We start from the raw sequence: 487,587 nt of genomic DNA, 5'->3' as shown, positions 1-487,587 counted from the left end.
CATTAATCAAAACTCATACTGTGTTTGCAAAGAATAATTGACATTAGCAGAGCTGTGTTACTTGGGAATGCAATATTAACCTCTCTGTTTAATTACTTCGAGGTTTAAACTCAGAAAATAAGACTTTGCTTATTCAGTAGCAACAGTGCCTCTTTTGTTAACAGAGCAAACTTTTTGCTATATTATATAGGACAAATTTTGTATTTTTAGCAGTGAAAGAAATACCAAGTTATTGTGACTGTGATCTGAAAGGAGGTAATGTCAGATACTGAAATGGAGCTACAGTCTGAGGAGCTCCCTGTGCATAGCAGTGGGGGGGAACAAGAAAGAAAATTTCAAACATTATTGCAATATTTTCCTGATAAAAGGTATATATGGGATGAAGAGGGAGAGAAGGAGTGGGAAAAGAGAGTGTTCAGAACAGGCAATATGTGGTAGGGGAAAGGGATGTATTAAACACTGGTTGAAACTGGAAAATAATCAAAGGCAACAAAAACAGCTGTATAGATATGCATTTAAAGGAAATTAGGCTTGATTAATTTTTTCTCTGTTAAGATAAATGCAAAAATCTTTGGTCATGGTCTGTCACTTGCATGTTATGACTGCTGCTTATCCTACAGATTTGTTGCTACCAGTGCACTCCCCAGGCATCTGTATTCACCACTGTTTCTACAAATGTGCAAGTAGCAGCTCGTCGGGTGAGCTTCGTGGTTTGTTTGCTCAATGCTTAGTATAACGCAGCTTTGATCTATGAAGCATCCATAAATATTACTGCAGCCCATGTGGCTATGATGTCCTAGTCCACTCTTTCCATGTTCCTGATGCTAAGTATTACCTGTCCTCTGGGGAAATCCTAGTGAAATCAATAAAACCACAACAGTGTTGCTCAGTTCGAGTAAGATGGCAAAAGCACTGTCTCCTAAATTTCATTCTTAATTGAAGATGTCTTCTGGAGCAGTGGCATCCAGTTTATGTCCTATGTGATTACTCTGGCCTACTAGGGTAATTAATGCCTCCCCTTCTGATGGCCTACTTTCCATAATCTGATTAAATGAATTGTTTCAGTGAACATGAACACCTCGCTAACCAATATCATCCTCCTAGGGATGCCTTCCCTCCCTTGAGGGACTCAGCTGGGGTGAAGTGAGCTTGGCAGAGGTTCTGGCCGACAGGAGCCAATTCACGTTCCCCATGTAGGTCTCAAGACCAACTGCAAAGACGGTAACTAAAAGAAAGAGCATGAATTGCTCTTTTGCTTATAGCAGCTGAATCCTTCCCCTTCTTCTTGGGCAACTTCTGGATAAGGAGCTGGCTGCCCCACAGTTTCTACATACATGCTTGGCTGGGTTTTATGACCAAGGCTGATGACCTGATGGACACAGTGGACACTCAGAAAAGCCACAGCATGCAAAGGTTTCATTATGGCATAGGGGAGAGGGCTGTGCCACTGCCCTCTCCGTGTTCTCAATGGAAGTAAGAAACATGCCTAGTATTAAGCAGTTTGGTATTACTGTCCTGCAGAAATAGTTCTTTTGGCATGATAATTGACCTCAAGAATTAGGTTGCTGAGAGAACTTTCCAGCAGGAGTGTTGGTCCCAAATAAATTGGATAGTGGTGTCCCTTCTGCAAAGCACTGTAAAAACAGAGTGGCACAGAACACAATCTGGCACACCTTTCTGTCTACTTAGTCAAAGAGTCCCACAACAAAGGAACAACACCACCACCCCTCCTTTTTCCTGTTAATTTCTTTGGTCTCCTTGACCTCTTTTCAGCTCCCCATCTCGCTGGGGTCCTCCAGTTTTTAATTTTCATGAATAAATGCACTCTTTCCAATGGGGTTTGCTTGACAGCCCTCTGACCCAGATGTTTTTCTTGTATTGCTTTGTAGCTACTAGTACCCAGTACTTGCTTTTTCTGCTCTTCAGAGATTGTATCAGCCAGGAAAAGCAGTACTCTTTCTTTCTATCTGTAGCAGTTGTGTTGTCCTGACAGAGCCCATCTTGACAGAAAGTGCTAATAATACCTTGGTTTTCCAGCTACTGCTATGCATTTTTTCCAGTATTGCAGATGTTTTTACTGAAAGCTTAACCAGCATCTCCTCCTCTGTTTGCTGTGTCAGGTCAGGGTGCCACCAATAATGTCAATGTAGCTTTGGCATTTTTCCACTATTAGCTGCCTGTTCACTTCAAGATTCAGTCTCAGCACCTCTGTATTGTTGACCTCTGAAGCTATTGATTTCTGTAGCTGGAATACATTCAAGTCACTGAAGGAAAAATCTTATTTCCCTTCACAACAAAAAATGTTTGGGCCTTCTGTAAGCTGCATTTTTTTTTCGTTTCATTGCAGGAGAATGTCATAAACAGTGTTATGTTCATTCATAGCATCTTGTTCATTATTTGATTTTCAGATACTTAATAAAAAGTAAGCATCAAATCTTTTATTAAGGATGGTAAACTTGGGCACAAACTACCCGTGGCAGAACTCAGTAAGGTTTTACAAAACCTACTGATTTTTGTCCTTCTTCACATCAGATAGATGCATTCCTCACGTCTTGGGGGATAATCAGGGGCATCTGGAAAAGCTTGTGCAAAAGAGCCGTGCATTCACCCCCCCTCTCACCTTACCCTAAATGGAAGAGGACATATTTATAGTCAGTATTGACTAAGTGTGCCTTTTTCTTTTGAAACACAGAAGTTCTTTGTTGCCAGACTTCAGTTGTTCTTGTATTCTAGCCTTTTATTTTCTTACTTATTTTTAATGGTACCTAGCCAGTGACTGCTGTTTCTCATGCTTGGAAAATATAATTAAAGACACCTGTACATCATACACAGTATAGAATCACTTCCATCATTCTTTGCATATTATGGATTGTTGATGAAGTCTCAGCAGTGATTTGGCTCAGGAGTAGCAAAGTGTCTGATTTCACTGGCCTCCTCATTTGCACAGTGTCTACTTCACACTGTTCTGCTAAAAGGGGCCTTAAATTATGCAAAATTTGTTTGCTGCCATTATTGCCTCCTGTCACAGCCTAAGGAGATCTAGTGTTGATATATTATTTGTGTTTAGACAGAGTGGGTTTGTGAGATTCTGTATGCTTGAGCCACGATATAAGGCGGGAAAGGTTGTACTCTGGGCCTGTGTATTTCTTTGGGGTTATTCGTGTTTTTCTGGTGTACTTTTTAAAACGTTTCTTAATTGTGTGGTTTTGTGGGGCAGCTTCAATGGTTGTGGTTTCAAAAGTCTGAGAAAATTGGGAAGCTGCTGATTTTGCAATTGTGTGTTTGTCTGTGTACCTGTAGGACTAAGGGCAATATTATTTCTTGAAGTATTCCCATCAGCTGAAACACAAAGTTTGCTTTCACGAAAACTGCAAATATTAAACCTAAATGTGTATCTTAGTCTTTAAAAAAATACTTATTGCTGCCAAACAAAACTGTAAATTTTATTTTGTCTAAAATGAATGATTCAGTCTTCCCAACATGAGACATTATGCTTTTTAATTCTCTTCTGAGGCTCAAAGGCTCTTGCAACTAGTTTAATTCCTCCCTCTGGAGCTTGTTATCCATCAGTTAAATAGATTGATACAAACTGCTATTTCCTGACTCTGGTCTTTACTAGTTTTCTTTTTTAATTAACTACATGTTTGTCTTTTTTTCCTTATTTTTTTCATAATCTACCCATCTTCCCAATACAAATGATCCTTGTTTGGTGAAGAAATAGTCTTCATTTTGTGAAAGATTAACTGATATTTTCTCAATTATTAGCAAAAGTTGGCACAGGGGGCAGAGGGAGGAGAGTCTTTTATTTGCCACATATGTCTTATTTGTGGACTCACACACTGCTTTTTTTCATATACTTTATCATCAGGTGCTTCTTGCAGGTTTGGATGGAGAGACTGTTCCTATTGTAGTTGTGCCAGCTTCCCTGCTAAATATTTGGCAGAGAAAGGTGTAAAACCCTATTCATGAACAGTGAAAATCAAGACCTGAAAGCAAATTCCCTAATGACTATATTTTACATTTCCTTCCCATCCCATTGCTTTTCTCTCATCCATGAAGTCTGAATTCCTAAGGGAAATTCATTTTACTGAAGAAGAGTTTCATTGCAGTTAAAATGATCGTTTTTAAAGATCCCCTGCCTTATAAGGGACTTGGTTTATAAGGATGTTTATTCTTATTCAATATAGTCAAGCACAGAATGGGTAACTTGGAAATCAGAAAAACAATGCAGGTGTTACTTTCTACACAGCCACCTCAGGTTTATGTATCTTCCCTGGTTGGTTCTGTCCTTCCAGGTCTTTGGTTCATTGCTGTTTAGACACAGCAGAAGCCCCGTCTACTAAAAGTTGATTCTTTTTTCATCTGAGATCACAGTATGTTTACAGACTCCATACAGACACACATAATTTACATTTTCCTTCCCATGAATCTCTTCTCAGTGTCTCTTGCAAATACATAAGTTCTTTGCTGTTCTTTTCCTCACCCTTAAATCACATCCAAATGTCTGACTTCCAGGTGTCGTCCCCCTTCTTGGTGCTGGCAATACACGCCTTCCATACAAAATTGTCTCTTGCAAAACATCAACATGAAGGTGTTTTTTTTTTCTTTTTTCTTTCTTTTTTTTTTTTTTTTCCTGCAGCATAAAACTTACTTCTACCCACATTGAAAATTTCATTGCTTTTTCATGAGCTCTGCATGGATCTGAGTAAAAAGGTGAGGACTGAATACAAGGTGTACCTTTCAGCATTCAACTAAATGGGGCTTTAAAACTAGTCCCAACAGCCTGAGTTTTAAAAATGATTTGTTGTTGAATGGATTGGGGGTTTGCAGAGAATAACATTCCTCTTGTGTTCCAAACAGATTTTCAGACAGACTAAAGAAGATTCCCTTGAGCAACATCCTACATATCACAGCTCATTCAACAGAGCAGTGGATGCCCTTGATACCACAGACAGAAACATTCTCTGTGCTGTACACTCTCAGGTAATTGCAGAATAAGATTCAGCCTAATATACCTTTTAGTTTATCTGTTTCCACCACGACCTGCACTTCTCTCTATATTGTCCACAAGGTGGGCCATGGTTCAGCTGCGAGACTAGCAAGAATGAGCCATTGGCCTCAGTGCCAAGTTTGGCACTGGTGGAGGCTGAGACTGAGACTTGTGATTTAAAGTGATTTTTAAAATTAATTTGTAGCCAGATGCCAAACCCAATCATTAGCACTGCTTCAAACTTCAGATTCTGGTTCTTTGATACATATTTTTGTAGTGGGGTTGCTGATTTCTTTTGCTTAGTTTAGTTTTAAAATAAGCTATTTTCTGCTTTATGAAATAGAATACAATGCATATTTAGTCTCTTTGGCCAAAGTCTTTTTTTTTTTTTCTTACTTTTTTACAGAATTGTAGAGGTTGGAAGAGAGATCTTCAGGTCCAGCCACCCTGCCAAAGCAGGTTCTCTAGAGCAGGTTGCCCAGGTAGGCGCCCAGATGGGCCTTGAATGTCTCCAGAGAAGGAGACTCCACAACCTCCCTGGGCAGCCTGTCCCAGTGCTCCGTCAACCTCACCATGAAGAAGTGCTTTCGCATGTTGGTGCGGAACTTCCTGTGCTCCATTTTGTGGCCATTGCCTCTTGTCCTGTTCCCACAAACCACCGAAAAGAGGTTGGCCAAATCCCCCTGTCTCCCACACTTAAGATATTTGTAAACATTAATAAGATCCCCTCTCAGTCATCTTTTCTCAAGGCTAAACAAACCCAGGTCTCACCCTTTTCTTTAAGGTCCCTTCCAACGCCAACCATTTGGTGATTCCATGACTGAAACACCCAGCCTTGTGCACTCAAGGTCAGCTACCCCCCAGGACAGAGACTCCACAGCCTTTCTGAACACCGGTCCTGCCTGAGCACCCTTGTGGGGACAATCTTTTCCTTTTTGCTAGCTGGGCTGTCTCCACCTGCAAGCGTGGGCCTGGTGCCGCTCACCTTTCTGCCACAGAGCCCCTCGGAGAAGGCACAGGCATCATCTTCTCTATTCCCCCGGCCCAGCAGGCAGCTGGAGACAGCTGTCAGCTCCACCCCTGAGCCTTCTCTCCTTCGTGCTGACCACAGGAGTTTCTTCAGCCTGCCCTTGTATGCCGTGTGCCCTGGCCCCTCAATCCCACCAGTGCCGTCAGCTGGTCCCACTCCACACCCATCAGGATCTTTCCTGTACCAGGGAGACCAGAACGGGATGCTGGAGCCCAGGGGCATTTGCAAAAATGACACCAAAGAAGAGAGGAAAGTGCTTTCACTGGTTGTTTATTCTTATTGTGGCTGTTGTTGCAATGTCTTTCTTATTTTTATTAGGATTATTCTACCAGTTTGTTGCCCAGTCTTGGGAAGAACTGGTAACCAAGCATCCTGAATGGACTTTACGCTGCACTCCTGCGCTTCCTCCTGGCAGACCTGAAGACTTGTGCTTCTTCAGAGGAACAGCTCTCTGCATCACCGTTTTGAGGGATCTGCTGCTGTTCTCTGTGCACCGCCATGCAGGGCGCGGCTTCGTCTTCAAGCATCTCTTGGGCAGCCTTCTTGTCCTCAGACCGAGACACCCATGCCCAGCGTGGCCTTCGGAGGGCTCCTCCTGTCGCCCTGGTACAGCAGCCCAAAGGAAGCCGAGTGCGCTCTTGTCCACTGCTTGCTTGGGACTCCATGTAGAAGAGATGACACCACGGGCCGGGGGGGGGGAAGGGGAAAGGGGGATGGGGGGGGAGGAGAGGCCATCGTGCGGTCAATCCTGCGAGATGGTAAACACAGGATAGCCTCTCCCCGCTAGTTGTGGAGGCGGAGGCAGGGCCGGGAGTACGGAGCAGACCAGGCGGTTCTGCAATGATGGTGTTGTTATCTCGCAGGTGGGAGCCCTGGCACGATGATATTGTGCCACATCAGATGGCTTGGAGGTGGATACACCTCCATCAGCTCTTCCTCCGCAGGTGGATCCACCTCCATGGGCTCCACACCGTCCGCCGCGGCTGCTCCGCCTCCGCTCTCACACCTCCTCCTCCACTTCTTCTTGGGTTCAATAACCCAACTTGCATTGCTCCCACGAAGGCGTGGGCAGCTGTCACCCCAGGACCTCTTAAGGACAGCCATGCTTGTCATTCGCTAGAGGGCCTGGGAGATCAGTGAGTGGTGGGCCAGGCGCAGGGGCTTTTATAGGCCCCAGGACACAGCGGGGCTTGGATGCCACTGTGACATCAGGAAGCCTCTGTGATGCCCCTGTGATGGCGCACCGTGCACCAGGCCCAACATGGCCGTGTTGGGAGGGGGCTTGTGTGGCCTGAAAGAGGCCCTTGTGTGGAAGGAGGAGGAGGGTCATGGAGGCTGAGGGCCCCTTTCCTGGCGGTGGTTCTCCCAGGCCGTTTTGCTTGCCAGAGTGACAGGCTGCCCCTTGGGCACAGGGATTGTAGCACCCTTGCCAAACATCAGCACTGGCCTTCTTGGCCACCAGGGTACCCTGCTGGCTCATGGCCAACCTGTTGTCCATCAGGACCCCCAGGTCCTTCTCTGCAGAGCTCCTCTCCAGCAGGTCATCCCCCAGCCTGTACTGAGACACATGATTGTTCCTTCCCAGATGCAGGACTCTACACTTGCTTTTGTTAAACCTCATTTGGTTTCTTCCTGCCCATTTTTCCAGCCTGTCCAGGTGTTGGTTCTGACCAGTACAAAAAGAGATAAACAAGGGTATAACTTAAAACAAAAAATAAAGCAAAACTTTTGGCAGCTAAGTTGGAACCTGCGTATCGACAGGAATGAACATAAAAAAGTAATGCTTTTATAAAATCCAGCCAGTGTTTTTTTGTTTTGTTTTGTTTTATTATTTAAATAAAATCTAACCAGCTAATGAAATCCTAACTCTGTGACTATATAAAACTACTCTGAATGAGAATGTTTCCCTCCCTTCTAAAATCATGTATATATGGGAGTTGCTATTTTTAGGTTTATTTAAAAAATAAAATGTTTATGTTTTAAAAATGTCTTGCATCGGTGTCATTCTCTAATTTTTGGGAATTGTCTATTCTATGCTAACATACAGGCCAATTATGTGAAGAAATATGCTATAATCACTCCAGGTTTCGATCAACCCTGGAAAGAAACAGTATTGGCAAAATCTAACAAAAATATGTTTAGGCTAGTTGCCTTACACTGGCTATTGCTAGGATACAAGACTTTTGGATTCCTGTTACCCAAAAGGATTATTCACTCTTGGCTTCTCCACATACTGTACTAGAAAAAGGCAACTATAAATCATACCTTGGAAAACTCAGTCGGGCTTTGATGCCTCAAACTTGCCAAGTTTGTCTTACTAAGAAATAGCTGTTTCATACACTAAAGCAAATAGTAAAAAAAAATAAATAAATTTGAACATAAAGGTGGGAATAAAGGGGAAAATGGGGGGACTGACAGGGGAGGTTTTTCCCACACAAATGTATCTGAAGGGGCAGCCAATTCCCTGGTGTATGGCAAGAAGCGTTACCTGTTTTCTTCAACAGACTGCATACAATCCACCTTAGACACTCTTGCAAGGAGAAGCAAATGGGCAAGACTTTTCCGGATTTTGGGGTACCGTGATGCATGTGTCACCCACCATATACATTGTCATCAGCTTATATGGTTTCAGGGCAGGAGAGTGCACTAAATTGTATAGGACAGTGATAAGACAAGGAGTAATAGCTTTAAACTAAAAAGAGTAGATTTAGATTAGATATAAGGAAGGAATTCTTTACTCAGAGGGTGGTGAGACACTGGAACAGGTTGCACAGAGAAGTTGTGGATACCCCATCCCTGGAAGTGTTCAAGGCCAGCTTGGATGACTCTTTGGGCAACCTGGCCTAGTGGAAGGTGACCCTGCCCATGGCAGGGAGGGTTGGAGTTGGGTGGTCTTTAAGGTCTCTTCCAACCCAAACCATTCTGTGATTCTGCGTGTGTTTATTCACTTTGGAGCTAATTATGCTTGTAGAAACTCAAAAAGAAATAAGCAGTGGGTCCAGATATAATAAAGGTTTTATGCCTGACAATTTTTCTCTCCCCAGACTGTGGCTGCTGTGCTGGTGCTAGATCTCACATGGCTACCTTCTTCTCCCAGGACCTTCCTCAACACAGCCAGCAGCAGTGACAGTGGTGATGTGCACATGTTGTCAACCTCCCCCTTGCAGACACCTGCAAGACAGATGTGGTGATGGGCCGGGGGTTGTAACCTGTCCAGGGTCATGGAGATGGGCAGTGCCACTCCCATTTGAATCCTGGCTGAACCTCACAGGTTAGCACATAGGTCCGTGTGCAAGAGTGCTTCAGAAGCATCCTTCTGCCTCAGAGGGACCTCCATGGGAGATTGGTGATTCAACCAAGATCAAACCTGGGAGGCCACTTGAGATTGGAGGTTTCTCTACTGAAAGCACAGATGGACCACAGTTGCTCCTGGAAGGGTACAGGGGTCTTCCCTCTTCTGAGGAAGATGGATGGCAGAAGCAGTGTTTTATGGTGTTGTGATAGCCTGTTATTTTAGCTGTGTAGGTGCCCAGACTGCTAGATCTGTAAGTGGCTGGAAACTGTATAGATATTTCAGAGACAGAGTCCTGCAAATAAACTGTTTTTACTGCTTTAAAGTCAAGCTGTTTTTGAATCTGGTGTTTTCTTCCTGCAGTTGTTTGCTTCTAAAGTCACTGCTTACAAGACATGTAAACTGGAGGGAATTACATTAGCAAATGGAAATCCATCTAGTTAGCAGTGCTGTGGTTGACTGGTTTGTCTTCTTGGCTTACAGTGTAGTGATATTCAAACTGTCAGCCACATCTAAGTTGGATTAGTACAAATGTGAGTCCAAACTGGCATGTAAAATCCAATTAATTCACCATGTCAGCTTCTGTATTTGCATTCTGAGGACTGTGACTAAAATAGGTGTTAATGCTATATATTATTACAGAATAATGAAATTTTGGGGGTCAGTTTCCTGGTGAAAGATAATCAACAGAGATACAAATGTAATGAAGTCTCATTTTGAAATGCAAAGCAGGTACAGTATCCAGCTGAAAATTAAGTTAATCGATAACCTGATTTGATATTTTAAATTCTGTGTACAGGCTATGCATTGGGAAGATTTAATGTAGTTTGAAAGTTAGTGTAAATTATTAATAACATAACCAGGCTGAATGTCTCTACCCATCCATTCATGCTGAAAGTGGGGGACTTACTCCTAAATATTTAACAATAGTTATAACAACTGGCTTATTTTCTTATTTTGCAGCCTCTAGGAGGAATCACTTCATTCATTTGTGACAGTTTTATTTGTACATGGAAATATGTTTAAGGGAATCTCAGCTGGAAAAATACATGTCAGTCAATGCTGTGGATGAAGAGGTTGCTGCTTAGTGTTGTTCACAGCTCTAAGAGATAATGCAAGGCAAGCCAGATTCTGCGTAGGTGCTGTCTGCTGCATGGCCTATGTGTGGTGATGGAAACACAGATGTTGTGGGAGACTATGGCCATAGTGTCTTTCATACAGACCTGTCTCAAAATATCAGTGTAGAACCCAAGATTCCGTTATAGTGGTGGAGAGCAGAAGGAAGGCTGCTCACAAGGTAAGTTGGGGTGTTTCCTCAAGTTATGTGGCATCATATAATGAGCCAGATCCTAAGTAGAGAAGAGTGTGGGTAAAACTGCTTTCCTACCACTTTGGCATGCCCAGTCTCACATGTGACTCTGCTTAGGTCAGGGCCAGCTCTCTAGCTTCACTAGGGCATCCACAGATATAAAACATTTAGTTAGCCCAAGAGTTATTAAGGTATTCTTATGCCAAGGTAGGAGTCAGGAGCAGCTAACTCTTGTGCCCTCTGAACTTTATGACAAAGCAAGGTGGCATTGCAACAATAAAACCTGGAGTTTACAGATGAGTGAAATTTGTCGGTGTCTGACTGACAGGCCAAGGATCCACACCTTACAGTGGTTAAGAAGTTCCTAACAGAAGAGAGAATGTGGTCCTGTTTTCTTTTTTTCTTGTATTTTTTTTGTTGTTGTTGTTCTTTGGAAAAACCAGTATTACCTGCTTGAGTAGTCTGTTACTTGGAAAGCAACTGTGTATCTTTACTGTTCTGCAGAAATTTATTTTTTCTGGTTGACATTTTTTTTTTTCCTCCAGCATTGGAATTGTCACCTACCTTATATCCTCCAAACTTGAGTTTGAAGCTCTTGATCTCTCCTTTCCTCAACTTTCAAGTGAGTATTTCATATAAACTATTAGCAGAAGAAACTGTTCTGACTGCTGTGACATTTTGGAGTATAGTATCTCAGAAATAAACACAGATGGAATAAACTCAGATGGAGTATAGAAAAAAAAAGTGAACAGGTCAAAGAATCTGATAAGGTGAATGAGAGAGAATGAGAGATCAACTAAAAAGTGATCCTGATGGTTCAATCTACATGGGCTAGAGCACTAAATCTTTACTGCTGTGTCTAAGTACAATTGACTCTTCTTCCACTGTCACTAATTTTTGTATAATCCTCTTTTTTACCAACCTCATGATCAAGACCTTCCAAATTTACAGACTTAAGAAAATATAAGTCCAGAAGCTTCTTAGCTTCTTACATCATCATACGGGAAGCTGCATTTGTCATAATGTACTGGGACCCTGTAAAACTAAAGTCATTGTATTTCAACACAACATCATTAAGACAGCGTAATCATGTTGGTTTTGTCAGGTAAAAACTGTACAAAGCTCTGCTTTGACTCTCACGATGTTTTTAGCCAGTCATTTATGATATGCCTGTCTTTCCATGAATAAAATCATTTGTGCCTCTTTAGGTGCAGAGGTCATTTTGCACACTGGGTGTAGCTCCTAAAATGAGCCAGGGAGGAGGGGATATGGGCATGGGGGAACAGCTTCAGGAACTGTTAGGGAACCACTCCCAGCTAGTTAAAAAATTATTTCCATGTGAGCTAATACTATTCCTAAAGCTCTTAGTGGAAACAGAGTTCAGTATTATCTAGCTACATCTGGAAAGACTCTTTTAGTCAGAGTATAATTTTTATAACATGGCTATTCTAGAAGCAAAGTGGAAGCTCTGGTTAGCTTTCTGTCTAGTTCCCAGAATGCTCTTATAGCTCTCCCTGAGACTTTTTTTTTCCAACTCTGCTAGCATATGGACTGAAAGAACAAACCAAAGATTTAGATACGATTGTGCATGCCTTGCAATTTTTAATGAGTTTTCTGAATAACTGTCATGAGTATGTTTCCTGCATGGATGGTTTGTGTTTATGCCTGTGTGTTGTGTTAAATGCGTTTTATGGAAAGCATTAGAGTCCTGAATAGATATATACTTCATATAAAATCCTTTCTCAGGTTGCCTATGACTTCACAATAATACAACTTGAACTAGGGCTGAAGAGTTTAGGAGTACCCAATGGACAGGACAGAGGTCTTTGCTAAAGTATATGTATGTGTTTGTGTGTGTATATAAATATATATGTATACAACCCAGCACAGGCACTGATTTTTGTAAGGAGTTAAACACAATTAACTTTCACTCAAAATCATTGACCACCACAAAAGATTGTTTCAAAATATGTCTGAAAAATGCTTGAGAAGAGCTAAGTGACAGGTGGAGAAGCAGGTGGGCTTGCTGACAATATCCATAATTTCAGAAATATCAGAAAAATTAGAATCTGACCTTTTTTTTTACCTTTTTTTTTTTTTGTCATGAGGGATCTTCTGAAGGTCTGAGTGATGTTTATTGTGAGCATAATTACCCTTTTCAATCTGGTTAAAACATGGACCTGTTTCTCCAAGTCCCTTCTTTCAGTCTCTTTTGATGTGCCCAGTTGTCCTCTGTAGGTCTCCACTCACTGTGGAATTTTCCAGTGCAGACAGGGCTGTTGTTTTGAATGTAAAATAGTCTGGGGAAAAACACACCCCGTTTTCAGTGGCTTTTCTCCGTGATGAATAAAGTCATAGAGGGGAACAGGCTTGTGCTTTTCCATTCCTATTCTAAAGCATTAAATACAACCTTCAGTGCCAACAGGCAGCCCAAAGCCCTGTATTCTGGATAGGTGAGACACTTAGAAAACATTTTTTAGAAGTAATCCTATAGCAGAGATCTCTTGCCATTTTTGTTGTGTGAATATTAGATATGTTTTATTGCTTTTATCTTATATCTCTAGTCGGTGAATCTTCCTGAGAACAGTTTATGTGCTAAACAGCTCATTTACATATATTCATACTGTTAGATTAGACAGCCAGCAAGCTTTGTGCTTCCAGAAACTTTGTAGGTGGCTCTGAGTAGAACAAATAGAGCAGATATAACCTGAAGCAGAAATGAGACGCACCATTTTGTTTAGGTATTAGACTGAAGTACTGGATGATTGACCTATAAAATGAGGCAATGCTACTACTTCATCTCAGGTAGTGTCCTTGTGTGCTTTTACCTGAAGTCAATTCCAACCTTCAGATAGAATAATTGACCCACAAGCAGTAAAACACAGAGGGGAATTCATTTTGTGACAGGTGTATACTTTCCAAAAACCTCATTAAATTCTCCATTGTTAGTAAGCTGCTTTTAGTTCAACGTTTGGTTAGAAAAATTAGAAGAAAAGTATTTGCAAAGCACAGAGAGGAGAAAAACACTTTGCAAGAGTTTATATTATTTTCCTTGTTATGCATAATTTCTAGGAAAATTATAGCAGCATATTGTCTATTCCTTCCTGCCTTCTACCCAAAATCAGAGCAGGAGATGGGATTCTGCTAACTGCTAATCAACTGAGATTCTGTGGTTTCCTCTAACACTGTGCACTGGCCTGCACAGGGCTGGTTTACAGCAGAAAGCACTGATCATCCTGACACCCACAGGAGATAGAAGAGAAGGAGACATACCGGGAAGGTTGTGAACATGTGGGAAAGATCATTCTGCTAGCATTTTTTTGATATTTTTACTGGGCTTCTGAATATGTCAGACTGGTCAACAACAATAACAAAATCCAGCCAACAACAACCAAGAAAAAATGTGTACTATGAGAGAAAGGAGTCCATGATAAAGGCTAGAGTTAAGATATTGTAATGGGGAAATCCATGATCAGATTTTGTAAGCGGGGGCTTCAAAGGTGAAGGAGGCTAGAGTAGGGTAGTACCAAAAAGGAGTACCTAACATTAAAACTAAATTTAATCCTATTTAAATATTTGGAAATAGCAGATTTAATATCTCTTGCTGTCTCTGTGTGTGTGCATATGTTTTGATCTCAGGCCAGTGCCTAAAGAACCCTTTGCTCACAGGTGTCTTTCTGCACATGAAGAGGTACAATTTTAGTATGTGCAAATGTGATTTTTGAAGACACAGCTACCACAGTCAAATCCTTGATAAATGTTTTTTGAAGGTGGGTCCTTTTTTTTTTTTTTTTTTTTTTTCTTCTGTGATAATCTTAAGAAAATTAGAGAGGGATAACTTAGTTTAGCTTTCAGTTATGACCTTCAAAAATAGTGTCTACAGTGGATGTTTAAGGCCCCTTAGTGCCACCCCATCACTTAGGTTCATTACTGGAATTACTGGAAACATGGCAAACAGAAAATCAAATTGCACATTCTGTCCTATTTTTCTGTTTTATCTTATGCACCTTTATGTTATGGTGATCCCAATACAGAAAGGGTAACTTGTCTTTGATTGTTGTCATGTTTGGGATTTTGTTTTACTGTGTTCTCAACAGTATCAGAAGTATCGCCTGCTTTCTTTCAGTATGTTCAAATGCTAAGTCTGATAAAATATGGATTCTTTTTAAAGCTTTAATTTTGAAGATAGAGTTGATTTTCTAGACCAGAAAATAAGTGGTTATGCTGTCCTTTCCATGACTGCTTTCTGTAACATTTCCAGGTTTGTGCCACTTAAATGTTTTTAAAATTTGAAGAGAAAGCAAAGTGATTTTCTTTCAGCACCCTGCTTTTTGCAGAAATATCGTTCAGCTGTTTAAACTACCGTGAAAAAGCCATGATTTCAAAGGTGAAAGATACCCCAGGAGGTTGGGAGTAGAGAGAACCATGTCAGTTAATCATTTCTGTTTCCTCACAGGAAAACCTTCTGGAGCTGAGGCATAGACAGAGGACTTCAGTGCACACAGAGGCTTAGGCAGCAATGCCATAGAATCTGTGTAAACTTTTGGTCCAGTATCTCCTGGCAGTACAAGTCATAGCTGTACCCAGATTAAACACACAAATACAGACCACAGGCCACCATTAGCGCTCCAGGGTTTTGCTGCCTAACATTTGGTCTGGAGACAAGTAACTCCTTTAGAAAACCTACTATTCAGTTGTGATTTAGTGCCCAGGATTGTTTCTTACTCAGGTATATGTGATTAAAAGAGAAAAACCTTCACTGTCTAACTAATTGGTATAAAGGGTATTTCTTTACAGATATTAGTGGAATTTTGGAAAAGGAGAGGGAACAATAAGGACACCTTTAGTTTTCCATTAAGAAACCATGTAGTGATATTCAGTGGGGAATGCACGGCAGACCCTACCAGCAATGAAAATAAGAAAAAGCCCCTTTAAGAACAAGAAAAAAAAATAGTGCCATGTATGTACCAAGACACATTTTATCACAACTCTGTCAATACCACCTTTGATATGATTAGAGAAGGCTAATTTGCATATGCTGATAATGTCATGTAAACGAGCCTTTACATTATTACAACTCATTATGAATCTCTTCCCTAACGTGCAAGTGAAGTGGAGGTTATGCAGGCTTCAAGGCTGTTTTTCCTGTAACAGTTTGGCATGGATATTAAAGGGAAGAGGTGACATCAAAAAAGCAGCACGTGAAAAATGCAAATATTTGGGGGAAATAGCAACGTATGAATCCCTGTGACAGCAGACTTCATAGTGGAGCTGAGTTAGCCTGGTCTGTGCAAGCAGGCAGTTCATCAGGATGTATGAGAAATAGTGAGGGCAGTGGTTTTTTCAGGCTGGTGATGGCAGGTTCAACACATCTGGTGTTCCTGTTGATGTCAGTATTTTTCAGCCTGAGGGAAAATGCAGCTTGATGCAAACTGCATTACGGTTGAGGCACTCAAATGGGAAACATTTTTATAATCAGTCTATTTCATGGAATGAAAGGAGAAGACCCACTTTGACCTGCTGGGGTATATGTTGTTAATTGCTCGTCATAACAATTCTCTTTCTTCAGTTAGATCTCTCTTTTCCCTTACCTCCTCTCCCTGTGAAATGATCTTGTCAATATGGAGAAAGCAACCCTGAGGAATCTGTAATTCAATGAAAAATTGCTGTTGCCATAGCATAGAGTCCTGATTTTATATTGAAAGAATTTCTTAGTCTTCATTTGCATTCCCCGGCTCTCTAAACAGCTGTATCAACTGTTAGGATTCAAACAATTAAGAATGCTTTATTATTAAGAAGAAATTAAAAGAAGTAATCAGCTTAACACAATTCTAGCTCAAAACAACAACAACAACCACAACAAAAAACCCTTTCCCAACATCTCATGGGAAAAGCATATTTGTATGCTGTTAACATCCCAAATTGGCTTAAGTTAGAATATAACAAGGCAAGATTAAACCAAAGGGAAGACAGTGGAAAAAGAGCTAATGTTTTCTTTTCACTGTGAACAATGTGAATTTTCATCAGTTTTTGTTGTTAACATGTCATACAAAAATATTCCACTGAAGCCTACTATGCAGGCTGTTAAAATCTCCTAAGTGAGACTCCCTAATATGAATTTCTTGGCATCTATTGAATTCCCCTGTTTATTTGACTGAAATGTTTGTACAAGACTTGTTCTTGTTCCATCTTTGGTGTTTGAACTAGAGATAATTTTTCCCCTTTTTTTTTCCTTTTTTTTTTTTTTTTAATTTTAATTCCTTGGTTTTGTGGGTGGATGTAATAAAGTTTCATAATCCTGATGGACTGATAGTAACTAGGATGAACTTAACACAAGAAGAGGCAGATGGTACCTACGCCTCCTTTGCTAGTTCTGTCAGGACACCTCTTGCCATTGTTCAGCAGCCTCCATTGTTCCCCTCTTCAATGTCTGCAGGATAGATGCCACAAACTTCATTGCAGCTCACCAGTTGATTTCATGGCACGTGGGGTGGCAATCTGTCATACAGCCACAGAGAGCATTGGCCAGCTTTCATGCCCCAGGTTAAAATGCCTAAGACCGTGAAAGTTTGGATCCTAACTCCATCTGCTCCTTTAAAAATCCTGAGCCAAACTTCAGGGAAGTACAGCTCAGAAACGAGAATTTGGGCTTCCATTTTATTGGGCTTCTATTGTTAGAGATTTTAGCTCAGAGTACCAGAGAAAGACAAGAGATCCAGACCTTTCTGGGGTGCTCAACTTCAAAGCTTAAACTCATGGAGACTCCCTGAGCTACCTTGGGTGCTTTCTTTGATGTCCTCTCTCCCTGCTCTTCAGTATGGTAGTAATACTTTTGTCTTCTCTTCCTTCTTCCCTTCCCTTTCCAGAATATTCATTTCACCGTATATTTGACCCTAGATCATTTTAACATCTGTGGTTAAAGTTTACCTATAAAAGAAAGTCCACATACCAGGTTGGGCACCAAGCACTTCCAGGCACTCCTAAAGTTCAAGAGAAGACAGTCGTGCCTGTGATCTGTGGCCTGGGCTAGTCTCAAATGAAAACACTGACCTTGGTTTGATGATTTCACTCCTGTGTGGGTAAACATCCAAACCCTCATTTTGAAAATGAAGGTCATTTTTCTCAGGAGGCTTTTCATCCTTAGCATGTGACGTACCACATAGTGTCCATGTACAGAGGTTAACATAGAAGTCCTAACAGTTTTTCAGCTTGCTGAGTTATATGCCTCTGACTCAGTCCCACTGGAAAAAGCAGAGCCAAAGCAGCTTTCAAGGAAAGATGCCATTGTTATTGTTCTCTACTTCTCTTATTAATATACAGGATGTTGTTCCCATCTGTCACCTTCTGCCGTGGAACTAAGAATGAACTATGCTTATTACAGTGTGATTACCGTTTGTAAGGTGGGTGCCCATGGCTGTAGCTCCAAAGTACTATTAAACCCTTGAATTGGAGTGCAGCTGGGCTAAAATGCTTAGCTTGTTCAAAGGCCAAGTGAGCTTACTTGCAAGGCAACGATGGTCCAAGAATAGTTTTTTTCTGACTTGCCATTCAGATTCCTCAAGTTGCCACCGAAGGTGATAGGCCAGCTGATACACAGACATATTTTAATCAGTTACTTAAGGGATGGCTTCATGGTACAAGGTCTCTTTCCCAATGCTGGATGTCTACTCAGGAAGGTATGTCTGCATGCTTGAAATAATATTATTTTTTCTAGCCCACAGCAGTCTTGAAAGCTGAGGTTGTTTGTCTGATGGTATGGATATTACATGCTTTTTTTCTAGCTTGCTGCACCTCATTTGGGGCAGAGGAAGGAAAAGATGTGGTGAAAGTCTTTTCATCTCTAATGTTTGATGTGTAGTTTTGTTATTCTAACCTCCTGCATCCATCTTCAGGGTAGTGAAAGGATGGAAAATAACTATAGAGAAGTAGTTTAATAAGCTTTGCTGTATCCAGTCCATCTCTGAATTTCAAAGTTCATGTGTGCATTCCTTTAGTTTCCAAAAATATATTAATACTTCTGCTTCGTGTTCCTAATGATTGAGTCACTAGAGATTGATGAATGAATTCCTAATGACTGATGTGGACGAAAATAAAAAATCCCACCACTTGCCCTGAGATTCTGAGTTTTGTTTCCGTATAGAACATATCCCAAGTTTTTAACTCACCTTGCAAATCCATTTGTAACTTCTTGGGAACCCCAGTACACAATGATAGCTGACACTTACTATTTTGGCACACTTGGCATCATGCTGTGGTCAAAATGGATTCAGCATCATACATTTAAGAAAAATACTTTTACTCTTTACAATTTTAAATCAGATGTAGTTAAATAAAAATTTTACTTGGGCCTAGTGAGTTACTGTCAGAATATTTGATGAACTTTCAAGACATGGATGATGCTTAATAAAGAATTTTCTCAATTTTTTGCTCTTAAAAGAAATTTCTTCACTGAGCATGCTCATGTTTAAATGGTGAAGTATACATAATACTCAAGGCAGGGTCCAAAGGGTGCCCAGTAATGGATGTACACTCTGGCTTTCACTTAGGGTCATTGATTGGTCTAATGGAAACATAAATTATTTCTGGATTAGCATATATAAACAGCTCCAACTAGTAAGTAAACGTATTCATGTAGACATATATCAGAGAAAGCATGAGCTTGGATTTTTGGTGATTGTTGGAGAAATGAGACTTCCCTAGAGAATCAGTTCCTTGGTGAAAGAAGTCTTTTTGTAGAAGGCATTTAAGTGGGATTATTGCTGTCTTTTGTTACGCTGATGAAATCCTCCCAGGAATTAGGTGACAATTTTCATCAGTAAGAACACCCACGTTGCATCTAAGAGCTAATCTGACTTTTGATCTCTCAGAATTATCTTCTGAGAGCCCTTATTGTTTGTCTCTGCAAAACCAGATTTACCTTTGTGTTCTGCCTCCAAAGTCCTTCCTACCTTTTGCCATATGAGTAAATAAAATTATTTTAGGTAGGTAAACATCACCCTTTCATAAGAGCAGAAAAGCAGAGTGGTATGAGTGTCTGACCCTCCTTTTAATCTTTCTTTTTTTTTTTTCCATTTCTCAGTGAAGCAAACAAAACCATGTGAATCTCAAATGCTCCTGGGACTGGAGAAGAGGGAGAGTCTGTTGCTTCTTTTTTGGATCAGGGAGTAGTGCCCAGAGACACTGAACAGAAAGAGGCTCCCATGGTGTACAAAAACTGCACAGACATGTGAAAGAAGCTGTCTGATATTTTAACATTACTCTAAGAAATATGTTTATATACTTGGTAAGTCTATAGTATGCTGCTGCAAAATTGCTGCTCGTGTCCCAGTAGCCTTCCAGGACACATTAGTACATTCGCGCATCTCCTGTGCATGTTGCTCAACCTCTGAGCTGCTGGCTTATTAAGTAGAGAAATACGAGGGTGAGTTTATATTTGTTTGGGAAGTTGACTTCAATGTGTCTTTTACCTGTTTGTCTGGTACCAGCTCTTGCTGATGGTGTTCTGCAAGGGAATTTCCTTAGGAATAAAGTTTTTTATTGGACTAGTGCTTCTCTGAAATACATGTAGAGGAAAATAATAATTGTAATGTCAGACAGGAAAAAATAACCTTAAGAGCTCCAGCATGCCTCCATAAATATTATCGGATGTTGTATATTACAGGGAATAATATAAAAATATAGTAATATTTATATTGAAACACAATTTCATTTATCAGTTATTTACAAAGCCAGAATTATATTTGAGCAAAAGGCATACAATATCAATTTTATATCTGTATATACCTTTTATATGGCAGCACCAAATTTCATAGCTGTTTAATGCAGAAATGTGATAATCAGGGGATTAAATATTTAAATAATGAAAAGCTGTTGATAGCATGGCAAGCAATGTTCAGACATTACGCGAAGAACTTCAGAAAATCTGCAGGAAATGTATAATTACATAATTTGTTAAGCTTTTGTATTTTGCATTGTTGATTCATCATCTTGTGTATATATATGTTTGCAAACGAAATCAGATGTTCATCATTTGATGCTTCATTTGCTAATTATAATGTGGGATCCAATAGAGTGATAAGCCTCTACACTGAACAGAGGCTCACTGTAGCTCAAGCGTGAGTTTTTTCTGAGTTTGAGTCTCACTTCTAGGTGGACATGATCCCATTTCTCTTTATTTGCTCTCCAGAATTTTTATTTCAGTTCTAGCTTTCAGCCCAGCAGTCATTCTTAATTCGTGTAGCCTTGATCTGAAACTTAATCCATTAGGAATGTCAGGCTCTACCATAGCTGTTAAGCCACAGTCTATATTAGTGAAATATTGAGAGTCACTGTTGGAAAGGATCTCCTGTTTCAGATTTTGGCTGATAGATATAGGCAATTAGGAGAGAAATCTCCCTTTCACTTTCTGTCTCTGCTCATAGATTAGCTTCTTTCAAAACAATCTACTCCTTCGGACTGCCTGTGCCTTTTTCTCTGTACTTCCTCTGAGGGACTGTTCTGTCTGCCATCCATAATGATCTGCTCCAGTCCCCAAATTTAGAAAGGTCAGCAAACAAGATTGTGAATTACTCTTTTAACAGGGATGCAAAGAAAAGGAAATACTCTTTTTTTCTTTTCTTTCTTTTTTTTTTTTTTCATTTTCTTACCCCCTTGAAAAGTCCATTTAAAATTATGTTTGCAATGTGGAAGTGCTACACTTCTTTTCTTCTTTCTCCAAGTTATTTCCTGACTAACCTTTTCATGTAACAAACATGAAGATTTTTCTTCTTGCTGTTTTCAGTACAAAGGCATACATACACCTAGTTTAGGTCCTCAGGAGACCTCTGACCAGTATTTGTTTGAAGATGTCTCTGCCTAGGATAATATTACAATTAGAATCAAAGAAAGCAGGAAAAAAAATAAGGGTTTCTTTCTGAAACAAAATGAAGGGCACTTTTTATTTCCCTGGCCTAAAGAACTTTTGGAAGAGCTACGCAAGATAGGACCTGGCAAATAATATTATGCCCTTTGCCAAATAATGGGTAGAGATCTAGCAAATCTAGTTATTAAATGAGCTGAGCAGGAAGAGCCTGTTTGAGGCTGCTGCTTGGAAATACTAGCAGTACACTCAGCAGAGGACAAAAGATGTGGAGATTATGAACTGCATTTGCTGAGGCCATGTGTCAACTAAGTAATATCAGAGTCAACAGTGGCTGGAGCATTGCAGGAGAAGCAGGAGAGGGAAGATGAGTGTTGTTGAGGCTCATGCACTTCTGTTGGTGTTCGACCTACTCTTTCTGTTGTTGCCTTGCTTGCTTTTTGTCTGATGAATAAAATATGTAGTACTGTCTAGAAACACAGACAAAAGAGAGTTCAACTACCTGCATAACTGCTATGGGATGCAGTTGCCATATGAGAACTATCGTCTCAAAATTAAAACGGTAACTGTTGGGACTAGCAGTAATGCTTTACAGTAATAGGCCATGTATGTGGCGGTTGACAGAAGTATAAAGACTTTATTCCTAGGCAGATTCAGGGAATGGCATTTAAACTGTCCAGAGAGTCTGGTCTGTAGCTGAGCTGAACTGGCACCAGTTGCTAGAGCAGATTGCATAAGTGACCCAAAAGGGATGGCAGAGAATAGCTTTCCAACTCCCAAGAGCAGAGGGATCCTGTTCAGGGAAGCTGTCTCAGCTGTCGGGGTAGTTCTTTCATCTCAGTGGACTGCAAAATATCTGTTTTTCCCTTTGCAACCAAAGGCAAAATCTGGCATTTGAAAGACTATTTTAAAAAGTGGAAGAACTTTAGGCCTCTGAGGGTTTAATCTTCCAAAATTAAAAAAAAAAAAAAAAAAAAAAAAAAAGGCTGAAAAAGGTTATTCTGCAATTGCATTCTGCAATGAAACATTGTACAATTTCTGTCTCACATCCTTCTAAAAGGTGAGCGTTGACAATATGGAGGATAATTCACTTGCTATTTTAAAGACAGGGAAGATGCAACTTGATTTATTTCTGTAACTCTATGCTCTCTCTCTCTCTCTCTCTCTCTCTCTCTGCTTCAGTAATGAGGAGGAAGTGCTGCTTCTTCATACTGAAATCCTGTATAGGTGCAGTGGATAAGAGTCTTTCTGGGAGTGGTGTGACTGGGCTTCTCTAGGTGAGTGTTCACCATCTTCTCTACCAGGTCTTTCCAGAAGTAGGTCCATTTTGAGGCAGTGTGCTTAGCGAAGGGGGTGAGCCCTGACTGACTGAACTGTACTGTGGCTTGAAGAAAGCAGAGGGAGGGAAGCAGTTTGTATTCTGTAGGGTTTCTGGGTCAGTAGACCAAAGACAGGTCTTCTGTATCTTTTTACAGCCTGTCTTGGCTTCCTTTTCTTGCCTGGTGAAGGAAGGCCTCCATGTGCTTGAGGCTTGACTCCGAGCTCAAAGGCTGGATTTGCAAATGGCTTTCAGATATTAGCCAAAAATGTTAGTCTGTGCATGTGTACAGGGAGGTGTGGGGGAGGCAGCGTTGCTCCCTTGTGCAGTCACACAGAACAAGTCACAATCTGGCGTGCTTTTGGTTATTAATAGCTAGAATATGGAAGTAGGGCAAATATCCATCCTGATTTATCCTAACCTGAATAATCCATATATTCTTCAGGCCATAAAATAGTGATTCTGTCTCCTGCTGTCACATTCCTGAATTTTAGGAAGAGATATCTGTGACCATTTCATGTCACGATGATCAATGTCACATTAAAGAGAGAAGCCTGCAGGCAGGCGTGTGGGCTGTGTGAGTGCTGCCTGATTAGGGAGATGCTGGGGTGGTGATCCTGCTCCCTGTCACTCCACGCTGACAGAGACAGCTAGACAAAAGACCCTGAGGGAGAGGTCACCCTGGCCTGAAGCTGCTCTGCTGAGGAGGGGGGGGTAGAGAAAGACACCGAGAGGCAGGCCACAGGGGGAGGAGAGGAGTCAAAGAGCCATGAAGCAACACGGAAGGAGTCAGGAGGCATTTGATTCAGGAGCAGGGAGGGGGAGAAAAAGAGGCAGAGATGTGCAGAAACGCGTATCCATACAGTTAACCATTCCTAGGCAGGAAGCATCAGTGTTCTGCAGGAGCACACACTGATACAGGAATATCGGGCTGCTAAGAGTCCAGGAATTAAAATGGAGTGATGAGACTAAGGAAAGGCTCCATAGCAATTCTGGAAGCCAAGATTTTTTCTTGTTTTTGTTTCTAAAAATCATGAATACATTGAATCTCGTATTTTTATTCCCTTCCCAGTTTGCAACATGGTGTTTTTCACACCTATTTTTGAAATCACAGTAACTTTCTTGACCAAATGTGCAGATTTGCCATTGTGGCCTATTTACATTCCTAGTGTATGAAGAGAAAGAAACAAAAGGCATTAGCTGTGATAAATCCGGCAGAGAGATGACTGGAAAATAAATCAGAAGTCCTCATTTGGTCAGGTTTCCCGCTGACTTCCACACAAACTGGCATGATTCTGGAGTGAAGCATGTGAGCTTGAAGAATAGGGCGCACAATTGCATCCTGTTATTGTTCTGAGTGTTATTCTGGTAACAATTTTCTTTTTCTGGGTAGGCACACAAAAAAGTAATAAATATTATTGCTGATTGTATTTAGAAACTGCAGGCCTGTTTACTGGGAGTAAAATGAATATATAGGGAAACAAATCCTTGCCCAGAAGTATTTAAAACCTAATATTAAATCAAGACACAATGTAAGAAACAAGAGTAGGATGAAATGAAGATGACTCTGCTAACAGACTACTTTTATTTAAGACAGCTAATTAATAATTTGATAGTTTCAAATCATCTAGCATTTTACATGCATTGTGATATGTTTCTGTTCTGCTTTGATGTAGGTAAGTGAATAAAAGGATGGTTTCTACTGAGCTAATTTCTGGAGTTGTGGTGTATAATTATTCCCAGGACAGATTACTCTGTAAATATTGTGTTTTTAGTGTGTCAATACTTTTTTGTGTCAGTATGAAACCTCAGAGATAGCCCTCCAGGCTAGAGTGAAGTACCCACGGATACTACATTCCTCCTCCTTGTGCCTCCCTTCCAGAACCACAGCAGGTGAGGAAGCACCCTGGGGTCCCAGGCTCTTCCCTTCAGATTTTGTACCCTTACACACCCGAACATGAACCTCCACCCTCTTGCAGAAAGCTCTCAGCCAAAATGAGTGCAACACCGCAAGACCAACAAGCATCTCCTAACACTAACCGCCACCTCGGTGCCTCTGCAGAAGGGCTGAGGTGGCTTCCCCACGTTGCAAGAGAGCCAAAGCTGAGCAGGCAGGCTGCTGATGGGCACTGCGACGGCACATGGGCAGCTCCAGCCCTCTTTCTGCCTCCAAACCCCTGTCCAGGAGCAGAGGGCAGCAATTGCAGTGCTCCCTTTCCTCTCACAGCTGGAGAAACCACAGGGCCCCGGGTCCTGACCCAGCCAGGGAAGCTGAGATTCCCACAAGTGGAGGAGAAGGAGCATGTTGGGATTTTCCTGTTTGCTTTTGAAATGCTGATGCTGGCTCTCTGGGCGTCTGTGTGTGTGTCTGATGGGAAGCGTGCACCAGAACTGAGGGCTCTGTGGCTTGGGTTTGTGGTGTTTGTGAGCCGAGTTTGTCAGTGGTAAGTTATTCTTGTCAGAGCTCCAAGTAAACAGTAGACAGATACTTACCCCTTTGAGCTGTTACAGTTTGCCAAAAAAACTATGTCTGAACTTTGAAATTTGTCCTTTTATCTTCTGCCTTCCTGACCCTGCCTCTGCCGACAGCAGGGCCCTCTTGTCAGGGGAGTGTCCTCCAGGCACAGTGTATGGAAATGGAGGAGGGGAGATTTCACCTCCAGAAATCCAGTTTTGCGAGACGAGGATGCCTGGGTTTGTCAGATGGATGGCAGCAGGCAGCTCCGTGCAGTGAGGACTTGTCTGTGAGACTCTCGGTGGGACTGAGGATCATTTCTCTGGAGAGAGGGGGCAGGGCAGGAACATACACATAGTAACAGCAGCGTGGCTGATGGGTGATGGCTCATTAAGCTGTCAGGGCTCTATGGTAACAGAGTATATGGCATCCACATCTAAAGCAAACACGCAGGCTTTGATCAAGTTTGCTCTTATTACTATACTAGTGGAGTTCAGCCCAGCCTGGGCTCCTCTGGAGCAGGAGACTTTGCAGCTTGCAGGATAAGCCCTGTTTCTGCCTCTACAGGGACATTTTCAGCAGGTTTCTTGTCGCTGCACCCAGCCCCTACCCAGGACTAAAACAGAGGGTCAGCCTCGACAACCTCTGCAGCTATGCGCAGGCAACAGCCTGGCCTTTATGTCACCTTTTACACCAAGACCGCCTTCATGAGATTCTTAGGGGCCCTACTCAAAAGTTTTGTGCATCTCACTACTCAGTGAGGCCTATGTGGTCTGTAGAAGGAACAGTCTGAACAACTTCTGATGAGCTATTTTTGGATGATCCATACATGTCTTATGTATGTCTGTTTATGACTGGAATAAAAGATAACAAACCCTACAGTATCACACTTGTTTTCCTCTTTAAGGTATTTAGAGGGACAAGAAATAAATCGCATGAATCTATGAGTCTGAATCCTGGGATAAGGAACATTAGCCACACTCAGTGCATATCACCTCTGTGCTTTGCAAAATGAACAGCTCAGGAAATAGTGCTTTAAGCCATTTTTTTACCATCTGCTTGAGGTGCTGCAATAAAGGTATTTATTAATGGCAAAATACAGTTTTTCAGTATTGGTCTTTGGAAGGGGAGGGGACTTCTGGCCTTTAGACATTTCATTTTCTTTGGGGAAGGGATGATCCAGCTCTTCCATTGACTTTATACATTTTGGATAATGTCCAATCAGACCTCCTGCAGCTTCTGTCTGCGTGTTTGAACAGTTAGATCATCTTTGGCAGCTAGTAATACGTTTTTGATTTTTTTTTATACCAAAGTGAATATTGATGTTCAGCAGGTTATCAAAACATGAGCATCCATTACCGCAAAGAAACCATTGCTGTTTACATTTCAGAGCACAGTCTTGAACTTCTTCTCATCTTGAGGAACAGCACAGGAACTGATGCAGGGTGATGGAGGTTCAAATACATCCTTACAGTGAGCAGGTCTGTAAATACAGCTGTTTTAGGAAAGAATCTTTGTGAAGAATCAGTTTCACACTGGCTGCCCAAATGTTGCAAGGAGTTTCACCTTTTATATGCCGTGCAGGTCACATCCTTAATAAAAGCACAGTTTTTCCTGCAATCTCTAAAGCTTAAAACTTCTTAACTAAACACACACTTTCCCTTCCTCCTGCAACCTCCTCTGCCCAGGTGTGTGAGGTTTCTTTGTCACTGAGGTCTTCTACTCATGGAGAGATTCTTACTGTCTCCAGGTTAGCCTTCAGTCCTGGTGCTGTCCATCTCCTGCCATTGTCTTTTTTCTTTAAAAGGTGACCATGTGAGGAAGCTGGCTGACAGTGAGCTGTGAAAACCGTTAAGGGAGCTGCAGTTGTAGGCCTTAGTGTAGCTCATCAAAGTGGGACTCAACCAGCCTAAAGGGTATGATGAACTGAACACATCCCAGTTCCCTGTCATAACATATACTGTGTACCATAGTGGCAAGCATTTGTTTTTAGTATAGGTAATCACTGATATGTTCTTTTAAGTGAGATTCATAGATGCTGATTACATTTACTGCATAAATTACTTCATTATTAAAATCAGGTCATTTGAGCCCCAAAACCATTAGCATGCAAACTATTAGCATAATTTCATAAGCTAATAAATCAAGCACAGGAAAAGAATTAAGCGGTTCCTAGTGATAAGTGTTTCTTCAGAGATTAAGAAACACAATTTTCTTATGCATATATTAACATTTTAAAAGTGAATTCATGCAAAAGCAATTTTTCTGCATATATAAAACTTATGTTTAATAATCTTTATACTCAGCCTCCAGAGCTGTTTCAAAATTAATGTTTTTTTTCAAATCACTGTACAGTAATTTGACGTTGAACCAGCTAGCCTGTTTTGATATACTCTACCTGTAAAATTCTTTATGCCTTTATTAAACAGTCAAAGCTAAGAAATAAAACAAGCCAAGATATGATTTAGAAGAAAAATAGCTTGGGTTCATCTTAGATAATGAAATGTTCATCCGAGGTAAATTTTGTACTCTTAATCTTAAGCAGTACCAATGAAATTGTAATTATCTCCATAATTGCAATCTAGAACTGCAGTTGTCATCTTATTAAAATGGTGCATTAAAATTGATTTAATTCCCATTTCTTATGTAATAGAATGTAATATTGGCCAGAATAACACAGGGATGGGCTCTTCTATTCACTTCACTGACTAGATTTAAAATAATACAGTAACACAACTGTAATTATTTGGATGCTCAAAAGTTGCATGGAAACAATGCAAATTCCAATGTAAATGAAACTGTAATAATCATCAGATGACACTACACAGGAATTTTCTTATGCTATGAGGTGTCGATGATTTATTGATGTTTAGTTTGTTTTGTTTTCCAGCTCCTAACCTACTGTTTTGGTTTGTTCAGCATATACATATATATATATCAGTAGGAGGCCTCCAATGATTTTCTCCAAGGAATAAGAGAATGTAATGTTTTCAGAATGGCGCTCACCATACTGGGGAATTTTGGGTCTCTTGGTTCATACAGCAATACCACAGCCTCTGTCTTTTCTAACCCACATGTGAAAAATAGCTTTTAGTAGTTGTTTGTGCTTGCTGCTGTTTAATGACCAACTTGACTAAGACAAAACCAAGCTGAGAACTGCCTTTTTCAGGAGGGCTGGCATGGTGCTGCCCATCTCCCTGAGCTGGTTCACCATGTGGCTGGACAAGGACCACAGCTGGCACAAGGGAGGTGGAGTTGGCATGCAAGAGGGGAAGTGCAGGGACAACCCTTTTCATGGCAGCTGGTTATTTTATCAGTTTTGCTGCAATTTAAAGCCACAGCCACCGCCACATCAGAAATGGTGTTGTCCCAAGTGCATCAGTAGAATCACAGAATCACAGAATCATAGAATCATAGAATGGCCTGGGTTGAAAAGGACCTTAAAGATCATCTAGTTTCAACCCCTCTGCTCTGGGCAGGGTTGCCAACCACTAGAACAGGCTGCCCAGAGCTGCATCCAGCCTGGCCATGAATGCCTTCAGGGATGGGGCATCCACAACCTCTCTGGGCAACCTGTTCCAGTGCCTCACCACCCTCTGAGTGGAAAACTTCCTCCTAATATCTAACCTAAATCTCCCATCTTAGTTTAAAACCTTTCCCCCTTGTTCTATCACTATCAACACATGTAAACAGTGGTTTCCCCTCCTGTTTATACACTCTCTTGAAGTACAGTAGTGGTGTCCCGTGAGCAATCAAGGTAGTGAGACAGCCAGCAGACAGCCAGTGTGGAACAGGAGGCCAAAATGAGCGTATTCTGGTTGCTCTTGTTATGGCAGTGTAGATCATGTGGTGGGTGAGGCGAACCTGTGGCTCAGAAGACCAAGTATTATCACCTAAACAAGGAAGCAGAAGTGTACTGTCAATGTGCAACTTTCCATGGCAGTTGTCCAAACCTTTCTTTTTCTGTGCTCCTTCCTCTGCTGTATTTCCATCAGAAAGTACACTGATGTTGTAAATCCCCCAAATTATTAGTGTGCTCTGTACTTTTCCCTAGTTTGAGGATTAAACCTCTTATTCCTCAGTTATGGTCTCTTTTACATTCTTCCTTTTAAAGCAGATACTGAGTCACTGCTGCTCCTGGCAGATCTTTAGTTTGTTAGGAGGCTGTATGTGCTATTGTATATGTATAAATCATTTGTATCTGTTGAGAATTCTCCTGGGCTATGTTTTGGGTATGTCTTCAGGAGGGTTTATCAACACTCAATTCCAGGTCATAAACTCATTTTTCAATGTTTGTATAACTAATTGCACAGAGATGATGCATCTAGCATAGGGCAGGTGACAACACCCATGTGAAATGGCTTTTATGAAAATTTTCTGATCAAAATGTGAGCACAGTAGAACGGTTATGAAGTGTTTGGCAGTGTTGCTTTCTGTATTGCTGAAGCTAAATATTAAAAAGATTTGAAATCTCGTCTGGACAAATTGGCATGATTTAGGAGTTTTTATAATACAACAGTCCCATTTGAAGTCAAATGGAGGATACTGTTCAAATGCAAAACCTGACAGTGGCTTTGTTCATATGTAGTAGAATATTGTTGAAGTCAAAGGAAGATTACTCAACTGAATAAAATTTCTGGGTCAGGATCTGTATTTGCATGAATGAATATATATAAAAACAATAATTTGCATTTCAAGGATTCTGTGGTTATTATTCTCAGGTAACACAGATATCTTGCCTTTTACAATGCTAGATAATCTTTTTAATGTGAAACATCCTAAATGAAGGACCTCACTTAGCTAGGCAGCGTCCTGTTTTTCAGCAGTCTGTGAAAGAGGAAGGTTCCTGCAGGCAATGGCCTGCACATCTACCCTGGCTTCTGCTCTGACTGAGTCTTGGAGGAGTGTCTGCACTACCTACAGAGACCTAAGAAGACTTTTAGTGGGCAAAATGAAGGCACCTCTGCTCAGGTGAACGCTACCCAAAGAGCGTAACAGAACAACATATTTGAACCACAGAATTTGCTTCACTGCTTTTTTCACTGTCATTCATACTGCCCACATTTTCTTTTTTAATGTATTTTTTTATTTATTTTATTTTTATTTTATTTTTATTTTTTTTTTCTGTAAATTGTGGCCCCTAGTGAAGGGGTAAATTCATCTTGGAAGTAATTTCTACTATGAACTACTTTCTGGCATACCTTTTTCTCAAGGCTCACCGAGCAGTGGGAAAGGATATTTTAAAAAGTAGTCTTTGAATGATGCCTTATTCATTACACTAAATAGCTCATTCATTTACCAATCTGGCCACTTCTAACTACTGTTAGCACATTATACACACTTTCTGACTCATGAAGGAAGAAAATAGAGACAAGTGGACTGTGTTGTTTGTGGCTGGTGCACATCAGTGGCAGCAGGATGAACAAGAGTTCAAATACCTCTCTAATGGATTCCATTAAAGCAAGAAACTGCTTTATATAAAAATGCATGTAGGACTGCACTTTGTACGCATAGTTCAGATCCAGAAAGGCTGAGGTATTCTGTTGTAGATTTATCTGGTTGCTTCCTGCTCATCTCACTGCTGCTATACTACCATGTGCTTCTGTAACCCATCCCAAGAAACACACCTGTCCTGCGGCTGCTTCTCAGACACCACTAGCAGAAGGGGGACAGACTGTCATGCTGCTCCTTACTCCCTATCTTATCTTAAAGTGTATGGGAAGGACTATTCTCCTGAATCTGGGGAAGAGAGTTTAGGAATCAGCATTCCCTGTCTGGGGTATTTTTAACCATTAACAAAACTACCACCTTTCCACCCCAGAAGTCCAAAATACTTATGGAAATCCTGAGGTCTTGCAGATTTTCTTCTGGAAAAAATGACACTGTCACCAAGATCTTTCAGGTGGCAAGAGTAGCTGCTGTTCCGTTCTTGTTTTGTTGTTGCTGTTTTTTTTTTTTCAAGGATCTCTTTTTACAACACAAAATGAATGCTTCATTTTCCTCCAGAACAGAAAATTCTGTGGAGGAGGAAAAGCTGTGTAAGAAGTAGTGCTATGCTGTTCCCCTAAAAAAGTCAAAAGTAAATTTGTTTTTCAGAACTAAAATTACAATTTACCTTTTTAAAGGTTATTATTCTCCTAGCTAACTAGCACATTCAGTGTTTTAATTAGAAGTAAGAAACTTTAGATGGTTGAGATAGAAATTGGACCATGCACCAGAGGTTCTTTTGGGAGAGATGGCACTCCCAAAGTCCATTGGCAACCACAAAAATCTCTGTGGCCATTTCAGTAACTTGCTTTGTAACCAAACCCACTCACTTATTAAACTAGCTAGACAGCTCAATCATTGCTCCATTTCTGAACTGGGAAATATTTCTTTAAGAACAAAACAGGGGAATAGTACCTGTTGCTATAACAAAAATCTGCAAACACTAGGACGTGTGAAAATGTTTGGCTGCTGATGAGCAAAACTTTTCTGTCAAAGAAGAGTTTAAGAAAAACAGGATTTAACATAGCATTCCTGCTTTGTCATAGGTCTTGTGCTGCAAATTTTAAATTATGATATTGAAGGTGACAGCAGAGTTTGTGTAAGTGCCTGTTTTTCTGTTGAAAATCTCTGATGTGATGTAAATCGCCCTGGTTTATCAAAATCTGTTCTTCATGCATTTTGTTAACACCATTTTCACTACTGGGAATTTATGAATGATATGCACTGTTGAAGAATAAGGCCCAGTACACAAATGGCTCACCATTTGTTGCACATCAAGCCTTGAATATCTTCTCCGTTTTCTTTTGTAACCTTAAACAGGCCAGAAACCATTCAATTTTTATGAAGGTAGTTGAAGTTTTCAGTGGTGGTGGTAGTCTTAAATCTCAAGATAACTGAAAAATCATGAGACTAAGAACATGACTTTTTTAAGGCTAATTTATTTAAATGGAATTCAGATGCTAACTCAAAACTTTAAAATTTTATGTTAAAATTTATGCAAAGCAATGTAATTCAGTATTTTTAATATATCAGAATAATCTGCTTGTGCTTTATTTGCTGTTTTAGGAATCACTCACTGTGTCCGGTAGAAAAACTTCTTCTTTTTCATTGCAGATGGTCTGTAGTTCCAGGTTCTTCCTCAAGAAAAAAAATGTCTAAGAAGATATTAATAAAATTGGAAGAGTTTATTGAGCTGAACTGCTGAAGACAAAGAGAAGTCCTCCATTAAGACCAGAAATTGAGCCCACAGGATTTAAGTGAATTAGGTGAAGAGCAGATAGTGACAATCTTATTGTAACTGATGTGAATGCAGTTTTACACTTTTGATTACATAGTTTTTATTAGTGAACCAACATCAGCTAAATTTGTAAGACATTTACTAACACAATGTGGCCTTTCTTTTTCTTTAAGACTTGCACATAGAGAACTGCAACACTGAAGATTAAACCTCTGTTTCCAGGCAATTCTAAATAAGGACAGCCAAGTTAAGGCAGATCAAGTTAGTGATGTGAACCCAACTTCCATAAATTAAAGGGCATTAAGCCACTTCTGTGTCATTTAGTTCCTTCAGGTGTAGTGCAGCTGTAGACTTGCTGAAGGACTGAAGGACTGAGCTCATTTCTTGTTATTGATTGCTCTTAAATTTTGTGTATTTTAGACAAATCCCAAGAGTGAGAAAACAAAGGTTGAAATGTGTGAAATTAACATACTTATGGGAAGAGGAGAAAGTCTTATCAAATGAGTTACCTAGATACAGTTTGAAAGTAAACAATATTGCTGAAGTAAGATCTGCTGCAGTTGATGAAACTCGTAACAATAATGGTACTTGGCTAGAAAATATTCCCATCTCTTGGGAGCTGTATTCAGTGTGGAAACCATGGACAAATCAGGGAAGATGCTTCTGAAGTATTTCCAAAACAAACGTTTTAAATATTTTATTAATGTTTTATTAATATTTATTACCATTTTATCCTCATTAAGAGAAGGCTTGGGGAGATCTTATCTGTATTTACATATACCCTATAGGAGGGAGGAAAGAAGACAGAGCTAGTCTCTTCTCACTGGTACCCAGGGAATGGATAACAGGCAATGGGCACAAACTGAAACAAAAGAAATCTCATTTAAACATAGTATTTTTTTTTCCCTGTGAGGCTGTCTAAACACTAGAGCGGGTTGCTCAGAGCAGTTGTGATGTCCGTGTCTTCAGAGATATTCAAAATCCAACTGGATGCTGCCCTGGGGAACCTGCTCCCTCATGGACCTTACTTTGAGCAGGGGATTTCAACCTCAGCCGTTCTGTGATTCTGTGTATACAGGTTGTTGTTATTGAGCTGTTAGTAAATACATATGAGCAAAATTTTAATCTTTAAAATTTCCTCTGCTATCATCTTATTTACAGATCTGAATACATTAAGATGGGCTTTTAATGACTGAGTTTCCCTTTCTGTAATACAGTGAAAAGGATAGCTCAAATCTAAGCAGTCCTTTTAAATACCTATTGGAAATTTAAATGTTATGCCAGCAATTCCTCTTTAGGATTTAGACTCAGCTGTCAGTTATGTGGTTACTGACTTTATCTTTGGTCTGCAAGAAACTTTCTCTCCAGATCTGCACTGATTTTTCATTCTGGATTTCTTAAGACATACTCCTTTTGATAACACTTAGTCATTTTTATTTTCCCTTGCTGATTCCAGTATACTGTAATATACTAAAAAGTGCACTTAGCCATAAATGGCTTAAGCACGTTCAGTAGTCTTAGCATTTTGCCCAAACTGGCTTATTTGACATCTCTCTTCAAATGTTCTGAATTTGCTTTTTTGCTAAATAATCCAGATATTTGACATCAGTGTTACAAGAGGTTTATGTACTTAATGGAAGCATGCAAAGATGCAGAGCTCTGGAAAGCAGCAGAACTTCTCCTAATTGTGTCCACTGTCTGTATTTATCACTGCTGATTAGTGTATGTGCCTTCCCTCCCACCCCAGCTGCCACCACGCAGATGGCATTCCCAGCAAAGTAAACAGTTCAGATGCAGTACAGTATTTGTGGTCTGGAAATGTTAGCAGATGACTGAAAAGGGGGAGGAAGAGGAGGGCTAGATTTACATGCTTCAGGTCAAGTTCTACCCTGAATTCTACCAAGTCACTTCAGAGAGGTCCTGGGGGCTACCAAGGGGAGGGGGCAAGAAAGTGCACCTTTGATGCATTCTGAGGCTTGGATTTAAGTTTCCATCCTATACAGTTATTTAGTTCTAATGCTGTAGCAACTTTAATTTATTAAAAGGACTGGGAAAAAATGGTCTTGTTTGCCCTAGAAACCAAGTAAAAACAATGAGGAAGAAGAAGACATCCCTGCAAAGTTGTTACGATTAAACCCAGACAAACAGTGGAACATTTGCAGTGTAAATGTACAGATGTCTAATGACAAGCAAACAAAACAATTCTTCTTAAGTAATGATTTATCTTTGGTTTATTTTTAAAGGCCTTTTGCTCAGCCCTTTCATATTAGTCATTTCTATATGCTTTTAGTGTTGAATGCTGGCCCCAGTGTTTACTTAGAAAAATATGATGGTGTGGGGTTGGATACAAGAGAAGAGGAAAGGACTTACATGGTAACTTTTTAGACTAAAGGATAATGTAGTCACAGGTGCCCCTAATTTGTCTTTAGAAATTCAGCTTTCAGGTCTACGTATCTTTTCAAAATTTTCCTTTGAGGGGTGGGTAAGAATATGTGAAAGCTCCCAAACTAGTGTGTGCCTCAGAGTGAAAAGTTTCAAATAAAATGATTTTGCTGAACAAGGCTGAAGGAAAAGGTTGCTGGTTTAAGCATCTCTGTTAAATTTCTGACACTGTTTTGTTGAGAAGCTGTAGTAACTTCATGTGTTGCAACAAGGACTTGACATTTGGCACATCTGACAGCAGAATTTTTTTGTCTAACTTGTGAAAATTCATTCAAAAATACCACTCAGAGTAGAAGCTTCTGAAAAATATCAGTTCATAAACACAGCAGAGTTCTTGCTGCTCAGCTGCACCAGGGTCACTGAAGCACCAGATCTGAGAGAAGAGACAGATGTCCTTTCCAGTGACTCGAGCTAGCTTTAAGCAGGTATTTGCCCATCTGCTTGATGCTGCTCCCATATCTCAGATGTCATAGATGATTATCTGAATGCTCAAACTCTGTTTCAGTGCAAATGTAGGAAAGCAGTGCCATTCACTGACAATGCCATCTTAACAGCTGCCAGCTGCTCATTCCCAGCCTATGCCCTCCTTCAATTGTCCTTGTAAAGTTTACGGGGCCATGTGACAACTTGGATCAGACATTCCTCACTCCCTCAAAAAAGGAGCGAGAAAAAACAAACAAGCAAACAAACAAATAAAACAACTCTGTTTATTTTTAACCTGAACATGTTCAATGCAGAAATGACCACAGCTAGATTTGCTAGAGGGCAACTGTCTCTGAGATATCAGAGAGACTGCCTCTTCCATGCACTGAATTTTCTTCTTGCTTTTTATGTGCAAGTATCATAAGGAAACCAAACTGCATTTGTATCTGCACTGCAATCAGGATAGCAAAGGGAGCAGCTGAGGGCTGGCATTCCCCCTGCAGAAGGCAGACAGCTGTGGCTGGTAATCCCCTGAACTGCCACTGTAGGTTTTGATAAAGCTTCTCTGGAAGAGCTCTTTGTGCTCTACCGCCTTAAAAGGTAAGTAAAAAGTGCTAATAATACCTACGTATAAAGTCAAAGCCTCTGCTGCTGCCATGAATACTTCATTATGCACAAGAAATGTAGTAATGTTTCTGTCTAGAAACACAAGCAAATTTCTTTACTGAGCAGGAGGGAAATTTTCTTAACTATTTGGGTAATTAGAACCAGAAAACACAGGACTACTGGACATACAATCAATCAGCTTTCTGTAAAAATCCATAGATTTCCTATTTTCACCCAGACAAACCACTTACAAATACAGGTCTGTATTTTTAACTAGAAATTGAACTTGAAAAATATGTTTTTTGAAAGTGGCATAAAAGTACTTTACAGTCTTTGTGCATTACAAAGAGTTTCTATGGTGGGAACAAATTTGGCACACTGGCACTGGTGTTGGTTTCCATAGGTAGCCCACAGATCTCTGGAGGTCTGTGAGTTTTTTATAAGAGGTCTGTGAAAATTTACCTGTGAAAAATCAGGGAGCTTTGATTTGCTATATAAAGTTCTGCACTTCCACTGGGAAGAAAAAGAAAACTAGGAGCCAGCAAACTGGTATAAAAGTTTAGATTTGTAGAGTAGCTAACTGCATACTAATTTCCCATGTAGGTGAGCATGTGTGTTCACTCATGATGACTTTACTCATCTTCTGGGTTGTCAAGTTTGTTTCTCTGTGACCTGAATTCTTGGGATGCCAATAAAAGAAAACTCTAAGTGAAGTTAAATGGTACATGACAAAGTTTGCAAGCAGTTGTGCGTGTGAGAAAGGAGCAAACTGTGGATTAGATGAATGTACAGGGTTCAAGTAGATATATAACGTGGAAAAAAAAATGAATGATAATGATTTTAAATATATTTTTAAAAAGCAAGCTTTGTTTCATTCTCCTGTGTAATTAAATTTTTAAGACCCGTCTTTCTAAACAGCATATGGGACACAGATTTCCTTGTCATCTGGGAACCAGTTAGATAACTTTCTGTGTATTATCCAAGTTGCAGCTGATTAGGCCATTGCATATACTAGAAGTTTCCTGTGGTATTTGTATGGACTACCATGGACAGCAAAACTATCTTGGAGCTTCTTGGAAAAATGATTTTCATCCAAAAAATGTCTCTATTTGACTAAGCCAAAACTGTAGAAAATGGGTCAAATCAGATTTCAGAACACTGAAAAAAATAAATTTGTTAAAACATGTTTTTGACACTTCAAATTAAAGAGTTTGTTTTCATCTAAAATGGCTCCCTTCCACAATGTGGGAAATAGTTCAAATCCAGTCCTAATTCAGTCTCTTATGTTATACAGAGCTGAAAGCAAAGCATGAAAGACGAGAATGAAGGAGAACCACATATGCATCCCCAGGAAAAAAAAAAAAAAAGAAAGAGTTATTGTTGTTCTACTTTCTCTTCACATCTGTTCCCTAGCCTTTAATCATTCATTAGAAGCTATAGTTCTAGTGTGATTCTTATCAGGGATCTATTCCAGCTAGTAAAGCATAATGGTAATGAATAATCTGTACCTATTTTTTTAGCAAATGTTCATGATTTTGTTTAATGACTAAATGAATACAAAATGCTTTCACTTCCTTCTAGCAGGGCTATTGATTTTAACTCTATTATAGATAAGTGTTTACAAATTCATTCCTTAAATCTGATAACAACAGAAAACTTTTGCATGTTTGTGTCTTTCTTTCATACAATAACGAAAATATACCTTTTGTATCTTTTTTCAAGGTTACACAGAAAGAAACCTAGTATATTAACTATAGTTCATTAGGGAACAATGGGAAAATTCTGTTCCATTCTATGTCCTGAAAAAAATACTGGTTAACTTCAAGTTATAATGTATGCTAAATGACTCCAATTCTGCTTCAGCTGTTGAAAATGCAAAAATTATTTGCATTTTATTGCATTTTATTTCAAAGCAAAACTTTTCATATACATTATAGAATTAAATTTTTTAGTTCAGTTATTTGGCCTGGAAATTATAGTGAATAAATACTTAGGTGGACAGTTGGAAGTAAGATATGTAAGCTTCAGGGTTTCACTGAGAAGAAATGTAGAAGTATGTATGGTCAGGGATGTTTAGCTGAGTATATGGGAAAAAGGGAACTGAAGATTTCTGTACTTCTCAGGAAGGAGTATTGTGCCAGCAGAAGTTGAATAAAACAAAAATGTGAGGGTTGAGATTCAGGGGATTACTGAATTTGGCCAAGGAATTCATACAGTAAATTACAAATCCTTGGATAAACTAAGAATGACAATTAGAGGATGAATCTCTTAGGAGGCTCTAAAATTGTGATGGATCTGAGGTCTGGTTACATTGAAGAAAATGATGAATCTCATGAGAGTATCCTGTCACTGGAGTGGTTCGTCAGGTGGAAGAACCTCTGAAGGCACTTTAGGGGAAAGTCACCGGAGAGCAGCTCAGTCACATCTTTGCTATTGACTGACAGAACTTTATGATGACAGTCGATTTAGAAAACATCCGGGTTTAACTGTAAATAACTCTTCCAGCATTTCATTAAGGAGGGGGTTGACAGCTGGAATTTTGTAGGTGTCAGTAGTGGGAAAACTCCTTCCTAGCTCAGGTTCAGAGAGGCTTTGGGTTGCCTCATACCCAAGACAATGATAGGGACTATACTACTACCCATGAAGAAGAAAGCTACAGATCCTGAAGCTGCATTGACTTATTTTATTGCTTTATTCTATAGGTGCTTGGAGGCCTCTTTTGAGCACAAGGCTTCAAAAAAGAGAAAGTGCAGACTGTACCACTTTTTTTCTCTTCTCTTTCCCATCTTGCATGTATAGGTACATGTATAGGTACGTGTACGAGAGACTCAGTAAATGGTCAGCCAACAGTCTCATGTGCAATGAGCTACTTGAAAATGGTGATCTCCTTAAGGCAGAACTTACAACTTTGCTATGCTAGTCAACATGATACACATGTTGGGCAGATCATCAACTGCTGTAGTAACAGTCGTAGTTTGGTGTAATTGGGTGAAGCCTGAGCAGTCTGTACTATGTGAGGATTCCACTTATGTAACCAATGTGAAAGAACATCTACATTCAATCATTTTTCCTGACAGAGGACTAACACAACCAAGACCCTTTTTATAGGGGTTATGTAGTTATAGAATTAATTCAGTTACTTTTTTATTTTTATATATATAAAAAAAAAACACGTAAGTTTCTATGATTTTTGCACTTTCACATATTCATATACTCTCCATTTTCTATGAATTCATCAAGTTGCAGAGATATTAAAAAAAAAAAAGTCGATTTGGATGTGAACTGAGAACAAATTGAAATGTTCTTGTCATTTCACCTGCTGGGAGGAAAAGAGTGTTTTTTTTGTGTGTTTTTTTTTTTTTTTTTACAGAGATGAATTATTTTCTGTCATCTCTTGTGTGTTGCCTCTTTTTACTTGAAGATTTAAAGAATATATGCAAGTTTAATTCTATTTTTTTTTTGTCTTCTCGTTATGTTACTCGCAGATTCTGCTCTTTTAATTATCTCTTCCAAATATTTTTTTAAGTCTTAGTTCAGTCTGGAGTCCTTTATCTGACACATGTTGTTCAGGTTGACCCAAATGAATTCACAGAATGTTCTACACAAACTGCAGGGACTATTTAAAAGCAGTGTGCAAGGAGGACCATCACAGCTCAGACTAAAAAAGATCCATCTACCCCAGCATCTTGGCTCCAAAACTGATGAGAAGTGGTGAAAAGTGGATGATTACTACTGAAGATTGTTATAAAATGACAAGCATGTAGTGATAGCTATCTGCCTTATCTTCCCAGCTTCCAGAGAGATGCAACATCCTAAGTCTGAGGCAGTATCTTTGTGTTGAATAGATCTTGATGGATCAGTTTGTCCAAGAGATTTTTAATTCATGTCAAATTCAGTAAACCACAACATCTTGTGGCAAGGAAATTCAAAGTTATCTACATGCTATAATGAGGCAATGCTTCTGTTTTTATTAGCTTTGAATTAACTAATTATTTGACACATCCTTGTTTACCGTCTTTCGTGATACAAAAACTTCCATTCCCTATTTGATCTGTCTTTGCTACTCATGATTTGGAGTGCTCTTGTCTCTGTTTATCTTCCCTTCCATGCTGACAAATTGTAGTTCCAGCTGTTCTTAGTCCTGGAAAATTGTTACTGCTCTATTTATACTATATAGAGAAAGATTACAGCAAGGGAGCTTCCTTGAGTTTATTACAAACAGGGATGCAAATAATTCATGCGGTTTGCTGCCATGGCCTTCTCTCTTCTCTGTTCTCCTTTTGCACCTTAGCTATCTGCTGGTCCTGCTAATTGATAGGTGTCCTGTTTGCTATGGAAAAGGATTAACTGCAAAGTTTTTGATGGCCCTGTGTGTCTTTTGAGGCATATGACACAGACACAGACACAGACACAGATTTCTAGGTTGGAAGAGACCTCAAGATCATCGAGTCCAACCTCCGACCTAACACTAAGCACTCCACTAAACCATATCGCTAAGCTCTACATCTAAACGTCTTTTAAAGACCTCCAGGGATGGTGACTCCACCACCTCCCTGGGCAGCCCGTTCCAATGCTTAATAACCCTTTCGGTAAAGAAGTACTTCCTAACATCCAACCTAAAACTCCCCTGTTGCAACTTTCGCCCATTCCCCCTTGTCCTGTCACCAGGCACGTGGGAGAACAGACCAATCCCCACCTCACTACAGCCTCCTTTAAGGTAACTGTAGAGAGCGATAAGGTCGCCCCTGAGCCTCCTCTTCTCCAGGCTGAACAAGCCCAGCTCCCTCAGCCGCTCCTCGTAAGACTTGTTCTCCAGACCCCTCACCAGCTTGGTCGCCCTTCTCTGGACTCGCTCGAGCACGTCCATGTCCTTCCTGTAGCGAGGGGCCCAAAACTGAACACAGTACTCGAGGTGCGGCCTCACCAGAGCCGAGTACAGGGGCACAATCAAATGATTATATTCAAAATATGATGTGTTTATGTTTTATTTTCTATTTTCACCTTGAACTTCTGAGGGATGTAATCTTTTCAAATGAACTTTTACCCTCTGTTTAACCATGGAAGCTTTTTCTTAAGTATTTACTCTGAGAATTCAACCTGCTGGGAAATATCTTCCTCTTGAGACTGTCAGTTCTCACACATCTTTTGCAACCTACCACTTTCCCCACTTTTCTTTTCTTAAACTTGATTATTTCCATAGTGGATTTCTTCTTGTCGTATGCTCATGTATGCATAGTAAGTTTAACTTCTTTACATTTACTTTTAATGTAGCTGTTTGATATGGGACTTAAGGACTTAAATGAACAGCAGATATTTTTCCTGGCCTGCTTGAAATACTATTGCTGTGAATTACTTCCCCCCCCAATTATTATTCCTTTCATTTAAAAGACATGATTGTCTGTAATTTTCAAGTTATTGTGAAGAAAGTTAAAAGATGGAAGATGTTACTTTTTCTATTCATGCATTACCTTTATTTATACAGTCATTGCAATTAATAATATTTCTTTTTTTCTAAGATAAGATGATGCTATTCAAGTGCTTCCACACAGCTAGAAGCTGCTGAGCATCAGTAATGTAGCCCACAGAGTGTGACCCATGGACCATCTGGGGATACCTACTACAGCTGGCCTGTTATATGTCGTGTGGGGCTCTCAGCCACCTGCAGCAGTATTTTGGAGCAGGAGAGTACCAGCAGTGGGTTACCAGTGAGGCTAGAATTTACAGTTTCCCTCAGACCAAGATCTCTAGGACAAGATCTCTGGAGCACCTTTGTGAAATTGAAGTACACGTGATGTAACTGGGCAGGCCACTGTATGGGGCACACAAATTCCAAATTCAGGGAAGTAACTTCTAGGAACACTACTAAATGCACTTTTCCTTAATACTTTTGCATTTGATTAACGGACTTACCTCACCTGATTTACCCTGATAGGCTCTGTCAGTTCAGCAGGCAAGAAAAATGTCAGCTAAAATATACTGACTTGTAGCTGCATCTGAGGCAATGAATGTGAATCCTGAAAGACAGAAAAAGGCAGTAAATCATTATATGCTGCTGGGGAAAATTAAAATTTGAAACAAACACTTTTTTTTTTTTTTCTCCTCTGAATTCACATATTAGAGAAGCTGAAGGGACATCTTTAAAAGTCAACTTACACCCCTGATATAACTAATATATCATTAATGTGGTTACAGGGCTGAGCCCTGCTAACAAAATGCACAATCTATTTTATTATCAGCTTTTACATCAAGCTGTTTCAACAATAAGTAGTCAAACTGTAGGAACTTCCCCCATTTCATTGGAGTGTGCCCTACACTATTAGGTATGTTTAGGGGGATATAAAGGATCCATTACAGAGTTTGCTGACTTGTCCAAGACAGCTTTAATAGATAGGGGGCCCACTTCTGTTTCGGGACAGTGGAAGGTTATGCTGTTCCCCTATGAAACATACCAGAGAGGTCACAAACACCAACCACCTCCAAGCATTTAAGACAGCGGTATAATTACCATAATGCACAAATGAATGAAATTCTTCTTTTAAAAGAATTCCTTGTCTTCCCCCATTCTTCTTTTTAGTGAAAGAGGCTTTATGTCTAGACAAGCAAAGACTTGAAACCTAGCTTCATCCCAATCAATTTGCTTGTCCTGCCCCTTGAGGACTATAAGCAATGCTTGAAACCTTCAAGAGATCCAAGCAAATTATTGCAGAATATTTTTTTTTTTTTTCTCCTTGTAAGTCTTAAGTGCTGAGCTGTCCTGGAACATATGCTGAAATAATCCTCTGCCAAGGTGTGGAATCCAATATGCCTGTAACCACTCAAGCTTCAAGTTACCTGGAAATCAAGAAAGACACTCCTAAATGTTCTTAAACGTGGCGAAAACACACTTTCCGTTTCAGCAGAAACTAAAGGTTGTGGTCAGAGATCAAACTGGAGGGAGAACATGCCCTGTCCATGTTTTGGATAGGATATTCCCAATGTAGGAAGTGCATCTGGTTAAATCTGAAGCTTTAGGTGACTGCTTTTTGTCTCTTAGAAGTGTCAGCTTTCTTGTCCCCTGCCTGAGGCCATCCCTCATCATGCACTGAGGGCTGGAGCTGAAATACTCTTGCTGATCCTTTTCCTGTCTGCCTCACGAGATCAGGATAACAGGCACATAAGTGAGAGCTCAGTCTTTTGAGACATTTTGTGTCTTCAGCTGCCAGTTACATCAGACTAAAATGCCCCTATATGTCTGCTTCAGTGTCTTGCTTAGGACTTCCAAAGCAGTTCCTCAGTAGCACAGACCAGAGCACCCGCAATAATTGCCAGTCCATAAGTTACTTAAGTTGTGTTTAATGTTCTGAAACAGCTCTGTTACAACATTGCAGTAATACTGTCCAAACCCATCTCTTTATAAAGTGCTGTATTGTATGCCAGACTGATGTTACCATGCACGATTTAAATGATGACACAAGCAAAACTTCTGCTCTAAAATGGAGAAATTAAAGATACCAAAATATTATCTTTCCTCTTGCCAAGAAGAACAGCTGGCAGGATGGGTTTACTGACCAAAAACTTTGGCCAGCAGACATAGGTTATCATTTTCACAGACTTTCCTTCTGAAATAAAAGATTAACAAAGCGTGCTATTTTTTTTTATTTCAAAATTGGAGGGTTTGTGTCTTTCATCTGGTGAAATTTAGCGTAAAAGTGAAAACAATATCAAAGTTACAGGCACCATAGGGAGGCTGTTAATGTGGGAACAAAGGGCATTTGGCCAGTTAAAATAATAAAAGACTATACAACTTTCCCAGTGATGGCTGAAGCCCAATTAGTACTTTCCAAGTAGAGCCACAATATTCCTTTCCAGATTATGTGGTTTGGCATGAGTCAGAATGAGTAAACTTACTTTTCTACAAGGGAAAAATATAATTAACAGAAAAAACAAGGTCACACAGTATTATGCTTTAGGTAAGGAGTAATTCACCATAGGGTGTACGTTAAACAGTCAATATTCATACACCTTGGACAGGCTGAGACAGAGGCAAAGCAATGTCTCAGCATACTAAAAGATACATATATTATCTTTATAATATGTGCACCTATGTGCAAGAGTAAAATGCAAATAGATATTTTATTTCCTTACTAGAAGATTTGAAGGGAGTGCATATTCAATGTTCATGTGCATAGTGCTCAAACATATTTCTCAAAAAGTACCCTGTCAATTACTATTACATAATTCTAAGTAATAAATAGTAATTTAGCTATTTTCCCTTTGCTTGATTACTTTTTTTTTTTTTTTTCCCTGCTAAAGGCAGAATTGTTTGGAAGATTCCTTTTGTCTTAATTAATTTTGTTAAGAAGACTTGCAACCTGGATACTCACATGGAAAGGCACTAAGAGTCTGTTCTTATTTGTAGCAATCCACTTTACAGGACTCTGGAAGTTGCACAAAGCCCACTAAGACTCAACAAAGCTAGAAATAAACTAGCGGGATAGGAAAAATGAAAGAACAACTTCCAATTTGGAGGTGAATGCGCAAATGATTTGTAAGGGTAGTTTTTTTTCTTCTGTCTGGTTTTTGATAGTGTTTTTAAAATGAACAGCTGCTCAGTTGAAGCTCAGGTAGAGGGGAAATACATGTAAAACAAACGAAAACATGGTGGCTCAGGGTAAATATATACTATGGCAGCAGAATGAAAGCTGCCCTGCTGAGACATCTGGTTGTTGCTCTACTAATGACACCGTTCATGAGAAAGTGAAGTGATATGCCAGGAGGAAGATGAAAAAGGAAGAAAAAGTCAAACTTCAAAAACCAGGGAACCACTCCCATCACCTGAAGCTTAGACCACACACCTGAAAGGGAGTAACCCACATCCAGTCCCAGCAGAGAATGAACATCCTTATCTCCCTTTCAACTCCACCAGTTTGCAGTTGTTTTATATACTTTTAGAAAGTGTTTGTAAGGGAGGAATTGCTTATTTATTTCCTGCTCTTTTAATTATTACCGTAAACTGTGATATCAGAAACCTTCATTAGTCGCAGCGTAGCTCCTGCATTACTTGTGTTTGTATCTCTGTTGGAACAGTATTCCCTTCACTTCCCAGCCCCACCGGGGACTACTTGCTCTGTTCAGATCCCACACAGCCATCTAAACAGCCCTCTCTGCTGTAGCTGTGTGTGTGAAGGAGGAGGAAATGCATTGGTAGAGGATGTGGGAGTAAATTTGTGATCTGCTATATTGTTTCAATAGTTATGTATAGGTAATGTGCACAATATTCATACTGACTTCTCTTTAAATTAATCCACAAGTCAATAACTAATTGCATACACTACTCCAGTGTCATCTACACAAGTTAAGATATGCCCTGAAATACCTGATTTTTAAGTAGTTACTTGAAAGACAAGAAAATCCTCACTGGCTATAGACTTGCTCTAAGTATCAAACTACTTCGAAGCAGGAACAAAAAAAAAAAAAAGCCTTACATTGTAGACTATTATTTTAAACCACTCCCATTTTGACAGACTGAAGAAGAGAAGGCAGTACTGGGGCAAGGCGCAGAGGGGCTGTGCCGTCAGCCACTGCATACTTGCATCAGCCTGCATGGTACAGGAGCATCTGTGCTGATGCACAGCCCCTACTTCCTCGAGTGGAATTTTCCACACTTTTGTTCTTGAATCAGAATGTACCTTCTTACAATGTGAAATTACAACTTATAGAATCTTTCTGCTATACATACAATGGAGCATGTATTTTTGCTCTTCAATGTTTCACGTTTCACCACAACCTCTTAATCATATCTTAAGCATATACCTTAACCCTCTTATTTTAAGACAGATTAATTTCACTGGTGTTAGGGAACTGAGGTGTCTAATTAGGTGGTCTAATAGATTTATGTGACTCAAGTTTGTGAAGAAATGGAGATAGTGTAGAAACAAGGAGAAGAGAACCAAAATTCTGTATACCTAAAGACAACTTTTCTGTATCTCCATACTAATAAATCTGCTTTTATGAAACAACAGTCTTATTTCATCTTGAGTCAGAGCTCTAAGAAATCTAATGGAAAGGAATTCAACACAAGAAATTCAAGGCAAATGACTGAGAAAAAAAGATATTTCCATTTTACATAGAAAATATTTTCTGGATACTTCCTCATATAGATACTATAGAAAAGGTTTTACTTTATATTAAGTAATTAGTGAGGCAAGCATCTCATGTAAGTACAATCTTCTTAGCTTGGAAAAAAATATTGATTTTAATTTTAAAATTGCACCAGAATGTTCTGCACAAGAGGAAAAATAATTGCTTTTTACTAAGAGAATAATGCGATAATAAGATAAATGTTCAGGGGTGAATCTCTGCTCTTCGCTGAAGCCATCATAGCTGCTTTAAATAGCTTAACAATCTCTTTCTGTATAGAAACTGTAGTCATGGCAAAATTATGCTGTGGAAAATAACATCTTCTCAAACAAGAATACCATGTTTACCTGCAAAATCCACTATGCTTGCATGCAGTAATTGTATTTTATTTTTCCTTGTGTTTATGTTCTTGCAATGCTTTCATCACCCTTGTGGTTCTGTGTGTCCTCCAGCACTGTATTAAGCAATGTGACTGATATCTGTCATGTGTAGTTTAATTCTTTCTTAATTAGCCTAACACCTCTATCAGACTAAAATCAGTCATATGGTATTACCATTCACTGCATGTTTTACTTTGTCTTGTGTTTCTCTTTGTAAGGTAGTTTGTAAGTCCCTTTTCTTTATCAACAAAGTAAGTCTATCACTGTCTAAAGAGGAGAGAAATGAAAAAACTTTGTCCCAGTTTGACAAATACTCTTGTGAACTACAACTAGCAAAACAGAAAGAGTTAGAGGAAAGAATCACTTTCGAATTAATCTTGTCAAGCCAGAATGATCATTTGGTTGCACCCTGCTGCAAGTTTCTGATGTCTGAACTTGTCTCAAATATTTCTTTAAAATTGTGAGTTAGAGGTCAAGAGAAATAATCTCTTCTGACAGAAATATCAACTCATTTAATTTTTGAAACCACTATCTGCATATGTTAAGTTTATAAGTCACAGATCTCAGGATTTGTAAAATCAAAGCCTTCCAAACTCAGCTTAACAAAATAAAAATACCAAAACTTATTCTTCTTTTGATGAGAGTCATTATGTTAACTCTGAAAAATGTTCAGAGCTTACCTGCTTGGTATACCAGTCATTAGTCCACAGCTATCAGCTCCACAGGGATTCCCTAAAAAGAATACAACATATTAAAACATGACTAGCAATGCACCAAAAAGTCAGTACATTAAATTAACCACTTCAACATCAAAGAAGGTATTATATAGCAACAGTCAAGGAGGGCACGCTAAGTAAAACTATCTTTTAATAACTTAATAAAATAATCCTATATAGATACAAATTCCCATCTCAATAAGCAGATTCCCATCAAAGTTAGAACTGACAAAAAGATTTTTTCAAGAATTCTATTAAGCTGCGTGCCCTATTAATTAACTCATTTTTGAAAGGATTTTTATTTTTTCCAGCACTCATAAAAGAAAAAGAAAAAACAAACTATATCACATTTTTAAAGGATTTATCCTTCTTCCTCCAAAAAATCCCTCAAAAAACAAGTTCGTCTTTCTAGTAAATGGAGAAGCTCCAGCTAGTAACAATGTGCTAGTCTTCTACTCTCTTTAATTATACAGCAACAGGTATTTTAAAATTGCTGCCTTCTATGTCAAAATAAGGAAATTTAAATCATTTTCTTAAAGATTTAAAGTTTCCACATTCCTAGCTAGTGGAACTACCAGTGCAAAATCATTAAGATGCTTCTGAAAATCTCAATGTCTTTTTAAACCTAACAGATGTAGATTCTTCATTCTAAATGCCTGATTCTTAAGATGCAACGTTTCCAATCAGATAGCATCAAAAGGCTTTTGCCTGTGAACAACTGCAGATTTATTGATGTAAATAAATAAGCAAATCCTAATTAATTTGAAACAGTCATGTAAAGAAAATATTTCAGTGCTACTCCAAAAGCATAGATTCCATGAGTCTTAAGAGTTTAATTGTTATGCCAACTTCAAAAAATAATCAAAAAGAAGTAAAAACACAAATATACTATGGTGTGATTTCTACAATAGACTTGTAAATAATACTGCTACTACAGAACAGTGTAACACAGAGATTTCTGAAATTATTTTGCTTTAAATAACACTATTGTTTTCTACCATTAACAATGTGGAAGCAGTAGCTAGAAGCTGTGTGCCAAGCTTCAGATCCACTCCAGAAAAAAAAAAAAAAATCTGCTTCTTGGACAATCCAGAAACCTTTTCCCCAGCTTTTCTGGGGAGAGGGTGATGGACTGCACACCCCCACATTCCTTGCATGCTACTTTGAGAGGTTCTGTGAGTTTGGGAGCTCCTGCTCTAGTGGATCCAAGATTTATTTATTTATTTCCCATGCAAAGTAAAATACAGTATCTGAGCATCTATGAGTACATAAGAGAAAAAGATAGATAGATTTGCAGACAGACAGACAGATAAAAATTCTAGGTTACTGTGTGCATCATGCCACACTTAAACCATTATGTTCTATCACAGACTTCTGAAAAATTCTTACTCTTCAATGCATCATTCCCAGTGCTTTCAGTGTGTTATCTCCCTTTGTCTCCCAACACTGTTCCTTTTTATTTTTCTTTTATGTTTGGCATCAACTTATTAAAAACATATGTTACCTTTGGAAAAAGCACATTAAGAACAAACGCTGTTAAACTATTTCTTAAACAGTAGTGTTCGCAGAGAGATTAATTTTAAAAATTGTTATAAAATAGGAGATGAGTTGCAAACAACATAAGAGATGGATCTAGGTATGCACATTAGGTGACTGTGGAGTTAAGTTGTCAGTGGGATACAACCATGAAAAAACAGATGTCATCTAAGGATGGACCAGTTACAGTATTTCTCATAGAGAAATGAAAACATCTGTGTTATTGTTTAAGGCACCTGAGAGCTCTTGCACAGATTTTTTTTTGTCATGATCATGGAAGATGAAACAGGTAAAGAACTGCAGTGATTACCAGAGAGAAATCATCTTAAGAGTAAGGCTGCAAAATTTTTACTCATTTAGTTTAACAAAAACAAATGCTAATACAGAAGATACTTATTCTCTAAAAACACAATACAACGGTAAACAGTAGGCAGGGATAAGAACTGTTTACTCTGCTGGACAATGTTGGCAGAGGAACAAATGAGTGTAATTTGGCAATAAATAAATTTAGGCTGGAAATTAGAAGTTTTCTGACCAGGAAAGTGGTGAGTTTCTTGTACAAATAGTGGGGACAAAAAATAAAATTAAAAAAAAATCAAGTTATTTAATGTTGAGTATTGTTAAATTCATGAAAAATGCTACAGGCCTGGTTCCTTGTGTAACTAAAGAACTGCATTTTGATCATCCAGGAGACAGTTTCCAGCATTATGTTTGCTTGTTTTGTGAAAGCAAGGGCAAAAAATATATATGTAATTACATAAGAATTAAATCTCATTTATGCATGGTGTTAGAAATAGGGCTTAAGAAAATGCCATCCATACATAAATGTGTCTGTAATTAAGTTTGTGCTTTGCAACAAGAAAACAATTTAACTTGATAAATAAGTATCACATTGTACTCCAGTGTTTGGAAGTTGATTTTTCTAAATGGAAAGATGCAATCTATCACATGCAGATTTCCTTCCTTCCTTCCTTCCTTCCTTCCTTCCTTCCTTCCTTCCTTCCTTCCTTCCTTCCTTCCTTCCTTTCTTCCTTCCTCCTTCCCTTCCTCCCTCCCTCCCTCCCTTCCTTCCCTCCTTCCCTCCTTCCCTCCTTCCCTCCTTCCCTCCTTCCTTCCCTCCTTCCTTCCTTCCCTCCTTCCCTCCTTCCCTTCCTCCCTCCCTCCCTCCTTCCTTCCTTCCTTCCTTCCTTCCTTCCTTCCTTCCCTCCTTCCCTCCTTCCTTCCTTCCCTCCCTCCCTCCCTCGTTCCCTCGTTCCCTCCCTCCCTCGTTCCCTTCCCTTCCCTTCCCTTCCTTTCCCTTCCCTTCCCTTCCCTTCCCTTCCCTTCCCTTCCCTTCCCTTCCCTTCCCTTCCCTTCCCTTCCCTTCCCTTCCCTTCCCTTCCCTTCCCTTCCCTTCCCTTCCCTTCCCTTCCCTTCCCTTCCCTTCCCTTCCCTTCCCTTCCCTTCCCTTCCCTTCCCTTCCCTTCCCTTCCCTTCCCTTCCCTTCCCTTCCCTTCCCTTCCCTTCCCTTCCCTTCCCTTCTCTTCCCTTCCCTTTTTTTACATAGTTTACCATTCTAATTCTTTTATTTTGCCTTGTTGTATTATTTTAGTCTCTGACATTCTAGAAAATGGTTTTATCAACATATGAGGTCAACAATGAGAGACAGCTGGAAGAAAAAGTCTACCTATTACACCAATCTGGCCACATATGGCTACAAAGTTCCTCAGATGAGCATTTGTTGTTAGTGTAAAACAGCATTAGGAAAAAGAAAAAAAAAAAAAAACAACATCAATTACTATGGAAAGACAAAGTCTGAATAGCAGAAAGAAAAAAGCAAACATAAAACAATATTTGAGTTTTGAGTTAAAATAATAACTTGAAAAATGTTGTGAAACTAATTCCACAAACACAGAAGGAATTTGCTGAGATTGCAGTTACGAGGTTTGCCTGGAGACACAACATGAAAGCAGTGCTTAAGTTTTTCTTATGCTGCCTGTCATACACATAATGGTCTCACTGTTAATGGCCAATAAATGTGGTTCACCTAACACTGTAGTGGCCCTTGAAATTCAAAACTGTGCTATGCCACTATGCCATCTGAGGAATTGCAGTTGTTTGGAAACTGGACTGAATAATACTCTCATCAGCAAAGCCAAGGAGCGGAAAGAAAAAGAAGATATTGCAAAATCAAAATAAAGGTATTCCCCTATCTATGTCAAAATATAAACAAGTGACAGAATCCTGCTGAAAACAGCGAAAGGATTGCATATGTGTATTTGAAAGTCATGCCAAAATTCTTTTTGCAAGTGTATGTGTGCACATGAATATAATTATACGTGTATTTTCACCATAAACTGGTTATTTATATTCACTCTGTAAGCCCACTTACAAAAGATTTACTGTGGAAGAAACTGTAATCAATTGCAGTACGCGTAGCTATTAGTTTATAGGTGATACTTGCTCATCAAATATTCTGAAAATACATCAAAATATAATCTAATAATATATTAGATTATATATTATATATATATATTACAATACATAATATATGAATGTCCCACTGGTTAGCGTACTTGACCAGATAGTGGAGGAATCTAGCTGTACCATGTAGAGGAAAAGGGCACATACAAATTTCCCACCTTGCTAATCGAGGAGAAGCACAATTATGCAGGATGGCTATAACACATTTCACTTCATTTGCTGAAAAAAATATAACAGCCCTAATAGTTACAGAACTAAATTAAATAACTTTAGAATAAGAAAAAACATGTACATGTGATGAAGGCTTTTTTAGTGAAAAGTTGGTTAATTATTTATTGAAATTAATTTGATTGATTTGAATTTTATTGAAAGATTTTGATTGAAAATTTCCAATAGTGGTTTATTTTTGCATGTCTACTGTCATTGAAATGTGCTGTTTCTTTGCTGAAGAAGATGTGAATGTCTACCTTTTTTCCAGCAATCAAGCGCAAAAGTACATATTTGGAAACAGGTTTGCGGACAGCTATAGAATAGATTTCAGGATTAACTGTCTGAAATAAAGCAAAAAATAGACACTTCTATATTTGCATAACTTTGTTACTGGCTGAAATCAAGTTGTGCAAAGATGTAGTAAAAATAATGCAAAATAATTAAAAACATGAAACTGAATTTCCAGTTTACTTTAACTCAGCTTTATCTGAAACCTTTTTTTCTCTTCTTCGTTTTTAACCAGTCCTTACTCATAGTTACTAGCCACTGTATTCTACAGCTTTTACAACTAACAGCTAACTGAAACTACAAGCCTGAAGGCCTCAGTAAGTTTTTAAGAATAAAGAGGTCCACATCATTAATAAAGAGATTTTTTTTTTTTTTTTTTTTTTGTCTGAAGTTGTTACTCAGGTACTAGCCATGATGTTGCAAGGTTGCTGACAATTTTCACTTTTTTTTCTTTACTTTTTTACTTTTGCTTGGGAAGTACAAATGAAATACTTCAATAGTGTTATGTCCTCTTTTAAAAGGACATGTTTCTCATTAGGAGTTGTTATTTCTCCTTGTATTTAGTGCTTAATGGCCAAAATGACTTGTATATTGAAAAGTGAAAAGGGACTTCTGAGGAATGCATTTCCCCTCTTTGAAGTCTGGTCTGCCCATCCCAATAGCACCCAATCAGCAGATGGAACTTTTTAAGGTTCCACTGTCACCTGTAAGTGAATAGCTCTTCATTTAGCTTTTGAAATTGAAAGTACAATTCCCAGGGAGGAGAAACAAAGAGAAGCTACTCTTAATTGACAGGTTATTTGTGTCTCTGAAGGTTACATATGTTCAGCCACAACGGAGGAAGAAATGTAACACTGAGTATAATCAGTGCTCAGTAGAGTTTAGGTGTCTCTCAGTAAGTTCTTCTCTTCACTGATGGTGAAGATGTCATGAGCTGAAATTGAAGAGTGGCAGGGATCCTAAGAGATGATTTGGCATATACTATTATATACTAGGTAGAGTATTCTGCTGAAGGTAATACTTCAGAAGTAATAGAGATCAGATTTTGGTCCCATCCCTTCTAATTTCTGTCTTATGTCTCATTTCTTCCCCTCATTACCCCCCTCATAGCATTCTCCTTAATATAGTTAGATGTTATCTTAATTTATAATCTCCAGGTTCTAAGACCTTTTCATGTATCTGCTGTGATGCAAAGGGACAGGTGAGATGCAAAGTTTTGGTTCATGTAGTCCAACCTCTGAAAGAATTCATGTTTTAACTGGCAAACTGAGCTTAAAGAATTAAATTAGTTAGTAGCATGGTTCTGGTTTCCATCAACATTGAGGATAGTATGAAATAGGGGCAATGAACGTATGGTTTTAGGTTAATCTTTGGGTCAAACTACTTTGAATTTTTGGCAGGTCCTTCTTTTGCCTCTGACATTTGGTTATGTTGATTTTTGAAGCAAATTTTCCTAGTGGACTACATTCTAATCCAACAGGAAAAATTAATACCTGGGAAGCTATTAAATAAGGTTTCAGTAGCTTCTGTAGTTTCTATGTGCATTAATTGTCAGAAAACTGAATAAACCAATTTGGGAGTAGAAAAGAGTATTACATGAAATTACTTGCAAATGGCAGTAAATCCTTGAAGATGGAGAAAAAGAGTAAACGTAACACACTATTTAGAAACTGGCCGAAAAACAATTCTAAAATAACTAGGTATTTATCTGCCATCAATGAAAACTGCATTCCTTATTGTGCAAAATACACCACGTTCCTTCATCTAACTTTGGTCTCAGCTCTCTCATTTAAGTAGTTTTCTCATGCAGACATAGCAAGATTGACTGAGGGCTGGATTATGAATGAATTTAAATTATCTTATGGCTCTGATGCAGTTCATAATCATAATTTAAAACAAATGAACAAACAAACAAAAAGACCCCTAACCTTTATGATTATAGTTACAATAATTAAAACTCACATACACATAATAGGAATATACACAGATTGTCATGATCTAAATTGTATGTTTGTCTAAACCAACCAGTTTCTCTACTTCTGATATTCCAGGATATATTATTTTATTTACTAGATTTCATATTTGTCCTTTGAAAATATGTCTCTTAAAAAGGTAATGTTCTTTCCGTGGGTGATGAAAATGAACAACTTACTCTGAGTTCTTTAAGTGAAAAATCTAGAAACATTTCTATTTAAATGGTAGATTATATATATAGTGACCAAATTTTGTGTGTGTCTATATGTCTATATATATATATAAAACACGAATACGGAATTAGGATATTCTTACTGTTCTTAAGGAGAAGAAATGCATAATAAAGTCATTATTTTCCCAGTTATATGAAGGTGTACACATACAAATCTGTATGTGGTTTAGGCACAGGAAGTGTACGCAGGTAACTCTAACTTCTGTTAAAGCCTCTTAGTGCTTCTCATTTACACGACATTGTTCTTTGCTGCTTACAATCCTGCCAGACTTCTGTCTTTCAGCTGGTATTTTCTATGCAGAGCATTTGCATCATGTTGCCTTTTTCCTATGTGTTCCTATTGTTGTTGTTATGAATTATTAGTATGCCATTGCTTGGAAGCTTGTGGCCTTGCCTCTATTTAAAAATACAGTAAATGTTCTCATGCCTGCATGTCTGGAGAGTCTAGCAGAGGTGGAGAGTAATGAAGAAGGCATTCTCCCTGGGAGATATTAGATGTGCAGGGGTATAGGTAGCTCCCCTTTTCCTTCCTTCCAAAACAAAACAAAACAGTATTTAAGCTGTTCTGGAAGAGTACTGCTGTGTATGAATGTCTACGTGAATGAACATAATTGAAATGTATTGGGTTATGGAAACAGTTTTTCTACAGTGTCAGTATTGATTGATAAGTTGAATTTTCTAGGTGAATATAACAAGAAGAGCTGCCTGTAAAAACATAGAAACTAAAAATGTATTTACTTCTCTTTAAGTACTTAATAACTATGTTTTATTTAACTTAATAACTATATGGATAGTCTCCCATCTCAAAGCCTCTCTGCATACCTCCCTCTCCTACAACAAGTCAATTCCTACTACGAGCAGAAGATGTGTGATCACACCTGTTCCCCAGTCTCAGCAAAGTTTCTCAGCACTTACTACCTACAGGTAGTACTGCTACAGGTCAGAAGATTGGATGGTTTCTTTTACCATTGTGCCATTGGATATACTTTTTGAATGAACATAAGAAGCAGAAGAAACAGAAATTATTGAGTATGAGAAAAGCCTTTTCTATTGAACATTTCACTGAGTATAACTGAATGTAATTCAACTGTACATTCACTAGTGCACAATATCTGGAAAACACTGAGTATAAGTGGTATAATGGCAACCTAGAGTCAAACAAAATCAAACTGGATTTTTTTTTTCTTTTTATTTTCACTTCAAGAACATTTCCCAACTTAACATCTTCCACAAGTGCTAGTTCATTGTGTGTTCAGGTTATGCATGTCAAGTCACAGATTAAGTATATTGTTGCAAATATGGTTTTGGATACAATTTGCCAAGGAACGGAACGGAACGGAACGGAAAGGAACGGAAAGGAAAGGAAAGGAAAGGAAAGGAAAGGAAAGGAAAGGAAAGGAAAGGAAAGGAAAGGAAAGGAAAGGAACCTTTTCAGGCACAATTGGGGCCTTATTTTGAATTTCTGCTCATTTTTAACGTGTTCAATATGACAAATTTTAACATAATTAGGAGTTAACCTGATCTTGAACACACAACAATAAACTCTATTGGTACAAAAACGGGGAAAATCATTACCTTCTTTGCAATTCACATTTTGGAATCCATTTTCCCTTTCTGTCTGTCAGAAATCATTCAATTTTCAGAACTTTTGCTTATGTTGCAGTTGTGCAGATAAAATCACAGAGCAGATGTACATTTATATTTCATAAAAAATAAAAAAGTGAACTGATACTGTGAGATGCTATGCAAATATTTTAAAGCCAAAGGGTTTTTTTTAGATAGTGTGTATAATATAAACTGACATGTCAAAATTGTTTACCTCTATCACATCCTATGGTTATCACATGGCATCAAAAAGGGTACCCCCATTTAGGTATTTTAACTGTGTTTATGAGTTCATTTGGATTTTCCTCTGCTTAACTCTGAGTTTTCTGCATTGGAATGGTTGTTTTGGAAATGCTTCTGTTATCCTTTCAAGTCACTTTGGTCTTACTTTATTCTTAAGACTTTTGTCTGCGAATAATGGTATGAATTTCATAGCAGCCAGACTGCACAGGAATCTAGAGATGCTTTATACATACTTATCAATAATGCATTTATCTGCATTCTCAGGGGATCATATTTCCATAGGCAGCTACATTTAATTCAAGAAACTCTAAGGTGAAAAACAAACAAAAAAACAAACAATCAAACACAACAGGCCCTCCTACTCAGGGCTTTTGTCCAAGCAGATACAACCATTACAGATCAGAACGTATGTGTTGTATAGAAGCTAATAAGAATTGCCAACCTATTGAATACAAATATTCTGAACAGAACTACGGTCAAGAAGGTCCCTTCCATTTGCGAATAATCCTTTCCTGTATTGCTGGTTCAAGTGTATGTTTAGCTGAGGTCATGTGTCCTGGTGAACAGAAAGCATCTTCTGTTCAATATTACGTCAGCTATACTAGACTGTACCCTTATAATAATAATAAAAAAAAAAAAATAAAAAAATAAAGCAAGCAAGCAAGCAAACAAAAAAGCCAGGAATAATTTTCACAAAATATTTGTAATGGAAGAAAATGAATCAATGCATTTTTTATATCAATGGCACAGGGAGTCTTGCCATTAACCCTAGTGGTAGTAGAGTGGACTCCCATATGTTTTTTATGTGTCTGACTGAATCACAATCATTGCCTAGATGTAGGTGAGGGCGTGGGTACAGCAGAATATGTCAATGGAATTTTACTCAAGTGAATAATTCTTTTTAATGGGAAACTTAAAGAAATGGTTTGGCCCTAATCTTGCAGAATAATTTACAGACAAGTAAAACACAATGGAAACAAAAATGAACTAATATTGTATTGCAATATAATGTATGTTAACTGTTGAATCCCTATTGCTAAAATTTGTGGCTTTATTTTAGAAGTTTAATATTGTAGGTTTTCCCATTTATTTCAGCACATGCAATGACACAGCTTAAACTCTTCAGCTGTAGCTGTGCCTGATTAGCAATAGCCGTACTAGGAAATACATTAATGGTACAGTTGGCTATATTTTAATGCTTTTTATGGGGTAGTATTGCTAATACTCACTTCATGTTCCTGTAGCTGAAAATGCTTTAATGTTTTTTACCTGATTAGCATGTGCAATATACCCTGCAGGCAGCCTGCCTTCTTTGAAACACCCACCAACCCAAAATGCAGGGCTTACTTGCTGAGGTTCTCAGACTTTTTCAGAGTACTTTATAACAGAGTAAGTCTCACAGACAACCTCACCTCCTGAGGGCACTCTCCTAAGATCCTATGGCAACTACTGAAGGCACTTACATTGAGAGACAGCATTAGGCCTGAGCAGCATGGAACATTTTGAAAGATGAGGCCAGTACAGAGCAGTAGGAGAAAGCCAGTGACACATTAAGAACTCAGAATACAGAGTTAGGAGACTCCAGAGTGAATCATAGCACAATTTGGCTCAGGCCCTGAGATGATGGTTTCAAGAGCATTTAAACTCTTTATTGTTTCTGCTTTGCTGCTGTTAATGAGGATATCTCCTGCAACCCATGACAAGCCACTCTCTACAGACTGTCACAGCAGATAAGACTGGTAAAAAAATCTGAACGCAAATGCTCTACAGAAATAAAATGGTTAACAGACTACAATTTCAAAACAGTATATGATTCTAAATGATTATGGTAATAATAATCATATAAATGCTAGCAGGTACGTGTATGGTATTCTTCATTTAAAATCCTGTTTGCATGATCCTATCATAATTATAAAAGTATGTTATATTTTTGTACACAAAATCATGAAATACTCATCATAAAACAGTTAAACTAAAACCCTCAGTTCTCTTCTGAAAAGTTTAGTCTGAATCTCTTGGTTTTATTACCACAGTATCATAATATAGATTTTATACTTTCACTAGGGTTTAGGTCTTTGTTCTGTGCAGATTTTCCTTTGTTAAGTTGTGAATACCATGTGAAAAATAAAGAATATATATTTAGTACTGAATAGACTAATTAATTCCAGCTGGTGTGGTAACTTGAGAGTATGTTGCCTAAGAAAAAGTCTGCTAAATCACATTAATGAATAATCTAAAATTCAAGATTTTTCAATAATCATATTTTGTCCCCTTTCAAATTCCTTTGTTATCACAGCTCAAGCTCTAAAACCTTCTGTCTCTTCTACCTCAGAGAACAGTATCCACTTGTGTACAGAAAATTTAGAAATACAATGAACAACGCTTTAAGAAGACAAAATATCTACAATCCAAAGGTTTCAAGAACATAATTATTTAGGTATAATAGGTTCTTATTTTAAAAAGATTCAAAGCTGAATACAAAACCAATTCTTTGTGCAGAGCAATTCTATAAGTGTATTTTGAATAAAGAAGTGTATTTTAAATATGCTTTCTTGTCCAGTTTTAACATGTACAAATACTGAAACACTTAATTAGATGTCACAAGATCATGCTTTATTATATAACTATGTGCTACAAACATGCATTTTTCCCCAAAAGAAATGCAACACAGTCATATAAATAAGAAGAAATATTGCTTACCTTCCTTAGCAAGTACTCCCTGGAGGCAGAGTAAATCTGGTTATAAAATGAAAAACAAGATTGAAGTGTACAACTCACACACATACAGATAGCAGACACAGTTGTCTCCATGAAGAATGCCTGTTATAGCCTTCTGTACATTTTTCTAACTTCTCTGTACTGTAGTTATGCTATAAGGACTCTATGCTTAAAATTACATTCTGTAGCATAGGTATAGGCACCAACATACTGCATAAATTGCACTTACTGTTCCAGAAGTCACACACCATCCTATAGAAAATTTACACCTCCAAAACAGAGATATGTTACAACCAGGCAGATTGTGGCAAAACACTGTGCCTGGCTTGTCCCTAAAAGTTGTTACTTTCAATGATCGGTACATATTCACAAAGCATGCTATGTTTACATTTACATATGTACATGCATATGTACAGACACACATTTATAGACAGAGTCACAGCCTATCTCTCACAATCTCTTACTAAATGCTGAATAGGGGAAAAAAAAATCATGTTAGGATTATACACGATCATTTCCCTTGACCATGGCTTTTGCATTCAATTGTCATGGCATGCAACCAAGACCAGTGGTGCTAGAGATCATTTATAACCCAGACACAAGTAATTATTCACATAAGGCACCGAACTCATTTTGGCTTCCCCTGCGAGAGCGCTGCTACTGCTGTAGCAGTGCAGAGCCGCTGTGCTGTCACTCATTTGCTGCAGTCTTTGTGCAGGAGTATACGTTATAAACAAATTAGTAACACAATGACATCCAATGCCCAGCAACTAAAGAAAATCATGGAGAATCAATCAGATCCTACAGCAGGCATGTAGATTGGCTGTAAAACCACTTAACAGTAGATAGATTTTCCTGTAGTGTCGAAGTTAAAGGCACCAAAAGGAAGCATATACTAAGGCATTTTTGTTCCTCTGTGATATTGATCCAATGCCAGACGTAGTGAAGCACAATGGGCACACAGTCAGCCCTGGTAAATTAGGTAAATTGGAGATCATTTGATGGTATTCTATTGTTGCTATTGTAATCACAGTAATTTTCACTGGTAATGGTGCTTCGTGATGAAGTGCAGTTCTCACAGGATAATTGTGAAAGGTATCGAAAAATTCAGGGTGTAGCATCTGGTTTTAAAAGCTCTTCAGATTCAAATTGGCATTTTACTTTATCTTGAAAATTTATTAGAGATTCAGAGCATGCCGGTTTAAATGGAAAGGTGAAAGCAGGGTAATTTCAATCTATGAATTATTCAGATTCAGACTGGTGAAATTGCCATCCATGAACTGATTCTCTGACAGTCTCTTTTGCAGAGCCTCCATTACGCTTGTCATTTTTATTTCTTTATCTACAATCTCTTTCTCAGTTACTGCGCTTGTCCCTTAGGGCTGTGCTTCACAAACCAAGTATTTCAAATTGGCAATAACCTAAATGTGTTGCAGTCTCAAATCACAGTCTCCACAGGCTGTCTTTTCCAAATCATTAAAAACCACATCCACGATAGTGTCTGTTATGCTCTTCGATTAGATGAATTAAAAAAAAAAAAAAAAAGAAAGAAAAAAAAAGAAGAAAGAGGAGAGAACAGGACATCATATCGTAGAAGAGTTATGTTCCTGTAACAGTCCAGCAAATAAAGTGATGATTTGTGTTGGTTCCTTTGTTGTCAGTGTAACCCATTCTAGCTGCATAGCATCACGCAGGAAGAAACAACTGTTAAAGCAGGCTGACTTTGTGCCCTGATTTCCAGCAGGAGCAGATAAGGGCTGCTTTACAAGCAAACTAATCCACGCAAGCATACGCTCAGAGACCAAGCACAAGTAATAGCTTCTTACAGGCAAGAAAAAAAGAAGTAATAGTAGTAGTAGTAGTAGCAGCAGTTGTAGTAATTGTAGTATTAGAAGAAGGAGAAGCGACTGGATAACCGAAAGTGTTTCGTTCTCACAGACTCCAACTGATACAGACTGCAGTCCCAGAGACTCTCCACTTGATGGCTGGTTGTGTCATTGCTAGTCGCCTGCTGCCCTGTATCCAGAAGGACTGGGATTGATTTAGTTCAGAGTCTGGTTTCTCATCTGAGCTTTGCTATACTGATGTAAGAAATTGCAGCAATCTGTATTACCAATCTATACGACCCTGGGACGCTGGCACGGCTTCAGCAGTGGAGTGCCTGCAAAGGCCCCAGTCAGGCAAACAGTGACAAATACCATAATCTCCTTTGTCCTATGGCTGCAGGTATATCATCGTGGCATAAAGAACCTCTTAGTATACAAAATGAGAAACCAGGCGTTCTTCCTCAGAGGCAGTTTGGATACCGAGCTCCGAACAGTCCCTGTTCAGCTGAAAGCGCTGCCAGGCTGAAGCCAACACATCCAGGCTGTGTGTCTACGCTAACACCAGGAAAATCTCCCTCATACAAAAAAAGGCAAGAATAAAAAATCTATGCTGCTTTGTGCCTGGGTCTATGCGTCTGCTTTGCCGCACTGCGACTAGAAAACTGCAGCAGTAAGAGCTCTGGCAGTTGCGATAATGTAGAAAGCAGCAGCTCTGTGACACAGCAGTCAGCTGACTTGCAGTGTTATCATTCAATGTCCTCTATAGAATAAGGCCAGTTTCTAAGGTAGCACCAGAAGGATGACCTTGCATACAAAAATTGGGCTAGAAAGAGCGGCCGTACACTTGTACACCTGCAAGCGATTTGGGGGTGATATGTACCATTTGCATCAGGAACATGTGGGTCTTTAGCTGTCTCTTTTCCCTTCCTCCTTGCATTCTTTACAAAACAGAACTTGGCATTTACTGAGCAGTTTTCCTCCTGCAATGAAATAGTCAATATAATAATATGCAGTTGATTAAAACACCATTGGCAGGAGTTAGGTAAATTAGCTTAAAATTATTGGTTGTAAACCAGATTTCTCCAAAAACACACTTGGTAGGTTTTGGTTAGAAAAAAAAAAAGAAATGTGACTACAGACTCACTTCAGGAGAAGTAAAGTGATCAGGTAGACACGTCCGAATGGCAAGTCTTAATTGGCAAGAACCCATTTCTGAATTCCCATCTAGGCATTTCACTACCGAGATTGATTTTCATGGTTCTCTGTAGCTCCCAACTAAAATCACTTGGAACATTTGGTTGCTCATGCCTCTGGGAAGTTGGAGTGGAAAGCTTTAAAGTTGGCAAAGCTGGCAAATATGAGAACTGATTTAAGTTCAGAGTCAGCAGGAAGCAAGTGCCTTACCACCACCCGGGACTTCAAAAATTCCCTTGGGGAACGTGGGGCATGCTCTCGAAAAAAATTCACCATGTGTCTACCTCCTTAAGTGATACATAAAACTAGAGCAGCTCCATCCAAAATTGCTATAAATCATCTTGCCAATCAGTTACAGAAAGAATTTATGTTATGTTACATTACGTTACGTTACGTTACGTTACGTTACGTTACGTTTGTTATTGCATTGGCCTAGGACAGTTCAACTTCAACTCATCTCAAAGGATGTGCCATACTTGCACAGGCCAGAACTAAATTGGTTCTCACAGTTACTACTGGACACTGTTCATTTCAGTGAGACACTTTATAACTTCATTATAAAGTATGCATAAAGTCAAGTAAGTGAGCAAACATTATACACCAAGTTGATATCCCTTGTAATAACTTTGATCTTGCTAAATTACATTAAAGTGGACATAATACAGATTTCTGCTATAACAAAGGAATTTGCACCAAAAACAAACAAACAAACAAAAACCAAACAGTAATAAAACCGTAAAAATGGTAAAAGCTGTGTGGTATCTTTAAGGTGCAATTCTCTTAGACAATGCAGACAGTAGAGCACCCATGCAAGGACTGCACGTCCATTGCTATATTGCTTCAGGGAGAGAAATGTCTGTTCTCATGTGTATCCAGTTAATGGACGAGTAATATAGCCACAGTCCTGTCACTTCCTTAATGATTTTTTATTAAATGCCCCAAAGGTATTTAATTCCTGCAGTCAGCAAAATCAGCACAGATGTCTAGTGGGGAGATTCCTGCCTTCTCTCCTCCCCTTCACAAGCTAACAACCACACTCCTCAGTTGCCTGCTGTGCCTCCATAGCACCATGCACGTGGTATTCAAGAATATTTTTTCATACTGATATAACTCTTATAAAAACTAGGAAGAAGCATGAAGTCTAGGCAAACTCCAGAAAGCCAAAGGTGCCAGTTTTTCTGCTATGTATGGATTTGCTGGATGATTAGTGTTGTCTTAATGGGTGGTAATGAACCTGTTGCAGTGTCTCTTGGTTCTTCTCAGAGCTAGCACCAGAAAACTCAGGTGAGCTTAAGAGGCCCCAGATAAAAGACAGGGAGAGAGGGGGAGGCTCTTTTCATAACTGGCCATAATTCTCCTTTTCTGCTGAGCTCCTCTCCTTTCCTCTTTGGCCTCAGGAAAAACTGGGTGGATGTTCCCCTAACAGGGGTCTTTCAAGCAGCAGCCCTTCCAAAGCTAAAGATGGTCTGTAGATGGCAGAAGATGTGTTTCTACCAACCATTACAGCTGTGGGTGAGGACAGGGCAGGAAGAAGCACTTCTCTTCTCTTTCCAACTCTGTGGGGCCAGCTGACGATATAACAAACACAAAATTTCTCCCAAGATTTTTCCCTGTAATCCCATTGTCTCTTTGGGGATAGGCAGAAGTATTTTATTCCCTAAAAGCTCTGCAAGGCTGGAGTATATATCTTGCAATCTTTGCTGATGAAAGGGTGAAGGAAGCCAGCTGGCTCTGGCAGCAGTGCAAGGAGGAGGCAGGCCCTGGCGGGGTCAGAGATGTGTGAAATGCAGGATGGGGCATATCCACTGACAAAAGTTCAGGAACTTTCCTAAAACCCACATTAGTTTTGTGTTCTGAGATTGGCTTTTCACTTTAGTTTTCTTGTGTTGATGAAGGCTAATGTAATTTCCTGAAACATGTACAGAGCCCCTTTCCTAGTGGTTTCACCCTCCTCCCTCCTACCCCCCCTACTCCCCAAGATTTTGATTTGGTTTTCTTTAAGTCTGTTGCAGAAGGTTCAAAGTTCAGTGTTTTGATTAGTTCTTGGCTTTGTATGCACATGTATTTACTATATTACAGTGCATTATATTACATTAAATGTAGGGTAAGAAATTGCACTTGGACAAATTTTGGAAAAGTGGCTACAACATTGAAATTTTTACCTTGTTTACCACTTAATAATTCTGGGGACAGAACAGATTAAAATGTTGCCTTTTTTCTCTCCCCCTTTTCCTTTTTTATGAAAATGAAAATTGCATCCAAGCCCATAAATTCTATGCTAAGCTTTAGCTGAACTCAATTAGAAACAGTTTAAATATTAAACTGAAAACTTAAGAGCCAGTGCCATTAAAGGGAGACTCTCTCAAAGGCTCTTAACCATAGCACTGCTAACAGGATGTTGAATTAGAGCTGAATTTTTAAGGCATCACTAATTATATCGCACATATTATGTGAAATTATGAACTCAAAACATTTTACAAGTCCTTTGGATGTTGTCTTCTCCCTCCCTAAACACATGCAATGCCACATTCATTCAGCTGCTACTATTTTAAAATCTCAGAGCATCACTGCAAATTAGTAAGGCTGTTTTATGTTCTCTGCTTTTTCTCTCTCTCTTTTTTTTTTTATGTTGGTTATAGGTTTAGTCAATGTAGGTACTTAAGTGCAAATTTTTTAATCAGCTAATATTTATTTTCAATAGTCTTTTTGAATTTTACTGTTTACTTCTCAGATTTTAGTAAATATATTTTATTTTATTTTAACTATACTATTGTGTAATCAAGTAACACGAAATGCACTAATCTAACATTTTTTCCTGCCCTTTATTAGGTGACCTAATTTTTACTTCCTTCCCTTACAAACCTTGGACTTTCAGGTATTAAAAATAATATACATAAATTGTATAATACCTTCCCAACAGCTGGTTCTCTTAAGATTCACGTGAAGTAGCATATTCACCACCATCCCCTTCTCCCTGCATCTTCAGTAAGCTTCATAAAAGTCAAATCTATTGCGAGAAAAAAAGAAATCTAAAGCTCTTTATTTAACATAATTCATCAAGGAACTGACTTTTCTAAAAACCTGTGATGCTTTCAAAACTGGTTCCTAAATACACACACCAAAAAATGACCCTGTCGAGTGGGACTCAGACTTGAGATACAGAATTGAACTTTTACGGGATGCCCTTAGAAGACTAACAGGGGCTAATTAAAAATATAACTCCTGTCACAGAAGTGAAAGAGAATCCTGTGTATTTCCCAATCCTGCTTCTGCAAATCCTTCCTGCTGAAACAGCTGAATCAGAACAAATTGCTTGTGTGCAAGTTACTTCAACCATATGGTGGAAGAAAAAAGAGCCGTGTGCCTCCTCAGCGATGTAGTAAATAGGAACTACCTCCATGTGGTTTTACACATTTATAGCTAATGTGGAGACCTAAATGTGAAATCAAGGAAATGAAGTGAATTTGTGAGTCTCCCTCTGGGACTTGGGACTTATAACCTATTAAAAAGATGATACTCATTCAGTTAACAGCTAAATATTTATTTCATTGGTGATTATTGTGCTATGAAGAGTCTTTTTCATCCAAGTGATTAAAATACAAAGAAAGCTAACTGTGAAAAAAAAAAAAGTGATATACATAAACCACTAACAATAACATGGGCGTTTTTGATCCAATGCACAAGAGGATCAGTGTTCCAGGCTGGTGAATAGGATGCGACAGGAGTGTCAGTAAAGGACAAGCACAAAAGAGACATCGTTTTGTCCATGGCACATAATTGGTGTCAGTCACTAATGATCTGCTTGACATGTTGAGTACATAGCTCAGAATGTATCAACATTACTTTTTTTTTTTTTTTTTTTTTATCATTAATGGAAGCCGGTTCAAGCTTTCTGTGACAGAAATCGAGGCTTGTGCAGAACAGTGTCTGTGTGTCTTGTGGAAGATTAAAATTACATGTTTGACCTTATTTGGATATGGCATTTGATAAATCTAGGATAATTAATCATGGAATAATCTATGAGATTATCCATGTGGGGCCTCAGTTTCTTCAGCTTTTGTTTGTGCTTCAAGTGGTATTTCTGTTAGCTAAGAAAGACTGCAGTGGTGCCAGGGATGGATGAGGAAACAATCCTGGAAAGAAATAAAAAGCAAAAAATATGGCATAAAGTAGGGGAACCTCTATAAAAGGACAAAACTGAGTAAGTACACAGAACATATTGGCCAAATGCAGCAGGCTGCAGATAAAAAGCCATCAATCTGCTACAGCCCACCCAGAAACCTGAAATTCTCCTCAAACTTGCAGGACACTAATCCTCTAATAAAAACAACTCACACCTATATCCAAAACCCTAAGACCTCAACACTGTTTACATGTCTGTGTATTTTTATGTACTTGGTATGTCACATTAAAATTGCCTTTCTCTTACTAGATGCAGTTTTAACAATCAGTGTTGCTTACAGTTAGAAAACAAATCCAATTTGTTCTTTTAAAGCATTAAAATACACCCAGCTAAAAATAAAAATTGGATTTAAAAATTGCAAATAGAAACAAGCATGCAGGGAAGTGCTAAAGTGAATGCAATCAGTTCCAGATTTAAAACAGCCTCCCCACACACACACACATCCTTGTTTCCACTACTGGGTGGTCACGGACTCATGGCTCTTACCAGTGGTTTTCTTTAGAGTCATTCCAGACTTGTGTTTTTCACTCACTCACTTTAAAATGGGCAGAAATGTAGGTATTAACTTAATTTTCTACAAGCTCTCCATTAAATTTCAAAACACCCCCCCAAGGAAGCAGGATCCTGAAATGGTGGTGGAGCACTTCTGACCAGTGAGGCAGTGAGAGTCTGGAAGACTCTTGCAGGCCCAAGAAGTTGGGCTAGGAAAAAAAAAAAAAAAAAAAGAAACTATTATCCTTCAAGATCTGATTTGCTAAGATTATAGGGGAGAGGATATAACGTAAAGGGAGAGCACTGAGCTCTGAGGCATTAGCAGTTGTGGGGCTTCCTGCTGTCCTAGCTCCAGTCTGGCTCCATGAAGGCGGATGGGCATTAAGTGTACTTCTGGGGCACATCTTCCACTTCTGTACAATCCAAAAGGAATCTAGCATGTGTGCTTCAAAGGGGATCTGCAACATCAACATAAACAGTGTAAATGCAAATGATTGGAAGATTTGCTTCAAAAGGACCCTCTTGATCCAAGCTAAAGTGATAATGGATCAACAAAGACTCTCTTCCAGACTTACAGTCCGTAGTAAAACAGAGCCACTTCAGTGAGTCACTGAGGATCTGCCACCATACTCCTGGAACAGTCCTCATCCGTAATATGTTCAGAATCAGGCCCTGTGTGACACAGAACTGCCTAATATTGCATCCAATACCCTCAAAAATATCAGAACCTGGGGATTTTGTGTAAAATTCTGAATACAAATAATTTGATAATATTTCATTGACTGGTATAACATAATAAAATGATCCATTAGCACAGTTACTTCATGTTTTCCTGTTCCCATTAAGTTACTAAATAAACATTTTAAAATCTATTCTATTTCTTCTCATTTTAATTTACATATTTCTCACCTTTCCCTTCTTCGTGCCACAGCCCTGGTGGCCACATGGCCCTTTTTTTTTTTTTTTTTTTTTTTTTCTCCCTGTTCTCAGGCACAATTTCAACTTGGTCTCACCTTTCCTAGCTAGAGGGGCAAGAGCTCAGCTCCATGTCCCACCCATCCAGGTGTGTTGATTTGGCAGGTCCCAGCTTGAAGTTCTCCTACATGTATGCAGTGCAAGGTTCAGGGGCTGAACACTTTGCCTTGCATAGGATCAAAAGAAGCATCTAGCTGCAAGGCAGCAAGGAGATAATCCTCATCTCTTCCAAGAAAAAGACCAATGGGGTTAAAGGGAAGCATCCTGTGAGCTTGGCTTGACCACAGGCAAACCTATTAGGTCCTCCTGTACCATCCTCCTCTCTGGACACAGGGCTCCCTGTACCCCAGATGTCAACTTAGCTTTCCTAACACTAAAATATGTATTTTTAATGAGATTTAGCAAGCTTTCTCTGCAAATAATCTTTCTGACATTCTAGAATAAGCAGAGCAATAAATCACCATGTAATGCAGGTTTCATGTTTAGTCTGCTGGGACGTATGAAGCTGTGGTAACGCAGTGACTTAGTTAGAATTAACCAAATCATCAGCTCATTCACTAGCTTAATGGAAAACATTTTACATGCAGATTTATAACTTGTTTTACAGTTGAACCATAAGAGTACTTGCACTTTCATATGACTTTTATACTGCATACAGCTTAGTTCACTGCTCTAAAGCAGTGAACTTCCTTGTAGAATAAAGTATTCAGAATAAATGAGATTGTTGAAACTGGTCCCAATATACTGCTGAAGGCCACCTCTTATCATTTAGTTTTTAAATTGCATATCCTTAAAAGTAAGAAACAAGCAAGTTGTGGCATATACTACTATATAAAGGAATAAACATTTTCACAACACTCAATCAAACCTGCATTAAACAGAGGTCAAACAGTTACCAGTATAAATGTTTACTGCCATGTAGCACCATGCAGAGCTGCAAGATAGCTTTAATGGTACTGAATACTGAAGGGAAGTCACAGAATCACAGAATGTTAGGGATTGGAAGGGACCTGGAAAGATCATCTAGTCCAATCCCCCTGCAGGAGCAGGAACACCTAAATCATGTCACACAAGAATGCGTCCAGGCGGGTTTTGAATGTCTCCAGAGAAGAAGACTCCACAATCCCCTGGGCAGCCTGTTCCAGTGCTCCGTCACCCTCACCGTAAAAAGTTTTGTCTCATGTCATGCAGATCTTGCACTCCTGTGAAGAGACAACATGCAAAAATTGAATGTTTTGCCAGCTCAGGGATGCATTTTGCTTTACAGGTCACGATTACTCCCTTAAAAAGTCCATGGTAATTAACCTCCATGTAGAACAAGTGCAAATTACATTCTAATTGCGCTTGAGGCAACCATGTAAATTCACATATAACAGTAATCTTTTGTGTCATGTTTATACGTATCGTTGCGGTAACTCAGAGGAAAAACACAACTAATCTGTTGAAATTCTCAGTGGCATATTTCTTTGGTGCATGTGCGCTGGAGGACCATGGCTAGAGGATCATCCTCCGTACATGTACACGGTTTTTCAGCAGGCCCACCCCACACACATTCAGTGTGTAACAGTGCACACAGGACCTGGAGCACTGGCATCTGCCATGCAGACAAGGACCACACACCCAATGACCCTCACTCTCTATCTCATCCTTAACCCAGGAGCCTTCCACCTTTTCGGGGGGATAAGCCACATGTATGTGTCATACTAAGACACAAAGTCAAGCAGGCAAACACAACATGCTCTGTCGGACAAAGCACCAATTGCTAGGACAAGGAGGATATCCCTGTGGAAATACCAGCCTGGGCTTACCCAGTTTCTTATGCTTTGTTTTTCATCAGCATCTGCTGTTGGGAAACAGGAAACTGTGCTTGATGGACTCTCAGCCATTCAGAGGAACTCCAGCACAATAAGACGTAGCACACAGCAAGCACACACCGATTAGCAGACGTGCATTTAAATCCACAGCGCTTTTACGAGCCATGTGAAAGTGCTTTACAGTCACACACAGCTTACTGATTGCTTTAAACTTTCGATATCATTGCATTTAATGATTTTTGTAGTTTTATATGCCCCTTGCAAAGTCCTTGTTTCTCCTTCTACCTGTAAATCAAGTATAGCTCAATCAAAAAAAAAATCTCTTTTTGTGGAAAATAAAAATGTTACTTTCTTTTTTGAAACCTGAAATGAATGATAGTGATTATTCCTTCCCATTGGTCTAACCAAGCCAAGATTTTATGTACAGTATTGCTTTTGGTCTACAGTCTGAGGATGGAAATCACATTTCAGTGTCTTTGACACTACACAAAATGCAGTGTATCTCTGATCTTATCTGAAACTATAAAGTGCAGTTCTGCTAAACAACAATATAACAAATGATTAAAAAAAATCAGCAAATGAAGCTCAACCAGTTCTTCTAGCTAAGCTATTAGATACAATTAGCATTCATTTTGAATGGGTCCCCTTTTCCTTTCCAGAATAGTTTAAAAACTGAACTAGATGGCATCAAAGTAATAGAAGCCTCAGTTCACGGATTTTTTAAAAAAGTCAAGAGTGTGTTTCTTCTTTAGGTTCATGTTTCATTTTTATCATGTTTAAACATATGCTTAAAGTGTGTTAAAGCACTTTTATTAAAAGAGATTTCTCTGATCTACGTTAACCATTTTCCTGAAGGTTCTTTCATAGTTCTCCATCTTGCTGAATAATAATAAAACACGTGATCCCCTTTCTGATAGCAATGGATTAATTCCCTATTGGCTGAAATACAACTGAGTCCCCAGCCCTGTGCAGGCCAGCACATGCCCATATATCAGGCACCCCAAAAGGCAGGGTTTGCTGTACACAGAACTCTCATAAATGCAAATTTCTCACTTTTTTTGAATAGATATTTTTTTTCCAGTTTGATCTTCCCTAATCAAGTTTTTGGTCAGTGAGATTGTTATATGATTATTATTTATTTGATAATAAGCTTATTCTATTGGATGTGTCAAATTCAAGACCAAAATTCTAGGTTTGAAATACAATGAAATACAACTGTAGGTTTGAAATATAATGTTCATCAATGAAAATATATAAAAAAAAGTGTATATTTACTGTACTATGAAATGAATAACAGATTATATACAAATAAGGTCTGTCCTTTGACGTTTTGGAAGGTTAGGATCTGCCCACCAGGCTTTGCTTGTTCCACCTCCAGAATGACTGGCAGTGTTCATCCCCCTGCAGCTTTGGGTGTGCAGCTGGTCAATGCACAGGACATGCCAAGGAAGCACACACCAGCTTAAGGCTACCACACACTCCTCTACTTGTGCTTCTTGACTGTCAAAGGCTGCTGCAATAGCAAGACCACTGCTACTCTGTCTGGCAAGAGGAAGTCTTTTTCTTATATGTTAAAAATGCATATTTTAAGTGCATATGTGCAAAAAGATTTATTTTTTTTCTTTTAACAGAATGCCTAGATTAATGTTAAAATAAAAGAAATGTTTTACTAATATAGTCTTAAGACTGCTGGGGAGACATTTTTAATTATGTTTTAAATATTCTTGCTCTCTCCACATAATTTCACTGGATAGAACTCTGGGTTTAATAATTACTTCTCATTTTGCTCAGAGCTCATTTATAGCCATTTAATCTTTTGATAACCCATCTTTAGCTTAAACCTTTAAGTTTTCCCTATTTGCTCTTTATTTTAATTAGGCAGGTGTCCAATCCCCTCTCTGCCTTTACTCTAATGAAGCTTGTCTTTTTTAGCCTACCTACATATATTAGGTTTCTCCATTCTCTTGGAATGTAATTCTTTTCTAAGCCTGTAATTCATCTTTCCTGAAAACATATGACTATTATCCCAGAATTTTCAGTAGTGTCTTACTAGAACCTTGTATTGATGATACTAATGGTTTCCATAACCCCTGCTAATAAATAAATAAATAAATAAATAAATAAATAAAAAGCTAAATTGGTCTTAGTAACATTATGATTTATGAAATTGTGAAATTTATAGCTTTCTGTGGCTACAGCACCTTGATAACTGATATTCTTCCTGTGACAGATTTGTATACCCAGGCTGCTCTCTCAGCCTTCGTTGTTTATAGCCACTGAACGCTTACCGCATAGTAAAAACAATTGCTGGTAATCTGTAGCAGCCTGGACTTGCACTTTGTACTTCCTTATCCCATCTCTCCTGCCCCATTCATACAGAAACACAGTTCATGTATGTTATCCAAATCATCCTCTGCATTAGCTATGCCTCTTTTGTGTTACGAATGGATTTCCTTAATGTGCTTCCAAATCATTAATGAAAGTAATAAATAAAAACAATGCTGAGACAAATCCTTTCACAGCTTCACTGCTAGCTTCCCTCCAGACCAAACCTAACCTTTTCAGCAGAGTCCAGAGCTGAGGCCCCTGACTCAGTTTCTCCCCAGCCTCAGAACACTATAAAGATCCCCATCTTCCCAAGTTTAATTAATAATTTCCTGGGCAGCACTATATCAAATACTTAACTGACCTCTGAGTACTATTTTTTGTTGTTGTTGTTTGTTTGTTTTGTTTTTTTCCTTCTAGATAATCATTTATTCTATCTAATGGATCTTTTGAGTTACTCAGCCACAACACACCGTTTGTAAGGCAAAGAGTGCTTGACCCACTTACCATTTAGTTCTATCTGTGTGTTATACTGCCTGAACTCACGAGGATCACAGATATTTCTTTTTACCATTCAGATTTAATTTTGTTTGGAAAACTTTGTTGTAATTAATAGTACCAAATCAGTACCAGTATTAAGAGCATGGTCCCTTCAGGGTGTCACAGGTTTAGATCTGTAAGTGCCAAAACAGGAGGCCATTCCCCAGCTCCACTGCCTCGTGTTCTCTTTCCCTGCCTGGGCCTATTGCCAGCAGTGGACTTCTGCTGCAAACACAAAGTCCAGAGCACAAGCAGAAGAGTTCTCACAGGTGGTACCAGTGAGGTTTGTTTTATAGACTGGTGAGAGCCATGTTTTCTCTTACATGCTACTTTGAACAATAAATGGTGCAGCATCCAGGAGGAACAGTCTCTCACAAACATTTTGCCCTGGATGGAAAATGAAGTTCCTGCATCCCTCAAATGATAGCACTCATTTCCACTGGCTGATACCAATGCTTAATTTCATGCCCATTTCCTTCAGAGGCAGCATCTGAATCTGGTAACATTCTTTTAAGGCTCAAAATCCAGGTGTCTCTTCACAGATTATGGAAGGAAGGATGTTTTCTTACCTCTCCCCATAATCGCCCCCAAAACAGGAGACCAAACAAAAGCCTCAGAAGATTACTTCTCAGATTTAGTGCTGTACTTCAACAAAATGGCCCCTCATAGACAATAATATCCTGCGAAGGGAAGAAAAAGTCAGTTGTGTTTGCTTGCTCTGAAGTCTGCCAGAAGACTGTATTCTGTAGTAATGTATTCTGAGCTGAATACGCTCACCTGTAGACTGTCAGAAATAATTACTACTTGGGTGTCTGAACTGTCATTATTAAAAAGACGGTGTGCTTAGTCATTAAAAGGCAAAATTAATACAATTCAATTTCAAGTTTTAAACTGGAAAATTTGCAGAAAGCCTGCAGATTGACTTGCGAAGATTACTGAATTGAGTACTCATAAATTCTGAACAGATGAAATCCCAGGACGAAAACACCCCTGTGTATCTATGGTAAAAGGGAAAATCCCAGAAGTCTTAGGGTGCAGAAAAGCCAGGTGAGTTCAAGGTCACTGCTATCAATATAATGGATTATCTGTTTCAAAGACTGACTACATGATATTTGGATTTGGACCATGCACTACAACAGACAACCAAACCGCAACACTCGCTAGAAAATATGTCAGATTAGGTAGCCTTAGAAAATATTGCCTCACATAAGAAATTTGCCTGCATTCAAGTAGGAAAAGAGCAGCTAGACATGAGTGGGATGACAAGCACTTTAGTACCTGGTGGTTTATATTGCACTGAACCCACATGGGGAGGGAGAGAGCAGCACTCATCTCCAAAGCTCTACTCATTTCAGCTCTGCGCTTAGCTGTGTTTCTAAAAATGATATATATGAGCTCGGCTCCTCCTAAGACTAAATATTCCTTTGGAAGATTTCTTTTTAATAAGTCTTTAGACCACTACAGTCAAAAGTAATAGTCAAAAAGGAGGTGTGTGGATCCTTATTCCCAGAGACCTGTGATGCCTTCTGAAGCTCGGCATTTGTTTAGCAAACAACCAAAGTGTTCCTGCTCTCCATGCTCTGGGAGAAAAAAAGAAAAATGTGGAAACATGAACTGAGTGTAAAAGATGCTGATATGTGTGCCTGAGCCAGCAAGCAGAAGTCACAAGCCTCAGGAGTCTCTAACATCTCTCCCTGGCCCCCAGAGAAAAGGTGCCTCTCCCATATGGAACAGCCTTGGCTGGAGTCCCAGTGCTCCTTCGTGCTTGCAATTGGTTTCCCTTCGATGCATAGGTGATGAGCCTCTTGTTGCCTGCTCTTCTTCCTCGATGTACCACTTCACATGGGCAGAGAACAGCAGTATTTGCCCAGATGTCCTGCCACGGCACCAAAATGGCCCACTGTTTGTATGTTTCTCTCTTTCTTCCTTACTTTGATCAGTAGTGAAACCCTTATTAGTACCAATACTGAAATCACATCAAAGAGCACACTGAAAATGGAGCCAGAGATAAGGAAAGTGCTTTCTAGCTCTTGCTGCTGATAAGAGCAGGCTTCACTAAAGAGAAGTTTCTGATTTTTTGTTCCTGCCTTTTAGAGTTTCAGAGCATCCTTTAAAACTACCAAGGCTACAGATTGCTTTTTTTAAAAAAAAAAAAAAACAACAAAACACTAATAAAACACAGGGTAAAAGCTGCAAAAGATGCTTCATTCATAGCTCCAAGAGCAGTGCAATCCAGAATGGTCAGGGGGTCCTCTGTGGGTTACTGTGGCCACATAACACACAGGGATAGTAAAAAAAAAAAAAAAAAAGAAAAGTCCAATTAAAAACTATTATTCAATGATTATTTCAAATGTTTCTGCTATTCTATGGGGCCTCACAAAAAAAAAAAAAAAAAAAAAAAACTCTGAAAAGAGGTGCCACCAGCCACTTGTAACGCTTTCCTCCACAGCCAGAAAGGCAGCTCACTGGGAGCAAGGTGCAGGCACCCTTCCAGCCCATCTGCCTGCTTCCTGACAGCATGGCAATGCCAGTCAGCACCCTTTGGTGCTCACACTGCAGCTATCTCCAGTTTGGGTGAGCCAGGGCAATGCACTTCTACTCCTTACTCTAGTACATCAGTACTTTGGGGGGATATAAGGCTAGTGGCTCTCCACACTGAGCATTCTGCGGCATTGACCCAGTGCAGCAAACCCTGGTGAGGTCAGTGACTGTGTTGGCTGCAGGGGCCTCGGGGCGAAGTAGACGTAGTGGGAACGTGAGCCCAGCACACCTCCAGCCCCCCGTTGCAGGGTAGACAGTGAGTGAACTCGCTGAGTATGAGCTACAAAACACTGCACAGGTAGACAAGTATGCATGCATCAGTATCTTCTGCATTAGACTGGAATTAGCATGTCTAACCAAGCATAAGGAGTCAACTATTCAAATATTCAACCTCTGAAATTAAAGTTCAGATTTCACAAGTAAATCACGTAAGGCAGCAGCTCCACCTCCCAACAACAAAAGCTCCTCAAGGTGGAGGCTTAAAAATCACAATTATGGCCTTATTTGACTAACTGAAAATCCATACATTTTACAATGTATTAGTCAGGCTGGATAATCCTGTCTCCAGACCCAGTGACAGAATAACTGGTGTACATACAGCCTGGATGGAAAGATTTTAGCATTGCCTGGAGAAGAGTCTTCCCATCTAGAATAAGGTGATGTACAGTAAGAGGGAGCATGACCACTAGAGATTTCAAAGCCAAAAAAAAAAAGCTGGGAAAACAAAATTATGCTTCTGTGCAAAATCTTGGCATGCATCCAGTCATTATTTATATCAAATTACAAAATATTTTGAGGCCTTCAGCTTAGATTTTCGGTCTATGAACAACTACTAATAAACTTTTTAAACAAAGGTCTTGTTTTCAATACTTTATACAGCAATGCAAATATCGTGCTGGGATAAGTATCAGAGATAAAAATGCACTGAAAAGTGAAAATATAATTCAGGGAAAAAAAAGTCAGAGGGAATTTCAACCTACCTGAAAACAATATATGCAGAGAAAGGGGCTAATCTAAATAGGTAAATTATTTCCTGCAATTATTAGCTCAGCTTCATTAAATTCATAGATGTAATGGTTGCCGATTACTATGCATATATTCTGCTTTATGTCAGTGATAAGACACTGCTGTCCATACATTTTAAGACCATAATCAGGGACAGAATCTGAGATTCTTTTCTCTTTATTTATCTTTTTTTCATTGTTGTTGTTCAACTCATTTACATGTGCACCTTCATTACTTTTGAGAATACCTAATTATTTATAAAGACATTGACCTGTACTAATAGCTGTTCTCTTTATTATTAAAGCTCCTTTTGTTGGGAAGCAGATTTGAAGATACATATAAGCAAAATGTGTATGAGCATGTGAGTTATAGAAGAGCTATTACAGCATCACTCTTTATCTGACACAAAATTTTCTTGATGTAAGTGAAAGCAAAAAAAAAAAAAGAAAAAACAGAACTGACACCAACACTGTTACAAAAAAAAAAAAAAAAAAAGGAAAAAGAATCATTGTTAGGGACTAAACATTAACTTTAGACAGGCTCTTCAATTTTATTCCAGCATGCTTAGACCTTTGGAGGTTATCTGATTGTTAGTTTACTACCGTATATATATCTATACATCCTGGTGGCCACAGTGTGAGCCATAAAGCTAAGAACAGAATACAATCCTTATTTTTATGACTACTATTAAAATTAGCTTATACTGATTATGATTCTACATACTGAATCCACCACATGACTTGATGGGTACTAAAGTGGAAAAATGGAGCCCTTCATTAATGACACATCATTCTTTAAAAATAAACAAACAATAACAACAAAAACTTTAAACTTCATCAGTATTTTCTGGTCTAATTTAGATTAGAAACCACGAGGGGAAACAGCTTATTTTGTAGTCTCTAAATTAATGGAAAAAGAAATAGAACAAATGGGAAAAGAAAAATAAAAAGTTTCTCTGAAAGCCATGTTCCTTTTCTTCCTAAATGACACAAACTAAATAACAAAAAAAGCCACACACGAAAATTAAACATAAATTCAACAGCTAGAACAGTTTACAAAACACTTCTGTAGCCCCAAAGCAGGATGAAAGGAAATAAATATACTCCGTGTTTAGTAACCTATTAACTGACACCAACTGTTGCAGCTGCGAATAAAACAAATGCATGATAAGATTAGATATGTTGATTGCACCTGGCCATCTGTAAATTGCTACTTAACATAAGAATCACATGCTTTATACGAGTCACTGTGATGAATGCAGAGTAACTGTTGTCTTTTTTATTTTTTTTCTTCAGTAAATAATAGGGGAAATAATAAGGAAAAACTTCTGTGCAGCTGATTTGTTTTTCAAGTTAGTGCAAAATTCAACCTGGTATTTCCCTGCTTTAAAAGAAGGAAGGAGTAAGTTGAACAAACAATGCTGTATCTCACCCAAACGGACTGAACAACTCATCCGAATGTGTTTGTTTCAGACAAAGAGAGAGGAAGAAAAAGCAGTTGAAAGTGGAAAAAGAGGGGACTCGTTGCATGCGTAGCATTGGATGCTGCTTGGTCTACTCATGAGTGGGAGGCAGAGAACAGCACAGTGCTATCCTGTGGGAACATGGTCCCTGGCATCCCCCTGACAAAGCAGCCCTGCTCTGGACTGAGAGGGCAGCTGGATGCCTGTGCCAGGGGATCACCCACCTGAAAGGTGAGGAATAAGCCCTCTGGATATGAAGGGATAGTTTTTTTTTTTTTTTTTTTTTTTTTTTTTAATCCAGGCAGGTACTATGCTGTCCTGTATGAACTAAACCTGAAAAACTGCTGGCTGAGAATCTACCTATGCTGTAATTTGTCTTCTTTACACAATAACCGCAACAGTCAGTTCTGCAAGTCTCACATTTAAGGAACGGCATATCACAGGCAGACACGGTTTAGGTTTGCACGCAATATTACAGTCCACATGAAACAGCAAATTCCGCTACTCCTGTCGATGTATGGACAGTACAATGCTACTGCCCTGTATTCCAAAGGAAGACCAATTGAAGGCAGAAAATTGCAAATGCAATCAAATGTCTGAGTTGAATGCCAGCTGCATCTGTGAGATAGGTGTCAGATACCCTTTCATGGCTAGATTTGCTTAGAAATCTGTGAGCAGTCCAGAGTGGTCAGACACCAGTTCTGTGCCCCTAGCTTGCAAGGGTTTTTGCGTTAGATATTAAGCTTTCCCAAGAAGCAGCATCAAGCCCTTTTTGTTTCACCATCACTATCAGGATGTACAGCAGCACGCAATCTGAAAACTCAGTGAGTGAATATAAGTATGAAGGATTTAAGATTACAAAATGCATCACTCTGTATCTATATATGAACAGCAGAGCTTTTTCCATTTATAGCAGTAAGGAAGGATAGGAAAATGGAAAACCAGGAATAGTTTACTTGAGAAAATTAAATGATGGATGATTTTTATCTTCATCAGTAGGTGGGCAATTTATCTTGCCACATGTGATTCTGAAGATGAAATCAATAAGCTTCCCATAGGTAAATTTTTGCAAGATTAGACTGAACGTGAATTATGTGCTGGGTGAGTTCTGTTTTCATTTCCTTTACCTGATTAAAAACAAATTAGTTCAGGAGTTATGTTGGAGCAACACCGTGGCTGAGAGCAAGGAAGCAGAAAGTTCAAGACACAAGGATCTCTGGGCAGGCGAAGCTATGCAAAGGAGCCATGCATCTGCCAGCAGCTGCCTTGCTGAGCCTCCATGCCCAGGGGAGCAGAGCCATGCACAGAGGGGCAGTGGGATGAGAGCTGGAGCGCAGGGCACCTCCACACCACAGCCTGCGCCCGGCTGCTATGGGCACACCTCAGAGAACTACAACCACCCCCGAATCACAGCTGAGGGGATGCACAAACCAGGGATGAAGACCTTGATGTTTACTACGGTTCCTGAAATGGCTCATTTTCCAGCTGGCTAGGGTGGTTTTATCCTACACCACAGCTGGCAGTGTGCTGCTACCCCAAGAAGCAAGCATCTCCAGTGTCTGTTCCCATAGGAACTTGATATTCTCCCTTTTTTTTTTTTTTTTAATTATATATAATATAAAATATAATATAAATATTTGTGGTGTTTGTGTTGTATTTCCCCCCACTGGTCTCACTACTCATGTCTGCTGATGAATATTTTTTCCTTTTATATACAGAGGAGACAAAAATCACACACAGGATTCTTGATGACAATATTTGTGTGTATGCGCATGCTCTTGTATCAGTGATGCGCTTGTTGCCTCAGGGATGTTTCCTGACAAAGTCATACACCTCAGGAATAAGCATTACTTACACTCCAGGTGTAAGACACACCAGATTTAAAGGACATATTACAATGCTGTATCCTGGTTACTTCTACCCTGTGCAAAACATTTACCGTAGGAACCGTGTAACTTCCGTGCCACGCCAGCAGAGGTGTGTATAAGATTTGAGGTGACACTTTGCATCCCCTGGGCACAGTTTGGGCTAGGCAGCCACCAACCACTGCCACCCAAGTGTTGGCATTGCTACCAAAACCTCAAACAGGCTGACCATGTGTGCCCCCCTTCCTCCCTTTTGTCGCTCCACACGAGTATTTGCATAACCATGCAGTAAACCAAATCCGGATGCTGATACAAGTTAAAATGTAAAAGAAAGGAGAGAAGAAGAAAAAAAAAAAGCATTTGTCTGCTTGGTGTCCATTTGGTGATGGTTTCCCCAACGCTGACCGTGAGGCAGCTGCACAAACACTGGTGGGTGCACGGAGGCGAGCAGGGAGCAGCTACCACGGTGGGGCAGGGACAGTGGGAGTACCGCGGCAAGACCCCGGCCAGCTGCTAGGTGGAGAAGCATGGGGAACGAGAGGAAAACCACAAAACCTGCACTCGAGGAGGTTGTGCCTGGAGGAGTAAGTCGCAGTCTGCTGGTGGGAGCAGGCGTGGCAAAGCTGGCCTGAAGGCAAACCTTCTGCATTACCTGGGTGGCGCTCAGTTGTACAGCCGTATTGGAGCATCTCGTTTGGTACCTTACTGGCGTTTATTTGGGACCTAAGTGTGTAATGTTAACAGCTCTGGGCAGGCTAATAGCTGGAGAAGTTGTCCCACAGTCAGGCATTAAAAAAAAAAAAAAAGTTTTTTTTTTTTCTTTGAATGAGATGGGTGTAAGAATAAACTAACCGGCTGTGCACCGTCTTTCCTGGCTACAGGCACATTTTCTGTTACACCAGCAAGATTTGTACCTCAAATTTCAAAGGCAGTCCTGATAAACAAAACAAAGTGTGGTTCAGCAGATAATCTTTTTATGCAAGTGCTTTGATTATCAGGAGCACAATATTTTTCACATTTTTCAACTGCTACATTTATAACACACAGAATATAGTGTAAGTTGGCATCCACTTATGCAATATTCATAAATCAGTAATTTTAGGAAGCAAAATTCAGCTGTTCAGGGTTTTTTAACTCATTTCTGATACTTAGATAAGACACCAGACTATGTCTATTTGGGAAACACATGAGCTGAAATTTAAAATGTTGTGATAATATATGCAGAATGACTGATTCTCATAATAAAAACCAAAGTATACTATTCTGGCTTCCTGAGGCTCCATACAGACAGTTTGTTATTTCTGATAGCGATTAATCAAACTTACATACAGGTTTCATAAAGCAATGTAAATTCAGACATCCTGTCTCACCTGCAAACCTGCACATTAAGATTACTCGTGTATACACTTCTGGAGTGTGACAGCTGGATTAGTGCTATATTGAAAGAGTCGTGTAGAACCCTACCAGCGGACACTCTTTTCAAAAAGATACAGTTATTAGAGAGGGAAAAAAAAAAAAAAAAGCTTTTGAAGATACCTTTTATTTTTAAAATAAATATTCACATTTGATATTAAACCCTGTTCTGTACAAGTGGCACAAGTGAGGTAGGTGACAGAAGTTATAGAGTAGACCCTGGAAAGTGCAGAATGGTGTCATTTGAACAAAATATTCAAAAAAACAAACAAACAAACAAAAAAACCACCATAGTAATTGTCACACCACTACCATCATGAATAACAATTATATGTTATATGGAAGGAAACCAGGAAGAAAGCCAGACTTGTACTTGTCCTGAGCACAAAAGGAAATAAAAAGATGGTAAGAAGATTACTTTTTTCTCTCGTTCACATTGGATTAAAATGTATTTTGCCTTTTCCCTCCAGAATCTGCTGTTGCTCCATTGAACTGTGCATCAGAAACATCAAATTGAAAACAAACAAACAAACAAACAAACAAAAAACTAAGACAAGTAAAATTTGTCTGACAGAAATTAACCTGTTACTTCTGAAGGACGCAGGACTGAATGAGGGGAGGAGAAGGATGAATTTCTTAGCACACAAGTAATTTTATGATAAAAACTGCTAAACATTGTCTAAACCTGAAATGTCAGAAAATGATGGACCACTTTTAAGACCAGTCTTAATGGCAGGACAGTGCTATTTTTAGTCACAGTTATTTCCGTGCCTTAGGAGATCCTAAAATTAAAGACATTTGAAATAATCACAGTTATTACCTCCACCGTTCTGTCCTGAGCAGTAAACAGCGTTACTTTGGAGACAGTCTCTGCTGGAGGCTCTGCAGAAAGCCTCCATGCTAACCCTGAAGCTGGCTCAGTGACAGTTTTCTGGTCAGTCTGAAGCCAGGTGGATCCTCCAGAAACTTGTGTACTGCTGGTCCTTAGCAGTCTTAGACTGCAAGGTTAACCCAAACCAGCTGCAGCTTGGTAAAGGAATTTTCTTGACACAGAGTTGGATCCTGTGGATAGTTGTCCATGAATAAGCCAAAGAATTTACAAAAAAAGACAATGATCTCAACTAAATCCTATGCAAGATTTTTTTTTTCAGTTTAGTTACCTTGAGTATATTGTTCAATAAATGGTCTCTCAAGAAATAAGTTAACAAAGCTAAGACTTAAATTTAAAAACAAAACAAAGCAAAACAACAACAAAAAACCTTTTTTTCCTATGTGCCCAGAGACTAACTAATGCCTCTTTTTCAGGAATGCTAAGTATAAGCAACGTTTTCTTTCACATAAGTTGTCCATACACTGAATTAAATAGCATGCAAAATCCCTCTAAATGATTTTAGAAAGCTAGACTTTAATTCAGCGCATGGTGGTTTTGTAGCTCCGTCTTATCAACGATGCTCAAGCCTGGGTGACATCATGAAGTTGTGGAAGTGGGCAGAACTATTACTTCATTCTTGATACTTACGTGGGCTTCTTCTGAGCTGCAGCTGTTTGCTTGCTCGTAGGGATGACAGGAAAAGATGAGCTAAATGTTACAAGAGTGATAGTGATGAGTGTGTAGGAGCAGGTATGGGAAGGCGAGAGCATGCAGGAAGGAAGAGTGCAGATGGCTGGGAGGGAGCAAGAAGGGCAGTGCAGAAAGGTGTGTTCAAAAAGCACAGTGGTCCAAAGGAGTGGGGTGATCCCCCCGTGAACCTTCTGGAGGGGGACAGCCCTGCACCCACGCACCAGCCGCTGCTCCCTTTGTGGGGCAGCCTCCACTGCAGCTTGGGCTCATGCATATGCAATCTGCTGATACATATGCAGCAGACTAGTAATTCCTCTTCAACCTTTGCAGAAAAGGCTTGCCAAAACAGCTTTAAAAATAAAGTTAAAAGCTTTTCTCATATGAAAATTAAAAAGAAAATACATTTCCTAAATCTTATATGGTTGGATAGGGGTTTCAGTTCTCCCCTAAATAAATGCAGACAGTGTGTTTTCTTAGCTTTTTTTTTTTTTTTTTTTTTTTAACAAGGCTTTTGAATGTGTTGTTCACAGAGAACAAGTTTAGACTTAAAAAGTCACCAAAGTGGATAAAGGATAAAAGGTATTATCATATTTTCTTATTAAAAATCTCTGGAGAGGTTTTTCTACCTTCCCAAACCAAACATTTCCATATAAGTGATTAATATCTGAATTAATATAAATATGTATACGCAAATGGCTCCTTACCTACTTATTGTATTAAATGAGCTAGAAACATCTCAGCGTTCTCATAACAGGAGCACTGCACATCTATGCGTGTTCAAGTACAATGTAAGGGAATGGACGTTTTTGAAGGAAATGGTACCGTACATTTTTAGGCAACAGATTTTCACTCCTGAGTAAATAATATCATCTTACAATGCTTCCAAGCAATAAAATTCTTCTTAACAAAGAAATCAGAGAGTTCAAAGTGTTTATGAATCACTTTGAGCAAAGGCACTCCATGAGCTGGGGTGATGCAACTGTACAATGGGGTTTGCTTCTCGCAAACAGGATGCAGTAGGAGGGCCCAGCTAATGTCTCAGTGTATGTGTGATCCTTGGGCACACTCTCCTTTGATCATGAATATAGGCTATCACCATGTTATATTAAAAGCCATTTTTTTGTTTTGTTTTATTTATTTTTTTTCCTCTTTATTGCTAGTATCTCATCAACTTTGTTACCCCTACATCAAATGAGGCAACAGAATGATGGTGGGAAAGGTGTTTTTAACAGTGTCCCTTTGGTTTGGCCTTGTCATTTGCAATTCAAGCAGGCCAAATTCACTGCCACGCACCTCCTTAAAATGCAGCGTAGAATGGCAAGGCAAAATATATGTTACGGAGACGGATTTCAGCAGCAGACAGAAATACTCTCGGGTGTGTTTTTTTTTTTTTTTTTTTTTTTTTAAAGGGATATAAGACGCTGTCTTTCTTCCCCGTGCTGACGCCTGTCAGGGGCTGTCAGGAAGCAAGATGTCCCGGGAATCGCTGTAATGAGCCAGGATGTTTCCCCCCGGGTCGCCGAGCGGCCCCACGCGGGCTCGCACCCCACGGGCACCTCCGCGCCCTTTGCGCCCTCCTCTTGGTTTAATTAAGCGGCTAATGAGAGCCGGGGGGTGGGGGGAGGGGCCGTATCCCCCTCCTCCTCCTCCTCCCCAGGACCCTCCGCCCCGCTCCACGCCCTGAGGGGCTGGATGGAGGCAGGCGGCAGGCCCGGGCTGCGGGACGGCCCCCGGGGCTCTTCGGTGCGGCTGGGTCCTGTCACCAAACCCCAGCCGTCTCCCAACAACGTCCCAGCCATGTCCCAGCCGTGTCCCGGCCATGTCCCGGCCCTGTCCCGGCCGTGTCCCGGCGGTCCCCGGCCCGGCGAGGCTCAGCGCTGCCACCTCGCGTCCCCGCCGCGCCCCGGGCCGGGGAAGCCCTCAGGAAATGGAGGGACGTTTCTCCTCCTTACAAGTTGTTAAAAAGCGGCGGAATTTGGCCCGTGATCCTAAAAGTGCGTTTCAGATGGGAGCTGGACGCTCACGGTGTGTCCCCACGCTTAAACCTGGGGAGCCTGCAGGCGCTTTTCGGTTCAGTCAGAGGATTAGGAGTGGAAGCAATTAGCTAAAAGGAGACGGCCAAGAAATCATATCAAAGTGCTTTAACAGAGTTTCACATCGTATCCTTGCCATTCCTTCATCAAGGAGTTCTAAAGGGTGAGTTTGCTAATGTGGGAAGCTTTCATTTGGGAACCAATACACCTCTGTCCATCCCGCACACACACAGTGCTTGAACCACAGTGACACCACAGTGGCTGCTTCCACCAAAGCCACGCTTAATTTAAAGACACACTTAATTTACCTGGGGGTCATCTTACTGGGGGCATCGAGACCTTGCACACCATAACACATCTAATGGAAATGTTATCTGCAGTTCTTTGTTTCCACATCTCTGCCCATTGGTTCTTAGCTCTGCTTTAATCTGTCTGGAAGAATATCTTACATGCTGTGTGGTTTAAACAAATTCACCTTTCTATGCCAAATGAGGACTGAAATCCCTCCCTTTCGATGCCCTTGCTGACAGGTGGAGCAGCCAGAAGCTGAGGACTTCTTCCAAGCCCAGTTTGTCGGGCTGCTGCACGTGAATGTAAATACACACGAGTGTAAATAGCCCCAGCAGTGCCTCCTGACACCCTGAGCCCTGCTGTCCATAGAAGGTGGTGGGCTGCGGTGCAACAGTTTGCGTGTCAGCTCTGGGGCTGAGGGGAAGAGCATCGATCAATTTGCCTCTCACAAAGCCCAAACTCACCAATGTCACTGGGTGTCCTCAGGGAAGCCAGAAGGCAACATTTCACCCAGTGCTTACCAGGAAGTGCCAGGTATCGATTTTGCAAGCAAAGCACTAATTTGGAGGTACCTCAGGAAGCACTCCCAGTAACACAGGTGACCTCCTGGGTGGCGTGTCAGGCACTCAGGGCTTCCCTCGGTCCTTGGCAATGCAATGGTGTAAGTCCGATGTGGCACCTTAATATTCAAGGCTTGCTCTCAAACCAGCTGGAAATGCTGCTCAAGGGTGCTATCGTACACTTTCTTGCAGAAACGCTTAATATATAGGTAATATATGTGGTATATATGTGATATGTATGTGGTATATATGCAACATATGTGTGATATGCATGCAATATGTGAACAAATGTGTGACGTGCAATATACAGAGTACCTAAAACTTTCAGCCCTCCCGGAGCGTGCTTTCCCTTTGGTTCAAAAACCGGTGCTGCGTGCAGCAAACACCACCAACAAACAAACCGCCGGGATTGCCGTGCCGGGGCCGCTGTCCTGGCGAGCTGCGCGTGCAGCCCGTGGGGAGCAAGGCGGGCTCGCCCCCCCCGTTGCCGTGCATGGGGTGCGGGTGCAGGGTGCACGCCCCCGCAGGGCTGGTACAAGGCCGCGCAGCGCTGCTGCTGCTGCTGCTCCTGCTCCTGCTCCTGGCAGCGGCGGTCGCGGGGCGCGGGGCGGGCACGTGCAGGCGGGGCGGGGCGGGGCGGGGCGCGCGGCACCGCCCCGCCGCGATGAGGTCAGCGCCGCCGCTTCCCATTGCACGCCGCCCTCCCTGCTGCGCCGCGCCGACGGCCAATGGGCGGCCGGCGGGCGGTGCTTGGCACGCGGGCGCGTTGGATACAGCGCGCCATTGGCCGCGGCGCGGGCCGCGAAAGGATAAAGCGGCGCGGGGCGGGCGCGGGCGCCGCTCTCAGCTGCAGCCGGAGCAGCGCGCGCGGGGCGGGAGGGGCGCGCGCGAGGGAGCGCGGGGGGCGGCTCCGCGGGGCTCCGCGCGCGCGGACGGGAGCGGAGCAAACCGGAGCGGAGCAAAAAGAAAAGCGAAGCAAAGCGGAGCAAAGCAGCAGCAAGCAGCAGCAAGCAGCAGCGGAGGACGGGGCTCGGCGCCCGGCTGGCCGCTCTTCCTGCCGGGACGTACACCTTCGTGCTTTTTTTTTTTTCCGTGCCTTTTTTTTTTTTAATTATTGTTAATTTTTCTTTTTGATTTTTTCTTTTTTTTTTTTTTTTTAATTTTGTTCTGAGGTTTTCTTTTCCCTCGCCACGGCCACGTTCTGCCTGCACGAGCCGCCCGCCGCCGCCACGGGTGCCGCAGCCGGCGCTCTCGGGGGCTCGCCGCCTCCCCCCTGAAGCGGCCGGGGGCAGGCGGACGGCACCCGGCCACCGGAACAGCCGCCGCGGCAGAGGGGGGGGGGCGAGCTTCGAGGTGGTGAGGAAAAAAGAAAAAAAAAAAAGATCAGACCGACACCCCCACGCCCCCTCCAAAAAAAAAAAGCCAAAAACAGACCAAAAGCCAAAAAAAAAAAAAAAAAAACCTAAAAACACTCCAAGAGAAATAAAAAGCCTCCCCGAGTGGCTGCCGTCGCCGCCCGGAGGGGGTGAGCCGGTGTGGACGTGCGAGCGCTGCCGGCAGCGGGGCCGCGGCCGCGGGGGGTTGCTCCGGGCCGGGGCCGCCGTGAGAAGCTGCGCGCCCTGCCCCGCGCCGCGGCGGCGCCCAGCCCCGGTCGGCCCCCCGGCGCCGCCATGGTGCAGCAGAGCGGCACGGCGGAGAACACGGAGGCGCTGCTGGCCGCCGAGACGTCCGAGTCCGGGGCCGGTCTGGAGCTGGGCATCGCCTCGTCGCCGACGCCGGGCTCCACCGCCTCGACGGGCGGGAAGGCGGACGACCCGAGCTGGTGCAAGACGCCCAGCGGGCACATCAAGCGGCCGATGAACGCCTTCATGGTGTGGTCGCAGATCGAGCGGCGGAAGATCATGGAGCAGTCGCCCGACATGCACAACGCCGAGATCTCCAAGCGCCTGGGCAAGCGCTGGAAGCTGCTCAAGGACAGCGACAAGATCCCCTTCATCCGGGAGGCGGAGCGGCTGCGCCTCAAGCACATGGCGGACTACCCCGACTACAAGTACCGGCCCAGGAAGAAGGTGAAGTCGGGCAACAGCGCGGCCAAGCCCGGCGACAAGGCGGACAAGGCCGGGGGGGGCGGCGGGACGGGCGGTGGCACCGGCGGCGGGGGCCCCGTCGGGCCGGCGGCCGCGGCCAAGCCCGCCCCGAAGAAGGGCGGCGGCGGCCCCAAGCCCCCCCCGTCGGGCGGCCGGCCCCACGGCAAGGCGGCGGCGGGTGCCTCCAAGGCCGCCCCCTTCCCCGGGGAGCCGCCGGCCGCGCTGCTGCCGCCCGAGCACCAGGCGCTGTGCCGGCCCCCCCGCGGGGCGGCGGGCGCGCCGCCGTCGGGCCCCGGCAGGGCGGCGGCGGCCGACAAGAAGCTGAAGCGGGTCTACATCTTCGGCGGGGGGCAGGCGGCCAACGCCGCCGCCGCCTGCTCCTCCTCCTCCTCGGGCTCCCCCGGCGGCGCCGTGCCCGGCAGCCCCACGCTGGGCGGCTCGGCGGAGCCCGGCGACCCGCTGAGCCTCTACGAGGAGGGGGGCGGCGGCGCGGGCCGGCCCGACGGCGACTGCGGCGCCCCCTGCCCCTCGCCTCCGGGGTCGGGGTCGGGGTCGGGCTCGCCCGCCGACCACCGCAGCTACACCAGCCTGCGGGCCTCGTCGCCGGCCCCCTCGACGGCGCGGTCCTCCTCCGCGTCCTCCCACTCGTCCTCCTCCTCGTCCTCCTCCTCCTCCTCCTCCGGCTCCTCTTCGTCGGACGACGAGTTCGAGGACGACCTCTTGGACCTCAACCCGAGCCCCGGCTTCGAGAGCATGTCCCTGGGCAGCTTCGGCTCCTCTGTGCTTGACCGGGACCTGGATTTTAACTTCGAGCCCGGCTCGGGCTCGCACTTCGAGTTCCCGGACTACTGCACGCCGGAGGTAAGTGAGATGATCTCGGGGGACTGGCTGGAGTCCAGCATCTCCAACCTGGTCTTCACCTACTGAGCTCCGAGGCCGGCCCGAGCTGGAGGAGGCGCAGACGCGGTGCCGGGAGGACTTGCCCTTCCCGTCGGGGCTCTCGGGGGCCTTTTTTGGCTGGGCAGGGGCCGGGGACACTGCTGCTGCTGCTGGGCGCCCACCCCCTGCGAGGGACGAGCCCGGCCCTGCTTCTCCAGAGACTGGCGGCGGCGAAAAGCTACCTTTTTCCTTTCTTATGTTTTGTCCCGAAAAGAGAGACGAGAGGGGGGGACAGAGGGGGGACCGCAGACACCTCTGGGGCCTTTGTTATTGCCCGCTTGGTGCAAAAGAAGAGGGGAGCGATGCCTTGTGCTGGATGTCTCGAGTATTTCGCCCTTTCCTGCAAAGGGGCGACAGGAACTGCTTGAAAAAAGAAAAAACACACACAAAAGTCCACCCGAGCCCTTGCAAGGTTCACGTTTTGGGGGGTGAGAAAACCCGTCCCGGTTTCTTCTGCGGCGAGAGGAGGCGCCGATGATGGGAGGAGGAGAGGGGGATGGAGCTGGACTGAGAGCCTGGCTAAGGAGGAGGAGAAGAGCCAGACTTAAACGTGGGAGCCGGCTTGGGAAGATAATAATAAACTGAAACGGATTTGCACGTACACGATGAGGTGACGGCAGCGCTTTTCTCAGTCACCTTATGCTATATGTAAAGAGAGGAAAAAAAAAGAAAAAAGGCCGAAAACTTCAAGAACACTGAAAACTTCTTCTGAAACAGAGACCGAGTCGGAACAGTTTCTGTAACGTTGTGGTACCGGGGACGTTGAGGGCGATTGCTTTTTGCAAAAAAAAAAAGCGAAAATACAAAAAAAAAGGAAAAAAAAAAGTAGTTTTTTCTTCTTACTCAGAATCGTGATGGTGTTGGATTATTTCACTGGTGGGGTTTAATATAGCATGTTATCCTGTCTATCTTTTTAAGATTTCCGTAAGACTGTTGAACAGTTTGAAACAAATAGTGTTAGGATAATATAAAAGCAGATAGATGGCGCTATGTTTGATTCCTACAAAAATATCACCAGCTTTTTTTCATTCTTAACTCTTTAAAGGATTCAAACGCAACTCAAATCTGTGCTGGACTTTTAAAAAAAGAAATTCAGGACCAAATTTTTTTCTCAGAGTATGTATGTGTTTGTTCCTTAGAGCTGTAAATGAAAAGACTGTTTTTTCTCACCGATGCTCCATCCTCGTATCGTTGGTTTTTTTCCTTGTAAATGTAATCGGATGCCATTTTATAAGTGGACGTATTTATACTGGCCAAACATTTTTGACTTGTATTTCTTTGTCCTTTTTTGGTAGTTCTCGTTATTACCCGCACCATTTTTATGTCTCCTTCACTGAAGGGCTAGAGTTTTAACTTTTAATTTTTTATATTTAAATGTAGACTTTTGACACTTTTAAAAAACAAAAAGAGAAGAGAGATGAAAACGTTTGATTATTTTCTCAGTGTATTTTTGTAAAAAATATATAAAGGGGGTGTAAATCGGTGTAAATCGCTGTTTGGATTTCCTGATTTTAACAACAGGGCCGCTGGTTAGTATCTCACACACGTGTGCGTGCACACACACTCTCTCACACACACACACACTTGCTCACTCACTCACACACAAATCAGCCCCTATTTTGTCCATGTTTACACTCCAATCTGCAGGCATCTTAAAGTGACAGCATCCCTCGCCGCCAGTGCCCGCGGTGCAGTCCTGTTCATTTCTGGGGAGGGGGGCGCGGGGGGTTCGCACAGCCCAAGCCGTGTACACTGTACACTACCCTTCTGGGGGGGAGAAAGGAACTTCGCATCCCGAAATGAAGTAAAGCAACTGGTGCATTTACGTAGAAGGGATCCTGTACCTTTAACTTGTAAACCACATCTTTTGCACTTTTTTTCGAAGCAAAAACGTGCCGTTTAAACCACTGGATCTATCTAAATGCCGGTTTGAGTTCGCGACACTATGTACTGCGTTTTTCATTCTTGTATTTGACTATTTAATCCTTTTCTACTTGTCGCTAAATATAATTGTTTTAGTCTCTTATGGCATGATGATAGCATATGTATTCAGGTTTATAGCTGTTGTGTTTAAGATGAAGAAAGTGAAAACATCTTTGTACATTTAAGTCTGTATTATAATAAGCAAAAAAGAAGATTGTGTGTTTATGTATGTTAATATAACATGACAGGCACTAGGACGTCTGCCTAATGAGGTGGTTCCGTTAAGGGTTTAACTTTTTTTTTTTTGGTCATCCATCCTGTGCAATATGCTGTGTAGATTATTATTATTATTTTTATTTTTTTTTTTGTCTAACGATCACCCACAATGCAACGTTGGGAAAGAAGAGAAAAAAAAATCATGCCAGCTAACCATGTCAAGTTCACTGCCTGTCAGATTGTTGATATACCTTCTGTAAATAACTTTTTTTTTTTTTTTCGTCGGGAAGGAAATAAAATCAGCTGGAACTGAACCCTAACACCGGCCTGCACTTGTCATCATTGCATCGCTCCCAGGCTGCTGGCAGGAGCCGTGCCCGCGGCCCGAAGGCAGCGCCCAGGGGTCGGGGGAGGGACCCGGGGGGGACACCCTGGGGGAGCACCTTTAATGAGGTTTTTCCCATGCAAAGCGCTTGCAAACGCGCGGCCAGCAGCGCCCCGAGCGCTGTGCATTCCCCGGGGTGGGGGGAGCAGGGAGCAGGGGACCTCCGTCCGCCCTTCCCCTGCGAACAGCCATCGCACCTTGAGCGCTGGTTTGTAAACCGATTAAAGCATCCCACTGACATAATGGCCTCGCCTGGCTGTTAATTTACGGCTGGCTGTGAGCCACAAACTCTTTTCCATGAAAAAAGAGCAGCAAACGCCAAGGGAAGTTGTTCCGGCTGTTTCGCAAAGCCACTGGCGTAAGAAGTTAATGTTTGCCCCGTGTTAGTTATCCCGGTGAATTCCTGCGTTGTATTTGCGATGCAAAACCTCCCAGCTGCAGACCCACACGCTGCAGGGCCTGGAAGGCTTCCTGGCTCGCCACTTTGCGTGCAGCTCCTTGCCTTCCCAAGGCCATTTGCAAACCAAATGTATGCCGGTGGCTCCGGAGCCTACGGGTGTCAGGCAGGGGCGACATGGGGCAGCCGGGTGTCATGCAGGGCCGACATCCCCGCCCGGGGGAGGGGGCGACAATTTGGGAGCTGCAGGCGTGCGCCCAGCCCTGCCCGGGGCTGTGCACGCTGTTGTGCCCAGCTCGTGTCATCACCGATGTAGTTGCTCCTGGGACTGAGATCAAAATCAGGAGGAGAAGGGGGAAAAAAAGAAAAAAAAAATGCCGGGAGTGGCACAAGGACAGGTGATGTTATCAAACCACAGCCACTTGCAGGCAACGGGTTTGGAGCGCAGCCCTTCCGCTGCTCCAGGACTGCTACAGTTGGCTACAGTTAACTTGAGGGGTTTTATGGTTTCCTGCATGCGTTGTTTTCGTTCTCAATTATAATAAAGTCCAGTATTGCCAAACGTATTGTTTCTCTGGGGACTCTTTGGTGGCACAAGTTGTTGCCTCCAGATAGCTGGGGGGGAAGTCAGGCTAAAACACACACAGTCCCACACCGCAATGTACGAACATCCATATGGATGCACGCTGGAAATCTTCATGTGTTCCTTGCTGCCTGAAACATGGAGCTAGGCAAGTGTCTGACTAGAGGAAGTACACCAGACCAAATCACACATGAATACATAAAAAAAAAACCTCTTTTGTATGGACCATATTTCTACTTAATGAGGCCCATGGTTGTTTTGGAAGGAAAAGTAGTAGTCCATGAGTGAACGTGAAATCTAGCAAATTTATGGGAGAGCTTTTCAATGAAGATCGATGTAAAAGAAAACTAGATGTTAGGAATCGCAACTGGAGTCTGACCATAGGTTTGCGTGACACCGGACCCTGTCTTTGACATGGGCCAGAGTGGTGAGTGCCTCTGAAAAGGTGCACTGGCTCAGCGTTGTCATATCACCAACTCGAGATCGCTGCAGCTGTCATTTCCTCACACTGTTCTGCTGTTGCTGCCTCTGCCCCAGCTGGTATGGGTGGTCCCAGCCCAGCTCTGGGAAACTGCAATCATACTTGAGGAGTCAAGACAGAGCAAAACTGCTCTGTCTTTGGTGAGCCTTCACCTGGGCTCTGGCAACCAGCATTTTACAGCCATGCACGGTCATTGTCACCACTGAATCTCGCTCCGCTGATTTATTCTATCCTCCACAAGATCCCCTTCCTGCTTGTGGCCTCCACATCTTGTGGCAATGCTGAGTGAATTCATATGCGTGCCCTTTGAAAAAAACAGAAGTTTCTATTTTCTTTTAGAATTTTGGCTTAGATAATTTTGTTCTTTCTTATATTGTGACAATTTTGTTCCCTCTTTATCCTTTGCTAAGCCATTCACTTTACTAACTCTTTTCCGTTTCTCCATCAGTTCTTCTCATAGTGCATAGAGATACAGAAAATAAATGAACTAGATTTTAATGAAAAATCACCATAATAGGCTGTATATGCCTGTCTAAATTTTATCTTTTACAGACCGTACCTGTTTACAAATCACTGACTTACCTACAAATTATATGAAGGCTGTTCACCTCAAGAGTGCATATATTATTTTCTGAAATCAGGCCCACCTCTCCTGTGCGTCATTTCATTACCTTCCTCATGAAGCAGCTTGTGATGTGACTACACGCATTGACCATATTGTTTTTTCTTTCTTTTCCAAACCAAAGTAGCGTTCCCTGGGAGTCGATCGTGCTGAACACATTGCAAGCTTTGTACTGCCACACTACACATCCAGCAGATATGGCCTGAATGGGCAGAAGGAAAAGTACTGGACTGAAGGCCTCCCAGCCTCCCCACTAGCTGCTGTGACATACATATGTATGATACGGGACGTGTTATCAGCCATGGGAGTGCAGAGCCTTCGTACTGGCCAGCCTGCTCCCTCATCCTCTGCTGCATGCTTTTGCTTCCACATGGAAGTAGAAAAATTGGCAGGCCGGAGCTTAACTCACCTCTCAAGGGCTCTTTGTTCTGTGCTGGGTCTAGTTTTTGAATGTGTGTATTAGGATTAATTTTTCATGTAGAATAACTCCATAAAGGTTTCTGAAAAGCTTGGGAGACATTAACGAGGTATTACAATGTGACTTCCTGGGTCTACACATGTTGTGATCATCTTGGTATCCCAGAGTTCAAAAATTATTATCTACTGCCTGCCATTTTAAACTCTCCTGTCAGGGTCCTCACGTGAGCTCTAATGTGAGCTATGACTTCTGTCACAAACATGGGGAAAATAAGTGTGACTGTTTCCAAGATGAGAATATTGTGGGACAAAAGTCAAGTGATTAATTCAGGACTCAGTCCTGGATGTAATTGCCTGGTCAGTAACTGTTCTGGTTTGTGCCTTTTACATACACATCTCAATGCCGGTAGGAGCAACAGCCCAATGGGGGCGTTGTGAATGGAGGTAGATCAAGTTGGCCGCCAGTCACAAGTGGTGTCCTCCAGGGTTCAGTAATGGGGCCAGTTTTGTTTAATATCTTTATCAATGATATTGATGAGGGTATCGTGTGAAGCTGGTGAAGGGCCTGGAACACAAGTCCTGTGAGGAGCAGCTGAGGGAACTGGGGCTGTTCAGTCTGGAGGAGAGGAGGCTCAGGGGAGACCTCATTGCTTGCTACAAATACCTGAAAGGAGGTTGCAGTGAGGAGGGTGTCGGTCTCTTTTCTAAGGTAGTAAGTGATAGAATGTGAGGCAACAGTCTCGAGTTGCACAGGGGAGGTGTAGAGTGGATATTAGGAATAATTTCTTCACAGAAAAGATAGTTAGGCCTTAGAACAGGCCGCCCTGGGAGGTGGTGGAATCACTGTCCCTGGAGGTGTTTAAGAGACAAGTGCATGTGAACCTCGGGGACATGGTTTAGCAGTGGACTTGTACTGTTAGGTGATGGTTGGAATTGATGATCTTAAAGGTCTTTTGCAACCTAAATGATTCTATGATTTATTGAACATATAGTAGCTAACAGAGTTAAATCACCTGGAATATGATTTAGGCATAATTCATGAGCACACCTAAGCAACATTTCCTAATACATCTGTGGCTAGGTTATGCTATTCTGAGTTGCTTTTGATGTGTTTTTACCATAGCAATATGGTTATTCCTAGTATCTTTTTTCCCTCTTAGCTAACCCCTCCAACTTTTTTGCAAATAAAGCTTAATTCTTCTCCCACACGGCAGAAAAGTATCCCCAAACTCCAATGGCTCCTGTTAAATCTTCCCTTTTAAGTGAGTTGATTTTGAAGAGAAGGACAATATACCTGAGGCTACTGGTGGGTTGAAGTTCCTTGGCTTTTTGGCAGAGGAGGTTAGTTTTCCATAACTCAGCCTGATGCCATTTGACAGATAGAAAGTGCTGATGAATCTCTTAGTGCACGCCTGTATGTCCAAACCTTATTGTACATAGCATTAGCTTTCTTGAACAGGAGGAGGAAAAGGGCTTGTAGAAATAGGCGAGACTGGTAGGGCAGATTTGTTGCAAGGGGCACATATGGGTATTTCAAAATGATGGGAATTAGATGGGAGTAGAAACTCAGACCTGGCATCAGCTAGAGGAGCCATAGGCTTTGAATCCTGTTTGGCACCATTATGTCAGAAAATTACTAGATAAAATTGATGTTACAGTGGCAAAACTGTGCTTTGTTGTACTGACTGTGCGCTTCTAATGTAGACCTGGAGAAAAAGGAAAACATTGGTCTTCCATACCTTTCCTATTTTTCTCTCTCAGTGATTCGCTAGGTTTCTTCCTGGGGTTTTTCCTTTCCTTTCCTTTCCTTTCCTTTCCTTTCCTTTCCTTTCCTTTCCTTTCCTTTCCTTTCCTTTTCCTTTCCTTTCCTTTCCTTCCTTTCCTTTCCTTTCCTTTCCTTTACGCTCCTTTCCTTTCCTTTCCTTTCCTTTCCTTTCCCTTTCCTTTCCTTTCCTTTCCTTTCCTTCCTTCCCTTCCCTTCCCTTCCCTTCCCTTCCCTTCCCTTCCCTTCCCTTCCCTTCCCTTCCCTTCCCTTCCCTTCCCTTCCCTTCCCTTCCCTTCCCTTCCCTTCCCTTCCCTTCCCTTCCCCCTTCCCTTCCCTTCCCTTCCCTTCCCTTCCCTTCCCTTCCCTTCCCTTCCCTTCCCTTCCCTTCCCTTCCCTTCCCTTCCCTTCCCTTCCCTTCCCTTCCCTTCCCTTCCCTTCCCTTCCCTTCCCTTCCCTTCCCTTCCCTTCCCTTCCCTTCCCTTCCCTTCCCTTCCCTTCCCTTCCCTTCCCTTCCCTTCCCTTCCCTTCCCTTCCCTTCCCTTCCCTTCCCTTCCCTTCCCTTCCCTTCCCTTCCCTTCCCTTCCCTTCCCTTCCCTTCCCTTCCCTTCCCTTCCCTTCCCTTCCCTTACTCTCCCTTCCCTTCCCTTCCCTTCCCTTCCCTTCCCTTCCCTTCCCTTCCCTTCCCTTCCCTTCCCTTCCCTTCCCTTCCCTTCCCTTCCCTTCCCTTCCCTTCCCTCCCTTCCCTTCCCTTCCCTTCCCTTCCCTTCCCTTCCCTTCCCTTCCCTTCCCTTCCCTTCCCTTCCCTTCCCTTCCCTTCCTTCCCCTTCCCTTCCCTTCCCTTCCCTTCCCTTCCCTTCCCTTATCTCTCCCTTCCCTTCCCTTCCCTTATCTCTCCCTTCCCTTCCCTTATCTCTCCCTTCCCTTATCTCTCCCTTCCCTTATCTCTCCCTTCCCTTATCTCTCCCTTCCCTTCCCTTATCTCTCCCTTCCCTTCCCTTCCCTTCCCTTATCTCTCCCTTCCCTTCCCTTATCTCTCCCTTCCCTTCCCTTATCTCTCCCTTCCCTTCCCTTCCCTTATCTCTCCCTTCCCTTATCTCTCCCTTCCCTTCCCTTCCCTTCCCTTCCCTTCCCTTCCCTTCCCTTCCCTTCCCTTCCCTTCCCTTCCCTTCCCTTCCCTTCCCTTCCCTTCCCTTCCCTTCCCTTCCCTTCCCTTCCCTTCCCTTCCCTTCCCTTCCCCTTCCCTTCCCTTCCCTTCCCTTCCCTTCCCTTCCCTTCCCTTCCCTTCCCTTCCCTTCCCTTCCCTTCCCTTCCCTTCCCTTCCCTTCCCTTCCCTTCCCTTCCCTTCCCTCTCCCTTCCCTTCCCTGATCTCTCCCTTCCCTTATCTCTCCCTTCCCTTCCCTTATCTCTCCCTTCCCTTATCTCTCCCTTCCCTTCCCTTATCTCTCCCTTCCCTTATCTCTCCCTTCCCTTATCTCTCCCTTCCCTTCCCTTCCCTTCCCTTCCCTTCCCTTCCCTTCCCTTCCCTTCCCTTCCCTTCCCTTCCCTTCCCTTCCCTTCCCTTCCCTTCCCTTCCCTTCCCTTCCCTTCCCTTCCCTTCCCTTCCCTTCCCTTCCCTTCCCTTCCCTTCCCTTCCCTTCCCTCCCTTCCCTTCCCTTCCTTCCTTTCTCCCTTCCCTTCCCTTCCCTTCCCTTCCCTTCCCTTCTTCCCTTCCCTTCCCTTCCCTTCCCTTCCCTTCCCTTCCCTTCCCTTCCCTTCCCTTCCCTTCCCTTCCCTTCCCTTCCCTTCCCTTCCCTTCCCTCGTCCCTTCCCCTTCCCTTCCCTTCCCTTCCCTTCCCTCCCTTCCCTTCCCTTCCCTTCCCTTCCCTTCCCTTATCTCTCCCTTCCCTTCCCTTCCCTTCCCTTCCCTTCCCTTCCCTTCCCTTCCCTTATCTCTCCCTTCCCTTCCCTTATCTCTCCCTTCCCTTCCCTTATCTCTCCCTTCCCTTATCTCTCCCTTCCCTTATCTCTCCCTTCCCTTCCCTTATCTCTCCCTCTCCCTCTCCCTCTCCCTCTCCCTCTCCCTCTCCCTCTCCCTCTCCCTCTCCCTCTCCCTCTCCCTTCCTGTCTTCACTTTACATTACTTTCTCTGACCTAGCTTCTTCCTGGATGTCTTCCTAACCTCCTTCAAGAGGAGTTTTGCTACTGTTAGGTTAGAGATGTAAATTTCCATTCATTGGGCCCAGAACATTATGTCTTTCCTGCTTCACAGACTCCCTTTTTCTTCTGCTTCAGCATTCAACTTGTTCCCTTGTGAAAGGCACGTTGCCTAATGTGTGGCAGTGGAATGAAAAGAAATCTAATTTAAGATGTATCCAAGATGTACCCATGCTACATTATCATCCTGAGCCCAGTCCAAGGCTCTCAGATGAGGGTATCTCTGCACATTGTCTGCCTCAAAAATAGTACCAAGCTGGGTACAAACTGTGACTGCATTTCTGAAAGCTAAATGAAAACAGCTGGTATATAACTGAATAATTTAAAAGGCTGTTGCTCAGGTCGACTGTTTTGAACAAGTGAGATTGCTATGAAACCAGGCAAGATCCAACTGCACGATCTCAGCACAGCTCACTGAAACCTCTATACACAGTTCTAACCACATCTTTCAAATGAGTAAATCTTGCTGTATCAGAGAAAACATAACACAGTCACTTTTTGTTTTAGCCTCCAGCCTGAAGTTTGCGACTGCCTGCAGCTGACGGTCTGCCCCTCTCAAGAAGGAGAAGCAACTACCAGAATCGTTCCAGGACCACCTAACTGCTTAAGCTATGATTACCTTAGTGGGATGGTTACTAATGATGGTGCATTGAACAGACGTAAAGTGGCTCGTATGCTGATGATAGCAGGTTAAAGAGAATGGCAGTTTAAAGGGGAGTCTGGGCATTTCTCCAGACTTTAACACCTGGATCTGGATTGTTTTACTCCCATAAAAACAAATTGACATACCTTGAAAATTGGCAGAATTTAAGTTAGGGAATGGTATCATTCAGAAATGTGGCACTTGAAGTACAGCTCCTCACATGAAGTTATTTGTTCAGATTTACTCAGGGTGCCAAGAAAGGCACAGCAATTTAACATTTATGTGAGGTAGGCCCTATGCACTCTACATATGAATACTTGTGTACTCTAATTGTACATTATTGTAGGGCTTAATTTCCAGAGAGGGACATATTTTTAAATATGAAAGAAAACAACAGGATTACTTTCTAATGGAAGAACATGCACAGTGCATGTATTACTAAAACTTATAGTTGTAGCTTTAGCTATAGGGAAGCAAGTGGTACAGGGGATCAGAAACAGGCATCTTAAAATTAATTCCTGGTCTTCCTGCAAACCTTGTCTAAGACAACATGATCTGGAAAATCTTGTTATGCTGCTTTCTTTTGGATTGGTATCTCATGCTGTGAAATATGAGCTATATGTAAAAGCAGATATGTTGAAACTCTGTTTCACCAGGTATAATGGTTTTCTAAGTTACTATAAACTGTTTGCAAAATGCATGATAATTCTAGAAGACAGGGCAATGGAACTAAATTAGAATAAACTTTTACGTTCTCATTCAGAAATAGGCGTAATCCTGGATATTTTATCTTTGGTTTTGTTCTCTTGGAACAGTTTTTTTAGGGAAAAAAAGTGTGAAAATGTTCTTTTGAGTTCCCTCCTCACTTTTAAGAGCTCAAACATGAAGCCTTATAAATAGAGTCCTTTGCTTCCCTATTCTAAATTGAAAATGCATACTAGTGCTCCAGAGTTGCTTGCAAATGGAGGGTCATAAACTCCAGCTCAACTTATCTAAATGGTTTATTGTGTGAAAGATACACACTGTGAGTTAGATTTTGGCTGACATATTCAGTGATAATTACATAGTGGGAGCTTCCTAATTCCATTAGAAAATTGGTCCAGGCTTAGATAGAATGAAATCATCGTGTCTTCTCCTTTTCTCCCCTGTTACATTTTATTATTGCTGTTATGTAGTTGTTGCTGCCCTTAGCCATAGATCAGCATCTCATGTCCTTGGGGCATGATGATTACAGGACAAAAAGGGAAAACCCATTTCAGATTGCTTATAGTTTAAACGTAGGACAGAAAAGCAGCAACAGAAATGAGTAGAAAACAAAATAATATTGCTAGTCAGTATGGCAGCACTGATCACACCACAGCAGCAGCCTGAGCTGGCTGCTCTTTTGTTCTTTGCAGGTATCATAGCTAAAGACAGGTTTTAACAAGGGGTTTGGAAGAGAACACACATAAACTTGCACCTGTGAGCACAGACCTCTTCCTCAGCATTTGTCACAATGAAGGAAAATATAAAACCATAACAAGCAAACAGTTAAGATGCTGAGATGGTGAGGCGATTACAGGCAACTTGCTGCTGTTGCATGGGAACAGTACAATACTTGGTAAATGGGTGGCGGTGGTAGTGCTGGGAAGGATCTTGAAGCAGGATGACTGGTGAAAGAGGGTCAGGGGCGAAGAGCACAGATTGGGTTATTATGGTCATTCAATCAAAAAGACGGCTACAGCTGATGGGCAGTGGATGCACTTTAGAGTTGCATTACTACTACTGTGACTCTAGCACTCAACGGAGGTTGTGATATCTCACAGCCTTAGAGAGCACAAGTAGTTTACAACTGGTTTTGTAGCCTCATCCAGAGGATGCTGGATGTCAAGTGGCAGGTCTAAAGCTTTGTGCCTCTGTTTGTGACTGATGGGTCTGCTGGTGACCCAAAATTAGGTTAATTCTAAATTGCCTTGTAACAATTATGATGTTATTAAAGAATGGGAAGTTATATCACTTTAAATTCAAATTCCCATTTAATAATATTACTTGGTAAAATGGGCTGTGTCATAAGTACACTAAGGTACAGTTAATGCTCTTCTTCTGAGTAAGTTGCAAACATGTGCAGCAAAGTGTATCCATAAAGAAATAGCCACATGTGCATATTTACAAATCCCTTTTTCATCAGGGTGCTCTGAGAACAATAATGATGACAAAAAAAAAATGGGCTGATTTCATGTCAGGTGGATTGATTTAGATCAAAGTCATTAAAATCACCAGTTTAATCCTGATTTAAATTGTCAAGATGAAAATGCTGATTTAAATAATTGATTTTCGTCTTGTGTTGCTTTTGTGTATTCTAGTTATTTTTTTTTTCTAAATAGAGGATGATTCTCATTGGCTGGTGCAATTCAGTATTTCCTTTCACTAAGCATGAGGATTATGTATGTACTATGTATATATTTAAGTATTTAGCATATATTTACCTAGATTCTAAATTTGTATACTTCTGTAACGCTAGAAAATAACTAATGAATATTTTCTTACCTTCTGAAAATGATATTCATTTTTTCCTCATGCATTGATTCAAACTGTATTTGGAAGACAATTTAGACTTTCATTGTAGAAAATGTAGACTTTCAAAATGCATAAAATCCAGAGGGAAAAGGGATGCTAGCTAAAATATGCCGTGTAGCTAAAAATAATTTTGTTAGAACATATTTCTTTTAAAAAGCAAGGTACAGATCTGCTGTGAATGTCTGACTTGTAACTATGACCTGTTACGTTACTGGAATGTTACTTGCCTGTGTCACCTAACTGTGTAGGTTGACATCGCTAAAACCTTCACAGGCCTGTTTCAGAGCCAGGTCCAAGTTCAGTAAAGTTGAGGTCTGAGCTGGGAGAAAGATGAGGAAGTCACTGGGAATGGGACCTTTTGCAAGGTCAGTGGTGGCTCCTCCATCCAAGCTGGTGTCAGTGGAGAGTGTAGGAAGGAGGAAAAGCCACCAGCCATGATGAGTGTCCAGGATAAGGACACATTGTCCCAGTTCAGAGCTTGCTGGTGGAGGCTTGTAACATCACTTTTTACTAAAGTGGGTTATTGCTACCCCAGTTCTGTCATCAAGTCTGGCACGAAAGCACTTCTGCAGAGTGAGTCCTACCTAACTTTTAAATTACATAGATTGCATGTGATTGAAGAGCTGAACTGTCACCGTGTCTTTCAGTATTTTAGAGACAGACTTGTCTTATAATGCATTTTAGCCTAATTAAACAGGAAAAAAATTGGATTCTTCTACTTTTAACTCCTGTTGTTCTCTTTTTGTGCTTTGGCAGTATTGTGATACACGCAGGAATAAGCAGGACTCCCGGGAGACCTGGTTGATGGAGAAGGTTCTTGGTTTGATGCACTTGAAAGTATAATTTATTATATTTCTGACATTGAAGAAGGCATTTGTATTTATTAATCAGCAAGAATGCAACAAAGTTCTGTGATGCTTTCTTTTTCAGTTTTAAATACATTTACAGAGTCTTTAATAGTCTTTTGGATATGGCATAATGAAGGAGAGAGCTCTTACTTTGCGAAGTAGTACATAAACTGTATCTTGAACATACTGCTGTATTAAATGAACGAGGCAATCAGGATATATATGTATTTAACCTTTCATCCTATTAGAAAATATTATGAAGTTAAGCATACCAGTGGGTAAGTGTTCCTTTAGGTAGTAAAGCTACTGTGACTGTAGCTACAAGTCCCAAAGCTTGGGTTAGTTTGGGTGAATATATTTGGAAGGTCTGTCTGACCCTCAGTGTCACACATACACCTCTATATGTGATAAAGTAAATGTAAACAGATTGGTACATTCATCACAAGCTAAACATCAAAGTTGCCTTAAATACATTCCAAAGCATGTAAAATGTACGCAAGGCAGATGGCTTGAATTATAAGGGACAATGTTAAGTAATAATCATTTGAAGTTTTCCCTAAAATCGTTTAGAAATTTCTTATTCGTCTTAATTTGCTTAGCTGAGGTAGTTTTAAGCATGAAGAAAGTATCAAATAGCCAGAAACTTCTTTTTCTTAGAAAGACTGTTAACTTTACCTCTTGATTTCTGTGTAAGTCTGATTTCTTTGTTAATAATTCTGATGTGATCATCAAACCTAGCAAAAATAACAAAGTACTAATGAAGTCCTATCTAATCTCAGTCTTATCTGGCTATCCATGCTCATAATTACTTTCTCAAGTTTAAAGAAACTAATCATTTAACAAAGCCAACTGTATAAATGGAAATTAAAGAACAATTACTTCAGCACTTGCAGAACAAGCTACTAATTTCAGACGTGTTAACATTTCTGTCAGTGTGGTTCCAAGCGCCTGACAGCACCTTGTCTCTGTAAAGGCAGAGACACTTAATTTCTGACCATTCAATATCAAATATAGAGTAACATGTAAGTATAGCAAGACATATATAGGAAACAAACGAAGAAAATTAGATAAAATTACAGAATTCCATCCTGTATTTATATGGTGATGAAAATGTTGTTAATGAGATTGTCTAGATGTGTTCTAGCCATGACTAACCCTCTCAAATGGTTATTCTGTAATGGACGGCAGTTCTGTAGTTTGGATGTTTGTTGGTCCTAGTAACAATTTAAACCATTTAACTTCTAAAAGGAGATATCTCATTATAGATAGAAATCTCTAAATGGGGAGTGGGGTGTGGATGTTTAATAAAGACACTATTCTATTACATCCATCATGTCTTACAAAGCTGGAAAATGACCTCCCTTCCTTCAAAGAAGACCACCGTTTTTATACTTCATAGAGAAATACACATAGTCCTCTTTACTTCAGAACATCCCGTTCCTCTGATCCTCAAATAGCTTCCATTAAGAACTTCTTGCCTTTTTCCTTAAGATATTGATTTACTACCAGCCCTGCCTAACTTTGACTACTACTGCAGAGCTCTCATGCAAAGTGTTTCTTTTATTCTCACTCTTTTTAGTTCAAAGTTGGCTCCAAATATTTATGCAGAACAGATTCAGGTACCCAGTGTGTACAAGTCATAAAGACGGGATTTCATAAGATCTTCTGCACAAGTAGAACATACATTCATTTAATATGTACGCAAATAGAAGATAGGAAATTATTAAAATTCCGAGAGTGCCTTTCTTGAAGGATGAGCTCTGATTAACAGCTGATAAACAGTACTCTAAGGTTTCCCACTGCATACCATATAGGAGATGAAAGAGGATATAAGTTGCTCTAGGCCTTGTCCATCTTACTGAATGTCATATTGGGGATTAGACTTAATTTGATTCTTTGTGCTAAGATTTTTTTAACAAGGTAGCAGTTCAGATTAAAGGATAAATTAATGTATTATTCTATATGTATTAAATTTGATAATGTGTTCCCTTTGATGGTATCACAGAAATTACTTATGGTGATAAAATGTTTCTTGTCATAGTTCAGTGGAATAAGAATATGCACTAGAAACCGCATTCCCAAAGTAAAGGTTTTTCAACTATTCAAATTGCTTATGACGGAAAGTAAACAAAATAATGTTGCCTCAATTAAGAAGTAATAGAGACTACTTTGGGTGCTGCTATAGAAGTCTTGCTGAATAAGTGAACCAATACAAACCTTTTAGATTCAACAGCAAAGGTAGTAGCACAAGGAAAGACAGCAAAAGCATCACAAGAAAATGAACCTTTGTGTTCTAGTCCTGTTGTCTTTTGATAGCTTGAAACTAGGCTTTAGTTGGCAGTAGCTATTCTAAACGGGCTAACTTATGGATAAAATGTCCTAACCAGGGCCGTGTGCACCTGTGGCTCACGAGGTTTGTGCTTGCTCTGTCCATTGATGCATATGCAAGAGGCTTGAAGAAACAGGACTTAATTAGGCAGGTGAAGTGATTTTCCTTTTAGCAGAGCAACATGTAGCCTTGCCGTGTATAAGCAGATGCCTTCAGGACAGATGATATGACTTACTGTGGAAATGAGGGGGGAAAAAAAACTTGTTTAACCAAGATACATATATAGATGGTATGGCTACAGCATGGGAATACCCTGCTGCTCCTTGGCTTATCCCCTGTCTACCTCCACTGTAAGCACTCCTTGACCTCCCCTGCTGTTGAGAGGGAGCAAATTTGCCAGAAGATGGCTTTGTAGGCTCTGGAGGAGTGAGCCCTGTTCCAGCTCTACCTTGTCCTTCCCACAGAGCTACAGACCTTATTTGCTTGATTTCTTTCTATTCTGCATTTCTGCTAAGGCACCACAGGACAGAAAAATTGCTTAAATAGGAACACCAGAGATGGGAAAATGGAGACTGGCTCACGTGTTTATTAACCACCTTTATGTTATTATCCACAGTGCACCCTGAGACTGTAAAAACATGCCTTGGTGTTTTTGGTTGCTTTTTCTTTCATACTCCTCCAATGCGAACACCTGAAGTGATATTTTACAAAGACTTGATGCAAAGTGCACTGAAACGAAGTGGAAACGACACAACTGGTTTAACCTGGTTTTGGACTATGCCCTCAGTGGCAGCTTAAGTAACCTTTTCTGCTCTGATATCCCACCTGTGACATAGTTCTCTTCCATGTCTGAACTTGACCACTCTACTCAATAAACCTGGTTTACATGTGTACATTTGATTTTTAAATGTAACTTTTTTCATCAGTAAAAGTGTAGGTAATTCTCATCACAAATAATTCTAAAACTGAGGAATAATATGAAAAGAGCTTCCTGGAGGAGTTGCAGAGTGTAATATAAGCCACCTGGCAGCTCCAGTGGGGTTACACGAGTCAGTCGCAGGGAGAATGGCTTACTTGCCAAAGCTAGGAGGTGCAGGGGTACTCAGAAAGAGAAATATTGATTACATATTTATTTACATTTTTTTAATAGGCCCTATTACATAACTGAGGCCACAGCTATAGGTTCCTACACTTCTGCCAGACAGGAACAGATCTCCTACGCCATGACTCCAGGAATCCAAGTGATTTTAAAATGAAGTATCTAAAATCAAATAAAATGAAGTATTTGAGGGGTCTGGAGAACAAGTCTTACGAGGAGCAGCTGAGGGAGCTGGGATCGTTCAGCCTGGAAAAGAGGAGGCTCGGGGTGACCTTATCGCACTCTATAGGTACCTTAAAGGAGGCTGTAGCGAGGTGGGGGTTGGTCTATTCTCCCATGTGCCTGGTGACAGGACAAGGGGGAATGGGCTAAAGTTGCGCCAGGGGAGGTTTAGGTTGCATATTAGGAAGAACTTCTTTACTGAAAGGGTTGTTAGGCATTGGAATGGGCTGCCCAGGGAAGTGGTTGAGTCGCCATCCCTGGAGGTCTTTAAAAGATGTTTAGATGTTGAGCTTAGTGATATGGTTTAGTGGAGGACTTGTTAGTGTTAGGTCAGAGGTTGGACTAGATGATTTTGGAGGTCTCTTCCAACCTAGATGATTCTGTGATTCTGTGAAGTGTGACAACAACCTGCAGTAACTTTAATTTTCTGCCAGGTGACTGGTTCAGTGCACCCATGTGCAGAACTGATGTGGGTGGGGACCTGAAATTGTGATAACTCTTTATATAAAGTTATTTCTGTGTGCTTGTGACTGTGGTGTCTGTGTATATCATGCTTTAGGTATGGAGAACAATACAAGCCTGACTAATTATCTACGTAATCTACAATCCACTATCATCATTTAACTGGGCATTTAGTCTTCTGATGTAAAATGTATCCTCTTTGTGGTATCTAGGAAGCAATTTTGGCTGTGTTTACTTCAAAGGACATTTTCTTCATCAGTTATATTTATTCAAAAGTGAAATATATTCTTGATTTAAAATGATATTTAAAGATGTTATGGTGTTAGAATATTTGTATTCTTTTCTTGATGATAAAGCAAGAAAAGTATCTACCTTCACACTAATTTTAGCTTCAGAATTTTTATATTTCTCAGAATTCCTTATTAGGATAATAACTTGAATTACACTGTAGGATATATAATGTCAATGCAATTTTCAGAAACAAATGTAGGTAGCAAACAATATAGCTAGACAAATTTCGTGACTAAAACAGGTTGAAAAATAGTCTGGTAAGCCTACACTGTCTAGAAGATCAACATCAGTAGGTTAATAATTGTTCTGCAGCCTCTGATTCTGGTTAGTTATTGACACGACTTCCAAGAATTTCCATTTTTCACAGCTATTTTTTTCATTTTGCGTGATTAAACAAAATGACCTAGACTTTTCATGCGCAGTTTTCTGTGAACGTATTTTGAAATACCTCAGTTTCCCTGAAATTTATAATCTGAATTAGCAGATTTTTTTTTTTTTTTCTGGAACAGAGCTTTCAATGAAGGTGGGAGAAAATGGCTTACAATGATTTTTTTTATTATTATTATTTGAGTATTTGGGGCAGTCGAAGTACAAACCTCATGGACAGTGTTATTGACATAATGACATCATTTTAGAGCAAAGATAATTTCTCATAAGTCATTTCAGTGCTTTAAACTGGACTTTTCCATATAGTACATCTTCATGAAATAACCTATCGCAAGAGTGCTTTTGATATCTGTATCCAGGTGTTTCTGATATTTGTATCAAAATATAAAATCTGATTATTCAAATTTCACTAAAGCTCATAAACTTCTGAAACAGCTCTCACATGCGTATCACTTGTATAGGTGGGATTACAGGATGAATAATGCAAACCAGGCGTTTCTAAAGTTTTCACTGAAGAATATATCAACATTTAGGGCCTGTCTCTTCTTTGGCTTGGATCTTCTGTGATCACACACCTGTGCAAAGTGAGCTTAAGAAGAATTAAATAAATAAAAAAATTGCTGTGTTGGAATTTAGATGGCTCAGGAAAGCTTGTAATAGGATGAGTGTCTTTACTTCAGGTCACTGATTTAAGTCTCCACTAGCAACAGCCAGAAGCTGTTAGAACCCAATGGTGGGTTGGTGACCTATGAAACCAAGTAGTGGCAGGGAACCTCCTGCATCCCTTTGCCCACCTACCTGGACATGTCCTGACATGGGGGCAACCTTTCCCTGTGAGCTATGGAGCCCATGCTCACCCCTGCCCTCCTTCCTGTGGGGACAAGGGAGGTCAGCATCCAGTTCAGCAAACCCCATGTCTATGCCCATGGGTGTCATTGTCCAGCTCCTGCTGCCCTCAGGCACGCTGGTGCATTTGTCTCAGCAGGAACAGAGCAGAATCTGCTGGGGATGCATCCTGCCAGCAAAACTCCCCGCACACAGTTTAGTTTTATCCATTAACAGGAGATTTTCTTAGAATTACTGTTGTGGTAGCTGATCCTTTAAATCTGCAGAGACAACCAGCTGCAGCCTTTAGGTAGTCATTTCTCCTCTGCCTGGCTTTTATCTAGTAAATATTTACCTCTCATTATGCATATGGTGATTTCTCCAGGCTTTTCCTGTCATCACTGAGGAAGCAGCTTAACATTACCATCTCCCACACTCTTTTTCACTTAAGGAAAAAAAAAAAAAGATTACTGCCCTGTGAATGTATTACTCAGAATATTTATATGCATATAGTTGTAGTATGATATAAAATAGCTATTGACTGATGAACCCCATACATTACTCAGTGCCTGTGAAGGCAGAATCTGGAAATGTAGTGTGTTTATATGTAATAAATACAGAATTTGTAATTTGACCTTATAGGCAGAGCTTACTGACATTATAGGTCTCTAATCTGATTCCAAACAGTCCCATATTATGGATGACATTTTTCTTTCATGACACCTCTGGCCTTGTGTGAAGCACCAAATTTGCAGAGAATAGGCTTACTGGAGTTTTATTATTTTTAATTTGGCACTTTTTCTTAAAAATAACACTAGGGAGAGGAAAAAATGGGGAAAAATGGGTGGGGGTGAGTTTCAATGTTTCAGGCTGTTGCCTTTGGAATGTGCCATGTGCTCGACCAGGGCTTGACCAGCCAGACATTTGCATGAAGCAATTTGCATGGGACTTTGCAAGAGTGGGGCCTGAAAAAACATGCTTTTATTTATACAGTAATGACATATTATGTTTGGGTTTGCATGGTGATAGGCAGTATCAATATTGTTGTACATTAATTTTTTTGAGTCATTCTACTGACATCTGGATTGAATCCCTACTGCAAAATCACAGGTTTAAGGAAAAAAATCTAATTTTCTGTTTTATCAATATTGATCAACATAGCACCTCAACTTTCTTGAGGGAGCTCAAGCAATATTGCATTGCGACTCTGTGTCTATTCTTTTCACTCATTACATATAGAGATAAACTTATTCTTAGAAGACTGTCAATGGTGTTACAAGAAGTTCAGTCAAGCCCAGTAGCCTTATTCAGGTCTGGGACTCATCTAGAGGCTGGCATTAAAGAACAGTCTGTATTTTGATATATGCTTAGTAAAACAATGGAAAATGTTAGCAGGGTAGGCAGGCTTTTCTTTGTGTGTGTGTGTGTAAGCAGTAACAAAAGCAAAATAAATTGGTAGGACTGAATAGTTATGTTAATGAATATGGATCTATTACTGAGATAAAGCGTTCTGTATTAGTCAAATGCACAAGTTTTTGAATAAATAACTAACAGAATAGGTTTGTAACTTTCCAGTTTAGGTGTCATCTGCAAAATTTGAGAGCAGTGGCAGTGTTTAGACTGATAATCATATTGACCCAAAGGATCACAAAAACAATTATAGAGGTTATAGGCAGAGGAGCAAAGAACAGTAATAGAGGTCACAGGAAAATGGAAGACCAGACAGTCAGTTTATCTCATGTCTATATTTACTACGCTGGTTTTATTGGAGCTGCCACAGTATTTTTGAGCTTGGGGTGACCTTGACACTTTGTGTAAAAACAAATTGTTCCATTGTCTTTCACCATGGCAGGTGTTTTTGTCATACCTATTTCCATAGGAAAAGGGTCAAACTCATAAGACTTAGAGATGTGGAACACTGATACTCACATGCCAAAGTCAAAGCAGCAGGACTGGGCTGGCTTGCTATGCCTCTGACCAGGAGGATGTATCATTATTCAGTAGAAAAACCCTGTTGTGTTGGTGTGAGCTGAGTTCGCAAAGCAGCCCCGTGGTGGCTCTGGCAGACTGGTGCTTGGAGAAGGCTTTCACCACTTGCAGGATAGCAGGGAAGAATGGATTCTGGCAGGATAGCAGGGAGAAGCCTGTTACCCATCTTCTGCCCTTTCCCAGCCTGCACCCTTGTCCCTTCATTCACCCTGCACTCTCCAGCTCTCCCAGAAGAATTGCCCCCTCGAGGTGCTCCAGTCCTTGCTGGACTTGAGGGGGACATCCAGGGTCAGGAGGAGCTTTGTTCTCTCTGTTAAGCCTTTCTCCTACCCCTTCCTGCATGCAGGGGAAGCGTGCACTCTATTGCAGACCTTTTTTTTTTTTTTTTTTTTTTTTTTTGAGGGCTACAGACTGTAACCACACCCAGGCCACATGAAGCAGAAGTGCATGTTTTTGGAGGACTGCTTATATCTGCGGAGATGGGGAAGTCCCAAATTAGATTTTCGGCCAACCGCTAAAACCCTATTGACTACTATTCATCTATCTGTCTGTCTGGTCATATTAATAAAGCACTAACATATGTTATTAAGCTACAAACTGGTATTTGATATGATAATGAGGTGTACAAAGCCCTCTTAAACTAGGCCAAGATTGTAAGTAGGACTGAAATTCTTTCCTGGTGTTGTAGCGTACATTTTCTGTATGTATCAAGACAAGGCTTTTACTGTCTGAGTTTTGTGACTATTCAGCTGGTTGCTCAGATTTATAAACCTAAGAGATCACATTGAGTAAGACTCTAGTCTAGTGCATTTGCTAGTACTGTGGGGGCGATTTCTCAAAAGAAGCTATTAATTAGAAGGGCTGATGTTTTCATCAGCCAGAAAGGATAAAAAAAATCAATTAAATCAGTTGAAAAACAACTTGAATTAACTTGAATATTGTCTGAAGGTGAGAATGATAGATATTAAGAACAATATATTCAGAACATTGTTCTTAAATATTCAGAACTGCCATTTTTTCTAACAATTTTGAAGGTGTATGTATATTAGTCCAGATGCAGTATCTCATTGTTGTAGCTATGTTTAAACTTAATGTCACAGATTAAAATTTTCAGGAAGTAAGAAGCCCAAGATAATGTTTTAAAACATTAAGGAGGAAGAAAATGAGGCTGAAACCAGAACTCTCCAAATTTAGTCTTATTTTGACTATGATAGTCTTCTATTTGAGTAGTACTTGTAATTGTTTAAGTAGTAAGTGGGAACACAAATATGGAAAAGTAATCATTTTGTCCCTGTCCATTTAACATAAGGTAGGCCTACCTATTTGTTCAACTTGCAATGGATCTTGTGTTCTTCACATTAATTCTTTGGGAGGAATATCAACTGCAATAGCAAACATCATATAAGGTCATATCTTGGGTTTCTACAATATCTATTAGAAGAATCTTACGCTACTGTGGGCAAAAACTGTTAAAATGGTACCAGGTGTGTCACTGCCAAAAAAAAAAAAAAAAAAGGAGAAATGGGATGAAAAAGAAGAAATAAAGGAATGCTCTGGTTTACATATATATATATATATATATATATATATATATATAAAGGTTATATTAACAGGGTCTCTGAGCTAAGACTTCCCTCAGCTTGATCAAGATGAACCCTGGAAAAGATCAGAGTAGATTTCACTACCTTTTTTCTGGCTCAGGGAAAACATAATGAAAATATAGGTGGTTGAGAATTAATTACAAATTCTAATCTCTTTTTCTAGAGTATGGATGTTATGAACAATCATTAGGTGACTCAGAAGAACGCAGTGCTGGAAAGCTCATGTTTTTCTATCCCTCTTGGAATAATACTCTTTTTTTTTTTTTAAGAAAATGTTTCCAACATATGCATTTCCAAAACAAACATCCTATGAATTTGCTGAGTATGTGTCTCCAGATGAGAATATATATCCATGCCAAAACAATTCGTTCATTTTCAGGCATGTCTGTCTTAGTCTTTACATTTACAGGAGCAGATTGACCTAATGATTTGATTAATGCTTTTAAAAAAGTGACTAATTGTGAAATCAGCCTCTGCATATAGAAGAATAAAACAGAAGGGGAAACATAAAACTGCTAGGACAGCAAAACACAGAAGGTTCTTTGAAACATCTGCTAAGAGTATCTTTTGTCCATCTTCTGTTCCATTGTTCCTATCCATGGCAACATTCAAAATTCAAATTTCACTCATAATTGAGTGAAAATGTTCAAATGCTTTTGAAGGATGAGCAGTAGCTTACAGGGGAATGGGATCAAACAACACTAAATAACTTTTTAATGCATTTTTTTTTCTCCCAGTAACAGGAAAAAAATGTAGCTGATGTATGCTAACTTTTCTGAGTTCCCTCCTGAATTTTGTCGTCTCCTCTGTGGTGTCTACTAAAACAGAAGTAACTGAAACCTCCTCCTGGAGCACTTTGTGGTAGTGGTTGAATAGATCTTGCTCAACCTGGATTTCTTCTACACAGCCAGGAACAAAAATCAGAAGGGATTATTACGTTGGTTTCAAAGCCTGTGTCTTGAAAAATGCAGGTAACTGAACACTGGCAGTTTAGTCTGGAGAATTCTGCAGGTGATGTGCTTTTGGACTCCCCACATTTCCAGCAGAATGGAACATACAGAGGAAGTCAAAAAGCCACGTGTAGGACTGGTAATTGGAGTGGGGCAAGAAAGGCTTCATCAGTGCCTTTGTGCTGCAGAGTGTGCTGTCCTTTGCATTGATCTGGATAGTAGGTGCTTACAGCATCTGTATTAAATCTGGGGTTTGGAGGAGTCAGTCTTCACACCACTGCTGTGGCACTGATGCATGCTTCAAAATGACCATTAGCATGGCAACCAAACATTAAATGCCTGTCACAGCCCAAAAGACCACTCTGCTGGTGAATGTCAGGCAATTATGTATTTTCTTGGTAAATGTAATGGAACCTAAACAACTTAATGTAAATAATCCCTCAAAGAGATTAAAACAATCCTGTAAGTGTATTATCTCAGCAGGAAGGCTTCCTGTTCTGCACAGCCAGTCTTGCTGTCAGGCACCCATTTATAAAATTAGCTCTACACTAATTTAATGTGGTGCCGAGACATAAAAACAATAATGATAATAATAATAATAATAAATTTAACTAGAAGTTAAAGCCAATCAAATTTTGATTTAAAGTATAGCACAGCTTTTGTTGCAATTCTTTTGTTAAAGTAAGGGTTGTAGCTGACTCGCTTCTTAAGGGAAGTGACTATATAATATCACTTAACATTTTAGCAGAATGGAAAACCTTTCTGAAAGTTAGGCTTCAGAAGAATATGGCCTACTAGAATAAATACAGGTGAAACTGGTTTACATTCTCTGTCCAGTTATATAAAAGGTCAAGCTAGAATATTTAATGACCCTTTGTGATCTTAAAAATCGTGAATTTATGTCCAGTGAGTGAATTCCACTGAAGCTTTCTCCTTCAGGAGGGTTGGGAAGCGGAATGGGAAGTCATACAGACAGAAAGGTCATATATCTGAGACTGAAAGAATGTGGTTGTGCAGTGGGGGAATCAAGGATTTAAAAACTAAGCATTAGGTAGTTTAGGCCACTTGTCTCCATTAGTTGGGATCAGGAGAGACTAGATCACTGCCCTCTGGAAATGTTTGAATGTTGGCATGCTATGGGCAACTTCCTCACCATTGTGACTTTCTTCAAAGCAGACACCAGCATGTGGAGCTCTCAGTAGATCTGAACTTGGCCACAGCTGTAGCGAAACTTAAATACAAAGACAAAAAGAAGAGTTAAAGATGAACAAATGATATGTAACAATCATTATTTTTACCCTTAGTTCTCCTTGAGTTAAAACTCAAGTGTGTCAGGGTCAGTCTTTCCATTGTTTTACAAGGGACCAATGTCAGGCAAAATGTAGTGTTGAAATCTGTGTCATTCTGCTTGCCCTTTTTTTTTTTTTTTTTTTTTTCATATTGGCACAACATTGGCAATTGGTCTCCATAGTTTCCCAAACATTCCAAGACTTATTAAACTGAACATCACTGTGACATGAATCTTGTCACCCAGATATTTTCTAATGAAAGGATGCAAGGCATCTGGGGCTAAGGATTTAATGTTTATTAGAACTAGGTGCTGCCTAAAAGTTTTCCAATTCCTAGCAGACCAAAGAGTAGGTCATATTCCACACAGAACATTCATCTTTCTGCTTACAGAATGCAGATATCAATAGTAGTACATTTTGTCTAATAATTGAAAATGTTAGTGTTTCTACTGACAAGCCTATGAACATTGTTAGGAGACAGATGCTTTATTCCTCACTTACTGTAAAATTATTTGAATTCCATCCATTCCAGATGTGGATTTTTCTGTAAAGTTTTTTTTTCTTTTTTTTTTTTTTTTCACATAATTGTCTACACTCTAGAATTTCTATTTCACATTAATTGTCATCAGTTGCTCCCTTTTCCTTTCTTTTTATGTATTCCTTTTTAATATTTAATGCTTGCCTTTACCTAGCCAATGAACCAGAAGGGGGTTTTAACCATTTTATTGTCTTGACTGCAGATGGCTAGTTATCCACCAAATAAATTCTTCTATAAAAAAACATTTTGTTGACAAAACTTTCTTTCTTCTTTTTTTTTTTTTCCTCATCCCTGCTCAATTAGCTCTTTAGCTACATATCAGCTGTGACTATATTCTGTTTGTGCATATTGAATGCAATCAAGTCATGATTATGGGACCCTAGGCAACCAGTGGCTTCTGGTCCAATGATTAGTTAATCTTTATCCCCCATAATGATGCAAAAAGGTAGAGACATATCCTGTTTAAATACAGTTTGTACTAGAAAATTACAATATGTGATTTATTTCTTTGGAATGAAACTTTTGCCCTAAAACTTCCAAGGGCAGGAGAAATCAGCTTGCAACTGTTGTCACACGTTCTCAGCAAGTGGTACCTTTACACAAGGTATCTTGGATAAAAAGACAAAGTCACAATCCCGTGAAAACAGGAGTTACTTCTGCATTTCAAGCTTTTCCAGAAAACGCTGCTCAGTGTAGTCCCTTTTTAAGGTGTTTGCTGGTTATGCAATAATCCAGCTGTCCACTGGATTTGGGGTCATCTAAGAAAGAGACCCAGCAATATGCATAGGCAGAACTGGTCTTCAACGTATTGTCTGGAGATCAATGCATGTTACTGAAAATGAGCATGTGAAAAACAGAGAAAATAAGAATGGAAGTAATGGAAGGGCTACAGTGAAATCAATATTCTTCTTCCACCCATAAAACTGAAGGATTAAAACATACAAACAAACAAACGAAAAACTAATGTGTGGACCTGAAGAAAACAAAAAAACCACCACCACCACCACCAACGACAAAAAATGAATAAAAGAAGGAGGCAAATAGTATAGGTGGAGAGAATAAAAATCTAGGATTGGTGACAGTCAGAAACGGAGGGAAAGTTGAAACAGTCTGTAGAAAACAATTTAGGAGGAAGTTATAAAAGTGTTGTGATAGTTGCTCCAGAAGCACAGTGCTGACAAGAAAAGTAAGTTGAAAGGAATTGTAATGAAGAATGGATGCCATTCTTTCATTCATGTGGCAAGCATGCCATATGCCTGGTGTTACCCTGTGTTACGTGCTATCATTTCAGGCACATCAGCAAGCTAGAAGGAAAAGCAACAGCAAAGCGCATTGATGCAGAACATGGGAAGGTGGAGGAGAAGAGCACACATGGTACATTGATTGCATGCAGCCTGGGGCAGCACGATGACTACAGCCAGTCCCTTGGGTGGGCGTGAAGGAGACTGCCCACTGCCTGGATGGCCTGAGTAAAATTGGCCTGGGAAGTTGTTTGGGCAAGGAGGAAGGAGCTGGGGGCAGTTTCTCTGGGGCAGGAGGATAAAAAGTTTGACCCTGGGAGGATCCTGGGAGGGAAGTTATAAAGCATTATGAAGAACAAGGCTTTGAGGTTGACTGCATTGGGTAGGAGGGAAAGGTTTGAATGAAAGCTGCAAAACTAGGGGGAGAAGGAGCTTGAAGAAGGACTAGGTGGGTTGCTAGCATAAGATTAGAATGAAGGGAGAGGAAGGGATGAAGATGAGCAAGGGGAGCAAGAGGTGTCAACAGGACACCAAAGGATAAATAGTTTTGCCTCACTGTGCCCTCCCCATCCTGTTTTTCCCTCCTCTAAAAAAACACATCTCAAGATCATCCTCTGTTTTCTAACTTTGACAAACCTAGCCCGCCGTGGTGGGTGTGTGCTGCCGTTAATTACCAATTCCCGGGCACTTCCTCAAGCTTTCTTTTGTTTTTAAGGAAAAAAAAAAAAAGCGCGAGCTGTCCGTGGGGCATCTTTCAGGCCTGGCCAGCCTGCTCTGACGGGGTCTGAGGGCTGGGGGCTGCGGGCGGGGGCCGCACCGGGGGTGCCCCCAGCCCGTTCCACGGACAAAGGGCGGCACCCCCCCCAGCAACACGGCCCTGTGTCCCAGCCCGGGGGCGAGCAGGAGGAAGGTGGCTGGCAGCCTCCCCCCGAGGTGAGGTGCCTTGCCGCTCCGCACTGCGCTGCTTTTGTCTCGGGGCGAGCCCGCCCCGCCTCGCCAAACTTTCGGGGGGACCCCGACGGCTGCCGGCGGGGGGGTCCCGTGGGAGAGGCCCCGTGGGGGCGGCCGGGGGGCAGGTGAAGGGCCGCGGGCAGCCCCTCCATCCCCTCCGGGCTCTTTGGGACGGATGCGGTCGGCCCCGGCTCTGCGCAACAGGTAGGGATGCCAGGGGCTGGCCGCGGCGGCGGTGGCACGGAGCCGCCGACGGGAGGTTTTTTGCTTGTTTGTTTGTTTGTTTGTTTGTTTTGGTGTTACGATCTCGGGAAAAGTACAAAGGAGAGGGAGGACGAGAAGCAACAGTCTTCCCAAATTCCCCTTTAGTTGTTTATTTATGTACTTCCCGTGTCCATGCAGAAAGGGTTCATTTCGCAACTCCGGAGGTTTTCTTTCTCCTTTTTTTCTTTCTTTCCTTTTTTTTTTTTTTTTTTTTTCAACTTATTTTCCCTTACGTCCTGCTTTGCCCGTCTCATTCCTGGAGATCAAACTGACCGAAACCAGCTACCCAGCGCCTCGTCCTCACTGACAGTCGGGGGAATCCAAACAAAGAGGTGCATCTACCGGAAATAATGATTTGAGAGATGTTTCTCCCCCTTCCCACCCCCCCCCCCCCCGCCCGCCTTGAATTAGTACTATTATTTATTTTTTTTCTTTCGGGGAGGTTCGGTTGGAGGGAAGTTTTGCGCAGCAGACGGGGCCGGGGCTGCTGCGGACTGGATGGGGAGGGCGGCACGTTGCGGGGGGGCGCGGGCAGTGCGGGACCCCGCCGGGGGGGGGGGGGGGCGCGGGCGGGGACCTGCCGCCGCTGCCGGCTCTTTGTCTGCTCGGGCAACTTGAACAAAAGGCGAAACTCGGATGAACTCTCTCCATCTCTCCCTCTCCTCGCCCGGGTTATCTCAGCTTTGGCAACTTTAAGCCGGCGAGATTTCCGCAACTTTCCCGCAGCTCCCTAACAGCGGGCAGCCCCCCTCCAGGCTCCTAAGGCAGCACTTTGAGGACAGGCGAAGGTAGGTTTTGTCTCGGGGCTCATTGTTCTCTCCGCGCTCCCTCATCCCCCCCCACCCGCAAGCCGCGCTCCGGCTGGGGCGTACGAGGAGCGGGGCTGCGGCCGGGGGGCTCTTTGTGCCTCGGGGCACTCGCAGGTACGGCTTGGGGGGTGCCGACCTTGTCCCCCCACGCAGGCGCTCCTGTCTTCTTTTAATACCTTTTGAATTTCTTTCTGGGCTTTCTTTTGGAAGAGCTGGCGGTAAGGAAAGCTGAGCAGGGGAAAAACTTATCGGAGCCCAGGGGCTCCGCTGGGTCCCGGGGGCTCCGGGGGGGTCCCGCTGCCGCTGAGCGCCCGGCCCCGGGAGCGCCCGGCCAGGCTGGGGGGTTCGCGTTATGAGGGGGGCTTCGTTCTTCTCAGTGCCTTCCTGGTGGTGGGGGGACAGGGGGAAGAGTCGGGCCCGTCCCTGTCTGTCTCCTCTTGCGCAGCACGGTTTGTTTCATCCCTCCCAAAAAGTTTCGTTGCCTTGGGTTTTGTTCCGCTCTTTCTGGTGTTCGCGCTCTCCAGGCGAAGCGTCGCAACTTTCTGAAAACTTGCTCATGCTCTTTTGGCTTTCCTTGATTCTCTTGTTCTCCTCTGTGCCTTCTTTATAGTTAATTTAGTGTCTTCTTATTCCCCCATCTATTTTTTCTGTGCTATGTAACAACTGCCACTTTTCCTCATTTTTCATCCCAGCCATTACTTTCCTGGGCTGTTTTGTTTTCCTTCGTTGCCCATTTTCCCTCTCCCTCCTCAGATCTCTCAGATTTTCTGAACTCTCTACTTTTCCACCTTTCCCCATTGTCATACATTCTCCTTCTTTCCTGGTCTTTTCCACCTATTCTTCTACCTATATGCCTACTTGCATTTTCTATAAGTCTTCTTTTGCCTACATTTCACACGTCCTCCACTGCATGCTTAGATATGCCAAGGTTTCCCCTGATGTCAAACAAAGATCAAAGTTTCTTCTCATTCCCTCTTCCAAAATTAATTCTTCTGTGGTCTGCTGTACATGCATGTTACTCAGTTACATGGACAGAACTTCTAACAAAAATTCTTGTGCATCCACTGCTATTCACCTTCTACTTTCCTCTAGTCTTTATCTCTGTCCACACTCACCCTTCAGTCTCTAAAAAGCTTCTCATTCCTCTCCCTTGTCCTTGACTTGAAAGCTTGTGCTCTCCCCCACTCCAGCTTGGCAGACCCGATGCTGTTTTTCACATTGTTATTCCCTCCTGTGCAGAGTACTCAAGCTTTTCTCTCCTTTCCTCATATTCCCCTTGCCAACCTAAGCAAAAAGTTGCTGTTGGTACTCCTGAAGGGATGACAGAGGAGGAGTACTGGCATAGGCAGGCACAGCTTCGGTTGCTTTGACTTGTTCCTTGCTGGGTCAAGTGTCAGCAGTGGAGCTTGCAGCCAGAGCCCCAGCGATGCTCGCTCTGCTTCTGGGTGGGGGGACATTGAGCTGGGGCTAGAGGGGGGAGAAAGATCACTGTAAACAGCGTCATTACTTCTTCCCTCCACCATCCCGATGCAATTCCATTCAGAGGATTGGCAAGCTTTGTTTTTGCTTCTTGCGGCTTTTTTTGTAGACTCATTCTTTTCGTACGTTTTGAAATACCTGCCAGGGCAGGTGAAGAGCCTTTATGTTCCTTCCTTTCTTGGCACTTTGGTGCTCTCTGTGTTGTAAGACTGTACAATGTATAGAGAAATATGAAAGTCCTTTTCCTAAAGCATTGGAAGTACAAAACCGACAACATCCAGTTTGAATCTTCTGTTACACTCTACTCTGGAGATGTTTTTAAAGTGAAACACCATCACAGGGCTTTGAGCTCAGTATGTGTCTAAATCTGTGAAGAAATACGTGTTTGAAATTATTCCGAAGCATGTAACTTCGTGTTAGTGTCCAAGTGGTGTGGCAGAGTTACTGTGCTGAACTAAAACTTCTTCCTCTTACTCAAACAGGTCAAAACATGGTCATCGGGAAAATGGGATGCTTGCCAAAATTGTCGGTCTGTGCTAGGTGCCATACTGCGTTGTCCTTGGAATGGTGGAATACAACTTGGGTCTCCTCAGGGATGACTGACGTGGCACAAACTGTACCATGCAACTACCGAATGCGTTCACCTTTTGGATATGTAAGTTAGTGGGCTACTGGAAGAAGATGAAGAGCCTCTCACAGAAATGTGAGGATAATGTAGAAAATGCTGCTGCAAACCATTTGGATTATATTGCCATCTGACATTGCGGTCCTGCAGCTAACGGAAGGTATGCGTCTCCCTGACTGTTGCAAAAATACTCTGTCTCATACATCAAAATACTAAGTACATTGTCTTAATTTTAAACAAACATGCTTTTTAACCTTTTTTTTTTTGTCTTTGCCTTTTTGCTGAAGTCTACCAATAGTTTTGAGTTGTATAATGTGACACAAATGCCTTCCTAGTGGCTTGGCAATGTGTATATCTTAAATGTAGAAGGAAAAAACTGAACGTGGCAATATTTTGTTTTCAGAGTTAACTGATATTTTCAAGGTAATAACTTCGTTGGGTCTAGGAGAGCTAGCAGCTCTCGAGAAAATATGACTAATTAACTCTTCTTAAAAGTAAGTTAGAAACAGTTTAAACAAAGCATTTTCCACAATTGCGTTCTTCCAAATAGCCTACTTCATTTAAAGGTGTCTTACTATTTTGAGTTGAACTCAGGAAAACAACCTGCTACTTTTTGATGCCTCTTCTTCCAAATAGTGACAAAATGTTTTATGGATAGTTCAGGTGTGAGAAATAGAAGGATTTCTCTTCAAATCGCAGAAATCATTTTGTTTAATATGTTTTTTAAGTATCAATTTAAAGGACTTTTGCAGACTGTTTGCATCTCAGATGTTCTAGTGCTGTGAAAGTCTCTGGGTTGAAGACGTTGTTATATGAGATAACTGATGTACAAAATAGAAATAAAAGCTAGCAGAGAAAACAAGCTGTTAAAGAATTATTCTTGAACACCAAATTATTCATGAATCTAGATTAAGTGTTAATCCAACAATGAGGAAATCATTGAGCCCCTTAGTGAACTATTGAAATCACAGAGCAAATACTAAAATGATTTAAAATCTGATCTTTTATACTTGTTTTGTGTACTTCTTATGTATAGCCGAAAATGAATGACATGAAAATTGTTGCTTTTGCTGTGTATTTCTACTCATCTGATTGGTTCAAGTCTAGCCTATATGTAGGGCAGACAAGTATTTGTAATCTTAAGAAAAGTGCTGAGCTGGCTGCTCTACTTTGGAGCAAAACAGAAATCTGAACAAATAATCACTTGTTATCCTTTTCAGTTTTAAATAGAGATACGAGACAATAAATAGAGTACTAATTTTCTGGTTCTGACTTTTTAAATCAAGACCTACTCTTAATTTTCTTGATTATTAAGGTTAAGCTTTCTGTTACTTACTAAAGACAATTAATGTACTTTTAGATATGATTCTTAGTATTGGTCTGTGTTGGTACTTTTTTAAACTTTGCGTGACTTAAGTTAGCCTTATGGAAGTCTTTAATTTGAAGTCTCAGAAAAGGAAAGTCCTGAGCTGTTGGTGGAAAGAGGAAAAAAAGAGTAAAAAATGGACTGTGCTGGATGAAAGTATTTAGAGCTGCTATCTAGCATCATCTTAGAAAAAAAGCCCAGTCATTACATTTCTGCATTTAATTCTGTATTTAATGGAAACCAAAATGGCGATTTTGTTGTTGTTGTTCTTGCTTTCTGTGTGGATTCTCCTTATTCAGTTTCTTATGCATTTGCATCTCTTTTTAAAACCTAATCTGGACAGTGGTTATTCTTTGTAACAGAAAAAATACACTTCATTTATCTGTATGAAAACCATTCATTTTCATCAACACTAAAAACTGAAATAAATTTTTACGTAAAGTTAATGTAAATAGGGACAACCATTTATCTTAGCTTAATTTGAGAGTTTAGGTAGATTGAATGCCATAGGTTTCATGAAGTATTTTGCAAATTATTAGATATATTTGTTTTTGTTTATACCTGGAATATTTCGGACAATGATAACTTAGTGACATAACTGTTAAGATATAGAGAGGAAGAATACAATTCATCTGTCTTCCAATTATTTTGGACTACTTCTCATAAAACAAAATGAAGTATTCTCATATTCTGAGATAAGATCAGAGGGGAAAGAGAAAGTATGGTCAGCTAGGAAACATCTAGCACAATAACTGCCTACTGGGTAGGTGTGCTGTGTTGGTGTGAGGCAAGGCATACTTTCTGCTGATGCTGTGGTGTCTCCAGGCAGGGCACGCTGGAGCATTCCTGCACCTTTTTCCTGGGAGCAATCCTAGCAAAAGAGGCAGTGGGCTTGCAGGTAAGGAGAAGGATAGAGGCTCAGTGCTGTGGTGAAGGAGCATCATCCTGGGACGAGTGATGGGGAGAAACTTCACTAAAAGAGGCAGGAATCAGCCCTACTTCCTCCAGTGGAAGCTGCTTTTGAGGAACTTGGGAACTGCTGCAGGGGAGGAGGGCTTCAGGCATGTGAGCTGTGATGCTGTAGCTCCATAGAAGGGTGTGAAAAGGGTTGTTCTGTTGGTTTGTGGTTGCAGTCGGTCCATTGCTTGCTTTGCTTGTGGCTGTCCTAGAAGGAAGTCCTTGCAGGCATCGTGGGCTTGGGGCTGAGCTCTGAACTCCTGCTCAGAGATCTACCCTGGGGTGTGTGGTAGTTAAATTGGTAGCAGAACTTTCACTAACCAAACTAAACCAAATTCAGACTTTCAGTGATGCGGTTCCTCCTTTCAGCTGTGCTCTCAGTTAAGAAAGTTTTTTAGTCAGTGTAGTTTGTCATGTGAGAAAGTGTCTTACCCCATTTAGCTGAAGAGGGAATAACCATGGGGATGTCTCAGGCCAACAGAGCACCCAAGGAGAAGAGATTTAACAGGCTGCAAGAAGTGCTTGTAGTGTGTCATTGGTGGGTGAGATACAGTTTTGGAGTTGTGAGGAGTGGGCAGGGGAGAAAAGGGCAGACTCAGTAACTTCTGTATTTTTAGGCAACAGATGGAGGAGATGGTATATAGAATATCTTCCTGCAGAAGAATCTGTAGGAAACTGGAAAGAAAAGTGCAATAAGGACTTCATTTCAAGTTTTTGATTGTTCTTTCCCTTTAGCTGAAGTAATTTTTTGAGGAGAATGAGCTCCAGAGCTCCCAGGCAAGGTAGACATTTCCATAGACCTGTGTTTGTCCTGCTGGTTCCTGTGCCAAAACATGGACAAGTATACTTTTCCTAAAGGACTGCTGCCTTTCACCCTTCCACAGGGAGTCCCCAGCTCCTGACAGTGCAGAGCAAAGAAGCTTTGCCAGAGCATCCTCTGCTGCATGAGGAGGTGCAACGTGATTCTTGAGTAAAGTTTTGGGAGGCAGCTTTTGAAAATATGATTGTTAGCCCCTGAAAGGACCTCCAAACAGCCTGAGCATTGTGTAATTGTGAGGGGAATGGCAGGGGAAGCACTGACTCTGAGCTCCTCAGGGGGAAGGTGAGGTGGGAGCTGTGGGACAGGGCCCCTCTGCTTGCAGGTGTCTGGAACAGCCTTAAAGTTTCTGTGGATGCAGCGGAGTTATTTTAGTTTTGGCTCCCAAAAATGGTATGTATATATATATATATATATATATATATATATTTCCCCTTTATTTATCTTAGTGCTGGTTGAATCTCATGTGTTAATCATTTAGCTTGATATAGCAGAAATCATAGTTGAAAATATGCCATTTTCTTTTTTCTCTGCTTTCACTTGTTTTTCACCTTATGGGATAACTTGAGGTACAATACTCTTAGAAAATCGATCTAAGCATTAGAGTAAGGTTTTTTTTTTTTTTTTTTGTGAGAGCAAGTTCCAGAAGAGAGGAAGGAATGTTGGCCAAGGCTGGAAGGAGAGAGTTGCCACTTGAAATCTGTTAGTTATGGTTCTGAGATACTTCATGAGAACTTATAACGAAAAGGAAGCTTCCATACCATGTGAGATACTTTATATAAATACTATCATTTAAGTCTGGACACAGGCATATGCCTTCTGGTATACAGCTTTTTTTCTCTTGATTGTATTTATTTTATGTAGCAAGAAGCTTTCCGACTCACCAACAGATTCTATTTTGATATATATATATATATTTTGTGCTTTCATCATCATTGCATGAAACTTGTCACAAACTATTTATGAAGTCTGAGGTAGTCTGCTATTGCGCTTGATACCTTGACCTTTCCATGATTAAAATGCATAGACATGTTTGGGTTAGGCAGGGGGAGTTGGATAAGCTAGGGGGATTAAGAATATTTTAACACAAAATTAAATGTGTTCTTTGTGTGAGAACAGGGACAGTACTTCCACTGAAAGTTTATAAGGCTACTGCAAGTGCAATGCCTTTATTCATATCCATGAATATTTTACATTAGTGAGGAAAATATTTAATTCTGTACAAAGAAAGAAGAAGAAAATGCTCATAACTAATCTAAATGTGCATGCTTCTGCTAAAAATAAAAAAAAATGATTACATATGCTGCATTTTTAAATACTTAAATACTAAAAGGAAGCTAAACTTCCATACAGGAACAATATTGCCATCTTATGAAGTACATTGCATTTTGAGACATCTTAAGTGTTCATTATCAACCTTCGCTTTTTTTTTTTTTTTCCTTGTTTGTAAAGCATTTTCTCCCTGAAAAGTGCTGCTTTAAGACCTGTGCAGGAACATGAGTGTAGTGTTGTTCTGGATATCAGATTTGCTTTTTCAGAGGTAAGGGAGAGCGGTGAAGTAGAGCCACACGCGTTTGTGTAGGATTCCTTGTAGATGTGGCAGGTGGATGGGGTGGTGGTGGCAATGATGACGGCAGACATTTGTCATGAAAAGTAGAAAGTGGTCACTGAGAACATTTCCTCTGGGTGGATAAGGATGTGATTTGATTTAGTTGTGAGCCAGCAATGGCAGGTGAGGAAAGGAAGTGGCAAGGAATCTTGAAAATGAGGGCCAGAAGCTGGTGATTGATGTGGCAGAGAACAGAGAGGTGGATATTGTGGGAATGGATTAGAAGCAGTTTGTCATAATTTATGCATCTGGAGGCTTGTGCCATCAGGGCATTTCTAATGGGAAAATGTAGTGAAATCTTTAAATGTCTGTAACACAGGTTATAAATATTGTAGGGATCAGCAGTATTGGCTTCTTTATGGTGAATGATAAAATTGTTTCTGTTCAATGCCGCACAGTGAATTAAAGTCAACTTTAACATTGCATGTTTTAAATTAAGTTTACTCCAAAAGCAACTGTTGTCTTGAGTTGAGGATATGAGCTAGCCTCTTCTGTCTGTTTTTCCAATATTGTGCAAGACAGAAATTCATTTTTAGGTAAGTGGCTCAGGGATTGTATATGTTGTCTTGAGATGATCTCAGAGCTAAGATTCAGTGTGGCTGGCTGCTTGTTAAACTATCTTTCAGCATTTGCAGACTGGCTTTCAGTTGGTATTTCGGGGTTGCTCTGTGAGTATGTTCTGAAAATAACAAAAGTTGTGATGGCTCCAGAATATCTCAGGAGATACCTAGACCATGCAGCAAACATTGAGGTATGTCTAAGCAAACTGCTGCTTTTGCCTTGTGTGGCACTACACCAGCCTGTGCATTGATTTAGATCCAGAACCAAGTTAGCTGTATAATGGTGCTGCTGGATTCAGTCTATTAAAAGTTGCTTCTCAGCTGAGCTTGTGTATGATGTGACTTCAGTTGTGCTGGTGCTGGAGGGGACTGAACTGGAGTAGCTCAGGTGTCTTTTTCCTGCGCTGCCTCGTGGGATGTGAATATGGGCTTGGCTGTGCTTTGTAGAGGTGCTGTTGTTTAATAGCTTTGGGCTGCAAGAGTTGGAAACTGCAGAGATGTTAGAAGAAGCAGTCTTGGTAAAGATCAGAATTTCCAAGATGAAGGATGTGCTGTCTCTGGGGTTTGAGTTTGCCATATCCACAGAGTTTTATAATGCAATATAGGCAGCAGCTTTATTCATTCGAGCTCGGACTGGACCTGTGGAGAATGTTTAGGAAGGGGTTCTTAGTGAAAAACAGGCACTGGGGAGTGGTTCTGTTTCACAACTTCATGTATGCAATACATTGCCTTTTTTTTTAAAAAAAAAAAAGAAGAGATTGAAATTCATTGCACTTCCAAAAGAAGGACTGAAAGAAACATATTTCTAAAATCAAAAGGTTTTTCATTATCATGTAGATCTTTTTTGGCTTCAGGATTCATAAACTTTGTTTTTGTAGCCTTTAAGCAGTGAGTGCATTGTGTGGCTTTATTGGTCTAAAGCTTCACTTTTGTGTATGGTTGAAATCTATATCCTAGATCATGAACTGGTTTATCAGATTTGTATTAACTGTCACTTCTTTTCAAATAGCTTATTTTCCATGCTATCAACACCTGATATTTGGATATTATCATCCTTCTCCAGAAGACTTTGATGCATGAGTATCTCTAACCTAATTTAGTTGAGGATTGGAATGCTTTATGAAAAACTTTATTTAAATTGAGAGAAAAGTTGAGTGATTATGTTTTTAAAGCAAAATGGGAATGCAGCTTGCAAAAACAAATTAGCTATCCCTGTAAAAAAAAATCTATATTTTCAACTCAGTTGCTCTTCATACATCATCTATCGGTGTTAGCTGGAGAAGGTTTAATGTTTCTCTCCTGCAGGAATTACAGCACTCAGGCAGTGGAGGAAAGGGGCTGTATCCTGATATATGCTCATGACAGTGGCTCATTGTACACCTAGTCATAGGAATGAAAAGGAAGTTTTAAAGACAACAGAGAAAGTCACACCCCCTCCCTGAAGAAATGAAAAGACAATTTGCCTAACATCAGTTGAGACTGCATGTGGACCACATGGTGCATCTAGATGCAAGATTAATTAGATGCTAGCTCATTTGAAATGTTTTATATAAGAAAGGTGTTAAGTATGAGTTTAAATACATTTTAGAATAGTAGATTAAAATTACATGTGTATTAGCTGTATACATATGTGTGCACATACACCATACACATAGCCCAAAACCAATGGTGAGGTGCCTGAGGCAGCTTCATGATGGGGACATGATTTTTTTTTCCCCCTTCTGTTTGAAGCAATGTTTAATGCATTTCCAGACCCTGCTTCTATTATTTTGTGTCAGTGGCATTCTGTGCAGTGTTCCCTTTTTGCTTGAGTTTCTAGCTACTTGAAATACATGCCCTGTTTCAATTTACCAATCTGTTTCTTAAAGTACATCCTGTGTGCAAATCCTTATTGGACAAAGACATAATGGAAAAGGGACTATTGAATTAGTAGTGATCAGTGGTATACTGAGAGAATACCACTGTAATTAGTTGTAAAACTCTTTATCTCAATCTCAGGCATGCTGCTAACTCCTCCCCTTCTCCTGCTTTCCATTAAAAGAAATGACTGAAGAGCAGTGAGGCGTATCTGAAGCAGAGCTACGACAAACGCTAAAAAAAAAAAAAAAAGTATTTTTCAGTTGGTAGTTGATCTGGCTTATTGTGAGTGCATGTATACATGTATATGCACATGTATATGTTTAACAGAATAAATTGCTTTAAATTATGCACAGTGTAATATCTGAAACATCGAGAGAAGATTTATTTATTTATTTATTGGTTGATCTTGCTTTAACATTTTCTTTAAGAATTGTTCTGAGTACCACCAAAGCTGTGTGTGGAATGTTGCTTGCTGTGGACTTCATGCAGTGCAGATGGCTATCTAAGGCAGGTAGAAAGATGTTTGCAAAGAAAGACCAGAACCATTCATAGACTGATTTCTTCACATTTGCAAAACGACAGAAATCAATCCGCTGCTTTGACCTTGGATCATGTGTTGCAGTTGAAATAGTGTTGTGCTTTTTTTTTTTTTTTTTTTTTTTTTTTTGTCCTGAACTCAGTTGCAAAAGGCAGTGAGTTAAGATACAACAGATCTGAGGGAGAGTAGGGCAGAAAAGAAGCAGAGTAAGGATTCTTTTGCAGACCTGTATGTGTGAGTCTGCTGCCCAGTGTTAGGCATCTTCAGTTGTGTGTATTTCTTTAAAAATTGTCCGTACAATGTTGGAAAGCACAGTTGGTCTCTCTGTGTAAGAGAGCATATTCTAGACACTGAAAAATGTCTACAGCATTATTAAAAATAAGAAAATGTAAAGCTTGGATCTGCAGACACATTGTAATCTGTTCAGATGGAGAGCTCCCCATCCCTTCAGGTTCAGAAACTGACTTGTTGCTCTCCTGTGTCAGAAATGGTGTATTCAAGACCTAAGTTATAGTTGCCGAATTAAAGAAAGAGCTGTAACCTAGGCTTCTGATTGCTTGATGTGAACAGTGCTGTGCAGACAGCTCAGGCGTTCCCAGAACTATTTGCATGCAGTATTTTCCCTATTTGTTCTCTCCTATGGACAGTGGTATATGGCCATGATTTGTATAAGAGAAGGAGGATGTTTTCATTCTTGTTTTTAAATTGTGTGAATGTTTCCAGGATGAAGAGAATGTGAAGTTACACCCTGTTATTTCAGGTCAGTGCCTGGATTAATGTTTTGGCAAGAGACAGCTTGTTATGGATCATATACTGCCATCACTGTACAACACAGGAAGGGAAACAGGGTACCTCTACTGCTGCTTAGGCAAGATCAATTCCTTCTGCATAAAAGAAAAGCTCTGCAGAGAGGCAAGGGTTGACTGTGGCACAACAGCACTTGCCAGAAAGATGCTTGGTAATAGCTACTGAGGGACATGCAGCTTCTTAGCATGTCTAGCTTCTCTGTAAAGAGAGCCGGGGTGCACTTCTTGGTAAATTATTGGCATATCTGTTGGACAAGTATTGTAATATGTATTTTCAGTGAATTTTGACTTAATCCTCCTTTTATCTTGGTGTTTAAAGATGAGAAATTGAGGTCCTGAGAAATACTGCTGTGAAAAGTTGATATCTGCACTTGGGTCTAATGCCATGCTTTCTGTATAGCAGAGCTGACAAAATCTATAGGCTGTTTTTTTTTTTTTTTCCTCCCAATTGGAAAGGGGAACAAACAATTCATTAAGCGTAATAACATATTTAATTTTTCTAATAACTTTTATATGGCTCTTGACCTGTGTTGGTTCTCCAATTCTTGGATTTAGAATTGCTAAACTAGCTGCATCTACCTTTATGTTCCTTATTATTCTATGATGAAAAAGAAATCAGTGGAAATTGTGTTCCAAAAAAATCGGCATAGAAATTCTGCATCAGTTAATATTAATTATAAAATGAAATCTCATACTTCAAGGGTCAAAGTCTTTTGTTTAGGGAAAATTATCAGTAAGAAGCTCTCTGTATCTTTAACTGAAATGGTCCCTAATTTATGCCTGATTCTTCTGCTAGGTTAATGTTAATTAGTTTAACATATCACTCATAAAAGATGTCATAGTTGAGTCATTGTGTAGGTAACAAATCTTGCACTGGCTGGTGATGAAGAAATATTACCTCTATTAAAACCCACACTTAAACGGTGGAGTCAGTGAGGACTCGTGACATTTTACAGTCATCCAGCTTAATGCATTTTAATGCCTTCAGTGGTGTGAGGTTTTTCTTGTGGGGGGTGGGGAAGAAGCAAGGGAGACAGAGGTTCCAGAATATGCAGCGCAGTACATGGTGTAGGCTGTGCCAGGAGAGAAACCTGATAGAAATGCTGGCTCAGGCTGGAGCTAAGGCTGGATACTGTAACATTCATTTAACCTTTAAAAAGCCTGTCCAGTGTTCAGTTACCTAAAGAAGGCATATGTAAGCAGTCATGGAAAAGCTCAAATCTACTTGCATTCAGAGCCCAAGTAATCCAATATTAGTAGCACAGCCAAATGTTTACAAGTATGTATGCTTGTAATTAGCTAAGTAATTTCATCCATCTCTGCCCTCGAGAGAAGCATTAGAACTGGGCCTATAGTGGAAAGCAAAATTCAATCATAATTATGGAATGGTTAGTATGACTCTGTAATCCTTTTTCCAAAATAATTCCCCAGTGTCTCAGAGGAGGTGATACTGTGGCACCACTACTACAGCTGTGAGCCTGTGCTCTGCTCTTAGATGCTCCCATGTTTGGGATGAGTAACCAAGTCAGAACCATCTCTTTTTGTAGCACCAGAAAATGATACCCGCAATTATTATTTTTTTTTTTGGCACCATCACCATCTCAGTGTTAATGAGCAGTTGAATAAGTGTTTGAGGCTGCTGTTTTTTTCTGTGCCTGAGGAAGCCTAGAAGGTCTGAGACCTTGAGGGTCAGTGGAGTTTGACTTGAACAGCTCAGGGAGGCATAGTGAAGAGACAAGGGCTTCACACTGGAAATATTGACCTCAAAATGCTTAAATCTTTTCTGTTGCTTAGCACTGATGTGGCATGGGAGCAAGACAGTGCCTTTGCTATATGGCAGAGAATGTCTGAATCTTTGAAGGGCACCTATCAACACATCTCAGAAATGGTAAACTAAATAAGTATGTGTGTGCTTGCAAATTGTGCGGTTGTGTCCCAGTAAAGCAAATCACTGTAGCTGGGACACCAGAAATGTGATGAGGTTGATATGAGAAAAAGGTTACCACCTTATTATGAAATGTGAGTAAACAGCCAACATGTTCTGTCATCTTACAGTCTATGTGATCTCTTATCTTTTTAACTTTCCTTCTAAACTCAGAATTTCAAAACCAAGAAATGGCAGCTTTGCAGAAAGTGGTGTCAGTTGAATGTGGGGAGCCTTCTTCTACCTCCTTTCAAATTGTACGAGTGTTTATGCCTCGCTGGACTTTTCTATATTTCTTCACGCCAGTAGAAAGTGAAGTTGATTACTTGTTTTAGCATGAAACTCAATGAAAATCTTACTAAAAACTTATCATTCTTTGACATGCTGCTTTACTGTTTATGGCATTGGCATATTTGTTGAGTGTCTCTGAATAGTCAAGTGTTGGAGACGTAAGACATCTATCAGTTTGAAATGGCTGCAATCTTCAATGTATCACACTGACCACTGGGTGGGATGATTACTAGTCTGTCTGTAGCTATGAACAATAGATTTTCCTTCAACTGAAGGAGACCTCTTTCTACGAGCAAATTGCTTTTGAGGTGCTGTTTTCTTGAGATGTTTTTACATCTAGCTTAGTTAGCCATTTGTTCATTAGCAATTATAAATCACTAGTGAGACTCTTCTGGTTACCACGAGAGTTGAAAAATCGTAGCAAGCAAGCAACTTCTTTCTGAATTTGCTTCTCACCTTGGATTTGCATTAAGCTTTCAGACTTTTAGTTTTAACCACGAAAACTGAATACATTACAGTAATTTTATTAACATCAAAAGGTTTCAAATAGTTCACGTGTAGCTCTTAAAGTTTATAAAGCAGCAGTTTAAGACTTTGAAATTCTTAACAGATTCTCAGCTATCTTCTCAGTATTTGAGCTTAAAGCAGAAAGAATTTTAACTCAATTATAATAATGTAAACCTTTCCCCTTTGCTTTGCATAATTAAATATTTTCATTTACATAGCGTAGAAGTCTAACATTCCAAACAGGAAAGATAAGCAGGAGAAAAAGGCAGACAAAGATGCATATTTGATGTATGCAGAGTAGTAATGCACTTGCTGGTAATCTTACTGTGCTTGTTAATAATCATTTTAACTAGGAATCCACATGCAAATTCATGTGAATATAGATTGTATTTAACATTTTTTTAATTATCTTTTTATTTTTATTTTTATTATTATTTTTTTGGAAACTGGGTGCACCTACTGAAAGCTTAATAAAGTACATTAGAACTGGGGCATGAGTATAGTAGCCTTGAGATCGTTTACTTTTTGTTTTAATGTATTAATTATTAGAGCAGGTCTGGGGAACATTAAGTTTCCTGCTTGTTCAGTCAAATTATGAGGATGCAAGAGGTGGCATGAACATGCCTGTGTGGAAGTATGTGATCTAGTCTGTTCCTCCAATTTGCAGTTGGAGTAGGAAAATCTAAGCTAGATATATCAGTTTGAATAATGCTGTGTATCAGATTCACCAGCCTGCTGCCGGAGTAGTATCTCTATAGTAAAATACGAAACATCGGATGTTTTCAGGACTACAAAATAGACACAAGATCTGCAAATAGCTGCACTTCTGATATATGGCAGGTTCATATATGCGATATGTGTCACCAGCTGAAATGAATCTCTGCTGTTTGTGAAGACATCTAATACAATTTTGTTGGCTAGTTTAACATCACACTTTAATTTTCTTAGAAGTGGGTGGACCAGTGATATGCCCCAATAATAAGCACTTGTGATTCCTGCATTCCTAAATTACATAATGATTTAGATTGTTATTAAATACAAACATGTTAAGGGAAAAACGCCTTTTTTTATTATTATTTTTTTTTGGTAGTACCTTTATTTTATCTTCTTTCTGTTTGTCTAACAACTTGCAGAGCTTGAGGATATTTGTCTTGATTTTCTTAAATGTCATACTTCAAAGTAGTTTTGAGGTATTTTTTTGTATATATTACAAGCTTTAAATCTTAAACAAATTCTAAGTGCCAACACATATGGTATATACAAAACTTCTATATGCTAGAATTGTGAGAGGATGGATTTTTGGGCAAAGCTTAGTTGACATTAAACACTTCTCAGCATATGGATTTTATGGCATATATCAAAATGGAATAAAGAAACTTGAAATCCAAATAAAAGGGAGAGCATCTGTATGAATATGTATGTATGCATGCATGCATACTTTTGGGCGGGGTGTTAAAGGGAGCTAGTGTATTTATCTTTGACCTTTTATTCACATTTCCTGCAGGGATCCTTAGTTTATGAGCTTTGAGAATTTGTTTCAGTGGTACTTCGTGTGGTTTTCTGACAACTGCCTGAGTTTCTTCCATTTACAAGTAGATTTTTCTATGCAAACTTTTGTATCGTCTCTTTTGTTTTGTTTGATGGGATGAACATAAGAGAGCATGCTGTGGGTGAGAAAGAATGAGGATTTAATTTCTAACGTAGCAAAATTTCATGTCCCAAAGCTTCATCTGATAACCATCCTTTTTAGTATATTGAGAGTGCCTGTTTGCTAAATACAAATCCGAGAGTGAAGGTTATTTGCTTAAAGAACAAGTAAAGCTACAAGGATATTAATAATTTTGATTTTCATATCCCAAAAGCTTGTAACAATAAGTATGAACTTGTTTTCTTTTCTCTTTCCTCTAACATTGATCATCAGGGAGAGCTTATATGCTCTAAAAAGTCTTTGGAGACCTCTGGGCACCTAAAAGACAATTCGTTGGTAGAAATGCAGCTGGAGGATCAGTGTGTTCTTTTCTTAACTTTCATTATTGCTCTCCCTGTTTTGTGTTTAGTGTTTTGCCATCTCTCTATTCCATTCTTGTTTTGTTATACTTGTACCATGTCTCTGACAGGTCATTAGAAGTTTGTATAATAAGTGGCTACTTGGCTCAGGAAATTGTGTCAAGATTTTGAGGCATCTTGATGTTTAGGGAAAATGGGTTTGTTTTGGTCTATATTGAGTTAAGTGTAGCGAAGCATTAGAGAAGTTCAGACTAGTCAAGTTGTTTCAGTATATGAGGTATAAACATGGCTCTGTTCTTGATTCGTAACTGGATGCTAGGTATAGTGCCCTCCAGCTAGTTTTCCATGTTATGAATTTCTCTCTGGCTGTTCTATTCATTTACAATAGAATTATTTTATACCAAGGCCTCTGTTTTAGATGAGATAGGAAATTGTTTCAATATATGAAGTTAGGCATTTGTCTAACTGTATGTATGAGGTAGGATTTGGATTTTTTTTTGGTAGTAAGAATCCGGTGTGAATTCTGTGTGTAAAGATGGGGAAATACCTGTCTTGCATACTGGATTTTGTTTGTAGTCATTTTTTGCTATGTGTCTTAATTTATAAGAAAAATACTGTGTTGTTGATTTACTAAGCATTTTTCCTCCCCTTTTTCTATACTTGACTCTGTCAATGACAGTTAAAGTAATTGTATGCTGGTTTCTCATTTAAAAAACAAAAAGCAACCCCCCCTTCCCCCCCCCCCCCCCCCCCTTAATATTAGAATATTTGGTCTAGCAGTCCCCTGAGCATCTCCATCTATCAGTGTAGTATGTTCAATTTTTCTGCCCCCCCCCCCCCCCCCCCCCCCCCCAAAGACTTAGTGTCAATGCACTGTCTACTTCCCTAGTCATTAGTGATTTGTGGATGATTGGGTCTGAGTGTAACTATTTGCCTGTAGTCTCGGGGGCTTAGCATTCCTAGGTGTTTTAATACTGGGGACTACCATTAGAAACTGCAGTGAATAAGCAAGTCCTGACTCATGTGCATTTAATTAATCCTAATGCTGGGAACTTGTCCAGTAAATTCATATGTCTGGACAAGTGCCCAAGGGTTTCAATGACTCTTTATAGCATGGGCTGGGAAATCGGTGTACCATCTGCTTAAAACATAGTTCTGCAGGACCTGTTTTAATACTTGCCAGCTTCTCTCAGAGTGTGGCCCTGATGATGTAGAAGAGGGGCAGAAGAAGTGGATGCACTTGCTCTGTTCTTGGCTGGGAAGAGTCTGACTTTTGGAATGGGGTTTGAAATGCTGACACCTCTGCAGCAGTTAATCCAATTGAGAAATGGTCAGTCTATCTCATTCTCTTAAGGGCTCTGATGAGATAATCCCAGGTAACCACATTGTAAGCTCTTTTCAGCATCTGGCAACACCACTGGTGAGTGCTATGACACTGCAATTGACTTGATTAGTTGCTTGAGGTTGTCTGGTCCTGAGGTATTTTAATAATTTTGCGTGCAAACTTATTTAATTTAGAAAGGGTGAAGAAAGAATCAAAAGCTTTGGCATCGATTCTCTTTGTGGTGAGACTTTGGCTGTGCACTGAAGGAGTGAAGTATTACCACAGTAGGGGAAGACCATGTTAGGAAACAGTTAAACTGACAAACCTCAGTCCATGGAACTGTGTTCCTCCTGATTAAATAAAGTTACAATTTATTAGAAACTTGCTCAGTCAGTGGTATCCTGCCTAGGTTACAATGGACGTAGCTTGTTTTGGTATGGGTGTAGGAAATGGGCATCCTTTCCCTGAGCCCATGGTGGTGTGGTAGGAATGCTTATTTTGTTTTCAGCACTGCCTAGACTTTACTGTGTTGCTTCTGTGGTTGGATCCTTTCACCTCTGACCCAAAGATGCTTCTGAAATGCAGGGTAGTGAAGTACCAGGAAGGTATCAATTCTTCCTATCTTTCTCTGTTCTTTGAGAAGGGAAAGTTTCAGTTAAGATCTGCATTGTCTGGGAATTGCATTGCCTATTCCACAATAATTTTACATGGTTATTTGCATCTAAAGCTGGTTTGGAAGTGTGAATATGAAAATGACATTTTGCATATCTATAAAGGAAGGACTTTATTGGTACGGAGAGGGAACAACTCAGGGGCAGGAATAGCAACATTGATCAAAGTTTCCTCTTTTTCAGAGGAAAAAGTAGTGACATATGCATTGAATCATGTTTTTTATGGAACATCTGAATGCCTGTAGTAAACACAAAGACAATGACAATGTCATTGGTAGCTCAGGATCTCTATCTTAATGGGTATAAGCAGTTTGATTGAACGCTGTTATGCTCAGGATCTTCATTGAGCTGTTGTGGGTGCTTCAGAAAGAGCACAAGAAGAGGGTGAGTTTGTGTTGCTGCTTTCCCAGGATCTTCTCAGCTTTAAGTGGTTTATGGCTTGTGAGACTTGGACTTGTAAGCATGGAAATGTCTTTGTAGTTAATAATCTCTGATTTTTATTCCCATCACTTTTTGAACCAATGGGAACATGTACTATTCACTGTGCTCATTGGCAGTGAATTTAACAGCTGACTTCAGGTGAAGAAATCTACTTCTGTTTGTTTTGAACCTCCTGTGAGGAGAATGCCTCCAATGCCCCTCGGTAGCTGTCACAGGAAATGTAACTGTGTCCTGCCTACCTTCTGCCAGTGAGGATCTTGCAGAACATGGCATCATCTCCCCTCAATGGTTTCTTTAAAGAGGCTGTGAGCATAAAGGTGCCACTTGTGGGAACCACCTGATACCTTCATTTATTTCATCATTTGCTTTTCATTTTCTTGTTGTTATGTCCTACTGAGAGAAAATAAAATATTTGTGTATTGACATAGCTTTTTCGTTGTTGTATTCTGCATTCATTCCATTATAATTGATAATGCTCTGTTTCTTTTTTGTTTTACTTTTGGACTGCTACAGAGAATTGGACTAAACTATTCTAATACAATAATCTGTTTTTGCCCCAAAACTTTCTTCCGTACTAGCAGGGCTTGTGTCTGTGCAAGTAAAGAGAAGTTCCTTGCCATCCTCTCACTCCACAAAGGCATTTTAATCTTTTATTGAATTTCAGCTACAATTTGAATGCTGTAGTTACTGAAGGTACTGAAAACTTTTTCTAGAGAAACTTTTTCTATTCATTGGAATAAAGCTGAAAAACTGTCAGCCTTCTAGAGCGTGCTGACAGTGCTGGCCAAAGGAGGGCTGGAAGGGCTCATTCCTCAGGGAGTCAGGTAGTAAGTACGAGAATCAGCAGAATGGGGTAGTCTGTCCTTGTAGGCTGAAAATACAGCAGCAGATTTTTATTGTTTTATCTAGTATAACCAAATAAAAAAGAATATTGTCTACTACTTACCATGAGGTGTTGATGGAACAGAGAATTTGAATAGAATCTTCTGATTCTTGCATCATTACTATTTTGGTATGCATTTGTAGCAGAAAATTAGCATGCCTTTTTGCATACTTGCTGCTGCTTTATTTATTTAAAAAGTTATTTCCCAGACAGCCAAAGATTTATTTTTGGTTTCTTTTAATTTCAAAGGTAAATTTAAAAATAACTCTTATGGGACTAATCAAAGGACTAAATCTTTTATATGGATTATATATTTTGGGAAGGGGGAAAAAACAGAACATGTTTCAAGTAGATTTGGAAAGAGACGGTACTGCTGTCCTCAAGCTATGCCAAAGATTATGAAAATAGCTCTTTTTTTTTTTTTTTTTTTCCTCCTTCCATGTTAGCTGAGTGAGATGTATAGGTACAGCACAGTAAGATGGAGGCTGCTGCCACCGTGCCTGGACATAATAAACCTGACAGACTAGGAGGGGTACGGACATAATGGGATTTGTGATGTCACAGCTGAAAGGAGAGGCATTCAGAACAGGGAATATCCTCTTGGTTATTACAGATATTGGAAGCATTTTTACTGTCAACTTTCAGGGTTTGATTTGCAGATTGCATGCAAACCCAGACAATATCTGGTTAGTGGAAATGTTTTCCTACAAATCTTGATTAAAAAAAAAAAAAAGTTAAGTTTCATTCCACTCTGTTTTTCTTTTAAACTAAATCATGCCAAAGAGATCATTTTGGTTGTATGGGGCAAAAATGAGCCCTTTGAGCAAAGTAGGCATGAATTGGTTAAATTAGTGTTGCTAAAAAATTGTGGGTTTTTGCCTCTAGAGATGATATAGCTGGTAGTAACACACAGAAATATTCCATAAATTCTGTGAACTTGAGTTTAAGGCATTGTGGATTTAAATGTGTAAAGACTAGACCAATCGAATGGGTTGGTGCATCAGCGTCAGACATAGAAAGTACGTGTTAAAAAGATGTGGAATCAGATTCTGATCTGCATTATTCCTGTTAAATTGTTGAACAGCATCAATGGAGCAGGGGATGTCACCTGCTAATGCTCTCTTCAAAAAGAAGCAACAGAAGGAAGTCTGTCTGTGCTGTTAGAAACTGATGTCAGTCACTGGGGGCTTATATATACAAAGAGAAAAATGAGGCAAAAAAAATATAAAAATCCAGTTCTTAGGTGTTCTCATTGCATGACAAAAATGATGATTTGCTGGTCTATAGAAGGAAACTTTGGTTTCCAAGACGCAGCTTAGGATTTTTTTTAAGACTTTTGTTAGAGATGTGTACATCAATTTAGGAAAATAAACATCACCTCTGCACATCCTAAAACAGCCAGAGGGAAACAGCACTTTCTTGGGCAGAAGGGATGAATCCAATAGGCTTTGGGAAACACCTGTAACAAATTCAGAAAGAAAAAGAGAACTAGTGTACTTTGGTTGTGTAGAACCAGTGATGCTGATCTCCCATTGGAGATTCAAAGGTCAGTGTTTATTGCACAGGCTGCCTCAAAACTAGACAGCAGTGGAAGCTGTTTGTGTCAGTGCTGCACACTGTTCTCATTTGTTTAGCTTGAGAAGAATGGTGCAGGGAACTATGCTGAATCTGGCAAGAACTTCTCCCAGTTTATGTTTTGCAGCAGTGATAGATTAGCATCCCCACTATTTTTTCTTCTACAAAGCATGTTCTTGAATTGCAAACCCTTTGTCTGCTGTAGGATACCCTTTAGTTTGGGTGAGTGAGGTTGCAATGCCCCCACAGGCATCATCCTCTCTGCAGATGTCATTTGCACAATTAATTTGGAGTGAGCTTGCAAGACTGGGCTTATTCATAAACAAATGTATTGGGTATCAGGAGCCTTTCACACAAGCATTTAGTTTCTACATTTTCTATTTACCAGTCTGCAGCCAGTAGCCTCAAAGAAAAAAGAGCAGAAGTCAGCAAGGAGAGCAAAATCTCTCTGGCTCACATTATACCAGGGTTTGAGTTGCTAGAAAAACACTTCGTTTTTAACTTGGTGGGTTTTGGAAGAACAGCTTACCTATGCTTGTTCTGGTGCTTTTTCTGACTATGTCGAGATATAAGAGCAAGGCACAGGTACGTGGCCTTTTTGCCACTATGCTTAGCTATGGGTGTAAATGGCATTCTCCAGACTGTGTCTGTGTTGCAAGGCTGTCCAAGAGAAGTGGATGTGTTCCAAATTCTCATTAGGGAAAGTGATGGATGGCTCTCCTGCAAGCTGCCCTGTCCCCTTCAGAGTGAGCCTGGAGAGGAGAGAGATTCTGGGAGGCTGTCAGCACTTGGTAGCTGTGTAGAAACCTCTCTGTGCTGGATCACTGGAGCAATGCTGAAAGGAGAAAAAGAGTATAATCTAGAGCCCTGCTTGTTCAAACAGTATCCCTTAGACTTACTGAAGTGCACCAAATACCTCCAATTAATCGAGTCTTGTCCGTGGTATCAGATGGGAGTTGAATATTGCAGAAGTATCAAATTTATTAACAGCTCTTTTCTTGTTCAGTAAATATTGAAGAATGATTTCTCATGTGTTGAATAAAGGATAATCTGGTGATAACAGTCTTTCTGAATCCAGTGATATCAGGACTGCATTTTGAGAGGTGGTGTTTCCTAAGAAACAGATCCATTGCGAGAACAGTATTTTCTCATTTATCTCAAGTGAAGAAGCGTAAAGATCAGTTCAGCATTTTTAAAAAAGATTTTTAAAAAAATAATACTTTTTGAGAGAGTCCATAGTTCGGTTCTCTATCCAGTTAAAAGTACCTAGTGGAGATTTTTTTTTTCCCCCAAAGCAAAACAAAAACAAACAAACAAAAACTTTTAAAGGAGTTGAAATCAGAGGTTTATTTTTGATGGTAGTACCATACAGTCTGACTGGTGTGTCCTGGTCCAGCACTTTAACATGTGCACCACTGTGCTGTCCAAGTGATGATATTCATTATCTGTGTCTTTTTGGATTTATATAGAATCATAGAATCATAGAATATCCCGAGTTGGATGGGACCCATAAGGATCATCAAGTCCAACTCCTGGCACCGCACAGGTCTACCCAAAAGTTTAGACCATGTGACTAAGTGCACAGTCCAATCGCTTCTTAAATTCAGACAGGCTTGGTGCAGTGACTACTTCACTGGGGAGCCTGTTCCAGTGTGCAATCACCCTCTCGCTGAAGAACCTCTTCCTGATGTCCAGCCTAAACTTCCCCAGCCTCAGCTTAACACCATTCCTGCGGGTCCTATCACTGGTGTTTACGGAGAATAGGTCCACTGCCCCTCCACTCCCCCTCGTGAGGAAGTCGTAGACTGCGATGAGGTCTACCCTTAGCCTCCTCTTCTCCAGGCTGAACAGGCCAAGTGACCTCAGCCGCTCCTCATACATCTTCCCCTCTAGGCCCTTCACCATCTTCGTCGCCCTCCTCTGGACACTCTCCAACAGTTTAATGTCCTTTTTGTACTGTGGTGCCCAGAACTGCACACAGTACTCGAGGTGAGGCTGCACCAGCGCAGAGTAGAGCGGGACAATCATTTCCCTTGACCAACTAGTGATGCCGTGCTTGATGCATCCCAGGATACAGTTGGCCCTCCTGGCTGCCAGGGCACACTGCTGGCTCATATTCAACTTGCTGTCAACCACAACCCCCAGATCCCTCTCTGCGGGGCTGCTCTCCAGCGTCTCGTCGCCCAGTCTGTACGTATAGCCAGGGTTGCCCCGTCCCAGGTGCAGGACCCAGCACTTGCTCTTGTTAAATTTCATGTGGTTGGTGATCGCCCAGCTCTCCAATCTGTCCAGATCTCTCTGCAAGGGCTTTCCACCCTCATCAGAGTCCACAACTCCTCCAAGTTTGGTGTCATCAGCAAATTTGCTCAAAACACCTTCTAGTCCTACATCCAAATCATTTATAAAGACATTGAAGAGGACTGGCCGTAAATGGAGCCTTGAGGGACCCCACTAGTGACCATGTGCCCCGCCAGATGTGGCCCCATTTACCACAACCCTTTGAGCCCTGCCCGTCAGCCAATTGCTCACCCATTGTATGATGCTTTTGTTAAGTTGTATGCTGGACATTTTGTCCAGTAGGATCCTATGGGAAACTGTGTCAAAAGCTTTGCTGAAGTCCAAAAAGATCACATCAGCTGGTTTCCCTTGATCGACTAGATGGGTGATCTTATCATAAAAGGAAATCAAATTTGGACCTACCGCTCATGAACCCATGTTGGCTGGATGCAGTATTTCTCAACTTTGTAGTTAATGCTTAAATAATCCATAAGAAGGTTTTCCACTTTTCATTCCTTTCCCTTGTCTGAGAAGAACAATATTCTTTGCGAGCATTTAAATTGAAATGAAACCTGTCTTCTGTTACCAGCACTCATATATATCTAGGTGGAACCTTTATATATTGACGTGGAACCTTTATATATTGATGTGTATCTGAAATCAGAAATGATGACATGATGTTATTAAGTTTAAATTTCTGTAGATAGATCTGGTGTATAAAGCAGATATCATTCTTCTTTGTTATATACCCACGGATCCATTTTATTTTTCCTACATCATAACTCTTGGGTAAAAAAAATAAAATATTTTGGGAGAATTTAAACAATTATTAATTTACTTGAACTAAATATCAAGTAGTTTTAAATAGGGGTAATTTAAACTATTTGTAATGAGACATCACTTGGAACCAGAAGTCTGACTAAGGAAATTACCTAGCTCAAATTGAGGAACTTTTTCTAAATTGGTGGTCTATATTGTGTGTTTTTGCATGATGAGAAAAACTTCTCAGTAGAAGTTGAAGAAATGTGTTAGCTGAAGGAGGAGTTGATTCTCTTAAAAATAGCGGTTCTTTCATGTGGTTTTCACGCACCACAGTAATCCTTCTATCACCTATTGCTCTGTCATAAAGGCAAGAGGCTTGTTTTTTTTTTTTTTTTTTTTTTTTTTTCAGTCATGTTGTGATGATTTCCATCTTGGTGCATCTGGAAGATCTCCTAAATGCTTTTTAACTAACTGTGTTAGCCATTCAGATCAGCACTGGAAGAGCTCCTGGTGGCTGGGCTCATGGAGGAGCAGAGCTATTCAGCTGCAGCAGCTGTGCACAGGGGCAGCTGTCCTGGGAAGCACAGCATCCTGCAGACTTGCTGGAGGTCCCTCTGGGCCAGCCTTTACTTCTCAGCCCCATACCAAGGCTGGGGCTAGGGTGGGTCGACAGCATTTTGAGTACGGTTTAATCTGTCACTGAAGGTATTAATGCTGCTCTGCTCACCTTTTGAGTCCCGTTGCTGCACTGTGCTCTGCTCTGGGGCGCATTACAAGCATAGGGAGAAGCTGGTCTAGGTGAGCTTACAGCTCTAGTGCTGCATCGGGTGGAGAACAGAGCACAGTTCCACATCTTCCATGTCCTCATGGATATGTGAGTTGGGAGATCTAGAAAGCAAATACACTTTTCATTCTTTTGATTTGGTGATTTGTTTTTATTTTTATTTTTGTTTGTTTGTGTAGAACTTGCAATGGAAACCCTTCAGAGCATCATGGGGAATCTCTCCTTGTCCCGTCTGGTCCAATGTCCATGGGCCTTTGGCTTCTTGTGGTGGAGTAACCAAATGCCTCTTTCTAACGTGCTGCATCTGTGGGCAAATAAGGAGGTGTACAGGCTATACAAAGACTGAAGTGGAAGTGGTCCCAGCAGAGGATTTCAGTGTTAGGAATGAGTCAAGATACCAGTGTAAGGTGTCGTGTGCTGTGATGGAGATTCGTGTGGAATGACATCTGTTCTGGGATCAGGTTTTGTAGTATGCAGTGTGGCTACTTGGCACTTCTGTTACTTCTGTTAGTTTTGTGTTTGGTTGGTTGCCAGTGTAAAAATAGTGCAATGGCACTTTTTTTTTTTTTTTCAGTTGTTGTCACCTTACAAAAATATTTCTGCTTTTTTTTTTTTTTTTAAAGAAATATTGTAGCAACAGGAATAAGTGCTAAGTAGAGAAACAGGATGAGAAATTTTTGGTAGTTCAGTTCCAAAGTTTGGGTGTTTTTTGGACAAAACTGCTGGGTAGGTTTCACTTCTTTCTTTTTGATATCCAAATGCACTAATGAAATCACAACAGCTGATTGCATGAACAGGGAGATAAAAGCTGTAAAACATATTTACACTTTTATTTAAATATAAAAATAAAATATTATTTATAAAGATTCCTTTCTGAAAGACCCCCTGAACAAACAAACAAAATATATATTTTTTAAAGGTAATAGTTGAGTATTTTCTTGAAATAATGTTGAGCCTGAAATTGAGAGGAGAATGAAGCGAGCTTACTTAGGCTTGAGCAAATTACAGTAAGATAAAATATTTGTAAATTTACTGTGGCACTTTCAGAGAAAATCAATTCAAATCAGTGGTGGGAGGCTGCTGGATTTATGCCTGAAGTGCAAGAATTTGACAAAGACAGCCTGCTCCTACAGAGGGTATATCTCCTTTACATTTACGTCACTATAGTAGCTATTCCATTCAAAATTAAGAAGGAAACTGGAAATGAAGACAACAGAGCTTTTTTTTTTTTTTTTTTTTGGCATAAGAAGGAGTGGGTGTAGTCAGCAAAGATCTACTTATTCTAAACACTGTGGGACAAGGTCACCAACATAACCAAATTCGCTAACTATAAATAGTATTTCTGGCAAAGTGCTGAAGTTATTGTGGGGATAATTAATTTCAAATCAAAATGTCTTAAAGGTCATTAATTGACAATTATTTTTTTCTTAAGGAAAATAACTAAGCGCAAATACAAACCAGGCTTGAAATATGTATATAAATTTGATTGATACAAATAGTAATTAAAACTTGATTTTAAGTCCCTTGCCTTAAATCAGCTTAATGTGGTCAAGGTAAGAGTCTATGAAGGGCCATTCCTTTTTATAAGTATTGGAAAACATAACGTAACTCCATAGATAAGAATACTATTTCTTTTATTGTCTTTATATGCCTTTTATCCTCTCCTCCTTGACGATAGACTCACTTCCACGGTTCCAGAGATAAACAAAACACATATTTTAAGATATGTATTTTGTAAATGCTTGTTCACCTCTTCAAGCATGTGTAATCCCACAGAATTTACTAGCGTTAATAGCAGGCCAGAAGTTAAGGATCAGTACAAATATTTGAAAGACATAATATTCTTTCTTTCTCTCCTTCTGTAAAAAGAAATCTGTTGGGCAACAGAGTTGTGAATCTGGTGCCCAAGATTTTGTCTGAAGAATGAACAAATGTTTCCTCTGTGTGTTTTTTTTTTTTTCTTTTCTCCCTTTCACTTCCATTCTGTTGATAAAGAACTTTCCTTTTGTTTAGCAGGATATTATCTATGCTTTTCAATTAATGGGATGTTTTCTTTTGAATGGCTGTTTAACTTCCTGTACTTCAAGGACAGAATCAGTAAATAGAAATAAGGTGACAGTTTATGAGAAAACTTTACTTTAAAAATAGAATTAAAAACAAAGTTCTCCCAACAAAATCCCTTAGATATTTTCTTTCTATCTTCTGCTTTGCTCTCTTTACTGTCCCTTCTCCACAACCGAAAAGGTCAAAACAAACCCTCTCACTCCCTCCAGACGATAGCAGCTATGCACTGTGTTTTCTGAATCTGTTGCCTCGCTGTCTGCAACACGGTAGACCTGTGCAAGTAGTTGAGTTAGAACAAGTATTAAGACTATAATTTTAGTGAAGCATTTTACTACGTGGTTCCATTCATTCCTACAAAGGACAATACTGAGGTCTATATTTTATTCTAAATAAAAGCGTATACCTGTGAATGGGACGCAAAGTATTTGGCATTAGTCATAGTTGGTAATTAGCATGTATTCTGTCCAGAGATTATATTTCTGTTATTTAACTGATTGGAAAGGTGATTCTGATAATTTGGTGTGTACTTACATATTTTGCATACCCCAAAGCAAGGTAGTCATTCAAAAGAAAAAAGACTGAAAATAATTTCATGTTGAATCCAGTAGAGACAGTAATAAGCTTGAAGGCTGGTAAACCTAATGTTGCTGGTAATTGGACACATTCTTACGTGTGTCTAGGTACTATTGAAATCTCTCAATGCTATTGAAATGATAAAAATACTTCTTGCTGCCAAGTTGAATGGAAAATAACCAGTTTCTTTTAAGTATCATATTTCTCCTCAGTAGATTTTTCTTTAACATACTTTATTGCAGTGAGACCCAGAGTAGGTATAATGAGGCACATGATACTTTACCAAACAAACCCATTTCTTTTCATGCATCCCTATTATAAGGGTATGGCCTATGATGAACGTGGATTCCAAAATGCAGTGTGGTGTTTGTGTGGCTGGGTTTTTCCTCTGTGTTAGCAAGAAAGATGGCTATATTTTATAGTTACTAGTTGCTTTGGGCTCTTGGCAGTGTCATGGTAGTGTCTGGTTAGATGACTGGTTAGCAGGAGAGCGTGTATGGTGTGTAGTCTTCGAATAGAAATGCTGTAGGAGTATTTTAATGAATTTTTAAACATGCATCATGACATGGCTAAAATACCTGCCTACCTTATCAGAATGAATAAAAGCATTGTAAAGATAAATGTGGATGGGATAAATGGCTGAAAACTGAGTATCTGCTGTAGATTTCTTAGGGTTATTTTTTTGAGAAAGTATAAAAGTTGCATGTGAACAGCAGGCCTTAGAACTTCATTTTTGTTGATGTGCTTATAAACAGCTGGATTTTGAATTGAAAATTATGAACCAGCACTCTATTCTATTCATTACCTTAGATAAGGCCAGAAACAGTAAGAGCATTGCTCTGTGACCTGACTTATTCTGCTTGGCAGTGCTGGATATGATCTAACTGTAATGGCAGGTTTAAAACACATGGCTACAAATAACTTGTCGGTGTTTGGTGATGCAGAATCCACATAAATCTTTACATCTGGAATGTGTGAACCCACGAGTACCCCCTGTTAATTATGCTGCTTGACATTTCTAAAGCTAAATAAGAATGATAGTTAGTTATGAATCATGCTGAAATGCCAAACTTCATTTTATTGCAGTAAAGATTAAAACAGCAGAGTGGTAGTTATTCTCAGCACTAGAATTTTGCTACTGTCAAACTGCTGATGCAGCATTTGCTTAATATAAATGAACCTTTGCACCTTTATAAAGTGCTTTAAATCTAGAAAAAATTACACTGAATCAAAAGGTTAATCCTGACAAATTATTGAAAATTATTTCCTGTCTGAGCAGTGCAGAAGCAGTGAAATTAACTCTGTCATGCAGTCCAGTGCCTATTTCAGGGGGTTCGGGCACATCCCTTACAAGTGCTAGCAGCCCTGGGCACGTTGGCAGGAGCAGCCAAGGGTTTATCTTGCGGCACTTTGGCTGGGCTGAGTCTTTTGGTACCAGTTATGTGTGGGGTAACTCGCCTATTTTCTGCTGCCCAGCATTTTGGATGGACTGTGTACCAGCCTTGTTCCAGCAAAGAGTGGAAAATACATACTGAAATAGCATACCATCCAACAAATAAAAGCTTCTTTGAGTCAGGGCCTCTTTTTTTTTTTTTTTTTTTTTTTTTTTAATGGGGTAGCATTCACTTCCGATCTGGAGTGCTGCCTTCTTAGTCCTGCTGTTAATGTAGCGTGGAAGAAAATTCCACCTCTAAAGCAGTGAGCGGTGGGTAACCCTCCATAGCTGCAGAAAATCCTGTTTCGGGCATTTAAGCACCGCATGCTTAACCAACCTCATAGATCAGATTTAAAGAAGTTCATTAACTCCAATACCTGTCACTTCCTTCTGTTTTTATTTTGACCGACAAATCTGGAGAAGTCTAACTGAAGTTTTCAATCACAGTGTGATATTAGTTATATTAACGTGCAGGTGTGAGCCTGTATAAGTAGTCTGTGTTAACGTATGTTTTAAAATTTCTATTACAATCTATAGAGTAAAGTATACACAGTACATGATGGGGTACATCACTTTGGGGGAAGTGAATTAAACTTCTGAAAATTCTGACATCTGTTGTTCTTATGGTAGCTCCCAAGAAGCTATACAGGTATGCAAAGGCTCTGGGCAGGCTGCAGCACTTTCTACGTGTCCTGTAAGCAGCTGCCAGCCTCCTGCGTAAATAAACAGGTTTATGAGTGAAGTACCTTATGCATGGTCACTGTTCTGCGTCTTATGTCGATAAACATTAAATGGCCCTATAGCGAGGAAACCCACTCAGTAACAGTGAAACCCGGGATTCTCTGATGCTGTTTATTAATAACACATTTTGCAAGGGTGAGGCCTGCTTGCTGTATACCCTAGAAGTGCAGAGGTTTGTTGCCTGAGAACTACCTTTCTTTTCTTTTTTTTTTTTTTTCTTTTTTCTTTTTTCTTTTTTCTTTTTTCTTTTTTCTTTTTTCTTTTTTGAGGAAAGAAGGATTCATGTAAGAGGCAAATGTGATAATGTTTTGACAAAAACTTCATTTTATCATCTTACAATCAACAGGATCCATAATGTGTCCAACATAGACATGCAACATGGGACCATGTAGCTGTAGGCACTGTTTTCCTCTGGAAGAGGCCCTTTTGAGGTGAACCATGGGCTTACTGCTCTCTTTCATTAGAGAAACAGCCACATTTCCCACCTTCCCAGAGTGCCTTAACCCACCACTTGCACAGCTTGGGTTTGTACAGGGTGTCATTTTGCTGAAGCCGTGCCTGTGTGCAGAAGGCAGAGCAGGGGGCAGCCCGTGCGATGGCAAAGACTGTGGTCAGGGTGCTTGCAGGGCCAGAGGAATGGTGCATTTGTCTCCTTAGTCCAGCAACTCCTCATATATTTTTAGCCAACAACTGTTTCAGCTTTTTGATTTCTGTTGGTCTGGCTGGTGCAGTCTTCCTTCTCTTCTGCAGTGACTCCCCCACGCCCCCTTTGACTGAAGTTCTCTTTTTAATCTCCTATTGTGTCTACCCAATTCCATAAATTCTTCTTCAGAATTCCTATTTCTTCCCCACAAAAAGCCCCTTATTCTCAGAGGGGAATGCATTTTTGCCTGGCCTCTGGACAGCTGTTCTATTCAAAACCTCTCCCCCGGAATAAGAGGCATCCCACAATTCATCGCTATTTTTCTTTACCATGGTGAAAGCTAAAAGAATGTTTAACAAAGGCCTACAATTTGAGGGGGGGAGGGAGGAGATGTGAGTGTAACTTCATAGTTTCAGAAAACTGCCAAATAATATAACTGCCTATGGCGTTTTTTCCACTAGCAGTTTTGTAGTGTCTAAAACCATTGCTACTGTTTAAAGAGTATTTTTTGAAAGATTTATCCCTGTTCATAACTAACCAATAAAGCAATAAATTTGCAGAATTTGATACAAATATCTTATTTTGGACCTCAGAGGGTGAGTCATGTATTTTAATTAGTTAATATTTCAAACAATTGATTTTTTTTGGCTAATGCAAGGTAGCATGAAATTAAAGTATATGTAACGTATTGAGGGTTGATCACAGATAGGTGATTAATGGATTGTACTGTATTTTGAAGAGGTTTGGAATCAAATGTTATGCACGTTTAAATCAAGGACAATACGTTGGTGAATTTTTAAATTTTTTTTTTTATTTATTCCTTAAGAGCCAATAGCTTTTAAAAAGATTTTTGCATGTTTGATAAGTATTATTTTGATCATAGGAAACATTTTGGTGTGGTACAGACTTGGAACAGAATAATCATCTAAAGTTTGTTACAGAATGGTATGCTGAAATCAGTGATTTACAGGAACGCAATCAATTTTTTAACAGTTTTGCTTTTGTGTTTACACAGTATAACATATTAAGCTACTTTAATTTGTCATGTAACTGTTATCACAAAGCAAGATGAGAAAAATAATTTTCCTCTAAATTTTTGGCTAGTTTAATGAGCGTCTGTGAGAGCCTTTCCTGTACATTGGGTCCCTCTGTGTTCTCACAAAAGCCACTTGCTTTGGGTTTTCCCTGTTCGAGAAGGCTTTAAGTGGTGACTGGGAGCCTGTTAAAAATCACTCCTGGTCCTGAATGGATTTAACTTCAAGTGCCAGCTCTATTTTTGCTTTTGGGTCAGGCCGTGCAGGGCTGCTGTGTGGAGCATGGAGCTCCTTTTGCCCTTGCACAGGTGCCTGGCCTAGGCCCTACGGGTGCGCGTGAAGTGGAGGAGCACATCTCAAGGGGTGCCACCCCACAGCCGTGTTTCCACAGTGTGCTGACAGAGCACTCAGCCACGGAGCAAAAGAGTCCCGTGTCCCCCAGCCAGGCCTCACTCAGCAAGGCAGGCCACAATGACCGCATTGTGAGCCTGGCCACAGGCATGTGAAAGGGGCCTTAAACTAGCCAGCAGTCTATTGTGTATGACGAGTCCCTCAGCGTTCATTAACCGGCCTTGTTTCATAAACACATGACTCTTAACTGCGACTATTTCAGAGGAATAAATAATATACTAAGAATAAATATATATATATATATATTTAACAACTAGTGAGTATATAGAAAAGCCCTAAGTTGGTGTGGACAGCACAATGTAAAATCTTCATGACGAAGTTACACACACTTAACCTCCACTGCAACATCAGAGTCTCTGTTTGTCGACTGGAGACGGAGTCAGCATTTCAGTGACAGACAGACTTTTCTGGTCACAGCTCCTACATATTTTGCTGATCTCTGATGTATTTGCAGGTATATGGCTCTCACATCACATAATTTCCTTGAGTAAGCTTGTTCAGCAATTTCAGAAACAAATTTTTGTACATGTATCTTTTCTTATTGCTGGGTAATATTAGAAGCCTTATTTTAACTGTTGTGAAGGTTTGAAGTGTTTTAGAGCCCCCTCCTGCTATGGCTATGTGGAGGCTCGCATTGTGTGGGTGTTGCTTGAGGAGCCGTGCTAGCAGCCTCGATCTAAAGGCTGAGAAGGAGCTTTGTGAAAGATGACATTTGACTACCAGATGCATTCAAAACCAGAGCTGCTGAGCATTACCCTGTCTGCTTTGAGCAGAGCAGCAGGATTTTTATTTTTTTTTTAATGCCTATGTATTCATTACATAGAGGGAGTTGAGGCATCTTTAATACAGTTCCTCATTAATTTTTGTAGTCTACTAGAGTTCTCTAGTGTAAGTATGAGGAAATAAAACATTATGATCTCCTCTGTTCCCTCAAGATACAGGACACTCAACAGGGTTTTCTGTCACCTTTTTCGTTTGCGTCTCTGTCCCTGTCCCCCACATCCCTCCCCAGTCTCCTTGTGTGTTATGCTCTGTCTGGCCTCATCTAGAGCCCTGGCTTTAATAGGAAGCCTTCAGGAATCACCTGAATGTTACTGTACCTGTGCAACAACAGCCTGGATTTTAAGCAGAGGACTGGAGGCACCTGCAACTCTGCGAAATTATTTTCTTGCTGTGCTTCTTCTTGAGAGATTGTGGTCAGCTGGTGCCAGTTGGGCTGCTGCTGGAATAGCAGGGGTTGTGAAAAACAAGACGTATTCTGTGGTGCCTGGGCACTGTCTGTACTCCTGGGCTTGTAGTCTCCTCTCCAGTGAGTGCCGGATTTCCATGGCTGGAAAGAATAGCCAGCAGTAAGTTCCTAGGACCCTTAGAGGGCTTTGAAAAAATGTGTCAACAGCCCCCAAAGACTTGATAGCAGCCCCTGACATTTAAATGCAATTCTCACCACCTCATTTTCCAATCAGAGCCAGTCTTTCAGGTCCCTGTGTGTATGCAGTGGTCATGTTGTGCTGTGGCAATTGCATGCTTACGGTGTTCGTTCCTCCCAGAATCACTGGAATGAAAGTTAACAGCCATAGATACTGATGCAAGAAGAGATGTAGCTGTGAATTTTCTAGCATATTACAAGTATTAGTGAGAGAATTATAAACATAGCGAGAGACACTTTTCCATCTTAATCTATTTTTTATTTTTCGATTCAGAACTTCAGGATGTGTGTCTCAAATATTGATTCAAAGTCCTAATTATTCCTGTGATAGCTGAAGATCTTATAGCAATTTATCACAGCATTTTTTTCTCATCGCTCAGTGCCTGTGGAGATTGCTGTCACTGAGGCAGCAAAATTATTTCTGCTGTGAAAAGACTGAAGTTTGAAGCCTTTGGGTAGGACACTGGAGTCAGGCTGGGAGTTCTTGCTTGTTTACTCTTTGTTCATGACCTCAAATAGTAGCCACAGGAGGGGCATGTTGGCTCCCAGAGCTCACCAGACCAAGACCCATTTGATGCTTCACTTCGAGAAGCTGACTTGCTCTCATTTTATACACCTCCTGGCTATGATGTCTGATGGTAGAGATACCACTGTTACAAAACCCAGCCATTCAAAAATTCTTGAGTTCTTTTCACCTCCAACTTCGGACAGTACCTGCAGAGGAAAGATTGTTTTTTTCAGTAGTGTGCCTATGGGCACATGCTCATTTGAGAGTAGGTGGGCAGGACAAAAACTGCACATCACCAGCTTTTAAAGTGAGGTACCAAAAAACACTGTAATTTTATAAGATATTTTCATGTGCTATTACGTGAAAAATGCCACTATGTAAAGTGAATCAATATAAAATCCAGGCAATTATTATTATCCAATGTAAGACAGTATCTTAATGTTATGGTGGCCTCGTTGTTGGTTTAAATTAATATACTGGCAGCGAACTGTGGAGAGGGTGGCAAGGGCACGTGTACTCTTCTGCCAGCTCAGCTATGCAGATGGAGGTCCTTGGGCAGGAGATCAGTGGGGGCTGGAGAGGATGGTGTCCTACCCCCTGACAGAAAATGGCTGCAGCTTCCTTGTCAAACTCCTCATTTACTGCTATGAATCTCTTCCCCTCTTCTCGTTTATACAGAAAGACAGGCATTCAGGCATTCATCTGGTGGATGATCCAACTGATATTTTTATTAAGATAATTTTGTGCTTTTCTGCAGGTGCATAAAAATATTTGATGAAAGTAAGAGAGGAAAAATACCTAGAGAAATGGTGTAAGTCGAAGTCCATTTATATACAAGCAGTGTGCTTGTTAAGTATTAAGAAAGAAAATTGCATCACAGCAACTTTAAAGTACACAGTTTGATTCAGACTTGCTAAGCAAATGATACAGGCTGTGATTCTTATCAGTTGTTATCTAAGCAAAAAATTAGGCATGGCATAAGCTTACCCTTAGGTGAGCTTTATGATTTCTGTGCATACAGTGGAATGGGTATTTACACTTCTTCATTCCCTTGTTGTTTTCCTTTTGTTTACATTCACATTCCCTTGTTTTGTGAATATAGGTCACAACCATAGAATACTTTTGTACTGCTTTTGATCATGAAAAATTCACAAAAAAGCTTTAGAAAAAATGTTTCCCTGTGTAGTATTATTGTTAGTAAGTGAAGTAGATAGTTCTGTTTTTTTTTTTTTTTTAAATTTTATTTATTTATTTTTTTTTCTGAGTGGAAAAGTTTTCTCTTTACTTTGAGGGACAAAAAGAGGTTTAGGTGAATTTTATAAGATCTTTATCATGTCTGATGTCTTTAAATTGATGATGCTGGTTGGCTGGAGTGCAAGTCAGTCCATTAAGGAAACGTCAAGTGTAATTTTGGAGGAGATGTGTTTTAAAACAATACATGCATAAAAAATAGCATAAGGAATTTGCCTCTGGGCTGCTGTGAGGGTGACACATTAATTGTCACAGATGAAGAGGTAGACCCCCCTCAGAGCTCATGATTTCACTGTTCATGATTTATTAGTCTTGCCACTCATTAGAAGGGGACACATATGCGGTTCTCATAGCATTTTGAAAATGGTCTGTCTTATCTAAATATTTTAGGAAATAACATGTAACTTTCTAAGATCTACCAGTACCTTCATAGTACTTCCCACAAAATGTGTTTTTTTTTTTCTTTTTTTTAAATTGAGCAGCAAGTGAAGCTTGGTTTTTTGTTCCTTTTTGTTTTGTTTTTGTTTTGAGAACCGTTGCTTTATGATAAATATTTTTTTCCTCTCTTTGTCAGGATGTACTGAAATGCAGACAGTTAAACCAGCGGTTCTTATATAGTACATAATAAATCATATCTTGTCTATATTTTCCCCTTTATACTTCCTGTTCAGTTTATTCAATTTAGCTCTGTAGTGAGATCAGCCAGATGTTGCTGTTGCAGCAGAAGCTATGCAGTGACACTGTGGCAAGTACTCCCCCCTCGCCTCTCCCCCCCCAAGTGTTTATTGCAGCTTGGTTGGTTTCTCTGCCAGTATTCATTCTGGTCTGCACATATTTTTTTTTACCCCCTCCCCCCCTTTTCTTCTCTTTGCTCACAAGCATTCTTTGCTTTTTAGCTGAGAAATTCTACTCTTGTCCTGATAGTGTTGACAATGATCCTAACCCGTGGGTTTAATTACAGGAAAAACAAATGATGTTGTACAAGGAACAGAAATGAAGGTCTTTCACATGGTTTATCTCTGTAAATCTTGAAAATGACTGCCTGGAGATCTCTTTCATTGCCTCCTGTAAGCATTTCTGTCCAGATTTCATCATTAGAGCAGCATGCATTGAATTTTAGGTCTATAGAAAAGAAGTTCACTATATTCTTTCACTATATATTCTTTTCTGTAGAAAAGAAGTTCACTAAGAAAACACAGCAGAACAATATGAGTATAAGTGTCTGTTACCAAGGCATGACTTTGGTCATTGTGTTGCCTCCAAAACAATAATTCCTGTGTTTCTTTATTATTATCATAAGGTTTTCTTGCTTGGTAATGTGCTGAATAGGAATGTTAAGGATGTCTTTTTCTTGTAAGACCAACTGTATTTGAAATCATTTTATTAACTCTTTACATGAGTTTTCTTCTACACATCATCAGACTTGAAATCCACCAAGATTGCGACAGGTTTTCAGAGATTACTGGTCTCTGAGAGGGTGACATGTCATACTAACTTTGTTCCTTCTGAAGGCTCTAAAAAATACATCTGAAATATCCTTTTACATCATATATTGATTTGATTTACATTAAAAAATGCTGAAAGATGATACAATTCATGGCTTACATAAACTGAACCTAACTTGTAGGATTTTTGTTTTATATCAAAAAATAAAAATAAAAAAAAAATCGTGCCATACATCCTAAATACCAGCCCCTGGTTTATCTGGTGGTCTTGTGTACATCAGTTCTGCTATGGAAGTGTGAGCATCTCTGGGCTCAGGTGTATGACTGTGGGGAAAATATCTCATGAATGTGTTGCTGGGCTGAGTTGTGACTAAAAAAGAAGGTGGCAAGGGCTCTGCATGCGTTGCTGTTCCTCTTCCCTTGGCCTGTGAGCAACTTGTGAGCATCGGTGGAAGTGGGAGGGCCTGACTTGGGGATGTACCAGAGCCTGAGTGAGGAGGACAGAGATCGACTAACTTCTTGCTCCTGGGACAAGCAAGAGCAGGGAGGATGAGGGGCAGTTTCTTACAAGTGTTCTTGTCTTGCAGTGCTTCTTCGCCTGCCTCTCTTTGGGAAAGATATTCCCAGGGTGTATTCCTGAGAGCCTGGAAGTGCCTGTTCTCCTTTCTATGCCTGAGAGCTTTCTCATACGTTTTCTCAGAAGTTCTCTCTGCTACCTTAAAATAAGGCTGTCAGTCTGCTGAGGCTGTCAGATGATACATTATTGTTTTACCTGTTAATCTTCTGAAACAGGAGGGCCTTGGCAGTGCTTTCTGTGCAGGTATGCACTGTGATGAAGCCATGAATTGCCGTGCTAGTCAAGCTTCCTGGAAAGGTGCTGGGTCTGACATGGGCAAGCTGCTTATGACTGAATCATTGGTGATCAATTTTAGTTCCTTCACTGATTTTCAAGGATTTTTAAGCACAAGTTTGTGGTTTCCTCCTTTTTAGTTTTTCCTCCTAGTTGAATTTGGTCATTCATATCATTACTTTAGTCATCCCTGTCCTATTATTTTAGTGTAATATATTTCTAGAAATTCTGACATTCTTTTGTTTCTTCAGATACATAAACTTAGCTTTATTTGCCTAAAAAGTGTAGTTGGTTCCACTTTATTTCTGCTCTTGTGTGACATTTTTTTGTCTATTTTTTTTTTAGCAGATAAAACATAAATGAGTTCCTTTTATAAAATCTATTTAAAGGTGGCTACATTTCAGGAGCTTTTTAAAGGCTATTGTAGGGCAGGAATACTGTATGTATTTCTAAAAATGAAACTTTGTCTTTTAGGCAGTCAATCCATACAGAGTGTGACTGGACGGTGTACTTATGGCTTGTTTTGCTATTTGAACTGGACTTCCTTTCTTCCCTTTATTTCACTGACTCCCCCTGTACTTCACAAACCCTGTGTTTATCAGAAAATGCTGAAATATTTTTGAAGGTTAAGAAAAAGATGCCTCCACTGTACAGAAAATTGAGATGTGCTTGTAAAATTACTTTAGAAGTTTAAAGTGGAAAAAAATAAAATCTAGGCATTTGCAGAATAGATTTAATGGCCAGAAAAAACAATCTGTATTCAAAAATGTGCAAAATACATCAGGCAACTAACTCTGCATCCAGTTAATGCTTTTATCAAAGTTATATATTAGGATGATATTAAACACTTTGTGCTCCTTTCCTTTTGTGTTGACATTAAGGTAATATCACAAAACATGGCACTTTTCTTATACTTTTACTATGTCTTGCTCATTGCCTATGAGGAGTTAAACCGTGTAAAAGCATTTCTAAAACTCTTTAGTTGATGGCACATTTAGTATAAGGTGTTTTCTAATTTTTAAAAACAAATCCGAAATACAGATAACGTGCCTAGTTTATGCATGGAGCATATGAGTACAGAGAGTATGCACTAGTATTATTACATCCTTCATTTTGACCTTGGATGAATTGTAACGTGTAGTTTTCACTCAAAGTGGCAAAATGGGGTAATCCATAATAATGGCAGAAACTGACTTGAGTGGTAGTGTTGTTTTTTTTTTTTGTGTGTGTGTGTGTGTTTTTATGTAAGGTAAACATAGAGGTAACTGAAGTATTTGGGAAATTGCTCTTGTCAAAGTGAGTAGGGCTCCGACCTCCATGTCTGTCTAATTTTAGTACTGCACTTTGTCAGGTTTACTTCTACAGAAATGATCTGTTAGTGAACTTATGTCATTACATTATTAAACTTGTTTATATTCTTCATTGTTGTTGTTTATTGGCATCAGGAATCTGTCATGGGCAAAGAACCCACTTTGCTAGAACTCAGCAAGCCTAAAGGTAGCTCTTGCCGCACAGTTCACAACGTAAATACTGTATTTGCAGCTGCCTGGGAGCTTGCCAGGGAGGGGTTAGTGTTTACGCAGAGGGGGTTCTTGAAGGGTCTGGTTTTGGAAATACCATACTCCACTTGCAAACTCTTTTATGTAAGCCAATAGTAATGTTACTATTACTAGCAATGTGCCCCTCCTTTTTTTTTTCTTTTTTTTTTTTTTTTTAATTATTTCTTTTCTCCCTCTGGAAAGCTACCGGTATACAGTAATGCAAAAACCTAATTGAAATTAGTGTTTATTTTTATCTTTTCATTCTGTATTTTTTTTTCCTTTTGCTAATTTGTTTCAGCCTTTTTCTTTGTTACAAAACCCAGGAAATAGCTTGTTGTGAAGCTCTGCACTCAAAAATCTGCAAGGAAGCCTTGCTCCTCTAACTTGTGGGCTGCCACAGTTATCCAGTTTGCAGCATGGCCTGAACACTGCCAAGATGGCTGCACCTCCTGTGCATCACAGGGAGGGCTGGCATGCCTTATATTTTTCTCTGAGTGAGTGAGAATTGCCATGGCATTTGCGGTCTCTCATCCTTTTGAATTTCCTATAGCTTCAAGAGGAGAGGCTCTCCCTGAGCATCATATTTATGGTCCTTATGGTCTTTCAGGCCTTTGGGGGGATTTATAAAGTATTTTCTGAAGAGGTGGGAGAAGTCCTGCTGTTGTATGAACTCAACAGTAGCTCCAGTTCATCTCGAGCAACAGCGTTCTTCACATTGTTTGAGGATAACAGTGTTCTGTGGAAATAAAATTTTTCTGTTTTCATTTTTAAAAACAGGGTATAAGAGGATTTTGGGGGGGAGAAAGCCCTATGCAGACAAGGCAAATCAGTTGTGTTACCTGGCCCAGAACCAGGGTTTGTTTTAGAACACGTGCTGCTACCTGTGGTGTTTGCTGGCTATGTGCTGAGAAATGCCTGCAGACTGAGGGCCCACAGAATGGAAATGGTTTTAAGCTTTGGCTGTTTGTTCAACTGAAATTTCTCTGTAAAGATTATATTTCTTTTCATTAGACACAGCTGCATCTTTAAGTTGATCATAGGCCTTAGTAGGTAAATGGAGTGATGTATGTATGTAGCACATAGAGAAGAATAAATAGTCCACAGAGTAAGATTAGTTTGCTTATGCCGTTGCTTTTCTTGCTGCTACCCAGCTCACTCACAACCTGTTTTTAAAGGCTCAGCTGCCTGAACCATTATTACTAGAACGAAAGCTTTACCTTTTTCTTCTAGAAGTATAATAGCGTTTTTACGTGGCATAAAACATCTGCTGCATTCTTCATGTTTTTTAGAGACCTCACACTGAAATGTCAAGGTCTGGGGCAGTGGGAGCGGATGTGAAATATATGAGAAAGCAGGAGGACGTGTGTACTTGAGGTGCAAAGTTCCTGAACTAAGAGACCCTTTAGTGTGATATGGAGGTGTGGAGGGCCAATAGCTTTGTTTCATATGAGCTGTAAGTGGGGACTAAGACTTGTTTTATTTTATCTTTCTTCTCTGAGGATGAGTTCACTAGAAATCATAAAAAGTAATATATATGTAACATATTTTAAATCTCCTTATTTATCATTTTGGATCTAGTTGCTTTGTGCAAGTTGAGTATTTTGAAAGGGCTATCCTGTAGGAGTGAATGAGACAACTCAGAAATGGGCAGAGCTGAGCTTGCCTAAGCACACTGTGTTCCCCTAGAAGTTTTGTGTCACTTGCTGCAGGCTTGGATCAGAACCTTTTTATACCTGGAGAGCAGAAATTATATGGATGGCATTTGTTTTTACTTTGGGACTTGGCTACACTTCAGTTTGCTTGTTTTCTACCTCTGGTCTTGACTCCAGGACCAAGCACCAATGTAAACTAGTCTAAATTCTTCTGTACTCTGTTCCTCAGTATAATTCCTCCCTTTCAACCCCCTTTGTGTCCTTTGCAAAGCCTACTAGCATAAAGCTATTTTGATTGGGGAAAAAAATAGTTAATCAGTGCTCAAGAGGTGATAAGGACTTAATGATTCTGTGGTAGACTGGACCTGCAATACAAAGACCTTTAGAGTTAACAGATATTCTGCTTAACCAAACATGCTTTTGTTTTCCTAGTATGCTTTGCCAAACAGTTAGCACTCTAGTTTCAATATAGTGTAAGATATATCTGTAATTTCCAAATATTTGATGGTGTTTCCATGTCTTAGCCATGGTGTACTGCATCCTTTCACATTGACAGCTCACCATTTAGTATAAATTAGTGGAGGAAACCTACATACTCTGGCAAATCAGAAAAAAAAGTAAATTGTGTTTTCACAGTTATAGAGACTTTGAAAGATACTTTGGAGAATGGTGAATTTTAATGTCTGAGATGGCTACGGCCGATCACTTCAGACTCCGTACTTGCAGCCCTAGGAATGCAACTTTATTGGTTTGCACTTATCTGCTATTTCTAAGTAATTTCTTGTGTGCAACATACAAACAGATTCTCTGTCTGGGTAAGTAGAACTTGGGCGATATCAGAGATGCTCATATCACCACAAAGTTAAATGAGTAATTTCAATTTTACTTTTTTTTTTTTTTTTTGAGGCCTTTCCTGTTTATGAGTCTGAGTGCAATTGAAAACATCAGACTTAAGATCTTGCTTCTCTGCTTCAGATGCACTAGTGCTGAGGCAGTTTTGATTTTACACTCAGCATTTAATTTAGTTGATTTTACTTTTAAAAATCGTTATCTTGATGTTTTGCTGTGTTCAAGGAAAGCTTGTTGATTCAGGAGGATGATACATCTCGTGAGAATGTAGGGTATGACCATTCTGCTGTTAAGGTACTCTGCTGTCTTTATATTTTCCATATTCTACTGCTTGGAGAAGATAGTAGTTTATTAATTTTTGTTCGCACGGTGCCATAAAGGAGAATTTCCCTTTCTCATGTTCTATTTGATGAACAAAAATATTTTCCACAAAAATTGCTAAATATCTGTACCGTCATAATATCAGGTCAGGATATTTAGCTGACTATAACATTAGGGGAGAACCTGTCACTCCTATTTGAAAATCTGTGTTGAGTTTGAGCATCAGAGATTGTCTCTGTGGAGATCCAAAAGAAGGTGCTTTGGTGAGGGTTTGCTAAACTTTTCCACAAATATATTGCACAGTGACAGGTACTTATGACTACTTAGAAATAAATACATGAGCCCATATGTATGTGATTTTTAGTTAAAAAGAATAAATTTTATATATCCTTGTAAGCTTCAAAGCAAAAAGTATTGTGTAGGCTGATGCCCCTAAATCTGGAAGTGAAGGCAGAATGAAAATTAGATCAGCTCCCAGTAGTTTGCTCATACTTTTACCAACTCTTTTTTTAACATCTCTAAATTCTAAGTGTGAACATATTTTATTTAACGTGCGACAGAAGGCATAGGCTTTTCTTTCCATTTTCTAGCAACCCACACTTTTCATATTACTATGAAGTGTGGTTCCCCCTGTAGGAAAATAATTCCCAACAGTGTGTGAGGAGAGGAGGGATGAAGAGACTTGCACTTGTGTATTCCGTTTTAGTTGAGGGACTGAGCATTTAGTTTTTCTTGTATTTAGTTTTTCTTTCTGCATTTAGCCAAAATGTACTTCATTAGCAAATTTCAATTCATCAACGTCTCTCTGATTAATCCCACAATGAGCTGTGGGATAGCTAGAGTAGAGAGAGTAGATGTGGCTGCAGTGCTTTGCAGGCATTCTTTTTGCCACATTAGCATTTTAGGTTGGCTCAGAAGTTCGCTCCTGGAGTGCACAGTCAGGGCATCAGGAGTCAGGGCTGATCATGTCTGCACTGATTGACATTGTGAAGCAGTCCTGGAGTGCACAAACTGGATTCCTTTCAGATGACAACAAGCCAGAAGGCTCATGCCTAGAGTGTACATAAAGCACTTCACTGCCCAGTACCTGTTCCATAATGGGGACGGATTGGAGCCAATGTGGAATAAAACTTAAGAAACATGCAATGTTCAAATGTCAAGTCTTTAACACCAACAGTGTTGCTCTGCTATCTGCTTCTGGTGGGACACGTCTTGATAATGTAGATATAGGCTGGAGGTGTCCTGGAGTGCTCTAGGAATAGAGTAAGAGCAGCAAGTTAGGACTTGGAATCATAGAATGGTTTGGGTTGGAGGGGACCTTAAAGACCATCTAATTTCAACATGCCCACCATGGGCAGGGACACCTCCCACTACACCAGGTTGCCCAAAGCCCTGTCCATCTCAGCCTTATACACTTGCAGGGATGGGGCACCCACAACTTATCTGGGCAACCTCTTCCAGTGCCTCACCACCCTCTGCGTAAAGAATTTTTTCCTTATAGCTAACCTAAATCTCCTCTCTTTTAGTTTAAAGCCATCCCCCCTTGTCCTGTCACTACATTACCTGACAAAGAGTCACTCCCCAGCTTTCCTGTAGGCCCCCTTTAGGTACTGGAAGGCCTCTATAAGGCCTCTATAAGGCCTTCTCTTCTCCAGGCTGAACAACACCAACTCCCTCAGCCAGTCTTCATAGAATTGCTGCAGCCCATTGATCATCTTCGTGGCTCTTCTCTGAACTCTTTTTAATACTTCTGTGTCCTTCTTGTGCTGTGGACCCCAGAGTTGAACGCAGGACTCCAGCCGAAGTCTCATGAGAGCAGAGCAGAGGGGCACAATCACCTCCCTCAACCTGCTGACCACACTTCTTTTGATGCAGCTGAAAATACGGTTGGCTTTCTCAGCCGCAAGCACACATCGCTGGTTTATGTCGAGCTTCTCATCAACCAGCACCCCAAAGTCCTTCTCATCAGGGCTACTTTCAACCCATTCTCTGCCCAGTCTGTATTTGTGCTTGGACTTAAACTCTAAGTTGGATGAACTCTCTGGAAAAGTTTTTTGTTTCTACCCTTTGTTAAGAATTTTGTTTGAGTTATATCAATGCCTCATTTGGAATACTCCTTTTGGTTTTGAGCAATACTATTAAATAAAACAATACTTACTTTATTTGAAATAACTAGAATGTTAAGGTTTCCAGAGCTCCTCTCAGTAAACTTTGGCTCGCACTGGTGAGTTGAGTAGTTTAAAATTTAACAACATAGCCACTACATTATCGCAGATAAAGCACAAAGTATTCATTATTAATGACCACTTAAGCATAGTTAGCATTTCTCTTGCTTTTGGTGTCTTGCTTTTGCAAAACCTGCCTTAAATAATGTCTTAGATCAGCTATTTCAAAGCCTTCTGGTTATGAGTTTTGCTTTTGTTGGTCTTGTGACTCCAGATACCACTATAAACAAGTGTACTTCTGTTGGGCTTGTGACCTCAGTCATAACTGCTGCGACCCTACTTGGGTTCATGACCCCTCTTTTGGGACTTGCTGTATTAGAACAATATGAAAGAGTTGTCTTATGCTAATGCATTAGGGGCGAATACAACTGTCAAGAAAGCAATGGAACAGATTAATCATACAGATGGTTGTTGTCTTGCGAAGTAAAACTGAAAAACAAAACACAAAACAAAACAAAAGATACAGCATCTACTTGTTCAATGTTTCAGGAGTAACTTCTGTTCTTGTTCCCGTTGACCATGTATTTTGTATCTTATTTAAAAACAAGATCAAGAAACCTCACATTTTAAAAATTTCTGAAAATCCTTAAAGTCAAACTGCACAAATTTCATGCAAGTGCTTGTATGTTCCCTGGAAAGAAGAAAGGCTTTAAAGTGAACATAACTTTGCAAGTTATTTCCCTTCTTTTACCCAACGCTACTACCCTTTCAGAGATACAGTTGTTGTCTCACACTGAACTTGTGTCAAAGTTCAGCCTGGAAAGGCTTACTTTATAGTCCTTAGAGCAGTGATTTATATTGGAGACAGTGATGGCTTTGCCGTTTTAATGTGAAAAGTATAACTTTCATGTTCTGGATTACTTTATGCCATATGTACTCTTTTTTTTTTTTTTTTTAAGTAATAAAGCTCCATCATTTGAGAAAGGTGACTGACGTTGTTTAGGGGGAAAAAAAGCGTTGTATTTCTGAAAATGAAGAATGAATGCTGACTCGGTTTGGTGCTGCTGCCTGTGTTCTTACATCTCTCAAGTCCTGAAAATGATTTGAGGCTTCTGACTCATGAAACCCAGAAGTTAGAGAATCACAAACTGTAATACTGACAATACAAAAGGTCTTTTCCAGGTCTTCATGGCTCCAAACACCTGACTGTGATGACAACACTTCTAAGGAGGCAAAGAACACATATCTGCTTGATACTTGACCATATGATATTTGCAAGCAGCCTGGGATGGTATCCCTTCTTTCTTTACTAATAGGAGTCCCTGTAACCTACAGACAAGCATCATTTGCACCATTCAGAAATGACTTGGTTCATAGGAACTGGGGCTGAATCTACTCAACAGGAGTGTGTCCACCACAGACACAGCTTCCAGGCCCTCTGGAAGACAAACAGAAGATGGGATGGAGGTCTGTGGTTCTGTGAACACATCTGAGACTGGTGGGCTTACAAACCTCTCTGTGTGTTAGTAAGGCAGGTTTTGCTTTACCCCTTATATGTGTAGATGAGGGCCTGTGCTTCTTTTTACAGATGTGCTGGCAATTCTGTTCAGTCACCCTGCTCTCCATTGTACTGTTGGACTTAACAAGGTATCTCAGAGCTATGGGCAAGAGGTGCCCCCCCATCCTTGGTCATTACATCTAATAGCTTGGGTACAGGTTGGTTGACTGCAAATCATAGCTGCTCAATGCTGAGCAAAGTAATGTAGCCCATGAAATCCATACCATGAAAGTGGAAGAGGCTTTGTTAGAGGCAGTTCAGGACAGCACTGTAAGACTCTGATGCCAAAATTCCTTGACTGTATGTTGAAAGGGTGAAGGACTAGTATCTTTAATTTTCTCTAGGATCACCCCTGTCAGTAATGTGTTGAATTGGTATAGTTTCTGTTCAATCTCTCATTGTATTCACTGGTATCAACTTTAATCAAGGTTGTCCTCTGTGATTATTACTCCATTAAAGATCTGATTCTCAGATGAGACCTCTCCTTTATCCTTTTATAACTTGAGTCTTCTCTGAGCCAAATATTGTAGTGAATGTGCCCTTTTGTGGCTGTAGTCTCACCACATAAATTCACTGACTTCCAGGCCCTCTGGTAGGTTTTCTTTATATGTCTTCTCTAAAGACAAGATCAGGTTCAAAGTGTATCTTAAATTCCCTCTGGAGGTGACCTTGAGGACATGCTCTGCCACATGCAACTGGAGGTGAGCTTGCTTTTCTGAAAGTGAATTCAGTTTTTCAGGTTGTGCATGGATTCCTGATCTGCTACTTGGTCTTGCTTTCAAGCTCCTTAATAACTAAGCCGTGATTCACAAGAGAAGGGGGAGAGACAGACTCGTACTTTACTTTCTTGTGAAACAGCATGAGGGAAAGTGCTCAGTGGTCTGGCACACCTAAACCAGAAACCAGGCTTGTGCTGCTTAGGAACCATATGCACTGTGTGGTAACTGTGGCATTTGAGTTCAGCATTGAGAGATTTCCTTTTAACTGCTCTAAATACATCAGGTTTGTAGGACTCTGAAGTAGTTAAAATGTCTCCTAGGAAAAATATTAGCACTTAAGGGCTTGCAGTCTCAAGGATTATTAAGTAGTGTCTGCAGTACAGTGCTTGAGGTGTAGGGTGCTATTTACAGAATGTCTTCACAGCTATTGAACACTTTGGTGCTTGCATTTTCTGTCACTATCTGTTTTTTAACATGTTCTAATTTAAATTTGACTTTGTTTAACTGTTTTTGCAAACCTCTAATTGCTTTCAGTGTTACATGTTAAAATTAGAAGACAAATATTGCTGTGGAAAAAACAAAACAAAATGAAAAAAAAAACACAACAAAACATAACACCTTATTATTACTGCTTATCTCATGATGTAATCCTGGTAATGTATTCAATTTAGTGGAGCTGAAGAAAGTGCTTTAGCTGTTGAATGCCACTAACCAGTATTAGAAAAGGGGGGACAACCATGCTGAGGTGCAGCATCTGCCTTACTGGCAATGCTTGGATTTATGATGAAATGTTACTTTCAGAAGTACTCTTATTTTTATTTCTCTTCTTTCATCAAGCAGAAAACAAGTAGTCAAATACGCTTTTCTGCCTTGTCTGGTGTTTTAATGTAGCCTCAGATTGTGGTGCTTTTAGGTAAATAACTTTTTGTTTCAAAAGCCTCTATTTTGAGATAGACTTCCTGTTTATGGGGAGAAAAAAAGGTAAAAAAGCCCTTCTTCATGGAAGTTTCATCACTACTTTGATATATAACTGCATTGGCTTGCATTGAGAAGTCTTTGGCTGAAAGTAAACATAGGCTGTAGTAAATCAGTACATTGTGCTAAAATTAAATTAATGACGTTAGTGTCTTCCACTTATGAAAGATTGTAAACATTGCATCTTTGACACTGAAATACAATGCCATTGTATTGAAAGGGAACAATGCAATTTGTATTTTCAATAGCTAATGAATGAACACTTGATTTCTCCAGGCCATGAATAACAGTTAACCAAGCATGTATCTATTTTCCAACTTCTTTTCCATGGACCCTCTAAAACTGTAAAAAATAATACTATTTTCTTATTTAATTAAATATTAGTTGAAAGTGTTAGTATTCTGGATTAGAGAAGAAACTATATATATTTTTTAATTGTGCCTACATGGTGTAGGCAGCCATTTTGATTGTGCTCTACATTTCTGAGGAGACTTCTGAGAATTTAAAGATTGCACCATTCTGAGAAGATACTTAAGGAACACATGGCTTAGTCCAAGCTAGCTTGATCTTCTGATATAGATATTGATATATTTGATAGATATTTATGTTTTTCTTTTTTTAGGTCTACAAAGCAATTTAAACATGCACCCATTTTTCTTAATATATAAATAAAATTAAAAGCTGTAAGGGTCCTCTGGCATTCATATAGGTCATCCAGAAGGCAAAAATACAAAGTTTAATGGTTTTGTAGTCTCTGGCAAGTGATCTGTGTAAAACATTAACAAAAAAAGGTGCTGTTAGTAGCCTAACGAAATACTGGGTAGTATCTACTTTCATTCACAAAGATGATCAAGGTGTCTATCAAAACAAATGTTATCTGAGGCTATAATGACAATTTAGACAAAATCAGTTAATGAATCAAGGTAATACTATACATTGATTACAGTCTGCATGTGAATAGAGGATTGCTTTTCTTTATTAAGAAGCAGCAGAAACAAAATAATGGTGTGTGTAGTATTTTTAAATATGCCAGTTTAGTGTAAAATTACCTGTAGAATCTGTAGGTATTTCTTCTCACAGCCTCTGTAAGACTTTCCTGGCAGACTGTTAAGAGAACGAAAAAAATTACTTTGTGAGCTTAAAGTTTGTGTTTTATCTTCTGAGACAATTAATTACCTAACAGTGAGAAGCCAAGCATATGGCACTTAATTTTGATAAAGACACGTTCTTGTTTTAAATTATTTTTATTGGGGGTTGTTAGAGGCCTGATATAATTTGAGATAAGGATAAGCAGAAAACTTCCTCCTTCTTGCTGTCAGTTGTCTTGACAAAATAAAATCCAATAAAGATACCAAAATACATAAAAATGGAGCTAGACCTTTTTGCTTATATGTCTACAAATGCACCACATGCAAGTGATAAATATCTGAGCACCTTTTCCCCTTCACTTTGAAAATTCATTACATTGCAACACATGGACTTAGTCTTCGCCCATTCAAGGCAATTTGGGCATTATTGTTCACAAAGTTAATGTTTTCCCAGAATTTGAAAACTAAATCTAGTGAGAGGTGCTGAGGACAGTCTATTATGAAGTTTGTGTTTTCCAAGTCCCAGGCTTATGGTCCCTTCTGCGCCCCCCCCTTGTTACTGTAGGGAACATAAAGTACTTTATTGGCTGTTATTACCTGCAGGGTGATATTTGCATTTTACCTATGCATGTGGCCTATGAAGGGAGAGAGATTTTGATGTAACTAGAACCAAACATGTGGAAAACCCTGAAGACTGGATCCTTGAGATGGTCAGGGACTCAGCTGAGTGTGTGCTGCGTGCAGTTTGTGGGACTTCCTACTCATTTGAGTATTGACCCACAAGCTAGAATTTCTGCTGTTTTCACTCTGTCCCAGACACAAACAACCCCAATGGCACCTTGTTTCCTGGAAAGCTGGAGACAGAAGGAACTTGTTGTTGCCAGGACATCATTAGCGTTGCCATGATCCCTAATCAAATAGGGTTCAAAGTTTCAAGCTGATGTGATGAATGCAGTACACGCGGCTTAGACAGAGAAGGAAGGTTGGTTTTGGGGCTTGGTTCTCAGAGTGTTTCCTCTGTTCCTGTCAGCATGACTTCTCTTGTGCCAGTTTCTTTCCACGTGGATGCAGATCTCTTGCTGTTCTGTTGACACTTTCATGGTGGGTTGGGTGTGCTTGCTAACAAGGGGTGATAAAGCTGGGTGGTGTGTTGTATATTGCTACCAGATGTGACATCAAGCAGCTGCACAATAGCATCCAGAAATCTGAGGGTGGAGTAGACTATCAAAGACTCCTCCTTCCCACTGCCCTTTTCCTGCAAAGTAGCAATTGGTAGTGTTTAGTGTGTGTCTGTGTGTCCTCTTTCTGGGTTACTGAGTCTCTGGAAACATATCTTGTCCTCCTGAACAGCACCTGGCTAGTAGGCATTAGTTAAACCCCTCAGTTTCAGCTTGACTCAATTTTCATCCTCATTGTGGTGTATGGGATGGTTGGCATTTATTATGTGATCCTTATTCATTCTCAGTCTAACATGTTTGAGGCTGTAGTGTGTGGGTTTTTCATTTTTTTTCCCCATTTGAGGTAACTATTGTGTTGGGGTGGAAACATGATTGCTCAGGACCACAGGGGTGAAAACTTTGTGTGACAAAAGACACAGAACAGTTGGTACAGCTGTAGCTCCAAACTGTCATGTAAACTGAAAACAAACAAACAAACAAACAAACAAAAAGAACACAGAGATTTTATTTCTGACTGATGGAGATTTGGGAGTGTCACCAACAGTGAGCTGTGAAAGCAGCTTGTGAATACATCTAAACTGCTTCAGTGCAAAGTGTAGTGCCTTTAGCTTGGACAGCTGCTGATGGTGATGAAGGATACATGCAACTTCTTGGTGAGCTTGGCTTGCTGCTGTGGCAAATGGTAATGGGTAAGAATGGAGGAGGAGGAGAGGAGAGATTTTAAAGCCTTAAATCACTGCAACTATATGTTGAGTGAGTGCATTTTCAAAAGCTTTTGAAGTTAAAAACAGACCGATACAGGGAGCAGTGTGCCTGAGCTGGTAGCTCATCTACCTTAGGTGCCATGGATTTCCTGCATTGAAACACCTCTCACATAATTTACAGTGATTGGTAGGAGTGTAAGCTGCCTGAATGGGGTGTTCACAGCTCCAAAACTGGAGGCCTAAAATAAATGATGTGCAGAGTGCTTACCCTGCCACGTGTTTCTCAGAGAACAAAGACCACAGCCAGACATGGGTTGAATGTTAAAGTGTATAATTGTATGACCAGAGCGGGAGCTCCTGACAGCAGGAAGAGCAAAGCTCATTTAGAAAGTGGGACAGTAAATGTTCCTCAGCCCTCCCAAAACAACTATGTATGGTCATGAATTGCAAGAGAGTTATGCCAGAGAGAGAAAGAACAGTTTTGTGGTTAAGCACCAGGGTGATGTCAGGACTCCTGGTTTCAGTGCTACAAATTTACTTTTTGTCTCAGTCTCCCATGCTTCTGTCTCTCATTATGGAGCAGAGATGATCATGCTTCTTCTTTTCCTTGCCTGTTTTGCCACCTCGTTGGGGCATGGGATCTTAGTGGACCTGCCTGTAGGACAACAGGGCTCTTGCAAGTCAGTGCTGTATTCCCACCTGATTGTGGGGCAAGAGCACCATGTCCAACAAGCTGGTCAGCCTGGCAAAGAGAGTGTTCATATACAAAAGGGCAGTGTCCCTTCTGGTGCATGTACATGAATGCACATAGCCTGGGAAATGTCTCTACCCTTTGAGGTTTTTAAGACCCAACTGGATAGACCTGGGCAAACTAAGCAGGGCCAGCCTTGGGATCAGCTTTGAACGAGAGACTGAACTAAAGACCCTTGAAGGTCCCTTCTGGCCTGAATGGGTCTGTGGTCCTGTGTAACTTATGTAATTGGGAGGGTTGCTTGAAACTGTTTAGCTCACTTTTTAATTTTGAACTACATGTTGTTTTAACTCTGAATGTAGGGGAAAAAGTGATCATAGAATCATTGAATGGTTTGGGTTGTAAGGGACCTCAAAGACCATCTAATTCTAACACTCCTGCCATGGTCAGGGACATCTGCTGCTAGACCAGGTTGCCCAAAGCCCCATCCAGCCTGGCCTTAAACACTTCCAAGGATGGGGCATCCACAACTTCTTTGGGCAACCTATTCCAGTGCCTCACCACCCTCATAGTAAAGAATTTCTTTCTAATAGCTAATCTAAATCTCCCTTCTTTTAGTTTAAAGCTGTTACTTTTCGTCCTATCAAGGAGTATCCTATTGATTTGGCTGTTTGTATAGGAGGTGGCTAATTTTGCAGCATGTCATGGTACATGTTTTGCCTTCCATTACAGAAGCTATGTTAGTGTGTGAAATTAAGCATTGTCTGAGTAATCTATCTCTAGAAGGGTGCGTGCCCCGTTCACTTGAGTGGTATGGTCAGTCTGGTGGGAGGCTGTTCTCTTCAGTCACCACTGACTCCAAAATCTATCATGGTGCTGAGGTGGGCTTGGAGTGAAACCTCTTCATGAGTGCTGATTATGCCTTTGAGTTTCACTTGCATGATGCCCTCATCTTCTCACTCCCTGTCCTGAATTTCTCTGCACTGTTCCCCTGTGCTGCTGAGCAGCTGCAAATTCCTGCTACAGAGGACCGCATCTCAGAGACGAATGGAACTTGTGCTGGGAGTTTGTTCGTAGAATGCCTTGGGAATCTTCCCAGTGAACGGCCCCACATCATGATGTGAGACGCTGATGTGTGAGTCACTGCTCTGCTTTCTCTTGCCAAGATTGCTGCACGGAGGCTGTGGGGTTTAAATTCCAAATTGTTCCGGCTTTTCTCAATGGGCTTGTGCAGAACCGCTCCTATTTGTCGCATGAGTAACTGTGAAGAAGTTGCATATCTTGTGCTATAGCAAAGGCTCTCTCCTGATTTCAGGATCATTTAAAAAAGCTATTTTTAAACTGCATGGCCTTTAAACTGCATGGCCTAAACTGCATGGCCTTTCACAGGGTAGTGTGATAATGAGGAGCTCTTCCTTGCCCCAGAGGAAGGATGGGAGAGAAAGAACAGGGTGAGGTCTCCTTTGGGATTACAGCATCCCTGTGTGTGTGCTGTCTGCAGCAAAAAATCTAATTGGAAGTATGTTTTTCTGGTGACCCCTTTCTCCGCATGCTGAGTTGATCTTTTTTGAACGCTGTTCAGCTATCTGTAATGTTACTTCTAATAGTGTTTCCTGGTAAATTTGAAGGCATTGTGTCTGTTAATAAACTTTTAAGTTTCTGGCCACGTGTGTTGTTATAGTCCTGAGAATTTTCTTCCAGTGTTCTGCCAATGTCTTTAACATTTGTTTTACTCTTAAAAATTCATAACGGATGTATTTCCTGGTTTTAAACTTTGTAATAGGAAGAAAGGAACCACAGTTTTCCCATCTCAGCGATAGCCTGAAGGCAGGATGTGTGGCATACAGCAGACTTTCACCAGGAGGAGGAAATTAACTGGCTAGAAAATAGGGAAAGTTCACCAGCAATCATTACTCTTCATTTATTTTTAAGTGAAGCTTTGAATCTCCAGGCAAAAGGACAACTTGTGTAATAGTCTTCCTGAATATTAATGTGCAATGATTAGATACCCGTGTAGACTGTAGCTGCAGTGAGATTATTCAGCCTCGTATATTACCCGTATTGTCACTGAACTCTTATATTTCCTCCCCTTTCTTAAAGAAAGATTTAATGCTATTAAGTGAAGTACTGATGCATGTTTTTGAGGCCAGATTCTGCTGGTTTTCCAAGTGGCCTGTGGTGGGAGTGTCCTTACTTTACCCAGATGTGTCCTGTCAGTTTTGTGGCCCTTACTCTTTTTGGTGCCTGGAAAAGTGAGATTAAACAATTTATCTTTGAGATCTGTGCTGCTTTCAAAGCTGTGTCTTCAGCAAAACATAGGAACCTTCAGCAATTTTTCTAAAGTAAATATAGACTAAGAGCAAAAAAAGTATGGTCAGAAGCATTATTGTTAATGAGGCTTGAAATATGCTTTACTCAGAAGAATCCTCAGACTTGTGGAGGGAGGGAAAAGGTGTAACCCTTAGAATAACTGATTGTTTTGGCGGCAGTTAGGGGATGATTTTTTTCTTCTAAAGTACATTTCTGTTGTAACATTTCTGTAGTTTGCTGATTCTGTGTTGCTGAGTGCATGTTGGCAATGCATTTAAATCTGCATGGACAAACAAAATCTTCTTCAGATGTTACTTTTATCTGAGAAAGCAAAAGGAAAAGAGTGAGACTTCCTTACTGGGGAGAAGGTGAGGGTGACCATTTGAAATTTAAGATGGTGTTGAACTTGGTGTAACATTTCAGTAAACTAAGGATTACTGTAACAGTGAGGTTTTTTTGTTTTTGTTTGCCTTTTTTTTTTTTAATATTCTGTAGCACAGAATTTGTCCATGGTATGGTACAGGTGGAGATAATTAATTGACCTTGATGGCACTTTTCCCTGTCACACTAAATTTATTTTGATAGATTACGCATGCTAGGAAGAGCTCTTCAAAAATAAGAGCTATATATTTTAAAAATTATCTTCCGTTTCCTTCTGCAATTCTTCTCCTCCCTCACAAAATGGTCCTAATTTTTTTTTTCCTCCTCCTTGCATGGAGTCTTTCCTCCTTATTTTTGCTGTGCTACTTATTTTTGTATTGAAGACTCAGTGCTGACCCCCAGATTAAAATTTGCATTGCTTATTACCTGATAATGCAGCAGGTGCAGCCCTGACAGTTTTACTTAAATGACAACTGAGTACTGATTTCAATATTTTTCTAAAAGCATCACAGTTCTGACAGAGGTATTTGAATGAGGGGTTTGCAGTGCTCAGGAAAATATTATTATCAGTTCTGTTTAGCAATGTTTAGCAAGTCTGACCGTGTTTTTCTCAGTTCAGCTGTATATCAGGGACTAGGTGATAATTCATGACAGTAGAGGTTTCTGGATATGTTATTATTTTGAAATATCTGAACTGTGGGACTCCAGCTATTCTTTCCAGTAAGTCTAATGACAGTATGTTAACGGCATAGCAATCTTAATATGTATATGGTTTACTAATTTTTTATTGTGTCCTCTTACTAATACTAGGAAAAAGGTCATATTACTAGTGATACACAGGCTGTAGAAATGTGCACATGCAAAATAAAATATTTCATGGAGATCTTATTCAAGATGAGTGAAAATATTTTTAGTACCAATACTCCCATTTGAGAGCCTTGTTTTGTTTGCCGTGTGCTTTTCATGTACAAATAAAAAGAGGTTGCCTTTCTGAGTTCCTTCTGTGCCATGTGTCATCGAACGTACGTGGTGCAGTTCTGCCACCTCTTTGGGAAATTCTGAAGGGTGGTTGGGAACACCCTGAGGAAGCCAGCTCATGATCTTATTGGTTTATATCCAATTTTCCTCTTTTGAAAGTGAAGTACATCAGGAAAATGTGAGAGAAAATTCATTTGTGTTGCCACGTCAGCTGGAAGTAGCATCAGTAGAGCCAAATTTCAACAAATCCCTCACCTACAGAACTTGGCCTGTCAAAGCTTATAAATGACGTGCTGGGAAAGCTGTTGCCAAATTCACACTTGAATACTTTCAGTCTGGGAGGTGTAATTAATGTACACAATCTTACAACTCCAGTTGAGAGCTGTTTTGATCTCATTTTTTGTAACTGGGGGACGGAGGTGTGTCTCATTACAGTAAAATTATGCAATCAAAAAGACAGTACTCTTACTACTTGATGCAACAAGACTTATTAAAGGAAAACCTTACCCATTAAAATAAGATTTTGTGTGTATGTGTGTATATGTGCATGTGTGTGTGTATATATATATATATATATATACATTAAAAATTTGAGAACAGGATGCTACCTTTAATTGAGTTTTAACCTCTGCTTGCTTTTGGGCAACTGGGTGGAACAAGAAACACAGTGAGTAATATCACACTACTGTGTGGCTTCAACTTTAACTTTTAAAATTTCCTGTGGCCCAAAATAATGGGAGGATTTCATAAGAGACTTGTAACCTCTCAAACGTGGGTTGGCTGTCATGGTAGGTGATTATGAAGTAGATGTCAAGCTGCTAGGATGCCAGCTTTACATTTATTTCAGATGTGCAGTGAAAAACTACTTATCCTGCGGGCTTTGGTCCCATCTCTCAGGTTAATTTCTGTATTTTTACATTTAACCATCACTGGATTAAAAACTATAAGCAGAGTGGAAGCTGCACTGTCTTCTTCTCAGAGACTGTCCTGACCTCATAAACCAGAATGTTTTAATCTCGCCCAGTTAATCCTGGGAGCTATTCTGCAAAATGGCACAGTATCAAAAAGTGCCATTCTGGTATGTGTTTGTGGGCCTGCTATCCCTCAGGCAGGGGAGAAGTGTGAGGCTGAGCTCATGCAGTGTCTATGAACCGTAGGTGGCCCACAGGACATACCTAGCCCTTCTCCCTTGGGGGGCGGATTTTCTTTTCTTCCTCCTCTCCCCCCCCCCCCACTTTATTTATTTATTTTTTAATTTCTGTTGGTGTTGTTTCTAATAAAAAGGTTTTGGGTTGCTGTTGTGTTTTCTCTGAAACTCCAGGCATGGCTCACCAGCATGTGGTGAACAGTTTTACAGCTTGCTGCTGACAAGGAGTTTCCATTTCTCCCCGCTCCTCCTCCCAGACACGTGCTCTTCAAGTTTACCTTTGGCTGGCACTCACCAGGCCTTCTTCCAGCTGTGTTGCTGGGATAAATTTGCAGAAAAGCAACCCAGGAGAAATAGCTCAGTGTTTCTCCTGGTTAGTGGGTGGTTGTGTTGCAGAGCAGCACAGTGGTAGTGTCAGGGCAGGGAGAGCCTGCAGCAGGGAGCCAAGGAAGAGCTGGGGAATAGGGCTGAGGGTTTGGGGGAAGGAGGAAGAGGGATGAGGCCTTTCTTCCCCCAGCAGCAGGCAGCACTGTATCTGATCCCCACTTGGAGCACTGTATGAGGTGCACAAACCCATCTGGGGGTTTCTGACATGTTTCTTGAGTCCCTTGGCTTAAGAGACTTGCGCAAAGTATTCAAGGAAACCTTGTAGTGGAGGAGGAGAATTTGAGTGTAGGCTCTTCCCCGTCACAGAGATGAGTAACTAAGAATTAAACTGCCCTTCCCTTTGAAATCTTTTCTTTGATAAGAGCGTGAGTTCAGCTCCGCAGATACTGCACAGACACAGTGGCCGTTTGTAATGGGACAGCAGCAAAATGAGGAAGTGTGACAGAAGGATGCAAATACGTAAGTGGTCAGGGCTGAAAACCAACTTGTACCACACTCACTTTCTTGTACAGGCATAATCTGTAACAATAAATGACTATTCTAAGGCTACACTAATTGGATATATTTTTTTTTCCCTGCGGCAGCTCACAAATTATGGATTAGCAAGAACATACAACTTTTTTTGCTGTTGCTGCTCACTGCCACCATTCTTCATTAATTTTCATGGTGGGATGTTGTTGATGCCTGCATTAGGCTTCCCCACCAGAGAAGGGTATCTCTGAGACTTGGAGTGCAGATTAAGGGAAGAAAAGGAGCATGTATAATCTAGCTAAGGAAATACTGCTTTTCCTTCACGGTGTTGGGAAAAGCAGAAAAATCTTGCAACCTTCAGATTTTTTTTACAACTGTTATGTGAAGACCTGGGTACTTGGAAGATTTTTCTCCTCCAGTTAAGTAGATCTCTGCTTGCAGACACAAATAGTGTAAGGCTTTAGAGCTGCAGGAGACACACTAACATGAATGTCACATGGTTGTAAACATCAATAGGGCTTTATCTATGTCTGCTTTAATGACTTGTGTTGAATATGGCTTGCTCTAAAACAGCAGTTCAGGTCCTCCACGTGAGTGAGTTTTGACATGGCTGGGCTCAGCTGAGGAAATATCTTTAAACAGCATGAGTTTTGTAAAATCGAAAATACCAGCACAATAAAGTAAATAATGGAGTAAACAAAAATATGGTGAAAGATGCAACCTAGGAAAAAGCACTTTAAAAGGAAAGGCAAGAGGAGAAAGCCAAAACATGCTGATTCCTCAGTAAATGCGTGGCTGCTCTGATTTGATGTTTCTTCCTTTTCTCCTCCCACTGCAGTGTGCCTGTTGTCTTTCAATGTTAGCCTTCAGTCTGTGCTGTGTGTTACTGCTGTTACTGCTGCTGGAGCCCTGCTCCTGCCCTTGCTCCCTGGCTGTGCCCTCCCCAAACTCAGGGCTGGCAGATGAGGGAAGTGCGAGGTGATCAGAGCTCTGCAGTGCTGCATCAGCATGTGGGAGATTAAGATTTTTAGAAAATTTCTGTCTTGCTTGAAGAGAGGAATTAGCTTGCTCCCAAATTGACTGGATTTATGGGAAATCTTTGCATACTGATGTATTAATTCCCCCATGTTGCTGGCTGTACTCCTGACAGGTGCTGAGAGAAGATTTATAGAAACAGCAAATATTTGCCAGCCTGGTGGAAATATCTGAGGATTATTTAGATGAGACCGTTTTTCATCATTTCTTATTTTAGTTCTAGTTTGATAACTTGAATGCATAGGCTTGAGACTATGGAAATTTTTAATCTACTTCCCTGTTGAATTTTATGCAGGTTTCATGACTAAATTCTACTACTGGTGGATAAGTGCAAGTCTCATATACTCTTTTTCCAGTTTTTAGTTATGATGATGCAGTAAAATAGTGGGGAGAGCCAAAAGGACTACAAATAGATGCTTGCCATCACAGCAGCTAACTCTAATACTGAAAAAAAAAAAGAAAAAAAAACACTCTAAAAGTAGAATTTCTGTAGTAGTTCTGTCTGTATTTCTGCAGGACCCCTTTGTGCAAAACTTACATTTTAAAAACATCATTTTGTAGAGAAACTATACATCACTGACATTTAGAGGAGGTACAAGAAGATGACAAAACAAAAAGAAAACATTTAGATAAATCATTCTGGATGTCCAGATCAATAATTGTAGAAGGAAACAACAATAAAAGCAAACCATTAACCTTCACTCAAGTTTCCAATGAAATACATAGAAATCAATGTCAGCTTTGCAATGTGTTTGGGAGGTTAACAAAAATGTGCTCTGACGCAGCCTGGAAGATGGGTCCAGAACCGGTGCCCTGTATGGAAAAGTCTGCTCCAATGTCATATCTGTGATTGCACTGATCTGCTGGCAAACTTACAGCCTTATCACTAATCTTGACTGTTTTCTGAGGTTGCGAAATCCAAAACAGCTAAAACCAACATCTCTCAACCTGCTAATGGTAGTCAGTAGAGAGTAGGTCTCTATGAGGCAAGGTTGTCTAGGTCTCTATGCCAGCTATCCTGTGTTTCTTAGTGCAAGAGCAGCTCATTTTGCAACTTTTTTTTTTTTTTCCTGCAGCCTGGGTATGTCTGAAGTTGATCAAAATCAAGTAGCTGAAATTCATTTGGTTAAGGTAAAGATGACATTAGCTGGCTCATAGGAAATTAGGCAGAGAAATGGTAACTTTCTTCCTATTCCTTCTCACTGGCGTGAGACGGTTTTCTATCTGAAGGTGCTACTAGTACATTGTGCTGTGCTGTGCTTCAATAGCAAAATTGCTATTGCTTTTTTTTTTTTTTCTAGTTCTTCCTTGGTGAGGAGGCTGAGTTAATTTTGCTTCTCCACAAGCCTTGATGCAGTGGTCAGCTCCTGCCATTTGGTATTGCACTAATGCACTCTGTCTGAGGATACTCACCATGATTTCCACAGGAACTGATGCTGCTGCAAAATGTGCCATTTGGACTTAATTTCCACTTTTGTATTCACATAAAAGCATTGAGATGCATTAAAGAAATGAGGCATACATTTCTTTATTTTTTTATTTTTATTTTTTGGAATCAGGATATTGCCTTCCTCCTCTTTTATTAGGTCTTACAGTTCATCTACAGCTTCCACTTTAATCCTTGAAAAGCTTAAGTAGCCATACATAGGGAATATGCAAATAAAACTCTTTATTTTGGGGCCCTGTTGACCTAACCAAACCAGGACTGGCAAAAATATTTAGTTTTTGGCAAAAAGAGTATTCCATGCTAACTTCTACCAGCTTGCAGGCAGACATGCTCTGTGCTGTGTCAGGTATTATTGGATAAGGATTAGGATTGCAAGAATCATTTGGTTAGTAACAAGGACTCTTTCTAGCCAAAATTCTCAAGAACTGGATAAGAATTGTTCAAAACCGTTTCAAATTCATTTTCAGTAATTCTAATTTCCTGTTGTTGTGCGTTTTATTAACACCACTAAAAACTTTTTTTTGTTTTAAAAAAGCCCTCCCACCTGCAAGTTTATTACCTAACTGCTGGCTTTAGTCTCACATGCCTTTAAAGCTTTATATATGTGCTGCTTCATAAAGCAGAATTTTTCTATGTAACATATTTATGGCGATGGATGGATAGGTGGGGGATGAAATGAGCATGTTGCTAAATCTGGACTTGTCTAACAAAGTTGTTCAGTTTTGGTTATGTATAGTGAAGTGTGAAGATGAAACTTATGGGTACTGCAACTATAACCAGAGAGGGTAGTATAAGAAGCTGTTGCTCCGAAGAGGCTACTAGTGCAGTTCTATTCCTCCTGATTTATAGTACTCTCTGAAGAATAAAAATTATGACTTATGTTTATGGAAAAATCTTTCTTGAGTAACTTTCTCTGGGCCCCATGCTTGGCAGGAAGCGTGTGGGAGAAGACAGAGAAGGCTGTTTTGCTCGGAGGAGCACCAGAGCCTGCTGCGAGCATCAGAAATACACTGGCAGTCACCGTGCTGAGCCCGTGACCTGCTCAGGCTTTCAGGTTGACTACCTCATCCCGAGTCGCTTGTGTAATGCTAGAAACGCCTAGGCCGCGGCTGTCTCTGACCTTTCCTCTCCACTCTGAAGTAGTTGTTCTGTATCGTTTATAGTGTTTCAGCCTGGCTGGCTGCTTAGCATCATGTAAAACTTTTCAGCCTGCCATATCAGTCTCATTTCCCTTTCCTCCCCTTGCTATTTAACTAATTGGAGTAGAATACACCTAGAGTAACGGCTCTAGCTGAAGTAGCAAGCCATCCTGACAGGGTCCCTGTGCTTCAGAGCAGGTCGGCTGCCAGCATCAGATTCCAGAAGCTGCACCACTTATGCACGTGGCATATTCATTTCTGTCCCCCCCATTTATTTATTTATTTTTGTTTCAACACTTTTTTCTTACCCTCGAGACCTTGTAATCTTTGCTAATTAATCTTTTCTTTCTTTGTAGCAACTAGACTTCCTCTTAATATGCTGTTCAAAGTGTTCATTCATCCAAGCAAGTCTGCAATCTTTCCTTACCTGTTTTTTTTTTTTTTTTAAGTCCAGCTTGGAATGGAAGTGCTGAGTAACATTTATGTTTTTCACTTGATCTATTTTTTTTGTTGGACTAAAGTGGTCAAGCATGTGGCAAATTCTAACTTTTTCCTTTTTTGACATTGCAATATGTTGCTTCTTTTTCCCTTTATTTGTTAAATATTGCCCAAAACTATCTGAAAGTTTTTTTCCTACTAGTGTTGTGATTATTTCATGAACAGTAAAAAATACACATGAGCTGAATCTATTCTAGCCATGAGCTTAGTGAAAAGCAAAGATGAGAAAGAAGAACTGACTGGCAAAAATTACTGTCTATGTCCCAGTTTAATGCAAAGAACCAAAGAAACAAAAGGATTTTTAGGATCTTAGAACATCAAAATTTGAGACACCAAGGAAATCGGTGAGGTCACGCTCGACCACTTTAGATATAACTGTTATTCAATTAAGTTGATTGCATTCCCAACTTCTTTGTAACCACTCACTTTGCAGGAGGACTGAACTCCTTCTGAGGCTCAATGGCAGTTTGCAGTATTAAGAGGCAACAAGTTAGCCTAGACCTCTGTGTGCCTGATGCTTGGCCTGTGGGTTAGAGGTGCTCCCAAGAGTAATTCCATCAGATCTTTGTATTCACAGCTGGTAGCTTGAAGACAGTGGAATGCTCTTGCTGTTCCTAGGAGAGAGAGGAGAGAAATGGTACTGTAGAAGTGAGATGTGCTGTGAAAACATTTTTGTGCTTTCTTAATAAGTACCTCCCTCTTTCTCATATGGACAAAGTTTATCTGTAACTTAAAAGATAAATAAATGCATTATTACTCAGGAAAAGAAAATATCCCATATTTTTTCATCTCAGTTTTAGGGCAAAGCTTAGTAATACATTGACACCAGTGGAAATCGGAAGTGTGTGACTCACATCTTGGGCATAGTGGCTTGTTAGTAAAATTATGACCATAAAGTAAGCCAAGTTTTTTCCAATGTCTGCTTTCAGTATCATTGTTCATGCTTTCAGACGTCTGAGTGCACATTTCCCTGATGAAGAAGCTTGTTCTGTGCCAAATCTGTAGACTTACCTAACTAAGTGAAGAGCACAATAAAAGCAATACGTGAAATCAGTAAGAGCAATTCTATCAAGTGCATGAATTTGCAAATGTGAAAAGGTTGAAGAGGGTTTAGAAGTTTGGCCCACGGCATGCATCAGAAATAGCTTTGTGTATCCCCCCCCCCTCCCCTTTCTTCCATTGGAGATGTAAAGCCTGTGTGGGAAAACTTCCTCTTACTCGTTGTTTATTGTCTCTTTCAGCTACTGAAAGAAATCCAAGCCCTCATAGTTAACACAAAATGGACTCAGTCCAGTGAGTTCTTTGCCCTGTTCCCATTATTAATCCCTCTGGCTCCAGGCTTGCAGCACTTTGCTGTGCTGTGAAGAGCAGCACGTGGGCAGAGGCGCTCATGGAGTGATTGAGCCCATGCGGGTGGCCTGGTGCTGGCGGCAGCCGCGTGGCCGTGCTGCGGGGCGGCAGGAGCATCTGCTGAGCTTGCAGCCCTTCTCATGCCAGCGGGCCCTGGGTTGCCGATCCCTGACTTGGCTGCCAGTGGGGAACAGCAGTGGGAGGCTCCGAGACTGGCCCCCAACCTAGTCATGTGGTGTTTAAATTAAATATTTAGTGTGTGGTTTTCTTTAGGGCCATCTCATGTGAGATTTATGAAATGTCAGTGTTTAACTTGAGCACAAACACAGCTTTAATTGGAAAGGATGTTTTTGCTTAAAGCTGTACGCCATCGCTGACTGGGGTCTCTAACTGTGTTATTAATGGCTTTTCCTAATGATCTGGTCTGAAGATTCCCAAACCATGATCCCATAGATCACTTCAGGTCTGTGGGGAGCTGACACATTATGGGAGCTGCTGCTTGGCCTCTTTCCAGGGGTCAAAACATGCAAAGAGCAGCTAAAACCACACTGAACGCTTTATTCCCACCTCCCCCGCCCTGAAGTAAGCAAGCGCTGCCTGTGCTAGGCTCCTGCTGCTTCATCGTGAGTGGAAGGGAGGATTCTCGAGGACATCAAGGCCGCAGAGCAGTGGCCCCTGGTAGCTTTCAGGAGGAGCCATTACTATTTCTTTGCCTCTGTGTTTTTTTTTTTCTTCCTTTAATAAATGACGATTTATGTATATTAGTTTTGGATTAATACTTACTCCTATTACCCCTGAACTTGTATTGACCGTTAGCTAACTTATGGTATAGAAATCAGCATTTCTGGCAGTCAAAAAACATGGGATGTTGCTCTAAATCCTTCATGGGGATACAGAAAGCAGAAGGTTTTACTTTACAAATAAGTTCACTTTTTTGTGGATGTGTGATTATTTTTATCTTTCAATATCACAATGTTAAGTACCCAAGAAGTTCCAGCCAACCGCTATTTCAAGAAGCTTTTTTTTTTTTGGAAATACCAAAGACATACCATTCTTTTAAAAATTATTATTAATATTTCTTGAGCTGAAAATTTCATCCATATTAATTTTGTTGGTATATTATGAGTTTTCCTTTCTCCAAGACTAGAAAGTCCTTTCCTGCAAATCAAAGGTTAATTCTTTTTCTGTGACTTGGGAAGAGAAAAGACTTTTCCAAATTGTGAGAATATTTATATTTACCATATCGACAAGGATGTTGGGATGAAACAAATGCTTTTTTTAAAGACAGCAGCTGGTTCCAGCCTCCAGGTTTGGAATTTTTTCAGTATTCATCTGCCCCAAAGCAGCTGGAAGCATGAGTATACGGATTGCTTATTTAAGAGGTTGATGTACTTTCTATGGAGAATGCAGAACTGGATTTCATGGGAAGGAATGTATGAAAATTGTCAGTGATTAGTTTCAATAGACTGAGCTTGCACCATGTGCCTTTGAAAACGTGCTTTATTCTGAAAGTGATTTTGATCTTCTGCATATAAAAATATCAAATGTTTGACTATAATCAGATTGCTTCTATAAATGTTATTTTAGTTATTTTGTAGTTATTGGATGATTTATTCTAGATGAATTTGAAACAAATATCCCAATAAAAGAAAATTTTCAGTGGAGGAAGATTATTTTTCAATTCCAATTACTGGTAATTAAAGAAATGCCTTTGAGTAGCTTAAACCTCACATAAGGACTTTCTTGTTCATGGTTTCATGTTCAAGACCCTTTTCCCTACCTCATGTAGCTGGTATCTAACACCACGCAAGTCAGTAGCAGTAAAAAAGGTTCACTTTGAAAGAAGTCCATCAAATGTCTTCATTGAGATGATGTGTATTGTTAAGTTGATGTATAGCTTACAGAGACTATATATTAATAGAATGCGATTCTTTTCACTTGAAGTGTGTGTGTGAGGGAAAATATGGCAGCAGCAAAGCATTTCAGAAAGCTCAGATTTTGGGAGAAGCAGACAACTGTAGGTCTTTCTTTCCTTACTGTGTGCACATTCTGTGTTTTCTGGTTTTAATAACACTGGGCATCTGAGCATGTTTCTTAAATTCTCAGCAGTTAACATGTATTCAAGATGTTTCCTGTAGGAAAGTTTTCCCCTTTCTATATGCTAAGAAGGAAACTATAAGCAGCAGCTTAAACCTACAGCCATCTTTGATTTGATGAGAATGGTAGATGTTGTATGTGTGTGTGGAAAGACAACATGTAGTGTTCTAGTACCCCCTGTGCCATCTCTGATCACTCAGTGAGGTATGGTATCTTACAATGGCCTGTGTTTGTGAAAACATACTCATTCCTTTTCCAGAAAAATGCTGTCCAATCAGAAGGCATAAGAAAGGGAAAACGTTTTTGGAAGGCCTCAATCTAGTGTGCTTCCACTCAGGACATGCTTTAAAAAAAAAAAAAAATGAAATAAATCTGTGAAGCTTTAGATAACCTTTACAGTGTAATCTGTCTTCATCTTTCCATTTCTTGAATTCCACTGGAAATTTGTGAGCTGGGGAGGAACACCATAGGTAGACCCTATGATTCTGTACATCGACCTGTGTTTTTGCAGTCTTTTTTTTTTTTTTTGAGGTAATGACAGACACAAGCTTTGCAAATTCCATATGAGTATAAATAAAAGCCAAAGCTGTCAATATATAATTGCTATGCATCCATATGCCTTGATCAGTATTTGTCCCTCTTTCTTTTATTAGAATGCATATTAGCATGAGCATTACTTCAGAATATCTGCATCTGCAATTAATTACTGTAATTAGTGTATTAAACTGCTATTATAATGTATTGTAGTAGTCTGAGTGTTCTTTTAAAAATAATTCTGAAATACACTTGTGGGATGATAAGTAAATGTTAATAAATGACTATAAGAAAATCAAATGCAAGAATTCCTGAGATACTTAAAAGTTACAGATTGTGTTTCATAATACAAAGCATGAAAATATAATTTTGTATCCTATAATGCCTGTGTGCATGTGCAGGATTCCCTAACATTGCACAACTTGTAGTAAAAAGAATTACCCAGCTTTATGTGCATTTTTTTTTTTTAAGAAATAAGCTATAGTGTACTTTAGCATCTTTCAGAATGAAAACTGCCTTGCAAAATAGAAGTTAAAATGCTCACAGAAGTGTGAATGGAGGGAAAAAAAGGGAGCTGTGCAGTTGTATATCATGAACATGAGATAATTTGGAGTCAGTCACAGTATTAGATCATGATTAGGGGGCAGCTAATAGCTTTTTAGCTGTACTGTTAAATCCATGCCTGATTTGGAATGAAGACCCTCTGAGAGGCTGTAGGAAGGTGTTATGGAAGCATCCTTCTGGCACTGAATTGTTGCTTGTGCAATGGCACTTTTCTGTACTGTTCCATATGCATCAGAAATTGTGACCAGGATGAGAGGAGCTTGCAGTAATAGGTTTTTAGGATTCCAGAAAATTTAAGCAGCCACTCTTTGGTGTTTTGTGGGGTTTTGATGCTGTGCCCCTGCACACAACACTCTCTGGGTAATGTCACTTTGTTCTGAGAAACAGCCATGTCAGTCATGTGTTGGTGTGTCTCAAGGGAATATCCTTTTAAGAGAGGTGTAAAAATTAGGGTACTGACGAATATTTATCTGAGATGTGTCACTTTTAGAGTCTTTGTCTAACCACTGAATAAGACTTTCTGGTTTCTTGGTTTCACTCTGCTAAACTGATGAATATTGCCCATTCTTCAAAGTTGATTGATGAAGATCTTAACACATTGTTTAGATTAACACAGTGTTATATCTCATTAAAAAATATTATGTAATTATTACATTTGGACTTCATCTTCTTTTTCTTTTCCCCTGCTAGTACTGTTCAGTGGTGGCCTTCAAACAAGGGATCCAGTTAGATTCTTGCTGGGTGGCCAGAAAGCAGAAGATTGCAAGAGTTATAAAGATTCATGTTTGTTTTGGGTGGAGGCTTCAAAGGCTCACAGGCTTCCTTACACAATGATGCAGTCAGGAAATGGGAAGGCAGAAAAAAAAAAATCGGAGTCTGTTTTATATATAAATGGGATCTTAGAACCACCATCCTCGTTTAGGTTCAGTGGAAAACCAGTATAACCATGGATTTCTCTCTGTACTGCATCTTTGATGTTTGCATTAATTGCCCTCAGTAAAGCTTCCTTTTTTTTTCTCTTTTTTTTTTCTGTGTACACTTTATAATGTAAAATGTAAAATACAGTGATGCATTCAGAAGGCAAATTGTTAATAATGCACTGAAGCTCAGTAACTTGACATGTATTATTTGAGGTTCTGGATGATGGGATGTATTCCAGTCCATATGTTCTACAGATTCCAATTAGTAAGCCCCTCCTGCTGCTATGTGGGATGAAGTGTGAGTTAGGATTTAAAGCTGTATATTTTTTGATAAGTTTTTGAAGGAATTACCTCATCAGTTCATTTCCAGTACTAAAGATAACTCGCTCTTGTGGCTTGCCCTGACTGGTCTATGTATGCAGGGCTTGTAATTTTGTTGTATATCACCCATGTTATTCATTTTATTAGATGATGTTAAGATATGGCTTTAAATCAGAATTATAATGCAATGTTACAGATGACTTCAGAAGCATGGGTCTTTTTATATACTGTGTCAGATTACTGATAATTAAAGAATTATGCACTGATATGTACGAAGGATGGATGAAAAAAGTAAGAATGACTACTTGTTCCATTCAATCGACTCCTTTCATGAAGAAAGGAAGGAAAATTTTACTGTTATTAGTAATATGCAGTATCTTCTATATCTGTCTATGCTCTTAGTGGCATTTTCTTTTTCTCTTGAACTATCCTGTCATCTTGGTCAAGAAAAAAATCTCTTATCTGTGTGCTTTATAGCTGTATTTAAGATTTTTTTTTCCTGCTTTTCATTTAGGAGACTTTCAGTTAATAAAGTTGAACACAGGAAGTGATTCATATTGTAGAATGGTCATAGGCAACACATACATGTATAATGAGATGCTGTGGGATAGTGGACACTTTTTTTAAGTCACTGTGGAGCAGAAATCCCACAGAGGGGGATGATTCAGGAAGACTCAGTGTACTTGAGTCACTTCTTTGAAACTGTTACCCTTTGTCAATATTTGCCCACACAGCCATTACTGCTTGTGTTCTTTATGTTCATTAATGGATTGAACTTTACATCACCTTTGTGGTGAAGGAGATTTTCACGTAAATGGGGAACTGAAGTTGCAGGGCATCCAAGCAGCATCCCAGTTTGCCCTAGAGGGTATGCTCATCCCTAAGAAGAGCATCTTAAGCTCCACTTGGGCCTGTAGAAACAAAGATGTGTGGAAAAGCCTAGGTCTTGTCCTTTCCTATTGTTGGGATGTTGCTAGGGGCTCCTCTGGATGAGGAGACAATGTGCAAAGGTGCTGTGCAGTTGAGCACTTGGGTGGGACATAGCCTAAAGCTAACTTGCCCAAGGCTACCTAGGCAGTTGTGACTGGGAAGGCAGCTGAAATCTTACTGGGGTGCAGTTGGTTGGCCAAATGACTTTGACCAGTCTAGGAAATGTCATTTTAAATCATGACTTGTAGTCACTCAACTACTGATCTAATGAAACTGAAACTAAGGAGTAGCAGCAGACAGTGCTGTGTTAAAAGCCAGTCAGAACCCAAGCTGGTTAGCTAAATATTAAACAGCACTACATGGGAAAATTCAAGCAAACTTAGTTTTCTTGGCAGTAGTTATTGTTGTTTTCCATTTCAGGAGGATCTATGTGTCTGTGAAATATAACTAGAGATTGTCTTTACAAGTTCAACTCAAGTCAGCTTCCCAAGACCTCTTATGCTCAGCATTGACTCTAAAATCAGCTCCAAAAATTCTGTGCATTACTAAAAATAGATAGCATGGTCTTTGTTGGATTAACGTTAAGAATTTTATTGATGTAAATTACAGTTCCATTTGGGAAGGCTTGCTTGTCTTAATCCTACATAAATATCTTCAAGCATATATTAAAGTGGGGCTTTTGTTTGATTTGGGTTTTTGTTGGAATACGTGTTCCAAGTACTGACCTCATTTGGATCAGAATGGCAGAAAATGAAACCTGATTTCCACCGTGGGATGAGAAGATCAAAGCAGTTTTGGAAACCAAAACCAAACCTGAGAATTTTTACCAGGTTTGTCAGTCTACAGGTGTTCCATTTATTAAACAAATATCCTTGTCACAATGCATTCAAAGATGAGAAGCCTTACAAATGGAAGCTGTCATGGTTGTTACACTAACAAAACTCAGTTTTGTTTCTTGAGTATCAGGTGTTCAGTCAGCCTTTTTCTCCTGCTGCCCTGCCTGAGAGTTATTGCTGAAAAATAGAGAAAGCTCTGATGATTATTTACACTTAATCTTTCTTACACTGCCATGGTGGTACCAAGAGACACTTAACTGTTGATGGTTGCTATAGAATAAACTATGGTAATATGGTATACTGTTGTCGCCAGGTCTTCACTGAAGTAAATTTCTTTTTTTTTTTTTTTCAGGAATTAGAATATTTTCTTTTATTATTATCATTTTTAAAATGGTAATTCTCCCTTCCTCAGTTGCTACCTGTATAATTTAATTAAGTATATATATTCTTAGTGTTAACATGACTAAAAGCTGTTTTTCTGGTTTTGGAGATACTTTCTTTCTTAGTCGAGAAAGATATGCAAAACCTTTTACAGAAGTTAGTTAAAAATGAGTGACTATGTAAAAATGTGCAGACAAAAGAAAATTATTTCTTGACATCTTCCATTGTTTATAGTATTCTTTAGGAACTTGAAAATAATATTTTCAGCCATATGTGTTTTGCCATTTTGTTTTTATATCCTCCTTAAAAAACAAAAAACCTCACCCAACAAACAAACAAACAAAAAAACAAACCCACAAAACCCAGTCAAAAATAAAACAAAATTACACCTCTACACCCAGCTCTCCAATCTGTCCAGGTCCCTCTGAATGGCTGCACAACCTTCTGGTGTATCAGCCACTCCTCCCAGGTTTGTGTCATCAGCAGACTTGCTGAGGATGCGCTCTGTCCTTTCATCTAGGTCACTGATGAATGATTTGAACAGGCCTGGAACCAGTACCGACCGTGGGGGCACACCGCTGGCTATATCCTGTCTAAATTCCAGCCTCTGCAACTGGCCAAAATCTGCCTGTTTCTATAGATGTCCCTGCAAGCACACACAAGCACTAGTCACTAGTTGCACCATCCGTGACATTCTGGCAGTACTGCTCCATGAGGCTTGAGCACTTGTATGGTCCCTTGGGACGTCGCATGCAGATGCTCAGCACCGAGCTGTGCAGGACCGTGGCATGCAGTGCTGGTGTGTGTCCTGGTTTCTCATATGAGTAGATGCACTAGGATGTCTGCAGCTTTGGGGGAGAAATCAATGTGAGTACGGTGGTAACCTGTCAGCAAAAGGAAAAGCTGGCATGCCTTTGCGAGTTCAACAAGAAAAGAAAATGTGGAAGATGCCTGTCATTTTAAGTGACTATTTTATATTTTAGTGGAAGAGTGCAGTAAGTATGCTACATGTTCCTTAGATACTGGTATTGGTACTGGTATTATTTCTGTTCTGTGTCATCACAGACGTCTTCTAATATGCAAATTCCATTACTTACTGAAAACTAATCGAGTTAAGTATAGAACTAAAGCCATCTGGTAGTTCAGACAGAAAAGTTAGATAATTAGCTGTTCTTGTCAAGGGACTGATTAAAATAGGCCATCTTCATAACAGCAACTAGTTTGTAGGGACCTCCTGAAAGCCACCAGGGATAGTGATAATAAAAAGTACAAAATTAGAAAAGGAAAAATAGGAGTTGCCATCATAGCTTATGGTGACTTTTTTTTTTTCTCTCGAAGTGTATTACATCAGTTTTTAATTTGAAGACTGCTTTTAATTTTGGTACTTTGGAAAGAAGCACAGGCTGAATTTTCTGGCCCTGGCTATGTCAGCCAGGCTACTTCTAGGGATCTGTCATTCTTTCTGCATAAAGCTCCAGTTTCATTGCTCAGACCCTACTTGGGAGCACCATGGGTATAGCTAATCTTCACAGACCTCTCTAACCCATGTAACCTGATGGGTCTAGCTCAGGGAGTTTGTTTCTTTTGGGGAATTGGCATTATTTAAGAAAAAACTAAATGAGGAGAAACATAAAACACCATTACCGCACTATTCTTTCTCAGGTGCTGATAACTGTATGCATAGAAATGTTTAATATGAATTTGTATTGATATGTCTTTAAGGAAGAAGCTGTTCAGCAAGTAGTACTTCAAAGTAAGTGAACTGGGTAGCAGAAGGAAGGATCTGTGTAGGTTTAGCAGCTCCAGCCCCATCTTCACTGCTGCGGCAAAGGGGCTGTGTTCTCCCTTTGGTGTTTCCTGCTGGAATCTTGTCCTCCTCATCCAACTAAATAGCAGCAGGGAAACCTCCACAGGCTAAACAGTGCTTGCTCCTTGCTGCATGTGGATTCCTCAGTGGATGCCCTGTGCCAGTGTGATAGAGTAATTTCAATCAGTGAAGTTTGACCTGAATCTTCTTTTAAGTTGTTTCTCTTTGAGAACACAGTGTTAAGGGCAGCTATGCTAAATGGACTAGTAGGATAAAATAAATGGGTAGTGAAATAGGAAAGGGAGAATGCTCTGTCAGTGGTGTGATTTAATTAAATATATTTTCACTTTAGATGGATAAAAATGCTACATCTAAATGAGATTAATTGAAATTTATTTGTCATTGTTTTGACAGTAAAGATTTTTTTTTTAACTCTGTTTCTACTGCTTTAACAACTCCAGTAAAGAACTGCTTATGCTGTTTCAGATGGATGTTTGTAAGAGTTCCAGCATGGCTGTAATATTTTCTCATACAGAATGTGATGCAAATCTTTTTTTTTGAAAATGTGAGTAAACTGAACACTTAAATTAAAATGTGGGTAAGAATCAAAAGTACTCTGGCTTTTCTGTGCCTAGATTCTCCTTGAAAAAAAAAAAAAGCTCTAAATTATTTTCATTAAATGAAGCTTTTATGCCCTTTTATTCCTTGATTACGAGGGCAGTGATTTGAAAAATTCAAGATATTGAGGTCTCAAGTGTCAGGGATGCCCAGCTTTTAGAAAACATAAGCAAACATTTCAGCCTAATATGCACAAAATAATTGCTCTGAATGTGGATGTACAAATAGTTCCTGATTAGTTTGATGGGTCAAGCTTTCAGATTATTAAAAAGGTGATGAATGTACACACGTGATCAAGTTAATACATCTCTAAATGCATTCTCTGCAAAACAGCAATGTGATGCATCTCGTGAATACTTAGCTAAGGATTGTTGTAACAAGTGTTGAATCACTGCTTTAGGATTTTTATTTATCTTTTAATATTCAGAATATTATCTCTTCACAAATTGCTTTGGAAATCTTTTCATGAAATCCGTCAAAAGTGGAAGATCCAGATTTTGCCTTTCATGTGCACATTGTCATTCATGCTTTAAGTTCTGTCTGCTCACGAATAGTTTTCATGTCCTTCTATACTCACTGTCCTGCTGGCTGCAAATGGGTGGATTATGTACAGACAATCTGACTTTCCACTGCCTGTCACATTCTTATTATTTACTTGAACAGGAGAAAAGGGACTAAGAAGTTGGCAAATTAATTGAAGCAAGAACAAGCTTTTCATTTTGTAATATTAGAACTGGCTTTAGATAAACCTTCCAAATGAGCAAGTAACTATCAAAAGTATGAGACAACAGAGTCAGGCTGGATGGCTGGAGGTGAGCATTCTTAAGTCTGACTGCTCTCTTGATGGCAGTTCATTAGAGTTGTATTTAATCTGGTATTAAAATTATTATTATTTTTTTAAGAACTGAAGTTTGTTTTGTGGTATCACAGAACTTTAGATTTTTTTTTTCTAAATTATATTTCTCTAATGTAATGATTTCTATAGCAGCTTTTGATGAGATGTCTGATTATATGTCTCGTTTTCATCCTGTTCTTTGTATAAGATGGTATAATTCAGATTTTCTTTTAGATAAGCCTTTGGCCTTTCAGTTGCTTTTGCTTTGCAAAGAAATTAATTCCTTCAGGTCAGAGACTCTGGAGCTCCAGCTGTGACTGTAGATGAATGTTCTTGCAGGGTCACATTCTGTAGCACTGAACCTAAATAAAAAGATTAGCAAGAGTTCACTTGGAGGAAAACTTTTTAATTTCACTGTAATAAGTATGAGAATACATAGGGGAAAAAGAATAAAGCTTTATTTTGAAATTGTTAGCAAATTATTCACCCCCCTTCCTGCTTTTGTTGCTCTTTTAGAACAGCAATAAAGGATGGGATTGAGCTAATTCATGGTAGCACTTTAGTCTCTGGCCTACAAACGATCTTTTATTATCCTTGAAAAGGAAATCCTAGTCTACTTCTTTCAGTGGTAAAGATTATGTTTATGAATGAATTGGAGAGCTTCCTGATATGTTTCATTTTTTCAGGCAATCTTCTGCCCCAAAACTTTGCTCAGTGCAAAGGAAGAAGGGGTGTCGTAGTTACCTAACTATGGCTGCACTGAGCCTGACAGCCAGCAACACCCAGATGATGTCTCATGTCTCCAGAAGAGTGTGTATTATTTTTTGCAGCCAATATGAACAACTCCTGGCAGAAATGGCAGACTTCTATGGTGACTCTTCAGCTGTGTACTTAGACCTCACAGTCTCTTCTCAAAGCTGTACTCCAGCCATGGGGGAGAGTAGAGGGCCTGCTAGAGAGTTTCCTCGCTCATGAGTATTTTCTGTTGGTTGTTGTTGGCTGGGATATGCACCCATGCTTCTTGAGCAGTGTGAAGAGATGAGCTACTACTCAGGGCAACAGTCTGATCCTTGGAGGCTCTCCTGTCTCAAATGTCTCCAGCTTTGTGAGGAGAGGATGGAAGTGGTTTGATTATAGCATTCTTGTCTTTCCCAGCATTTTAGGTCTGCCAGTCCCAGGCAGCACTCTTACCTGAGTAGTCAAAGCAATACTTGTATCCACTTCCTTGGAAAGGAAGGCAAATAATTAAAATTGACTAATGTTACTGCATTGTTTGGCTTAAGAAATCAGACAGAAGTCATCTAATTCTAGTTGTTAAAGCTCAAGGTCAGCTTTGTCACTTGCTCCATCTGGGCTGCGGAGGTGACTCCTGGTTGGTGAGTTTCTGGTCCTGTTGGATCCCTGGCTAGAAAATGCCACGGCACCTGTCCAGGTTGCCTGCCAGGAGCTTCTGGTGCTGAAGCCAAGGAATCGAGGTTGGTACATGAACAGGATCCTCCGTGTTAAGGAATAGAGGTGCTGCTTAAGCACACAGCACCAAGAACTAGGAAGCATTTTGGATTTTGTTGTGCACTTTTCTGTTCCTTATTTTTATTTCAAATACTTTGCTCCTTTGAGACTTGCTTGTGTCTAGTGTATATTTGTAAAGAAATATAACATGTAAAAGCATTCCTCAGTCTTTGTTTCATCAAAGCCTAATACCTTTTTTCAAAGTACAGAAAAGTCTATGGACAATATTGTGCTGTGCTTCAATAATGGTTTTCATTTGTGACCAAATGAGAATCATGTTAAACTTTGAATGTTCACCCGGTCCTTTTATTTCTTTCCTGTTTTCTTGCTTGCATGCACGGGAATATGGTTTTCATTTGTCCTCCTCATGATTGTGTTGTGGACCACATTCTGAAAATGCAGAGACCACCAACGGTCCATAGAGATGGCTGAGGAGCCACAATCTGCACAGGAATCCATATGACCTTTTGTTTTTTGTTATACCCTTGCTCCAGCACTCTGAGTTAAATGTTTCTGATGGTCTTTTGTTTAATAACCAATGTGGCTTTAATTAGTCACAAGTGGCAATGATCTTCTAAAGGTAGAAACTAAGTGTATTCAGATGAAATGGGCATGTTCCATAAAAAAAGGAACATTGCATGGTATGATTTTTCTGGCTGTGCATTCAAGAAGGCAGGCTGTACTTTAATACGGTCCTGTATTTTTTCCTACATTCTTCTTCAGTGTCCTTAGTGAAGGAGGTTGATTCGTGGAAATTGCAGAGACTGTTGGAAGAGACATTAGTCTTAGAAGCACATTTTCTGGGAAGAGTCTGTGTGCTATTCCTGAGTGTGTTGGTTTCATTTTAGTCTGACCAGATTTCCAAAAACTTAGTATGTTGCAAGGTGAAAATTTTAGACCAAAACCTCTTCAGGTAAAGGTAAAACTGTCAGTTCTACTTTGTGATGTGTACAGATCTTTTATTGTTTCATTGGCTAGTTCATGCTAACAGAATTTAAATGTGGACAGGGAATTGCAATTCAGGATATATATATTTTTTTTTCTTGGAAAAGCCACTTATTAGCATGACTACACACCAAGCTTATAAGTTGCATTCTGGATAAAACTAACTTACACTAGCAATTAAAATCTGTTCTATTTTCTGTAGCTAAAAAATCCTGTTAAGTCAGTCTGTGCTTGGAAAGGTGAGCTTGGACCTTTTATTTCACTTGTCATCAGTCATGAAGGCCTCAACAGACCGTAAGCTACACCTGGTTAACCACTCAATGTCCTGTCCTTGCTCTCCATTATGTTTGGGCACCCTCACTGGAGGCATAGCAGACTGCAGAGAAGTAAAGGAAGGGAAAACATTAGCCAAGATGGGCTTTTGCTGCTTCTATAAGATGACTGGAGGGACTTCTACTTGACGATTTTTTAAAGGCTAATTTGATCTGATTATTATTATTATTATTTTTTAAGCAGAACATATATGAGGAGTCAGTTATGAAATAAGAATATCACCTGAACTTGCTGTTTTATTGACCATAGCATTTTTCTGACCATGCTGCTCTTAACACAGAAGTGCACTCTAAACCTACTGTGCAGTAGGTGGTGAGGTTCTGTAGACCCTTAAGATAGCTATGTAAAATTAGTAGTAAAATGTGAATTAGGAAAATGATTGCAAATCTACTTTTACTTGCCAAGAGTCAGAGGAACTTCTAATTTTTATGGAAGCATTCATGTATCAGATGCTAGTATCAGATAAGCCATTAAAATTCTGTAGAAAGTGAGACAGGTATCTATCTGTGTGTGGATTCTTTAAACTTTGCTTAATAATAAGTTAAATATACTAAAATACTATTGGAACCATATCTCAGGTGATGCTTTGCTAGCCTTATTTACTGGAGTAGGCAACTGAGATATACATGGGTTGTAACTGTTTTGAAGTGGCAGAACAGAGAATGTTCTTTCATGGGTTACAGGTTGCTAAAAATTGGGTAGGACCAACTGAGAGATTGCACTTTGCACCTTAGATTAAGGTAATTGTATATGGAGAAAATATGCGTGTAATGTATGTGTCATTTAGAATGAAATTTTGTGTTCTTCATAAAATGAGAACCATAACCATACCATTATGAAAAATTACTTCTCTTGTGTCCTAGAAAGCACGTTTTGCCAATGAATTTTATGGTGATATGGTAGCAACCTGGAAACTTGAAAGGTTAATTTGCTAGATATCTTATTGCATATTTACTCTCTGTTACTCAAGCAAATGCATGCAACATTAACATTGCATGTTTTTTTTTTTTTTTCCAATGTAGTATTTGATTTAGAAAAAGAAGACTTTGCAGAGATTAGTTATGTGTTTTATCATACTTTTATTGTGGCTATGAATTCACACTGCAAGTCTGAAGAATGCTGTGTCCAGAATTTTAAAGTATTCTGCATACCTAAATGTTGTGGAAAAATAAAGCTTTCCAACTCAAATTAAAAATAAAGGGAAAATTTTAAGAAAAGACATATGTTTCACATTTATCATAAGTCATTATTTCTGTAAAATATAACCATAATTTGAAAACTCTATTTCTTTTCCTGTGAGAACTGAAAAACCTCTCTGTTATACAGTGCAAATTAGTATCAACAAGTGAGTATGTGGATACAGTGCAGTTGCCAAATCATTGAACCAACTAGGGATAAATGCTTCTCTTTTGATATAGCCATCTTTAAAAATCATGTTGATTTTCCAGCTATAATTAGTCTTGTTCGTAATTGCATTTCATGTGGTTTTAGTCCTGCCTCAGACAGTGCACCACAATTTTGTTTGTTCTAAATAAAAAGTTAGATTAGAAGAAGAATCATTTGAACAAAAAAAATCCTTGTAAGTGCAGCATGAGACTGAACTCTGAAGTATTACTGTACTTGCTGTGGAATCGGTGACTTCTATATCATGTAACATGCCTATATTTCTTTTTAAACGTTTAGGAATTTGCCAGATCTTTCTTGTTATGTGGTTACTGAAGCATTTTCCTGGCATGGCAGTGATGATTGATGAACACACTTCAGGTGAGAAGTCAGATATATGCCATTTGGTATGGTTGTTCATTAACTTCCCTCACATTGTTTTGGTTAAGTTTCAATAGTAGCAGTCTTCAACATTACAGCATCAGAATTCACTGAATATAAAAGGTAAATAAGCACTTGTCTACATGAATATTTAAACATGTCTCTCAGTAAATCATTGTGAACAGGTTTTTGGTTTTTCTCCTAGGTGTGGTAACTCTGACAACAGATGACATTACATGTTAAATTGGGTTTTAATGATCAAAATATTATTTTAAGGTATGGTCTATCACTTCTAATTCTTCCATCAACCCACCTGTTCGTCCAGGAATTAGTTCCATCTACTTTAAGTTATACCAGATTGGAACATCTATTCCAGAAGGCTTTAGTTCTCTCAAACCACACTTGGCTCTGCTAAAAAATATATGTGAAGTTGACCCCTTACTAAACTTTTTACCAGTTAGACTGCTCATACTTTGCTAAAAATATCTGCATGAGGAGGAAAACAAAACACTTTTCTGCGTATTTGTAGTGAATTCCAGCCTATCCCACTGGGGGGATGCTGGCTCTCCAGCAAATTAAGTTCTTCTGCGTCTTGTGATCCAGGTTTGGTCACTCAACTTTTGCACATAGATCTGTAGCAGTCACAAATAATATGATGTGGATTTCAGCTGCTTCTGCCTGTGTTCCAGCAAAAGATACAGAGACTTCATAAAATTAGTTTTTCTAAATAAATTCGCTTCTATAAAAGATATGTTTCCATTAAAACTCCCAAGAATGTTATGTAAATACAGTAAAAAGATAACGTGCCAATGCCGTTTCTTAGCACAGAGCTGCAAACTTTTTTTCTCAGTCTTGTCATGTACAAGAGTTATCTGATGTTGATAAACTGTAAGATTATCAGTAATACGTAATTATCCTCTGTAATTGATTAGAATTGTGGGAACAAATATGCTGGCTGCTATTATAGTCTTTACCCTTGCCACTGTATAAAAGTATTTCCTTCATTTACTTTTGAATTTCATTTCACTTTAGCAGGTACAATTGTAAGCCTGAATATAAAGGCAATTTCAGAATTTCTTGAGTGGTTTTGTAACCTATTCTTTGAGATTGTGCCAATCCAGGATACAGTTAAGTTGTTGATAGCTTTGGCAGTTAACCCAAGCTCTTTCAAGACTACCCAAAGGCATGCGAAGGTTGGTTTTGATTCAATTCTTGCTCTGTCTCCAGCTTCCTGGGAAACCATGGATGAATTCCTTAGTCCCCACATGAGTGGGAGGCAAGCACCTAAACACCTATGTGCTTGCATTTCTGATAAAGGAAGTAGTAGCATGCTGCACAAAAAAGTAGTCTAGAACAACACATCTACCCACGGGTACATTGAGCTTTCTGTGCACATGTGGGCCTTGTGCTGGTAAGGCAGAGCTGCTGGGCAGCTGGTGCTCAGAGCTGAAGTTTACTGGCAATGTACTTTTCAGCTCAAGTAAAAGACTTGGGCTTATATGTTAGTGGTGTATTAGTACATGCTTGGGCTTTATCTCTGTGCTCCAATTGTCCTCTTTTTTCTTCCTTTGTAAGTGTATCGTGAAGACAAACATGGCAAAGACTGCACTGTGTTCAGGTGGGAGCCAGATGTGTACATAATATAGACACAGAGTTAAAGACATGTCTAAAGATAAGAGCACAAAATATGCAAATGGATGACCTTGGAGTGTACTTTGTTCTGCAATTTGGGGGTTATAAAACCATGAACAGAGCAAACGCTTTAAAATATTAGTATCAGTTAGATCAAGGGTCCAGGTTACGTCTAGAGCTTTAGGAAGACATAGCAGATACCTGTTCCATAGAGTGACTGGTAGCTAATGCCTGGGGAGAAGAGTGGAGCAAGCCCAGCATATGGTTGCTTCACATCTCATCCTCTAGTGATCTGCAGAGGATGGACCCTCTGAGTCATTGGTGGTCTCTGTGTTGAGTAGCCTTGGGTGTACTTTTCCCCTTTTGTGAATTTTTGGGACTATGGTTTGAACCTGGATGAATTTTTGGGCTCTGCAATTTCATGCAATTCAGAATTCCCCAACTGAATGCCATGGAGTGAGAGAGAGCACCGTGCTGTTTGCTTTGTACCTCCTGTCACTTAATCTGCGGACTATGACGATGTGCCAGGATATTCAGAAGTTGCACAATGCCCTTTTTGCTCTAGTGGGATGGTGGGAAAGGAGGATGGCTGCTAAGCTTTAAATAAAGTATCTTCTTAAATTGCTGGGCTAAATAAAATCTACCCGAAGTAAAATGAAACCGAACAGCTTCTGTGGTTCTGATTTCTGATTGCTAGTGCCTTCAAAATATGTAGGTCTGAAGCAGCTGCTCAGACCTGTCTCGCTTTTCTTTTTGAGCACACTTTCCATGCTTTTAATTAATACTTTTTTTTTTTTTTTTTTTTGGCATGGAGATGAATAATTTGGAGGTTGTGTGGCCATTATGTTCTGCTCCTCTTTGGGTTCCAGAAAGCCAAGATGGTGCTCAAAGTCTCCTGTTCTGTGAGGCAGTCGTCCTGGTCATTTTTTTCCTGACAGAATTCAGGATTGTGTGGAAGAAACTACCAAAGTTCAAATATCACTGTGGACATGCATTCTGTGGGTTGAGCCTCCCATCAACACATTAAAACACAGGACCGTTAATCAGAATTGAACATTCTTTTCTCTTGTTATTTTTATTTATTTGTTTAAAATACTGCTTTCAACTTCACAGAGATTTAGATGGGTTGAAAAGAAAAAAGGAATTATGCAATAGTGCCTTTGCTGCAAAATCATTGTGTTGAGGAGTTGGCTATGTGTATTGCAACTATTGCATCAAGGCTATGGAAGGAACTGTGGATATTGCATAAACTTACCTGACTTGGTTAGATTGCGTGTCACAAAAATATACTGTGCAATATATATAATATTGACTTATACAGTAGACTTGTCAAACTCGAAAAAGCTGTTGGTGTGCTGAAGTTGAGCCTCTTTGGAAAAAGTAAAATGCGATACTGTGAATGTGTTAAGTATAGAATACAGGGTACTAGAGTTTCAAAAGTATGGGCTTTTAAAATTCTACAAAAGCAAACAGAACCAAAATAACAACTCTTAGCTAAAACTTCAGAGTTAGTTTAAGGAGAGTAATTTAATTATACTAATTCTCCTTGTTGGCAGAGAATGTTTTGGAGATATAATTAATGCAGCTGGGTAAAAGTTGGGTTTATTTTTGCTCTCCATTTTTGGTTTTCTTCCAAACAGTGGAGAACTTGGATTTGCTATCTGATCCAGATTACAGAGCCAACTTAACATTGTACATGTATTTTCATCCCCTCTGCCCTCATTTTTCCTTTTCTGCCTATATTTGGGGCAGAAAATGATTCAGCTCTTATAAAGGGTCACCTTACTATCCAGGGTTGAATCCTTATGAGATGCAAAGCAAGTTGGGTGCAGCATGCTATTTAATGCTTTTTCAGTTGAAGATAACTCCACTGTCTTTGTTCTGATGGCTTATGGAAACATGATGGCTCAGCACATAAAAGACTGCTAAGCCACCTCTCCTACTTAGACAAAACTACTGGGCACCTTATTCCTCTTATTCCTCAAATCCCCAGAAAATGGGCATAAGTTTGTATGTGAATCCCATCTGTGGTACAAGAAGACAATCTATTTAGTGCAGAGCAAAGAGCAGGAACTTCAAATAACAAGCCTTGCAAGACTGGAAGCATGGGTGAAGTGTTTGCTCACGGGTTTAAGTCTTAGAAAAAGTCAGGAAGGTAAGAAAAAAAGTAAATTCTTTGCTGTCCTTGCCTGTGTAAAAAGGACTGGCTAAGAAAACTGCTTTGAATGTTTGGAAGTGGAGAAAGTGAGTTGGCCAATTTTATTAGACTAAAGAGAATAAGATTTATCCACAGATCATCTGGATGCATGTGAATATATGGAAGTGGATTGTATCTTGCCAGAGATACGTATAAAAATGAAAAAAAAAAAACCACAAAGCATTTCATTTATTTATTTATTTATTTATCTGTAGCAGGATATAACTAGACTGTAAACTTTGGCAGGACTCTAATATCTGAATTCCTCTTGAAACTCTAACTGCCTTTTGTAAAACTGATTCTGGAACTGGAATAAATAAGCAACTTTTCTATATTCTCCCTCATGTTAATTAGGTGAAACAGTAAATTTTATATTTGTCCAAAAAGAGCTCAAAACAAGCAAGAAATCGAGAACAGAGGAGCCAAACAAGGATAAGTAATGAGACAGTTTCTCAAACTGGCAACGGCATACCAAGAGTTTGGAAAAAGCACACTTGCAAGCTTCCTTTATTATTATAACCTCTTGAACAGAATAATCCAGTCCAAACAGCTATAAACGCTTTCCAATAGAGAAGTTTATGACCTAGTTTCAGACCGAAATGCTCACAGTATCATAGTGTGTGGAAGGAACTTAAAAGAAGATGCTAGTGGCAATGCCTCTGGAGCACCCTGGTGTATTTAGGCACTCCGGCCCTTTGCAAATACTTGTGAAGTGGAGTCAACTTCAAAAATATATTGATATATATTTTTAATTTCTGCAGGGGACCTAGAGTTGGCATGAAGAATTTCCAACGGGGATTCAGCAATTACAGGATGCCTCTCTCCATCCTGTGTTCCTCTGGAGCAACAAAGGAAAAAATAGGTGGTTTTAATCTGGTGACAATTACAAAATCTCTTCTGGGGTGAGATGCAGAAAGCTTTGATTAGGTTTCATTTGATTCATGGCCCTCCTTCAAGAAGTAGGGGCAAAGAACTGAAGGGATTGTGCTGGGTGGGTGGGAACCAAAACCTTGAACCTATGATTTGAACAGCAACTTCTTTTAAATTGGAGAAATACTTCTCTTTGGTTCTGTATGCCCTCGCAATAGGCACCAGAACAAACCAGATTTCAATTAGCTGGCTTGCGGAGAGGCTGGACAATGGGGTGGTTTTGTGAAGGGGAGGAAGCAACGCTATAATAAACTCGATGAGCTACTGCAAGTTGGGGGATTTTGTTTGTACTCCCTTTTCCTGGTGTTCTGTGACTCACTGGTGCCACTGAAAGCAAGAGAGCTGTGCTGATCCCCATCTGATATGGTGCTGATCAACACCGTGTATCCTTTTCTTCTGTTTCTTCAGGCAGGCTGAGAGTGATCTTGAGAGCACAGACCAAGAAGCGTTCTCAGCCAAGAAGCGTTTCTGCATGTTGCTGAAATACATTAAATAATACTTGGTTAGCATAGCAAGAGCTATAGTTAAAATTCCTACAGTGTTTCAATTATTCTTTTATTATTCCAGTTGCTTATAACTTCCTGAAATGCTCATGTCTCAAGCTGAAATTTTCCAGACTTGATCTTGGCCTGACAGTGACCTTTCTTCTCTTCTTTGTTTCTCTTTTCTCTGTGGTATTAAGTGAATATGGCTTGGACATTTCATTTTTAATGAGAAGAAAATAGTAGAAAAATACACTTCAGCTGTTACTTTAAAACCCTAAGACTGTGAGTAGCTCAAGTGGTGCAGCTGTTAGAGAAATGGTGGTGAAAATCCTCTGAAGTGCTTCTTGAATCTTACCAGAATCAGCGAGAGGGGCACTCAGTGTGCTATCAATGTTAGGTCTTAAAATTGAATTTTCTTTCCATCATGCACATGCATTATGCTCCTCTGTAGTTATCACATGCGGCTATTTTGGCCATGACCAGTGAATAGACTGTTTGAGTTGAATGAAGCAGCAGTCCTCACTGAAAGAGCAGATCTGTTTCTCGCTCTTTGCCACAACTCTGGCGCCACAAGGCTCATAATTCGGAAACAGAGCAGCACAGCTGGCAAGCACTGCGCTGGGACCTGCAGCCTTTGGGGCACTCTTCCTGCCCCAGCCAGGGCTCAGTTCAAGCTGAAAATGTGGAATTTCTCAGAAACTGTTCTGAACAGAAAACTATTAACAACAAAGCACAGTTTTTAGATAAGATTTTTGACTGGCTCTTCTCAAGCTGAAGGCTACAGTAGTTTGGAGCAGAACCTGGTTGTCTTAGGGAAAGGGATTTATACTTGGGATGGAAAGGGTAGAAATAAATTGCCAAGTGCTTTTCTTTAAATTAGTGGTGTTAACATGTGTATTTATTAATTTATGTAAAGACTGATAATGGTGGCAATATTGATAAACAGCAATTTGGTTTTGCTACTCTACTTGTAAGATGTATTTCAAGGAAAAAGGCCATGTATCTGCTTGTTGGCTTGCACACAGCCAATTTTACCTTAAAGGTTTGGGTTTTTGAAGAGGATATCCAGTGTGAGTGTTTCCATAAAACATTTTAAGAAACTTTTAATTTTTGGAATTGGCTTCTTTTAATTTCTTCTTTTCCATGGGAAATACAAATTAGCATGCATTCATGAATCATCTTTGTTTCTGTTGTTATATCGACATGTATTCCCATTGACTAATGCAAGTGTCTGACTCTGAAAGCTACAGGGCAGCAGAACACGGAGGATGAGAACAGAACTACAGGCAGACCTGGTAGAAGTTCTCCCTCACTCCCTTGCCCTTCAATAAGTTTTAAGTGAATTCCCCAGCTCTGAACATCCAGTGCAATGTCATAATTCTCTGTTCCTGTAGAGGACTGCTGAAACTTTCTTCATTCCCTGCCATAAACTTATGTAGATCACCTGCAAGATTGTCCTTTCCAAGAGCTCCTGAGAGCTGCTCCATCTCTCCTTCAGCTGCACTTCCAGATGCTGGGTAGAAGTGTGGTGCCCATGGCATAAGCAGAGCTTTCCATATCAGTTGAGAAGACTTTTTTCTCTTTTTTTTTTTGTGAATAGCATTATACATATTGCTTTCTTAATTCAGTTAGGTCTTATTTTTATTTTCTTTACCAGCTCTTCTTTCACTTCTCCATGTCATTCTGTTTGCTCTCTCTCTATTTTTTTTATTTTTTATTTTATTTTATTATTTTTTTTTAGTTTTCCTGCTATCTCAAAAGCTGGTCTCTGATATTTTTTTTTTCCCCCAAAGATGATGTGTGAAGAAAAAGTTAATAGCACTTCCTTGGGACCATGTTCCTAGCAGGAAAATTTACAGCAAGGCAGACATAATTTTAATTTTTATTGCATTGTTTTGTTTGAAAGATGGCTCTTAAAATATAGTATTTTCCACTTAAGTTATGCAAACTCCAAATTAGCAGAATTTCTTATGTAAATCTAATGAAACTAATTGTCCCTGCACAGACAGCACCCTTTCTGTTAATACTGAATAGCTGCTGATGGCTCAGTGACTTTAAATTCTTGACAGTGATGAAAGCAGTTTTGAACTACATGATCAGGCTGGATCACTTCCTGCCGGCTCTGTGAGGTAGAACAGTAAGTTACCCAAAGAAAAAAGAGCTTTTTGTTGAATGCTGAGGCAGTTTGTTTCAGGTTTTTTTTGATTGTTTGCAGGTGATACAACAGAAGCTGAAGAGAGGGCTTATTTGGCCTAAAGGAACAAACTCTTGTTTTATTATAAATTCCTACTCTTTGAGTCTGACTTGTGGTTTCCTGGCAGTTAATTCTTTACAAAAACTTGAACAGTCTGAGGTGGGTAAGAGGGATATCAGTATGTTATTATTTTTGCATGGCTATGTTAACTACCAATTAAAAAAAAATGACAAAAAGTTAAAAAAAAAGAAAGTCTCAAAGTGCTAGAGAAAAAAGAGTGGCAGAATATAATATAAAATATTATATAAATATATATATATAAAAACAAAAACAAAGGCTTGGGCAGATTGACCTATTTGCTGTTCACTCCAAGCAATAGTAAATTCCATATTATCCAGAATGAATGGTCAGTGCATTTAATATGAAATTATTCTCAGCTGCGTCACCACACTACCAGTATTTCATATATTGAACAAGTATGGCTGCAGAATTTAAGACTTGTTCAATAAGTACAGAAGTCCCATCACAACCACCTCTACTTCTGAAATTAATTGAAACCTATCTGCTGCACCACAGAGAGAAACATCTACCTCAAAGTGGCATTGATCTGTTGTAAAAAGCAGAGTCTGATATCAGAACTTCAAAGAGACCCACTTTGTATTGCACATCTATGTCTCCAGAACAGGAGGGGCTTTTTTCTTTAAATCTCAACCACCAGACTTTGCTCCAACTTGCTGTCCTCTTGGTAGGAATCTTGTCAGGTGTGGCATCCTTCTAACCAGTTATGGAGTTAGCCATGAACTACATAACCATGTCAAACACAAATGTCTTAAAAATTTGAGGCTTGCTTTCCAGGGAAGACCTTGGATTCCAAATTCTCTTAGACCTTTAGACATAAGGAAAACAACTAAAACAGAATTGCCTGGTACATGCACAGTGAACAGATTCAGAAATTAAAACAGAAAACTTTTAATTCTTTAAAGTTAACCTTGCTCATCCAAATGGTAGCGCACATTTTGGTACTGGCAGCAGGCATTGACTCCCACTTCTTTGAAGACAAGGAACTTGTTTGTTGTGCTTTCTGTCACTGAAACTAATGGTTTAGGTTTGTTCTCTTCCGTGCTATCTTTGAGCTTGTACTTTCAGTTAAATTTATGTAAAGTTTTTGAAAGAAATCATCTATTTGCATCACAGGTATTTAAGAGAGGACTCAATTATTGGAGTGTCCAGAAACTTGATATTTTGAAATTTTTGGCCTGACATGTCTCAATTGTACACTGAGGTATGTTTTTCCAGGGTTACAGCTAGACTTTGGTTCATTTTGTCAGCTGTAGGATATTTGGGAACGTGGAACTAATTTTATCATGTTGGTTTTATATTCAGGACTTCTGCACCGGTCTTTCCTTTGTAATCTGCTCTAGCTATAGGCTCAAGTATTCTGCTGTCCAGAATGGGCTCTAGTGTTGGAAATTTTAGTAACAAAAGTCTTTTTGTCTTGGAGTATTTGAAAACTGAGAGCTCATCCTTTAACATGTTGGATCAAGTTTAATGGGGATTGATAGTCTTATATATATATATTTTTTTTTTCTCTCACAGTTTTCTGCTCATTAATAAAATAGTCTATGGTGATGAGTACTTTGGAAAAAGTCAGTTTAACTCATGAAATGCCAGTGTCTTAAGCACCCTTGCTTTGTTACTTCCCCAGCCCCCACGTGTCTCCTCTTATAGACGTGCCCTAGGAGTTAATAAAAGACACACCAGACAGAAAACCCAGTGTAGGCAAAAAAAAATAAAAGTCTTCCTGAGAGAGCTGCAGCAACTCCCATACAGTAAATTCATGGCTGACTGAACGCCACTGCTGTTCTGCAGAGGGGAGGGATCACAGTTGCTTCTTTTTTTTTAATTTTTTGGTGCCTGGCTAGTTGTGCGAATGTGCCCTAGGTGCTTGACCTCCCTCCCCACCTTCCCAGGCCCCTTGAAAGTGACTGTAATCCTCCTGGCTTCTGTTGCCTCTGCCGGCAAAACACACCAGCCCTTAACTTGGAAGACATCCTGTTGCGCAGATGTGCCTTGTCCTGGGGAAGACGGCCCTCTCCCAAGCCCAGTGCTTCTCTGTGCACTCGGGAGTGACTAATTCTGGTTATGTCACTGCTCTGTGTACAGTCGGTGGGTTGTGTGTGTACTGGGGGGTGTTCTTCCTTGTGGCAGGGATCAGTGTAGGAGGGCTGTATTGCAGATTGCACACCATCATTTTCAGACACTGGGTGCATACAGTGACTCAGTTCGTTAACTGAAAATTAAAACTTGAGAGTCTAAACTTGTTTAAAGATGTTTACAACTGAGATTAATTTCATATTTTTTGGCCTTGGGTCACGATTAGCACGTAGGCTTTCTTGTGTATATTGTAAGGAAGCAAAGTGGACAGTGGCTTATTTCTGCAGGGAAGCTGAAGGCTGCTCTTGGGGATGCACCTTTGTGTATCACTGCCTTTAACAGATTCAGAAAAAGCTGAAAATAGGGAAAGCTGAACCTCAGTGGCATGCCCTAGTGCTGATATGGATTGTATTTGGCTAGCATGAGGAATGAATTGGAAAATATTCAGTGTCTCTGTTAAAAAGTGACAGCCTGCCTGTGTCCATCAGCTGGGAAAGGCAGAGCAGTGCTCTGCCGTCAGGGTGTCTTCAGGCAGAGGTGAACTAGTGAGACAGCAGACCTGTGGAAATCATTAGCCTAGAAATCAGGAAGTGAGGGTTTTGCCATGATCAAAGCAGGACAGAGTGGGAATATTGCCTTGTTTGCGTTGCTGTTGTCTGATGGAGATGATGCCTGCTTGGCTCCGCTGGCATCCAGCCATGTCACCTCATGCTGGCTGGGGAGAGGGGCTGTCCACTGTCCTTTCCCAGGACAGAAATATCATAGCAAGAAATTTCCCCATGCAATTCAATTACCCTGCTCGACCACCCTTGGGTAGCAGAACACAGTCAGGGGAAGCAGTGTTGGTGGCAGTACTACAGCTCTGTAGGTTCAGCTGCACCAGAGATTAGTCCCATTTCAAGCTGTCTCTTTCATAGCCATACCCTTCCTCTGATTCCAATCATTAAGAGATTAGGTATCTTGAAATATCAGCATTCGTTGCCCCCCTTCCTCCCCCCCCCCTCGCCTGGAGCAAACCACTTAGCCTACAGATGTGGGAATGCTTGAATAGGTTTTCAGTGGGAAAGAAATGCTGAGATTCTACGATGTATAATTTATAAAGAAGAATAGTCTTTCACCTGCAAAGCACTGGTAAATGCTGCTTTTGTACTCTGGTCAAGGGCATGCGCTGATAAGCTGGTGGAAAAAAAGGAATTCGGTGACAGTAGGTGTTTCTTCTGGGGGACAAATACAATAAAAATAGGAATATGCATCAGAGGACGAGAGTGCTGACTTCTCAGATCTTCCCTAGCACACACACTGTTTTAAAACTTCTTTTTACTTTGGGGGCAGTGTTGCAGGTTTTGAGCCATGTATTTTTCAAAAAGTGAGTTTAATTTTTGTTGTTTAGAGATGATACCCTGCCACTCAGGTATCTATTCTGTTGTCCATTCTTGCCTCCCATTTTGAACACAAGAGTTCCTGGCAAAGCAAAATCTAAGTTGGAGGCTTTCTATATTTTGAAGAAACTTGAATGGATTTAAAATAAAGCCTTCATCATAAGGAAAAGCTCAATACTTTCTACTCCGAGATCTACTGGAAATACCTGAATGGCAGCCAAAGTGGAGGGTTTTTGATTCACATGCTGCACTTTCTGAGGGAAGAGTAACCAAAAAATGAGATTTTTGGTGCTTTGGCAATTAGGAATTTGACCAAAGCTTTGGAAAGGAGTACCAAGAGGTAGTACACACTTTTGTTTGGAGTCAAGTGCTTCGCAGCTTGATTGATTTGTGTTGGCAAATACAGTGTTTCAACACAGATGCATGCTGTAACATTTTGCCACTGTAAGAAAAAAAAGCCAGACTCTGGGTTCTGTATCTAAAACCAGCTCCTGGACTTGTGGGCATGGGTCATTCCTACAGTGCTGTTCTCCTGGCATCGTGCTGGGAATTCCCTTGATTTTACGCTCCAAGAAGGGAACTAGACATGGATATGTCTGGATCTCCGCAGCCAAGCTGCAAGCGTGGATGCTGAACCTTTGTGTGGATAGAGCAGTTGTGTGACTTGCTTATTAGGGAAAACTGATAATTTTGAACTCATTTTGAATAGCTTTCACATTCTAGTCAGCTTTTTTGTTTTGTTTTGTTTTGTTTTCCATATTTTGTTATTTTTCTTACTGAAACATCCCACCAAAAGCTGGCATAAAATTTTTTTTTTTTTGAGTTTTTCATAAGGAAATCCGTAATACGTACTCTAAGTGCAAAAGTGCATTCTATTATCTCATAGGACAAAATCTAGGCTGTATTAGCTCCTTTTAATGTTCTTTACATTAAGGCAATAATAAAGTAATTCATATTATCACACGGAGTTCTCTCGAATCTTATTCAAATGGAGACAAAATTTCCCATGTGAGTGATGATAGAATGTACATGGAAATTATATATCCCTTTTCTTGGTTATATCATTTTTACCAGTTGACATGCAAAGGCACATTTTCCTCTTAGAAAAGAGTTTTTGGCCAAGTTCTACTTTTTCAAATCCGCTGACGTATAACAGACGGTTCTGCTGATTTTTCAGCAGTAGGTTCAAAATTTTGCTTATAGAACTGAGAGGAGACTCTGATCCATAGTTATGCAAAAAGTGCATTTTATTCTTGTTTAAAATAGCACAAACTTTCAGTACGCAGGAATTACTATTTAAAATACACTTCATTTTTATCTGCAAATCCTCCCACATAATTTACTTTAAGTTTTAAAGCAGCTGTGATTGTCTTCTCTTGCCTACAGCTGTTCCCTTTTTCTTGAAACTTGGACTGACTGAAGCAGTTGGTCTAGACATAGTTGATGCATTTTGAGGGGAACTTACTCATCTGGTGTTTTCCATACACGTGTGAATGCACACATATACCTACAGTATGTGGTACATACATTTAGATTTTACTTCATTGTGCGCTTTGGTCTACAAAGCCAAGCAGGAGAACAAGGCTGTTTTTGCAGGAAGATATCACCAAATGCAATTATCTAAAACTGCAGTTTCCACTAAAAGTTTGCATCTGGCCGCTTGGGGAGGTTAAGCTGCTGTTAAGCCAAGCAAAGTATGGACTGGATTGCAGCAGCTTACTTTTTTTTTTCTTTCTTTCTTTTTACTTTTTTATTTTTTATTTTTTTTTAACTTAAAATTCCCCCAGTTTTATTATTACAAGTGGACTGAAACTTAACACTCACACTAGACGGAGTGATCTCCCAACCTCATTGTCCGACATGGATTCTTGAACCAAAGAGGAACTGATATAGGTCTCTGAAATTCACCCCATAAATTAGGAGACTGTGATTCTCCAGGGATGCTGGTACGGGGTTATGCTGTATGTTCTTGGCAGGATTGCTTTTTGTGCATTTGCACAGAAGGGATGGGGGGGTGCAAGGAATCTAAAACCAAACAAGTCAGTCTTTTTGAGAAGAAAATGTTTATTGAAGTTGGCTTTAATTTAGGTGCCATACCAGGGGGAGAATTGCAGTGGTATTTAAGCATAACATTGGCTTGAACATGATTCTGTGTAGCTTCCCTTACATCTGTAAGGTTGCTTTGGATGTGCTGTAGGTTGCTGCAGCCAAGATCAGACGTGGGTCATGGGTGTGGGTGTGTGTACAGACTATACTATACAGTATATATCAGAAGCATCTGCAAGCTGCAGAGCTCTGCCAGTATCATTCCAATGATTTGAAACACCACTAGGCTTTAAAACAAAACATGCTTTCTCATAGCATTGGCTGTTCAAGGGTGTAATGGATATTCTTAAATGTAACAGGAAAGCATATACAGTAATTAAAACACAGACCAAGAGAATTACTCAAATTTGGCAAAAATGCCTGAGAAAGTATCTGCTTTAGCTGTACATATAAGTGATGTACTAGCCAAAATTACTTTCAGAGGCTTTAATTACATCTGTTTTAGTTTAGGTTGTAAAATGCAGGATACTGTATTTTTAATGTAATTCATGGCTAATCTGTGGACTGCAGTATTGTTCCAGTAGGAACAGTGCACTTGGAGTAGGATCATTGAAAATTTCCGTTTTGGTCTGTGTGCTGGTCTGTGGCAGGGCATGCTGTCCAGAATCGCAAGGTTCTTAGTATGCGTGCAACTGGCGGTGGATCACTTTATTTAAATCAAACACACACACAATAGCAACAAAAAGCAATACTCCTTTGATTTTAAGGAAAATGCATAGTCACATAATAAGCTGTTCATATTTTCAGACACGTAAACCAGTCATCAAAAGCAAACATTTTTTCCATAGTTTCTTCTGAAATGCGCACAGTAGGACTGGGGTGTAATACTTCTTGAAGTATTCTAAAGCTGACCGTTTGTAAATGAGAAAAGTGCTTGAGCTATTCAATGTTTTTCTCTAGTTAACATTTTCTAAATAAGAAAGAGAACTTGTGTATGTGTGCATGTGTGTTTCTTCCCATATTCTGTATTGCTTGGTAGCTCTGGTAGTCATACACCAGTAACGAGTGACTTAAATGCTACCACGAGAAGGCAAGGTCCAGGCAAGGAAGGGATTGGCAGTACTTGCAAATCTGTCTCCTCGTAGAAAGGATTTTAAGAGTGCCATTTGAAAAAAAAAAAATAGAGACACTGTACAAAGCAGCAGATTCAAATGATCTAGATCTGAACAATTTCAGAAGAATGTCTAAATGAATTTTAAACACTACTGGCCACTATATTAGATGAGTTGTGGAAGAAAGAGTGAGCTGAGCAAGAGAAGCAAGGGGAAAAAGTAGTATGTCCTTCTGCTCAAAAGGGCAGAGGAAGAGGAACCAGGAACTACTGCTCAGTGAGCATCAGTTCAACATGTAAACACATACACCAATGAATAAGTTAACAGGTATAAAAATAGAAACTCTATGCATCTGAATAACAGAGTAATGACTTAGAAATTGTATCTGGGTCTTAATCACGATCTTAAATAGTTTAGTTACACAGATGCAGAACTCAGGCCAGAAAAACTGGAAGGCCTTTTTTGTCAAAATTATAGTATCAGTAGTAGAAGGAAACTGCAGTTCATATAATGTGGCTTGATTTGGGGGGAGTAATGTTTTCATTATGTCTTCATTGTTTTCTTGTGAAATCTTACTTAAAATACCATTTTAATTGACTGGTCTGTGAAGGTTGGCACATTGACTGAAATTGAAAACTGGCAAAAATATCAAAACAAACAAACAAACAACAAAAAAAACCACAACAACCCCTAAACCCTGAAACAGATGACAGTAATAATATACAAGGTTAGAGAGTGGGCACTGTAATGCTCTTCCCATCTTTTATTAAGGGACCTTAATATTGGGATGTGGCACACTGATATGTGGTAGCAAACTACGAGCTCTCTTCCACTTCTGCATGCAGGGATAATCAGCTCTTTTCAAATGGCTTAGCCTCTTGCTGTGAGCAGGATCTGAGGCTATCTTTTTAGCACGTTGTTGATTTCTAGCAGGAGGATTAGCTGCACCAGTAGTTTCAGGACCAAGTCTCTGAGAATTTTCATCCATTTTGTGTGTGCATGTTTGGAGCATCTCTTTTTAAATGCCTCCAGCAAAATTTTGTTCAATTGGTGATGTGGTACTGGAGATCTTTATTGTAAGAAAAGCTGTTATAAAACACCACAAGTATGCTCAACTCTCTCTTCTATTTTCTTCCAGGACTTTCCTGAAAAATCATCCTGTATTGGAAGGCCTAGGATTTACATTTTGCAACTTTTCTCCACAGATATGAGGTTCAGGAAAGCAGTTTCTCACATAAGTACTTCATGCAATTGCCAAGAGTTAGGTGTCTTAAGTTAAGTACATAACAAAACTTCACCAAATACTATGAGACTTCTGATAAAATCTTAGGTATGTGGCAGTGATGTTCCTTGATGCATCATTTGTCCCATGACGTATCTGTTAGAGTAAGAACAAAGTGATGAGGATGGATTTGTTTGACTGCACCATCTCAGTGTTTTAGTAGCTGCAGGTAGCATCACTGTGATAAAAGGCAATCATTGCTCTGCTTGGTCTTCAAAAATATTGCTAAAAATACAGTTATGCTACCAGGAGATAATGCTGCCACAGCTGTCAAGAAATGGCTTTTTTTTTTTTTCTTTTTCTGTTGTCTTTGTTTCGTGCACCACAAAGAAGTTTGCTGTCACTTATGTTTGGGCAACAAGGAAACTGTTGTGCTGAAGGCAAGAGCTGAGAATATTCTGGGGCTTTGCTGGTGATTCTGTCCCTTGCTTTCTGAAGATTCTCAGCCAAAATCGGATCTACTGATTTAATCACCAGACTTTAATTATGAAACCAAAGAAATGCCAGTTGCACTCTTCAGTTCTTCTGATGCATCTTGGGGCCTTCGGATTCACTTTTATTAGCTCATAGAGATACAGAAACCTGGAATCCTGTACTGCTTGGGAAGGGGTTATTTGGGAAAGACAGGCAGTTGTAGTAGAAAAATTAGTTGAAATTAATCTGATGGCTCTCAAACATTTTTGACTTAAAACTAATTGGTGTGTCTAACAGCACTGAGAGACAGAGTGAAAGCTATCTGTCTTTCCTTCTTCTAATGCCTAGACCCCTAAAACACCTGCCCATAGTCTAGCCCATGGAAACTCTAACCCATTGTAGCATTACTCCATCCTTCTGGAGGACTCCAAACATGGCACAGCTTGGAGAAGAGTATACCTAGATTACTGAAAGCCAATTTCCTCAAAAAATTCACAAACAAAACCTATGTTGTATTTGCAAACAAGTAGAAAAAAATAACAAAGACTCAAAATAATGAAAAAAGTCCATAACCCTGCCCCCAAACCAATGAAGCAAGCAATCAACCACCCAATCCAACCACAACACTCCTGCGTTTCTCTCTCCCTGGCGCTGTTCTGCCCCCTGAATATGGACTTGACTGCCAGAGCAGATGCCTGCTGTGCATGGTCTGGATGCCCCTGCGCAGGAGGAAGCTCCACACACGTGTACTCAGCTGCTTGCTCTACTCCTACCACAGAAGCAGAGAAGGAAAAATTCAAAGGCTATATAGCACAAAGGAGGACAAGTCACCCCCAAGCTTAGCTGAGGCTGCAGAGGTGTGCAAGTTACTGAGAAAGCTCTGAATTTCGTCCTTGTTTGTACATTGAAAAAGTTGATGTGTATTTTTCAGGAGGCATTACCCAAATTGTACTTTACTTCTGTTAATTCCCTTAGGAAAAGCAAACACTACCAGAGCTGGCCACATGATTTATTTATTTTTTTCAAATATTTAAATTAAAAACAAACAAACAACAGCAGCAACAAAAAACACCCTACTTCAAAATTAAGATGTCTTGCAGCTGGTTGACACTGTGTAATGCTGAAGTTGAGCATACTCACACTGGCTGGTCAGTTGTGATGTCCAGACCTGGTGAGGCTCAAAGCCATGACAGCAGCTAAATGCTCTGAGCAGTTGGTGCCTTCAAAAAAAAGGGAAGAGAGCAGGAGACTTTAAGTAGTAAGGGATACAGAAGAATATCTGTTGAAGTGAATGGGATGTCCCAAGACATGACTACTTTTGAACAAGCAGCACATGGTTAAATGCATTTAAATAGGGAAATAGCTTGCTAAAAATATTGTACCTACCCAGACATTGTTAATCTCACTGCAGTGGTCTGTATATGTGCACATTTAACATCAGGGTCCTCTTACGTTGCATGCTGTGCATGAGGTAAAACCACAGACCATGGCCAAAGGAACCTGGACTTTCAGTTGCCAAATACAGCACAATCTAAACTTTTTTTTTTTTTTTTTTTTCTTTAGTGGGCTGCACTGGGTTTCCTGCATTCTTCTCATTTAAGGTTATTACTCAAGTCTTCAAACTTAAAGTCCATGCAAAATAAAATGCCACAAACAACCCTTCTGCTTCTTTCTCCTACCCCCTGCCCCACTTTGAAAGGCTGATCTGCCATTGCTGTGGACGTACGGTGTAGAAATAGCAAATAATCTGTTGCATTATTAAAATATTTAATATCAATGGAACTTCAGCATCTTATTTTCATTGTGGTATTTTCTCTTTATTTAGCTTTACCTACTGTTGTGTTGTCACTTGCTGTACATACACTGAATATAAGGCTTTTTTAGTAAAAGAGCAAACAACTTCACCATATTATGTTACGTCATGTTTATACTTATATTGACTATTCTGTATATTTATTTAAAAATTACAATCTATTATCATATGCAATACAGTTGTGGAAGGATCTGTTAGAGTAATTCCTGTATATCCAAGAACTGCTAAGACATTCTTGCCTGAATTTTTAATTTCTCAATTACCAGAATTTTCTGTCAGTGAAGCAGAAGCTGCTTTTCAGCTGCTGCTATCTCCCTAAGCTGAGACTAGCTTGGTGATATTAATGATCCTCCAGGGTATCAACTGTAAAGACGAAGAAACATAAAATAGAAATCTTCTGACTGCATAATACAAGAAATAACCAACATCTAGTCACAATAACACATGAGGCTGTTATTTCAGGCCTTTTGTGGCCGTGGTGGTGTGTTGTTATTTTGCCTTAATACGTTATTTTTAAGATTCCTGTCTGCACCTCTGCAGAGGTGACAGGATGCTTTACATGAGGTAACACAACCACTTCATTGTCCTTTACTCTTGCTGGAATTTGGTCTCTGAAGAACTGTCCCGTTTCTTTTGTGTTTAATACTCCTAAATGCAAAAAGTGACAGAGGCGGTCTCCAGCGTCAGGTACCTCTGTTGCTGGAGGAGATCAAACATTGTGGGTTATGAGATGTGGGGAAGCTCTGAACTGGTGGATCTGAATGCCCCTGAAGATGTATGGAGATGCTGATGGGATGATGGGGACGGGTATTTAGTGGTGGTCATCTCTGGCTGATGCTTTCCTGCATTTATCTTGTTGGATCAAATAACTGACCATGGTCAAAAGATTCCTGTCCTAATTCTTGTTGCCTCCTTGTTTGTGCCATTGCAGTAAGCTGTGCTGATGCTATGTGCCTCGTGTTGTCAGCTCACCATCAAAGCAGGGTTGAAAGTTGGATGGCCGAAATGGTTAACTGCTGGTGTTGATAGCCCTTCCCATCCCCTGGAGAGATTTCCTTCTCAGTGGGAACCCTCTTTGTCAAATTTCTCCTTCATCACAGCAGCTCACAGCTTGGCATAGCAGAACAAACCCAAAACAGCACTTTTATGTTCAGAGCAGCATTATACTCAGGCCAACCCACCCTGCTGCAGGGTGAGCAGCCACAGGGAAGAGGACAAGCAGTGTCAAGGGAATAACCACCCCCCGTCCTCTGTATTAGAACTGCCTGGGTTCAGCTGTGATTGCCTTCAGCATCTACTATAGGAATACAATGTTTTGAAACTTGCTAGTTCTCCTGAAAAGAGAATAGAGACAAACCACAGCTGCACTGCATGTTTTGGAAGTTGTGGAAATGCCAGCACTTTGCAAGGAGAACAGGGATTTTTGCATGTCATTTCTGTGTTTTTAAAGCTTTTATTTTTATTTATTTATTTATTTTCCTGAGAAAAATAGAAAATACTCCTTTAGAGATGAACAAACAGGTTTGAAGAAAGAACCAATCCATGGCTTCTCACATTTTTTGAACTGACCGTGAGATTTATGGTTTGGGGGTTTGCTGTCTTTGAATGGTTTGGAAGAGAAAGGAATTGAAATATTTCTTCCTCATTCTTTCTGAAAATACTTCAGCATTTTTCTTTTATTTTTTAATTCTTAATAGAATGTCTTGAGTTTGCTCAAGTTTTCTAGTCTAGACTGAAGAACTTTAGACTGCTCTCCTTTTTTAACTAGCTAAGAAAGTTTTTGAAGCTTTAGAATTCCTTATTTTGTTTTAAAATAGATAATTTTTGGTCAATTAACAAATTTCATAAATAGATCATAAACAAAAAGCAACCCGTTAGAACAAGTATTCAATATTTACTGTTTAATAAAGTTTTTTATTTTCATAGACAAAAAGTTAGAAAATAATTAACTGTTCAGCCTTATGTAAGAAGAATTTTCTTTTTAGTATCTTATAGAAGGTAGAACATATAGTAATTTGGTAGGTTGAATCACAAATCTAAAGTGATTTAAAGTACTGTTAAGTCAAAAAGCTCTTGTTTAAGGAAAGTAAAGAAGGGCAAAAGGATTTATCTTTCCTTTACAAAGTTAATTGAGTCTGTTCTGTTTTTTTCTTGTATTTTGCAAATAATTTATTTTCATTTATATATGTTATATTAACGTACATATGTTAAACTGGCTTCATATATTTATTCTTTTTATTTATTTATTCTTTTTATATATATGTTTTCTTTTTATATTTATTCTTTTTATATATATGTATATATACATGAAGCCCATTTAATTGGTTAGATGAAGACTAGTTTTTATAAAATGATCCTATCTGCCTTTAAAGTTATATTCTGGCTTTGTTCCATTTATAATTTCTTGTATTTTGAGTCTGCTCAGTACTGACAAATACAGGCGAGACATGCAGCCTTTACTTGCAGTAACTCTGTCAGTGCAGGTTGCTTGCTTATTACATATTTATCTCTTCATTTCTCTTAGAGAGTTCATTAATCCATCAGCATGACACAATCCTTCCAATGAGATTGTGCCAAATGTTACAGTAGCACACCAGCAGAAACCTGTGTGCCATTTATTTTTCCAGAGATTAAATAAGATCATTTTCCTGTCATCTAGTATTTATGCCCAGTGCAGTCAAAATTCACCGATTTTTTTTATTTTATTTATTTTTAAGGGGAAATCACATAGCCATTCAAAACAATTGCCTGAAAACTTAGTTCAGGCTTTGTATACGCACTGCATACTCTGTAATGCTTTCCTCAAAACAGAAGGGTGATGGTGGGAAGAGCATCAGATGGGCAGGACCAGGAGGGACTCCAGTGGCACTGAAGAGTGAGCTTCAGAGCTGCTCCGGAATTACCGCTGCTTATGACTGTTTGGCCTGGCATGCTGCCAGAGCTATTAGCTTCAGAGTAACGTGTCATTACAGAGAATGTGGTGGTTTTATTTTTTATTTTTTGGAGGGGTGTGGGATGAGGAGAGGATTCTTTTTCTTAAAATAATGTCTTATTAATTCAATTTCTGGAAAGAGAAGAGGCTTCAGCTTGGAGTATGGGGGTTCCACAGTTCCGGCAGATATATAAAAATAGCTGGGAATGTGCAGCACCCTGGAGAACCTCAGCATCCAGTTTTGGCTTCTTGAAGCTTTCAAACCTCATAATCCTGCAGATGGAGCTTGCCTTGTGCTCCCCAGAGCAGTCTGAATGTCTTCAGATCACTTACACTTCTTTCTTTTGGTCCTAATTCCAATGTATGTGTTGCTTTTTTTGTTCATATGGTGTTTATTAAAACCAAACCCCCCAAAAAACACCTACCCACCCCTTCCTACACTGCTTAAAATGTTATGCTTACCTGTAAGTATTTGGGGCTTCAGCTTCATATACTGTGAGCATATGTTCAGAAGATGATTCATGCTGAGTATTTTGATTATTTGTGGATCTCTCTATCTTCCTTTGTAAGCACCCTGGTATTATTTTAACGATCATTTTAGATGGTGGTGGTATTTATTAACAGGGAGCCTAAAATATAAGAGGTATTTTCCTGCAATTGAGATGAGCAGATTAAAAAAGTTCTTTAATTAATTTCAGGACTTGCCCCCCAAATAAGCAGCTGCTTGGCTTCAGCTGAAAGTGCAAACCGTTTTGTTCACCTCTTTCCTGGCATTGACAGAATTTGAAATTGGCCAGAGAAACAGCACAATTAAATGTATGAAGAAGGATACATTAAAAAAAAAATCCAGTGGAACATCAGCAGTAGACTTTTTTGAGTTGGCTTCTTTATGCTATGCTGCCTGTCCTCTCATTTTTGCCCAAGCAGTGCATTTGTGTTAGTATTAAAAATACTTTGTCTTCCTTCTCTGTTTCAGTTCCCTGTTTTTGTCTGTTTGCTGTTTTCTCCTGTGCTGCTCTTCTCATGTGTACTTTTCCTGTTCTTCCAGTAACATGGATTTTCTTTCCCACTTCCTGCTCTTAGCTACAATTCCTTTCTCTCAGTATTCATTTTGCTTTTCCCTGTCTCTCCTCTCCTGTAATTTCTTATACTCTTTAAGCCGTCTATTTACTCTTCTTTCCTTCCCTGCCCACATACATTAGTTAGGTCCTCCTCTTCCCTGTGCTTTTTCAAAATAGCCAACCTGCTCAAAAAAAGTCCCTACAAACCTGGGGCATCCTGCTGATCAGGAACTTCAGATTCTGAACAAGGTGGGAATGGTTGTACATGTGTAAAGACTTTGACTTCAACCAGAGTGAATACAATTACAGAAATCATTTTTATGCAAGACTTCTAAATGCAGAAAATCTTAGGCTCCTAGGAATAGGTTAACAGGGGAGAATCAATATATTAGAGGAGTGTCACCTGTGCTGCTAGTTATAGTTGTTATTGTGTCAGCATTTCCATTATAAATTTTTGCTTTCAAGGGTTTATAACTCTGCCATTAAAATTCACTGCCGACTGAAACTTGGCATATAATACTGAGCCTGGAGCAAACTTTCCCCCCCCTTAAAATAATATTTTAACCTAAAGGAATGCAATGAAAACCATTAGTCTAATGATTAGAAAAGCAGTATTATTGCAATAAAAAACCTACTTAATTTACTTTAAAATTTTCATGTTAGTCTACGATATGGACTTATAGCTTTAGGTATTTTAGAACAGGAGATTGAATGGAATATTAAAAAAAATAAAAAGTAAAATAAAACAGCTCCTTGATAGTGCCTTCACAACATCTCTTGGAATGGATTTCAGCAATACTTACTGTACAGTTCTACACTGCAAAATAAATGCCCCAAAATGTCCATATGATAAGCCAACTGAACATAGAGCACCATGCATCTTAAGAAAAATACAAGATCACTGTATAGAAATAAGGAGACTGGCTACTCCAGGCCCTTGGTGAGCAGGACACTGAAGGGTCCAAATCTACTACAGCTGAGCTAGGCAGGATGGGACTCACCTCACTGAGCTGTCACCATGTCACAGGTGAGTGGCAGGCACCAGGGCTCTCCCTGTAGGCTGTCAGGAGGCATTTTTGGCTGGCGATGGACACTGGAGGGACTGCCTTGCCCTGTGGAGGAGGTGCTCCCCTGTCATCACTGGGGAGATGCCTCACTTCTGGGCAGATGGAGTTGAGACAAGCAGCGTCCTGCTCCTCATGACATAATTTAGGTCACCCAGCAACCACCCGATGTGGGGCGAATTTCTCCCATCTGATTGCCCACAGGCAGGAATTTATCTACACAGACTGCTGCCTTTAGCACACTTGGTGTTAATTGGCACCTTTTCCTCTTAGGGTCCCTGCAGAGAAGGTGTAGTGGGAAGATCACCAATTCTTCCTTCTAAAAGCACATGGCAGGATTCAGGCTGCTGCGGTGCTTGGGAATTAACCTTGTAGCTGCTCTTGAGTAAACCTGTATCTGTGTGGCGTGTCTTGTACATCTTGCCAACTCTGATTTCACATGTGAAATAATGCAAACAGAAAAAATGTTGGGAAGGAAAAAGATAAAAATTAAAACACACACACACATAGAAAAAAAAAACACAAACAAGCACAAACAAAAAAAACAAACAACAAATATAAAGTATTTAGTGACTGAAGCACGTGTTTTGATCTGTCACAGTAGTTTGCCTTTAAAGATGCACAAAATAATGCCTAATAGTGGAAGTCTTGGGGTCATATATTTGATACACAGCATAGTAACTGATGATTAAAATAAAAATACATTGTTTTGGATGGGAACAGAGAAATAAAATGACCAGCTGAGTGGTCAGTGTCCCTGTTATAGGATTGAATTCTAGTAACTGGTGTATAGCAGCAGTTTTGCTGTGGAAGATGACTTTGGCTTATGAGAATGAGCCACATTAACAGTGTATCTGTCAATGATTTTTCCCTTGATTTTTTTTTTATTATTATTTTTTAATTTCTATTTTTAGTGAAAAGGGGCTTACAGGAAGAAAAGCCAGTGCTTATTCCGTCAAAGCCAGCTGCGTGAATACTGGCTCTATCAACCCTGCAGGGCCAGCCACCAAGTCATTTATTCCACAGTGGTAAGGCTGTGTGCCTCAAGGCAGCGTGAGGGAGCTGCCTGGTGAGTCACTGGGGCAGCAAGGACCGACGAACAATGGGAAGGTTTGATGCGTCTTTCTATCAGTCTGAGCCCAGAGGGAATGGTCAGAGGCTTCCTCCTCCGGAGCATCCACCCAGTAGCACGGCTGCCTTCCAGGTGCCTTAACAAAGGCGCCTTGTGGGGCTCCTGTGCAGCTCCTCACTGGATGAGAAGCTTTGTGAGGGGTGCAGGTCACCAGTTCCTAGCAGAGCGATGCCAGAGCATGCTCGTACGGTGGTGGAGAGGCTCTGGCTGCTGGCATGCCTCCAGGAAGATTTGCCAGCTCCTGTTCAGAAGCTGTCATTCAGTCAGGGAGCAGTTACGAAAAAGCAGCTGGTTAACTTGCATTTTATTTTATTTTATTTTATTTTATTTTATTTTATATTTTATTTTATTTTATTTTATTTTATTTATTTTATTTTATATTTTAACTTTATTTTATTGTCTGTCACTGAATTCTGATACTGTAACACGTGTCCTCAGACTGGCATAGCTAACATTCAAAAATGATTGAGTAAAAGAATTAGAAGACTTAGTAATTCTTTTAAGTGACCTCAGACATGTTTTCCTAAGAATGGGAATAGTCTTCTACCTTTCACTACATTGCTTTCTGTTTTAGAGTGGGTGCTTATGATACAATGCAGAAGTTCTCTCATACAGTCTCGCCCTTCTGTCTCCTCCAACACAGCATGCTATTAAAATTATGTTTGCTCTTCTTTTGCTGTGTTGGTGTCTTTGGGGGGTGTTTGCATGTGAGAGAGGGAGAAAGCAGGCTTGCTGACAGAATTTTATTTTACCATGTGATCTAAATCAGATTATTTCAGAGGCATTTTCAATAAAAGCTTATAGGAGATTGTTCAGATCATTATATATATATACATAAACATAAAAATGAAATTCTGGTATGGTAGTGTAACAAAATAATAATGAATGTGATTCTTCATTCTTTCCAGTGTCAGAGGAACTGCCTAGACTCATGGCCAGGCTTCCTGTCTCTTCTGAAAGGTTGTTCAGGAAATGGCAAAATGCACAAAAAGGGTCTTTGTCATTGAAAAAGTTTGTTATTGTGCAGTTGTAGTACAGCTGTTACATATTTCCTTACTCAAATCTGGACCCTTCCTGAGGTTTCAGTCCTCTAATTATTCTGCCCAGGTCACTGGTTTATAGTATCTATATTTAGCATTTTGCAAAAGTTTTTCTGGTTGTCTCAAGACTGAAGAGCCTTTCTACAAAACTCTGCTCCACCAACTGTTAACTTTTTTTTTTATTTTTTATTTTCTTTTGTTTTTTTTTTTTTTTTCTTTTCCTGTTGGAGTAAATAAAGTGAAATGTGGAAACTGGAGGATTTTACAGAGAAGTTTAAATGCATAAGTGATATCATTGTTTCCATATTTTGTAGGTTTCTGCAGGTTCTGAGAGCTGTGGAGCAGCTTGAAGAGAAACAGAATTGCCCCAAAGTCAGAGAAAACATGCCTGTTTTCGTAGTGTTTATTAGCCTTTATTAGTGTTTTTGTCTTACATAATAACTGTTAAAACTATATTAGCTAAAAGACTATTAATAAAGTTTATTTCACCCTTAGTTAATGGTAATCCAAATGTTTCAGCCTTAGTTTACTGGATATATTTTGGATTTGTAAAAGGTTCAACAATTCTGGAAGAGATATGTTAGAGGGGGTGAATGCAACGCTGGTTTTCTTGTGGAATTTGTCCTGATTAGTAAGACAAGGAAGGATAGTTATACTTTTTTCTTGTTCTAAGGCTTTGTCTTTCTGTTTTCCTGTAAGGGTTGCAACTACGGTGTTCTTGCTATCGTCTTTTTATAGTGGTATATGCAAATCACAAAACCATAAGAAAATCGTGGGCCAGGCCATAATGATAGATCCTGTATGAGGGATATTGTGAGATTTAATGTATCAACACTTATAGCATAAAATATAAGGAGCTGTGAGGTAGGCATTGGCCTAGGGTTTTAAACTGTTTTTTAACCGTAAATTTAGCTCTAAAGTTCTGATCACAGAAAATATTTTTTGTGAAAAAATGTAGAAGCTAGGTAATTACCGGCCAATGGTCAATGACAAGCACAGCAGTTTATGCATTTTCATGATTTGATTTTAGTTTTTTAGATGCTGAGAGCAGGGTTGTGCTGTGAGCATGGTAATAAATATCTCTGGATGATGTCCTCTAGTTGATCTTAGAATTTGTCTTGATCTTTCAAGTTTAGCTCCTCCTTGTACAACTGGGGCTTGCTGTTAATGCGTCCCCCCAGAGATTAGCAGGTGGCTTCTGAGAAAGTAGCTGTATCCTTTGTAAGTGGAGTCCATGATGGAACACAGGCTTATACAGTATCTCGGTGCACCTTCAGAAACAAATTCTCTTCTTCCAACTAATTTCCATGCTCTGTCAGATACCTAAAATCTCCCTAATGGGATTTAGACTGTAACTGTAGGCCTACCATCTGACATGCATATTTTTTTCTTTCCCATAGCTTCATTTGCAAATATATCCCAACTTACTGTGCAACACTCAATGTATAATGCTGAGTGGTGCACTGAGCTACAGGCAGAGTTACAGAAGAGTTTCTGTACTTTTACACATGAATAGTTCCCCAAAAGAATATATAGAGAAAGCCTAGCAAGAAGCTGGAATTTCCCTGCCTGTGGCAATGAGCTATCTTGATGAGTTATGATGTAGGCCCCTGAACTAGCAATGAATGTCTTGAGGAGAAAGTACACCTTTGGCAGTTAATAAACAAGCAAATAAATAAAATACAATGCTATTCACCTGCATTTAGTTACACTATGATGCTATTTATGTGTAATGAATATATGTACTATCACAGTTGAGGAATAGATGTAACTGAAGCAAAAATAGCAACCAGCACACCTGGCTCACCAAGCTTTAGCTCTGAGCAATATAGTACAAGCAAAATGAGCCCTGGTTTTGATTGAGTGGCACTGGCCAGAAAAAAGAAAGTGTTTTTGCATTATATGATCTGCCTTTTAAGTCCACTCATTAGCTTTATGTTTATATTGCACCCTCTACTCCTTTGAGCTATGCCAATTATAAGGTGGTGCATGAAGTAATCAGAGTGCTCACACACAGGTTATTCACAGAGAAATGATATCTTTCAAAGTGCCTGCAGGAGATCTGTTTGAAGTTTTATCTCAAAACCAGTGTGCTGCCTCATTTGTGCTTCAACTTGCTATGCCAGAGCAGTCAAAGGCCCAGCTCTGAGTGTCACCTGTATGGGGCGCGTGTGGGCTCCGACCACTACAGATGTGCAAGTCGCTCGCCTTTTGCTCTGCCCTGGGGCCAGCTGTGAGAGCCTGGCTGGTCATGCCGTGGGGACCCGTGACCTTCGGCCATCTGCCCAAACTGTTCACGCTGGTCTTGTCAGTGAGCAGAAGGCCTCACTTCTTGCCTTAAAAAAGGCTTTTCCTCTGGAAAGAAGACATCGGAGGATATGGCGGTGTTGGAGGAAGAAGCGCAGCACTTCACTTATTCAGAAGGTCTAAAACGCCTAGATGGAAATAACAATTACATTTGTTTTTTCCGGTAGCAACAAAAACCTTGACCCTGTGTTTGACCCTACATGCTTTTCTTTCCCCTGGTTCTGCATCTTACAGCCAAGGAAGAGCGAGCTGAAGCTCTGGGCTGCCTACAGGTTTTCAGGAAGTGGTGACACGTAGCTCCAGCCACTCTCCCCCGCTTTCCACATATTGTTTCTGTATTTGTCAGAGAACATGCTGAGATGAGAGGCTGCTTTTTTTTTTTTTTTTTTTTTTTTTTCAGTCAGGTTTGATGCTGAATGGAAGCAGCTGCTTTATTTAGAAGATGATGGGGAGGAAAAACACAGCTCAGGGTTAACACCCTCCTGGTGTTTATCCATAAATATGAAGCAGTGCAAGAACACCAGACACATATGGAGCGCTGTGATTGGCTGTTGTTGATGTCATACTGATGTCACTCTACCCAGAAAATGAACAGATTAGCTTTCCTTATTTGTATGTATAAATTTAATTTCACGATAACACATTTTTAGGGCATCATCGTACTTATTAGATGATGGAGGACATCTAGGCCGTTTCTTGAGTCTGGCAGCATTATGTCTCACTGTACATATACATACACCTGTGCCCTTTCTCTTTGCTTTTTCTCTTTTAACACTTGTATGAGAGCAGTTGACGTTTCCCTGAATTAAATACTAACGAAATAGGTGGGAGATTCAAGCTAGCTTTTAAGCCTCACATGTCATGAATGCCAGTTTAGGCAACAGTAATGTGTACTTGGGAGGGAGGATGGATAGATGAGGAGGAGTGGAACTGAGAGGGAAAAATGTAGCTTTGTAGAAATTATCAGGTTTCCATCCACCTGTACCTCTTTCAAGTTGTCCGAGTACTACATTGTTTTTCTACCCAGCACTGCTGTATTGCAAGGTTTGCATTGCAATGGTTTCCAGGGCTATTTTGTTAGCATACCACTACTGCATGGCATACACATCAAATTAGTATTTCTAATACTCTTAAGTGGAAATGTTCTGAGAAATGATAGTCTGCCCTTCAAAAAAGGAAGGGGGAGGGTGCAAAAAAATCTCTTGAGGTTTGGGATTAGTTGGACTTTCTCACTTTCTAAGGCTCTCACTGTAGTCTAGCAATAAGATGATTTTTTTTTGAAGGTTGGAAAATGCTATTTCTAAACAAAGCCTTTAAGTAGAATGAATTTGCTTGTATAAATAGGAACATATTGGAAAATGGTTATTGCAATATTACTTTCCATTTCCTTTTTAATAAAAACTGTTTCTGTAATCCATCTCTCTCAATTCACCAGAAGCAACTCTTAAACTCATTTGGTAGCCCCTTGCATAGCTGTAGGAGCTGTATTGCCAAGGGACTAAAAAATCATTGCTATCACAACTCACATGGCTGCTCAGGAATATTTAGAATGCTATAAATTTACAGGATTAGTACTAATCCTAAAAATCTTTTTAGGATCTTTTTTGTAGAAAATCTTTTTAGGATTAGTAGTATTTTAAGCAAGCAGCTTGGCTGACTCCTTTAAAAACACTTACAGTGTTAGATTTCCTCTGCCTGTATACTTCTAGGCTGGTGATCCATAAATGGGCTGATTCAAAAGGGGGCAAAAAAGTTACGAAATAGGATGGGCAATTAGGGGTATTTCTGAGTTCCAGGCTAGACCCACACCTCTGACAGGCTGTAATTGTGGGTGAGCTGCAACCAAACATGACCAAAACACACATAAAATTTCATGCACAGGCTTTTGCAGGTGGTGTCTTGGACGAGGTTAGCACCTAAATCAATATTACTGCTTATTCTGTCCAGGAGGGTAGGCACTGTTCTGCAGTTCCTGCTGCTGCCTTCTCTTCCTCCTCCTGCTGTTTGATCTGATGCAAGCTGTTGCAGACCGAGCAGGCAAGGCTATCGCTCACTATCAGGATACCTAATCCAACGCAGGTGCGGTTGGAGCAGCTACAGAGGGCCTCAAGGTCACGCTGGCGGCAGAGCTGTGTGCTCGCAGATGGCCTGGGCGGGAGGAGCGGTGTTCAGTAACGCTTCACATCTGGAGCTTCCACGCTCCTATGTACACTTCCTCCTCCTCCTTCCCCTGCCTCGGCATGTTCTTTCACATGGCTTTCCTCTAGTGCTGCAGCAGCTCTGGGGAGCTGCAGAGGTGAATATCACCTTGCAAGAAAGCTGCGAGGAGTTGTTTATACTTTTTATGTAAAAATGTAGGCAACTGAAAGGAAATTGTAGACAAGTAGACATCTTTTCTTTCATTGATGTTGGTGGTCTAGCCTTCAAGCCCGTTCTTTTATTTGCTTCCTCTCTCCTCTCTATGCTGTGTGATTTTAAGCCTACTTAAAAAGAAAAAAATAAAAAAAGGCAGGATGTTGCCACTGGCTGCATCTCTGCTCCAAATATGGCACTTCTCCATCTGAAGCACAGGGCTTGCCAGACCACTTCACCTCACTCCAGTCATGGTGAGCCATTCTTGCCCCATCCCTGCCTTAAAAGCTGCTCATTTTTTCTCTGAGAGTTCATTTTTATGATGATGCTGTTATGGATCTGTGAACTGTCTATACTGCCATGTCTCCTTTACTCCCCTGAAAAACACCAGAGTTGGCCTTTGCAGGGATATCTTCGTGGAATAGACCTGAGAGAGAACATAGGAAGTGTTGGCAACAGAAGCAAATAAGATGTCATTAAAGTGAACCTGGGTGCTGAGTAAAATATCTTTTAAACCCTTTCAGTTTAAACTTAATATGAGTCTCCAAGAAAGCTGGACAGGGTTTGGGGGGAGAATTTCTAACCTCAGAGTCATTGCTGCTAAGAGCTGCTTCTTCCCATGTGGTTTCAGGCTGGAGCATGGGTTTCCACAATTATACTGTGAACAGGAGCATGAGCCTATATTTAGGATACAACACTTAGTGGTAAAAAGCTACATATGGCATGTGAACACCCACACATGACCTAAAAATACACAGTGCAATTTGTCGTTGAATGAAGTCATCCTTAGGACTGCAATGCTTAAATGCAGTTTGATTTCCCCACCTCCATTTCCCTCCCTTCCCTTGTAATTTTTCTAAAAAACTTATTCAAAGCAAATTTGCTGACTCAGATAGGCAGCACAGGGCTGCCTCCACACCTAGCCATATGCAACCTGGATCTAGGAAGGATCCACATTAATTTCTTTTGTGGCAGGTTTTTTTTTTTTTGTTTGTTTGTTTTTCAGGCCAAAGCCACCCTTTCCTCTCTCCGATCTCCAAGCTTCTTGAATGGCTTAAAAAAAATAATGAAAGAATGTGAAAGACTGCACTGTAATATAGTGCTGTCCTTAAACAACTGTATGTGTTGGTAGGGGTGGAGGAGCTTGCCGTGCTTGCCAGTTTTCATGTACTTCTATACTGTTCCTTGGCTGGTGATGTAATTAAAAACAGTCCTAGTATTTTTGCTTTAAAGAAGATATGCTATCATTGCCAGCTTCAATAGGGCTGTTGACAGTGGTCTGGAGAGTTGAGTAAAATGTAATGAAAGCTCTTAAATTAGTCCCTCACAAAGGGGCTCTCTGTGCCTCCATTGCAGCTCCATGGGATGGCATTGGCTGTGCAATCTTAATGACCATCAGGAGATGGTCGGATCCTGCATTAGGACAAGTTAAACAAAAACATGCTGTTTTTAGGTGGATAGATAAGGGTAAGATAGAAATTAATTACTGTGAAGTTTTGTACCTTGATATTTTGCAGGTCCAGCATGAAACTTGTATTTCATACATTGAATCTTCATCTCCAATACACTGCTGGACACTCTTACATTATTCTTCCAGCTTCCATCTTTCAGAGATTTTTTCCTTCAAGAACATCAAAAGCAATCTCTTGTATGCAGAATATTTAGAGGTTATTAAACAAGCTATCTTATTTCTTTCTTGCTCCAAAACATCCTTGTTTAGATTCGGAGGGGGAATAATGGAATCATAATCCTTTTCAATTTGAAATGTTAGGATTAAAAAAGATGATACTCAGTTTTCTGATGTTCTTCATTCTTTCAGAGCTGCCGTGAGAAGCATCTCTCCAACTTGATCATTCTTCAAGAGAAAGCTGCAAATGAAATATCTGTGGGCTTTCCAAAATGAAGCTAAATTAAAGGAAGAAGCCCCTCTGTGTGCCCCTTCCAACCACCCAAAAAAGCAGAATGTTCTGCCTTTCTTTGACACACTTATTATAGTGATAGGTACATAATTATATAGCTTCTCAGTGGTTATGTAAATACATTCAGACACAAATTTTGCAAACTGTACTTTTGCTCTGTCAGTCTTCATTGTCCCATGCATTTTCGTTAAATGTCAGGTGCTCTTTTAACATTGTTGTTCAAAAAGAGTAGACGAGAAAATCTTCTGTTTTTCACTCACAATATCATGTATTGGTGACAGATAAATTTCCAAAGCTTTTTATTTGAGGGACAAGAAAAAAAATCTACTAAGAAAATAATGGCAAAACTGTGGTTGTGGGAGGGAAGGGGAACACGATGCTCAAAATGGAATTTATTTTTGGGGCTAGAACAGAAATTTCTCAGGCATACTTGGATTGTGGATTATGGGTGGAATGTTCTGCTTTTTTTGAAAGGATGAGGGTGCAGACCATATTTCTACACAGGTCTGGGGCTGGATCCATGCCACCCTCTGACCTGTATGTTGAGACAGCAACTCCTGTCTCTCTTCTGGAGAGCAGGAGTCAGGTGAGGTGATTGCTCTGCATATACATTTTAAGTGCTTGTATACTGCATTCTAGGAATTCTTTGATTAAAAGAAAGAAAGGAAAGAAAATAATTAGATTTTGAATTTGAATATAAGTTTTCAACAGACCTCTGGTGCTTTTCCCTGCATTTAAATAAGTTACAACTTTACAAAAACTTTCCCTGTATCTTCTCTGACTTTTGAGAGCAGCTTTAAGTAACCATTCTGATCCTCTAGGGATCTCTTGTCATGGCTGTTTCCAGCTCATCATTTACTGCAGTGCCAATTTATCCTCAGGTACCCCACCTTGTTTGCTTGCATTGCACTTTGGTCATTTCTTTTCTGGATTCATATTTAGAGCGTGATGAAAATTCCCAGCCCTAGTCAACTTTTGGCAGCTGATCATCTTAGTTAAAGTGCTTCCATATTTTTGGAAGAGATGCCACTGGCCGCATGTCTGCTTCGCAAACTATAAACTGGGGGTATGTAATTCTAGAATACCTGTTTTGGAGAAATATATATCAGTGTAGAAAAATAAGCCTGTTGCAGCTGTGAACTTCAGGTTTCAACATAAGAAGGTCTTCCTAAGAAAAACATCCAAACTTCAAGTACAGTTATAGTCACTGTGAGTCAGCTTGTGGAATTATATGCTACATGTTATATGAACACATTCAAACCTCCAGTAGTACTAAAGGGATGAAAACTTCCTTTAAAATTGAATTTAGATTTAAATTTCAGAAACTTCTTGGAAGTCAATAACCATGGAAAATCAATGTTCAGCTCATTGGTGAACTGAGTTGGCAGAGGAGTTTTAAATCCAACGCCATCTGTTTTGCTAGATCCTGCCTTAAAACATCAACAGACTGTGTCAATCCTGAAGCACTGCTTCATATATTTTTAGTTGCTGCAGAACAATCCATTCTTGAATCCTTCTTTCTGTATTTCTGGGGGAATACATTCTCATCCAAAAGAAAGGAAAATATTGCACATAGAATAAAATTATGATGATATGTAATAGATCTTTGAATCTTCAACCATAACATTTTTTGGGATGTGATAGTATAACAAAGAAAAAAATAATTATGTAGTGATTTTTCCTAACACCTGGAGCTCATGCTGTTGCTGCTTCTGCTGCTGGCTAGCTGTTGTTTTTCATAAATCATTCTGTAGGAAAAAAATTAAATCTTGTGAAATGGTGGAAAAAAAAAGTCATGGCTAGGAAGGAGGAAAGCAACATCTAGATATTTAACTACCACCCAACAAGTTCAGAGTCTTCAGGAATTTCCATTTTTCTTGGCTTGTTTCCTTGGCTTACAGCTTGGAAAAGAAAATTTGCCTAGATAACCTGGCTAATGTTCAAAAATAATAATCTCGGCCTATGTCCTGGATACCTTAAAAACCACCAACAACAGTGAAACACAACAACAACAACAAAAAGCACACAACTCCACAATACCCCAAATACTAATAAATTAGTTAAACCAGAAATGTCTCCAATCATGTCCATTATGGTTCCATCTCAGACGTTAATGTAGGCCTTTTATCCACTCCAAGGGACTTCCACTGATGTGTAGAAGTAAGGCTGTTCAGTGAGATGTGATAGGGATATTTTCTTTCCATTACGTTTTGATTATGTGAACTCTCATTTTGACATTGGGTTTGCACAGGTAAATTTAAAAATTCTGTGAAGCTATCGGTTGTAGTACTGTTTTTTAAACAACGATGGGGAATAGAAAAGAGCAGGGGAGTTCTTAATTCCCATGAAAACAGGTCTGTCTTTCAGGCAAATTCATGAGATGCAAAGTAAGTGGCAGCATCATCTGGTATATTTTTTTCCCCAGTCTGTAACCACAGAGTTTTTTTGTGAGCAAAAGTGCTGTTAACTTTTGCACCTATAATAATAATAATTTCCAGATAATCTGTGTATTTGATTGCTATATGATTTCTGAAAGCATGGAAGAATTAAGTTTTAAGAAAATAACAAAATAAAAGATTTAATACCAAATTTTCCTCTGCTTTTTTTTTTTTTTTTTTTTTTTTTCCAGCAGGCATTCGTTAATTTATTTACTAGTATAGTAGTGGTGCCTCTAACACGTTTGTATCAGTGCCGAATGAGTGATTATTTGTTCTTGTTTTCAAATACTTTCTAAGGTAAAGAAATGCACACATCAAGGGCTGTGATAGATTTTCTAAGGGGGTCCTCTGTGGTCATCTTTTCTGTGACACTTTCTGCAATTGGGTGTATTATTTGACTTTGATCATTACCAAACACTGTAAAGGATGATCTTTGGTTTACTATGTGTGCTGTTGATCCCGGGCGGAGTACCAAAATAAATTTACTGTTTTCTTTGAGCTAAGTGTAGTCTTTATTATTTTTATTTTTATTTTGCATATAGAAAGAAAATGCTCACAATTTTCTTTTGTAGTGGAGCATGGGAGCTTTTTCTTTTTAATTTGTTATGCTTGAGAGTGGGGAGGGAATGTTATGATTGTCACTCCCTGCTGCTAGAATAAACACCTGGATTTATCAAATCATTTGTTCTAATCAGCAGCAGATGTTTATCTATGAAAAAGTTCTCTTGTCATATATCGTCAATGAATTATATATTTCTACCTTGTATATAGGGAACACTGTTCTTTTCCACTGCCTGAGACGAATGCCCTGTGCTTCACCCCAGATTCTTGTGTAGGGATTATTCTGTGGGAATGTCACATGGGAGGCAAGTCAGAAAAAAATATATATTTTTTTTCTGTTCTTTGTGGACTGTCTTTATTTTGCATTAAATTTGTAGCCTTATGCTAATCTGCGAAATTATTCATGCTGATATAAAACAGCATAACCTCCTTCATCCTTCCAAGCCACTTGCTATGGGTGGATGCCATTCCGTGAAGAGCGTTTTGTAGAAACGGTGAGTTAAGGGAATTAAGTACATCAGATTCTTTAGAGCAAGGCCAATATAAGGTATGAAACATGGTTAAGCTGTGTTAATGTAATTGCTTGTGCTGGTTTCACACTGATGGATGGCTAGCTAAGCTTCATTGTGCTACTCTCTCTTACTCCCCCTCCTCAAAAGAACAGGGGAAGAAAATATGATGAAAAAAGGCTCATGGGCTGAGATAAGGACAGGGAGATCCCTCACCAATTACCATCATGGACAAAACAGACTCAGCGTAGGGAGACTAATGTAATTTATTGCCAATTGGTAACAGACTAGAGAAGTGAGAAACTAAAAGCAAGCAAACCTCCCCTCTGGCACTCCCCAATGCCCTCTCCTCCCCCTCTTCTATGTAGATGCAGGGGAATGGGGACTGGGGGTTACGGTCAGTCCCTGATGTTTCGCCTCCACCACTCCCTCACGGTCACTCTATGCCCCTGCTCCACGTGGGGTCCCTCCCGCAGGATGCCATCCTTCCCAAACTGATCCTGTGGGGGCTGCCCACAGGCAGCAGCTCTTCAAGAACTGCTCCCACATGGCTCCGTACCACGGGGTCCATCCCCCAGGAGCAAACTGCTCCAGCACGGGTCCCCCACGGGTGGCAGCTCCCCCCAGGCCCCCTGCTCCTGCGTGGGCTCCTCTCCACAGGCTGCAGCTCCGGCCCGGGGCCTGCTCCTGCGGGGGCTCTCCATGGGCTGCAGCCTCCTCCAGGCCACATCCACCTGCTCCACCGGGGGCTCCTCCATGGGCTGCAGCGTGGAGATCTGCTTCATGTGGGATTCATGGGCTGCAGGGGGACAGCCTGCTCCACCAGGGGCCTCTCCACAGGCTGCAGAGGAACTTCTGCTCCAGCACCTGGAGCACCTCCTGCCCTCCTGCTGCACTGACCTGGGGGTCTGCAGGGATGTTTATTTCACATTTTCTCACTCCCCTCTCCCACCTGCTGTTGCACAGCAATATTTTCCTTTCTTAGTTACGTTCTCCCAGAGGCCCAACCAACGTTGCTCCCTGGCTCAGCTCTGGCCAGTGACAGGTCCCTTTTGGAGCTGGCTCTGATCTGACGTGGGGCAGCTGCTGGGCTCTTTTCAGAGAGGCTACCCCTGCAGCCCCCCCCCCCCCCCCCCCCCCAATAAAATCATTGCCATGTAATCCTTATACTTTGCTGTCTTGATAAATCATGTGTTAGGCGACATTACAAAAAAAAAAAAAAAAGTAAAATTTAATATGTTAAATTTCTATTTGTAGTCATTGCAATTGTACATCATTTTCAGTAATCATAAACTGACAACTCTATGTTTTTTTTTCAAATGGGAACTTGTTTTCACGTTGGGGAGATTAAAGACTTCCCTTGCTTCTGGTGGACATTGAGAAGATTCTGGAGTACAGTGTGGTGTACTCCACATAGGTGTGGGATCGTAGAAGACAGGATGAGACATTCATCACTGTGCCTGAGCTGGAATCACTTGTTCCAGTGCCATTCCTGACAGGTGTTTGTTTAATCTGTTCTTAAAAATCTACACCAATGGTAATTTGCTAGTCACCCTTGGCATCTATTCCAAAGCCCAACTATCCTTAACAAAAGAGATTTTTTCCTGTTACTTAGTGTATGAATAGCCTGCTACAGTGCTAGAATATGCCTAAATAATCACTGTAGGTGTTTTGTTTTGTAGTTTTTGTGGTTTTGTTTAATTGATTGTTTGGTCTGGCCTATGAAACTCCCTCAACTCTGCTCATGTGAAACTTAGTCTACTGGTGAGATGTGTGATGCCATCTTCTAAAATAGCATCTGGATACAAGCTTTTCTTTGTTATGCAGTGTACGCATACTCTTATGCTGCTCTCTTGGAAATTTCTTTTTCCTTTAGTTATCTCTCAGTTTTTTCTTCATGTACGTAATAACGGACCATTGTTTGCTTAGAAATTTTTTGAGCCCATTTCATAAAGGTGAGATTTAACCTCTATACTTGTCGGACTTTTCCAAACAGACTATGTCACCTTCTAAAATAATCTGTGGAAACCAAGTTAGAACATGCCCCAGTTCTCAGGCTGAATGCTTTGGGTTTCCTTTCCGTGCAAGTCAGGCCAGATTGATTTAAGGTTTGGGGAGCTGATATGTGCTTGAGACTTGACCAGCCAGAGGTTTGGACTGCAGCTATGTGCATGCAGACCCTGAAACCATTCTTCTTTCCCTGTGATGAACTGGAATTACAGGTTCTCCACTTGCATTCTTGTGCCCTTTTTTCTGGGCATTAGGTGCAGAGGGTCTAGCAGATGATGTAAAAATGCTTTTATACCTACGGGCTGGGGATCTCATTTATTGTGTAGTGAAAACGACACCACCATTCTATAGTGATGTGCAACGTTAGGGTTTCTCCCTGGAGCCTGAATTACCTCTTTGAAATTGTACGAACTTGATAAAGAGAGGCAATGCATCAAGGGAGTTGAAAGGTGTTTTTTTTTTTTTTTTTTTTTTTTTTTACCCCTGGGGAGTCTTTCTCTGAGGGAAGAAAGGACTTGAAACACCAAACCACCATTTTCATGAGGTTTTGTGACAATGTTCTCGGCTTTTCGTAGTTTTTTACTTACCAAGAAGATCCCATGACACTTTTCACGTAACAGGTGCTTAAAAAAATTGATCTGTCAGAAGCCCAATAGTCCAATATAAAATGGTTTTGAAGGGCAGATGTTTCAAAAGCCTGCACTTGGAACCCACCTGCAAAAAGACCATGTAAAGCAATTAAGGCTTGTGCCACAGGTTTTATTGTGTGAAGGTATACTCCACTGAATTGGTTATTAAAGTGTACAGCATCAAGTGCTATCTACTTGTTACATAAGAGATTTTGTACGTGGTTATTAGGCTTCATTACCTGGGTTTTAAATAGATGTGTAGGGCATTTGGATCAGTTGTCACCACCCAAGAACAACTCTTAAAATGAAGGCAAGCAATTTGCGCTTAATGTAGTAGAAAAAGGGGGAGTCAGTAAGAGGACTGGCAGGATGAAATAGGGGGGAATGTGCTTGAGGCAGTAATCCAGGAAGATGATTTTTGCATTTGCATTTTGAATGGATTTCAGGGGACAAGATTGCTTCTGTCACGGCCAGGAGGAAGGAGATTATCTCGCATCTCAGCAACGATAATGAGGGCCTGGATGAGCATTTTGGTTTTATGAATAGGAAGGGAAGGCAAAGTGCTAAAGTTGCTAAAGCAGGCAACATTCTGAGCCAGTACTGGGTGCATGCAGGCAGGCAGAAGAGAGAGCCAAACGTGACATTCTGGTGTCATCAAAAGGGCAGTGGTGTCTGAAAGAGAAGAGGTTGGAGGGCAGCTGCATGATCCCCTCCACATCAGGGTGCATTTTTGTTGATCTACAGGAAGTTCCCTTGGGGAATTCAGCATTCAAATGTCTCTAACTTGACATTGTTTGTAGTGTCCTATCATGGTTTTGTCTACCTTCTACAATATGTTTACAAATTCAGATTTGCAGCTTGCTTCAGCCATGCCCCATGGGAGTGCAGCTCACTTTCTCTGTAGATTGGGAAACTGTTCAGACTACACTCCTCCCATGAGCATTGCATGTCATCCCCCCCAGTAAGGGAGATAGTGTGTATTAAAATCTAATGGTGGAGCCTAAGCTGTGAAAAAGAATGGGCTGATACTTCGGAGAATGACAGAGGTATGACACAAATTAAAATATTTTGGGTTATCATTAAAATACTGTTTTTTTTTCTTTTTTTTTTTTTTTTTTCTGAGGTGTTGTTTAAAAGAAAAGCTGTAAATTTTCATAGTAATGAAACATATTTCATAAAAAAGCATTGCTTACAAAGAAGCTCATTTTTCTGTAAAGAGAGTTAAAAATCTCTTTCTACCCGTCCTATTTTAATCTCTGTTTCCTGTTTGTTTTCATCATTCATAGACTGGGAAGGAAGCTACTGTGTCTTATGGATTTTCCACTACTGTTTCTATTTCTGCTCTGAGAAATTAGCCTTTAAGGGAGTGCAATGAAAGGACTTTCTTTGCAGTGTTTTTGGTGGGCTGCAAAGAAGTTAGAACCAATAGCAAAAATGCAGGTCAGAATACTCAGTTTTCTCGTGAAGCTCGTGACAAATAGGAAATGGAATAGATGTTAAAAAAAAGCACACACACACACACACACAAAAAAAAAAAAAGGCATAGAAGGCTTGTCACTATGCTACAATTATAATAAGTCCTGGATAAACATATGCCTGTGAAGGAGAATTTCTGCTGAAGCTAGTTCTTGATTTGGGCAAGACACCTAAGCTGATTTAGCTTTAAATCTTAACGTATATATTCAATATTAAGAGTCTTTTCTGGAAATTCTTTTGGCTTATTAAAAGGAAATATTTTCAAGTAATGTACTTAATCATTTTACCTGCTGGTTTACCTTTACCCTGTCAGGCAGCTTGGATTAAGAAATTCGACTGGTTCTGCTTTAATGGCTTTTTCTCCTGCCCTTGCAGAACAGTGCTCTTTTGTTTGGGCTCTTAGCACTTCAGGTGAAAGATTTTAAATTCCTGCAAACCTGTCTTTCCACTTACTGGAGTGGTTTGTGAAAATATTACTTTTCACAGCAAGATTTTATAATTACTGTGTATTTGCTTTCTCTGTTCTCCTCCCACTTTGTCAAAATACTAATTTTTTCTGTAGGGGGATACTTTCAGTGATAGATGCACTGGGTATTTTGTGTGGTAACACAGGTTTTCGATCACTTTGACTGCATGAGAAGCAGCTACAACCGCCCAGGGCTGAAATCAGTATGTAGCAGGCCTGCTGCATTTTTTCCGGTTTTGGGTCTACTCAGGTCCTGTGGACTAGCAGAAAATCTGGATGCCATCTGCATGGGATTGCACTGCTCAAGCGAGGGCTGGAGGGCTGGGAATCCGGAACCACTCCTCTGGGGAGTGTTTTTTTTTTGTTGTTGTTGTTTTTAATTGAACTGTGAGAGAATCCCAAGATGTTCTCAGAATTGTGAAAATGCACAGTCTGCCTTTCCCAAATCTTTTGAGGTTGCTTTTTTTTTTTTTTTTTTTTTTCCTCCCGAGGAAGGCAATGAAAATCTCTGCATAATGGGCTTGGTTAAAACATTAATGTGACTTGAATAAACCCTGGAACTAACCTCACATGAAGTGTTCTTATTTACTTAAACTGAGCAAAGAATTAATAAAATAAGTTGATTTAAGTGAGGTTTTCTAATCAGTTGAAGATATTTCTTAATTCCTAGTATGATAATGAATAATTGCAGAGAATCATTCTGAATGCATTTGTATTTTCTCCTGAAGTACAAAATCATGAATGCATGGAGAGTGTGTGTAGAAAAGAGGCAGTGTCCAAGTACATAATTATTGAAAAAGATATTCAAATAACATTCACTGCTTCCTGGATGCATGTATTGGATTCAGGGTTGCAGTAGATCCTGTTGTGTATGTGTATCAACCACTTCTGCGTCACAGGCAGGAATATGTTAAGTATCCTGGCTTTACACAGTGCATCTGAAGACTTCACTTCCTTGAGAAAATGATGTTAAAATATGTCCCTTTTCTATGGGCCAAAATAAAAATCAGTATTTGCCACTAACACGCAGAGATATTGTTGTCTCCACTTTCATATCCACTTCCAGCAGAAGATTGAGTGAGGAAGCCTGATGGTATGACAACGGCTCGCCTCTCCTTTCTCAGCCCCTCCTGATAGTACCACGCAGTAATGAACATGCATTAGTTAGCTGTTTGCGAAAACAAGGTGGATACCAAACACCTCACGTTTATCTGTAAGGGAAATTAAATGTGGTCAGCAGTGGGTAAGCTGTAGGACTTCATCATACTGCTTTGTTACCATAAGGGCCTTACGCTCAATGGATTTACAGTGGATTTTTAACTAATGACTCCCTCATTATTTTATGAATAACAAAAAGCAAATTACCTTTCTATTGCTGAGGACAAAGCTGAGGAATTCCTGACTTGCCCCTAATGAATACGTCTTTTTTTTTTTTTTTTTTTTTTTTTTCAAGCTGTGGCATGGAGTTGATCACAGCTAGGAGCAGCAGCCCTCTGGTAATGACAGCTTCTTTCCTCTTACTCAAATTGGGGGTGGGGGTTTCAGGACTGAATTTCCTACTCTGAAAACTGAGCAAAATAGTTTTGGAAATAACACAAGAAATATTTAATATGGCCTTTTAATACTATGTTATCATTTATGATGCTGGAAGTTTAAATATTTTTTACTTTTGTAATATTCAAAATATAGTATTTATTTCTGGTGAAATTCATTTCTCAATTTCAATGAAATTAGAGGCCTGGAAGGGAACTCTTCAAGTGTCCACTTCCAGTGTGCTTACATAGCACATTTGTTCTGGTATGATAATCTTGTCATACTGGTGTGTGAACTGTCAAATTGATGGGTGAAGGTTTTCCTGTAATCTGAAGGATTTTTTTTTAATATATTTTTTAAAGAATTTCCTCTGTCTTTTCAAATATCTGACATAGTCTTCTAGTGGGACAGCATTGTAGGCTTACTTTAGAGCAGAAAAGCTTTGTACATTGCCACCATTAATAACTCTTAATGTATTCTACTGAGCAAAACAGCATTAATGTGTGATCTGCTAATATGCTCAGGCAGAAGACTCTTCCATACATAGAATAGTAATTGTCAAAATGAAAGCCAGTGGTTTTTGCTTCCTATTTCTTAACGCTCACCAGAAGCTTTTGTGACCCAGACTGTGTAATTATACCCAAAGGAGAGATGTCCCAGTTTGTCACTGAAGTAGCTGGAGTGATGTGGGCTGAAGTCACGAAGGAAGGACAAGCATGTTGTAGCATTAAAGTTCATTTGTAAGTTTGAAGCGATGACTGTTAGTGATCCACCAGCATTTTACACTCAGAATGTTTTGCAGTGATCTAGCTTACGTCAGCTTTCTTTCCTATTAAGACCTGAGGTGGAGGAGTTGTCTATGTGCCAATATCTCATTTTCTTAGTGGATTCTTGCCTAAAATTGCATTTTGGTGTGAGTAGATTTTTTTTTCTTCTTGTCTTGCTGCAGGCCAAGGAGGGGTACTAACATTTTCTGGATATAAAGTAGGTGATTGTTCCATATTCAAAGCTATTAATTTGGGTTGATGAGGCATTAGTGAGGACAAATATTGCTGGATATTATCTGATGATAAACTAGCAGTATGGTAAAAAGGAATGGATCAGTCATGATTCCTCTGGCTTCTATTTTTAGGACTTGAATTTTAATCAGCTTAAAAAACTTCTGTTGTTGATCTGATTTTTATTGTTTGACTTGCAAGTTTACGTTGTTGCTTGTTTAGCTTCCACATCCATGAGTTAATTTCTCTTCCTTTACATTCTCCAGGTGCTTAAAGATGGTGTGAGTCAGTGTTTTGCAGGTAAAGGTTTAGACAAGTTATGGATAAAATAATAATAAAGACTGTCTAGATTTTTATCTCAGCACAGCAGAGGCAGATGATTGAAAGATGAAGATGAATCTGGGTGGTCTTGATGTCAGAGACTCCTGTGAGGACGGATGTTCACAGCTGGGGGACAGGGAGAGAAAAAAGATCTTGAAATTCTGAATTCTGAAATTAGTGTATTGGCCCTTAGTTTTGTGGTGCAAGAAACTTATCTTATTTGAAAAGATCCCCAACTAGCTATTTTAGCATTGCTTATCTTAAAAGCAAAAGCAGATAACAGTAATGTGGTCAGGAATACCTAGCTTATTGTGGGGGCAGAAAAACTGTGATGCATGAGTAAAGAGCTGCTAGAAGCTAAGCCTCATCACCCCTCCCATACATTTATTTGTTTTTTTAGCAAATCAGGTCTTTAACGAATGAGGCTTGGAGCATTTCAGTGATATGGAGAAGTTTATGGAAAAGTGACTTACTAGAGCTGTAACTGAAGTGATTTCATAGTTTATTTTTAGACACTCCAGATTTAAGCTCACTAATTGAGGGGGGGGGGGGGGGGGGGGCAGTGAGAAGGGAAGGTTTGCTTGCAGTTGGGTTAAGCCGAGGTTATCTCTATTTGCCTCAAGCCTGGAAGAGTTGGCAGGAGAATTTACTAAAACTCGTGAACTTGCATAGGCCTGGCCTGTAACGTCCCCCGCCCACCCACACCCCCTTGAAAGCTTTCTCAGCCTTCCACTCCAGCCAACTTCACTAACAAGAACACCACAATCCTGTCCAGCCCACGCTGGGAGGGTGTTAAATACTTTTTAGCCTAAAACTCCTGCTTCCTACTCCACTTTAATTTTCTCGTCCACCCCCAGTATGCTCCTGGGTGCTACAAGGGAAGGATGAGCACAATTTATCTCTTATCTCATTGGCTACAAGGGTACTTTCACAACGGCTCTGTGTTTCAGCTTTTCACCTACCACAGAGCTAATGTATTAAATTGGGCCAAATCTGGCACTCCTTTTTCCAGACAAAGGTTTTATTGAAGTCTTTAGGAGCTGCGCCTGGGACTTAGTGAGATTGCAGGCGGTGGTATTTAAAAGAAGTTTCCATAGTCCCTTGAGTTGATTGAAGGAACTTTTTTTTTCTTTTTTTCTTTTTTTCTTTTCTCCAGTGGAAGTAGCTAATCAAGACAGTGCTTTCGAGTCTGAAAGTGTCCCTAACAAACAGTTACCTGGGAAGAGGTTTAAAACATCTCACTTAACATTTTCACATCTTGGTGCATGGGTTCCCAGCCATTTCCACTCCTTATCTTCTGTTGAAAGGCAAACCCTAAGAGCAATGCAATTCATTATACCTCCCCCCTTCAAAGTCAGACTGGACAGTATCTGAAGGGGTAGCAACAAGACAAACCAGTATCCTTCTGAAAGAAGAAGTTATGACAGCTTGTTATCAGGTACAGCTGTTTGTGTGCAAGTGATGTGACAAAAGAAACAGCCCATCTGATTCTGACTTTACAGCACTAATAAAAGACTTGGGATGTTGGGGTGGCTTTGAACGTCCCCTCTCCTTGCATACACACCCACATACATTATCTCACTCTGGTTGATGACACAGTAGCAAAGTAAAAAATACTCTGTGTTTTTGTAGTTACTATGTGTGTTTGTAGTTGCTGAGCCACTCTCTGATGTGCAGTTGGCACTGGTATTCCAGCATGGATTTGCACAGGAAATACACTGTGCATGGAGCACTGCACTTGCTAGAAAAGCTGTAGCTGGGAGTCAAGCTATTATCTGTAGAGCCTCTCTATATTTATGGTAAAAATATGATAGATACATTTCTTTTAGGACTTCAAGAAGATGAAAGGTTCTCTCAAAACCCACCAAAATACCAACATGACAGCTCCTAAATAGGGTGGGCAGTGGGCAGGGAGGTGTGGTGGTTTTATGCCAATGAGCAGCTCAGCTACACTGTGCTGCTCTTTCAATCACCCTCCTCAGAAGGATAAAAAGAGAAAATGCTATAGAAAAAATGATCATGGGTTGAGATAAAGACAAGGAGATCATTCACAAATTACTGTGAATGGGCAAAACAGACTTGATGTGGGGAAGATTAACGTAATGTATTGGCTATTTCTAGCAGACTAGAGCAGTGAAAACTAAAAGCAAACAAAAAAGACCTTCCCCTACACTTGCCATGTAAACCCAGTACAGGAGGTGCTGTTGTAACCAAGGCAAATTTAGAGAATTGAAGTACTGGTTTCCCATTAAGAAGTTTAAACATAATATTAAAATAAGACCTTCTCTAAGAGAAAGAAATTTGGAAATGGTACCTCCACTGATAGACATTCGTTTCTGTCTGAGGCATCATTCATTTTAAGGTAATAGGAAGGGTCTTGCTAGTGGTATATTCTTTCATACTTTGCTTTTTCACTGGTGCTGGACAGAAGTGTCCAGGTGTCTTTACAAGCCTCATGCTTGGATTGCAGCTGCAGATCTGACACCCTCCTTATCTGTTCAAATTTATGGTCTACAGACAGGGGTTTACCCTCTGTAGATGGAGGGAAGCTCTCTTTTTTTTTTTTTTTTTTTAATTAAAGGCAATCTGAAAATCTGTTTTACTAGTAATTGGAGAGAAGCTGGAGAGCAAATTACTTCAAGATGGACTACAACGAGTTCACAAACTCATCTTGCATTTAGCAATGAGATTCAGTGTTTGGAGGAGATGGAGGCAGAAGCTGAGGATTGAGCTCAGTGCAGAGGCCACAAGATCTCAGCTGTGTCAGGCTGGTATAATGGCTTCTGTAATTTACTAGTGTCTGTGTGTGTGTCTTTTCCACTGAGCTTAAAAAAAGATTTGCCTCTAACTACTCAGTCTCCAAGAAGAAATCACTTGAGCACTCGTTATTTTTTCCTGTGGAAACCTGGGTGAGCCTCTTCATTTTGTTTGCTGACTCCACCAGTCCTCTTGGCATCACCGCCTTGTCTCTGTCTGCTCAGTGATTTGCAAGGACAGACACTACCGGGAACAACTTGTGCAATGAGTGTACGACTAGAAGAGCATTCTTGGTCACTTACATGTGTATTTAGCTTAAGTTCATCGAGGTCTACTAACGAAGCTACCAGAACTATACTATAAAAATGTACTTAATTTTACATAGGAACACCTTTTAATTACTGAGTCACGTCTGGACATAAATTTTTTTTTAGACAAACAAACAGCCAACAGAACACCACCCGGTCTCTCTGTGGTGTGTGCATGTGAAGGACCTGTGAAGTGCCTAATTGCACAATCAGGAAAAGTAAACCTCTTGTGTTAGGATGGGCTACATTTTATTTGAGACAATCATATCTACATCTTTTGGTGTTTAATCTGTGCCAAGATTTTTGTTTGTGGTTCCCTTGTCTTCTTGCATCATGCCATTTAATCTCCACAGCTTTTTTTTTTTTTAAAATACATATATATTCAACTTTTTTTTCAGATGTGTAACATTTTTCCTTTTTTTTCTATACCCAAACAAACCTCTGTTTTGATTCGCCTTTTGTATTTTGTTAATGATGGTAACTGAACTGAATGTATTGTACTAGTGGCTGAGTTTCTGTTGCTCAGCTCTTTTTCTATGACATTGATTTTTACAGTGTAATTTCTATAACAATTAACATTCCTCCAGGCTGAGAATAGCTCTAATGGAAGCATGTCTGTGAACTGAGGGAGCAGAAGAAGTGTTCTGGGAGTAGAAAGCTTAAACCATGAGGTTAAACAGGTCAAATGAGAAGAAACAGTCAGTTGAAAGGAGTGAATAGTATAGAGGATTAGAAGAAGGGAGGAAGCTTAGTGGCTGGGTTTTGCAGTGAGATTGTTACTTTTGTGTAGGTAAATTCTCTTTGTTTTGACATCAACATTCAGAAGTATAAAATCTCTCTCTCTTTTTTTTTTTTCTTTCCCATATACCTCTGACTTAGTGAGATTCTGCTGCTCTCTATAGATGCTTTTTCAGACTTCTGTTCATGGAAAAAGAAAGTATTTTCATTTGGCAAGGACAGATAATGGTTTGTAATCTGCCTGCTGCTTTCTCACAGGTGCATGTGAACCAAGTTTTAATAGTAAGATACCACAAATGTTAGCAGCTTGTTTTTCCTTTGCCAGGTACAAGCAGAGTCCAATACAAAATAGAGGAAATGTCATGTTGTCTGGTGTTTGTCTCCAAAACGTTTTTGACTCTTGGCTTCATTAGATAGTTGTCTTTATCTACTGATGCAGATTTCTTGTCTTTGATGGTGATGAAACCAACTTTTCCATCATTCATTATTACAGATGATGGAGGACCCCAGTGAGAGTGGGTCAGTCAAATCCCTGTGATTCTGACTAAGAATCATACTGCTGTCTGTGCTTTAAAAAATGACAATAAGCTAAATGTTTCTGGTACACTGTGGCTGAAATGTTTTAGCAGTGGGTTCTGGGAAGGAACAAAATTGAAATGTAAATTATTACACCAATTTCTTCTATTTTTTGTAGATGTCTTCCCCCATGTTTAGATGTAACAGGGCAAGCTCAGAGTAAAAATGTGTACTGTATGTCATATAAGAGTAAGAACTGGAGGGTGTAAAGCTGTATGGGATTCCTTGGTTCCCTTCAGAGAGGAGCTATGTGGAGTCCGGTGGAAATTTTGTACAGGATGTTCTGGGTTGTTACTTCAGATTGCATTCAGTGAGATGTACCATTCTTTCACAGAATCATAGAATAGCCGAGGTTGGAAGGGACCTCTGAAGACCATCTAGTTCAACCCCCATGCCGAGCAGGATCACCTAGAGTACCTTGCGCAGGATGGCATCCAGGCAGGTTTTGAAATATCTCCAGAGAAGGAGACTCCACAACCTCTCTGGGCAACCTGTTCAAGTGCTCTGTCACCCTCACACTAAAGAAGTGCCCCTTCATATTCAGCCGGAACCTCCTGTGCTTCAGTTTGTGCCCTTTGGCTTTTATCCTGTTGCTGGGCACAACTGAAAACAGACTGGCTCCATCCTCTCAATACCCTCCCCTCGCATATTTATACACATTGATGAGGTCTCCCCTCAGTCTTCTCTTTTCCAGGCTAAACAGGCCCAGTTCTCTCAGCCTGTCCTCATACGACAGGTGCTCCATACTCCAGTCCTCTCATCATCTTCGTAACCCTCCTCTGGGCTCACTCCAGTAGCTCCATGTCCCTCTGGTACTGGGGAGCCCAGACCTGGACACAATACTCCGGGTGTGGCCTCACCAGGGCTGAGTAGAGGAGGAGGATCACCTCCCTTGACCTGCTGGCAATACTCTTCCGAATGCAGCCCAGGATACTGTTGGCCTTCTTGGCCACAAGGCACATTGCTGACTCGTGGACAGCCTGCTGTCCATCAGGATTCCCAGGTCCCTCTCTGCAGAGCTGCACTCCAGCAGGTCAGCCCCCAAACCGTACTGGTGCTTGGGGTTATCCCTCCCTACGTGCAGGACCCTGCACTTCCCCTTGTTGAACTTCAAGAGGTTCCTCTCGGCCCAACCCTCCCGCCTGTCGAGGTTCCTCTGAATGGCAGCACAGCCTTCTGAGATATCAGCCACACCTCCCAGCTTTGTGTAGTCAGCAAACTTGCTGAGGGTGCAATCTGTTCCATCATCCAGGTCATTGATGAATAAGTTGAACAACACTGGACCCGGTATTGACCCCTGGGGGACACCACTAGCTACAGGCCTCCAACTAGACTCCGCATCACTAAGCACAGCCCTCTGAGCTCTGCCATCCAGCCAATTGCCAATCCAACTCACTGTCCGCTCATCTAGGCCACGCTTTCTGAGCTTGTCTATGAGGATGTTATGGGAGACAGTGTCAAAAGCCTTACTGAAGTCAAGGTAGACCACAGACACTGCTCTCCCCTCATCTACCCAGCTAGTCATCTCATCATAGAAGGATATCAGATTGGTTAATGTTGTGGTTTAACCCAGCTGGCAGCTAAACACCACACAGCTGTTCGCTCACCCTCCCCCTCCCTCTCTGGGATGGGGGAGAGAAACGGGAAAGTGAAGCCTGTGAGTTGAGATAAAGACAGTTTATTAAGACAGGAAAATAATAATAATAATAATAGTACTACTAATAATAATGGTACGAAACAAGTGATGCACAATTGCAATTGCTCACCACCCGCTGACCGATGCCCAGCCTATCCCCAAGCAGCCGGCCCCCCACCCTAGCTAGCCACCCCTATATATTGTTTAGCATGACATCAGATGGTATGGAATACCCCTTTGGCCAGTTTGGGTCAGCTGTCCTGGGTCTGTCCCCTCCCAGCACCTGCTACACCCCTAGCCTGCCTGCTGGCAGGACAGAGCGAGAAGCTGAAAAGTCCTTGGCTTAGCGTAAGCACTGTTCTGCAACAATTAAAACATCAGCATGTTATCAGCGCTCTTCTCATCCTAATCCAAAACATAGCACCCTACCAGCTACTAGGAGGAAAATTAACTCTGTCCTAACTGAAACCAGGACAGTTAAACATGATTTCTTCTTGTTGAATCCATGCTGACTATTGCCGATCACCTTCTTAACCTCCACATGCTTGGAGATGACCTCTAGGATGAGCTGTTCCATCATCTTTCCAGGGATCGAGGTGAGGCTGACTGGCCTCCTGACTGGGTCCTCCTTCTTGCCATTTTTGAAGACTGGTGTGACACTGGATTTCTTCCAGTCCTCAGGCACCTCCCTTGTTCTCCACGACCTTTCAAAGATGATGGAGAGTGGCCTAGCAATAACATCAACCAGCTCCCTCAGCACCTGTGGGTGCATTCCATCAGGGCCCATGGATGTGTAGATGTCAAGTTTGCTTAGATGATCTCTGACCCGATCCTCTTTGACCAAAGGAAAGTCCTCCTTTCTACAGACTTCCTCTCTTGTCTCCAGGTTCTGAGATTCCTGGGGGAATCATTAGCGAACAGAAACAAGAATCTGTTTCTTTTCTAAAATTCATCTTATTTTTGCTGATTTGTGACCCTGTATTAATGGTTTTCCATTTTGTACAGAAGCATCTTTCCTTGTTTTAGTATTTGTAATGATAATGAGTAATGAGGAAATGTCTTCATAGGTGCTAAAAGACATTACAGAAGTCCCGCTGTGAGTTGACTGTAAGCTAAAATGTGTTCTACTCATCAGCCTTGGGCACAGTTCTCCTGCTGTGTTTCATCCTTCCTTCCTCCATTCTCTTTTTTCTGATAGGCTTTTCAGTCTGGTCTTTGCTAATAAAGCATAAAGCATTGGAAGGAAAATGGGAGTTAATTGTCTTTAATGGATGATTGGGAAGGGGGGAAGGGAAGTAACGTTTTAATATTAAGAACCAGTATTGATTCTGAATGCACACATGCTTTTAAGCTTGTTTTAATAAAACTATTTCAAAAACAACTCCTTCAGATATATTGGTGATGTTAGAAAAACGCTGTGATGGTTGGCACGCTTTTCTTTGAAATAGGAACCCTGGAGGAATTAACATAGAGCGCATTAAAAACCTTTATTGCCCCATTCTTGTATTTCTCTCCTCCTTTTGCTACCTAAACATCCAATCAATAAGCAAAATAGATAGATAGATAAATAAATCAGAAATAGGTGTTTCCTCTTTTGGTGGTTTGAATGGCTTTTCCTGCTGGAGTATACATTAAGCTTCATTTTCACTTACCTCTGAGGACATCTCTTGTGGATCTTTGCCTGTCCTGTTGCTCTGAAGTGGTGATGGGTCCGAGTGCCATGGTTGGGTGCTCATCTATTTTGTTTGTGTAAGTTTCCTTTCATTGAGGCTAGTGTCTGTTCTGGACTGGCAGTATTGGGACCAGGGAGTGGGGTCTTGAAGCTCTCTCAAACAATTAGATAGATATCTAGTGGTGTAGCAGTGTTCACAAGGAAAGGTTTATGAAGAAATTTAGGGCATGTCTTGCCAGGACGTTTTCATTTCAGAGGTTCCTAAGCCATCTCAGGGTAAGGTGGTGCTTTCATGTAGGGCAAGGTAGAAAGAGTGTCTTGGGTCCCAAAAGTGGGACAGACTGTACCCTAGCACAGAGGAAGTACAGGGTTGACATGGCTCTTAGCAGTCTTGTAGCTCAAAAAATCAAGTCACCTTTGATACTCACCTCTAACCTGCGCCCTGCAGAGTTGTGAATGCACTGTTTCCCTACCTCTCCATTTGTGTGTGAACCACAAATGGTGATGCCTGCCACTTTGCTGCTGCCCATGCCACCTTTGCTGAAACAAACTGCTAGGCCCGTCTCATGTCTGCAGCACATAGCATCTTGCAGACTAGTGGTATCTGTCTCTAAATCTCTCCTTGGTTCTGTTCTCCTTGGACTATGCTCCAGCCTGTTTCGTGGAGCTCCTTGCTACAGACCCAAGAGTTCAACCAGTCTTTTCAGGGAGGAAGGCTGGGTCCCTCTGCTGCTTGCCAGGGAAGCCAGTGGAAACCAAAGCACTGTGGTCTGTGTTTCCTTGCTAGCTACTTGGATCTGTTATGTTTTTGTGAAACGTTTTTGTTCAGCTGATTAGGATTTTTTTTTTTTTGGATGAATGAGATTCTTGTCAGAAAATAACAGTCAGAGTTGGGAAAGAAGTTAAGCAGAAATATATTATTAAAATAATACCAGAGAAAATTTCCAAGCATGATCTGAATGCAAGTCTTGATTTCTTTTGCTGTGAGTCAGAGGAGTGTGGACTGCCCCTTTCATCTGTGTAGTGTTGGATTCTGAGAAAGAAATGCTTGGTATTTAATATTTGGTATGTTATTTTAACTATTTATCTGCTGAGAAGTAAGAAATATCCAACTGGTGGCCATTTTTGCAATACTGAAGTGCCTGGTCCAGTCTCAGAAGTTACAAGACTCTCTGCAGTTAAAGGCTGCAGTCTTCTCTCTTTGGCAACTTCTACTCTAGTTATGTAACTTAAAGCAGAAGAAGAGGTTCAGGAAGACATAGATTAAGTAGAATTTGATATATTAAGTAATGCAAGAGGCACTGTGGTGAATATAATTGTTTCCTTTTTGATGAAAAAAAATAAATTTAGTTTTTAAGTCTACAGTGCACAAATTTGGAGTCTGAGTAGCCTGGAATATTACTGAATATTTTATATCAAATATACACAAATAATCTATCAAATAAATATTGGAAAAAAGTTTGAGTATTGCAGGGCAACTTCCTTAAAAGTGTCAAAATGTGGAATATATTCCTACTTGCATTTTGTCAACTTCTGTTCTATATGATAATAGGTTGATTATGGTGAAAGCTTATATCCAAAAATGGTTTGCTCTTCTGAAGCTGATGATGTTTTCCTAAGATTGCAATGTTTTAATGACTCATACCTTGTATTTTAGGAGTGGTAGCTGAAGTTAAGTCAAATTTCCTCTTCTCTTCCCCAAATGATTACAATTAAGTTCATCATTTTAGCTGAATTCTGAGTGACTGCTAATTCTATCTTTTTGGAGGACTGCATATAAAAATATAACTTGAGGTTTTTTCTTACCTTAAATATATGGATTCATTTATTGCCGGAATTAATTACACTTACAAGAAAGGTATGTAGCTAAAAGGAAGTGGTGGAAACACTGAAAGCTATTTCCTTTTTGAAATCTCTCTACTTGAAAACATCAATGTCTGCAAACCTGAAAGCTAATGTGCCATTGTTTTGTTCCTATGGTCATTACTTTTCTTGTTGCACACAATTAATATTTTTAAGAATGAAAACTGCAAATGTATAATAGATTATTTTCATTTTTTTCCCCTTTCTTTTCTTTGAGTGTTAATTAAATGTAAAAGAGGTTAAATGATGGATGTTATAAACAAGGCATCTCTGGGCATTTTGGAGTAAGATGTTCTATTAGTCTGTACTCTGAGTCAAGATTCAGCTATAACTTGTATACAATAAATGAGAATTGAAGCAGTGTCAGTCTTGAAGCCACTTTTAATTTTAGTGATCTGTGGAAGTATTTAAGAGCGTGGGCATTCTTGGATATGTTGTGATATTACTTTCTCTCTGCTATTTCTTTTTTCTTGTGCTTTTTTTTATTATTAGTTATTACACAGATTGTACCTAGAATGTCTTATATAAACACAAACAAACAACACACAACAAGTTTTGCTGGCAAATTGTGGATGCTCTGCAGTCCTCCTCCTTCCCCAGACATAGAGATGCTAGTTTTAATTTGAAAGGAGCAAACTTCCAAGTTCTACTCCCAGACTTCTGTTCTGAAGGACTTAGTGACCTCTACTCGGTAAACTCTCATGTGAAGATATGTTTAAATCTTTTTTTTTTTTCCCCAGTTCTGTCTATAATTTAAATGAAATTTCATGTGCAAGGCTTGCTTTACAGTTAATGACTAGCTTTACAATTAATTTTGAGAAAAAGTTTGTGTTTGTTTTCATGTGTATTGTGGCTGTATCAAAAAACACCAAAAACATTTCCATATTAAGAAGAAAATGTGCAGAAAGAAAAATAGGTCACCTTTTCCATTTTGACTTGATTCCAGTGCAAAGCTAATTAATGCAAAGTTTTCATGTCTTAAGAGGTCGGATCTGCAATTCAGGGCTGTGACCAGCAATTAAGTGGCGGATAACCCAAGTTATGCGCTTCCTTATATCTGCATAATAGGCCAACTTAAAAATAATGAACTGTTAAGAAATCATTTCTTCAACCTACTGGGCATGCATACTTCTCTTTCAACGTTAAACAATACTGTGGGGAAGTCCAGGAAGGGCAAAACTCTTTCTGAAGCAGTGGAGTAGAATAAATCCAGAGCCCTCTGCAAGGGGGGTGGGATCTGCAGGATCACAGGGATCTGCAAGCACAGCCTCTGGGTACCTACCTCAGCTCCTCTGGCATCTGTATTCTGTGTGTTTTGGGTGAGGTCTGGGGACAACATGTATGTAGGAATGCATTTCTGAAAGCTATGATTTGTTGGAATATTTTTTCCCTTTTGAAAGAAAGAAATTTTTGGTGGGGGGTGGGAGTGTCCCAGGGAAGGGAGGAATGGGTGGGTAAGGTTTTGGGATGCTGTGCTAAAAAGCTCCTGCAGCTGTATTGTAGTTGAGGGTGGCTGCATGAAGGTATTTGCAACTTACAGTGGCAGCTCTGAGGGAAAAGTTAGAGCTTTCATCACCTTCAAGCAAGAAATGAGTGCAGTGGCAAAAAAGTGCTGTGTTCCCATCTCACTGGCTGTGGCAGGGGCAGCCCCACTATATATGGACCCCTATGTTAGATATTTCTCTCAGCCCTAACCCTATCTCAAACCTGAACTTCATGCAGAGCCTGTGAGACAAGGTCCTCCCGCAATGGCCCAGACGAGGAGGTTCTTGCATCCCTGGGCACATTGCCGGGGGCAGCCCCTGTCTGGCCCCACTCTTCAAAGGCCCTTAGGCTTTCTCTTTCCCCTGGAACCCTAACCTGATGCTGAGCTCTGAGCTAAGAACATAATTAATAGGACATCTCCTGCTGTTTGCTACTATGAGAGATGACACAACAGAGTAATCTTGGTGCTACTTTTTCTCTTTAGCACGTTATTCAAACTGTTGCTGTTCTTCCTTCTCTTCCGTTCCAGTGGGGGGATGGCAGGGATCACAGCATGAAATAGGGCATTGGGATGACTGTCACAGTGCATATGGGCTTTGGATTGATGTGACCTGGATTTGTATGGTTTGCCTCCCCCATATTTTGTTTCTTGATGGTGAGAGGAGATTTAGATCATCTTCTCTCCTGAGGAGGTGTCCATAGCTCATATTACATATGGTCTTGTCGCCAAATCTCTCTCCCGTTCTCTTCTAACCCTAATTCTAACCTTAACACTACGTCCTCCCCCCCCTCCCAAAAAAAAAAGTAACCAAACAAACATGCAAACAAAAAGCCCCACAAAACACAAATTTTAGCTGAATTGTATAGGATTTCGAATGGATATAAGCAAATATGAATTGCTTCTTTGAAGGTCTTGAAGTATTCTGTTTGTTGTCTGTCATTATCACTGTCATCCTTCATTATCTGAGCATCCTTTGGAAATGCACGGAGTAAAGTAAGAAGCAGTTGGTTCCTGGAACTGGTCCTTCTTTTTCCTTTTTTTCCCTTTTCCTTTCCCATCCCCCTTTTCCTTTTTTCCCTCCCCCTCCCCCTCCCCATTCCCCTTCCCCTTCCCCTCCCCTTCCCTTTTTTCCCCTTCCCCTTCCCCCTCCCTTTTTTCCCCCTCCCTTTTTTCCCCCTCCCTTTTTTCCCTTTCCCTTTCCCTTTCCCTTTCCCTTTCCCTTTCCCTTTCCCTTTCCCTTTCCCTTTCCCTTTCCCTTCTTTTCCAAACATTTGGAATCAATGTGGCTCAATTTGCCACTTCTTTGATGGTATCCTTGGGAACAACAGAGCTAAACTCTGGGTCACATCAGTGTGATCTTGACAAAGTGATATCATTGTACCTGCTAAAATGACAGTCAAAAATTGGTAGCAGTAAGGATTGCTGTGAAAGTTGTCTTTTATGAGACCTTTTGGTTGTGCGAGTGGACGTAACACTTTTTGGAGGAGGGAAGAACATCAAGACTGTTTTCTAGAAATATATTTTCATTTTATGAAAGCCTCATATCCACTTGATTTTTACCTTCCCTTATGTGACAGTGGTGATGGAGTTTAGATGGTGCTCTGCATACCCCCTTACCCTTTTGTATTTGTCTGTGGGTGTGTGAGCACGCACATGGGAATCTCTTTGAGATTGCTGTTTTACAAAGCAATTGGCATTAAAAGTACGGGAGAAGGGGAATTTCACCATCCTGTCTGTCCAACTGTGTGATCTGTAGCCAGGTCCATTCTGGCAGGACTGGCTCACACCCCTGTGTTTGTGTACACACACACTGTCCTTGCTGAATGTTTTGCGGGAAGATCCTATGGAAGAAGATATGTCTGTGTCTGTGTGGGTTGAGTGGTCTGATTTATTCTATTGTGTTTTAATTGATTGTTTTATCTCCTCTTCTCTTCTCTCATGTTGTCCTAAATCATAGAACGATCCTGCTTCTTTTTTTTTTTTTTTTTCCTTATAAATATTTGACAAATATGTTTCTGATGATTTTGGAAGGCTTTTGAAGAGACAGGTTGGGCTTCTCTGACTATTCTTTTTTTTTTTTTTCTTTTAGATAAAAGTATTAACAGATAGTTACAGTTGGGTGCCTGGATAGTAGAGCTTATGCAGAAGAGGGGATTTACTCTTCAGTATCTCAGCCATGTATCTTGGTTTAATTATTCAGTTAGTCAGCTGCTTCATGAAATATAAGCACATGGTCATATAAAAATGAAGTGAAATAGTCTATCTAGCCATCTTGAACCTTAAATAAAGATGGTATTGTTTTGAATGTGTTAAAAATAACAGAATTTTCTTCTCCTATTTGCAGAGATTAATTTAAACCTTAAATCAGATCATTCAGAATTAGATACCTGAAACCAGGCAGGCTTTCAGACCCAAGTTAAGTGAATGAAAGATGTATTGCAATTATCTGATATATTTTCATGAACTCCTCTGTTCTCCCTGTCTTGTGAAAGTATATAAGAAAATGTAATATGGTTGATTTGTATGTGCAGGTTTGCTTGCACAAAAAAATGAGACAAATACTGTGGCTTATAGTTTGCTATCATAATTTAGGTCCAATTCAAAAAATCCAGATTCCCTTTGGTTTCAGTGGGTTCAAGCTTGAGTATGAATGTCAAGGTTTGCCCTCTACACAACCCAACTCTATTCTGGTGCCCATCCATTTTTATTTTTAACTCTAGAGCAATAAAGCATAAGTTTCAAGTGATTTTTCCAGCACTAGCTGAGACTTCTGGCTTTTCTTGTTCACACCAGCTGCTGACAGATTTTAAGGTGTGTGTTTCTGCATGTTTGAAGAAGCTATCATAGATATTGGTGACAGCTGGGCTTTGAAATGTTCTTGGCAACCATCACAAAGTGCATGGGGAAGGAGTTGTCATGAACATTTACAGACCATACTTCATTCACGTGTTAGTCTTCTAACCCCTCCTGTTTGAGCTTGAGGAGCTAGAGGACTTCCTCTTAGTGCACAGAAACAGATCCAGGCATTAAAGCCAAGGATGCAAGTAACATTTTTATGATGGCAAGTTTGATTAATCAAATTTAGGTTTCATTTTTTTTCCGTGGCTGCCAGAGGTGTCCAAACTCTTGTGATTTCCCCCCCCCCCCCGCCCCATCCCCCAAAAGCGTGTGTGTGTATCTTTCCCTTTTTTTGCACTTTTAGTTGCTTAAGCTGGAAAAGATGCTGCTTTACATTTTGAAGGTTAGGCTTTCAGATTATAATATTCAGTAATCTTTTCTCCATTAATAGTTTAATGTGCAGCACATTCCTCAGTAGGTAATTGAATGCAGCATTTTATGTTTAGTCACATAATCAGATAAACGTATAATAGGAAGAGATTTATGTTCATAGATGCTGTATCTGCTTCAGGTGTAAACTGAACCAACAGAAGTCTCTGAAGGCAAAGCAGTCCAAGCCCTGCGCAGTTACTCTGGACACGTCTCCAGCATGTCAGGAGAACATTACAGTTTATATACATCATGATTATATAAAAACTGATTGCAAGTTCCTAAACCAGTTATTTGCATAAACCACAAACTGCTAGGTTGTCAAGCCAGTGACCTCAGCTGTAACCCTTGAAGCAGTGTGTGTGTGCACGCACGTGTAGCATGGGATTCCCTCCTCACCCATTCTTTTTTTTATTTTTTTAAAAGAAGACTTGTGATTTCCCTTCTTTTCACTCTCAAACACCTAATTTGGTGTTTTAATCCTCCTCAGGATTTTCAGCATTTTTTTTTCAGAAGTGACCTTTTATTTGGCTTTCTCAGTGTTGGAAGAGTCTGTAATGCTATTTGTGGTGTTGAATCTGTGGATGCCTCTGATCTGCCAGGGCCCAGTGTCTCTAATTCATGCTGTATAGCTCCAAGTGTTACAAATGTGTACTTTAAAACTTTGTGATTTCAGACTGGAATGCCTGCTAAAGTTGGCTTTCTCCAAAGTTAGAGAAGCGGATGCCACACACACACACGTGTACATGGAAATGTGTACAGTATGAATGAGAAAATGGGTATTTGTAGTAATGCTACATACAAATAATGTATAACCTTAGGAATAAGAAATACATATTATGAGAATATATTTTCATGAGAATGTACTTGCATGAGCAAAGTGCAAATATAGAGTTTTCTGTACTTAATCTTAGTGATGGATCTTTTATTACCACTTTCTTAGTAAGGCTGAAGTCTTAGCCATACCATTTGGCTGCTAAACCTGCCACAGCAGACTGTGTTTTTAAGATGGGCAGGTGTTACTGTGTGTGCCCTGTGTGGTGGCAAAGGGTGTATGCAAGGGGCTCTGCAAGCATTCCAGAACCATCACTGAGCTGATTCAGTAAATTAAATAAAAGCTACTGAAAGCCAGAGACTACAGAGGCTGCAAGAAACAAGAAAACTCACTTCTGGGGGTGGATTTGTGTTCTGTTGACACAATTTGGCTTCCTTTTGCAGCATGAAAGTTCAGTAAGCTTTATGTATCAAGGCTCTCTTTTAAGAGCACATTCCAGGTTGGGTTTCTGTTCAAGAAAGTTTTTTTTTTTTTTTTAATTTATTTTTTATTTTTTTTTCCTTCTTTCTTTTGTAAGGAAGCATCCTGACAGTAAGTTTGGACTTGCTCCAGTAATTGAGGAGACTGTAGGATTTGTTGTAACTGAACATGAAAAAAACTTGAAATACTGGCTATGCAGTTTTATAAAAGCTTTTTTTTTTTTTTCTTGTCATCTTATAGTCATTTGACCTTGTATTAGAGCATTGTCTTTGACTTGAGTGCCTGCAAGAAATAATATAATATGAACTAATTGTTTTAAAGTACATATTGTAACAGTTTTATTTTTTTTTTCCAAGGCATTACCTAAAGCTACTAAGTGCTCCCATCCTGTTTACCTTTTCTTTATTTCAGGCTTGAGCCACAGAGCAGGGTGAGGATTTACAGTTCTGGAGTAGAAGTATGAATGGGATTGAAGGATTTACATGGAGGACTCTGAACTCCTTCCCTTCCTGAGTCAGGAAGGATAGGTGAGTGAACTATGGGATAATTTGTAATTAACTTGGTCCTTAATTCAGAAGGTCTTTAGTCAAAACAGGAAGATACAATTCAGATAAATGTATATAAGAACAGAACAGACTTCAGATATTGCAGACACACCCCTTAATTATAAACAAGTGCTTTCAGAGTTTTCTGTTCCTGTTTAGTAATAAGAGGGTTTCCAGAAAGGACGGTGTGAGGTTGCTTCAAATCACTCCTCCCCCAGTCTTCCAAAACTCTCTCTGATACAGAACTTTTTTTTTTTTTTTTTTTTATTTGGTTGCTTTTCACCCAAAGGCAAAGACGCCTGAGCTGCTAAAATGATTGTAGCCTCTCCCTTAGCAGTTCTGAGTTAAGGCTGCAGCTGGAGAAGAGCATGAGCTGGAGCTGTGTTAGACCCCTGCATGTCACTTGTTATAATAAATAACATGAGACAGATGGGTCAATATTGGCCCAAAATCCATCCATACTGCGTCTGGACTGCTTGGGAAGCCTCTGAGAGTGGACAAGATGTGGGAGTTGCTTCCAAGGGCTGCAGCCCTGGCTTGGATTTTTCCTGCATCCCTTCCTTGCTCCTTCCCTGCCCACAGAGGGAAAGGGAGAAACTAGGAGCCAAACCCAGTAAGGTGGGGTAGATGGGAGATCACTTCAGGCTCGCTCTTTGGCTCTGACTGTAGATGCCTGGGACCATCATTAGAAAAGGGCATGTAATCTTTTTGTGGAAATTAAATCTTTACTTTGAGAGCACTTAACATATAACACCTTCAGGTCCTGACCAGCAAATAAGATCTATGCTTCTTAATACAGTCTGTTCAAAGGAAGTAGATCCAATTCCTGTTGTAAAAGCATAACAAAGTGGTGGAGCCTTAGCTTTTTGCAGGGGATTCTCACTTGTGGGTCCGTACAGGTGGGTCAGGAGTATGTATGTGATCCTGTGTAGCTACCAGTTACCAGCAGTGCATAAGAGGGTGAGCTTCTGATTGCAGTTATCACTGCACATACAGCTCTTGCACCAACCTGTGACACAACAATAAATAGTTAAGAACTAGTGAAAATGAGCTTTTATGCAGGCGGAGTAGCAGAAGTATTTTTGTATTAATTTAAACCGTCTAGCAGCTTAGGTTCATTTTGCTTATTTAAGCAGGAATGAAAATGGGAGCTGCATCACACAAGGGAGCTTGGGATGGCTTCCTAAATGAGTCTTTCCCTTACGTGCATGGGAGCAGGAAATCCCCCTCTATTTCTAGTCCACTTCAAAGGGCCAGCATTGAGATGTCGCCATGCCACCTACAGCCCTGCAGCCCAGAGCAAATGGTGTTAACAATGACACTACAGCCTAGAAGGTGCGAGAGAGGAAGTCTTAGGCTTTGCCTGAAGCAAAATCTGCAATAGGTGAAAGTGTACACTGTAGAGGAAGGGGAAGTGTATGGTGAGGCAAAACAGGTTGCAGCAAGGTGCGGGAGTGTCTTAGCACACAGAGTGGGAGAAGGGTAGGCAGCAGAGCAATGTGGGCGTCAGCGGTGTGTGTCAAAGTGTCTGGAGCTCAGTGGGTGGAGGAAGGAAACAAATGGGAGTAGAAACTCGTGAGGCTTCACAGAGAGCAGGATGAAAGGATGCAGTACAGTGAAGAGGATGGGAATATTTCTGTTGAACCATGTTCGCCAGACACGTTTTTCCCCTCCATAGATGTTTCTTGGTGGGCTGTATTTGAGAGTAAGTTTGAAGGAGTCTCCCTTGCAGCTAGTGTGAGAGAAAAGGTGAAGACAAAGTTGGGAGCCAGAAATAAAACATTTCTGAATTGGAGGAAAGAACAAAGGGGTGAGAAATGTGCAGGCAATAATGAGAAAAAATTTTTTGAAGGGGAGAATTGGAAGGTAATGGGAAAGCAGGGATCTACATCAGGAAAGACACACAGTGGTAAGATTGAATTTCTAGGTTTCTCATTTTTATTTGCCGTTATAATGTGAATGGCAATTCCTATTGGAGGGGAGAAACTTCAACTTGTCTCGGCAAGGAAATGAAAAAGCTCCCTCGATTTGTTTGCATACACAAAGAATGCTTTAATGCAAGTGTGGGAAAGCAGCAGAAACATTTTGATAGTACTTTCTGTACTTTGTATGTTTCAGTGAGAGGGAGTGCCTAGGGTCAGACAACTCCGTAACCATGAGCCTACAAACCCACACCTGGCTGTCTTGTGTTTTCTAAAAATGTGCTGTTTTTCCAATCTTTTTTATGCTGTCTTGCTAAGAAAAAAATAATGTTCTTAAAATTTGTTTTGAAGTTTGTCATAAGCAAGTCCAGTTTTATGCTGGCCTGCATATTCACCACTGTGGGTAAGATTAAAATGGTCGTAAATATTTTACAGATTTGGGCTTTGCATTAGTAGCATTTGTCCTGTCATAGATAGGTGAGCATTCACCTGGAGAGATGTGGCTTCTGTCTGAAGCCAGAGCAGGTCTGAGGCTGCCCTAATATCTCAAGTTGGCAAAGGCCTTCAAAACAGTGATAAGCCTGGCAAAATAGAAAGCACTCTGTGCTTGTGGTTGTATTCAGTTTTACTTCGTGCCTGCTTTTCCTTGGCTACAGCTGTGCTTCTGAAGCATGTGTGGTATATTAGTTTTATCAGTGGGAAACTGGAGTTGGTAACCCAAATATGTGCCAGAAGAGAACATTTTATCCCCATTTGTCCTCATGCAGTCCCTATGTGGTATTATATGGAACTAGAAAGACTTTTATTTTAGCAGCTGCTAAATATGGTGTCAATGTTTGCTTACAGGCAGGGCATTATGTTTTCCTGGGCATTCCATCTTCTTCCCCTTCCAGCTTTTTTCTGGGTTGGTCTGAGGGCTTTGTGACCTTGTCCTGTTTTCCCAGACACCCATCAGTGCTATTAGGTAGGTGCTGATACAGTGATGCAGTTATAGGCACAGTGGAGGGCAGAGCTTGTCGAGCTGTAGCTATCCTGACCTGCCAGGAATTGTTGCATATCTCCTGCCTGTGCTGCCCCATTGCCATCCCCACCATACAGTGATGCTGGCACTCATGGGGCTGACACCAAAGCCCCACATACATAGGGGACATATGTCTGCTGCCTTCCACTGCTGGAAGCAAATATTGGAAATCTCCCTGTATGCCTGGGAGTGTTTCCATTCCCAGACATGCTAGCTAAAGAGCTTGTACTCCATGTGGATTGCTTGGCCTTGTTCTGTGCCTATTTCTAACCCTGTACATTAATTATTATTTTTTTTTTTTTAAACCTCTCAAAATGTAGGTAAAGCTGGCATTCTGTTGTATCTGTAAAGATGCTGACCTACCATCAAATGGAATAGTATGATGAAGTGATAAATGTTTCAAGCTTCTGGCCTTTTATCTCTTCTCTTTCTTTCTTTTCATTTTTTTTTCTTTTTTCTTTCTTCCTTTTTTTTTTTTTTTTTGATGCTTCTCAAACTTAAGTGATTGAAAAGCTTTCCAGATCTGATAACTGAAAAGATTTCAAGTGAAACTTCTGGCTCGTGTCCCAGCATGAGATCATACAAAGTGATATTAGCTGAATTTGTACCAGAGTTTGAAAGGAATATGAAAACATGTTACTGTTAGTCTTTCTCATCTATTTTTCAGCTCTGCTGTGCAAACGTCTTCTCGTGGGTTAACTTCTGTATAAGATTTTAAAAACTTTTGAATACATGTGTATGTATGTGTCTGTTTATACATTTTCTCCACTAATAATGTATTTAGTTTATACTCTATTATTATCATTATTATTATTATTATTATTATTATTTATAGCAGGACTTTTTTTTTCTTTTTTTTTTTTTTTAATAGAAGTTTTAAAATGTAGTGTAGCTGAGAAAACTCACTTTTAGAGGAAGGATGCCCTGTTTCTATTCCAAAATTAAGAGAAATTAAAGTAAAAAAATGACAGGGATATCTCTTCTTTTGTGTCTGCTTGCTACAGTAGGCGTCATTTAAAGCAACGGTCTGGTACATGTGTACATGCCTAATAAGGGTAAAAGTGTGTCAACTTCACGTGTTTTGGGGGTTTCCTGTACAAAATTAAAATAAGATAAGTAATGCCTTCAGTTAGGCCTTCAGGTTACTGAATGAGACTGAAATTCAAGGTTGCAAAGCCAAGCAATAGGAGGCTGGAAAATTGTACAATTAAAACTACTTGTTCACTCTCTTGGTAAATATTAATTTTGATTGCCTTTAATTAGAGGATTGTGTATTATTTTTTCCCCAGAAGGTCTCTATATCGTTCAGCACACAGCATGGCTAATGCTTAATGAGTGGGTTGGTTGTTGATGTTTTGTTTCTCACCATTTATTGTATGGCCTTATTTACTGTGTGCTTGGCAGATGGTGCACTGAACACAGAACTATTCATTTCCTCATATAGTTTTTTTACGGTGTTAACACCGTATAGAGTTACTTTACCCATATTTTTCAGGAAATCTTAATCAGGTGTGCAAAATTATATATATATTTATATATATATCTATACATATATATATATATGCATATTTAACCAAACTCTGAGCCTCAGCTGTTAGTTTTAAGGGGGAAGATGTCCATCACGGTTGCCCCAGTGGAAGTCTTTAATAGAGGAACTAGCAGGTTGTACTGACTCTGTACCTCACTCTTCTTTCTGTAGCAGAAGATAAGAGTGGTTCAAAGCCCATGCTGTGGCATGTTTTGTCTCCAGAACTGGAAGAATTTGGTGGAGGTATTGTAAACAGCTATAGCTTCCCTGCGCCCCACACAGTGTTTGCCTCGTCCTGTTGTTGTTTGCACATAGAAACATAGACTTCTGTTACTGACAATCCTCTCCTGTGGTTGAAAGTAACCATGCAATACATATTTTGTCCAGCAAGCTTAGAGCATTCCCGCAGCAACCCACTCTCCAGCATTCAATGCATATTTGATACCTAAGGGAAATGAGCGAAGCTTCAAAACCTACAATAAGCTACAGGAAGAGAACACCCTTCATCTGGTTTCTGTCTTTAGGACTGTAAGCTCTTCAGGCCGGAGACCGTGCCTTCCCATATGTCGATAAAGCATTTCAAGCATTACGTTAGTATAAACACCAGTGGATGAGGTCATAATATATCAAACAACATAATTAAATCAGTGCTTTATTCACTGTCTGTGTCTCATTATGGCTGTCTCCTAGGTCACACTACAGCCTTGAAGATCATGTAAGAACTCAAATGTTATAACAGTCCCTCACAGAAACATTTGCTTTGAAGTCGATGCTATTCAAAACCAATCTGCAGAAAAATGTATTTTTGTAAAATGTGGTCCTATTTTGAAAAAGTCATGTAAACGGGAAACATTTATTATTGATTTTTATCATAAATTGCCATGCCCACAGACATTGATCATGTGTTTGTGATGGGTTTTCATGATTGAATAGAGGTCTGGAAACACTTGAGTGAATGATGTATTAGAATGGACCTTGCTTTTTCAAGGGGAGCATGAGCTTAGAGCTGGGCCTGCCAAGTTACCAGACATCGGGCATTGGAGTGAAACTCTGGGCGTTTTATAATTTACTTGATACTTTAACTTTTGTCTGCTACTTGGAAGTGAGCTCACTTTAAACCAAAGTAGGAACATATAATAAGTAGGATCCTCCCTACACTTTCAGAGTCCTGGTACCCACACTTTAAATCTCAAGTTATATAAGCACCTATATGTGTTTTACAGCGATAGATCCATGTGTGTTTTTTTATGAGGAAATAGGCTACCAATTTTGTCTGAGCAGCATGGTGCTTTGAAGTCTGAAATCATAAATGTAGATATGCACGTAAGCCTCGTGCCTCACCAAGTTTGATGCCTTAGGCATGTGTTATTGCTTACCTATGCCATAATTACTGTACACACATGTACCTACAGGAATATGCCCATATGGTTTTCCTACTGTAAACTTTCAGGTGACTTGCTAATCTAGGCTAGTGCTCAGAAGCAAGGACTGGTCTCGGTTCTTAATAATTACAAAGCTGGTATATGGACTTCAACATCAAGCCTCTCCCAGATCCACTTTAAATTAGGTTACATTCATAGGTTACATCTTGGTTTTTGAATAGCAGCCTGACAACATGCAGAGTTGCGATGTTGTTGTTTGACATGTTCTCTCCCCATCTTGCTGGCAAGGGAAAAAGAGGCAAAGATATGTAGAGTTTATATTCTCTTTGATTTGCCATAAACTAAGGAGACTTTTTTCTTCTGGGGCTTTCCTGAATTAATTCATATTAACCAATGAATTTACTGGCATAACACATGTTCTTCCTCCCTAATATTTATCTATTAGTCTCTAGCATCTTTCTTCAGTACCAGTAGTGAAAGCACTGAAGGGTGAGTTGATGACATTTGTTACAGGCTGCTATTTGCTAAATCTGGTACTGGAAGCAGGAAGGTGAAGAGAGAGCAAAGGCAACTCCTCAGTGTTCCTCAGGATGAGTGGTCTGTGTTAATTAAACATCAAAGCAGAGTTCTGTGGCTTACCCAAATGGTCTTGTTGGAGGTCTGGGGCAGCCGTCAGCCAGGGCTGCCTCTGGGAGCAGTCTGCTCTCCAAACCATGAGGAGAGGCTTGGTGGGTCCTGCTGGAGGTTGGAATTGGTGGGTCCTGCTAGGTAGCTCCCCTGCTGGGAAGAGCAGCCCTCCTGGAAGGGCAGGAAGGCTGTGGGAGGGCAGGGAAAGCTACTTGCCCCAGGGCTAGAGCAGGAAATCACCTGGCTGCTGCCCAGCTATTGAAACAGCAGCAAAGAGAGAGGTCTGTTACCCTGCCTGCAGATTGGTACCTCTGTGTGGCTCTGGGTGATTCAGAGGAGTTGCTTCGCTTATGCTGAGGTCTGTTGTCAAGAGCCCTGCCATGCCCAGCTTTTTCTACTTTTCTTTGATAACAGCACCTGGCCAGGGGTTGATAAAAAGATTTTTGAGAGAACAAAAGTATAAAATACTCAACACTAAAATCTCCGTCATCTTCAAAAAATGCCTTTAATTTTATTATGTTGTGTTAGTGGCTTGAATGTTGACTGGTTATTCACTTGGTAAGCCTCTGAATAAAAAGAATAGACACTTTTGTTGGTTTTACACCCTTTTTTATGTCCCTGTTCACTTTTCATTATTTCACTGTGATTCTTTTTTAAAAAATACCCAGTCAGAGTAAAACAAATGTGGTAAACTCTAATTTAGAGGTGTTAGCGAGGGCTGGCTCATACTGATAAAAGGGTCAGCCAGGCTTTGCCAGTTCTTTATTATAATCCACTACCCACTGTGGTTTAGCCTCTCTGAATATTACTCTCCTGTTATACTTGCTATCATCTCTGTGCAGATTATAGCTTAATACTTGCAAATGACCTAAATATAATGAACAGCAAGCCAGAAAAACTCTAAAAGCATACCCTATGAGAAGACGAGGGCAATACTGGCAAACTTGTTTTTCTTAGGACTAGTGTGAACAAGTGTTGGATGTAAAGAAAAAAAATGCTTTTTTTTTTCTTTTTTTTTTCCTCTCGTTGCAGTGGCACAATTCTCATTTCTGTTTGCAGTCATATAGGCAAGCTAATTCTCATTTCTGTTTGCAGTCATCTAGGCGAGTTTAGGTGTGTTAAGTGGAAGGGCCTATTTGCCCATGCACAGCTCGCTGTGCCACAGATATGAAGCAACACACAGCTTTCAAGTGGGAGCCATCTCAGAGCACAGGCAGAGCAAGCTGAGGTCTGCCTGTACCTGCCTGTGTGCAGAGATCTTGAGAAGAAACCAGAGGCACCCATTTTCTCTTTATTACTGCATTGCACCAGAGGCAAATACTCTAATTAAAATTTGTAGTTAGCATTGGTTTGATATCCCTGCTGTAAATTTCAGTCATGTTAAGACTTCCTCGTGGTGGTGGAGAGGTGCGGAACAGAGTCACGGAGAAGCCAAACAGCACAAACATGGGCGCTTGCATAACCCGCTGCGGCAGCCCAACCTCCGTCTTCCATAAGGGTTGTTAAGAAATTACCTGCGACTCTTGGTACAAGGAAAATTACTAAACGGCTTAAAAGATAATGTGACTAATGCTGTGTAGAGGAGGAGAAAAGGTCTGTCTTTCTGTCTGGTGTTGCAAGAGGTACGAGTCACATCCTGCTCTCTGTCACACTGGGAGGGAAAGGTGCTTGACCAGGCTCACCGCAGCCTTGCTGCTGTTGCCCGTTCCCCAGTGTGCTGTTTCCCATAGGTCTGAGCTAGTGGAAAAAGCTGGAAACGCATATAACATGGATGGTAAGGTGAAGAAATAAAAGTTTTAATGAAGGCTCTGAAGGATGGTGTTGTATAGATGGTGTTGTCTTATGGTTAGAAAAACAGAAACCTGGAAGACTAATAGTTTCCTGAATGGGTCCATTTTTCCTTCTCAGTCGCTTGGTTGTTCATTTGCTTTGGCTATTCTGGTGGCTACTAAAGTGCTTTGCCAGGGTACTGTCTTCTGTTTGCTTTTAGAAGCTGGAAGGCTGAAAAGTTCTTCCCTCCAAGTAATTGTTTGCTATCCTGTACTGGGTTGTTTCCACCACCGCAGTTAGGCCAAGGAAGAACACTACGTTCATCCCCTTTCAGGGACCAGAGGAACTGATTGCGTAGGAGATACGGTCTGGTGTGTGTCTACCTTTTCCCACATATAGAACTGTTTTTCTCATGGGAAGGCTGGTGTGTAAGATGAGGGTCTGGATGTGGTCACGCTGTTGGACATGACATTGTAGCCCGTGTGTGGGAAGGAGGAGCAGGGTGGCACTACATTCAGAGTTTGGCACCCACATCAAGCTTCCCCTCACACTATATTTGACCTGAAATGAGTAGTTGATATGATATCACCATGAGTGTTGCCAGACTTTTCTTCTCTAAGTATTAATTTTTAGGAAAAAATAATAAATATTTTCTTTTTAAACGGAAAGAGAAAGCCCAAGAGGATCTTGGCTGGCTCTGCATGCCCTATAGGTATGTCTGATTGTTTTTGATGAGTGAGGCATTGTCCTCCTGTTTACCTCTCTCAAAGGAAGTGTCTGTTGACACAGTCTGCGTTTCAATCATCTTTATTATACAACGCTCTGGGAAGCCTTCAGGGCAAGCCAAGCCGGCCCTAAAAGCAGCTCTTTAGTCACAAAGTGAGACGGCCCCAGTCAGACGCCCACGGCTCACATTGCTTTATTCACCGAGATCTCTGCACCAGTAATATTGGACCTCGTGGCAGCTCCCACCGCCTTCTTTTGGAGCGGTGCAAGAGAGTGTGGCTCTCCTGGTGGCTGCCCTGCCACTGTGTGGTACCTGGCAGGGGCTGGGATTTTGGGGCATCTGCAGTGTGGGTGCTGTGTGGTGCAGACAAGCACGGAGGGGTTGTGGAGGTGATTATTCTCCCTTGCCCTTGGCCCAGTGTTCCCCTCCCTCTCCTCCAATCCACGTGTTTTCTGCACGCCCTCAGACTGAAGGAGTTTACAAGTCAGGGCTGAACTGTTGGAGGCGAGCAAACACCGGATGATTTGCGTGACGTGACAGGATAATGAATTATTCTGTGCTCTTGTAAATCTGAATACACGGAGCTAGCTGTGGTTTGCACCAATGTGATGTTTTCCTTTAATACTTAACAATAAGTTGTAGATAAATGCCTTTCTGGGCGTATTATTTCTGAGCAAGTAAAAATCCCACTATCAGCAGAGCATCCTGCTCTTTTGTTCTCCTGGGCCCCAGGAGCGCTCTAAGCCTGACCATCTTGGTGCCTCCTCGAGGCATCTTTTCCAGATCTGTGTGGCTGCCTGACAGCTCTGAGTGGCTGTGCTCCCACAGCTTTCAATGCAGGAATGGCTTTACAATGTCTTGAGAGAGAGAGACGGTAAGAAACCTGCCTCCCTCAAGACATCTGCAGTCCCAACACAATGCTTAGCTTTAGCGTCAGCTGCTTGCACTGCAAGATAGCTGCATTCTCAGTTAAAAACCCAGGAAGACTAGAAGTGAAGAAATAAGGTATGAGTGACCCAGTTGTCAAGTGTAAGGTACTTCTTGTAGGGCACAGGGAGCTGCCTAACAGCTAATTATTGTAATTGATGTTTGAATACTTTGCAGGGTCATGCATTAATGATGAAAGAAGCTTATGCCTTCGTTACAGCCAAGGATTTTAAGGGCCAAATTCACTGTGAATATAAAGAGTGGTCCAAATTATATGTTGGAGCTCAATTGTTCCCCTGCAGGCTATAAATAACTCCTATTTTATGTCACTGGTGGTTATTTGTCTCCTGTGGGAGAGACTATAGTCTGTGGTATAACTGACCAGAAAATGGTTGTTAGTGATAAAGCAGTGTAATTTGCATTGATTTATTATTCATTGGCTGTACAGAATGAATGCAGTTTACCCAGCGAGAGGAATTGTCACCAAATTCTTTTGTCACTTAAACAAATGTCCCTGCTGAGTTTAACTGAGATATGCTATTGTAATAGAGTGGAGTTTATCACACACCTTCCAGCTTGTAACTCTATGAAATCTGAATCCGACTTCAGTAAGAGTTGACTGCAAGCTGAATTTTGCTCTGTCCAAATAAGGATTGATGATAAGAAGTGTATGTACACAATGAAAAACAAAATGCATTTCCTTGTATTTGTCCAAATTCCCTGCCATCCGATTACATGTACATCCTGCTTTAGAAGCTCTAGTGCTTATGTCTAGCATCATGTGTCTAAAATAATAGATCTTCCTTGGCTATAGGGAAGATAGGTTTGCGTTTGGTGTGGAAAAACTAGGTTAAAGATCATCCTTGTAAGGTGTTCTTCTGAAAGGGTTAATTTTAGTCCTTACAGACATTATGAGATGTGTTAGGACTGACATAGACACAATATTATCAGAGTGTATTTTGGTATTGGTGTTCCTCTGAAAACTGTAGCTCTTGGAAGAAAATGATTTGGTAAAGATTGCTTGTGGGGTTGCCCTCTCCCTCTTGCTCCTCACTTTCTTTTACGTCAACCTTCTATTTCCAGTGGGTTTGGAAGAAAACATGGAAATGTGAATCAAATGCTATTTCAAACTCAAAAATTAGAAAGCATAACAACAAGGTTATACTCTGCAATAATACTCTACTAAGTGTTATTTTTAAGTCAGTCGTGGGGGTGGGGGGGTTGTTTATACTCAATTCATTATTTTTAAGACTGTGTGTCTGGCAGTGCTAAAGCTTGACTATTGCTAAAGGTGTTGAACTGTCCCTTTTGGAGCTATTGGTGGCACTGATTTCATGCCCAGAGCGTGCAGAATTGGTGCTGTATGGTCTTCAGCACTGGTTGCTGACAGCACAAACCTGGCCGCTTGTCAGTGCAGCTGCACCGACAGCTCAGCAGGCCACCTTCCGCCCTGGTCACAGAATCACAGAATCACAGAATCGTCTAGGTTGGAAGAGACCTCCAAGATCATCTAGTCCAACCTCTGTCCTAACACTAACAAAACCTCCACTAAACCATATCACTAAGGACTACATCTAAACGTCTTTTAAAGACCTCCAGGGATGGCGACTCAACCACTTCCCTGGGCAGCCCATTCCAATGCCTAACAACCCTTTCAGTAAAGAAGTTCTTCCTAATATCCAACCTAAACCTCCCCTGGCGCAACTTTAGCCCATTCTCCCTCATCCTGCCACCAGGCACGTGGGAGAATAGACCAACCCCCACCTCTCTACAGCCTCCTTTAAGGTACCTATAGAGAGCAATGAGGTCTCCCCTGAGCCTCCTCTTCTCCAGGCTAAACAACCCCAGTTCCCTCAGCCGCTCCTCGTAAGACTTGTTCTCCAGACCCCTCACCAGCTTCGTTGCCCTTCTCTGGACTCTCTCGAGCACCTCCATGTCCTTCTTGTAGCGAGGGGCCCAAAACTGAACACAGTACTCGAGGTGCGGCCTCACCAGAGCCGAGTACAGGGGGACAATCACCTCCCTAGACCTTCTGGCCACACTGCTTCTTATACAAGCCAGGATGCTGTTGGCCTTCTTGGCCACCTGAGCACACTGCTGGCTCATATTCAGCTGCCTATCAACCAGTATTCCCAGGTCCTTCTCGGCCAGGCAGCTTTCCAACCACTCATCTCCCAGCCTGTAACGCTGCTTGGGGTTGTTGTGCCCCAGGTGCAGGACCCGGCACTTGGCCTTGTTGAACTTCATACAGTTGACCTCAGCCCATCGGTCCAGCCTATCCAGATCCCCCTGCAGAGCCTTCCTTCCCTCGGGCAGATCGACACACGCACCTAACTTGGTGTCATCTGCAAACTTACTGAGGGTGCACTCGATCCCCTCGTCCAGGTCATCGATAAAGATATTAAAGAGGACCGGCCCCAGCATTGAGCCCTGGGGGACTCCACTAGTAACCAGCCTCCAACTGGATTTGACTCCATTCACCACAACTCTTTGGGCCCGGCCATCCAGCCAGTTTTTAACCCAACGAAGCGTACGCCAGTCCAAGCCACGAGCAGCCAGTTTCTTGAGGAGAATGTTGTGGGAAACGGTGTCAAAAGCCTTACTGAAGTCAAGGTAGATCACATCCACAGCCTTCCCCTCATCCACCAGGCACGTCACTTGGTCATAGAAGGAGATCAGGTTCGTCAAGCAGGACCTACCTTTCATAAACCCATGCTGACTGGGCCTGATCGCCTGGTTGCCCTTCAAGTGCCGCGTGATGACACTCAAGATAATCTGCTCCATGAGCTTCCCTGGCACTGAGGTCAAACTAACAGGCCTATAGTTCCCCGGGTCTACCCTCCGGCCCTTCTTGTAGATGGGCGTCACATTTGCTAGCCGCCAGTCGACTGGGACCTCCCCTGATAGCCAGGACTGCCAATAAATGATGGAAAGCGGCTTGGCCAGCTCCTCCGCCAGTTCGCTCAGTACCCTCGGGTGGATCTCATCCGGCCCCATCGACTTGCGTACATCCAAGTGCTGTAGCAGGTCGCCAACCATTTCCTCGTGGATAGTGAGGGCCACATCCTGCTCCCCATCCCCTTCCACGAGCTCAGGGTACCGGGTATCCAGAGAACAACTGGTCTTGCCGCTAAAGACTGAGGCAAAGAAGGCATTGAGTACCTCAGCCTTTTCCTCATCTTTTGTAGCTAAGTTTCCCCCCGCATCCAGTAAAGGGTGGAGATTCTCCTTAGTCCTCCTTTTTGTGGTCCTTCAGATGCAGACTTGCCAGCCCAGGAGGTGCTGGTGCAGGTCTCAGACTGGGGCAGGCTGGCTTCCCCGGCATGTGAGGGGACTGCCACCAACCATTTGGCCATCTGCACAGGCCCTCCAAAAGGAGCATGCATGTCCTATCCATTTAAAGCAGAACTGTTTTGTAGCATATTCCTTCAGATTTTTTGTTAAAGGTTAGCAAAATTGTTTAGACAGCTCTGGTGGCTGCACATCAATCTGCTGTAACTAGCTGATTAATGTGACTGATTTCTGCAGCTAATTTCTCTAATCACTTCTTATTTATGAACCGGAGTGGTTTTGTTTAAAGCAGCTACGCTGAGTATTCATCCATCTTAAAATTTTATTCCTTGAGTGAAGTAAGTTTAGGAAACACAAATCTAATGAACCTCTGTGACACCCAGTGCCCCACAAAAGAAGAGGTCATATGCAAATTCTCTGGTAGTGTTAATCCCCCTTGCCATCTTTTACAGCCAAAGTAAGAGAATAATTTTTTCTTCAAGCAAATAAAAAGGAAATCATAGCAAGTGTAGGCAAATACTCCAAAATCTGCAAGGAAGTGTGCTGGAAACCAAGAGACTATGGATTTCCATTATCCAAGATACTGAATGACAGCAGGTAATTTGAAATAATCTACAGCATTTTTTTTTAAAGTTACTTAGACCTCTCAGTCTTACTCTACTTGAAAATACAGGGCAATCCTACTTTAGAAAAAGAGTAAAATTATATAATCCTTTTTCAAGCTGAGTTAGGCACTGTGCTGTTGTCTCTGCTGCAATGCTTTCTGCTTCTCTAGAGTGCAAGTGCTGAATCCTTCTCTGTTTTTATTCTGTTGGTGAACATCATACTAACTGCTAGTACACAATCTGTTGGCAGTGGTAAGTATAAGAAATATTTAGCAGTTCAGTCCTAGCCACTTTCAACATGCTGTGAAGGATTTTCCTCACTACAGGAAACTCAGTTTGACAGATGTGCCCAGGTATTGTGATGAAGGAGTAAAATCAAAGTCTATACATTTCATAGTCCAGTCAGTAAGCTCTGTTGTATTGTTGCATGGCAGAAAGTGAGTCTCCAAGAAGGTTTTAAATGGTCAGTTGGTCTGTTATATAGGATGTCAGGGGATGTTGTGTCATACAAAGCAGGTTTAACTGGAAAAAAAAATCATCTAAATCATTACTTGAAGGTTCAATGCAGTCATTAAGGGCCACCGATAATCTGTTAGTCATCTACAGCAGTCACCATGCCTACTATTTTAATTTGTAACACAGGCATATTCTCCCTGCACTTTTGTGACAGACACTTTTTTGGTTTCTTTCTGTTACCATATGTATCTTTTGCAGGATATTCTTCTATTCTGCAAGTTTCCCTTTATTCTTTGTACCTTACCACTAGGTAAGGTACACTCATTACACTTACCACTCATTTTATGAGGTCACAGTCAAACTTTCTATTTTGATGGCTCAGATATGTTTGTACTTGAATCCCTTGTTAGAACAAAATCTCTGATGTTTCCAGGTAGTGGTCTCACCATTTTTCTACACTTACTGGACAGAATTCCAGTCTGTGACATACCACCTTCAGTTTGGCTTTTCTTTTAGTTTCTCTCACAAAAGGTATCTGATGTTTTCAGATTCTTGTAGACTTCTGAAGAAACGACATTTCTTGTTTGTGTGCACCACTAAAACTCTTGCTCAGTCTTTCATCACCTTATGCCTCTGTCTGCCAAGTTACTTTTTTCAGGCTTTGATATGTGCTCTTTGTCCTGTTAATGTCGCTTTAGATTGCTCTTACAAAAGATACTCCAAACATCACCATTAAATTTACCCTTTTTCTGCTAGAATTCCCTTTACTTTTCATTGCCTTAAACAAAAATCGACTTTACTTTAAAATGACTGAATAGTCTACCTCTGTTCTACCTGTAGTTCATACAGTTTTTGGAGGCTGACTCAGCTCTTCATAAGCCCCTAGCACCCACCTCCTTCACTTGCTTGCTACATTTTTAGGATTCTTTGATTTCTAAGCAGCATATCTGTGTTTTCTGTGGTTTTGCTCTTTCTTTGGAAAAAATAAATAAATAAATAAAAATAAATAAAAAAACAACCAAACAAACAGAAAAAAACATCAGGATATGAAGATCTCTTCCCAGTTCCATGTTTGCCATGATTTCTGCAGGAAGTTTGGAGTCTGGAGATCAGAATTCATCCTGTCCCTAAAAAAGGCATGTAGGTTCCTGCCATAACAGGTGGGAGGAAAGCTTGGGCTGTGTTTCTACTGGGATCCATTCAAGAAAAGAGACTATTTCTTAAGGGATGGTCTACATCACTCTGTGGGTTAGTAGTGGGTTAGTAGTCTTTGATACTGAGTCTGTTACAGCAGCTAAATATGTTAAGAAATGACAGGAAAAGATCTGAAGATGCTCATACAATATTCATGCCCTCTCCTGAGTGTGCAGGAAATAGAAAAAGCAGAAGATACAATAATGGATTAATGCAAAAACAGCAAGGAAAAAAGAAAGCGATAGAAGTGATACGGATGTTAATCAGATCAACAGGACAGTTAATAAAAGGTTTGTGCCTAGCCCAACAAGGCAGTTGTGGTCAGTTAGAAAAAAGGAAAGGGTTTGGGCTTAAATACCAGGTTAATAGGATGGAGGAATCCAGAATACCTGTGAAAACAAATATTGTAGAGGACAATAGACACATAGCAAAACAATAGTCTTGCTGGAAAAGTAGTACTGAATGAGTTGCTGTGTTCAGGAAGAACAGAAATAGAAGGTAGTAGGCTGTATGTGTGAACAATATGAAAGATCATTAAAAGAAAAGAAAAGAAAAAAGAAAAGAAAAGAAAAGAAAAGAAAAGAAAAGAACACAAAAACACTCCAACAAGAAAGGACATCCTGAATAGAATATCTGGTTTGGTTTTAGCAACTAATGATGAGGTCATAGAAGAGCTAGTCATGAGAAATAGCTTCAGACCAAATGATCAGGAATTGATTTAATTAGAATGAAGGGAAGATTAAAAGGATGTCCTTAATTAAAAGTTGTCTTTGAAAGATAGCGAACTAGAGTCTGTCAAACTGCAAGCAAGGCGTGTGGGCTGCACTGGAGAGTCCAGGGACTTGAACATTGCAAAAATTTGGAGTTTTTGCAAGTACCCAAACAGTCTGTATTTTTTTGTCCCAAAGAAGTATAAGAAGTTATCAGGAAAGTGTGAAAATTAGACTTGCCAGCATTCAGGCTAAATGAAAAATTGCAAGTAATGTTTAGACACACAGGAAAAGGACACACATCAACCACGTAAATAAATTCCAAACAGCAAGAGGGCTACTATGTAATCGTGCTGCTTGTTCAGGGATCAAGCATAATTTAGATGTGCCCTCAGTGTAAAAAATACCACCCCCACAGACAAACCAGCCCCCCCAAAAACAAACCCTCATGATGTCTAACAGGACAAAAATCTGAATGTGGCAGAAGCAAAGCTTGTCTTAGTGTTCCTGAATTGTGTAGAAATAGGTAACCAGCCTTTATAACTGTTCTCTTGAAAACTGAAGGTATGACAGGAAGCATTTTTCACAAATCCTTCAACACCTGTTGTCCACCTACCTCTAGGCTGTATGATTTACACTTGATTGTGTCAGTTATCTACAACTGTCAGCTATCTGTAGTTCTGTGTTGTCACACTGCCCGGTGTTGTGGATTCTTGAAGATTGCTATGTCAATTTGGGAAGGTTCAAAGTACATAAAACTTGGAGAAAAGTTAAGAAGGTGGTGTAAAAAGAACTTTATTTGTGGTGCTATATTAGGAAATTATTTGCAGGGTTCAGTTAGGGGTTTTCTGATTGAGCAGAGAAGGGAAGATGAATTCAGCAGTTGTACGTTTTATGACCTGATATAAGGCAGTGGTATTTTTGGGACACTCAAGGGGAGAATGTTGTCAGACTGGTTATGATAAAGCACTGAGTGGGAGATGTAAGCTGCTGAGATTAGAAGAAAGGGGTTGAAAGGGAGCAGATGGATGTACTCAGGAGAGAAGGAAATATCACAAGTGATCTTGAATCTTCTGTTGTGTAAGCATTGAAATCCCAATGTTGGCATCAGTGGTAAGGAGAGGAGGAAGTTTTGTAGGGAAGGTGTTTGGTATGAGAACAAGATAATTTATGTTGGTGACAAAGTGTAAAACTTGAAAATCTGGGAAAAAAATGAGGCATGTGTAAGAGTGCAAAGGAAATGTCTTAGAAGAAGAAGAGTTGTCTGACGATGTGATCTCATGAATTGCTTGATCTGATACAAGGCCGCTGGCCAGAGTAGATGTACCTCACTGAGAAGAAGCATGCCAGGGGCAGAGCCTGCCAGGTTCAGAAGTGCCCATTGATACCGTGGGGCAACCAGAGCAAAGAACAGTCATTGACAAGAAAAATAAAGACCAACTTGAAAGCTCATTGAGGATGAGACTTCAGAGCAGGGATGATCAGCAATATCAGAAGAACCAGAAGGGCCATCCTGGAGGAAGATTGAGGGATCTCCTTGATATTTGCCCAGGAAGAAATCATGAATGACCCTAGGGAGAACAGGTTCACCCAAGGGGAAATGGCAGATGTGATCCTGGGCAGAGTTGGAAGAGAGGAAGTGAGTGCATTAGCTTCAGGCTATGCTTGCAATGAGCTTATAGATACGGAAAGGAGTTAAATAGAGCAATTGTTGAAAAAGGTAGGGATGTGATCTTGCAAACAGCAGAAAAGAGGACTGAGTGAGAAGACAGGGGTAAGCAGAGACTGAACTTTAGCGAAATGTGAACTTTCAGTGAAAAGTGTCCAGCTGAAGACAAATGGAAAATATTCAGAAATTGCAGATGAATAAAGGTAAGTGTTCTGCAGGCTGTGTATTAGCATACTGCTAGATACTACACATTAGCATACTTGTTTTTTTTTTTTTTTTGGTAAGAATTTGCAAAGAGCAATGAGAAAATTCATTTGCAAAAGTGAGTTGCTTCATACTTAATGAAAAAGAAATCAGCCAAATCAACTTCTTCTAGAGTTAAAGTGATTTGAAGAAGCAGCGTGCTACCACTTTCCTTTCCCTCTTCCTACCCCCAGACAGCAGGGCCCAGTGCTGACATGTGCTGGTGTTAGGGTGTCTGCTGCAGATGGAAATCGCCCAGCTCTGGAAGGAGCGCAATGCATCCAGGCTTCAGGGGCAGCACAACCTAATTGTCTGGCTGTGGTCCAGCCGCTGATTGACCCAATAAACTCTAATGAATCTGGATTCCTGCAGTCTGATTTGCTTCCTCTCTCCATGATGTGCCTTTCTCAGTCCATGAGGAGCTGAAACCTGAGTGCTGGCTTTGACAAAGGGAGTGTGAGAGGGGGGAAGGAGGGGAAGAAAAGGCAGATAACAGCCGAATGTAATCAGTGTTTTATTACCATCCCCAGGAAGTGGGAACGGCTTTAAAAAAAAAAAAAAGGAAAAAAAAAAAAGAAAAAAAAAAGAAAAAAAAAAGAAAAAAAAGGAAAAAAAAGAAATAGTAGTAGGTTGGAGCAATGAAAGTTAATTATGGTGAGGTTATTTGACAGGAAATTACAAAATACAAACAGACAGAAGAAACACATTTTAAAACAGGGTAGGAAATCTCAAGTTACTTCACTGTGTATATTCAAAACCCCCAAAGCAAAGGCTGAAAATAGCAGTTTAAACAAAAGCTATCTTATCTGATAAAGGCATTTCAAGCACAAAAGGAAATTTATATATTGGGTTGACAGTCTTAAAATAAACTGATTGTCTTGATAACACCATAGATTTAATTGTGGGAAAAATTGGGTTCATTTGTATGGCCTGCAGATGCAGTAAATTCCCATGTAAATTCATTTCTTTTCTTTCTTTGTACATTTCTTGTCTTCTAAGCAGTTTATCAGTGTTTTCCAGAAATTGTTAAGGTAGAATTATGCATATAGGATGAGACTGATAAATATGTGCATATTTTAAAGACTTCCATGCAGACCAGATACAATTCATTTCCCATGCTACTGTATGGAAGCATATTAAGGGTACTTCAGCAAGTTAACCAGATTCAGAAGGATTTTGGCAGAAATGTACCATTTTGAGATGAAGATAGGAATCTTCACCAGTACTAGTGATCAGGAATATTATTTTATTCATTTCATTGTTAGTATGCTTACAATATGCTCTTGAATATTTGGTGTTTTTTTTTCTTTTTTTTTTTTTTTACTTTCAGTGAGGAAAAGAAACTATTTTGCTACTGCATCACCCTTATCCTGAGTCAGTAGACTGTTTATGAGTGCAAGGAGAGCAGAAATTGCTTGCTAGCCTAGTTCTTTAACCTTGCTACAGGTACCAAAGCTGCAAAGAACAGTAAGGAGGAGCTTTCCACTACCTGGACTGTCACTGTGTTTTTTGTTATGAACAATATTCTCCAAAAAAAAAAAAAAAGGTGCTGAGATACTGATTTTTTGTTTTGTTCTTTTAGCAAATCCTTTATTTCTAGTATCCCCCTTACCATTTTTCTTTGAAGCTTACATCTGTATAGATATCTGTGGCTTTATAGTGAAATACAATGTATATTATCAGGACTATACAATTTGATTTGCTTGGAGGAAGGGAGCAAGGAAAATAGAGAAAATAACTTAGTTGTATAGGTGATGTATTAGATTATTTCTGTGTGATCAGAGTAGACTTAGAATACTGTGGGACAAACATCTTGCTTGCTTTCGACTCAAGTAGTAACAAAGGTAAGTAAGTGGCATTAAGAGGTTTAAAGGTACACCTGCCTGGATCCTGTGACTTCAGACTTCATTTGTGTTCCTCTCTTATAGCTCATCAGACTGCATATCTAGCTGTTGTAATGCACTAGGCACATCTGTAGCTTGTTCCCAACCCTCTCCCTCCTTCCCCACCCCTCCACACTCCCCCCAGTTAATTTGTCTGTTGTGCCTGTGACTCGCTATTGCTAACGCTGTTGAACCTTCAAAATCTGTGAACACAATGAAGAAAGGTGCTCATTTACTGTAAATTAGGGGTAGGCAATGCTTCTTTTTGTCTGAGATGCAGCTTGATATCCTTATATCACCTGTACTCAGATCTCTCATTTTTGTAGGTGATCCAGGTATACTTGGAGGTCTCTTGGAGATTACTTAGAATTATCTGGCCTCGTGAGACACTTCTCAGGACTCAGAGGGTATCACTTCAGGGTAGTATAAAGACGACTTCACATCAACTTGCATTCATAAATGTTGACTAAAAGGCCCAGTTTTAAAGTACTGTCCTGTTGTTGCAAAATCTTGCTAGGAGTCCTGCAAAACTGTCAAGATCTGATGAGTCCATAAGGATTTTTGCTATTTAACAAAGAAATATCATTTGTCTGTGTACCAAGAGGATTGGGTTGCAGAAATATTCTGAACTTGTGATCATTGGATTTTATACTTGAAATAAACTGAAGTGAAAGTTTTTCAGGAAAGAAGTTGATTTTTTTTTCTGGTCTCCTTTATGTCTCATTTAAATGACCAACTACTTGAAAGGGATTTCATAGCTCAGCTGGGGGAGTTCACAAGGGAAAATTGTGGGAGGAAAGTAGCTTCCTCCTTAATAAGGGAGAGTGTTGATGACAATAAGAACTGCTAATTAAATCAGTAATTTTTTTAAAGTGAAAAATAAAAAGAAACTAAAAGCAAGTAAAATAAGAACTAGAACAAAAATGTCTTTCTGAAAGTTGCATATCGAGGCTATGGAAAAACTGGGAGTAGTTTCTTGACTGACTCATTTTTTTATTTTATTTTTTTTCTGAAACAATCTACAGTTAGTCCCTGATACATTTCTGAAAGGAACATAAATGTTATATGGCAACAAAAGGAGATCAATAAAATGAAGTGTTCTATAGTCAGCTTTCCAGAATGCTGCTGTAAGTATTGGAAACTTGCACATTTTCCCATCTGTTTCTTTTTTTCAGCAGCAATAAATACAATGCCCGCACTGACAATCTGATAGAAGATTTTCTTAAGGTTATATAGCAAGTTTCAAAATTAGCATCTCTAAAGAGCCCTGAGATCATTTAAAAATAGCTGGCTATTATTGTGAAGTATCTTTTATAATCAGCTTTCCCTTTTCTTTTTAAAATGGATGTACATGTGAATAAGACTTAAGGAATTGCTTTCATTACAGATAACCATAATGACACATTATTTTGATTCTGTCTTACTGCTATTTTATAGGTTATTTTATGTATACTGAAAATGGAAGATAAAGCTATGAAGATGTGAAGTTATGGCCTTACAACAATCCTTAACACAGGTTGATGCTGTGTCTAGGTAGCAAGCAAGTCCTTTACTGAGTATGTATTAGTGTGGTTGTAATTTAGGTAACATAAAGAGAAATGGACAAAGTTAGGACAGAACCATTTTGAAAGTCTACTTTTTATTGTTTTCACCTTCACAGTGATGATCTAGTAGACAGATTTTTATTTTTTTTAAAGAAAAGTTTTTTTTTTTTTTTTTGCTTTAAACTTTGAAAAGTAGGGAGAATACTTCAGGAAGAATTGTGCTTGCTACTTTTAAAAGTTGTATGCAGGACAGCATGAAACTCGTTTTGACTGACCGGGAGTAAACAAAGGCTAGTTCAAGAACGTCTGAGTTAGTCTTGCCTGCTGCTTGCTGACTAGCCTCAGCTGCACCAGTTAGCTCAGCAAGTTGCCATCAACCGTGTTTTCATGGTAACAGAAGGGAGTCTCCATGTCCAGCTGACTTACTTGATATGACAGCAGACTGTTGAGAAGATTCAGCTCCCCTGATCGTGTTGTTCCTGCCTCATCTGCTGAGAAGTGCTCTAGCCCAGAAAGGCACTTCTGCAAAGCTGAAAGACCTGTTGGTTGGATTTTGTGATTTTTAGGTCTGTGGCTGCTCTCAGTATTGTAAAACGTGGCTTATTTATTTAACTTGTATCTCTGTGTCTCTGAAACTCCACTGTGGGTAAAGTTTGAACTAATTAACCAGTACCAGATGCAAACCACATTCATATCCAAACCATATGTTATCCTTGTAGTTTATCTGTATTTGTTTCCTTTGAAAACAATGAAGCCTGAACATATATTTTGTATGTATATGGTTTTAGTTTTACATTTTATTTATTTTTTTTATGGTTTCCAAATATAGACAGCAATGCTGTTTGTTTCAAGGTGCTTTGAATAGAGAACTTGGCACATTTCCAGCTTCTTTTTAACCGATCACTTTTGAAATTTAAATATGAAGCAAGTGTTCTGCAGAAGCACTCCATACAGCTTCAGTCTAGGACTGGAGTCTCTAGAGAGTGGGTGATACCTGTGATATTTGTTCCTGGTGAATATTTCTGTAGAATCTTCTTGTTTCTTTTTTACAGATAAGGTTTCTTTTGAGCACTTCCAATTTTAGAAAAACTAATGTTTGCAATAGGATAGAATTTTGTAGTGAAGTTTTGAGAGACATGAGATAAAAAAAAAAATAATACGCATAAATGTATTTTTAAAAATACATAATTTTCAGACCAGTCTTGGTCCAGTTTTGTTGGCCTCATTTAAATGTTAGTAGATTAGCAGTGTTAGTGCACATTCCCAATAACCAAGTTGTACTTACTGCAGGGGTCTGCACAGCAGGACCATAGTCTTGCATCTTATGATGGGACAGGGAGGTACAACAACTAGTTTTACTTACAATTTTACTTACTGTGTAAGGCAGACACACTTCTAGAAATCTCCTTTTTATTCTCTTTTGCCCTTCTTCCATGTGAAAATTCTGCAAGTTTGGCCTGAGGGAAATAGGCTAGAAAAGAGGGTGTCAAATTTTGCAGCCCTTTCTGTAGGGTGTTGATGTTGTCCCTGAACTCAGCCTGAGGGAGCCATTAGAGTGATCTGTTAGCAGCTGGAAGGAGAAGAGTAAAGTTTCCTCATCTCTCTAAATCTCTAATAGCCATGGGACCTTAGCTTACACTCCATTATAAAATTCAGTTTCAGATTTACTGCATTCAAATTTAATAACAAATAAATATATGTATTTGTATAATATTAAGTAAGAGTTTTTCAAATGGTTTATAAAAATCAAGATATATAATATTTTTAACTGCCTATAACATTTTTTTCATTTAATGGCCCAGTGGAGAAATTGTTTTCTTATGGATCAATCGAAATATAAAAGTAGAAAATAAATATTCTAATATTTTTTCCAAATGTGCATTTTCAAATGAAGTAGATGTAAAGAAAATATCCTTTCTTGTCCCCATATTTTCTAATTGTCCCACTAAAAACATGTTGAATTGCATAATATGGTGGTAAAAAATAAAGCATAGTCTAAAGAGCAGACATATATTGTAGGGAATATATATATATGTTTTTAATGGGAAAAGCACTATTGTCAAGATAAGAGTATACTAGGAACTGATTTTTAAAAGCTGAATGAAAATGCATAGTAGAACAACGAAGTTGTCTTCACTATTTACAAAACTGAATTATCACAGCATACCAATTATTTGACTTTTAAGCAGTCTTCTCTTATGTACAAATGTTCTGATGTAGGTTGATACAAGGTGATAGCAAATGCAGAATTTTAGCAAAAATATGAAATATTTTTTACGTGATTTATAGCTATCAAATGCCTGTGCTGCAAATTTTATGACTGAATGTACTACATCAGTTGGTGTTTCACACAGCACAGCAGAACTGGTATTTGCTAATGTGCTTTTTGTCTGCGCTTTCTTTTGCCCCAGTTAAAATTACTTCACCTTCCTCTTCTCTCTCAAGTATAAGTGTAGGCTTTGTCTTAGAGATTTTACGTCTTCTCATAACCGCCCTGACTTATTTTTGCTGCTTTACTGTTCTTCTGAAGGGAGACTGGGGCGAAATCCTCAGGTTTGGGTTTCTTCCTTAGTTTACTCACAGGTGATGCTTGACAACATTATTCCACTTCTGAAACAAATATAGAAAGCCAGCAGTGTTTGAAATATCCCCAAGGTCTGCTAACAAGCCTAAAACTTGCAAAAATGTTGGAGTGGTATGTTCTATTAAATAAAGGCTGAGCTGAATTTTTGATATAAGTTCGTTTCCCCGAGCAAATTTTTATTTTTATTTTGTTTTAAATCTAGTAAAGCCAAAGTATCTTTCGGCTTAGTGTAATATGTAAGAGAAGAAACAGGGTAGACAATTATATGTGAAGACACAGCTACTATGAGTGATGTGAATTGTGATTCAGACATGAGCTAAAATCCTGAGCAGAAAAGATTATGAAGGTGTCTCTCGTCCATGCAGGTATGGCAGCGGTATGACCTTGACAGCTGGCCTGTAAGCTCATCAGTGGTCAGCATTTCAAACCCAGCCTATTTAAATCCATTGACTGTTAGAAATTGAAGCATCCAAGTCAAGCAAAGGATAAAAATAAAGGTCAGGAAACTCTTTTTGTGGCTGTCTGAGAAAGGCTCTTGAAACTGCCTGGAGTGTTTGTCTTGTAGCTGACAGTACCAATGGATGTATGGATGGCATGACCTGAACCAAGGTCTGGCTGGAGATGTTTTTCATGTGTAGGAAGAAGAGGTTGTAAGGAATCAAGCAGGGAGCCAGTGTAAGTCAACGTAGTCCATTGTCTGGTATGGTAGCACCTTGTGGATGGGGGATAGCCATGAGCTTTGTTGTACTACTGCTGTTAGTGATGAACCCCATTTTCCAGACTAGGTGGGGAGTCTTGCAAACACCAGACGAGCATCTGGGTTTGCAAGCAATGTAAGAGTATTAACGAATTCAGAGGGGCTTTTGCAGGCTTCCTAGAAAGCAGTGAGGAAAAGCTGGTATTAATGAATGAAAGGCTGTACAAGTCTGAGTATGGGACCGACCTGTTTTTCCTCGCTCTATCAATTCGAATCAGGTTGCAGCAACAGAGTCAGATTTTTGAAGGCATTGAAGAACAGATCTCCCAATAACATGTTCACGGTCTGTAAGAGCCCTGTTGCAGAACTGGGAACATATTCTGGGTCACTGCCAAAAAATAGATCAGTGTTGGACTATAAGGAGCAGCCAGTTCGGTTACAGCTGCTGAACATAACATGTGTGCTGACCTGCATATGGTAAGGCTATATCCAGCTGTGTTTCTCATGGAAATATTGTGAATATTGGAATTGAAGCAGAAAACCTTCTATTTTCATAGTACAGTAATCCTGAAAGGATTTTTTCCATCAGAGCAGTTCTTTCTCCATGCCTGCTCCTTAGGAAAGTTTAACACAGTTTGGAACTGTTTTTGCTTGTAGTCGAGAAAGGTATATCCTGTGTTAAGACATCAATTTATTGGCAGACTGAATTAGATGCCATGCAACCTGAATGCACAATTTTGTCAGTTTTTAGATGACGGGAAAGGGTCAAATTGTGGAAGAAGTTGTCATAATAGAAACTATATAAATAAAACTGTATACGTAGTTTTGGCATGCAGGCTTTTTAATTTTTATTTATTTTTTTAATGAGGTTATATGCATTTGAGCACATTACATCTAACAAGGAAAGATTAAAGGTAGCCCCTGTTGCTTAAACCTACACAGTCCCAAGCCTTTTTAATCTCCAATGGTATGCTATCTCGGCATGCTCCTGGCTCTATGGTGAGGTTGATCCCTGGAGCACGGTTTCCTTCAGACATTTATTGTCACTTGCTTTTTGCCTCTTTGACACTTCTGAGATTTTACCCCTTTGGATCAAGGTTTGAAATGAGCAGGTGGTGGTGTTCCTTATTCTTCGTTTTGCCACAGCGGCTCATCTAGCTGGGGAAGATGACAGAAACACAAACCAACCAATCTTAGCTGTGTACTAGTGGTGAAGATTGCAAATGTAGCATTCTCTGAAAGCAGTGTGGCATGAATCCTTATCGTGCTTCAGTGCCTCTGTTTGATGTAGTTGAGTTTTTGCTGTTTACCTTTCTTTATAGCTGTGCAATATATCTGCTTGTTCACTTTCCTTACACTGTGAATGTCTTTGTCTCATCACATATTATGTGCAATGTAGTTTAAAAACAGAATGTTTTCAGGGGATCATGATTGTGTTCCTTATTTTCTAGGGGCCTGCTTTGAGACCTACTGAAGCTGTCTTGAATGATGTGACAAATGTAAGTATTTTGATGAAACCTAGCCTTACAAATCTCTGTTTGCACGCTTGGATTTAGCAGATGCTTTAATATCTCTGTGTTGTGCTCCCCCTTCTGCAAAATGCATACAATTATGGCATTGACTTCATCTCACAAAGATGATGCAAAAATGAATCCTTTAATGTTGGCAATGCATTCAGATGTCATTGTGGTGAGCACTGTAGGAAAACCCACCAGCAAATGAATAATTCATTGTTTAAATCAGGCTCTGAATAGTACACAGTAAACAAGACATGGGACTTTCACACAGTGTAGTAGGAGTAATGCCAAATACTTAATAATCACTTGTTCAATTAGCACTGTCCATTCAGAGTACTGAAAGAGATGGGGTCCTGTGGAAAAAACGTGGTCATATCTTAAGGACTCTATGTTGTACAATTGGAAAGGATGATGGAGATAGTTGTTTTTTTTTTTCTTTTTTCATTTTTTCTTTTTCCAAGTCACCTTCAGTATTAGTTATGTGTATTTTGGAATAAAGAAGAAATGTGTTACACTTTCTAAATTGTGTGATCTTAGTTTATAGGTCTCTCCTTACAATGATGTGATAGCAATTGGAATCCTAGTATTTTTTAATATTTTCAAGAATTTCCTGTCTTGCAGTGAATCCTTTTGATAACTGTGCTTAAGAATCAAAAGAAGGGCATAACACCCTCTCTGATCACCGCAGAACAGTTTCTGGATATAATTTTTAGTTTGGATTTTATCTATTGATATGAAATGATCTTAAGAGAGTCTAACGAAAGAGAAGAGTTCAACTTTTCTCCTGTATACCAACTGGAAGATAAGCGGTTCTTCTTGATAGAATCAGAGGTACTAGAATAGCTTGTTCCTGTGTTCAACCTTGTGACCTTCCTTTGGGTGATAGCTCTGAATGTTTAGATTTTGAGGGTGAAAAAGAAAACAGAGAGATATTTGAAGCTACACTACCAAAAATATGTCAATAATTCAAGCTGACTGATAGCTCCTCTAGTAAACAGTCACCTGCAATTTTTTATAGTCCTAGAGCATAAGCCGTCCATAATATATGATCAGTTCCACTCTGTGGGTGAAACTGATGTTTTTCTCTGAGACATCTCCTTACTTCCATAAGGTGAATCTTTAAAAATCAATTCATGTAATTTGATCAATTTTAAATACTGAATGCACTGAGGTAATTATACCTAAATTCTTGCATTTCATTGCATCTGGTGACAAGAAAGACATTGACTGTAGAGAATTAAAGATAAACCATAATTTCCATGAAAACAGTAATGATTTACATTTGTCATTTTTTAATCCTCTTAACTGTTTTTGAAGTAGTCTTTGCAGAATGGTGATGTATATAGTTCAAGATTGAGGGCTTCATCTCTTTCTCTTGAAATGAACAGGTGCTTGAAATCCATGGGAGAGTGAAACAAGGACTTCAGTCTGCTTATCGGTCCCAAAATATGAGTTTTGTGTTTTTAAAAAAGAGAGGGGAAAAAAAAAAACAAACCTGAGCTGTTGGTTTAATTTAGCGAAAGAGTGTGTCAGCTCAGATTTCTATTTATTTATGGTAAAATTCTTTTTTTTTTTTTTTTTTAAATGTGTGGAATACACACATTTAACAAGATGCGATCAGTCAGTACAGTGGTGATATTTATCCTGTCATCAGTTACATAATGGAGAAGGGTCCAGCACCTCCCTCTCCACTTCCCCTCCTCAGTAAGGAGTAGAGAGCAATGAGGTCACCTCACAACCTCCTTTTCTCCAAAACAGACAATCCAAGAGTCCTCAGCTTCTCCTCATAGGATGTGCCTTCCAGCCCTTTTACCAGCTTTATTGTCCTCCTCTGGATGCTTTCTAGGGCCTTAACACATATTTTATATTGTGGAGCCCAGAACTGTACACAGTATTTAAGGTGAGGTCTCACCAATGCTAAATACAGTGGGAGAATCACCTCTTTTGAGAAGCTGCCTATGCTGTGTTTAATGCACCCCAAAATGCAGTTTGCCCCTTGGCTGTCAGGGCACACTGCTGGCTTGTGTTGAGCCTACTGTCAAGCAGCACCCCCAGATCCCTTTCTGCAGAGCTGCTCTCCAGCCACCCATCTTCCAGTCTGTACCTGTGCCCAGCATTACTCCATCCTAGCTGCAGAACCTGGCATTTACCTTTGTTGAATTTCATGCCATTGCTGATGGCCCAGTGCTCCAATGTATCTAGATCCCTCTGCAAGGCCTCTTGTCCCTCCAGAGAGTTGGCAGCACCTCCCAGTTTAGTATTGTCAGCAAATTTACTGAGGATGTATAAAAATGTTGGACAGGACTGATTCTAGAACTGAGCCCTGGGGAACATGCTAGTGACCAGCTGCCAGCCAGATGCAGCTCCGTTCACTACAATCCTTTGAGCTTTGCTATCAAGCCAGTTCATAGTGAATCCAATACTTCATCAATATCACAGCCATTGGTGGATTTCAAAAGTTGGAACAAAAAATGTGAGGGTATTGGAAACAACTTAAGATGATATCTGAAACTGAGAGGCAGAAGGCAGCGAATTTATAAGCCCCGAAGCAGTGTGTGCACCTTTCTCTTGTGATGCAAGTGAGGGTCTGAGTGAGAAGCTGTGGAATTAGAGTTCTTTGCATTTTTACTCAGGGATCTCAAAACATATTATAACTAGTGAATTAATCTTGACCACAATGTGGAAGATGTGTGTAAGCTACCATGTGCTTGTTCTAAGCCTGCATGAACTGAAACATAAATCAACTTGGCTTGCACTGCATGCCATAGTAATATCAGGAAGAGAAAGCAAAGGTCTGCTTTCTGCTCTTGCTCCGCTGACCAAAGAGTGTTAGAAAGTTCATTCATGCTCACAAAATTCTGTCTGCTGTCAACAGTACTTCTGAGCTGTGTCATTAGCCTACTTTCCAAATAAAACAAGACTTTTGCATTTTTTCCCCCTGCTCTTCATTTCTTCACTCAGTAACATTTCATTTTCTTGGCCAGTTATAGGGGATTTGGGCAGGGCTTGAAATGGAAGCACTAAAACTGCTATGAAATAAGTGACTAACTTGAGGAGGAAGAAATTAGTACTTTCTGAGAGACACTTGAGCTTACCAGATCTCTCTTCTGTTTGGCCTGAGAGCTTGGATAAACCTCTGAAATCCAGCTCAGGACTCGTCATAGGAGGAGCTGCCTCTGTGCCCAGGTGGGAGTTAGCTGATTAGGAAGGGATATGGGGAACGTCTCTGAAACAGTGTCACTGGGGAGACGTAGAAGTGTGAAGGTGGCAAGGAGTTATAATTTGCCATAAATCAGATGGAAACTTAAGTTTGATTACTGATACTGTTTACAAAAGAACTTGGAGCTATTTTTTTCTGTCTGTAATATTACATTTAGCATACTTGGAAATGTGTTGTTATATTTTTATCAGCTGGTGAGTAAAAAACCCCACATTTTATTTCTAACCATAGCTGATAAAAGCAGAAAATTATTTACAATATTGAAGTTGAAGCCCCTTCAAGGGAGTGTTTCTTTAAATAAATATATAGCAACATCTCCTACTCCAAGATTTTTTTCTGTTTTAATCTTCCAAGTAAGTGTCCTTTGCAGTCATGCCTTTCATCTCATGGGAACTGCCTGCTCCTTGTTTTAATCCCCAAACATCATCAAAGTCAGTGGGAAAGAAGAAAAAAAATATGCAGCCTCCAAAATAAAAGCTCAATGTAAGAAGAAAAGAATATTTTCAGGGTCAGACATTTTAACTGAATGTGTGTATGGATTGAGACTTTTTACTGAGAATTGCATGTGAAACGTGTGAGGAACGTGCAGGATGATGTCTAATTTTGCTCTCCATGGGAGTTCAGCAAGTAGCTATTTGGTGTAGCAGGAAATCAGAAGTGCACAACGGATATGTCTCCCCAGTCCCTTTGGAAAAGAAAAATCCAGACTGCCATTCTTCCACCCCGTAGGAAAATATGCTAACTTGGATGTTCTTCAGTCTGAGCAACCTCTCAAGGTCACCAAAGTAATTTTTCAAAGCCTTGCAGCCTTGGTATTCTTACAGATAATAGCATCAAGACCATTATCTCCTACTCTTCATTTTTTCTTTGGCTTCCTGCAATTTACATCCCATTGTCCACTAATACTTTCTGCATTCTTTTAAAATAAATCAAATAGCACTTCCTATGCTGGCTCTGGACTTAATAAAATTCAGACATACAGCATTTGGGACTTTTAAAATAACACGTTTTAATACAAAGATGTGAGATATCTTTTGAAATCTGTGGTGGATGTTTATTTCCTGCTGGGCTTAATTTAGGAATCCAGTGCTAGCATTAAACCAAGGGGAAAAATGTTTGCTCTTTCATCTGTATGCCACATCCCATCCAAAATCACAAACAGCTCCTTTAAATTTCTGGTCTTTGTCCCCTGCTAGAAGTGCATAATGCACGTGCCTGTCTGACACATGAGATGTCCAGAGCCTTTAAAAATAAATAAATTGCTAAGCCATGCTTATGTTCCTTGTCTTAGACCTCATAATCATCTGCAGTTTGGGAAAAGGACAAGTGTTGAAATCTGTTTTAATTAATATTCAGCTTTTCCTTTTTCTGAAGAAGCCTCTTTCTTAACAAGCCCAAACTTCTGATTCTATCAGTAAAACAAAACACAGGTAAAAATGTTTGGGGAGTAAATAACTTCCTTATAGCAGGAGATCATTCCCCTTAGTTTAATACTGTCTTTGAATACAGAATTAAATATCTTCAGACTGTTCATTTTTAAAAGTACAAAATGTAGTAATCCCTGTCTTTAACACCTGTCCATGTAGCTCTCATAACTGGTACTGTATAACATGCAAAAGGACTTCTTATTTTGTGCAAGCTTAAGTGAAACTCTGTGTGGGTTCAGATGTGCAACTGCTTGGATCACATCAAACAACTGGGATCAGAGTTTAAAGAAAGTGTTCTACTTTTTGCTTGGAAAAAGTCCATCTTTGTTTGAAAAGAAAGTTATTAAATTGTAAAACGCAACACTGAAAAGTTGGATGTTAGAATCAATGTTGGCCCTGTAATCTCAGTTGGTACCTTGCGTATATGCATTATAATACAGATTTTAATTATATGCTTGTATCTTTTTTCTCTGTAGTTTCTCCGCCTCATTTATATAAGTGTTCTTTCTCACCTATCCCTCCTCTCAAACAGAAAACACTCTTTATGTTTGACAAGCCATTTGATGTTTTGTTTTCTCTATACTCAGTATATGAGCAAGTTGCAGTTACTGCATACTGTTCCATCCCTGATATGAGGACAGAATAATTATTTTTTTTCCTGCAATTTTCTGTGGTACTCGACCAATTGAAGAACAGAAGTTCTATGTAACATAACAGAGGCATTTTAGCTGTGATTGCAAGGGGAGCCATGCCAGCATAGTTTTAGAGAGTTTAGTATTGAAATTTAAGTTAATTTTACAAGGTATGCAAAGATTTTTGTTGCCTACTGGCTAGAGAGATCTGGGAGAATTATAAGTAAACAAAGTGGTGTGTTCACAACCAACAGACCTTTTGTTGACACATTGCAAGCTCATCCTCAAAAGCAAGCATGATCTAAAGCTTCCCAAAGAAAGGGCCAGCAGGATTTTATGGAGCGTATTCTTCAATTTGTCTGTGAAAACTTAAGTTCATGTTTATATGAAAGGAAAATTTCAGCCCAAACAGTTTAATTTTGATGGAAACTGTGTCTGTAACTAAAAATATGTGGCTCACTTGGTAATTGGGGATGATGCTTAGATCACTTCAGTATTGGTTTTGTACAAAGCTGAGAAATTCTGTTGGAACTCTGTTTTTTTCTCAGTATAGGATGTTAGAGTGTTCAAAATATTCTGCATGTAGTGAACAGTAGTCAGCTGTGTTGTCCTGGTAGGAGTATGGTGGCTATAACCATCGTTTATGACAGGATGGGATAGAAGGAAATGAGGCTGTGCTATGGAAGCTGGCTTGGATGTTCTAGCTACTGAGCAATTGGTCCTGGTGGAAGGATTTAGGGACGTGCCTCTGTTCTGACCTGCCTTTTGTAATTTGTCTGCATGTGTCTCATATAATCTTTTTTTTTTTTTTTTTTAATGGTGTCCAGTAACAGAAACAAAGTTGGAATTATTCTACATCAGTGCAAGGATTTGTTTTTAAAATGACATTGTTTACTTAGTGGTCTTCAAAGCTAGCCTTGTCAATAGGCGTTTAAGGGTTTTTCACAGCACTTTTCAAAGACCCTAGACTTTGTCTAACATTGAAGATCAAAAGAAGAAATGAAGAAATATTTCTTTAGAGAAGACATTGAGCTTTCTTTAGCTGCATCTTGCAAAAGCAAGCATTGATATCAACCTTTAGCAAATTGACCAATCTTGGAAGGAGCCTGTGTGACTCAGTCTCAACTGCAAGAGGCTGCACCCAAGCATATTCCCACTTAACATTTTTAATAAAAGTTGTTTTAGACATGGTGTACATAAAAAAAAAAAAAAAAAGGAAAAAAGGAAAGGAAAACTTCAAAAAGAAAAGAAAAGAGAAACGTCCAAAATCAAAAACTTTGCCTCCTTTTTGCCCCATACTGGGCACGTGTCTTAAAGACTATGAGAGGTGAGAGTGCATCCCATCTGCAATGGAGAGAGGGGGAGTTGTCTTTTAGCAATCTCTTTGGTAAATTAAAGAAATATAATGGAGCAGGAAAAATTTAGAGTAAGTACAAGCAAATATGTGATAGAAGAAACTCTTTGTTGATCTTAGTGACATGGTACTGTGTCTGCCAAAACATTTTGCTAGTGTTGTGTTGATATGTCCATCATTTATGTGAAATTGTGTTTTCTCATGATGATACAAAATCTCACGTAAACAATATTTCACCCATTCAGCAGTTGACATGGAAAAGTAAGCATCATGAATGACCTACTCAAGAACCAGCTCTCTGGTCAGAGCAGTAAGCTGTCACAAAGTTAAATTGTCCTTATGCTGAGTTGTCATTAGTATACCTCCACTATGGTCTGTAGTTGATGAGCTATGTTGCTGTCAATAAGGTAATGCCTGAATATGATGCTAAAGTGGTACACAAGACAAGTTAAAAACATGAAAATGACCTCCATTTATTTACAAAACCACAAAATGATCTATCTTAAAACAAAAAAACAACCAACCAACCAACAAAAACATTTTCTATTATTGCGTTTTGATGTATTTTTCAATCAAAGCAGGTGGTGGTAGTTTGTTTGTTTGTTTGTTTGTGTCCCCCCCCACCCCCCCCCCCCCCCCCCCCATTTTATTTTTTTTCCCTATGGGAAGGTGAACTAGAAGAGGAATTTGTAGGCTTGAGGTAAACCTTTCAAAAATGACAAATTGATTAAAAAATTTTAGGGGCAACTATTTTTTTTACAAGGTTTAGTCATTAAAAGCTGCTTCACTGACTTCTAGTGAGGCAAATGTTTCTGAACACAACTTGGTTCTGAAGGAGGGTCTTAAAAGATTAAATGTTTTGGGAATTTTGAAAATGCTATCTTCAGGATTTATGTGCTTTAATGGCACCAAATTTTAGGCAGTGAGAACAAGGGGATGTAGTCCTAGCTGTGTACATTTGTAAATTTAGTTTAGTTGGAGGTTACTAGCCTCCAAGTGAGTGGTTAAGTGTGAGGAAAGCAGAAGGCTTTTATTAAATACATAAAAACAACATAGACATCTTTCCATAAAATGATATTATCTTCATTTTTTTCTTTTATCTTGAGAATTATCACAGTATGCAGTGTGAATGATATATGGAATTATCATGCAATATAGCTTCAGTGTCACACGTGTAGTAGAAAATGTGGGTGTCTCAATGGTTCTAGTAGTTATATTTACTGCAGTATTTTCTACATTTAGAAAGGGTAATGCACAGGCAAACTTAGCTCATGGACATGAAAAATACTTAGTTTTTAATGAGTGCTCACTAGAACTTTGTTCATACCTGACGTTTTTTGTTTTACTGCACATTTTCTTAACCTAAAAAAACCACACACCATGAATTCTTAGCTTCAGTTTCTCAAATGGTTGTATTTTTGTCCTAGTAAGGTAATTTCTTTTATTGTGGGCTAACAGTTGTTGTTATGACATATCTTCTCTGTTCCAGGACATTACTGCTCATTCCTTTGATGTGTCTTATAAAAGTCCAAAGAGAGACAAGAACATACTTGACTCTCATACAATGATATATAAAGCCAAATATGACCAAAATGAAACTGGCAGCTTTTGTGCTTCTGTATTTTAATGTTATATTTACATAACACTTTAAGATATTGTGCTAACATTTCATATATTTCAGTTTCTCCTCATCACTGCTATCCTTAAAATTGTTTCTGTAGCTAGTGAGCCAGTAAACAGGAGAGGATTCAGACTTTTTAATGTAATCTATATAGCAGGGATCTTTCTGGATTAGGTTTCTACAGAAAGAAATTTGTCTTTCAGCCCCTTACTTCCTTAAAAAGTGCAGGTACAGCTCATGTTCATGTGTTGTCTGTAATGGAATAATTCAAGTTCTATAGTTCATGTGTGCAATCTGTCCCTAAAAATCCCTTGGATACTTAAAGGCTGACTAGATGTAGCTTTGTATTAGGTCAGTATCCAGACTGACTGAAATAATTGAAGAGGTCCACACTTAGCTGTTGGCACTTGTGCATGAGGGCAAAATAATGAAAAGTGAAAATTGATTTCCATGGACGTGTAACAAAAACTTAAATCAAGGTACACTGTGTAAGAGTTTAGTTTTTAGCACTGCTAAGGTCCAGATTTCCATTACCATAAGCAGATACTCTGCTGGATGACAGATAAATTTCTACGCATGCATACTCTATAGGAGATGAGGAAACTTAGGAATGTCTGTCGGTCAGCTTAGCTTTGGGGCTGAAGTCAGGCTCTTGGAACAGCTGTGAGCTCATGGGTGTGGAGGAATTTTGACACCAGGCAACTGTTCTTCTGTTTGCCAGGTATTTTACTGGCATGTTAGTGCAAAGTAGTTTAAACTTAGGTGCAAGTGAATTTAGAAGGCTTTTTCTTCAAAGCAGTCTATCAATGGAAAAAAAAATGTAGAGGTGTAAAACAGAATCATAATCTGCTGGAGGTTACTGACTAAGCCCTTCAGGAATGACGTGTTTTGAGATCATATATTTTATATTTCACTTATGAGTGTGTATAGCTTATAAATCACTTTTCAGCTGAACAAGGTTCCATAAAAGCAAAGAAGAATAGTGTTTTCTAGAAGAATTGGTAGCTGTTACCCCCCTCCCCCCCCCCCCCCCCCCCCCGCAACAAAAGGATAGTGCATCTTAAATGATAGTTAAGGAAGGATATGTAACTTCTGTGATTTGTTTAAAGAGAAAAGAGTGGCAATCACAAATGATTCTGCTTATCTAGGATGATTAAGTACAATCCTCTTTAACTTGATTCAGCTGATCCCATTCTTTCCTACATTAATATGCACTGCTACAGGCCTTCAAGTGGCTTCTTTAAAAAATAAAAATAAAAAAATCCAACAAAGCATTAAACTATTTATTCATTTATAGCTCATATTTTTGTACTTATAACAAAAAAGAATTATATGTATTATATATATAATGTGTGTGTGTGTGTGTGTGTTTTCCTACATATGTTTTGCCTGAAAATTTTCGAGAGATTTAAAATTAAAATGGCCAAATCATTGATATTCATTGCTAAGAATTCATTTGAGAATGGTTTGGGTAGAATATGTTGTTAGAATCTCAAGTGTCTATGCTGTTTTTGGTATATGCTTTCTAGGGTATGACATTGAAAAAATTTATCTTACGACATTGAAAGTTATCTTAAGGTATTCAGAATTCTTGATATTAGCAAAGAAATTTAATCTTTGGATTTGGGGGCAAATTTTGGTCTTGAACGTTGTCTGTCTGATGCTTCTAAAGCCTCTTATTTGGAAATATGGATATTACATATGTTGACCGAATATTTTACAGATTTCTTTTAAAATGTAATTTAATGGTTGTTTGTTTTTTATTGCCATAAGTTTATGTTTTGATTTCAAAAGCATTTTTCTTTCTTTGTGTTTTTTTTTTTTTGCCTTTTCAGTGGAAAAATAGATTAAAAATAAGCGAGAAGGTTCATTACCTCAAAAGAAAAAAAAAAAGTTGGTCAAGGCATTTTGACCTACCTGCACAAATGGTGTTTTAAAAGTTAATGTAGAAATAAAAAGTGAGTGAATAATCTGGCTGCAACATATTTTTTCAACCAAAACAAATTAGTCTTTAGGTTTAGCGTGGTTAAACAGTGTCCTTAAATGCGGATGTGGTTTAGAATGTTTAGAATGTTTATAAATATGCAGATACACCAAAACCCAATAACTGTCAAGCATTTGCATGTTAATGAAGTGTTACTGTGCTAAACAGTGGATAGCAAGCAGGGCCTGTGGAGATAGGGTTTATCCTGAGGATCTCTAGGAAACTGCTATATGATGTAGAAGGTACAGCACCTATTGACTGACAGGCATGTGTTATGTTATCAACCCTTTTTTTTTGGGGGGGGGAGGGGGGCATTCTAGCAGATGTACAGTAAAACTAAGTTCTTGCTGTCTCCAACTCTTTTATTTTTGCACCCAAATAAATCAATTTTTGAAGACAGAAATGAATACCCATCTTTCTCAGATAGACAGCAGGACTCATAAGGGAATAATTACAACTCTAATTTACCCATTTTAATGACATCAGCTGAATGGTTCTCAGATTCAAAGTCCCGGATGAGTTTCTAAGCTTTTTAACTTTAAGCTTCTGGACAGAAATAGTATGACTTTTAAATTCTGTTTTCACTGGAAGATCAAAGAAATTACTGTGGTATTAATTAACTGTGTGTATTTCTGTTTGTTTAGCTTGCTGAAAGAAATTTGTGTATTTAATAGCATGCATTTGCTGGGTGAGATAAGGAAGGGAAAGAAGGCTGGTATATTGGGCCTATAAGAAGAAATGTCTAGGGCTGACAATATCTTCTCTAGGTTGGTCATTCATGTATTTATTCTCTAGAAGTTTTTTTTTTCTTTTTTTTTTTTTTCTTTTCAGTATGATCTGATAATCCTAACATTAGCTTTCCTAATGGGCTGGATTCCAGAGGGATTACTTGGTGTCACTATTTTTTTTATCTTGTCCAGATTGCGATCATGTAATCTAAAAAATAAATTAAATAAATAAAATTACAACTATATAGTTGGGAATGGGGAGGGAACTGCATATTTCTACCTTGTTTTCTTTCTGATAATGTAATAACATCCAAAGCTTCCCTCTGTGTAACAGAACAGTGCAGTAACTGTGGTGCACAATTTGTATGATAAAAACTTGCACTCTTCAGGTCAGGGCAGGCTGTCTCCTACCTGTTCTTCATTATAAAATACAAAATATATAAAGGTAAATATAGCAGGTGACTGGAAACAGTTTAGCTCTTGTCTTATTCCTTGTCTTACTCCTTTGTCTTACTCCTTTGATTTGAGGCTGTGAGTTTTGAATGGCCTGTTCTTTAAGTTACTTGATAATGCGCATGTTCTCCATCCTCCTCTAGGTCACTGATAATGGCGTTAAAAGGACAGGTTTCAGTACAAACCCCTGTGGTACTCCATGTGTTACCTGTCTCCAGGCAGAGTACAACCCACTGTCTGCTGCCCTCTGAGCCCAAACATACCCCCAGTGGTTTACTGGTCAGGATTTCTGCCATTCAAACCATAACCCCCCAACCTGGACACAGGCATATTGCAGGGAGACAGTGTTGAAAGCCTTGCTAGAACTTAAGTAACTGACATCTGCTGCTCTGCCTTTGTCCTCAAATCCAGTCATTTCATCACAGAAGGCAAGCATGATTTGTCATTGGCGTGTTCAATCTCTGCTGATTTCCATGAGTTTTCAAAGACAATAGAAAACAGCCATGCTATGACAGCAACCACCTCTCTCAGCTTCCATGGGTGCAACCCATCTCCAATGTCTGCAGCTGAATTGTGTGCAACAGTGCCAAAATGATGTCTGCTTCTGTTTCACTGAAGTAGAACAGAACTGAACTTCTTGTTTGCATACCATCAGAAAATGCCCTTGGCTTCCTTTTCTTATTTTCCTTCTCCTTGCTGTGCTGTAGGAGAAGGGAACCTCTCTGCCAGTCATGTAGTGATGGTACTGCCTTGTCTGGTTTGCTCAGAAATTGGCTCAGCTTAGGGAAGAGAACTTGTGCAAAGCAGCTGTCTCATGCTAGGGAGAGAGAGCTCTGATATTTTGCTGAGGAGGAGAAATATTAGAGGAAAGTGTGTCCCCTTTTACTAGTTTTTGTTTTGCTTTGTTTTATTTTTATTTATTTATTTTTTTAATTGTAACAGTATTGTTTGTTAATCCAAAAAAAGTTGTAGATCTCTGCCTGCTTGTTGAAGGTAGTGTGCTATGCTGGCTGTGGGTCAAGAACCGTGCTCCAGGGGGGAACAAGCTGTGCTCAGCCACTGGCTGCTGCTGGCCTCTCTGATCCTTTTTCTGTGGGAACAAGTGTTGGATCAGCAAATATGATGTATGCGAGAATAACAACACACAAGTATTGTTTTTTCTGGATACCTGAGCTACTTCTGTGGTTGCGAGCGGTCTGCCTTCAGCTGTATGCCTTAGACTGCACCCAAGGCATAGATCTCCTGCTCTGCCTTTTTAAGCCTATTGTTTGCAGAGGACTAAGAAGTGCTTTAATGCATGGCTTGTTGAGATGGCGCTGCTGTGGAGATGCTGGTCAACCAGGGCTTAGTCCATCATCTCTTTTCCACTAGTGCTAAGTGCCATGACTGCGTGTCATATTTGTTAACTCTTTGTAACCTGTTTACAAGAAACACAGAATCACAGAATGGCTGAGGTTGGAAGGGACCTCTGAAGATCATCTAGGCCAAACCCCCTGCCAAACAGGAATTACCATTGTCTGGAATCTCCCAAAGGGATGAAGAGAAGAAAGCAGAAGTCTTCTACAGAACCTGGGGATGGTGTTGGTCTTAACTTTGTAATTTTCCTCTCCCTAGCCCTTTTTTTCTCTCTCCCTTCAAAAAATCCTACCCCTTCGTAATTAGTAGTGCTGAACAAAAGGCTGAATTCAGCCTATCTTAGTTTGGGGAAAAATAGAAAAAAAAAAAAAGCCATGAAAAAATGTGTTCAGCATATTTTTAAATGTCAGACTAAAAAGTCTGGTGGTCAAGAACTATTTTCTAGCATAAGACCAGGCCTGTAATAAGTGGCAATTCTGCTTAAAAATCCTGACTTTACTGTCCCGTGAATGTGGAGTTAATGTTTATTACTGTAATATCTAGATAATACCGGAATTGTTGGTTTTAATCTTATTATAGAAGATGCTATACAACAACAGCCAGATTTCTTTTTTGTTAGCCACTTTGTTGGACTAGTTTTGAATTAGATGTTCTTCTTTTAAACCTAGGCATCTTTTTGGTTTATGTAACACTAGATATTTTTGTGTATTGCGGTTAATTACATAATAAATAGAAAGGAATTTAACTTTCAGGAGGAAAGTTGAAAACAGAGTTTGCATCTGAGAAAAGGAATTTCATTTTATGCCTACTGAGCAACAATGGGATGAAAATCCCAGTGTGCCTGACAGTGATCTATTCTGTGGCCCTTGCTGTTCTATTAAGCAGCCCTTCCAGAGCTCAGTGAGCTTTGGAGAGCTGTATTTATTTGTATAATCACTATGTCTGTCCTTCATTCCCTTTTTCTTTTTAATTTTTATTTTATTAATTACTCTGGATCCTAATGGCGTTAAATACAGCTTGTCAAACTACTAGTGTATGCCAGAGAAACCATTGACTTCTTCAGTTTGGCTGGCTTCAAATTGCCCCTTTTGTCCAAACCTGTGTTCAGGTATTGATGTGGTGTGGGAAAGCCTCGACTGTGCTTCCTGTCCTTGTGAACAGGCTGCCAGAAAAGGAAGTTTCGTGGACACCTGGGCTGTTTCCACAAGCCGGAAGACTTGATTCTGCAGCATGGGTTCCCTTGGCGGCTTGGTACCTTCTTGCATTGCCCTCCAGCTTCTGCAACAGTATTTGTTACAGTGTGCTACTGAAGTTGGTTTTGCTTGGAGAACCTGTTGCCTGCATTCACTGACATTCTTGGGTGATACTGGATTACCCTTAAGTAACTGTGGTTTCCTGTATAAACTTTTCTAGAAAACTGAATTCTAACTTATTTCTACATTTACCTGCTTTTACCAAATCCCTTTCAGAGCAGAGGAATTGCCCAGAAAATACATTTTGTGTAGTCAGAGTACGTTGTCAATGTAAGCAGAGGAAGAATGCCTTGGTTTTAATTTGTGTAGCTTGAAAAAAATCTTTCCTTGACTTATATATCAGTATGCGATACTTCCTGGCAATTCTGAGCAGGGGATGAACTCATTAAAAGCTTCAAATTAATTCTTAACAAATATTTATACTATAGCTCAATACAAACTATGTTTACACAATAACATAAAGCAAAACTTTGTTATTCCCCCCCCCCCCCCCCCCCCTTTTTTAAACTCTCCAACAAACTTGTACATCCTATGTATACTGCAGGATTTGTGGGAGGAGGTGGATGCCTTGGAGGAGAATCCAGTGTTAGCTGACCATTGGTTATTAACACCACGCAGAAACCTCAAGGGTAGTTTGGCTTCATTCATTGCTCCAGGAGATAAGGGCTGCAGAAAGCATTAGAGAACCCATTTCTCAGTTGAACACTTGCCTAAGGGTGGCTTCCTCCACCATAAGCACCATATTCTTGCAAGCCATGCTTTGGTTGCATTGAGGCTCAGTCTGCTGGTCCTTGATGGAGTGGGCAAACACAGCAGGCTGCAGACACAGTGTGTCACACCTGATCAGCAGAGGCCAACAAGCAAATTCAAGTCAGCTCTAATCTGTAAAAAGCTTACCAAGCTAGGACTAGGCTCCTCAGGAGATGAGTTGCTGCTTTCTTAGCAACCAAAACGACGAGATACACTGACTTAATTGAGTGCATTGATGCCCTGACACCCTTTGCAGACTCCAGACATATTTAATACTTAGGGCATGTCTCCATACTGTTTTGCTGATCCTGAGCTTCCTGGAAATTGTATGTCTGGGACTCGTGGGGCATTGAGCCCAGGCTAATCATCTGTGTTGACAGGCAGGCTATATTTTATTGGGCTTAATGCCACTTTAATGTGGTCATGTAGTTTCCAGAATAATTTGTAGATATGCACATAATCAGAGGAGCTTAAAGTGGCACTCAGTTTCTCTGTCCAATTCAGACTGCATGGCCTTTAAAAAGGCCACGAAGCAATATCTCTTCCATTGTGCTCTGTGCCCCAAAGGCCAATGCAGGACAGGGAGATTTTGAAAGGACACAAGAAAAGCAGAGCCAAAGTAAGCACCAGGAAGGAGAGAAGAGAGGAGGAAACAGAAATAGCAATGGGAATATGTCAGGTGCAGAGAAAGCCCTCTTTGACATAGTTGATTTCTTATAACACTTAGCATACATTTAGGTGCAACAGTAAAGAGAGATTTTCTGACACCAAGATGAGTTATGTTTGCATTTGCAGTATGTGTCTATTGGGGAGATTGTATTTCATATTGAGCTATGGCAAACTGAAATTGTTTTGTAGGAAATATGTTTTTAAATAAATTTTAATTTTAAACTAAAACATCTTACTGCTTGTTCTCAGCTATGTTCATATTAAAAAAAAAAAAAGGCAGCATGCTGCAGGTGTACTGCAGTGTTGCTTGGATTACTACTTCTCTTTATTTGTCTGCTTACTTTCTGAGAACCTACTGAACACGTGCTCTGGTGCTGTTTGAAGACCCCGTGAGAGGCAGGGGCTGACTGAAAGCTTTTTGTTATGCCAAAGTGAGTGACCAGACTGCAGGAATTGAATAGCTGCTATAAACCCATTTAACTTCGTCATTTATAAATTATTTTGCATGCCATCTGGAATAACAGTGGTGCCACAGTTTACAAAAACTGGACCTGAGGTTCACATTGAGCAGTAAGTGTGAAGTATTATTAAGCAATTATAAGATTTTAAAGGCTTCTCTGACTGAGTGGCTTAAAGACAGATTCTTAGGTTAGAGATGTTTTAATTGAAACACATTGACAGCTTGTCTTTCTTTGCAACGTGTTTGTCTAAGTTCTTTCCATGTCTCTCCTGAAGTTCTTAACATTATGTGAGAATCATGCTGTGATTGAACCTAGGACAAGACAGCCAAGGTCACCTGCTTCACGGGCAGGAGGTGATAGCGCTGTTCCCTGACAAAATTTCTGTTGGAAAACCTTCCCTTGGGTGTAGGTGTGATATGGCAGATGGGGCTGACCAAAAGACTTTTTATGTTTCAGTTGGAATAAAGCTATGTAACACATAGATCCATTTCCCACATCTTCTCTCCAGCTTCAATGGAGCAGATCCAGCCTTTGGTAGAGGCGGAGTTCTGGCTGGAAGCAGTCTTAAAGGACACCGTGAGATGGGCACAACCAATTCAGGACTAGATATTCTTCCCCTCTGGACACTACTTTTCAAAAGAAAGAAACAAACAAACAAAAAGATTTTTGCAATCTGAAGAGAGAGCCATGGGGTGGCTGCAGTAGCAGAGATCCTCTTCACAAACTATGCTCCCCAAGAAACCCTGGGAAACTTCCCAAGTCCTGACAGGGAGTGACCATGCCGCTGCCACTTCATGACCTTGTTGGACTCTTCTTCCTCTGGCCTTGCTAGTCTTTAGTGCATGAATGCAGCCATGCTAAGGTAACTCAGTGAGGCCTGTTGGGGCAAACATGCGAGGACTGTGCCACACAGCCAGTCTCTCACCTGGCTCTGTCCTGCTTACTTGGCCTGCTCCCAGTCTTGTACAGACTTTTCCCTTGGTAGCAGAATGGTGTCTATAGTACCACTGCAGCTGAACAGGGACAGACTGGATGAGGAGACATGGTTATTTTTGGAAAACCTGGAGAAATCTTCCTAGTGTTTAAGCCATAATTTTGCTGTCCCCAATGATGGTCTTGCCGAATCATTGAGTTTGGTAATCTTTGAACTCTTTCTGCTTTGAGAATGAGGGGGATTTTTTCCTCTTTTTCTTTTTTTTTTTAAAAACAAATTCCTATGTAAAAGGCATTGGGTAAATGTGCTGTGACTGTCACTGTGACTCATGCCTTTATGAGCAAGAGGGAATGTAACTATATGGCTCAACATGTGGGTGCTCAACATACACTAGCTGGGGATTTGATGGGAAATGTCACAAGAGAGAGACTGTAACCCACAAGCTTTTGCCATTTCTGTGTTCTGGGCATGGATCTACTGGTGTGCTGACATGCATCTTTTAAGTTAGACGCATTGCAGCTTAAGCTCTTCCTAGAAAGCTGGTAGTGAAGGCAAGTAGAATTGAAAGACTTATGGGTGTTTGTCAGGTATAAAGCATGATTTGACAAATGGAGCAGATATTTATCACATAGGAACAGCACTTAAGTCATAAACTGTTGCGTAGTTTTTGTAGGAGTGCCTTTCTCTTCTGTTGAAGTACGTGGAAAGCTTATGTGCTAGTTATTGTGAAGCTGGTGGGTATCACTGGAAAACAGCAATAAAGAAGGTTTTCTGGTTACTTGTTTTATACTGAAAAGGCAGGTCTCTGATATAACTGTACACCTCGGTTGTTGATATTATTATATACAAGAAATTAAATCTAAGTTGCCTTGTGCTGTACATTTTAAAATGCATTCTCAAAGTAGAACATAGTGGCTTGGATTAATGGTATTTGCTTTCTGAGTGTGTGACAACTCTGGTATGTTTTCATTACAGCTTTGTTGTATTAACAACCAATGAAATGCTTGCCTAGGTATTATAACTACTTTTCAGACTTGAGTTAGCACTTTCTTCTGAAGACTCAAATATGTGTGCTGGGCTTTGTCTTCTTGATGAGATGCTGAGGAGAAGCTGTGAACCTGAAATTGAGAATCATTAAATCTTGCTTTTCTAAGAACAGATGCTAATTGCCATGTAACTTCTGGCTGCTCCTTTTTCCTTCAGCTGAGGACATCTAAAATGCCGTGCACACGTGTGTGCATGTCTACCTACCAGCCTCCTTCTCTGTCTCTGTTTCACCCATTTAGGTGTAATTCTTAAGGGTCTCATGCTGCATGAGCTCATTCTGCAGCCTTCTACTCCATCAGGGCACTAAATAGGTCTCTCCTGCATGCATCCAGCTGCGTATTTTCACAAAATCTCTAAGGACTTCTTATCTCTGAGACTCTTAGTCCTATGTCTACTGTGTCTGAGCTTAGTGAACAGGTTCAAAAAGTACTGAGAACATGAGCAGATAGACTGCTGTATATGTTGCACACAGGTAATGTTGCATGTTTAGGACTGATATACCAAGTAATGCATATAGTCTTTTCTCTTTACACTTGATGAATTTTTACATCTGAAAATTAAATCCCACTTCAAGAAGTAATTTATTTGCATCCCCCCAGCACCACCTCTCCCCCCCCACATTTTATTTATTTATATATTTATTTTGCTTTTCTCTACGTCCTCAGAAGTGATATAAGAGAAAAGCTGACAGACTCTTACCTCTGCCATCACCAGTAGGTACTACTCTAAAAGTGCATAATGATTTTAATGAATTTTGTGGCTCAAAGTTGGACACTGAAGGTGATTTGAAAGCATTCGCCAGTGAAAAAAGGATAAGCCTTTATTGATAGCTAGTCAAAAGTGAAGACTTAGCTGTAATTATTTACAAATCAATTAATGGACCTTTCCTCTAACATCCTATCAGTCAAAGACTGGCTAAGAGCATAGGAGAACATTGATAAGAATACACCATGAAACAAAATCAATTGTCTTTTGTCATTTTGACAGAAGTGAGCTATACACGTGGATTAACCCAGAATGCAATATGAATATGTCCACAGGCTGGAAGATAACCCAATTTCATAAAATCAAGGTTGTCATAAGAATCCTTCATAATTGATGACAAGATTAGAACTTATCTAGCATCACAGTGGCAAGAATTAAAACTGCTTCTGGTGCAGAAATGCAACTCTTTAAAGTTAGTTTCTTCATCTTGGGAATCTGTCCTTAACATCAGCTAATACAAAGAAACTATACCTGTATCACGTCCTTTAATGTCATATGTTTGTTACTGCAGTTGGCAGTTACATCGGTAAACAATATACATCTCTTGCAAATCACTGGTGCAAGTGTGTTTGTGATTGTGAAGAGTAGTCAGTATTTTTTCCCTTTCTTTTTTAAAAGAAATCTTTTCATTTAATACACTCGCATGTACAAAGTCTTTAATTCAGATTTGACTACGAAGTTCTGGTGATATTCATATTGTAACTCTGGCTGCAGCATGACTCTACAAAAGTACGATAGGAACAAATCTTAAAATCTTTCAAAATAGCCAATAAAAAACCCATCTGAACCACTTCTATAATTATCAGTAGAGCCCTAAGATTCTAATACTGGAGCAATGTATGTAAATGAGAAGATTTAAAACTATCAGTTGTAGCAAATATTAGTTCTTCATGTGACTGCACCATGTGAAATTCTCAAGAAATTTTCAGAATTTTACCTAGTTTTTTTACTTTGCATTCAGATCAGTAACAACAGCACTCTGGTTTCTGTTTCCAGCCAGGCAGTGCATATTTCATAGCCTTACGATTAGGATAACTTCATTCCACTTGAGCATTCCTCATCTGCATGCGTCTGCTTCAGCTCCCTGAACTGGGTCTTCCCCAGGCTGCTTTTGAAAAACCCTAATGAAAGAAACCACTGCACACCCGCTCCTCCCCTTCCTCCTCCTTTTGTTGATTCAAGCTGTAACAAACTTTTCTGCATTTCCACAGCTTATTTTGTAAATCATCCAAGGATCAGAGCAGTTGCTCTGCTTGTCTACTCAATTCATTTCTCAGCCTAAGATAGCTCTCAAGATTGGATCTCCTCCAAGATTTAAGGCAATAACTCTTCCTTACCAAACAGTACAAATGAGCACTGGTGAATGCAAGACCAAGAATGCCTATGAATTATTTAAATAAGCAGCAGGCCAAAACTAAAAGCAAAACCCAAACCAAAAGTATTAAAAAGAGTATTATCAGTAATGTTTTGTGTATGAGAAAAGAGGTCAGCAGAATAACCCTTCTGTAATATATGATGCAGTCATGCAGATGACCTGGTTCCTGTTTCCAGGCTTGGTCTGAACAAACTCTAGTGGTTTGCTTGATGTTCACATGGTGGACATCAAAAAAAAAAAAAAGCTTTGCATTACTGGTTGATCTCAAGGGTAATCATGCAGGTGGAAGCGTGTGCCATTCTGTCAGAGGCTTGGGTCCTGGGATGGGGCGACTTTTGGGAAGGCAAGTTACAGTGGACTTTCAAGTGGCTGTAAGTATGTGATGAATGTTGGAAAGAAAGATAATGAAGTGTTAACTTTTAACACATTTTAACATTTTAAAACCATGAGAAGATAAAAGTGTGTGTAATGAGAGTTTGAGAACTATTGTGGGTCCACATACAGGATTCCCAAAGAAGCTTTCTCCTAGGTGCTCTGCCTAAACTTACAAAGATGTTAAAGTTTTTGGAGATACTAAACATAAAAAGAATATTCAGTGCAAAAATGAATGAATGAAAAGAACAAAAGTTAGGAGAGCTGTGGTTGCCCTGGTAACCATAACTCCATCAATTAATGTCAGTTGGTTTTAGCTGCTGACTTCTTAATGTTTCCCTCTACTTACACTCATTAATAATTTTTAGATTTGATGTTTTTCTTATCTACTTTATTTCATAATTATTTATCTGTTGTTGGTAGTTTTGTCCCTACCCTCACTGAGTTGTTCAAAGACAACTTCTCTTCCTTCCCCTGCACCCTCCTTCCTCCCCAGGTGAGGCAGGGTGGAAGGGGCAGATAGGGAAATGCAGTATTGCAGCCAGCATCCAAGCATCTTTCCTGGAATAATTTCCTTCTTAGAAAATCATTGTCTTGTCTGCAAGAAACAGAACTGTTTATTTAAACTTACTACACTTCTCATGTATCAAAATGACACAATGATGTGACAATGATGTAGACAGGTAGTAACATGGCAAAAATAACTGTTGTTTTCAGTGCATTTGACGCGAACTATTTCTTTTAAACATCAGAAGAACGTTAGGTATGTTTTCTGACACGTCATAACCTTGGCTTTGGTTTAGGAGTGCTGACATGAGCTGGGACTGAGACGCTTTCTTTTATTTCTACTCCTGCTTTGGCTCTTGGTCGTGGACTGACATACAGTTCTTGGAAAAAGCTTTATACAATATGTTTTCTAGGCAAGAATCAGTTTGCTTCAGGGAAAAATTGACTTTGAATGAAAACAAGGTGAGTAGAGGAAAAAGTGTGAAAATACAAAGCTTCAAATCACTGCTTGCCACCATCTTGAACTTTTTTTTTTTTTTTTGCTTACTTTTGGTAGAGGAACATTTGGAAATAGCACAGCAGCAGTAATCAACAACGGCTTTCTTGTAGAGCAGAGTTTGGAGGTATATCTGTTCTAGGTGATTTACTTGTAGCTTAAAAGCATGCTATACTTCTAGTATTTCTATCCGCTTTTGCCTGTTGCTCAATATTAAATACTGTTGGAAAAAAACCTTGTGTCTCTGCAAAATAGTTTTGAACTGTGTTTTAAGTCTTTCTATGTGGAGGAATTTCAGTGGAAGTAGACAAGATGCATTTAAGTAAAGTTTTGATAAAGGTTTTTGTTCTTTTTTTTGAGTGAAAAAATAAACAATAATAAAACATCTGAAGATCTATTGCAAATGTAGCTTTGTTGCTACAGAAGCATTTGGACTATGATCATTTTGCATTCTCTTCACTCTGATAAATTAATCTGTAAGCTTTGATATGAAAGCACTACAAACTTAAGCATCAAAAGTATGTGTACATGGGACAGATTTGGATCTAAGATCTACCTCAGATCTACCTTCTGAAGCATCAAACTAAGCAGCCTAATAATATCTCATTATGACAACATAAATCTTAGTTGACCAGATAGTTCTACATGGCTCCAAGAAGAACATTTGGCATCTGCATGAGTACAGTCTTTTTTTTTTTTTTTTTTTTTATCATAGTTTTCCCAGGCTTTTTCCCCAAATTACTGTACTATAAAACTTCTGAACAAACTCAAAAGAGCTTATCTTCCAATAACCATCTTAATCTATGTTTGACCACCTAAATAAAATATTTTGGTATCCAAATTTGCAGATGAAGTGAACATTTTTACCTCTCTCTATATTTCGGATGCACAGGATACTGGGAATCCAGACATGGTTATTGTTTGGTTTAGTTTGCTGTTCATGCAGCAAATCACCCTTCTTTGACAGACCTCTAGGTTTACATTTTAGATCTGTGCTTGCTCAATCCCCTGGGCTTGTTTGAAAATATTAAACATTTTTATAATAGTAGTATTTCACATATAATGCCCTGAAGATCCAGCATTTTGCTTTAACATCCCAAGGAAGAAATGCTCTTGACAGCAGACTAGGAAATTGAAATATAAACTTGTAGCATAAATCGCATACAAGTGCAAACTGGTATAAGGTGATGTAACACCTTACTTTTTCTAGTAAAATGAAGTGAGGAGGAAAGATGTTAATTACCTTATGGTTAAACAATGACACGTGATTAACAGCAGCTATATTTTATGAAATCTTTTTGAAATTGTAGTATTTTTAATGTCTCAATAATCACTTAAAAGCATAAGCCAGCCTAAGGATGGCTTTTACACAAAGGAAAACAGCTTTTCCCCCTGCCTTTGATAAAATTCCCTAATTGTATGTGAGTTCTGCTCTGTGTTGCTATTAGTGTTAGAAAACTGGTTTTACTTCATCTAAAATCCATTTGGACAATGTTAGCTCTAAGTTTTAATTCCATCTTGACTGCTCAGGACTATAAAAGAGAAACTGATACAGGTGAAGGAGACAGAGCACAAGTTTATAGGAAAAAAGAAAAAGAAAGATAAAATACCGTGGAATGAAAAAAAAAAAGAGTAGGAAATGAAGGCAATATAGAAAGTAAATAGGAATTATGGGAAAGGTGCGTGAAGGAACAAAGGAAGGGCAAATACCAAATTTTAAACTTCTGGCAAAATAGCTTGTGCTGCAGGCTATACTACTGCTATCTTTTGGGTTAAGAAGAATTTTGCTGTTGCTTATACATGGACTAATATACAATATTATGAACTCAGATTGAATCAAATGAAAAAAAGAGTGTAAAATAGGTACTAATCTTTGACTTCAGGTGCTACAAGCTTAAAACAGAGTTGAAGGATTACAGATCCTCAAACTTTTGCTGAGATGTATTGGTGTATAAATGACACTTCACAGAGTCTGTATTGTAATCCCATTTATCAATATTACGGGTTTATTGTTGGCTTAAACTTTAGGGAGCAACCTCATACAGCAAGCGTGGTGTGCTTTTACAGTTGCTCATTCTAGTCTTGCGTCAGGATGGGGTTGCTAGCAGACACTAGTGTGGATTGTGCTGCAGTGGTATTTGTTACGTAGGATTATTTTATGTTGCTGTCAGTCAAAATGTCAAAAAACGTCAAAATGTCAAAAAATGTCAAAATGTAAAAACGCAAATGTGGCGAAGTTTTCCTACAGCTGTGCAATGTTTTTGTCCCACAAAAAAAAATATGAACAGGTGGAAGGACATGAATTTTAAAACAACAGAAGGTAACAAGCCAGCCCAGCTCTGGCACCCATAAATGTGGCTGTGGGAATACAAACAAATTACTGTGGGATGAGTTCATTGGGTTCGTGGTACATTCATAGCATTGGCTACTGCCTCAGTACATGCTTTTGACTTGTGGTTAATGTGAAGTAGTCTGTCAGTGAGTGAATTCCTCTACACCAGAGGTGTGCATGGGGCAGTTCCCTAGCATGCCTGCTGGCCTGTACATTCACATGCTCCTCGTCCGGGTGCTTGTGCTCTGATCTTGGCAGATAGCATTGTGAACCCTGCATCTTAGTACATTGCATGGCTTGAATGAGCGGGTATGTTTCAAATTATGTTTAACCTGATGACGACAGAGTTCTGTCATACCTACACCATTTTGTTTTATTTTTTTAAATCGGGAATTGAAGCTAAATTTCAAATTCAAAATAGACAATAAGGTTGGTTGGTGTATTTGGCTGTCAAAAAATTGTAAAGTTGGCTTCGGTCTAGCTCTTATTTTGTGCCCCAGAGTACCCTTGTAGACATAAATTAAAGCACGCAAATACCTACTTGATCTGATGTTCTAGTAGGTAATTAGGTGTCTTTTCTGGAAAAAAAACTCTATCTGTAGCTATTCCTTTGAGGAGAGGAATAGAAGGAGAGAGAGTTATAGAAAGTCAGAAGATAATGTTTTAAATTACTCTATGGTGTTGTACTAGTGCAAACCATTTTATGATCAATCCCTGCATTCAGAAATTTGATTCACATTGTTGGTTGGAACTGCACAGGGAACGTGATCAGAAGATTTTCCATTTCAGCCCAGAACAAGTAGATAATGTTGCCTCATGATTTTGAAGGGTTTTCTGTCCTTCTTGAAAATTTACCTAGGGATTCCTAGGGAAGAGTAAAGATATCACTGGTAGTGTGATCTAGTTACCTAAAGCAAATGGAAAGGTCTTAAATGCAATCATTGTAAGTATTGGACAAAAGTCATTATTTAAATATAAAGGCATGAAGGAATAAATTTTCAAAGTATTGCCTGGAGGTTTAGGTATATTTTTTCTTTGTAGTGAGAGGAATAGTACATTTTAGACCTTGTCCTGGATTTGAAAGTGCTCAATAGATGAGATCTGAGGGCATGTGAGTTTAGAAAATATTGCTTTAGGAGGTCCAGATGGAACCTTGAAAGCTATGTATAGTCCTCAAAGCCTGGCTTGCATATTCACTTTCCCTGTCATTTCAAGGTGAGGAGAACATTGTTTGCTTGCAGGCTTTTCATTAATGTTGAAAGGAAATCACAAGAACAAACAGCTCTCATGGTGGTTTGAATTTCTTTATATAACAATCCATGTAAATAGTTGTGCATATCCAAGCTAGACATAGCTTTAGGGCTGCAGTTAAATTACCAGCCTACATGCCCATTGCACTAAAGTTGGACAGCTCTGGGTTATGTGCAGCACTTGCAGTTATATGAGTAATGTTTAGAAAAGCCGCTTATTCTTTCTGGAAATAAAGGCTAGATGCCAAGTGGATGGACGAGTAGTTTGGATGAGGGGTTGGGGGGAGAGCTGGGCAAGCCATAGAAAACCTATCCATTTTATTCTTTATGAACTGCTTTCACCTTGGGGTTGCTCTTAAAATATTGCACAAACAACTAAGCAATGTCTTTTAGCCAGCTGCCATAGCCATTCCCTTTGAAGCAGATGTGCTACGCAAGTCTGCCAGCACATTCAAACATCAGTGAGTGATCTTGGTGTGCCTTTGGCTTATTAGGAGTGATGCTTGCTACTGGCTTTTCATTCTGTTTAGAAACAGAGCTACTATAATGAGGTCTTCTTTATCTGCTAGGACAGAGAGAAAGGCAATCATAACTACAACAAAATAAGCTGAGCACAGTTTACCTTAATATGGGGGTCCATGGTAAAACAAGACATTTGCCCACCCAATAAACCAAGTTCAAGAACTACTTGCAAATCCCTAAAGGGGTCAAGGGCTTCTCTCTCAGGTGTTGGGTATTGAGCAACCTCTGGTGAGTGGCCATGGCTGATGAGATAAAAATTAGCTATAAATGACTGACAGCAGACTTTTCATATCGTGTGGTTACCCAGCTCTGAGTCTGGCTTAGCTGGCTACATACCCACTCTGCTTCCTGATGCCCAGTGTAATGAACTGTATTGGTTCCACTGTGTTTTTAGCTGTCAATGGAAGAAGCAACAAGTTCAGACAGAAGTGCAGTTTGCAACAAGAATAATACTTGATTCATGGTGACAACCAGGGGTGTGAGGGCATGGCATCTAAGGAACCAGTTGCATGGGAGCAAAAATTTTTTCTCAAGCACTGAGGTAGGTGCTGCTGTTACCAGGACAGCAAGGCTGCTGTCAGTCTACAGTACCAAAGTTATGGAAGCAAGTGACTAGCTGCTGGGCTGCAGGGAAACCTTCACCATATGTCCTTGCCACCAGTAGAGCCACAGGGTGCTGGTGGCACGCTGTAAACCATCTCTGTCCCTAGGCAGAGGTCCACAGCGCATGTACGGCATGGAGAAACTGCTGTTGGAGTGACGTGGTGGAAAACAGCTCTTGCTTGCATGAAATGAACAGTTTTAAGCAGGAAGGATTATGGTCAGGATGCAAGGACCCCTCCCAAGAGACGTTCTGGGGAGCAGAGGGAAGGGGAGATCAGCGTGGAGACAGGACTGAGTGCTGTAGTGGTAGGGAGGAGAAAGGAATCCCATGCAATCTGGAAGAAGGAACAAAGTAAAAGAGGGGATGCAAAGCAGTGGTGGGAGAGGGTCCCCTGCACCGGTGCTTAATGAGATCTGGTGTATAGATTGGGAAGGGCATGAAGCTACCTGTGCAGGTAGCAGCAGCTACCTGTGCAAACATGGGAGCCCTAGTAAAGAAGTGCATCATGCTGTAAAACAACATAAAACAACAAGCAGAATCACAACAGAAAATGTAAAACATGGCAAATAAACACCCTGCAGTGAATGTGCATTATTTAGTGCTAGTATTGACCTGACAGGCTGTTGCAGCTCACTGGTTTTGGTCATCAAAGTGTTGTACCATGCTTCTGAAAGCAGTGGCTGAGCTGTTCACCCCAAGCCTCTGCCCTCTCCAAATGTGCAGGGCCATTTTTGCTTCCAGCAGCTACAAGTGCATCTTGTATTAGCTTTGAGTGTTGCAGAACTAGCCATAGCAAACACTCTGGGCTGGGTTTGATGTTGGTGAGACCCTGACACGAGTGGCATGTGGGACGGGTATCCCTGCTTACTGCACCCTTGTTTTGCATGGGGGAAGTGTGGTAGATGTTTCTGCTGTGGAGTAAGATTGGTGAAGATTGTGTGTGCAGTCTGTGTGCTTGGCTTTTTGGACGGTGAAATCTATAATGCTATAGAGTAGTCCTTTGGCAATACTTTCACGATGTGGAATAGTAGGACTTTAAGAAAATATGAATTAAAAAAGGTCCTTTAACAGTGCTTTCAAATGCATAAGGTCTTTGCTCTTATCTGTTGAAAAAAAATAAATGTGAGATAATCAGGGTGAAAGGGTGTCAAAATACTTGTGAGTAAACAATAAAAGACTGTCTAAGCATATGTAGTCCTGTGTGTAAATCAGATTGTTTATTTTGAGGTTATATCCTCAAAGCAGCTGCTCACAATAGCTTGTTGTACCAGTTCTACAAGATTTTCTGAAAGAAAATCAAGATACAAAGCTTAGTTTGCTGCCAACATTTGTTTCACGCAGGCGTCCTGCGTCTTTGTACCCTGTGCTGGCAGTCTTTATGTTTTGAGAAGGAACTTTGTTTCTCTTTCCCAATAAAGAATAAATGCAGCGCAGGACCAAAATAATGGGCGAAAAATGTTTCTTTGCATTTTCGTTTTCCTTTCAGAAACTTGAAGTTAGGAGGGAGAAATACTAGAAACTGAGCTAAGTGCTTTAGAGCACGTTTAGCTATAATCGTTCGTATACACACATGAATCTCTCTCCTTTTATTACTAGCCCTCCATGAAATGTGGAGATTAGCACTAGTCATGCGGAAGCGTTTAAAAATTCAGGCAGTGACAATAGGAAGTGTCAGACAGTAATGGAATAAGTACAGCAAAATTACAAAGACAGCAGCTATTCATTAATAAATTAGAACCTTGTAGGTTATTTTTTATTATTATTTTTTTTTTTAACTGAAGGGCTCTAACATGCAGATGATATTCCTTTGAAAGTAACTTTATGCTTTCCCTCTCACCCTGTTTGAAAAATAATAATAAAAACCGCTTTTTAATCATAGACTGAATCATTTATTAATACTCCCGACCATGTGTTTGGAAGTAAATTTAGCACACAAGAACTGGAACCACAGCCACCTCCACAGGACAGGTGGGGAACTGTGAGGTGCAACCCCAGGCATGGGGCTATGAAAATAGGGTGAGCAAGAGCAAGCCCTGGAGCAGCGCTGTCCCTTTCTCCTACTCTCTGCTTACCGGAAACACTGGTGTTGTATGCAACACAGCCAAAATGTGATGTAAGAAAGGACCAGCTAAAGGGCAAGATGCACTGGGGTAATTTTGGTGGTGCTACTGGGAGGTATGGGGTGGCGTTCCCCTGGTGCGCAGCCCAGCCCACGGGCTCGACATGGGATTCCCTGCCTTGTGACTCAGTATTTGGCAGGGGACCGCCTCGCCGCCCCCCTCCGTTTTGGGCCCGTGCGCTCGGAACACCGCCCGGGTCGCTGCGCTCATGTTTTCCATCTGAAAGCACCGAGGGCGGCTGAAGCGAGCAGGCCACCCAGTGCTTCCAGCCAACAGCTGCGGCAGCGGGTCTCGCCTCGGCCAGGGCCGAGCGTGTTCTCACTTATCCGCATTCCATATGGGTGGCCGCGGACCCCTCGGGAAAGCGCATTTTCTCACTATCTGGAGGTGGTAGCTATTGTCTGCCTTTCCAGCTCTGCTGCTCAGAATGGTTTTCTGCCGCTTCCTGCGTCTGCGGTGTTGTGTGCGTTTAATGGTCTTGAAACAACACATAGGAGAAAACCTTTCAGATCTGCAGCTCTGCTACAGAGCTCTGCTTAATGAGAAACGCTTGTTTTCAAAAAGTTTTTTTATTAAATAAAATCCCTATTTCCTTTCTTCATCCCCTGCCCCTTTTGCTCCTTCTTTTTCCCAGCTGAGGGCTAGAGGTGACTTCTGCATGCAACATAGCTTTCTGATCATCTCTCTGAAAGTTAAGTCCCCCTGATCTTCCGTACAAAAATGCCACTTCTTATTAATTTTTTATAAACTGAGCTTATTAACCCGACTTTCATTTTGTGTAAACTGTAATTAAAGTGTATGAAGAATTTGACTTGCAGCATGCCCTTCTGGGTTGATGGTTGAGTCTGCCTTAGCAGCGTGGATCAAGAGCACACTGAGACACCGATTATTTTTTTCTTTAAAGGAAGACTTGGGTCATTTCATGGGGGGCAACTGGAGCATCTGAAAGAGGAACCTGGGAATGCTTTTTCCTTTTGGCAAGATTTCTGCAGCTACATGTGTACGGTATGGACCTCTGGCTGGAAATGAAGGAACGAGCTCAGCTCACAGCCTGCTCTAGCAAAGTCAACGTGTTCCTAGTCTCCAAATAGCTGCTTTATTAGGTGATGTTTTAAATTTCCTTCTGCCCTTTTTTTGGAGGGTATTTCTGAATAAGGTAGAGAGGAGTGACATTATCTGTGACCCTACTCGAAACATTGCTAGAGCAAAGTGAACACTGTTCTGAGAAGCTTGCAAGGAAAAATTTGGTTGGAGCACAGGCAGGTTGCTGAATTTCAGAGATTTGAGACAGGCTGGGGAGGGGCCAGTGTGTGTGTGCAGTGCTGGTTTGTTTCTGCACTCTGACTTTTAACAGTTACCTCACCATTTTGAGTGCTTATTTCTACCACCCTTAGGCCAATCTAGTTATTGTAATAGTTATACATGTTTGTAAATCTATGATAAAAGCCTTTTCATACATTTGTAGATGTCTAAAGGCAAAACTGACATCAGAGACCCTGCTCAGCTTATTGCCAGTTTTCTTCCCCCAAACTCCAAAAATTCATGCTAAGATAGCCAGCTGGTAAATGATAATTTGCCAGCAGTATTTGCAGAATTGTTGTTGTTGTGTAACTTTCAAGCTACATTTCTTTATACATTATAATCAACTTTGGACTCTACTTTTTTTTTTTTTTTTTCTTCTTTCGGTATTTTATAGCCATTTCAGGGGAGGAAAATACTAAAAATAAAATATGATCCATGTTTAACATGACTGAACCCTCCTCCAAATTAAGAGTTGAGAGAATTGTTTTAAGTAACATGGTTTTTAAGTTTGGATATTGCTGATAGCTGTGACTGTGATGCTGACACTAGCAGTAGATAGCAATTTCCACCTTTTTTTTTTTTTTTTTTTTTTTTTTGGTGGCTGATCTCGTTATCTCTGCTTCTGCTTCTTTACACTGCGCTGCATGCAGCCTGCTCTTTACAACCAGGATACACATATTGAATGGAAAGGCTCAGTGCAGTTGCCCTTGTAGTTTTAATCTCCCCTTGCCAAGGTTTTAAAAGCAAGTATGGTGTGTTGTTGACTTAAAAAAACATAATATTAAAAAAAAAAAATCTCACTGGGCAAACTATATGTAATGTATGGGCTACAGTGTGGCCAGTCCCTATGTGTTAAGTGCTAATCCACTCACTTCTGGGGGGGCAGAGTTAGAGGATGACTGCTGATTATTTTCCTTGTGGAGTTTTGTCCCTTTTGGGGGGGTTTCTTTCTTATTTCCTCTCATTCTGCATATAAAATACCCTTGGCTGGTTCTGTTCATAGGGATCCCCCCTCACAAACAACTGAAGCTGATAACCACTGGCACCCTCCCTTGCATCCCCGTGCCCTGGCCACAAGACTGCTGGCTGGGTGCTTGCCTCAGCGCTGCTCCTGGCCTGTTATTTTGGAGGGCAATCAGTTTTTCCCCCTTGATGCCCTGATGAATTCACTGGCTACATGTGGTGAGGATATTTTCTTGTCCCTTGGTTTCTGATCCATCCTGTGACTTAGGGTACAGCGGGACAACAAAGCTTGACAGGGGAAGATGTCTGCTTTTCCCATAAGAGATTGAGCATGGCCTTTCATGATGCCCCTTTTTTTCCAGATGTAACCAGATGTGGTGTTTCTGGTGAGAGGCTCTGGGCTAGCCTGTCATGTCAGTGCAGTCATGTCTTTGCACTTGAATTGCTTCTGGTATGTGCCTTAATTAATTAATGGTGTAATCTGTCCAAAGAAGCCTCCTCTCTCCTTAGACAGAGGTTTCTCATTTAAAACACAGTAAGAGTGTTTCTTTTGATGCTATTCTTCTTTCCCCTGTGCAGGGGCAAGCCAGCATTGTTGTGCATACAGTGTTGGCAGGCAGTTCCCTCGCTGTGGCCAGAGAGCAGGAGCTCTGAGCCGAGCCATGGCAGACGACCTCGAAGGAATTGGGCTGTGTTCCTAACAAGGCACCCCTTTTTTTGAACAGGTGAAAACCCACCTTTCTGCCACACCCATGTATAACTTGTCTGGGGGCAGATGTCTGTCAGGGCTGCTTTTTGCTGTCCTGAGAATATAACAAAAGGTTAGAAAATATTTAAACCGTAACGTATTCACAGGCTGAGTGCACAAGGTTTATTTAAAGGAAGAGAGTGCTATTAATGGAAAGCATGTGGTTTACTTTTTTCCCCCCAAAGTGGGAATGTTACTTTGGGATTTGGCATGCTCTTCCATACAGTACATGAAATGAAGAGAGAAAGGTTTGAGGAAACTTTCAATACATTCATGTCTACTTTCTCTCACACCAGGTGAGAAAACTTACTGATTATTGTATTTTGTGTGCTCATATTTTACTTGCTAGCTTTTGAGCAGTATTTTTAATTTTTCCTTTACAAACAAATTATGCTTTTGTCTCTTTTATAGTAGCGACACATTGATAATCTGAATTAAGTGCAAATTATGGGTGCTGATTAGGAGTGATAGGAGAAAAAGACAATACAGCTGTTGCAAATGCTTCATGATACTAAACTGCCAATTTTAAAGTTCATTTCATTGCATTTAAAGTGAAATGTTTAAAGTAACCATGTGTAGCTAGAAATGTTGCTATACTTAAAAAAAAGATCATATCATACGCGATACTTGGTTGTCATTGTGTCAATTATGGCTTGTCAGGCAACATTAGTCTTTGATATCTGACATTTGTGGAAGGTGTTTATACTTTTCAGTGCTTTTTAGCACTCTCCTGTGTGTTTGGTACTTGCAGGGTTGAGTAAGATACTCAGCTCTACAGTCTAATATTGGCAAGACTGGTAAAATGTTGCATGAGTCAAGCAAATGTTGTACCAGGTCTTTGCATGATCCCGGGGGAGTGTGCAATGGCCCTACCAAAAATGAGAATGGCAACTTGCAGTGTGGCATGCAGGATTTCAAGCTTTTTCAAAAAACACTGCAAGCTCTTAATTTAGAAGGTCATGCTGAGTGTGGTCGTGCCTTCCCACCCGTTTGAGGAACACAGCTCACAGCAGGAGAGAGACACAGGAAGATGGCAGTGCACAGGGCTGTCCTGTGTAACATGGGTTTTCTGCCCTTGTGTGAGCTGTCACATTGCTGCACCCATGCTGGAAGTTTGAAACACTTGGATTTCTGTTCAAGCCATTAAGCACTTTCATCTAATGAAAATAACCTTCTTTTAAAAAGGAAAACACTAAACCAAATGATAACTGACTTTTCTTTCTCTGCTAATGATTTTTTTTTTTTTTTTAGATTTGAGAGCTTTTGGAGTGCTTAGCCTTGCAAGTTCAGATTTCTTTTTTAAATTGCTTTCCAAAATCACAGGATGTTTCTGTGGTAAATGTACATCTGTGTTGGCTTTCGTTGAGCTTTGGAAATAGGTCAGGAATTAAAGCTCTGGCTTTGTGGTTCTAAGGAAAGCCCTTAAGAAAGTCTCTCAGACATAAGAGGGTAAAGAGGGGTCACCAGAAATGCAGTTTGAACGTGTATAGATTGTATGGTCTCTCTTGTCTACATGTATGTGCAACTATACTCTACACACACGCGTATGCGTGAGCTTTTTGAAATGATGCTCTCCAGTACTTGCTTAGAAAAGGCATTACTACAGGGGAAAAAAAGAGGTGGTCGTGGGAAAACATTGAGGGAAATGCTTTGCTGTGGTGGTGGTAACTCCTTGTGTGCCTCAGGTTTAGCCATATGTCCTGAGCTTAGCTCTGTTGCTTTGTGCACCTCTGTGGAAAAACCCTGTGAGGCTTGCCTTTGCTGTGTGGCTGCATTGCCATGGAAACCAGCATGAACCAAACCCTCATGCTCCAGGCCTGCCTGCGAACACACAGAGGTCATGCCGGCATCTGCCCTGCGCTGCCCTCTTGCATTTTGCAGGCACTGCTAAGATGGAGGCAGTGAGAAGAGGGATGGCGGCTTGCAGGGGAAGGGAGGAGGAGCTGAATTGCCCAGGGAACACGAGTGGCCAATAAAGTGTAGCAATAGTACGATCCAACTATTTTGCCCAATCCCCAGATATTACTGGTTTGCTGTAGTTTGATATATGTTGCTTTTTCGATCTCAGAAAAACAGTGGAAGCGTGCAGTTGCTTCTACAGTGGTGGGAGGTGCTGGGGTCCTTTCTTATCCCCTCGCTCTGGGGCTCAGAAGGGCGCTTTGGAGGAGCTCTGGGTGAGCTCCAGAGGGTGCACTGGTGGAGCAGGGCACAAAGAGTGGGGGAGAAGAGTGTTGACACTGGAGTTAAACCTGGACATGGTTTCTGTAGCTTCTCCTTCAACATTTAAATTAAATAAAATAAATAAATAAATAAAAGCCTTAGGGGGAAAAACAAACAAACAAACAAACAAACAAAAAACAAGCAAGCTAAAGAGAAAGGAAGCAAAACAAGATCCAAGCTTTGGTGTAAATGGAATTGCCCTATTCATGTCCTTCTCTTCCTCCTAGGGATCTTACATAGCAGGATTACCATGTGTGAGAGACCTGCAGCAGAATAGGAGGGCAGAAGAAAAATAGGATGGGAGGAGAGAGAAGTGTTTTTTTTTTTTTTTTTCCAAAGTGCATTTTAACTTTCCTTTGGCATAAGCATCTTCTTCCATCTCTCCCTAAGTCCCTTATTTATTAGACCTGTGGGTTGCCCTTCAGCAATCTCATAACAGTGTGGCCTTTTGCTACCCTAAAACATTAATCTCCAGGCAAACTGTGTAAGTAGGCTGTCTTCACGGTGTGCTCAATTGTTCATTTTTATGTGCCCAGGTTGCTCTGACCCTCTCCTCCTTGCCTTTCTCCCTGCCCCCAGGGCATGATGATGATGAGGGCATGAGATGCAGCACAGCCAGGAGAGCCCCTGGCCCCTGAATACTACCTTCAGATGGAGGAGGGAAAATAAGATCTACAGGCACATTAAGGAGGACCTGTCTCTTTGTTGTGAACATTGCTGAGTTTAACTGGCAAAAGGTAAGCATGGCTAAAGGTCAAGAAATCTGAGTATGACATAAACCATGGTTAATGTACTAAATCAGTGCAGCTTCAAAGGTACTTCTCCCTCTCTGTAGCTCTGGCTGTCTTTTTCCTGAGGTGGCTGAATCAAACCAGACTATCTGGCTGGGAAGATGGACGTATTAGCAAAATCCTTGCTCCATGTTTATTTCTTCTCATCCTGCCTTCCAAGCAATCTGTGGAGCCTATGGGCAGCCTGCCATCATGTCAAAATACTTTAAGCGTGGCCTCTTCCTACCTTGTTGCACCCCTTTACCTCCTCTGCTTGCCTCCTGCTGATTCAGATGGCAGCATTAGTGTGATGACAGTCCTGCACAGTTCTTGATAGAGTGCATGTGCCAAAGCCAACCGCAGTTATCCCCCCAGCTCGTGATCTGGGCTGCAGGGTGAGATCATTGTCATGAGGTCACCATGCTGTGGTACCCTGTAGGTCCAGCTCCCAGCTGCACGTGGCTTGTTGTCACGTACGTATATCACTGCTAACCATGTCTTCACGTGATGATGCACTGAACATGGTTTGCTGTCCTTTTTTCTCTGACAAGTATCCTCCCTAATTTAGGAGTCTTCACTTCTTCATGTGTTTTGTTAATGTACATTTTTTTCTGAATTATAGGTTTACTTCCCTGTACATGTCCTATCAAAAAAGAAATGAGCTGATAAAGATTTAAATATGCATTCTAGGCATGAAGATGACAACATTCAAGTTCAAAAGGAAAAAAATATGAAAGTCAACCCTGTTTTTTTTTTTTTTTTCCTTTTTCTTGCAACTTTTAAAATGTCACTGCCAAGAGCAGTGACCACAGTGGTGAATGAAGCTATGGAAAAACAGAGCTGAATCTGCGTTTTGATGTTGTTTTTATAAGATCTGGTCCCCTCCTTTTTGAAATTGTGAGTCAGGGAAATGTGTGCACAGAAGCTCAGAGATAAATACGTAGACTCTTTTTAGGATGAAAATACTTGGAATGCATAAAGATTACCTTCATGCATGTGCTTTGTTTGTGAAATGAATTGGTGAAATTTGGCACGCTTCTTAAAGAGACCTTTTGCCAGTCTTTCCCCATAGTCTTAGGTCATGCCTTTGCATAATGATGTGATCCATGGTGGGCAGGAATAATTCAGCCTAACTATGAATAACGGCAGTATTTGTGGTGAACCGGTCATGACATTCTCACTTGAGCATTTCTCTTTGGGAACTATGTCTTCAAGTCATGAGACTTGCAGTAATGTCAAGAGTGAGAGCAGCACAGGAATAGCCTGGGTGAGGGGAAAAGGGGACACTTGTTTTACAGGGTCCACCATAGAAGGAGAAAGGAAGGGGGAAAGGAAAAGAAAGGAGAAAGGTGAGGGGAAAGGGAAAAGGGAACAGGATAGGGAAAGGGATAGGGAAAGAAAAGAGAAAGGGGAAGGGAAAGGGAAAAGGGGAAAGGAAAAGGGAAAGGAAAGCAGCAAAGAGTGAGGGGAAAAGGGCAAAGGGTAAAGGGAAGGGGCAAAGGGAAAGGGAAAAGGGAAAGGGAAAGGGAAAGAAGACTTGCTTTAAATACTGACATTTTTACAGTCGTCTCTTTGTGATACTATCTCCACCCCCAGATATTCTCTATGTCTGAATCAGCATGTGTCTGCAGCCTTGTGCACAAAACCTACTAGAGTCCCAGTGAGGGGAAAAACAACTTGTAAGGAACTAGGTGAGTAGAGAAGTAAAGGGGAAGCATTGAGTTGGGAAGAGCTTCTCAGTAGTCCAAAAACCCACAAGCTTAAAAAACAGCACATGCTTTTAAACATGCTGGAAGCAGACACACTACCCTAGATTTGGATTATCCTGGGCAGAGGAAGAAGAGGAGCATGTTAATTCTTGGGATCATGTTTAAATAGGGACACTATGTAAACACTGTCATGCCAGAATGAGCTACTTCCATCATGCCTCATTGGTGTCCATTGTTTCTAAGCTTTAGGTATTTGGTGTCTTTGAAGGTTAGATTTCTAGATGTAAGTTATTTATTACTAAGTAGAAGGGGATGTGTGAAAAATGCAGGCCTCCCCACTGCAACTTACAAAGGCAAAGAAGCTCCTGCGGGTAAATACTTGCGGTAGTTGCATATAGGAATAGTTTGGACACTATAGTTTTGAATAAAAACAGGTTTAAAGTACTGTGGTCATGCTGATTAGATGTGTAGGCTGCAACTGCTTTGTGTTGAAGCAAAAATATGTTTACAGGAAGACTAGTGAAATGGTAAAGGAGTATCTGTGGTTCAGGGGAGAAGAATTATTAATGTTCCAGTGACTTTTGTAAACTGAAAGTCTGGGAAGCTGGTTGTGGGCTAAGAAAACCACAAGTAATCAGGCTTGGTTTAAATTCAGTCTCCCCAAATGTGTTTAAATATGTGAGTAGGAATCCAAATATTGTGGTGACAGAAGAGCTGACACTCTTTATGTCCTTCACATATTTCAAAGTCGTGTTGCTGAAGATAGTATAGTGACTGTTTTGGAGATTTGTTTCCTTATTGTACCATTTCTTTTTCACTAAGGATGTGGCTTCAACCAGTTATTTACTTACTTGCCCTCAAACAGGATTCCACTTTTTTTGATACCTTTCTTTTCTCAGTTAGTGCCCAAAGCACAAGTCCTCAGTATTGGCTTCTGCAGAAAGTCCAAGGCTGCAATTCCACGTGACTCCAAAAGGTGAAACATTAAGAAAACAATCATGATGTCTGATTTCTTTTAATCTGCTTTTATTATGCAAATGGTCTCTGTGTTAGAATATCCTCACTGGTAACCCCTTTGCAGTTATCAAATGCCTCTGCTTTGTTTCAGTTCTTAACCGGCTGTAAAAGGCATTTTATTGTCTTGTATATTTTTCCGCCGTAAAACTCACCACTTCGGTAGATTGCTTCCGTGCTACTTTACAGATAGCTCAAAAACGGGGAGTTTTTAAACATTTAGTGTAGGCAGTGGCCAGGTACACACCGACTAGTATGTCAAGAGCAAGCAGCATCCTGCCCAGGGGTTCCCCCGGCATGAGGCCATGGTCCATGCGCCGTGCCGCCGGCGACCGGCTGGCTGGTGCTTGCTGCCAGAGCTGCTCGCCAGCAGGCATGGCTCCTGCTGAGCCTCGCTGTAGGGTGTAACGTCTTTGCAGTCAATTACAAACGTTGCTATTTAAAAAGGTCCAGATTCCTTCCTGATTCGGCAGAGCGCTTCAATACATGTTCAAAGTTAGGTACTTGATTAAAGTTTTCTGTAATAAAGATGTGAAGTCTTGTGCTTGAGGATAGACAGGTAAGTGCATTCCCAAATCAGGGCCTGACATGTTACAGTTCTTAGAGGTTTCCAGGAATCTTGAATATCCTGAAATACTGACTTTGCTGCTTTCCAAGCTGAGTATAACCTACAACTGAAAAACAAACTCAAACCGTATTACTGTGAAATATTCCGGAAAGCCTTTTAAAATACATTTTCCAGTCATTACTGAGGCTTGTCTAGTCAAAAACTGTTTACATTTCAGTAACCTTAAATAAATAAATAAAATGACATAACCCTGGTTTTCAGGAAACTGAGTTTTTAAAATACAAATAAATAAATAAATTGGTAAAATGAATAAATTCTAAGTAGAGGGAGAAAGAAGCCATAACTAATTTAGTTGTTAGACACGTCCTGACTGTAACATTTCTCACATTTCAAGGTGGTATTTTATGGCTTGCTGCCTGTGGTCAAGAAATGAGTTTTAGGAGAACCAAAATCCAAGTTTTCACCACAGTATTTTATTTAACAATGTATACCAATTTCCCTATGCTTATTTTCTAATGTATAATGCCCACTTACACACTTATTGTAATATACTACTGATAAAGTATTAGAATATTTATTAGAAAAACATCTTTGCTCCAGTCCAGATTGTTGAAAGCAGACTCAAAGCTATTCTCTGACTGACTGTGATTGATTTGTACATATAACCACTGTGTTGCTTGTGAGAGTGGGTCTACCCATCTTACTACGAGGTCTAAACTTGGCATTTTCTGTAACAGTATACTAAACAGTCATAGTTCATTATTTCATCTTTTGCAATATCTGATCTTCTAATATTCCCACTGAATATAGTACAAAGCTCCAGCTGACTTCAGAGACTTGTAAACTCAAGACCCAAATAATTCTTAAACACCATTTGTGGTAAGGCAAGGCAGGAGTCACAGATCAGGGACCGTCTCCAGTTCCCACTCTAGCTTCTCTGCGTATGTTTTGGAGGTAAGGCTCTAAGCCTCATGCCTTACCACATTTATTTCAGAGATATTGTGCTTTTGTTGGTGCAATGCTTGAAAGCTGAGAGGTGCAGGTTCTGGAAGCAATGAATTCCAGAGAGCTGGGGCAAGCTCTGCTACAAGTCTGGCCCCCCAAATCCACATCCTACTAGAAATTCAAATGAAGTTCATTGAGAAACCTGTCTTCCTTCCACTTGCCCCAAACTTCCATACATTTCAGGTGAAGCATTTGGGGTTCAATCGTGCAAGCTGCTTTTGCTGAAAATGTTCCATTTCCAGCCCCTCCCAGACTGGGGTGAGCCTGAGCTAGGAGACTGCATTAGAAAACATGCAAACTCTGGAAAAGTTTGGACCACATGTGAACTTTGCCACGGATCAGATATAAATAATCCTGTTCAGAACCTTACAGCACAATTGAAACAGAGCTTTTGAAGAGACTGAACTTGGATCATGGTTATATGGCTATCTCTAAAATATTTTATTGCTGTTTTATGACACCAGGGTGTAAATTATGGGGCTGTAAAAAATTGCAATGTGAAGGTTTTATCCTTTGCTTATGTACAAAACATAAATAATGCCATTTTGGTTTTAGGCTAATATATATATATACACATATATAGTGCAGCTTTGGAAGCCATGTGTATTATAGAAGGGTTACTTTGAACACTTTACTCAATATTTTTTTAAGTGTGGGTACATGGTTTGTGTCAGTTGGTAGTGTGTAACTGTTTTCAGTCCACTGATATAGGTCAGAGAAAACAGAATAATGAGGAGAAGAATTGGGGGGGGAAGCGTGTGTTATATGTATGTAAATACCATTAGTGTGTAAGTAGTATGTAACACTATAAGGATCAAAGAGGAAAAGTCTTTTATTATATGAACTAGTATAACAGAAAATTTATTTTAGAAGCACAAGACCTTGTTCAGGCCTCAAACAAACCTTACACAGTTTGTGTGTAAATATAATGAATTGGTTTATACACTATGTGCACAGGTACACACGTTCTTACGTAAATGCAGTTAAATATATGCAGCAACAGCTACAATATTGACTTGTCTGTCTTATTGCATGTTCTCTGTTTTTAGATTAGGATTGGTAACAAATGAAAATGTTTAGCCTTCTACTACTTTTTAAAGCTAACATAAAACAATATAATTCAAGGAATGTGTTATGCTTCTGTGTTAAGGGAATTAAAGATCTATTCCCTTTGGTTATGACTTCACCAGAATTCATCAGTAGCTTACCCTGGCTTTTATCTCTTTGGCTTTGTTACTGGTACTCCTTCAGATTTTGTTCCATCCCATGTTGATGTGATTCATCATCATTTCCTTCCACTGTCTCATGCTGAGTGACCACGGGCAGAAAACTTGTTTTCATCTGCTCCTTAGTTAACATTCTTGTTCCAGTAGACTCACTCAGACAAATTATTTCACAAGTTATGAAAGTTATTTTACATTTGTGAACTCCATGTTATCCTCCTTCTGCCAACCTTGGTATCAGTGTCCTTTCCAGTCTCTGAGAAAAATGTTGTTTTATACTGATTGGGATGCTACTGAGGTGTTAAGCATGGTTCTCTTCTCTTCTCCAGATCTGGAAGGACTAGGGTGAGACGTGTGGCTACAGTGGTATGTAATATGTGGTTTCTACTGGTTCTAAGTGATTATTGTTCAAACTTCTTCTAGGTAATGTCTTCACTTTGCTACAAGATGCAGATGGATCACTCTTTGCCAGCTTTCAAGGCAAATATTGCCATATAGTCCTTGCCCTCAGCAACATCCTCAGTGTCCTGGTGATGGGTGCTTTGGAAGGATTGGGCAGAACAGACATCATGCTGCCTCTGCACATCAGGCTGTCTGTTCTGTAAGTACACTGGATAACCTTCTGGCCACAAGTTGGCATTTCCAAGTTTAACTACAGTGTTTTGACTTAAAAACATCTGGAAATTTTCTAGTGATTTTGATAGGATTTTATGCTTTTTAGAGAGGTTAAACTTTATATCTAGCTAAAATAAATATAAAAGGAACTTCTATGTTGATTTATTAGTTCCTATAATCAGCAGATGCTCCTGTATCACAAGTATGCCATAATTGACAGGCAGCATCTGATAAAATTCATTATTTTGCTTCTGCTTCTAACAAGAAAGGGAGGAAATGCTTTTGGATTTATTCAAGATATATTTCCTAAGACCTGTAATATGTCTAGTGGTGTCTCTACATATATAGAGAGGGGAATGTTGAAATATTATGTCAAGAGGTGTACAACTTTTACAGAGATTTCCAACTTCAAGAGCAATGTGTCTGCAACCCGACTGTACTTAGTTTAGCTGAAATAAACATTTTGGAGAAGAATCTAGCTGAATGGTCATTTTTGGTCTGGCAAAGGGGAAACCAACAGAGTGCCTGTTATTAGTTTGACGATGATTACTGGAATTGACCAGTTTAAGGGCAATTTGCTAACTGTTTAAAAACAAAACTGGTCTTTTTGGGTCCTACTGTGATTTAGAAAGGGAGGAGCTCTAGACCACTTTTTTTTTTTTTTTAATATAAATAATAATATAAAAAGTTTCCTAGCTGAAAACATTATTCAAACCCCACATGATGTGGGACTTAGGGAATTAACAGTATGATTCAGGCATACAATTTTCACATTCACTCCCACTCGTGAGAATTTTCCTTAAGGTATAAAACTTCTTTCCTGTACTTGGTCAAAAAAACAAGACAAACCCTCCTTTCCTTTTTTCCTTTTTTATTTTTCAACTGGAAGGTAAGAAAACTGAACCTAATAAACCTGACATTGAGCTCTGGCACACGCTGTACTCCAGTATAACCTTAGGATGCAAGCAGCGTGACTTGAGCAGGCATTTGCAGCACTCCTCCCTGTGAGCTCAGCTGATGTGTTGTCTGATCACTCCTTCCCTTTCCTCTTTTCTATTCCATATGGAGACATGTGCCAGCAGCTGAAAGCAGGGGCTGAAGGGTGTTTCAAAGTGTTCATTTTTTATTTTTTATTAGGGAGTGGGACAGAGGGCACTGAGAGCTGCCGTTTGTATTAGCTTGCATCTGTGTTAGAGCAAGGGCACTGGCTGTGCTCTGCTCCTGAGTAATAGGAAGTTGTGATCTTGCTGCCCTGCTGCTCTCTTGATGTAACCCTGGTTTTGTTTTCCCGTAAAGGGAAGAAAAATTGTCATACAGGTTTCATTGAATCTCTATTCAGCAAGAATTAAACATGCTCAGAATGGAAAAATTCTCAAGATGTCCACAGAGTCAGTTCATGGTGCATTCGTTTCATTGCTCCTTCCCCTGCCATTCCCCCTATCAAAGCCAACCAAGCAAATGGACTCAAAATACATCTTTTCACTTATGTTGGAAATAAAGCAAGTTAGTGAGACTTGGTGCTTCTCCGTACTGCAGCTTACTTCAAATGCACATGTATTTTCTTGCTTTCTCCCTCTTAGGACTGCTTTCCTTGGTGGTCCTCCTGCCAATTTGATTTATGGATTCCTCCGACATCATCTTTACATCTATTTTCTGATTATTTTTTTTTCACTGTGGTCGTTCTTTCTTAATGTATATCAACTTCTTTATCCATTTACTTGGTCCCTCTTTTGCTTCTTGGATTGGTAAAGTCTTTTTGCTTGCTAGTCCCCAGTTGAATCAAGTAATACTTGGGGATATATATATATTTTTTTTTTCATATTTCTTTATTTTATTTTGTTTTAGCCATTTTTTCTTCTCTGCTACCATTTTGGTCAATGTTTATGACCTGTCTCTCCTCCATTTTAGTTCATAGAGTCTCTAGGGGCTTTTAAAATTCACCTGAGTTCATTTGATTGATTGTTTCAAGCTTCCCTGCTGTTCTGATCCTATCTCACAGCTGCTCTTACTGTGTCTTCAATTTGGAGGTAATCACTAAAATTCCCTCCCAGAGTAAGTTTACTAAATACCTTGTAGGATTTTCCCTTTGACTGACACAGTTGTAGACAACTAGATCCAGAGCTGCATTATTTGTCTTACTTTAAAGACAAATCCAGCCTGATAGGATGATCAGTCTGGCTGCTTGCAATATGCTGCCTTTCACCTCCTTCCTGATTCCCCTTTTGTCGTGCCATATGCTGCCAACATCTTTGGCACTTTTGTAGCTCTCTGTCTCTCCTCCCTTTCCTCCAGGTGATGTTTCGTCAGTGTTTAAATCCACATCCACTTACATTTTTATTACACACAGGGATGGAAATTCTGTCCAACAGTTCCTTTAAATTCTCCACCTTCCTTTTGTTTTGTCTTAAATATATTCAAAGGAGAAACAGGAGGAGGGATGGAAAAGGAAGGGTTCGGTCTAGACTTCCAAAGTAATTTCCCTTTCCCTAAAGAACACAGCTCATTTCCTTCCAGAAGGGCATGGCTGGGAAGTTGCACATTTCTTCTCAGCACTGACTTTCCGAAATTTGTTGAGTCAAAGCACAGCTACTATGAGTGGTCCAGAGGACCATAAAAATGAGAGTGTGACTCTTCTCCCCTCTCTTGCTGCTGAGCAGCAGAATAAGAAGAGATTAATGAGAAAAGGGGAGCAGGGTGGAAGTGTTGAAAGAAAATAGACAAATATCCATAGTCACACCTGCATTTGGGGTGTTGCTGCATTGTGGGGCCTCACAGGGTTTGTTTTTGCCATAATGTCTCAAGGACAGAAAACTGAGCAATGTGGAAGTTGATGATTTGCCTGAGGGTTAATTACAAGGTTTTTCCTTTGCAAAAAAAGCATTAGTTTATGGCTGTACTTTAACTCTTCATACATTGCACTTAGTCAAAGACAGGAGAGATTTTTTCTTTAAAGTACATTTATATTTGCTGGTTTTGAGCAAAAAGCTCCATTTAACACTGATGCATCAACTCTTGCAAGGTTTCTGTGTTTACTTAAATCAAATTAAATTGCATTGTCAAATTAAAAATGAGTAGTATAGTCATAACCAAGCAATTTTCCTCAGCAATTTTCCTCAAATTTCCTCATGATTTCGAGATACTCTCAGTTTAAACTTTTCAGGTAATTTAAACTCAGTCTGGCTGGAAAGAAGATGCTTAAAAAAAAAATCACCCAAAAAGCAAGTTATGAGATCATAGTCTGTCTGCTCCATGGAGTTTCTAATTTATTAATGTTAGTTGCTTCCTTATGTGTTTGTTTACTTAAGAGATGAGATTTTTTCTGTGTGGAGATGTGGACAGGAAGATGAGCTGGAATCTGACTGTGTCCTTGGTTTTAGATAATTATTTCATCCATTCAGTTTGTCTTTTGCTTAGCAAGGCAAAGCTACATGGTGTTTATTGTCCTGCCACCAGTAATTACAGTTTCATGCCTGAATAATTTATTATTATTTCTGAGTCTGAAGAAGCTAGTAACTGATTTCATGTGTTAATTGTCAGAAAATACACAATGAAACTTTAGAGGAGTGTCTCAAAACTACTAGCTATTATGTTTACAGAGATGCTTGAGTTAGTCAATCTTTTGTTTAGTAGAGAATTGATAAGGGAGCTGCCTTTACATTTCATCTCAAACCAAAAAAAAAAAAAAAAAGAGAAAGAAAAAGTAAATTCAACAAATTCTATAGGTATAGGTATATTATAGCTTTAAAAATCTCCTGCTTCTCAGACCCTATGCCTTGAATTCCCTATTGCAGAAAACCCTTCTGCTGTTAGGCACAAAGTGAAATATCATGCTATTTGCTCCTCTCCATCTCGATGATGTTTTTTCATGTGAAGAAAGACAACTGATTTAAGAAGAGATTATGTAGGGGCAGGCATGCTGGTGGAGGGTGATTACAACATCCACTTGCCTACTCTTCCACCAGATAGTGCCAAGCTGTTGGGCCCCAACATTTGGGAGTTGCTATCTGATGTGAGACTTTGTAAGGACAAGCAAAAGACATTGTCGTATGTAATTTATGCCCTGCTACTATGTATTATGTAATGTAAAGCCCTATTATGGCGCTTATGCTGCAAATTACAGATCTCTCTCTTTTGACGGGTAGGGAAGCTTCTCACTTGCTTCAGCTGAATTGCAGGTGGCCAGACTGGCACAGGGGGATACAACTTTTCCTTTTTCAGAGGTACAACTGGAGTGAATAGAAGTGTAGCTGGTGGTGAAGGCCTGGAGTTAGTTAAATTGTTATAATCCACCCAGCTGCATCGAACTGGTAGGCTTGAGTTTTAAGCTGCTGTGTGCCTGGCAGCGAGACCTCTGCTCTGTTAAAGGGAACTCTGACAGCACCAGACATTCAAGATGAAATGGAGGTGGTGAAAAAAGATGGCTATGATGTTTCTATTGATATGATCTACCGCTGCATGATCACTGTGGGCAATTTTTCTTCCTGAACCACTAAACTGTGCTGCTCAGTGTAGTTTGGATTCTCTTTTTGGCCTGTTGTGCTGCCTGTAGTAGGTGCTAAAGCTGCATCTTGTAAATCAGGTGAGGGCCAGAGGTAAAGGAGCACAACAAATACAAATGATTTAGAAAATGCTACTTTTGTAGACGTGAGCATGGCATTACCAGAGGCTCCTAATAAACAAATCAGTGTGTCAAGGAGAGAAACTGCAATGTTAGACATCTTTACCCTGACAAGAAAAGACAGGGTAGTCTCTCTTGTTTTCTGGTAATTTTCATCATTTTACAGATATGTACTCTAATGGCACTGGAGTGGGCAGGGGGAGATTTTTGGGGATAAATTGATGTTGTGAGTGTTTTTGGTCATGTAATTGCTCAGTCTGTCAGGAAGTAGGGCAGTTCCAAAGAAAAAAAAAACAGTTGTGTTCAAGGAAAGCCAGGATAGAAGGCAGTACTATGCTAAACACTGAACGAGGCAGATCAAAATACGTAGAGGCAAAGGTGGAAGTTAATAGAAAGAAAAACAAGAAATGTAACTAGTTTTGTTGCCCTTCATCTGGTAGGACTGCAGAGCACCATCTATGTCTGAGGGATTGCCAATGGCTTTGTAACTGCTTCACAAAATTCCTGAGGTCTTAGATTTGTGAAATGAGGACAATAAGTGTTTTGAATTACAGGGGTAAAAAGTATTATATAAAGATCGAGTTTTATCATTGTTAATAATAATATGATTGTTATTTTCACCCTAATTTTTACACCAGATGTAATTACTGTTTTTCTGTGGACAGGGTAAGATGCATAAAGATGCAAAACTATTTTTCTGTAAGTGTTGTTCAGAGGCAACTGGTAAAGATTTAGAGTACTTTGCTTTATCCTGGTATGTAATATACCCTGTAGCAGTACAGTCCCTTCAGATCAATGTATTTTAGCAGGAGTTGCTTAATATTTCCAGAGTCAACAAATAAACCACACATTTGAAGAGGAAGCCAGCGTTTACTTTCTGTTTTGGGATTTCTCATATTTTGCAAAACAAGATAGAAGAGGCTAGATTTAATTTAGCATCCACATCTGAAGATCCATGCATCTTGCACTTAACTGAAGTTGTTCAAAGAAAGCAGATAAGAGTTACATTTTTTACTCTTGGCATCGCATCTGCATTACTGTTGTTGTAGCTGACAGTTACGCAGAAGGTACGTAAGAATGTGGGGCCAATCCCTTTGGATCAGTTTTGTGTGTTTGTACAAGGAGTACTCAGGTCTGTCTCTATCTAGTAATGTCTTACATGTAAAGTGTCTCCTTTACAATTTTGTTGGCTAACATAAAATGCATTTATACCAAAAACTTACATATGCTTTTAGCAATGTGTAGATTTGGAAAAAAAAATCCGGTAGCTTGCTTGCTTAGTGAACAGCTGTTGATCACAGTCTCTAATCTCAGAACTTGTTCCAGGCCTCACCTGCCTTCATTCAGTGCTGAAGCTGAGCTCAAAGTTGCTCAGGCAGATAATGGTGATGCTGAGTGGAACTGGGAAATGTGTATGGGTACTGGGTCTGGCTGGGGTGGAGTTACCTTTCCCTGCAGCAGCCCATACAGTGCTGTGCTCTGCACTTGTAGCTAGAACAGCACTGGTATCACACCAGTGTTGTGCGTGCTGCTGAGCAGTACTGGCATCGCATCAGGACTCCCTTCAACCCCCCAGAACCAGCAAGCTGGGGGTGGGCAAAAGATGAGGAAGGAACATCACCAGGGCAGCTGACCTAAACCAACCAAAGGGATATTCCATGCCATATGATGCCACACTCAGCAATAAAAGGTGGAAAAAGGAAGAAGAGGGGAGGGGTGGGCTCTTGTGAAAATGTCTGTCCTCCCAAACAGTGGCTATGTGCATTGAAGCCCTGCTTCAAGGATGTGGTCAAGCATCGCTCATTTGTGGGAAGTAGAGAGGAATTTCTTTCCTCTGCACTTCCACACAGCCTTTGCTTGTTGCTTTTTTGTTTTGTTTTGTTTTGTTTTTGTTTGTTTGTTTGTTTTTTCCCTTTTCCCCTTTCATTTTTTTCCCTTTAGTTAAATTATTTAATTATTAATAATTTTTCCTTAATTATTATTTTTTCCTTTAATTAAATTATCCTTATCTCAACCCGTGAATTGTTTCTTTCCTTTTCTTCTTTCTTTTCTCTTCTGAGAAGGGGGAGTGAGAGAGCAGTTGTGGTAGAGTTCAGCTGCCTAGCAAGGTAAAACCACCACAGTATGTAAATGTTTTGCCTGACATTTTTTTTTCTTTTGTACAAATACAATGCAAAAATGTCATCATTAAACTGGTAAGAAGCAGGCAGAATGACATGTTGCACCACAGACAGAAAGCGTTTTCAATGTGAGAGAAATCTTGGAGTTTTCTAAACATTTACAAGAGCAAGGCTTTCTTCCTGAAATGTCAAGAAGTAGATGAAGACTTCCTGGGCTGTGCATTGGCTTGACTCTTGCTAACTTCATGTAAGCTTTAAATAGATGCTACAGAAATAACTGTGATGGGAGAAGCGTAACTCTTCTCAGAAAGAAGCTTTCTGAGATGTGGGACTGTCTGCTTTGTGTCACCACAGTAGCACTGCTAAAGCAGCTCAGAGTGAATCCCTCTATCACAAATGTCTAAAATGGGTTAAGGCTGAAGAATGAAGGCAACTCTCCTTCCCACATCACTAAATTCTCCTTTTCCTTTTTCCTACCCCACCACACTTTATATCAGAAGCATTACTGGATATACATCTGGGAAATTAGCAGAATGTTAGTTTTGCTTCTTTTCAAAGTGTTTTCATGGTTTTAGGTGAGTGTTTGACTTATGTTCATTGGCCCTTGCACAAGAGACTGTGAAAGCTATTTCCTTTTCCCTTAATTAGAGCATACAGAATATCAGGTTTCGGAGCAGTGAATTTCCTCTCAGGAGATAGGTGAGCATATGTGGTAGAAGTGGTTGTTTTTGTAGGCTTGGGAAGTTGGTCCTTCTGAACTTTCCAGATACTTTTTTAAACCAAACTTTTATTTTTATACAGACAGAAGTGCAGTTATTTATTTATTTAATAAATAGACAAGTGGAGAGTTAGGAATGTTTGAGTGAATTTCTAGGAGGGTGGTAACAGGAATATGGTAGCAAACATGGCGAAGGCAATGGGCCAACATAGTTTTGTGTGTAACTTGATTTGAGACAGCAGAACTCCACCAGCCCTCTGTTTTTGTGCTGGTCGTATTTACGTGCATGACTTATTTGCAGCACTGGTGAGTGAGGGAAGAAAGAGAAAAAGGGGAGAGATGCTTCCTTCTCTTTTGCTTGCGTCCTGGTTTTTAAGGTCATGTATTTTTATATCTGCTGGTTTGTCTGTGTGGGTGGGCAGGTATAAGTGTCAGTCTGTCTTCGTCTGTCTTCTCCTTGTGCAATGTCAGAGGGAAGTTCAGGTTGGTACGCTGCTGGGGCTAGCCCACATCCTTCGCCCACGCAGCTCTGTGAGGCAGTTACACACATCAATCAGGGAAAACCCTCAGCTCCACGCACCGTTGGAGCAGGTGGGTGAGCTCACGGAGACATCAGGTGATTGCTCCATTGTCACGGGCAGCCAACAGTGCCTGGCACCTTGTCTGCTTGCAGCAGTTCTACCTCTCAAAATAAATGGTTGCCTTTGATACAAAACATAGAGCTCCAACACTCGTACCACCAGTACCTATCCCATTCAGATAATGACAGGACAAGGGGGAATGGTTTTAAACTAGAAGAGGGGAGATTTAGATTAGAGATTAGGAGGAAATTCTTCACTCAGAGGGTGGTGAGGTGCTGGAGCAGGTTGCCAGAGAGGTTGTGGATGCCCCATCCCTGGAGATGTTCAAGGCTGGGTTGGATGGGGCCTTGGGCAACCTGATCTAGTGGGTGACCTAGGGAGGTTGGAACTAGATGATCTTCAAGGTCCCTTCCAACTTAAACTGTTCTATGATTCTATGCTGCAGACATCCACAGTTCAGAAAAGATACATTTTGTGTTGATTATGCAGACTGACTACTGCTTTCATGTGCATTTAGCCCAGAATAAATACACACTCCCCCCTACCCAACCTCCTTTATTTTGTTATCTAGTTTGTAATATACCAACACCTAGTTGTATATAAATTAACTGAATTAAGTAGAAACAATCTGTGCTTCCTGAAGTGGAGCTGTTGACTTTTTCCAAGTCCTATCTACTCAGACTTTGCTACAGGGTGTGAGGCAAAGTCTGTTCCTCTGTGCCCAGGTAAGTGTGGAAGGGCATCACTAACTTAATTTGCCCTTGGGAATTCAGTAGAGTGGCTCTGGGTTGTGTCAGTATATTTGAGAGAAGACTTTGGTGTCATTTTTTGGCCCTTCAAATAGTCCTTATTTAGGTAAATTAATGGAGTATATTGGAACAAATTATGCTTGGGACTGAGGCAACTGGACAGAGGAGGTGATTCAAAGGTGCTTGAGGCAGTGGGTGCCTCCACTCTTGAGCATGCTCTTAGTTGGCAGAGAGGTGTTTCCACCATTTTGGGTGTTTGGGGGTTTTGGAATTTTAATATCTCAGAAGAATGCATTTCAGAGTATCATCTAATATGCCTGTAGCATTCTAATTTTCAGTGCCTTGGGGACTGGACACATCTGCACCATCCTTCCAGTTGCAATCCCAGTGTTGCTTATGCACAAGTACATGAAGAAACTTAGTGTCAGCGATAGGAAAAAATGCTGCTTAAGGTTTATCCTTCTAAATGAAATGGTTTATCCAACTATTTTATTTTTGCATGTAAGCTATATACAGCAAATTCTTTAAGAAAGAGTGGTATTAATCATTACAGAAAGCCTTTACAGAAGAAAAAAACACTGCATTTTTATCAGCTAAAATACAGTAGCCTTCCTGAATCAGTGTATTCACAGACATGTAAAAATTACAGAGTAAGGGCCTAGCTGGGAACAAATTCCCCTTATATTGCCATGCCAACAGTTTTCATGCTGCTCCATTTCACCTACAGATAATGACAGATAGATGCCTAGACCCAGGAAAGGAGTCAGCTTCAGTTCTGCTTTGCATGGTTCTTAGATACAGTAGATCAATTTTAACTACTACAAGACATTTCTGTGGTGGAAACACTAATATTTAATTAATTTATTTATTAATTATGTATTATCACACACAGAGCATGCTGAATTGTGTGTGTGAAGGAAGTGAAGATGGGAAAGAGAGGTGTGGTGGTTTTGTTTTCTTGTAATTAAAGGTAATGACTTATCAAGTATACAATAGAATATTGCCATGAGTGTTAGCTCACATAGATAATGAGACCATCTGCAAGTACATTACATAACTTTTTGCTGGTGCAAGTTCCACGAAAGGGATGTGAATCTTCATGCTCTATGATGTCAACTATGCACCAACTGAACAGCTGAGAAGAGTCATCCTGTAGGGAGAAGTGTTGTCTTCCCCCATGATTTTTTTTTTTTTTTTAAGAAGCTTCTATTAATACCTTCTCTTGAAAACAAACTCCTAGACCAGCTGGTTTGGTGGTTTTTTTTTTTCTTTTTTTTTTTTCTTCTCCTGCTCCCCCCCCTTGCCCCCCTTGCCCCTCTCCCTCCCCCTTTTTTTTTCCCCTACAGAAGTTGGTCCCTGCCTTGTTTCTCACTCTGGAGCCACAGGTGTAGTGGTGGCCCTGCTTTAAGGTGTAGGAACTGCTTTCCATGCACTTGGATAATGTTGCTCTGATGCTGATCTGCAGGCTGAAGCACAGGAGAATAGCCATGTGATGGTCACAGGAGTCACAGCACACTTGGCTTTACCAGCGCTGTTTTGTTACTATATCACACAAACGAACTTGCTCTCCTAATCAAGTTTTCACACAGTGAGGGTAGAACAAGCTGGTACAGATGGTGGGAGAACTGAAGAGGGTGGAGGGAGGAGGGAAAGAAAAACAGAAAAATATTTGTCAGGGTTGATAGTGAAAACACAGAGAAAGAAAAGAGAAAAACAATGTTTGGAGAGCAAAGAGTGACCTGACAAATGTGACCTCTGTTTTTCCCAAGGGTCTCTGACTTTGAAACCAAAGCTGGCTTTAATATTCACCAGGTGCCATCAGGGTGTTTTGATTCCCTTTGAGGAAGGGAATTAGTCTTATAGTTTCAGCATCTGCACTTCAATGAACTTCAGTGACAGGGTGTATTCTTGTTCAGATCATAACCCTTGAGGTACAAAGGCCATGAGCAGTTCAATAATTAGTTCTGTTGCTTCCACAGGAGGTGAAGTACACGGACCTGTACTTCACACAGGTTTTGCCACAGTAGCCTTTACAGCTTCGTCCCGTTTCAAATATGGTCTACCTGAACATCTCTGAACAGCCAGCAAGAACAATGTGCAGCACAGAACCAATGCTGGCAGTAAGATTATTCCTCATGCTGAAATAATACTTTAAAGTTTAGTATTTTGTCAGCTGAGATTATAGTTCAATTTCCTGGAAGAAGCAAGATGCTATTTTGTTCAAGATATATGGATCTTTGTCTCCTGTCGTTATATAGGCAAATTGTTGTTACTTATCATCCTCTTTCTGGCTGCTTCCTCTCTGTGGGTAATTGTGCCTTTGATATTACTGAGATATCTCAGCCTTGCTTGTGACCTGTATTGCATACAGATTTTAGCTCTTCAGGTGATTGTCTTGTCTTGCAGAAGGCAGATTTATAGGAATATTGCATATTGTCAGCTGGAAGAAACAACAACCTGATGGATGGATCTTTGCACCCCCCACCCCTCCTCCGAGAGGCCCAAGAGCCAACCATTCCCAAAATGTTTCCTTCCCCTCATGAGACATGAGAAATGCAAGCAGCTCATCTAATCCCTAGGTATAGTGGCCTAAGGGACTGTGTTGCTGCATGGAGGAAGGGAAGCCAGGCAACGCACCCTTGACTGAAGCTTTTTTGGGGGAACACCTAAGGCTATCCAAGGTCTGGCTCATGGCCACTGAAGTGATGGTCACTGGAGTAGAGGAGTGGGCAAGATGTTCTTCAGAGTCCATGTCCAACAGCGACTCAGTAATATCCATGGTTGTCTCAGATTCAGTGCTGTAGTAGCATGGATGTAGTAAATGGATGTTTTAAGAACAGAGTAAAATAGCATCTCTAATGCCTCCGGCTGTGCTACAGGATTGTGTAGGTCCAGAAAGGCAACAGGATGACTGCTCTTGCAGGAAGTAGGAGACTTCCTGCACCCAGTATTTGTTCTATGGTCACCTCCTGCACTCAATTATCTGTTCATTTAAAAAGTTTATGATCAGAGCAATTAAAGCAAGAGATTTAGGATACTGTTGTGCACTTTGCCAAAGATACAAGACAGCAATCCCTTACTGAACTGAACATGATGATACTGTTTTTTTATGCAGTTAATATGCAATTAATAATCACATTTAGTATTGTGGCACAAAATACACCTTGTATTTAACTTTGTGTAGAAGTGTTCAGTTTATTCTTTAGTAGTGTTTCTTATTTAAATTGGAAAATGACTGCATAAAGTTGCAGGGAATAATGATATTTTCAACCAGGAGAAGCATTTTAATAATCAATAAATAATGACAAAAAAAGTTGAAGCATATTGCCTTTTCTTTTTCAGTCCAACTTGAGGATTGTGTGCTATAAAGGCGTATACATGAATAAATGTTTGTCCCTGTGTCCCTAAAATAACTTAGGCAGACATGTTGAAGTACAATTCAGTTTTAATGGCTAAAAGATTAGACGGGAAATGTCCAGAGACAGACAAGGAGCATAGTAATAAGAATGTACTTTTATGAGTTTAAAATAGAGTATTAGAAGCATATGCCTGTAAAACAGAGTCATGGTGCTTATATGTAGATATATAACTATGTACTATGTAAGTACTTGTATAAGTATTACTAGGGAGACTGAAGTGTATTGAAAACCAAAAAATCTCAAAAAACCTTTTAAATGAATTGTTGAAGTCCTCTGAGAGGATTTCAGAATAAAGGTATCTGAACGCGTTTACATGTGTAGGGAAACCTGAGTGCGTATGGACATTGCAGGGCTGTGGTTTAATTTCATGTAATATTATCATGTAGCTAAGCCTGTGTTATTGTGAAGTGCAAGTTGTCTTGGACAGTGCCTTCCAAATGAATTCAGAGCCCTTATTAGAATAAGGACACTTCTGCTGTAGAACATGGGCCTTGTTCAAGTGCGCTGAGTGATTTTAAGGATACTTCAATGCTTGGAATGGGGTAATGGTGCCTGGAGGAAAGTGTTTCAACATTGATTTGAATGGTTAAGAACAACCAGTCCCTCTTGGAAATAATATTGGCACGATTATTATTATTATTATTACTTAATTTTCATTGTTCTTCATGTAGTTAAAATAGTACTTCAATATTTCTGAAGTCTTCTTTAGTTTGTGTTCAGCAGCAAATTCTGGAAAGTTCATGAACAGCTGCAAAAAAATAACAGAAAAGTAGTAATTCAAAAGGAACCTGCTTTAATACTCACAGCTGAAAAGTTCTGTTGCACTCACAAATTTAACTTTTATCTTCGCTTCCCCATAGCATAATTCTGAGTATATTGTGTAAGGAACAGCATCTGATACAATCGTTACTACCTTTCCTTCTTTTTTCCAAAAATAAAATAATCTTCTTGTTGCTGTAGAAAGTAAAAATAAAAAATAAAAAAAAAATCTGCGGAGTTCCAAGCAAAGGAAAATTGTTTCCACCAAGGTAAATCTGGAAGAAAATGCGAGGTAATTCTGTAGAAAACAATTTGAAGTTTTCTTAAGAATACAAATAATGACAAATAATTCCAATATATGTATTCTTTTGAAATTTCAACTGTGCTTCTAGTTTTCAGTTGTACCTGTTATTGATGATGAATGCCTGTATGTATGAGCAAACAGACAAGTGCTTACTCTTAAGATGCCCTGAAGTTAGCATTCTGGATGTATTTTGCCTGATTGTTTTTATTTTACTGCTCTTGCAAATCACAGAGTAGTTACAAATCAGCCTACAAGGTTATGAGTACTAAAATGTGCCACTGAGTTCAAGGGTTTAAAAACCCATAGTTTCATGTATTTTTTTTTTCTCTGTCATAAAGTGGATATTAATTGTCTGCAAGTGCTACTGTAGGTCGAGTTTGTATCATCAGTTATTTTGTGTCTTTGAGATGTTTTGAATATCACATACATATATCTGATATATGTATGTTTGAAGATGTTTACGGTGGTTTTCTGTGCATGTGCCTGATACAAAAACATACTTTACAAAAAACAGTTCTTTCTCTTGTTGTCCACAAATGAAAAATAAAATGGAAGAGAATGCTTATCATTGTTATTTCTTAAATCTGTCATGTTTACCCTGTGCCTATTCATTCGTTTTAGCTATTCACCAACGGTGGTGACCTGTTCTCTGGGCAGTAATTTAAGTTACAGTCTCAAGTTAGAAAAAGAAGATACTGGGCTAGATGTAATTAAACTTCAAAATCTGAAGCAGGTGTTAATTTTAGTGGCTCCTTCCATTGAAAAATCCTTAAAAATTAGTGATATGTCAAGATACACAGAAGTGAAAATGCATTTGATGACCCTGGGGACAAGAGAAGATGGGCCTGGTACTGCCTAGCTTGTACTTTGGTTAAAACACAGACAAGTGATGTGGGACATGACAAGGCTCTCAGGGAGATGTCTGTATTGTAATTGCTGTGTTTTGGGTTCAGCTGCTTAAAAAACTAAATCTGAAGCTCCCTTGGATCGTTCCTTAAAAAAAAGAAAGTGTTGGTAATTAAGCCCAGGGTGATTTATTATTATTATTATTATTATTTTTTTATAAACTAAATTGTCAACTTGTGAGTTCGTAAGGGGATGAAGTGTTGGATAGTGAAATGCTGGCATATCTTTGGCTAGAGCATGCTGGTGGGAATAGCAGTAATAATGCTGTAATATGCCAGTTGAAGAAGAGGTAGAGTAGATGTGAAGAAGAGGTAGAGTAGTAGAGCAGTACATCTGCTGACAATCTTTCTTTTTAATTTGGAGCCACCTGAAGGCAGTAACTAGCTGAATAATAACCCAATCCCCATATGGCTTCCGTTCTTTCAGAGTAATAGTATGCAAAAAAAAAAAAAAAAAAAAAAAAGAAAAGAAAAGAAAAAAAACACACACCACAGTCTATCTTTAGCTCTGGCTTCTGTTCGCCTCTTTGTGAGCCTGAGAACGTTTCCTGTCTGCTTGGTGATGGGAAATGTAACCAAAACAGACCTAGGTGAGTGACATGTCTCATGCCTAGATTTCTGCTTTGGGTTTTTTGTACCACCTTAGAGATGTTACAACGTGCAGGAAGGAGGAACGAGACAGTAGAGAAAGAGCAGGGGATCTTTAGCATGATTTGCAGCTAACTCATAGGTGTAATAGTTTACCTTGTTGGCTCCTCAGCATATATTGTATTGTATTTAGAATGTATTTCTCAATTATAATTCTTTATTCTAGTACTGCAAAGAGCAGGTGAGTGCTGTCCTTAAAAATGCATGCAGTTTTCTGAGTGGCACATTTGGAAGTAAGGAATTTTGCTTTGGTCTAGAATTGATACAGAAACTTTGTACTTATATATATATATACATATTTAATTTCTGCTTCAGTATCTCCCCATACTTTCTTTCCTGTTTGTGTTCTCTTATTTCCTGTCTAAATTGTAGACATGAAGGAACAAGGATTTTCACTGAAAAGGGCTTTGCTTTTGGGGGATAATCTATTGCTGTTTTAAGTAAGGTCAGAAGTTCACAAGGGTGTTGCCAAAACATCACATTGTATGAAATGTGGCTTCAGGGAAAAATAAAAAATAAAAAAAATCAGCAGTCCTCAGCACCCTGAGATCTTGAGATGCACAGCACCAGGAAGAAATGCCCATTCTGCTTGTTTTTCTAAGTAGATTTTGTGCCAGATTACAGCCCTTGCCCTGCCTATGTTAAAATAGGATTTGTGGTGCAAATTCACACATCATGCAAGGGACAACGTGACAAAAGGAGGACTAGTGCGTTATGGAACAACAGACCGAGAATTTGTACTTAGACTGTGTTTAGAATTGATATTGCTCTAAATCATTGTAAACAAAGGTTAGGATGACAGATTAGGAAGCAATGTCAATATTGACATCTTTACTAGTATTTGTTGCCCTGCTGAACTACCTTAATTGCTTTACTAAGAGAATATGAAGACAAGCAACTTTTTCGGAAGAATTTGGGAAGGAAAGTCAAGTCACTTCTTTGGGCCTGTCCAAACAGATATCTGTGTACTTATTGGAGACAGGGATTCAAGGTTACAGATTTGACAGCATGTGGGTACCAAGCATTTAGACCTGTATTTCTGTGAGAAGTTGTACTGATTTTTTTTATTTTTTTTCTGTTTGGAAAAATGTGAATTCCTGAGACATACTTCACTGCCCATTGTCCACTCCTTTAACAACTGTAGGAAATAAAGTTTAGGATGCTCTTTTTGTACTTTTTGGCATTTCTATTTTTGACTTGCTGCGTGTTCTTGTTCAGTGGAGCATGGGGAGACGCAATAGTACAGTAAAGCTTTGGCTTCTGACTTGGTCATCAGGGAAAAAGGTGCACCGTATGTGAATGTGTTCTTGATATGCCAATCCATGTACAAATACAGCTTGGAACTCCTGAGTGCTGAACACTGCTTTAGGGTCCTAAAAGTTAACTTTCCTGTCCCACAATGGGATTTTAGGCTCTGCAGAAGTCCATTACTTGTCCCTACACAGACATGAACAACAACTCACAAGTTTCTACAATGTTGTGAGAGCTAAGGTGTTTAATTTGCATGTATGTGTATATGTTTATCTATCCATAATTATTTTTAAATGAGAAGGTCATAGGCTTGGTTTTGTGTGTTCGACATCTTGGTGTTCCTCTGCATGTTGCTTCCTGGGACAATTTTGCTCTTAATACTTCATCTTTTGAAAATTTTGGGTAAGGAATGCACTGGATATGGCAACTACCTGCTTTCCTATGTATTGGGTATTCCTCACAGAGAAGTAAGATGAAGCTGAGGTAGTTTGCTGCACCTAGTAGGGAAAGTTGGGAAATTCTAATCAGATACGATGATACTGTGGTAGTATTCCCTGCTTGAGAGAGGGATCTGAGTACCCATATTAAACCAGAGGTCTGCTTTGACAGTGGGCAGAAGAGCTGTGTCTATACTAAAAAGTTAAATGTGCCTGGGATTTTTCTTTGGCACTGAGGCCACAGGACAGCCCATCTCCAAAAGAAGGTAGCCACATCCAAAACTGCATTATGGGATTTATCCCTGGGCTGATTTTTATTACCTTTGGCGCAGGAGAGAATGCTGACAAGTCCGTGCAAACCTGACAAGTCTAATAACTGTAGAGACAATTAAAGTCTACTGTCTGGGATTGTTTCTTGGCATTGTTTAATTTACAGTTGTAGAGGTGGCCAAAGAGGAACATCTGGACATTTCTCTTTGGTTATCCTATTTACTGATCAGTACTTCACCTGGTGCATTTTACGCATTTGAGAATTCATTTTATCTCAGCACTGCTGAAAACTTTATTATGATTTTGTGTTAACATGTCACCCACATTACTTTTGCATCTCTCTTGAAAAAATTGAAGAAGCAGCCTCTAGCAAGTGTAACACTGGCCTCTGTATATGAGGCTCTGTGGTAATGGGAGCGAAAGAGCTTGCCTTTTCCCTGAGGTATTTTGTGCCCTTCATTTAAGATTTGAGGAGATGATAGTGAGTTTTCTTCAACATAAGATGCAGCCTACTTCTGCTGTGTGCTTTAAGTCTCTTCATGGATGTGCCTGTTTATCTATAGTGCACGTATGTGTGTGTGTGTCTATATATGGAGACATACATACATTGCCTATTTGTAGGGAGGATCTGTGCTAGCTCTGTATGGTTTCTGGGTGGTTGGTATTGAGTGGTAGTGACAGATCACGTGGGTGCAGAGGCTCAGACCCAGCAGGAGGTGGGGCATGTGCATCTTCAGCATTAACGCAATCGACATCCGCTCAACAGAAGGGTGGCCAGGCCTTTCCTTAGGAAACATATGCCAAAACTATTATCGGAGACAATGTCATAGCCTGCAGCAAACTGGACAGGATGTTAATGAGGGGGGAACTGTGGAAGAAAGAATCTGAGTGCATCCTGTATTATCAAAGCAAAATGCTGAATAAACAGATTACTTCCATTACCATGCACTGTCAGCAATCCTGGTATTTTGATCTTTATCAGGTTTATGCTGTTATATTTTTCATTATGTAGTTGATCCAGGTTTGGGGGCTTTTTAAGGGCATAAATAAACAAACAAATAAATAAATAAATGCAAACATCTGGAAGGCTATAAAAGACACTGCAGACCCAGGACAGCTCATTATTTCTGCTTGACGAAGAAATCTCTGGTGCATCCTGTGATGTCTGTGACAGTGTGTAATGAGGCACTTCACCATGTCAAGCCCAGAGTCATAATTATGTCTTATCTGCTGCAATAATGAGACTTTTTGAACTACTGAACTCAGTGGAAGTTATAGGTGCAAAGAAAATGGCTTGTGTTTTGCAACTATTTACAACAGGTGGAGACCAGAGAATTCAGTTATTATTTTTTCAATTGAGGACCAGAATGTATCAGAACCTGCACTTAGAAATTAAGTTCTATTGGTGATTTCAACAATGTGTAGCACTAACTTAATTGTGTATTTGGCAATTTTCTTCTATAGTTCTTGATTGGAGTTTTTTTGTTTTGTTTTGTTTTGTTTGTTTGTTTTTGTTTTTTCCTGCTTATTTTCCTTCTAGTTGTGCATTTCTCTCCCCTTTTTCTTCCTGTCCCTCTGCCCTTCACTGAAAGTTTCTGTAACAATGAAATCCAAAAAATCAGGCCTAATCTTTGAATTTCAAGAATCATTCAGGAGATGGCTGTATCTAAACTGGTGACATCTAAGACTGTCTAGTCACTCTCTGATCCAACAGAAAAGCACTGCATGGAATATTTTCAAAGGGATATTAACACAAAAATGTTATTGGCATCCTTACTGCAGAAGAGGGCAAATGGTTTATTGCATATGAGATAGCTGAAACATATACCTTTGGGGATAACAGCTGTCCATTTAAAGTATTTTTTTTTCTCTTTCAGGAAGCAAAATAGTGAAACAATATCATACACATCTTTATTTTTCCACAGATGTTAAGAGGTTGCATTTTTTGTGTGTTGATCAAAAGTTCATCATTAATTTTAGTATAATGTCCTTTAAAGTGTTAGATTGGTTACCTGTTTACTCAAAAACATAATTAAATATGTCCAATGCCTGTTTAGGTTTGTTTTATCATTAATTCTCAGCTGCCTTGTTTCCACCAGACAATTTTTTTTTTCCTATATCTTTGCTAATGTGCAGTAACTAAAATGAAGTAAGCTGTAGTTGTAATAAGAGTTATCAGGATGACGTGGCCCTTAGCCTGTTGGCAAAGTATTCACAACCTCCCTTGTCTTTGCTATGGTTTTACCGAATGTCAACTCATATGTGCTAAGAACAAACCTTGCTGCCTGCCACCCTGATGTGACGGACCTCTGCCCTGATCTGGAGCTTGCCTTTCTTGTGGTGCTGAGAGATCTATTGCTAAAGGGCCATCAAAGATATTATTTCATTTGCTCTTAAACTTTCCTTTGCACAGAAAATGCCTCTAAATAGTGGGCATTTAAGAAAGGGAGAAGTTGGATGTGTGTGTTTGTGTACCGTATCATCCTTCCAGATGACCTAGTTTAGGATTCTGATGAGATCTGAAGAGCATAGTATTGAAAATGTTGTTTCTGAGAGCCTGTGTGCCATAACAATATGGGGTAAAATCATTTTAATGAGATGTTAGATCATTTGCAGAGTGCATCTCTCAGTAAATACAGTGGATTTACCTTTCTTAAGAGGAACACAATAGGCCTCTCACAGGCACTTTCACAAGGCTGAAAGAAAATAAGAAGAGGTTTTGGTTCTCTTAAAGCTTGAGCAGAGGCAATTTTCTGTAGTATCCCACAGTTGTAGCCATCATCTTTACAGAGTTGCTATTGCCAACCTGCTCTAGACTTGTACATGGTGGTGGAACATTGAACACTAACTTCTGCAGTACTCTGGAGATAAAATAATCATTCTTCATTTCTTTAGCAGAATCAGCATGGAGATGTCATTTTATTATTGTAAACCAAGATCCAGAACCTGAAAGAGTCCAAAATAGTACTGTAGCTTCCAGCTAAAAATCTAGGCCTGTCAGGTCGTATCACATCTGCTTCCCTTTCTGCCTTATTTGACCTAAGAGCAAATTTGTTGTAATGCTTGCTAACCTTTACTGAACGTAAGTAGTGGTTTAATAAACATGATTTTTCCCTGGGGAACTTTGCTGCCTGGTCTAGGTTTGGGCAAGGTTTTCCCCTTGACATTTTTCTGCCCATGTCCTGAGTCTTCCAAGGAACCCAGCAGTAGTTCTCAAGGAGACAAATTGCATTGGAGTTCCCTTGGAAGAAGCATAATATTCGTTGACTGGCTCCTGAGCAAAAAAAATCCAGTACATATAAACCAATGAGAAAGGCAGATTTTTGCTGTTCTGAATTTGCAACAGGAATCTCATAAACCTTATGAATTTCCATTTTCTCATTCTTTATAAGGAAAACGTAAGGTTACAGATGTTGGATGGGGAACAGAATGTATTTTGCTTTTTCTTAATGCATCCTGCTAGTAAACTTGCACTGACTACAGGTCATGTTATAAAATGAATGCATTAAATATGAATGAATAAAGGTTAACAACAGAAGGGAAGATGACTTGCTATACGTTTTCTTGTCCTAAATTTGGCTGCTGATGTCAACACTAGAAGGTTAATTGCTTAACTTCAGTGAGTTAAACCTTTTAACAGTAACAGCGTATTATAATTTTAAGAAATAAACACAGTTTTTCTCTTTGCATCTCTCACCTTTTTGTCCTTGCTCAGAGTGAAATCCACATTGCACAGACTGAATGCATACTAGACTGTATTGATTTTTCTCCTCTTGGTCTACATCCATCAACCAGAATAAATTCCATATTGAAATAATAAATATGCCTTCCTACCCAGGGAACAACAATGGATTCCTTTTCATTTCCACACATGAAGAATTATTTGTGCTTGTTTGTTTGCTATGTCAGAACTGAAGAACGCTAGCATTTCTTTGCAACTCATATGCCAACAAAAAACTCTTTTCTTGATAGAACTCTTCCACTTTTTAATTGTTCCGCTACTGCCTGAGTCACTATAAATAAACATCTCAATGCAATGGTATATACTAGAAATGCAAGTGCTAGCTTATTTAATAGACTTGTATGATATAATAAATAAAAGTACATCAGTAAAAGGGGTGAAAATGTTGACAACAATTTGAAGATGTATTGGCCTAGCTGCTGCTAATACTTAGATCTTTTTAGAGCCAGTGTTTTGAGACACATACATGTGCACATATGTATGTGGATGTAACAGAAAATAATTGATTTTTTTTTTCATTGGTTAGATAAATACTTGCTAACAGGAAAGCAATGGTATTGCACATAAAGCCATTATTTGTCAAATCATTCTAACTTAGTTTTGTATATACTCAGATTCAGTTCTGCTCTATGTTCTTATTATGTTACGTACACCACATTATGTTGCTCATTATTGCTTTGCTGTCATGTAAGTAGTGCCCATTCTTGTGCCATTATTAGACAGGAGATTTATAGAGCACAGGTCATTGTTATCCAAATAAGCTCATTGTTGTGATTTTAATACATAAAAGAGAAATATGGTTAATATGTGACAGTTTAGTAGTTTTAAATAGTTCCCTTGGTTTGCAAAGAGCATAGTTCACTCTTCTGTGCCAAAGAAGTTACTTCATTCTTAATATGTCATACATAATTCTTCATATATGATTTTGAAAAAGTTAGCAACCTGTGGAGTTTTGTTTGGTTTTGTTGGTTTTCTTCACTTACCATACTTCAAATACAGGATTGAAGGGATATTTTCTCCTATGATTCTTTCCCAATAGGATTACTCTAGAGATTATAGGAGCATTCTATTTATTGGATTCTTGTTAACAGGACATCAGGTGATGCCCAATTGCTTTAACATTCATGTAAATAAATTTGGGGATTCTAGCTGATCATTGGCATAAATCATACTTATTTTAACTTTCTCCTCCATAACTTTTTTCTAGCCTATTACTCGAAGGTGGACACATAGAAAACTTCAGTTATCAAATTCTGAGTGATGTATTCGAAAATTCTGGTTTGCCTCCCGTAATCTATATCTTCTTATATTGATCAAGATTCATTTCCCACCATGCTATAATTTGGTCAGCTTTGTGTTGATTTATATACTGCATTAATGATAAAAGGCTTTTATCATATGTGTTAGCTAAGACATGTTAACAGCACACTTTTAAATCTTAGTCTAGACAAAGCCTATGGCACTATTCCACGTTTACTCATGTACAAATAACTCAAGATCTTTAATTTCCGTCCTTGAATGCTCAGCCTGCCATTGGTGCATCATCTCTTTTTGATTCATAGTCTAATGAATAATTTCGTTCCCCATGTGTCAACCAGAAGAACAGAGTCTGTGCTTTTAGAGCTGTGTTGGTTCTACAGCGTTGGTAAGTGGAAAGTAATAAAACTGAGTCTTACATCGGTGAATTACCGCTGCAAATGTACTGACTGAAGCTTAAATCAAAAAATGAATTTGCCTGCTTGCAAAAGATACCATTACAGTGTTTTCCTGAAAGATTGTTCTGAGCTTATGGTATCTTGGTAACAGTATTATTCATAATGCACAGCCTGTTTTCATTAATTATACATATGTTGCATGTGCATTATATTTATTGTTGAACGGCAGATTTTTGTATTCTTACAAAAATTGGCATGGTAATAATATATTGTTCAGCATTTTGTGGCAAATTCACGTTAGTACAAAAGTACTACCACTTCAACCTAGAATTCATTTCTTACTGAGGATATTGCTGTCCCCCTTCCCTGTTCCTTCGAATGATAGTTAAAAGCCTCTATAATTATGTGGGGATACAAAACAGATATGAGAAGGGAAAACGAAGCAGGAGATATGACACTGGCTTATACTAAGGGCTAAGTATGCATCTGACAGCTGAATCTTGGCAGTAAAATACCTTGAGCCCTGAGGGGAGTTTCATAACTGCTGTTGATTTCTAATATTTAATATACTGAAAAGAAGGAATCTTGCCTAGCACAATGTATGTAATTCTGATAGCCCTTTACAAATCAGAATACAATATATGTTGAGGTCAGAAAACTGGGGCATTTTCATCAATACCAGTGAAAACACAGGGTTATTGAATAGCAGTAGTAACCAATCAGAGTAAGATGAGCTGAGCCAAAAAAACCTCTTTGTTTCCCCCCCAAAAAAACATGACTTGAATACGCTTGAAGTTCATAGAGCATTATTGCCATGACTCCTATTAACAGTGAAAATCACATCTCGTTCTGGTCCTAGATGACCTTCTTTTTAATAGCCATTTGCCTTTCCAGATTCCTGCAGAAGGAAGGGACTCAAAGGCAATATGTAACAATAGAAGTTCTGATTTCTAGGGCTGAAGAAGAGCTCCTTTGAACACAAATAACCTGTTAAACTGGGTGGTTAAGAGATTTTGGCCAGTTAAATTGCTTTTGGCCTTTCCGTCATCCTGAGTTGATTAGCTAATAATAAGAGAGGAAGGAAGTAGATACAAATGTAAAAGGCAGCAAATAACTATAAGACCGTAGTCTGCAGTGACTGGAGGATATTACGGAAATTGTGAAGTGGAAGCAGTTAGGGGTTTTCTATTGAACAATCTTATAGGAGCAATCTTATAAAATCTTATGGGAGCAAAACCAAAGGATGTATGAGTCATATAAACCATATGGTTACCCATACATCTGAGATACTGTCCTAACCCTTGAGGGGATCCAGTAATTTGAGCCGAGCCCTACTGAACAGTACCTAATAACAATACATTTTTAAGTGGCTGGTCAGTTCTCTGAGAAAATGCAGGATACATGTGTTTAAGTTCATAGCAAGAAAAAAATAACCCACTAAGCCCATATAATCTTTACCTATCTAAGCCTTCATGTAAGTTTTTGCATCAAATATTCCATTCTCTCCCTTTCTGTTCTCTGTAACCAGGCTTCGTTTCTTTCTTTACTTTTATTAGTACATTGGCAGGATTTATAGAATAGATTTCTACTAAGTTTTCACGTGTATTTTGAAATACTGGTGTGATTAAAACAAAATTTCAGGTAAAATACTGAGGAAGCATTGTATGTGCATAAGAAAAGATACAAAATAGAATTTCTTCCCACACCTCTCTGTGATACAACTGAACACATCTTGAGATTATTTTCTTTCATTATTAGACTCATCCTAAAACCTTTGAGCAATGAAACCTCTAGAAGACTGGGGATATTGGAATTAAGGCTGATCCAAAGTGTCTTACTATGAGAAGAAAGAAGGAGACAAATCAGTGTACTGATACAGGTAGTTGGAGGGTGATGGAGATGGTTGGAGGAACTTTTGGCTTTTCCCAGTTTTCTTTCTCTTCAGTCTCTAATATGTGCATCTCCAGCTTGAGCTGTATGTAAGTATGCCTCTGTCTTTGACCAAATAGCATTAATATGTAAATAAAGTGGTAGCTCTCATTTAATTTGGAGTAGAGGTGAGGAAGATAATGTGGATTTCTACTAAATTTCAGTGCCAACGTGCTTTATTGGCTGGAAGAAACACTGTTCACTAGCCAATTTTGTGTTAAATGAAGCAGTGAGTGCAAGGTTTTGGCTGGATATCATGGCTCTTTGATTTGAATCCTTTCCACCTTTGCTATAAAGGAAAGTGAGTCTGAAACTCCTGAATTGTTAAGCCTTCTAAAACTGATATGAAAGAGGAGATTCCACCCTCTGTTGACAGCACCATTTTTTACTTGTTGCCCATGTCAGTATTATAATCAGGAAAAGGTAAGATTTATTTTATGTTATATTTTATGTTATATTTTATGTTATATTTTATGTTATATTTTATGTTATATTTTATGTTATATTTTGTTATATTTTATGTTATATTTTATGTTATATTTTATGTTATATTTTATGTTATATTTTATGTTATATTTTATGTTATTTTATTTTTATTCTTTTATTTATTTTGGTGGAATTCAAACACTGCCTTTCATGCTTCCTGAGTGTGGATGGATTTTAATGAATGCTTAATATTAAGCATGTGTCAAGGTGGACTGTTGAATGGAGCCTGTAATTTGATATTCTTTATATGTATGAGTTCTTTAGGCAAGTAAAACTACAGTAATTTGTTTGAAGTTGTTTTTAAGGTACAGAAATTAGAAATAGTTCAAAATGCATTGTAGTAATGGTAAACTGAAAACAATCTGAACTTTAAAGTAATCTTTAACCGAATGTAGTACTCATATGTATGCATCTAGGAACTGTAAATTAAAAATCTAATTGATGTATTTCATGTCAACTTTTAGTTAAAATTAAAGACCTTGTCTCACTCTACACAGTTCAGTATTTTTAAACTACAGATTAATGGCCTGAAATGGGGAGACACAGAAAACCTCATTATGATGAAAAGCAAAGAAAATCTCAGTTCTTTACAACATACACACAATATCTGTACAGTTCAGTGTTTGGTACTTCAGGAAAAGTTTTTGTGCCCCAAAGCTCCTTTGTTTGGTTTGGGTATTTTACTGTAACGTTGTAACTTTGTCAGTTGGTGAAAGATATTACTGCCTGATTAGGTGCTTATTTAATCTCAGTCATAACAGCACAATATCTTTTGAAATTCTCATGCTGATAACAGCAGAACCCTATTAACAATGCTGGACGTTAGTGTTTATTTTTCTTGTATATAGACAACAGTTCTGTTTTAGTAGGGTTTTCTCAGATTTTTTTTACCCCCTTTGGAGATAGTGATCTGTGGAGGACAGCTGGTATTTTGAACAGAAATTGTGCATGCTCCTCCTCCATCCCATTTTGTTTCATACTTTAAAAAGTGAGAAGCACGGGGTTTGCAGAACTCACTATAGTCTTCAGTATTTGTCCTATTCATTATAGTAATAACCCCCAAATATCTCAACTGGCACCTTCAAGGGAATTTTTCAGTATTCTGGAAGATTACTTTAAATATGAATAGCAGGTACACATTGTACCTTGTTGGCAGTCCAGTGGGGCCAATAACATGCAGTTCAGAAACTGAGGGCATTGTGCTTCATCTTGCCCAGTATTTTCCCATAGGCTTTTTTCAAGCCAGTGTTGAAGTGTTTGTTGTTTCTAAAAACAATTTGCAACCGTTCATATTAGCAATTTTAAAAAGGGTGAGACAAGTGCTAACAAGATTGCTTTGTTGATCTCAGTTGTTAGTTATTTGCAGACACTCAGTTTTGCAATGACTTTACTGGACAGCTAGAAGGCCAGAGAATAAACTTTCAAAAGCAAGTACGTGATGTTGGCGATAGGTAGCAAAATTAAAGCTGACACAGCGAAGTCTGTTTAGAAATGGGACTTAAGGTTCTTCTGACAATTTCACCTTTAGTCTTTTAATAAGGTTGAAATGGAAAGGGTTCAGTATAGTTTAGTATGACTGAAGCTTGGTTTTAGTTACAGCTATTTAACTTTATCATGCTCTCCTGGAGAATTGCATAGTTCCTGGCTTCATGAAGGATGAGGTTTTGGAGAACAATTGCTTTAAAAGTGAAAAGGCAAAAGTGGATGTAGTTCTGTTCGTCTATCCAGTCTCCTTTAAATTTTCAGTCCTGTGGGTAATATATTATTGGACTGATTCCATTTTCCTGTTTATATAGGGTCTGGCTTTGATGCGAGTACAACAGATTAAGAAACAGGAGCAGAGTTCCTGTTTTAGTAATTTCTCATTAAGATGTATATAAGTCCAATGACACTGTGCTGACAATTATTAAAAACATCAGACCAGTGAACACATACTTTTCATCAGTAACCAAAGATTTAAAGGCATACCACCTGAGCAGCAGCCCCACTATTTCATCTTTGATCAAAGCTACAGATTAGAAAGAAGTATTGCATATAGTTTTATATGTGTTTTAAGCTACAAAGATCATTCTGGAAAGGCTCATATTTCTATACAAGATAATTTAAGTAAATAATTCCTGCATTAAAGTAAATCTCATAGTTTCTGGATTTCATAATTCATTGACTAAAGTAATCTAGAAACTGTTGATAGGCTTTTCTGGTAACTTGTTGAGTTGCATTTCATGCTAAGGTGTTATGCTTCACTTGCAGTTTCAATGTTTTTAGCAATGTTACTTGCTATTGTGTCTTGCTATGCCTTTGTCTGATAAATTACAGTTCTTAGTATAGAGCTACTCCCAAGGTAGAAAGTAATGGGCTGGGACACAGTGACCTGTTGCACTGACTCTTGCCAGTGTGCTAATGATTGGTTTTGCAGCCCTTTTTTTTTTTTTTTTTTGCCAATGTGAAATTCTGCCATCCCTCGAGTAAAGTAATGTTCTATCAACTTGTATTCTGATATAGCAGTACACTGCCGCTGGAGCGGTCCACAAGCCCCACAGCACTCAGTCACTAATGTGGCAGTGAAATTATTTGGTGAACTGCTGCAGGTATGCTTTTTGGTTAGAGAAAGACAACAGAAAACCACTTACTATATGTAGAAATAAATAAAAATATGCATATCAATATAGTTATTTTTGTTTGTAAATAAATGTAAATGACCCAAGCTACTAGGTTGTAAGTGGTATTGCCACAAAAGAAGAACAGAAATTCAGAGTAAACCTGTGATGAACCAGAAGAAGTCCCAGCAATTTGGAAGTTTGGAAGATTTGGATGACCCTGGTGATCCATGTTATCTTTTCCTGCAGTACCATTCCAAATTGATTACTTGTACTAAAGTATATACTTGTAATAGGACTTGTCTGTAAGAAACATCTGTCCGAGGTAAAACTGAAAAATTGCCTCAATTCTTTTCCCCGGCAACACTGTAAAAGTCAATAGAGCAGCCTGAGGTGCTAAGGATACTCTTTCCGAGCTATGCATTGCTAGCAATTTTGCTAATCTTGCAGCTTAATCCGCATCCCCCCCACCACGCGGTTATTTTCTCTTTTGCCTTCTTTAGGAGTCTCATCAAGAAATAATATATATGTCCAAGCATATGAATTCCATTATATACAATATAATTCCAGAAGTAGTATCCATGATGATAACTGTAACATGAGTCCAAGAGCAGAAAGCTTATAATTACAGCTATTGGAATAATCTCCTCACTGCCTATTTACATTTGAAGTATATAGAGCTGGCGAGATTTTATTTCTGCTCTGGTGTATGTTTATCCTGTTACTGACTTTTTGTTCCATTCCACTACTTACAGTTGTGTAATTTACATTTACTTAATGATCCAGAATGTTTAGAAAATAGAAACAAAGATAATCTGCTACTGAAAGTCTGTTGGAGTACTGCTGACAGAAGAGGGTTAGCTGTCAAATGTGAAAACTAAGTAATCTCCAATTGGGCATAATTAAACCAGGACTTTCACTTAATAAGGTGCATATATGCATACTGGAACTGCTGAGTTCAGTAGTGGGCTGGGCTATTCTTATATTAGATTTGAAGCTATTCGTTCTTGAAAAACAAACAAACGAAAAACTTGAATGCAGTTTATTAAGCTCAGCTCTGCTCTCTTAGTGAAATGTCATGAGAATTCTTTCACAGAGGCTTCCTTCTCCTCCCCAACCCCCTGTAAAATCAGGGCAATTCAAGTTCCTTTCTCTAAGGACCCCAAACAGATTTATTTTTTTTTGAAATCGATTTACTACCTGAGCTCATTGAACATTGGAACTTGCATAATGTTCTTGGTATTTATGTGATGTAATATATGATTTCAGTTGAAATCTTGCAACCATCTATGTAACCTCTCTAGCCAGTGGAGTATATCTAAAGAATCTCTGTCAACACATCAGACTATTACATTCTTCATGTGTTATTGATTGATAGGACTGAGAAAATGATATATTGACCAGGCAAAACCCACTATAATTCCTAACTTTATTATTGCTAAAATTCTGGGATTTTGAGTTTACTCTTCTTTTGATGTCACATTGCTAAACTGATATGTAGGGAACTTAAAAGGTGACTGATTGCAGAACCAAATGCTTTTAGACACAACTCCTTATATCTTCAAGTATATTCATAGGGATAAATTCCTTAGAGGGGATTTAAAATTTTTAAGGGACTCTAATAGAATTTAAAAGCTGTAAAGTTGGCTAGCACAGTTTATAGCCTGCTTGGATGGGTATGGTCTATATTCTTTCTCAGGCCAAGGTCAGTGGTATAAATGCTGCTGTAAAAACTGCTTGTTAATAACTACAAAGGATATCTGCTGGGATACCTGCTGACTGAGGCAAGACATTTTTGAAGAAGGCTTGTTTTTGTAAAGTAAATTTTTAGAGCTGGGGCAGAAAAGTGTTTGGAAGATGATTTCTGCCAGAGTTAGGTGATGGCTCTTGAATTTGGAGTGGTACGGTTTTGTTGTTGTTTTCAAATCTCTTTTTGGCAACATATCAGTTTTTCAATATTTCTTTTTCCTAGCTGGAAGGTAAGAAATGGTGATGAAAACAGGACATTTGCTTTCCTTAACTGTTTTGGGCTGACGTCTCTGGATGCAGAATGTGACTTCTTTTTCTGAACTGGACTGTACAAAATTTCTACTCGCAGACACTTAATGAAACAGCTGCTGTAGACATGAGACCACTTAAGTGTCTGTGACCACGCAATACCTGCTTGTAAAAAGACCGAGACAAGACCCTACCTCTGTTCCATGAGTAGAACGAGGTGGGTATTTGAATTTTGACCCCGTGATTACCTGGCTTAAGTACCTGGTGTCCGTCTCCTGTCAGAGGAGCCGTGGGGATCGGCTTGTCCTCATGGGGTGCCTGTGGGTAGCCACTGCCAGCAGGCATTGCTGGCACATTGCTGCCACTGTTTAGAAATTGCTGTGCCACCCCTTGGGACTGGGTAAATCAAGCCTTCAGCTATGTGTCCAAACACTGCAGCTATTTAACCCTGCTTCCTGCATCCTCTCTGTCCTCTTAACACAAGTGTGTGTTGCATTTCAGTCAGCCAAGAGATGTAGACCTGTGTGGCTGGGGCCATGCCAGGGCATGCTGGGCACATGGCACGGTAGAGGTCTTACAGAAGTGCCCTCAGGCGATGGGCAGCAGCTCACATGGTAAGCCTGCAAACCAGAATCCAAAAAGGATTTACACAGTCAATATAGGCAACACTTATACCTGATTTAATTTAAAAAAAAAATAATAATTTTTTTAAAATATTATTTTTATAATTATTTTTATTTTATTTAATTTTTATTATTTTTACTTATTTCCACCAGAACAATGTTTTCTTTGTTAGATCCAACATGGCTGTCATGCAGCATGTCTAAAAGTCTAGGTGTATGCATGTGCTGTGTAACTAGCATGTCTTTGTTGACACTACATAATGGTGGTCAAGAAAACAACAAAACTGAAGTTTTGCTCATGACTGTACTGCTTTCTGTTCTGGATGTGGTGGTGGAAGCAAAGATGAACATGTGCTATTAAGTGGAGAGACTCCGATGTCCTCCATAGAGGAGCTGCATAAACAGGTCACCACAGCAGACCTGCCTTTGCAGTGTGGGATGATGTCTGTATCTCAACAGCATCCCCATGAAGAGTCACCAATGTTACTTCATTCTCCCTAGTATTTGTATGAGATTTCATAGGAGAAGGTGGTTGTTCCCAAGCTGATGTGCTCTCTGAATCCTAACAAGAGGTTGTTAGTATGGTTCCTTTTCCCTTCATTAGAGATAAACTGCTCCTAAATTGTGGGCATGTACTATGTTTACTGTGTTCCATCTTTTCATGCATCATTTAAATACCACAGCAATGTGCATATATTAAAGCTTGAAGATATGTAAATAGACCATTTGCATGGCTGAATACATGGAAATGGAGAAGCCGTCAGCTAGGAACCATAACTGTCAGCAACACCACTAACCACCACCACCAGTACTTAGAGTGGATGCTCCAGGTCTTAATAGCAGCTGTTGCATGAATGGATTTAGCTGCACATAACACAAGTTCTTCCTGCAACAATCAAGAATTGTATCTTTAACATGAAAAAATAAATAAAATATGGGTAACTAAGCCCAACCATCACAACATGTCACATGTGTTCCTAGTATTAGACTAGCAAAAGGTTGCAGTGGTGCTTTTCTAGTCAATGGGAGCAGTTACTCAAGAACAATTTCAAACAATGGGAATTTTACAGTTTCAGGGGAGAAAAAATAACCCAGTCCAAATAAACTGCTCATAGAAGAAGAAAAAAATAAATTAAACTTTAAAATAACATTTTGAAAAGAAAAAAAAAAAAACAACAAACAAACAAACAGAAAACCACAAATCCTAGGTCTTATAATTCCCCTGCAATGTATCAGCAGCTCTTTTATCTAGGCATAGTTAAGGCCCTTTTCTCCCCACGTCTCTTTCCATACAATCATCAAATCATAGAATGCACTGGGTTGGAAGGGACCTTAAAGATAACCTAGTTCCAACCTTACCACGATGGGTGGGGACACCTCCCACTAGACCAGGTTGCCAAATCCCCATCCAACCTGGCTTTGAATATCTCCAAGGATGGGGCATGCAAAACTTCTCTGGGCAACCTCTTCCAGTGCCTCACCACCCTCTGAGTAAAGAATTTCTTCCTTACAGCTATTAAAATCTACCTATATCTATCTAAATCTACCCTTTTTATTTAAAGCCATTACTCCTTGTCCTGTTACTACACTCCCTGATAAAGTGTCCCTCTCCTTTTTTCCTGTAGGCCCCATTTAGGTACTGGAAGTCTGCTATAATGGTTCCCCGGACCTTTGTCTTCTCCGGGCTGAACAACCCCAACTCCTTCAGCCTGTCTTCATAGGAGAGGTGCCCCAGCCCTTTGATCATCTTTGTGGCCCTCCTCTGGACTTATTCTAATAGGTCCATGTCCTTCTTATACTGGGGACCCCAGAGCTGAGCACAGTACTCCAGGTGGGGTCTCATGTAAGCAGAGTAAAGGGGGACTTCTATCACTTCCCATGACCCCTTGATAATGCTTTTGATGTAGCCCAGGTCCGTACCACGGACTGGAGCAAACTGCTCCAGCACAGGTCCCCTACGGGTGGCAGCTCCCCCCAGACCCCCTACCTCTTGCGTGGGCTCCTCTCCACGGGCTGCAGCTCTGGCCTGGGGCCTGCTCCTGTGGGGGCTCTCCATGGGCCGCAGCCTCCTCCAGGCCACATCCACCTGCTCCACCAGGGGCTCCTCCACGGGCTGCAGCGTGGAGATCTGCTCCATGTGGGACCCATGGGCTGCAGGGGGACAGCCTGCTCCACCAGGGGCCTCTCCACAGGCCACAGGGGAACTGCTGCTGTGTGCCTGGAGCACCTCCTGCCCTCCTCCTGCACTGACCTTGGGGGCTGCAGGGCTGGTTCTCACTCCTCGCTCTCCCAGCTGCTGTTGTGGAGCATTTTTTTTCTTCCCTTTTTTTCCCCTTTCTTAAATCTGCTCTCACAGAGGTGCAAGCAGCATCGCTTATTGGCTCGGCAGCTCGCTTACTGGCCAGCAGCGGGTCCCTTTGGAGCCGGATGAAACTGGCCCCTATCTAACATGGGGCAGCTTCTGGATTCTTCTCACAGAGGCCACCCCTGCAACCTCCCGCTACCACAACCTTGCCACATAAATCCACTACACAACTTCATCTGCCAATTCCCTCAGGACCCATGGATGCATCTCATCATGCCCCATGGACTTGTGCATCTTCTCATTCCTTAGATGGTCTCAGACTTGATCTTCTCCTACAGATGGAAGTTCTTTATTCTCCCAGTCCCTGCCATTGCTTTCTGGGACTTGGGCTGTGTGGCTAGAGCTCTTGCTGGTGAAGACTGAGGCAAAACATCATTGAGTACCTCGACCTACTCCATATCCCAGGTAATTGGGTCTCCCATTTCCTCCTGGAAAGGGCCCACAATTCCCCTGGTCTTCCTTTTATCGTGATGTACCTATAGAAGCCTTTCTTGTTGTCCTTGATGTCCCTGGCCAAATTTAATTGTAAAAGGGTTTTAGCCTTCCTAACCTGATCCCTGGTTGCTTGGACAATTTCTCTGTATTCCTCCCAGGTAACCTGTCCTGCATCTACCCTCTGTAGGCCTCCTTCTTCTGCTTGGGCTTGGCCAGGAGCTCCTTGTTCATCCATGCAGGCCTTCTGGCATTTTTGCCTGAATTCCTCTTTGTTGGGATGCAACACTCCTGAGTTTAGAGGAGGTGATCCTGGAATACTAACTACCTTCCTTGGGCCCCTCTTCTCTCCAGAGTTTTATCCCATGGTACTCTACAAAGCAGATCCCTGAAGAGGACAAAGTCTGCTCTCACGAAGTCCAGGGTAGTGAGCTTGCTGTGCTCCCTCCTTGCTGCCCTCAGGATCCTAATCTGCACAATTTCATGGTTGCTGCAGCCAAGGCTGCCCTTGAGCGTCACATTCCCCACCAGCCCTTCCTTGTTGGTGAGAATGCGGTCTAGAATAGCACCTCTCCTTGGCTTCTCTGTCACTTGGAGAAAAGAAGTAGCCAGAGTGTCAGGGAGAGTTTTGCAAACCATCCCATTACTTAGGATCATGTTTAGCCCTCAGTTCTTTTTGTGTGGCCTGAGCATGCAATTGCCATTTTAGAAAAATATATGACAAATAATAAATACTTTATTGGTGATAGTTATTGGAATTTGTTACTGTGCAAAAGGTGTAGCTGTAGAGTTACATTTTTGCTTACTATTAAGTATTTAAAGCCTGAGTTGTATGTGATACTTGGGATATAAAACAGGGCACTTTTTTTTTTTTTTTTTTTTTTTTGGCTTTTCTGACCTTTTCTGTAGGCCAGTGAAAGAACTTGGCAGTGCTTGTGTATCGTTTTTGGATACGTCAAAACTTCCTAATGCACATGTTTTCCAGTTGCTAAAATGAAGATGCTTAAGGTCTGGGGGTTTATTTTTATCCAGCAGTGAAGGTCTTGGAACTAGTGACATTCAATCAATAAGCTACATTTGCTTTTTTCAAGCTACTTATTAGAGTATGATGCAGCAAAAAGAACTCGTGTTACAATTTATACAAGAAATTGTTGACACAGCTCGTAAAGCCAAGCACACTGCTCTGGAATAAGCAGAGCTGGAATGAAATAGAAGTTTTTAAAAAAAAAAAAGAAAAGAGAAGAAAAGTTGACTCCTTGCCTCTAATCAGTAAGCAGTACCATGACCCCTGTAAGTGTGAAATAACCCATAAAAGAGCTCATGTTGAAAGAACTGTTTGGACAACTACATGGAATTAAAGTATTTGCATCTCTCAAGAGGCTGCTCATTTATAAGATGTATGTTTTGCTCTGCTTGAAGGCATATATGTTGTCTTCAGCTGAGTGATATTGTGCTGCACAATGTTTGTCATGTTTTCTGGGAAAGTTTAATTTTGCAAGTTTTAACCATGGACAAATATATCAAATGCATTTTGTGATTTAACTTTGGGTTTGTCTTAGATACCGGCATTTTATGTTCTAGACATGAAACTATGTAAAGCTCTCTGTAACGGCTCTTAAAGGAAACCACAAGCTGTTTCTTGAGTTGGTTGTATGAGGAGCCACTCCAAGGAGCTTGAAGTCCATAGCTGAGCTCCCCTGGATTTTTGTGGTACGGGCAGGACTTGCTCTGCCTTGTGCAGGAGCCAGCTGAAGTCAGCCCTCATGCTCTGTCAGACAGTTCAAAGCTAGCAAGGCTGTCATCATCGTTTGGCAAGCCCACAGGGTAAAGTGAGGACAGGCGGAGGCTGCCAGAGCCTTCCCGGCGCTGAACTCTCTCAGGTCACTCCGTCTGGGCTGGGGCTGGCCCAGGCAAAGGCAGTGGCAGGGACAGGGCTCCAGCAGACTCAGGGTAGCACTGGTGGCTTGCATGCCCAGGGGCCAGCCCCTCATATCTGCAAATTTTATCTGAGCTAAAACTTTAACACAACTTTTGCAAGATTTTCCAGCCACGTTTGAAGTGGAAGTTTGCATATGTGCTTTGTGCACACACATGGGCTCAAAAGAAGCCATGCTGAAAGTTCACCTTGGCTGCAGTCACCCAAATTGATAAAAACTCAGCATCTGCTTTTTTGGTTAGCATAATCTTTGTAGTCTGTTTATTATTCAAAGGAAGCTTATCTCATTGAGAGTCCTATTATTCAGTGTATTGTATTAAATGTTGATGTAAACCTTTAAGTAAAAGGCATAGTTGCTCTCATCCAGTATGTCTGTGCTATTAGGTCACGAATATAAAAATATAAAAATAAATGTGTGCACACATGCATGGGCATATGTGATCTTAGGGCCCATGTTAAACCTTTAAGCATTTGCCAGTGGCTCTATTATGGGTAGGCTCATTTGGAATGTACTATTTCTTTGACAGTGCCAGGTAGCAGTGCCTTGATTAATATTGTTACTCTAAGGAATATTAAAAAAAATAATAAGAAAAAATCCAGTGGAGCAAGAAAATTATTGTTACAATAAAGAGCACTGAAATGAACATGCTTATCACCATGCATCTCAATTGCACAGAGACCAAAAGACAGAGAGAGCGTTCTTCTCTTCCACACTGCTCTGCATATTTTGTCATTACCATGCAGAGCTGTCGCGACGGCTGTCTCCTGGTTATGATTTCCAAATCCCAGTTGATGATTAATACCATTGGCTCAGACGATTGTAAAAGTCCTGTGCTATAGCTGCATACATTTTTCACACTGCTCTAGCAGTAATGATGTGCGTTGCAGTGTAAGTGACATGGAGGGTGGAAGGCAGCAATGAGCGAAGGAGAGAAAGAAGTAGGGTGCCATGCAAGAAATAATTTTCTTGTATGTTTTCCCTATTTGTCAGGTCAGCAACCAGACAGGTTTAACTAGAAAGCCTGTCACATGAATGCCTTGCATTTCTGTGGAACCGTTTACTTAAAAGCATCCTAAAGCCTCCTGTAGTCAAGTGAGGAGATCAAAAATCTAGGACTGATGGACTGATTCAATGTCCTCACTAAAGAAGAATGGACAAGGTGCAGAATTTCACCCAGGTTAACACTGGAAGCTTTACTTTTGCCAGGGAAAGTGTCTCCAGGCTGGCTGCATTCAGTTGCACACACGCTTCAAAGGAAGGTATAGGTACGTTTGGTGACAAGGAAAGTTAAATCAGCAAAGCTACGGCTGTATGCTCAGGTACATAAGCATCATCATGGGTAGAAAATGAATGAGCAATTCATGAAGGTAATATGGGATTCCTGGTAGTCCTTGTCCTGCTTTCTAGGACTGTTTTGCTCTCTTTGCCCTTCTCATCTTTCTCCCACCCTCATGTGCTCTCTATGCATATCCACCTTTCCTGTGAGTATTTTCTGTTCCACTGTACTCCCTACCCATGTCTTCTCAAGTTCCTTTTTCTCTAAATCCTGAGGCCTCTCACATGGCTATTTAGGCCTCTCTCTCAAATTTAAACAAAATAATTTGCAAAGTTTTTATTGTATAGATTATTGTCCCAATGTCCAAGTCAAATGCACACAAATATTAGTTTGGAGGACCCGTATACACAGTGGTTTGCAGCCTGGTGTATAGTGGTGAGTGCACAATACACAGTGCTTGTATGCTTTATTATGTAAATTTATCTATCTGGAAAATACAGCCTCCTTTGGACTTGGATGCTGAGTGAGCTTGATATTTGTGAACAATACTGTTATGAGCTGTACCCTTCCCCTTTGTCACTGAGGATGTTTGCACAGATTTAAGTATTGTTTTTGTTTTGGCAGTGGCCTAATGCTCAGAGCAGGAAGCGGCTGCACCCTGACGGCTGTCATTTCCCCTTCGTGTGACTCCTGTTTACTGCCAGCTGGTTTCTTACAGACACATCACAGGCTTTGATATAACGGGGCCCCGCCGCTGACTCAGAGCTACTAAGTTTTCTGTGGCTATCTGTTTGCTTGTGCTGTTCTTCACAAATGATAAGGTCAGCCTCAAAAAAAAAGATAAATTGAACCATAGGATCTTTCACAATCCTTTGCTTAAATTACGGGATGTATGTTGCCACTGAGTCAGTGAAGGACAAGGTTCCCAGTGACGGCTGGGAACATGTCAAGTGGACGTGGGGAGCTGGGCAGAACTTTGATGCAGAAGCTGTTTTCCCAGCATGATGCAGAGGAGGTCCTGGCAGACATATGGCTTGCTGCCCAGTTTGGGATGTGTGCTCTTGGTCCTCAGTCTGAATCCTTCCATCCTACCTCTCCCCCACCCACGTAAAATCTTTTGTTAAGTTTTGTCTCCTGTTAGGTTAGTTTGTTTTAATGCAGTGGAGCCCCACATAGATTCAGCAGTCATTTTGCACTTGTATTACAGGTCTCCAATGTATTTGGAAATGAATTAAGGCACCTGAAAGGTCTGGCAGTTTCATTAGAGAAGGACAGTCCAATCCAAATTAGTGTAACTCAAAATTGAAGTAAAATGTTTTAAGGACAGTGATCTGATAAATATTGGCTTTAACTAATTGGATTTTCAATAGACAAATCACTGCATTTTTCTCATTACTTGGTGCTCTGAAATGCTTTCATGTTGTCCTGGAGAGTACTGCTCCCTGTGACTGAGCTGAGATGGCTGAGTGAAATCACTTGCTGAGCTATTTTCTGAGCCTTCAGCTACTTTGGAGCACCTGAGGCCTCTGGCTTGGGGTGGCTGCTGCGGCTCAGAGCTCCCGCCTGCTCTTCCTGTTACTGAAGAGGTTTTGCTATTTTTCAGTGCACTCGTACAGGTTTGCTAATCCTTATGCTTACTGCATGGGTGAAATGATTGGCAGGCTGCCAGTGACCTCTCTGAAAGAAAGCACTCACTAGGATAAGCACAGCATAAGGCCTCTTGTGTTACAAATATGGTAGACTTTTTTTTTTAAAGTAAAAGCAATGTTGTTGTTTTTTTTTTCCAGTTAAGGGGGACAGGAAACAGGGCATGTCCTTTTAAAGTCAACTTCTGTATTCCAGTAAGATACTAATTACAACTAAATAGGACCTAAGTAAATATGAATCTTCTTTGCTGTATAATGGTATTTTTTAAAGTATTATTATAGAATCATTAAGATGGAAAAGACCTCCAAGATCATCTGGTCCAACCATCCCCCTACCACCACTATCACCCACTAAACCAAGTCCCTAAGCACCACGTCCAACCTTTCCTTAAACACCCTCAGGGATGGTGACTGCACAACCTCCCTGGGCAAACCGTTCAAATGCCTGACTATAATCCCCTATTAAAAAGAAAAAGAAAAAGAAAAAAAAGGAAAATAAGCAGGAATTCTTATAACCTCATCTAATGTGGGAGCACCATCATTTAATACCTTCCAAAGCATGTTTTCTGAAAAGAACTTGCATGCATTTGTTTGATTCCCAGTGCAGGAAAAAGGAAGAATTCCCTTTTCATGAACGTCAAAGCTGATGTCCCACAGAGAAGGGAGCTGCTCCTCAAAAATGCTTTCAGTGAGGTACAATAGCATATGGCTTGGGAAGTGGTAGAGAAGTGAAACAGCTTCTTGTTCATTAATACTGAAATGTTTATATGAACAGCAATAGTAACAACATATGCATTTTAGTGTCTGTGCAGTATGAAATTGCACGTGGATTCAATTAGATAATATTGACAGTCACGATGGTAAGTATGCAAATAATATCATGAGACTCTTCCATCAAGATTCCTGTATATGGAAAAGTAGAGATGGAAAATGGAGTGGTGCTATAAAAAGTTGCTGAGCCATTTATTTTTCTAACACAAAATACCCTAAAGCAAAGTTTCTCTGTTCTTCATTCAGTTTAGGAAAATCAGTAGTTGACTGCATGGCTGAGGCATGTGGGTATGTTTTTTTTTTTGTTTGTTTGTTTTTCAGGGCAGATTTGGTGTATCTCCTATGCAGGCTTGACGATCCCAAGTCCACTATACTAGCTGAAAACAGTTTTAGTCAGTGCACTGCATTTCCATGCAATTATGGTAGTATGCTTATTTTCTGTTACCTTTTGAATGGATAATTTAAAATTGCTCTCTGTAGGGATGTTCTCTGTGTCTGTCTGCCTATCAGTCTTTCTATCTGAATGCAGAAGTATTTGATTAGTGTATTTAAAGTAATAAAGATGTCAACAGTAGTGTCACATTGATTGATGCTAATTATAAGTCTTTAATGGCTCCTCTGGTTTGGCCACTCTCCTTGCAGATTGTGATTTTATGGTTAAAATAATGCCCTGCTGTCCACAGACTTGGCCATAAATTGTGGTCTATCTTTCTTTAATGACTCCATGTGCAGTGGTATAATCCCAATAACATACATTATCTTTGGTAAAAGGAAGGCAGTGACTTTCATAGAGGTGATGGATGAATTTATAAGGACTAGCTAACAGACTGTCTGGGATCACACCAGAGGCAAGGCTGATTGTTCTGCTTGTGCATTGCCATAAGCAGAAACATTAAGCAGGCAGTCTTGGATAACTGATGATTTTCATTCAGTCCCTCTCTTTCCACTCATGCCATCAGTAAAAGTTAAAAAATGCTGAGATGAGAATCAAAGTCTCCTATCAAAAAACTATCTGCTTAGCGTGATGCAAGACATCTTCAGTAGGCATCTGTCAGCTGTACTGAACAAAAAGCAATGCAGGCTCTTGCTTTGAGGGCATTCTTTTTAAAGCATGTAACAAATGGTTGATGAATGCATGTTCACTTTAAGAAAGCACATTGCTACCAAGAAGAAAATGCTACAGCCAAGGGGAGGGTGGGGGACAAAGAGGGGCACATGGGAGAGTTTATTAATTTTGAAAGGGATTCAAACAGAATTTCAGGGGACCATGGAAGGATGTGCGCAGGGATACCCACATACATACAGATGTGTATCAAGTTAAATGTGTCCCTTTTTAAGCACAGTCGCTATAGCAATTTTGAAACTCCACCTTATTGATTGCGTGTTCATAAATGGCACCTAGGAGCCCCAGCAAAGCATGGAGAATCCCGCAATACTGTGTGCAGATGGGCAGGTGCATGTGGATGCTTTCAGAGTGGTCTGTGCCCTATGGGGCCTGTAGTATAACTAGTGAACCTGGTTAAAAAGTAGCATGTTTCCTTAGTGTGAAGTTGTTAGGAATAAAAATTAATTTGGAAAAGATGCAGTCACAAAAAAAAAAAAAAGAAAAAAAAAAGTTGGCACCCAAATGTTGGCCTTTACTGCCTGTAGCTTGCTATAGTTGTATGCCTGTGGTGTGTGATCTAGAGTAATCAAGTATAAGGAAATTACTGATGGCTTGTTTGATTATTTATTTACTTTGGAGAGACTATGATAGACTCACAAAATTAATTCTGAGTAAAATGGTAACACAAGTGATGGTGAAATGTCACAAAACTTCAAAGCATTTGTTCAACCGTTCAAAAGTTCGAACTGCCAGTTCCAGTATTGCTTTCTGAGAGTAGATGTACTATACAGCTACTGCTGGACCTGTTATTATCCCAATAAAACTGACTAATGTTTGTTTATTAAGATAGAATGCAGTGTCACTCTTTGACAGAACAACAATATGGATATGCTTAAATATAGCAAGAAATCCAACAACTGAAAACTCCCCCAAACCTTGAAAAGCAAAGCAGGATTTGCACGAGGGGCTTTTAGTGACTTGCTATCAAATTTTACTAGTATTCATTTCTCTGATCCTGAGAGTACACCAGTATTCCTTTGCCATGTTCTTGAAGTGTATGCTTCTAGAAGTCACATCAGCTGGACAGCCTTGGATTGTTGGTGAGCTCTGCAGGCAGTTGTATTAGCAGATCTGGAATTCTGGTTCTGTCATCAGAGATCTTCTCAGTGGGTTGTCTGGAGCACATTGTGTGAATGTTTTGTGTTAGTTTTCTTTTGGAGTGGTGGTATGTTTGAGTATTTTTGTTGTTGGTGGTGGTTTTGTTTGTTTTAATTTTATGTTTAATTCAGCAGATTTTTTTCTGCACCCACACTTGCTGGAGCTTGGTGATGCATCCACATGAAACTTTACCCCCAGTCCTCAAAGGGCAGGATTACTTTTGTCCCAGCCCCTGCCTATTTGTCCTGTCCTACACAGCATGGGTGATTCTCTGTGAAGCACGATTAATGTGCCGTTTGCTGGGGACTTATAAGAAACATACATTTCATGTAAGCACATACTTTGCACTGCAAGTGAAGGAGCACCTCAATTAGCTTGCATACATGTGTGCATGCCTGTGCGTAGAGGAGATTGACCTACATACAGAAACTTGCGCTGACCAGAGGAGGTGGCAGCAGGGTTGTTTATTTTCTCTCAATTTGATTATTTCCATTTTTTTCTTTATGATAAATTAGCACTAGCTCATATGTTTGAGATGAAATTAAAAAAAAAAAAAAAAAAAAAAAAAAAGAAGGCCCCAAGGCTTCTGCTTAAAAATGCAGGTTAATCCTCGGCGGCTTGCAGAAGCATTTCTGTAGCATGCTACTAATTAAGATAACGTTATCATTTTAAGTTATACCAGGAATGCAATTAGAGCTCTTACTAAGAACTGTAGCAATCAATTTTATACAAATTATTCAGACCTGGTAAGGTAGAATGCAGTTTTAATAGGACAAGAGAACATACTGTGGTTTTATGAAATATAATATAGATTCAAATTACAGCTGAACGCCGTACTGCCTCTCATTCAGCAGGAATACATGTATCCCTTTCTAAAATCTTTACTTAGGTGGGATTAATTTAAACATTTTTTCTTCCCTCCTCTATGTACAATTTCAATTGATTTCTGATCTTGAAAAAGGGTCCTTTGAATGGATGTACTATAAAATCTGAAATGAATATGGAGAAACATTTAGTATATTTACCAGACAGCAGAAATTTCACATGTACACATGGGTGTGAATTGATGACAGATGACCATTTAGGATATATATAGCTTGTAGATGTAGTTATTTTCTACAATACTGTGGACAAAATTCAGTCCCTGTTGACATAACTGGAAGAAGCAGAGTAGACAGCAGAATGGACTTCCACCAGGCACAAAACAGGCTAGGACATTTCAGTATATCTGAACTTTGGCCAAACCTCAAAAAAAGAATTAAAAAAAAAAAAAAAAAGATAATATGCTAGTGGAAGAACTAAACTTTACCGACATTCATATTTGTTTGTTTATTCATGAAGATATACCAATTTTTGAGAAACAGAGCAGGACATACACACGCAAACTGTAGAAGTATGCAGTCATGGAAGGATTTCACAGTCTCACGCATACAATGTGGTATTTTTATCTCTGTGTGTAGTGTCCTTCTGGCTCTATTTTTCAAGCAGAGAATGCTTGTTGTTTAGGTTTTCCTGGAACAGTTGTCTTTAACATCACTTCTTGTTATCTCACTCTGGTTGCTTCTTTCTTTTGGAGCTTTGCAAACTTCTATTCCTTGGGTTATTCTCATGTTTTACTGATGCCCTTAAATTCATTATAACGTAGTTAATCTTGGGCTTAATCAATAATATAAGAGTTCAAACATTAAAAAATGACTATTCCTCAAATGCAATTAGAAACTAAACAAATACAGAAGGCTTTATTAAAAGGAACATGGACATGGGAAATGTGGGTGAATGCACACTCAGAGTGCTCAGTCAACTTTAATCCTTGCACGTGACAACTGTGTGGTCAGTGAATAAAATTGTTTGTAGCTGCAGATTAGAAGTAAATGATTTATAAAAATGTATCAGATTATTTCTTGTTTTACTTTTTTGTTTGTTTGTTTGTTTTTCAAATAAATGTTAAGACAGTTTAGTTTTCCATTTTCGATGTCTTGTGAAAGAAAATTTTCATCAACATTTGTAATTCTGTCTCTTTCAAAATTCTTTCTAGAAGTTTTTTGGTGAGAATGACATGGTCTTCTGCAGGGTGGGCAATGAAAGTTGTTAACTTCTGGGTCCAATATTATGCACGAGGCTATCCATCTTTACAGAGTAGTGTGTAATTAACTCTTTGTTAAAACGTTCAATATGTGGGCCAATAGGAAATATATTCAGCTATTTGTGTTTATCCAAGTCACAGTACTGTGCTTCCTCATGTCCCTGTTATCTCATTTTTTACATTTATTTTTTAAATTTATTTATTATCTGGGTTGTTGTCCTGGTTTCAGTTAGGACAGAGTTAATTTTCCTCCTAGTAGCTGGTAGGGTGCTATGTTTTGGATTAGGATGAGAAGAGCGCTGATAACATGCTGATGTTTTAATTGTTGCAGAGCAGTGCTTACGCTAAGCCAAGGATTTTTCAGCTTCTCGCTCTGTCCTGCCAGCAGGCAGGCTAGGGGTGTAGCAGTAGCTGGGAGGGGACAGACCCAGGACAGCTGACCCAAACTGGCCAAAGGGGTATTCCATACCATCTGATGTCATGCTAAACAATATATAGGGGTGGCTAGCTAGGGTGGGGGGCTGGCTGCTTGGGGATAGGCTGGGCATCGGTCAGCGGGTGGTGAGCAATTGCAATTGTGCATCACTTGTTTCGTACTATTATTATTAGTAGTACTATTATTGTTATTATTATTTTCCTGTCTTAATAAACTGTCTTTATCTCAACTCACAGGCTTCACTTTCCCGTTTCTCTCCCCCATCCCAGAGAGGGAGGGGGGAGGGTGAGCGAACAGCTGTGTGGTGTTTAGCTGCCAGCCGGGTTAAACCACAACAGTTTTACTTACCAATTGTAGTTACTAATCAATGTTGTAATGCATTTTAGAAAGGATGGTGTAGATGACATTATTCTATCTCGGGGCTGTTTTTCCTTTCAACATGAAATGGTAATCCAAAGGAATAAAATTTTCTATTTAATCAAGAATATTGTTTGGCTTGAAGGACTACTACATGAAAAGACTGGTTGTCAGGTTTTAGCAATTAATTTAGTTATTGGCATGTGATATTAAATGGGGCGCTAGTGTGTGTTTCTGTAGCCACAAGTCACTTCGTTCTGTCAGCTGGAGAAGCTTGTGCCGGAGAAGGATGTGTACAGCATTCCCAGGCGTCTTAGGAGAATAACCTTGGCGAGCATGAGAAACTGGGACGGGAAGGTAGAACTCTGTGGAACTGGAAAGGTCTCTCTGGTCAGTTAAGGGACACTGAAGCAGGTAAACATCCATGTTAACCTGCATTCATATATATGTATGTATGTATTTAAAAGTTGCTGCAGCTTGTCGTTGGACTCAGCAACTGAAGTACTCATTTTAAATTGGTTATCCTAACACAAGGAACTGGCGTTAGGACACCATGGTCCAGCTGAGAACTGATCTGGAGGATGGCCTGTTGCAGGCTGTGTGCATGTGAGTTTGTCACCCATTCTCCCCATTTGTGTATTTATTTATTTATTGGTAAAAGTAATTCTGTGAAATTCCTAGAATTCCTGTTTCAAAACAGTAATTCTAGGAAAGGAATGACTCTGTCATTGTTACTGATCTTGAGACAATTGAGTCTTCTCTCAGGCTGTTACTGTACAGAATCACAGAATAGCTGAGGTTAGAAGGGACCTCTGGAGATCAGCTCTAGTCCAACCTGCCTGTTCAAACAGGGTCATCTAGAGTGCATTGCACAGGACCACGTCCAGGAGGGTTTTGAGCATCTCCAGAGAAGGAGACTCCACAGCCTCTCTGGGCAATCTGTTCCAGCGCTCTGTCACCTTCACAGCAAAGTTTTTCCTCATATTCAGATGGAACCTCCTGTGCTTCAGTTTGTGCCTATTGCTTTTTGTTCTACCACTGGGCTCCAACAAAAAGAGTCTGGCCTTATCATCTTGTCACCCTCCCTTCAGATATTTATATATGTTGATATGATCCCCTCTCAGTCTTCTCTTCTCCAGGCTAAACATGCCCAGATCCCTTGGCCTTTCCTCATAAGAGAGATGCTCCAGTCCCCTAATCATCTTAGAAGCCCTCTACTGGACTCACTCCAGTAGCTCCATGTCCCTCTTGTACTGGGGAGCCCAGACCTGGACACAGTACTCCAGGTGTGGACTCGCCAGGGCTGAGCAGAGGGGAAGGATCACCTCTCTAAACTGCTGGCAACACTCTTCTGAATGTACCCCAGGATACCGTTGGCCTTCTTGGACACAAGGGCACATTGCTGGCTCATGGTATTCTGGTTTTTGGCTGGGATAGAGTTATTTTTTCTTCATAGGGGCTGTTTTGTGTCATGTTTTGGGTTTAGGAAAAAAAATAATGCTGATGACACACTGATGTTTTAGTTATTGCAGAGCAGTGCTTATACAGAGCCAAGGACTTTTCAGCTTCTCATACGGCCCTGCCAACAAGGAGGCTGGGGGTGCACAAGAAGCTGGGAGGGGACACAGCCAGGAGCTGGCCCAAACTGGCCAAAGGGATATTACATTATCTATTATGTCATGCAGAGCAATAAAACTTGGGGAGTTGTCTGGGGCAAGGTGCTGCTGATTGAGGACTGGCTGGGCATCGGTCATCAGGTGGTGAGAAAGTGCATTGTACATTGCTTGTTTTGTGTGTGTGTGTGCATATATATATATATGTATATACGCAATTACCATGATCATTTTCCCTTCCATTTCTGTCCTATTAAACTGTCTTTATCTCAACCCACGAGTTTTACCTTTTCATTTCTCTCCCCCATCCCAATTAGGGGGCAGGGGAGGGAGCATGTAGATGGCTGTGTGGTGCTTAGCTGCCTGCCCGGTTAAACTGCAACACATGGTTAACTCATCCACCACCAGGACTCCCAGGTCCCTCTCTGCAGAGCTGCTCTCCAGCAGGACAGCCCCCAGCCTGTACTGGTGAATGGGGTTATTCCTCCCTATGTGCAGGACCTTGCACTTGCCCTTGTTGAACTTCAAGAGGTTCCTCTCGGCCCAGCGCTCCAGCCTGTCCAGGTCCCTCTGAATGGCGGCACATCCTCTCAGTTTTGTGTCATAAGCAAACTTGCTGAGGGTGCACTCTGTTCCATCACCCAGGTCATTGATGAATAATTTGAACAAGACTGGACCCAGTACTGATCCCTGTAGGACTTTGCTAGCTACAAGCCTCCCAAGTAGACTGCGCTGCTGAGCACAACCCTCTATCCAACTAGTTCTCAATCCACCTCACTGTCCACTCATCTAACCCACACTTCCTGAGCTTGTCTATGAAGATGTTGTGGGAGACAGAGTCCAAAGCCTTGCTGATGTGAAGACAGACAACATCCACTGGGCTCCTCTCATCTACCCAGTCCGTCATCCGATAGCCATCACAGAAGGCTATCAGAGTGGTTAAGCATGATTTCCCCTTGGAGAATCCATGCTAACTACTCCTGATCAGCTTCTTTTCCTCCACATGCTTAGAAATGACATGTTCCATCACCTTTCCAGGGATGTGGAGGTGAGGCTGGGAGTACAGTAGTTTCTTGGGTCTTCCTTGTTGCCCTTTTTGAAGATCAGACTGACATAGGCTTTCTTCCAGTCCTCAGGCACCTTCCCTGTTCTCCATGACCTTTCAGAGATGATGGAGAGAGGCTTAGTACTTGCCTTCCAGCACCTCCAACAAGAGTTTCATGTTTGGAAAATGTTTTCATGTCTCAGGCAAATGTCCCTTCATTTTATCACAAGTTGGAAACAGGGTGATATTTTCTTTTAAAAGAAATCAAGGCTGACTCTAGTACAACAACAGCTTGGCAGTTACTTTCAGTGTAAGCAAAAAGATATTTGTGTTACATGTATGCAGACGTTACCATACATGAAATTCAAATCCAACAGTTAAGTCTGAAGAAGTGTTTTGTTGGATTAAGGGGGAAAGGCAGTAGGTAGCTGAAATATGCTTTATTGGAAAAGTACATGCATAAATAAGGTTTGTTTTTATTTAGGCAATGTGGTGAAGATAGCTGGACTATGACAGGATAGTTTAGGAATAAAAACAACTTTACTTTCATGGATATCATCCTTTATAGTTTGGAGGTAGAAAGCTGTAACTGAGGACCTGTGGCAATGAGAGAATTACGGCCACTAGTAATGCAGAAAACAAATGACACACTACAGGTGCCCTTTACTGTTCTCATTGAATTCTTACAGGAATTTACTATATGGTTATCTTCAATCAAATTATGAGTACAATTAGGTTTTGGTACATATGTTGTTAGGGGGTGACCACTGCAGAGCTGAGGTTACCATTGCTCAGTGAGGCCAGGCTGTCACGAGGATCCTGTGGATGTTGAAAGCTTTCTCACCTGCACTGTTGTTTATACAGATACTATGCTCTACAAGCCTTGTTCAGGCTTATCAAGAGAAGGTTAATTAGCAGTGGTCACAGACCTCATTGTTATAAGCTTGCAGGTGAAGGTTATTTTGTCATATACAGAGCTAAAGAGAATTTATGTTTATAGAAGGAATTCCTCTGTGCTAAATCTGTAAGGTTGGCCTTCATTAGCAATAAGGAAAGTATGTGGACTGATAACATGGGTGGGTAATCAGCTTCGTTTATTGTTAAAACTACAGTAGAGGTTAGCTTGGTTAAAATGTATTTTAGCAATGTTTACTATTTAACATGGGAGTACTTACCAGTATTAACAGAGCAGAGCCTGTTTGTTGGGTTCAGATCTGATTAATAGCATTTTTTTTTCTATTCTGGTTCATATAGTGGTGGATTATGTTTTCCTATATCATATTTAGCTGGTAATTCAGAAGGTTTTGTTTTATGATGTTTTGAAATGCTTAAAAACACAGGACAAGGATGTTAATGATGAAAGAAAACAAATATTCCAAAGCTGAATCTAGTTATAGATGTCTGAGTCAGAGGAATTGAATCAACTTTTAAATGACAATTGAGTGCAGAAGACATTTTCCAATGTCTTCTTGATGTTAAACATAAGACCAGAAAACATTCATCCTGTTGGCCATAATAATTTTAGAGCTCCTCAAAGTTTCTTACAATTTGTTTACAATTAAACATAACTGCACTTCACAAAAAACCATGCATCTGAATTTTTTATGTTGCTCAGCCAATATAACATCTGCACTCTGGGTACTGTAGTCCTGATTCAGAAAACATGTTTTTACCAGCAAAGACCATTAGTGTATGTGCTTGTCATACTGAAGACAGTAGAATGTAAGCAAGTGCTTAGTACATAAGCTTAAATATATCTACTTTTGTTATTATTTTTTTAATATACTCTATTCTCAGATCTCAGCTCTAAAGAGAAATGTGTTTTGTTATCAACTGATATGTGCATTATCTTACTGATTGATAATTTAATTAATCTTTGTAACATCCCCATGAGATGAAGGGCTGTTATTATGCCAGTTTTACAGACACAAGGCTGAAGTATAGGTACAGTAGTGCAGAGTTTCCACCCATTTAGGGTATTCGGTTTGGGATGCATTACATGATACCACCACATGGCACAGCATCCATCAGCTTCAGTTGCTAATGCAGAACCTTGGCTTAGAAACCTTGGGAGGAAAATGCCCATTAGAAAGTGTGTAAAGTTAGGCAATATTGAAAGCCTCACACAAAGGCAGAAAGGGGTGGATTCTGTTCACTAAAAATATACTTAGCTTTCTAAAGGAGTTTCAGATTACAAAAGAAAAAAAAAAGTTACAACATTGGCAAATTTGGGTTCATGTTTGAGGAGAAGCAGAAAGTAATACTGATGTACAAGATGCATGCCCCTCAAATGTTAAGTTTGTGCTGCAGCTCTTGGTGGTCCTAATGCTTTATGAAGAAAACATCAATAGAAATGTTATTGTCTGGGGAGAAGGACTCTTCTTAGATGTGTTTAATGTTAGTTTGCTGTAAGTTTACGAAGCAAGGTAAAAGGTTTTAACCAAGCAGAGCTTGGATCGAGGTTTGACAAATATAAGCAGCCATTGAAGTACTGAGTGGGAGGCAATGTTAATACAGGATGATGCTGGCTTTTTTCCCTACCCATTCACTCACTGTTTCAGACAGATATAGATTATATATATGTATTCCAGGGTGTATTTGTATGTGTTTGTTTTGCTGCCCAAACAACTGAGTAACAAGAACATCAAACACAGTTTAAATAAATGGTTATTCTCACTTTGATGCTGTGTCTTCAGTTTCTGGAAGCAGCCTGTCGCTCTTGCAGTTTGGTCCTTGACCTATCACTTTTGGAGATTTGCCATACAATCTTTGTTTACAGTAACAAGCATGGAAAAACTGACTTCCTGACAGTAATGCTGAAGTCTAAGTTGAAACCACTCACAGGTGAAAAAACAAGAGTTCTTCCACTTTGAACTTGTAATGTTTTACATGTAAAATACCCGCTTAAAACTGGGCAGCCAACAAAAGGAGACCAGTCCCTCGCCCAAGACCAAATATTAATTGCTTTTTCAGAAGTTTCACTAAATAGTTGGTTGTAATATGTTTCTGTATGTTTTTCCCTATGTAGCGTATGATTTTTCATCTTAAAAAAATAATAATGGTTATTTAATTTTAATATGGGTATCATATTAATTCACCGAGCAGCTCCTGGCCCTTCATAGACTGGTAACCATTGCCTGTGCAGCTCAGACTGATCCCCATGTGGCCTCTCATCACACAGATTTTTCTTGGGTTTTTAAAACACATTAGGATTTAGATATTTATTTGTATGGGGAACCGGCAGATCACACAACTTGCTTGTTTTCTGGCCTTTGCACCATCTTTCATAGTGTTCTGTGTTCATCAACATAATAGCAGCATCTGTATGACTTTTTAAGGGAATTAGGATATTTATTTTAGGCATTTGTGTATTCAGACTAAATTGTCTTCCTGAAGTGCGTACAGATTTACTAAACAATGCAACGTTTGAGTTTTGGAATCAAAATCAAAGTTGTAACACAAAAGGCATACGAATCTAATGGAAGACTTGGGGCTCAATTCAGTGGTCACGTTTTTGGTGGTGTAGGTTAAATGATGTGTTTTGTAGCAACTAAATATTCCATAGTTATATCAAAAGAGTGTTATTTTACACTTTCAGGAAATTAGGAGGGAGCAATTACAAGAGTGGAAGTTGAACAAAGAGCAAGCTATATAAAGCATTAGTATTTTCCCGTAAGTTGTGTGTTCAAGTTTTGTTTAACACAGTTACAAATTCTCTATACAAATTTTATTTTCTTTTTACATCCTTACAATAATTACAGTATTATACAGGATCTTATGGCCTGACCCCTTTTATGCTGGCATATGCATCATGGCAGTTGCTTTTAAACTGTGAGAAGAGTTTACCCCCAGGCCTAACTGAAATGTAGGAAACAGTATTTAATAAGTCAAAATATTACTGGAAATATTAACCTTAGGAAGCTTCTATAAATGCAGAAAATATATATATATTTTTTCAGCATTGGTTATTATTTTGCTGCATTCAGATCAACATTCTGCTCTGAATTCTCACATTTCTTCTCTCCTCCAGGACTGCCAGCTGAAGTCTTTCTCACACAGTTTACAGTGATCCAAAAGCACAGTGCTTAAGATACAGAGTCTCAGTCCTTTAACGTGCTTAGACATATTTGCTAAAATTCTAACGATCAAATGTGGGTGAGTATTGAGAAAACATCTTTCAGATTTATAAATATAACATTTTTAGCTTTATCTGGAACTATTTTATTGCTTCTTGTCTGCATGTATTCCAGATAAATTTACTGATGGAAGTGATGGTGGAACCATGAAGTTTAGGCAAAGTATGCAATATTTGCAGTAGGTGAATTTCAATTTTGAAATAGCAGGTATTCACACTGGGAACAGAATATTATCATTAAACAGCTGGCAAATGCAAATATATATGGTCAGTGCTATTATCTGGCATAGCAGAACTATGACTGGTAGGATAATTGCAATAAATTATCTATCACACATCCTAGAATTAATGTGGGAAAATTTTCAAAGAGTAGTATTGAATAATCAGTGAATTCAAATAAAGTGATCTGGCTCCAGATGAATGTAAAAGATTCACTGTGCACTTCAGCAGTTTCTTGTGATAAAGGTCTGTGCTGAAAATGCAGAAGAAGCATTTCCCTATTTTTTACATGCATTTACTATGATGATCTATGCAGATCATGGCACATTCTACTGAAAATTACCAGAAGGTAGTCTGATGCCTATTTTGTTTCCTGAACGCAACTAAAACATGTTTTTTATATGAGACAGTAGCTAGATCGGCATTCCAGGTGCCATCAGGAAATGGCTTTGAAGAGCCCATCAAGTACCAAAGAAGTTTATCTGTGGCCATGCAAAACTTTTTATAGGATATTTTACCCTCCTGAAGATCTCTGTCCACTGTAGAGAAACTGCTTCTGGTAACTGAACTCTCAGTTAAAGTAGACCTGAACATCTCCAAGCTATGGCAGTGTATGTCTAGACGTATCCTGTGGTCACTAAACATCTACCAGTATGTTGTAGGGCACTTGAAAAAGCAAAGGACACTTCATGCCTTGGCCAGTACCCATCACAGCTCAATGCTTAGACTCATGTGCAGCTCTGTGGTTTTTGTTCATGTGGGGCTAACATATTTGTTTTGGTTTGAGTCCATGACGTTTACACACTTGAGGTTCACTTTGGGGTTTCAGGTTCAGTGAAACATCAAGTTTTGCCCAGCTTTTGGGTTGAAACCTCAACCTTAATGGTAATGCTTTCTCTATCTGCAGATTCTGAAGAGAAGGGTCACTGAAAAACAAACTGCAAGCCCTGATACTCACTGAGAATCGTCAAGCATTCAAACCGACCATTCATTGCAGAATTTAGCAACCATATTTTTCTGTCAAAATTAGCAATTCTGCATTTTAATGATATGCACTTGTCTATTAGTGGCATTCTGTTTCAACTGAAATTATGGCATTTCTCCAACTTCCTGCTGTTTTTCAGGTCCCACTTCCCGGGTGGCAATGTTTAGTACCACACAGTGGTGTCAGTTTTGGGGTGTAATGAACAAGATTTTTTTTTTATTTTTTTTTTTTGTGAAACCATTTGACAGATTTTTGTTTATGCTAAGTCCTGTTACTTTTGTCCAGTGTTTGCAGTGCCGGTGCTATGCTTAACCAATGTGAAGTTCTGCTTCCTTGGACTTCAGGAAGTCAGTCCCAAAAGGGACTTTTCACAAAGGGGAAAAGCTGGTGCCCTAAAGGCACTTGGGTAGCTTTCTTCATTTGAGTCCTAACACTGTCTGGAGCTGAAAGGGCTTTAGCTCTTGTTCTCTTTAACAGTGCAACTCTTGCTGAATTGGGATCCGGTCTTTAATTGTCAGTGAAAGTCAATGAATCAGACAATTAACCATACGAAGAAGCATACTGAATCTCATTGAAAAGCACCTGGAAATTATTCCATAGCATTCAGTAGCTTTTGAGGAGTTGTGAATTGTTCTCATTTTGGGCTGCCTGTATATTGGTCTAATTCTTCATGCTGATCTAGAGCCTACTCTGATGCTGACTTTTGCTCCAAAGCCTGTCTCCTGTGGACAGTTACATCAAATCCAAGGTAGCTAGTGTATTGCTAAGTTAGCATGAAGCTGCTCAAATACAAAGCATGATTTATGACCAAATGTCTGAGAACAGATCTTCAAATACTGGCACCAAATTGGTGATGGGAAAAATGCTATTGACTAGCTATGCCAAGGCAGCATCCAAAATAGGCCCAGTTCTTTCCGCATCTTCCAGTTGCTTTCATATGAGCTCAATTGCTAATGGTGCCACCCAGCAATTCCCACCTGTATGCTCATATGTTCTATGTGGACGTCTTCCGTCTTCTTCACTCACTGCATGGAACGGGAGAAAATGTACTGTGGAAGTCAACTGAGAGAGTCATTTAGGTAACTTTAGTCTGCCTATGAATTACTTCAAGTATTAATAGTATCGAACATAGCAAAAACCTATGTTAGAGATTTGAAGAGGAAAGAAAGGGTCAGTTACCCATGCTCTTATCAAAGAATTTAATGGGGAGTTTATATTAAGGGATCTCAGTGTAAGAATTAGATTTTAAGCTCTTGGTGCCTGGAGAACTATCTCACAAGGTACTTCATCTAAGTCTTTTATATTTCTAAAGAAACAATGAGTGGTTGTTGTGTTTGTAACAGTCTTTTTCCTTCTTTCCTTTTGCCTTCATTTGCATCTAATGTGGATGTGCATCTCTAGCTCATATTTAGAGGTACGTACAACAACTACCCTCATAAGAGGTTTTTCACAAGCCTGGGCAAATTTACAAATTCTGTAGGGCCCCTTTTTCAGGTCTATTTAAAAAAATGCGTATTATACTGTTTATTCTGAATGAAGCAGCATCCTCTAGCTACCACGTTGGTTCAACCTTAGTTCTGACTTCTCAGAGTAGGTCAGGTTTCACATTCATTTGGGCTTTATTTTTTCTCATTGTTAGCACACAAGGGACAACACTGGAATTGTTATTAGGGTGGTCATTGCTGTTTTAGTTAATACTTGAGATGGAAGCGCATAGATATCAAAGCAATCATCAGATGGTGGCAATTGGGAAATGCTACTGATTTGAGCTGAACTTGATTAACAAGTAAGAAAAGAGCTTCTTCATTCCTTGACTCCTTCACTTCTCTTCTACAGCTTCAGTATTAGATTTAGGAAATGTATGTAATTCAGTATTTCCCACTAGCAGTGCAGTGAAGGTCCTGCATGTAAGAAAGAGAGAGAGAATGTTCTTCTTCTGTACAATATTTCCCCAGGGAAGGAGGTTTAGCACTGGAAGAGGTTACCCAGAGTGGTTAAAGAATCTCCATCCCTGAGTTTTTTCAAGACTTGCCTAGACAAAGTCACAGCTGACCTGTTGTAATGTTGGTGATAGCCCTGCTTAAACAGGGGGTTCTCTGTATGACCTCCGGAGGACCCTTCTAACCAATATATCTGTGATTCTGAGTCAGAATAGATAAATGAGCTACTGGTACTAAGTGGGAAAAATCATAAGCTCACAAAGTCAAGAACTCCTGGGGATCTATCGTAGAAATTAATAAGAATGGACAAGAATCCATTCTCAGATATACTATAATAATGGTTTTATAGTTTAAGAATAATGAGAGTGGTCACCAGGACAGCTCCTTTGGTCTTGTAATCGAAGGCCCTGTAACCTATTTTGCTCCACTGAATCCATACCTTAGTAATGTTTATCTTTTGGACTGAGAAAACACCATCTGAAGCCTTTATTCTCCATATTAGCTGACGCTGTATTTGAAAATACCATACTATATCCATTAACTACAATCTGAGTTTGGGTGTACCAATATCATCTTCCAGCAAAGACTTGACAGTGCTGATATTGCACCACCTGTGAAAATACCCTTGGATGACTATGATAATCTTTTGATTTTTTTCATATATAGTCCAGAGGCTCTTCTGAACACTAGCTTCCCAATGAGGGTGAACACTACAACTGGATTTTGTGTAATTTAGGCAAGTCCAAGGTGCAGCCCATCGAAAAGCCCCTTTCTGATAGGAGCCAATGAGAACAAGCTTGAACTGCCTTGTGCAAATTTTTGCAATCTGCTATTGCTTGAGCAGTTGGGAAGGTTGAAATCGGCACAATAGAGCACTTGGGTTTTGCTCCGATTTCAGTTCCCCACCTGGGTGCTAGGCATCTCTCTCTTCTGGGGAATTGTGTGCTTTATCTGCATCTCATAAACTTCAGAGCTTGCAATGGGATCCTGTGCAGAACAGCTGTGCAGCTATCTTTTTATATTTCCCTGACACTGGCTACGGTTTCAGTGTAAAGAGCCGGGGAGCACAGCGTTGCAAGGTGGTGCCCGGCTTTTGCGAACAAAGGGGATGGAGGACTCTGTACCACCTGCTCTGTATTTTGAACAAATGTTAGAAGTAAAACAAGCTACAAAACACTGTGTTTGTTGGATGAAAACTTTACACAGCAGCAATTTCATCGATCGCCAAGGTCAGCTTTTTTGCTTTTGTTTCTCAAGCTAACCAGTCAGTCCCTCAGTTCCATGCTCCTATACGCAAGATGGTGAAGCAGCCAAGGATGTTAACTGCTTGGTGCCCTGACAGGGAACAGCATTGTGGAGCTACATACTCCTACTTGGGGATTACCAAGGGTATCCAGATGTTGCCGTGTTTAACACTGTGGCACAACACCTCTGTGGGAATTGGTAGGAAAGAGCATTTGCTTATTGACTTGGACTGAAAGCTTTTGAGTCAGCAACATCAGGAAAACACTGCCACCGAATGCAAACCAGACAGAGCCCTGTTGTGTCCATAAGTGAGGAAAAAAAAACCTGCTAATTTTTTCCTAATTATTTTGTGTGACAGTGCATTTGCTAAAATTACCAGTTATGAAAACAAAGAATACCCCTCATTTTCTCACCATAGTTGATCGTGAGTGTGGGGCTGAGTGAGAAAAGGAGTTGTCTTGGCAAACAGCTTATTAGTCTTGGATAAATTATTCAGAACACAGGTTTGGATACAGATTGTAGGGAATGATAATGGAGTTGGTTTTCTGAGCCTCTTCATGTTATGAAGACATGGAGTATGCTTTTCAGGAATTCACTTAAGTGGAATCAGCTTTGAATAATGTAGTCTGGAAGTAATATTGCTGCCATCCAGCTAGTGTCTGTGGAACAGCATTCTCCTGCCTCTTGAAGCATTGGTGTTGAAGACAGAGATATTTATTTGTTCTTTTTTTTTTTTTTTTTGTGTGTGTGTGTGTGTGTGTGTGTTTAAAGGGAAATTCTTTCTAACCACTAGAGAGGGGCATGTTTCGGTTGAGCTTTTTTCCCCCCCGAGTGAAATAGTGGACCACATCAGCATCCGATTTGGGTGCGTCATGTGGTTTCTCATGTGATGCTGGTCTCGCTGTGCTTTGGAGAGTGAGCCTTTGTGACTCCGCACTCTTGGACAGTAACATCCAGCAACAAAGGAGACTTTGGGGAGAGGGGGGGAAAAGACACCCCCCTGAAAAACCCCGAAGCCCAGAAAAAAATAAAGTTACAATCATTTATGATAATTATTATTTCATCTTAACTGTTTCGGCTTCTATTTTTAATTCCGGGTCTTCCCTTTTCTCCGTTCCTGCAGGCATAAAGCTGCACTGTTTGGAAGAAGCGAGATTGTCTTTCCTCACAGCTACGGCACTGCGCCACTCTCAACACAGCCTGCTTTTCCCCCCATTTACCTGGGCGGCTGCTGCTGTTTCTGCTGCTGCTGGGGCTGCTGCAGTCTCGCTGCCTGTGCTTCACCCTGGCTTGGCTGACTTGAGACTCACTCGTCTGCACATTGCTAAGGAAGAGGAGCGATGGAGCCACATTTTTTTCTGTTGGTTCTGGAAGCAAAGGGTTGTGATGTGTGGTGGTTATGGGGTTTTCTTTTTTTCTTTTTTTTCTATTTATTTTTATTTTTTTTTGGGAGTGGGGAAGGAGGCATGGTCATCTAGGATGGGGTGGGTGAAAGCTTAAAGAAATATGATGTAAAGTAATCCAGTGCTCAACAAGGGCATCAGCAGCAAGAATCCAGCCTCTGCTGCTCCAGAGGATTAACATGGGGAAAGCCACAGAGCCGCAGTCGGGTTTCACCTCAGCGTTGTGCTGGAGATGGATAAATAAGGTATTGGTTGTGTCTGCCTGTTAAGGCAAAGCCACGGGAGGAAGAGCGAGAGAGCGAGAGAGCGAGTGCAAATGCAGAGGAAGAAGAAATGCTGTGTATTGTTTGTCTGATCTGTGCATTCTCGTTGCAGAGAGGATGGCATAATTAAGAAAGCAATGTATGGATGGAGGGACTGTAAATTGTAGCTCGAACACTCCTGATGCTGTCAGGGAGAGAACTGATGAGCTAGGTGGCTGCAGCGATATCCCCAGGGAAAACAGCAGCCATACACTCTGTGTGTGTGTGTGTGCTTATATGTGTGAGAGCATGTACAGACATGAAAGAAAGACATTTCTGACCAGTTTACAGAGGAAGTTTGTAATTTTGATGGGTCAGACTTGATAGCAGCTTTTATTTTCAACCATAGCTCTACACCTATTTCCTGACTGAGATGGCACTTTGCGAATGCAGATGTAGGCAGAATTATTCTAAGAAATGTGAAGGCAGATCCTTTCTGTTTAACACCTTGAAGCACTGAACCTTCTGCACTGCTGAGAGAAACTGTGTGTGTGTGGGGGGAGGTTCCTTTTCTCCATCTTAAAATCTTTATAAACACAGCTGTATTCAGTATGGTGAAAAATTCTATACTGTAAATAGAAATGTGATCAATCTAATCAAAATAAATGCATCCCAGATGACTTCTAGACCAGCTGGCTATCACAGTCATCAGATGGCTAAATGGTAAACTGAGCATTTATAGTCAGCATTATATTTACATTTTTTCAGAATTTCAAAATCAGCCCCTAATTAAAAATGATTCTTCCTCTATTGGAAAGAGGCAACACTTGCATTTGGCAGTGGATTTATCTGAAATGTATCTAGGGTTGTTGTATTTTTATTTTTTATTTCTGCACATGCATCAGAGAGATCATGTTTTTAGGACAGGTAGCCTTGTCACCATGCTGGCATATTGAGTTCAGCAGGCTGCTCAGGTTGCCCAAATCTGAACAATGCATAAATAGGGGAAACAAGTGCTGCAGTCAGCTATTGAAGCTTGGCATGGCTTTTAGCAGCTGCCTAATGAGAAAGAGTTTTTTTTTTTTTTTATACAAATCCGTAGACCATAATGTCATCCTAAAATGCGTACGAGGGGATTTCCCAATAGTCATGGTGAGCTACCCTGCAAGACGCCTGTCTGGCCCTTCCACTATTTGCTACCCAGTCCACAAAGGCAGCCCTGTGTGTTGGTATATATTTAGCCAGCTGTTCGATAACATTCTTGTGCTGGGGGCGAAGGAGTCTTATTACTCCCATACTGTAGTTTTCTGTTTGCTTAAAGAAAAACAACCTTGGCAATACAGCAGGCTCTGCAAAGGAGTTTATACCACTCCAGCACCTTTCTGAAACTGCTGTGCTTCTAACTCAGGCAGTTTTAAAGCAAGCAAGGAGGAGGAAGAGTGGCTTTTAACTCAGAGCTTCAAAGCTGCAGAGACGAGGAAAATGTCAGCAGCTTGTAATTAGGAGTCCGTGGTTACGTCAGTGACTGTATCTCTCCAAGAATAGCTATGTGATGTGTGCCACAAAGCAAAGGAAGACAGTCATAACCTGGTTATCAAGCCTGGCTCAAACAAGAAAGAGCAAGATGGATTAATGAATCGGCTGTATTTGTAAATCAGAGGTGGACGGATTGCATGTACGAGACTTGCTGCATTCTGCAAAACTGAAGACTGAACTATTGGTTTGTCAGAGGGCATGCACCCAGTGAAAGTGTGAATCCTTCAGAAGAAATGCAGATGAGCTGTCTATCCTAAAAAATGTCTCTCCTGGCTCCGTCTTGTACAGGCAGCTGCGTGACACAGAGGCATGCTCTGAAGGGAGAGACTGGCCAGCCGCGCGGAGGTGTTTAAAAGCAAGGGTGTAATTAAACACAAAGCGAGCATGCTGAAACTCTGCTCTGGCACTGCAGATTTGATACTGAAATACCACCCCAGAGAAGACCTACTGTGGGTCTGGTGTGGTTTATATTAAGGCTTCTCTGGTCTAGGGGGGTGGGGGTGGAAAAAAGGCTTAGTGCAACATCTTGCAGCCAAACAGCAGTCCCTGGGGCTACGCTGGGAACGCGGCAGTGTGGGGCTGTCTGCTCCTCGAGGGACGTGCCCAGAGCCCGTGGGGAGCTTTCTGACCCCTGCCATTATTTTTAGGTCTGGGCTGGCAACTCAGCAGCGCTTAAGCAGTGAGATTGCAGGGGGTGCTTAATCTGTTCTGACTGGCCTTTCTGTGTGTTGGGGCTGAAAGATGTTTACACGGCTTTTATCAATACCCACGCACCATAGTCAGCATTCGTTTCTGCTTGTGTTCATGTTACCCAATTTCTAGCAGACTGGCATGTTTCCCTGCTCCCAGCAGAAGTCGGGTGCAGTTCAGCTCTGTTTATGTCGCTCTTTAATTTACCAGGATAGGTAGATTGCATTACGCAAACAGTGGGTTGTGGGTTTGTTGTTGGTGTTTGTTTTGTTGTTGTTGTTGTTGTTGTTTTTGGTTTTTTTTTTGACTGTGAACACAAATTTGTAGGAGGAGATGACTCTGTATATTAAACCAATAGCTCTTTGAATTGTGTGTAGCATAATTTAAATATACTTACTTTAATTAATAGAAGGTTACAAAAGCTGGCATTGTCTGGGGCTGTTTAATTTACATTTTAGACTTAGTCAGTGAGCACAACCTGCCTGATTAGAATAGCATATTCTGTGCACCCGACAGGGTGAAAGGCGTTATTTTGTTTGTGTTCGTTCAAACAGCTGGTCATTAATGCAGGCCCCATCTCCAGAGTGAAGTGCTAGTGGACATGAATGGCTGCCTGATTAATGCTGCCCCTGGATGGGTCCTTCATCCAGCAGCGATGCTCGCAGCAGAATAATGCAGCCTGATTTGATTGCGCTCTAACAGGGTAGTATGTCATTGTGTCACCGAGCAATTGAGGTTATTATGGGGCAGGGCAGACAGACGGGACAGTGGGGTTACTAGACCGTGGCATTTTTAGAAATGCAGGCCTGACCTACTTAGAGTTATTCTTGCTGGCTGGCAGCTGCATGGTGCATGGCTTACCCTGATAGGCTGAGGCTGTTGCTAGGGGGAATTAGCATGAATTTTTCCACATACAGACTCAGTGATTGAATGATAAAAGCTGACTGGAATTAAAGAGATTCAGTTCAGTATTATGCAGATTTATCTATCTCGTTTTTTCATCTCTAAAATGCATAAAAAGGGGCAGAAGAAAGTTCATTTCCACTCATTTTTGACCTTTTATTTATTTATTTATTTATTTATTTATTTATTTTTTCCAGGGGAGGACAGAAGCACTGTGAATTTGTGATCATCATTTGCTATATAAGTCATTGAAATGATACAACAGTGGGCATGCATCTTTAATATATGGGAGATTCAAATTCTACCTCTTCAGAAGGGAAAAAAAATGAATATAGTTTGTATTCTCCTCAGGCTGCTGCCTTTTTTTATTTGAAGCTATGTCAGATTCCCTTGTCTGGAAAGGGGAAACATATACCAGGTTTTATTGCATAACATTGCTCTTGGCTATTTTTAGCTATCTGTACTTCATAAAATTAGTCTTGTGTTTATGCTGGCGGATGAAATTAATCCCCAGACTTTGATTCCTATATGCAGAGGCAGACACTCGGGGTGTACTGTAGTGTAGTGTGCCATGTTCATCTGAAAAGATGCTTACACACTACCAACGTACACCACCTAGCAGAGATCTGACAATTGGCATGTAAACAGATTGATTAGGTAACCTCTTCTGGATTGTGGAGTATTTTTCCAGCTTCAGTTTGAAGTTGGATTCTCTTGATAGCCATTTTTTATTTATCTACACCTGTTTAAAATAGTCATGTCTTTTCAGAGAACTCTGCTCCCTCAGGAAGCAAATAAAAACAATACTCAGTGAAGAATTCTTTGATGTAATTATGAATATTTCCTTTGTTATTATCACTAATTATTGAAGATCTTTGTTTAAACTGCAATTCCCCCCTGCGTGATCCTTTACCATGCAGAGGAATTAGAATTTAGTGCTTATAATTTTAAATTGATTTTCATGGCAACACCTCATGATGTCACACTCAAAGCATGGTGACTTTTCAACAGCTGGGGATGGTGGAGACGGACTTGGAAGTCTTTGTATTTGCGAAATAAAAATGTGACTCAGTGCTGAGTAGTGAGCTCATTTGTGTCTGAAAGAGTTTCATTTGAAATATTTGGATGAATGAGACACCTTTCAGAGCGGTGTGAGCAGCCTTCAGGTCTGTCTAGACAGCCAGAAGTCTCCTTGGACACGGAGCTTCCCGGCCCCCTACCTTGGCCCCTGGAGTTTCTGTGAAAGGTATGAAGATGAAGCAACTGAAAATGGAGACATGCTTTTGAATGTGTTTTGTGGCTGAAGCAAAAGCATTCAATTCATACAGATTTGAATTCCTGCACCTCTTTCCTGTCCGTGATTCATTCCTGAAACACACAGCTCTTCCATATCTGCTCCTTCCTGGCAGTCCCATGGATTGACAGATTTTTAGAGGAGAGAAAGTGAAGAGAGGCACTATCTGAAGCCCAGCATCTATGTTCCTTCTTGCTTTTTTCTCCCTGTCTGTCCCAGATGTAACTCCAGAAAGTGAAACCGCAGTGTTGGTCCCACAGCAGGACCCACTTCTCCCAGTATTCTCTTGATCAAAGCCTGATCTCTTGCTCTGCTTTCCTGTGGGGTGCTGTCAGTGGCTGTGGCATCCCACCTGGGTTTTCAGTTTGGTCCGTCTTCCAAACTTAACTCTGTTTTGTGCTTTCTGCTGAGTTTCCCCTTGCGCTCCCTGCTTGTTTTCCCTGTGATGAACCAGTTCTTGGAGAGAAGGATCAGATCACGGACAGGTTCAGCCCCTCCCAATGTGTCTTTGGTGCTGGTATTCAAGTGGGCAGCCTCTTTCTAACAAAAGTGAAATACTGGTGTGGAAGTCAGTTCCTTCTGGGAGGAGGAGGCAACTTTCCTTTTGGGAGGGTAGGCAGCAGCCAGCCTTTGTGTGTAATTGTCTGTTGAGGGTCTGGCCCCTGTTGGTTGTAGTCGTAGTTTTACACAGTTCACCTGGAATATTAGCTGGCTTGGACTTCAGCAAATCAAAATTACTGTGCAATATTGTATTCATTTCATGGGAACCCTCTTTTCTAGAAAAATGTGTTGAGTATCATCTTATTTTGGCATATTCATGCTAAGAAAGTACTCGTCCAAAGAAAATCAAGAAACAATATCAAGCATATACTCTGTGGAAAAGAATTATATCCTTGATGTTTGTTTGAGATTTCAGTGCAGTGAACATTTAAAACAAACATCAAATCAGATGGTTTAGCAAACCATTGAGTGACATATTAACATATAAAGATGAAAAATGCACCAGAATATGTATTCAACATTAGGTTACTATTCTGAAAGTCTCTTTAATGGAAATTATTCCAAATAAATAAATGTGTGAATAATATGATCATAATGCTTTGGGTAATTATACGTAACAGAAATATGGAATTAATTAAACAAAAACAAAATCTGAGCTCTCTCTGTGTGTAAAGTATAAGAAACAGGGCACCAGAGGATTTTGAAATATGTCTCTTGAAAAGATTGTTGATTGTGCAGATTCCTTTGAAAAACATGTTAATCATTTTCTGATGATCTCCTCTGAGGTTTCTATTGTTATAACAACTTACACCTCCTACCTAGAAGTTGCATACCTACAATAGATGTGTTGTATTGTTCAACATTCCTGTACCATGACCTCTCCTGTGAGATATGAAAGATCTATTATACTGTGTTTCATGCTCTAGGATGGCTAAGTGGGCGCTGATTTACTAGTAGTGTATGCAAGCAATGATTTTTTTCTTCCAGTAAAAGAGACCAAATCCTTCTTCCATTTGTGGATTTGAGATGGTTGTAGTGGTCAGTGTATTTCTGAGCTGGGAGTCTTGGCTGGTTGTGGATTCGTTGTGCATTTTGTGATGTCATCGCAGCTTTCTGGTTTTCTGAAAAGGATCAGAGGACACAGAATATATAACAGCACATCTAGATTCCCATGAGAGGATTGTAGTGGCAAGGAGTGAGCTTACGCCCAGCCTTCACCTCCTTTCAGGGCCATAAAGATCAGTTCTTCTGCAGTAAGTGTGTTTTGGTTCTGATTTCAAACCAAAAGTAGGATGAATTGTATTATATTTCTTAAAGAGTGGTGGTTGGCACATTCCTTTTATTGCAATACAGTAGGGAATACAAATGTTTTACAAATTAAAATAATCCTTACAAGATTTTTTGCTGTGATCCATTAACATGGAAACAAATTCTGTAACATTACCTTCAGCCAGGAGCAGCATTACTGTGGCTCCCACATTCATGCTTTTCCTGGACGTACATGCCTATACACTCAGAAATGCTGTGTACATGTAGTATTCATGTGTATGTGTATAAAAGGCGCAAGCACAATTTACACAAATGCAACACTGAAGCATACTTTACAGAATATAATCACAATTGCCTCGGGATAATACCAAAACCATGCCTCCAGGTGTGTGGTGCTGGTTTGTTTACAGTGAAAGTAGCTTGTCATAAAATTCATGCGATTTCAGTACAGAGCATAACTATCATATTAAGTCTGTCATCCTATTCACCACCAGCAACAACAGAAAATGATATTGTGTAATATGAAGATAACAAAAAGGACAGCATGGTGAAAAGTAGCATATAACTAGATAGATGAATTTCAGAAACACTTATGCATTTTTTGTAGTCACTAGTGAGGTAAAACAAAATGCATGATGGGCTGTTTAAGACAGAGAGACATAGTTTTTATTATAGTTAATTCTTCCTTCCTGCTCCTAGGCCACACCCACTTCAAAAGTGAATCCAGACTTATATCTTGACAGAAATCATGATCCTGTTCCAACCAAAGGCTGTTTTATCCTGGCATTCAATGAGGCCAGGCTTTGTATTTTCAACTGAACATGTCTTTTTCTTTGCTGTCATTCCAAAGTGTGGTATTTCTGTTTATATGTCTTTTTTTTTCCTCTATTCCTCTGAGCATTCTTTGAACACCTAAATTTTTAACCAATATATCATAAATTTGATTTTGAGTGTGAGAAAATGTGGGGAAATACCACTTCAGTACTAAGGTTGAGTTGGGGTCAGTATACATAGTTTTTTTTTGTTTGTTTGTTTGTTTTTTTTTCATATACTTCTGCTTTCATCATGAAATGGATTTGGTTTTGTTGAAATGGAACAACAACAACAACAAAATATGCCAAGAAGAGTCCAGGCTCTAACAGGCTGCAGAGCTCAGGGAATAAAGTGGTTTATGTCTTGATTTACAAAGTTAGGGCTCCTAGAAGTGTAGACGCAGAAGAAAGCAGTCTTCAAAAGGAAATGCTTTCTGGCTCTCTAGTGACTTATACTGTTATCATCGCTGAAGTTAACAGTGGATTCCTTGCTTTTTTTTTTTTTTTTTTTTTTTTTTGCATTTTGGTGTTATGTAAACAGCACTCACACCCATATTCAATTATTATTTTATACCACAGTTGCGTCTAGGTTTGTCTTTTGTTGTTGTTGTTGTTACTGTTGTTATTTGTTTGTTTGCTTTGTTGTTGGCCTGAAAGACACGGTATTTTCTGAGATTAAAGTTTTTTGGATATTTCAAATTTGGAGGCATTTGAAATAATGGCATTTAGTAGAGGACTGCTGGTGATAGATTTTGTGCAATGCTGTACCCCTCAGAGAACACAGGCAGAATGGAGGAGGTGGCACACTGTGCTGCAAACCTGGTTTGGTTATGGCTGAGACATGGCTGATGAATCTTTGCGTTAATCTCCTGTTCATGACCTCTAACGATGGCAATGCATTATAGCTCTCACTTGCAGTTCCTGCATGTATGCACAAGCAGGAACATACACACCATTTTACCTGAGCTAAATTGTTAAGTCATCTTCAGCAGTGCTATGCTCTCTGTATTACTCCTTTGAAACTCAATCTTATGGTTTTTTACAACCTACAGATGAGACCATAAGTTCAGTTTTTTTGTTTTGCTTGTTTTTTCCTCTAATTATTGGCAAGATTATATCCTTTTCCCTCTAGTTTTTGCTTAACTCTATTCTTGTGAGTTTTCAGTGCCTTATTCTCTCTGTCACAGTCAGTTGATCATGTACCCATCAAGTGTTTTGTGTAACAGCCAGTGAGTAGCACACTTGTCTTGTGGTTAGAGTTGTCTTGGCCTTATATTCACTATTCCTAATATTTTTGTGGTACTGAAGGGATACTTGCAAATGTAAAATAAATAAATAAACTATATTTGTAGTGTCAGTTCAAATTTAATACAAGGTTAGCTGAACTTGAGAATAAAACAGAAGACATGAATATTAAGCACTGCCCTCCAAAATATTTTCTTTTGCTTTATGAGAGTAATCTCATTTCTTTTAGAAGAAGAAAGTGAATGGCAAGCCAAGGGCCCCAAGCAGACAGATGATGTTTGATTTCACAAAGCAGATACTCATATTATGATACATTCCTAAGAAGCAGAACGGGAAAATAATGCTGTGGAGATCTGATTGCTTGTGTGTTTTCAAACACAGTAGATGATCTAAAATCAGAGCTGTGGAACCGAGTAAAAGCTGGGGCCTGGTGGATTGGCTGGAGAGCTGTGCTGACTGGGGCACAGCACCTGCTTATCCAGCTCTTCAAAGAGATTCTCCAAGGCTTCAAGTGTTGACAACAGTTGGTTGCCTTCTTTGCTCAGCCAGATTACCACTGTTTTCAGTTTGGTGGTGTTTGGAAGGAGCGGTAATACCCTTTATTCAAAACATCTCTCACCCATAAACCTTGGCTTTTTGATAGCCTTAGGCAGTCCTGGCTGCCTCATATTAGTATTGACTTTAATGGGAGTTCAGAACATGCAAAATAATCAGAAGGTAGCCAGGATTTTGGAGCAACAGTGTTCTGTATTTTAAGATTTCTAAGTTGGTCTTTTCTGTTACAGAGAAAACTAAAATAAATCTCAGGCAGTGAATTTTTGGCTGTATTCCAGTGCTGCATAATGATGTAGACCAACGAACAGTTATACTGCAGCTCACTGCAATTGCTTGCTTGCAACACTGCAAATAACATCAGGAGGAGAACAAAATAGAAAAAAAACAAAACAAAACAAAACACTGTTTTCTCAGGGAGAAAATCTCTAATAAGTACAGTGTTATGTGTTTTTTTTTTCACCCTTAATGAGTCAGCTCAAAGCTCCTGTATGTATTTATGATGCATGTTTTCACTAGTCTTTATTTTAATACCTTGTATTACCAAAACTTCTGTTGTACCTCAAACCTGTAGGCTGAAAAGTGGACATAAGCAATGAAAATGCTGAACACACGATACCTCCTGAAAAATATTTGAATTTTAAGACATTATTCCAGCATACTTTGACATACCAGTAGATCTGAAAAGCTTTAGGAGAAAATAACATCATCTGATGATACTTCATGAGAAATTGCTGTATTATTGAAGAAAATAAATTCTATAATGTGATATTTTAAAACTATTTTGGTGGTTACAATTGCTTAGATTCAATGAAATGAACCGAACATAGTCAGAGATAGAAATTCAGTAATAAATGTCCCTATGGAATGTAGAAGTCCCACAAAAGCATTTTCTTTGTTTTCAAAAGTAGTTGTTGTCTGTAAAACCTATGGTTTTATATATAAAAATTGTTCTTTTGGTGAAAAGTGTATACAATTTTTATTTATTTACATTGTTTTTTAGGCCAAAGTTAGATGGTCAGAAATCAGAACCTGTCAATTCCTATATGAGTGAGAAACTGGTGATAGAAATGAAACATATTTTTCAGGTAGTTTTGCAGCCATGTGCTTTATTTTACACAGCAAGTATGCAATTTTGCTTTCATAAACAAAAGCCATCAAAGCATTCTTTTTTCTCTCTCTATTTTTTTTTTTTCTTTTCTTCCAGAAATACCCCAAATGGGCATACCTACAATTATTATCCAAATAATCTTCCTCTTCCCAATGTCAATGTCCAACCTTCCTCTTTCCTCTTACACCCTTTTTGTTAGCTTTTTCTGAAATTATCTTAGTCTGTGGGACTACAACTAAAACCAAATTCCTCTGTTCATCCATTAAATTCAGTTCTGCAAAGGCCACAACATTTTGGGTTGTCATTCCTATTGTGTGAAAATGTTTTTAAACATTTGGTTACCCTTGCTGTTGAGCCTTAAAGACTTGACATTCGCTGGCTTTTATGAGGCCTGTGATTATGTCTTGATTCTAGATAACACCTTCGTGGTAGCAGTTAGAATATGTATCATATTCAAGCACACACACACACACTTTTTTTAAGAGAGGATGAAGTGGCTTTTTGTCACTCCTTAATCCTTTGTCAAAGGGTAGAAAATGCAGTGTTTTTCTGGCTGAACTGGCTGGACATCAGAGATTCTTCTCTTTCTTTGGGTCCCACAACCCTGCTTTGAAATATCTTTAAAAGAGATGAAAAGGGTGCGGCTGTAGCTTTAAAACCGTGAACTTTGCACGTTACTGAAATAAATGGTTCTCCTTTTTATTCTGGGGTCCAGGCTGAGATAATACACAGAAGTAAGAAAATGTGGATGTCTTCTAGTTTATTGTATCTTGACATTTTTCCTCCCTTTAATTTATTTTTGGGGTCTGGGAAGAAAAGCATGCCCAAAAGGCCCAGTGTATTGATGTGTGAAATTGAAGAAGTTGATCATTCCTATGATCCAGACATCATGCCCTTTGACAGGGTTAACATAAAAAGAAACATACTGTAAAACACACGCCTAAGTATGAAAAATTCCTTAAATTCAGGGTGTGTTCATACAAAGTAAAATTTTTACAGTGTGGAAAGCATTAAACCTGATCCAGAAAAAATGTGAGGTTCCCCAGCCATTGAGATGTGAATCTCTTTAATCCGCACAAGCATTAGAAAAATCTGAAACATGTGAAAGTTCAAAAGCTGCAAAGCCATTACATGACTCCTTATTCATTTCTCAAATATTGTAACTTTCTATTGAACTGTGAAAAGGCTTTTTCTTCTGTGTGTTTTTTTTCCCTCCCTTTCATCAGCAATATATATCAGTCACTCACTGGTGCATTATTGCACATTGTGAAGCTGAAAGTGAGTTTCACTTGGTTATATCTACTTAGGTATAAATCCTGGATTTATTTTAGGGCATTTATGTAGTATTTCAGAAGTTGGTAACTTGCACCTTTTCAGCAGTTGCTGTCAGAGAGAGGAAAAGGGCAAGACTGAGTAATATGTGTTCTGTTGTTGTTGTTGTTTGTTTATTTGTTTGTTTTTTTTTTTTTTTAAGATCTCAATGTATTTCACAGTAAGCTTAGAAGTCATTTTAATGACCAGTTCAAACTTTGCATGAGGCCTTTTTAACCGTATACAAGCTAACAATAAATAAATAAATAAATAAATAAAGCCAAATACCTTCTTGCAGCTTTACTTTACAGTTCTGATGTATACTCAGAGGACTCTGAAATTCAGTGAAACTTTGCTCCAGAGAAAATTCTAAGTTAAGGCTGGAAAAGGGGCAAACCTGGCTGGTACAGAAATGCTGAGCCCAAGGATATCCAACTATCAACAAACCCTGATGTGCATGCATGTTTGACTCCAAGGGCTGCTGGGGTCCCTTCCTGGCCCCTGGATGTCCTCAAGATCTGTACCAGCCGAGCCTTGCATGGAGACTCAGGCAGGCTGGTGGATGTGGCTGTCCTGCCAGCAGAGCTGATGGCATTCAAGATCCCTGTGCAGCTCTGCTCCTGCCTGAGCCTGGTGGCCTTCTTCCACGGCTCCTGCGGAGCTGTCAATGGTTTTCATGTGCTGAGAGCTCACTGAGCTCTTTGTTTAGCTTTTGGTATAGACATCCCCCACCCCCTCTTTTGGGGAGAAAGCAGCCAGCTTTGTTACTCAGCACATTGTCTGTCTATGGGGGTATTTGGTTTGCATCTGCAGTTGTGGTACTTGGCTTATTATGAAGCCTTGCCTTGCTGTGGTCAGTTGTAGCAGACCTCCATGTTCCAAACAATTGTCTTACTGGGGTATGAATCACGCTTTAGACTGTTTGCTTAAATGAAGTACTTGTTGAGATAAAATTGCTGGGGACGGGGACAGGAGCTCCTGTGTGTCTGATGGTTTTGCTCTAAGGGCTACTGGGGCAGCAGTATTACACTGCAGTGTCTGGAAAATAGCCTTCAGTATCAGTTAACAAACTTTCTTGAGGGCATGGAGTACAGAAAGTTTCAGATTGATTTTTCACATTGATTTGTCATCTGAAAATTGGACACAAATTTTTGTCATTTAAACTCCTGTGAGAAGACAGTGTAGTGACAAAGAATCGATGGAGATTTTTTTTTTTTTTTTAAAGTGACAGGCAACTGCAGAGTTGGACAGAGACTGAGTTCTCTCCCCACAAAAAATGTCTTCTATACTTAAAAGGACAGGGAGAGACCTGCTTTCCACATGAAAATAGTTGGCAACCCAAATTTTACTGACTTGCCAAAAGATATGTCAAAGAGCTGAGGTAATCTGCTAATTTCTGAGGTGACGAAGCAGCAGAATGCAAGTACTCTCTTGGCTGGAGGTGGTGGTGACTGCAGGAAGAGGGGCCACAAACTCTGGGATCTCCTGAGGAGACCACATTCTCAAACAACACAGTGCTCATCATTTAGTTACAAAACCTAAACAAGACGAATGGCTCAAACCTCTGCCAAGACCAAAAGAGCTTAAAGGTAAATATTAGATAAGGATTAGCTGTAGTCATTCTGTCCTCTGCTGCCGAGGCCTTGCAGCACAACAAAGGACTATTGATTAAAAGGTCATGTAGAAGAGGGCAGGGTTTGAAGAAACTGGATTCAAAAAAGGCCCAAATGAAATGAATGCAAAAATAGTAACTCAAAGATGAATGGATTTGTGTATGACTGGCATTTCTCACATGCATTCTTTTATTTGTCTGATACAATGAATATCTATAATTTGGTTCGTAGAATGACATCCAACTATGGTCTCCAGAGCTTAAAATGGTGAACGTGTCCCTCTAAATAAAATGGAGATGTGGCAACAGAAAATGCATTACTGTGCTTGGGTTTTCCACTTGATGCTGTTCTACTCCACATGTCTTGCCAGGGACACGTAAGGCTACCCGCACGTTTTGGTAGTCAGTGGCTACTGACTAGTACTCTAGTACTTAATTCTTCACATGGTATCAGGAGCAGTGGAGGGATGTTATACAAATCCCTGTTAACTTGATTTTCTTGACCAAAAAGTTTGTTTGTTTTGTTTGTTTGTTTGTTTGTTTTTTCCCCATTTTTCTTTTGTGTTCAGTAAAGGTTATGTGTGAAAGGGGAATAATACTTTGTGGCTGGGATCTGCAAGTCGTCAACCTCTCATTTTATCATGAAAAATAAACATAAAGGGCAATTTACTCTCGTTAGGCTGCTGGAAAAAAATGTAAAACAGAGGTCCTACTGTCATCCACCAATGACAATCTGCTAAGTGGTGTTTGTATTTTGGGGGAAAGAGGAAAAAGAACATTCCCTGTGAATGACAAGTGTCAATCTCCTAATTTCATATTGCCATTATGTATGAATAAAGAAAAAGGCCCATTATGTCTAACTAGAGAGAAATTTAACAAAGAAATACACTGTGTTGTTATGGAGAGGAAGGATAGACTTGTGGTTAGGGCACAGGAGAAGTTGGTTCAAACGTCTGGCTCTTCAAGAGACTTCCTCTGTGACCTTGGGCAACTCGCATATGGCCTCGCTCCAGAACAGCAATAGTACCCAGACTGGGAGAGAGATTTCGTATGGAGATACGTTCCCATTTAGGCATGCAAATGGGTGCCTAAACAGAAATATCTTTGAGATGAGAAAAAGAACTTTTGAAAATCTGGCATAAAAATAGGGACTACAGTGTTTGGAGCCTTTCCTTCCTTCCTTCCTTCCTTCCTTCCTTCCTTCCTTCCTTCCTTCCTTCCTTCCTTCCTTCCTTCCTTCCTTCCTCCCTCCCTTCCTCCCTTCCTCCCTTCCTCCCTTCCTCCCTTCCCCCCTTCCTCCCTCCCTTCCCCCCTTCCTCCCTTCCATCCCTCCCTCCCTTCCCTCCCTCCCTTCCCTTCCCTCCCTCCCTCCCTCTCTTCCTCCCTTCCTGACATTAGTGTGACAAAGAGGAATGCACAAGAGATGGTAAAGGTATGGTTTTGAATGGGCTAGAGACAGAATTTCTTCAAGACTCGGGAAAGCTGAGATTCAGACTTGTGGGTTAGACACAGCTCTATCCAGAATTATATTACAGTCTGTGTTGAAGTATGTTTTCAATTATACACTGTTAGAAAAGTAACATGAAATTTATCTTAAGTTGTCACAGTGCTTCAAAGCAGGGACTTTTCCTCTCTCTAAGTTGTTGAACAAACACAGGATATGCTGAAGCAAAACTGTTTCCAATTAAGTTGATGCATACTGTTCTTTAATGTTTCAGGACTTCAAGTTTAAGTTAAAGAAAAATCCTTTAGCCAGAGTTCAGAAGGATGATTCAGATAAAATTTCCTGGAAAGCAGTCATTTGCCTGAATTTGTGTGGCTGCACTGTGTTGGGTCCTCAGTTAGCACAGGGTGACACATAGCTATGACCTTCATCGAAACTGTGATGACTAATATTGACTGAGGATCCAGCTCTTTGTGTTACATCATTGGATTTTTTCTTTTGTTCTAGAGAGCCAACTGATACTTCAGTTCCCTTGTTTGGTAAGGGGAGCTTAAAGCATATGTTGGATTAAGGAAAAAAAAAAGTAATTCCAATAAATTTCTGTGCTATCTTTATCCAATGTAAATTTTTGTTGTAATAAGCATGTGTTGTTAAGAACAAGATTCTGAAGTTCAAAGGATTTTTCTTTTCTTTCTTTCTTTCTTTCTTTCTTTCTTTCTTTCTTTCTTTCTTTCTTTCTTTCTTTCTTTCTTTCTTTTTCTTTCTTTCTCTCTTTCTCTCTTTCCTTCCTTCCTTCCTTCCTTCCTTCCTTCCTTCCTTCCTTTCTTTCTTTCTTTCTTTCTTTCTTTCTTTCTTTCTTTCTTTCTTTCTTTCTTTCTTTCTTTCTTTCTTTCTTTCTTTCTTTCTCTTTTTTCCCTATCCAACTGAAACATCCTTTTTCATCACCCATCTTTTCTGGAGTGCTCTCCTGAAAACTTGTGTCATGCTGAAGATTAAAAAGCAATTAAGAGCGAGCAATGAGTTGTTCAGGTAAATTTAAATACATAAGCATCACATTAATTGTTCAGGTTCAGTTTTCCTGCTCAAGAAAAATAATTGCATTTTTACATTTGACAATCTTATTTGTTAATTTTTGGAGCTGCTGCTGCAGAGATCTCTGAACAAACTGCCTGAACAATCTTCTGTACGCTCTTTCATATACATGGCATCTCCATCTCTGCTCCCCTGCACAGACACTTCCCTGCTGAAACCTCACCAGAAAGGTTATGCCAAAACTAAATTTGACTCACTGCTGTTGACTGCTTTGCAATGAGTGGCGTGATCAATTTTCTTTTCCCTCGAGGCCAAAGTTAGGACTACTCAGAACTTATACTTGAGATGGATTTGACAAATGTAAAATATATGTGGAATTGATGATAAAAATAAACCCTTGCATTTCCATGATACTAAATAAGCAACAGAAATCATATGACAGGAAAAATGTCCAGTTTCTCACTTTGGCTGATAGTCCTGTTGAGCATGTGTGTTTCGAGGTCAGTGCTGAATGGGTTATGGATTTTTTAATCACTCAGGAAAAAAAAAAAAATATATATTTTTTATTTTAAAGAACAAGGAGTATTGTGCATAAAGATGTTACTGAAGTAATCCTTCTAAGCACTGTCCACGCAGTTGGAATCAGATTTTGTACAAGTATTCTGTAATGCATTAACCATCTGTAGGAAGCTATAAGAAAAAATCTTCAAAATTACAGCATGTCTTTGCTGAAGATCAGAAAGTAACTTTAACTTCTCTCGACGAAAGGAATCTCTTCTGTGGTACCCTGAATAGTCTTTTCACTCTTAATGCAATGTGTCATGCATTTTATGGGGGACTGTGCAGTAACAGGAACTGTCAGAAGAGAAAAGCTTGGATTTCGTATTTCTACTTGTTTTTGGTTGTGTTTAATACCTGTGTTAACAAATTAGGTCATGTAGAAGTTGAAATACTAGTTTGGTAATGGATCCAATTATCCAGTTGGTCAGAACTGTGAACCTACTTATCCTTGTGTAAAATTGTATTCTGGTGACCACTTTGAATTAATTATTGACTAGCTGAGTGAGTCCTGTCCACTTTTTAAACCATAGCAGAAATATATTTCAGCCAAATGTAAAGCTGAGACTATTTGAGTGAACAGATTTTGAGAGAGGGGAAAAAAATTAAAAAATATCTCAACGACAGGAGCAAAATCATTTGACATAAATGGACAGGTGCCTGAATGAAGAAATCTCCTTGCAAACCAGTGAGTCTAAGACACTTCTGAAGCTTAACATATATTCCAGAGTTTAATTCACATGCATTATTATTTAGTTTGATAACCTATTATGAAATTACTCTGTAATTTGTTCCTGTAAATGTTATACTAGTTTCCTTCACACAAAGGACTAAATGACTTTCACATCAAATTATATGCATTGCTGGATAAATGCATCATGGAGGAGTGCAACATGTTTATATCAGCCTTTTCTTTCAACAATCCTTAAAACCTGTTTGGAGGAGAAATTGCAGCTGCTTTTGTCTGAAAAGTATTAGTGTTTGTATGACTGGCAAATATGACTAGCAACGTGACTCAGCTTTAACAACAGTGACCTAGATCTTGCAGTAATGGACATTATCTCAGTCATAGTTGAGACATTTAAATGTCTTAATTCTGCGTGAGAACGTACACAGATTATACGGCAGCAACCAGACCCCTAATAGTCAAAACTGCCGTCCTTTATTGACACGTGGTTTGAGACAGTTTCAGTATTATCAATGACTTTTCAAGCTTTGAGTAAATAGTGCATATCAGTAAGTGGTATGGATGAGATAGAGAAGTTAGGGATTTTATAATGGCTTAACTCAAATGAGACTGTTTCCAACAACAATTGATACATGTTTATAATAGCAAAAAACGGAGTTCAGATATTACAGAGACAAGTCTTTCTTCTGACAGAAAGATGGAATTTTGAACCATCCAGGGTTAACTGGCATCTCATACACTTTAACCCACCTGCTGATTGCTGCTCAGTGATACTAATTTGATCTGAAGCTTATTTTGACAGAAGAGAATGTCTGTTGTGACAAAGCGCTCTTGCATTAGATATTTGTGGCCAACACATTAATAGTATGTGATGCCTAACTCTGAAGATTGCCTGATGACTCCAGCTTTAGACAGCAAACACTGAACTGCATGTATTATCTCAGCGAGCTATTCAGGTTCCCAAAGTTACACATGCACCAGAAAAATTTTGATGGGTGACGGATTAAATAACATTGCTTCTTCTCTTTACTCCTTCTTCACTTCCCATCTTCTGCCTAGCTTCCCAAGGAAGATATATCGATTTTGGCCCTAAAATTGTCACTGAGACGGTGATAGACTGAGTACATCAATGTTGCATTGCTGTGAACTGGTCAGATTTTTGTACACTTTTTCTAACAAATAACACTGTTGCTGTCAGGTTTTGATCCTTGAAGCTAAAGACAATTCAGAGAGTAACACCTCAACATTTTAAGGTGTTCAAATGGTTGCATTATTTTAACAATACCTAAATGATCACTATATTGCATCAAAAATGCTTACCTTTTGGTGGAGTTAGGATTGGATCTAAAGCACTAAAAGGAGATCCATCAGTGCTGAAGGGCTTTAAGCCAGGCCTTTACATGAATTCATGGATGAGTTTACTTGGAAAATATTGACTGTCATTGGAAAACAGAAGCCAGACAAAATTAACAGCAAATCCTCTCAGCAAAGTAGATTTGTTGGCTGTCAGCTGCCCTAGATTCTAGAGCGCAAAACAGTTCAGGCAGCCACTGAGCATCAGTGGCTCAGAGATTTGGGGAACTTAGCCTCTGTTTGTGAGGACAATTGGATTCCATTTGCAGAAATTGCAAACTTATATGTTAAATATTTAGTGAAGGAAAAGTAATGTGTTTTCACTACTGTATTTGGAGGGTTGGAGGATATCTTTTCTCTGGTTTTATTCCCCTAAGACCTAAGCATCTGTGTGGCTTTATGAAGGCCACCTTTTGTTGTCCTTAATGAAGCACCTGCCTTCCCTCTCACCTTCCCTCTTTTCCCCCTGATAAGTGGGTCAATAGAAGCTGGCACAGTGTTAACAGCGGCTCCAAATGGAAGAACAGACATCACCTCCAAGTGTCCCAAAAGCACAATTCCACCTCAACAGCCCTCTGTTTTATCATAGGCTTGAGAGTATCAGAAGAGTAAAAAACAGGATTATTTAAAAAAAAAAAAAAAGGAAAAAAAAAAAGTCATAAAAACTCCCACTACTTCTTCTTGAGCATCTCTAAGGTTTTCTGCATGTCTATAGAGGGTCTGTATTTGCAGCAGTAAGTCTATTTGTTTTTGTCTCAGATATAGCGCTAAACAAAGGGATTCTTTTTCCCTTAACTGTCCTTTCCCTTAACTGTCTAAATTGAGTTTATGGGAGGTCTCTCTTCTTTCTCAACCCCGAACTGATACAGATAATAATTCACATCCTCTTTGTTTGCTCTTTCCAGTTCTCCATGAATAGCTGTTAACTTAATGATCCTTCAGTCCTATATTTGAATGGACCACTAACCATTCCCCATACCCTCTGGAGGGTGTAGGTCAAGGCATATTAATTAGGCAGGATTGTGTAAGCAGTTTTTTCCAAAACTACCACAGCCAGTTAGTCATCCAGACATTACATGATGGAAGTTCATAAGTTGAAAAGAATGTTCTTAATCATTTGTGCTCAGGATAACAGAGGCTTGAAAGGTACAAATGGAAAATACTTTTCTTGAAATTCAGAACCGAAATATTCCTCATAAAAGTGACACAAATTACTACAATTAATAATTTAACTGAAAAGATTTGCATACACATGAGAAGAGGAGGCAGAACTGCATCCATCTGGGTGTCAGTGAGACTACAAAATTCAGAGCATAACACACTACAGGTGAAAAGGGATGGAAAAACACTTGCAGTAGTAACATTCACAGGTACAAAATGAGGGATCCAGAGGGAAATGTGAAGGAGAGAACTACGGAAAATGTCTGCACGGAATGCATTTTTTCTACTTTTCAAATATAAATGGCAATTAGGAATCTTGAAAAACTGGATCCTATGTATGTAGAAAACTGGAGCAGTTATTCGTTATTATCTTAATATAATTCATGCTCTGTGGCTTAAATGAGACTGTGATAGATACACAGCTTGTGTCAGAAAAATATATTTAAATATTTTGAATCCAGTTAAAAGCTACTACATTTGGACAATGAAAATAAGCAATTAAAACATTAACTACAAGTACAAAGAATAATTTAAAAAAGATGAGGATTTCAGTGTTAATTATTTGACTTTAAGGTCAAATTCCAAGTGCAGTCAATCATTTCAGCTGCCCCTTTTCTGGAGAGTTCAATGATGAAAATGGGGGGAAAAAAATCTTTAAAAAATGGTGGTTCCAGCAGATCCCTTATAACTGTGTACCCTTTTTTTTTTTTTTTTTTCTCAAAGATTGAGTTTAATCTTTTGCAGTTGTACTTGAACTTAATCTGCTTTGATTTATAAAAGTTATTAAATTTTCTTTTCTGAACTTACCCTTGTACCTCCAGTACAAAATTTTACATTCAATATTCTCTCCAGACCTGGATAATTTCATTTCCCTTTACTCATCTACATGTATAGAACAAGCAGCATTGGTTAGACTGACAGAGCATGACTGTTTGCTCAGCAACAACATCCATTCACCCTAAACCTTTCCTTTGTAAAGTTTGAAGCAATTGCATTATATACTTCTGCTTTGTGTCATCTTCTCTCTTGAATAATGTCACTTTCTAAAAGCAACTGCGTTCTGTGAAGAGCTTTGAGTAAAGTTTTGCTGCAGTTCAGTATTTTGACCTTTTGAGATGAATTTGTCAGTCAAAATTCTTTTACTTTGGGAGAAAAGGTAAAGATTCCACTTAGAAAAGAATATGCTCTACGGTAGATTGATTTCACAGCAAAAGCTACTATTGTCACAGAAAATGCACATGTTGTTAGAAATGCTCCTAAGCAAATTCTTTCAAAAGTCTATGGTCACCTTAACTTTTGAAGATAAAATTGAGCTTTTCCAATGTCAATAGATTTGAGAGAAATTAGATGAGGGTATTTTGTTTTCTGTGTTTGTTTGTTCTGTTGAATAAATACCCTCACTTCTTGAAGCTACCTGTTAGTAATACATAGGGTGTGGGAATAAGAGAACTGCTCATTTCTAATGATCTTTCCCTGAACTTCTCCCACTGGCCATCGTTAGAAACATGACAATGGAACAGTTTGTTTTTTAGAGTGAACCAATACTTCAGCTCCATTGTTCAGAGAAGTGTTGTTTGTCCCCTTAAGGGCATGCTTTCACTTGTCTACCCAAATTTGCCTGCTCAAATGCATATTTGAACTGTGTTGCCAGTGTACAGTTTAGATTGAAAATTCTTTAGGGCAGAGGTAGTAGTACCTTCCTTGTAATGACTGCCCTATATGGAAAACACAAGGCGTAAATCACCAGAACACTAAATACAAGGAAAATATTGATTTTGCCCTTGTATAAATGAGAAGCAAGATGCATTCACAGACATAGACTTCTTTGTTTATGATTTATATCTATGATTGTTTATCATGAATGTCTTAGAGATTTCTGATTTTTCTCATGGCAGACTGAAATGGAGGTTTAGTGGTAGTCTGAGATTCCTTTCTTAGGCAGTTGACTTTTTGAAATCTAATGGCTAATTCTTGGATGGCAAGTGGTTTCTGCAAGTAAGATAATACCAAATGGAAGCTGGGTAATATTTTGGCTTAGATTGGTATCTACAGGACACAGTCTCAATAGAGAGGAAAGGACCATCCATTGCCAATAACCTTAATGATACCGAAGCCTAGACAGTCCTTTGTGTTGTTTTTTTTTTTTTTTTTTTTTTTTTAATGTCTTACCAGTGGAAAGCAAAATCAGAATGATGAGCCCTTGTTCAACTGAAGTAGTAAATAAATCTAGCAGTCATTTTTCAAAACATTAGTTAGTAAATGTTTGCACAGTTCTTATAATATGTATGCATTTTGGTATGACCATTGATGGATGTTGTCTTAGGGTCTGGCAGGTAATATTGCAGAGTGACTGGAACCTTTTGAACTCTTCAGCATGACATCAGCAAGTGAAGCCTCTGCAGTGCTCTGATCTAAGAAAGTTTTCTTTGTAATTCTTGAAACTCAGTGTACAAAACTGACTTTGGCTCTTGGTGGAGGAGAATGATAACTTGGTAAACCATGCATTAGAAATCTTAACTTACATACAGAAGAGGGCAACCATGTAGGAAAACACTGAAATCTGTTACTGAATTTAGCTTTCAAACGGTGGCCTCTTAAGTCTCAGGAGAAGTTTTGGAGATGGATGTCCAGTATTAATAATGTATGTTCAACTGTCTCCAGCATATCTGGTTGTTACCTGTGAGAGTTTTGGAAAATGACTTAGCCACCTATGTGCTTGTGTAGTTATCCTGCCAGCATGCTTCTGCATAACACAGGGTCAGGAATTACTGACAAGGTGCCACAGTTTGTCTGTGCTTGCTGTGGCATGGTGACTTACGACATGCCAAACTGCCATTCATTTGTAAGTGAGAAGCACCATCAAATGCAGTGAGCCAATCTTCCTTCTATAGATCCTTGGAGTAGCAGCTACAAATTGTATTCTTATGCAGGCAGAGTGTGCAAAGCAGAATGATACTCTTTAATACCAAATGTATTCATGCTTACCGAAGGCTATATAATAGTTTTGGTTTTTTTTTTGTTTGTTTGGTTTTTTTTTTTTTTTTGGTTTAGAAGTCATTTGCAGAACTTTGACCTGGATTGCTTGAAATAATAGAGCTGTCACTAATACAATATTTTTTAAAAGCGGGTGCAAATTACACCCCTTTGCAAGAGCCTGCTGGGTAATAGCAGAAACACAACAATGGAAATGAGGCAGACCAGTGAGAGGGAACAAACATAAATCTAAGATGGTGAATCCTAGGGAGTCAAGAGTAGCTTCCATTATGAATAATTCTTTTCTTAATTTATTTCTTGTCTCCCTCCCCCAGTGTTTCTGTTGCTCTATAGGGCATCCTATTATTGATTTAGATCAATAGTAGACTCTCAACATGTTTGGGTTTTTGTTCCTCATTTGGTTTTACATGCAGAATAGTTGGGAGGTTGTGGACAGTAAAGGGAAACAAACAGCAGTGCTAATTTCAGTATTTTTTCATTTCTAAATTAAACTTTGTTTTGCATGAGTCTCTTTATATTCAATCTTTGCAGACACAATAACATACTATTTAAATGTGCATTTTAAGTGATTGTGATCTGGCTGAAAATATTGTCCTAATGAGTTCTGGAGATAAAATTGAGAGCTAAATGATGGTGCTTTGTTTTGGAAAATCTGTTGTATTCAGTTCTGGCTTAGTAAATGAAGCAATATCTCATGAGGTCTTCATGAGCTTTAGAAAAACTTTATATAGTTCTGTATATAGCTAAAAGGATTACTGATATTGTTTCAGACTAGCTTGTGGGTCATAACACCACTGTTTCAAAGCCCAGATATTATTTTTGCTGCTTAGATTAATTTTGAAAAAGGGTGCTACAAGGAATAGTAGTTGTATATGAGTCCTGATTAACACAATCTCATCCCTTCTGAATGTCACAGAAAATCAGTTCCTGTCTTTTTTTTCTTCCCTAAAAATATCTTTTGGATTCCTGGTAACTCTTACACTTATTCTTTTAACCACTTCACAGAATGCAGAGCTGACTGTGGGTAAGGGTCTAGAATATTTCCCCATCTTCACATGCATTTTCACAATGCAGCTGTTGATCATGTGAAGATATCCATATTTCCTTCACGGCTGACACCCTGCAAATGTCTGGTGTGACTGGAGATGGTAAGCGTGTTCACAGCAAAAGCAGCTTGCTTCTTATAGGGACTACCTGTCAATTTTCTAGGAGGCGAGAGGATTTCAAGTAAAAATAAGGGTTTCTTCAATTGCATTAAGACAATGCAGACCATCAGTGAATGAAAAGAAGGTGTGTCATGCTGGGGTATGGATCTAGGAATCCAGACATCAGAAAAACAAATATTTTTTTTTGTTTTCATTCGCTTAGAGGGAAAAGATGTATGAGAGGAAAAAAAAAAAAAGTCTCATTCTGATTTCTGTTTCACAGATTTTTGTCTCACCTCACTTTTTTTTTTGGTAAGAGTTTTTTCTTAGCTGCCTCTTTAAAACCCTCTTTCGCTGTGAAGTTTAATAAAATGTTGACAGCTGTCAGACTAGGGATGTGCTGACAATGCTGCCTATCACACTGACCAACTGTGTCACTCTTTCCTTGTTCTTCCATCTGTCTGTCTTTTCCTGTTTGTCATTTTTATCCTGCTCACACTATAAGTGTCTGTGAGATAAGGAACATTGTTTTTGCAAGATGTTTTGTACAATACCTAACACCGTTGGTCTTAATGTATGTTGTACACTCGTGTTTTATTCAGTTTATTTAGTTTCCTTTTCTAGCTGAAAAACTCATATCAGGTGAAAAAAGATCAATCCTCCATTATATATGGATGTAATTATCATTTTGACAAGAGTCTAAGATGTTTAAAGAAGAATCTACAAGGCATTAACTTCTGTCAGTGCTTGCTTTTTCACTAAAGCAGAGCTCATGCCTTTATGGAAGGGTTGAATAATCCAGTCAACTAATTAACTACACCTTCTGTCATTTTTTTTTTTTGAACGCTTTCATTTGGGAGTGCATGAATGTTTCCCACTGTAACCTAGTGAACCTGATATAAGACAGAGAATTGCCATTTGAGCTAAACTAACCATATTCTTTTCTCTATTTAAAGAAATAATAAGACTACAAGGACACATTTATTGCGTACCAAATTATTCAGGTCCTTTGTGTTCAGTGAAGCTCATTTAAAAAAAAATCTGATAAAGGAATAAATATGTAATCATAGGTAAAATAACGCATACTGGGTATAGATGACATATCTAATTCTAATGATAATGGACTTCAGTAGATAGACATTTATGCTTTTGTATTCTGCATTGCATAAATCACCTGATTAAGTATGCTAAGCTTATATGCCAGCAAAGTACACAGCTGTGTTTAAGGTTAACCCTTAGTATACATATCCCTACAATCTTTTTCTAGTGGTGTATGCTCCATAACAACCCCTGACCTCCTGATCATTCTCCACCATTTTCAAAAGGAAATGATCCAGTCTGCTGCCGCTTTCTGCTTGCCCATTGCCATGCTGAAGTCCATCTTTCTTGATACTTCTCATACCAGCCCTCTTAGCTGCTCCAGGCAGTGGACCACCAGATGGTGACCATCTACCTCCTTGAATGTTTGGTTTGTCATCTTTTGTAGCACTGCTCCATGGATGAACCCTAATCTTGAAATTAGGATATAAAAGATGAGGCAAACCCTAGTTTTTGGGAGCAGTATATTCTAGAGTTATATAGATACATATCCACTTCAGTGGGTATCTTGTTCTTAGAGCTAATGCCTTGAAAACACTCCTTGATATTTCAAATAATATTTCCCCATTTCCTAGATATATTCTATTTGTTAGACATGGCCTAGGTACAGAATGACCAGTTTGTGAGCACTCAGCTATGCTGTAGGTCTCTCAAGCTGTATAGAAATGGACTTTCGTAATTTGTGCAAGTTTGTATTTTGCTAACTGATTAAATAAACAATAACAAATAAATAAATAAATAAATAAAGACACACACCCAGCTCCCATCACTTTCCTTTATTACAAACAGAGCAAAGCTATTCTCTTATACCACGAGAGATTTATATATTCCCTTCTTACAGGTTGCATTTTTGGAGAGGGACCAAAAGGAATGGAAGAGCAGCATCAGTCTCTGAATAGCAAATCTTATTTTCTCCATGCAATAGTTCTTCAAGAATGAAACAGGTAAATTTTAATGAATCACTATGAAGCAGAAAGAAAAACTGAGAAGTAGCTCTACAGAATATCAGTATTGATTGCATTTGTTTCATTTCATTTCAAATATTTTAAATAACAGTATGATAGAAGTAAAAAAGAATTAAATCTACTTGTAAATACTAACATGTTAAAACTGATCTTTCTGTTTCTTGGCAGAGTTAAAATCTACCACAGGAACAATTAAACCCAGTATAACTTGATGCTTCACTCTGAAGCAGATATGTACCTTCACAGACATTAATATCTGGTCTTGCTCCTATAAACCCTTATTTCTGGATGCAATCTCATCTTTCTTAAATATTGTAATGGCATCGAGAGAAAAACTATGCATATGTGAGAATCTGTAAACTTGGACACATTAACAACAACAAGGCAGTTTAACATCATGCATTAACGAAAAAGGGGAAAAAAAAAAGCCAGCTGAAAGCAAGTCCCACCTACATAGCAGTTCAGCAAAGTGAATGACGTAGGGAGGACAGCTGTGACCACAATGACTTACAGCAAGGCATTACAGCTTCAAACTGCATTCTGCCTCTGAGTAGACATTTGATAACATTGTGATCCAGGAACATAGCTGTTCCTTTTTGTCCATTACCATAGCATGACCTGCTCATCTTTAAAAATATACATATATATATATATTTGGTGAATATTTTTTTTTCCATTTCTTCTATGTTGTGTTTTGTATTAGTGAAGATAGAACATTTTCTACAAAGTCATCAGGGAAATGACTTTTTGTCTTTTTCCTTTTTATTGTTTTGGTTCATTTTTATTTATTTATTTGTTTGTTTGTTTGTTTGCTTTGTTCTGTTCACAGTAGTGGGACTTGCAGCTTTGCGCCACTGTGAGATGAACTGCATTTTGCATCATTGTCTTCACCTTCACATCTGGGGTTGATGTCTTCACCTCGCCTCTGTAACTAGCCCTGAGGCACATGTTGTCTCATATCCACACGCCTTCTGTCATGTTTCATTATTGAATTAATAAAAAACATGTTCAGAAAATGGGACATGAAGGGCTGGACTGAATTCTGTAGACATGCATGGAGGAGGCACTCTGCATGCAGATTCCACCTTTCTTGCATTCAGGTAGTAGTTGTGGGAAGCAGCTGCCTTGATGTTTCCATCTTTCATTTGTGGAAAACTTAATAAGTCTTTGTTCAAGTCTGTTTATGCATTCATTACCTCTTGTTTGCAACACTACACTAAGCTCCAGATCTAAGGGAAGGACAGCAAGTTCTACCTACCATAGCAGGCATAGCACGGATTCAGCAACAGGACAACTTGGATGGACTTGAGTTAGGTGCACCAAAGACTGAACAGAAACACTGTAAGAAGTCGGACTTATTCCAAAATTTCTGTTATCCCTCTAAGGGTGCTGTGATAAGAATATGTTGCTCTCTGGAAGAATTTGGAGGAATCTCAGTGCATAGTGATTTTCTTTACATGTCCTGTGTTTGGAAAAGGCCATGAAACCCTTATAATGAACTGTACAATATTGTCATAGAAAGACATTTCTACAAAAGGTTTGTTTACCATTTGAACTACTGGTTAGGAAACCTCTTAAATATCTGTTAACAATGAATCAGAAAGATTAGAGTAGAGGGGTGAATTATTTTATTTTGAACATTGAGTATATTGATTAAAATTCATTTCAATATAAAAGATCCCTGCAGGGGCCTTCCCTCGAGGACTGTGTTTGATTTGCATATCCTGTAGATAGACCTGTCTTTACTTGTTTTTACTTAAGATGATGTCTTTACACTATCTTTTTTCTGTACCTACTGGTGATTTTATAGACTGTTCTTCTATGGCATGTTAGTATCATTTCCGCTAGCAAGAAGGAGTTGCACAAGAGAAAGGAGGGTAATCCTAGGTTACCATTTAGTCTGAGAATTGAGATGGAGGACAACCTCAGTGCCAAAACTCATGTAGGTAATTCATCCAGCCCTAGTACAGCATATATATAAGATTTCTTTGAGGCTTTGCTATGAACCTTCAGTGGAGCCAGACAATCTTTGGGATATCTGTAAGTACACTAGACGATAGAATATTATCCTGATGGGAGAATTCTGCTGCCCACTTTACTTATGCTGTGCTGATAAAGTGTATATAGATGGTTTTCCTCTCACGAATCATAGAATCATAGAAGCATTAAGGCTGGAAAAGACCTCCAAGATCACCTGGTCCAACCACCCCCCTACCACTGATATCACCCACTAAACCATGTCTCTAAGCACCACGCCCAACCTTTAATCACCTACTTCCTATTATGTTGATTTTCACTTAGCAGGTGGTGGTCTGGTCTGTATGCTGAAAGCTGTGATCCAGATAGCTGACGCATGGCAATTAACGATGCCAAGAACAAATTTTCCTCATTTCTGTTTTCAAATAAGTGAGGTAAATGTTACTGCCAATAATCATATAATCACAGAATCATGGAATGGCTTGGGTTGGAAGGGACCTTAAAGATCATCTACTTCCAACCCTCCAGCCATAGGCAGGGATAACACCCACTAGATCAGATTGCTCAGGGCCCCATCCAACCTGGCTTTGAACACCTCCAGGGATGGAGCATCCACAGCTTCTCTGGGCAATCTGTTCCAGTGCCTTACGATCCTCACAGTGAAGAATTTCTTTCTAATAATCTCTCTTTTTTTTTTTTTTTTTTTTTAATATACATTAATGTCATGGCGGTAATCTCTAGGGAATAAAATACAGTTCAATAAAACTGATTGTACCATATCACATTAGCCATCCCACTGAAATCAATAAGAATATCCACACAAGGAAAGAATGTAGTGCTGAGCCTTTGATTCCTGTAGCATTCCTCTTCAACCAAACCAAAATATTACTCTGTGTTTGGATCATGCTCAATTGGAGCTGAGAGATGATTGTTTGTCTTTCAGATGCCATTCACATGACTATCTTTTCACAACTGATTTATGATAATTTATACTACATGCTCTCAGGACTATGTCATGTGAAAAGTAATATTTAGATAGCCAAAAATATGACACAAAAAGTATATGACTATCACACACACACACACTTGAAAGTCCAAAAAATCACATCTCCTAAATTGCTCATATCTTTCCCTCTCACTGTTTGCGTTGGTTTCCTTTCAGTAAATACAACTGCAGATCTTTGGCCTGTGCCACATGTCAAATAAGGATAAGAACCCTCTACATGGAAATCAGTTTTCAAACGTAACTGGAGCAGATATGTAAATTTCAATGCTTTCACTATATAATATACATATTTAAACTACCAGATTATGCAGATGTATGTGCAAGGGGTGAGTTGTACACGCAGGATCCCATTTATGGTGATTAAACAATTTGTGTGTGGAAAATAACAAGTTTAGAGCATGCATTGTGGTATGTACAGACTTTGTCAGAGTAATTGGGGGAATAAATATTGAATACCTGATCTAAGGAGACAAAAATACTGAAGAGCCTAAAGTCACTAAAAAAGAAGCAGAGAGTAAAGGATTTCTGTACTTTTTTTTTCCCTTACCTTTTTTTTTTTTTTTTTTTTTTTCTGGATTCTGATCATACTTCTGTGTGTTCTGTTTTGTTTAGACCCAGTGTAATGATAAAAATATTGAATACAGATTTTTTTTTTTTTACTGTTTTTCAGTTGCTGGGGAAATTATAAATAGTTGGAGATGAGACTTGAAAGTATTTAACTACTCCATTTCCATCTGAATTAGCATACGATACTATATTTAATTCTGTATTTATCACAGGAAATATTTTTTTGCTTGAAGAATATACTTCTGGGAATATATTAATTGTCCTGTGCCATAATATCACTTCTGAAAGGAATACATCTTTAAATATTACTGTTCAGTCGGAGTGTTCTTAATCTTTGTTATTATAATAAATACTGAATGTCAGACCTTTTCAAAGATCCAAATTGGAAATGTGCCTTTTATCTCACTAAAATAAATAGAAGCTCCACACATGTACATGTCAAAGTAGGGAATTGTTACCCCAAATATGCATTGCAACGATAATTGGAAAGGATTAATTTACTTCATGGGGATTTGATGGAGATGAATAGTCTGTTGTGCTCTCAGGAAATTGGGAGTCTGGAATTCTTTACTTTTGCTGGTGCAGAATTATCTGTGAAGCTTCTATGCTCCAGTAGTTTCAAATGCATCTGTCCTTGAAATAATACAAAACAAAAACTTAGGTTTTCACTGTCTGAGGTTTATTCATATTGCTACAGCTTTTTAATATGAAATTTTGAATACTGAAAATATGTTGTCCCTTTAGTTTTAATATTCATGCGACAGAATTTCTTGCCACTGTTAAAATGAAATCATTTATACATGTATGTTTTTATATGCATATATACACCAAGATTATGGGGTGGTGATAACCAGTCTCAAGAGATTTGTTTTTTTGTTAAGGTTTCTGTAGAATGTATGCTGGGATAGAATGTACAATCTGAGGCAGAGAGGTGCAGATATAGTGTTTTTTTGTTTTGTTTTGTTTTGTTTTTTCTTCAGTTTTGGGTGGGAAGGTGGCTAATCAAGTTATTGTACTACTCATCTAATCCCATAGTTTTAACTGCATTGCAGTTTCCTTGCTAGTTCCCCCCCTTATGCAAGGCAAGTCTCTGGCTCAGCATTCTACCTTTGAACTCCCTGACCTTGCCCATTTCCTTTTCACAGCACAGCAGGTCAATAATGGTACTGTGCAAGCAATCCTCTTTCTAGCCTATTGCCAGCTGTACAGAAGCTGATGTGAACCCTCTAGAAAAGCTGATATGTGGTGTAATAGTAATTCACCTGCAGTCAGCAATTTTATGGTGCTATCTCAGAAAAGCAGAGGGGATTGAGTGGATGTGCCATGAAAGAATTAATGCAATATCCACTTTAATGCTCTTCTAAGGATGAAGGTGTGTTCTGCAGAAATACAGTCCAGCATTTGTGCTAACACAGCAGCGTTTTGGTCAGCTGGGTCTTCCATGGGTAAGACTCTGCAGAGCGGTTATGGTTATGCAGGCTGCTGTAGGCATCTCTGGGCTAGTCTCCCCTCAGCAAAGAGGATGTCTGGATACAAAATCTCTAGGAGCTGTTTTTACACATATAATTTCAGGGGAGAAGGAGTCCTAGAACCCCTTTAACTCATCCCTAGGGTTGCAAGAGTGATGCTAGAACATCTACAACACTGGTACTATGTTCCCCAGCACTCGAATTTCACAGATGCAGGTCAGAAGTCTGTATTTCTCTCTTCTTCATATCTGTACGGGAGTCTGCTTTAATCTAAAGATTATGTTGCTTATCACCTCATGTGCTGAGGCATAAAGTCAGCCTCAGCTGCAGACTTGAGAAAACATGAAAAGGACAATTAATTTTGTTGGGTGTTGTAAAACAACCAACCAACCAAATGCAGTGACAGGTACTAAAGAGTGGCTACAGAGCTGTAGAGTAGCAATAGGGCTGTAGAAGAAATATTTTCCACCTACCAAGCATGATAAATCAATAGGTGATTTATAATGATCTTGAATGGGAAAAGAAACTTGAGACAAGATACATGACATTTAATGCTATCATCTAAAAGACATTTGCTCTGGTTTCAGTTGTGCAGCTGTCTTCTCGGTCAATAGATTGGTATAGTCAAAGGATAACTACTGCAGAGCCCTGTCTTGAACTGGAATGATGACAATTTGTATCTTTTCATTCATCTGAACGCAGAAGGAGAGTTAACAGCTAGTTTTGAGGAGGTACAGGTAAGCTTATGGAAAAAAAACATAGGCAATGCAAAGCCTACACTCATTCAAAAAAATGGTTTCACGGAGGGTGAAGAATGCCTCAGATCCCTCACTCAGAAACCAAAGTAACTAAGCGCTAGTCAGATGCCAGACCCTTGCATTACAGTGTCACAGGCAAATCAGGCTATTCTTTGGAAAACTGACTGCTGGCCATTGTTCACACCAATGACTACATGTGTTTCTTTGCTCCTGTTGCAGCTGCTGGTTTTCTCCTCTGAGTGCCACCTTCCATTTCTGGATCTCCAGTGTTTCCATGTTTGTTGAGACCGCGCATGACTAAAATGATATTTCCATATTTCAGTGCAGTTGAGGCCCCTTAAAGCAGAGGGTTGTGAGTGTGAAAAAGAGATATGTTGTTCCCTAATGGCTTATTACCATACCATTTGCAATTCAAATCAGTTCTAAATTGACTGAAATTTTTAAACACATAGCAGGCAGTTTAAACTAATGATTGTCTGGAGGTTCACATCTGACATGAACTAAGCTTCTGTTCAAAACAAATTGCAAATAATTCCTCCCTTAGAGTCAAAATGTCACTTTTTACACTGTGCGTTGTAGCCAGATTTTGTCAGTTACATTAAATAAATAAATAATAAAACACACACATGAAAAAAAAAAAAAAAACACTGCTGTCCACTGAATGTTCTGAACGTTGAGTGACACTGTTATTTTTTGTTATTTACAATAAATATGTGGCTGTGCTTAGCTTGACGGAGCCCTTTTCCGCACCCCAGGCCCTGAAAAACCCGAACTGTGGAGAAGGCCCCGGGGGCAGCGGCAGGCCCAAGTTGCCTAGCAACTGTGCGCATTGCTCTGGGGGTGATAAATGGGGAAGCTCCTCAAAAACGCCCAGTGGGGTCACAAGGATATGTTTAATGCATGGTTGAAATTGGATTTCCCTTCAAAGAAATAGCCCATCTGGTGTGTGTGTGTGTGCGTGTCTTGCTAGAGAAATCTTGATAACTTACATCTGCTGATTACTAATTTTGAATAGAGAGGTATTTTGGTAATTTCTAAAGGGAATAAGTATGTAGTGATTTTTTTTTTTTTTTTAAAAAAAAGGTTCTTTTGATGCAATCCTTGTGTAATTTTGCTTTCTAGGGGTTGGCCACAGGGACCTGGGTTGCAACAGTCTCTCCTTTTTACCCAGTGTTACTGGTTCAGGTATCTTGGCTAGATGTTACTTGAAAGTCTGTGTTACTTGACCAGCTGTCTCAGGCTCCAAAAAACATGATATTTTTTTCAACAAATTAGCATTTGTTGAATCCGCTTACATACATCATCTACTTGCTTAGTTGCAATTTATTTATGTTTTCTTCTTGAACTGTGAATTGACATACTTTGTACAATATGGTATGTCTCTAAAGTTTTTGTATGGTACATAGCCATACATTTTGGGTTTCTGGTTCCCTTTTACCACTGAAAAATGTTTGCTGAACTGTTGCTAAATAGTTGAGTTTATATAGATATGTGCTCAAAGAAAATTTTATTGTTGGAGAAAGTATGGTGATATGATATGGTTTTTAACTACCAAAGCAGCAATTTCATGGAAAACTTAATTTTTTTTTTCTGAAAATTGTGAATCCAGAATTGGTTTCAGTTGATGCTTGGGAAGAAATTCCAAAGCATCACTTAATTTAGAATGTCACTGTATTTGTGGGGAGGGGAATGTTGAAACCAAATGAAAGAGACATTTATTTGCTAAATGAGAATGTTCACAAAGAACTTTCCAACTACATGATTGTTGCATAAGAAAAGAAAAGAAAAGAAAAGAAAAGAAAAGAAAAGAAAAGAAAAGAAAAGAAGGAAAAGAAAAGAGTTAAGCATATTTTAAAGAAACTTGCCCCCACCCCATTTTTTTACAGAAAGTCTCTTTGTTGTTGTTGTTGTTGTTTTGTTTTGTTTTAACTGGAAAGAGATGGGAAATGCAAAAAATCTTTTCTTAAGGTATTCTTTGCTTTATGATATTTATGGGAATATCTACCTGCTTATAACGAGGTCAAGGAAAGATGCATGCATCTCGTACATTTTCCTTAGGCCTTTAAAATTTACCGTTGAAATGTGATCTACTTTGTACGTTACAGAAAAAAAATGGGTTTTGGTTTACTGATTATGTTAATATAGATTAAAATTAGTTTCATCTTTTAAACAACTTTTTGAGTGCTGGCTCTTTCAGCTATATGTCTATTATGTTGAAGACTAAGTTCACATACAGTTTGCCCTGGCTACAATTAAATATAAATATATAAATATATGTCATATATATATATATAAAGTCTTGCTGACTTGGTTTTAAGGATAAAACTCAATTAAAAGCATCTTTCATTGCATGCTGAATACTCAGGGGAGCACCATGTGTTTCTTGGCCATTTCCCTAATATGTGTTGTGTGTGTTCAAGACTGTAGCACAGTCTACAGCTGTAGTCTGCTGTTTTGTTCCTGGTCAGATTTATGCTGTGACAACAGACACGTAACATTACTCTTAATTTAGGCTAAGACAGCATTCATAATCCCTTTGATAGAGACTATACAAAACATGTAATGCTTTGATACCAAGGTGATGCGTATGATATAAATAATTACACAAATACCTTTTCCCTCTCAGAGCAGCAGTGAACCTTTTTTTTGTGAGTAATCACGTGTATGCTGGAGGGTTGTCTAGGGGACAGGAAGTATCTTTTGCCGAACAATGCTACTACCCACTACTGTATTAAAAGCTTTAAGATTTGCTTTTGTAAGAGTCTATGTGTGTCATATATTCACTTAAGTCCTACTTTCACATAGATGAAATCTCAAGTGAAAATAGAAATAAATGGGTATCCTAAACTTGTTGCAAACCATTTGTGATGCTTTTGCTTTACATTTTTCATGGTGCCATGCATCAAAAGCTAATCTCTCAATAAACTCAGGCTGTGTGCACTTTCTTCCTTCACATGGCCCTTGAGAGAGCATGAGAATTTTTTAATACAATGAAGTATTTTCTAGTACAATATGATAAAGAACAGAACCATTTTATTTTCTCACTTTGATGTAAGAGAGACACAGAGGAACAGATTCCTTACAAATAACACAAAAGCCACTTTAAAGAATTGCTGAGCTTCTTATTGCATTAGATTTGACATGAGGACCCATGGTCTCTATTGCATGGGTCTCATGAAGATACCATGCAAATTAAATTAATTCAAGTACCTTTTGTAGTATTAAGTTATAGTACATGTGCTGTAGGTACAGGATGTTGGAATGTCCGAAAGGTTGTGAGGTTTTAGTTAGGTTTAGATAATCATCAAAAAGCTTGGATACTTTTTTGAGTTATTTGAAGTCTTTTTGTCTGTGAAATCAGTCTAGAAATCTCCCAAGAATGGCTGCTGGGGAAAACTATTCTTATTTTAATCTTCTGGCAAAATAAAGAGCCTATTGTCATTTATGATTATAGCCTAATCCTACAAAACATGTACAGTGCTTTCAAAGATGAAGCCAGTAAAGGTAAGTGCAATAATATCTCTCTGTATATTTTAGGAATTATTTCTACAGAATCACGGAATCACAGAATGGCTGAGGTTGGAAGGGACCTCTGAAGATCATCTCCAACCCCCCTGCCAAGCAGGATCACCTAGAGCACATTGCGCAGGATGGCAACCAGGCAGGTTTTGAATATCTCCAGAGAAGGAGACTCCACAACTTCTCTGGTCAACCTGTTCCAGTGCTCTGTCACCCTCACAGGAAAGAAGTGCCTCCTCATATTCAGATGGAATCTCCTGTGCTTCAGTTTGTGCCTGTTGCCTCTCATCCTGTCACTGGGCACAACTGAAAAGAGACTGGCTCCATCCTATTGACACCCTCCCCTCGCATATTTATACACATTGATGAGGTCTCCCCTCAGTCTTCTCTTTTCCAGGCTAAACAGGCCTATCTCTCTCAGCCTGTCCTTGTATGACAGGTGTTCCAGTCCTCTAATCATCTTCGTAGCCCTCTTCTGAACTTGCTCCAGTAGCTCCATGTCCCTCTTGTACTGGGAAGCCCAGAACTGGACATAGTACTCCAGGTGTGGCCTCACCAGGGCTGAGTAGAAGGGGAGGATCACCTCCCTTGACCTTCTGGCAACACTTCTGAATGCAGCCCAGGATACCGTTGGCCTTCGTGGCCACAAGGGCACATTGCTGACTCGTGGCCAGCCTGCTGTCCACCAGGACTTCCAGGTCTCTCTCTGCAGAGCTGCCCTCCAGCAGGACAGCCCCCAGCCTGTGGTGCTTGGGGTTATTCCTCCCTAGGTGTAAGACCTCCCTTGGTCCTCTTGGCCCAACCCTCCAGCCTGTTGAGGTCCCTCTGAATGGCAGCACAGCCCTCTGGGGTATCAGCCACTTCTCCCAGCTTTGTGTAGTCAGCAAACTTGCTGAGGGTGCAATCTGTTCCATCGTCCGGGTCATTGATGAATAAGTTGAACAACACTGGACCTGGTATTGACCCCTGGGGGACACCACTAGTTACAGGCCTCCAACTAGACTCCTCACTACTAAGCACAACCCTCTGAGCTCTACCATCCAGCCAATTGCCAATCCACCTCACTGTCCACTCATCTATGCCACACTTCCTGAGCTTGTCTATGAGGATGTTATGGGAAAGTGTCAAAAGCCTTGCTGAAGTCAAGGTAGACCACAGACACTGCTCTCCCCTCATCTACCCAGCTAGTCATCTCATCATAGAAGGATATCAGATTGGTTAAACATGATTTATTCTTGTTGAATCCATTCTGACTATTGCTGATCACCTTCTTAACCTCCACATGCTTGGAGATGACCTCTAGGATGAGCTGTTCCATCATCTTTCCAGGGATGGAAGTGAGGCTGACTGGTCTGTAGTTGTCTGGGTCCTCCTTCTTGCCATTTTTGAAGACTGGAGTGACATTGGCTTTCCTTCAGTCCTCAGGCAACCTGTTCTCCACAACCTTTCAAAGGCGATGGAGAGTGGCCTAGCAATAACATCGACCAGCTCCCTCAGCAGCCATGGGTGCATTCCATCAGGGCCCAGGGATTTGTGGATGTCAATTCTGCTTAGATGGTCTCTGGCCTGATCCTCTTTGACCAAGGGAAAGTCCTCCTTTCTCTGGACTTCCTCTCTTGTCTCCAGGGTCTGAAATTCCTGAGGGCTGATCTTAGCAGTAATGACTGAAGCAAAAAAGTCCTTCTGCAGCTCTGCCTTCTCCATATTTTTTGTCACCAGGACACCTGCTCCATTCAGCTGCAGGCCGACATTTTCCCCAGCCTTCCTTTTTCTACTGACGTATTTGAAGAAGCCCTTCTTGTTGTCCTTGACATTCCTTGCCAGATCAAATTCCAAATGGGCCTTGACCTTCCTTGTCACATCCCTGCATACTCTGACAATGTAAGAACATTAGCAACCTTAGCAAAAGAGTAAAAAGAATAACAGAGACGAACTATGTTATATCTCACTTCTGTTTCCTTCTTATTTGAATTATAAATAAACAGAGCAGGACCTTGCTGGGAAGAGACCCTTTTTTGTGCCATTTTAGTGTACAGTGATGGTGACCAGGTTGCTGAATGTGGGTCTAGGCACCCTGATAATCCCATAAAAAAATTGTATTATTCTTTACTAACTTCTGTTTTATTTAACACTGAAATGTACAGGGAGGTAGTCAGCTTGATAGCGTAAAAAAAATATCCATCACTAAGTGGGCATATTTTTAGAGTAACACATTTATCACACAAACTAATTCCTAATCTTTGTAAATACGTACAAGTTATGTATTTAGTGTTCTGCAAACTCCTTTGCAACATGTGGTGGGTGTATGGTAGAAATGATATGAGTTTTGCAGCTTCTTCGATAAGTTAGACTGAATGCTCTTAACATTTTTGATGACTTACATTGTCACTCATGATTTAATAATTGATCTGAACTCTTCAGTGTAAAAAACCCTATAATTTATTAAAAAAAAAAGTGGTATGGTAAATACAATTATTTTTTGTGCATGGTGAAGCACTTTTTGATAGCAGACTGGATAAAATGTAAAGACATGTTTGTAATGAACTTGTTCTTGAACAAATTTTGTCTAGTGTCTCTGCTAGCATTTATGTAATGGTTTTGAAATATAGGAATTTCTTCTAGAAGGCTCTGTCCAAGGCATATCCTCAGGAATTTTAGTGGGGCTCAGTGTCAGTCATATATAGGAAATGAACATTTATCTCTGTACATCCATTCTTCTTGAGCCAGTGACCAAGGGTTTCTGTGATCCCGAAAGTCTTTCTATAACCGCCTTTCACTTAGTTTGTTACTACTGTGCACTGATGAAGAAAAATAGGAAGATGTGGATTGTACAATATGGATATACCCTACCATTCAGTGCAAGTATGAAAGGGAAAGGAAGGGAAGGGAAGGGAAGGGAAGGGAAGGGAAGGGAAGGGAAGGGAAGGGAAGGGAAGGGAAGGGAAGGGAAGGGAAGGGAAGGGAAGGGAAAGTATAAGACCCTGAAATTCTCTTTTGGACACAGGTTAGAAGGCAGTATTCTATCACAACACATTTTTCCCACAAAAACAGAGTTTTTAGCATGAGAGTCTAGTGCTTTTTGGATGATTAAAAGAGGATAAATATGGCAGTATGAAAGAGAATTAATGACAAAACAAGTGACAGCGTTTGTTTTTTAAAGGTGTGCTCTGTATTATCCTTTAAGATGGCATTGTGTTTGGTGAACATTCTTTGTGTTCCATGGAAAATGTTGGGACCTTAAAACAATCCAAAAAGTCAAAGATAATGGGAGGTCTACACTTCCCCCCCCCCACCCCGCCCCAGATTAAGGACATAAGGACAATTTTTACTGCTTTCACCTGTGAGGAAACAAACAAAAGAAAACATGGTTCAGAGGACATTAGGCACCATTATTCATTTGTTTTCATTTCCTCCTCATAATTGAATAAATGAAATGAAAAGAAAAATCACTGTGAGAAAATGCATATTTTTTTAGTGTTCAGTTATGTGGGAATGTCTCTAAATATAGCTTTAAAATCCCAAGGATAGTACATATTGTTGAGGTGTTGAGCTGATGGTCATTGTAACTTGTAGGAAAAAAAAGTCTTTAAGAAAGAATACACAGGAACAAGGGTTTTCTTGGTATACACTGATATGCATTTGTGATTATGTCAGTTTCATTGAGTTCTTTGGAAAAAAAAAGAGAAATTCATGGTTGATGTTCCTACCGTTTTTGTAGATTGATGTTTATTTGAATTTATCTTCATTCCTATATATGGATACCAACATAAGAAACTTCAAAAAGGTATCTATGTTTTAAAACTAGTTTTAAACCTCTTTTTAACACTAATATAAACCTATGGATAGTCACTCTTAAATTTCAATTGAATTGAATCTTGAGGGTCAACTTCAGTCTTCAGGATTTCATGAAGTAATTTGCAGCCACAAGTCGTTAAGAGCTCAAGATAGAAATAGTCATATGTGTAAATAGCTTCACAGATCAGTAAACCCAGTAATTTCCCTGGGAATATGTGTGCCTCTGATGTTATTCCCATGCATTATTCTAGTATTTTCATTTCTATAGTATATGGTTATATACATGCATGAATCTTGAGTTAACATCTCTGACATAATTTGTTTGTATACATTTCATTTATAATAAGCAGACTGAATTTAAAATGTAGCCCTCAGAGAATTTCTGTTGTTCAGAAATTAAATTTAGATGGCATGTGTGGTTTCTACATTTTATCCCTTGTTGTTAGAATTGTGGATTGCCTTTGAAATAATATCGTGAAGGTAAACTGTATTGTACAGATGCCTTGCCAAGTCTCTCTCTCTCTTTTTTTTTTTTTCCTGATAGGATTTCAACAGTTGCAGACTTTCTGTAGGATTTCAAAAAAAAAAAAAAAAAAAAAAGAAAAAAGAAAGAGAGAGAGAGAGAGATCATTACATTGCTAATTAAGTGCCTGGTTCCAAATGACATATACAGTCAGTAAAATCCCCCCCTTTTAAAACCTTCCTTTGGCTTTAAAATCATCCTTAAAATTATTTGTTTGCTCCAGTGGTTGAATATAGTCCTAGACTCTAGATACAAGTCATGAATAGCAAGTTAGATTTTTATTCTGCATATCTCTATATCTCTGTTGTGTTCAGTGACAAATGCTCCCAGTGATGAATTGCTTTGACCTTCATACCATTTAGATTTCATGTCAAAAGGTCTTATCTTATATTTAGTGCCATCTATGGAAGCTTGAATATCATTTTTAAAGGAAACAGAATTGAGCCAATATTTCATTCATGTGGACCTTTCCTTGCCATTACTCCTATTACTAAGCCATCTTAAATGAACAGAAGTAAATAAACCAGCATAGATTTAAATATGGCCTATTTGGGTATTGAATAAGTAATCAGAAAACTGGACACTTTGAATGCTGAAAACTTGGAATAGTTAGAATTTAATACAGTTGTAATAAAGCTCTTACTAATTGATATCAGTTTCTTTCATTTTGAAAGAACACCCTTGTTCTCTATTCATTTTTGTATAAAATAAGAGATTAGCTATGTAACTTTTTATTGGTTGAAAGACAATAGTTGCTCAGGTCTTACAAACATGTGCTAATTAACAAAATATTAGTGAGATAAGAATGTATTGTTCTTATTAGCAACTGAATAAGAGAATTGCCAATTGCCTGTATTGTGGTCTGAACATTCAGAGTAGCAACTGCATTCTGAAGGCATTGTCTGTGCTAGGACACTTGACAATGAAGGTGTATCTTTGAGTGTGCTCATGGGGTTCAGCATCTTTCTGTCTCTTTGACAGCTGTGATGACTCAGAATATTAACCAGATCAGCTCTAAATACCCCTTTAGCTAAACAGCTGTGAACCAGATAGCTTTTCAGTTGTTTAGAATATTTTTTCCCTTTCTCTTCTGTGCTTCTTTATGAAATTAAAAACTTGCATGTGTAGTAGAACAAGCTACAATAAAGCCAGTACATGCAAGTTTTAAACAGTTGTTTTAGCACTGTAATTTTTAAACGGTTAATGAAAGTAATTGTTTTAGATCTGGTCGTTTAAGTGTAAAATCATGACTGTCTGCCCTATTAATCAAGTTGCTTTTGAATTCTAAAGAGATTCTGAGGTAGGAGTTTACTCAGTGAGACATAATCGTTTTCCCAGCTCAATACAGAGTAGTCCCATTATTCATGTTTTCTTCTGAATAAGAACTCTCACTGTAATTCTAAGCACTTGTGATAATTACAAAGGAGTTTTTTGTCTTTTCTTTTTTTCCCCTTCAAAATGCTTCCCACCCCCCCCACCCCCCTTGGCATTTTAAGAGAAAGTGGAATATTATGATCATACTAAATTCTAGTCAGTGCACTTGCATTTTGCTTGGCAAATTTTACCCATTTGATTTCTTTATTGTCATGTTGTACATCTGTGTGTTGTTAAACTGATGTTGCACATGTCCCAAGTTTTGTTCTGTTCAGAGTTTATGAAAGTTGGCATTTATGACTTGTCTAACAAGGAATTTGTTTGTGGCACAGGTGATTTTATATACATTAACAGTGGGCTCAGTCTATACTTATCTCGATAAAGTCTGAGGCAATCAGTGATTGAAAATATGAATAGATAAAAGAAAATAATACATATGTGTATATATATATATGAGTTTTTTTTCCCTTTTACTTCCCTCAGAATTGGTTGAAATTAGACCTTTGTTGCGGTTGGTATTATCTAATTTCACATTTATTTACATAATAGGTATTTACTACTATGTAAATTTTATGTATAGGTATATTTACGTGGTAGCAAATAGCTGTTATGGTTGTGCTTATTTTTTTTATGGTAATGTGAGGCTTAAGTCCTCAAATTCATCTCCTCTTCCTCCCACCTGGCTTAGCAGGAGCAATGCAGCAGGCTTGTCTAGTGGGAAGCCGAACACCTGAGAAGCTGATTTGAATTTAAGCTCCTCTTTGCTGGAGCTGAATGGTGAACTGAAGGCTGAGTGTGTTTATGGCTTACAAAGACGGTATATAGATATGGCCAATGGCTTCAGCTGCTATTTTGCTTCTTCCTTGAAGCTTTTTTTTTTTTTAGAAGTAGTCAATTTTTTTGGTATCTCCAATTTTCTGATGGTTAACATCACTGTTTCAAAATGAAAACTTGGAGAACTAAGTGTGACTAAATGCAAAATGAATGGAGATGCTTTGGGTTCGGGACAGCAGACAGCTTAGTTCAGCAAGTGCCTGTTTATAGCTTGAAAGTTTTCTAAACAACTGCAACCATCACACCACTTGTGAGGAATGTGAAGAGTAGGTGGATAAGATCCTGAGTGGATGCTTTGCATTTCCTATTGGGACTACTGATTAAAATGTATTGGTTCCTCAGGTAGTACTTTAAAAGTAGTGAGACTTTGGAAATGCTTCTTCCCCAGACAGTCAGTACAGAAATAGAAATATCTGGATCTGTCCCTAAAGTGCCATAAATGCCACTTTTTTTTTTTTTTTTAATCTGCAGACTATTTGTGGAATCAATGACTATCTGAGCCAGGTTAGATTTCTTTTAGTTTAGGGTAATCTAGGTGAAAAATTTGCTTTTTGATGTTCCACCTCTTTTAGCTCTATTTCTCTCTTTTTGTTTTGTTTTGTTTTGTTTGAGGGGGTGGGAATGGGGTGGGGTGTAGACAGAAATGGAAGCAAGATATCCTGTCATGTATCAGTAACTGGAGACTGAGATCCAAAAGGAGAAGCTATTGCTAAAGGTGTAAGCCATCCTAGCTATTTTTCATTCATTGATACCACTTGGTGTTATGTGGTTTTGGATTTAATAATATTTTTATTTGTATATGCATGATATAGTTATCACTGAAATGCTACTGGGTAAAGAGATCAGACAGAAAAGTGTATTCTTGTCATACAAGTAATTTATAACATTTTAAAACACCAACATAAATGATACTGACAGTTGCAGCCAGAATTCACACAAACATGCCTGAAAGTTACTGATGATCCTGACACTGTACAGTGTGACTTTTCGTAAAGTTTGCAATGAAAAGTGGCAAAGCAACAAGAATACCATGATGAATGATTTTAGTAAGCGATGAAGCCCAGGAGTACTTAGCAATTGCTATCATGTATTAGGCGGCACTTCAAAACCTTGAGATAGTTGTCAATTTTGTGGGAATCTCTGCGGAGGCAATGCAGCAGGTTGTAAAAGGCAAAGAGTCTGGAGTCCTCATCAGCAAGTTGTAAGGATGGAAGGCCTTCCCACTGAGAATAAACTTCATTTCCAATGTCGCCAGAATGAACCTAAAGGCACAAAATGATACCGTAGTAGATAATAATGAATCTGACTGGATGTAGGACAGAGAATTAAGAAATACTGGCCTTGAGGAATGCTAGATAGTAGTGTACGGCTCATCAAGTCTTTTCTGTTATGGTTTGCATTATTCTGTATAATGTTTTATATCTTCATGCGGATTTTGAGTGAATTTCAATCAGATTTTTCAGTTTATTTCCCTAAAATATGTAAGAAGCTCAGCTGACAGTGTTCTAAGAGATCTAATGTGTTAACCAGTGTCTGGTGGAATCTGACTTTGCAGAGAAGTCAAACCTTCCTTTATGCATGGACTCATCAGTGGCATCTACTTCTTTTGGTTTCCTCCACCTTAAAGTCGTAAGCACTTGCTTTCAAAACTTGTTTCTCCAGCTTTGTCTCAGCCCATCTCTTAGGTTGTCTCTCTGATAACAGGCAGCCTGAAGAGCATGCTAGCTGGCAAATCTTTCAACAATACATCTTCAGATGTATTGTACCTCATATTCCATTAAAAAAAAAAAAAAGCCGTGAGTGATATACTGACCTCTAATGTTAGAAAGCTACATGTAGGAACTTGTGTAATAACTTAGTATCTGAGGTGAAGATTGGTTTAGATCACCTCATTTGAAAGAAGCAATCGTTCATTTTCTCACATCACAGAAATCTACCTTTCATAGTAGGAAAGAAATCTGTGCCTATTGGTACTTGTGAATCTTTTTTATTTCCCATCAGTTATACTTCATGAAAGCACACAGGAGTATATCTGCGCAGCCTCTCTCACTTAGTTTATGCAACTGGTAAAAAAGAAAAATAGACCTGCAGTCACTCAAAAACATGGTTTGACACTAATGCATTTGCCAACCTCATGTTCAACTCTGTTCCGTAAACAATGTGAATGAGGAGGTGGTGACAGGGTAACTGCAATGGCACCTGACTTCTACTGTTATCTTGGATCCCCACCTGAATATGGGATAGAGATGTGCTTGATTACACTGATAAATGCACTGATAAATGCACTGAGGGCCTGGATGGGATAAGGTTTCTGAGTAAGTAGTCACCAAACTGAAAGAGAGAGACCAAGAGTGACCCATTGGAACGTGGTGGATACAGAGATGGTGGTACTGTTAATGCTGTCCAACTGTTCCTAGCCTAAGCAAAAGCCAGTAAAGTCAGAACCTCTTATTAACATATTGCTCACTGACAGAATGATATATAGGGACTGCCAGAGGCCCCTTTAAAAATAAACAAGCCAGAGTTGATTTTATTCAGTAAAGCTTTCAATCAATTACTGATAGCGAGGGGTATTTGAGTATGGGTTTTGTCAAAAAACAGCCTTGCTGTCTAACCCTCCAAGTGTAGGGGGAACCGAGTCAGAGCCACAGTTTTGAAGAAACAATATGATAGGAAAAGAGAAATGAAAGATATTTTGTTGTGTGCCACATCTTTGCAATAGGCCAGACTTCAAGAACAATTTTAAACACATTATCCATTTCTGAAAGCTATATACAATACCTATATGTATACAGACATGTATAAATAAGCTTATATGTACATATAAATATGTGTATGTGAAAAAACAGAAACAGCCTACAAAAATTTGCAAATTCAAATGCTTAAAGATAAAATGAAGATTTCCAGTCCTGATGATTACACTTCCCCTTGAAGCGGGTTTGGGAATATGCTGGATTATGCTAGACAAATCACATCACATTGTCTCTTTAGAAATCACGAGATAGCAGAAAGAATTATAACTGAATCTGAGAACTTTTCAGCTATGTTGTATCCCCCTTTTTCCTCAGAATTCACTGTTTCTGTTCTTATTTACTACTGTATGTGGTTTTTTTACATCAATAGGCTGGAAGGACTGGAAGGACCTAATACTCACCCGCCCAACTATTTTCTCCATTCCTTCTAGAAGCCGCTTGTTTTGTTCCTCAATCTCTACAGCCTTCCAGAGGATGGTGTCTGGAGCTTCTTTGATTCTTTGTACCTCAGAGGCCAGATGGATCAGGGGATCATTCCAGGAGCGCAGCACTCCCAGTACTAAATTCAGTAGATCTTCATGCTGATCATCCACATTAAGAAAAGGCAGTTAAAATAACAAGGCTATATGCTGGCAGTGTTAGGAGGCATTTAGAGCAATGTCCACAGATGCAGAGATCTAGGAATTTATTTCAAGATCGAGCACTGGCTGTGCTCTATAGCCCTGTCTTAGATACTGCTGCGCAATTTCTGATATTTTATATAATGTTTTGCAATAATACCACAAACAATTAGAGCATTTTAATGGAAAATATCTTTAAACCCTCTCCAAATTACAAACTAGTAGGAACAACTGTGCTTCATCTCTGTGGAAAACAAACAAACAACAACAACAAAAAAAAACACCTCTTTATGTGATTCTAATGAACATTTTAAAATCCAACAATTTATTTATTTATTTATTTATTTTTAAACAAGTTTAGTATGGAATGGAAGATGCAAATTATGGTAAACCACTAATAGCTTTTATTACCTCTGCATAATTCATCTGTCCTCCCCTTTGAACTATGGTACTTACAGCATTAGCTCTCTGCTTTTAAAAATTATTCTTTCTTGTGAGCAAATAACTCATAAAGCTTATGTTTATGGTAGTCCTCAACCATTTCTTCTTTCCTAGATACACTGTATCTGAACACAACCAGACTTTATATACCCAGATGGTGACACTGCCATTGCAAAACTATTACTGTTGTGAAACTGTTTAAGATTTCTCCCTGGCACACACATATTCATACACCTGTGCTTACTTTTTTTCTACAGAGTATTTTCAAATTCAGTCTGTGAGCTAAGCTGAAGAAGACTGTCTTCATCTTTGTCTAAGTTTGTTATTAAATTTATGTATTTATCAGGTTTCTTTTTGCAAGTAGTTTGCAGTATTTTACACTAGGGTCTTTGTATATGGCCAATAATGTGACCACTTTTGCCTCTTTGTAAGGAAAGGTTAGGGTAGCTGTTTAGCATTTGTTAAGTAGCATCAATGTCTTCAGTTCCTGGGAAACCCTTTACCTCTGCCTATTATATAGCCAATGAATTTTTATGTTTGTTAATAAGTGTCTATAAGGTGTTCAAAAATAATGCTCAAAGGATCTAGTATTCTGAGTACTGTACAAATATAATAACTGGCTTTGCTCCATGAAAGCAAGTTATATTGTAATTGGAAATAAGATGCAATGACAATGCAACATATAGGAAAAGAAAAGGAAAATAAGTGTTACTGGACTTGTATATTCTGTATAGTCGGTAGCTTAGTATCTGCAAATGTCTTTTTTCAGTGCTTTTTTCTTCCTGGCTTTTTTACTCTGAATGGGCTGATTTCCATCTGTCTGCTACCTCTCTATTGGTTTCCCATCCTTTTTTTTTTTTTTTTTTTTTTCCCCTCTGCTCTATCTCACGCTGAATGACATTAGGAATGCGACTTACGTGAATCTGCTGAGCTTGCTCCTTGTCTTCAGGAGTGGTTAAGGAGGAAGTGTGGCAGCCATTAACAGCTTTTGTAATGAAACCCCGACCCTGAGCATAGCGTTCATCCTGCAGATCAGCAAGGAGAGGCATTATTGATATAAATAAGAAGAGCTGCAATTCAAAGACTATATTAAGTAATTGTTCCATTGTTTTTATCACTGTTTTATGCTGTAAATATCAAAGGCTTCCGGTATTTAGAGTGAAAACCAACTTGAGACACAAACTTGTCCCATAGATAAAGAATAATGGGAAAATACTATTTTTTAATAGAAGCATTGGGGATCTTAGCAATGGTCAGCACTATAAGCAGATTTGGTCACCATTGGGACTATCACTGCCTGTGCAGCAGTTATATTTGTTTACTTATTGAAGGCTTTCATACAGTAACATACGTTTGTGCTTAAAAAAATACTGAATTGGATTTTTATATGTTCTCTCTCTCAGGAAAAGACAAAGTACTTACAAATTCATTGAACATTTCTGAAGAGAGGAAGTGGATGTAGTGTGAGAGTTTAACCGCACGGTCAAAAAGTTCCCCAAGGGAAACTTGGCAGTTGGAAGATCCATTGGGGCAGATAGGCAAGGAGGTCACTCCTTCCTTTGTCAGGAGCATGTTGGACACCAGAAGGACCACCAGCAACAAACCTGTTTAGAACAAACCAGGATGGAAATATTGACACGTGCATTTAGAAGTAGCTATCAGAGGCGGATGTAACCAAACAGGATGCAGGATAATGTTGGCTCTGCTCACAGCATCTTCTGTGCTGACTCTTGAAAATGAATAGAGGAGGGAAGCATGGTCATTCAATTATCCTTCCTCCCCTCCATCATCCTGGATATACGGCAAAACACCCTACAGAGATTGAGCAGACACAGTAACCTGTGTTACAGTACACTGTATTCAAAAGTCTCTCCCTATTGTGCCTGACTTTATTATACAGTGATAAATGGAAGAAAGAAAATCAAACTTCTTCACTGTGTAAATATAGATACATAGTTATATTTGCACAGATATATAAGTTTGGAAAATATTTTATTTTATTGTTTGTTTCTTCTCCTCCCACAAATCCTTTTCTTCTTTGCTAACATTTGGAGTTTAAATTACTTTTGTGGAAAGGTGGTTAGGTCACTCTTTTAAGGTTCTGATTGTCCTGGGAGTTCCTTCAAAGGATTTAGCAGCTGTGCTGTTTTGCTATTTAGAGTTTAACCCTAAATTACCTACTGTTAAGAAAACAGAATATTTGGCATTTCTGAAGAACTTCTACACTGATACTGAAGACTTCTCATTATTGAAAAGATGAAACCTTATATTTTTAAAAGCTTTAACATTGACAGGGTCAAGTGTTCTATTCAGCAAAATAAAATATGCACAGAAAGACAATGGAAAGCTTTAAAAGTAAATATTTGATAAACAAAAGACGCTATTCTGAGCTCTGAAGGTTTTAGTTCTGGAAATTGGCCTGCTACATGCATTGGTTCACTAGAATCACCACTGATGCAAAATTAAAATAGACTCCATATATCACCAGAGCTCTCCTGAATTTTATCATGTGACAGGCTTCCTTTTATCTCTCAGTTCAAGAAAGGTGACCCATTTGTACAATGTTAAAGTAAACCATCATCCTCCCCCATGAACAATGTCCTGAAGTTAGAACAGTGTTCTAGGCAATAATTCTATTAATAAGAAGACTTGAAGAAACTTGAGAGTAGTTATAAAACCATTTACTTCAAAATTACTAGACTGCTTCTGGACTCTGATGATAATGAGTTTAAGTCATTGCCTTCTGAGTAGTGTTGTGAGTAGCAAAGCAGTCTGGATCCAGTCTTTTTTGTGCAGATGTCATAACCTGCAAACCAAATTTCAGTGACACTGCTCAGTGCAAAGGTAGTCTTAAGAGATCAAAAACTGAGTAAAAAAGGGATCAAACTGCGTGCTAATTCCAAGGTTTGAACACTAAACATTTGAAGCGGAGACAAGTTTCACCATTACTCAAAAACTGAATGTCTTAGAAGACCTCAGTTTCTAGAGTTGTTACCTGTCAGTTACTTCCAAATTCAATCTAAAGTAAAAAACAAACAAACAAAAAACACATAAAAGTTATCGACACGTGAATGGCTAAAGTCTTACCTTTCAATGAAGCCCCCTTGGTGCTCATGGTAGAGATCCTGTAGGATGACTTGCTCCACCTGAAAGAAGTCTCAATACTTGTTCTTATTTTCTGCACATACCAGATTTATATACACCATCCGGGGTCCATTTTGCATACATTCAACAGGTCGTGGAGTTTACCTCGATAATTACAAACATCAAATTGCCTTTCTTCCACATTCATATTCAGTATTTTTTTTATTATTTGTAACTGTGAGAGGGAATTTCATTAACAATTTCAGTTGTGGGATCCTGAGTATGGTTTGATGAAGAGAATGCCAAAATTTTGCCCTGAAAATGCCACTGTTCCTAGAAAGCTCTAGTTGTCAATTCTGAGGCAGGTATCCACAATGTTTGTAGCTTGTTGTTCGCCCTTCCCACAGCTGTCTTTTCATCCTTCCTTGTCTCTTCAGCTTTCCAATGTTCAGCCTTCCAATGTTAAAATTCTGACTATTTGGGGAAGGGGAACAATACAATGTCGACAGTAAAAGAAACAGCATAAATTGTCTAGAGAAGGATAATGGGGGCTTCTGGAAAGACAGGTCATTATATGTAAAGTTATAGATATGACATCCTGGGTATATAGATTCATACAGTTAAGAAAGAGATTACATAGTCATGATATAACTGGTCCTCAGGATGAGGTATGTTTAGAGAAACAGGGGCAGTTCTTATATTAAAAAAGTAATAATGTGTAACAACGAAGAGGAGGTTGCATGTTTACTGTTTAATCATAAAGTTTAATGATTAAATCAGCATTATTTAAAGAACAAAAACAAATCAGAAACCCTAAGATTATTTTCTATACATGAAAACTCTTTGCGTAAAAGATGTACATTTTCTACCATACTCAAAACACATGCTGTCGTAATCAGTGGGATTTGTTTCCACATCTGATGTGTCTGTGGTAATCTACAAACTAGCCTTAACAGGTTGGCCCTGTTTTCTTGTTGTGTGAGGCTCACCTGTATGAATACGTTAGCAAATGTGTAATCTCTCATCTGTTTCTCAGATCCATTTACCCATGAAAAGACCTAAATTAGATGATTATAATGAATAAGCTATACAGCATTAATGAATTTTCTTGCCTTTAGACAACTTGTTCTGTACTTGTGGAACAGGTATTTGTGTAATCCCAAATCCTTCATTATTTCATAACTATGGACATGTTTTTTGAAGCAGTGACAAACAAAGGAGAAGAAAGGTAGAGCATATAGAGGGTAAACCATGGAAGGCATTCCTTGGGAAACAATAATAGAAGATGCTTAATCAGTAAACCATCGGCAAGTAGCCTACATCTACTAAGATCTAGGATGATTGCTAGAACAGTTTATTCTGCTCAGAGTCTGGATCTGTTTTGTAAACTACTGAGTAAATGAAGTAGCTGCCTGCATCTGAAAATAGTGACAATCTGATGAAGGCAATAAAATTAGAAAAGGGCCACAGACAAAACTCTAGAATGGATGGTAGAAAAACAGCCGTCTTCTAAAACACAGGTTTAAGCTCTTGATTTAATTCATCTTCTTACCCAATGAGATTACAGGTGGGCTTGAAAAATTCTTGTGCCTTATAATGTTGGAAGAATTCTGTGAATAAAAGGAATGACTATTTCTAAACCCATCATTTGCTCTTTCATTTACCAGTCTGCTTTTCTTGGTATTTTGGGGGGTTAGTAGGTAATACCAAAATAAGGTATAGACTTAATATCAGGTAACAAAGGAGGACCCTCACAAAGGCAGCAGGTAAACTCTACCATTTTTGGAGAGAGAAGCTTTTCTCAGGCCTAACAGCATCAGCTAAAGTCAAGATCCTCATATGACTTATGTTCTAGAAAAATCTGTCTCTTGCTCTATAGAGGAAGACAAGCACCTTAAATACAGATTGTGGAGTGGTTTATATTAAACCATTGCATGATGTTTTAATTAAATCATTCTACCACATAATAATATATGTTGTTTTTCTCATGCCTTTCATCCTGAAATCCTGAAATACTTTACAAATGTGAATGGACTGAAATTCTCATTAAAACAGGCAGAAGGAGGGAAGAAACTCTCTGTAAATCAGGTAAATATAAAGTAAACTTCTTTTATCAGCTGTGAGAACTGATGTAGAAGTTGTTTATTCATAGTTGCACAAAAAGGAGGAAAAATTCCTGATTCCCAGGCCTACACTTTAAATAAAGCTCCTTACTATTACTGAAAAGAAAAAGGGGAAAAAAAAAGGAGAAAAGAAAGATGAGAGAAGAGAATAGAAGAGGAAAAGAAGGAAAAGATACAATAACCAAAAATAAATAGGTCAAAATAATAATTTTCTTTTATCAATTAGAAATTGGGTTCTGTTTAAAAGTTGAGAAAAACTTAAAAGTATCTGAGAATGCTCTCCTCTTCCTTTTGAAACTGCCCTTTTTATATCCCCCAAAAGACTAATCTAGACAATTCCTCTCTTAATGTTCCTTACAAATTGGTAAAGGTAGCTGATCCTAGCCCCAAATAGCATCCTAATTCTGACAGTACCTCAGGACAGCACTGCAAATAACTGGAGGAATCAGTATTGAGCGGAATGCTACTAGAACAACTTAAGGTACTACAAAATGGCTATGATGAGCTGTATGTTTCCATGTCCTGTCTTTCACTTTTGCCTTAAGAATTGAATAGATATTTTCTAAATTGTCACACTTTTTATCTTCAAGAACTTTTCTGGAAACAAAATTATTAGGCTGTTACCAACAAGTATAAACAATATGCCAAAAGAAGGACTTGGTATATGCAGGCTTATATATATTCATAGTTTTTAGATCATTACTAGAGCTTCATAGACTTTACATGTGATAGATCAAAATTACAGATAACAGCATTCAGTGATCATTTCTCAATAATCTTATCTATCTGCCTCATAGCATGTGGCAGACCATGAGTTAGACTTGCATTTTGATTAAAAACTATTGATCAGTATTGAAAAATCAGATATTCCCATCCCATTTTATATATAGTTTAAAGTTTTAGAGGTATGCAAATTGTTGTGGCTGATTAATATCTATTACAGAGGAATTATTATTATTTTTATTTTTTCAGTGTACCAGTTCCTTGCAGAATAGTTCTTTTTAAAAAGGGGAATTGAAAAATGGGCAATACTACCTCATTTTGTCTTTTACTGAGCTGGAAGTATGTTTAATAACAGAACATTAGTTAATGTAGAAATTCGAAACTCAAAATTTTAGGCTATGTTTTTAAAAGATGATCTCTGTGTTTCGTATGCAGATGACTGAGCATGCAAAACTCAGTTTGCGTGTAAAATCCCTATATGTGATCTGAATGTTTGATTCTTCTGATAGACTCTGAAAGAAAAGTTTTCTGTGTTCCTAATTTGTTTATGTGAATCAGAGTCAAAGTAACAACAAAAAAATATATATTTGTCTTCCTGCTACAGAATAGTTTACAAAGTTAACCATTCAACTTAATTTAGTGGTTGTCTTTGGAAATAAACAAAACTGTTTGATCTGGATCAAAAAAAAAATCCTTAGAGCACTTTAATGATTCAAATGTGGAAAATACATTCTGAGGAAGATCATCAGATCATCAACAATATTTTTTTTCAATCTAGATGGTTTCAAATGTTTTTTGTTTTTTGTTTTTTTCCTAATTAATCCTTGCAATATCCATGAAAATTCAAGTGATTTCCAAGGATTCTGTAAAACAAGGGCTTTTCTTCTCCCTCTTCTTCATTTAGGGAACAGGAGAATTTAAACAACATTCTCTCCAAATGGTTGTCTCAGCAGAAACAGCAAAATGGGGATTGGATGTTTTCTTACTGTGATCTCTGCATGAAGGGTGGTAAAAATAGATAAGAACATAAGGGAAAATGTTTCCATGTGAAGAAATAAAAATGTGAAAATATCTGGGAAATTTTTAGTTGACTTTTAATTTAAGTACTAGTGTGGTTTCATACCATTTCAGAAGTAGACATAAAATAAAATGGCAGGATGTGTTTCAGAAATTATTTTTTGTCCTTTAGGATGACACACCCGAGTGCATCATGAAATATGAAGTGTGAATCCCAAGTAGAATTCCAGGTAATGTTCACAAAAGAAATGGGGGAATTCGCAAAGAACAAAGTAAATGTTAGCTTGTGCATATTGGTCCTGATACTTGAAGCTGTTTGAAGCATGTATCTCTGTCTTCACCAAGGCCATAACTGTATATTATCAAATAACTTATTGAATCATAGAATGGTTTGGGTCGGAAGGGACCTTAATGATCATCTAGTTCCAACCCCTCTGTCATGGGAAGGGACACCTCCTGCTAGACCAGGTTGCTCAAAGCTCCATCCAACCTGGCCTTAAACACTTCCAAGGATGGGGCATCCACAGCTTCTCTGGGCAACCTCTTCCAGTGCCTCACCATCCTAAGTCTATCCTTGTTTAGTTTAAAGCCATTCCTGCTTGTCCTCTCACTCCACTCCCTCACAAAGAATCCCCCTCCAGCTTTCCTGCAGGCTCCCTTTAGGTATTGGAAAGTTGTTATAAAGTCTCTCCAGAGCCTTCTCTTTACCAGGCTGAACAACCCCATCTCCCTCAGCCTGTCTTCAGAGGAGAGGTGCTCCAGCCCATTGATCGTCTTTGTGGCCCTTCTTTGGACTTGCTCTAACAGGTCCATGTCTCTCTTCTGCTGAGATCCTCAGAGTTGGCAGTATAAATTTGATCCTGATCACACATAACTGCATTATATCACTTTAGTTGAATTATCTGTTATGTACTCTGTAATGGTACTTACACTGGCTAGATTTAATTGGTTGGTGGAGGATGGATGATAGTGAACTGACATCTGTTAGGACAAAGATATCCTACAAACTTTTTGTATAAATGTGAAGTGGCAGAGTGAGCCTGTGCTGGTTCAGCATTTCATATCGTGTGGCTGCAATATTATTTCTCCTATTGCTAAAATACAACTTCCATTTTTCAGAGCTAGAAAACTAGTGATTTTAAGACAAATTCGGTTTTGTTAAAAACAAATAAGGGGAATCTTCCCTCCAAAAAACCTTTTGAATGGATTCCTGGGAGCATTGCTGTACATCTGAGGATTTGAACAGTTGTGACAGCTTCTTCTGTCTGTCCAGTTTCAGTCCTGTTCCAATTCTAGGATAGTAGATTTACATATTGGGCCATAGTTGGCCGAATTTCCAAAGCTGTAAGCTACAGTTCTGTCCAAATGGAGATGTATTACATCATGCAAGTGGTGCATTTGTTGACTTTGATACATAGGATGCATTTACTGTAATAAAAAAAATCACTGAAATGCTCTCTTAGCTTCAAGAAAAGGTATGCTTGATTCTGAGACATGTTGAATGTTACTCCAAAAGCTGAAGACCTAGTGATTTAAACAAGTCTATGTATTTTGCTTATTTTCCCATACATTTGCTTTTATCTCTTAATTAATTTCCAACAACCATGTTCTGCTACACTCAGAGAGCTGTTTAGCATAAAATTCTGATTTCAGTTGATCATTTATCAGTCTAAAGAACAAGTTTCAAGAATTTACTTAGGGTAGGCATGCCACAGTGGAACTCACTAGTGGACTGGGTAATTATTTGTGTTGTTTTAAGTATTATATTTGTATCACACATTTTTAATAAAAAGCAATAAACAGTAAAATGAACATCAGAAAGCTGCAATTTTACTGTTAACAAGTAAGAAATAAGAGAAATAGGAACTTGGTTTAAATATTTGCATATTTTTGGTTCTATGGATAAATGCACCACTAAAAAAAGCATTTCCTTAACAGCTTTGAGGAACTAGAGTCTGTAAAAGTAAGAGGATTTTTTTTCTTTTTTTTTAAATTACAAATACCCTGGAAAGAGCACTGAAGTGTGCACAGAGACTTGGAAAATATTTCAGTAGCTAAGTATTTTCAAGGACTGTGGTAAATATGCTTTTGTTCTATCATGTGGTGTTGGATTTTATAAATAGATAATATCCTGAAATAGCAAATGAAGATTTTGTCCTATGTTTTAGAAAAAGTGCATCTTCCTGAAGACCGGTTATTCCTCCTATGTGAGGTACTCTTTGGTCAGATAATTTCTGATATATGCAGAAAATTTCATGGAGAGGAAAAGGTGAGTAGAAAAAAATGGGGGTTAGGGGTGGGGAGGGAGGGCAGAAGTGGTATTACCCAACAGTTGAAAGCAGGCAGAGATCAGTGCTAGCATTTTTGCTTCTTTGGGAGGATCTCACTCTTATATGTGCAGTTATCAGAGGGAGAAGCGCATATTGATATTTGAAATTGTCAGTTTCATAATGGGATAGAAGTGATACTGAAACAATGTGATCTCTACTTGATTATCCTTAAGGAAGTATTCAGTGTCAGATGTTTCTCTTACTGATTCCAAAACCTAGTGCATTTTCTCCTCTTCATTTTCTTGTTTCCATCTCTAAACCAAATACATAAAAATGAATATACACATATATTTAAATGGAAGGGGTAAGGTATGTATGTATTGGGCATTTCCTGACTCATCGAGGAAATTTGGAACTTCGATTCTTGTTTAGTGTCTCATTATAACTATTTTTCCAATCTACCACATTTTGTAGATATTTTAATTAAGCTTGTCATAGGTATTAAGTCCAGATTAGTAATTAATATTGACACAGGTTTTTAGGAAAACGTGAACTTACTTTAGCAAAAGGCATTCACTCTCTTCCTAAAGTTTAAATGTTTTCTTAAGGGAAAAATGTGAGAGGGGTTCTTCTGTGACTATATATTCTGTGTTTTTAAAAAGAAATATATGTCACAAGGTGAAAGATGTATGGAAATGTATACAGATATTTACAGCAGGCACAGCCCATGGTATATTCTGTGCAGATTTTGTCAGCTCTCCCAGGGTATCTGGTAGGATTCTTTTATGTCTTAAATACTTAAAAATAATAGATAAGCTGGACAGACAATAATATGAGCAAAGAAGAAATAAATGATTGTTTTAAAGAGAAAACAAATATAGTGAAGAAAACTTTTTGACAGCAAACACTGCTGACCAACCCTTAAAAGTTCAAATACATTAAATTGCACACCTGCAACACATTTGTGTATTTAAAAATTCATTAAAAAATGGAAGGTACATTTCTGTTCAATCTCTTCTGTAATGAATATATTTGCATCTAATCACAGCTTTTCTCCTTTAGAGATTTCTTACTCATTTCCTAAGTCCTCAGTCTGTAACCTAAGCTTGCGGGATTTACAAAGCTGAGGCCAAAGTCATCATGGAAATGTCATGACATTGCCATTATAAGAAGTGTTTAGTCATCACAAATGGCTGTCATGGTATAACTTCATGACTGAGCAGGAGCAATAACATCATATATATATGTAAATATATATGTGGCTTGTTACATTGGGCATAGATTTTGTGTAGACAAAAAGAGGTAAAGCAATGGTTGCCTGTTATGCTCTTGATCCTTCATTACTGTCATTCAGTACAGTATGTTCATTAAATGTGAAGATGTGGGAGATGCTGCACTGCTTGGCAGCTTGCATATAACCATCCCTGATGTCATTCTGCTTGGTTGTTTGTTTCATTGTAATCTATGTAATTTATTATAGTTTTTTGAAGTGCTGTTACAAAATTCTTATTTGAACTACTTTAAACACCACTCTGCCCAAGGAGGAAAGGTTTCAATACCGTTATTGGAAAACAAACAAAACAAAACAAAACAACAACAAAAACAGAAAAAACAACAGGAGGGAGCAAAGTCAAACACAGTCTTTGCATCACTTTCTCCTTATGTCATTTCTGTTTTCACTCTGGTTTCAAATTTTGGGGCTAATATTCCTTGTGGAGTATATTTCAAGAGTGCTTGGCCTAATGCCTGTAAAACTTAAGAATACCATCCCACCCTGGAGATGCCAGAGAAATTCAAATGTCCACAGTGAAAAAGAATAACTGGTTTATATCCTTCATAGAAAATGAATATGCTTAAGAGAGGTAGTTGAAAAATTTTAACATTAAAATAGATTAAAAGTAACTCATACCAAAGGACTGAAATTTTATTCAGATCATGGCATTTCATTTAAAAATGCACAACAACCTGCAACAATTTTTGTACAAAAAAAAATAATATATATTTTTTTTGAGCAGGTGTCCTCTCAACCTCCTTAACCTTATAAGTCTGATAAATCTTTAAAAAGACAGTATTTGGTGAAGGAGGCATCTGTCTGTATCAAAATTAATGTATTTTTGCATTGTCATTTGTTGTGAGGGATGCAATCATAATGTTAAAGAGTTCTAATTTGCAATGTTTTTTATAAATCTTATAATAAAAAAGTATTTCATGTAGGAGAAAGAGATACAGGTTACAATTAAAGCTGATTGTAGAACAGAAGTTCTCAGTTTTTTAATATTTCTTTCTTGTCTTTTAGCACTTGAGGAAAAAGATACTGCATGCTGGTTTGCAGAATCTTCTGAGAGAAACAGTGCCATAAGATTGCAGTGCATTTATCTATTAGGGCTCTTGAGTACATGTGTAGATGGATCCTGCAGCTGGATCACTTATTTGCAGGTGGCTGTGAGGTAAAGATTCCAAATGATTGGAATAGGATGAGCAGTTAGCAGAAGTTTTTGCAGTTTATACCAGGCTTTTTTTTTTTTTTTTTTCCTGGAGATAAGTCATAATCTTTAGGTAAATCAGATAATGTAATCTCCAAAATTCTTCCAGAGGTAGTCAGTTTATCTTCTACCAAATCTTCTTTCCAAATGGTTGGATGCATGCCAGAAATCTATCACAGGTTTAAAAAAAGGAAAAAAAAAAAAGAAAAAAAACACGCCAGCAGTAACTGACTATTCTTACAGATTCCCTCCAGCAACTTTTCACTTCATAAAGTTTTTTAATTTAGGTCCATCATACCTAGCAAGGGCTTTTTCTAAGTCCTTATAAGGATCTTTATTCTGATTTTGTCTCTCTCTCTCTCTCTCTCTCTCTCTCTCTCTCTCTTTTTTCCTATTCAGAATATGAATCTGGGAGGGGAAAAAGATAATAAAAACATTGTTGACATCTGGTGAGAATTTCAAATAGCCTTTCACCTTCTGCAATAAAATCTGCAAGTTTTTGGAAAAAAAAAAAAGAGTAAAAGGATCAATCAGCAAGAGATAAAACTTTTATCTGAGAGGTCCATGACAGTGTTCAGCATTCTCTAGTGAAGATTTTGTGGAGGTGCTTGACAGCAGAAGGTTTTTTTTTTTCTTAACGTGAGGTCAGAAATGCTTTCTAGCCTCTGTATAAAAACACACAATTGCCTTACATTGTTCAATACCAGATTACACATACTTGCTTTAAAATGACAGTGGAAAAAAAGATCTCCATAATTGGTAGAAATCCCTCCTGGAAAATATACTGCTAGTGTTCCTTTTTGATATGATGTTGAGATGGCCCTAATGTTTATGTTTTGTGATAAATATCAGGGATTGTGGAACTAGTTGTAGAGCTTAGTGATAAAATCAATAGTGCATATGTTATTATTTCTGCAAGTGTTTTAACGTTGTATCTTTTAATACCTTTGGAAATTGAAACTACTTCTGTAACCTTAAGGTATGACTTTGTTATATCCAAAGGCATAGATAGGTTGTGTGCATAAACTCTGCACATAAAACATACACTCAGTTCTACATCTCTCTCAAATCTTGCAGACTCATCCACAGATCATACAACCCTATTTCATTTTTACAGGATTTGGTGTTCCTTTCTCCGTATACATTCTTTCCTACCCCTGCTATGGAACCACATGAGAAGCACACTACTTTGGGGTACAAGACCAATATTGTTTACTCTCAAAAAATCTATCAGACTGCCACCTTGTCAGCATATATTGAGATGTAATAATTGCATGTACTTGCATGAAACTCAGATTCCTCATTTGCTTCTGAACGCATGGTCTAGTAGTCCACCAATTTATTGCAGAGATACATCTAACTATATGCATAGGGTGCATGATTCCAAGGTCAGTGATAGAAAAATGTCATGGTCTTTTGTAAAGTCTATTTATGCTATTGGATTAGTGGAATCTGGGATGAAGCTTGGGTACAGCTCCAATTCTAAAGCACAATCCTGTAGACCTTGGGAAAGGATCAGCTTTCAGATCCTTGATTTGACATGGTAGTAAAAGCTACTGTTTTGAATGACGACAATAGGGTTTGGCAAAGAAACAGTAAAGAGAATTATGAGGAGATAAGTGTTTTTTGACTGTCACATTTGTAATCTTGTTGAGGTGTTAATGAACATTGCCTGTGTGAACAAGGCAGGTAATAGGAAAATCACTTACCTGTCACTTTGATTGACTATTCAAAAACCTGAAAAATATTTGTTTCTCTGACAAAGCCTTCTTAAATCATTTTAATTTGTGTTTTTAACTCAGATTTTTAAATATTTAAAGTATTGTGTTGCCTTATCCTGTTGTTTTAATCAGCACAGTGACCTGGTGAAATTGAGAACAGTCTATCTCACTGCTAAAACTCAAAAAAATGCTATCAGTCAAACAAATCTTTATCAGTAGTAAAGTATATACTTTCCTGGCAAGATAAGAATAATATGCCACATTCTGTTGAAGCTGTTTGCTAAAAGCTGCTCTGATATTTTTGGAACAGGCTTCCTCAAAAAGAAGAGGTGCACATCATTCCCTCAGGATGTCATCTCTCTAGGTTAGCTGAATGGCTCTGGAAACAATGAGTCCCATAGTCAAGGCCAGGCCCATCAAGATCCAGCCTGCATTCTGTCAGGTCTGAGATCCTGCCCAGGAGTTTTATCACAGCATGTGTTGGAATGAAAAGAGACTTGTGTAGATAGGACAAGATGAGTCTCTATGAGGTTGAAAAGATAAGGACTAGATATTCTCATCTGCTTAAAAGAAATAGTACAAAATATTGGTGTGATGTTCTGTTAGAGGTCCCTTCAGCTTAGGAACTGCCTTGCTGCAGTTGAATCTAAAGTATATATTTCACATAGTCTTAGAGACAATCTGCATTAGAGGTATAAGGTAGTATATATATATAAGGTAGTAGCACAGCCATGGAGCCTTACTTCGAAAATTCAGATCTGGCAGTCACTGTGGAGCTTGGCAGGTCAAACAAAAGAAGAAAGTGTATCTGACAATTGCCTTTAACTGTGAGCAAAAACAAATTCACAACAATCTGCTGGTCAGGCACCACTTTGCCAGCTGGAGCACGGATTCTTTTACTGTCAGGAGTCTACAGTTTCAGCTGGGTCATGACAGTGTTGCCTTCTGCCTGTGAACCCCAAATCTACCTCTCTTGTTTAGCCTGAGACAGCTATTTCTCAACAAGGTTCATAATTCTCAGAGACATGGGGTCAAGAGAGCAATACTCTTAACATCCCCAATTTAAGAGAAGACTGGATCCAGGTTTTGCAGGAGCTATAGCAGAAAAGAATAGCTTCTTTGTCATGCTGACCACTGTACTGGAAGATTTTAGATGCCACATTTGCTCTTGATAACTAGATAGCTTTAGGCCTGTTGTCTAGCAATTCTTTGCTCTCCTGTTTCTTTTCTTGCAGTTCGACACAGAATCAGTTAGCTATAAGGCATGAGTGAAGAAAGACAGAATCTATTACTTTGATGGCTGTAGTCAACAAATATTTGCAATGTTTCCATTTTATACACATTAACTGTCACCTGATTTAGTGGATATGCATTGATCTCCAGCAGAAAATTTTGAAATTATGATCAATATGAAGATGCCACAGAAGAATAAAAATAAACCTCTTAGGAGCTGGAAATATATTTAATGAATCAGAAGGTTTAGTAAATATTACCACATCTGTGCAGTGGGAGCTGTCTGAATAACTGTGGTTGCAGCTCCAAATAGCTTTTAAATAGCCTACAGAATTAAAAGAAAAATAGTTTTATTCATTATTATTGGAGGGCCTGCACATCAAATGAAGTTTCAACAGCATAAAACATGAAAGAGAATGATGCTATTCTTCTTTCCCTTTAAAAAACAATGATAATTTTATTTGATTTTCAGGCAAAGCATGTACATGTTTCTATATGTAAGGTGGATAAGAAAGCTCCAACAAAAAGTGAGGAGCATTTCTTCCAGAGGAAAAAGTATTTTCCAGCTGGAGAATTGACAACAAATGCTTGGGTAACTCTTGCTTGTATCTATACCACTGCTTCACCCAGCTTCATGTACCTGGGACCATGTTGTACCTCATCAGTTTTGTGACAGGCTACAGAGGTGGGCAAACTAAACAAGGGTAGACTTAGGATGGTGAGGCACTGGAAGAGGTCGCCCAGAGAAGCTGTGGATGCCCCATCCTTGGAAGTGTTTAAGGCCAGGTTGGATGGAGCTTTGAGCAACCTGGTCTAGCGGGAGGCGTCCCTTCCCATGGCAGAGGGGTTTGAATTAGGTGATCATTAAGGTCCCTTCCGGCCCAAACCATTCTACAATTCTATGAATTTTTATACTGAATCTGGCTGGACAACACCCATCAAGTGGCTGGGGATTTACTAGCCTACCCTCACTCAGACCTACAACATAGTTGAGTGGTTATGTGTGATCAGTCTCTAGCGAGCCATATTTGTATCCTGTTGTGGATGCTGTGTCTGTAAAAGAAAGGCAGTGATGTACTGAAGATTCCCATCTGTATGATTTAGGTAAAGCAAGTGAGTTACTTCCACAGCCATTTCAGCAACTCTCTCTCCATGTCACCTTTATGTGGGAGAACATGTAGAGCAAAGCGAGCAGACTGCTGTTGGGGGTTTGAGTAGGTGACCCCTGTGGCCTTTCCAACCCAAGTGATTTTGTGGTTGTATGAATTGAGAAATGTAAAAACAAGCTGTTTTTAAAGGCATAATTAGGAAATGAAGAACAGAGTCATAAGTCTACGACCATTTCTTCCATACTTGCTGCTTTATTTTCAGTTTCAGAAGATCAGAGGGCCGTGTGTGTGCATGTGTCTTGATTTCTGCATAGCACCTAAATGAGCAGTATCCAGCCTTTTTTTGATGGCTTCTTTTAGTGTTAGAAGAGAACTGGGTACAGTAGAGCTTTTCTTCTCTCATCACAGAAATGACACAAGTTTTGGTGCATCTGGGAAGTGTACTACTCATGTGCTCCATAGTGTACATGCACAGGTAAACTCTTATATTCTACTGCACACAGAACAATGCCAGCAGGTTCTGGCTGTGCAAGAAGAGCTCATGCTATGTCTGACAGCTGCCTTTCTCAGTGGCAGTTTGCACACAGCAGAAGCAAAGGTGCAGGGCAGGTGATTTACTCAGCTTCTAATTGAAATTTATTTCCAACTGCCCTTTTTCCTGAAGATGTCTTGGCCCACATAAAAAATTAAAAAAAAAATGTCACTGGTGATTTATCCAACACCAAACCCACTGCCCATGCCTGGCATTCTCCCAAGTTACCCCACAGGACAGATGAATTGCCTCTGTGGACTACATGCAGCCCATGGTCTGTAGATTGAGCAGATGGATGGTTAGTGTGCCTTGACAATGATAATTATAAAGGAGCAAGTAGTAGGGAGAACAGAGAATGCTTCCTCTGTTCAGCCCCTTCACCAGCGATTCCTCACAGAGGATGAAGTTGTGGTCAGAGCCCACTGACGAGTGGGAGCAGAAGCTGGTATGGCAAGCTTCGGTGGCTGTTAGGGGTTGGCAGGCCAGCTGCCCAAAGGCAGAAAAGAAAGGAGGAAGGAAGGAGAAAAATTGAAAAATAATAGCAAAGAAATCAATCTTTTGAAACTAGAAACTTTAAAGAAAACATTCGTGAACCCTTGTGTTTATTAAACCACCTGGTGCTTTCCAGTACACTGATGGTTAAATTTGTCAGTTCAGAGTGTGGTGGTTGCTTCCCCCAATTATAAAAAAGAAAAGAAAAGAAAAAAGACATTTAATTCCACATGTGCATTGATCTAAAACTCACACCCCCGTAACTTTGAGCTCAACTTGTAAAAATCAGAAAGATTTAGGGATAAAAGCCTGTTACTTTTTAAGGGCAGTGTTACTGTTTGTGGCATGCATTAAGAAGTGCAGCCCGTGAACTCTGCTTTTGCCATCTGTTTAGTTTCCTTGTGGGAGCCCTGTGTGACTTGGGCTGTGTTTTGACAGTTGGTGGCCTTTGACCCCCTGCTCCATAAAATGTTTAGGCTGACGAAGCCTGAGAGGAGTTCTCAGACCTGATCTTTCAGGGCTCATTTGAGACAGGCCTGTCACCTTTCCCCCCAGCTCAGCCCATGCATAGTAGCAGTGGTGTTGGGCCTGCCCGTTGCACTCGTGCAGCCGCTGGGACCGAGGAAGTTCCCTGCATGCCTAGCACTGTGGACCAGGAGCACAGGACAGGAGTCGAGGATACCACCCTGTGACTTGCACTTTGAAGTCTCTCCTGCCTTCTGCTTCTTGGTTTCAAAGGAGAAGGGGGGGAAACAAAAGGGTGCTCAGCTCCTGGTTGCCTCCGCCTGTCTCAGTCCAGTGCTTCCGTGTTTGTGCCATGCTCATCTGCTTGGCTGGCCAGCCTGCAGATCTCATCAGCAAGACCCTGAATCTGCAGTCATTCTCCCTGGTCTGCGGTCTGTCACCCCCCTAAGCCCCCCAGGATTAAAAGGCCTTGTGCTTTTTGGGAGGCAGTGGGAAGGTGCCTCGTGCTACCAATAGGGTTGAAACAAAATTCAGCTTATAATAATTCAGCTATACAATAATTATAGTAATTTCAGCTGAAACATAATTCATGATGCAAGTGAGAAAAATACAATTTAAATCTGATTTTGCCATGCCTAACATGGCATCTCCAGCTAGGGAGGGTTTCCAGAGAGTTATAAAGTCTCTCCTTTTGTACTGGAACTGCAGTCATAGCACTTTGCTCTGTCCCCTTTCTTCAGGTGTTTTATACCAGCTGATTATGTCTTATAAAAATATTTGTAGAGACAGGTAGTTACTAGGTTTGGATGAATCATTCAGAATGTTCAATGTATTCAGCACATTGCTTTTTTTTTTTCCTTTCATAACTTCGAAATTAAAAATGGTGTCTCTCTTAAATGCATTTATTATTTCAAAATCAGTTGTCATTTTCTTGAAAGAGTATTCTTGTTCTGATTTAATTTGCAGTTTATTCCATGAAAAATATTTATAATTTCCACTGCTCTGACTAGCTTTGGGAATCAGGCAAGTCTCAGTTTCCTTGTTTAAGGTGCAGGTATTTAACCACCAATAACACTATTTTGGAACTGTTTCACTCTAAAAATCAAACTTAAGCCAAACACTTGCATGTAATCAAGTACTTGAGCTTAACATCACTGTCTTCTCAAGTTTGCACTAAGGTATTTATAAAAAGTGGAGGATACTGACCTTTAAAGATGGCTGAGGTAAACACTAATTTAAAAAATTGTATGAATGTCTGAAAGTCTCAGTTTTGTAACTGGGAAAACATAGCTTCTATTTTTTGTTTCTTTTGTTAATTCTCCTTTGCTGAGGCCAACCTTGTGTAAATTAGGGCTTTTTTATCATGGTCTTGTTCAAGGGCTAATGTCTGTCTATGGCAGGAGATGAAGCAGTTATTACAGTTTAAGCAAAGCTGGAGATTTTTGTCATCTCTGGGTGGAAACGAATAGCACAGGTAGAGCTTACTCCTGCAGACCAGGTGAGAAGGCTTAAAGAGCTAATTTGTTTCCACTTCTTGCCCTTTGACTCTTGATCCTCCTGTCAAAGGTCAAACTTTGTAGTGTTATCTTGTCCTTCGGTTTACTAACTCCTGCAATTGCCTCATTTACCTTGGCCTGCACAGTTTGAATTTCACTGGCTTGAAACTTACTAACTCAGTCCCTAGTTGCCAAGATCCATACATAAGAAACAAAAATGTGACCATGAAAAAAAGCTTTGAATGGCACGGCTTTCATTTTTTAACACAGGAATAGTATTAACTCACATACTCATTCTGTGTATTTGATCTCATTTGGCAGCTTACGGCTCTTGAAAGTACTATGTGTTCTGCCATTTTTCAGAATAAATGGAAGTTTTGTGGTTGTTCAATCTTACACCAAAAGTCTGTGATAAAGGTAAAAGTTATTTCTCTGTAGCAACATGCTCCATAGTGAAAGACCTGAACTAATTTTATGGAAATTTGTGTTAAATTCCTGACTATTTCACAAAGCCCTTCATGTTCTTAGGCAGGTTACTTAAGTTTCTGCTACAGTTCTCTATCTGCAGAGAAATTGAATTTATTGCTCTACCCTGTAACACTTTGTTTTGCTCATTAAAACTGCTGAGTACTTAATTTTTGGATCAAACTTTAATGCTGGTGTGTGGAATTAGTACATCAAGATTATGACCTTTTTTGGAAGGTTAAGGGATCATTAGGATTAAAAAAGCAAGGTACGAAAAGATCTGTATATATCCTCTTACAGTCATTTGCTTTACTTGAATCTCAGGCCATCTCTAGGCACAGGCAGCAAGTGGGCATGTATCTTGGAGATCAGATTACAGGCAGATAGCCTTACAATCCATCCTTTCCCTGCTGAGAATGGCTTGTTCCTTATCATGGGGACAGCAAAAGGTAATTTTACATATGCTGCCAATCCCCTGATCCAGTTCTGCTCACCTGGTTTGCTTAAGAACAGTTAGTTATCCTTCTCAGTAAATTGTGTATTCCCTGTGGGAATGTATTTTCAGCAACACAAAAGTTAAGTGGTTATACCTTTTCACATTTGCTTCCAGGACAGGATTGCATATCCCAGTGCTTGGAAATACTGGAAGCATTTTGTGGATCCTTTTGGTGTAATAGTTCTATTTATTTATTTATTTATTTAATCTAAGTCTTGGTACTATTTCTGCCCTATCTAATTCTAAGGAATTTAGTGGAAGAAAACAGAAAAGTGAAAGGGGAAAAACTGATCAATATTGGAAGAACTGCTTACACCTTCCGCACTATCCTCCAAACTTAAAAAATTATCTCTATTTGAATTCAATGAGAAGTTTTTCTACTTAGAGTAGATACAATAATATGGGTTATAAAACTGTGTATGGCTTTCTTTTGTCCGCATATGTATACATGTCAGATACACATGAAAACATGTTAAAGAGCTTTTCTCAGTATGATTCTGTTATGTGGACCTAGTAAAGATGTTACAAAATTGGAAATGATGAGTTAGAAAACATACGTTTCATTTTTTCTTGGTAAAATAGAGAAGGAGAGTGATGTGAAACTGTTCCAAGAACACCGAACAGTGGACTAAACAAATTGTGATGGGTATCTAGGAGAATTTCCCAAGTGAATCTTATCACTTTCTTGCAGCTATGCTGATTACCATCAGTTTGTCTGAGTTATTTGCCTTTTAAAAGGATTTTCATTGAGGCTCATCTAGTCCCTTTCCCTTCTGGTCCCTTCACCTAGTGCTTATATGACTCAGCAGGAGACATGTCATGGAATCTTTGAACTTGAGCTCATGGGATATGACCTTGAAAAATGCAACTTCTATCTTATTTCCAGCACTGATATATCCTAGAAATTTGCTCTGCCTGTTATTTAAATAGTATAAAGTGTCTGGGGTTTGGTTTTATTCCTCTTTGTGCATCATGGTATCCATGGGCACCTGTAGAGGATGTAAATTACTTATTTACGTATAATAAATGGCTTTCAATTTACATTGGTTAATAAAAAGGAATATTTATGAACATGTACTATGGTATGGCAACTAAATGCAAATCAAACCATCACTCTCTTTCTCCTTTTGAGGATAACTTTTGTTAAACAGAGAGAAATTTACCTCTGACTTCACAGTCTCTACAGCATCTAGATTGGCCATGGTAACAAAGCAGTAAACTCTCAGCCACACAGTTTCCCAGGATAAGCAAGTATAACTCCTATTCAAGTCAGCTGATCTTTGTGCAGTATACTGTAGGAATTTGACACTTTCATTTAGTTCTGTTCTCAGATTTGCTTAATTAAGAAAAATAGTTTCTTTTCTTACAACAGATACATTTGGAATGTCTTTGGAAAATTATACAGAGAAAAATTGTATCTTTGTATAGGTAGTACTTAAAGGATCATGAAGACTTATGCCTATACATCCTAACTGAAAAAAAATGGTTGTACGCACCATTGTGTTCTTGAATAAGTGGCAGAGAGTCCCTGTGACAAATGCAAAATACTCTTTCAGTTAAAAGAATCCTCTTCCATGATAGCTGGTTTCTTTTGATCAGTTCCAAAATCTTTTACACTACAGATATATACTAATAAATAAATAAATAAATAAAGCCAATAAAATTTAACAGTAACTGGTGAAAGCAAATAGTTATGTCATAAATCCTAATGCAGTCATGGTAAATATGTTATTTGTTGCCTGCTTTTGCTTAAATCAGGTAAGCAGAGCTGAAGTTTTCAAACTGTGGTTTGTGGTTGAAAGTGAAATATTTAGTAACATCAGGCTGGTTCTTATTCTGTTTTGTTTCTGAAACAGAAACTGTGGAAGGGGTGAATATGAAGAGTAGGGTGAAACAAGGCCACTTCAGTCCTTTGAAAAAAAGGACAAAGCATTTAACTCAAAACCCACCAAATTGTCATAAAAAACAACAACAACAAAGAAACAAACACCAACACAAATGCTTTCCCTTCAAGACTTTCCTATAGAAACAGTTGCTGTATACTGCAAGTGTGTTGCTGCTGTATGTAGGTGTCTGTAAAAGAGAGCAGATACGTGTTTGCCAGAATGACAGAGAATCGTATTTGCAAACCATTTTCTTTCCAGAAGAAACCAGCATGTTAAAAGTTTTGAATGGTCCTAAGGTGATAAATTTGAGTAACATTTAATTTATGTTAGAGTGGGCTTTATTCAAATGTTTTATTCTTCTGAGTACAACACTTAGGAACCGATGGAACATTATTACTGCAATTCACTGAGGCTTATCCACTCACTATCACTTTGTTCAAGTGTGTACTGTTAGCTGCTGAATTGCCCGTGGCTGGGCTGAACTGGAACTTGGCATTTTCTATGAGCCATGGTGTGACAACAGAATGTAAGCTTTCATTGCATAACAGTAAGCTTTGTCAGGGGAACTTGTTACGCTCCATCATGAAATTATGAATGCTTCTTATTCTAGACATTCAAAGCAGACAGGGTCTGAAATTGTCTTTTTACAGACAAGCAAGGAGTATTTCCTCTCTGAGCTGATGGAATCTAAGAAACAAAGCATCAAGTATCTTTCTCTGTATAGGTACAGCAAAGAAATTTTCTTATTTCACTGTGGAATAAGGTATAATGCATCTTAGAATAGTACAAATCTCTAGTTCCTACTGAGAAAAAAGGGTAGATTTTGTTCTTTTTCCCATGAACCTCACCTTTTACTTTCCCTGTAAGGGAATCACTGTTCAGTGGGTAAGGAATTGGCTGGATGACTGCATCCATCCAAAGAGCCATTCGTTTGATGTTTAGGTGGAGACCAGTGACAAGTGGTGTTCCTCAGGGGTCCATATTGGGACAGGTACTGTCTTCATGTTACATGGCCAGTGGGACTGAGTGCACCCTCAGCAAATTTATGGATGGCACCAAGCTGAATGATGCAATTGACACTCTAGAGGGAAGAGATGCCATCCAGATGGACCTTGACAGGTTTGAGAGGTGGACTCATGTGAATCTGTCCTGAACAGATTTTTACATAGTTTTGATTTAGCAACAATTTAAGATTTCTTAATATTTTATGGTAAATTACAAGATTAGATTGCGTATTTTAATAGCACTTAATCATCAGCTAATTTAACATAAAGATTCAAAATAATTTACCACAATAACAACAGCAACATATTTAAAGATTTGAGAATGGCAAGGTTCACACGAGACTTGCTGCAGGATATTGGGGGTATCTAAACTGAGTTGTGTGCTTACAATGCCCCCTTTTCCCCCTCACCCTTCTTTACGGTGAAAATCTAACTTCTCCCCTTTCTCCTTTGTCGGTGTGTACAACAGCAATCTTTAAACCTCAAGGAGTCTGTCCTGAGAGACTCAGGGAAGATCAAGTATCACAGCCCACTGTGATCCCTGGAGAGCTCAAGGGGCTCTTTGCTTAGGACCACTATTTATAGAACTGTAGGATGATTGACTGTTAGTCAGTACTTTCCCATCCTTCCTATAGTTAAAATAAGGCAGTTTTGATACTTTCCACCAACTGTGCCATTCTGGTACCTTCCAGAATGTACAGTTCTAGTAATTCCCAGATTGGGCTACTATCTAGGTCACAGGATCCAAGACACAATCAGGGAGTGCCTGTTATGCCTGCTGCACATTGACAACAAAGGGGTGATGTAGCATTAGTTAATCTTGAACCATAGTTGACCCGGGGAAAGCACTACTCTACCACACTCCACCCTGTGACTCAAGTCAATTCATGTCTTTCACAGAATGGTGGTGTTGTCACCTCTTCCCTCCATGCCTATAAATAGACAAAGCCACATTTCAATAAAGGTTTGAGGGAAATTTTCATGTTTTGTCAATCTCTAAAACTATTAAAGAATGTTTCATCTATTTTAGCTAGATGGTATTCTATACCTGGGGATGTCCTTGTAGTGATGTAACTTATTTAGCCATCCTCCAAATCATGATGTATAAGAAAATGTTCAATAACAAACATAATATAACAAGAATAGCAGGACAATGATGGGGTGTAGCATTGGGTTAAGTACTCCAGTTGATGTAGTGGATCACTGAAGCAAGACTTCCCACCATCGATGCTCTCCATCCTCATGGAATCCCTCTGAAATTTGGTGTATTTCTTCACTGTCATGATGAAAGGTGAATAGGGTTTTGCGTCCATTGTTCTGGGTGTGTTTTAGCAGTTGATAGAGATCATCACGTTGTAGTAGTTTCTTCACTAATGTAAGGTTCATACCAATGGGGATAGGTAATAAATCTTGAGTCAATATATAGTTAGATTGTAATAATTGATAAGATGTAACAGGAGTTGAATAGTTAAAGTTGCATCCTATAATTTTAGTGAAGTTACAAACACAAATATCTGAGTGATTGCTTGTGTATATAGTAGTGTTATCTACAAATATAAAATCACAAAGGGTTTTCATACTAACGCATCCTTTCCAATATATGCAAATACAGTTTCAGGGCATTCATAGGGATGTATTTCAAAATGACAAACATTTGTTCAGTGTCAAGACAAATGTCTTGGACTTTGATGGTGTTACTCTTCCCAAAAAAATCCTTGTTGTTCCTGTATAACACATACATTAACGTCAACAGTTTTCCATTTATTTCCATTCATTGGGCCCACACTCCATGTTCTAGTGAGTATAGTCCCATTGCAATTTAATCTTAGTACAATAATTGGGTTTATGGTATATACTGAAGTACTGTGTATTGTTAAGATGAAAGCTGTGGCCTTATTGTTGATTGTGTCTTAAGTAAAATTGACTAAATATCACCAGGATTAGAATTTCCTTTCAAATTTGGTTGCACTTGATTGCTGCTGTCCCAGTTCCATTGATTTTTGTAAGTATGCTTCATTTCTGTGCATGACCACAGCTGAGGGTTTCAAGTTTTATTATTAGAATTTATTCTCATATGGCCACTATAAGTTTCTCTGACCACAAATAAAGAGTAGTAGTATACCAGAGTCTGAGATAGCAGCTTGAATGTAGCATTTCTGTTTGCCATCCTGTGGGATGTTGTAAGAGAAAACAGAGATTTGTTTTGATGGGCATGAAGTTCAACAAGGCCAAGTGCAAGATCATGCAACTGGGCTGGGTCAATCTTGAACATCAGTACAGACTGGGGTGACTAATGAATTGAGAGCAGCAGCCCTGCGGAGAAGGACTGAGTAGTACTGGTGGATGAAAAACTCAAGTCAGCAACGTGTTTACGGCCCAGAAAGCCAACCATATCCTGGGCTGCATCAAAAGAAGTGTAGCTAGAAGGTTGAGATTCTCTCACTCTACTCTGCTCTCATGATAGGGCAAGGAGGAATGGCTTTAAACTAAGGGAGGGTAGATTTAGATTAGATGTTAGGAAGAAAGTCTTTACTATGAGAGTAGTGAGGCACTGGAAGAGGTTGCCCAAAGAACTTGTGGATGCCTCATCCCTGGAATTGTTTAAGACCAGGTTGGATGGGGCTTTGGGCAAACTAATCTAGTGGAAAATCTCCTAGCCCATGGCAAGGGTGGTGGAATTAGATGATTTTAAGGTCTCTTCCAACCCAAAGAATTCTATGATTCTATTCTACGATTCCATTCTATGATTCTATAATTTTCATCTATGTAGATATGGCAATGTATTCTGTACGTTGATTATGTTTCCTCATGATTTGTTGGAGAATAAATACTAAAAAGTCTACATGTTTGGCCTCAGAGTAATTTTATCTGATTTCAGGAAATCTGTTCCTGATATGCATAATTTCAATTGAGAATATAATGAGAATGTCTGAGTAATAATGTGATTTAAATATTCCCCAAATTAGTTAATAATATTTGAAAACTGAATAGTTGGAGTTTCTTATCTATTATCTATACAGAAAAGGATAACTGATCACCTGCTGAACATGGTCATTTCTTCTCCCCTTTTTTCATTCTCCCATGTTCTCTGGAGAGGTATGCTAACTAACCATTGTAGTGATTATATTGTTCCATCATATTTGTAAAGATATATTAATGAACATTGCTCATTCTGAAGTGCTCATGCAAACCTGCTATTAGGAAACTTATGTTATTATGATGCTATTGTACTTGCTTCCAATCTGAATACAAATTATTGACCTACAACTGCTTAAAAGAAGCAAAATCCCTCTAATCACTTACAAAAATTCAGAAGTCTGCTCTTAAATTAGAGGATTAACTGGTTAGGATTGATTTTGCATATGGAATGGCAAGAGGAAAAGGGCAGCCTGTGTCATGTAACTGGCCTTGTTTATCTCAGTAAGAGAGAGAGGAAAAATTAATTTAGGGCATGCAGTTTTGCATGCAAAAGGTCAAACTGGTGCTCCCTGCAAGTAGTTAATCAGAAGACTGCGCTAATTCCCAACCCAAAGAGTGCTAAGCAATAGAAATTTAAATATTGGCACTTTCTCTGTGAGGCTGATTTCAGCTGATATTCATAAACCCTTCTTGCTTCTGTTGTGAGTCTTTTACATGATACAAATTATTTTAATTGAAGAAGAAGGTGTCTTTCCACCCCCAGATTCTTTTATTGTCTTCAGTAGGTTTGGAACAGAGTGTCTATCAGAGCAGAAGTGCATCTGGAGTAGGATTCCTCTTGGGTGGACTCAAATTTGGTTTAATTGAGTCTAAAAAAAATTGTCTGACACAAGGCATGTGCAATCTGACAGTGGTCAGAGCCTAAAATCAGTGACAGTTGAGAGGAAGAAAGACTGTGGATCAGCTGAGAGCAGCTTTTTGTCATGGTGAGGGAAGTGTGTATGTGCAAAAGTCACTGGAAAGTCCTTTGTTACAGAACACTTCACTCCTTTCTCTTCTGTTTTTCTTTTCTTCCCATTAATTTTTACATTCCCTATCACAGTAAAGTCCCACTCAGCACTTTCAACCCTGTGCAGACCATAACAGAATAATGGAGCATCTGAGTTCATTATTGTGCCTACTTTTTGTTTTATAGGTTAGTAACTTGGGAAACATATTGCTTCATTTTTTTAAGACATTGATCATCTCTTAGTTCTTTTCAGTTTCCCAGATGTGTGGTACAATTAACTGAAAGATACTGTTCTTCTGTCCCATTTTTCTTTTTGTAAAAATACATTTAGTAGCATTTTTTTTTTCACAGGGTTTAATAGGAAAACTACTTTCCTTCCAGCTCTCATCTACATACACATTTCTGTTCTTGGAGTGCCACACTGAGTTATATCCTTTTCAAAAAATAACCTCCCAATCCCAAAATAAATTGGACTCAAATCAAGTATTGCTCTGTTAAATCTTAGATCTGATTGGGACCCTATATGTAGCAAGCTTGGAATTCACATTTCCCTCCCAGATGTCACAAAATGGTGTCTGCTTGCAAAAACTGAAAATCTTAAAGACTGCTGTACAAATACAGCTGCTTTCTTATTTAGTGGAGCTAGTCACAGGCAGCATATTATTCTCACTTTCCAAAGCCTGCTCTGGCTTACGGATTTGCCTCAGGGCATAAAGCATTGATTCTGATCTGCAAACTCACGTGCGGTTTAGGTGCTGACCGTCTATGGGCATCATCATTTCACATACTAAGTGTCTTTTGGGAGGTTCAGAGTTGCTTCAGCTCATGTTGTATTTAAGGTAAGTGCAAGATAAATGGAAAGAGGCAGCAGAGACCTTGAGAAAGATGCTCCCCTCTCTGCAATATGATAATATGCTTGAGCTTTGTTGGGATACTTGCAGTCTCCAAATGTTTGGCAACTGAACAAGTCAGCCATAATCTAGTGTAAAACTCATTTATTTCTGTTCCCAGAAGAGAACAAATGAAGAGGCTGGAGTACTTTTAATGATCTTTAACTATGTATGGATTTTGAGGAGGCAATAACATTGTTCACTGTGGCATGTGCTTTAGGTTTTAAATGGTGGAAATGTACCCAGACGGGACATGTTCAGGTCCACTTCATGACTGTACTCTGCAATGGTTGGTGAAGTACCAGTATGAGGGCTGTATCTCTTCTCTTTTCTCTCACCCCATCCCAGTGGCAGGGCTGAGCAGATGAAAGCTTATATCTCTTCTGAACAGAAGCACACCACTCACAGGAGCTCTGCAGTGGCTTAGACTGATAAATGGGAGCCCTGACTGAGAAAGGCAGCTGGCTGTTTCATGCTTGACTGGTTGATTTTGCTTACTGATATATGAAGCAGAGAGAGATATGCCCACCTCTTCCTCTGCTTTTCCTGTATTTTCCTACTAGTGTAATAACCAGTAGAAGGAAAGGAAAAAGAATGTGAGGGAGGGAGATGGCCAAATACAACTTCCCATTTCCTTTTCATATATCTAGAGTGTAGATATATATGTATATGTATATGTAGTGTTCATATATCCACTGTACTTGACCCCAAAAATCTAGCAGGTATTGGCTCTATTTTCTGCACTCTGCTCAGTCAAAAATACTAATTTAATTGAACACACAACTTAACAACTAGGCAGTTACTTGATGACATTTTCCACTATTATTGTTGTCTAGGTACCTTAAACAAATCAAGGCTGTGGTCCAGCATCAGAGAAGGTCCACTCCAACTTCCAAAGAGGATGACAACAGAGCCCTTGACTGAGGAAAAGAGAAGTTGGAAAGGTAGAGTGGCAGTAGCAGACTCATATTCGGTCCAGTAAATAGGTACGTGCTTAAGCTTAAGACCACAAGCAGCTGCTTTGAATTAACTTAGGTGAAGAAAATTCAATGAGAAAGTTAGTATATGTGAAGTTAAGTACATATACAAGTCTTTGCAAAACTAGGTCTTAAGCCATACTCGGTGATTTGTTGTGATTTGTTAGTTACTTTTTGTGTGCCACTCCATGTGGGCTTAGAGACAGACTATGATTCAGCTATGAACTCTGAATAAGAAAATGATAACTTTGTCTAGTATTTCTCAATTTACCTTTTTTATGCTGTAGGTTTCATAAACAGTAGAGAGAGACCTTTTGAAGGTTCTAACAAGTTGCATTGGTGAAAGCAGATTTCAGTCCACACAGCCAAATTTCTTCATAAAGGTGCTCATTGTATTCCTAAATCCATAGATCTCAAAATAGGTTTAAGTCACTCTGCCCAAGAAGGAAAAGGAGAATTGTGTCACTTGCAAACATGTTATGAAGTCTTGAGCTGTGAAGTGCAGAATCATCATTCAGGAGTGTCACCTTCCCCTTAAAAGAGTCAGATTGGATGGTACACAGTGCTGCTTAGGTTCTAGACAGGCAAAGCAAAGCTGTTGGAAGACGTAACATGAACACATGAATCATACATTAGCTTTTGAACAAGAAGCTTTTTCCGAGAGTTTCTCCTCCCCCAAGGAATTGTTAGTTGCATAGGAGATAGCACTAAGGTAAAGTGTAATGCATGGTTTGGGTTGCATATATGGAAAATTGCAAAACAAAAGAGTAATGGATTAATTCAAAAAATGTTTCAATTTCTAGGAATACTAAAGAGCAAAAACTAAAACAAAAGCAACCAAAAAAAACCCTCCTCCAGGCCCCCAAACCAAACAAGCAAAGCACAAAGGATGTGGCCTTCTTGCTGGTAGCTTGTCACTGAGGCCTGACAAAATTTACATGCACACACAAAACCTGTGTGTGGACTGTTTTTAAACTGGATTCCAGCTGTGTTTTTAATGACTAAATTGCAGGGTCAGATGCGTTGTCTGTGAAGCCTCAAAAACTGGACTGAGTACTGAGAAGCTGTGTGGTGGGAAATAAGGAAGACACTCTCCCCTGCAAGCTTGGGAGATGGTTCCAGGTGCTTATTGGGCTTTAGAATGTTAGCTAAAGTAGCAATGCACATATCACATTTAGCCTTCTAGTAGATGTTTGGATGCTGTAGTGGGAAGACCCACAGAGCTGTGGATCCCTAGCATTATACCTTTCAAATGAATCATGGCCGTGTCTGCCCCGATATAGTCCAGTGCCAAAAGTAACACCAAAGGGACCTCTAAAGTCTAGGGAAGTGTGAGAGCGATTCATATGGATTTGCTTGTCATGGTAAATTATCCTTTAAAATGTGCACATATACTATTAGACGTCTAATTAGCTGGCCTTCTTGTATGTATTGGCCTCAGTACTGCCAGTGAAACAAATATCTAGATAGAAGACATAGCGAGAGTTGATTAATATTGTGTGGCTATGATAGAGTGAACTTGCCTAATATGCTTTTGCCAAATTTACAATACCATGCTTCTCAGATGGAAGCTCTCAATAATTATAACAAGTAGATCAGTAGCCTTTAACCAAGCTCAAGGAAAATTCCATAACTATTACTCAGACTTGTGCTGTGGCTAATGGGCACATAAATGCCACAAACATTTCATCTTACTTTTATGAAACAGAAAGCATTACTCTGTAGTTTGACTGATTGCCCAAAGAGATGTTTATACAATAGCCAGTCTGCTTACCATCATCCTGATTATATTGTCAGTCATTTGACCAAATGCCTGGAAATCTTAGCAACTTGGAGAAATGCCAAGCAAAATGGACATTTGATCAGATTATTAGGACATTTTATTTTCTTACCGTTTTAGTTTTTTTTTGTTGTTGTTGTTGTTCTGTACATGTAGACAATGCTTTACAGTTTCTCCGTCTCTGCTATAGGAAGATGAGATTAATTTTGATTCCTTTGACATTACAACTCATCTAACTGTGCTATATAAATGAGAATTAAAGATTGCTGAGCAGAAGGACATATAATTAGTGCACTTTTTCTATCCTTGGGCATATTTTCTTTAGAAAATACTGTGTCTTTAGCAATTAAACACAAGACTGTAGTAACGTTGCATACTTGGAATAAACTGTTGACTAAAGCAGATAGGCCCAGGTGCTGCTCAACTGGTGCATTCTTCTTCTTTTTAAGTTTTGGTTATATAGAGAAAGCACTGTCAACACTGTGTACTACAGGTCTAAAGCCAGGATTTTAATCTCAGGAATTACCGCTGGCACAGCAGTATTAATGTCAGTGGTTATTATGTTTTAATTATGTGCTGTACTTAAGCACACAATGAACATGTTTTCTTACTACAGAGCACTTGATTAGACTTCATGGAATATGGAGGGATCTCAAACTAAATTTCACAGGTGGAACTGTTTACACACCTGATATGAGCAGGTATGTTTTGCAAGTTATCCAGTATGGTGTAAATCAATCTGTTGATCACAACAAACTTCTGTGATTTTAATATTGTAGGAACGATGGTAAAATATGGGTGCTCTGAAGCTTAAACTCCAGCTTTATCTCGGCAAACCTTGAAGCAAAAATCCAGATTCTCTTCTAAATATAATAAGTTGAAAACTTACTTCACATAGCTGAGTTAAGATCAGTCAAAAACAAAGAGGGAAACACAAACATAAACTCTCCCTGAAAGACAGATAGAATGCAGTGGGTGCGCTCATGAAACCATTCTAATATGAAAATAATAGAACTCAGTAAAGTAAATCCATAATGTTCTCAGTTTTTGTTGTTACTCATTGCTAATGCCAGTGGGAGATTTTTCTTTTTAATTCTGGAAGAACTTGAAGGATTTAGTCTCTAACAAAGAGAGGTAATTAGAAAGAGGGTGCAGCCTGAATCTAGGAGATGATAATCTGAGTCTATAATGTGATCACAAAAAAAATTAAATGAGATTTTGTTAATCTAAAGTAGAAATAAGCTATATCTAACTGAAAAATAATGCTAATAATTCCACAGCAGAATAAACATTTGCATTAGACTCCAGACATCAATTGCCTGTTATCCAGTACTAAATGGAAACACATGGAGCTAGATCAGGGTGGGAGGAGGAGGTGGCAAGAAGCCCCAAACTCCTTTTCATTTCAGGTTTGTACTGAATCATGGCCACTGCTAAAATAGCCAATAAAGCTGAGCCAATTCAAAACCATTCACTTCAAGGCTGAAACATCTCTCTCCCTCCCCAACTTTGTTCATAAACATGCTTCAGTCAGGTGTTAATTACAATCCCCAATAAAGCCTCAGAGCTTCTCAGATTCTCCTGGGGAAAATGACTGGACTCAGCACTTTACTGATCTGTTTATTTTACTTTACTGCACTTTAGTTACCCCAGCCAGCTTTCTACATGCAGAGGAGAGGGGGGGGAAAGCCCAACATGCAGAAGAGCCCAGGGAAAGGAAAGACTATCACTCTTCCAAACTGAACAGTTTAAATGAGAATTGCTTGCCCGTAGTGTGTTGATTGAGTGTTGAAGTGTTTGTTCTTTCTCTGCGGACCTGACCTTTCAATATCCTGAAAAGTCTGTTTCTTGCCAGGTCAATCCAAGCCATCTTCTCTTGTGCCATGCTTTGCAGGCAAAAAACAAGTGCAAGAACATCTTGCCACATTTTATTTATTATTATTAATAGTAAAAATTATTTGCTAATCTTTGATGATGTGATCAGCACTGAACAAGACACAGAGAAGCGCAGAGCATACCCTGAGGAATTTATAATCTTGAAGACAAACATAGATGAGACAACATGCACTTGGAAGACCCTGAAGTGGATGTTGACCTAGAATTTAGAATGAATTAACTGGGAGTGGGAGATCATTTCTTACTGATACACAGCCTGTTTTAAAGAACAGACTTTTTTATTAGGCCTCTAGCAAGGAAATGTCATGAAAAGTATGCATGTTTGTGCCCTCTGGGAAATTAACAGGGCCACACTCTTACTTTTCTAACTGTGGCAGAGTGCTGTTGAGACAGATGCAGCCCTGTTAAGTTACATTGGGTGGGCAGCTGATCACAGAGGTAAGCAGGCACCTGCATGTTTCAAGACATGCCAATACACAAGTTTTTCTGAGTTTATAGAGGACTGAATATGGATTTGAGATCTAGTGTGTCAGTTTGTTTGCTCATTCTTGGAATGTGCATTTTCCTTTGGTACAGAAATACTGGTGTACAAGTGAGGAGAAATTCCAGACTTTTTATACCACCTAAAGCGAGCAAACCAGAATATTACGATCTTAAAGATTTTTATTTTTTATTTTTTAGATGGCAAATTAACCTCACTTTTAACAGTGGCTACTTAGGTACACATACAGATCTAACAGCAGAAACATAATTTTTAATTAAGGGAAGCACTACTTTTTTTTTTTTGGTAACCTTTATTCCTGTTTCCTGTTGAGATTTTACAGAAACTTTACTGTTTGAACTGTTGGGCATTAGTTTCTGGAAATCAGGCAAATTCACAACCAAAGACTTGTCTGTACAGGTAAATTACCAGCAGTAAGCTAAGATGTGGATTGATGTTGCCTTAGCTACTCTGCTCTGAAACCCCATATGGACATTGAGAGTGCATACTAAGAGTTTCTTTGTATGAAGTAGCTTCCTCAAGTGCATGTTAAAGTACACATGCAGGGAGCAGCCAACATAATGTAAATTCACGCTGTAGCTTGTAAATTCACACCCCACCTTCCTTGTATAAGCAAACCCATAGTCAAGGCCTTGCATTCATTCCACTGGCATAAACCTGAATGAATAGATGAACCTTACACCTTGCCCTGAAGGTAAACATATTTGGACTAATGTGATGCTTAATGGAGGGAATGCTTTCAGGAGCCAGGGCACAGCCCTAGATAGTCTTGAGAGAGTTAATAAAAATAATTCTGGAATTCTCAATGACCATAATGTTAGAGGGAGATCACCTAGCAGTCTTGAAGTACATGAGCATGACTTGAAATACAGTTACAGACTTCTTGCCCTGTGTGTCTTCCCCTAGTTTTTGAAGGGATTCTCATCAGATAGTAGATTTCTCTACCATTTTAGGCAGAATGAATATTATTTGTTTCCTGTCTTTGGCAGTGAAAGTTACAGGAGTGCAGCTAATCTCAGACCTGCCAAGTCTCATGTAGCTGAAAAGAATTTCTCACAGCAGTCTCCGGGCCTTTTCTAAAAGTCTCATTCTCTAATGACTATTCCTCAAAGGGTTTCCATGAGACATTTAAAATCTTTTTGATTACTTTAAACTGTCCTTCCAAATTGCCACTACTTGACAGCCCTGTAAGCCACAGTCAACCAAGGCTGAGCTGATTCCCATCTGCAGAAGAGTAGCAATGGTGATCCCGTCTGCTCAGGTTTCACTGAAGGTCAAAAGCAGTCTACAGACTGGGGGGCCCTCACTGAGTGGAATGAGTATCTCCCTTTCCTCCTGCCACTGTTACTTTTGCAGGAATATACACGGAGCTGGCTTTCACATTTTATTAGATTCTTATGTGAAAAGAGTGCCTTTGTCCAAACATGCATGAGCCATCAAGCTGTTTTTCCAGCTTCTGTTGATGGCCTCAGGAACCCATGTGCAGAAAGTGATGTTACCCAAACACCAAACATATATAGTTTACTGTGAAGTATTTATTCTTGATGAACAGTAAAAAAAAAAAAAAAAAAAAAAAACTACTTAGCTGTCAACAACTGGGGCTACAGCAGTTTTGTTAAAAATGCTCACTTTTCTGTGTTTTGACTATAAAGCTTAAAAAAAAAAAAAAAAAGTGAAAACAACATAGTGACTAGAAGTTTCTTCCTGCCTCCCTGAACATGCCTACATGTGAAGTGGTATTGATTGCAGACTGAGGAGGTCACAGTCATGGACTACCTACTACAGTAGTGGAGACAGAGTGACAATGTAGGCTTCAAAATGAGCCAAGTACAAGAGCCCTTGAAACCTCTGTATATGATCTGGTTATTAGCTCATGCCATAGGTCATGCTGCCATGTCTTCAATGCTATATTTAGCCAAGCCAGATAGAATAATTCTTGCACAAATCTATGCTTTTCTGTGCTGCAATCGTACCTTCATTTTGATGTCTAGGCATATCATTCATTCTTTCAACTTTGGAATTATGTATCTACTTGAAGTTTTAGTTACCTGAAATGCTCATGAGGCACTCCCAGGGGACATCCTACTTGTGTCAGAAATCCCTTATGGTGGATTAAGTTCTGTGGAGATTTCTCTTGCTGCTTTCCTCCCTCTGATACAGATGTATCTTAGGTAACTAGCTTGAACTGAACAGCTAGCTCTTCACCAGCGAATTTTAGAAGAGATCAAACCAAGCCCAGAGAGTGAGCACAGCCTGTATGATGACACACCTGCCAAACTTGGCATTCAAGAAATAACCATGGGCTGCCATCCTTCTTTGTTATTGGGTTGGATTCTTCTTGTTTTAAGTATCTGTGATTTTATTGTCTCTATTGAATGCTAAACTGTGTGCAATATAGGGTAAAGCCACGCCATTTCAGTAGATGCTAAATAAAGCAATCTTACTGCTAATGGCTTGCCAGAGTTGAAATGCTTCCTGATGCCCCTCAGATTAGCCTCATGTGCCACCTGCTCCAGATGTATGTTTTGTATCTTTCAAAGGATGGCCTAAGAATATTCTCACTGAGGCGGTCAGCTCCGGGGCAGAAATGTTCTGCAGCAAAGCGGGGAATCGTGGCGTGCAGGGGATTCCCTACATTGAGGCCCCTTGAGGCAGCAGAGGGAGCTGCCAGGACCCGGCAGTCTTCACAAGGGTGGCTGACGAGTCTTGGTCAGAGACAGGAGTGCCCCTCCTCTGTCATACAAAGGCAGCCCCTGGGGAGTGCAAGCGACAAGGAGTGCGGCAAACAGGGCATGTGGAGCATCAGGGTGTGCAAAGTCAGCCATTTTGTGTTCTGGAAACAGGGGAGGAAGGGCCTTCTACAGCAACAGAAATGGTGTCCACCCACCAAGTCTGCCTGGCTGAGGCTGAAACCCAGACCGGGTGGCCACAACCTCCCCAGGCAATTGCCTACACCCAAATAGACCTCCCGAGGATTGAAAGAGCAGCCCAGACCTTCAGTTCCAGGGAACTTCAGTCTCTGAAAGTCCCCCAAGGGCCTGAAGGCAGAGGCGGGTGTCATGTGTGCACATGTGCCCAGCTGGATGAGCTCTTCAAACAGGTGGCTCTGTTATGAAAGGAGCTCACCAGACAGCGTGGCATTCAGTAGTCTGAGTGGGAGATTGACAAATGGTGTTATAAATTGACACGGTCTGAGCAACAGCCCTGCCTTAAGTCCAGGCAAGGGTTAGGTAAACATGCTTGCAGCCCAGAATGATCACATTTGAAAGACTCAAAGGATGAGGGAGAGTGGACCCTTGTCTCTGATCAGAGCTGCAGGAGGAGTCTCCCCCTTGCCCCTGAAGGGCCCCTGCACTATAGATATGATGTTCTAGAGCTGGAGAGAGGAGACTCCGGGAGATCTAGTAAATACCTCAGAAAGGCCAATCATAGGGAACTTAGAAAGACCAACCACACAGAGTTGGCTCAGTCTCCTACCTGCATCAGAACCAGTACCACAAATAAGGCACAAAGGGTGTTAGTCATTGGAGATTCCTCTCTGAGAGGCACTGAGGCTCTGATTTGCTGCCCGGACAATCTCTCTGGAGCGGTTTGCTGCCTGCCTGGATCCATATTCGCGATATTATAAAGAAGCTACCAAGTCTGATGGATCCCGAAGACCACCATCCCTTCCTGCTTTTTCAAGTAGGATCAAATGATGCTGTAACAAGGAAGCTCTGAAATATCAACAAGGATTTTATGTCCTGTGGAAAGATGTTGAAGTGATAGGGAGTGCAAGTAGTGTTCTCCTCTGTCCTCCTAGTTGGTGACTGGTACCCAGGAAGAAGGAGATGAATGAACCGTGTGAATGATTGGCTGTGAGACTGGTGCCCAAGGTTTCGGGTTCTACAACCTTGGATGCACTTTTGAGAAACCGGGCATGCTGATGCCGAAAGGGGTGCAGCTGACCAAGTGGGACAAGAGTGTTCTGGGCAGTAAGCTGGCTGGGATTATCAGAAGGGCTTTAAACTAGATGTAGTGAAGGAAGGGGATGCATCTCTGAGTGAAGAAAGCATACCTGAGAACATTGTCACTCTAAGCAACAACAGGGAAATACTTGTGAACTCTCCCAATGCAATCAGGAAGGGTTCTGCGAAGGTGATATAACCGATAGCCCAGCAGAATTGCCTCTACACCAATGTACACAGCATGGGAAACAAGCAGGAGGAGTCAGAAACCATGGCATAATTAGACAAATGTTACCTGATTGCTATCACAGAAACATGGTAGGATGGATCGCAGAACTGGAACACTGGAATAGAGCGCTACAAAATCTTCAGAAGAGATAGGCAGGGAAGGAAGGGAGGGGGTGTTGCCTTCTACATTAGGGAAGGGATTGGCTGTGAAGAGTTGCCTCTGAGAAACAGCGACGGACAGGTTGAGAGCTTGTGGGTGAAAGTTAAGGACCACACCAATAAAGGACAGCTTGTGGTTGGGGTCTACTACAGGCTGCCCAATCAAGGGGAGCCTGTGGATGAAGCATTCTTGCTTCAACTACAAGAAATATTGCACTTGCATGCTCTCATCTTGATGAGGGGCTTCAACCACCTGGATGTCTGCTGGGAAAACTATACAGCAGGCTGTGAGCAATCCGGGAGATTCCTAGAATACGCTGAGGATAAGTTTCTGGTCCAGGTATTAGACAAACCAATGAGAGGAGAAGCGTTACTTGACCTGGTGCTCACCAATATGGAGGAGCTCATTAAAGAGGTCAGGACTGGAGGCAGTCTGGGCTGCAGTGACTGTTTAATGTCTTTGTAAATGACATAGACAGTGGGATCAAGTGCAGCTCAGCAAGTTTGCAGATGACACTAAGCTGAGTGGTGCAGTTGATACAACAGAAGGAAGGGATGCCATCCAAAGGGACCTGGACAAGCTACATGAGTGGGCCCATGTGAACCTAATGAGGTTCAACAAGGCCAAGTGCAAGGTGCTGCATGTGGGCTGGGGCAATCCCAAACATGAGTACAGACTGGGAGAAGGACTTGGGCGTTCTGGTGGACAAAAAGCTTGACATGAGCCAGCAGTACACACTTGCAGCCCAGAAGGCCAACTGCATCCTGGGCTGCATCAACAGAGGAGTGGCCAGCAGGGTGAGGGAGGTGATTGTGCCCCTCTGCTCTGCCCTTGTGAGGCCCTACCTGGAGTGCTCTGTCCAGGTCTGGGGCCTCCAGCACAAGAAGGATGTGGAGCTGTTAGGTCCAGAGGAGGGCCACGAAGATGATCAAGGGACTGGAGCACCTCTCCTATGTAGAAAGGCTGAGAAAGCTGGGGATGTTCAGCCTAAAGAAGAGAAGCCTTTGGGGTGAAATTATTGCAACTTTTCAATACTTAAAGGTGGTTTATAAAAAGATGGAGAGTGACTTTTTGCTCATTCAGATAATGACAGGACAAGGGAGAATGTTTTTAAACTAAAAGAGGAGAGATTTAGATTAGATGTTAGGAGGAAATTCTTCACTCAGAGGGTGGTGAGGCACTGGAACAGGTTGCCCAGAGGAGATGTGGATGCCCCATCCCTGGAGGTGTTCAAGACCAGGTTAGATAAGGCCCTGAGCAACCTGATCTAGTGGGTGGCATCCCTGCCCATGGCAGGGGGGTTGGAACTAGATGATCTTCAAGGTTCCTTTCAACCCAGGCCATTCTATGATTCTATGATTCTATGATGCTATGATGCTATGATGCTATGAATATGACAGTATGTACTAACATATGTTGGGAACCAACTCATAGTAATCTACTTTCTGGGTATTGGTCCCCAGAGGGCTGCCATTCAATTATTCCCCCAGCACAGGATGTAAGAATTTAATTCTTACAAACTGCAGAAATGCTTCTCCTGACAGTGGATCTGCCAGTGAAGCCGCACTATTATGTAAAGACAGCAGACCAAAAAGTGCTTCTTTCTGTTCTAATCATTTGCCCTGTCTCGTGCTGCCAAGCTTATGAAGGTATCCTTAAAATAAATAAATAAATAAATAAATAAAATTGGTAACCACCTTGTTAAGCTCTTTGTTTTATCTAGACATGCAGGGTACTACAGTCCACCCTGCTCAAGACATCTCTTCACATCTCAACTGCTTATTGTGCTGCCCATATTTCACAGCAACTTGCAGCCCAGTTTTTCTAACTGTCCTTGGGCTGTGCTTGCATTGCAGAGTTCTAAGGTCATTCTGAATTCAGTACAAGCAGCATGAAACAGTGTTATCTGCTCTGTTTTGGCATCTGGCAGAAGTGAGTTCCTGGTGGAGGTGCAGAGCATGCTGCGGTCAGCCTTGAATACGACACCACAGTTTGAGGGAACTCCAGAGACTCTTGCTGTCACTTCTCTGTTTTGACATGTGTGTGAGCAGGTTGTAGCTGATAGTTATGTTAATAAAGTATTTAAGCTAGGGAATTGTATTCCAGGTAAATTTCAGGTAATTCCTACTACCTTTCCTAAAGTTCTTTAATTCTATTAAATATCATTGTTTAAGTGTTTAATACATGAATGACTCAGTAATATTATTGCTACATCAGGCCACAATGGAAAGAGACCAGCTGCATAGCATGGTTCAGCACTTGTCTGAAGCCTTCACGTAACATGGCCACTAGTGCATACTGTACTGAGAAAGGGAATATTTGGCTGAACTGCCAGCATTATTCCTCATTCTTTCTGTAAATGCCACAGGATCTGCAACTAGTAGCTAGTTAGTCACAGAGTACCTGAGAAGGGATGTGTTTGTGGTCTCTGAACATTGTGTTGTTAAACTTCTCTAGTTAGCAGCAAAGTGCCGACATATTGAGCACATTAATATATTATATATTATTATATATTATATGTATTATATATATAATTATATATATTATGTATATATATTATATACAGGAAGTATCCCACACCATTATTAAGGAAAGTTGAAGTAATGTATTGCAATTATAAGAGCCTGAAATATGGCTGACTTACTGGGGGACACCATGTTTGGCTTCAGTGATGGAGCTGAAAATCAGAGACATTTCTGATTCAAAAATGCTCTATGTGAGTTGCAGGTTTGGGGAATATTGACACAAATTCTGATTTCATTCAAACATATGTAATTTAGTTAATTATGACTAGATAGAATCTGTCCCTCATATTTATTTATTTATTTATTTATTTATATATTTTCACAGGAGGGCACTGTTCTCAATTGTACTGCTGGAAGTTTGAGTAAAATGAGATTCACCATGTTAGCTTAAATCTTAAATTGACCCTAATGTAAAGATTTGAAAAGAGTTTGATTCTTCATCTTTTGTTCTCTCCAGATCTCTGGATTCTAACTGGAAAAAAAAACTGAAAGGAAGTAATGTGACCTGAAAGAAAGGCTTCTCCTGTGACGTCTTCATACCACAAAGATTTAGGCCAAGTTTTTGAAGTACTTATGCAAATTCAAAGTGTGTTTGCAGAAAACAGTTTGTATGGTGAAGGTCTGGGTTCAGGCCATTCTCCCACTGGTTAAGAATGCAAGTTTGAAGGAGGGCCTTCGTCTCCTATAATAGTACCCTCATGGCAAGGCTAAAATTTATGGCCACATTCCATGCTCAAATTAATTGAGAGGACAACTACAATGTGGATGCTCGGCTGGAAAGTGTGATATCTTTCCTTGTATTTTATCCTTGTTAGTATTTTAATGGATATTTTTAAAAGCCCTCTCAGAATGTTCCATTAAACTGTTCTTAGGGTGGTCTGCTGGGATTGTGGGTTTAGGAGTAAGGAACTGGATTCAACCCTTTCGTTTCTCTGGAGAGTGTTTTAACATTTAGGAAAAATAGGTATTTATCATCACACCATCTGTTCTTTTTTTTTTTTTTTCCATCAGCTGAAACCTTTATGCAAATCAGCTAGCCAGCTTCAATCACTTTTTTTTTCTTTTTTTTCCTTTTTTTTCTTTTTTTTTTCTTTTGCTTAGAACCCTGAAAATATGTTAGAGATATTTTAGATGTATCCTTTTATCTTGTTTTATGTTCCTACAATGGGAAAAGGGTTTTCTGAGTAGAATAAAGATGTTTTTTTGAAGGTGCTCTTGTATAAGTCCCATAAGTTCCCTGTGCAGTCTGATGTCAAATAAATACTCAAGACAGTTGTAAAGTTTTATGATATGTCTGCGTTGCAATCAAGAGAAAAGCAGGTATTCTCAGTACTTTCTGAAATTGCTGTCGTGAACTGAAATCCATGCCACCAATCCTGCCTTTGGTAACTGGTTCAGAAATCACCCTCCCCACTATGACTGGCACACCGTCCTAGGCTGAAAAACATGAGGTTAATTACAGGATTTGCTGCATATGTCATTGATATTTTTGTAACTAACTACTTAATTCCTTCTTATTGTGCCTTGTATTTACTAAACACATTTATTAAATTCTATGGATGGATCGCCCCTATTTCCTTCAATCCTCTAAGTTCAGATGAGACGCTGTGTTAAAAGCCCAGGTGCTCTGGGCTCTTTCAGTATTCAGTGGAAAGTGGTATCTCAAGAGCCTAAGAGTGGTAACAGAGAATGGCTTCTGCCCCAGGTGCCATTGTTTGGTGTCTAAAACCAAGTAGGGTGACTTTGAGGTTCCTTGTGCCACTGTAAATAACACAGTGCTGATGCAGTCTCTCAGTAAGGTCTGTTACACAAAAAGAAAAAGTAAGACCTTACAAAAGTAAGGTCTACCTCACAAAAAAACCTGCAGTTAAAGTGCCAACAGCTACAAACTATCCTTCTGTTGGAAGGTGTAAGTGGGGAAGAATGGAGGATGTGGAGACAGCAGATGTTAAAACATTGTCAGACCTCTTGCTGTAGAAAGCTGCACCTGCCTGTAGAACCTTTTCTTATGCCCACTAATAGTTTTTCTTCTCTCTCCCTACTTATTTCCTTTTTTTGCCATTTCTAAGAAAGAAAAACAAAATAATAAAAAATCTCTAAGCAGCACCAATTTCTGAATCACAAAACCTCTAACTGGCTTGCTGCTTTGTCCCCTTCCTAGTAGCTATTTTTCCACAATAGTATACGAAATCCAGATACTTGGGAAAGGTAGAAGAAAAGAGAAAAAGAAAGCGTTTGTGTGGAGGATAGACCTAGAAATCAGAACCATGCTGTGTAAAATTGTTCCAGCTGTTTCTGTTTTTATTGACTGTTTCTTTTGGATTCATTTCTCTGACAACTGCTGCTCATGTGAGCAGGAAGGCATGCAGCATGACATTGCTGTGGGCTGTGCGGGGTCCGAGGGCCAGGAGTAGATGGAGAGCGAAGGGAAAAGAAGAGGGTGTGGTGGTGAGGACATTTATGTGGGACACATCAAAGCACATCCTTGCAATATGTTACAGTAACCCAGGAAATTCAGTGCAGATGCACTGAATAACCTCATGGCAATCCAGGGTTTGCCATACTGTTACAGCAGCAGCTGTCACAATACTTGATTTTTTGAATTTCAGTGAGTTGCTTCTCTCTCTGCTCTCTCATACAAATCCATTCTCTTTATTTCAGTTTTCTCTCCATAAACTCTTCAGAGCAGTCTTGCTACACAGTGTCCCATGCAAATGAAAATAAGTATGCAACAAATGAGTTAAGCTGTGCCTCTTTTATAAGCTGGGAAGGAGTAAAGAAATTGATTGTTATAGCCTTTTTTGATTTGCTTGGATATGACATTAAAGGGACTGTATGAACATGAAAATAGTGAATTATCTAATTCTGTCCTTGAGGGGAAATAGCAAGAGAGATTTTTTTTTTTCCCTGTGGGTAGATACTCATCTTTCTTTTTGGCAATATGAGATAGCTGCCCCAGTAACAGAAACACTGGTTGGAAGATGGAAGTTAGGAAATGCAGTTTCAGATGTTCAAATCAGTTCACTTACTAAAGGGAGAAAAATTTAGAAAGAAGTCTGAAGTCTTGCTGAAGTCTTTTTATTTTATTTTATTTTATTTTATTTTATTTTATTTTATTTTTTGTGCCTTATCTTCATCCCTTGGAGTCACTCCGCTGTAATCAGGGGCTCCTTAAGCAACTGGGCAGTATGAAAGGGGTAGATCTTGGTATTTTTTGTTCCATACACAAAATGACACATGCTCAGATGTTCATATAAGTGGTTTGGAATACACACACACACATTTGATTCGGCTACTGTGTTGTTATATCACGTGTGCATATATCAGTGACTTAGGTCAGCAATAAGGCTATCTCTAAAAAAATGGTGGATGTTAATTTTTTATTTGGTAACCAATGTAAACAAATAAAACTTTAACGAAAAACTTTAAATGAAGAGAAAATTTAAAAATTGATCTTGTGATGTATATTCATTTGAGATGAAAATTTTAAAGTATAAATATAATGTGTATATAGATAAATGCTTTGTATGTTATTAAGCATTACTTGTTTCTTAGTAATTTGTACTGGAACTCCTTCTTCCGTCTGTCCCTGGTTTTCACCCATATGTGGAGCCTCAGTGTGTCCCTGATATTTGTCAATGTGTCAAAACTTTGGCACAAAGAGGAGGAAAATAGACCCCAAACTAGAATCTTCAGTCAGAATACACTGAAATCATGTGGATTAGATTCAAATCACAGAGCCAGTCATACCTCTTCAGATTTTGATTAGAAGTTAAATTCAAGACTGCAGGGCACATAGCTGTATAGTTCATTGCAGCTTTAGCTAAAATCAAGAGCAGAACCATAGACCTGCTTTGAAAGAAGCCATACTTCTTCATCCAAACTGACATGTCACCATTAACAAAAGCAGCATCTAAATACAAATATCAGGTAAGTTCATTCACAGTGTGAAGACACCAGTTCAGAATGATACAAAAATTAATGTTTTTGATGAATTTAACAGATCATGCTAAATTTGCTTAAACTTGACATTGATTTTTTGAACTGGGGTCTATGTCCATAATGCTAGCTTTCCTTAAAATATGTGTACAAATCAAGTTTCTGTGTAGCAAAATATGTAGCTAATATGATACTAATACATAGTTTTGTGCTTAATATATAGTTGTCTGCTTAATGTGTCCCTTAGTATGCACTTACTTGCTTTTACCTGTGTTTTTTACCCATGGAGGGTTTGTGACTTAGGAGTCACTATGAAAAAACGGTTCTTTATGAGCAATAGAGATGCAGTGTGAGATGCCCGTGAGTCCCTGCACTCTATGTTAATGCTCACAGCAAACCATTAACAAAACATATGCATTTTTTCAAAAAGTGAGAGCAGAACTGAACTGTAAAAAATATTAGTGATATATCTTTTGTGACTATACATTTCCAGGCCATTGCCTTATCTGTCAGACATTCTCCATACAGTTATTTGAAAGAAGTAGGTGGGGAATAATGGGAGAAAATTTTTTGTTGTTGTTGTTTTGTTTTGTTTTTTAAAACCAGATTTCTGGCAATTCTTGGCTATGGATGAATTAGAACTACTAATATAATAGGCATTTTTGCAGAATTCTGGGATGTTAGTTTTAGGTCTCAGAGAAATGTTTGAATAATCAAATAAAAAGTTTGAATAAACAAATCAAGTCACCACCAGACATGAAATAGCTCCATCTTCTGAAGTCCAAAACTGCATTGACAGTCATTTATAAACTGAATTTGATTGCTCATTCCTAACAATAAATGCCTGCAGCTCTGGAGATCCTCCCAATGGTAAGATTATTATTAGAATTGTGAGGATAAACCATAAATTAATATATATGAGGATCCTCTCCCTTTCCCTTATTCTTTCTTAGGCTTATTGGATGAGAATACTTTCCCAAACACTCTGCAAATCTAAAGTCCAGACTTCTGCAAGCATACTGCTACTGGCACACAAGCACTAATGTTGTTTTCTGGTGACCTGCAAAAATCTTTTTCTGTTTTTTGATCAAGAAAAGTGTCTAAAAGTGATAAAGAACTTAAAAGATGTTTTGTGTTTTGTTTTCAAAGCAAAAACTTTTGATCACTCAAAGATGCTAGGGGGTTCTTTTGTTCCTACCAGGGGTATGTCATACTCTCCACTTACTCTTTTTCAATCACTGACTTTTCCTTTCCCCCTGCCTAGAATATACCATAAAAATAATTTTGGTTGTGGTTGCAAATTCTGAAATTTTAATCATTCACCCAAAAGTTTTGTTGTTCTGATTGATTTTTTTTCAGTATTTCCTCTCATATTAAGACAGCCTTTGGTCTTCAGAATATTGTTATTTCTTTGTCTACATTTATTTATTTTTTTTTTCTATATTTATTTATTTATTTTTGTCAGGAACCTGGTAGGATTATATTGTGGGAAGAACCAAGTGTTGGGTAGGCAGGTTGTGTTGGGCCTGGAAAACACTGAAGCAGGAATTTTGGGGACTGAAGCCAGTCAGTATACTGAATTTTATTAAAAAGATGGGGATGTGTGTTAGTAAAAGGAAGCTGGTAATTGCAGTTATACGGGGGGGAGGGGGGGTGTCAGGGACTACTGAGTGCAAGCATGGCCTCTGCACATGACATACTGGTTTCTTTGGGCACCTAAACTAGTGTCTACTGTGCAAACTTCTGAACAACCCAGTTGATGATTTCCTTATTAAATCAAAACACAGCACTGAATATAGGGTAAAATATTTCTCACTTCCTAATGTTTAAGTCTTCCTGATTTGTCCTGGCACATGTATACCTGCACAGAAATGCTTTTCAAAGTCCGTTCTCAGCTGTAGATTCTTTTCCACAGGAAAGCGGGAAAATTGGACACCAATCCAAAAACTGACATACATTTTCACAAACCCTGGATGCTGTCACTTTCTTGCTGCTTATTATATTGAACAGACTTGCCCACGGGAATCTGCTGTCTCTGATATAAAGTCATGATGTCTGTATTCTGTGCTTGCTTCACCAGTAACTCTAGCTGCCTTGTGCCTTTCTAACACCACAGTCACTGCAATTGTGGCTAGACTGGACAAGGTTAACCATAAGCCTGACCTTGAGCAGATTTGTGCTTTACTATCTTAAAAGTTAATTGCCAGGAAAATTGTCTAGCAACTATTGATGCAAATCACAGAAATTGTCCTGGATATGTTAGGTCTGGTTACTTCTCTCTGTCTGAAAAAAAAAGAAAAAAGAAAAAAGAAAAAAAAGGTACCTGTTTCTTTTACAGTTCAGACAATCTAACTAATATTATGGTTCTGGATTAGTTTTCTGTGCTAAGCATTTAAAAGTTTTCTTGAGATTAAATGAGGGATAAACATGAAAAAACACTTTGGTAAAGATAGGAAATCAGTGCAAAGAGAAATGGATAGAATTGTGACCAATGCTAATCAATAAAACATACATTTGGGATGAAATAAACTAACCAGAGTTAAGAATAATAAGGTAAAATGTAATTTACTTAGAATAGCATACAGATTTTCTGGAATGAAAGGAGGTCAGTTCTTTCAAAACCTTTCTAGGCTTGCGTTTCTACTCTACAGTGGTTTATTTATTTTTTATCCCTTTCTAAGCGCTAGCCTCCTTTTGAACATAGTTGCAGCTTTTACTGCTGCGTTTTATAGTGCGTTCCACAAGTTAACCCTTTCTAAATAGATTTTTTTTTTTCCAGGCAACCTCAGGGTACAAGAGAAACTCAAACTATAGTGAAAATCTTCTAACTATAAATGCTCAAAACCTCACTAATGAAATAGTAACAAGCAGCCTGACATTTCACTTATTAAAATAAGGGGTGGAGAAAAGGAAGGAAATAGTAATTTGTTATTTTTTTTCCCCTGATTTGCTAATATAATGCAAGTTCTAGAATTGAATTAATTTCTGGCACTCCCCATGCTCATGTATTCATCAATATGAGAGCCAGACAATGATAGGAGGATAAAATAATCCAGATGTCTTCAGTTCATGCAGAAAAGAGTGAATGTTCTTTATCACATTTGCAACTAACTGTACATAAATAAGGTTAATTTTCTCTAAAATAATATCTGTGTGCTTTTTAGTTAAGGTTGTTTTTGAAATCCAAAGGCAAAGAGATGAAGCTTAACAATATATGTAAGTTTGCCAGGAACTGGCTGGTATAAACGCATATATATATATATATATATTGATATGCATTTTTCTATAATTTTCAGGTGTGAAGGCTGTTACAGAAACATACACAAATGACATAGAAAATCTGCATCTTTCTTCCCTTTGAATCTCTACCCATACATTTCTTCAGATTTCTTGCTAACAAAATGATTTCCCTGTTTATGTTGATGCACCCATTGTAATACTTGTTTAGGTGAACCAGCCCATTTCGTTCTTCTAGGATTTCATTAACATTAGTATTTAAAAAGACAAAGTTGAATGTAGAACTTAGTTGAAAATGGATCTGTTTATTTTGAGTGTTTTGTTTTTTCTTGTTTGGAGGTCTCAGAATCAATGGTTGGTTTTCTCTGGTTGCCTTCAAAGGGGCAACAGGATCAAGGATCCTCTCTCCCCTTGCTGAGGTCTCCTGTGCAGGCAGATGCTAATGAATACATTGCAGTCATGCCTCATTTGGCTGCACATAGTGAGCCTTTTTGCTGAATAAGCGCTGGAGCTGGAAATAGAGTTGCTGTTGCATTTTCTTGTAATCTTAGAAGCCTTCTAAGCCCAGAACTTCTACTGATGTCTTCTCCATTGTGGCATGATTGTGAACACTGCTCTGCTACAGATTAAAAGCAATTCTGTGAATCTACCTTATCAAGTGTATAAACAGCATGTGGCTGAGTATTTTGACTTACTTATGGCATAGCGTACTGACTATCCTATATAGAAATACACTTTGCATTGTTGTTCCTGCTACACAGACTACTGTCCGGGAGACTCTTGGGTTAGTGGTTGATTATCAATCTCTGTGGTGCTGGACTAGTGTAATCTGGTGGGTTTTGCTGATTTATCATAGCTGTCTGAAGCAGCTCTCATAAGCACTTTTGCTATGTTTGTGTGTACACATAAGAGAAGCAGACATAGGAGAGAGAGGTGACTTTAGTCTTCTGCTCATTTGTGACAGAATGGGATATTTCCTGACAATTCCAGTTCCCATCTGAATTGTATTTATTCTTGCTGCTGGACTTATGTTCTTGTGTTATCCTATTTCAAGCAGAACACATATTGCTTTACATTTCTTATCCAGGTTGTAGGCGTGATATAAAATTCTTGTGGGGGCATTTTAAAGGTGCTTTTTTTTTTTTTTTTTTTTTTTTTTGAGCAAGACTCACAGTGAAAAATATGTAATCTTACCATAGGAATAGCCTCATTATAGAATTCCTTCATGACAGTATGCTCTTCTGAACTCCAAGGCATAACTTAAATCACACCTAAGGTTGTTAAATGTAGAAACAAATTATGTCAGAGAGGCAAATCCTTTCTTACTGGATTTTTCATCTTTCATGTTAGTGTTCTCTTTGCCATGTGTGGTCCTCAGAATAATACCTAAGATTGCTAGATATTCAATGATTCAGTTGTCTGAGTTCAAGAAACTTCCACTCTCATCTGCCGTAACCACATTTCTGAAGTAAATTGCAGCCCCGTGGAGCTACAGGTGGAGAAAACAGCAGCCTTCTGATGACATTTTGGTACTTAAAGGGCCTATTGCTGTTATATTACTTGCACCACTGATTATTTATGTTTCTTTATTTACAACTATAAAATTGTTAGCTTTGCAAAAGAAAACCTGCCTCAGGCTAAAAACAAATAAATAAATAAAAATTCTTGGTTAAGGCTAGACCCAGGGGGAGTAAGAGTTTCTCAGAGGAAACATAGCCACATTTGTTTGTGCTGTACTTCAGTGCCCTACAGATCCAATCCAGCATGCGGACAAATGGAGCTGAATACAGTGTTTAAATGTGCATTTTAAACCCTTGCCAGAAGCTACAGTTGTTAAATAATACCAGGATCTCCCCCAGTCTTCCACTAAAACAGTTGGAACTGACTGCGAGGCTCATGTTTTCTGGGCAGATTATTATCCTTTGGGAAATGGCAAGCCACTCTAAGAAGTTAATACCTCTGGGGCAGTATATTGGAAAGCTTCATTTGATCTTCTCTGACATATACGACATTATCTCATTTTGAAACTGAAAAAGTCCCATCCATGGGTTATACCACCACCAACATGCATAAATAAGGCTCCAAGTAGGAAAGGGAGAGTGATGGGATGTTGGAATGAGTGGCAAATGTTATCTGAAGCTCTTATTAGAATCCAACTATTAAAAGACATGCTGACAAAGCTGTCTGGGATAACTGCAGTACGTTGCTGGCTTATTCATGCTGTTTGGCTGAGTGGATGGTAATTATCAGCACAGGGGTGGTTGGTGTCAGTAATCAGGGACTACTAACATTTTAAACCTCTCTGTCCATATCCATAAAAAGGGCAGCTCACTGAGATCAATCCTGTCCATCAATTAACTATGTCTCAAAAGTGTGAAAGACACTGATTTTGTTGTGGCCCAATGTATGGAAAAAAAACTATTTCCTTCAAAGACACTTAAGGAAGTTGTTGTATAAGCCTAGTGACAAGAATAAAAGGATGGGTATGTAGAAAGAAATAAGATTCTTCTAGAGTCTATATCAGCCTTTAAGAACCTTTATTAAAAATTGCTGCAGATTTCCTCTGGGTGCTAGAGCTGTGCTGGAGAATGGTTGCTGCACAATAGCTTAGGTAAATTGAGATACAGAGGCAGATGGGGCGATTTCTTGCAAATCCTTGACTACCTTGGAAATCTGGTCCTCCTGGAGAAGGTTATTTTCACACGTTTTTTATCAGGGAGGCAGGATTGCTTGACTATACTGTTGAGTCCAATTACAACACTTTGACTGAAAAAGCCTTTAAAAGCAGCATCTACTTCTCCCTGTTTCATCTCTCTAAGTCTTTGTGATACTGTTGGCTCTGAAATAGGTCGAATGGGACAACGGGAAATCACATTTCAAAATCCTTTATTGTGCAAGGTTTTCTTCTTTTTTTTTTTTTCCTCTTTTTTTTTTTTTTTTCCTGACTGCAAGTAACAGAAATGTGATTCTGCATTCTTGGCAGTATAATAGCTGATTCAAACTAAAACAAGAAAATCAAGACCATTAGGGCAAAAGTCAACAAACATTTGCAATCACTGATGCAGATATCTTATCATTGGTGAGGACAAGATATTCCTGACCTATTTTTCACTGAAACAAACACATTTCCAAGATGGACATTGTTTCTGTGGGTTAGTATTCTTTGCTAATTCTTAATCCACGGAAGGGTCCCTCTTTCGAGGAAGGAAAACTTTTTCAACACCTTTTTCTTTCCTTTCCTTGAGCACTATCAGAAGATGTTTAAAGACTGACTCAGGAAGTTCTGGGTTCTGTTGCTAGCTCTGTTATGGGCTCTCTAACTTTGGGAAAACCATTTTTCTTATTATCCCTTTGTGAAATAGATGCAATAATACATCTGCTTTCCATACCTCTTGAGAGAGTTGATTGAGGACTATAATGGGCTTGTAGTTTCTCAAATGGAAGGCAGGGAAGACCTGTGGTGTATTAATGTGTTACCAATTCAGGGTACAGTGTGTAACCTCTTCTTGCAAAGTGACAGAAAATTCTACCTATATAACTTAGGCTTATTTGAACAGTATACTGACTCTATGCTGTTTTGAACAGTGCAGGTCTATCTTCATTAGGAAGAAGCAGAATTTACAACTGTTCATGACAAAGTTCTCTCTGTAGAACAGATTTTAAGTACTAAAATTCACTGGCTTTCAGTTTCTCACTGGGAAGGGGAGGGTTGACAGAGCCATGGATAATTAACTGGCAAAACTACACCTCAGACAATGGTGCAAGAGAAAATTTGGTGAGACTTAGCCCACAACATTCAAGGCTTGTATGTCTTGAGAGGAGGGAATTAGCAAAACTTACTAAAAGAAAAAAAGGCTCCCAGAAAGCTACATGTCTGTAATGGATAATATTAATTCACAGCAACATTGCTGGTGTAATAACGAATCAATGAAAGGAACAATAAATATTTTTTAAAATGAATAGTGTAGTAAGGTATCATGTAGCTTCAAAGTGTATTGACCTGGATATATCAGGCCTAAGCAGTCATTTGTTGGTTCTTGTGAGATCATTGCTTGACTCAGAAATTAGAATCATTCCATGAGCATGTGGAAATAAAAATGGGGTCACCTCCATCTTAACCAGAAGAGGTAGATCAAGTATCCCAGGCACACTTTCTTGTTTGCTGTTGACTGACTTGACTTAGGTTGTTGTGGTATTGTCCTGCAGCAGTATTTTATGATAGCCTATTTTGCTGCCATATGTTTTGTAGTTCTCTTTGCCTTTCTTTCTGATGGTACTATAGGGTTAATCATGCTTAAAACCTATTACATTTATTGTGTTTCTATCTGAAAAATGGAATGAGGTGAGTGAAACATTCAGATGAATAACATTTAATGCAGGCTTTATATAAGCCAGAGGTCTCAATAAAATTTGAAATCCTTTTAGTCAGCTATTCTTCTAATTACTTTTTATTTCTCCTCTGTTGCAAGAGCTTTCAGGCTGTGTACAATGAACATGTGGGTCTTTATTTCACATTAATATGTTCAATAAAATAAAATGATACAGTTGAGTAATATGGATCACAAACTAATTTATATAAACATTGATTGTTTCAGAGAACTGGAGAACTTTGTCTTGGTGTATATAACTGCATTTCAGTAAACCTGAAATACACTCAGTCTTTATGACAAGTTTTGCACATTTTTAGAAACCCTGATATGGAAGACATTGATTAACAATTGGTCCTGTCACCTTCCTCCTTCCTAGGCTAATGAAATAATAGCTTCAAAATGAGGTACATGACTGCTATTTTTCCTATTCTGTACACTAAGTGCCTGATTCAGAATAGTCTGAAATCCAATGAGGACTTTTCATTGACATCACTACTACATTAATACTTTTGGGGTTAAAAAATCTATACAAAAACTCTCTCTCTCTCTCACACACACACACACACAAAATAGAAACGTTCTCCGTGTTAAGCATGAGACTGGGTGTTTGCGCTTTGATGCCTATTATGAGTCTAGAGGACATACTGAAATGTCATGCCTCTATATTACTCTAAAATATACCCTTGTAAACTGGGCCCAAAAACTAAGGTTTCAGTTTTGTCATTGATGTCAATATGGCCAGGATTTACTGACAATTATGAACTGTTGGAATCTGGTTGTACTTAGATTGTCACACGGGTCATCAATCTTCAAAGATATGCATACATCTGGGATTTCAGCTTTATTTTTGAGATGATCATTATAAACCTTAATCCTAGGCCTTCAGACTTGGAACTCAATCAGAATATTGACCCACCAAATTTCCAAGTATGGGGTATTAGTTGGACAGTAAGTAAATACTGAAATGTAGTAATCTATGCAAAACTATGAGGAGAGCCCAACTTTGGGGTGTCCAGAATCATAGGCAGGCTCATCTCCCTAATTAGAATAATTAAATATGGTCTATATCTCTGTTAAGCTAGAGCCCAGTCCAACATTCAGTTAAAGAAATTTCCTACTTCATGGAAAAAATATATATTATGCTATGTATAATAGCTGAGACCCTTATCATCCACAAGGAGCAATTCTACCAGGTGAGCTATTGTAAAAGGAAATCTTGCAGGTGCTATGGTAAGCTTTTCTTGGCTAGGAGATGATTCAGTGTTTTGTAGCTGAATTCTGTGCCAGCCAACTCACTTAGATTTATTCAAGTACACATAAAGTTGCTTATACATCCATCATGTGACACTTCCGGTATGCTTCCCAGTGTTTGTGATGTTTAATGCTCACAGATACAAGACACATAGAACAAAAGACTCAAATGGGAATCTCAGTTGCACAGGCAGCAGTAAACTATTTTCAAACAAGTATGCCTGGAAGAGGAAAACAAACATATTTCTTGTTATACCTTTACACCATTAGAGATCCTCAATTTAGTGAACGGCCCAATCCAGCACGCCTTTATAAAAGGTGCACGGAGCTCTCACCAAGCGGGGTATCCACACCTTACAGGTAGCACCACAGACAGGCAGCAATAACCAAACTTAGCAAATACCCATGGGCTGGACAGCAGATAGGCGAGGGGGAAATATTCCAAACCAGTCTTTGGGAGTGTGGATTTTACTTCAGAATAAGCTGTATCAGGTCCATCTCTAGTTAGTTCCTATCGGTTATGTAGAAGTTGACTGGGAGGAAGGTACTTTTCACAATAAGGTAGCTGCTTTTTGGCATTTTTGCCTTAAGTATGAGTGCACAGATCCTACATGGTTTGAATGAGTAGATTCCATTTGGTGTTTCCCTCATTTAAATGTCATAAAATAGCAAGATATAAGTATGAAGAGAAAATGAAAGCTTTTATATAGCTTTCTGGGAACATAAATTGCCCTAAAATTGAGTTTAATATTTGATTCAGATATGAAGACACTTGGAGTAGTAAGCTGGATTGTAGCAATGTACTTAATGATCTTACAGCTGGAGAGATGTCTTAGGAAAGTGTTGAAACATAAATCAGCTAGAGAATGATTCTAGGAAAAGGAGATCTGGGCTGAGCAAATCTAAACTTGCACAAACCTGTAAAAAAGATGTTTTATTGCCCAATGCATTATCCTCCTATGATTAATGTGAAATGGAAATATGGTATGGTGCTTAATATATATGCATGTTGCAAATACATTAAGAACAATCTGTATATATTTTATTTGTATTAATGCCATATTAAATGCTAAAAATAGAGTTGATGTTGAAGTGCATGTGCAATCCAATAAAAGAAAGGACAATTTGAGTTAGGACAGTCTTACATCAATTTTACTCACTGCCATCAGAATAGTAATGTAGCATCTACACTGTGAACAACCTAAGCATAGTAGGTTGTTTTTCGAGTTTGCACCCAGAGAAGGAATAGTTTGGTATGGTGAAGCTTTCAGACAGTTTAGCTGCCTGGAAATACATATTCAGGAATTAAATTCCTTTATTCCCTTCCCTTCCCTTCCCTTCCCTTCCCTTCCCTTCCCTTCCCTTCCCTTCCCTTCCCTTCCCTTCCCTTCCCTTCCCTTCCCTTCCCTTCCCTTCCCTTCCCTTCCCTTCCCTTCCCTTCCCTATATTTATGCAGACCACATGGATTTGGAACACAGGACTTTTAAAGTTGTCCTGAAACTCCTCTAAAATGTGTCCTAATAATTTTGTATGTAAAATCACTTGTTTATGCAAGATATACTGCCTTCCCAAGGGATCAAGCCTAAGCTTTTACAGTGAGCCTTCTTTTTAGATAATTAGTAAAACAAGGCAGGAGAGGCCATTCTGAATGGGCCACACTGTATTTGGGTGGGATCACCCACACTTTTTTTGGGTGGGATCTTACAGAATCTGTGCAGAGGCTACATTTTTGTGTAATGATGCTCGATAATTTTAATTTTATTTTTTTCTGTAGCAGAGGGAAATGATTTATTATATTTTATTTTATTTATTTTATTTTATTTTATTTTATTTGTGAATCCTGGAGGCAGGATCAAATCTGTTGAAGGACTATAAGAAAGCCTCAACTAAAAGGGAAGAAAAAAGAAGGTTATTACATTAACTGATAACCCCACAAAGAGTACAGGCTATAACACAACAAATTAAAAAGGTTTGTGCTTAAGCCAAAATGTAAAATCATTACTAAGCAGTTTTGCTAAACAGTTTAATTTATGAGGGAATATAACTTTGCAAAGACATTTCTCTGTAATACTCAAAATATTGCAGCAGTTCAGCAGTTTTAGAATGAACAAAAGAGGTACTAACCCAGTAAATCCCCACCCCCAAATATTCTGAATCCCACAGCAACATGGCTTTAGTGTGGCATGTCTGTGACTTGTAGTGTATGATTATAATCCTTTGGAATAAATTGACTCTGACTGCTGTAGCATCTTAAAGCTATTCAGGCAGCACATACAAATTGAGAAAGTAAATTACAGCCTGTGTCCAAGATTTCACCCAATACATTTTTTTTTTAAGTGAAGTGTCTCCTTGGAGGTAATGAATTCAACTGGTGAAGATTTCTTTAGGGAAATGATTAAGGGCATATTGGAAAGACTGAACCCTTTTGTTGAAGATAATTCAGACTATCTTTGGATCTATCTGTGGCAGCTCAGTCAATATAAACATCTTTAAATCAAAAATCTTTGTATCTCAAGTGGATGGGAGTTGCTTACTAAAGTTTTATGTGCAGGTCAGCCTGAATGACAATAACAGCTTAAAAGGAGTAATAGAGAGCAATGCAGGTGCCAAAAATTAGGGTCTGCTGCCATTTTAGATGCTCTTAGATGTCTTGTCCAACCTCTGTCTGCCTGTCCATGAGGGTAGGGACTCCCATGCATTACCTGCCAGATCTACTCAAGTCTCTTAGATAACCAGTGACATATGTTAGATGCCTCTGTTTAAGCTGTTGAATACCATTCCTAAATGAGCAGGTTTCTGTAGGGCTGTATATAAACAGGGTAGAGGCTGAGGCTAATCTGATAAAAAGGCATTCTAGGTGATGAACTCTGGGCCAAAATGTCAGTGAAGCCAGAGCTTCAGATACCACTTGGAGCCAGGCAGTAAGCGTGCATGCTGCAGATGCCTCTGGTTACTCTGATTTTACTGTTATGTGTATGTCCATGTATTCAGTTACTTGCAGTGAGCTTTTTATTGTCTGTGGTAACTTTATATGGGATATGGCTTATCTGCCCCATACATCGAGTGCCAAATCAGATCTGACAGGAGCAGCACTATTAAAATGAGTCTGTTTGCTAGGCCACCCCAAGTCCAGAAGCAATTTATGGTCTGATAAGCAAGCTAACACGCTACACTAGCTTGCATTACACTCCAGGAACTGAGGATGCTGGGCAGTGCAGCACAGGGACATATCACTCCCCAGAATGAAGCACAGACCACTGGGACTTATTCGTTCTTCCCTGACTTTCACTTCTAGACACAAGCTGGTGACATGTGGAACTAATTAATAGCTGTAGCAGTGGGAGCTGGAGGGAGGTGAGAGAGACGTGGAGGGTTGGCTGTAGTCTGCTTTGCTGGCTGTGCAAATGATGTTTCGGAATACAGTCGATATGTCTGCACAGCTCTCAGTGCTCTTATTTGCCATCACCTGCAGGAATATGTTCATTGCTTAGTCCACGACATACCTCCTGCCTGAACTGAGAATAAAAGTGGTCTTAGTACTGTGAATTCCTCATATAGTTAAATCACAATCTTCCAATGACTCTAAACCACTCAAGATATGGGATATTTCAAATTAGAAGGCTAATAAATTATAGTTCAATGAAAACAAAGATAAAGCTGAGAGTCAAAAAGCGTGTCATGGACTCCATGCTTTTAAGTCTTAGGAAAATTCAGTGACTATTTCTGCGAGGCTTCCTGGCCACTACTCCAGTGCAAAAAGGGCTTGTCCTGGATGTAATTAGCCAGTCTGTATTATGGCCTGGCCAGGAGAAGGGACTCCTTTCCTGGTTATAAACACAGCAAAAACAACTCTTTTTCAGTAGAAAGAAAGCAAAACAGAGTCATGCTTTGCCAAACCATCACTGCTGTAAAGTCCAGCTTGTTGCATAAATGGCAGTAAATCCTGGGCTGGTCCCATTGTCTTTGGGACCACGCTAGGTCAGGACCTAGCTACAGTCAGTACCTCCCTTTCCCACCCATTTGGTCACTGAGCAGAGCCTGGCTGAGAATTGATCTCTTTATTTGGGCACTTATGCAGTTAAATTAATGCTTGCATGGAAATAACAAGCAGTTTTAAGCTTGAACATACTGCTTAAAATACAGAAAGCTTACTGTGTGCAGGAAAGCCATGGTGGAATGGGGTCTGGTTTTCAATTTGAGATGGAACAAGTGAGCTGCCCTGCCCTGATCACATCCTTTAGCCAGGAAGTGTGGGAGTGTGCTTTTCTTCCTCTCCCTCTCCCCTTTGTGTACTTTTTATTTTATTTTGCTTATTTATTTTATTCTGATTCTGACAAGGTGTTAAGTGATCTGATTCACCCACACTGTTGGACTCTGCTTCAGGTCACAAGTGGGCCACAGGATTTTTGGGAGCACTTCTCATACAGTTGGGGCAGTTCCAAAATCCTCCTGTGCCAAGTGGAAAATGAAGCTGTCATCAGTGCAGGGTCAGCTCAGCGTAAGGGCAGAAGAGATCCTTCCTCCCGCTTTATTTCCTTTTAGTCTGTGGTCCATTTTTTTTTGTTGCTGGAGAACGTTTTCAAGAGTAGTGAAAACCCTTCTTCAGCATCTCTTGGCTTTAAATCTCAGATCTTTAAAGATACTTCTTATTTTGTCTGCTTGGCTTGAATTTATTCCTCCAAGGGAAAGACAGTTTTTAACTTCTTGGTGGTGATTTCACCTACATAAATTCTCTCATGTTCACAGAGCTTTTATAATGGAACTTTAGTGATATAAGCCATCAAGTAATGTGGGGCTATGTTGGGAGATCCAGTCTTTAACTAAAGTGCAGTCATTAAAAGCTTTGCTCATTCTTGCTTTTACTTAATTTACACACCACTTTGGAGTTGGATGTGGTAGTCACTAGTCAGACATCAATTGTGTTGCCTTTATTTCCTTAGTAGTCCAGCTGTGCAAATAATTTACTTTTTTGTTTTGTTTTGTTTTGTTTTGTTTGTTTATTTACTGGTTTAATTAAGGGTGTGGGTGGCTGTTCCAGGTTAAACATTTGGTTTCATTTTAATTTGTTGTTGAATAAAAAGTAGAATATTTTCAAAACTATTTGAGATTAGAATCCTAATATTCTGTTTTGAAAATCTTGAAATGAAATGTTTTGGCTTTTAGAGATCATTTCTGGCTGTGAGAATCTGATAAGATTGATGTGTATTTTTGATAAATTTGGATAATCCAAATTTATATTTTGTTAGCAAACAGCTGAAATGCCTTCTTTAATTACTGTTTTACATTGTACAATACTTCCAAATAAATCCATTGCTCATTGTCTGTTCTAAGAAAGTGTACCATATCTATACCTGCAACAGAATGTTTGTTAAAGCTTTCCTCCCCACCCTTTTCACCTTTTTTTTTTTTGTCTTTTTTTTTTTTTTTTTTACTGTTTGAAAATGCATCTGCTAATATTTTTCAGGTTGGTGCTAAAGCTAAAACAGCTGGCCAGAAACACTCTGCTTGTTTTTGTGTTCATCTCTGCACTCTGTTACACAAGGCAGCTTGAGCAGCCAGTAGCAGAAAACCTGGCCACTTGCTGAGATCCATCTTTCATTTATTTTATCTCCTTGCCCACATTTACGTCTGGTGACGTGGTAGGCTGAAGAAAGAAAGTTGAGAAGGTCAGTCTATTGTGTTGCCTCTGGAGCCTGTGCATTTGCCCTTCCTGAGTTTATTCCCTGAAACATTTAACATGCTGCATGTCCTGCTCTGATCTTCAGCCTATTGCTAACGTCATCTCCTTGCCTATAGGCCACGATTCTCTATACATGAAAGTAACTTTAGAGTGTCTCATCCCAGAATAAAATCCCCATGCCTCAAAGCTTAGGTCTAGTTTAACATCATATTCCTTAATCAAAGTTGCTCAATTTTTGTTTGACTTTAACTGCATTCTGACAAATCTCATGGTTCTCTTGCCTTGTGCCACTACCAGTGTCTCATTGAACCTCAGCTGGTTACCACAGTGAAAAATCCAAAAGGGCAGACAGCCATGCAAAGCCATGCAGTCAGCCATGGTTAGTTTCACTCAGAGCTCAGTCTGGTATAGACTGGCACAACTCACTAGCCCCCTGGTCTGCGCATCCATCAAGCTTCAGCTAAACTGCTACATCCTTTCCCTTTTAAAATAGTCTCCTTAGAGAAATTCAAATGAATGCACAATATGGTTATGGAGGCTGAACATTGTAGCCAAGGTTACATATATTGGCATAGTGCTTTGAAGATATTTTTGTCTCTTTCAGGTGTTGTATTCTATGTCAGAGATCTGGAGCAAAGAAACGAATGTTGCCTGCAGAAAGGTGAAACAAATCACCTTCCTACTGTGTGTAACTTAACTTACCTATTCTTAGAAATGAAATGGTACTATTTCACAATAGCCTAAGAACCTATGCTAACATTATTATAGAAGGCTGTTGGGAACTTTTATTGTAGAATGATTTTTATTTTTTATTTTTTTAAATGAAAGCAGTGTGAAGCAAACATTTCCACGCAACAGGGGGAAAAACCTTTTCCCTTTTCATTATCTGTCCCTATTTGCTTGCAGGAAAAGACTTTACCATAGATGCACACCTTAGAATTTTATGCTGGGAAGATTTTGTTCACTCTTGTCCTTTCCACACATAGTAATGTGTTTTCTAATAATTTTACTTTCCTGCAATTTGTGTGTGGGAGTAGGCAGTGCTAGAGATACTACACAGAAAAAACATATTCTTTATGTGTCTTCTGAATACTGGGAAGAGTGGCAAGGGTTGAATGATAACCCCAGGCATCTCTTTTACGTGATCAGTCTCATGGCCTGAAGATTGCACTGAATTATGCTGTGCTGTGCTGTTTTGTGATAACATAGGTGAAATAAACGTCTGAAAGGGAAAGTAAGTTTAGACATTGAAACTAAAAATATTTGTAAATGGAAAAATATTATTTTCTCACAAATCTTTTTGACCCTGGAAAAATAAGGCTGTTTGGTTTTTTGTTTCCTTTTTTTTTTTTTTTTTTTTCCATCTACAAAGTGCATCTGCAAAATTATTAGCCAATATTTAAAAGAAATGCTTAGGAGAATATTACTAAGAAGAACAAATAAATCCTGTTGTTTTGGGTTCTAAACCAGGTTTCAATTTTGGAGATATATGTTATTAGTTGCTAGGTTTTCCTTTCATATTTCCAATAGGAAATGAATATAACTGCCACAGGTTTCAGCAAGTATGTGGGACTTCAGTCTTGTTAGACCCTGGATGTTTGAGCCTCTCCCTTACAGGTTTGCTTGTTCCTATGCCACGCTCCATCCACTGCTCCTGAGGTACCTCTTGTGTGATGCAGTGAGTGGTATGGGAATCCACCTAACTCATGCCATTTTTATTGCAGGGCAGAGAGCTTCTTCCCAGGCAGCTGGCAGGAGGAGTGCTGTGGCAGTGCCATCTGTTTCAGCACTGCCTGCTAGAATTCTCCCCTCACTTGATGTGCCATCACTGTCTAATCAAGACATGGAAGTGGTTAATGTTAAAGGGGCTGTCATCAAAAACGCTCTCTACAGCCTGAAGAGCTGTCAGAAACTGTAGCAATGACTATTCTTCAGCTGCTCGTTCTCTTGGTATTTTTTTCCACACCTCCTTTTTAAGAGACTGCTGTCTTGCTGATCTATGAACTACTGTGTGTAGCTGTAGATCCATATGCTCAGATAAACTGTTGTGTGACACTTAGGTGGACTGTGAAAGCATAAGATAATATTCTCTGTTTGTCTGTCTCTCTCTTGCTCTTTTTTTTTTTTTTTTTTTTTTTAGCCTTGTAAAAGCTGCCTGAGTTATACACAGGAACTGATTACCTCATCCTCATGCACTAGCAAGGCAAATATGAACTCCCTTCCCCCATCTCCTGTAAATAATCTTCTACACAACTGTAGACAATGACATATTTATCTACGGGCCACAAATGCTGAGGTCTTTGACAGCAGCTAGGAGTGAAAAACTAGAGGGTAAAAAAAAAAAAGATGTAAAATTCCTTTCCTTCTCTTCCCCAGTTTACATTAACTTATCTGGCTGCAGACCACTGAATGATGCTGAGTATGCCCTCCATGCAATTTGTTCTTTCATAAAACTGAAGTATGAACAGTCACATTTGGGCACATGAGGAATTCATTATCTTACTGTCTTCTCCTTTTTATAGGGGTCCCTGTTTGTGTATCTGACAGATATTTTAATCGTGGAGTGTGCTACACAAAGTCAGCTCGTCAGGACTGAGAAGAGGAAGAGTGTAAGCCAAGATTCCCTTGGCCTTTGCGGTAGGTAACAAGCTACATGGCAAAGTGGGGATGGTTCTCTACGCATCCTGGATGTGAGGTTCAAAGGCAGCCTTCCCAACAGGTCAGTTCTTTGGACATCCTTCCAGGATGTGAAGAGACGGTATCACCTACAAATTCAACCACACTAATTAATTATATTTTCGGCTTCACATCCTGAAGAAATAAGAATATATCCTTTACTGGGAGTGCAGTATCTGTGAATTCTTAATATGTTAAATACATAAGATTAATACATGTGCAGCTGCATTTACTGCCAAGTAACTTACTTAGGTTTGGAGCCTCAGCATTACAGTGTAGTATAACATGATACGAACATGCCAGTGCGGCTATCATTGGCTAGTCACTACTTTATAATCACTAGCAACTATTAGGTGAAAAATGTAAAATTAAAAAAATGTAGCTGCCTTTCTCAGAATTAAAACAAAGAATGTGCAACTGATTTTTGCATGATTGAAGTTTTGGAAAGAATGTAGTACATTTGTAAGTGTAAAGATTCAAGTACCTGTCAGAACTTCATCACATTCTTCTCACAATATTAAGACTTTTCTCAGCATGCCAAATGGGAGAGCATCTGAGATAAAATTCACTAGTTTGCTTCACTCCATCTGATTTTCTAAATAAATAAATACATAACATTATATATATGTGTGTATATATATATATATAAACTCTCTTGGTGACCTTCCTGCAACTCTTGTTTTCAACTTTTACTCTTGGAACCACAAATGTAGACTTCCTGCATCCTTTCATGGATCTGGACAGCAGGTGGACAGGAAGTCATCACTGAGTAACAGGAAGCAGAAGGATTAAGAAGCAGCCAAGGTCTACTCAGGCACGGTTTTAAAGTCAGCTAGCAACAAGTGCACTCAAAGCAAGAGGAACTTTTTTTTCTCAGTGGGATAACCTAAGTCACCAGGAGATTATATTCTGCAACTGGGAAAATATTTGTTAATCATCACATTTTACCAGTGGTTGTCTGCCAGTAAGCCATATATATTTACCACAAGGAAAATCAAAGTGGAATGAAAGGTCTTGGAGAAAACTAAGGATGCAAGATGAGGACTATGAGGACTGTTGCTACAGATTTAAGCAAAAGTTAAATTTGATCTACTCTTGATGTTACTGTGTTTTTATTATGCAGTGCAGGAAAACAAATCTAATAACATATTTTATTTTATTATTAATATAACTCACTTGCAGTAGAAACCTTCTAGAGAAAAAGGCCTTGGTCCTTCTATGCTTCTGCTTTTTGTAAACAGAGAGTCATATTTCTGTTGCTATTAAGCTACTGTACCAAATGGTTTGAGTACAGTTCGAAGTTGCTTGCGTGTAACATACTACTAAATGCCAGAGAGTTAAAAGCATTGTAGCATCATCTAGAGGCCAGACATAACAAACTACTGTGCATTGTTAGATACTTTCATTTGAGTAAAATACATAGATGGATGTTAAAAGATGCAGTTACAAGCCGGGTTCAGCAAAGAGTTTAAATACTGGGAAATAGAAGTGTTCCAATAGATTTCTTACCAGCAGAGTTACAGTGTATAAACACATATACTATGTATTAGTAGGTAAGTTTTGAAAAAATTACATTTTTCCCCTAAACCTGTAAATAAATAATCAAAGGCAGTAGAATAATGTATAGTCTGAGTTCCATCTATTTACCAATTTCATGGAGAGCTGACAACTTGAATGAAGAGACAAGTCCATATGCCCAGTTGCACAACTGCAGCATGTGACAGATTCAATTTGTGTAGCAGCTACATGACCCAAGATTCTCATTTTATTTAATTTATGAAAAACAATCTTCCTTGTTTCCATTTGCCAGTTGTAGACTTTCTAAATGTATTTAATAGCCACAGAGCACAAATGGCCTTTTTGAGAGTTTTGTGAGGAAATCTTGCCATCAAACTGCAGAGGTTTGAGAAATTTATCAGAAACGTGCATAGGTAACACAGTGGGCAGGAAAAGTGACTTTTTGACTTCAGCAAAGAAGCCTGAATGATTTCAGTGTACAACTTCTATTGTCATGCAGTGGATTTTGGAAGATTCTCCTGAGAGTTATTTGAAATTTATTTGAAAACAAATTTTAATGTCTGCCTCTTTTTATTCAAGTAACTGAGGGTGCCTTAGAAATGTCAGAAAGTTATGCCATTTTCATGTTGTAGAATTGGAACACACTGAGAATTGAACAGATTGCTGATTCGTTCAAACTGATTTGCTCAAATTCATATGTTGAATGGGCAAAGTTGAAAATGAAGCTAGTTCCCTCGTGTCTTATTCCCGTGTACTGAGGCCCACTGGCCCCTGTAAGAGTAAGGTTGATATGGCTGACCAAATTAATTGTCTACAGATGTATGTGAGACTAGACCTATAAATGCAGGAGTACTGGCCTGTTGTACAGATTTACTGCCCTTGAAAGCTAGTGTTTCTTTCTGGGACATAATATCTGGCTATAATTAGAAAATCTCATGAGAAGTCAACACTGCAGATTGTTACATTGCACTGGCAGTCTCCTGAGAAGATGGGCTTTTCCTTTTTCAGTCTGAACAAACAAAATAGGCCAGCTGAGATAGCAACCAATGAGCAATTGCCAGATATGATGAACTAGGGAGAAAAGAGGCAGACTAGCTGAAATACTCTCTTATGTGCTTTTTGCTTTGTGTGCTGTTAAGTTTTGGTAAATACCTCTGCAAGGGTCAGTTGCAGGGGAGGGTCTTCTGCTTAAACCTCAGCAGCCACTAGGCATGTCAGTGCAGGAATAGGATTTTTGTTCTTTTGGAATCCAAAGATCCATCTTTGAAACAGTCTCCTCTTTAAATGCAAAGTTTTCATCAAAACAAATCTCACCAGCTGACACTGTGTCTGCATGTTCCTAAAATGTAAGGTCTTGGTTTCAAATTTCAAATGCAAAGACTCTTGTTTGGGCCTTATTTCCCAGCAAGGTTCTGTGCTTGTGCCTGTATCCATGTTTGTTGGGAACAGAGATATACTTGCTATCTTGTATAATGTTGGTTTGTCTAAAACTATCCTGTTCCAAATACTAATATAAAATCTTCAAAAGTATTATAATCCATGAAACTGATATTATTAAACAAATAGCCACATTAAAACTGAAGAGTTCAGAAGCCTGAGTTTATAAAAGAGAGAATTGAACTTGTTACATGCAATTACATCTATTTATAATTAAAATAGCACATGCAAGTGTTTAGATACTCATGTTTAATCAGCTGTATAAATATATTGAATTAAATAAAAGCTTACTTAGGGTTCTTGTTTAACAAATGCTCCATTTTGCTTGTATTTGGAATGGCATTCAGAACATTAAAAGCATGTTTATTTTAGAGATGTTCCTCCATATGTAGGGTTAATAGAAGAGTACCTTGTAAAGAAAGATAAGAAGTAGAAATTAGATTCTAAAATTAGCCTTTTATTGATTTTAGCCTATATCTTTTTCTTTCATTGGGAAGTTCACTTGGAAAATTTCATAATTAACCCTTTGCCATTTCAAATTAGATTTTCTACTAAAAAACACAGTACTAAATTAGAACAATTAATGTGATAAAGCTTATCCAATAACACTTTCTAGACTAAGAATAGTAAAAAATAACACAAAGAAGCTAGGCAATTAAAAATATATGTGACTTGGAAGTAAAGTAGTGAGAAGTACAGAGACAATTGAGATCATTGTTGTCATTTCATAAACACATGCATATAAATTATTACTTTCAAACCTTGGTGAGGTGTGTTAGTTTAAAATCATTAACCCACCAGAGTGAAACCTCTATGTGGAAACAATAGGACGTGGTCCCATTTTGTACTTCCTGTATCACTTTTTTTTTTTTTTTTTTAATTAGAGATGGACTGTAATTAGATCTTGCAGTAGAATTCAGATATTTTCTGTGATAGCAGTTTGAGCCTGTTTTTATGAGGGCTTTAATCCCACTGTGAAACACTCAGCTCAACCTTTGTAGAAATTATTGATTTGTAGATTAAATTTCAACTCTGACGGTTTTGAGAAGATAGATCTAGGATTTTGGCCTCAGTATTCAGATTTCTGTGAGGAATGATGCTCAAAACTGATTGACAATTGGTTTTAACCACAAACTTTACTTTGATGAGTAACAGTTTCAGAAGTGCCTGAAGCGCTGCTCAGGTTCAAGGGTTTCCTCTTGTTGATTCCCTCTTGTTGGTTTCCTCGTTACAGCAGATCCATGAACGTATCATTAGCAGTGTTTAAAAATTTGGTCTGAGCACCAGGCCCTGATGTGACTTTTTGTCAATGTAGACATGCATTTTTGAAGTCTCCTAATATTATTGTTTCTTGCCATTACTATTTATCATGTATGTATCAAAGTCAGCAATATCAACCTAGTGAGTGGTCAGAATACTCGCCTATTTGGAGATAAAAGTTAGATGAAAACTATGATAATGTGGAAATGTTTCCATTTTTTTGTTGTCTGTTTTTGTTTTAAAATGAGAAAATGAAATAAGTGCACAGAAACACATAGATATGTACATATCCATACGTGCCAATAAGTGTATAAAATAAATCACAAGGTTATACATCTTATACCTGGCAACACAGCTTTCTTAGGAGTACAATACTGGGATATTAATAACGTACTTCAGTGCTGTGTGAGCATTCTACATACAAGAACTCACTAGATCTGTTGATTTTATCCCCATCTATAGGAAGCTTTGAGACTGGTTGCAATTGGGCAAGACTGAGGATTATCCAACACAGATCAGCAGTTTTAGTCATGGCCAAACACTTCTGGCAGTTTGGCTGCTTGTTCGGTTTGCGGTAAGTCCTACAGATTTAGGTAACAGTAATAAGTAAATGCAGAAAATGCACCTTGAAATGTAACCCTTCTGCTCTCTGTATGACCCCAAATATCTGCAAGGCTCTGGGTAGGAGTGACTTTGCTGTTTAGTTGCTGTCCCATCTGCTTGACACTAGCAGTGGGAGAATGAACTTCTTTCACTCTGAGAGAGGGGAGGGATCCAGCCCTTTATCCACCTTCATCAGGTCCACCTATCTCCCTATAAAGCCGTGATAAGCTTTCCCATGGCCGTAGCAACTTTCTTAGAAAAGAGCTGAGGAATGTGACTTTGCTGAAAAAATGGCTCTCCCTTTCAGAAATGAAACTCTAATCAGCTGGTGTCTTTAATTAGTTTTTTTTTTTCTTTTTTTCTGAGTTTATTTTCAACTATCAGAACCAGAAATTGTCACGGGGTATGATGTAATGCGATGCTGAAGAGATACAAGCAAGTGCAGACACAAGGACACCTCATTTCAAAAACTAGCCTTCCAGAATAGAAACACCACATAAAGTCATTGTCTGAGTTTGTGGTGGCTTAAATATTACATTTTATTTAGCTACTTTAATATTTAATATTTTTGGCCAACTCATTTCTGAATTCTATGAAATCTTTCTTCTCTACCATCTCCTACAGTGTTTCTGTTTAGAGAAGTTACATTCCTTAGTTTTACCACTTCAAATCCTACATCAGTTTAGCTAGACTGAGACTTCCTGGACACTTTAATAATACTGGGAGGTCCCTGAATTGGTATATATTTGTGGTGATTTTTTTTTCTTATTATTATTATTGTATTTAATATTAGTGTAAAAGGTGTTGTTGAAACATTCATCTGTAGGACCTCATTACCCAGCAGACTATAACTGTAGAACATGTAAATATAAAGGTTAGTTAAGAACAAACTTTCCAGTGTTGTTAAAACAATTAGTTTAATATAGAACAACTGTAACATTGATGTGTTGAATGGCATTGATTCAAAAATGCTGTGCCAGACCTTAGATGGTCATAAATAATATTCCCTTCTATACATACACATACACAGGAAGAAAAGGGAAAAAAAAAAAAAAAAAAAGCAATTCCAATCTTTGGAGGATTTGTTTAAACAGTACAGACATATGCTACTGTACTTAGGGTGTTCAAAACTCAAAGGACACATAAAACATTTTGTAGCCTTGGGAACATTTTCAGAAAAAGAATGAATGATTTTAAATTGTGAGTGTAGCATTTCGATGTTTTCATCTTATTTTCTAGACATTTTATTTTGAAAGGTTCCTTCTTCCCTCTTAATGTGCGTCTGCTGTCTCCAGCTAAATATAATGCTTATGCAAGAAATAACTGTCCTGCTGTCTGAAGTCCCTATGCAACAAGTTCAGTATAAATGTTTCTCTTGCTGTGCTTAAGAGCTGTAAAACCTGGCTGATGAGGACATACGCCAATCTTTAACTAGAATAAATTTTCCCTTTGGGCATAGTTGTTTACTGGTAGCTGGCAACAAATAACCAGTGGTCAAACAGATGTATGCAGCTGAGTCAAAGCAAATCTGAAATAGGAAATATCTTAAGATTGTACTGGTCCTTCCTCTCCTCTTTTGACTCCTGGCCTTTAAGTACTTGGAGCACTGTGTGGTCTGTGTATAACAGGCTCAGGTCTGGTAATGCTCTGTCCTGTGTACCATTCATGGTGTCCCTAGCAAACAGAGAGAAGCAAATACAAAGCACTTTATGTAGATTATTTTAATGAATGTGGTTTAGAGGGGTCTTTGCACCTAGGGAAGGTAGAGTTCTGTTAAAATGTGCATGACAGTTGTGCTCAATATTTATATGTAATCGACTTAAATAAGTCTACTTATACGCTTAAGCAGAACTTGTGTTTGGGCCTGTTAAGTGAAACCTGTTCTTGTGACGCTGAAGTCAGCAGCACTATTAACCATGAAAGCAGAAGCAGAGTGCTTTGTCATATTAGCGATTATGTAAAACAAGACTAATGCTGTGAGGGACCCACTCACTCCCTATTACCCCTTAAAAATCCTAAACAGTGAATAGATGATCTAGCAGTTTAATTGCAACCTATAATTGAGAAAAAATGATGAAATGCCACATTCCATTAAATATCATATATATGTAACAAAGTAAACAAAATCAAAATCTCAATGTGCTTACATTACTTTATGACTATTTCTGAGTTAATAGAAAGCATAACAGCACAGGAAAACTAGATTATGCCTTATGGGAGAATAACATTACCTGAGTAATTATGTTTAAACTCTTAAGTTAAGTTAAACTTGACTAGTTGTTTTGCAATATACAGAGAATTAAATAGAGGCCTCTTAACAATTAAAGTAAAATACATGTATTAGAAAAAATCTTCTGATGAAGATTTTAATAGAAAAATAAAACTGGAAGAGAATAAAACTGTTTTAAATACATGAGCTAGATCATGCAATGGAAAACTACATAAAACTGGAGTTCTGTTCTTATTGCTGCATATCATTTCAAACATATGTTTTTTCCATTTCTGAGATCCATATAATAAAATATTAATGGAGAAATTAAGTGACTCCTTGAGAGAGAGGGAGGATGTTCCATATGGGAGCTAATTTTACAATGCTCTGAGACCTTGGGGGCAGTTTTGCCCCTGACTTCACATAAGGAGGTCATGGGCAAAGCCTCTCTGAGGGCTGCTGATTTCAGAAATCTGTTTTGCATGAAGCAACCTACAAGATTATAAACCTTCACTAGTAAAATGGGAAACAAAGTCTACCGAGGTTTATATGCACCAAGGGAGGCACAGTCTCTTGTTTCTAGATCCTGTAACATAAGATATATACTAATGCAGTCTGTATCTTAGTACTGTAATGCAGTGTTCTTTTGTCTGCCTGGGCTATTCCAGCCATAGGTTTGAAAGCAGCTTCTGTTGTCAGTGTTCTTCATGCAATTGCTGGTGTTTAATGAAGGTACTCACTGCAGAATATCAGTGAGCTTCAAGGGGCATCAGTGTTTTCTGACTAAAGCCTGCAGAGCTTGACAGTGATGTAGCCGGCCATGAACATTTACATCTCAGGACAATCTGACAAAGAAAAAATACTCCATGTTTTTACATAGAGATTAAGGATCTCTATCTCTCGGTCTGTCTCTCTGTCTCTCTCATTAGAATTATATATATGTGTGTCTTTATTGAGATTTGTTTAATCAGAAGGTGATATTAGACACTTTCAAGTTTTACTGACTGCATGTTACTATGACTTTTGTCTCCTGTAAAACAAAACAAAACAAAAAAACAGTCAAGACAGATCCCATGGGAAATAAAATGTAAATCAGCAAGAGTGAACTACTGGAACAGATAATACAAATTTACCATCTTTTGGAATTCCTAATATGTTCCTAAAAGATAAAAAGTCTATTGAGATAACTCTAGTTCTTGTCAGTTGATCATAATTGTCTCACTGTTATAACACTCCCTACAGGGCCCTACCATAGTCATAACCTGTGCTTTCAGTAATACAAAACTTGTACTCCTCACTGGGTACCTTCTGGGGAGAGATGGCACTGTATCTCAGTGCATTACAGCATTGGAGGATGCTCCCAGACCTGTGGTATAATGTAAAACTAACAAACAAGCAAACAAGTAACAACAACAACAACAAAAAAAACCTTTAAAGTCTGAAAATACTACTGTCAAACTTTTTAATAAGAAAAGACACTCATTATTCTTAAATACTCACATTAGACATTCTCATTATAAAAAGTGGGTATATGAATTGTACTTAACTTAGTGATTATTGTTTTAAAGAGATTATTTCTTCAGTAATAGTGCCCTAAAAGTAATTTCTTAGGCTGGTTTTAACAACAGTAGGTATAAATAGTAATCTAATTATACTTAGGAGAGATTTATAGCTCTCATTACTACTGCTTTAAAATTTCAAAGGGACTGACATGAGCAATCAACACATCCCATACTGTGAATTCATCTTACCACTGTAAAAACTACCTGCCATTTGCTTTTCTGCAGGATGATATGTCACACTGCACATATTATTTCAGGAATTAGTGATACATGCACATAACGTATGCATTTTGTTCAATGCTATCACATAAACCCTGAACGCTATTTCATAAGAGAGCTTAGATTTACAGTCCTACAGTTACTTCCTTTGTTTTGTTTCTTCAGATATATTTTCTCTCTTTCTGGATTTGTAAACCAACTTTCTATGCATGGTTTGGTGTCCCTATGTGAATTACACACCACATGGACAAATGATACTAAAAGCATATCACTGGAGTTTTAAATTCAAACACATTTATTTGGAAAAAACTGATCTGAAGATGCCCTGTGTATACCTGATGATGTTTTTTATTTACATAACATAAATTTCTTGCATGCAATTCTAAATTTTCTTACCACCCTTTTTCTACTAAAAAAGCAGGGAAGGTATATGGAATTAAACATGGGTTTAAAGTTCTCTATTCTGTGTAATTATTACCCCCTCTTTTTTTTTATTATTATTTTTTTTTATTCAAGCTGAAGAATATCTGCCCAGTCAATATCTGGACACAAGCTGGGGACTCAGACTGGTTCCAAATAGCTAATTTAGATGTAGTCAGCCTGTTTTGGGGTGAGGAGGAGATATTAGCACTGTAGATCTGGACTGTGCTGTCACTTGGTCTCAGCCAAAGAACAGAAACTGGCTTATTT

General features: G+C 39.5%; 2 protein-coding genes and 3 long non-coding RNA genes across 8 annotated transcripts; 3 read left to right on the top strand and 2 right to left on the bottom strand.

Moving 5' to 3' along the window:
• Positions 1 to 21,278: 21,278 nt before the first annotated feature.
• Positions 21,279 to 30,622, top strand: LOC121065768. Its single transcript, XR_005817303.1, has 3 exons — positions 21,279 to 23,638; positions 26,277 to 26,282; positions 30,610 to 30,622. It is a non-coding gene; the product is annotated as an uncharacterized LOC121065768 (long non-coding RNA).
• Positions 30,419 to 60,943, bottom strand: LOC121065767. Of its 3 annotated transcripts, none has more exons than XR_005817300.1 (4): positions 58,415 to 60,943; positions 47,128 to 47,179; positions 41,859 to 41,962; positions 30,419 to 31,269 (listed from the first exon to the last, which is right to left on the bottom strand). It is a non-coding gene; the product is annotated as an uncharacterized LOC121065767 (long non-coding RNA). The 3 variants fall into 3 exon arrangements; XR_005817301.1 differs by lacking the exon at positions 58,415 to 60,943 and adding an exon at positions 48,553 to 49,386; XR_005817302.1 differs by lacking the exon at positions 30,419 to 31,269 and adding an exon at positions 32,292 to 32,437.
• Positions 60,944 to 86,073: 25,130 nt separating this feature from the next.
• SOX4 (SRY-box transcription factor 4) lies at positions 86,074 to 89,994 on the top strand. The gene has a single exon (XM_040548693.1). It carries the CDS (start codon positions 86,183 to 86,185, stop codon positions 87,524 to 87,526), a length of 1,344 nt encoding a protein of 447 aa, XP_040404627.1. The 5' UTR covers positions 86,074 to 86,182; the 3' UTR covers positions 87,527 to 89,994.
• A 25,627-nt stretch (positions 89,995 to 115,621) lies between these two features.
• On the top strand, positions 115,622 to 458,666 carry LOC121065312. Of its 2 annotated transcripts, XR_005816986.1 has the most exons (14): positions 115,622 to 115,794; positions 117,777 to 118,079; positions 191,157 to 191,237; positions 249,593 to 249,708; positions 275,958 to 276,005; positions 310,068 to 310,225; positions 311,855 to 311,949; positions 312,867 to 312,943; positions 316,201 to 316,378; positions 372,073 to 372,597; positions 397,745 to 397,847; positions 398,698 to 399,429; positions 445,758 to 445,865; positions 457,394 to 458,666. It is a non-coding gene; the product is annotated as an uncharacterized LOC121065312 (long non-coding RNA). The 2 variants fall into 2 exon arrangements; XR_005816985.1 differs by lacking the exons at positions 310,068 to 310,225; positions 311,855 to 311,949; positions 312,867 to 312,943; positions 445,758 to 445,865; positions 457,394 to 458,666 and having other exon boundaries at positions 398,698 to 398,889.
• On the bottom strand, positions 414,412 to 419,104 carry PRL (prolactin). The gene is made up of 4 exons (XM_040548050.1): positions 418,927 to 419,104; positions 418,422 to 418,529; positions 416,845 to 417,024; positions 414,412 to 414,952 (listed from the first exon to the last, which is right to left on the bottom strand). Exons 1-4 carry the CDS (start codon positions 419,074 to 419,076, stop codon positions 414,761 to 414,763), a joined length of 630 nt encoding a protein of 209 aa, XP_040403984.1. The 5' UTR covers positions 419,077 to 419,104; the 3' UTR covers positions 414,412 to 414,760.
• Positions 458,667 to 487,587: the final 28,921 nt, after the last annotated feature.

Source organism: Cygnus olor, chromosome 2, assembly GCF_009769625.2.
Source record: "Cygnus olor isolate bCygOlo1 chromosome 2, bCygOlo1.pri.v2, whole genome shotgun sequence".
Lineage (NCBI taxonomy): Eukaryota > Metazoa > Chordata > Aves > Anseriformes > Anatidae > Cygnus > Cygnus olor.
This window is presented reverse-complemented; position numbering and strand designations above follow the sequence as displayed.

Coding starts and splice junctions, on each gene's coding strand:
- PRL (XM_040548050.1), bottom strand. CDS start 419,076: ATGCTCCTGACAAAGGAAGGAGTGACCTCCTTGCCTATCTGCCCCAAT. Junction 417,025..418,421: donor AGCAAGCTCAGCAGATTCAC/GTAAGTCGCATT, acceptor GTGGATGATCAG/CATGAAGATCTACTGAATTT. Junction 414,953..416,844: donor TGGAGAAAATAGTTGGGCGG/GTGAGTATTAGG, acceptor TTGTGCCTTTAG/GTTCATTCTGGCGACATTGG.
- SOX4 (XM_040548693.1), top strand. CDS start 86,183: ATGGTGCAGCAGAGCGGCACGGCGGAGAACACGGAGGCGCTGCTGGCC.